General features: G+C 51.8%; 139 protein-coding genes and 2 non-coding genes across 141 annotated transcripts; 74 read left to right on the top strand and 67 right to left on the bottom strand.

Moving 5' to 3' along the window:
• Positions 1 to 1,980: 1,980 nt before the first annotated feature.
• gap1 (GTPase-activating protein) lies at positions 1,981 to 4,584 on the top strand (the record flags this gene model as incomplete). The annotated part of the gene is made up of 5 exons (XM_066130338.1): positions 1,981 to 2,182; positions 2,238 to 2,371; positions 2,447 to 2,695; positions 2,756 to 4,361; positions 4,424 to 4,584. 5 exons carry the CDS (start codon positions 1,981 to 1,983, stop codon positions 4,582 to 4,584), a joined length of 2,352 nt encoding a protein of 783 aa, XP_065986177.1.
• Positions 4,585 to 5,824: 1,240 nt separating this feature from the next.
• G6M90_00g043920 (uncharacterized protein) lies at positions 5,825 to 8,325 on the top strand (the record flags this gene model as incomplete). The annotated part of the gene is made up of 4 exons (XM_014692241.2): positions 5,825 to 6,621; positions 6,680 to 7,349; positions 7,418 to 7,877; positions 8,024 to 8,325. The coding sequence occupies 4 exons, from the start codon at positions 5,825 to 5,827 to the stop codon at positions 8,323 to 8,325; spliced, it is 2,229 nt and encodes a 742-aa protein (XP_014547727.2).
• A 567-nt stretch (positions 8,326 to 8,892) lies between these two features.
• On the bottom strand, positions 8,893 to 9,938 carry ASF1 (Histone chaperone ASF1; the record flags this gene model as incomplete). The annotated part of the gene is made up of 4 exons (XM_014692240.1): positions 8,893 to 9,280; positions 9,347 to 9,655; positions 9,723 to 9,762; positions 9,830 to 9,938. 4 exons carry the CDS (start codon positions 9,936 to 9,938, stop codon positions 8,893 to 8,895), a joined length of 846 nt encoding a protein of 281 aa, XP_014547726.1.
• A 1,375-nt stretch (positions 9,939 to 11,313) lies between these two features.
• On the top strand, positions 11,314 to 14,458 carry RNA14 (mRNA 3'-end-processing protein RNA14; the record flags this gene model as incomplete). Its single annotated transcript, XM_014692239.1, has 4 exons — positions 11,314 to 11,904; positions 11,966 to 12,397; positions 12,457 to 13,471; positions 13,539 to 14,458. 4 exons carry the CDS (start codon positions 11,314 to 11,316, stop codon positions 14,456 to 14,458), a joined length of 2,958 nt encoding a protein of 985 aa, XP_014547725.1.
• A 1,557-nt stretch (positions 14,459 to 16,015) lies between these two features.
• Positions 16,016 to 19,059, top strand: ago1 (Protein argonaute; the record flags this gene model as incomplete). Its single annotated transcript, XM_014692238.1, has 2 exons — positions 16,016 to 16,378; positions 16,438 to 19,059. The coding sequence occupies 2 exons, from the start codon at positions 16,016 to 16,018 to the stop codon at positions 19,057 to 19,059; spliced, it is 2,985 nt and encodes a 994-aa protein (XP_014547724.1).
• A 1,498-nt stretch (positions 19,060 to 20,557) lies between these two features.
• Positions 20,558 to 21,149, top strand: G6M90_00g043880 (uncharacterized protein; the record flags this gene model as incomplete). Its single annotated transcript, XM_014692237.1, has 2 exons — positions 20,558 to 20,698; positions 20,763 to 21,149. The coding sequence occupies 2 exons, from the start codon at positions 20,558 to 20,560 to the stop codon at positions 21,147 to 21,149; spliced, it is 528 nt and encodes a 175-aa protein (XP_014547723.1).
• A 1,053-nt stretch (positions 21,150 to 22,202) lies between these two features.
• G6M90_00g043870 (uncharacterized protein) lies at positions 22,203 to 25,104 on the top strand (the record flags this gene model as incomplete). The annotated part of the gene is made up of 3 exons (XM_014692236.1): positions 22,203 to 22,464; positions 22,527 to 23,263; positions 23,323 to 25,104. The coding sequence occupies 3 exons, from the start codon at positions 22,203 to 22,205 to the stop codon at positions 25,102 to 25,104; spliced, it is 2,781 nt and encodes a 926-aa protein (XP_014547722.1).
• A 6,479-nt stretch (positions 25,105 to 31,583) lies between these two features.
• G6M90_00g043860 (uncharacterized protein) lies at positions 31,584 to 33,662 on the top strand (the record flags this gene model as incomplete). The annotated part of the gene is made up of 7 exons (XM_066130337.1): positions 31,584 to 31,948; positions 32,038 to 32,239; positions 32,303 to 32,344; positions 32,404 to 32,551; positions 32,609 to 32,696; positions 32,780 to 33,139; positions 33,254 to 33,662. 7 exons carry the CDS (start codon positions 31,584 to 31,586, stop codon positions 33,660 to 33,662), a joined length of 1,614 nt encoding a protein of 537 aa, XP_065986520.1.
• Positions 33,663 to 39,231: 5,569 nt separating this feature from the next.
• On the top strand, positions 39,232 to 39,673 carry G6M90_00g043850 (uncharacterized protein; the record flags this gene model as incomplete). Its single annotated transcript, XM_066130336.1, has 2 exons — positions 39,232 to 39,275; positions 39,355 to 39,673. 2 exons carry the CDS (start codon positions 39,232 to 39,234, stop codon positions 39,671 to 39,673), a joined length of 363 nt encoding a protein of 120 aa, XP_065986253.1.
• A 1,253-nt stretch (positions 39,674 to 40,926) lies between these two features.
• On the bottom strand, positions 40,927 to 44,766 carry G6M90_00g043840 (uncharacterized protein; the record flags this gene model as incomplete). The annotated part of the gene is made up of 1 exon (XM_014692234.1): positions 40,927 to 44,766. The coding sequence occupies one exon, from the start codon at positions 44,764 to 44,766 to the stop codon at positions 40,927 to 40,929; it is 3,840 nt and encodes a 1,279-aa protein (XP_014547720.1).
• A 1,402-nt stretch (positions 44,767 to 46,168) lies between these two features.
• PUT3_0 (Proline utilization trans-activator) lies at positions 46,169 to 48,789 on the top strand (the record flags this gene model as incomplete). The annotated part of the gene is made up of 5 exons (XM_014692233.1): positions 46,169 to 46,251; positions 46,575 to 46,615; positions 46,692 to 46,826; positions 46,898 to 48,133; positions 48,215 to 48,789. 5 exons carry the CDS (start codon positions 46,169 to 46,171, stop codon positions 48,787 to 48,789), a joined length of 2,070 nt encoding a protein of 689 aa, XP_014547719.1.
• Positions 48,790 to 49,985: 1,196 nt separating this feature from the next.
• On the top strand, positions 49,986 to 51,437 carry G6M90_00g043820 (uncharacterized protein; the record flags this gene model as incomplete). The annotated part of the gene is made up of 1 exon (XM_014692232.1): positions 49,986 to 51,437. One exon carries the CDS (start codon positions 49,986 to 49,988, stop codon positions 51,435 to 51,437), a length of 1,452 nt encoding a protein of 483 aa, XP_014547718.1.
• Positions 51,438 to 52,090: 653 nt separating this feature from the next.
• On the bottom strand, positions 52,091 to 54,707 carry G6M90_00g043810 (uncharacterized protein; the record flags this gene model as incomplete). Its single annotated transcript, XM_014692231.2, has 5 exons — positions 52,091 to 53,279; positions 53,380 to 53,878; positions 53,988 to 54,096; positions 54,205 to 54,447; positions 54,495 to 54,707. 5 exons carry the CDS (start codon positions 54,705 to 54,707, stop codon positions 52,091 to 52,093), a joined length of 2,253 nt encoding a protein of 750 aa, XP_014547717.2.
• A 3,976-nt stretch (positions 54,708 to 58,683) lies between these two features.
• Positions 58,684 to 61,150, bottom strand: GRC3 (Polynucleotide 5'-hydroxyl-kinase GRC3; the record flags this gene model as incomplete). The annotated part of the gene is made up of 5 exons (XM_066130335.1): positions 58,684 to 60,147; positions 60,200 to 60,487; positions 60,539 to 60,692; positions 60,748 to 60,997; positions 61,102 to 61,150. 5 exons carry the CDS (start codon positions 61,148 to 61,150, stop codon positions 58,684 to 58,686), a joined length of 2,205 nt encoding a protein of 734 aa, XP_065986531.1.
• Positions 61,151 to 61,540: 390 nt separating this feature from the next.
• Positions 61,541 to 63,711, top strand: G6M90_00g043790 (uncharacterized protein; the record flags this gene model as incomplete). The annotated part of the gene is made up of 3 exons (XM_066130334.1): positions 61,541 to 62,546; positions 62,622 to 62,780; positions 62,855 to 63,711. 3 exons carry the CDS (start codon positions 61,541 to 61,543, stop codon positions 63,709 to 63,711), a joined length of 2,022 nt encoding a protein of 673 aa, XP_065986345.1.
• A 7,861-nt stretch (positions 63,712 to 71,572) lies between these two features.
• aur1 (Inositol phosphorylceramide synthase catalytic subunit aur1) lies at positions 71,573 to 73,081 on the top strand (the record flags this gene model as incomplete). Its single annotated transcript, XM_066130333.1, has 2 exons — positions 71,573 to 71,994; positions 72,115 to 73,081. 2 exons carry the CDS (start codon positions 71,573 to 71,575, stop codon positions 73,079 to 73,081), a joined length of 1,389 nt encoding a protein of 462 aa, XP_065986568.1.
• Positions 73,082 to 74,380: 1,299 nt separating this feature from the next.
• On the bottom strand, positions 74,381 to 75,725 carry cmkB (Calcium/calmodulin-dependent protein kinase cmkB; the record flags this gene model as incomplete). Its single annotated transcript, XM_014692225.1, has 2 exons — positions 74,381 to 75,442; positions 75,549 to 75,725. 2 exons carry the CDS (start codon positions 75,723 to 75,725, stop codon positions 74,381 to 74,383), a joined length of 1,239 nt encoding a protein of 412 aa, XP_014547711.1.
• A 1,089-nt stretch (positions 75,726 to 76,814) lies between these two features.
• On the bottom strand, positions 76,815 to 77,511 carry G6M90_00g043760 (uncharacterized protein; the record flags this gene model as incomplete). The annotated part of the gene is made up of 3 exons (XM_014692224.2): positions 76,815 to 76,899; positions 76,956 to 77,216; positions 77,276 to 77,511. The coding sequence occupies 3 exons, from the start codon at positions 77,509 to 77,511 to the stop codon at positions 76,815 to 76,817; spliced, it is 582 nt and encodes a 193-aa protein (XP_014547710.2).
• A 754-nt stretch (positions 77,512 to 78,265) lies between these two features.
• G6M90_00g043750 (uncharacterized protein) lies at positions 78,266 to 80,933 on the top strand (the record flags this gene model as incomplete). Its single annotated transcript, XM_066130332.1, has 3 exons — positions 78,266 to 79,472; positions 79,532 to 79,711; positions 79,768 to 80,933. The coding sequence occupies 3 exons, from the start codon at positions 78,266 to 78,268 to the stop codon at positions 80,931 to 80,933; spliced, it is 2,553 nt and encodes an 850-aa protein (XP_065986449.1).
• A 423-nt stretch (positions 80,934 to 81,356) lies between these two features.
• On the bottom strand, positions 81,357 to 83,167 carry G6M90_00g043740 (uncharacterized protein; the record flags this gene model as incomplete). Its single annotated transcript, XM_014692222.1, has 2 exons — positions 81,357 to 82,708; positions 82,771 to 83,167. 2 exons carry the CDS (start codon positions 83,165 to 83,167, stop codon positions 81,357 to 81,359), a joined length of 1,749 nt encoding a protein of 582 aa, XP_014547708.1.
• Positions 83,168 to 84,632: 1,465 nt separating this feature from the next.
• for (Serine hydroxymethyltransferase, cytosolic) lies at positions 84,633 to 86,323 on the top strand (the record flags this gene model as incomplete). The annotated part of the gene is made up of 4 exons (XM_014692221.1): positions 84,633 to 84,671; positions 84,754 to 84,804; positions 84,888 to 85,252; positions 85,333 to 86,323. 4 exons carry the CDS (start codon positions 84,633 to 84,635, stop codon positions 86,321 to 86,323), a joined length of 1,446 nt encoding a protein of 481 aa, XP_014547707.1.
• A 1,565-nt stretch (positions 86,324 to 87,888) lies between these two features.
• spt7 (Transcriptional activator spt7) lies at positions 87,889 to 91,428 on the bottom strand (the record flags this gene model as incomplete). The annotated part of the gene is made up of 2 exons (XM_014692220.1): positions 87,889 to 90,257; positions 90,333 to 91,428. 2 exons carry the CDS (start codon positions 91,426 to 91,428, stop codon positions 87,889 to 87,891), a joined length of 3,465 nt encoding a protein of 1,154 aa, XP_014547706.1.
• A 1,560-nt stretch (positions 91,429 to 92,988) lies between these two features.
• On the top strand, positions 92,989 to 93,677 carry G6M90_00g043710 (uncharacterized protein; the record flags this gene model as incomplete). The annotated part of the gene is made up of 2 exons (XM_014692219.1): positions 92,989 to 93,013; positions 93,088 to 93,677. 2 exons carry the CDS (start codon positions 92,989 to 92,991, stop codon positions 93,675 to 93,677), a joined length of 615 nt encoding a protein of 204 aa, XP_014547705.1.
• A 1,812-nt stretch (positions 93,678 to 95,489) lies between these two features.
• On the top strand, positions 95,490 to 96,447 carry PRF1 (Prefoldin subunit 3; the record flags this gene model as incomplete). Its single annotated transcript, XM_066130331.1, has 6 exons — positions 95,490 to 95,521; positions 95,589 to 95,717; positions 95,820 to 95,931; positions 95,987 to 96,085; positions 96,140 to 96,265; positions 96,325 to 96,447. The coding sequence occupies 6 exons, from the start codon at positions 95,490 to 95,492 to the stop codon at positions 96,445 to 96,447; spliced, it is 621 nt and encodes a 206-aa protein (XP_065986161.1).
• Positions 96,448 to 96,785: 338 nt separating this feature from the next.
• Positions 96,786 to 99,717, top strand: G6M90_00g043690 (uncharacterized protein; the record flags this gene model as incomplete). The annotated part of the gene is made up of 2 exons (XM_014692217.2): positions 96,786 to 96,847; positions 96,921 to 99,717. The coding sequence occupies 2 exons, from the start codon at positions 96,786 to 96,788 to the stop codon at positions 99,715 to 99,717; spliced, it is 2,859 nt and encodes a 952-aa protein (XP_014547703.2).
• A 1,821-nt stretch (positions 99,718 to 101,538) lies between these two features.
• G6M90_00g043680 (uncharacterized protein) lies at positions 101,539 to 104,524 on the top strand (the record flags this gene model as incomplete). The annotated part of the gene is made up of 3 exons (XM_014692216.1): positions 101,539 to 101,630; positions 101,696 to 101,746; positions 101,815 to 104,524. 3 exons carry the CDS (start codon positions 101,539 to 101,541, stop codon positions 104,522 to 104,524), a joined length of 2,853 nt encoding a protein of 950 aa, XP_014547702.1.
• A 646-nt stretch (positions 104,525 to 105,170) lies between these two features.
• Positions 105,171 to 106,628, bottom strand: pyp2 (Tyrosine-protein phosphatase 2; the record flags this gene model as incomplete). The annotated part of the gene is made up of 2 exons (XM_014692215.1): positions 105,171 to 106,216; positions 106,280 to 106,628. The coding sequence occupies 2 exons, from the start codon at positions 106,626 to 106,628 to the stop codon at positions 105,171 to 105,173; spliced, it is 1,395 nt and encodes a 464-aa protein (XP_014547701.1).
• Positions 106,629 to 108,101: 1,473 nt separating this feature from the next.
• FMP25 lies at positions 108,102 to 109,916 on the bottom strand (the record flags this gene model as incomplete). Its single annotated transcript, XM_014692214.1, has 1 exon — positions 108,102 to 109,916. One exon carries the CDS (start codon positions 109,914 to 109,916, stop codon positions 108,102 to 108,104), a length of 1,815 nt encoding a protein of 604 aa, XP_014547700.1.
• A 471-nt stretch (positions 109,917 to 110,387) lies between these two features.
• On the top strand, positions 110,388 to 112,942 carry Cog3 (Conserved oligomeric Golgi complex subunit 3; the record flags this gene model as incomplete). The annotated part of the gene is made up of 5 exons (XM_014692213.1): positions 110,388 to 110,498; positions 110,552 to 110,883; positions 110,943 to 111,282; positions 111,360 to 112,301; positions 112,358 to 112,942. 5 exons carry the CDS (start codon positions 110,388 to 110,390, stop codon positions 112,940 to 112,942), a joined length of 2,310 nt encoding a protein of 769 aa, XP_014547699.1.
• Positions 112,943 to 114,036: 1,094 nt separating this feature from the next.
• Cenpv (Centromere protein V) lies at positions 114,037 to 115,191 on the top strand (the record flags this gene model as incomplete). The annotated part of the gene is made up of 5 exons (XM_066130330.1): positions 114,037 to 114,282; positions 114,351 to 114,425; positions 114,492 to 114,538; positions 114,592 to 114,790; positions 114,862 to 115,191. 5 exons carry the CDS (start codon positions 114,037 to 114,039, stop codon positions 115,189 to 115,191), a joined length of 897 nt encoding a protein of 298 aa, XP_065986306.1.
• A 933-nt stretch (positions 115,192 to 116,124) lies between these two features.
• On the top strand, positions 116,125 to 117,224 carry YMC1 (Mitochondrial glycine transporter YMC1; the record flags this gene model as incomplete). Its single annotated transcript, XM_066130329.1, has 2 exons — positions 116,125 to 116,224; positions 116,410 to 117,224. 2 exons carry the CDS (start codon positions 116,125 to 116,127, stop codon positions 117,222 to 117,224), a joined length of 915 nt encoding a protein of 304 aa, XP_065986490.1.
• Positions 117,225 to 117,587: 363 nt separating this feature from the next.
• RINT1 (RAD50-interacting protein 1) lies at positions 117,588 to 120,109 on the bottom strand (the record flags this gene model as incomplete). The annotated part of the gene is made up of 3 exons (XM_014692210.1): positions 117,588 to 118,090; positions 118,151 to 118,445; positions 118,517 to 120,109. 3 exons carry the CDS (start codon positions 120,107 to 120,109, stop codon positions 117,588 to 117,590), a joined length of 2,391 nt encoding a protein of 796 aa, XP_014547696.1.
• Positions 120,110 to 122,106: 1,997 nt separating this feature from the next.
• On the top strand, positions 122,107 to 123,012 carry G6M90_00g043610 (uncharacterized protein; the record flags this gene model as incomplete). The annotated part of the gene is made up of 2 exons (XM_014692209.1): positions 122,107 to 122,567; positions 122,637 to 123,012. The coding sequence occupies 2 exons, from the start codon at positions 122,107 to 122,109 to the stop codon at positions 123,010 to 123,012; spliced, it is 837 nt and encodes a 278-aa protein (XP_014547695.1).
• A 1,389-nt stretch (positions 123,013 to 124,401) lies between these two features.
• Positions 124,402 to 127,536, bottom strand: Man1b1 (Endoplasmic reticulum mannosyl-oligosaccharide 1,2-alpha-mannosidase; the record flags this gene model as incomplete). Its single annotated transcript, XM_014692208.1, has 3 exons — positions 124,402 to 124,690; positions 124,759 to 125,762; positions 125,824 to 127,536. 3 exons carry the CDS (start codon positions 127,534 to 127,536, stop codon positions 124,402 to 124,404), a joined length of 3,006 nt encoding a protein of 1,001 aa, XP_014547694.1.
• Positions 127,537 to 129,415: 1,879 nt separating this feature from the next.
• mkh1 (MAP kinase kinase kinase mkh1) lies at positions 129,416 to 135,000 on the bottom strand (the record flags this gene model as incomplete). The annotated part of the gene is made up of 4 exons (XM_014692207.2): positions 129,416 to 129,545; positions 129,643 to 133,469; positions 133,541 to 134,544; positions 134,835 to 135,000. 4 exons carry the CDS (start codon positions 134,998 to 135,000, stop codon positions 129,416 to 129,418), a joined length of 5,127 nt encoding a protein of 1,708 aa, XP_014547693.2.
• A 1,580-nt stretch (positions 135,001 to 136,580) lies between these two features.
• Positions 136,581 to 138,893, bottom strand: G6M90_00g043580 (uncharacterized protein; the record flags this gene model as incomplete). Its single annotated transcript, XM_014692206.1, has 1 exon — positions 136,581 to 138,893. The coding sequence occupies one exon, from the start codon at positions 138,891 to 138,893 to the stop codon at positions 136,581 to 136,583; it is 2,313 nt and encodes a 770-aa protein (XP_014547692.1).
• Positions 138,894 to 139,878: 985 nt separating this feature from the next.
• G6M90_00g043570 (uncharacterized protein) lies at positions 139,879 to 142,764 on the bottom strand (the record flags this gene model as incomplete). The annotated part of the gene is made up of 12 exons (XM_066130328.1): positions 139,879 to 140,374; positions 140,436 to 140,500; positions 140,576 to 140,661; positions 140,718 to 140,894; positions 140,954 to 141,025; positions 141,082 to 141,105; positions 141,171 to 141,387; positions 141,458 to 141,689; positions 141,751 to 141,844; positions 141,910 to 142,209; positions 142,286 to 142,573; positions 142,653 to 142,764. The coding sequence occupies 12 exons, from the start codon at positions 142,762 to 142,764 to the stop codon at positions 139,879 to 139,881; spliced, it is 2,163 nt and encodes a 720-aa protein (XP_065986366.1).
• Positions 142,765 to 144,429: 1,665 nt separating this feature from the next.
• On the top strand, positions 144,430 to 148,748 carry ski3 (Superkiller protein 3; the record flags this gene model as incomplete). Its single annotated transcript, XM_014692204.1, has 2 exons — positions 144,430 to 144,548; positions 144,599 to 148,748. 2 exons carry the CDS (start codon positions 144,430 to 144,432, stop codon positions 148,746 to 148,748), a joined length of 4,269 nt encoding a protein of 1,422 aa, XP_014547690.1.
• Positions 148,749 to 148,889: 141 nt separating this feature from the next.
• G6M90_00g043550 (uncharacterized protein) lies at positions 148,890 to 149,645 on the bottom strand (the record flags this gene model as incomplete). Its single annotated transcript, XM_014692203.1, has 1 exon — positions 148,890 to 149,645. The coding sequence occupies one exon, from the start codon at positions 149,643 to 149,645 to the stop codon at positions 148,890 to 148,892; it is 756 nt and encodes a 251-aa protein (XP_014547689.1).
• Positions 149,646 to 149,900: 255 nt separating this feature from the next.
• VPS51 (Vacuolar protein sorting-associated protein 51) lies at positions 149,901 to 150,828 on the top strand (the record flags this gene model as incomplete). Its single annotated transcript, XM_014692202.1, has 2 exons — positions 149,901 to 150,326; positions 150,427 to 150,828. 2 exons carry the CDS (start codon positions 149,901 to 149,903, stop codon positions 150,826 to 150,828), a joined length of 828 nt encoding a protein of 275 aa, XP_014547688.1.
• Positions 150,829 to 151,010: 182 nt separating this feature from the next.
• Positions 151,011 to 152,065, bottom strand: NIF3 (the record flags this gene model as incomplete). The annotated part of the gene is made up of 3 exons (XM_066130327.1): positions 151,011 to 151,666; positions 151,759 to 151,922; positions 151,983 to 152,065. The coding sequence occupies 3 exons, from the start codon at positions 152,063 to 152,065 to the stop codon at positions 151,011 to 151,013; spliced, it is 903 nt and encodes a 300-aa protein (XP_065986616.1).
• A 559-nt stretch (positions 152,066 to 152,624) lies between these two features.
• G6M90_00g043520 (uncharacterized protein) lies at positions 152,625 to 153,039 on the top strand (the record flags this gene model as incomplete). Its single annotated transcript, XM_014692200.1, has 2 exons — positions 152,625 to 152,709; positions 152,810 to 153,039. 2 exons carry the CDS (start codon positions 152,625 to 152,627, stop codon positions 153,037 to 153,039), a joined length of 315 nt encoding a protein of 104 aa, XP_014547686.1.
• A 402-nt stretch (positions 153,040 to 153,441) lies between these two features.
• Ap1b1_1 (AP-1 complex subunit beta-1) lies at positions 153,442 to 155,986 on the bottom strand (the record flags this gene model as incomplete). The annotated part of the gene is made up of 5 exons (XM_014692199.1): positions 153,442 to 154,074; positions 154,135 to 154,311; positions 154,375 to 154,943; positions 155,010 to 155,647; positions 155,757 to 155,986. The coding sequence occupies 5 exons, from the start codon at positions 155,984 to 155,986 to the stop codon at positions 153,442 to 153,444; spliced, it is 2,247 nt and encodes a 748-aa protein (XP_014547685.1).
• Positions 155,987 to 156,775: 789 nt separating this feature from the next.
• On the top strand, positions 156,776 to 157,025 carry G6M90_00g043500 (uncharacterized protein; the record flags this gene model as incomplete). Its single annotated transcript, XM_066130326.1, has 2 exons — positions 156,776 to 156,892; positions 156,948 to 157,025. 2 exons carry the CDS (start codon positions 156,776 to 156,778, stop codon positions 157,023 to 157,025), a joined length of 195 nt encoding a protein of 64 aa, XP_065986394.1.
• Positions 157,026 to 157,155: 130 nt separating this feature from the next.
• On the bottom strand, positions 157,156 to 159,880 carry adl1 (DNA ligase 3; the record flags this gene model as incomplete). The annotated part of the gene is made up of 3 exons (XM_014692198.1): positions 157,156 to 158,778; positions 158,836 to 159,198; positions 159,251 to 159,880. The coding sequence occupies 3 exons, from the start codon at positions 159,878 to 159,880 to the stop codon at positions 157,156 to 157,158; spliced, it is 2,616 nt and encodes an 871-aa protein (XP_014547684.1).
• A 453-nt stretch (positions 159,881 to 160,333) lies between these two features.
• Positions 160,334 to 161,302, top strand: EIF3K (Eukaryotic translation initiation factor 3 subunit K; the record flags this gene model as incomplete). The annotated part of the gene is made up of 2 exons (XM_014692197.1): positions 160,334 to 160,497; positions 160,768 to 161,302. 2 exons carry the CDS (start codon positions 160,334 to 160,336, stop codon positions 161,300 to 161,302), a joined length of 699 nt encoding a protein of 232 aa, XP_014547683.1.
• A 345-nt stretch (positions 161,303 to 161,647) lies between these two features.
• On the bottom strand, positions 161,648 to 162,930 carry G6M90_00g043470 (uncharacterized protein; the record flags this gene model as incomplete). The annotated part of the gene is made up of 2 exons (XM_014692196.1): positions 161,648 to 162,739; positions 162,811 to 162,930. 2 exons carry the CDS (start codon positions 162,928 to 162,930, stop codon positions 161,648 to 161,650), a joined length of 1,212 nt encoding a protein of 403 aa, XP_014547682.1.
• Positions 162,931 to 163,238: 308 nt separating this feature from the next.
• cct6 (T-complex protein 1 subunit zeta) lies at positions 163,239 to 165,193 on the bottom strand (the record flags this gene model as incomplete). The annotated part of the gene is made up of 6 exons (XM_014692195.1): positions 163,239 to 163,483; positions 163,541 to 164,540; positions 164,606 to 164,842; positions 164,908 to 164,929; positions 164,989 to 165,083; positions 165,152 to 165,193. The coding sequence occupies 6 exons, from the start codon at positions 165,191 to 165,193 to the stop codon at positions 163,239 to 163,241; spliced, it is 1,641 nt and encodes a 546-aa protein (XP_014547681.1).
• A 477-nt stretch (positions 165,194 to 165,670) lies between these two features.
• On the bottom strand, positions 165,671 to 169,386 carry G6M90_00g043450 (uncharacterized protein; the record flags this gene model as incomplete). The annotated part of the gene is made up of 3 exons (XM_066130325.1): positions 165,671 to 169,035; positions 169,109 to 169,159; positions 169,215 to 169,386. 3 exons carry the CDS (start codon positions 169,384 to 169,386, stop codon positions 165,671 to 165,673), a joined length of 3,588 nt encoding a protein of 1,195 aa, XP_065986613.1.
• A 734-nt stretch (positions 169,387 to 170,120) lies between these two features.
• ace2 (Metallothionein expression activator) lies at positions 170,121 to 172,633 on the bottom strand (the record flags this gene model as incomplete). The annotated part of the gene is made up of 2 exons (XM_066130324.1): positions 170,121 to 171,754; positions 171,814 to 172,633. 2 exons carry the CDS (start codon positions 172,631 to 172,633, stop codon positions 170,121 to 170,123), a joined length of 2,454 nt encoding a protein of 817 aa, XP_065986391.1.
• Positions 172,634 to 174,702: 2,069 nt separating this feature from the next.
• Positions 174,703 to 176,848, top strand: mug70 (Meiotically up-regulated 70 protein; the record flags this gene model as incomplete). The annotated part of the gene is made up of 3 exons (XM_014692192.1): positions 174,703 to 174,861; positions 174,942 to 175,815; positions 175,878 to 176,848. 3 exons carry the CDS (start codon positions 174,703 to 174,705, stop codon positions 176,846 to 176,848), a joined length of 2,004 nt encoding a protein of 667 aa, XP_014547678.1.
• Positions 176,849 to 178,053: 1,205 nt separating this feature from the next.
• On the top strand, positions 178,054 to 179,620 carry MRP4 (mitochondrial 37S ribosomal protein uS2m; the record flags this gene model as incomplete). The annotated part of the gene is made up of 3 exons (XM_014692191.1): positions 178,054 to 178,084; positions 178,139 to 179,096; positions 179,155 to 179,620. 3 exons carry the CDS (start codon positions 178,054 to 178,056, stop codon positions 179,618 to 179,620), a joined length of 1,455 nt encoding a protein of 484 aa, XP_014547677.1.
• An 816-nt stretch (positions 179,621 to 180,436) lies between these two features.
• On the top strand, positions 180,437 to 182,215 carry SPT10 (the record flags this gene model as incomplete). The annotated part of the gene is made up of 1 exon (XM_014692190.1): positions 180,437 to 182,215. The coding sequence occupies one exon, from the start codon at positions 180,437 to 180,439 to the stop codon at positions 182,213 to 182,215; it is 1,779 nt and encodes a 592-aa protein (XP_014547676.1).
• A 343-nt stretch (positions 182,216 to 182,558) lies between these two features.
• Positions 182,559 to 184,520, bottom strand: G6M90_00g043400 (uncharacterized protein; the record flags this gene model as incomplete). Its single annotated transcript, XM_014692189.1, has 4 exons — positions 182,559 to 183,694; positions 183,765 to 184,086; positions 184,178 to 184,344; positions 184,475 to 184,520. The coding sequence occupies 4 exons, from the start codon at positions 184,518 to 184,520 to the stop codon at positions 182,559 to 182,561; spliced, it is 1,671 nt and encodes a 556-aa protein (XP_014547675.1).
• Positions 184,521 to 185,814: 1,294 nt separating this feature from the next.
• G6M90_00g043390 (uncharacterized protein) lies at positions 185,815 to 186,387 on the bottom strand (the record flags this gene model as incomplete). Its single annotated transcript, XM_066130323.1, has 3 exons — positions 185,815 to 185,970; positions 186,027 to 186,167; positions 186,235 to 186,387. The coding sequence occupies 3 exons, from the start codon at positions 186,385 to 186,387 to the stop codon at positions 185,815 to 185,817; spliced, it is 450 nt and encodes a 149-aa protein (XP_065986296.1).
• A 2,347-nt stretch (positions 186,388 to 188,734) lies between these two features.
• On the top strand, positions 188,735 to 191,347 carry G6M90_00g043380 (uncharacterized protein; the record flags this gene model as incomplete). Its single annotated transcript, XM_014692187.1, has 3 exons — positions 188,735 to 190,276; positions 190,332 to 190,536; positions 190,632 to 191,347. The coding sequence occupies 3 exons, from the start codon at positions 188,735 to 188,737 to the stop codon at positions 191,345 to 191,347; spliced, it is 2,463 nt and encodes an 820-aa protein (XP_014547673.1).
• Positions 191,348 to 191,792: 445 nt separating this feature from the next.
• Positions 191,793 to 192,226, bottom strand: G6M90_00g043370 (uncharacterized protein; the record flags this gene model as incomplete). The annotated part of the gene is made up of 2 exons (XM_066130322.1): positions 191,793 to 191,891; positions 191,954 to 192,226. The coding sequence occupies 2 exons, from the start codon at positions 192,224 to 192,226 to the stop codon at positions 191,793 to 191,795; spliced, it is 372 nt and encodes a 123-aa protein (XP_065986214.1).
• Positions 192,227 to 192,770: 544 nt separating this feature from the next.
• Positions 192,771 to 194,382, bottom strand: asaE_3 (MFS transporter asaE; the record flags this gene model as incomplete). The annotated part of the gene is made up of 3 exons (XM_014692185.1): positions 192,771 to 193,197; positions 193,308 to 193,882; positions 193,963 to 194,382. The coding sequence occupies 3 exons, from the start codon at positions 194,380 to 194,382 to the stop codon at positions 192,771 to 192,773; spliced, it is 1,422 nt and encodes a 473-aa protein (XP_014547671.1).
• A 1,320-nt stretch (positions 194,383 to 195,702) lies between these two features.
• On the bottom strand, positions 195,703 to 197,016 carry AIM24 (Altered inheritance of mitochondria protein 24; the record flags this gene model as incomplete). The annotated part of the gene is made up of 3 exons (XM_014692184.1): positions 195,703 to 196,557; positions 196,644 to 196,762; positions 196,836 to 197,016. The coding sequence occupies 3 exons, from the start codon at positions 197,014 to 197,016 to the stop codon at positions 195,703 to 195,705; spliced, it is 1,155 nt and encodes a 384-aa protein (XP_014547670.1).
• A 490-nt stretch (positions 197,017 to 197,506) lies between these two features.
• On the top strand, positions 197,507 to 199,632 carry kif22 (Kinesin-like protein KIF22; the record flags this gene model as incomplete). The annotated part of the gene is made up of 2 exons (XM_014692183.1): positions 197,507 to 197,717; positions 197,822 to 199,632. 2 exons carry the CDS (start codon positions 197,507 to 197,509, stop codon positions 199,630 to 199,632), a joined length of 2,022 nt encoding a protein of 673 aa, XP_014547669.1.
• Positions 199,633 to 201,112: 1,480 nt separating this feature from the next.
• G6M90_00g043330 (uncharacterized protein) lies at positions 201,113 to 201,496 on the bottom strand (the record flags this gene model as incomplete). The annotated part of the gene is made up of 1 exon (XM_014692182.1): positions 201,113 to 201,496. The coding sequence occupies one exon, from the start codon at positions 201,494 to 201,496 to the stop codon at positions 201,113 to 201,115; it is 384 nt and encodes a 127-aa protein (XP_014547668.1).
• Positions 201,497 to 204,609: 3,113 nt separating this feature from the next.
• On the top strand, positions 204,610 to 207,637 carry pls (Pyrolysin; the record flags this gene model as incomplete). Its single annotated transcript, XM_066130321.1, has 11 exons — positions 204,610 to 204,765; positions 204,824 to 205,173; positions 205,507 to 205,561; positions 205,611 to 205,679; positions 205,728 to 206,572; positions 206,628 to 206,737; positions 206,800 to 206,881; positions 206,937 to 207,024; positions 207,084 to 207,325; positions 207,389 to 207,476; positions 207,527 to 207,637. The coding sequence occupies 11 exons, from the start codon at positions 204,610 to 204,612 to the stop codon at positions 207,635 to 207,637; spliced, it is 2,196 nt and encodes a 731-aa protein (XP_065986475.1).
• A 203-nt stretch (positions 207,638 to 207,840) lies between these two features.
• On the bottom strand, positions 207,841 to 209,711 carry ZRT1_0 (Zinc-regulated transporter 1; the record flags this gene model as incomplete). Its single annotated transcript, XM_066130320.1, has 7 exons — positions 207,841 to 208,415; positions 208,498 to 208,750; positions 208,818 to 208,930; positions 208,993 to 209,114; positions 209,181 to 209,321; positions 209,384 to 209,488; positions 209,557 to 209,711. 7 exons carry the CDS (start codon positions 209,709 to 209,711, stop codon positions 207,841 to 207,843), a joined length of 1,464 nt encoding a protein of 487 aa, XP_065986229.1.
• Positions 209,712 to 211,639: 1,928 nt separating this feature from the next.
• Positions 211,640 to 214,551, top strand: msh-2 (DNA mismatch repair protein msh-2; the record flags this gene model as incomplete). Its single annotated transcript, XM_014692179.1, has 3 exons — positions 211,640 to 211,663; positions 211,754 to 211,885; positions 211,939 to 214,551. 3 exons carry the CDS (start codon positions 211,640 to 211,642, stop codon positions 214,549 to 214,551), a joined length of 2,769 nt encoding a protein of 922 aa, XP_014547665.1.
• A 582-nt stretch (positions 214,552 to 215,133) lies between these two features.
• NDUA21 (NADH-ubiquinone oxidoreductase 21 subunit) lies at positions 215,134 to 216,024 on the bottom strand (the record flags this gene model as incomplete). Its single annotated transcript, XM_014692178.1, has 4 exons — positions 215,134 to 215,237; positions 215,311 to 215,499; positions 215,581 to 215,700; positions 215,814 to 216,024. The coding sequence occupies 4 exons, from the start codon at positions 216,022 to 216,024 to the stop codon at positions 215,134 to 215,136; spliced, it is 624 nt and encodes a 207-aa protein (XP_014547664.1).
• A 600-nt stretch (positions 216,025 to 216,624) lies between these two features.
• Positions 216,625 to 217,959, top strand: TRM10 (tRNA (guanine(9)-N1)-methyltransferase; the record flags this gene model as incomplete). Its single annotated transcript, XM_014692177.1, has 1 exon — positions 216,625 to 217,959. One exon carries the CDS (start codon positions 216,625 to 216,627, stop codon positions 217,957 to 217,959), a length of 1,335 nt encoding a protein of 444 aa, XP_014547663.1.
• Positions 217,960 to 218,170: 211 nt separating this feature from the next.
• Positions 218,171 to 219,977, bottom strand: pri1 (DNA primase small subunit; the record flags this gene model as incomplete). Its single annotated transcript, XM_014692176.1, has 4 exons — positions 218,171 to 218,795; positions 218,872 to 219,318; positions 219,402 to 219,596; positions 219,703 to 219,977. 4 exons carry the CDS (start codon positions 219,975 to 219,977, stop codon positions 218,171 to 218,173), a joined length of 1,542 nt encoding a protein of 513 aa, XP_014547662.1.
• Positions 219,978 to 222,621: 2,644 nt separating this feature from the next.
• SKN7 (Transcription factor SKN7) lies at positions 222,622 to 224,800 on the bottom strand (the record flags this gene model as incomplete). Its single annotated transcript, XM_066130319.1, has 7 exons — positions 222,622 to 222,986; positions 223,067 to 223,265; positions 223,356 to 224,204; positions 224,273 to 224,413; positions 224,501 to 224,573; positions 224,649 to 224,665; positions 224,744 to 224,800. The coding sequence occupies 7 exons, from the start codon at positions 224,798 to 224,800 to the stop codon at positions 222,622 to 222,624; spliced, it is 1,701 nt and encodes a 566-aa protein (XP_065986523.1).
• Positions 224,801 to 230,100: 5,300 nt separating this feature from the next.
• On the top strand, positions 230,101 to 232,424 carry G6M90_00g043250 (uncharacterized protein; the record flags this gene model as incomplete). Its single annotated transcript, XM_014692174.1, has 3 exons — positions 230,101 to 230,193; positions 230,267 to 230,323; positions 230,394 to 232,424. The coding sequence occupies 3 exons, from the start codon at positions 230,101 to 230,103 to the stop codon at positions 232,422 to 232,424; spliced, it is 2,181 nt and encodes a 726-aa protein (XP_014547660.1).
• A 472-nt stretch (positions 232,425 to 232,896) lies between these two features.
• Positions 232,897 to 234,782, bottom strand: G6M90_00g043240 (uncharacterized protein; the record flags this gene model as incomplete). Its single annotated transcript, XM_014692173.1, has 3 exons — positions 232,897 to 234,497; positions 234,572 to 234,619; positions 234,683 to 234,782. 3 exons carry the CDS (start codon positions 234,780 to 234,782, stop codon positions 232,897 to 232,899), a joined length of 1,749 nt encoding a protein of 582 aa, XP_014547659.1.
• A 1,485-nt stretch (positions 234,783 to 236,267) lies between these two features.
• On the top strand, positions 236,268 to 237,047 carry G6M90_00g043230 (uncharacterized protein; the record flags this gene model as incomplete). Its single annotated transcript, XM_014692171.1, has 1 exon — positions 236,268 to 237,047. The coding sequence occupies one exon, from the start codon at positions 236,268 to 236,270 to the stop codon at positions 237,045 to 237,047; it is 780 nt and encodes a 259-aa protein (XP_014547657.1).
• Positions 237,048 to 237,519: 472 nt separating this feature from the next.
• G6M90_tRNA00000048 lies at positions 237,520 to 237,591 on the bottom strand. The gene has a single exon. It is a non-coding gene; the product is annotated as a tRNA-Thr (tRNA).
• A 382-nt stretch (positions 237,592 to 237,973) lies between these two features.
• Positions 237,974 to 239,105, bottom strand: aes1_1 (Acetylesterase; the record flags this gene model as incomplete). The annotated part of the gene is made up of 2 exons (XM_014692170.1): positions 237,974 to 238,076; positions 238,162 to 239,105. The coding sequence occupies 2 exons, from the start codon at positions 239,103 to 239,105 to the stop codon at positions 237,974 to 237,976; spliced, it is 1,047 nt and encodes a 348-aa protein (XP_014547656.1).
• Positions 239,106 to 241,681: 2,576 nt separating this feature from the next.
• Positions 241,682 to 242,149, top strand: G6M90_00g043210 (uncharacterized protein; the record flags this gene model as incomplete). The annotated part of the gene is made up of 3 exons (XM_014692169.1): positions 241,682 to 241,697; positions 241,771 to 241,905; positions 241,980 to 242,149. 3 exons carry the CDS (start codon positions 241,682 to 241,684, stop codon positions 242,147 to 242,149), a joined length of 321 nt encoding a protein of 106 aa, XP_014547655.1.
• Positions 242,150 to 244,089: 1,940 nt separating this feature from the next.
• G6M90_00g043200 (uncharacterized protein) lies at positions 244,090 to 244,794 on the bottom strand (the record flags this gene model as incomplete). Its single annotated transcript, XM_066130318.1, has 3 exons — positions 244,090 to 244,222; positions 244,276 to 244,520; positions 244,585 to 244,794. The coding sequence occupies 3 exons, from the start codon at positions 244,792 to 244,794 to the stop codon at positions 244,090 to 244,092; spliced, it is 588 nt and encodes a 195-aa protein (XP_065986564.1).
• An 884-nt stretch (positions 244,795 to 245,678) lies between these two features.
• On the top strand, positions 245,679 to 246,235 carry G6M90_00g043190 (uncharacterized protein; the record flags this gene model as incomplete). The annotated part of the gene is made up of 2 exons (XM_014692167.2): positions 245,679 to 245,757; positions 245,817 to 246,235. 2 exons carry the CDS (start codon positions 245,679 to 245,681, stop codon positions 246,233 to 246,235), a joined length of 498 nt encoding a protein of 165 aa, XP_014547653.2.
• Positions 246,236 to 247,866: 1,631 nt separating this feature from the next.
• On the top strand, positions 247,867 to 248,486 carry G6M90_00g043180 (uncharacterized protein; the record flags this gene model as incomplete). The annotated part of the gene is made up of 2 exons (XM_014692166.1): positions 247,867 to 248,204; positions 248,288 to 248,486. 2 exons carry the CDS (start codon positions 247,867 to 247,869, stop codon positions 248,484 to 248,486), a joined length of 537 nt encoding a protein of 178 aa, XP_014547652.1.
• A 394-nt stretch (positions 248,487 to 248,880) lies between these two features.
• On the bottom strand, positions 248,881 to 250,794 carry G6M90_00g043170 (uncharacterized protein; the record flags this gene model as incomplete). Its single annotated transcript, XM_014692165.1, has 3 exons — positions 248,881 to 250,185; positions 250,292 to 250,473; positions 250,581 to 250,794. 3 exons carry the CDS (start codon positions 250,792 to 250,794, stop codon positions 248,881 to 248,883), a joined length of 1,701 nt encoding a protein of 566 aa, XP_014547651.1.
• Positions 250,795 to 253,601: 2,807 nt separating this feature from the next.
• Positions 253,602 to 253,913, top strand: G6M90_00g043160 (uncharacterized protein; the record flags this gene model as incomplete). The annotated part of the gene is made up of 1 exon (XM_014692164.1): positions 253,602 to 253,913. The coding sequence occupies one exon, from the start codon at positions 253,602 to 253,604 to the stop codon at positions 253,911 to 253,913; it is 312 nt and encodes a 103-aa protein (XP_014547650.1).
• A 301-nt stretch (positions 253,914 to 254,214) lies between these two features.
• On the top strand, positions 254,215 to 255,362 carry NUP3 (Nuclease PA3; the record flags this gene model as incomplete). Its single annotated transcript, XM_014692163.1, has 2 exons — positions 254,215 to 254,345; positions 254,450 to 255,362. The coding sequence occupies 2 exons, from the start codon at positions 254,215 to 254,217 to the stop codon at positions 255,360 to 255,362; spliced, it is 1,044 nt and encodes a 347-aa protein (XP_014547649.1).
• A 116-nt stretch (positions 255,363 to 255,478) lies between these two features.
• G6M90_00g043140 (uncharacterized protein) lies at positions 255,479 to 255,862 on the bottom strand (the record flags this gene model as incomplete). The annotated part of the gene is made up of 1 exon (XM_014692162.1): positions 255,479 to 255,862. One exon carries the CDS (start codon positions 255,860 to 255,862, stop codon positions 255,479 to 255,481), a length of 384 nt encoding a protein of 127 aa, XP_014547648.1.
• Positions 255,863 to 257,626: 1,764 nt separating this feature from the next.
• G6M90_00g043130 (uncharacterized protein) lies at positions 257,627 to 258,787 on the top strand (the record flags this gene model as incomplete). The annotated part of the gene is made up of 1 exon (XM_014692161.1): positions 257,627 to 258,787. One exon carries the CDS (start codon positions 257,627 to 257,629, stop codon positions 258,785 to 258,787), a length of 1,161 nt encoding a protein of 386 aa, XP_014547647.1.
• Positions 258,788 to 262,581: 3,794 nt separating this feature from the next.
• On the bottom strand, positions 262,582 to 266,716 carry grhl2 (Grainyhead-like protein 2; the record flags this gene model as incomplete). The annotated part of the gene is made up of 4 exons (XM_066130317.1): positions 262,582 to 264,745; positions 264,917 to 265,075; positions 266,614 to 266,633; positions 266,705 to 266,716. 4 exons carry the CDS (start codon positions 266,714 to 266,716, stop codon positions 262,582 to 262,584), a joined length of 2,355 nt encoding a protein of 784 aa, XP_065986383.1.
• Positions 266,717 to 275,433: 8,717 nt separating this feature from the next.
• Positions 275,434 to 277,518, top strand: mdrA_2 (Major facilitator superfamily multidrug transporter mdrA; the record flags this gene model as incomplete). The annotated part of the gene is made up of 3 exons (XM_014692159.1): positions 275,434 to 276,113; positions 276,259 to 276,672; positions 276,762 to 277,518. The coding sequence occupies 3 exons, from the start codon at positions 275,434 to 275,436 to the stop codon at positions 277,516 to 277,518; spliced, it is 1,851 nt and encodes a 616-aa protein (XP_014547645.1).
• A 507-nt stretch (positions 277,519 to 278,025) lies between these two features.
• On the bottom strand, positions 278,026 to 278,110 carry G6M90_tRNA00000041. Its single transcript has one exon. It is a non-coding gene; the product is annotated as a tRNA-Lys (tRNA).
• Positions 278,111 to 278,983: 873 nt separating this feature from the next.
• EIF2A (Eukaryotic translation initiation factor 2A) lies at positions 278,984 to 281,112 on the bottom strand (the record flags this gene model as incomplete). Its single annotated transcript, XM_014692158.1, has 2 exons — positions 278,984 to 280,450; positions 280,525 to 281,112. 2 exons carry the CDS (start codon positions 281,110 to 281,112, stop codon positions 278,984 to 278,986), a joined length of 2,055 nt encoding a protein of 684 aa, XP_014547644.1.
• A 2,423-nt stretch (positions 281,113 to 283,535) lies between these two features.
• Positions 283,536 to 284,816, bottom strand: RBA50 (RNA polymerase II-associated protein RBA50; the record flags this gene model as incomplete). The annotated part of the gene is made up of 1 exon (XM_014692157.1): positions 283,536 to 284,816. The coding sequence occupies one exon, from the start codon at positions 284,814 to 284,816 to the stop codon at positions 283,536 to 283,538; it is 1,281 nt and encodes a 426-aa protein (XP_014547643.1).
• A 4,212-nt stretch (positions 284,817 to 289,028) lies between these two features.
• On the top strand, positions 289,029 to 290,885 carry G6M90_00g043080 (uncharacterized protein; the record flags this gene model as incomplete). The annotated part of the gene is made up of 2 exons (XM_014692156.1): positions 289,029 to 290,545; positions 290,603 to 290,885. The coding sequence occupies 2 exons, from the start codon at positions 289,029 to 289,031 to the stop codon at positions 290,883 to 290,885; spliced, it is 1,800 nt and encodes a 599-aa protein (XP_014547642.1).
• A 1,025-nt stretch (positions 290,886 to 291,910) lies between these two features.
• On the bottom strand, positions 291,911 to 294,114 carry G6M90_00g043070 (uncharacterized protein; the record flags this gene model as incomplete). The annotated part of the gene is made up of 4 exons (XM_014692155.1): positions 291,911 to 292,117; positions 292,203 to 292,684; positions 292,775 to 293,489; positions 293,572 to 294,114. 4 exons carry the CDS (start codon positions 294,112 to 294,114, stop codon positions 291,911 to 291,913), a joined length of 1,947 nt encoding a protein of 648 aa, XP_014547641.1.
• A 762-nt stretch (positions 294,115 to 294,876) lies between these two features.
• TSR3 (18S rRNA aminocarboxypropyltransferase) lies at positions 294,877 to 296,190 on the top strand (the record flags this gene model as incomplete). The annotated part of the gene is made up of 1 exon (XM_014692154.1): positions 294,877 to 296,190. One exon carries the CDS (start codon positions 294,877 to 294,879, stop codon positions 296,188 to 296,190), a length of 1,314 nt encoding a protein of 437 aa, XP_014547640.1.
• Positions 296,191 to 296,525: 335 nt separating this feature from the next.
• infB (Translation initiation factor IF-2) lies at positions 296,526 to 299,818 on the bottom strand (the record flags this gene model as incomplete). Its single annotated transcript, XM_014692153.1, has 3 exons — positions 296,526 to 296,677; positions 296,786 to 299,720; positions 299,795 to 299,818. 3 exons carry the CDS (start codon positions 299,816 to 299,818, stop codon positions 296,526 to 296,528), a joined length of 3,111 nt encoding a protein of 1,036 aa, XP_014547639.1.
• Positions 299,819 to 300,344: 526 nt separating this feature from the next.
• G6M90_00g043040 (uncharacterized protein) lies at positions 300,345 to 301,370 on the top strand (the record flags this gene model as incomplete). The annotated part of the gene is made up of 1 exon (XM_014692152.1): positions 300,345 to 301,370. One exon carries the CDS (start codon positions 300,345 to 300,347, stop codon positions 301,368 to 301,370), a length of 1,026 nt encoding a protein of 341 aa, XP_014547638.1.
• A 1,420-nt stretch (positions 301,371 to 302,790) lies between these two features.
• On the top strand, positions 302,791 to 304,237 carry vps74 (Vacuolar protein sorting-associated protein 74; the record flags this gene model as incomplete). The annotated part of the gene is made up of 4 exons (XM_014692151.1): positions 302,791 to 303,057; positions 303,229 to 303,475; positions 303,577 to 304,028; positions 304,148 to 304,237. The coding sequence occupies 4 exons, from the start codon at positions 302,791 to 302,793 to the stop codon at positions 304,235 to 304,237; spliced, it is 1,056 nt and encodes a 351-aa protein (XP_014547637.1).
• Positions 304,238 to 305,514: 1,277 nt separating this feature from the next.
• On the bottom strand, positions 305,515 to 307,353 carry G6M90_00g043020 (uncharacterized protein; the record flags this gene model as incomplete). The annotated part of the gene is made up of 3 exons (XM_066130316.1): positions 305,515 to 306,999; positions 307,171 to 307,254; positions 307,333 to 307,353. The coding sequence occupies 3 exons, from the start codon at positions 307,351 to 307,353 to the stop codon at positions 305,515 to 305,517; spliced, it is 1,590 nt and encodes a 529-aa protein (XP_065986324.1).
• A 922-nt stretch (positions 307,354 to 308,275) lies between these two features.
• G6M90_00g043010 (uncharacterized protein) lies at positions 308,276 to 309,207 on the bottom strand (the record flags this gene model as incomplete). Its single annotated transcript, XM_066130315.1, has 3 exons — positions 308,276 to 308,392; positions 308,477 to 309,021; positions 309,141 to 309,207. 3 exons carry the CDS (start codon positions 309,205 to 309,207, stop codon positions 308,276 to 308,278), a joined length of 729 nt encoding a protein of 242 aa, XP_065986601.1.
• A 1,895-nt stretch (positions 309,208 to 311,102) lies between these two features.
• Positions 311,103 to 311,798, bottom strand: G6M90_00g043000 (uncharacterized protein; the record flags this gene model as incomplete). The annotated part of the gene is made up of 2 exons (XM_014692148.1): positions 311,103 to 311,687; positions 311,760 to 311,798. The coding sequence occupies 2 exons, from the start codon at positions 311,796 to 311,798 to the stop codon at positions 311,103 to 311,105; spliced, it is 624 nt and encodes a 207-aa protein (XP_014547634.1).
• Positions 311,799 to 312,291: 493 nt separating this feature from the next.
• Positions 312,292 to 313,867, bottom strand: G6M90_00g042990 (uncharacterized protein; the record flags this gene model as incomplete). The annotated part of the gene is made up of 2 exons (XM_014692147.1): positions 312,292 to 313,459; positions 313,605 to 313,867. The coding sequence occupies 2 exons, from the start codon at positions 313,865 to 313,867 to the stop codon at positions 312,292 to 312,294; spliced, it is 1,431 nt and encodes a 476-aa protein (XP_014547633.1).
• Positions 313,868 to 314,501: 634 nt separating this feature from the next.
• OXCT1_0 (Succinyl-CoA:3-ketoacid coenzyme A transferase 1) lies at positions 314,502 to 316,223 on the bottom strand (the record flags this gene model as incomplete). The annotated part of the gene is made up of 3 exons (XM_014692146.1): positions 314,502 to 314,633; positions 314,724 to 316,091; positions 316,164 to 316,223. 3 exons carry the CDS (start codon positions 316,221 to 316,223, stop codon positions 314,502 to 314,504), a joined length of 1,560 nt encoding a protein of 519 aa, XP_014547632.1.
• A 1,693-nt stretch (positions 316,224 to 317,916) lies between these two features.
• On the top strand, positions 317,917 to 321,322 carry utp22 (U3 small nucleolar RNA-associated protein 22; the record flags this gene model as incomplete). Its single annotated transcript, XM_014692145.1, has 2 exons — positions 317,917 to 318,162; positions 318,221 to 321,322. 2 exons carry the CDS (start codon positions 317,917 to 317,919, stop codon positions 321,320 to 321,322), a joined length of 3,348 nt encoding a protein of 1,115 aa, XP_014547631.1.
• Positions 321,323 to 321,720: 398 nt separating this feature from the next.
• On the bottom strand, positions 321,721 to 325,634 carry POM152 (Nucleoporin POM152; the record flags this gene model as incomplete). The annotated part of the gene is made up of 3 exons (XM_014692144.1): positions 321,721 to 322,808; positions 322,867 to 325,090; positions 325,170 to 325,634. 3 exons carry the CDS (start codon positions 325,632 to 325,634, stop codon positions 321,721 to 321,723), a joined length of 3,777 nt encoding a protein of 1,258 aa, XP_014547630.1.
• Positions 325,635 to 326,429: 795 nt separating this feature from the next.
• UCHL5 (Ubiquitin carboxyl-terminal hydrolase isozyme L5) lies at positions 326,430 to 327,966 on the top strand (the record flags this gene model as incomplete). The annotated part of the gene is made up of 3 exons (XM_014692143.1): positions 326,430 to 326,734; positions 326,789 to 327,351; positions 327,419 to 327,966. 3 exons carry the CDS (start codon positions 326,430 to 326,432, stop codon positions 327,964 to 327,966), a joined length of 1,416 nt encoding a protein of 471 aa, XP_014547629.1.
• Positions 327,967 to 328,625: 659 nt separating this feature from the next.
• Positions 328,626 to 330,473, bottom strand: G6M90_00g042940 (uncharacterized protein; the record flags this gene model as incomplete). The annotated part of the gene is made up of 3 exons (XM_066130314.1): positions 328,626 to 329,741; positions 329,802 to 329,979; positions 330,064 to 330,473. 3 exons carry the CDS (start codon positions 330,471 to 330,473, stop codon positions 328,626 to 328,628), a joined length of 1,704 nt encoding a protein of 567 aa, XP_065986355.1.
• A 1,489-nt stretch (positions 330,474 to 331,962) lies between these two features.
• Positions 331,963 to 335,926, top strand: G6M90_00g042930 (uncharacterized protein; the record flags this gene model as incomplete). Its single annotated transcript, XM_014692141.1, has 2 exons — positions 331,963 to 335,537; positions 335,641 to 335,926. 2 exons carry the CDS (start codon positions 331,963 to 331,965, stop codon positions 335,924 to 335,926), a joined length of 3,861 nt encoding a protein of 1,286 aa, XP_014547627.1.
• An 870-nt stretch (positions 335,927 to 336,796) lies between these two features.
• On the bottom strand, positions 336,797 to 338,651 carry casA_1 (Metacaspase-1; the record flags this gene model as incomplete). The annotated part of the gene is made up of 6 exons (XM_066130313.1): positions 336,797 to 337,001; positions 337,206 to 337,644; positions 337,741 to 338,124; positions 338,194 to 338,293; positions 338,368 to 338,479; positions 338,572 to 338,651. 6 exons carry the CDS (start codon positions 338,649 to 338,651, stop codon positions 336,797 to 336,799), a joined length of 1,320 nt encoding a protein of 439 aa, XP_065986378.1.
• Positions 338,652 to 343,680: 5,029 nt separating this feature from the next.
• Positions 343,681 to 345,061, top strand: rex3_0 (RNA exonuclease 3; the record flags this gene model as incomplete). Its single annotated transcript, XM_014692139.2, has 3 exons — positions 343,681 to 343,849; positions 343,917 to 344,179; positions 344,270 to 345,061. The coding sequence occupies 3 exons, from the start codon at positions 343,681 to 343,683 to the stop codon at positions 345,059 to 345,061; spliced, it is 1,224 nt and encodes a 407-aa protein (XP_014547625.2).
• A 639-nt stretch (positions 345,062 to 345,700) lies between these two features.
• Positions 345,701 to 347,755, top strand: aurF_1 (Monooxygenase aurF; the record flags this gene model as incomplete). Its single annotated transcript, XM_066130312.1, has 7 exons — positions 345,701 to 345,740; positions 345,800 to 345,928; positions 346,025 to 346,053; positions 346,134 to 346,164; positions 346,245 to 346,533; positions 346,617 to 346,743; positions 346,823 to 347,755. The coding sequence occupies 7 exons, from the start codon at positions 345,701 to 345,703 to the stop codon at positions 347,753 to 347,755; spliced, it is 1,578 nt and encodes a 525-aa protein (XP_065986397.1).
• A 213-nt stretch (positions 347,756 to 347,968) lies between these two features.
• G6M90_00g042890 (uncharacterized protein) lies at positions 347,969 to 350,602 on the bottom strand (the record flags this gene model as incomplete). The annotated part of the gene is made up of 1 exon (XM_014692137.2): positions 347,969 to 350,602. One exon carries the CDS (start codon positions 350,600 to 350,602, stop codon positions 347,969 to 347,971), a length of 2,634 nt encoding a protein of 877 aa, XP_014547623.2.
• Positions 350,603 to 352,190: 1,588 nt separating this feature from the next.
• On the bottom strand, positions 352,191 to 352,448 carry G6M90_00g042880 (uncharacterized protein; the record flags this gene model as incomplete). The annotated part of the gene is made up of 1 exon (XM_066130311.1): positions 352,191 to 352,448. The coding sequence occupies one exon, from the start codon at positions 352,446 to 352,448 to the stop codon at positions 352,191 to 352,193; it is 258 nt and encodes an 85-aa protein (XP_065986208.1).
• Positions 352,449 to 352,845: 397 nt separating this feature from the next.
• Positions 352,846 to 354,695, top strand: G6M90_00g042870 (uncharacterized protein; the record flags this gene model as incomplete). Its single annotated transcript, XM_014692136.1, has 2 exons — positions 352,846 to 352,870; positions 353,152 to 354,695. The coding sequence occupies 2 exons, from the start codon at positions 352,846 to 352,848 to the stop codon at positions 354,693 to 354,695; spliced, it is 1,569 nt and encodes a 522-aa protein (XP_014547622.1).
• A 1,673-nt stretch (positions 354,696 to 356,368) lies between these two features.
• Positions 356,369 to 357,545, bottom strand: G6M90_00g042860 (uncharacterized protein; the record flags this gene model as incomplete). Its single annotated transcript, XM_014692135.1, has 2 exons — positions 356,369 to 357,352; positions 357,474 to 357,545. The coding sequence occupies 2 exons, from the start codon at positions 357,543 to 357,545 to the stop codon at positions 356,369 to 356,371; spliced, it is 1,056 nt and encodes a 351-aa protein (XP_014547621.1).
• Positions 357,546 to 361,651: 4,106 nt separating this feature from the next.
• G6M90_00g042850 (uncharacterized protein) lies at positions 361,652 to 364,248 on the top strand (the record flags this gene model as incomplete). The annotated part of the gene is made up of 4 exons (XM_014692134.1): positions 361,652 to 362,026; positions 362,181 to 363,903; positions 363,957 to 364,083; positions 364,152 to 364,248. 4 exons carry the CDS (start codon positions 361,652 to 361,654, stop codon positions 364,246 to 364,248), a joined length of 2,322 nt encoding a protein of 773 aa, XP_014547620.1.
• A 1,232-nt stretch (positions 364,249 to 365,480) lies between these two features.
• pps1 (CDP-diacylglycerol--serine O-phosphatidyltransferase) lies at positions 365,481 to 366,504 on the top strand (the record flags this gene model as incomplete). Its single annotated transcript, XM_014692133.2, has 4 exons — positions 365,481 to 365,559; positions 365,650 to 365,745; positions 365,850 to 366,043; positions 366,136 to 366,504. 4 exons carry the CDS (start codon positions 365,481 to 365,483, stop codon positions 366,502 to 366,504), a joined length of 738 nt encoding a protein of 245 aa, XP_014547619.2.
• Positions 366,505 to 367,795: 1,291 nt separating this feature from the next.
• SLM1 (Phosphatidylinositol 4,5-bisphosphate-binding protein SLM1) lies at positions 367,796 to 370,777 on the bottom strand (the record flags this gene model as incomplete). The annotated part of the gene is made up of 4 exons (XM_066130310.1): positions 367,796 to 369,020; positions 369,148 to 369,485; positions 369,571 to 370,058; positions 370,198 to 370,777. 4 exons carry the CDS (start codon positions 370,775 to 370,777, stop codon positions 367,796 to 367,798), a joined length of 2,631 nt encoding a protein of 876 aa, XP_065986540.1.
• Positions 370,778 to 373,426: 2,649 nt separating this feature from the next.
• Positions 373,427 to 375,088, bottom strand: dip1 (the record flags this gene model as incomplete). Its single annotated transcript, XM_014692131.1, has 3 exons — positions 373,427 to 374,362; positions 374,423 to 374,958; positions 375,025 to 375,088. The coding sequence occupies 3 exons, from the start codon at positions 375,086 to 375,088 to the stop codon at positions 373,427 to 373,429; spliced, it is 1,536 nt and encodes a 511-aa protein (XP_014547617.1).
• A 573-nt stretch (positions 375,089 to 375,661) lies between these two features.
• plh1 (Phospholipid:diacylglycerol acyltransferase) lies at positions 375,662 to 377,557 on the bottom strand (the record flags this gene model as incomplete). The annotated part of the gene is made up of 1 exon (XM_014692130.1): positions 375,662 to 377,557. One exon carries the CDS (start codon positions 377,555 to 377,557, stop codon positions 375,662 to 375,664), a length of 1,896 nt encoding a protein of 631 aa, XP_014547616.1.
• A 1,234-nt stretch (positions 377,558 to 378,791) lies between these two features.
• NAA30 (N-alpha-acetyltransferase 30) lies at positions 378,792 to 379,438 on the top strand (the record flags this gene model as incomplete). The annotated part of the gene is made up of 2 exons (XM_014692129.2): positions 378,792 to 378,971; positions 379,058 to 379,438. 2 exons carry the CDS (start codon positions 378,792 to 378,794, stop codon positions 379,436 to 379,438), a joined length of 561 nt encoding a protein of 186 aa, XP_014547615.2.
• Positions 379,439 to 379,775: 337 nt separating this feature from the next.
• G6M90_00g042790 (uncharacterized protein) lies at positions 379,776 to 380,893 on the bottom strand (the record flags this gene model as incomplete). The annotated part of the gene is made up of 4 exons (XM_066130309.1): positions 379,776 to 379,858; positions 379,925 to 380,177; positions 380,276 to 380,808; positions 380,866 to 380,893. 4 exons carry the CDS (start codon positions 380,891 to 380,893, stop codon positions 379,776 to 379,778), a joined length of 897 nt encoding a protein of 298 aa, XP_065986456.1.
• Positions 380,894 to 381,465: 572 nt separating this feature from the next.
• rrt2 (Diphthine methyltransferase) lies at positions 381,466 to 382,757 on the top strand (the record flags this gene model as incomplete). Its single annotated transcript, XM_066130308.1, has 2 exons — positions 381,466 to 381,695; positions 381,782 to 382,757. The coding sequence occupies 2 exons, from the start codon at positions 381,466 to 381,468 to the stop codon at positions 382,755 to 382,757; spliced, it is 1,206 nt and encodes a 401-aa protein (XP_065986225.1).
• Positions 382,758 to 383,720: 963 nt separating this feature from the next.
• On the top strand, positions 383,721 to 388,229 carry MSN5 (the record flags this gene model as incomplete). Its single annotated transcript, XM_066130307.1, has 12 exons — positions 383,721 to 384,596; positions 384,653 to 384,841; positions 384,919 to 385,384; positions 385,446 to 385,561; positions 385,637 to 385,708; positions 385,782 to 386,006; positions 386,064 to 386,167; positions 386,229 to 386,487; positions 386,546 to 386,688; positions 386,753 to 386,945; positions 387,009 to 387,357; positions 387,424 to 388,229. The coding sequence occupies 12 exons, from the start codon at positions 383,721 to 383,723 to the stop codon at positions 388,227 to 388,229; spliced, it is 3,798 nt and encodes a 1,265-aa protein (XP_065986442.1).
• A 7,206-nt stretch (positions 388,230 to 395,435) lies between these two features.
• Positions 395,436 to 397,075, top strand: G6M90_00g042760 (uncharacterized protein; the record flags this gene model as incomplete). Its single annotated transcript, XM_066130306.1, has 3 exons — positions 395,436 to 395,816; positions 395,928 to 396,695; positions 396,791 to 397,075. 3 exons carry the CDS (start codon positions 395,436 to 395,438, stop codon positions 397,073 to 397,075), a joined length of 1,434 nt encoding a protein of 477 aa, XP_065986205.1.
• Positions 397,076 to 397,961: 886 nt separating this feature from the next.
• On the bottom strand, positions 397,962 to 398,512 carry G6M90_00g042750 (uncharacterized protein; the record flags this gene model as incomplete). The annotated part of the gene is made up of 3 exons (XM_014692125.2): positions 397,962 to 397,980; positions 398,077 to 398,334; positions 398,496 to 398,512. The coding sequence occupies 3 exons, from the start codon at positions 398,510 to 398,512 to the stop codon at positions 397,962 to 397,964; spliced, it is 294 nt and encodes a 97-aa protein (XP_014547611.2).
• Positions 398,513 to 400,159: 1,647 nt separating this feature from the next.
• On the top strand, positions 400,160 to 403,067 carry SEC24 (Protein transport protein SEC24; the record flags this gene model as incomplete). The annotated part of the gene is made up of 2 exons (XM_014692124.1): positions 400,160 to 400,762; positions 400,836 to 403,067. 2 exons carry the CDS (start codon positions 400,160 to 400,162, stop codon positions 403,065 to 403,067), a joined length of 2,835 nt encoding a protein of 944 aa, XP_014547610.1.
• Positions 403,068 to 405,961: 2,894 nt separating this feature from the next.
• MAPK (Mitogen-activated protein kinase) lies at positions 405,962 to 407,382 on the top strand (the record flags this gene model as incomplete). Its single annotated transcript, XM_014692123.1, has 4 exons — positions 405,962 to 406,074; positions 406,164 to 406,359; positions 406,449 to 406,830; positions 407,006 to 407,382. The coding sequence occupies 4 exons, from the start codon at positions 405,962 to 405,964 to the stop codon at positions 407,380 to 407,382; spliced, it is 1,068 nt and encodes a 355-aa protein (XP_014547609.1).
• A 1,543-nt stretch (positions 407,383 to 408,925) lies between these two features.
• OXR1_1 (Oxidation resistance protein 1) lies at positions 408,926 to 409,886 on the top strand (the record flags this gene model as incomplete). The annotated part of the gene is made up of 2 exons (XM_014692122.1): positions 408,926 to 409,327; positions 409,461 to 409,886. 2 exons carry the CDS (start codon positions 408,926 to 408,928, stop codon positions 409,884 to 409,886), a joined length of 828 nt encoding a protein of 275 aa, XP_014547608.1.
• Positions 409,887 to 410,255: 369 nt separating this feature from the next.
• ups1 (Uroporphyrinogen-III synthase) lies at positions 410,256 to 411,326 on the bottom strand (the record flags this gene model as incomplete). The annotated part of the gene is made up of 2 exons (XM_014692121.1): positions 410,256 to 410,884; positions 410,996 to 411,326. 2 exons carry the CDS (start codon positions 411,324 to 411,326, stop codon positions 410,256 to 410,258), a joined length of 960 nt encoding a protein of 319 aa, XP_014547607.1.
• Positions 411,327 to 411,804: 478 nt separating this feature from the next.
• Gfer (FAD-linked sulfhydryl oxidase ALR) lies at positions 411,805 to 412,464 on the top strand (the record flags this gene model as incomplete). Its single annotated transcript, XM_014692120.1, has 2 exons — positions 411,805 to 411,920; positions 411,999 to 412,464. The coding sequence occupies 2 exons, from the start codon at positions 411,805 to 411,807 to the stop codon at positions 412,462 to 412,464; spliced, it is 582 nt and encodes a 193-aa protein (XP_014547606.1).
• A 1,039-nt stretch (positions 412,465 to 413,503) lies between these two features.
• pdcA_0 (Pyruvate decarboxylase) lies at positions 413,504 to 415,479 on the top strand (the record flags this gene model as incomplete). The annotated part of the gene is made up of 4 exons (XM_014692119.1): positions 413,504 to 413,690; positions 413,820 to 414,526; positions 414,585 to 415,111; positions 415,179 to 415,479. The coding sequence occupies 4 exons, from the start codon at positions 413,504 to 413,506 to the stop codon at positions 415,477 to 415,479; spliced, it is 1,722 nt and encodes a 573-aa protein (XP_014547605.1).
• Positions 415,480 to 415,948: 469 nt separating this feature from the next.
• Positions 415,949 to 417,251, top strand: THUMPD1 (THUMP domain-containing protein 1; the record flags this gene model as incomplete). Its single annotated transcript, XM_066130305.1, has 5 exons — positions 415,949 to 416,029; positions 416,123 to 416,287; positions 416,394 to 416,843; positions 416,928 to 417,068; positions 417,144 to 417,251. The coding sequence occupies 5 exons, from the start codon at positions 415,949 to 415,951 to the stop codon at positions 417,249 to 417,251; spliced, it is 945 nt and encodes a 314-aa protein (XP_065986594.1).
• A 2,502-nt stretch (positions 417,252 to 419,753) lies between these two features.
• G6M90_00g042670 (uncharacterized protein) lies at positions 419,754 to 421,181 on the top strand (the record flags this gene model as incomplete). The annotated part of the gene is made up of 1 exon (XM_014692117.1): positions 419,754 to 421,181. The coding sequence occupies one exon, from the start codon at positions 419,754 to 419,756 to the stop codon at positions 421,179 to 421,181; it is 1,428 nt and encodes a 475-aa protein (XP_014547603.1).
• A 160-nt stretch (positions 421,182 to 421,341) lies between these two features.
• Positions 421,342 to 423,262, bottom strand: Ecd (Protein ecdysoneless; the record flags this gene model as incomplete). Its single annotated transcript, XM_014692116.1, has 2 exons — positions 421,342 to 422,957; positions 423,031 to 423,262. 2 exons carry the CDS (start codon positions 423,260 to 423,262, stop codon positions 421,342 to 421,344), a joined length of 1,848 nt encoding a protein of 615 aa, XP_014547602.1.
• Positions 423,263 to 423,944: 682 nt separating this feature from the next.
• smc6 (Structural maintenance of chromosomes protein 6) lies at positions 423,945 to 427,654 on the top strand (the record flags this gene model as incomplete). The annotated part of the gene is made up of 4 exons (XM_014692115.2): positions 423,945 to 424,049; positions 424,110 to 427,379; positions 427,461 to 427,561; positions 427,621 to 427,654. The coding sequence occupies 4 exons, from the start codon at positions 423,945 to 423,947 to the stop codon at positions 427,652 to 427,654; spliced, it is 3,510 nt and encodes a 1,169-aa protein (XP_014547601.2).
• Positions 427,655 to 427,934: 280 nt separating this feature from the next.
• On the bottom strand, positions 427,935 to 428,794 carry coq9 (Ubiquinone biosynthesis protein coq9; the record flags this gene model as incomplete). Its single annotated transcript, XM_014692114.1, has 2 exons — positions 427,935 to 428,267; positions 428,360 to 428,794. The coding sequence occupies 2 exons, from the start codon at positions 428,792 to 428,794 to the stop codon at positions 427,935 to 427,937; spliced, it is 768 nt and encodes a 255-aa protein (XP_014547600.1).
• Positions 428,795 to 432,433: 3,639 nt separating this feature from the next.
• Positions 432,434 to 434,220, top strand: G6M90_00g042630 (uncharacterized protein; the record flags this gene model as incomplete). Its single annotated transcript, XM_066130304.1, has 8 exons — positions 432,434 to 432,638; positions 432,699 to 432,751; positions 432,907 to 432,914; positions 432,983 to 433,076; positions 433,128 to 433,271; positions 433,333 to 433,384; positions 433,451 to 433,875; positions 433,936 to 434,220. The coding sequence occupies 8 exons, from the start codon at positions 432,434 to 432,436 to the stop codon at positions 434,218 to 434,220; spliced, it is 1,266 nt and encodes a 421-aa protein (XP_065986424.1).
• A 1,081-nt stretch (positions 434,221 to 435,301) lies between these two features.
• On the bottom strand, positions 435,302 to 435,553 carry G6M90_00g042620 (uncharacterized protein; the record flags this gene model as incomplete). Its single annotated transcript, XM_014692112.1, has 1 exon — positions 435,302 to 435,553. One exon carries the CDS (start codon positions 435,551 to 435,553, stop codon positions 435,302 to 435,304), a length of 252 nt encoding a protein of 83 aa, XP_014547598.1.
• A 947-nt stretch (positions 435,554 to 436,500) lies between these two features.
• On the top strand, positions 436,501 to 439,086 carry sgd1 (Suppressor of glycerol defect protein 1; the record flags this gene model as incomplete). Its single annotated transcript, XM_014692111.1, has 1 exon — positions 436,501 to 439,086. One exon carries the CDS (start codon positions 436,501 to 436,503, stop codon positions 439,084 to 439,086), a length of 2,586 nt encoding a protein of 861 aa, XP_014547597.1.
• A 923-nt stretch (positions 439,087 to 440,009) lies between these two features.
• Positions 440,010 to 441,893, top strand: dld1 (Dihydrolipoyl dehydrogenase; the record flags this gene model as incomplete). The annotated part of the gene is made up of 5 exons (XM_014692110.1): positions 440,010 to 440,071; positions 440,176 to 440,240; positions 440,309 to 440,388; positions 440,454 to 441,158; positions 441,276 to 441,893. 5 exons carry the CDS (start codon positions 440,010 to 440,012, stop codon positions 441,891 to 441,893), a joined length of 1,530 nt encoding a protein of 509 aa, XP_014547596.1.
• A 1,514-nt stretch (positions 441,894 to 443,407) lies between these two features.
• SLD_1 (Delta 8-(E)-sphingolipid desaturase) lies at positions 443,408 to 445,150 on the top strand (the record flags this gene model as incomplete). The annotated part of the gene is made up of 2 exons (XM_014692109.2): positions 443,408 to 443,568; positions 443,659 to 445,150. 2 exons carry the CDS (start codon positions 443,408 to 443,410, stop codon positions 445,148 to 445,150), a joined length of 1,653 nt encoding a protein of 550 aa, XP_014547595.2.
• A 912-nt stretch (positions 445,151 to 446,062) lies between these two features.
• VAC14 lies at positions 446,063 to 449,423 on the top strand (the record flags this gene model as incomplete). Its single annotated transcript, XM_066130303.1, has 8 exons — positions 446,063 to 446,130; positions 446,244 to 446,406; positions 446,628 to 446,795; positions 446,867 to 447,530; positions 447,592 to 448,612; positions 448,671 to 448,750; positions 448,814 to 448,973; positions 449,066 to 449,423. 8 exons carry the CDS (start codon positions 446,063 to 446,065, stop codon positions 449,421 to 449,423), a joined length of 2,682 nt encoding a protein of 893 aa, XP_065986494.1.
• An 81-nt stretch (positions 449,424 to 449,504) lies between these two features.
• On the bottom strand, positions 449,505 to 450,464 carry G6M90_00g042570 (uncharacterized protein; the record flags this gene model as incomplete). The annotated part of the gene is made up of 1 exon (XM_014692107.1): positions 449,505 to 450,464. The coding sequence occupies one exon, from the start codon at positions 450,462 to 450,464 to the stop codon at positions 449,505 to 449,507; it is 960 nt and encodes a 319-aa protein (XP_014547593.1).
• A 1,023-nt stretch (positions 450,465 to 451,487) lies between these two features.
• Positions 451,488 to 453,250, top strand: DNAJC3 (DnaJ subfamily C member 3; the record flags this gene model as incomplete). Its single annotated transcript, XM_014692106.1, has 2 exons — positions 451,488 to 452,468; positions 452,669 to 453,250. The coding sequence occupies 2 exons, from the start codon at positions 451,488 to 451,490 to the stop codon at positions 453,248 to 453,250; spliced, it is 1,563 nt and encodes a 520-aa protein (XP_014547592.1).
• An 820-nt stretch (positions 453,251 to 454,070) lies between these two features.
• On the bottom strand, positions 454,071 to 455,442 carry G6M90_00g042550 (uncharacterized protein; the record flags this gene model as incomplete). Its single annotated transcript, XM_014692105.1, has 7 exons — positions 454,071 to 454,104; positions 454,170 to 454,641; positions 454,712 to 454,768; positions 454,875 to 454,967; positions 455,029 to 455,161; positions 455,277 to 455,312; positions 455,413 to 455,442. 7 exons carry the CDS (start codon positions 455,440 to 455,442, stop codon positions 454,071 to 454,073), a joined length of 855 nt encoding a protein of 284 aa, XP_014547591.1.
• Positions 455,443 to 456,957: the final 1,515 nt, after the last annotated feature.

Genomic DNA, 456,957 nt, shown 5'->3' with positions numbered 1-456,957 from the left:
ACACAAAGGAAGATGGGATGGACGTCATAAGAGCGGTGGCCTTGGAATCAGTGCGTCAGATCGCCCCTGGGTTAGTACGGGTGATAATCTCGTCGTGGGACCAAGCGTCACACCCCTCGGTCTACAATCGAGTAAGTACTCGCGCGAGTGCAAACTTCAGAACGCTGAGCAGAAACGAGGATGCAAAGGACGGCGGGGAGGTCCTCGGGATCCCGGGCTGGACTATTGGCGCGGAAGCACCTTGACTGTCCAGTACTCGGTAAGGAATTAAAGGATAAAAAAAGAAAACATATGAGTACTACTACGATTGACTCCAGACACGGAGACGCCCTAGCTACTACTGTACATACCTACTTAAGTAGGTAGGTCTAAGTACCCAGCACTTAGGTACTTAAGTAGGTTGGTAGCTCGCCACTGCGAACAGCGTACATTTCGCTAAACTGGCTACTGTAGGTACTTAAGGCACTCGGTAGGAATTCGACCCGAAATTCGGCGCCTTTTTAGAAGGCTTGGCCGTGTTGTAGTAAAAGCTGTATTACAATGGTTCTGGAAGAGTATTGGTGTTTTGCATTGCCAACTTTAGAAGTTGGAATACGGAGGGAGGCTCAGCAAGTACGTACTCCGTACCCATCACATCCCAGAGATCAGACGTCAGGACCCACGGGCGGTCCTTCCCACCCCACTCTCCCTCTCTCTTTCCCTCTCCTTGCACGCAACACGTGAGCATTGGGCTGTGCCCCTGTCCCACTTGTCCGTCCTGTCCCTGGCTGGTCCTGACTTGCCCCGACTTGGCCAATTCCAGTGGCCACCGGCCCTTGCTCACTCATATCTGGCGTCCTCGTAAGCCCACGAGTTAACATGCTTGGTCAAGCCAGGCATGTTTGACATGGCAAGTCAAGTTTGGGGCCCCCCTCTCTTCTCGTCCCCCCTCGTCACAATTCCTCGTCCCTCTGTCGTATTGTCCTTGCCAAGTCGTCATTTGTTCCTTGTGGCTAGTGCTAGTAGTAGTACTTGACTCCGTACTAGTACTAGTATTTGGCCTAATCCCAGTCCCAGTCTCCGCCATCTCTTCAACACGCCCCTCGTCTGGTGCACTGGGAATTATCCTTCTCTTTTCTCAAACACATCACCACCGCCTCTGCTTTGCGCAGAAAGCCTCGTCGCAAGTGCATCGTGTTCGACGCTGCACTCTTCCAACGGCCCCTTCGACGGGCAGTAAACCCGCGGTTCTCAAATAGGGGCGCCGATTATCTGATAGCCACGCTTGAACTCTCTCCCCGATCGACTTGCCGACAGCAAAACTACCGAGCCTCAGAATTGATATCCCGTGCCTCCAAGTCCTTACCCAGCCAACCACATGCTTTGTGGACACGGCCTGTTGACTGCATCCTCACGACCGACAAAACCTGAAAAGACGACTGCATTGCATTCTTGCTACATTATTTGCAGTCGCCCAAGCCCTGCTTCGCGCACAGCCGGCAGATACTTGCAGCTCAATACCGATTAGCCCCCAACAATTGGTTCGTCTCTTGGGTTGTGCAACGTACCACCGTCATCCGTCATCCGTCATCCGCACCCGTCGGCCGCCTGCCTTTGCGTCTAGTGCATCTTGCAGCTCGTCTCCTTCCTCCCCAAGCCGATACTACCTGCGACGTTAATTTTATTCTACCCAGATTGAACGAGGCTGCGATTTGGCGTCCTTGTAGCGCTTCTACCTGCCAGACCCGCACCTGTCGCATACAATAAATGACCTCTTATCAAAGCCGACTGTCTTTTTAGCGCACTCGACTCTGCTGTGTTCCACATAGTCTCATTCGGGTCCCTTTGCGAACGCCTAGAGCGCACGACTTAAAATATAGCAAGGGGCCTGGTCTGGTACCCGCGCGCTCCCGCCTAACGCGACATTCCTGAGGAGAAAGAGGCTCATCTCGTTGTTCTTGGATCTTGTCACCAAGCTGCATCTGCCCCGCTCCGCTCATCATGCCCACCATGCTTCAAACTCCATCTCGAGCCTCAACTGCTTCGTCGTCGTCGTTTCAACCCTTGTCGCGCCAGAACACCATGTCGTCCTATGATGGAACACGCTCGGCGCGCCAGTCTAAGCGGTACTCCATGTCCGCGCTGTACATGTCTATGTCAGCAAACGAGGGTGAAATGCAAATTGAGGATGATCTTGCCAAAGGTAGATTCGCGTTGCCGTCAATATGAGAACTCATACTGACTTATCTGTTTTGCAGCCCAGAAAGTACTGCGAGATTTGAAATCAAAGATATCTTCCCAGTCGAAAAAGAATTTTGTTCTTGAAAAGGATGTGCGGTATCTGGATTCAAGAATCGCTCTTCTCATCCAGAACCGAATGGCTCTTGAAGAGGTGAGGACTTCCTACCGCCGGATACCTTCCGTTTCTTGTTGTCTAGTTTGAATGTACTGATTTGACCTGCTGCAGCAAAATGAAGTCGCCAGCCACCTCGAGGATGCTACCGAGGTTCAGGAAGGTGTTTTCCCAAATGATGACAAGACCCAGAAATATGGCAATCTCTTGTTTCTCTTGCAATCTGAGCCCAGGCATATCGCGCATCTGTGCAGACTGGTTTCAATGGCCGAAATAGACTCCCTGCTGCAGACAGTCATGTTCACAATTTACGGAAACCAGTACGAAAGTCGCGAAGAGCATTTGCTTCTAACCATGTTTCAGGTCAGTATTTTCATTCTTAGCCCTGGAATGTAGTCAAGGAACTGGTCAGCTAACCATTAGTACTATAATCAGTCTGTTCTGACATACCAGTTCGATAACACTCCGGATTATTCCTCGTTGCTTCGAGCCAACACACCCGTGTCCCGTATGATGACAACATATACTCGTCGTGGTCCTGGTCAGAGTTTTCTCAAAACTGTGTTAGCCGACAGGATCAACAGCCTCATTGAATTGAAAGACCTGGATCTGGAGATTAACCCCTTGAAGGTTTACGAGCGCATGCTGGAACAGATTGAAGAGGATACTGGCACCCTGCCTGCAAATTTGCCCAAAGGTATCACTGGTGAACAGGCTGCCGAAAATCCCAAAGTCCAGGCCATTATCGAGCCCCGACTCACTATGCTAACGGAAATTGCCAATGGATTTTTGAGTACCATTATCGAAGGCCTGGAAGAGGCTCCTTATGGTATTCGGTGGATTTGCAAGCAAATCAGAAGCTTGACAAAGCGCAAATATCCTGATGCAAACGACCAGGTTATCTGCACTTTGATTGGCGGTTTCTTCTTCCTTAGGTTCATAAACCCAGCCATTGTTACCCCCAAATCGTACATGCTTATTGACGGAACTCCCGCCGAACGGCCGAGACGAACCCTGACCTTGATTGCGAAGATGCTTCAAAATCTTGCGAACAAGCCTTCATACGCCAAGGAACCCTACATGGCAAAGCTTCAACCATTCATCCACCAGAACAAGGACAGAATTAACAAGTTCATGCTGGATCTTTGCGAAGTCAGTGACTTTTACGAGAGTTTGGAAATGGACAACTACGTTGCGCTGTCAAAGAAGGACCTTGAGTTGGATATTACATTGAATGAAATTTACGCCATGCACGGACTTATCGACAAACACTATCAAGAGCTCTGCAAGGATGAAAACTCGCACCTGGCTGTTATTATGTCGGAACTTGGTCCATCTCCAGCTCAAGTACCGCGCAAGGAGAACAGAGTGATCAATTTGCCATTATTTAGCAGATGGGAAACTGCAATTGACGATTTAACCGCAGCGCTTGACATCACACAGGAGGAAGTGTTCTTTATGGAGGCCAAGTCCATCTTTGTGCAGATATTGCGGACCATTCCACAAAGCAGTGCTGTGTTGCGACGGCCATTGCGTTTGGAGCGGGTGGCCGATGCTGCAGCAACGAGCCGTAATGATGCTGTCATGGTTCGCAAAGGCATTAGAGCCATGGAGTTGCTTTCGCAGCTACAGGAACTGGGCGTTATCGACAAGAGCGACCAATTCGATCTATTGCGAGACGAAGTCGAGCAGGAATTGCAGCATCTCGGCTCACTCAAGGAAGGCGTCATTGCTGAGTCGGCGAAGCTAGAAGAGGTATACAAGACGATTCGTGACCACAACACATATTTGGTGGGCCAACTGGAAACATATAAGAGCTATTTGCACAATGTGCGGTCTCAGAGCGAGGGCACAAAGCGGAAGCAGCAGAAGCAGCAGGTGTTAGGACCCTACAAGTTCACGCATCAGCAGCTTGAGAGGGAGGGAGTGATTCAGAAGAGTAATGTTCCGGATAACAGACGGGCCAACATCTACTTCAACTTCACTAGCCCTTTACCAGGTACATTTGTTATTTCGCTCCACTATAAAGGTAAGACATGTGTGATAGCAAACTCTGAGGAAGACCCAATGTGCTAATATGGTCTTGCGTAGGTCGCAACCGGGGTCTTTTGGAACTCGACCTCAAGCTGGACGATTTGCTTGAGATGCAAAAGGATAACCAGGATGAGCTCGATCTGGAGTATGTGCAGTTCAACGTACCCAAGGTGCTTGCCCTGCTCAACAAGCGATTTGCTCGAAAGAAGGGGTGGTAAGGTTACGCCGAGCCTCGTATATTTTCACCAATGTACAACGACTATATCGAAAAGGGCTGTTTGGCGTTTGGGAAAGCACTGATACCATGGAAGTTTCGTTTCTTTTCCTTCATTTTTACATTCGTACAGCCAGTTGGGAGGAAACCCCCCCCTTTTGTGTTTTTTCCCCTTGGTTCTCTTTCCCGTTTTTGCTTGTTGTTCGACGGCCGACGTTAGTATTCCTTTCCCGCTTCCGTATTGCGGCGAGACATATAGCGCTACATTTGCACACTCAGATACTAGGTAATAATTTGGGGAGGATATTTGATATTCTGCTTCGGCCGGTCCGAGGAGACTCTGGTTGTTTTTTTTTTTTTTTCCGTTGGAACAGTTTCATTGACGGCTCTGGTGGCTTATTTGATATCTGACGGGGGCTTTTGGACCGAGTCGGGAGGATTTACCTTTTGGATGAATTAGTATTGATAAATGAGTAATACATGTATCCTGTTGTGTGATGACATGAACGAGGGCCTGGTGAATCCGTGTGTGTGCATGTGGCTGGTCAAAGTGAGGCGACGCTGAGCTCGCTTCTAGGACCATGGAGAGCAGGCAATGTCGTCAAGCTTCGTTCCTCAAGGCTCCGATCTTGTAACAGATGGGTTCGCCTTGTCCCCCAAACGCGGTTTAGTCTCCCACTTTTGACGCCACGACAGCCTCGCTTTCCCAAAGTTGAGCAGGGTGAAACGTGGCATGGCCGATAAGAATTGACGCCCAATGTTAATTAAGTCGCAGACAAACTCGGCGCCTAGCGGGCGCCACCTCCACGTGCTTATGCGCTGCCATACATACGGATGTCCTCGCTGGGTAACGTCGGCTTGTGGTGGGCGAGGCGCGACGGTGACGTAACTGTAGGTGTGTGAAGCAGGGCTGACGGTTCATGCAAGTCGGGCAGCTGAGTCGAGCTGTTACCGACGTCCTGGGAGGGTGACCGAGCGATTTAGTGCTGATATGGAGGACAGGAGTCAATCAATGAATGTCCTTGGTTCAGCCGCATCATGGCCATGTCACGCACGCCGTGTAAGTGAGGAGTAGGCCAGGTCCCAGGCCGAGGCTGCAAATTGCTCAACGCTCTGCCCACGTTGGAATTTAGAAATAGTGTTCCGTGTCCTGGTGAGGCGTCTTTGCCCATTATCCCTTCACAATTCATAAAGCACTGGACTTCAAGCCGTGTCGGTAGTGTAGATTGAACCCTGTGTGGCACATGGCATCTCAACTCAATGTCGAGGAGCTCATCGGCGCCGCAGAACACCACCACGAACAATATCTCCAAACACTGCGCAGCATCCAGAATGTCGTTGGCCAGCGAGCTCGCGAGCGTGCAGACAGTCCTCCGCCTCGCACCCTCTCTCACCCGACCTTTTTCAGTCCCGAGCCTCACACGCCCAATCTTCACCTCCTCAGCCGCCTCCAGCGGACGCGAACCTCGACGCTGGAAACCACAGCAGAGCGGCCGTCGTTTTATCCGTCTCCCAAGCCCGTAGCGCGCTCGACAATTTCTCATGATTCAGAATTCATCCCTGACGAGGAGCTGTCCTTCATCCCGCTGCTTGACGCGCCCTCTGCCGGCGCTCGCCCTGCGGAAGAGCTGGCACCTCCGCCCGCGGATATCACTTCGAGAACACAGAAACCTCTTCTCCCACTGAGCTTCTCCGACGACATGCTCATGCGGCATCTCAGGGAGACAGAGTTTGACGGGCCCACGGCCACGGTGCTGGAAGAAGTCGTTCGCCGGCGGCCAGACATGGACCTCGCCGTGCCGTTTCGTGATTTTGCAGCCTTTGAGCGCGAGAGCTACGTGAGCACGACGTTTGAAGTATACGAAGTCACGGCAGACGCAGAAGCCAAGAAGATCAGCGTTGATATTGATGTACAAGCTGATGTCAAGTACGGCGGAGAAGGCGTGCCGTACCAGAGTCCAGATGGCATCGTGGATGCGCCGACGGTATGGGAGGCCATCAAGGACGTCAATTCCGACGGGGAGGCAGTGGGCAGAATCACGTATGTTCCTTGTACGCGCCGTTTGGGCTCCAGTGTTGTTGACGTACCCGATGAATAGCATCGTCCAAGAGCCAACGCCGCTCATCCTCGCCGCCCTCCATCTCACAATGACGCCGCACTTCGACATGGGCGAGCTCCTCACCCATCTCCTCTCTGAGGCGCCAAACCGCGGGCGCACAAATGCCATCATGCACCGGGCCTTTGAACGAACCTCGTCCGTCTCGCCGTACCCCCCGTCTCCTTTGATCCCCCCAGCCCTCGACACCCGCCATCAACCCGCCTCGTCGTACGCAAACGTCCGTCAGCGCTCATTCTTCTTCGTCTTCAAGTACTACACCTCGGTGGCAGAAGGCCTCGAGCCCGCCCCCTGGCAGAGGTTCGACAAACGGCCCTCTGACAAGCGGCTCGGCGACCACATCGACATTGCCGAGTGCAGCTCCGTGCTCGCCCTCTCGCTCGGCGGCGAGCCCACGAAGCCGCTGCGCATGAGGCCTCGCCGGGAAAGGGCCAGAGAGGGATTCCTCTTCGACACCTTTGGCCCGTGGCAGCTGTTGAGTATCCAGAGCTTTCCCGACGACCAGCACACTGTCCGCGGCGAAGACTTTCAGAAAAAGAGCTTTTACAACGGCCCCTATGCGTTTCTAGACCTCCTAACTGCCGAGTATCGTGACGCAGGGAGACGAAATCAGATTCTCCACGAGAAAATCACAAAACTCATTACGCCCCCTGTCAGTCTCAGTCCTCATCAGCCTCTTCCTTCTCCTCCCCCCCTGTATCTTGTCCTAATCGCCAGCAGACCGAGTTCATGTTCGACCGCCGCCTCCGCGACAAGCTCCTCTTCGAAGACAAGCACTTCACCTACATCCGGCGCTACTTCTGGGCCTACAACACCCTCGCCGTCATCAACACGGGCATCAAGGCCATGGTGGGCGCCTACTTCGACACCTTCACCGACGACTTCTGGCCCGGGAACCACCCGGTCCTCTGGCCCCATCCCTCGCCCTCGTCGCCCGAGGGCGAGGCGTACCTCGCAAAGATGGCCCTCCTGCGCCGCGAGCTGGAAAAGGCCGTCGCCGAGCTGGGCGAGGTGCTGAAGCGCAACGAGCGCACCAGAAAGGAGATTGAGAACCTGAGGGACCAGCTGTTCAGCGGGAGCTCCATCAAGGAGAGCAGGAGGGCCATTGACCAGGGCGACAACATCCGCATCCTGACCATGATTAGCATGATTTTCCTGCCGCTGACCTTTGTCACTGCAAGTGAGCCCCTTTTATCCCGAGACGAGGCATTTACAAAAGAAGAAAAGAAGAATAGATGGGAAACTAACATTTCGTAAAAAAAAAAAAATAGTCCGTTTTTGGCATTACGGAATTCACGATTCCCGCGACTGACTGGCGCTTCGCAGTCACCATGGTCCTCGTGTGCATCCCCTTCATGGCGCTGATATTCCTCCTGCAGACACGCATATTCACCGTCGTCGTGGGAGAACTGTACAGATTCATCCTTCGGGTAGTCACGTTTCCTTACAGAATGTTCACGGGGGCCCTCGAACAGGACGCGCCTGATAATCGATCCGTGCACTTGGCAAAGGGCCGCAAGAGAAGGCTCAGGATGAGAGTGGCGAATGAACAGCCGCCCGTCGGTAGTCGCTGGAAGTGGCCGTGGCAGAAGAGATGGAATGGAGAAGGGGAGCTGGGCAGGGTATAATATAATGGAGGACCCGGTTGGTGTGAATGAGGAGGTCGCCCGGTCTTTTCTTTCCCCTTTTTCCCCGAATCATGATTTGACGACCTAAATTTGATGATTTATGATAATGAATGTCACGTGGATGGTGGGCAATCAAGATATTACAACAGGGCTAGACAAGGCAGTGTCAGATAAAATCAACAAGGAATGACAATGACAATGAACAGCACATCAGCCCGTCAAACCCAGGCATGGTATGAACACTCCTGGATCCCCTTTTACCGTGGCAAGTAGTGTAAATTGACTTTGTAATCCACCGTGCTCTTTCTATCCCCGAGTAATAATATACGAACTCTTATGTAATCAACCACCGCATCCCAATTACCTCCCTGGATATCATCCTGTTTCGTAACCGTCATAGCTCTATAGTTCATTCATCTACTAACCAACCTTGCTTGATTCGCGAACGCGCTCACCCACCCTAAAGTAGCATCCAAGAAGACCGATGAGCAAGATGGCATAATAATCCTCCCAAAAAGGTTGGCCAGAAATGGTGTGTCGATATCACGTATCTTAGCCGCAAGTCCGTTAGGAAGAAACGGTGACGGGCTTGGCAGCTGGGGCGTCGGTCTGCTTTTCGGCGTCATCCACTTCCATAGCATCGTCCTCACCAGCTTCGGCTTCAGCCTCAGCCTCCTCCTCTTCGTCGAGTTCGTCCTCACTCTCCCCTTCAATATCAACACTGCCATCCTCGGACATTTCTTCCTCTTCCGGCCTATTCTCTTCGGCGTTCCCATTCTCCTGTTCAACTCCAGCCATTTCAGCGTCCTCCCCAGGCTGGAGTTCAGTCTTTTCGGCGGCTTCGGCAGCAGCTTCTTCCTCGGCCTCCTCGGCGCCGTATTCGTCCCCATCTGCAACAAGGTCTGCCTCGGGTTGCTCTGGAGGAAACTCAGGGGGAGCCGAAGCCTCGGAGTCCCTGTTGGGATTCATTAGCATAATCAGAAAACTGACAGCAAGCAACTGGAAGGGTCGCTCAACATACCACTTGATGGCGAAGCGAGTGACACGGGGCTTCTCAGCAAGCACATTGCGCCGCACGCGCTCAATGATGGGTTTGGCCGGCAGATCAGTGTTAAGTTCCTCAGAATCATATTCATTATTAACGTAGTAGCCCACCCGGACGAATTCACGACCATCGTAAGCGCAGGTTAGGAGAATCACAGTAACTCCTAGAACATCAGCGTCGGGAATTCGCGTAGTTTTAGGAGCATCGGCCTCAAACAAGAACTTGTTCACGCCGACAGGGACCGGTCCAACCAGCAGTGAGTCAAGCTCCTGGTCATATTGATCGCTAAAATGCCGGGTCAGTTACCGTCCATCGATCAGGTATAATAATGACGCTGGGAGGTGGTTCTCACGAGGTAGCAGAACCGACGTAAGTAAGCTTCCATTCAAGGTCTAGAGTACAATCAGTTATTCTGTAGGCTTTGAATGCATAGATGGATGCTCGTTTCACAGCTTGTACCTTTCTCGAGCGCCTCCAAACACTCGAATGTGATCTCAAACTCGTATTTGTCGGTAAATTTGGCCGGGTTGTTCAGCACCTTGACACCTAGTAGCGAGACGACGGACATGTTGATGGAGTATATCCTTCGAAGAACGAAACGCTAGCTTTTCGTTGAAGTAGGGTACGCGCAACTTGGGTTGAATCAGTCGAATGCAAATGGGCAGGGGATGTGGAAAGTTTGCAGTTGGTTGTAAGAGCAGCGGTGACGGTGTGCGGGAAGGTGGCGCGCAAATTGATCGAGCGCTTCAGCAAACGGCGACACGTTATTTGGAGTGTGGCAGAGACGAACGCGCTGTCAAGTCAACAGAATCAAGCTTTGTGCTGGAGGGAGGCAGAACCCTGTCAATAGAGACGAAGGAGGCTGGCGTGGACTGGAGGAAGGCAAACAAGTCTACCGGGTGGCAGAAAAGTCGTGGCGGACGGAGGCTCAATGAGGGACCGCATGTCAAGTGCGTGACAGCGAGAAGGTGGGACGCGCTTGATGGCCACCAGCGCGTTGAGAGGCCGACTGTGGGTTCCAAGTGGTTGCTCTTCTTGAGCGTCCAGATGTCTACTCCGTAGGCAGGTACCCTATCGTCGAGTCGTGCCTTCCTGGACATCGTCTACTAGTTCTAGGTACCTAGGTAGATACCAGTAGGGGAAATCAGATGATACGAAATTTCTAAGTACTTAGCCACGTGTGTTTGCATGGCATTAGTAAATAGCCCTGTAGGCAAGTGCTTGAGACTGATATTATGTATTGGACTCGTACGGGGTGACAAAACAACTTGTAACCTATCCTCAGCAGTTCGCACATTGTCTGGTACTTGGACTTGTCTTCGTCCTCTAAACTACCCCTGTGACGGGGATCCAAATTATCGGTTTAGTTGGTTCCTGGGGCGCCCACTGGTCCATGCAGAGACAAAGGGCTCACCGCCCGCCCATTTTAGACTAGCTATTCTTGTTTTTTGCCTGCGACTCTGCGACGAGCTTCTCAGGACATCAACACCTTCAAGAGCTGTCAATCACAGCCTGATCCTGCTGCTGGTGCCACCCGACATCCAGCACAGGCCGCAGACCATCGTATTGCTATCGCATTGTTTTGTTTATTTCGCTCTCTTTAACATTATTGCGCCTTTCACCGACGTCCCGCGTCTTCGCCAGTCGTGGAGAGCTGCTTTGGAATCGCCACTCAGCAGGCGAAGCTTCCAATTCAGCGAGTCGCCTGCAGGCATTGCATGATCCCACCACAGCATCAGTTACTTAGCCATTTTACAGAGCATTATATTTCTTCCCCCGCAACTCGAGTGCCTCTCATATACTTCCCGCCTGTTCCTCTTGCAATTTCATCGAGACGGAGCTACGTCCCTTGCCTCGTTTGAACTACAACCCCGCCAACGACCACGTATATCGCGACTTCTCCATCATATTCTAATATAAAGAATACAAGTGCGCTCGTGAAAATGGCCACGGAAGATGCTGCCTGGGAAGGGGAGGGTTCTGGTGTGGAATATGATCCGCTCGCGCAGCCGAGCGCAGGGCTCGACCAGCCTGAGGAAACGTCGGAAGCTGTGAGCGAAGCTGCCGAGCCTATTGATGAAAATGAAGAGGACCAGGACGATGGAGGCGAATATGATCCCGAATCTGTCGGTTTTGACAGTGTCTCGCACATACCTGACAAGTCTGCGTCTGGGACACCGTCGCAGAGACCAGCCAACAAACCTAAGATGTCGGGGGGGTTTCTGGTCGAGGTGTCGGATGATGAAGAGGACGATAACCAGGACGCTCCATCTGGAGCACGAAATTCGGCTGCGGCCAATGCCAACCAAACCAGCAATGGCACTACGCCCCTTCCCATTGCCGGCGCGCTTCCTAATGCACCTCTTGGGCTGGCTGGAGTGAATCCCGTGGTACTTTTGGAGGCGCGCATTCAGGAAGACCCGCGTGGAGATATGGATGCGTGGATCAACCTAATGGCCGATCATAAGCGTCGAGGCAGGCTTGACGAACTCCGCTTACTGTACAACCGTTTCCTTGAAGTGTTTCCCCAAGCGGTGAGTTATAACATCTGAATAAAGAATGCCGTCTAGCGACTGACACGAAGCCATTCCATAGGCTGATATTTGGGTTGAATGGATTGAAATGGAACTCAATCTTGATAATTTTGTCGACGCTGAACAACTCTTTGGAAGATGCCTGATGTCTGTGCCCAACGTCAAGCTTTGGACGTTATATCTTAATTATATTCGACGTCGGAATGACCTGACAAATGACCCAACCGGTCAGGCCCGACGTACCGTCACTCAGTCATACGAGTTTGTCATTGACACCATTGGATTTGACCGTGATTCGGGTAATATTTGGCAAGACTATGTTCAGTTCATCAAAAATGGCCCAGGTCAGGTTGGTGGCACAGGATGGCAGGATCAACAAAAGATGGATCAACTCCGCAAAGCATATCATCGTGCCATCGCCGTCCCTATGTCATCTGTGAATACTCTATGGAAAGAGTATGATCAATTCGAGATGGGCCTGAACAAAGTTACTGTACGTTCCAACGACTGCCATAGCCTTCACCTCGTCACTAACCTAACCTGATGGAATAGGGTCGTAAGTTCATCCAAGAGAGATCACCGGGATATATGTCGGCGAAGAGCGCCAACATTGCTTTGGACAACATCACGCGAAACCTCAAGAGAGAAAATCTTCCACGGCTGCCTCCCGCTCAAGGCTTTGATGGCCATGAGGAATTCCATGCCCAAGTTGAAATGTGGAAGAAGTGGATTGCTTGGGAACTGGAAGATCCTTTGGTCCTCAAGGATGACGAACCGAAAGCATACAAGCAGCGAATTCTGTATTGCTACAAACAAGCCTTAATGGCCCTACGCTTTTGGCCCGAAGTTTGGGTTAATGCAGCCGCTTGGTGCTTTGAAGCCGACATTCGAGAAAATGAGAAGGTTCAAGGCACCGAAATGCTGCTTCAAGGCATCAGCGCCAACCCAGAGAGCGTGTTGCTTGCCTTCAAACACGCTGACCATATCGAAGCCAACTATCCAGAGAAAGAAGAGGAAAAATCCGAATATGCCAAGGCAGTGCGGAAACCTTACGACGCTGTTTTGGATACCCTCTACAAAATGGGCGACAAAGTCAAAGAACGGGAGAAGCTTGAAGTCAACACCCTCAAACAGGCTGCAGCAAATGAACCCGCTGTCCAAGAATCTATAGAGGAAGATGACGATGACGACGACGATGAGGAGAAGAAGGTTAGAAAGTCTCCCACAGAAGAGCGTATTGCTGCCATTCAACAGGCGTACGCTGCTGAGTCACATCTCCTCTCAAAGACAATTTCTTATGTCTGGATCGCCATGGCTCGCGCCATGCGACGTATTCAAGGGAAAGGTAATCAAACTGAGGGTGGCTTACGAAAAGTTTTCACCGACGCGCGACAAAAGGGCCGTCTAACGAGCGATGTCTATGTCGCAGTGGCCTTGTTGGAATCGGTGGTTTATAAGGATCCTGTCGGGGCGAAAATCTTCGAGCGTGGTGCGCGACTTTTCCCCAATGATGCTGGATTCATGATAGAATACTTGAAGTACCTCCATTCCAAGGATGACACCACAAGTGAGTTGTTTTTCTCAAGTCACCCCCGCTTTAGATTGAATTCGGGTTTCCTAATCGATTTGTATAGACGCCCGCGTTGTGTTCGAAACATGTGTCAACCGCTTGGTATCTAAGCCAGAAACTCTGCAAAAGGCCAAACAACTGTATGCTTACTTCCACAAGTATGAATCGCAGTACGGGGAGCTTTCACAGATCTCGAAGCTAGAAGCTCGTATGGCAGAACTGTTTCCAGAGGATCCCAAGCTGAGTTATTTCACCTCACGATATTCCACCGAAACTTTTGATCCTGTAGCGGCACCAATCATTATATCCAAGGCTGTGCAGATGCGACCAAAACAGCTTATCCCTGCGATTGAACAACCCATCTCTACAAGGGAGAGTATTCCACCATCCCGGCAGGAACAAAGCCCAAGGCCACAATTCATCCGAGCCACCGCCTCGCCCAAGCGCCCGTTTGGCATTGAAGACGAGGACCTCAATCCACCAAAGAGAATTGCTAGAGGAGTTTCCCCCTTGAAAGGAGCAGCTGGACGACGTCTCGACCAACAGCGCCGTAATCAAACATCGGCGCTACCTCGAGACGTGACTTTCCTTCTAAGCCTTTTGCCGCCAGCACCCACTTACGACGAGACACGACTCAACCCGACCATCATGGTGTCATTGCTTCGCGACACCCAGCTACCGGACTATGCTTCTTGGAAAGCTAAAACCGGCGGTCAATATCGCATCACGTCTGGCAATCACAGTAGACAGGCGTCTGGAGATTTTGGCAACCGGCCAACCAGTCCGTACGGACGCATGGCGGCAGCATCGGGAGCTTACAGGAACTCGCCACTGAGGACAGAGAGCGGAAATGCGTTTGCTGCAAATCCTTACGCTCCGCCACCAGATGCCAGTGGTGCCACAGCTTCATCATGGCAGCCACCTTCTGCTGGCGCCTATGGAATACCACCACCCGCGGGACAATATGGGGGTTATCGCTACTGAGTTTTGACGAACTGTTATATGTACAAGTACAATTGGGAATTTTTTGACACGACAAGTTGGGTTAGGTTGCAGTTGGTGTTGATGACGCATTTTGCAAGGCGTTTGGTAGACATTTGAAATGAAACTACGAGATGCATATCGCCTCAAGGAAGCTTTCTCTTGCCATCTACCCGGCTATAACTATTCTTTAAAGCAGGGTTGAGTTGACGATGGGTGTTATAACAATCATGTAAATCCTTTGCCAAGGAGAAAAGAAACGGAGGTCTGGTAGGTAGTTCAAATGCGACGTTAGCTAACATTTGTTCCTTGAGATCCAGGACTGTGACTCCTTTACCCCAGCTTGTGTCCGTCAGAGCACAGCAATCGGTGCGACATGCAAACGCACAGTCTCCTATACAAGAACTATGACTCGTGTGATCACGTTTAGTTTGAGCAACGATATCTGCGTTAACGCGTTTGACGGACTGCAGTGTGACTGGGCAATGTCTCGGCTATTACATCAAGGTCAACAACGGAGAGTGAATTTTTCACAACCTGCATCCTGCTATCGATGAACAGTCCGAGACTCCATGCCATTTATTAATTTAGCCCTTGTCCAGCTTCCATTCTGTCGCATGCTACCTCTACCAATTGGCAATGGTTTCTGAATCTCCTGCAGGTGCGAAAGCCAGGCATTAACACCTTAAGTGCTCCCAAGTGCTCCTAAGTGCGCACGAGCATTAATGATTACACCTGGCCGGGCAGCTGGCAACAACCACCTGTCAACAGGCACATGCAAGTGCCAGAAGCACTTGCCTACATAAACAGTGCCCGTGTGCCTTTCTCCTTCCCTTCTCTTTCCCCTCAAACATCTCTTCCATCTTCATCTCTTTCAACACACTTCCTCTTCAACCGGCCCGTCTTCTACCTCGTGCTTTCATTAGCCTTGCCTCATTGCGCGCGTGCTTTCACGCACGAATGCAGAAGCATCTCCAGAAGCACTGAATTACAGCAAGCTCGCCTTTCAACTTCATCAGATTTGGGAATTCGTAAGTGTTTTCTCCTTCTTTCATGCTCGCCCACACATTTGTGTTGGCCATCAAAACGACCCTGTGGTCAGCTCCTGTTGTGTCTCGTTGTTTGAACGCTACACTTCGTGGAAATTCTGTTGAGATACGACTTTTTCATCTCAGCCAAGAAGAAGGCGGGATAAAACAACTACGGCTTTTGCCAAGTTTTGACTGCCCAGTCTTCATTTTGCAGGCTGGGTTCAAAGCTACATCATTGTTCCCTATCACTGCTTTCATTCACTGCTCCAGCAATCGTTGAGCTGACTTCATTGGTTCCAGCCGACTGCTTGGCATAGTTTCGCGCGAACTCATTTATTGGTTCCTCTTCATTTTGATTTGGTAGGCCAAGTAAGTTCACTCCATTCACCATCTCTTCCTATCAGCATTCAAGGTATTCGGCTCTCTATAGAGTCTTCAGGGATGTGGATACCTCTACATTCCCTGAAGATATTGTGATTTGCTTCCATTGCTTTGTTTCAGTAAGCTAACATTCTATAGCGTCACCGTCATGTCTGATCGTGGTCGATCTCCAGGCCCCTCCGGCCAGGGCTCGTCTGGCTCTCGCCTCCCTTCCAGGGCTCCTCAAGGTTCTGCTCCAGGGAGTCGAACCGGCTCGCCTTCACGATCGGGTCAGGCAGCTGCTGGATGGGTCTCTGGCCCTGGCTACGATCCCGCCAAACCAGCTACGCAGCCTGATAAGGGGAACACCAGGATGGAGCTCCCTCCGGATGCTTACGTGACCGAAGGGCAGAAGGACCTATTCGCTTTGAGAGGGAACAAGTTCAATACAGAAGGTAGCAATGCCGTGATTGAAGTTAACCAATATCGAATGAAAAAGTTCGATTTCGCGCAAAAGATCTATCAATACGACGTAAGATGTCAAACTGTTTATCTTTTCTATCTGAAAAATGGCAGCTAAACAACGCATAGGTGATTATTTCCCCAGACAATGAACGAAAGTCTGTCTTGATGAAAAAGATTTGGACAAACACAGCTACGAAGGCTGCGTTGCAAAAGTACCAATACAACATGTGGATCTTCGATGGTCGTAAACTCGCTTGGGCTCCAGGCAAGGTTGATCGTGGCGAGCTTCGCTTCACTGTCGACCTGGACGAGGGTAAGCGACCACCAGGGGCTCAGGCCCGAGAAGGAGCTCGGTTTCATGTGACCCTTCGGGCCACAACCGAAGTCCATATTGGTGCGATTCAAGGCTATTTGGATCGCAAGATTCAGTTCAACACCAATGTCCAGGTGGCCCTCAATTTTATGGACCATCTCCTGCGCCAATGGCCATCGCAACATATGACAGCTATCAAAAGAAACTTCTACAGTGCCTCGGGAAGTGGTCGACCTCTTTTGGATGGTAACGTACTGGAAGTTCACAAAGGGACTTACGCATCTATTCGCATGAGCCACAACATTACTCGTGGCGGAACCGGCCTGGCTCTGAACGTTGATGTTGCCAACACTGTCTTCTGGACTGGGCCACAGCCAGTCGACCAACTTATGTGTAACTTCCTCGTTTTGTGCGATCGCAAATGGAGAGGCCTCAATCCTTCGACTATTGGTCAAGTGCTTCGACCTGTGCGAAATAATGAGGGTAGATATCAGTCATCGGATGCATTCAAGCATTTGCGAAAACTGAGAAAGCTCAAATTTACTGTCACACACGCCAATCGACCTGCAAGTGACAAAGTGTATACCATCATGGACTTTGCTTTTGATGAAAAGTATGGAGGCGAAGGCGCCACTGCCAGAACTGTCACTTTTGAATGCAATGGAACTCAGATTTCTGTTGCCGACTATTACAAGCAAAAGTATAAGGTACATCTGAAGAACCCCAGTTTGCCTCTTATCTTTGCTGGAAAGGGGGGCTTTATTCCTATGGAGTTTGCCATCATCGAGCCCATGCAGCGTTACGCTTTCAAGCTGACGCCGGACCAAACGGCTGCCATGATCAAAATTGCAGTCACAAAGCCCCAGCAACGTCGGGCTGACACTGAGAACAATTACAAGGGCCTTCAGCTCTCAACAGATCCATACTTGAAAATGTATGGAGTTGAATTCGAGCCTACATTCACCAAGACCGATGCTCGGATTCTACCTCCTCCTCAAGTCAACTTTGGCCAGGGAAATGCAGACCCCAAGTTTGCTGGTCGCTGGGATCTTCGAGGTAAGAAGTTCTGGAAACAGAACGTTGCGCCGTTGCAGAATTGGGCGTTTATCGTTATGGATGCTTGTGTTGGGTACCAGCAGTTGCAAAACTTTGCGAAGACATTTCGCAACGCATTTCTTGCGCATGGAGGCAAATGCCCAGCAGATGCCCTGTTATTGAACGTGCCGGGAGACGTCAAGAACGATGTCGCTCAAGCCATTGCCTGGGCCCATAAGCAAATCTGTCTGCAGAGGGGCTATACCCAGCTGCTTTTCGTCGTTGTTCAGCACAAGAACAGCCCACATTATGAACGGCTGAAGAAGTCTGCAGATTGCCGATTCGGCATTCTTTCTCAGGTTGTCAATGGCTCGGCCGTTGCCAACAATAATGGGCAGTACCATTCTAATGTGTGCATGAAGGTCAATGCCAAGCTTGGGGGAGCTACCTCTCGCACACTTCCTCCATGGAAAAGCTCGCCGACTTACTTCCCCAAGGATCGCCCAACAATGATTATTGGCGTTGACATCTCGCATGGGGCTCCTGGAGGTGGCTCGCCGTCTACTGGCGCCATGACCATGTCTATTGATCGAGACGCAAATAGGTATGCTGCTGTGGTGGAATCCAACGGATACCGTGTGGAAATGCTTACCGCTGCCAATATCCATGTTATGTTTGGACAGTTGGTCAAGTATTGGATGGCTGGTCACGAGGGCGCCTTTCCAAAGCATATCATTTACTTTCGAGATGGTGTTGCGGAGGGACAATTTGCTCAAGTCTTGGACCAAGAAATTCGGGAGATCAAGACTTATCTCCGGGAGAAAGCACCAAACGCGCAGCCCCCCAAGTTCACGGTGATTGTCGCCACGAAAAGACACCACATTCGCTTCTATCCACAGAAGGGAGATAGAAATGCCAATGCCCTGCCTGGCACTCTCGTCGAAAGAGAGGTAACTCACCCATTCATGTGGGATTTTTACATGTGTTCGCACGTGGCCATCCAAGGTACCGCACGGCCAGTGCATTATCATGTCATCTTAGACGAAATGGGAATACCGGTCAATGACTTGCAAAAGATGATTTATCATCAATGCTATTCCTACGCCCGCTCAACCACACCAGTTTCCCTCCATCCTGCCGTTTACTACGCGCATTTGGCTTGTGCTCGAGCACGAGCACACGAAAACGTTGCCAGTAGTGAAGGATTTAGGGCTGGTGCAAAGGGCCACGAAATGATCCGTGATCAAGTTGCAATGGGGCAGACTATGGAAGGTCCTTCACGAGGCATAGACGCACCTCCTTTGCTCCAGCTTGGAGGTAAACCAGAAGGTGACAAGCCTCCTGCCGATGGCGAGATGCGGCAGAGAGATTTTATCAGAGGTACTATGTGGTACATTTGATGGAAAGACTGCAAAAAGTAGTTCTTTGGCGACAAGTTTTAGGAGGACGAACAAAAAACCAACAAAAGGGGTGACCGGTTTGGCGGGAGATGGCGGCGGAGGTCTTTTTTAGTTAACTACTTGCTTACACACTTCAACTAGCTAAATATACATTTGCTATAAAAACGCCCGCAGCATAAATTGCGTTGGTGACGACTAATTGTTAAACGATAGCGTATGAATTCGAGCATAGGACTAGTAGTAACGCCAAGCCAGAAACCTGGGCTGCGAGAAGGTTTCTCATCATCACGTTGTGCTCTGGGTAGGAAGGCCTGTGACAACGGTATGGACATGGTGCAAGACATCTCACATACTAGCCCAACGGTACCATGATATGGAATCTGGGAAAATTTGATGGAACATATCCTTGAGAGGCCTTACCATGGATAATGATTTTCTGGGTCGGTTATTCTTTGAGATTTTTGGGCGTAGCGAGACCGCCTACCACTCCATAGTGAGGAGTGAGCAACATACCGGCTGAAGTGACTTTGTATGGGTTCCTTGTGATGATCCTTCGCCTTTTGTGCTCATTTTGCATTTCAATGACTGAAAAGCTTGAAAAATGGAGGGCTTACTTACCTCCAGGAGCGTTTTCATGGCTGGTACCGACGAAAGCTCTCCTGCTTTGTGCAACAGGATAACACACACGGCAACAAAAATGGAAAGTTATCTGATAATGTACGATCGAGTTGAACATAGGAATAACTGCCCATCGCTGACACGGAGAAGGCTGGAGAGTATTATTGCCGCCGAAATGCGCATGTACGTTGTGGAGCAGTATAGTGTTGCAACCTACAAGTCGACAAGCAGGGCGAGGGAGGAATTCTTCCAACTAGGAAGAGAGACATCTTGTAACGCATCTCTGACACTCGTTTAAAGAGCTTGCACAAAGACGAGAATGATATCATGGCCTTGGGAGAAACATGTCTCAGCGATCAAATGCCTAGATAGATTGGTAGGGATCGTGATGCTCCCACATTCCACGGACATGGCTGCCTCGAACTGTGGCACGCGATGGCCTCCGCGGAGTAGCTGGCACTCTTCAAGGGAAAATGACGAAGCTATTTACCCAACTTGGTGATGTGTTTGTCGATTCAACACGTTCTTGTCGCCCTGGAGCATACCGCAGTTGGACTAGATGAGGTGCAACGACGGCAATGGAATTGGTCTGGCCGAGTGTTGAAGCAACGAACGTCAAAAGCGGGTCACTTGGAAACCTGAACGGGATTCATGCTGGCTCTTGTACAGGAGGACTGTCTCGATATCGGCCTCGAGAGATATTTCCCAAAAACCCGTCTTAATTTTCGAAAGACGTCGCATACCAGCTGGACGGTAGAAGCGGAAATAAGAGTCGTGCTCGCTGGTATAAAGGAGGCCCCCTCCTCGTCCATCTTGGAGCAGTGGTTGAATTCATCGCCAGTATAAAATTCCATCGAGCTCTTTGATACACATCGCCAACATGAAGTTCTTCTACATGGCCACTGTTCTTGCCTCCGCCGCCCTGGCCGTCCCTCAGGGTGTGCAGCGCACGCGTGAAGAGCACGTCAGGCACCAGGGAGATGATATCAAGAAGGCCCTCAGGAGACAGGACACGGCCCAGGTGAGCGCCCTCAGCTGCAACTGGACTATGCCCGAACCACAACTGACTGACATCCCCTGTGTAGTGTAATGCTATGCCACAGGAGTGCATGTCCAGCATCAACAACGTTTTCAATGGGTTTATGGAGGCCATGGCTTCCGGGAATCTCATTGCGGCGTCGGGCGTTGCAGCAGGTTTCCAAGCCGAGGTGAATAGCAACGGCTGCATGCCGAAGCTTTCTGCGTGTGCCAGCAACATGCCCAACATTCAGCCGAGCAGTCCCCCCAGTGCCGCGCCGAGTGTCGTGCCGAGTGCTGTTCCCAGTGCTGTGCCGAGCGCTGTGCCGAGTGCTGTGCCGAGTGCTGTTCCCAGTGCTGTACCGAGCGCTGTACCGAGCGCTGTACCGAGTGCTGCGCCCAGTGTCGTGCCCAGCGTGGCTCCTGGTGGTGTTGGTCGTGGTGTTTCATGGTAAGATGCATGGATGGCTTTGTGGACGAACAAGGGGTGGAAAGCAGGATTCAATCAGCTTTGGCCATGCAAGGTGAAGGTGGATTGTGTACAAACTTCGGGCGGTGCGAAGAAGTTCCGACTAGACCACGATGACTCCATACTTGAATGGTAGTACTTTTTCATCACATGGGCACATGCAATCATGATGCGTGAACCGGGATAAGCGACTGTGTGGTTGGCTCCGACCTGGCTGCACGCGATGCCTCATAAATGGGACTCCAAGCCGTGGTTCGGGTCTACTGAGTCTAATAGAGTTCGTTCGGCAAGTGGAAGGTGCGGCCCAAAGCCACCCCAAAAATGCGTAGCTGCGTGTGGTGAAATACATGGGAAGGAGTGTTCCATGAGTACGGAAACGAAGTCAATTCCCAAGCCACCCTCCGACCAGCCCTGGTGCCTTTTTTCCCCCGAACCCTGGGAGATCGGACCCGTCGGCCCGATGCTGGTGCTTGGCGAGTGGGCCGTCCGATTTAGCCTGCGCCATCAGACAGGGGATTTGGACGTTCAAGACTGCGGGGAACTTGGCAACGACAGGAGTCACAGGACGCACCTTCCCTTTGCATCATGACATCTTTGCACTTGTGCGACTCCGCACCCCCGCATCTTTGATCAATATTAAAACACTTGGAGGTGAGTATTGTTCATCGTTGATTGTTGACTATAAAATCCCCCCCCCATTTTTCGGCCAGACTTTCTTCGTCCACGCTATCAGCGTGATTCAAAAGCGGCCTGCCGATTGATCGATGCAGTCCACAACAGAATATTTTTTGCCCATCATAAAGTATATGCTAAGCATACTATAGTGTATGCTAGTATATTTTAGTGATAGCTAGCATACTCTAGTATAACCTAATATAGCAGACTCTAGTATAGCTTGGTATCTTCTTTTTGGTAGGTATAAATGTACCTGGCCCCTTGGTGTATGACTGGGTTTGACTGGGTTTGACTCGCCCTCCTCTTCCTCTTCCTCTTCCTTTTCATTTTCATTTTCATTTCCTACTAACGCAAGACAAGGAAAATGAGAGCTGGCGCAGTTATTCAGTTCTTCTTTGCCCTTGGCGGGATAGCTGCTACTCCAAAACCGAATACCCGCGATCGTCTGAGAGAATGCCCCGGCTACAGAGCGGTCAAGGACGGCCAAATTTCGGACGGTTTGTGGCGGTTTCTGGAAATCCATGATGACAGGGCCAGATTCATCGACTTGGAACTCGCTGGCAAACCTTGCAACGTCTACGGCAAGGATCTCCCGTTCCTAAAGGTCACGCATGTGGTTGAGACTCGTGAGTACTTATTTGCTTCATGGTAACAAGCAGAAAACGAGGGTTAACCACTGCCCATGCAGCCACGCGCCTTCACGTCCAAATCGCCGATCCAAAACAGGAAGCCTACCAAATTCCCGAACTTGTCTTTCCCCGTCCCAAGTTTAGCAAAAAGAGACAGAGCAAAAAGCCACTTTTGGAGTTCGAATACACCGAATACCCGTTCTCATTCAGAATTGTTCGCACCAAGGACACTACGATACTTTTCGACTCGTCTGCCGCAGGACTGGTCTTTGAGGACCAGTATATTCGTTTGCGTACCTCGCTACCCGTGAATCCTAACCTGTACGGCTTTGGGGAGCACTCTGATTCCTTCCGGCTAAAAACTAACAACTATACGCGTACGCTGTGGAATGCCGATACCCCTTCTGTCCCTGCTGGTTGGAATCTCTACGGAAGTCACCCCATGTACATAGAGCATCGTCAAAAGGGAACCCACGGCGTCTTCTTGCTCAACTCGAACGGCATGGATGTCGTAATCGACAGCGATCCCTATAGCGCCTACTTGGAGTACAATATCCTTGGCGGAGTGCTCGACTTTTACTTCTTTGCTGGAGAAACTCCCATTGACGTGGCCAAGCAGTATTCCGAGGTCGTCCAGCAGCCAGCCTTGGTGCCTTACGGTGCGCTGGGACTTCACCAGTGTCGATGGGGCTACCAAGATGTTTTCAACGTTGCTGAAGTCGTGCACAACTACAGCCAAGCTGGTATTCCTCTCGAAACTATGTGGACGGATATTGACTACATGGATGGCCGAGCTGTTCGTGACCCTTGCCATATCCCCATCTTCTCACTCACACGTTACTAACTTTGCGACAGGCCTTCTCCCTAGACCCTGAGCGGTTTCCCCTGCAAAAGATGCGTCAGTTAGTACAGCATCTCCACTCCAGGAATCAAAAATTCGTCATGATGCTCGACCCTGCCATTGCCGTCAAGGACTACGGCCCTTACAACAACGGCAAGACGTGGCCAATGTCCTTCCTTGTCAACTCATCAGGGTTACCCTATGAAGGTGTCGTATGGCCCGGCCGCACCGTCTACCCAGACTGGTTCGCCCCTGCCATCCAGGAATACTGGAATAAGGAGTTCGACACCTTCTTTAACCCTGCAACAGGCGTTGACATCGACTACCTGTGGATAGACATGAACGAGCCTTCCAACTTTTGCGACTTCCCGTGCAACAATATTGACGAGGTAGCTCTGCTGTACCCGCCTCCACCACCGCTCGTTCGGTCACCGCCGAGAGAATTACCTGGATGGCCTTGTGACTTCCAGCCACCGGGCACAAAATGCGACGACAATGGAATAAAGCCCCTCGCCTCCCCAAAGAAACCCCGTGCTGTCTACCTCTATTTCCCAGAACCTATGCTATCTATACCCCCCCTCTACTTCCCCTTGATGGAGGAAGTCAAACCAGGTTACAGACCCTTCTTTCTAGGCTTCGACAATCGTGATCTCATCAACCCCCCCTACACCATCAACAACGCCTGGGGTATGCTGCCGCAAAAGAGCCTCAACACGAGCATCCGTCACAGCAATGGCCTCACTCTCTTTGACACGCACAACCTCTACGGACACATGATGGCTGCTGCCTCACGCAGAGCCCTCATCGCCATGCGTTCTCACAAGCGTCCCTTCATCGTCACACGCTCTACCTTTGCTGGCTCGGGAGCCCACGCCGCGCACTGGCTGGGTGACAACGACTCTAGCTGGGAGCACTACCGCTTGAGCATTCGGCAAATGCTGCAATTCAATTCCATGTTCCAGGTGTCCATGGTTGGATCCGACGTCTGCGGCTTCAACGGGGATACCACTGAGGAGCTCTGTGCGCGATGGGCCATGCTCGGCGCCTTCCAGCCGTTTTACCGTAACCACAATGCCGAGGGACAGATTGACCAGGAGTTTTACCGGTGGCCTTCGGTCACTCAGGCTGCGAAGAAGGCGATTGACATTCGCTACAGGCTGCTAGACTACTTCTACACGGCCTTGATGACACAAAGTTCTGATGGAACGCCGGCTATAAATCCCATGTTTTACATTTACCCCAAAGATGCAAATACTTGGGGCTTGGACATGCAGTACTTCTTCGGGCCTTCCTTGATGGTTGCGCCAGTCCAGGAGCAAGGATCTACGAGTGTGAAAATCTACTTCCCCAACGACGTCTTCTACGACTTCCACACGCACGAGCAATTTTTCGGCATAGGGCAGTACGCCACTAGAACAAATCAGACCATCACCGATATCCCGCTCTTTGTCCGAGGTGGTCAAATCATTCCTATGCGTGCCAGGTCTACCATGACCACAACCGAGCTTCGCCAGCAAGATTTCGAACTGTTGATTGCTGTCGGCAGCAACGGCAGGGCCAAAGGAGTGTTGTATTTGGACGACGGGGAGACTTTGCAAAAACCGCCGCATTCGTACATCGAGTTTAATTATAAGGGCGGCAGGGTTACTTCCAAGATACGATCGATGGATTTCAAGACTGGGGCGAAAATAACAAAGATTACCATTATGGGCGGCAAAAGATGTGGACCTGGGAAGTCGTCCTGCTCGAAAGATCTACACCACCCACTGAAAAAACGACTGAGTGTCAAGATTTAGAAATCCAAGTTTTTTGATATACTTTGATGTACTTAGTATATATTAGTGTACTTCAATATATTAATAGTATAGACGCTAATAGCGAGCTGCTCAACTTGCGTAAATAATTTTTGCCCCCCACTACATATTTTGACATCCTTCACGGGAACCCCTTTTCTCATGCATACGACCTGAAGTGGCGTCCCGGTTGCATTTGCAGACGTACCTCGATGGAGCCCGACCGCTCCAAATTTCAGGCGCATCAAGCCCCCTCGGGATTACGTTTCCAAATGCATACTTTTTGACCTTCTTGTAGGCATGCAAAGTCTCTGGGCACACAAGGCTGCGGCCCCTCCCTTTTTCCATATCTTGGATGGATCGACGGCTGGCCAAAGACCCCAGACGCCCAAATTTGCCGGCACGACTGGGGGGGCTCCAGCGGCGTAAGCCGGCCTCGCATACATATGTAGCCAACACATCGGGCGGCATCGAGGCTGTTGTCGCCATTCATTGGGTTCGAATTTTTTATTTTCATACTCCGCAGACATACATGCGTCTGGGGCTTGCGAGTTTGGTCATTTCTGACAAGTTTTGAAAGCAGTAATCGTTCGATAATCAAGACCCTGGCGCGAGTCCAAGGCGGCATGTGCGCAAACTGGCTCGCGAAAAATGGAGCCCATGCTTGCAGATTTCGTACTTTCGCAGTGAAGACGAAATATTTCATGGCCGCTTCTACTCCTGTCAGATTGGAACGAGCCGAGATTTTGGAACAGAAAAGGGGGCGGCCGAAACCGACGCCGTCTTTTGAAAAGATGTAGTTCTCTAGCGCCACGCATGCGTTAGTAGTACCAGTCTCTAATTTGTCTCTGCATGTATTGCCCAGCAGGGGACGTGAAAATCTTACATCTTCTGTAGTTGTGTCTGGCCATCGGTGGCGTAGTCTAGCTGCCGGTATCAGGGGTTTCTGATTCCCTGCGCCACGTACCGAGTAGCTGGTAAATAATCTGCACAAAAGGAAAAAGCAACTCGGGCGGTTCGAGAGAGTTATGCCTTGCGTATGGTATGAACACAATTGCCCATATTTATGCTTCGAATATGCAGCATTTTCTCGCCGCCATGAAGAAACAAAAAAAAAAACATCGGTTCCGCCAATCTCTTTCCTCCTTTTAGAATGGATGTCGCTTCTGTAATTGTTCCATGCTAGAAATGTTCTTTTTTCCATCCAGTGGCATCCAGATGGCGGTGAAAATCAGTGTGGTGCACCATCCTTCGAAGGAATAAAACCCAATGACACCTGAACCAGTGGCGGCAGTTGTTGTGCGCTTATCTCATGGATTAATGCCCAACTTGTTCCGTGCAGGATAACGGACCTCCCTGTCCATTCAGGTTGGTGAAATTGGCATCGGCTATGGCGTCGAGGAGTATCCTCGATATATCTGTCAGTCGTGGTTGGCGCCCATATTTCGGGACTCGCCCTCATTTCCGGCGACCACGGGCATACATGCAGATATGTTGAAACGGATCGTCCCCTTGAGCATCCTTCGCTTCTTCTGTGTACTATTCCCGCACAGTTCAGTCATAATATTCATATGAGACTGAGACTATTCATGGGATGGATTGTTGTTTCCTTTCCAGCCCGTATATTGACCCGAGATACAATAGTTAGCCTCCTGCCAGGGGTCACACCTCGTGTTTAAGTTCTGCATCTCTCAACATTGATTTGCGAAAATAAATAATAAAAGCCCGCAGAGACTTTAAGTTACCGAGGCCTTCCGCCCTCAGCAACGCCCAGCCACCGGTTTATGTCTGAATTGAACGCCCAAAATCCAGCGTTGTCGGATGCTAGGCGGTTGAGGGGCTGACGAGGAGACCACAACTAAGTCCATGCTTAGCTACTCAGGTATGCATATCCATTTTGGGTTTCTTGCATGTATTCCCGTCTTACCCTTTTTTCATCTTATTAGCAAAACAACTCCACTGTCGCCGGTTGTTGTCTCGTCTAGTTGTTACCTTGCCTCATTGCCTGATCCTTGTTTTTACCGGCAGATCGCGGAGCATAAATTTGACAATATTATGGTGTGCAGGGCGATCGTGTTTGGATTTTGTTCTTGCTTTCCATGCCGTTCCTCAAAGTTAAGTCTCGGCAACAAGAATGACCTATGACACTTGCCATGTTCGACCCACCATGTTTTAATGCATGGAATCCACAAAACTGATATCTGGATTGATGTGTCGAATCAAGGAGCTTACCAATTGATCATTGATCCAGGTATGAACGCGATACGCCCTTCGCATGCACGGCGACAACGGGTTGGACGCATATATTAAAGCCACGACGAAGGCGATACTATCAATACATGGCTGTAATTACGCCACATTGCGTATGGCTACGCCTATTGTGCAATTTAATGCACTGACCCGAAAACTTGGGTCTACAGAAATTGGTGTGCTTCCTGCGGCGTGCAGAAGGGTCACCGAAAGTGCAAGGTATGCCGGGCGGATTGGACCTGTATTTGTTCATGCTTCTTTGGCTGCACTAGAAAATCCCAAATTCTCGGTTGTGCGAACCAAATTGTGAGTGCCACCAATGTGTGGCTGCATATGATGCAACACACCATGGTGGTAAGCCTGTTGTAAACCAGGTTAGATCTCTGCCTTGTGCTTTGCCATGTCAACGGGGTTTTTTTTCAGTGTCTTCCCGTTTTTTCAGCTTTTTCTCCTCTCTTAACCCTCCAGGGTGGTCTTTCCTTATTTTACGATAACCCTGATATGCCGCCTAGTACTGCCCATCATACTGCATCATGAGATGACGGGCTCCTCTTTGTGCTCTTGGAAACCCCTCCGTAATTAAAAGAATGAGGTGTTGGGAGGACGGAAATTGGAAGTCCTAGTGCTAATGTGGGAGGCAGACACGTCGTACTCTCGGTCGGGGGCGGATCAATATTCTTAATAGTTGAATTTCGAAGGCGTCGACTGTCAACAGTCGAATGAGTGCATCGAGCATCTGCCTGATATGGTACGGTCATGGTCGGCTCCTTGTGATTGCGGAAGAAAGGGTCTTTGGGGATTTGGGCGTACAGGCAGGCCGACTCCGTACTTGCTGCCGCCTCACTTTAGACAGCTGTGTGTTGTTTGCAGTCCCAGAAAGATGCTGACCAAGGACTACACGGGAGCAGCGACTGAGGGTGTTGCGGAGCGGTTAGGCATGCAAAGGCTCTCATGCTCTCAAAAATGGAGGAAATACAGAGAACAGTAAGGGCCGTGCATCTCTGCGCGCCGATATTAGGTTTCAACTCTTGACAATAAGTACGAGGCAGGGGCCAACATGGTCTGTCCCTGTCCATGTTGCCATTTTGACTGCCTAGTACCTTCCTAGGTACCTACTATGCATGTGTAGAGAATTAAAATCCGATGGGTCGCTCCTGCTTCTTACTTTAGACAATGGAGTCGTGGACGATGGCCGTCACTCACCCCCCTCCCCCCTGTCCATCAATGTTTGACAATGAGTCAAACCAGTACACAACCTCGGGTTCGACTGAAGTTAAGGACCTGCCCGCTTGCTCTTGTATAGCTTGCTTTTCCCGGCTGCAATCCAACGCATGGCCGACCAGACGCTCTCCGTGTTCCGTTTCTCTCAGTACTGCAACCTGGGCTTGTGATCTTGGTGCCACTGGCATTTACCTAGCACCTCACCCGCAAGCACGGCTCTTACTCCTGAGGTCAATGCCGGCTTCCTTGACCTGGCAATTTGGAAGTGCCGCTGCATCACTAAGGTCCACTCAACTGCATTCGGTCTTCATCTCTCTCAGGACAACGTACATAGAATGCGAGTTGAAACCTCACAGCTCCATCTCCCGCTCCAAATCTTTATTCCGGCTTCGTCGCGTGGCCGTTTGACTGAACGCAACGTGGGCCATTGCGTTAGACAGAAGCCCACCCACAAAACCAAACAGTTTCATGCCGGGTTGGAAACATGCCGTATTCTCGCCAGTTGTCCGTCGTCCGCGGGAGCCGGGTCAAATAGCAAGGTTTTTCAAGCCCATAAACCCTGGGCACGTTAGGACCAGAAAGCAAGTGTTGAGCCAGCTTGGCCACTCGTCACGGGAGATGAGCGAATACGGCCAGGCGATTACGCCGGACCCAGTGCTCTCTGCCTTGCTTCTCACACCTCCTGTTGCCCCTTGTCTGAGTTTAATCTCATGGCTCTCTACCTGTGAGAAACCACTTCGCACCCTCCCGTCCCAATCGACTGTTTTATTACTGGAACCCACGTCACGATCAATAGTGTCACCTCTCGGGCCTAGGTCACCGGGCTCCAGGCTACCACGACCAACCGCAAGTCGCCTCCCATTCCCCATGGGCGTCTGATCTGGAAAACTGCGGAAACGACCACGTTCAGGGTCAGGGTGGCTTGGATGCCGGCGCGGATGTGGCCATAGAAAGCAGAGCACTTGCAAGGACCCGCCAGGATGACAGGCATGACATCGTTTCTGCGGCCCGTTGCTTTTGATAGTTGTGCTGGCTATACTTTCAACATGAGTATCAGAGCCTTCTGCATGCATTATTGCGAGGAACAGCGCGTACGGTTTTTATGCCATCACATAAATGGGCCCCCTTTCCTAAACCTCGCCGCAGCAAAGATGTCAGCTTCCACCTCAGGACCAACTACCATACTCCTCAAAGACTGTTCAGCACTCATTTTTGACATTGATCAATTGGTGTGAATATTCTATTTCTCCTTGTTCTGTTAAGCAACTTGGACATATTTTCGTGTTTCGTCTTCTTACTGTCCTTGTGCGCAAGCATGCCGCCCGAATCCGTTGATTCTACCCAGGCCGATTGGGGATGCGGAACTGAGTAAGTCTAGTCTTCCGAGCCCTTGCCATCTAGCAACAGAAATAATGCTCAAACTACTTAGTTGCTGCACTCTTTCTCCATCCACGAGACAAGAAAGAGAGGCTCTCAGCAGAGAGCGGGTGAACAACATGCTGGAAAATCAAGTCAGCCTCAACATCGATCGAATCCGACTGGGTGCCAATATAGCGATCCAAATAAATGCCCAGGCTGAACAAGGGGAGCTTCACACTGAAGAACGAAAATCTCGTACTTGGCCTAAGAATAATTAAGCAATCGAAACGTCTTCAATACTGTCTTGGGTTAGGCATTGTTGTTCCTGATGTCAATGCATCACTGGGCAGAAGTTTGCCGCTGTTGCGGTTAAAATCTGCTCAGCGACGGAAACTCGCCGTTACTCGGCTTCAGAACACTGCGCCAGCTGCTTATTTGAAATATTTCTTTTATTCGGAGGCTCATCTACGATATCAGTACCGGCTATGAAAATTGAAGAAGAAGAAAAAAGTTGGCAGGAGAGGGTTGGTGGCAAGCAAGTCAAGAGACAGTCCCTGACTCTTCGCAATTTTCCTCCCGTCTTCCGCTATTCCATTCTGTACTTCGCTTCTTTCCTTTGGGTGTTTGGAAACTAAAGATGGTCTCATTAGTGTCTTTTGTCGATAGCCTACCTGACCCTGAGTTCCTGACCAGCCCCTAACTTGGTGGGATTTTGTAGACAGCCCATGGTTTACAATACACCCTTGTTTCTTTTTTTAAGCTGTTCACATTTGATTCGCCGATGAGACAGCCATCATGCCGAAACATGCGGGATGGGACCCCTTAGCCATCTGTGTGACGGTTCACTTAGACACTGAACGCTGAATACTATGTCTCGCGGCTGTCGCGCGAGCAGGTGGAGTGGCCGTGAAACGTGGTCTTGTCAGTCAAACTTGTGGAGACTGGGCAAATAGAGATGCGATGATGTCGTCGTTCATCTCCACCCGCCCGCCCATCAGCCCGTGTAATATCCTATGGCACGATTGCACGATGCCCGAAGTGGCATTGACATGGAGCGCGGCGCCGAATTTGCCACGAGCTTTCTTCAGCGTCATGGGGCGCCATGACTAAGGCAGTACTCCATCTGTGCTTTTACAGTTGAATGCAAAATATTAACTTTACCGAATTGGGCGGACGCGGTGGATCGTCTTGAGCACGCAATCGTGCCCCAGTTCGAGCTTTTTGTAAGCTGGCAGAACAAAAGTCGCCTGTTCTGCTGTCAATTCTTCTTTTCTTCTAGAATTCTGCAACGTTAATCTGTCGCCATTGCATTTTTAACAGCTGGCTATTAAACGCCACTTTTCTCTTTCCCGCATCGATTAAGGTTATTGCCCTCGGCATGGGACCTGCTAAGTGATCGACACTACCAGTATACCCGTATAAACAAGCTAGTATTTCGGTCCGTTTTGGTCTGGAGGACATGTCGGTTTTGCCGCTTTTGGGCTAAATAATCTGCACCTTGTCTCGTTCCCCCGCATCTTTTGCTCCTGGCACTCTTTGCTCTTTAAGAAAGTGGTCTCGCCCTGTCTTGTGTGGGCGTACGGAATATCCCCATTCTCTCTTCCAAAGGGAGCACCGGCCATCTGTGCGAAGACGAATCGCTGATATTCGTCATGGCGGAGAAACGCTATTCTGGGGCCCCGGGCTCGCCAGTGGTGGTAGGCAAGATGAACAGTCAAGAGGCCGACTCTGATGACCGCCATGCAAAGCCTCAGCACATCGAAGATGGTACCATGGCCAAAGAGTCGGACCACCTGAAACGTGCCCTTTCTGCTCGCCAGGTGCAAATGATTGCCATTGGCGGCACAATTGGCACAGGCTTGTTCTTGGGCACGGGAAAGTCATTGGCCACTGGTGGTCCGGCGTCACTGCTGATTTGCTACGCCATCACGGGTGCCATTGTCTTTATTACCATGCTGAGTCTGGGCGAGATGGCGGCCTTTATCCCTATCGCTGGTAGCTTCTGTTCCTTTGCTGGGTAAGAAGACACTCGGAGTCTTTTCTCTTGTCTTGGTCACCCATGCCGGACCGCGAGTAGGACTAGAGCGCTGACAGTCCTGATTCTAGGCGATTTGTCGATGACGCCTTTGGCTTTGCGCTGACGTGGAACTATTGGTTCAACGACGCTGTATCCACGGCCGCGGACCTGGTTGCGCTGCAGCTGATCTTGGAGTACTGGACAACAAACTTTCCTGGATGGGCGCTGAGTTTGATTTTCTGGGTTGTTCTAATCGCTGTGAATATAATCACTGTCAGGGCATATGGCGAGGTAAGACATGTTGGACGGTTCTCTGCGTCGAGGAAAAACATGGTGCTGACTGTTTCATTTTAGCTGGAGTACTGGCTCAGCCTTCTCAAAGTCATTGCCATCATTGTGAGTGCCGGTTCCTTTTACCGCACCATTGTCTTCCGAGGCTAACATCATCATGCAAGGTCTTTATTGTAATGGGCATCGTCGTCAATTGTGGTGGCAACCGCGACGGCCACTATATTGGTGGCGAGAACTGGCATATCCCCGGTGCTCCTTTTGTCGGCGGCATCGGTGGCTTTGCCTCGGTTTTTGTGACGGCTTCCTTTGCCTGTGAGTGAGACAGACACTGCTGAGACCTGCAGCCAAGAGATCTGACCATGTTTTCAGATGGTGGCACCGAGTCCATTGCCATTACAGCCGGAGAGACCAAGAACCCGACCAAGAACCTGCCCCGCGTGGTAAAGAATGTCTTTTGGCGGATTCTTCTCTTCTAGTGCGTATCCCTGCGAATTTGCTACGAATATTCGACGTCTTATCATCGACTAACGTGGTCCATAGTATCCTCTCTGTTCTCCTCATTGGTCTGAATGTGCCATACAACTACCCCAATCTCAGCAGCAAGAAAACCAGCACGTCCCCCTTCACGATTGTCTTTGAAATGACGGGCGCGCACGCTGCTGGAAGCGTCATCAATGCCGTTATCCTCACCTCTGTTCTGTCGGCGGGCAATCACGCCCTCTTTGCCGGAGTGCGATTGCTGTATACACTGGCAATGGAAGGCCATGCGCCTCGAGTCTTTGGCAAGCTGAACAGAAATCAAGTTCCATGGGTGTCTGTGCTAGCTACAAGCTTAGTTGCCGGGCTATGCTTTGGTTCAAGTTTCATTGGCGCTGGTCAACTTTGGTCGTGGCTGCAAAAGTGAGTCTCGAATAAAGAGTAATGTGTGGTGGGGGGGAGAAGGGAAAATTTTTTTTTCTCTCTTCTCGCCTTGGCATTACAAGTATTGCAAGGGCGTTGCTAACGTACACACAGTCTGGTCGGTGTTTCCAATCAACTGTCTTGGATCGCAATTGGCGTGGCCTCGATCCGATTCCGAGCCGGCCTTGAGCGCCAAGGCAAGACGCATCTCCTCCCCTTCAAGAACTGGACATACCCCTACGGACCCTGGCTGTCCGTTTTTCTCAACAGTTTCCTGGTACTCGTCCAAGGGTGGAGCTGCTTCAGCCCTGAATTTGATGCGGTTAGCTTTGTCAGCTTCTACATCGAACTGCCCGTCATGTTGATCATGTATCTGGGCTGGAAACTGATCAAGAAGACTAAATGGGTTAAATTGGACGACATGGATCTCGTCACCGATGTACACACAGCGGACGAGGCGGAATCGGAGACGAAGAAAGGGTGGCAGTCCAAGACGAGGAGGGTACTCAATTGGATCTTTTGAAATAACAGGTTACCGTACCGCACCCAGGAGTCGTCAGAGGGCCTTTTTTTTTTCTGCAGTTATTATTTTGACATGATTGTTGTTTTGTGGAATTGGTCATAGCCTAGCGAGTTCTGATTGGCATTGCTGCTGAGCGAATGAGTTGACATGCATATGTACAATGTAGCTGTACAATCACGGGGAGTGCTTGCCAAGGTTAAAATAAAATATTTCGCTTTGAAACAAGTTCATGAGCATGGATGATAGACATGCAGTGAGGACTGTATTGCAAATTTTCAACAGCCTCGTATACTTTTTGGATCAGCCATGCCAGCTGTCATTGTCTCGGCGGCAAGGTCAGATATTCTGACACCCGTGGTTTTTAGTGTCAAAGTTGGCACAAGGGGCGAATGGAGACGGCCAGACAGAGAGCGATGTGTGGAGAACGGGCCGCGCTCAATCAATTGATAATACTAGATGATGTACGGAGGGAGTACGGCCGGTGCAGACGCCTTGGGGGTCAATTTGTCTTCATGGCCGGCAGTTTCTGAAAACCTTGACAACATGGAGTTTTGAGAGTTGAGCTCTGAAACCCATGTCGTCTTCAGCGACCAGCAAAACCGCCTTGATTGGCTTGTGATGACAACGGCGAGACTTGCCTAGCCTGCTACATATTCAGTGCAACATCCAATATATGATAAACTATCCGTGAGTGGCTGGTCGGTCGATTGGTGTTTTTAGTTGCAACAAGCTCATCAGCGCTGGCCGTGGTTGCGTAAAGAGGGCTGGCTGTCTATTAGCCTCGGGGAGTGGCCGAGACAGCATCACCTTGGAATAGTTCCTCATCTCAGCCACGGACTGAATTCGGGGGTCCCATCTTGCGTAGCTTATTGGTCTTGTCCTACTGCCATGCGAAGAAGGGGAAGAAGAAAATTTTTGCGCGCCCTTCCGCCTTAAAAATTGATTCTGCATGGGTAAACTTGATTAGTGTCAAATGACGAAAGGCGACTAGAAAGATAATCGCCATCAGCCTCGAATTTGCTGCAGCCAGTTTTTTCTGTCCTCAAGAGGTCGATTGTCTCGTAGGTGCGACGCGTCAGTCCAGGGGGTAGTGGCCAACAATTGTCTTCGGTGCCTTCGTGAATCAAGTGTCGAATTGATGCAACGCAGATGTTTCCCATGCACGAACTTGACAAGGCCAGCACCCTGCTGCAACCACCACCACCCGCTGGCCAAGGTCCCTCCCTTGGCGACTGTGCGATTTGTTGACATTTGGATGTGTGGGTTTGTGATTTGCGGGGAGTTGGAGGACTTCCGGTAGGCGTGTAACTATCCAGGTGCCTTACAGTTGGGAAACACGTGTTGTGTAGGGGTTAATGCGTTGATGTTGATGCAAGAAGGGGTTGAGGCACAGCCAGTCGTTTGCCGATGGTCTTGATTGCGTACAAGCATTTCGAATTGAGAAGTGACAAAAACTTTTTTTTTTTTTTTGCCAATTTTCTTTTGGCCATGGTCCCTTCCCAATTGATGGTTCGTGGCGGGTCATGGGACCACGTCAACCGATGGAAATCCAGGGGCCCCATGGAACAAGATGAAAGATATGTATTAATTGAAACAGACCAGCGGGGACGGGAATAAGGCTGTATGTAGAGTGTAGATCAAGGAACGAAAGTCAGTGACTTGAACCTGGGATGAACACCATCATGCGTGACGCAGAGTTTTCACATTCACGCGTTGCCAGTTCCCCTTGCGCCTTATCCGCGCTGCCCGCTACTGCATCGTGCAGCCTCGTACATACAGACCACGGCTTGCAGTGGTCTTGGAAGAATGGCGTTGCGAGTATTTGGCATGATGCAATGGCCACGGAGTGCACCATCAAATCTGGCTATTGCAGTCGTGTAACTACCGTGCCTAGCTCCGGCATGGTTTGGGTCTCCCCATCCGACCTATGTACTCCGTACAGCCCTATGCTTTGACACTCCTCGGGAAGGGGACAGGATCCTCCTTCTTCAACTTTAGAACCATTGTACGTATGTACTTGGTGCAATGGAGATTGCCGCAGGGTATACGGAGTACGGAGTACTAGGGTGATCATTGATGAGTGTCCGACGCCGGGGAGCAAACAACCTGGCCCGGGGATACTGGGGCCTGTAATGACGAGCCAGGGTAGAGGTGTGTGTGAGAGTCGAGACGAGGACGGCGGATGTCAGCGACTCGGCGTCAGATCTATCGGTAGTGTCACTAACCCTGTCTGTTATTTCTGCCATGGCCAGCCACATCATCATCGTCCGTCCCCATACATACAGGCTCGAGATTGAGGGCGAGCCGCCAAGTCGAAAAGGTCGACAGGGTGAGATGGAAAGAATGGAAAGAAGATGGACGAATGAAGCGAGTTGGGCCCACCCTCCCTATCTTGCCATCTTGATGGATAATGGATTGTACCGCGGCAAGTGGGAGACAAAAAAAGCCAATCGTCTTCAACTATCGCGCTATGCTATAATATTATGGTCTATTACCTAGTGTATTCTTACTAGGGCATATGTACTCTGCGACAGACTATAAGAGGTCAACTCTTCAAGGCTGGAGATCTACGGAGTAGAGCTCTCGAGCTTCCGAATGCTAGAAATATCTGCAATTCCTGTCGCTTCATGCGCTGCTGATCAACAGCCACCAACAAATGTGTCACGACTGTTCTCTGTCCCGTCCGTCGTACCTTCTTCCGTCTTGCCTCTATAAGTGGGGCAGTGTTAATGCCATCAAAATTGCACAATTATCTGTCATGAGTTACTTCTGAACGGAGTAAGTACTCTCGGTACCATGTCAAACTCTACACACTTACGATTCCCTGCACATGCACACCCCAGATATATCCGTCAAGGCCTCCAGATGCGCATCACGACACGTCAATTTTTTTAAAAGCCGTAACCGTGCCCACCACTCATACCCTGGCTCACTGGAGACTTTGGCCAATTAGCATGCCCAAGAGGGTGCGGTGGCCGGGGACCCTGCCCAAACGCAAAGGTCAGGAAAAAGAAAACCACCGTTGTGGTCGGCTCCCCAAGGCTTACATTCGAATTTTGCTATAACTCACGCAAACCGAAATGGCGGGCTGCTAGAAAAGAAATAAACCACAGCACCAGATGTCAAGAATGGCACGGAACACGGTTGAGACACCCCTTTTCTTCTTCACGTGGGCAGTCATGGTCGCTGACGAGTCACAACTTTACGCAGTAAGTCGACGTACTTGTGCCGTGTTCGGCCTTCATCATGTGTCCACTGTCTGTCAAGTGACGTTTAGTGGCGGGAGTGGAAGGAAATGGAACAAATGACAACAGGGACCCCCCATGGTACAGTCCATCGATGCAAAGCACATTGCCGCGTACGGGTGGAACCAATGGACCGAAATAGACTTAACCGCAAGATTTGCAAGGTTTTTGCTGACTGAGACGTCCATGTCCAACCCACCGTTTATGGCGCTACGTGATAAGGCATATCTCTTGTCTAATCTATGCGAATGGTCAGTGGCTCTAATACCAAAACCGCGACACTAACATAGGCTCCCAAAGTTCTTGGTTTACGACAAGGAGTTTCGCGGTTCGAGCTAGCAGATGGAACAATCTCTCCCATTCTACGAGGAATTCATGGCTCCGAGTTCCCACGTTGTACTACAGAATACTCAATCTCGTCGTTGGGCTTCAGTTATACACAAGTTGAGCGGACATTGTGGGACTGACCATGTCCGCCCGACTCCAAGCACTCTGCACGAAGCCGCCATCAATCCCTTTTCTCATGAGTTGATAGAGCCCGACTTAGGTTACTGGGCGAAAACACACGGAGTACGGGCCAGTGAATCGAGTCAGAATAGGTCAAGATCCTGGCAACTGGGCGAGGTCGGCCAAAATGGAAATGGGGGGTGAGCTGCTTCTTCCTGTCTCGTTCCATGGCGTGCTAGCAGAAAATCAGTGTGAGCTTTGAGTGAGACATTCCGCGGCGGGCGTAGCAACCCTGGCCGCAACGGCCGCAAGGCAACGAGCGAACCAGGCCTACCCAGTAACAACAGAGAGAGAGAGTTCCATAAGCCAATCAAAGGTTACCAATAGATACAGATGTATGATCCTGGCAAAGGGGTGGAGGTGTGAGTATTGACGGTCTTGCTAACTTGGATGGTTTTTGCAGAATTCTCTACGGACTTGGTCCAGAAATAGAGAAGCGAGCACGACAGGTGAAGACACGGAGGCCATCATGTGCCTCTACCGGCCCCAGGGTTTTGGATGTCCCTGTCGACCACGAGCACTCCGTAGGAGGTTGGCTTGTTGAGCGAGAGCCGGGACGGAGGCCCCTTGACCCTTGCCAGCAAGCAAGCAATATGTCCTCGTTGCCGTTGCCGCCGCCGCTAGTCTTACAAGAAAACACCGCCTAGGAACAGCAAAGTGGTCGCGAAACAAACTGCACCGCGTACGCTACCCTCGCCGGCGCTGGTCCCACCACTCCTCGTGGATGGTGTGTTTAGAAGTGGGCTTCTGTCATCAGTGTAGCCACAACTCACGACACTGAATGGTGTTTTGTGCTTGAAAATACTGACGGCGTTTGGTAGTTCTGAGGTGGGAGAAATGGAGAAATACACGCAGCACACTCATCACCGTCTATTACTGCGACCAAGCCTAGACGCAACCATAATGAATCCCCTGGGGCCACGTTGATACTGTGGCCCTGTCCGAAATTGCAAAGTACTTGACTTATTCAACGTCTTAGCAGCAGTATGTATGAACCGCCAGCTCGCGATACCTCCTCCATGCTTTCGCACTCTCCTCGGCGAGACGAAGCGGGGTTCCCAAAAACCCTATCCCGGGCACTTGGACAGTTGATTCCCAGCCGCTGTTACGCCTTGCCTAGTGGCAGAGGGGTGATGCAGGGAAAAGGCATACGGCATACGGCACGGGAGGTATTGGGCTACTGTTTTTGCGCCGGAATCTACTTGTACAGCTTCTTCTCCAGGGGTGGGTCATTCATGGCCTTCGTCTCGCCGCCTTGTTCCTTCGGGTCGACTATGGACTGTCGTTACGCTCCCTACTCTTTTCAGTACACCCCATCCATACGCCTCTCCCAGTTTACTCTTCCTCTTTAGTCCCAGCTCTCTGTTGTATCCATAATGCCCGGCTCCTCCTGTTGGGAAAAACAATACATGACGCAAACCAGATCCTATTTATCTTCTTACGATACCCATTTGCTTCCACAACGCAGTTCTTTCATCTTTACAGTCACACTCCACACGTATCACGCCTTGATCAAAGAATGCCTTTTGATCGCTACCTGCATTGGCTTGATCGTCTCTGTCGAAAGTGACGGCCTCCTCGTCTTACTGCTAGACACCACTTGGTCCCCCATCTTGCCATCAAAGCCTGGCTGTTTTTGGATACATCCCTCCGTGACCACTTCAGCAACGTGCTCTTCCTCTCTTCTCCACTGCGTCGGCTCCGCTACCATTGCGGCGTTGTCAGGTGTAAATCTCTGGGCTCCCATTTCGTCGAGCAAGGCGGGGAGTGAAAACTTGATGATTGTCGTACGCACAACCACTCGGTTATCGCAAGAGATGGATTCCTCTTCCACCCAAGCGGTCCACGGTTCTGCAAGCAGGTAAGCCCTTTCATCCGCGAATACCACTGCCAAAGTTATTCTTCTTCAAAACTCATCGACATACTAACGGTCATTTCAGTGCCGATGCTCAGAGCGGTCCTGTCACTTACCATCACACACACTCGCAGTACGGTTCGAAGGAGGGTGTCCTGCGTTGGGTCAACGACCCAAATAGACCCGTGACGGTTACCATCGCGCAACTGAGTGTACCGAGTCCGCGTCAACAGCCGGCTACTGGAACTGGTGTACAGGGCCTAGCTTCCCAGACACACTCCAGTAACATCACCTATTCCACTGGGTCAGCACATAATTCTTCTTCTGGTAACTCTTCCTCTGACATCAACTTTGCCTGTATGGGAGCACAGTTTCCGGTGTCACCGTTTGCGCACAGTGCATAACTTCCAAGATGTCATAGTCTTGGCATTGATGAGCGTATCATCACCTTCTTTGGACGCACTGAAACTTCTTCCGGATTGCTTCTCGCCCTGGTCTTCATCATCCACAAAGCCACGTCGAATGGAGTCTTCCGTGCGTTACTCAAGCATTGTATACTCTCACTCATTTTGAAACCGAGTTGTGGTGACGCGTGTATCATCAATCTCAGCATCAAATGTCTGGTTCGCCAGATAACGACAGGTTACGACCAATGTACGTTTCGGCAACTTCAGGAAAAAAAGAACAAAAATAATATTCAAAAATATCGTTATAAGAAAGAAAAAGCAGCATTATGTGACGCACGTCACCTCGAAGCTCTCGAGACGTCCTCCTAGAATGAGGAGCGGGGCAGTGTCGGTTCAGTTGCGAGTGTGTATTATCTCAGAAGCGCGAGGGAAGTCAGCCTTTTAATCTCTCAGCTGAGGGGAGGACAGTGGCGCAGCCGCATGTGCGGCTGAAATTATCGGCTGTACAAATTGTTGGGCAGCCGATAAAGTACAGAGGCTTGACATGGTAGTGTTTTGCTGCCGTGTTATTAGGCCATGCCCCAGAGCTTGCATGCTCGTGTCGTTTGCCACAAGCGTCCTTTGTCTACTTGGTGTCGATCGGTGGTGAACTTTGGCAGCTGGCGCTCGGATACCGGCCCCACTGCGGACTGGACCGTTCCGCAACAAAGGTTTGACCAAAACGGGAAAACAACGTCAAGCTAAATCTTATCGGCTTTGTCAAGTTCTCCAGCTGGTTTATCTGGAAGACCGGGCTAGAGGCATTCTTGCATTCCTCAAGCGTTACATCATCGTTATACAGAAAGTGTACTTTTTTACTAAGTTCGCTCTGCTACAGTTTACAGCCATCTAAGGACTGCCAAGTCAGACTACGAAATGTCAGTTGATGATCTTACCCTACAATTAAGTTTGGTGGAATAAGTCCTTTGTTTCAAAAAAAAAATATTACAGCCCCATTTATTATTATTAATTTTATTCGCGAATTTTGCTTTTTAAAGGGGATATTAGGCTCATTTTTTTTTAAAAAAAAAAAACTGATCAGGATGTTAACGAAAAAAAGGGGGGCGGTTCGGGACTCTTACACATTGTGCTGGGAAAAGTTGGGAGGAATTTTACAGCTTATGCAAAAGATATGCAAACAAATGGTTTCATTCTCGCTATGTACTTATATTTAAACAATAGTTTCATCAGGTGTATACAATTTACGTCTGCTACTCACTACCCCAACCGCCACCGCCCGGTGATTCAATAATAACACTCTCCCCGGGACCCAGCTTTGTTGTAGCCTTGGCGCCAAGATTAACTATCCTCATCTTTCCAGTCATTTGGTCTATGACATGGACCGAGTTCAGACCGGCTTGGCCATCTTGACCACCGTCCATGCCATATGGACGACGAGATCTGCGCTCACTGAGAATCGAGCACTGCACCGGCACACGGAACTCAATCTCTCGCACCGTACCATCGCCGCCCTTATTTCTGCCACGGCCACCGGACCCTGTTCTTAGTTGAAAACGGCGCAAAATGCAAGGATACCGCTTCTCAAAGACTTCTGGGTCTGTAATTCGCGTATTGGTCATGTGCGTGTGCACCCCGCTCTGTCCTACCCAGTCCGCACCAGCTCCTGAGCCCCCTGCTATCGTCTCGTAGTATCCAAATCCCTCTTTATGTTCGCCTGTAATGGGATCTTTGCCCCCCGTCCCGAAGGTAAGGTTGTTGCAGCATCCCTGGGACGCGGCACACGCGCGGAACGCACGGAGAACAACGTCTGTCACGCGTTGTGATGTGAGGACGTTGCCGCCTACTACGGCTAGACCAGCTCCTGGGTTCAGGATCGAATCCTCGGGAATAATGATTTGAATGGGTGCGAGGCAGCCTTGGTTTAAGGGAATAGAGGATTTGACTAGACTGCGGAGACAGTAGATGATGGCGGAGTGCGTGATGGCTTTGGGGGCGTTGGTGTTGCCGAGGACGTGAGGGCCCGTCCCGGTGAAATCGAATGTTGCGGAACCAGAGGGTGAGATGGTAATTTTGAGGGCGATTGGCGTTCCGTCGTCCATGTAGTCGGTTGCGGTCAGAGGCTCGGGGCCAAATTTGGCCAGAGTGTCGCGGAGGAGCCCGCGAACAGCGTCTTCGGCTGTATGCTGAATGGCGTACATATATCTGTGGACGGAGGCGAGACCAAATTCAGAGATTAGGGCCCTAATGAGTGTGATGCCCTTTGCGTTGGCAGCAATTTGGGCCTTGAGATCAGACAGATTGTCTCGCAGTCTACGTGTTCCAGAGCAGCCCTCGTATTTAGCAGGTTCAACGAGTAATAGTCTCTTGATTTCGTCTTCATTGAAACGACCTGCGCTGACTAGTTTCGTGGATTCAATAGAGGCGCCCTCTTGCCAAAGGGCAGAGGAAGTAGGTGGCATGGAGCCCGGTAGGATGCCGCCAATATCGGCGTGGTGGCCACGGGAAGCAACATAGAATGCAAGGTTGTCGCCGTCAAAGACGGGTGTAATGACTGTTATGTCTGGAAGATGGGTGCCTCCGCAAGAAGGGTGGTTGGAAACAAGGACGTCACCGTCTTGCAGCTTTCCCTCCCATAGCTTGTGCTGGTACTGTACCGCGAACTGCATGGAGCCCAAATGGACGGGTACATGGGGCGCATTGGCTACCAGGCCGCCGTCGGGACTGAATATTGCACAAGAAAAGTCTAGACGTTCTTTGATGTTGGTTGATACGGCCGTTTTTTTCAGGGTACGGCCCATTTGCTCGGCAATGGACATGAATCTGTGTCCGAAGACGGTGAGTTGGATGGGGCTGAATTCCTCTTCTACACCGTCGGAGGATCGTTCTTGTTTTTGGAGCTTTCTGTCAATGACAACGTAGCTGTCTAGGATGGTAGCGATAGAATCAGGAGTGACGAGGATAGTCTGGGTGTTGTCAATGATGAGGGCTGGCCCAGTGATGCGTGCACCAACTGGAAGGGATTGGAGTTCGTATACACGTGTGTCTAGGCTACCGAAACCTTCAAAAAAGACTCTGTTGGTTCCGCTGGAGGCAGGGGCAGAGCTCTCTGCGGCATTCACAGATTTGAGTTGGCTGAAAGGCGTATTGGCCTGCTTGGAACCAGTGGTGCCGATAGCTCTGATGCGGAAATCATCAACGATGATAGGTTTCTCGGGGAAATGGAACCCGAAGCCTCGGCGGTGAGACTCTTCAAACTCACGCTGGAAATCCCAATCGTCTCTTTTGAGGATCATAAGCGAGCTGCTGGATCCTTGATACCTCATGCTCAGGTAGGCATCGAATTTGATGTTGTCGGGTGAGAAGCCCTGCTTAAGAAGCTCAAGTCTGGCTTGTTCAGCGAGAAGTTCCAACTGTGCCTGGATACCGGCTTGTGTGTCTTTTCCGTATGTAATGGCGGCTGGCCGCTGAACTTCGTGTACAACATCTGCGAGCGAGATGCCATAGGCGGACAGAATCGATGAGTACTTATGAATGATGATGCGAGAGATTCCAAGGACTTCCGCCACTGAGCAAGCATGCTGTCCCCCGGCACCGCCAAAGCACGCAAGATGGTGATCTGCGGCGTCGTAGCCACGAGCCTCTGTGAGAGCACGGATGGGGCCAGCCATTCCTTCGTTGGCAACTTTCAGGAAACCTAGAGCTACTTCCTGCGGTGAAAATGGAGACAGGCCAGTGAGCTCTCTATCCTTATTAATATCACTCGTCAGGTCGGCGAACTTGGACTCCACGATTTCTCGATTGAGGGGCTCGTTCTCCTTGGGACCGAACACTTTTGGGAAGTAGTCTGGCAAGAGGCGGCCGAGAAACAGGTTTGCGTCCGTGATGGTCAAAGGCCCTCCTTTTCTGTAACACGCAGGTCCGGGATGCGCAGAGGCGGACTCGGGTCCAACATTGAAAAGGCCATTCTTCCATGTCAGGATGGAACCACCGCCAGCCGCAACTGTATGGATGTCCAACTGAGGGGACTGAATGGCAATCCCGGCAGTGGTGGTTTCAAAGACGTGGTCGTATACACCAGCATATCGAGAGACGTCTGTAGAAGTGCCGCCCATGTCGAAGCCGATAATGGGACACTTCTCCTCGTCGTCCCAAGAAGTCTGGGCATAGCCCACGACGCCACCAGCCGGACCAGAAAGAATAGCCTTGAGACCGCTGAATTTGCGGTAATCGGCGAGGCCACCATCCGACTGCATAAACTCGACACGGGTGGAAGCAGACTCGAAGCCCCCACGAAAATTTGCAGAGATGGAATTGATGTATTGCTTAATAATGGGTGTAAGATACGCGTCTGCAACAGCAGAAGTACCTCGTGGCACAACATTAATCATGGGCTGTACCTCGGAGGACAACGTGACAGAGAATCCCATCTCGAGGGCCAGCCTGCCGACCAGGAGTTCATGGTCAGGGAACGCATATGAGTGAATGAAGACGACGGCCACGGAGCGGAAGCCGTCATCCCAGAGCTGTTGCAAATTTGAGCGAACAACAGCCAAATCTGGCACTTGGAGGAGACGAATGGTCTCGCCTGTGATGGCGGTGACGAGATGAGCATCGTCGCCATTCGCAATCGTCTTGGCCGACTGGGGGTCTTCGGTGTAATCCTCCATGGTCACGCGCTCGTCCACCTCAACGACTTGGTCGAAAAGGACTTCTGGGCGTGATACTGACAAATCAAAGATGTTTGGCCGGGACTGATTGCCAATGGCCAAGAGATCCCGGAAGCCCTTAGTGGTAAGGAGGGCGACCTTCTCGCCCTTGCGCTCTAACAAGGCATTGGTAGCAACGGTGGTGCCCATGCGGATGGACTCGAAGTGAAAGAGGTCGAGCGGCTCTCCCCGGGGTAGTTTCTGGTCCGTGACCAGCTCCAAGATTCGGCGAATGCCTTCTGTCGGGGCATCTTGATAATTTGCCGGGTCGACTGATAGGAGTTTGAGAATAATGTCTTTCTGTTGGGGGATGGCAGCGTGGACATCAGTAAAGGTGCCGCCCCTGTCGATGGAGACGCGAATTCCGAGGGACTTGACAGTCATGCTGGCGTCTTGGTACAAAAGACGACGTGTCGATTGTACAATGAGCAAACCCAACGCTGATGGTCCTAGATTACAATGACGTGGGAGAGGCAGTAGTATATATTAAGCCCGGGGCGGACGACCGACCTTGTCTGCATTTATAATACGCAAGTTGCAACAACCAGGTTTTCACCCCGAGGGCAGCGAACCACATTGAACGAGGAGTCGGGGGCTCTGCCATGGCACGAGCGCAGAGAGGAGTCTGAGGGCCATGCTAGGCCACCACAAACAAACAGCAATTGCTCAAGGCGACGGCGAGGAAAGGCCGTCTGGGGTAACTAACGTGAGCCAGCCAAAGGCAAGAAAAACGAGCATCTGGATTCTGGAGTCGTGATGGGACGGGGTGGGTCCGCGGATGGCTGAATGATTGATCTCGAGCGTCTGGGATTCGAGTTGTTGCCGCCAAATTGACATGTGTGGGTCATTTTGTGTGTCGGCCTGGTTTCCCGACGGTCAAGTAGGTCAAGTACTCCAGAGTCCGGAGTGCCTGCCTTCCTGTGCTGCCCGGGTTTCTGATAATGGATTGTGGGACCGATTTCGGCGCGTCAAGTCGATTGGATATCGGACCTGTATTCGAGTACAAAGGTACTTACAAAGTAGTACAACACTGTCTGCTAAAGGAAGGAGACAAGTTCGCACGCGTCCTCCAGAGACCTCCAGGGGCCATGCTCCGGAAGGGCGTACGACTAGCAGTACGGGACTTCTGATAAATCCGTTGTAAGAAAATCGCCTGAATCAACTCGTAATGCTGATATCAAGAGAATGCGATTCGCATCTCTCGGCCACGGACCGTCAGTCGAAGCCGGAGGCGGCACTTGGTTCAAGTTGGTTGGCGGACCCCCGCCCAAATGGCCAAAACGCGCTGTCATTACGGGGTACGGAGTACGGAGTACTCCAATAGCCCTTTCTGCTTTCAATGTTGCCTAGTTCTCTTCTCCCCTCAGCAATGAAAGAAATAACCTTGAGTGGCGCATCTCAGCACGTCCGCACCAACCTGCCCTTCTCCCATCTCCGTCATCTGAATTCCCACGAGCCTGCAGTCCTTGGATAACGTCTGGTCTGTCGATAACGTTGTGCGGGGACCCGAACGATTCGTCTCGGTGCTCCCCTTCTGACGGCGAATACCCCGGATGAGGCTGTTATGCGAGACGAGGCGAAACCGTCAGCGACTCAGCGCCATTGGAAAGCTGCATCAAGCTGGACTTTGGATTATGATCCCGTTCAGCTCCCTGTCAGGCACAGACGGGGTTAGCATTCTTGTCGGGGCCCCAGACCTGCTTCAACATCCACAATCTCTCCACGTTGCAACGCATTGCACCATTCTGCATGTTCCATTGTTTCTCTTTCCTATCCGCCCTCCATCATGAAATCCGCCGCAGGCATGTCAGCAAAGGCGGCAGCAACTCATGCCCAGCCCTCTGATCACGGAAACCTGCGGCCAGTTGCGTAAGTTTATTGCCGTGGACCCTTGCAGGTAGAGCGACCTCTACGCCTTCGCCCTGTCCAGCTGCCAAGAACAGCCGGCCTCAGCAGCACCGAGTAACTTATTACGGACTGACACATTTCATGGTTCATGATGCAGCTGTCTCCACTGCCGACAGCGGCGTTCTTACTGCTCCAAAGAGAAACCCACGTGCTCAAGATGCCGCGATAGTGGGTTGACTTGCATCTACGAAGGGGCAAGAAAGATATTGGTCAATGAATCGTATGTATCTTTTCCAAAGACTACTCATTTGGCTGCTGTGGTTCAAATCTGATGAGTAACGTAGATATTTGCGGGAATTAGAGAGAAAGGCCAAGGCACTGGAAGGTATGAATAGGGACCATGTGCATGTGCATGTGCTCGTGTGCATGTTGCCAGGGCTGATGAGACCTTCTCCCCATAGCAGCCCTATCACAAAGAGTGCCTACGAGTGCAAAGACTAAACATGGTGCTCCTGGCGAAGACGAGGAAGATTTTGAAGATGAGCAGCCACTGCTTGAGCCCTTTACCAATCTCAGCCTACACAGACCGTCAACTAGTATGTAATGCACCTGGCCACGACAATGCCATATTCTGAGAGACGTGCAATGGCTAAATGTGCTTCGATAGGTTTTTTGGGACCTGCATCGTCTGACATCTTCCTTCGAAATGTAAGGAAGCTATCGGGCTTTTACGGAGACGACGGCAGTCTTGATGCCAGTTCAAACTTCTATGAGCCAGGCGCATTAGCCTCAAGGCGGCAATTCTTCAGGCTTCACGTCCGTCTCCCACCAATCGAAATGGCCAGACGACTCTTTGCTGCTCAATACACATACATCGGCACCATTTTTGCCTTCACAGACCCCAAAGAGGAATTCGATAGACTCCTCGTGGAAGCATACAATGGCCCTCCTGACCCGTCGGACAAGGATGCCTGTCTTGCGTACTCCAAGGTTCTGCTCATCTTGGCCTTTGGACAATTGTACTCGGTAAATCAATGGGTCGACTTCAGAGGGCCTCCGGGCTTCGACTTTTTCACAGACTCGCTACAGCTTCTCCCCGAAACCCACGAAGAAGGGTCGATTCTCTGCGTCGAAACCCTTGCATTGGCGGGATATTTCATGCAAAACATGAACCGACGGGATGCAGCCTTTCAATATATCGGCAAAGCCTTACGCATGGCAATTTCCCTCGGTCTCCACCAGGAAGTCAGCAATCACTATCCAAACGCCACCTGTCAGGGCCAGGTTCCTGCGCTCGACGAGGCTGCGCGTGAACATCGGCGGCGAATATGGTGGTCAATATACAGCCTAGATCGCATCCTGTCCGTGAAGTCGGGGAACCCAATCGCCATACAAGACGAAGATATCGGCGTCAATCTGCCGTCAAGGCTGCCTTCAGAGCCGGAATATTGCCCTGCCGTTGTTCTCAGATACTACACGCAACTGTCTGGAATACTAGGCGAGATCCACACCCTCATCTACCGCAGAACAAACCAGGCCGTCCCCAAATCTGGCAAAAGTCTCATGGCATCTGTGCAGAGCATCATCCTGGCGCTGTCAAAGTGGAATAGGGAAGTGCCGAATGAATTGCGCTTTGATCCTATAAAACTGAGCTTCAGTCGTGAAAGTGTTAGCTACTTGGCCCACTATTATCAATGTATCAATATGACTGTTCGTCCGCTGTTATTTCACGTCGTCCAGAAACGATTGAATACAATTCGGAGCGGCGGAGGACCGCAAGAAAAGGAACGGGATTGGAAGGAAGGGCTCTCTCAGACGACAGTGAGGGTCATTGACATGTGTATTGGAGCTGCGCAAGACACCGTCAATATGATGGCAATTGCATCGCAGAGAGACCTAGTTGGTATGTTTGACATTCCTCGTCGATCAATGGCGCCACCATTGGGAAGACAAAAGATAAAAGATGACTGACTTGCGGCGTTAGCAACCTACGGTTACATGGACGGAGAACACATCTTCTCCGCATCCATTGTCCTGGTAATGGTTTGTGCCGCCTTCCCCACCAACATCGCCAACACCACGGCAATGAACGCCGGCCTCAGTCTCCTCCGGGGCATGGGCGAACGGGGAAACAGCCACATGGGCGCTCGCTACGAACTCCTGGCCAAACTGCACTCGGGCGTCATGCCAGGAGCTGTGATCCGATGCACAACTGCCACGGGATCGCCTCCCCATGGCACGGACTTCGACTCCGCGATAACAGGCTCCGCTAGTAGCATGGCGACGGACCGGCTCCCCGCGCGAGTTCCGATGCCCGCCATGGGGTCTATCAACAAAGTCGACGGCGCGGCTGAGCAGACGCTTACCTTTCCCGTGATTGATAATAGCTCGCTCGATGAGCCATTTTATGACGAGAGCGTCACGAGCGGCATGGATTTCGGGCTGTGGGAGGAGGGATTTGCATATCCCACCATGGACCTGGATTTTGACCTCGTACAGAGGCAGCCACAGGGGCAGGTGCATTCCGCTATTGGAGAATTTATGTATATGAGTAGTTAGAGTGTGGAATGACCCCGACACGTGGGAGTTGGGTGCACAGTCTTGGTGTCGACGGTTACGTCTACAGTAAGCAGGAAGGGAAACGAACAAGATTTGATCAGACCAAAAAACCGGGCCATGATAAGAAGCCATGGTATTATCTGATGGGTACCTTGCGCAGGTACCTGGTAGCCATTTGTAGCATAATGATTAGTGTACATATACTTTGCGGTACTGTAGGAAGCTATACGGGTAACCTAGCCAAATACCCGGTAGCATTTGCGGATTGATGAAACAAAGACGGAGTAGCTACATGCGGAGTACTCCGTACCTGGGTAAACCAAGACCCTGTTTTCCCCAGCCAAAACAGATCAACGGATAATACTACGTAATACCCCGTAAAAGGGTCCCCGGCAAAAATTAATGGGCCAGCATTTGAAGCGGGCAGTCACACACGACGCATGGCATAAAGCCAAGGTGGTCTCGAGAGTCGAGATGGACTGGGCGGCCAATGCTCCGTAACTGGGTTCCATATTAACTTAGGCACCTGTCCCGGGTCAGGGCTACGGTAGTTTAGGCGGCCCCAGTATTCTAGAAGGTATGTCTCAACTTCCCAAAGCTTGACTCGCAACGGCGCCGGGGGGTTGCAGGAAAAAGCCACCCCGCGCCGTTGGTACCTGGGGGAAACGCCAAGGCCCCCCCCCCGGGTGAGGAGGGCGAGTCGTCGGCGACCCTCTCCGGTCTTATCTGTCCTTGGTCCGACGTGCCGCACACCACCTGCCTGTGCCTGGGCTGGCTCTCCACACACCCCCGGATCCTGATTGTACATTCTAGATGCCAAACAGACGCACAGAGACGAATACCCGGGCAGTACTCCGTACTAGTAGTGCTACTGCTGCTCTTCAAGCGAGGGCCCGCTGGGGGTGCCATGACGCCCGCGTGGCTACAATTGCGCTCTGGATGAGTCGCGAAGCATTTATATATCTTGGTCCATCTCCACACCGTCCTCTCCCTCTCCCCGTGGGGTTTGGGATATCCTCAGTTTTTAACTGGGACGGAAGCAACAGACACGGGGGATATTCTCACAGCCTCGTCAAACAAATTTTTAATAAATACTTGGCACCCCCCCTTTTTTTTCCTGAGACGCATAGAAACCATCACACAGGTTCATAAAAAAAGAGTAAAAACCCCCAAGCATGTATCCTCCTCCGCCGGCGATGGCTGGCGCCGAAAAACGCAGAGTATCGACAGAATCGCAGTCGCAGGACGTCGTTGGGCCAGCAGTAGCAATGCAGCTCGAGACGATTGACGCGCGCGACGAGCGCAAGCTCCTCCTCAAGCTGGACGCCTTCTTCGTGCCCATCATCATGGTGGTGTACCTGACGTGCTTCCTGGACCGCACCAACATCGGCAACGTCAAGGTGGCGGGCATGCCCGAGGACATTGGCGCGTCGCCGCAGCAGTTCTCGACGGCCGTGTCCATCTTCTACGCGACCTACGTGGCGTTTGAGCCGCCCTGGACCATCATGATGAAGTGGATGACGCCGCGGATCCTGCTGACGTCGCTGTGCGTCGTGTGGTCGCTGGCCACCATCTTCTCGGGCTTCATCACCAACGTCGGGGGCCTGTACGCCGTGCGCCTGATCCTGGGCGCCTGCGAGGCCGGCCTGTTCCCCGCGCTCAACCTCTACCTCACCATGGTGTACAAGCGCGACGAGCAGGCCACCCGCGTGTCGTACCTGTTTGTGTGCACCGCCGTGGCCGGCGCCTTTGGCGGCCTGCTCGCCTACAGCATCCTCAAGATGGACGGCGTGGCGGGCTACGCCGGCTGGCGCTGGGTGTACATCATCGAGGGCATCTTCTCCTTCCTCGTCGCGCCCGTCATCTGGTTCGGCCTGCCCAACGACCCGTCCACCGCCTACTTCCTCACCGCCGACGAGCGCCGCATGATGCAGGTGCGCGCCGTCCAGAGGGCCCAGTACATGGGCAGCGACGAGTTCAGCTGGGACGAGATCCGCATCGGCCTCAAGGACCCCAAGCTGTACCTCAGCGCCGCCATCCAGTTCTGCCAGGACATCCTGCTGTACGGCTTCAGCACTTTTCTGCCCTCCATCATCGTCAGCATGGGCTACTCCGTCATCCAGGCCCAGTACCTCAGCATACCCGTCTACATCTTTGGCGGTCTGTGTTTCCTCGCCGTCGCCTTTGTCTCGGACCGCTTCTGCGTGCGTGGCCCGTTCTTGCTCCTCGCCAATGTCCCCGGCATCGTCGGCTACGTCCTCATTCTGTGCCCTACCAGCAACCCCGTCAAGTTCTTCGGCACCTTCCTCTGCGCCGTGGCCGTCTACAACGGGCCCGGCCTGAATCTGACCTGGCTCAACGTCAATGTCGCGCCGCATTATCGTCGCGCTACCGCCATCGGCATGCAGCTGAGCATCGGCAACTCGGCCGGTATTGTGGCCGGGCAGATTTACCGCAGTGCGCCGTATGTATTGGGGAACAGCTTCTCTGTCGCGGCGCTGGGCCTGTCGCAGTTGGTCATCGTGCTCAAGTGGTTCTACTTGAAGCGTTGTAATGAGGAGAAGAGGAGAATTGCTGACGGAGACAAGGATGACACGAGGAAGGTGAGGACTGGTGATCGGGAACTAGACTTTAAGTATCACCTGTAAGATGGCGGCGGCGGCGGCGGCGGCGGCGTGTGTGTGTGTGTGTGTGATTTGTAGGCCCAAGTATCAGCGAGCTGATCATAAATATACCGTCTGGATAACTTGTTGTTTGATCGTTGCGGTGTGGGCATTCAGAAAACTGGCTGACAAGTTGACGGAATGCCCGCATGCAAGTCAGTGAATTACAAAATCCCGTCTTGGCAAATTGGCTTGTTCCGAAATCTGTCAACGCCAGTAAATGCCCATGTATACACCCCTATCAAATGTAGATAAACGTATCCGGGGCCAACGGCGCAACGCAGTTGAAGACGCCACCCTGTACCAGCCAGCCAACACAAGTACCACTGAAGCCTCACAAGCCCTGGTTGTATCAGTTTCTCCCCCAATACAACACTCAAAAATGCCAAACATGAAGCGTTGTTGTAGGTATCTGGACTCCATTATCGCACGCCCGTTCAGCGTCCCAGATACAAGGAACCATGCTCAGTTTTGTTTAATATATGCGCTCTCTGCGACATGTAGCTTCTCAGTAATTGTCTGCCCAACTAGACAGACTTTCTTGGTCCCAGAATCGCCGTGGTAGGAATTTCCAGGTTTGTCGGCGTGCTTGGGTAGGAAATCAGAGCCCCGTATCGGGTGTTCCATTGGAAACACCCCTAGCTTACCGACCCGGGATTTATAAAGTCTAGGTTCAGGCTCTCATAATTCCATAGCGTCGCCAACTCGCCCAGATCTTGTTCGGTAATAGCGCCGAAATTCGCATAGTCTATGGCATGGTAAGCCTCGTCAGTTGGTGGTGTCATGTTGACATATGATGTTGAATAATCCAGCGGTGCTCCATTATAATGCAGAGTATTTGACGAGGACATTGCGGCGCCCGACGACGTTGGAGGAACCGGAGGGGCACATCCGGCGGATTCGTCAACATTGAAGTAGTGACCAGGAGGCGTGGATTGTGATGCCGGAGCGCCATAGAAATGCGCATCACTGGGCGGAGTTGTATAAGAGGCGTGCGAATCGACAGAGCCAGGGTCACTTGCGAACGCCACCTCTGTCTGATTCATACATGGGGGTGTCAGTGCGAGCTCCTTGCCCTTTGGTCGCTTTTTCGCAGGCATGATTGGTGATTTCACTTCTTGTCCAGGCCGTGAAATGTTCTGAGCAATCTTGGCCAAAACTTTGTATGAGGTTCTAGCGGTTTTGGTCACCGTATTTAGTCGCTTAAGCATTGACAAGGCCTTGTCAACAGCCACCAGCATATCGTCCCGCTTTGAAAGGCTCGAGTCTTGGTCATGCATAAGAGCAGAGCACAGAACAGCAGCTGTATCGAAAATGCAGAAAAGCACAAAGTGGAATTTGGCGTCTCGGGGATAAACGTGGCCAAAGAAGCCGTGTAAAGCGTCCAACAACCGCAGCGAGTAGTCAACGCCGTCGTCACGAATCTTGACTTCGTCGGGTGGCGATTGTTTGGACATTGGTCTGGCTAGGTAGGCTCGAATAGGGTCGAGCATCATGGACATGGCCATAGTGTGAAGGTAATGCCGATGCAGGACAATCCACGGCCGCGACGCGTCGTTGCTTGTGTCTGGATCGACGAAAGCGTAGGTCGATGGAAAGGCGTTCATCCATCTGTCAACAATGACTTGATATGCTCGGACGTCGCCATGCTGAGAAACATCCTTGGGTAGCCCAAAACGGTTGAAAAGTTGAGTAATCAGTTCTGACTGGAGTTTCATGTGTTGCAAAGGGGACGGTGTGTACCCTTCTAAGGTGAGGCTAGGAAGGCCGACATCGATATCCGTTCGATCTATCAGCACCGGTCTTGATAGGAGAGCAGATATTTGCCTTGGATCAGAATTAAAACAAGTTAGTAAATTGCGGCCCAATTTTTAGCAGCTCGCCCAGTGATTTTGACAGGCATCGAGGCCTGAAGTCCAAAACTCACCAATCCCAAGTGTCCAGGATACACCAGATCCTTCTTCGCATCTCACGATCAAACTCGGACATTTGACCGCTAACGGTTTCCTTGTGAATGCCGAGTTCCTGGGCCTCGCGGATGGCGGTGCTGAGAACATGCCAGCATTCGACAAATCGCGCCTCTGATTTGTACCAGTAGCATGAATGCAACAGCGACTGGACATTCAGTAGGTGGTTGTTGCCGACAGGAATAGCGCCGTGGAGTTCACGGCCGGCGTTGTGGTACTGCTCAGTGAGCTGCTGGGCGCTCTGGCCGAGATCAATCTCGAGTTTCCGCTCAAGGTCACTATCGGTGTACTGCGTTGAGCACGCACAAACCATGAGCAGCAGACAAGTCCACTGCATACTAAGCGGACGATTTTCTGAGCGTAGCGACCACCAGGTCTTGTATTCTTCCAGGAAGGAAGGCGGATAAATGATGTAGTAATGGAAGTTTACATGGTTGAGGAAGTTTTGGACCAGAGCATCTGCCATGCAAGGTATCAGCCGTCAGGCATCACTTGTTACTTGCCTGGGTTTTGTTGCTTGACGCGCAAGGGACTGTGAAGAAGCAAGCAGACAAACATACATACATACCTGTGTAGGGTCTAGGAGGGAGGCGGAGCAGGGCACGCTTGAGCTGCGGACATGATGAAGGGTCCATGTAGTATTGCCTAAATGTTTTCGGGACATGCTTGGGTTTTCTCTGCCACAGGTTCTCTTGTTAGCACCGCACCGAGGGACCGCAAATGCTCAACCCGTAGCAGCTGAGCTGGACTGTGTGAGCTCCAACAAACGAGGCTATGTGACATACGGTTGAGCTTGCGTTGAGGCCGGCAAAGAGATGCGAGGCGCTGTATCCCAAGGCCTCGAAACCACTATCTGCGTCCTCCCACGGGTTCGAGTCCATCGACTCCGTGTCCTCGTGACTCAATTGCCGTTTCCGAGTGAAATCATGGCGTGGAGCTTTGTCCTGACTGGGCTGGCTCTGGCCAAAGCGGCACTTGTCGGCGACTTTGCGTTTCTGGCAGTGATTGCATGGCCATTCTCGATTGCACTAGATTCGACGGTCAGATGCGACATCTTTGGCGGAGTGGTCTGTACACTACAGGACAGGAGACTTTGTGGCATCTTCTCGGGGCGAGGGAAACGACAGCTCGCTCGCAAAGGCGTGGTGGTCGAGGCTGCTGGCTGGAACGGGATGGTGAAGTGAAGGTGAGCTCCGGGGGACTCAAATACCTTTTGCTTGCGACGCTGGCACTCGGTACAGGCCGACCGGTGGTGCGTGGTGTCCTTGGGGCTCTCCGTCTCGCCCATGGCGGACAAAGGGTCGCGAATCGCGATGGCACGCGGTCGCTAGTCAGGTCGAGAGTTGAAGAGGTTAACGGTTGCCCGGATGTGGGACGGCGATGGTCTGGGGACAAGTGACAGACAGACATGGACGGATGACGGGCGGGCCAGCCAACAAACAGCACAGGCCGAAGGGCAAAGCTAAGTTCTAAAGTTGGACTGGCTTTTGACTGCCGCGGCGACATCCGGAACTAGTAGTCTCAAGCTCAGCTCTGGTCCAGATGTCGTCCAATCTTGAGCTCGAGTCGGATTCCAAGGACGGAGGGGTCAAAAGGATCTGATGAATCCCGCGACCGCGCACTGGTGGGCTGGGCATCATCGGCATGAGCATCACCAGCATGGGCATGGGCTGGGCGTGGGCATAGGCACGACATGGGTCAACTGGTCTCTCGCCTCTCGCCTCTCGTCTCTCGTCTCTCGTCTCCACGGTCCTCCCTCCTCCTCCTCCTCCTCCTCCTCCTCTCAAGTGCTGACCAGCGCCTGTGACGCCGACGCCCCTCCCGGCCTTCCTTGGACATGTTTCCCAAGCGCCGCCGGGCTCGACATGGGAACATTGAAATTTCAATCTAGATGTGTCTGCACTTTTGCGCGAACCGCCCCGCAGCCGTTAGATGGTGGGCCTTGGTGGCGCACCCATGCTTCTCCATCCACACATGCAATCCATCAATTGATCTCCAGGGATCACGCCGAGGGAGCAGCCAAGCAGCCACACGTCTCAACTGCCAGTGTGATGATGCATTGGCTGCATGTTGTCGCCAAGTCGCTGCGGACCGCACGGCCGGATGCCACCGGGGTGCTGCTGAGGGTTGAGGACACGCATGCCGCCTCCAACATTGAACCCATCATGTCGAGACATCACCAACCGGCAAGAGTCAGCGACAATCCGCCGAGGGACATGACTGCGACGCCCGAACATTTCAACCAGTCGACGACGGCCATCAACGGCCACAAGCATCTCCGTCCATCACTAGTGCTGCGCCAGCTGCAGCCACCGCCGTCGTTGCCGTCACATATCAAAGAGGAATACTACTGCGGAGTAGCAGTACGTTCTTTGCTTCTGTTGACCCCGTCAATGTAATGCAGCCGCGCGAGCTCTTGTCACTTGAAATCGTTCAGTACACGCGACGCGGGCCGGGCCCATCTTGGACGAGCCGTACGTGTACCAAGTCTGGTGTGTAATAAGGGACCCGGGGAGACATAAACTTTGGGAATCCCCTTTCAATGCTAGCAGTACTAGCTTCGGAAATATGATGGCCTCGGTAGTTTCAAGCCTAGCTATTAGTTAGTTAGTTCCGGTCTCTTGATGCTGCTTATGTAGGTCTGCCCACTTACGTAGCATGGAGTGACTCCGATGTCTGCACCGTCCCTAAATAATCTCTTATACTCCGTCAATACAACACTACAGAGTGCTACCATCGGGCCCGCCCCTAGATTGCCATTGCCTACTTACTGACGACTGGCCGCAAAGCCCTTCCTGCAGGGGGGCTGATCCCTGGAATTAGACGAGGGCCATCGTTGTTCTTGGGGCATGCCAGTGGGATACGACAGTTGGTCTGGTGCTCCTCGTGGTTTTGGCAGCTCAATTACCCATCATCGTTGACTACCTAGGCACGGAGTAGTTGAGCAATGCCGTACTCCGTACTCTCTACACCATCCCGTGACATCTCTCAACACGACAACGTGCGCCTCGTCCTACATAACGCTGCGCGAGGACAGTGTTACTGTCTGCGCGTCCCGGTTGTGTGGATAAATGAGATCCCAGGTCTCAACGCCAGGCTCGTTGGTTGATTGGTGCTCATGCCGATTGTCCCTCTGCGCTGGTGCCACACGCAACCGCCGTCATGGACATGGAAGCGTTCGCTGGAATCCGGCTCTCTGGATGACGAGGACGTCTCCTCGGCAACTCTACTGACTGCATGGCCTTCCCACTCGACGTGACCCGAAAGGACGGAACGCATGAGCAAAGCCCCCTCTATGCTGCATACCCAACGGCAACGAGTTCTCTCGGTTGGTGCTCCCTACCAGGAACAAGGGCTAGAATGCCATCGACGGGTTCAACGGTCCCACGGTCCACCACAGGGCCATGTCCCAATAAGGTCTGACGAGAATTGCCTCGCTGACTAGTCCTGCTCACACATGTGTAAATGCGACTCGGGGCCAATCCTTCGGCCCATGTGTCTCGTTATCATCTTCTCGGTGCTTTCTCCATAGAATCACGCCGGTCAGTTTCGCCCTTTGCCTCGGGCGACTGTGCTTTCCAGTATCCAGCCACTTTCGCGACGTCTTTTAGTCCATCGCTCGCTCTGCTGTTTTGCTCGTGTGCCTCCCAGGTTGTGGTCTCTGCCATCCACAATTTAGTTCCCACCAACTATCCACCTTTCCACCTTTCCACACATACTATAGGTACATTGTACATACTAACTATGGCTAAAGATCACCAAGATTATGGACTGGGAAGGAATCACCTAGGAAAACATCAGTCAGCGTCAATCGTCCCCATTTGTCACCGAGGAATTCCTGGGCACTGAACAGCCCGCACGCTCTATTCGGGATCCATGGCGTAGACATGGTGTACAAACACAGTGCTAAGAGAGCCACATACTCCGTACATTCGGCCCAAGTTGTGGTGTAGCAATCCGGAGTACTACTCCGTACCACCACTTCAGAGATATGCATGCCCAAAACATAAACTTATGCAGGCAACCCAATTTGGTCGATGCTCCATCATATTTGTCCCGCCTCGCCGGGGCGGCTCACGAACCAGCGGTAACGGGGACGTTGGAACTGTGCCACAATCCCATGCTGGGCATGATGCGAGAATGAAATTAGCCATGTTCCTCTAGCTGGGGGATGGAGGGACCCTACATTGCATATTGACACAATGTTCGGCCCCTGGCCCCCTTGAGGCCCGGAAAGGATCTGGTCCTTTCCGCAGTTGCTATCCGGAATCCGGGAGTGTATATTGTCGTCGTTTACTCCGTATCGATTGTCCATCGACCAAGTCAATCAATCGTTACAGCAAAGACTCAGAAGAAAGACAAAGTTGCTGTGGAGGGGAAGAGAAACCAAGGCTTGCATTAGCCAGTCAAAAACACACATTGTAAGACAGTCTGCAACAGGGACACACTCACTTATCTCCCATACGGAGTACAGACGACGGAAGAGATGTGTCTTGGTTACTGAAGTTCCCTTTCCCTCTCTCTTCTCATCTGTGGTTCAACGCCTTTTCAGCCGCAGTCCGCCCCCAGGAGCTGATGCTGGAATACTTGCTAAATGCTCTAATCCCTCGATGCGATTCGTTCAAGGGTCGCACGGGGACTGTGTGGGAGTCGGATTGTGTAGCCCGCCGGCCAATGCAGTGTAATGCGTCAAATATGACATGTCCTCTCTCTTCCAGTGAATGATATACTGTTGCTAACATGGATTATGTACTGATCACACCGCGCTGTAGTTGTGCTAGTCCAAGATGAGACTTCTCCGATCAGACGCGTCGTAAGGGAAGATGCAAACATTGCGCTCTAAGGTCATAGTCTTAGAGATGGGCCGAGTTTTCGCATGCCAACAGACCATGGGATTGCTCGTTCATACTGCATATCATATCTACCCACAACAGTCTTTTGTCAATGGCCTCGTTCCAATAAGGCTTGGTTCCATGCTATTGGCCGGTGTGGCGCCGCCGCAGTTTTAATTGCTTTACCGAGTAGAGTGCCACGCTTGCAGAAGCTGGAGATAGCTGTTGACTTCATGTATAATCTGCGGCTCAGCACCAAGCAGCAGACCATGCATGAGTTGTCAGAGTTATCTGGCGTGTGAAATGATCATGGCCTCCCACACACTGACAAGAAGTTGGTAGCAGGATTTTTCCAGAACATTTACGTATGTCGCTGGGAAAACTACCCGTAGGAGGGTGCCTGAAAGCTGATGGTTGGAGCATCTTGTCCACTCAGTCAGTGTTATGTCGACCTAAGTCTCGTCTTACTCGCCAAACTCGAGACCCAACGGGGCGTTTCTGGGTTCCATCTAAAACTTCTATCCAAGGTATCGTAGATATCATGGCGTGATCCGTCCCCCCCGGTTGTGCCTTTTCTTCCCTTGATTCGTCTTCACTTGTCTCTTCGTCTGTTATGTGGACTTCCTTGTCTACCAGCTCTTCTTGAGAAGATTTGGCAAAGAGGTCTTCGGTATAAGCCCAATAGGGAGTGTCGAATCTTCCATGAACAAAGACAATATTCCTCCCTTCGCCTTTGATTTTTTCTAGGCTAGCGTATGGTGTTGGCGTAATGACTTGTAGACACTTTCGTTTCAAGTCTAATCCTCGAATAAGGACGAGCCCGATTGTTCTACAGTACTGAGGATCAAGGGTTGCGTCATTGGGATTTGGAATGAATGGCAAGTCCTCCGCCGTTCTGGTGACTACCACTTCCGGAGTCATTGCGATATCTCGATCACCTCTGATTTCGGGAGTACCCGTAAATTGCCGGAAGGCTTCCGGCCCTTCAATTTCGACCATGGCCAGTATTGACCCGTTGATAGAAGCCGCTAGAAGTTCTGGGGTGCACTGGTAGTCATAAGATATAATTCCAAAAACCCCACTATTACTGCCATGATATGAAACCACAAACGGTCTTGCGGACGAAATAGCATGGCCGGACCAAGTGACCCGCGGTGGTCTCAATCGCTTGTTCTCGATATCAATATGAGAATGATAGTATGACATCATTTGCATTGACCTGAAGTGAGCAGCAGTTCTGGAGGTAAATTCTGATGGTTGCGACGGAAGCATGCTGAACGAATTCTTGGTTGCGTTCTTCAATACATCCACGACATCGGCAGGGCCATCTTCTGACATGTATATGACTTCGGCAGGACGAATCCTAGTGATCAGCTCCACAAGGAGGTCTAAACCTGTGCCCAGAATCCAGCCTGGGGTGTTTATTATAAGGGGGCAAGTACGAAGCGACCTTTGGTATGTGCCATACAGGTCGGTGGCGCAGGAGACGAGAAGATCGGGTGCTGAAGCTGGAGTAACAGACGCCAAAGAGTGGCATCTCAGAATTGTGTTCGACGGATCGTCAAAGGCAGTGTGGGTAAATGGGACTCCGAAGTTCGGGTTTGAGACGCATACGAGAGATACAGTACCAGGTGGAGAAAATTCGGGCTGTCCAGGGTCAAGGTCAAGCACTGCCACTCGTTTCACAGGATTCTCGCCATTTGAAGATGTCAGAAGGCGGTTCGTGAGCAACCTCGAGAAGGTCGACTTGCCTGCGGATTTTGGTCCACAGACAAAAGTTGTCCGCTGGCCTGTCTCTGAAATCGACAGCAAGGATGCCAATTTCTTATTCCACTCCGGTGGAGAGGCCAATTCTTGAATAGCACATCGCCTAGGCGCATCTGAAGATGAGACTATCTGCAAATATGTCAGTCAAGTTAATTATGTGGCGAGCCATTTCGATACATACTATTTGGAATGTCTGCCCTCCAGCCATGATCCCATCAACGGCCTCACTTGGCTCATTCCATATTCTCCGAAATAGGGGTGAAAGACGACCTAGCTTTCTTAAACCACTCGTATTAGGATCATTATGTAATTCCAGTTGAGTGTCTTGAATAGTTCGAATCACAGGCAGAGCCACGCAGTGGGGGGCGGAAACCCAATGTATGTTCTCGGCAGCATGTAGTGTTGCTCCTGCTAAAGTGACTTCACCGCCTACTACTCTGATTCCAAAGCTTCCTAGAACAAGAAATCTCTACAGGCATTTAGCGGCTGCATCTCGTAAATATGTGGCACAATAACATACCTCACCCTCATCCAACGTAAGCTCCAGGGCGCCCCCCGCTTTTGTTCGACAATTGCTTTTGGTTAAAGAAAAAGAGGAATAACTAATGGTCTGGGATAAGGTAGCGGAGAATGAAGATTGTACATCTTCTGATATTTGATTATTTGGCAATCGTCTTGAAAATTGTCAGAAGGAGGTCGTCAAGACGAGGCAGTTTGTGCTCAGCTTACTCGGCTGCCTTTGGATCATCCGCCGCTAGGAGTCGACGGCCATCATTTCGGAGTTGAACACTCTGTTTCGAACTCTTTTTAGGAGGACGAGTAACATTTCTATCAGGCCTAAGAGTCTGGAGAGCGCTGAAGGAGTTTATACTCGGTGTCGACGGCTCTGCAAGGTTTGCAGGCTCAGTGGCTTGGCTTTGGGCCACAGAAGCAGCTTGCCGTCTACGAGCAGCAATTGCACTGACGGCGCTGACCGGAGCTAGAGAGAAAGGAAGTGTTAGCGTAGAAGACCTATGGCACGACTGGTTTTCATTTTACTAGAAGATTAATAAAAGGAAGAGGTTAGAGGCGTGTGGTTCGTACACTGAGGAGGGCCTTGACCATCCAGCTTGCGACGCTTACTAGACGACATGCTTAAGTCGTGCAATTCAAGTGCAGGCTCTTAAGAGCCTAGCCAGGGTACTGCTAGAAATTAAGGAAACAAGGCTGCTTTCTTACTCCAAGGTAAGACTTCGACAAGACATTCAGGCAAAGAGCGGCTAGGAGAACCAGCGACGAAGAAGGTGATGTTTCTTATCGATAAGCACAATTGCTGCAGGCTTGGCAGTTTTTCCCTGCCACTCACCTTTAAAGACCCTGAACGCGGCGCGAATGTGGGGCCTCGCGCAGAGCCGTCGCCAAAATTTCACAGCTCAAGTGCTTTCGCCAGTCTTCAACCTCCCACTTCTTCAACTCAACAACCTGGGATACCAGCCAATTGTGCTCTCGCAACAGCACATTGAGTGCACCCCTCTCGTCCGCAATGGCACCCAAGAAACATTTCAAAGTTCACTCTTTGAACAAGCACATTGAGGACACGAAAAAGGGCCTCAGTGCTGAAGCTCAGTACAACAAACGACCCATCCCCAAGTCGAAAGTTTCGATCAAGAAGGAACCCGGCGCTATCGACAAGGCCATTTTCGGCAACGAGTCTGAAGACGACGAGAGTGGTAGTAGCAGCAGTGAGAGTAGTGATGAAGACGGCCCCGACTTTTTGCAGAAGCTTCAAGTTTCAAAAACATCCAACACTGCAACTCCCAAGAAGCCCGCCAAGAGAGACGAAATAGCCGACAGCGACGATGAGCGCCGGTCGACCGCCAAGAATGTCACGTCTGCCAAATCAAAGCGACCTGTACAATCTGGTGCGCCTTCATCGGATGACACTAGCAGTGAATCCGAGTCCGAATCAGGATCTGGGGCTGAGTTGAAGTCAGTCAAAGGTGAACAGAAAGTGAGAGCAAACGGAGGGCCATTGAAAACTGAGGCTCCATCCAGCTCTGGCTCCACCTCTGGTTCTGATGAGGAAGAGGAAGAAGGAGATGAAAGCAGTAGTGACGATGAGCCAGATAAGAAGGCCACTGCGACAAAAGTCAAAGGCTCGACCTCATCGGACCAAGAGTCTAGCGATAGCGCCAGTGACGACGAAAGTGACGACGAAGGTGAGCCAGCGGCTTCAAAAAAGCCCAAGGCAGCGATAACGTCGACCAATGGCACTTCCACAGCCACCACTTCGGAGACAAGCTCCAGCGATGAGGGTACTGATGATGAGGATCAGACGGCCGTCCAAGCAAAACCAGTCGCTACGAGGAAATCAGTTCCCGAAGAGCCATCAGATGATGCATCCGAAGACTCGAGCGAAGAAGACGCAGACGTGTCTATGCACATTGCTGATCGTCAACATGATCCTCGGGCCACTGTCCCAGACTTTATCGCCCCAGATTTTATTCTTCGCAAGAGTGACGGTGGGACCAACGGACAGGACGTTGCTCGTATTTGCAACCAGGCCAATCTGCAAGGGAAACAAGTCTGGTACTTTACGGTGCCAGCTAACGTACCCATCTCAGTTGTGCAGAATATGGAGATTCCTATGAACCAATCTCAAAGCGGCGACAGCGTCTTCTCACATGATGGCGAAGACTATGGCATTTCTATGGACAGTATGACTCCAAAGAGCTCGATTCAAATTCTAATACCCTCTTCTGACGGAACGCGATATCAATCCGGTAAGGCTTCCCTAGCACGCTCTTGTCCTATCTCAACTTAAATAACAGCATGGCTGACCGGGATCTCTGTTCAGCCTCCCGACCAATCGACCAGGTAATGCAAGTCAAGAAAATCACACAACTTGGCCAGGGTTCAGGAGCTACTTCTTCTGTCGGCCCTACTCCGAAGCCACCGGCTCGACAACAACCCGAGGGCCTCAAAGCCAGATATCAACCTTATGGAGTCACTAGTCCCATGGGTCAAATTGGTGTAGATGCATCCTTCCACATTGAAGATGATACAGAGATGGCTGATGCTCCTGCTCCTGCTCCTGCTCCTGCGATACTCGCTGGCAGCGCACAGAACAAGTCGGACAAGAAGGAAAAGAAAAGGAAGGAAAAGGGGGAGTCTGAGACGCCAAGAAAGGGAAAAAGAAAGCACGTTTCTTCTGAGGATGATGCGGTCGCTGCTACAGAACAACTTATGGGGGAGAACTTGTCCGCAGAAACCAAAACAAAGAAGCAGAAGACTGAGCGCGTTGGGAGTCCCGATCTCGGATCCGATGCGCCTCCATCGTCGGCTGTTTCCAAGAAACAGACGCTCCTTGTGCCCCCGGCGATTCCGGGGTCAACGCCCTCGTCGAAGTCCAAGCGTAGCAAGTCCAAGCCTGAGACTCCAGCGTCAAAGCCTCGTGAGACGGCAGTTCCTGTCCCTCAAGTGCCAGGATCCTCTCAGCACAAGGTTTCTCCTGTTCCCATTCCTCAACCTGGTGTAGCCTCCACGCCTGTTGCAGACAGAGACAGCAAGAAGTCCAAGAAGAAGAAGACAAAGACTCCTGATGCCACGGCAAAAACTCAGCAGAGTCCTCCTCCAAGTGCACAGCCAGCAGGCAGAAACAGCAAGATTAAGTTGACTCCTGTACCGATGCCAAAGCTGAAGACCACAGGCTAGTCACCTCGACCCGGCTCTGGGCAACAATTTCGCTGGTTAAAGAGCACCGGGCATCCATGATCAAGAGCTAATCCCTGCTAACGAGTACTGGTTCCGGAAAGAAGGTGATATTCCGCATGGAATTTTTTGTTCCCTCGGTCAGGAGAATCGACGAGACGGGCTATCCAATGATATCAAGGATAGGTTGGCTATTCTGCACAGCTACGGTGCCCGGCGTTTTAAGGATATGGGCTACATTTGGCAATCCTTTGGTTGCGATTTTGATTCTGATTGTGATTGTGATTCTGACTCTGATTTTAATTTTTGATTCTTTTTTCCCTTGGCTATTTGGACTCCAAGAGCAGTGTTTGTGCTCGGAGATGGATGAAGGGGATGGATATTGCGGAGATGACCGTATAAAGGTCCGTGGCATAGGATTGAGGTAGTGAAATCAAGCAGGTAACACTCTCAAGTTAAACTGTTTACGGTCCTCGACTCGTGGTTGCTATTGGATATTGAATGTGATGTTGCCTCCTCAACAACACATCTAGTATTGAAGTGGGTATACATATGATGGAATCGACTTGTTCAAACAGCAGCTCTGTGCGATTCAACACCCAACACTATCGACATGAAACGTACATGCGCGACGTAGCGATGGACAAGAGCTGACGGAAGCAGGACGACAGCATCCAAGAGAGTAACCACCAGCACCTACATATTTATCTACATGTAGAGTTCAAAAGGCGCCGGCAGCTACAAAAACATCCATGGCCCGGCAGCACATCACCCCTCGGGAAAAGAAGCGACCGAGCTTGCCAAGAACAAAACGCAGCACAGGAACCAAGGCACGCTCCGTACGTGTAATCTTAAACCAAAAAAAAAAAAAAAAAATCGTGAAAAGCAGCTCCTCCATGTTTGGCCCGCGAGCAAGGGCACACTCGAACACCCGTGCAACCAACCCAACAGGCCTGAACAAGCATGAAACTCGCCCTCCGCATCAACCCCCCCTCGCCACTGTCACACGAAACGAAATCCTTCCCACAATGCCGAAAAGAAAATCAGCCATGCATCCCGACGAAACATGCCGCATGTGGCGCTCTGTGCCTTGCATCTCGGAACAAGGGTGACGGGGTGACGGGGGGGAGCCAACCATGCCAGCATCTGGCCATGGCCTGCCGAGCATCAATGTCAAATTCATCAAAATAGTACTCCATACCAGTGACATGAAATGCGTCTTGTTCCTTGCTTTAAGTACTTTTAGGCAGGGCAGATTGCGAGCGTCCGTGCCCCGTGCGGGCTTCGGAATACATACGTACCAGGCAGCACGACAAGACGAAGAAGCTACGAAAAAAAGCAATAAATTGAAAATCAACAGTACTAGTAGCAATAACAAAAATGCGCAGCTTGCCGTTGGCAAATGCGGCCGTGGAACCGGCACACAGGACGGGCCTGGCAGTGCTGGTGCTGGTGCTGGTGCTGGTGCTGGTGCTGAATCGGGTTACCGACGCAGGTCTTGGCATGCAGACAGACAGACATTGATAGTTTCTGCTTCCCGCAGCAAAAGAAATAGAAATAGTATGTAAAGCGACTGTTCCGAAATCACATCTTGCGAATAGTCGCACTCCGCACAACTACGTACATACATGCTACACACACACATCAAAAAGGTGCATGGATAAAAAAAGACGTCGGCCTTCATCTCCACATGATGAAAGGAGCAAGGGAGCCGCCCAAACAATTGACAGTACCGCAAGGCCGCCCCTGCTCACCGAGAAACAATGTCGGAAATAATGGTTCACCAGGGGGGGGGGCCGCTATATTTGGGTGTTCACGGCCGTGGCGGGTAATTACAGAAGGGGGCTACGGGTTCATATTATGCATCAAATGCATGTTTGCGTGTCTAGAATGGCCCATCTGCCCGTGTGTCTTGACTTGATCAAGCAGCCGCTTCTCCTGTGCTCAATGGAGCTTCTTGTCGGGCCCGATCCGATATTGGTTCGCCGAGCAGCATTGCGGACGGAAGAGTTTCTGTCGGTGACGAGCCCTCTTTTTTTTTTTTTTTGCAAACCTTTCTACCGGCACTTGGATTCCTCGCCGCCTGGGCTGGGTGGATGCGCAAACTAGGAGAATTATGCAAGACCAGTAGACGGCCAAGGTGCCTGGGATCGGTGACGTCGGTTCTTTTGCGCGTGCTGCGGGTGGATTTGTTGAAATACAATGTCCGTTCGATATGACTTCTCCATACATCTGTGTGCTCCGCACTCCGTAGTAGTGTATCGAATTTATGTACAGAGTGCGATTTATTCAATTCAATTACTACTACATTACTCTTGGCCCCGCCTAGACCCAAAATCTGGTTTGGGTTGTAATGACCGGCAGAAGTGACCAAGGCTGACACTGTCGCCCTATTTTCCACAAACTTTAGCCATGCAGAGCTTCCCAGTGCCAGCTACCCACATGTAGCCGGTATTCTAAAAATTACACAGAAAAGAAGGCATGCGTACTTTGTAACGATTAATTCTTCGCCTCTTCCCCAGTCAAATTGCCAATCGTCATCGCCTCTTCTAACAAAGACCCAAAACAGGCATCGGACATGACACGGCTTGACAAGTACCCCAACTGCTCCGTATGTTGGTGGACAATAATACCAGATACTACTCTGCAGTGCTAGCTGACAAAGGGATGGAGTCGTGGGAAATTGCTTCTCTGCCCGACTCGCCTGGGCTGACGTGATGGAACCAACAGCTAACCCACTTTGAAGGCGATGCCAAGACTCATTGTGTATTGGACGTGTGGCAGACAGTCGAGTATACATATTAACATGAATACGCGTGTTGATCTACGATCGACAACGCCTGTCAAACTGTTCCGTGCCGAAACGACATCCCCATTCCACTCCATGCAACAAGGTTGGGCCACGCCGCTGGATTGCAAGGCGATTCCACCATTTTTAGCATCATGGGCCTTTCCATCTGCCACTGCGCAAGCGCTGTCAAATGTCCTCGGCGCATTCAATCGTATGACCCCCCGGCCAGAGAGCCCTTCACTTTTGCAGGCCAGTTGTTTCTGGATTGCATATGTACCTACTTTAGGTAGTACATACATACATACATACGCCTGGGCGGGGTATCGTTTCAAGCTTCTTTGGCCTTCTGTTTGTGCATCGCGGTGGCGGCGGTTGGCGGCGACTGTTCATGTGAGTTGCGAGAGAGGACGAGGTACAAAGGCGGCATGTACCAGTACCGCCAACATCAGTCTAGAGAGAGCACTTGAGCTGTTTGAGCTTGTGTGTGCTCCCTTGAACGCCAAGGCCACAGGTGGCTGGTGGTGCCAGCCCGCGAATTCCTCATGCGTCTGATGCTCAGCATGGGAGACACCCAGGCAAAGGCATGTCGAGGCTCAGGCCCCCTCCGGTTGGCCTCCAGGCCTCGAAACTCCCAGCCAAGAGACCACATGCATCAGCCAGTGGCATGCAGACCGCCAGCCGTACTACCTTCGAGTATTCAATGTTCCGTGAAGGTTGTGGGCTGGTCCTGCGGCTTGCATGTCGTCATCCGTTTTGCCAGCACGAACCCTCTCGGTGCACCTCTCGAAAATCTACTCGCGCTACCAGAAGCCACCATTGGTCTCCGTCCTGCCGTCGTACGTACCATCATGAAGAATCGCCTTGGCGTACCGAGTGGTTCCAACGCGCACACGCTGGTCCCCGCCCTCAGGACTCCTTTTTCGCATTTTTATCGTCGTCGTGCGATGCTACAAGTATAGTACTCTTGATGCTATGTACTCTTGTTGGGTTGGTCGACATGCAATGAAAAAGGTGTGCTGTTGATCTTCAAGCATCTCTGGACCGTGCTTCCGGTCCCCGTTGGTTGGATTTGCTCGATAAATAGGGCATTCTTTTTTTTTGGAGATTAGCCATGGAAATCAATTAAGCCCGTCTTTCAGCTTGCGTAAGACTTTGGCTGTCTGGAGGCTGTCCCGCGACCGCGCGCCGCCCAGACCATGAAAACAGCCTTGTCATCAACCATGGGGAAATTGCCCTCGCAGGGGTCGTCATGCTACACATGCGACAGTCTCGTGCTCTGAAGCCCAATTGACATGACTGTCTTGACTACCTAGGTAGTATTTCAAATTGGCTCAGCGCTGTCACTTCCGTGGTAAACTCAGCCAGGGGGCGTGATGGTGATGCCCGGTGCCACTGAGCCGCCTGATGAAATGAGAACCATCCATCCATACATCTCGACATGCTCATGAGCCAGGCCTCCAGGTGTGCTGACAATGTTGTATGAGATCTAGTTTTGGATACCAAGGCCCAGTCAGTGGATCTAGATTGTTTCCGACAACAGGGTCCGAACCTGGTGGGCTGCCTCGCTTGCTGATGGTAGCTGACGGCAATGCCAGCAGGCCATTGATTAATTGCCCCCCAATGCTTGCGAGCTCCTGATGATGACGGAACCCCATCAATCTAATTGCTGCTCCGGCTCTGCCGCCCGGGGAGTCAGAAGGGGGTTACGGAGTACGTACTTGTGGAAGCTCGACACACAGCAGCTCCAACCGTCCAATGGTTATCGTGACTGCTCGCCTCGTGGCTGTTTCCTATGGAGGCTTGTGCCAAGAATCGATTTGTTGTACAGCATCATCTCCGCACGGAGTACGGAGTAGTCCCGTATCATATCCGGAGTGTATGATGGTCGGATAGCTCGGGATGGGCCACTAGGTTTTTGCGCGGTGGTTCGCATTCCTCGGCTCGCACCAGATCTAGTCTGTCTCACACCGCAACTGACCTGCCACCAAGTTGGCGATTCTGTCTAATCTTCTTGAACTCCGTACGGAGGAGTACCGTGTAGTCGAACGTCATCTGGTCCCAAGCGCTTCTTCTCTGCGCTTGGCATATTCAGAACATGTCTCAATATAATGCCATCTGAGTTGTTCCACCACTTCTGCGCTTCGCCCTTAGTACTACTGCATCAGTCGCATCTGCCTCGCATTTCCCCCTCTCTTCAATGGCACGCTCGAGACTTTGTGGCATGCGGGATCGATGCAGCTGGACAATACTGGTTGGCCAACTTGGATTGGCGACGTAATGTCTCCCAATATCGATCATGTCTTACCGCCAGTTGGCTCCAAGTGGTGCCATTTACTCCGTACAGTCAAGGTACTCCGTAGTCCAGTCCACAAAATGTGACAACTCTTCGTCGGGCTCCAAGTGTACGTATTGGCCATCGCATCTGCCGGCAGTGTGCCGCATGTAGCCTGACGACGGCCCTCGCGCACGCATCCGTTATGACGTGCCGGCATTTGCCAACCTCCGTTGCCGACCGTCAGGGTGGATGACCGCCTGCTCCTGGCATGAAGAATCGGTGTTGCAGGGCCGGCCAAGAGAGCATACAGCATGTAGAGCGCTTGATGGAGGGCCTGGTGGCGGAGGGGTGCCATCCATCTTGCCGACAAAATGCTCGATATTGTGACGGCCTGCTCCGTACGTCTCATCACACGACTCGGCCGACATGCTGGCATCAATAGATACTGGCACTGCACTTGACATTCGTCTTGCCGATGACAGCGTGTTGTTGGAGCGCCATGGCGAGAAAAGCACCTGGGCAGGGTCCAGCATCCGACCAGACATGACGTTTGGCCGCGTAAAGGTCCAGGGCTGAGCGTAAGAGCAGCGTAAGCGCATTGCTCCGTAATGCTCACCAAGCGCAGCGAGGACGCACTAGTCAAGGTTTGATCTACGCTGTTTTTGGCGGTCGAGGATGGAGGAGCAAAAGCGAACCTGCCAGCTCATGACGACATTGCAGACAAACGGGAGACCACGACGATGTTAGGCGGTGCCGCAGACGTGGATCATAGGCATTTGCTGGCGAGCCGCATCGCACTTTCCGTTTCGCCCTACGGAGTATCCGGCACTGGCGCGGACGCCGCAGCTCCGCCGGTGTTGGATATCGACTCTGCTAATCGCCAGCGACAGTCTGATATCCAAGACGCTTCGGTCGCGTGCCCAACTATGTATGTCCATGTGCTCGTGGTTCCTCGGTGCCGACATCTCGACACGGACAGCCGCACATTGCGAGAACTCCGAGCCGCCCCACTCGATCAAGTGGCTTTGGGTGTCTGCACGTGTCGGCCTCGCTTCCGTTGGCTCTCGTCTTCCAGCCAACCACACAAGGGACGGCAGGGGCATCTGGACCTTGAGCTGCAGCTCCAAATATCGATTCACTCAGCATTTGGGGACTTGGGCTACGAGTGTCCAGTCTGGTGTGTTTGATCTGAACCACCTGCAGCCAATCCAAACCCCTGTCGGGGGGCCTAGGGCTTGTGGCACCCGGCTCAGCCCACTGCAATTTCCAGCCACAACATTGAAGCCTGTCTGGACAGTTGCTGGCGACTGGTACGTACTGCAAATGGGCTGTTCCACACTTTGGCCACCTAATGAGGCCTAGCGCATAGATTCTTTTTTCATTTTTCATTTTTTCCCCATTGGCTATCTTTTTTTTTTTTTCCTCAGTCCCCTCCCCCCCTGGCCCCCCCGGCCTGGAGCGCTCCCGCCAATTTCCCAGCGCCCCCAAGATGGAAAGTGTACTTGTGTCCAATGTAACAAGTACTAATGCCGCAGCTTCCGGCGGGCATGGATGGTGGTTCATCCCTCGCTGGAGCACACGACACATGTCGAGTTGCGGTTTGGCAGGAGCTCACCGACACCGCAGTGCATTTGGATCTCTAACACACAATCTTCACAGCCGCCTGTAGTCTGCCAAAGCACCCAAACGCCCACTGAATCATGCTGCACCTCTGGGTGACATCCACAACCAGGCTCACCGCTGACCAACATTCGAAGACTGAACTCTACAAGTCATCACTCGACGTGTTCGTGATAGCGCTTCGCCGGCCTCACGCCAAGGTGCAGCTAAAACTAAATGTTAATTGACAGCACAGCGCCTGGTGCCTGCGTACCGTAGCGTAGCGGCAAAGCACAATGCGCCGGTGTGAACTCTGGTCCATCTCAGACAGGGCGTGATGCCCTTTGGCAGGCTTTGTGCTCTCGTCTTCCTTGGAAGCCCGCCCCGGCGCCAAGAAGGTTCGTCCTCGGCCGCACGGAGAGGCCCCAAACCCCCGTTCGGCCACGGTTTGCCATTTGATTCAATTAATGTGCCCATCTCCATGACCCTTTGCCCATCCTGTTAGCCTGTCGCCCTGTCGCCCTGCCGGCCAAGCCCAAGCCTCCATGTCCCACGCCCCCAGGCCGCCTCGCCCGTCCTGATCTTGACCTGGCCCGCCTGCTCCGTAGCGCAACACTGACTGCGTGAAGCCGTGCTTGCTTGTCTCCCATTCCTCTTTCCCGTGGCCTGGCCCTCTTTAGTACCTCGTCCGCCTCTTTTGCTTCCTCTCGCACCTACGTTGCTCCTCTCCTACTCCTACTCCATGCTCTTCTTCCTCTGACTTTCTTTCCACCCGCCCACGACTCTCCTTCTTCCTTTTTCCTTTCCCCTTCTTCGCCCACACGTGCCTCGAGTCGCCAACCGTCCCGCACTCCTCCCCGACGCCGATCGACCTCATCATCGTGGCACGTGCCGAGAAACCGCATCGTCTCTGACGCCTGACGTCTACTGGCTATTCGAGACCCTTCGGAAGACCCGGTTCCCGCTCAGCTTTGGATTATGAGATAGAATTTGGGTATCTTTTTTACTTCAGATATTTGGATCCGCCCTCGACGGGACCTTGTCGCCCTCGAAACGCGCTCTCCGTCTTGCGGTGCGCCGGATCTCAGTCGCCTCTCGCGTTGAGAACGTCTCGTCGAACCCCGACCGACCTTTTCCCTGCCCCCCTTAACCCCCCGGCGAACCGCAATCGTGGCTTCAGCTCCGTCGATATACCTATCATGAAGGATCTTCCCGGCTCCGTTCCGGGAAAGCCGGTTCTGCCGTCGCTCTGGACTGAGAACCTGACCATCGCATTTTTAAACCGCCTCCCCAACCGCTACCATGTTGGCCGACGACGAGCCCGATCCAAATCCAAGACAATGCACCCTGGCGCAGAAGACATCACTGTCCTACGAACATCTTTCAACTTCTGGGATGGTTTGCGTGATCTTCAAAGGCACAGATGGAGAGCTTCAGACCTGCAATACATCTTCCTCATCGGATTGACCCTCTTCTCCCTTTGGATTGCTCCTCCGGCTCCTGCCCTAAAGTTTTTCGCCTTGGTAGCTGTATCATGGATTTTTCTCATGCCTGCCACGCGACAGTTCTTTCTGCCAGCTGTGACGATATGGGTTTGGCTCGTCTATTTTTTCTGCAGTCGGTATGTAGTTTCCCGCATCGTTCCACGTCCCCTCTCCCTCCGCCTTGTTTGAGAGGTGTCTAGTGTTCGTCTGCGGGCTCTGTCATCAAACCCGGCAATGCTAACCAGAACTTCTCGCAGCTTTATCCCTTACGATTACAGGCCCCATATTTGGGTTCGAGTGCTGCCGGCCCTCGAAAATGTCTTGTACGGCGCTAATTTGTCGAATATCCTCTCCGCTCACAAGCACGCCATCCTTGACATTCTAGCCTGGCTCCCCTATGGTATTATTCACTTTGGGGCTCCTGCGGTGTGCTCCCTCCTTATGTTCATCTTTGCCGCTCCTGGAACAACTCCCGTGTTTGCGCGAACCTTTGGCTGGATGAGCATACTTGGCGTCACTATCCAACTCATGTTCCCGTGCACCCCTCCTTGGTACGAGAATGAACATGGCCTAGTCCCAGCCATGTATGGTATGGAGGGTTCCCCCGCTGGTCTTGCTCGCGTCGACAAAATATTCAATATCGACCTCTATACGACCAACTTCACCAACGCCCCTCTGCCGTTTGGTGCGTTTCCGTCATTGCATGGAGGATACGCTGTGTTGGAGGCTCTTTTCATGAGCCATTGCTTTCCTCAGTTCCGAATGTTCTTCATTGGCTATGTCGGGTGGATCTGGTGGTCGACCATGTACCTCAGCCACCATTATGCCATCGATCTTGTTGGCGGCGGCCTTATCGCTGTAGGATTCTTCTACTCTGTTCGAGCGCGATACCTCCCTCAGCGCCAGGCCGACAAGATCACACGATGGGAGTACGAGTTTGTCGAAATTGGAGACCGCCACCGGCTCGCGGATGAAGAGTACGGACACGAATATTTCGGTCTCGGATTGCTAGAACAACGTCGAGAAAACTCAAGCGATGGCTGGACACTGGGAGGCAGCTCCAGCTGCAGCTCTAGCAGCGGCACACTGAGTCCAACTATCTCCGAGGACACAGTCCCAGGGATGATGGTGATGGATATATCGAGCAACGGCCAAATATGGGACGGTAATGCGCCGCCTCGAGATGTCGAATTAAGCGAAGTTGTTGTTGTTCGACAGAATTAGGAATGAAACAAGACGAAAACCGGTACGCAACTTTCACCCGCGTATAATAACACGCTCCGACGACTCGACACTATTAGCTCATCATCTTACTCGCCTCCTTTCGTCGCGGGACTACTTTTTAACGACAATTGCTTATGATTCTCGGCATATTGCCAAATCAACTTCCACATAATTAATCTTCGAACCCACCCCTTTTTTTTTTTCAAACATCTTTGGCATTCATCGGCACAGCGAATTGGCGCAACGTGGTGTTTTATCTTTTTTAATTTGGACTCATGACACTCTCTCACAAATGTGGCGGCCCTCGGACTAATTTCGTCAGTTGGCTCATAATGATGCGGAAAGGGGACGAAAAGCCACAGGGAGTGAATTCGATCCAACGTACTGCATATAATAGCCATGGAAACGGCTTGCAATGATAGAGTACGTAATGTATACATACCAAGTAATTCGTGCATATATGGGTCAATAGGGAAGGGTTAACATGCACCGATACGCTCGCTAGAGAGCCTGGCAGTGGACGGGAAAGGCGCTCATGATTTGGACATATTGGACAGGCGGTTACCTGTGATTGCCCGCAAGGGCAGGCAGAAGTTTTAGGACTTGTGGCTTGTGGTGATGAACCCAACGGGGGGCGGGGTGACTCGGTCGTCTGAAAGGGATGATCAGAGGGGAATGGAGAAAATACCAAAGATGCCACTCGCTAGAAACTAGAATTAGAAAGGAATGAATCCTTGAACAAAATGTAAAAATATCACCATATCTGAGTATTCAACAGTGACCAAAACTGGAGGGTATAGAAGAGTTGTAAACGGCCACCGACAGGTCCAGCGGACGGGATGGCTGGCCGAGTCTGTATTCACTCATGGAAAATGGTGCGACTTGATCGACTATTTGCAAAAATGCAAAGGTCACGGTCTAATGCCCAATCTACCTGGCCTGTCTAAAGCGTTTCATGGCGTTCCAAATCACGGGTTACGTCCAGTGGGGGTTGTTCCTGGTTCTATATTCAAACTCGGATATAATTGCCCTTCATAGGTCATTACTCAATTCGTAAAGCATCCTGTGGTTCATCCCAACCGCCCGTCATCTAAACAAGACTCTAGCAAGAAAAATGATGTCGACAAAAGAAAAAAAAACGTCATGAGCCTACAAGACAAATCGGGCTTCCAGAGCGCTTGATGTCCAACTCATATCTCCTTCGCTTATGCATGTCGGCTTTGCAAGATGAAAAAAGAAGAGGGGGGGAATGTGGTTCAAGAGAAGAAAAGTCAAGTGGATGTTGTCGTGACGTCAAATTTACCTGTTTGACGTAGGGGCGCTCCAGAGACCTTTACTTGTTTGTATGACCTTGTTCGCTTGGTTACCCGGTTGTAGGGAGGCGGGGACACTGCTGAGGGCTGGTGCGGCAGTGGTATTGCCCATAACGACGTCTGCGTCGTGCTGTGTGCCGTAGCCCGAGTCCTCTTTGCCGAGCGAGATGCCGCTGTCGTCCTTGCGGGTTCCGTTGCCGTCGCTGCGCGGGGCTGCGCCGCGGCCGGGTTCTTTTGAGCGAGCGCCGTCCATGAGGTGTGAGGCCTCGCGGAGCTTGTTAATGGCGCGGACAGTGTCGATGGCTGCGTGGAGGGTGCGGCGGGCGTTGAAGTTCTTCTTGATGGTGGGGAGGAGGTTCTCGCCTGCTCCGTCGGTGGGCTCTTCGGCGGCAACGAAGGCATGCTGAAGGGCCTCGTGCGCGGTGATGCGTTTGGTGTGATCGATGGTCAGGCATCGACGGATAAAGTCCTTGGCATTGCTGGAGACGCCGCGCCAGTATTCTACAGGCGTGAAGCTGTAGTCTGCGTTTAGAATGGCCTGCATTTCTTCAAAGTCGGAGTCCCGGTCGAATGGGGTGTAGCCACAGAGGAGGAAGTAGGTGATGACTCCCAAGGCCCAAAGGTCAACAGGCTTGCCATGGCCCGTTTTTTTGAAGATTTCCGGAGCCATGTACCCTGGCGTGCCGCAGGTGGTTGTGAGAACGTGAAACTGTTCTTCGTCCATGATACGTGAGAGGCCAAAATCCGCAATAAGCAGGTCCGCGTTGTCCTCTGGCGTTCGGAACAGAAGATTCTCGGGCTTGAGGTCGCGGTGTACTATACCGTGGTCGTGCAAGTAAGCTACAGCAGATAGCGTTGCGCGGATAAGGTCGGCGGCGTCGGATTCGTAGTATGATCCCTTGCGACAGATTCGGTCAAAGAGTTCACCGCCGAGAGCCAGGTCGGTGACAAGGTAGAGGTTATTCATCGTCTCAAAGTAGTCGACAAGCGTCAGTATGTTTTGGTGGCCCATGGACACCTTCTTGAGGACGGCAATTTCATTGCGGACCTAGACAACATGGCCAAGATGGTATCAGCAAGCAATCTACAGATTCTATTGCTCGAAACGGTGACGATGCGACATGTCAAATCAGGAGTCGAAAGGTTTTACGAACCATGTGCTCACGGCCTGCCATAAGCCGCTTGTTGATAACTTTGGCGGCATAGTATCGACCGGTATCAATATGAACACATTCCTTCACCACAGAGTAGGAGCCAGCTCCCAGCGTCTTTCCGACCTTGTATCTACAAGGCTGGATCTGAGGCTGCGGTGTCTGCTGTTTGCCGTCCATCTTTCTTCAACCGGCGTGTTCGCAGAGATGGAAAAAGGCGGCAGGGCGTCGCTGCGAAAGGTTTGCCTCGCGAGGCGTGGGCAGGGCCGTTGCAATCGAGGTACTATATAATGGTTTGCGGATGTGGCCTTGGGAGTGGCAGCACCGAACAAGAAGGCAATATAACTCTTCGTCCTCGGATCACGGGCGACGTGTCGAGGTATTCGTATTTTCGTCCGTATGGAGGCTGCAAAGCTCCCTGTCGATTTCGTGTTCGGCCTACGGGTGTATCTCTGCGAATTTGAGCGAGGCTCAGCTCGTACAATTTATCTGGCGGCGAGATTGTGTGGAGGAGAGACTCTCCTTGGTCAACTGGATGAGGTGGGGTCTCAGTCTCACGCAGAGGTATAGATGGGGACTGGAACCTGGAGCTTGGGTCATTGTTTCACCACAGCAGGCGGCGGGTTCTTACGAGATTGAGCCACCTTGCAGCTACATGTAGATGTCGAATGTGGTGGACCGACTGACTGCCTATTGCGCACCACCCCCGTTGACCAGCTCAACAGACACTAATTGGAACTCGGAATGTAATATCATGGACTGTGCGCCTAATCATGTTTGGCGTCATTGCACTTCATGTGGCCTTGCGCTGAACGTTCATCCTTCCGAACCAGCAGAGACTCGCTTTTGCAAGGCGGTCTTGGCCGTCGGCATCTAGAAGTCGATGTAGATCTACCTAGGGAGGTACTGGACAGTTCTTCTTGATATCGAAATCAACTGCAGCTGTCACGGAAAGCTATCACGGGCCGTTTCCAACGACAGGCTGGGTTTTTCACTCGTAGACTGGCCTAACTCTTGATTCTACCTGGCGAGATTGCTTTATTTCATCTTCCAACCGGCTCATTTGTCCTGAACATATCTCGCGGGACAGTGGTGGCATTTGCGCCACGAACTCCTCATAAGCCTGCACCGCCATATATGTTAATCTTGCGAGGTTGATTTATCATAGCAATTTTTCCGCACAACGCGGGCCTAAATCAACCATGAGTTGGAGCGTGTCAGGGGGGCTTGGTCAATGTAGATATCTATGCCCGCTCCATCAAGGAGACCTCAGCCTTGTGGCCCCTTTCGTGACTGTTTCTTTGCACTAGCAAACTTTTTCTGTTTTATGCGAGCTTCATGGAATCGTTTTTCTCTACGTCCAGGTTAGCCAGAGCCAAATGACATGCACTGCGTCTGAAAGACCCTCACATGGCTTCATATTTCTTCTTCTTCTCGCCACTTGTCTCAGTTGGTGTTGTCTCTTTGTAGATACGTATTACTTCTTCAAGGAGTTTATTTCGATTCTCGTCTGCATTCGCAGTTCTTGATCGATGAGTTTGGTCTTGGAATGTGAGGCTGTCGTTACTCGCCACATAGTACTTGGAGGATCGTACAGCAGCGTGCAGATTCCTCGGCAGGGTGGACAAAAGATCCCGCACGGAATACACAGTGGTGGCCTTGGTTTCTGTTCTATACACAATCAGTGCATCACTCCACGGTGTACGCTATCAGAAAAGGAGCCGCCTCACTTGTTCACATGCTGGCCGCCTGGGCCGCTGGATCGCGCGTACGTGGTGCTGCCTTTGGGTAACTGCGATGCATCAAAAGATTGGTACCAAGTCCTTGCTTCTGCCAGGGCCTCTTGATCGAGATTTGCATCAAAGGCGCCATATCTTTTGGCTCTCTGTAACAGCAAAGGCTGCAGTGTCCTCTGCAAAGGCCTTGTGATAAAGACAGCGCGTCGCGACAGCTGGTGGCAGATCATGATAATAAGCAAGGCCGCCCTAAGGATTGCCACCAAAGGTTGTGCGACATCAAAATGCACAATTAGTTCAGTCTCTCCGGTATATGTCAGTTTTGAGACGGATCGCCAAGTCTCTCTGCTTTTGGTACTGGCTGAGCTTAGGCAATTGTCTAAAAGAGTTACCGGAAACCTTATGATAATGAATCGGGAGCGGTGAAGTCCATGTCCTAAACTTGACTAGCGCGGCACCTACTCAGGTTTATCCGACACCCTGATTACGCTCACACAGAAGGCACACCTTCCAACCTGAGTCTGCTTACACCCCCCAAGGCGCCACTTTCCAACTCGAACTTCGCCCAGCCATTTTTTGCCTTCTTCACATCATCACCACGCGGGCCATTTTCAGCAGTTCGCGCCATTTATCGAGCCATTACTGAGTAAATCAGTCATTCTTCCGAGAAGGAAACACATTCTCCTTTTATCGACATCAACTTGTTCAAAGCAGGCTGCTCGTTGCTCCTCAGTTGCCCTGCAGCAGCACGCAAATCCTTGGCGCAGTGTTGTCACAGATACTTGTCAACCCCCAAGCATCGATGGATTCAATGCAAGTCTGCTGATACTTTATCAACCACACCAACCCCTTCGCCCGCATTGCAAAGCCTTATCCTCCCAGCTCAGCGATCAGCGTCGCTTAAGCCATCGTGCTCATACGGTGCAAGAGGCTCCAGCTTTGCTTTCCATTTCCCCAAGCTTAGGCCGAATACCTTCCGCTTTCATGAAAGAGCCTGAAGCCGAACTTCAGGCCAGTGCCAACTTGTCCCCCGTGTCACCATCGCCTGTCCACACCGCGGCGCCGCTTGTTGTTCCAGCACTTCAAGACACTGTCGATACCATCGACGCCATGGTTGCTGCTGCTACCGCTGGTGTCCCTGAGGCCCTCGTCGACCAGCCCGTTGTCGATCCCGCCCTCGCTGATGCCACTGACAACGACGATGTTGTAGATGACGACAGTTTTAACGACCCATATGGCGAGGATACTGAGCCTGCCCAGCCTGCGCAGGCCCATCCTCCGCCAGAGCCCTCAGAAGCCAACGACGATTACGCCAAGACATTCGACTCGCCCATCGAACCAAACGAAGGAGGTGAACAGGACATTGATCAACTAGTGTCGTCGAGTCTGCAGGAATCCAATCTAGTTCCCATTCCATCCGAGCAGTTGAACGTCAGTCGATCTTCAGAAGTTAGCCCTGCTACCGTCCATGACCCATCTGCAACGTCTACGCCTCCTGTTTCAAACAGCCATCAAAATGCCCAGCATGAACCTTCAGCCAACCCTCCCGTCCCAGCACCATCAGACCATAGAGGGGATGACCAGCAAGACCAAGACCAAGACCAAGGAGCCCAGCCTAAGCCCACAGATGGTCCAAATCCCGCTGTTACGGAGTCGCAAAGTTCACCGTCGCTTGATATCCAGAAACTTGTGGCTGACCTCACTGCCAAACCTACTGAATCCAATGCCGACTCTGATCCATCTCCTGCTTCGCCGGCACAGGCTGAACCGCCCACGGGTTCTGCATCTCTGTCGTCCTCGACTACATTGCCATCTACTTCCTCCCTTCCCCCAAGGCCTCCCCAACCGCACTCCGCTTCCCCATTGTATGCCTCACAGCATCATCCCGCTGGAGCTAACCCCAATGCAACCGCAGCTGTCGTTGCTCAGCCAAACACTGGTCAAGCGCCATCATATCATATCGGCAGTGCTCCAGGAACCTCCACAGACCCCGTGGCCAGCCTTCCCCTCCCCCCTGCCAGCGGCCTGAATGTTTCACCGTATTCAACCCAGACTGCACCTGGGTACTCCGCGGATCAGGGTCGTGATGTAGAGTACCAACGCCAATGGGACCAATTCATGGCAGACGAAAGACAATATATGTCTGAGGCTAAGTGGGATCGATTTCCTGAAGGTTCCCGCATCTTTATTGGTATGCCATCTTCATCCACCGCTTGAAATGTTTGCTAACTTCGCTTTGTTCCCCAACAGGCAACCTCTCAAGTGATAAGGTTTCCAAACGCGACGTGTTTGAATTATTCCATAGATATGGTAGACTTGCACAAATCTCTTTGAAGTCCGCATACGGATTTGTGCAGTATCACACCATCGATGAAGGCCAAAGGGCAATGGAGAACCTGCAGGGAATCGAGATCAAGGGTCGTCGCATACGTAAGTCTCAGTCCTGTTTCATCCTGGGAACACGACAATTCTAACAGGGTAGATAGATCTGGAAATATCTCGTGTACAGGATAAGTCAAAGAAAGACCGCAACCGAAGCCCAGACAGAGGCCGCGGCCGTGAGAATGGGCGGAGAGGGGATAAGCACGGCCGAGATGATTATCGTCCCGGTAGGAATCACTCACCTCGTCGTAACGATTACCACTCGAGAGACGACAGTTTTGGCGGGAGAGACCGTGGCTACAGCGACTCTAGTCGTGGCGGCCGAGGACGGTCCCGATCGCCCCCGTACGGGCGCAGTGATCGTGATCCCTATCGGAGACGAAGCCCGAGCCCACATGGTCGACCTCGTAATGAACCAGAGCTTGATATCCCACGAAGATACGGCGCCGATGTGCCAGATGTGCAAATTATCTTGCAGCCCGATGTCAATCGCGATTTCGTAAACTGGGTTGAGGGGGCCTTCAAGGTCAAGGGCCTGAAGACGCAAGTTATGTACTTGCATCCTCGCTTTCCCAAGGATCAAGTCATTCAGCGACAAGCAGCAGAAGGTGTACATGGCGTTGTGGACTTGGATATCCGTGCTCAAAATCTCGCCAGAGTCCCTGTGCAGGTGTTCGACCGCTCTGCTGGAAGCAACAATGTGCGCTTTGATCAATACGTGGACCTCGACCCTGGCACTGCAGCAGAGGTCATTCTACGCGCCAAGTCGAGTGCCGCACCTGCAAACTACAACCAAGGCTATGGCAGCAATGGAGCATATCAGAACCCCTATGGCACGCAGCATCAGCAGCCTGCTTATGGTGGAGGTCAACAGCCAACTGCGTACCCTCTACAGCCACAGCAACCACCCCCAACTTCAGCCGCTGATATTGCCAGCTTGATGGGACATGTTGATAACGCTACACTTCAGCGACTGCTATCGACGATCCAGGGCCAGTCATCAGCGCCTCCAGCAGCTGGGAGCTACCCTCACCCTGCGGTTGGTGGTGCCCACACAGCTCATAACCCTCCAGTTGACATTCAAGCTATCCTGGGGAGCTTAAGCGGTACAAACCCCCAGCAACATGCACCTTCACAAACACCATATGGGGCTCCTTATGGAGGTCAGCAGTCAAATGGAAGCAGTAATCAAGGTGCAAATGGGAACAATGGAGATGCTGCCAGCCAAGTACAAAATATCATGGCACAGCTCGCCCGCTATAGACAATGATATTGATCTCTCTTCGGTGGTTTGATAGTTTAGAATGCGTGGCGCAGGATGGAATGTTTGACTCTGTTTGGCCCTGGGAGATGAATGCTTGTAAGTAGATTATTCACAAAAATAGTGATGTGACATCAATAGTGGCAAAGACGAAACGTTGGCCGTCAGGAACTTTCGCACCAATAAGCTATAATGATTACAGATTTCGGAGCTGAAAAACGAGATGCTCAGTGACGATGATTGTGCTGCGATGACTTGGATCCGAGCGTCCCACGGCGAAAAGGTTTGTCACGGAAAAGGCCAGCAAGAGCCATTCCAAGGTTCACGACGAAAATTCGTATATAATATTTATACCAGGGGATATAGTACATTGACCATGAAGCATTACTAGTATGGACAAAAGTTGTCAAATATTTATTTGCCTCTGCTCTGTTACCAGCCGAATGTTTCGTTATGCCACCAAACTCTTCGGCCCTTCATCACCCAGGGCCTCACTCTTCGCTGTACCTCTCGATTCATTTCGATCGGCCCACAAACTAAAACTGCGACTGATTCATCCGGGCTCCCTCGGAACATGTCATCTACAATCTTTTCGATATTGGGTCTCTTTTTATTATGATTGGCCGTCAGCCGTCCATTCGTCCTACGCATGCTGGACAGCTCAACAGAGCCTCCAGCAGAGTCGCCGTTGTCTTGTTCCCTTAGGCCCAAGTCTCCCGTCAAGTAGAGCTGGATATTGGGATCTTCAAGAACAACCTGCCCTGTGGTTTTGTTTGACACGGCCCATGTGGCGTCACCAGCGCCACGGATGGCCCATATGAATTGGAGCTTGGCGGAGGACAGCTCGCTCTGGAGCGCTTGGTAGATTGGCAGGGTGAATGTTGCGCCTACTCCGCCGGACACGAGAAGAACTTTGGTGGCTCCCCACTTCAAAAGGTCGTTGTACTTTGTGGCCATGGTACCGTAAGGGCCTTCAACAGCCAACGTGATCTTGCGAGATTCCGAGGGTGGTCGGGGTGTTGCGGACGAATAGGCGGAGAGGACGTTTGTCATGGGCCCGTTTCTGACGCGAGCGATGAGGCTGATGGTGCCTTCTTCGGCGTCAACAGCAGCAACAGTGAAGGGATTGTACAGGTAATCAAAGATGGCAGACTTGGAAGATGGAACAGCTGCGGAGCGACCTTGCGGTGGGAGGCTCAGGTAGATGTGTGAGCCGGGGGTGGCGCGGAAGGGAGTCAGCTTGTGCACGGGGATGGAGGACATGACTTTGACGAGAGTTGTTCCGGGTATGTTTTCCACTGTTGATGGGGCGTTGATAGTGGTGATTCGTCGCACAGCCAGGTCGAGGATGAAGATGGCAAAGGCCTCGGCAATATAGAATCTGGCTGATGACGCGTGAAAGAAGAGCAGGACAGGTGTAAGTAATGCCACGACGAGGTGAGTGATGAAGAATAGTCTGTATGAATACTCTCTCGCTTTCCGCATGGCGGTGGTGGCAATGCCGTGATATCCAAATGAGGCAAGGACGCCGCAAAAAACGACAGAGTCAAAGATGCGCTTGAGCCAAATGGCTTGCATGATAAAGTATGCGTTGTAAAAGATCAAGTGAAGCCACAGGAGGCCGTAAATAATGCGTCCAAGAACTCTGTGGTAGCGGTTGATGTGTTCGTGGGACGAGGCAAAGATCCAGGCAATTGGGTTCAAAGCCTTCAGGGCCAAGAGGTATTGGATTGGTAATTGGGACACGGCAATGGCACCAAAGCGCTTGGTGAGATGGAAATAGTCTATGCTTTTGTCAATGGCTCGGCGTCTGCTGTATGAAATCAATGTTGCGGATGCATCTTACCATTCCCTGTGCCTTTAATAGAAAGGACAAGCAGCCAAGCCGTCCAGATGGTACCCAGAACCCATTCATCTTTCTGTCCCCAGTGAAGGCCGAGAAAATAGACATCATCGCTGAACCACCATACAACTTTGCGCCATTGCGATGCAAACCTCGCTGACGGGCGCTGCAGTTGGGCTTTGACAGTAGGAGAGTTCGGAACAACACTGTAACGAGTTTGCTCGCTCGACGACCCAGATTTCACTTGAGATGCAACACGTTTCAGGAGGCGATATAATAGGAAAAGAAGAGCCGGTACAAGGGCCGAATAATGAGCGATGCAAGCATACAAGTCGAGTGTTTGGCGCCGCAGCAGCTTCTCCTCGTGGGTGAGGCTGGGGAACCCGTATGGCCAAGCCATTGTTGCGGGTGGATTTGCCTGGAAGAACCGGGGCCTCCGGTGCGTTTTCCGGGTGAACTGGAAATGGATGAATATCTTGTCAATCGCCTCCAATTGATGCAGGCATATTGCGTCGAGGAGGTTGCAGCTTCGCACGCAACCACGGGGTGGCTTAGGCGAGGCGTGAGGTGTGAGGCGTGAGCCTTGGTAAGCGGCATTCCACGTGGCGCTTATTGGACGCCGTTGACAGCTAACCGAGCCGGTGCCCGATGGGCGACTTGCATGATGTGCAGAGGAACTGAATCACAAGAGCTCCCCATAAGGATCAAGCCTGCGCGTAGTATTTGCTTTTTTCGTGTCAATGTTATAGCAGATGCAAACAACGGGAGTCATCATGGGGGCGATGGAGGGCGTGACTCGGCGAGCCTCTCTGGGCTTGGGCCGTTGGAAACTGGAGAGGCCCTTCATAGCTTCGTGAGGGGTACATGAACTCCGTAGAGCGCTTCTTCATCCTCCCATCTCAGCTATGCCACTCGCTCACATCGTGATGGCTGTCGGCCGGGGATTGCTCGGGCATCGGAATTCATCCACGGCCGTAATCATGATGTATATGCCGAATTTGATGATTTCCATCTTGTCATAGATTCTCCGAGACTCGGAGCACAGCTTACTTGGCAGTGTTGGGAGGCTTGTGGAAATATGCAAGGACGCAGGCCGTCTTGCTCGCCGAGTTGCGCGTGAAACCGTTCACTCCAATGGGGGAGAGGTCAAGCGCATGCTCATGCGCACGCATAGAGTTAAGCTCAGAGGCCGCTCAGCGGTGCGCCGAGAGCCTGGGTTGAGCACGAAACCAGAAAGGCTCTCGAAAGCTTTCTGAGCTTCACAGCTGGGAACCATAACTGCCGGGCCCGAGCTAGCTCCGGGGCATGTTGAGTCCAGATGTCGGTTCTCGTTGTTGTTCCGGGTGGTCGGGGTTCCAAGCACATTCTTCGGAGGTACCAAGACAGCGCCAGCATGTTTCGAGTCATATTCGATACAAGTATAGCTTCAAGCTAAGCGACAGGTGTGAGTGTGAGAACATAATAATCATAGACAACACGCCTCAGGTCTTCCATATATCAGACCTCGAGAAAGGATGCCCAACTTCTTGTCCTGGATTCAAAGAGACGAGTGCGAATGCATCTTCGTGTGCAGTGTCACCGAGCAGCAGGACCCCTCCTTGGTCGCACCTGCCAAATAGACCCCGCAATCATCCACCGCCCCCGATCTCGCCCCGCCAATTTTTTCATGCAATTGGCTTGGATCGCACCACTTTCACTACTTTTACCCTTCCCAAGCCACCTACCTGTCTGAAGTTTTTTTTTCCCTCGTCTTGTCTTCCACATCTCTCTCTCCAGAAGACTCTTAATCCTCTGGTCCATCCCACATCTCGTCCCATCCTCAGCTCTCTCTCCATTGATACCTGTCCTTCAACCTCACATTCACAATGTCTTCCGACTACGCCCTGTCTGCGTCTCACAAGGAGGTTTGTTCTGCCCCACCATGGACAAGCACGATGGAATGACTCAATTGAGGAGGTTGTTGAGCTGACAATGCCCTCTGTCTAGATGCTCGAGAAGCCTCTTCTCGAGACTGACCCCGAGGTCGCCACCATCATGGTACGTTTCACAAGTCTTTCATAGGCTTTCGCGAGCCTCGTCTGTGCCGATTTCGCAGTCATACTGATGATACCCCGCTATAGAAGGATGAGGTCCAGCGGCAGCGAGAGTCGATTGTTCTCATTGCCTCGGAGAACATCACCTCTCGCGCCGTTTTCGATGCCCTCGGCTCCCCCATGTCCAACAAGTACTCCGAGGGCTACCCCGGCGCTCGCTACTATGGCGGCAACCAGCACATTGACCGCATTGAGTTGCTCTGCCAGAAACGAGCTCTCGAGGCCTTCCACCTCGACCCTGAGAGGTGGGGTGTCAACGTCCAGTGCTTGTCTGGCAGCCCTGCCAACTTGCAGGTGTACCAGGCTATCATGCCTCCTCACGGTCGTCTCATGGGTCTCGACCTTCCTCACGGTGGCCATCTTTCTCACGGTTACCAGACTCCTCAGCGCAAGTAAGCTTGTCCTCCTGTTCACCACTGTGGTTTTCGTTCTGGGAAGCTCCGTGTTCTAACTTGCTTGCTTTCCTCACCAGGATCTCGGCTGTCTCCACCTACTTCGAGACTATGCCTTACCGAGTTGACCTCGAGACTGGTATCATCGACTACGACATGCTCGCCAAGAACGCTATCCTCTACCGCCCCAAGATCCTCGTCGCCGGTACCTCTGCTTACTGCCGCTTGATTGACTATAAGCGCATGCGCGAGATTGCCGACTCCGTTGGCGCTTACCTTGTTGTCGACATGGCTCACATCTCTGGACTTATCGCTGCCGAAGTCATCCCTACGCCTTTCCAGTACGCTGATGTCGTCACTACCACCACCCACAAGTCTCTCCGTGGCCCTCGCGGCGCAATGATCTTCTTCCGCAAGGGTGTCCGCTCTGTCGATGCCAAAACTGGCAAGGAGACCCTCTATGACCTTGAGGGCCCCATCAACTTCTCCGTCTTCCCCGGCCATCAGGGTGGACCTCATAATCACACCATCACCGCCTTGGCCGTTGCTCTCAAGCAGGCTCAGACCCCCGAGTTCAAGGCCTACCAGGAGCAGGTCGTATCCAACGCCAAGACTCTGGAAAACACATTCAAGTCTCTTGGACATAAGCTGGTTGCTGATGGCACTGACAGCCACATGGTTCTCCTTGACCTCCGTCAGTTCAGCCTGGACGGTGCCCGTGTCGAGGCTGTTCTTGAGCAGATCAACATTGCCTGCAACAAGAACGCCATTCCTGGAGACAAGAGCGCTCTCACCCCATGCGGCATCCGCATTGGTACCCCTGCCATGAGCAGCCGTGGTTTCGGCGAGAAGGACTTTGAGCGTGTCGCCAAATACATCGATGAGAGCATCAAGATTTGCAAGGAGGTCCAGGCTGCTCTTCCCAAGGAAGCCAACAAGCTCAAGGACTTCAAGGCCAAGGTTGCCAGCGGCGAGATTCCTCGCATCAACGAGCTCCGCAAGGAAATCGCTGCTTGGACCAGTGCTTTCCCCCTCCCCGTTGAGGGCTGGCGCCTGGACGCTGGCATCTAGATGCCATAACTCCCTGATGGGCATGGAAAAGAAGGAACAGGATTATGACAGCATGAAATCAGGGGTGGAGTACAGCTCTACATGCTGAGGAATTTAACATGGGATGCTGCCAAAAAGGCGAATGTTCAACAACTTGCATTTAACGGGCTGGCGTACTTGATATCTATTTTTTATTACGCATCGACCAAATTTTTGTTCTCTTGTCGGGTTTTTATGTGGAATGAATGCTTCGGGAAGGCTGGGAGTTGTCGGAGACAACTAGAATCAACTTGCAAAACTGAAGTGACTGTCTGTTAATAAACAGTTAGGCAGAGGCGCTCAACGCTCCAAAATATCACAATTATCTGTCCTGAATGCATTGGCCTGCGAAATCTTCCGTTTAAACATTATTATTTCTTAACCTTTACCGATATTCACACCAGCACTGCATCAGGTACAGCCTTATTATGCAAACAGGGTGTGCTAGGTCGTCATTAACCTAGACAACTAATTAATATTAAAAGAAACACGGTATAAAAACGTATTATAATACGTGAGAAGCGTTGCAAAATTATAAGGGATAGCTGCGGTATACCGCGGCATAGCTACGCGTCAGTAAAGGCCATCCATCGCGAGATAGCCTTAGCCACTACGCGGAAGTAAACTGTATATTAGAGATGAAATTTACGCACGAGTGCCTTGCTTTAAGGACTTCAAAAGCCGCACATAACACATATTAATAAGTTTTGCGCTCGTGACACATTGCTCTCTTCTAAACCAAATCAAGTGTTTCATTGTAGATAATCACATCTGTTCCCAGCCTTTGACTAAAAGTGGCTTTTGACCATGTACGGCCTCCTTGACACACCATCACATCCAACAAGGCTGACAACGTCGTGGCGGCCCAAAATTTGCACCAATATGAATTGCCAGTGAAACGAGACGGAGCCAGTCTGTCCGCCCTTCATACAAGCATTCACAACAGCACCGTGGCAAAGCTTACGGCCGACAGTAAGTGTTTGCGAGATCCTTTTCACCGCCGTCGCCCACGTCAACGCCCCGTCAATGGCTCGAGCAGACGCGACACCACTCACCCCCGGCAAAGCAGACAAGTATCAGGCAGAGCGCCTCTCCTTCTGTACGCCGCGCAGAACGGAAGCTATGGGCTGCAAAACGGCGAAACCATCGACGATGATATAAAAATGTATATAGGATATTTCGAAATACACTAGTAGCACAAAAGATACCCCTTGAAGCCTGTCCCCCAAATACGAGCGCGTTTTCCTTTCCCAACAATTCATTAGGCTTGCCTTTGCGTTTCCATGCGCTGGCCGGCGAAAAGACAAAAGAAAACCAAAACACAAAAATCATAGTTGTCCAGCCGGTTTATCGTTAAACTGAAGGATATTCAAACGGGCGACGACGCAGTCGCTATGGTCTTCCCAAACGAAACAGAGACTCCGCACGCAATATCTCTTTATATATATACATTTTTAGGAGGGGGTAGTCTATACCCAAAAAAAAAAAAAAAAAAAAAGATTATGAAGATGGAATTAAAAAAAAATTGTGTTGCCATGCTGACGGATTTACTGAGCGATACTGTCTGGGCTCATCATAGCAATATTCTCATCCTTTTCGGTCTGGCTTGTGCCCGCTTGGCTTTGCATGCTGTCAGTTCTCTCCATGCTCGCGGTGAGGGCGAGAAGAGCTGGGTTGGGAGGCGGAACAGGAGTGATGGTGATTGACTTCTTCTTGGCTGGTGTTGTGTTGGTTGACCCTGTTCCAGCGTTGGCCCCTTTCTCGGGTGATGCATTTGCCTTGGCTTCAGCTGCGGCGGCGGCGAGCTCCATTTTCTTCTTCTTCTTTGCCAACGCCAGCTGTTCTCGTGGTGGGCGTTTCTGGGCGGATATAATTTTGCCGCTTGCCCCCAGGCGTGGACGAGGCTTGCGCTGCTTGACGGGCAAGTCTTCGTCCTCAACCAGAGGTTGGTCACCATTAGCGTGCAATTTGGCAAGGAAGAAGTTTTTAACCAGGCCAATTTCCTCCTGTATGCCCTCGTTTGAGACAGGCTCGGACGGCGATAAAGCCTCAAACATATCTGCGGATATTGCGCCAGCCGTCTGCGTCTGCATCTGGTATTGGTTACGAACTCTGCTATGGAGAAGGTGAAATGGAACGGAGAAGGAGTCGAGCCCCATTTCCTTATCCAGGCCAAGAGCCTTGAAGCCAAAGAAGTCTTCGCCAAGATCGTCAGCGAAGTCGCCACTCATAAACTGGTCACTGCCATCCTTGAAGGCTCCGACGCCGTCAACTCCGGCATCCGCGGAAAGGGCCGGCCGCAATAGATCAGTGAGATGCAGCTTCATACGCTCATGGAGAATTCCGAGTCGAGAACTTAACCGGTCAACTTCATCCTTTGCATAAGATTCGAGTGACGCAACATCGTGGCCACTTTCTTCGAGGGTATGGAGAACAACTTCTTCAGGAGTGAATCGGGACTTGGTTCGCGGTCCTTGAGGAGTTTGCACTGATGTCTTTTCAGCCTCGCGGTAAATATTAAAAGTCCTGACCAACTTCTGGAAATAATCGGCAGCAATTCCGGTCAAGGTATCAATAGCGGACGGCTGCAACTCCTCGAAACCGGTATGATAGAGAATTTTCGCGACAGAGCGCTTGAGAGCATCCTGACAAGTTTCCGAAGCCATCACAGGTCCATCATCCGAGATGAAATGGGGCTCAATATCTTGCTCGAGGAAAGTCTCAATACTCGATTTGGGGAACTGGTTGGTGTACACCTGCGATTGGACCTGCATTTGCTTGATAACTGAGATTTTGGTCGCCAGCTTTCTGGTTTCTTGAATCTGACGGATATTGTCATCCATTTTTTTTGTCAGTCGGCTTTTCGGTGCAATAAAAGAGCCAGGGGGCACGAGTCTGAGGAATGCCTCATGCTGGTTAATCACTTGTCCTTCTCCGTCCTCAACCCACTGCAGATTAGGCTTGATATCAGGGATACTGGTCAGCGGGTTGTAGTAGTCGGGCACCACCTGTTCAGTCTCTTCGTCAATGCCCTCAGCAAGAGTTTCCGGTTGCTTGCTTGGGGCCAGATCCTTTCCCGCTCCTGCGGCACTGGCCAGGTGTGGGTGTGCAGCAATTCCCATAGTTTCAGCTTCCCTCTGATGCTTCAAAAACCAGCGCATGCCAGCTCGATTTCTCAGAAGTGCTGGGGCATCCGTATTCAAACTGTTCCCTTTGAACAGGAAGTGGCGCTCTTTCACAGTTAGAGCTCGATCCTTCTTGGTTGTCTGCTTCCAAATCTTGTACTCTTCGTCCTCGTATGCCTGTTCAGTAGCTTCACCAAACGCTGTCATTGTGCTAAGACTTGGTCCGTCGATATCCATGGCATCGGCGTTGCTCGCAATGCCAGAGTGTCCATTCAATGCGCCAGACGGGGTTATAGAGCCAGCTATCGGCGGAGTCGAGAACCCATTGCTCCCATCAACTTCGGATCCCTCCCTGCCAGCTTTTCCGAGAAGTCCATTGAGTTGTAGGACCGGTTTTTGATCCACCACGGGTGTGTCCTCTTTCTGGTCCGTCGGGGCGGTGCGCGACTTGGCACCTTTTGTTGTAGCCTTTCGACCACGAGACGACATTATCGGCTCGTCGTCAGAGTCGTCGCCACCGTCATCGTCGCCGCCATTCTGCTTTCGTCTCTCTTCTGCCTCCACTTCAGCCCGAGAACGAACGACGAGATCTGGGATCAGCGGGATCAGCTTTTCAGCTTCTTTTCTCATTCCATTCGCCATTCTGCGGATTTGACTATTCATGTCTTGGTTGTATTTTAAACAGTTATCCCATATTAGGTCAAGATCCGCAACGAAATCCGTCTTTGATTTGTACGTCAGGGATTTTAGTTTCTTCGTCATTGAGCCGAGATCCATAGGGTTCTTGATTACTGGAGTGACAGATCATAGTTAGTGGCAATTCCAGAGCTAACGATAATACCAGCTGGTGGTGAAAATAAACTCACAACTATAATAATCAGGTGCATCTTTCTTGCTAACTCGCGTTAAGAATGGGTGAGAATACTCCGTATGCGCCTTCAGCTCCGTCAAAACCTTTTCAAAAGCTTCATATAACTCTTCTTGGTTGACATTTTCCTCGCTCGCCCATTTGCTTCGGTTTTTGCGAACCTCGTTCATGAGGAGTCTCAGTTCTGCATCTGAGGCTCTTACTTGGTCACGCTTCATATCAATTCTGGCGATGAGATGTTTAAGGGTCAGGCTTGAGGCACCTAGATTCGCACTACTCAGCGAGCCTTGGTTGCTTGCTTGGGTACCGCCGGCCCCATTTGCCTGATTGCTGTCCATCTCGGCTTGAAGCTGCTTTTCTGAATCTTCCAGTCGTTTTTGTTCAAGCATCGCTGTTCGATCATTCTCCAGGGTGTAGAATATAGTGTGGAAGCTACGCCTGGCAGCTTCCTCGGTGGCCAACCTGGCCTCTTCCAAATTTTTGATGGCATTGTCGTCGCTTTCCCCGGCTTTGCTTCTACTCTGAGGTTCTTCTTGGCTCGATTTTAGCTTTTCTCCTAGTCTCCCTGGCGAGTTGAGGGAATGAACTGGAGAGCTGCCAGACTTGGATGGGGACAGCAGGGAGTTGGCGGCTATAGAGGCGGCGGAACCTTGCGCTTTCAGCACAGGCGCAGGCGCGGTGGCTACTTCGTCTTCGTCTTCGTCATCGTCGTCATAGTCATCTTCATCAATGGCACGTTTGGCCTTTTTGTAGGGCGGTTCCTTGATGGGTTCGTGATCGGTGGTGGGGGGGAGCGTCACGGTAGGGGTCGGGGCACGACGCTTCAGACCCGCAATCGCGTCAAGATTGTAAGAACCATCCTCAGAAAACAACAAGGCGATCTTGTCCTCAGTCTTGCGATACAAGTCTGCAAAAAGAGCGCGCCGGGATTCTTCTTCGACATCGACTGGTGCCTCAGGCACCAACTCTACTGTATTATCGACGGGGGTCTGAGTACGCGCCGTTCCATCATCGAGATGATTCAAAGACCTGCTGCCGTTTGCATGGTGCAAAACTGGAGGCGGCCATGCTGGCTGGCCGTTGGAAATGGACATGCTGGGCCCGTGGCGATGAAAGCGACAAGTGGGCGCGGTGTCGCCATGCGCGGTGAGATGCGCTCGCGTAGGGCCGAACCGGAAGGGATTGGAGCAGTTACAGCGGTATGGGTCGAAAGAGCGGCATTGGTATAGATGGAGGACGCAGATTCGCGACAATCGAGATAACGGCGGTGGTGTTTTGATGGATCGCAACGAGTGCGATTTGTCTGCGGATCAAGAGGTGAGGTTGAGGATTCGGGGAGAGCGTAGTACCGCACCCTTTCCCGAAGCGGGACTTTCTCCCAGGCTCACTACTAGGTACCTCACCACCTCGCTGGAGTCGCTACCAAGCGGGCGCTTGAGCACTCGGCGGCCACGAGTTACGGACTAAAGTCTACTTAGTAGGTACTTAGTAGGTACCATAGGTCGCCTTGGCCGCGCCGCGGGTACAAAGGGCCGTCCCGTTGGCAGCAGCAGCATTGATGAATGCGAGGCATGCAAAAGAATTCCAAGACGGTGAATCGAAGCTACAGAACGCAACAAAGGGCCAAATTTTCACGGTTTCTACGATGCTGGTGAGCCTGTCGGCAGCCTGCGCGTGTTGGACAAAGACGTCCGGTGGAGGTACTTGAGACCTTGGCCCCCCGCGGACCGTGTTCCCCCATAAAACCGACGGCACCAACGCCGGCGACCGTAGCAGCAACACCAAGTGCGCCTGCGTGAGTTGGATCAAGGCGCTTATCACGTGATTCCGGCTGCGGTTGTCATCGCCGTCGGGTCACGCACCGAAGCCTCTCTGGTGGTGTAGAGATGAGCTGCCGTGGCATGCAGTGAGGGCGCTCTGGGCTTTGCATCCCTAACTACAATCAAATGAATTGGCGATCCGAGCGTGTATCACACCACCCTCACCATAGCCAAGATGGGTGGCTCACTTGGCGGCACCTTGCTTCTTCAGTTCTCACAAAGGGAGTAAACACAGAGCAGAGCCGCTCTGCTATACTCCTACCTGTACTTAGGCAAACAGATAGATGCATGCATGTGCACCAGACGTAAATGAATGGGTGTACGGAGTAGGCGCTCTGCGTGTGTGCGCACAATGAAGTCATGGGCTGCGCAATCAACCAGTCAACTGTCCAAAATCAGGCACGACACTGCTGCCAGTAGCTGCCCAGCCCACTGGAATGCGCTGAAGCTGAAAGGCCGCATCCGCACTCAAGATATCCCGGTCTGGTCTGGTCAGCTTTCCCTGTCCTACCAGACTCCAATCGTCCTAACACCAACAACCATCTGGCTAGGCTTCGACATTACCAGCCTCCATTTAGAATTTTGCAATCTTCACTGTGCCTGTGGGCTTCGTTTTTCCTTGAACGGGAGCTGTCATTGAAAAGAATTACGTCCTCGACAAGCATCCCCAGTACATGTACCTTGCGCAAGCTGGCCTTGTTACCATCAACATCGGTTCGCCGACCGTCCACGTCAGACCACCGCCAGACGGCTTGATCGCGAAGCCTTATACAATATTTGCTGCGACCGCTTGCGCTGCGCTCGAGTCAGCTTCATTTTGACTTATCTGGCGCCATGCGGATACGTCTGCCTTTTGCAGGTAGCATCACCCAGGCTTCGCTCATCGGGAGGACCAGCAAGGACAAGCTAATTGACTCGTGTGCTTCGTTCTAGGTGTCTTCCTGTTTTTGTTATTGGTAGCAGGATACGCCGGCCTCAGCAAGCTCCAACTCGGGCAGTATGTCAACGACAAAGTATTACACGCCGGGACCTTCTTCTTGCTTACAGTTGTATTCTACTGGATTGTCGACACCAATCGCCGCCGAACCCTAAACATGACGCTGGTTGTTTGCACACTATGCCTCGGCGTGGGGTCCGAGTTTCTGCAGAGCTTCCTTCCCAACGATCGCGACTTTGACCTCTTCGACATCGTGGCGAATATTGTCGGCAGCTTGGTTGGTTTAGGTCTGTGCTCGTGGTACCACAAGCGCATGCTGGAGCGTAAGAGGCAGCAAAAATCGTACAATCCTGTTCCAGGAGAGGATGACGAAGACGTCGAACTGGGCCAAGGCCAGGAGAGTGGCATTATCGATGCCGGCCCGTCCAGGGTACGGACATTGGAGGAAGAGGTGGATAATTGGGATGAAAATGCCCCGGATGACTGGGATGAGGACGATGTGCCGGAGACGTCAGCTCCGCCTCCTGTCAGGAGTCAAGAACCCGACACCGTTGACATTGGCGATGCAAAGAAGCGGACAGACTGATTCCTCGTGTCTCGGCGATAGATAAACGAGGGTCTGGTGTATGGTATGGGTATGGATAAGGAGGTACTGTTGGGAGCTTGGCGTCAAATGCATTGATAAAATTTCAGTCAGCGAGTTATGATAATATGTGTAAGAAACTAATACGGCATGGCATACCCTCTTTTTTTTTTGCAGACTTTGATGGTACGCGGTTGCAATTCTTATATGTATGCCAGCCCCTTCCTGTCACACATCTTCCACGTGAGTTCATTTACTGATTCATCTCCACGGATATTCACTAATAGCAGGCAGTATAAAGCCTTCAACCTGCCCACCGAATTCGGTATTAAGCTACTTGGGCCATGGCTTGAGCCGCCAACATTATTCATTTGAGAGAAATACCGTGGCCACCGTAGCATCATTCACACCGCCAAGCCACGTAAGTGCCAGTCCGTGGCCAAAAGCTGCCAGGGCTATTATAATTGCAGATGTTATCAGCTGTGCAACGATTAAAGCCATAGCAAGCCGATAGATGCCATGGTCGTTGAATTTCTCCCAGCCCTTGTCATCTATTATCTTCTCTCTGAACTCACGAGTATCTCTTGCGAACTGCTTGGCATTTTCGCTCGCGATGATATCGGTCGTTGCCTGGCACAATGACAGCAACAGCAACAATAGAAGTCATAGGACAGGTGTGCTGGTCAGCGCGGGATATGACACACACAGCGCTCACGGCTAGCCTCCATATCTACATCATTGATTACTGTTGTTAGGGGTGGCTCCCGCCGGTCGGTGTTGGCTGTGCATTTTCTCCCTTGGCCAATCTATCAGCTTCTTCTTTAGCTCTTCTACCAGCCTCCTCCTCGGTTCTCTTATCAGCGTCGTGTTTGGCTTTCTTGCCATCTCATTTGCCCTCCTCTATGCCATTGCTCGTCTGCTGCTGAGGGGCCGCTCCCGTATGTCTGGGACTGGCGGCGGAGTGCTTTTCAGTATTCTCCATTTCAATGCTTTTGGAATCGGATGCAAGTCCTGACGCTCCAGACCGTGATTAGGGGACTGGCCCTTTGTAAATGTCGTCCTTGCCATCTGTAGCTGGTGGTGGCATCTTGTAATGGAATGGAAACCTAGCAACTCTTACTAAGAGGTGCTGCGAGGCAGGTATATCCAAGGCTTTTATGTTTGTTCAAAGGCATTAATATATAAGTCTTACATAGATGCTGTTGCACGATACCCTTACTTGGGCAGGTACTTAAGTATACAAGGAACTTCAAAGCTAAGACTTTACAGCTGCTACGCCTCTCGGTTCTTCGCCGCGCACTGAGTGTGGGTGTACTCCAGAGCCGAACGCATGTATTATCTCAGGATTATTCGATTGTGCCGTTTGCGGTCGATGGAGCCTCAAGGCTTACGCCACGTATCATCTTTGAACGACCTTTCCAGTGCCTCTTTTGGTGCGTCATCACTGTCTTTAAATGCTAATCGTGCGCAGAGTTGGTACATGTTTAAACTATACCTAATAGCTGTCATTTAAGCGGTAACTTTAAAGTAGGCTCATAAGAAAACAGCTAGGGGCCATTATACATGAGTACCTAGGTATTTGAGCAACTTAAATTGACTCGCTGCCACAAGAAACTCCCATGTTAGATAGATGGTCATGTTGGCGTCCCCCAATCCTGCTCCAAGAGCGACACAATGGTCCACCATCGGTCAGGCTACCCCACCTCGACCTGCTCACCTCGGTGAGCAGCCCACTGGCCAAAGCCGTCTGTCGCAGGTGGGCAGCTTCAAAGCTCCAAATCTTACTTTGCACTGACTGGAGACAGGCCAACAAAGATGGCAACCGCAGGCAGGGCGCCGGCGTCAATGTATGTTCCCAGATCGTCTTGACGAGCTAATGACTCCGTCGTATATGCTGACACAGCCTCATTCCAGCGGCAACGATGGGACTGCCACCAACCCGCGCGGTATTCCCAACGCCCCTTTCGTGGACAGGGTCGAGGACTATGTCGCTACCCGGGAGGAAGTCGAGCCCACATTACGGAGCTTCCAGGAGATGATTTCGTGAGTCAACTCGTTGTTTCGAAGAAAGACGTCGCCAAGGTTTTCAAGATTGCAACCAGATCAAGTTGGAAGGCGGCCTTCACTGACATCAATACACTGTAGGAAGTATCAGTTTATGGAAATGAATCTCCAGCGCCGAATGGCAGGTCTGAAAGACAAGATACCCGAGATCCAAAAAACATTAGATACAGTCAGGTTCTTGAAGCTCCGCAAAGTAAGGAATTGAACCTTGCAAGTCATTGTCCGAGTCTGACGTGGAGGCGATGCAGGACGAAACCGAACCCATAGAAACGACATTCGAACTCAACGAAACATTATATTCAAGAGCGAATGTCCCTGCAACGAGCGAGGTCTATATTTGGCTTGGGGTGCGCATAATACATGACCCCAGTAATTCCAATCAGTGCTGACTGTGGCTTCAGGCCAACGTGATGCTTTCATACACTACAGATGAAGCCGAGACGCTGTTGAGTTCAAAACTAGCCACTGCAAAGACAAGTTTGTCACACTGCGAGGAGGATTTGGATTTTTTACGCGAGCAGATCACCGTGAGTATTATGACTGATCCCCGATCTACTAGCACACTTTGAACTAACACACCATCTAGACCATGGAAGTTGCGACAGCGAGAGTTTATAATTGGGAAGTGGTACAAAAGCGTAAAGACAAGTCAGGGGAAGAGGTTACCAAAGGTCAGTCCGGTGAGAAGACAGGCCCTTCTAAGAACTAGGGTTGTCAGGATCCGTTATCAAGCTTGGTCAGCACTGCCTCGAAAGAAAGACACCTGATGATTTCAACTTTCATATTGTCTATAATAGGGTGGAAATAAAAGCACCGTGAAATTTAGAATATTCGCCGTATGCCCTGAGATGCAATCACGATGCCAAAAGAAGGGCTATCGGGTCCAGGGTAAGTGTGGGGACACGACTTTTTGCATGTGTGCCAATTCGTGCACAGGGTGCGAACCATCTTTTCCCGCCTCCAACCCATCTTTACACGGCGCATCTCCAGTGACTACACGACCAATGCTGATGCAACTTGTGAAATTATGAGGAGGCATGCTGAGAAATGCCTCGAGAGAGCTTGGCCGACGGCGGCGCATGCCGCTCCGAGTGCTCCAACAAGCTGTTGTATGACCCAGTTCGACCATATCTGCTCGTGATCTAGAAAGCTAATCAAGTTTGTGTGTATTCAGTTATCCAGTCGCTCGATATCTCAAGATCTCCGCGTAAATGGTGCCGGAGCAGCTGTAGCAGATAACATAGTATCTACGAGTCTGACGGGCACCGGCCCAAAGGTTGGGCCGCAAAGGGCATTTGCAAAGCAAAACAACCTGCGACATGCGACATCCGACGGGCCAAGACGCCGCACTCGACCTGACGGCACGAGGTTCCATGGTCCATCAATTGTGCGAAACTCTACGAGACAATTACTGGAGCACATGCCCTCTAGCCAGCTACTGGAGAAAGTACTTGGAAAAAACCCATACGCAGACTCCTGGAGGAAAAGAATCGCCAGGTTTCGAACGATAAGACTGCCTATTCTCCTCCTGCAAGAGATTCTGCGACAGGAAGAGCTTCAGTCGGCCGGCGAAAGCGGATTGTTGGAGCTTCTTCCGACGCTACAAGAGAACAAAACCATACTAAAACACCCGTCTCTTGCAGGCCATACCCAAAAGGCTATCGGGCGATATGTGTATATTTTACGAGGGCAAAACGATGAAGAAAGGTGCAAGAGATATCTGGAGGAACCTACGTCAGTCCCCTTATTCATATTCCACTTCCTGCTCCGCCAGTCGTCCGGTATTAGCGATCCAGTCACGTTGCAGAGAATGATTGAGTCCTCACACGCCTATTACAACAACCGAAGAGCGGATAACACCATATCGGAGGGCAACCGTCAAAGTAGTAGAGACGGGTCAGAAAAGATGCTGGATATTGACCGAGCAAACTTCAACTTAATTATGCGACTACTAGTCCACCACTGCCGCCGGCTAGAGCCCAGATTTGTGGTGAAGCTGGCTGATTCGGCTGCACAATATATTCAGAACATGCCGATTTCTGCTCAAGGCGAAAGGAAAGTATTTACAACACAATGTGATATTTTCAATGGATGCTTGCAAATATTACGACCTCTGCCACATGTCCACGTGGCCCAAAGATCCACACCCAACGCTTATTTCTGGGAGGCGCAGAGAATTCTCTTGTCGATGTCGGCAGGCCTGTCAAAACCATTGCTTGTGGATAGAGGTGGATTCCGGGCGATTCGAGAAGTGTTATCAGGCCAGGCCAAGAATCATGCAGAAGTATACAGCGCAGCCAGACACGCATCGAGCTGGCCTCCCTATTTGCAGCCAGGCCACGGAATGGATGAACGTACCGATCCAGAAGACAACTGGAGCCGCGCTGTAAGTGCAGGCATGCTCATGCAAGAGGCTGGATTTGCCAAAGACGAAGTCGACGATGCGGTGGACATATTGCAAGGCATGACACAAGATGGAACGCCAACTATTCAACAGAGAGCAATGATTTCGAAACGCCGAAGAATTGGAGTGTGGGAGGCATCTATCCGCGCCACGCGGAATGCACAAGAAGCTTGGGATCGGTTCCGCAACCCACCAAAAGAAGGGATGAAGCCAGGTCTGCATCAGTATTCGGCCATGTTTGAGAAGCTAGTGCTGCGAGAAGTTGAGCCAGACGGCAGCATATCGCCCGGTGACAAAGCCTTGAACTTTCCTACCCAACATGAGGCTAATCTGGCCGAGTTTGAAAGAGCACGCTTGCGGCCTCCGAGTATATCTGAGCTCTACCAACATATGAGACTCAATGGAGTTGAGCCTGATGGCTCCTGTCTTTGTATTCTTGTCGCCAATGCTGCTTCTTTGGAGATAGCTCATCAGTATTTACGTGACAGCCCCGAGAAGAGTCGAATCATTCGAAATCTTATTGCCGAAGAGCCCGATGCCGGGCTTCTGAGGCTAGTTGGGATGGGGTTATTCGCAGCGTATCTCCAAGTATGCCTGCGAGTGGAAGGGCGACGCGCAGGCAATCAACTTCAACATGTTATACGCCTCGCGGAATCAAGGTTGAGCCATGAACAGTCTCGATGGGCTCCCTTCATGTGGGGCACTATTTTAAAGGAATTATCGCGACACCACCATGCTCTGAGGATCTCGCTGCATCAACAACTTGATTTGATGTTGAGAGTGATGGATGCAATCGAGAAGGTGGACGGAGTCCAGTTGTCAACATTTACTCAGTTCCACAAAGGTGTTCGAAAGGCCGTGCGACAACAGCTGAATAGTGTATTCACAAAGGATGCTGAGAAAGAAGCACTTGCAAAGAGCCCACTGACGCAAGCGCTTTTCTACCAGATGTGCATGGCAAGTGTGGATAATGCGCACCCTCGTCGGAGTCTACTGCATCAGGGACTAGGACAGGAAGATTCTTTCCCGATGGCGGGGGCCGAAGTGCTACTCCTGAAAGAAGCCAAGGCGCGAATAAAGTACATGTTCTGGACGCTCGAGCAGAGGGAGCGCCACGCCCAAGCATATCTTGATGGGTACCAGATAGCACCGCTAGAAGCCATGAATTCTCGCAGGGATGCGGCCCGAAGTGACCATGCTCACGACTACATGCTGACGCTGGGATATCTGGGCGAGTTTGAAGAAATGGGGCGGCTGCTGGAGTGGCTGATACAACAATGGGGCCAATTCAACGTGGCATCGGCCGTGAATGAGATGGATGAGGCTCCGCCACAGGCAGACTTTTTCGAGACGCTGTGCGTTTTTCGATTGGTGGCAGAGCCGATGCTGGGAAACGGCAGGGTGTCAACGCTCCTACAAACGCTGGCGGATTCCGGGTTGAACTGGACCTGGCCAGACGACGAGGCTGTGAAGACATACGCCGAAGTACACCATGATGAATCCATCAGCACCTTGAGACGGGTAATAGAATTGGCTCGAGATGGGAACAAAGAGTCTCGGCAAACGAGAAACTAGAGCTACGGGCCGGATAGGAAGAGAGGATGATGGTGATGAGAAGAGGACCATGGCATGGTGGTATGCCGGCAGTCGACAAGGACGGGTTGGGCAACCGTGAATACGAGGCGGCTGCTGTGCGCATGTGTAAGATTAAGATGAAAGGAATCATGCTCCGTATATACCCATGCATACACATAGGCAGTTGAAGCAGCAGGTGCGCCATGTGCGGTGCTTCAGCCCCCAGATGTGCTTCCCTTAACTAACACTGGCTGCATCGATGGTTGGGGCTGCTGTGAAAATTGCTGGCAGGGATTCATGCGCGGCAACCAATGAGAAGCGGCGTGGGCCTGAAATGTTGACCATCTAGGAAAGTTGGCGGCAAAAACGAGAAGGCGCGACGTAAAGATGGAGCAACAACGGAATTAAAACAAAGGCAAGGAAAAAGAGAAAGAAGAAAGAAAGAAGACCCGGCCCTAGCATGTGCCAGTGGCAGCCACAGGAAGCTCTTGATATTGAGTCGACAGAATCAAAGCATCTTTCGTGGACCAGACACGACGGTTTGACGTGCAAATGGTGATGTACAAGGTCTGTCTGCCACTTGCCTCTGGTGCAGGGCCTCATAGGCGACAGCACCGCCGCAAGCGCCGCAGACCCAGCCCCCAGGCTGCACCAGGTCAGGCTCCCGAGGTCCTGGTGATTGGCCGTCGACGTCTCGTTTCCAACTTTAGAAACATTTCGAGCACAGCCGCTGCCTTTCTGCCCGCATGGTTCGCCGTGGCCCCGTCGTTCCAACGTCCCATCGTCCCATCAATCCGAAACTGCACTGCAGATACTAGCAGTATGGTTCCCCAAGCCGGCACGACCACGGGAGCCGCGCGCATGTGCATCGTGTGCGTTGCTGAGTCTTTCGGTCAAGTACATCTACACGACGCAGGGATGCCCTCCCTTCCCGGCTCGCCCTTTGCCGTCCTCGCACAAAAGCATTGGCCATGATGTGCCCAAACATCTTCAATCTCGATTGTGAAGCTGCCATGCTCCCCGGGGTGTCAGGTAGCGGCCCGCAGGTCGCTCTCATTTCACCTGCTTGCTTGGCCCAGCCTTGCCGTCGTAGACACTCTGGCAGAGGGTTGATGGGAAGCCAGGATTCCGCGATGCATGCAGAATACAAAATGGACGCACAGCGTCGATCCCCTTGTTCTTGCATCATCCTCTCTTTCACGTCTTGTAGCCGTTCTTTGTTGGTTTCGTCTTTGCCAGTGGCTTGGTTGGTGTTCACAGCATCTCTTACGTGGAAGAAGCCGGTGTCTTTCAACCTGTTTTTTCCCCTCTCCTTCGTCTTGCCTTTGAACATTTCGCTCTTGATTTTCCTTGTCTGAAGCCCGCCCTCCTTCTCTGTTCTCAACTAGTACTCGAGGCTCCTGGCCTATTGTCTCGCTCTATACTCTTCAGTGCCTCTTCTTCCATTGTTGCACCAGGGCCTTCATATTGGCCTCTTCATTGACTTGTTCCTTCTTTTTTTTCCCTTTCTTGTGTACTTTCCCTTGTTCAACTACGTTTTGGAGACACAGCGTGTTGTGCTACTTCAATAGTGACTTGGTTTTCGAGATCGAAAAGACAACAAGAGTCAACCAGCAATTGCCCACGGTCGCCATTTACTTCCCTTTGCCGTCTATCTTCTCTGGTTGAAACTCAACTCCTCTCTTTCATCTATTTCGATACTAGGTTCTGGCATCTCGCCGATCGCTACTGTTTTGAGAACCCTTCGGACTTTTCCATCAAGCCATCTCAACTTCATCTTGATAGAAACGACTTGTCCAACAGAGAGCGAAAGCAACAAGTATGCGCTTCAAAGTGTATGTCGCTGCGGCGACGTACCTACTTTTAAGCTCTCAAACCGCCCAGGCTGGTCCTATTAGACGGGCATATAATGTGTATGTTTGGCGGTTGAGTTGCGTTGACTGTTGTGTGGTAGAGTTGAGGACTAACCGATGTGTAGAATCCCCCGTGACGAGACAACTGCTCCGACAGGCGTGCCTGACTCAAATAGGTATAATGGAAGAAGAAATAGGCGTAGCAAGAAATATTGTGTGCCGTGAGACTGACTTTGAGTTGTAGATCGAATCCGCTGACGACGGGCGTGCCCGTGGCATCTACCCCGGGACCAAATTCGGGACCCCCGACTCCGACTCCGTCTGCGTCTGCTTCGCTCCCTGATTCTTTGCATCCCACGACGGAGTCTACGGCCCATCCGGGACAGTCGACGGATACTCCTACTACAGACCCTTTGGGGGCTGTTCCTACAAGTGGCTCTACTACGGCGGTGCTCGGATCGGGACAGACGACACATGCTGCAGGGGAGTCCTCGACTAACGCTGCCACAGGGCCAGCTTTGTCTAGCGGTGGTCATTCTATTTCCGAGTCTACGGGTGTAGCAACGACGACAAGCACGCCTGGTGCAGCACCGACGACTGTGCCCGGCACATCTCCAAGCAGCGTGTTCGGTGTGGGACCGACGAACACAATCGCCTCATCCCCAGCTACTACAGCCAGTACATTTCCGACTGCTGTACTCGGCACGGACCCGACGGCCACGGGTGCGGTTGGTACATCTCCAACTGCTATACTCGGTGCGCAGCCAACGAGTGTACTCGGTCTGGAACCAACGACTACAACGAGCATAGCACCGACGCCTACAGCCGGTACAGCACAGACAGCTGTTGTCACTACTCCCACAACAACAGCAACTGCAAGTTCAACAATAACAGCTGGTGATGTGGGTGCCACTGGACTGCCTACGACAACGGCGCCAGGGTTGCTGGCAACCCCCTCGACTTTGCCAACGACTGAGGCTGCTAGTCGAACAACAACCACCTCCGGCGGCGTCACAACGCCAACTTCGAACATGATCTTTGAGACAACCTCTCGGGCCACTGCAACCACAGGTACCTCGTCTGTCCCAAGCTCACTCACAATTCCCGGGTCCGGCACAGACACAGGCACTGGCACAGGGGGCTCATCCTCTCCCAACTCAGCTCCAACAAACGTCCTTGGCCCTGGCACAGCTACGGCTATCTCTGACCTAACAAGTCAGACATCATCGCAAACAGGGGCTCCAGGCTCTGGCACCACAACTCCCGCGACGGGGACATTGACCAGCCAGTCGTACTCCATCACAGGGCCAACTACCACACCTATCGTGACTACACGTCAATTCCCTCTGAACACGACTGTTGCGTCGCTCGTTACGGGTGGAGGTGATCTAACAACACCGCTTGGAGCGTCTGCCACCACTTCTGGGGCACAGTTCATCACGAGTCGTGAGAACAACTCAATCTCCACTACACAAAGTGATCTCTTTAACACAGCGACCACCCAGTCGACTACAGATCAATACGGTTCTACAGGAAACACTCTGGGGTCATCTGCCACCACCACTTCCGTGAAAGAGTTCATCACGAGCTCTCAGAGCGAGCCAACTACCTCGGCATCATCTACGGACTTCAGTACGTCGTCTGCCCCAAGCAATGGCCAGACAACTCAGAATGTACCTGGCTCGACAACCATAGGAACTTCAGAGCCTACTGCGACAGTTTCGACTCTTACATCTGGTCCTCCGCAAACCAGCAACACAGGTGATGCTTCAAATCCTACGGGGTTGCCAACCGTAACTCTCCCAGGACTCACAACAACATCATCATCATCCACTGAACAACAGGGATCACAGTCGACAGGCACGGCCACATCGTCGCCCACAACAACAATCACAGTAACCCCCACCGGCCAGCCGGACTCCAAAGTCCCAACTGCATTTTCCAGCTTCCCAACCGCCACCACAACCATTCCTGCATCTGTCTACGCCTCCAACCTCGCGCAGGCCAAAGACCTCAACAGCGTCTTCTCCTCGCTCACACCCCAGTCCTCCTGTTCGGGGTCCCAAACGGCCTGTATATCCGGCCAGCTGGGCTCTTGTAGCAATGGGGCTTTTAATCTCGATGCCTGTCCTCAGGGGCAAAAGTGCTATGCGTTGCCCATGACCAATGTCAGGGGTGCAAAAATAGGCTGTTACGATCCTGCATATGCCCAGGGGATTCTTGGGCCGGAGCAGAGCACCGGGCCGAGGAGCATGCGTACGACGTTTATAACCGAGACAAGGAGACCGGTTGTTACACGTACGGAAGTCCGCACCGTTACGAATAAGTCATCTACACCTACGCTTGTTCTGAGCCCCCAGCCGGAAGTGGGTGGATCTTCATCAGCCCAGTCTGAGTCCCAGCCAACACCAACGGCGTCGTCTTTGTCGGCGCCGACATTAATATCGACATCAACGTCAACCTTGATAGAATATACCCCTTCGGCCCCCTCTGCTTCAACAACTACTCAATCATCACTACCAGTAACAACAATACCTATCCTCTCCCCTTCAACAACAACTACCACACCACTACCAGAGGCAACGACGCCTGTTCTCCCTTCGCTAGAGACAACCACTCCTCTACCAACGCCAACCACCACGCCCAGCCCTTCCCCTCCCACAACCTCGTCCTCCATCCAACCAACCCAAGTGGTCATCACACAAACCTTCGACAAGCCCACCAGTCTCCCACCACCAAACTCAACCAAACTGTTCCTCCGCCCCCTCGACGACGGAACAACATCAACAACCGCCAGCGCGCCAGCCGCTGTGACAAGGAACGCTGGAGGCCCCGATGCCGACCCATCGATGACGACTATCGTTAACAACGGTACGCCTACGGTGTCGGTGTTTGTAACCGTCACAGTGACCGACACGCAGAAGGAGACGGTTACAGTGACAGCTCATAATTAAAGGGTGGAAAGGAGCGCGTTTTGCACATCAACCAAATAATCAGGAGCACATGTATTTTGGACATAGCACACAGTGGGAAAACAGATCGATGCGAAAACGGCTTGTTTATTGTTTATACTGTTTATATGGGTGGTAATACCTTGGCATATGTGATCATTTCGTACTTTACTTGAGATGCATTTAGAAGATTTTGCTTGAAGAATAATTGAGCGTTGGATTTACATAGACTATGCTTAATAGAGTGCAATCCGTGAAAGAACAGAATTTTTGTTGTCATTTACCGCCGTTTTGCTGGCCGTCAGCTCTATTTGCAATAACTACCCATGTGTCAGGCTGGCACTGCGGCCCGTCTATATTCCCGCATAAAATATACAAACGCGGCTCAAAACCTTCAACTTACAAACAGACCAAGGGACGGGGTGAACAAGTAATATAATTGCCAGCCCATCTCTAAATATATTCCAGGGGCAAGGCCCAGATTCGATGCTCCACACAACCAGCCAGGCTCAACACGCGTGGCTTCATCCCGCTGCGTATAAATCCTGTGCAAATACCCCGTGATACCCCGTGATACCCTGTGACCCAAACGCCTCGAATGCCATGCCTTTTCAAAGTGTACCTCGCTACAGCTGCACCCAAGTCTGTTTCATGTAGAGTCGTCATCGTCACTTACAGGAAAGGAATCTGCCACCTCTAGCCTCTTCGCCGCAGGCTCACTGTTCCCCGTACGGTCAGCGTCGTGCCCGTCCAGCACAGCGCCATACCTGTCCTGCCACAATTTCTTCATCACCTCATACAGGAACCGGTATTGGATCTCAGATTGAACCATGCAACGCCGCTGTTGCCTCAGATTATCGACAGTATCATAAATGAGATCAGGCAGGGTCTTGCAGTTTGTCTCAGTCGCCTCGAGCTTGCCTCCGTCCAATTCCCGCATTAGATGCTCCAAGGAAATAAAAGTCCCGGTACGGCCAACGCCAGCGCTACAGTGAATTATGCGGGGATTGGACGGCTCGGTATGATCTCGAGAGATGGTCATCAACTCAAAGAAGCTGTCCATGTCGTCGACCGTAGGGACCCCATAATCGGGCCAACGTGTATATAACAAGTGCCACACGATCCGCGGTTCCGCCTCTCCTTCGACATCAAGTAGTAGTTTTCGCTTCTCGATTGCGCCGTTCGCAAGTTCCTCCAAAGACTCGAATGAAAGCTGCGCTCTCCAGTTATCATTCCAAATATTATCCTTGTTCAAGTCCCACGTCGCGTCCTCCTTGCTGTCGGGGAAATATTGGTTGCATTTGATTGCTCCGCCTTCCGTCATGCTTGTGAGCTGGACAATGACAGCGGGGGACGATGTTTGCTCGGCGACCATTCTCCAAACGTAGTTGAATGACGGCAGTGTTGGGCCTTGCATGGCAATATATCGTAACGGCGGTAGAGAGTTGTCACTCAACGGGTTGAGGACTATGGTTGACGCGTTCACATAATCGAATTCCTCTTCGGGAACTTGAAGCTTCACCCTGTTGTGATTCCAAGGCTTAATGTTTATGTACCGATCCATGACTCCTCTCTGCAGGCCGTCGGTTTGCTTAAAGGAACTCCATCTAAAGTTGGTAGGAGCATCAGGTCTGGCGCCTTGGGCAAGGCGATTGCGCTCGGCCCACGTGAGCTCTTGAAACTTGGCTTCAATACCTTGAGTGGACGATTAGCAAGCAAGTGAACCAGGACGCCGGACGCCCGGAAAGGAACACAAACCGTGCATAGAAGTGTTTAGGAAGGCCGGCATGATCGGCCGAGGTCGACCATTGACAGACGAGCCCTCGTCCGTGACAGACCGGGGTGCCACGCCATCCTGGCTGAAGACGGCAACGACTGGCGAGCTCGATAGCCGAGCAACTGGAGAGTGTGTTCTCGCGCGCTTAGCATTCACACGCAACTTGAGATTTCGCAAAGGTGACTTCCTCATGGAGGCCTTTTGCGGCGAAGGCTGACTTGTGATTTCGGTGGTAAAGGTGCTTTCGGCGGTGTCGCTGCTCGTGCGATCGACAGACGTTTCGATGGCTGGAGGTTTCGGTTTCCGCCGTAGTCGGGGCAGTTTGTCCATATTCTGGATTCCGTCAAGATGCTGGCTTGTGGTGGTTTCGAAGGCGGTAATGTATGACTGATTCAGCAACGGCCAGGGGCAGAAATCGTAACAGCGCTCGTAACTATTATGGGCTGGGGATGACGCAGAAGCGGAACACGGGACATGTATGTACAAGGGAAGCAGCTGCCAGTTGTTGCTGAAGATGCCGGCCCAAAAGAAAAGACAGAGGTAGGGGAAGGGCCAAAAAGAAAAGGATAAAAGATCAAGGTCGACAGGTGATGGGACAACCAGGCTGAATTCCCTCTAGCCAGCAGAGAGGACTGGTATGAGATGCGCAAGGAGATCAAGTCGGTGAAGCTTGGGCCGACTTTCTGGTGAGCCGATCGACAACGGTTCGAGAAATCCGAGGCTGCACCATCCGTCCATCCGCCTAGGCGAACTCCCAATGAACTCCAGAGCGGTAGGCCAGCAGCCAAGCCAAGGGACCAGCTGGTGGGTCGCGGGGCCTCGATCCGAATCGTGACCTTTCAATGCAATGTTGGTGCGTTACGTGAGTCTGGATATTTCCGTCTAGGTAGGCCTTCAGACCTGAGGCGGTCTCAGTCCCGGTCCCGGTCTTGGTCTTGGTCTCAGCCCAGGAGGCAGGTGCGACGGGCTGAAATCTTGGCATGCGCGCGCATTTTGCAGGCACATCTGGGCCAGACAAAACCTCAACTCCAACTCCAGGGTTGATGGCTGCTGCCGAGGTGCAGACCTGCAACACCATGGACGTGAAAGGCAATCCATGGCAAACATTTGCATAAAGATTATTTCATCATTTTGTCACTTGGCGCTGTCTCGAGACAAAGGCTTTGACGACAGGTCAAACGTACAATGACTACCCCCACCGCACCGACATAGATGCCTCACATTCCGAATGCTCCAGTTCAAACCGTCTCGTGCCGATTACTTCCAAAGATACATACACTTGGTGCTAAATAAAAATGCATGTTGCCGCATCCCGCCGCGCTCTGCAACCATCCTTCCATTCTCTAGCCGACACATGACATCCCAGCCCACCCGCTGCTATTCTTAGGCTCTCCGTGTTCTACATCAAATGTGCCCAGCCTGGTCCGTGTGTAACGATTGACGACGGGTCGACAATACTAAATGCATGTGACTCGAATGCTGTCTGCTCCATTTGTCACATGGTTAACTTGGCTTACCCTCACTTCACCTCCATACTTGAGACATATATATACGTAGTACTACTAGCAGAAAGTCCGAGACAAATACAACCTATTTTTATCCAAGGCAGCAGCCAACTATTAGCCATCTGTAAAGCTTGGGAATGAAGAGAGGAGCTCTGCGTCCAAAAATAACAGTTGGCCCAACAAACCGCTGACCAAATGAGCGAATGACCCGGTCAACCTCAACCCAGTATTGTACAAGGGGTATACAAAAAAAATCAAAAAAAATCTTTGTCATTCATCCTTTACCTGTATCGCCATTTTAAACGGCCGAGTACACCCCGGTAACCAGCCGGCCGCATTCCACCTTTTGCTCCAACGTAACCTTGCGGCCCTTTCCGCCTTCTCCGATACGAACCGTCTGTTTTGGAGTAAGGCAGAGGCGGTGCATCTCTCCTTTCCTTCTCTTGTTTGCATCCCCTTCGCCGCCATCCAAAGGTCCAATATATGTCGGTGTGTTCATATTCGTCCTTTTCCCAGTGCCCAATTGGTAGTATTCATTGCCACCCCAGAACAAAACATCAGCACCCCAGTTCGTTTCGTTTTCAGAACCGCTGCTTGACGTGTTTGTTTTCGTTATGTTATCCATGACGGCGGCGCAGTGGGTACTTCCAACACTGAGTGCCTTCAGCTTAATTGGCACGTTCTTGTTTGTCTCCTCGTCAAACTCAAAAAGAGATGAAAGTGCTTTAATCTTTGTAGGCGCGATGGAAACATGAGTCCATTTGCCAGTCCCTAATGTGCCTGCAACACCTTGACCACACACCCACAGGTCAGAAATTGTTCCTGGCATCCGCTTGGCTGGAACCATACTCCGAGACTCAACCGCCGTAGTTGGCGCGCTAGCATCAACTGTGAAGAAGGTGTTGGTTCCTCCGGCCTTGATAGACGTGGCCTTTGGTACCATCCCCGAGGCGGCATACAGTTTGTCGACAGGAATCATGGAGGGAGTGGTAGCGTAGGGCAGGCCGGAGTCCATTGTGAATCCGAGCTGGCCAAATGTGTTGTCACCAAAGGAGAAGATTCTGCCCAGCTTGTCCAAAATCACCGAATGATAGTCCCCCGAGGCAATGGCCGTCGCTTCAAAGCCCTTTAGCGACAAGAGTTCATGAGGCTGATCGTATGGACCTTTCGGCCGGGTTTCCCAAGTAAGACCGGCAATTCCCATCTGACCCTTGGAGGGATACGCAATAGCGCTCGAGGCAGCGGTGAAGACACGTCCCTTTGACGTCAACATAATGCAGTGCTCAAGTCCGCTGCTGATGTCGATAACCCTCTCGCCCCAGCCCAAGCCACTTGGTGTTAGGTTGCGGAAGTTGATGGCTTCCTTGCCGGTAGAGCTCCATAATGACCAGGAGCTCTTTTGCCGAGTCTCCTTAACCCCGCCTTCCAGATCGTCCCTGGACGATGGGACAGAGTATACATCACCCTTTCGAGACAAGGCAATGATTCGGTCAGTAGACACCTCGATCTTGGCTAGATCCTTGCCCCTCAGTGTAGTCACCGGCTTCGGGTCACTGCTCGAAAAGCCAAGTCCCCATTGAATCAAGTCGCCCTTCTCATTGACGGCCGCCCCAAAACTATGGGTGAGCTTCAAATCCCTGAGGATTTGGTCGTTGAAGAAGGATATTCGTCGGGGCAGCTTGACGTACTTATCATTAGACTCCGGGTCGATAACCTTGCCACTGTTTGACCCCCAAGCATAGACTCCTGGGTGCTCCCAGCTATTCTTGACCTGCAGGTGTTGAGAACTGATGATATCTCGGTTATCCTCCTTTGATATGGGTTGCCTGCGAGACTTCTCGAACCTTGGTTGGGCTTTTGAGGGCTCGATAGCTTCTTCTTCTGTTGAAAAACTTTCCTTGAGCTCGGGATAGTAATAAGCTCCCGCAGCTGCCAAACCAAACACACCAGCATAGACGGCTGCCCGCGCGAAGGGATTTCCGCCTTGCCTATGCGCGGGCCCCTTGGAGCTGTCGCTGTTATATCGCGCCCATTGGCGGCGGGCAGTGAAACGTGGTTGGCATGACCATCGAATATGGCCAGCCCGTCTGAGAGCCACCCTAGAAGAAATCATCGCCGGGTTTGTGGCAGGTGAGGATTGAATCAATGCGAGGACCGGAGTATTGAAGCTGGGTGCTAGATTCCGATGAGGCCGCAGTAAGCGAAGCCAGCTTCGGGAACAGGTCAATGAGAGCTCCTCTCCAGCAGTTATGTTGAATGAAGCTTGAGCTAAGCTTGAGGTTCGAATGTCAAGTTGCAGTTCTCTGGGCCTGTTGCCGCCACTTACGGCCACTTATTGCGGGCCCTTTGGTTGCTCTCAGCACCAAACACTGCTGTGAATTCCCTGATTACACCACCAGGGTTATGCCCACTGTCACTGGCTGGCTGCTGGCTGCTGGCTGGACACCAGACCGGTTAGTGGTCCATCGGTGGACGGAGCAATTGCTTCCGCCCATGTGTGAACTAACGCGAACAACATGCGTGGCATCGAGCAGCCCACCTTGAGCTCCCAGCACTTGAGTACTCGTCAGAGCTTCCGCCCACCATGTATGAAGATTCGTGGTACAGTTTTGTGCCCGAAGTGCCAAAGAAACCAGCCGCGCCTTCCCAGTCCCAAAGCCATGGACGAAAGGAGTCGCTACTTCAACAGCCAAATGTTGGTGCTCTCCGCCTCCGGCCTTCCTTATCTTCGAGCTGATTGTCGTACAGAACAGCTTACATCTATCGCAGGGCGATGTGAAGGACGAGCGGACCGAACGGCTAGACCATGTTTTTGAGGAGTTGGAAGACACTAATACTCCGCCGGAACCGACTATAATTCGCCGTGCCGCCTCATACACGGACTTTTACTACGTCGTTCGCGCCCAATTGACAAAGGATGGCCAACGGCGACGCAAGAAGAAGCCTGACAAGAAGAGTAGGGCATGGGAAGCGTTGCTGTTAAAGGGAGAGGACGATGCTGATAGAAATTACTCGGCATCTGAACCACTTGACCAGGCGTTTGAAAGGCAACTGTTAGAGGAGAGCCAACAAGAGTATTTGTATGGAAGCAACTATCTAGAACCGCCCGTGCACGCATCTGACCTCTGACAATGCCTAGATTGTACTGTGACCAGCTTTCACTAACGGAACGTCATCTCGACGGTCTCATAGATGATGCTGATGCCACTCTAGCGCTTCTGACGTCTCTTTCGGACTCCTTCCAATCAGTGGATGCACAGACGACGACGTTTCAGGCCCAATGCGAAGGTCTTCTAAAAGAGAAACAACGATTGAAGACACTTGCAGATGAAGTTGAAACCGATTTATACTATTATCTCTACTTGGACACTGCAACCCGTCGGCTCAACGCTCCAGGCGCCAGTCGACTGGTCGACGACGAAGAATTTGGCACACTGATCGGCAATATAGATTCTTGTATTGACTTCATGAACCGTCACGTAAGTCTACCTGCAAACGACTCAATATTTGCCTATCTTGTCTGTGGGCCAATCAGGTGATTAACCCATTCTCGTAGGAAACATATCGGGAACGCGACACGTACCTGGCGCGATACAGTGCGCTACTCACCAAGGCCTTGCATCTGTTGGATCATGGATTTTCCACTCGCCTGGAAAAGTCATCCACAGAGATTGCTCGTCAAGTTGCGGCGGCGGCATCCGACTCTGCTCGCCATGCTTTGGCATACGGTCGTTTTGCAGAGATGATTGCTGATACGTACTCACTGCTGCCCAACGTACAACAAGTTGTCCGGAATGCATACGACCAGTACGGTAGAGCCTTGGAATCTTCGACAAAGGCCGATATTTATGCCAATTCAGCCACAAACATGTTCCATACCTATTTGACCACGAGGGACCGAGATTTGAAAACAATAACCCAACGTGACCTGGAAGAGTACCAAAAGGCAGCCAAGAGCCTCTCGGTGGAAACAGCATCTCGCAACTATGTCAAGCAGCTTTTTGAAAGAATTTATAATGAGGACGCTTTGTTTTTGAAAATATTCGGCATAGAACCAATGTGGAATACAGCAACGACATCGGCCTTCCAAGCTCTCAAGGGAATCAACACAATGATGGTCCACCCAGGTCATATTGCGCCCCTTGGGAACACCATGCAGAGTGTTCTCCAAACAGCCAAGCTGGAATCGGTTTGCAGTGTTGTGGGGTGGCTGGCAAATGAATACTCGGTCGCTGAACAAGATGAGGAAGAGTCTTACTCTGGACGAAAACACCGCGAGTATGCGGCAAGATTACTTGTGGATCATCTTTGGCCATTCACCGACAATGCCTTTGACGCGGAAATTACAAAATCCATTTCCAAAGCCGCCCTACAAGACCATGATTTGAAAATTGGCCCAGTGGTGGACGGCGTTGCTTCGTCAAATGCTTATCCACTTGTCAAGAAAGCCATTGAGTTACTGTCCAAGTTTGACCACGCAATGCCAAAGGAACGCTCGGTAAGTTGGCATTGGCGCTCTTTGATCATGAATCAAATCAACTGACATGGCTTTAGTCCAAAAACAGCTCCGTCGTGTTCAATATTGTCCGCGAGACCATTCGAGTACTCCAGCGAGCTGAAGCAAGAATTCAGTCACTAAAGTCCGGCACGGATCCTGATCTCTTCATGGTGAAGAACCTTCTTATCGTAAAGAACGAATTGGTCTCCCTCGAAATAGGCGATATCCGTAATCATCCCCAATCTATGCAGCATTTTGGCCAGATATGGGATACCTTGAGCCCAACAAACTGGGTAAGCTTCTTTGGCAGTATTCTTGGGGGGTCAATCTGGTCAAGAGGCGCGCCATCCGTAACAGCCAAAACGCTCACGGCAGAGGATATGAGTGAGCAGCTGGACGAATTGCTCCGACAATCAATCTATGCATTCACAAAGCGGTGGGCAACGCTAATTAACGATTCAACGAACCGCAAAACCGGGGTCAAACCGATTGCCAAGGTGGAGGCTGAGCTGGAGTCTATTCTTGATACGGCATTCAGTAATCAGCCTGAAGTGATTGCGAAGCTCAAGGAAGCTATCAAGCTCAATGCGCAAGCGCAAAATAATGTAAAAGATGAAAAACAAGGTGTGAAACGGTATTAGTCGCAGCTCCGAAACCGAGGACCTCGCATATGGGTTGAGGCCAAGGATTTGGCGGCTCTGTGGTTGTTGAAGTGGGCAATCCTGGATGCATCCATGTTGGGACGTCGACGCACCAGGGGCTCAGTCGGTTACGAGATATGGAGAATCACGAAAGAGAGCACACATGATGACAATGCTTGAAGATGATAAGCGGCAATGGGATTGCTTTTTATGCCGACAAAATGGGTCTGGGGAAGCGTTCACGAATAGACAACTACAGGAATCCAAGCGTTTGAGGTTTACTAACATGGTGCGGCTCTGCGCGACGTGGTCAACTGATGCATATGCAAGTCGGCGTAGAGGATGCAATGTGTAGCAAGACTTGACATGAAGCACTTGCCGAAGAGATGCCAACTATTTCTTGGCTCAACGTATTATTATATTGCGCACTGCTGACGCTGAAGGCGACCGGGGTTCTCCTTGTTGGTCCATCTACTTGTTATATCCGCCAGAGGCGCAGCCCGGATACACAACGACTCAGACGAGTCAATAGGCCAACTGACAGTGAACATTTATTAATCGGAAAAGATGCCCCACAGCTACCGGTGCAATTTTGGTCGTTTGTTGAACATATGCCGACTTTGAGAGTACATCTGCTTGCCAGCCAGCATATGTACCTGTACCTGGGTATCGAGGTAGTTATTCGTTCAATGTTATGGATGGCGGGGGAAGCATGAGCTGTCAAAACCAGAACAGGTTATTGCCGAGACGTGACGTCCGGTAGTGGTGTCAAGCGTCAGGCCTTTGGCTGCCTGTCGGCTTATCCGAAGCCACCCACGACATCCGTGAGGAGCGAGGCGAGGAGTAACGTAGGACAACTGTTGGGTTGCAATGCCTCCAGGCTCCAGAGATGATGTGGCATTCGTTCTCACGCAGCAGGCCAAGCTGTCGCCCAGAAACGAAAAGAGTCTTCCTAGGCCTGTCGCCTTGGCTTGGAGTTGGGGCCGTTGTTTAAAAAGCATCTTGCCTATATATAAGTCGTCGAAACGGCCTGTTCTTTTCGTTGTGTCCTCTTTGCTGTCCACTGGCCAGTTTCGTGTTTCCAAGTCTCCAAAATGGCCTCTGAAGACAACACGCGGCAGCCGCTTCGCACATATCGCGGCAACTGCCACTGCAAGGCATTCGTATATGAGGTTCAACTACCTGAAATCAAGGCAGTAAAGCAATGCAATTGCAGCATCTGCCATAAAAAGGGCTACCTGTGGGTGCTTGCCCAGGAGACTGGCCACTTCAAGATTGTCAAGGGGGGTGAAGACACGCTCTCCAGCTATACTTTCAACACCAAGAACCGTATTCACAAGGTAAATGGAATTTTCATCTCTTCCTTCACATGCCGTGTCTCTAGAGTTGACGAGTGGTGCTACTGTAGTTTTGCCCGACATGCGCAAGCCCAGTTATGGCTGTGGCTAAACAGGCGCCTCCCAACAGAACAATAGGCATAAATGTAAGAGTAGCTATGCATAGATTGATTCCTTTCGTGGTGCTAAAATTTTTTTTCTGTACAAAACAGGTACATACCCTTCAAAATGTCGATACGTGGGCGCTGCAGAAAGAACGGTTCGTACCAAGAATAGGGCACTTGGAGAAGTCGGCTGACCGGCTCTCACAAGGATCGACTGGGCCAAAGTTGAGCCCATGTATATAGTCCCTGAGCACAAGGGAGCCGAACCAAGTGCAAATATCGAGGGCGGGAAATTATACAAAGGTGGCTGTCACTGTGGTGCCGTCACTGTCGCGGTGATGAGCAAGCCACTCGACGAGACGTTTGAAGACGGCGGCCTCGAATGTAATTGCAGCATTTGCGAACGGGTAGATGGCTGTCCCCATACAAGTTTACTCCCAGAGGACGTGCTTCGCTAAGCAGAAACTCGGCTTTTTAGAACGGTTACGTTTGGATGTACCCCCTCGACGAGCAGGTCGTTCTCCACGCCGAGGAGCCGGCCAATATCGGACGATACGCCTTCTCCATGCACATGTTTAACAAGACATTTTGTAAAATCTGCGGTGTCAACCTCACCAACGAGTACAACGCCGACCAGAATGAGGAACAGAAAGCCAGGCGCCCGGAACAAGCCGAGAAGTGGGAGGCATGGGCACGGCGTCACCACCCTGTCAACCTTCGTGTGCTGCCCGAGGTGGACATCTCCAAGATGAGCCGGCGCTATGGCAAAGGGTATACAGGGATACCACTACTATACGAGAACCCGTGAAAGAGCATCGTGCGTTGGACAAGGATTGGGAGTGGCCATGTTGAATGGTCGATTGTGCGTCGAGGTTGAGCAAGCGTGGAGTTTGTGGTGTTGATGTCGGGGATTGCGCATGTTGTTTGAGCACGATGGCTGGGAGAACAGAGACTGCCCGATGGATCTTGGCAAGACCAGCCGTAGGTATTTGCAACTTCAGTTATACTCCGTTCAGGATGCATATGGTATGTTGAGCCTGGACACGTTTGTTTGTGATGGCAGACGGCGGAAACAAAGTTGTACAAAAGTACTAAAAGTACCCATCAGATTGGCGGTGGAGCCCCAAGAGCCCTAGCCGCAGCCGCTGGCTCCTTCCTGCGCGGCTACTCTACTGGCAGCCTCTCGACCCTTCTTAAACCATCAATCGACTGCGACGAGACCAAGATACAATTAGAAAGGAGTAATGTAATAGATGAAAACATCAAAACGTGTTGCACCTAATTGATTACTGGTGTCATTCCAAAAATGACTACTGTTGCCAGGAAGGAACACCACATGATGGACTTGCATATTCATGACACACAACTTACATAAGAAATAGCCGCTGCCCCAGTGTTTCCGCGGCCGGCTCCCCGCGCTAAGGTCGGACTGCGCGCAATTGATGGACCCCGCGAAATGGCACCGCGACCCCAAGCACGACATCGGAGCTCAAATCGGGTCATCGCTCGCCGCCTGTCTGTCCGCGAGACACAAGAATTCCATCCTTGCACCTACATTGGCTTTGGCCTTGTATCTTTTTGCCCTTTTTTCCCTGGCTTGCCTCTCTTTCTGCTCAATTCGCCCAGCCATATCGACGAGCTGGATTTGCAACCGTGTCAATTGAATTTGGACTCGGTTCACGAGTCTTTGCCGCCGCCGATACCCGCCGTTCGCCGATAGGAGCCGTCGCCGCCATCCGCAATGGCTGCAGTCGAAGTCGAGGAGATGCAGGGCGGAGGGCTGCAGACCGCCAAGGACCTGTTCTCAGGTGCCGTGGGAGGAGTTGCACAGGTCTTGATCGGTAAGTGTCTCTCTGAAGCCACGATTGCGCGCTGTCGTGAAGTTGCGCCCGTCGCCAAAAAGGCCTGGCGGCGTCAATTCCGACAAATCGTCGAACCGCCTCAAAAAAAAAAAAAAAAAAAAAAAAAAAACCATGGCAAACATGAACGGTCCCAGAGCCGCAGCCGCTGACTGTCCGACCTGCAGGCCAGCCCTTTGACATTGTCAAGGTCCGACTTCAGACCACCAACCAGTACTCGGGCGCGGTGCACGCCGCCGCCTCCATCTACAGAAACGAGGGCGCCCTCGCCTTCTACAAGGGAACCCTCACGCCGCTGCTGGGCATCGGCGCCTGCGTCTCCATCCAGTTCGGTGCCTTCCACGCCGCGCGCCGGTGGTTCGAGGCTCGCAACGCCGCCGACCGGGGCCTCAAGGCCAACGGCCTGAGTTACGGGCAGTACTTTGCCGCGGGCGCCTTCGCGGGCGTCTCCAACGCGGCGCTGTCGACGCCCATAGAGCACATCCGCATCCGCCTGCAGAGCCAGCCGCACGGCGATGCGCGCCTCTACGCCGGGCCCTGGGACTGCGTCCGCAAGCTCAGCGCGCACCAGGGCCTCCTCAGAGGCATCTACCGCGGCACCGCCGTCACCGTCTACCGCGAGGCCGCCGCCTACGGGGCCTGGTTCACCGCCTTCGAGTACCTCATGAACCGCGACGCCGCCCGCAACGGCGTCGACCGCAAGGAGATCCCCGCCTGGAAGATTGCCCTCTACGGCGGCCTGGCCGGCGAGGCGCTCTGGCTCGCGAGCTACCCCTTCGACGTCATCAAGAGCAAGATGCAGACGGATGGCTTCGGCCCCGACCAAAAGTACCCGACTATGCGCAGCTGCTTTGCTGCTACCTGGCGAGCCGATGGCTTCAAGGGCTTCTGGAGAGGCATCTGGCCGACTCTGTTCCGTGCCATGCCCGTCAGCGCTGGTACCTTTGCCGTTGTGGAAATGACCATGAGAGCCATCAACTAGCCGCCTTTTTGTTTCGCATAAATGAGCCTTGAAAAAAAGAGAGAGAAAAGAAATGTCCTTTTTTCGGGACATTGCTCTGGGCGCGGTCAACGTCAACTTGTTGCGGTTTTTTGGTTTTTTTTTTTTCATCTTCTCGTCGCTTTTACTTGATATCACGTCATACACCTAGAGCTGAAAGCTTTGGCGCAACAAAATTTACAAGCATCGTTTTTCTACAAGGAACGGACAACACTTCAACAGTTGATTGGAGATGGGTTAGAGTAGGTTGTTTTTTTGGAGGCGCCTTCAAAGTACTATAGACATGGTGATTGGTAGCTCTGTACATATAATGCATTTTCAATGCCGCCAACTCAACTAGGCGCATTACCACCCGATATTCTCGTTATTCTCCACCCTTCGTTGCAGAATATATCTCGCATTCACGGGCGTCAAGACGTGCAACCCCAACTCTTCCAATACTTTACGCGCTTCGTCGTTATCGGTGAATACCCGGTCACTAGCCTCTTTCAGCGTCAGCCCGGGTGCGCTGCCTTCTGCGCTGTCGGCGGCCGCCGCCGTAGCCAAGTTCAGCAGCTGCATCCCCTCGCGAAGCGAATCCAACGCCCCTGAACCACCGGGAATGTAGCGCTCCACAAGGGAGAATACGGCGCCTCCGTCGTGAGCAAATTGCGCGGCGCCAAGGGTGGTAAACGACTGCTTGAGGAGGACGCTGGTCCACAGGAGGTCCTGGAGCTTGTCGAGGGCCTCGTGCCACACGCGACGAAAAGAAGCCGTTGACAGGGCCTTGGTAAGATAATCAAAGTTGCGCTGTAGAATGCGCAAGGGCTCGTCCAGTTCCGGCGTGATGGAGAATTGAGAGGGGTCATCTGTGGTATGGGAGGTTAGTCGTTGGCAGGGGCAGGATGACAAGGTGATTGTCAACGTACCCAAGACTGCGGCGTCGCCAACAGTGGTCCATTGGACTTTGCTGGCGTATGCGCGGAACGCCTTGGCGTGAGAGTCTACCAAGGCATTGACAAGAAGCTGCTCGGCGGCTTTGCGGCGTGAGGAGTACGCGGAGACGGTCTCGTCAAATATGCCGCCGTCACTGCTGCCGTTGTCGCTTAGGTGGCTAGGCACGCGGCCCAAGATACTGTCTGGTGCGATGCCACTGGCAGCACTGTTTCGCTTGCTTCGCTGGGCGTCTCGGGTCTGAAGGTCTTCCCATAGCACGACGAAGAACTGTGTGATGCAGTTAGTTTTCCTGTTTGCCCGCAAGGACATCTGTTAGTTTGCTAATGCTTGAAGCTCACCTCTTCGTCACTCCATTCTGTTAGGGTATTGGCAATATGATCAGAGCTGCCAATCACCTTGCACAGCGTCTCCAATGCACCTATCCCTTCCAGAGCGGCAAGTTGTTCCTTGGAGGCACCGTGGAGCGTACGGCCGAGTGTCGATGTAATGGATTGGTACGCTTCTAGAGATCCTCGCAGACGATCATGATATCCATCTAGAATATCAAGCTGAATATCCGTAAGGAACTTGGTTTTGTGTTTCAATTTGCGTAAACGTTCGTATTTTCCAGTGACCACTCTCAAGAGATCAGTTATGCGAACGGCAGCGAATGTGGGCTTCATTTTGCCTGTAACAGAGTAGTCGTAGTCAATTTTACGACCATCGGCCGACTCTATAATCTTTTCAAATCTCTCGAGCGCGAATTCCCGTTCCACCCTGAACCAAGCATCAAAGTGGTGGTCCAGGATTTCCCCAGTCAGACCATTCCACCCCTTGTCGTCATCACCATCGTCATAGCTGAACCTTTGACGAATATTTTCATCAAAAGTCATCAGCTGCGATATGAATGAGCTCAGGAAAGGGGGGTTCTTGATGGCTTCGTTGGCAACTGCATGAACCTTTTCCCTCATGACTGGGAGCATAGCGGTGATGAGAGCAGACACTGGGTCCAGGTACACAGTGTTTTCGGCCACAGGGGTTTCATGGAATTTGGTAGCAAGAAGGTGACCTAGATTGTTGCGGAAAAAGTCCTCCCATTTCTCAATCATGGTCAGGAACCAAGGAAAACAGTGCGTGCCAATGGACTGCGGGTTACTGGTGGGTTTGTCGCTCATGAAGTGGAATCGGAATTCAGCAACAAATATAGCGGTCATGACATTGAACGGCAGAAGAGGCAGAGTGCTGCTGCTGCGGGTAATTTCAGGCATTTGCAAGTCGATGAGTTTCTCGACACAGGCAATCCACTCGTCGTCCATTTCGGCATGGGGATCGACTTTTGGCCAGTGCCGTTTCTCCAAAACGCCTTCCAACTCTGCCGACATTGTTTTTTTCATCTCGTTCCACAGGCTCTCGGTCACAGCCTGGACGTGGTCGACCAGGTGAAGCTCCTCATTGCCCGACAAGGACCTCAATTTGAGTGCCAGGCCTTTCAACTTTGCGTAGGGCTCCAGGGCGGCTTTAGGGCTGTCAGGTAGGTACGATCGAGCTTCGGCGCGCAGCCTTTCTACATCCTGCAGAAGGATCAAATATTTCTGCGCCAATTCGACGTGCTGGAGCTTCTTCATGGGCCGCTGCAGGCGAGCAATGGCCTCACTGGGCGCATCCGACGCAGCGGCTATCTTGACCCGGGTGTCAATGCTCGCCTGCAGTTCATTGAACTCGTCTATCTGCTGTTGCAGCGAATCGCTCCGGTCCTCGGTGGTACGCCGAGCTTTTTCGAGCTCTCTGACAGCGTCATCGAGCTGGGACTGCAGCTGGTTCCGCTGCGTTTCGACATTGACAAGCAGTTCATCAAGTGTGTCTAGATCAGCTATTGATTGAAGCTTGTCGTCTAGGTAGTCCTCGACACGAAGGTCTAAAGATTGACTCGCTTCGGCATGGGAAAGCGACATGGTGGTGGATTGACTGTGCATATGGCGACTGTTGCTGACGATGGCCGTATACCTGACCTGTAGAGGTCCGCGGTTGAAGATGGTGACGTGGGCGGGACCTGCCAGGAAGCGAGCTTATCGATTGGACCACGTGCATCAGCTGAGGATATGCAAATAGCGGGACAGGCTCACCTTTCCCATCATTGATCACTTCTGACTGCGCAAAGCTTCCGGGGAAAATATGCCTTTGTTCAGCGGCAGCGTGTCAAATGCCCTTTACGCCTTTACACGCCGAGCTTCAAACAGCGCATTGCACCGGTAATCCTTGACCAGCATCATAGCAGGCTGTCATTATAACGAAAGGACTGGCTGACAGCCCCCTGCAATATAGCTTTGCCACAAGTTACGCAAGGATGAGCTGGCAGCCTCCAGCTTATTGCTATGACAACCACAGCCGAAAGCCGCTCTGGACATCTGCGACCAAGTTCAGCAAAACCATACCGATTTGTTGCACCATGTCTGAGCCTGGGACAAGATGGTGCAGTTGGTCTTGTCGAAGCAGATGTTGGCGCAGCAAGTTCGACAGGACTCCGCCAAATCTGTCCAATATCGATATTCATGCCAAAGGGGCCAAGACTCGGGTGCCAGTTGGTCACCACCGGAGCAAGCTGGCGCTGAAGCTATTTAGGGTGCACCAGAGCTTGACCGCCCCCCGTCCACGCCAAGGGAAACAACACCAGCAAGCCACTCTGGCCATTGGAGCTCGCGACACGCGGCAGAGAGTCCAACAAACAACACAGAGACATGGTGCAAACCTCTGCTTTTCTCTCTTCCCCGTGCACGTGGCTCAAGGTTCATGACATGCGAGACCCTGACTCCAACTTGTGCTTGCGAAGCGCAATTGCACTAAATGGCAAGCAAGGCAGGCGCGGGACCCCTGCATCCGTGGCACTTGCCCTGCTCACCTAGAGCGCCGCTCCCGCGCTGCACCCCCCTGCCAACCTGCCCAAGCTTCCAGGTCCGGACCCACTTCTCCTGCGCTGTTGAGCGGGGACGTCACCAGTTAGGCTCAGACCGGGGGGGCACGTCGCCTAGTCAACCCCCAACTAGGCCAAGTAAATAAAAATCAACGTGGCTGGGCCAACCATATGCACGCATAACGTCTCAACGCCTCGAAATCCAGATGGTTGGTGTACTTTGATGAAACTGTGACACCTCATTCTCTCCGATTTTTCTGCTCCATATCGAGTAGCTACCGCTGTTTCTCTGCTCTGCTGCCCAGCCATCGCTTTTTACATCCAAAGAACGACTGAGTTTCTCCAAGAGATCCACCGGGATACTAACCGAAGATCGATTCTTATTGTCGAGGAGGCAGGAAGAGGCAAACGCTGCCCTTTCTCTCTTTTTCTCTCTCCCTCGTACATTCCAAGAGAAATCTAAGTTGCTTTACCCAAAGAGTCGTTCAAGATACTGACATAGGCCTTGTTCTACCCGATTTGTCCAAGATCTAAAGATAACCTCACCCTTTCTTATTACATTCCAGACGCTCTCGATACCCCACGCCCACGTTTTTGTTACGTTCCCGCAACGGCCCATATCTTTTCTTGTACATCGACGAGACGATTCCCGCATTCCGGAGCTACGCTGCATTCCTGAGCGCAGCATATCGTCGCCACGAAAATCCCCATCGTCGGCAGCAAAGGAGACAATCTCCACCGACGAGCCGTCCCGAGACCAGAGACGTTCCCGAATTGAACAACTAGTGGGAAACGGCGAGTATCATCGACCACGGGGGTCATTGATAACCGAGCAAGAAGCCCATAACCGTTCCTGACACAGCTCAAGCGGAGTCTTCGGAGCCGAGGATACGCATTTCTATTATCGCGCTGCAGGCGCCTTCCGACCCCTCTGTCGTACAGATTGTCAACGACAAACGGGGGAGCCAGGCTGCCTTTCCGAGGCCCGGTGTATCTTTTCACCTCTTTGCCCACGGGGGATAGGACTACAAGGCATCATAAATGGCGCGTGGAAGTAGCAGCTCAGGCTCACGGGCGAGGCCGCGGTTTCAGCTCGGCTGGCAACGGTTCATACCGTTTCTGGGCTACCACCATGTGCTGATGATTCTGATTGCCGTTGCCATTATTTTACTATCACTGCTACTGGCCGGCTGCTCATCGTCATCGCCGCTTATACCAGACATCTTCCTACTCTCGCTGTACTATCAAAAGTATCAGGCCGTTCCCGACACGGCACAAGTTGACTACAATGTCGTCACTGCCATCGCCAACATTGCTGGCAGTGCTAGTCTCCAGGCCCGTGTCGGGTACTTTGGCATCTGTGTCAACCCCGACGGCGGCTCGTGGCTTTGCAGCAACAACGCTACGGCTTTGGCCAAGGAGGTTTCTGTTGACCAGGATCCTCTCAACCTAATCTGGCTCGCGGGCCAGTTCAAGGACATGATTGTCTTTCCCTATCTAATGTGAGTACCGCCACAGTCTTGGGGGTGACTCAAGTTCATTCTGAAGTTGAGCTAACGGAAGCCTTTTAGAATCATTGCCATCATATTCGCCTTCCTGTGTCTTCTTTTGCTGGCCACCTTCCCAGGTTGGCACGACGAAGAGGATTCTGAAGGATCCGAGCGCGAAGTCAAGCCCTTCCCCTCACGAGCCGTCTCACAAGTCGCCCTCGCCATCATCTTCATCGCCTCAATCTTTGTCCTCGTCTCTGTTCTGTGGCAACACACTGCATCAGTCGCGGCATCCGTCATCGCCCAAGATTTTGGCAACGGATCTGTCAAGAGTGGTGTGGGCACCAGCGCCATGGTAATGGGTTGGTTCTCGTTCACACTGCTCATCATTGTCACAATTGGCCTGCTCGTCATGATATTGAGTATGCGCGTCCTCAAACAGATGATGCGAGACTAGACGGCTAGTCGGCCATTGTGATTTTGTGATGGCGTCGGAAAAGAAATAAATGCTTCATTTTTGTTTTATGCATATATGTGATGTACACGTGAACGAATATGGGATCTCGCCGGCCAAGGGCAACACAAAGATCGTTTGGTATATAGACGGAGGGCAAAGTTTCGCATCAGCATCGGAGTTACAGGGGGCCTCGTTACTACAACACACTACACTGCCGAGCTTGATGGAAAAATAAGAAAAGAAACACACACACATACATACGCTACCCCTACCACAACCCGAATCACCTATTAGCATGACTGGACATGGTTGAATACATTCTTCCGGAAAGTACGAGGCAGTATGGTCCGACGCCGCCGTGAAGCGTGGTTTCTTGGTGGTCTCATTTTTGTGATTTGGATTCTACTTTGGCAGGCTTGTTGTTTTTAATTTCGGCCAGGAAATGGGAAAAGACTCGATGAGAATCTCAGAGTGTGAACGGGCCGCCTGTTGTGGTTGCGATCAATGAAATCATGTATATATAGCAAGGTTGATGATGAAGGGCACGGATTTCGTCAAGAAGTAGCCATGTGCCGAGGAATATCACTAATTGGAATGGCGGCGGCCTGCATGTGCCATTCTTGCCTTTGACTTGAAGCGTCGCGTCGCGTGTCTTATGTGTCCTGTCTTCCAGACGAATCCATGTGCCACGACGGAGTTGGATAAATAAAGTTATATTGATGCTTAGAGAGAACCCTGCAACTTAGACGATACTGCATTTATTTATTTATTTATTTAAATACTCTAGCTAGCCTATCAAGGCCCTAGTACTTCTGCAAGTCAATTATTATAGGAAAAACATACATGAAAACCTATAATCGCTCTGTTTCCGCACCGGCCCCGTTTGGGGTCCGGGTTGTTCTCGCCCGTATATGTTGGTGGCCAGCGTTGCTAACCTAGTGCCGTTCGGACGATACTGAATACATAAAGACCTGCATTTCCAACTCCTGTCCCGCTTTAACGCCGTGAATGCTTACTTGCAATCCCATTAAGTGTGCAAAGGTGCAGCTTTTGTAGCGGACCGGGATATGGGCTAATAAGAAGCTAATTAATAAAAGATACTTACTTTTCCTAGTAAATAATACATAAATATAAGTACTAGTTATCTTTAAGTATATATAAAGATATAGTATTATATTACAGTTAAATCTAGCAATACAAGTACTTATACAAGTATTTAATATGTATCACAAGAAAGTGGGCCCGCCACATAACCTGCACCTTCGCACACTTAATAGGATAATCATGCAACTTTATATAATACTTATTTCCCTGTCGCCTCGTGCCCATCGTACAGAAGGAAATAGAGGGTATACAGCTATCAAGAACATCATCAACAACCTCAACAGCCTACAGTTTAAAAGGATGAGCCTCCGTGTTGAGAACCCATTCGTCCAAGCTTATGACGTCTGGCCCTGAGAACAGCAAGTAGTAGTACTTGAGTGTCTCGGCGAGCCAAAAGCTTTCCATCTCATTAAGAAGTGCAGGGTTTACGAGGAGAACATTGTCAATGGCGCTGTTGGCTTGCGGTGCGCGGGTGGCTTTCATGGTGGCCTCGAACATGGCCCAGCCTTTCTCCATCCAGCTGGAGTCACCTGTAATGCGATACATGTACCATACTGATTCTATGGCTTCTGGTCTGGCCCGGAGGGTTAGCTGCATTGAACATGGCGTGATAAAACAAGATGGATTGCCAGAACGACGTACCTAAGGATATATTTGGAAGATGCAACGGAGCTATACCCAGGAGGAATACCTTCTTGAATCTTTTCTCGTACAAATTCTTCGTGCGTTAATGGTTTTGGAGGCCAACCTGAACGGCCGGGATAGTTCTGGGGGATGTGTACTTCCGGGCGAGAGTGGTATTCATTCTTCAATGTAGGGATTTTGGTGCTTGGATGGGTGGAGGGCTTTTGTTTGTTGTCAGAATCATCCAACTCGTCCGACTTGGCCTTCCTGGAGGTCTGCTCATCGTTCGGGCTGGGCTCTTTGCCGGTCGTTGTTTGTGAGCTGGTCCCATCAGAGGAAATAAGAGCCACATTTTCGGGTTCCACAGAAATGGCTGCTCTCCTCTCCAAAAGACTGGACTTGCTAGATACTGAGGTAGATGTTGAGTCTGAAGTGCTTGTTTCTCTCTGAAAACCGTAGTCTCCATCATCTTCGCCCAACGCTTCAAGACCCTCAATTCTGGCTTCCGTATCCATCTGGGCAATTTGCTGCTCAAGCTCCTGCTTCTGTTTCTCTAGTTGCTCACGCTCTAATGCATTCTTCTCCCACTCACTCACTCCCTGATCACGTATGCGGTAAATGGGGTCAAGCGCCTGCCACCATAGAGTCTCGTTAAAGCTGCATTTCTCCATGTTGGGACAGGGAACAACTTGTCCATGTTCAGGCATGATTCCAGTTGCTGTGGATTGATATGCCCAGACACAGCCATCTGTTAATTTCTTGGCATATTCAACGTCCTTTTCACGTCCAAAAAGCTTCCCACCAAGAGCATACATGCCGCCGATGAAGCATGTTAAGTGAGTGACTTCATACTCGACCCTTGGAGAGGCTCCATTGGACATCATCCTGATTCTAGCTGGAAATATGACATCCCAATCTCCCTGTACCATGGGCCGGAACAGAAGATACTTGTTGATGCTTTCGATAGTATCTTCGTAGAGCTTTTGATATTTGGGTTCCTTTCCACCGAGCAGCAGATATTCCTAAATTTCAAAACAAGTCAACAGCCCATCACATGGACACTATATCTAGGGGCAGGCCTACCTTGCCAAAGTACTCGTACGCAGAATCTTGACTCCCACCCATGTGATAGCTTTCATAGATAGAGCCTCCAGGCACAAATCCCTGAGGAACACAGTCCCACTCCGACTTGCTTCCATCTGCTCCAAGAGGGACTTGCGACTTTGGCTGGGGCTTTGCATTGTTTGCATTGTTCGCAGTAGGTGCTTTATCAGCAGATAGCGCTGCGTCAACATCCTGTTGGAGAGATGACAGCGCTCGGCGTTCAAGTCGATCGTCGAGCTTGGTTCTGTCACTAGTACCAGTAGACTCTTTATCAGCCCCGTCTTCGCTGAATCCTTGGGGAGGCTTCAAAACTACTTCTGAATCAACTTGAGCCTTGGCTGCTTCGCTCATGGCATCACGGCGGTTTGTGGCAGTCCTATTGCAACCGGAAATGTCCAAATTTTCAGGAAAGAGTCCAGGGATTGTTGTGCCTCTCTTTTGGAGTTCTATCAGGCCATTGGTGATGCGATCGATGGCATCATAGTACTTGTGCTGCGCCGTCAATTGGGCTAATCGGGTGAATTCCATGGACAGTGTTGCTAGTTCGGCCATACCTGCGCTGGTGGCTCGGCGAGGTTGTGAGGTATACTCGGGTCGCCAGTTGTAGTATAGTAGAGGCATTCTATTTGGAGTGTCGAATATCCCCATCAAGACCTCAGCCAATTCGACGGCCTTGTCTAGCAAGAAAGAATAGCCCCCCGACGCACCACCGCTCACATCATAGGCCGCTATGAGGCCGCCCAAGTATCGAATGGTTGTTTCAAAAACAGGGATTCTGTCCTTGTTTGTATAAGTGAAATCGATGTTTTTGGCGGCCTTGGCGGCCTCGTCAAACTCATCCTTCAAGCCAGCAATCCACAGGGTGTCGAGCGAGTCAACCAATGTCGCCGACCATCCGCAAAACGGATCGCGGGATCGGTTGGAGACGGGCAACAGCTCATCGTGCATCCACGCATACTTTCTGTATCCCGCCCAAGACCGCTGGATTTGCTCCCTGACCTTTGCCTGCCTCTGCAGGCGCTTTTTCTTGGGGCCTTCAGCTTCGGGCGAAAACACATGTTGAATCCGGGGAATCTTCTTTGCAGTGCCGGTGGGCAGAGTAATGATGCTCTCCTTGGGTAGTGGAAAGTGCTCCTTGGGCTTTGTCCAGTGCACTTTGGTGGGTTTGGCAAATTGGTTGCTCGTGGTAGTTGCTGTTGTTGTCTGGTCGTCTGTACCGTGGCCAAGGGGCCTTTGCAAGTGACCGTGTTCATCATGTTCTTGCACGGGCTTGGTACCGGGTTCCAAGGTTGAATCTGAATCTACTTGTGGCATGTTGTTGCTGCTGGGCCGCTTGAGTTGGGCATCCTCGGCCTTGGACGAAGGCCCCTTGGTCCCCGCACCTTTCTCGGCATTCTCATTCTTGTTTTTCTCCGCGAGCTTCTCAGCACCGATAGAGTCCTCATCGGCTGCCTCTTGGGCAACGTGACCAGTCTCGGGCTTGCTCTCCCCGGTATCCTTCAGCGGAAACTGTGCTTTGACATGCGCTGCAACAACGGCATCAGGCACGCTGGGTGGTGGCGGTGGTTGGGGTCGTCCCACCACGGCCGGCCTCAGTGGTTGGGGATCCCAGGAATTCTGTAGAACACGATATAATAAAATAACAATGACTACGGAAAAGACCGTGAACAGTCTATATCGTCGCCGCGGCATTGAAACGACTGCGAGGGCTAGTCATTCGGCGACAAAGAGTCGAATGTTATCGCGAAGATGGCCGTCAAGGGTTACGGGTTACCCAGGCGAGGCCGTCCTTTATATTTGGCAACTGGGTGAACCCCTCAACGCGGTTAATTCTTAAATTCTTAGCGGCACTAGTCCAAATCGGTATCGTTAAGTACCTACTTAGGTAGGTAGTACTTACTTTGTGTGAGGCTTCTACCGCTACAATTTAAAATCGCTAGTAGGGTTTGCAGCCGGGTTTATTGCCGGACAAATCTACATTTATCGCGATATTTTCAAACTTTTAGTCATTTAATGAGAGCTGTCAAGACGTCTATTGCTATCAAGGCTACTGCGGACCCTATAACAAGCGGGGCTCTGGTGCTGTTCAGGAAATTGATAGTACTATGAAAAAATATGCATACTTTTGGCTGGGGAGTGCCTCTTTCCACATTCCGGGGCGGGGAGTGGAGACCGCCAAGGACCCAGATGCCAGCCAGACCAAACCATTGCCTTGGGAGTACGGAGTACTATTGCGTTTCTGATTAAATGCCACATGTGCAACTTTATGCCAGCAAGCGCGCTCGAGCACCTGCTAATTTGTACCAGACTGTTAATCGAGTCGAGTGTGCGTGTGCGTGCGCGTGTGAGTGCCTTGCTCCAGGTCCCGTCATCCATCACCCATACTTGCCTAGCAGATATTCCATCAATACATCTATTCGGCCATAGCGACTACCTACCTAGATAGTCACTACTTGTACCTATAGGTACCTGCTTAAGTACCTAGGTAGGTAGGCAGGAACCGCCTCACTTTTGACTCCCCAAAGTACAGTGCTACTATCGACAACCAGCAACAGACAATAAACCCACCAGCCAAGAAAAACATCACCACATACTTACCAAGTACATAATGCCGGATCCCTGATCTGCACTTGTGGTCAAACTCGCTCCTGGCCCCCGCAGATAATCAACCATCCCAATTCTTACCCGTTTTACACTGCAAGACCCGACGCCAAGCCCCCCCAGCCTTGACTCTTAAGAACCGAGCCCCATCGACGCCACATGGCTTCAAATGCGGCCGACAGAGGGCTCATCGGCAATTAGCAACTAATATCCAGGCAGTCCCTGTCGCCTTACTAGCTCCATGTCACTACCACCTACTCGAGTACTTAGGGGTACATGTAGATAAGTGGAAGTGGTCAAAGACTCAATACCAAGCGCCCCAAGATGCCACCATTTTGGCTCCCCAGCCCTGTCCACAAAAGGGGCTTAGACGCAGTCGGTGGAAAGTCGTGCGACTCGCATCGTCGTGTCATTCATTCTTTTACCTCCCCCCCCTCGTGCCCCGTCCTGGTAGGCATGTCGTCATGCGGACGAGTTCTCATGTATGTATCATTGCCGTGCTATCTGAAACGCTTGGCTGGTTCCTTATTGCGGCTCACTTTTCTTTGCATCGTTTCGGGCCTGTCGCCGTTTGAGGCCGAGACACAGTCTGAGCGTGTGTGCCTATTCTACACACACACTATGCACATGATACCCTTCGGACATGTCACATTCAAGAAACTCGATAAGGCCCTGAATTATAGTCTTGCAGCGTAAGGCTAAAAATCATTATGAATATTAGTATTCCTATGTCATATCATCGTATCCCGTTGTATCCAACACCAACGCCAACACCATTTCCTGACGCCAGGTCCATCATTTGAAGCTAATTTCGCACATATTTGTCCGCACATGGCGCCGCGTTACCTCAAATTTCGTACAAGTAGACTCCTTTGGTACCCATTCAAGAAAACCACAACGCTGCCGCGAAAAAAAAAAGACAAACAAGTGAAGCAAAAACGTGAGCTAGCAAAGCCAGTCGCATGCTGCACTACGAGATCTTGTATGCATCCTTAATCTTGGTGTACAGCTCTGTGTCGTAAAAGTTGTAGTTGGGGTCCAGCTCGCAGAATGGGTGTTGCGATAGAATGACGTCGGCTGTTGGACGATCAAACGGATTCCTATACAAATAATTAGCAACTAACCTTTGAATATGGAGGAGGGGAAAAGAAAGAAATATGAAAACCAAAGAAGAAACATTGGTGTGAAACTACTTACACTTGGAAGCAGTCCATCATAAACGCCACAGCCAGTGGCGGAATGGTCTCTTGAATGTCCTCTGGAATAGGTGGCGTCTCTCCGTTTGCAATCTTGTAGATGGCCCCAACCGCTTCTTCCTTGCTCCAGGGTCTTCGTCCGGCAAACATTTCCAGTACCACGCACCCGAGACTCCAAATGTCGACTTTGGCGCTGTAGCCCTCTCCTTGCGACCGGATGACCTCTGGCGCCATCCAGAACACTGAGCCTTGCATCGAATTTGTTTTATCGTTGCCGTAAATGTTGTCAGTCTTCTTGGAAATGCCAAAGTCGCTAATCTTGCAAGTACCATCCAGATCAAGCAGAATATTGTCGGCCTTTAGATCTCTGTGCAGAATACCCTCGCGATGCAAGTAAGCCAACCCAGAAAGGGTCTGACGAGTCAGTGACGAGACCACAGACTCTTCAAATTTGCCGTGCTTCCTCAAGCAAGATCCAATGCTGCCGCCAGAAATGTACTCCAGGAAAATGCTGATGCTGGTCTCCTTTCGCTCGCATCCCAGGTACTGCACAATGTTTACGTGATCCAAGTGCTGCATGGTGTCGATCTCCTGGTCCAATGCAGCTACCATTTCTCGCATCTTGCCCTTGTCTCCTCCAGCAGCTTTGGGGTTTACTTCAACCTCCTTCACTGCCAAGAACTCACCCGTAGTGGCGTTCATACCGAGGTAGACACGACCATAGGTACCTTTGCCGATGAGTTGGCCTTTGAACCATCTAAACGTGGTCTGTCGCTTGGGCAGTGTATTCTGAGGAATATCCGGCACCACCATGCTTCCCCGTTGATCAGGCCGGATCTGCACAATGTTTGCGTTGAACATCTTCGTGCTCTTACGTCGCATCAAATTTGTCTGCGACTTGCTACCCACAGGTTGCGAAATACTTGTGTACCGCTTGTTGGCTTGACTAGCAACTTCACGAATAGATTTCATCCGGCCCAACCCACCAGACCGATGTATGCTGCGATGAGCCACCGCGTGACTAGATGTAGGTCGCTCCGTAGCCTTCAAAGTTGACTCGTCAGAGCCCAACGTGTCATTGTCATTGGTATATAATGAAAGCTGGCGTGACGGCGGCACTGCCACGGGGGGAGCTCCTGATGTGGAATGACCGGGTGTTGTCATGGACGCAAGACTGGCAGAACTGGACCTATTCCTGCCATCGCCAGAGTCCGTTGATGGTAGTGGCGGGATATCCCCGCCTGCATGATCTTCAAGGACGGGCTGGTCTAGATCGAGATTGGGGAAGAAATCATCCAAGTTGTTCAGCAAGTCGTCGGTTGGTGGACGATTTGCCCACACGTCCTTCTCAATAAACGATTTTCGACGGTTGATTTGGCTCTCCTTGTCAGAATCCCACGTATCAGTCTGTGGCGTACCGGGAGTTCTTCTCGTGCTAGATGTTCTTGCACCACCATCATTGCTACTGTCAAAGCTATCAGGAGATTTCATAAAAGTAACGGATCGTCCCTTCTCTTTGCGTGAAGTAACTACATGCAGAACGGGGCGAGTATCTGTACCCATTTGGGCACTCGATGAAGCGCTTGTACCGGTGTCGCTACTCGGCTTATCCTTCTTCCGGCCGGCTAGAGGAATAGCAAAGAGGCCGTCATCGCTGGAGTCGTCGTCGCTATCGTCGCCAGGTGGAGGCTTGATGTCTCGAGTAGGCGGCTGGGAGGATGGTGAATTTGAGAACTGGATGTCGGACTCCTTGAAGTCCAAATCCGGCCCATGCGACTTTCGCTTCGAGGGGAAAACGTCGGCAGAGCCCCTACTCTTAGAATGAGAAGAGCTAGGACTAACGTCGCCCGGTGACACAGGCCTCGGCACTGCTTCAGTGTTCTTAGCACTTGAACCAGAGGGTACTCTTGCAGCAACTAGCGCGGGGGTGCCGCCGGGTGAGTAGTCTGGCACAACAAACGAAAGATTACCTGGACTCCACGTCACCGAGCCAGGGGATCCGTTTGCTGGCTTTGGACTGCCTCTCCCACGGTTGCTTGTTGAAGCATAGTTCACGCTGGACAAAGCCGTCTTACCTGACTGCTGCTGAGCGTTGCCACTACCCGCTGACGAGTATGGTGGCGATATGATGCGGCCCGGAGAAGTGGCCTTTGGGCCGTTGGCGGTGGATTGGCCTATAGCACCCAAATTCCGGCCCATGCCAACGAGAGCAGCCCCGATGCCACCACTCGCGGGTGCGGGTTGCGCTGCGTATTTCGACCTTCGCTGGCCGTCTGTACTCTCACCGTCGCCATTAGCCGCTAAAGGTGGATGTCTAGGAGATGGAAACCCGTCCATGCTGCCGCTCGAGTTCCTCAAGTTGTGGCCTGGTTTCCTGCTTAATGAATTGGCCTTGATCAGAGTCGCAGATGGATCGCTAGGTGGTGCTGGTGGTCGTCTTTGGGGGAATAGCTGATCAGGTTTCTTATCCTCGAATGGTGATGGGCGAGGTTGATCAAAATCGACGTTGCGGCCCTTGATGCTACTGGACGGCACATAGTCTGGAGCCGTCGGGCTTTCCTTCTTGTTTGCCTCCTTCCTCTTAGCAAGGTATGCTCGCTGTTTCCTCTCGATTTCTGCCCTATAATCGCTGGCTTCTTGAGCCAACGTCTTCTCGTCAATCCTGTCCCCGATCGTATTCGCTCTGGAAGATGGTGGTGACGAGCTTGATCGTTGCCTGCTACGGTTGTACGACTCTTCATCCATACCGGGAGGTATGTAGCCCGGGAACAGGGATGCGGGAACTGAGTTTGGAGTGGTGGCGGAGGATATCTTTGCAGGTGATATAAAGAATTTCAAGGCTCCAGTGGAGTCGCCCTTCACTCGCTTGTCAGTGAGGAGCTGTTGGTCATCGAGAGGTTCAGCGTGATCGGATTTCCCGAGTTCCGTCGCAAAAATGGAATACTGTTCGAACCCTGTTAGACCCAGGCTTCCACAGATAGTCTGACGGATCGCAGTGGCCGATTCTGCTTCTGTGATGTCGCACATGCGGTAGTTCCAATAGTCTGTGGTAGCCAGCACGAACGTTCTTACGCCACCGCTCCGGTTCAATCTTTCCAACATCGCAACCTGGTCTTTCTCGTGAGTTCCAACAAAGGCAGAGCCTAGACGATCAAGTTGAGAATCACTCCCATTCAACGAGGTATACACGTCGGCAAGAGATTTGGGAACACACATGGGCGACTCGGGAGAGTCGAACTCATCGGGTGAAGGAAAGGAGCCATCCTCCCTTTGTCTCTTTTTCCTTGACAAAAAGCTCAGAAAGCTCTTTGAATCCCTTGCGGATGCCGAGGTATCTCCCCCGGCTGACCTATCACCAGAGTTGAGTGGTGAGTATTGGGATCGGTCTTGGCTTCGCGAGGCCGACATGGCTTCTGCTAGATTGAGGCCGCGACTGAGAATCGCAGCAGCGTCAGCAGGGACGCCGGAGCCATATATGGCGGCGTTTGAGGTGACCGAATCCGTACTGTTACGAGAGCGATGGCCAAGTTTGGCGGAAGCTGGCGATGGCGAAAGTACGGGCGTCGTTGCCGATGGAAAGAGGACTTGTTGAGGAACAGGACTGCCTCCTGGGCTATCCGTGGTGCCACGAAACGTCCCGCCTTCAGCATTCTCGTTTGTGATGGGGCTCAACTTGCGGCCTCCTTCAGAGTCTATATATTTGAGAGCTGAGCGATGGCTTGAATCGGAATTCATGGTGCCGCTGCCGAGGGTAGGCATTGTCGTGGATCGGGTTTGGGAGAATCGCTGACCCGCGAAATTGACGCTCCCAGTAGAGCCCGAAGGCGTCTGAAACAGGCATTAGACTCCCATAGACACAGCTTTTCAAAACTTGAAATGATTTTGGCGGAAATACTCACGTTGGGCGAATCGACTGGTTCCAAGCCAGCACTGCCATTGTGGCCGTGTGAAGCAACTGAGTTTGCCCGGTGATGGGGGCTCACCATCTTTGATGGGTCGACCGGCTTTCCGGTGACGATGCTTCGAATAAGCCGACGCATGCGCTTTCCTTCGTCGCGCTCCCGACTCTGGTCCCAGCCTGTTCCGCTGCTGGAACATTCCTGAAGCAAACGCGGATAGACCCTTTGGTGCATCATGCCGAAATTTCCACGACCGCCGTGCAGACTGCCCAGATCCAGAAACTGCGCCCCATAAAGATTCAGGCTTCTGAAAGTCTCCTGCCAGTCCTTGGAGAACTGGTTTTGCGCCAACCAAATCAGCACGGTATCAAGCGGCCACTGGGCTGCCAACTCGGGCGGTATTGTGCTGCCAGCCGTGGCAGTGGAGGCGTTTGAAGGATTCCTCGACTGATAGAAGCGGTCTCGGGAGTTGGGGTCGTCCATGGGGCCTGTGTGACTGGTGTCCATGGTGTTCATCGAGGCCTGCATGTATGAACCGGACGTGCTCGCCAACTCGTTGGGGTCAAACCCAGGGATCCCTACACCTTCGCCGTATGTTCCTCTCGAGGGTATGTATGTCGCGCCCATGGCCATGCCGTCGCTTGGCCGCGGAGGCGGGGGCATGGCAATCGTCTGTCCGGCGGCCATTTGGGCATGGAACTTGGGATTGTACGGTAGATGCTGGTGCCCGGTAGGGGGAGGCGGCGGAATGCCCACGGGCGTTCGGCCATCGTACAGCTTCCCGTAATTCCCGTGCCATGATTGCTGGGGCCCCAGGTTGCTGTTCGGCGGCGGCCCTGGCGGAGGAGGAATCATGATGCCGTTGACAGCTCCCGGCGGCGCGCCAGGATATCTCGGCGGCGGCGGCGGGATATTCATCATTGTGCTCATGGAGGGACCACCGGCCATGGGCGGTGACATTGGCGGAGGAGGAGGCAGTTGAAATGCGCGAGCAGGATCATTGCCTGAGACATGTCTTTGGCCGCCTTGATACATGATGGGCAAAGACGAAGGGCGGGCAACAACCCGCCAGGAGCGACAAGAGCCGAGCTGGTTGTGTGTGGCAGCTGTCCAATGTGACGACGCCGCTGGCGAGAAGACCAAGGTAAAAGCTACTGGAGAAAAATAAAGACAAATAAAAATAAAAAATATCAAAACAACGAAATCCGAAACATTCACAAGAGGCACAACCGCCGCGGCGGGCGTTGACGTGGTTCAGTTCAACGTTTTGCAATGCAAAAAAGTACAGGCGGACCAGGATGCTGTGGCAAGCTCTTGGTGCTCAACGGGACCTCCTTTGCCGAGCCCCGGCCAGGCGTTTTGGCTTCGCCGCAGGGTGCGACAATGATGTTGACGAGGGGCGTATCGAGGGTATCGAGGGTATCGACGGCAATGTTTCGAGGGGAGAAGAGCTCGCGCATGGTGTGCAAGCTGCCGATGAAGCGGTGGGTGGTTTGACTGTTATGGCAGAGCCGCTGACGGGGGGACGCCGGGACGGCAAGAGCTTTTGGAGGTGACGACACGGCATGGACATGGAGGACCAAGATGCCCATGCCCACATGTCAACTTCAACTGGTGCAGTCTGGTTGCGGCCCACGAGCTTACGGGGGGGCGCCTAGGGCCCGATGGGCCTGGTAGCACTTGAGGGCCTGGTAGGGCCAAACGGGCGAACGGGCGGACGGGCCTGCCTGGAGACATGGACAAGGAAGTAGTCTGGTACTACTTGGCCCAGCCCACAAGGTGAAGTGTCAATGTCAATTTGATCAATCAAGATAAATCTAGCCGGCCGGGGCACCGCAGTGTCGCAAAGCTGCCCCCGAGGCTGTTCGGTGCGCGATGCCGTGGTTGCTTGCTTGACGACTCGATGTCACGTAGCAATGCGGCCAGATGTCAACTGGTCTCGTCTTGTATTTCGGACATTGAAACATTGATGAAGGACCAACTACGGAGCCCCGAGCAAGATACCTGCACGTGTGGCTACTTTACCCGGGCAAGCTCTGCCTCCAGAGTGGCACCTGGGACCAGTCTGGTGGGCTCGTGCAGTCTTGTCAAGCATCAATCAATTGATACCAGACTGGCAGCTTTTTGTTCCTTGTCCGCCATGCAAATTAAATTGCCCCAACAAGCCCGCCGGGAACGCACGACCACCGGCAGACGGTGCCGACCTTTCAACGGCCAACGTCGAGTGCACACGATACGAACGTGTCAAACGTCCATCATCGCATCGAACCAGACATACATGCAGATGTAGGCACCAGACTCTTATTCCTTCCATGCTGCTTCTCCAACGGCACTAGCCTCGCAGATGTGCCGTCCCAACTCCCGCGCAGTGTCACACTGCACCAACCGCGCATCCGTCGACCGAGGACCTAGACTCTGCGCCAGCTTGGCATCGCGAGCTTGTCAGCTTGCTTGCACTGCAGCCACGGCTTCTATTCTGGGAGACCGTGGCCTCATGCCCGCAGCCGAGCAGCAATGCTCGAGCTCTGGCTGCTCGTTTCCCCGCCCAGCTGGGCGCTTAGCCGCGTGGGAGGTGGTGGGACGGTCAATGGTGCGGGTAACGCGGACGAATGAGGGGCGCTTGTTTGAGAGACCCGAATGGCAAGGATGGCCGCATTTGGCACACGGCTGCTTGGACGCCCAACACTCCGTACCGGAATAGTAGTACGTAGTAGTAGCATTGGGCTTGGGCTGTGTCGGAACAATAAACCTGTAATAGTTGATGTGCGTGCCTCCCCTTGCAGAAACCCCTCGGGTTTTCTAGGTACATACTTATACAGTTATATGTGTTAAATTGGCCACGCTAGCCGTGTACTCTATCGTAAACTTGACCAAAACTTGCTACCTAAATCGGCCAGGTGCAACTAAAACTATGCTATTGGAAATATGGCAAGAACTAAAACAGAAAAAAGGAGAGAAAAAAAAAAGAGGAGATAGGGCAAGGTTGAATGGAAGAAACAGCTTAACCCCATCTTGATCACCCTCTTAATCTTCCAGCGCTTCACATTACTGTGCAGTTGCCGAAATTGAAGCCATAGCCTTGTTGGCACTGCTCCAGGTACCCAGCCTCTTCCGCGGACCCCTCCGGAACATTATGTTTTCTCACAATACCCTGAACATCAAGGGTTTGTTCTCCCTCAGGATGCCACCACTTCAGGCGTTGGAGCACGGGGCCTTCGCTGTCATCAGAACTCAACTCCCACTTGCCGGTAGATACGGCTACTTCGCACTGATTCTTGGGGAAGTGGTACTCGGGAAGGAAGACGACTGTCGGCGCCTCGTCGCTGGCAGGCTTTGGCGCTGAAATCTTGAGCGAGTACGTGCACTTGCGGAGATCGAATCCCGTAGAGAGCACATTGCCTGCAACAACTGTTGCAGTCGGTCGAATGAAGGCCTCTGCGGCTCGGTATCCGGGAGCGTTAGTCAACTCGGGATCCTTTGCTAATCGGCTGGAGCTTATCGACGGCGTTGTGAGCGTGCGCTGAAGGTTTCCAGGAGTGACGCTCTCGTCATCGCCGCTGCCGTCTCTATTGTTCGTCGTCGACAGTTTTAGCAGGCTTGTTGCAGACTGACCGGCCACTGCGCTCCTGGGGACTGGAGAAAGTGGCGGCAGTTTGTCGTCTACGGAGTGGATGGACAAGTCTTCTCCGTTCCACTGGTCGCCGCGTTCGTGATCGTTGATAACAGTGTATACCCAGAGGCAGTGGCCTTCGATCTGAGAGCCTTCCACGCCAAAATAGTTGGCATCCAGTGCGGCTGACTGGCTAGAGTAGTCTCCCGTCTTGTAAGCCTTCTTGTCGTCCATGTCATATGGTATACCGAATTCGGTCAACAGGCATGGATGATTGCCTGTTCTGTCCAGCCCCTCCTGCCGCAAGGTTGCTAGCTGGTCTTTGAGGCAGTTTCGGATGGCCGTCTCGCCGATTTTGATGGCAAATGCGGGATGCCAATACTTGCCACGAAGCACACCAACAACGTCGACATTCCACGTACTGTTCCAGTGCTTGGTCATCAGGGTGATGCCGTCGTAAAAGTGTGGCGTGAAAGCCATCAATGGGTCGTCATCTTCGGTTCCCTTGATTTCAGGAGGCAGTTCTAGTGTAGGATATTGCATAAGCATAAGGCAATCTCTATGATGAGCTCTGCACGCCTTGCTGTACTTTCTCCAAAAGTCCATAAAGTAGGTATTTGTAAACTCGGGGTAATCGATAGCCTTGCCGGTTCTGGGGTTCTTGGCAAAGTAGTCCTTCTTTAGCATTGTGTCGGTTGCTATATCCCAAACGCCATGCTGCGCCCACAGACACTCGCCGAGTTTCCAGCCAGGGTGACGCTTCCACCCATACTTGGAATCGTCATATCCTTCCGGTAACCAGGCAATCTCGCCATGAGGATCCACCAACGTCGTGCCTGTCTTGTAAGGCCCCAAGCCTCCCATATCCCAGGTATCAATCTCGCAGGCCCTGCCCATACCCGTCAGGAAAGTTTGCCACATGGTCGGGCAGGTGCCTTTCTTCAGGGGGTTGTCCTTGGGGATGACTGTCAAGTCAACATAACCCGTCATGCCTCTGTTGGGCTCATTCATGCTCTCCCAGCCCATGACAACCTCATTTTCCAGATCGCCCGCTTCATGTATCCGCTTTGCCAAGTGTGCGCAGGCATTGACGAAATGGCCCTGCAAATAGTCCTGGATGTTGACGCCGTTTATGATGCAGTTTGGCGCGAAGTCTTTGCCGGCAAAGAACAGAGTAAACATGGTGCCTGCCGCGAGCCTGTGGTAGTTGGTTGACCAAATCATTTTCGGGAAGGTATCCGGATCGGGGTACGTATTCTGAACAATGGCGGCTTCGGTGGCGGCGAAGCTCTGGGGGTTGAGACCGCAGGCGTACAACGTCCACATTGGAGCCCCCGAACCGCCGGTGAATCGTGACCAAACATCTTGGTGAGGGTCCATAAAGACGTAGAAGCCATAGGACTTTGCTATCCTCAACACGTCGATGGTATGCTGGATGAATTGCTCGTCATAGATGCCGGGACCTGCGGCTTCGATTGCCTCCCAAGTAAAGAGGTAGCGGATCGTATTGAAGCCGTAGCGTTTTATCCTGGCAAAGTGCGTAGCGGCTTCCCCTCTACTAAAGGGCCGCTCGTGGAATGTGACGTTGTCGCCGTCGAAGAAGTCATGGGCAATGTGGGACGGTTGATCGGGCTCGGAGGGGAGTTTTGCGTCGCCAGCGACATTGATTCCGCGTAGTACAACCTGTCGGCCGTGAGCGTCTCGGAACTGGCCATCCTCGATCGTCAGCCGAAAGGAAGCCATGTCGTCTTGCGAGCGGAGTGGCCGATGATGAGGAAGAGAGCAAATTGGAGGAAGCGATGGAGAAGATCGAGACGGTGGACAAAGGCGGTTGGTGTCCAGACGTCACCGGGCCAGGCCGTCAATCTTGCCAGCTGGATGTGCCGCTGCCACGAGCTATGACGATGCAAGTGATCAAAGAACTAAATTGTCTCGGTATTTGAGCACCGTACGAACCAAGAAACGTCTTGGTTCCTCCCAAAGTTAACCTGGTGGGTGCAGCGACACCCGTCTCAAGCGGTCAATCGGCCTTGGCTTGGCCGGCGCCCGAGTACGCGGTGCTTGGACAACAATGATCAGCAAAGACCAGCCAGGCGATGAAAGCCACCAGACCCCAGTATGAGCACTGAGACGTCAAAACCGGGCCTGCATGTGCCTGCCCGAGTGCAGAGCATCAACATTCACAACATTGAAGTTAATATATGTCAAGTTGCATCCCATTTGTCAACTGCTATTTGACATGGTCCCTCTCCCGCTTCCTGCATGCTGACGGTCCGTCACGCGACGCCACACTCCACACTCCGCTCTTCGTCGTGACGTACATAGATGGAAGCTGTTTACGCGCGCGGCCACCAGCTGCGCATCTCGCCCATGTCCAACCTTGACCCGACACTCGCAACCCTCTTGTGCCTGTGCCATGCTTCTGCGACGCTTCTGCGACGCCTCCCTTCAACGCTGTCTTAGTAGTTCAACCTCGTGATCGGCACCGACAATGGGGCAACCCAACATGACGCTGCATTGCCTCTATTCGTATCCGTATTCGTACTTTGTCCATGGACCATGACCCATCACGCCTCTCCAGCCAATCTACCGTGGTGGGCACATACAGTCTACATTAAAACACCAAGATACATGATACTGTGGTATTAATACGCCTGTTTCTACTCTTTCCTACCTTGCGATTCGAACCGCTTTCGCCACTTGCCCCCAGCCTGTGTCGACTCACCCATCACTGAAATCTAGAGTCGTTGCGCCTGGTCCCCTGGCGAGGAGTCTGGCCGTCCTGGTATTCCCTCGCATAAGGCACAGCTACCCCCGGGGGGTATATTTCTTCCATTTCTGCCATATTCGGTCTAGTTGTATCCGAAAACTTGGGGGTTTGGAAGACAGTCGGACGTCTTGGCCGCAACTCAACCCGGGCTTCTCCCAAGGGTTCGATGCGTGTTTTCTTCAGGCCGACTGGTCGAGAGCCCCAAACCATGTCTCTGTACAGCTTTGGCTCGTCCCTTTTGAGGCGGAAAACATATTTTCCAATTACCCACGGCAGGTACCTCGTGACTTTGAAGTGCATAAACTCTCGCTTCGAGACGGCAAAGATGTGGTCCAGCTCTTCCAGACTGCGTTGCTTGGTCTCCTCCACAAACAGGAAAACCATGACATAGGCTACAATGTTGAGCCCAGCAAAGATCCCCATGGACCCCTTCTGGCCAAGAGCAGAGTTGATGCTGCCGGGCATGTCAGCAATGAATAACTAGACAGTACGATTGATACACACTGAGGACATACCCCGGGAAGCAGACGGCCAATAACCCGGCAAACAATAGGTTGATGGAAATCGCCCACGCTGTGCCCTGTTTTTTGTTCGATAAGCATCTGTTTGCAATGAGAAAGGCCCCGGGCCTAGGAGCCAAGACATGCCGACTTACTGCTTCTCGATGTGTCAAAGGGAAACTCTCAGAGGCTAGGGTAAAAGGAATTGGCCCGAGGCCGGGTGAGTATGCTACTGCAAAGACTGTTCTTGCGTTAGTGAGATTCCTCCATCGTGGGCACATGGCACCAAATACTCACGGAACAGAAAGCAGGCCGTCACTCCATTGCGAGTTGCATCATCTCTGACATTTTCAGAGAGCCCGGCCCCTAGCATAAACACCGCCATGAAGGGGAGTGTCAGCAGCAACCATCTCCTTCGGCCCAATGTGTCAATGCTCTTTACCGCTGGCAGAGCAAATACGAAATTAATTGCCCCTGGGAGTAGAGAAAAGGTTAGATTAGTCGAGACACTTGTTCCGGTAGAGTTTTCCTACCAAACCCGAGACTGTATGCCATATTTGTGATGACGTTGCTTTCTGATCTGCCTGCTTGTTGGAAGACAATTCCTGCACACATGTAAGCATGTCATTTTATACATCAGGGTGAGGAGACAAAGGCGTACCTGAATAGAAGGCACAAACATTTACTACAGAGAGAATAACCAAGGTCAGCTCCTCCTACTTCAAGTAATCACTAGATATTTGGACTCGCCTCCACAAAGCTGCTGTGCAAGATTGACTGTCGATGCCGAAAGAACGGCATTAAACAAGCGGCGACGTTGAAAGAGCTGGACAAACTGTCTTGCAAAATCACGGATGACCCAGAAGAAGCCCGGCGACATCATTGCTTGAGGGTCGAGGTCGCCAAAGTCCATGTTCTCTTGCTCGATTGATTTGGAGACAAGGTACAGGTCCCTCAGTGCTTGCAACTAATAGACCAACACAGACATTCATTAGCGGGCATCTTTGCCATGTACAGTTTCAGTCAAGTGTGCCAACCTTGGTGTTTCGGACTCTCTTCAACACCGTGTATGCTTTCTCAACACTATAGTTAGGGCCCTTCAGCAAGTGGAAGCGAGGTGACTCCGGACAAACAAACAGTGCCATTATCAAAAGAGCGAATGCGGGAACCAAAGGAGCGCCTTGGATGAGACGAAAAGTGGTAGTCGGATTCGCCGCTTGCGTGAAGATCAAGTTGAACACAAAACTCATCATGATGCCGAAAGCAACCCTATTGCCCCTGTCAGCTTAAAATATTCGCGGGGTGGTATAAGATGACACCATCGACATACCAGAGCTGCCAAGCGAGAATGGCAGAACCACGCCAAAATCCGACTGCAGTTTCACTGGCCAGGATCGGTGTGCTAACTGCCTTGATGCCCATACCTAAGTGTCATGTCAGATTTTGTTCGGCAGTCGTTTCGGTGTTGAGGGACTACAGATTGGCTTACCAATGCCATTAATGACACGAACACCAAACATTTGCGTCCAAGAAGTAACAAAGATGGCGCCGATGGAGCTGGCAAAAATCAAGATTGCCGCAACACTAATGCCTCCTTTTCTTCCGAACCAGTAGTTGATTGGTAGAGAAAGCGGACATCCAACCAACGCAGCAAAAAAGAATGGCGAGGCGTTTGCGGCACCAAGCTTCCAGTTGTCGGGGGTAATCTGGTGTGAGGTCTCATTGCTCGGATTCAGACCCCATTGATTCATATATAATGAAGCTCCGTTGACTGACGACTGTACAAAACCTGTTTCGCGTGACAGTCAGCAGCTGCTACTGGAGTTGGCTCTTTTCAGCCTTTGTCGGCAACGATTCGGACCGACCTTGCAGAAATGCTGCCAGTGAAACCGTGGCGATAACGGCCAACATTCCTTTCTCACTGAATGCGACGTCCTTTTCATTTCTGAGCGCTATCTTCTCTTCTTCTGTCAAAATCACTGCAAGTCTATTTCGCTCTTCGTAGCCGGCAGGTTGTCGGGCCGCCTCATCGTATATTTGAATGTCCTTTCCGACTCTGGCGGCCCGCAGCAACTCTTGGTACCTCACGGAAGGGAGAAAGGTCTCTGCAAAGTTTCGGACATCAAATTCCAACTCGGCGTCCGTGAAATGGGCTTTATATGATCAGTTCCTTGGACCATGGTAGGAAAGTGCACAGAGCGAGGAATAATGTGCGGAGCAAGTCAGACTTACCGAGGGGATTCTCGATAACGGCCCTGTCATTGGCGCTTCTGGTTTTTGCAATGGCAAAAGTCCGATCACGGTAATTGTTCGAATAAGCCGGATGAGTTAACGGCGTCGTCATGTTGTAGACTCTATGCGAGCTTCAGCTGCACCGTTGCAACATCAAACATTCTCTTTCATGCACAGATTGGGCAGCGGCAGAAGCCAACAGGCAGAGAGCGGAAGAAGGACGAGAGGAAGGGCGGACTTATTCAAGTTTACGACCGAAGGAAACTCGGGGCTACAAATGTGTGAAATATGAGATAGCGTTGATTCTTGCCTCTTATGTGAGAAACGATGGCAAGGCGCTCGAGCGCCGCCACATTTCAAGTGCGTGAGAATGCCAGGGCGTCTGGTAAGATGCCTTGTTGTGTCATACTGCCACACATGTGTGTGTCTAATTACAGCACAGAAGCAAACTATTCAAGTGTTATGTATGTGTCCTTGCCAAGAGCATATTCAGCCTCACTCTTAGGCACAGCGACGTCAGGATGCCCAACCTCGGGAGTGGCAAACGGGTCTGGAGGGTCGTCCCGGACCAGCAATCCACGCGGGTGGTACGTATTACGATGCATGAACAGACGAACTATTTCGCTTCTCCAAAGTCTCATCTTGTTGGTCATATTGGTGAGAGAGAACAGAGCATGGAGCGTGTGGCGCTTTTCCGGGGTAGAACAGACAATAGGCAGCATTGCTATTTGTTGCTTATTGGTAGCGACATGCAACCCATGGCTCACATCCTCCTGTTAGTCGCCCCCGACTATTAAACGAACAAGTTGGCTTACATACATCAGAAAATGACATCACATTGAGGCTTCAATGGGCAATAGGCATCTATTGTCTTGGGGTCGGTCACTCTTGGAAACCTCATTTAGAATAAGACAGCAAGCGGAGAAATACAACAGAGTGTTTTCGTTGCCATTCGTGTGGCGCCCAGTATCACGGCGTCAAATTACAAAGGTCAAGATCGCGGCTCGGAGACCTGGCGATAGTAGCTGAAAAATGCTGACGGCGTTTGCCCTTTATAACAGGTCTGGCATTCTCTCCCCCCAACGGCGTCAGCACGTATATGTAGGATGTGGCATATCCTGTAGCCTGGTGTGGGAGTACAAACAATGCATTGTCCGATGCAAGGTTGGCCGAGCTTTTTTTTTTTTCTTTTGCTTTTCAGCTCTCACCGGCTTCAACACGCCGCGCAGCCAATTCCAGGTTGGTCGTGTGCTCTGTTCAAATTTGTAAACAGTAAGACAGGCGTATTTCGCAGAATGGACTGTCCTGCGTTCTTGAAGCAACTCTCTGCAAGGGTAGATGCGTTGCCAACAGGCAGTAATTCCATGGTCATGGCAAAAAGCGTCCGTGGTTCGCGATGCTTGGAACAGTTCCTATCAGCCTGGTTGGGTGAGTTGTGGTTTGTGGTTGTGGTTTGTGGGCGGAGAAACTTCGGCTAAGAGTCCTTTTCGCCGAGCAGCTCTGTGTTGTCATGACATAAGCCAGGCTGAAGTCGACTATTCACTGATGGCAGCTTCTTGGCGTGTGAACTGGTACAGCAGCTGCTGCTGGCAAGTTGCGATTCGCTCCTGTTGAAACAAATTGTCGGGGAGATGTTCCTGTCATGAATTCATTTTCCAGGTTTGCCCCTCAAAACCGACTACACCTTGGCCATTGCCACCCGAACTTGTGTCATTTTTTTAAAGCACAGTACTATAATAAATATCGCGGGGCATAAGTTGTCTCGGGACCGACAACAATGTCAGGCGCCAAGGCCACATTGAAGGCCATAAACGATGCTATCCGCGGCCAGGATTATGACGGCGCCATTGAAAAGGCAAAAGAATTAATAAAGAAGGATCCAAAGAGCTATCACGGGTGAGTGTGCACCCTTTACCGTTTCTCGGAGTGGGAATTGACTGCCCAAGCCTTATTTTCCTGGCCTTTGCACTGGACAAAAAGAATCAGCTTGTCGAAGCTGAAAATTTCTACAAAAAAGCTACAGAATTGCGTCCTCAGGATGCCCAAGCGTTCCAAGGACTGATCAAGGTGTACGAGAAGCAAGGAAACCAGAGATTAGGGGAGTATCAAACTGCCGTCGTGAGCTTGGCACAGATTTTTCACGAAGCAGAGGACCTGTACAAAGCCCAAGATGTTGTCGACAAATTTGTCGACTTTGCCAGGGTCAACGGAGACAAGCTGCAGTATGCCGATGCTCTCTGGATCCAGCTCCCTGAAAGTCCCCTGTATCCCATTTTAGAAGGACGATTTCCACAGCCAGCAAGGACTTATGAGACTATTGCACATATACTCGAGGACTTTGAAAAGAAACGGATCAATACCCTGGTCGGCGAGCGCCGTACGAGATTAGGAGCGAGACTCAGCGAGGTGAAAGTAGAGGTCAAGAGGGAAGTTTATGCACAGAGCAAGTTGGAACCCATCTACCGCCAGCTCATCAACTGGACAAGCAATGATGAAGTCAGGCGGGACTTTGAGGAGAAGCTCCTACAATATTGCTATGACAGATTACTCGTCACTGCTGCCGGGCCTGTAAAAACACAGGAGCAGGCCAAGGTTTTCGGTCTTGCAAACGACATGGTAACCATCAAACATCCGTTCAAACTCGCGTGGGATATTGCCATAGACTGGCAGGATGGTAAAGATATCAAGGACTGGGACGCCGGCCTGCTTCGAGATTACTGCACTTTTTTCCCAGACAGCGACATGTACAAAATCATTACGGCCTTCTTGACAAGCAATTTTTCGCCCTTTCCTCCGGAAGCTAAAGCAGCAGAAGATACCAGAGCGGCAGCAAATAGTGCTTCGGATGATAGCGAAGATGATGAAGATGGAGGTGTTCCTATCGCGTACGTTCCGTTAACTGACGAAGACCGTCTGATGATGATCTCAGAAGGTATTACTGGTAGTGAGTCTGTATTTGCCTACAGGCTTGTTGGAGTTTACTTCCTGCAGATAGGAGAGTACGAGAACACGGTTGAGTTGATGAGGAAGGCTAGAGCATTTCTTGACAAGGAGCGGGCCAGGGTTGGGATTTCGTATGAGAACACGGGTGACACATATGCCTTGTGCCTTGCGACGTCTCTGGTTTACTTCCAGAGCCCCAGGCATCACCAAGAAGCCAAGGAGCTCTTTGAAAAAGTTCTTGAACGGGATTCAACCTCAACTTCTGCCCTCATTGGAGTGGGCCTGATTTTTGAAGAAGAGAAGGAGTACGATCAAGCCATTGACTTCTTGGAGCGTGCTTTGAAACGCGACACCTCTAATTTGCGAGTCAAGTCCGAGGCTGCTTGGGTCAAGGCGCTGAAGGGAGACTGGAAAACTGCTAAACACGAGCTGTCCGAGTGTTTACCAATCTTGGAAGAAAAGATCGCTCTTTACAAGGAATTGATGGCAGATACTCAGTATCGCATTGGCTGCTGTATTTGGAACTTGGACACGAGTCGACAAGCTCGAAAACAGCGCAAGGGGGACTGCGCGTATGCATATTGGTTGAGCGCATTGAACAACAACATGAACCATGCTCCAGCATACACAAGCCTCGGCATATTCTACAGCGACTACGCCAAAGACAAGAAGAGAGCGCGTCGATGCTTCCAGAAAGCCCTTGAACTTTCAGCAGCCGAGGTAGTCTCTGCTGAGCGGCTGGCGAGATCTTTTGCCGAGGATGGAGATTGGGAGAGGGTTGAACTGGTAGCCCAAAGAATCATTGACTCGGGCATAGTGAAGCCGCCGCCTGGTTCTAAAAGGAAGGGGATCAGCTGGCCATTCGCCGCGATGGGAGTTGCCGAACTGAATAAGCAAGACTTCCACAAGGCCATCGTCTCCTTTCAGGCCGCTCTACGACTGTTTCCAAATGATTATCATTCCTGGGTCGGATTAGGTGAGAGCTATCACAGTTCCGGCCGATACATTGCTGCAACCAAAGCCATTGTGAATGCACAGCGTTTAGAAGAGCATCTAGGAGACGGTATCTCCGCCGATACATGGTTTACGAAGTACATGCTTGCTAACATCAAGCGTGAGCTTGGCGAATATGACGAGTCGATCGCTCTCTACAATACTGTTATAGAGACCCATCCAGAAGAGCAGGGTGTTGTTATTGCACTCATGCAGACGATGGTTGATAACGCATTGACATGCATTGAAAAAGGACTTTTTGGGAAAGCTGTGCAACTCGCAACTTATACCATTGAATTTGGGAGCAAAACTCCTGCAGATGTCAAGGAAACGTTCAACTTCTGGAAGAGCATCGCTGATGCCGCTTCGGTGTTTGGGTCTGTACAGAGCCGCGTCGTCAATTTCCCTGCAAGTGAGATTAAGGAGTTGTTGGAGGCTAGTTACCAAGAAGCTTTTGAACTGCTTGCCAATGTCGACAAGGTCGGAACTGACGTGGTATATGCCAAGGGTATATATCCCAAGGATGAACAGCTGGGTGTTGACATGACACGCTGTATTCACGCCACGATTCTATGTTACAAAGAAGCTATCCACGTTTCTTCTGGCGATATACACGCACAAGCAGTGGCTCATTATAACCTGGGCTGGGCAGAATACCGTGCTCACGCTTGCCTGCCTGCCCAGATGCGAAAGAAGCCTAGCAACTATATCAAGGCCGCTGTCAGGGCTTTGAAACGTGCTATCGAGTTGGAAAGTGGCAATGCAGACTTTTGGAATGCTCTGGGCGTTGTCACGAGCGAAATCAACCCAGCTGTCTCACAACACGCTTTTGTCAGAAGCTTGCACCTGAATGAACGCAGCCCCGTTGGGTGGACGAACCTTGGCGTCCTCGCGCTTCTATCGGGGGACACTAAGCTGGCCAATGAAGCCTTTACCCGGGGACAGTCTGCTGATCCTGAATATGCGCATGCTTGGCTCGGCCAGGCGTTCCTAGCCCTTCTATACGGAGATGTGAAGGAAGCCAGGGGGTTATTTACGCATGCCATGGAGATTGCAGAGGCTTCCTCGGTACCAACTCGCAAGCACTACTCGTCTTCTCTTTTCGATCATATCTTGACAGCTCCTGCGAACATGACGGTGGCTTCGCTTATCCAGCCCTTATTCGCACTGAACCAGATTCGAAGTATGCTTCCACAGGATCTTGCTTCGGGCCATTTGTCATGCTTATTTAACGAACGAACACGGGACAGTGCCAGTGCGGTCAAGACGCTGGAGAAGCTGTGCGATGTGATTGAGGCCGACTATGAAGCAACAGAGTCCAGAGAAAGTCTCGCAAGATTCACATTGGCACGAACTGATCTCGCAAGAGCATACCTCGCCGCAGGAGAGTACGCCAAGGCCGTCGAGTGTGGCGAAATGGCCCTAGGTTTAAGCAGTGATGATGCGGATAGCGAGCTCACTGGCGAGCAGCGGAAGAAGGCTCGGCTTTCATCACACCTGACGGTGGGCTTGGGACAATACTACCTGGGACAACACCAGGAAGCCGAAACATACTTCGAGGAGGCCCTTGGAGAATCGGACAATAATCCGGATGCAACATGCCTTTTAGCACAGGTGTTGTGGGCACAAGGTACCGAGAAGTCCCGGGACAAGGCTCGTGAAGTCTTATTTGAAGTGATTGAAAGACAGCCCGACCACGTGCAAAGTATTTTGTCTCTGGGCGTGGTAGCCCTTCTAGACCAGGATGAAAGTAGTCTTGAAGCCGTTGTCGAGGAACTCCAGGGCCTTCGCACAAACGACAAGGTCAGCACGACGGAACAGTCCCAAATTGGTGAAGTGCTTCGCGCCGTGGCGGGCATGGCGGAGGGCCACACACAGCAAGAGGTGGTACAACAAATACAAGAGGATATCATGTTGTACCCTCACCTTCCACACGGCTGGTCATCTTTGGCAGAGGCAACAGGGGACAAGTACGCTGCGCAAATGGCACTCAAGGTTGCGGCTAGAGGCATTCCGCCCAGGGGTATCTTGGAGGCTCAAGATTTAGCAAAGGCATATGCAGGCACGGGCAAGGCAGCTGACGCCCAGAAGGCTGCGTTCTTATCGCCGTGGGATGGATGTGGGTGGACAGCGTTGAAAGTTGTGACTGACGGAATATAAACAGAAGCATTTGGCTCGGCGATGGTATTTGGACAGTGTCTAGTTGTGAAGCAACCATGGGTGCTATGTTAGATGAAGGGATATGGAAAATGTTTGGGGTATCTTGGTAAGAAATCGATACATGAGAAATCAAGAATCCTGTCAGGTTGTCGTTGTCGTCGTCGTCGTGTGCGCATTGCCAGCCCCGGCAGCTTCCTTTAGCCTCGCCATTCGCCCATTCATCCAGGCGTCATGCCAGGCGTCAATCTTGCCGCCCAGCAAAACGCAATTCTCGGGAGTCAACAGCACGGTGCCGCGAGCAACGGGGGTCCCAGCCCTGAGCAGCATCTTGCATCCCATGTTGGTCTTGCCCACCCCTATGCCATCTATCCTCGTCAGCTCCACGGCGTACACCCTCTCCCCTTTGCAATCCTGCAACACGAGACGATGCGTGGCCTTTTTGGCGGCAGAAACAGGCGGCCGCGGCCCCGTCCCCGTCCCCGTCCCTCGGGCTGCCAACGACTCGGCCGCATCCGCACTCTCCTCGTCGGCGACGCGAATAATTTCCCTTCCGCGCGTCCTCTCGCCCCTCTCAATGGTTTCCATCTCCTCGACCTGCTCCCAGCGACTGAGGCTCAGGTTCTCAATGTCGACGACCTGCACGTGCGTGTGGTGCCGGAGCTTGGCCTCCTTGACATTGGCGCTGTCTGTGCCGGAGGGCAAGGGGCAGAGCTGCGCGCCGTCCAGGTAGGAGCTCGACGTGAGGTCGGCGGCGAGCAGGCGCGCCTTGGCGGTGGCCACGAGCGAAGGCAAGGGCGGCTGTGGTGAGCGGGTGGTGAGGCTGGTGAGGAGGGACTCTGATGGCGGCGGGAGGCACTGGGATGTAATCGAGTCCAGCAGCTGAGCGGTGGTGTCCATGGCTGTGGATGTTGCCGGCGAGGAGACGACGTCTCTCGAGTGCACATGTAGAAGTGAGCTCGATGCGACGGACCTGAATCTGGCAAGTGCTAGCTGGGGCCACCCGCCAACGACTCGGCGTCGTTCCTGCAGGTCGACGGTGGAACCTGGTTGCCCCCACCGAAACCCGAAACCCAAACCCCCGGGCGTCGGCAACGTCATGTCATGTCACGGCCTTCAACCCATCTCCTATCCACACGCTCGCCACGCGGCACCATGTCCACGATAGCCTCGCCGCGCGACCCGGCAAACCCCCTGCGGCGTCTCCCCTCCGGCACGCCCACCTCGTCCGGGCGGCCGTCGCTGGAAACGGCCCGGTCGGGCGTGACGTCGCCCGCGCCCGACGCACCCTCCCAGCCGCTCCCAAAACGCTCCAACCGCGCCGCCCTCCGCGAATACTACAAGCTCCGCGCGCCTCGCATCGAGGTGGCCGGCTCCGAGGTGCCCGCCAGCGACCTCGACGCCCCGGACTTCAACGCCGCCGAGTACGTCGCGCGCGTCGTGGGCAACAGCGGCCTGGAGGACATGCTGCGCCTGTACACGCAGGTCGTCGCCGAGGTCAGGGCCCTAGACGCCGAGAAGAAGGCCCTCGTCTACGACAACTACAGCAAGTTGATTACGGCGACGGAGACGATCCGCAAGGTAACATGCGTCTCTTTCCACTCTTGGAGAAAAGCGAGGCCAAGGAGAGAAAAAGAAAAAGAAAAAGAATGAAACATGTTGCTAATGCCGTGAGAGCTAGATGAGGACGAATATGGACCCCTTGAACCCCATGGCGTCGACGCTCGACCCTGCCATTGCACAGATATACTCGCAGGCATCGTCGATACGAGAAAAACTACGCGAGTCCGTGCCGGCGCCCGATTCCGAGGAAGGGTGGCGGAGGGCGGCAGAGCTGAGGCGGCAGAGGACGCGGGAACTGGCCGTCGAGGTGCTTGCTACGCCGCAGAAGCTGAGGGATCTCGTCAAGGAGGGCAAGGTGCAAGAGGCCAAGAGGCAGTGGGAGATGCCCAAGCGCCTATTGGTAGCGTGGAAGGAGACGGGTGTCGGGGGCGACCATGTACAAGATGTCATTGATGAAGGGGATGCTGTTTTTAAGCCAGTGCCGGATTTACCGCAGAGGACTTCTAGAGATGATCGGTAGTCTTGAACATGGCACACGACGGCGTGAACTCTTTTGTCCCTCCCCCTCTGATAGGCTCTCTCTGTCTCTCTTTTTTTTTTTTTTTTTTCGAATCTATGCTATCAGGTATAGCCCTTGGCCACAGTCAGCTGGCTCAACATCCATCTTGCAATCCTGCAAATTAAAGGTGCTGTCTAGCCTCCCTAACCTAGATGGTCGACGTTGTAAATGGTAAAAGGATCCTTGTCAAACTGGCTCAAGACCACTTGAGCTTCTGGAACGGCCTTCTTTAGCTGTTCTTCCAACATTGGCCCGAGAAACTTTTGCAAGTAGCCCCTCTCCGAATTACTATGAAACACTTGCACCAATGTTCTTCCTTGCTGGATGGCCCTCAACGCCGAATGGTGGCTCGTTTCCCCCGTGACCAACAAGTCGACGTCTGCCTTCTTCAGGACGTCATAGCCACTGCCCGCGCAGACGCCAAAGCTTCCCACCGTGGCGGTCTTCATGTCCGCGCCTACAGGGCTGGCAACCATGACGTATTTCAGACCACCGAGCTCAGAAGCCAAACGCCTGAGAATCTCGGCCAGAGAAACAGGGGCTTCAAAGTGGCCCACGGCGCCGTAGCCCGCTGGGGAGTGAGATTCAGGGGCTGCCGGGCAGGGAACAGCCACGGAGCGCCTGCTTGCGTGCGGACCAGCTACAATGTCTGCGAGCCAAGTGTTTAATCCCTTGGGGGCCGCGTCGACCGCCGTGTGAGGGCAGTAGACAGCCACTCCGGCCTGGGCCAGACGTAACAGTGTCGCTTGCTGGGGGTCGTCATTGGTGATGGACTTGAGCCCAGAGAATATGAACGGATCTTGGGGCTGCCATGTTAAAAGTACTGTACACAGAAAGGGCCTATATGCTTCTTCTTCTTCTTCTTGGATCGTGACCGGAGACAACACTTACGGTAGCTCACAATGACGCTGACATTTTGGCCAATCGCATCCGCGGCGACCTGCCAGGTGAGATCGTTTGTCACCAGAACCTTGGGCTGCCTGCCCTCAGCTTCTGAATTGCCAACCAGGAGACCGACATTGTCCCATGACCTATCTGCCAATTCCTCGGGATACCTGCAGGAGAAGAGTTAGTGCCTGAAACCAAATGCCATCAGGAGACGTGCCCGGGCGTACAGCGTCCTCATGGCGTCGACGACGGCGCGGGTAAACTTGGATGGCTGGACCTGCCAAGCTCCCCATGCCCCGGTTTCGTTCATCTTGCAGCTGGTGCAGAACGACGTCGCAGACCAAGCAGGTAGCTTTGCGCTGTGCCCGAACAACGTCGAGGCCCGTGTAGCTCGACGGCTGAGCAGCGACGACGGGGGGGTCAAGGATGCACGCGGGTTGAATCGAGCGAGGCTTCGGGCGATGGTCAATGGGCAGCGACGAGACCGTACAGCTGTCCTCATGTCAATTTCCAACCCTCAGCAACTCATGCAGGCGATGGGCGATGGCGGGTACGAGTGAGAGTGCTTTGCAGAGCTTGAAGCTTGCTGCTTGAAACTGCCAGACGACCAGGCCCGACTAGGGTTAGTCCCAGCAGATGGAGTCAGCAGTCCGGCCGCGGCGCCGCCTGGCGTCTCTGTACGTCACCGCCCGACACGGACCCTAAACTGCAAGTGCAAGTGCAACTGCAACTGCAACTGCAGCTGCCCCGCGGCCAAGTCCATCTTATCAATCCCATCTTTTGCGACATCGCTCGTCCGCCCGCAGCGTCCACGACACCAAACCACCCTGACTTGACGCGTGCGCCAACCCTCAGGATCCCATGTCACCATGTCCCAAATAACGGATGCCAGCATACGTGACGCCATCACGCAGCGTCTAGGGGCCACCCACGTCGAAGTCACCGACATGTCTGGTTCGTAAAATGCCCCTCCATTCACCATCTCGCGACAACTTCCACCTCCCATTCTTGTCCACCTCAAAAAAAAAAAAAAGCTAACTGGACGGGCTCATAGGCGGCTGCGGCCAAGCATTCACTTGCCTCATCGTCGCGCCCCAGTTCCAAGGCCTCAACTCCCTCAAGCGCCACCGCCTGGCCAACGCCGCTCTCAAGGAGGAGATTGCCGCCATCCACGCCTGGACGGCAAAATGCCAAACGCCAGACGAGTGGGAGAGGGACAAGGCCAAGGCGGGCCCCCCCATGGACGGGACCGTCGGGGGCCATGTCGAAGGCACGAGTGCGTGATTGCGGGAAGGGAAAAAACACCATCGCGGAACGAGCGCGGGATATGGCATTTTATAATTACAGGCTGGGGTCTTGGCGTCTATTGCGCCCGGCCGAAATACCATGTGGATAAAAAAGGAAGAAGACGCCATGTCATCGGGACCGCGGGGATTGGATCACAAAAGGTTGGAGGAAACTGCCTACATTAGATACCTGAAGCACGTATTTTCGTGAGAATTGCACGAGTGCAAATTTGCCTAACATTGCAAGTTAAACCAACTTTGCTTCCGAACCAAGATGCTTCTTCCATTGACACTTCCGTGGATCTATAAACGGTGCGCCTACTGCTTTCCCAGTCAACCTCTTTTGTTTGAGAAAGAAAAAAAATTTGAGTAAAAAATAAAACTATTACTACTACCCTCCTCACAACAGCCCCAACAAATCATCGCTATCCTTTTTTTGCGTCTGAGTGCTGCTGCCGCCCTGCGCATTGTTCAGCTGCATCGCCGCGGGGAGAGGCTGGCTCGAGTTGCTGTCGCCAAAACTCAGCCCGTCAAACCCGCCCATCAGGTCGTTGATGCCGCTACCAGAGCTAGGTCCTGCTGCACCTCCATTGTTGGTTGCGTCTATTGGAGGAGCGTCGAACATGCTCATCATGTCCGCCATGCCACCAGATGCGGCACCACCGGCTGGGCTCGCCACTCGGTCGGGCGTCGCTGACGCGCTTTGCTGCTCGTGGGATGCCGGTGCCGCGCCATCAAAGTCGATGTCAAGCAAGTTCTCAATGTTGTTAGAAGAAGCACCGGGGCCCGCGCCGTTGGCTGCTGCGGCGACAGACGCCGCAATGGGATTGTCAGCCGCATTTTGTCTTTGTTCTTGAATTGCGGCTCGCTGGATTTCGTCGGCACCGAATCGTCCTTTGCCAACAAATGACTCTGGGGGTTTGTGGTATACCGAAGCCAAAGTGGACAGCTCTGAGAGCAGCTGTTCCAGCAATGACGGCGGCAGCGTGGTCATGGTGGTGGAAATGGTAGGCTTCTGGGAGAGAACAATGTTCTACGTAAAAAGTGTCAGCTGAATCGAGTAAACTAGTAGTGTACCAGGAACTGAAGGTACCTTTGCAACGTCCAAGTCGCCAGAGAGCAGGCGCCAGTAAACATAGGCTCTATCTCGGATGTCAGGGTTATCGTTCTCTGCAGTAGCAGCCTGCAAAACTTTCTGCACAAGTCCTTGAGTGTTGCTAGGCTTCTTCAGGAAGAGCTTCACCGCTGCAGTGAGTATTTGTAGTTGTGTCTGAACTCGTTGTTAGCGTGACTTTCGAAAACTAATCAGGTTCCTAGCGGCAGATAAACGTACTTGGGTAAACTCCTCCATAAAGCCCTCGACGAAGCTCTCAAGAATCTGGTCGGCGTTGCTAATCTTCTCAGCATACTCGCCAACGATCCAAATAAGGGATCCTCGAGCCTCCGGCTCGTCAAGTTCATCGATATGTTCACACAGCGTGGGGATCACACCCTCGTAGCCGGGATATTTCCGCAAAATGTCCTTGACGACCACGATGACTTCTTGCACCACATAGTTTACCTTGGTGGCCAGCAAGTCTTCCAAGGCTTGCACGCACTTGGCGCTGGCCTCCTCAATCTTGATGGCGACCTGCCCGATAGCCTTGACAGCGCGGCGGACAAAGTCCATATCGACTTCCAGAGCATATTCCTTCAGTTCAGCCAGGAGCTGTTCATAATTCTTCTCGTTTGCTATCCGAACCATAATCTCGAGCTTTTGGAGCTTAACGTAGGGCGGATCATTGTACTTGCAGAAGAAGACCCGGAGCTCTTTGCTAAGGATATCGGGCTTGGCTTGAAGTAGGAGATCAATGTTTCGTAAAGCGACATATTGAACCTCGGGAGCCGAGGCCACCAAAGTCACTATAGAAATCTTGGTTAGTGGGCCATATAGCCTCGTACTAGCCAGGTCAATATTGAAACACGTACCGAGGGGAGGCCCCATCTTCTTGAGCAAGGATCGAACCAGTTCTGGGTTGACTGCCTTCATATGAATAAAAACGACCTTGACAGCGGCCAAGACAACGGCAGGGTTGACGTGCTGGAATTGCGGCACTACTCGTTCACAAATGTGTTCTGATTCCTTGACGTCTGAGGCTGGGTAGTCGGCCAGGGTGGTGAGGATGGTGATTCTTCCCCACTCTGTACATTCGTTGAGCGCCATGAGAAGCTTCTTCAAAGTTGCCGAGGTCACGACCAGCGCTCTCGTCTCGGGGGCGGTCTCGGTGATTTCAGACAAGGCTTGCACGGAATTGGCGACAACCATGGGGTTCGGGTCACCAATCATCTCTTGGAGAGTCTCCAGGAAACCATTCTCGATACACATGGCAGGGTTGAGGTCGAACAGCTTGGCGACACAGGTGGCGGCTGTCTTTCGCACGTATGGAGATTCGTCTCGTAACGTTTTCCGCAACGGTTCTTCCATGTAGTCTACCATCTTATCAACTCGAATGCAACCCATGGTTCGGATAGCGAGCGCTCTTATTAGAGGATTCGGATCTTCTGAATCTTGAACAAAGGTGTTTACAGCGAGAATGCATAGGTCTGGATGTGACTTGGCGTAATTCCTGTGCTATGGTCAGCCTCCTGTGGTGTCGACCCTCCCAACATGTTTTGGGCCCCGGAGCGTATTCGCATTCGACCACCCCAGCGCCAGGAAACCAATAGTGTACATACATGAGATAGAGATAGACGAGCTTCTTCTGATCGAGGTCGGCCGTAGCAATGTTCTTCAAGACGTCCGGAAACAGGGCAGACACATCCTTGCCAAGGGTCATGGCCATGATGGTCTTTTGGATGGACTCCTTCCGCTCATAGGCATACTGGGAGACCAGACCAGCGCGGAGCTCAAAGGTTTCGCCCTTTCTGGGAGCGGCGAATGCGCCGCGAATGCGATTCACCGCCATGGTCGATGCCGTCGAGGGGTCGGGACCAGGGAGAGGTTGGAGGGGCAGAGATGGAGGCGGTCGTGGTATGGCCGTACGAGTGACGACGGCGTGTCGTGCGTTGGCCCAGGAAGCTGCGGCAGGCCTGTGGTTCACGGCTCGGGGTCTTTCTGCATCAAAAAGGCATCTGAGAAGCCCGACAACTGGCTGTGGTATCGTCTGGTGCAGCCAGCACTCGAGATGCCAGTGCAAGGACAGAGTTGGGGACGAAGGTGCGTGAGCCGCGAGCCGTGATCCACTGGCATTAGTTATTAAGTTTACGGCACCAAGTCAACTAAGTTGGAAGTTATGTACTCTGTAGCTCCAGGCACTGGGGCCAGAAACACCTCAACTTGTTGCGCCCATTGGCCATTGGCGTCCAGACTGGCGCTGGAGCTGGGGGCAAGCGTCAACAGATGTCAACAAGGCGACTTCGCGGTGGGCTTGGCTTCGTGCTTCCCCTAAAAATTAACGGGTACGAGGCTCCACCGTCTCCACCCAGTTGTTGCTGCACCCAGTACAGAGTACCAGACGTATGTACCTCCAGTTGACCTTTTCCTGGCGCTGATGGTAGGCTTTGCCCCGCTAAAGGGAGACTCGAATGCTGGTTCGATCCACCAACAGTCAGCGCCCAATCTTGCGTCTACAGTTGTCAAGTGCAATTGGCGCCTCGGTTGACCCATCATCGACATCAGAGCAGTCCAGCACCGAGAATCACCCCGACATAGGGCTCGGCATCGAACCGCCGCAAAATGGTCCGGTCTCTCACTAATGCCGTCTTCAAATTATACCGCTAATAATATTCAAAAGGCAAATTTTCCCAATTTGAGGCGCCTCTTCATCGAGGCCCGGACGGACGATGAGGAGAGAGACGTGTCCCGCAAAGCTGTGAGTGCACACATGAATGATGACGAAAGAAAAGAACCCAACTAACAAACCTTAGTTTTACAACGCAGTGCTCTTCATGGCATCTGTCTCTGTCTTCAGTTTGATAGCACAAAAGCTGAACGCGGGAAAGTAAAGGCTGCAGGGATATAATGCACACATGATACCAATGAATGCTAGGCGACCATGTATAACACAAGATGAGGATATACCCCAAATAAACTGCCTAATTATACTGTTTGCGCTGCACAAAGTAGGCACATGATTCATTCATCCTCCATCTGCTCTAGCTCTCCATCTCCTCTCCCGTCTGGTGCCTCTCGCGGGACCGCCTTTGCCTCCTGTTTCCTCCACAGCCCGGCCAGGAACTCATTCGTGCTTGCTTCTTCCAGGCTCTTGTCGTCCCGTTTCTTGAGGAACCGCGGAAATCTCAAACTTAAACCTCGTTCATCACTGACAAGGCCGATGGCCGCCGTGTAAGTCGGACTCAGGGTAACATCTGCAAAGGCCATTTCCCACACCTCCTGAGGCTCAAACCAGACGTCAGGCATGGGGCCAGAATACTCGATGAAGCTCGGCATCTGCGACCGTGTATTCTTGCGCTCTCCACTCTCTTCGCCGTTGTCGTAGAACTGCTTCATGGCCTTGTAGAATGTGTCGGTAAAGCCAGACATGCATTTGCACACTGCTTCCAACATGCCAGTCTCTTCGTTGCGAACGGCGAGAAGAACTGGCGACCACCACTTTGCCTTTCGACCCTGTCCGTGCCATCCTGCAATCGGGATCAAGTCCAGGGTATCAAAGCTGGAATTGTAGTCTTTCTTCACTTTGAGCCATGAGTCGAGCCGCTTGTCGGGTTCGTATGTCGCGAGGAGGGGCTTTCGTCGAGAGCCCGTCTTCTTCTTGTCTCCCTCCCCCGCTGCTGTTGCGCCATTTCCTTTCTTTTTTGCTTTGGATTTTGACTTTGGTGTCGAAAGCTTCTCTGTTTCCTCAGCAGCCGGCCCCTCTTGGTCGCCCAAGTATGGAATATCAACCAGGTTGTCAAGAATTTTGACCATGACTCCTTCGCATTTGCTCTCCGTGGCCGACTTGAAGAATTCGAGCACCGTTTCGGAGTCACTGGACGTCGCATCGAGGCTTTTCACCCAGGTGAAATTGTGCGGCACCTCGGTGAACAGCGATCGAAGCAACTCCCGTCGTTCCCTAAATGGACGGTCCAGCAACGGCTGCCCGTTCAGGAACATCAAATCAAAGGCAAACAGACAAACATCAATCTTGATGCTGCCGATTTCCACATCCTTTCTCGCCCGGTTGGTCAAGGTCTGAAAGTTCTTGAGCTCGCCAGTTTCTCGATCCACTGCGACCACTTCGCCCTCCATGATAAAGCTACTGACACCCTCTCCACGGATCCTAGGAACCAATTCTACAAGATCGGGATATTTGTCCGTCATAAGTTCTAGGTGTCGTGAAAAGATTGACACCTTTCCTCCATCGTCGCAATGCACCTGGGCCCTTTGGCCATCGTACTTGTATTCACAGGCAAAATCTCTTCCTTGAAGTTTCGTCAACATTTCTGACAAGTCTCTGGTAATGCTGCCCAGCATGGGTCGAAGCGGAATGTGCAGAGCTAGTCCGCATCTAATCAACAACTCGTCTGATATTCCAATTTCCAGAAGAACTGGGATCAAATCGTTGTAGTTGGGCCGTCGTGCAAAGCAGGCTTTGACAGTTTCCTCGGCTTTCCCCCAAATCTCGGCCAGCTCTTCTTTCTTCAGCTTGTAAAGTTCAGGGATAGACAGAGGAGAGTAGTCTGCACCAGGAGGCCGAGATAGCAGAAAGGCTCTTGACAGAGCAATGAGCATGGTGGTTTTCACGGCGCCAATTCTTAGCTACTAGCAGCATTAGCAAGGTTTTGGCTTCGCTGACAAGACATTGCAATGACTTACATGCTGGCAGAGCGTCCGGACAATGAAGCGACTCTCCTCTCCACCCCTCGCATCTTGCAATAGTCTATCCACAATGCGCTGTTTCGCCTGTGCGCTGCCCTGTCCTTGAGAGCTAGCAATCTTAACAAGGTCCTGATAAACGCATTTGATCGTAAGTGGCTTTGGCTTTCTCAGTGTGAAGCTCTGCTTCTTTTTAGCCTCAAAGGCTACATCGCCGGCATCACCGTATTTGTCATAGATTGCCTTGAGTGATCTATTGTCCAAGCCGCACACTTGCTTTAGAGCTTTAGATATTGCAGAACCCCCCAGTCCCAGTTCCAGGGATATATATGCTGGCGATATAGAATTCGTCGCCAACCATACCTATCGCTTGTTGAGTGGATGCTTGAAACCACATGGGAGTAGAGCAACTTACGGCTGGCAGGAGACTTGAAGGGTCTCCTTCAATTAGCAGTCGAAGGCAATTGACAAGTGTATCAACTATTTTAATGCGGCTCGCCGTGCTGCTGACGAGGACGAAACATCTGGTGAGCAAAGAATAGGAGGCGTTTCCACCTTCAGCTGCCCAGTGCTCCCTCAACAAGTCGAGATACTTTGATGGCTGAAATATTAAAGGGGGCTCATCAAGAGGGATGTTGGTAGTAATAGCATCCTCGGCCATTCCTGTAGATTGCAACGTAAGAGTATTCCCCTTTGAAGCAGGCAATTCGGCCTCCTTTGCCACACGAGGCTCTAACTCAGGTTGGGCAGCCGGCGAAAGTTCATCGATTGCCAGATTCGAAGCCGGTGAAGTGCTTCGAGTATTCTCGGTTTCATTTTTACTCTCATCTGCTACTTCTTTATTCCATTCATCTTGAAGCTTACGGGCCAATTCTTCATCTGTTAGTTCCGTAGATGCCAAGTCAGGCACGTCAGCGGCATCTGCTGAGGAAGTGGCTACGCTGCTCTGTCTTTGCTTCGCAAAAAAGAACTCTAAACCTCTTGTCGATGGTCCATGTTGCTTTCCGCCGGTATTTAGCTTCCTCTTTTTGGACGGACTAGACATTGTTCTAGATTGTCTGGCCACAGATATCTATAGACGACTTGTTAGTTTCAGCCTGAAGAGGGGAGGAGCGCGCTCAGCGAGTTGAAAGCCATAGTCGGCGCAGAAATAACGTACTACATCATTATCCCATATCCATCTCGTCAAATTCCTTTACAAGTCAAAGAAAAAATCGCAGTGTTGCCAGGGTCATGATCGTGAACGCGTGTCGGCCTGCATACTCTATGACGTTCCAGTCGCGAGACCACGTGACGGCATCGCCAAGGTCATACCGAGCAGGTGCTCCAAGTCGTTGTAGCGGCACACAAGCCCCGTCTCCATACACTAAGCCCCTTTGACGCCCACAACCGACCACCCTCACACAACCCGTCGAAAACTTCCCTCTGCCCCACCATCACGAACCTCTCCACGACATCAACCCCCTCAAATACCAACATCCGCATCAATACCGGCAAAATGAACGGCGAAGACCCGCCTGAGCGGCCCGATTACATTACCAACATTATCAACGGCCTCGAGCGCTACAACCCTGAGGCTGTCGGTTCTCTCGAGACATATCTGCAAGAACAATGTGAACAGAAGTTTTGCGACTCCAATGCCAACCGAACCTTGCTCAAGCTGTGAGTCGAAAATTCTCCCCTCAATACCAACACGACCGGGACTATTTTGCGATTTTCATGGCACTTTTTTTGGGGTCCTGTGGCAGTTCAATGATGACTATTTGTCAACGTTTCCTATTACCTGACAGCGACGAGAGCGATTAATCTCATGCACATGAAGTCAGCATATTAGCTCTGACAACTGCCTGCAAACCATGTGCTCTGTGAAACTCAACATGCCTTTTTCTCGCGAGGAATACCAGCTAATTCGGATCTTGCCCACCTACCTAGGTACCAGCTCAACCCTGACCGATTGAAGGATGAGATCGTCACCAACATCCTCGTCAAGGCCATGACCCTCTTTCCCTCCGCGCAGTTCTCTCTTGCCCTCCACCTGATCAATCCCTCAGCGGCCGCGACCGGCGAACTCCACGAGGCCCTGACCAAGCTCCGATCATTGAACTCGCAACTCGAGGGTGCTCAGTATGCCCAGTTCTGGGCCTCCGTCGACGGTGACGACCTGTGCGCTGACCTGATCGCCGATATTTCCGGCTTCGAGGACATGGTCCGACTCCGTATCGCCCAGCTAGTTTCCCAAGCTTTCCGTGAGGTGAAGCTCGCCCACCTTGAATCCTGGCTCGGGCTCAGCGAGGACGCTACCCGCAAGTTCGTCACCGATGTCTGCGGATGGACAGTCGACGGCGAGAGCAGCATCAAGATTCCGTCTAATCCGGATAACGAAGCTAAGAAGGCCGAGATTCGGGAGGATGTGAACGTGGAGCAGTTCGCAAGGGTAATCCGGCGATCATGGGAGGAGACTGTGTAAGCTATGTCATCAAGGGGGGGCGGTATTGAAGCCCCAGGGTGAACGACGCAAGAGAGTCGAAATCGTTACGGGACATGATGCAAGCATGATGGGCCACACGATGGGGGTTCCCTAAAGACCATGAGGGTTACGGTGGGGTGGAAAGAAACCAAAAAGAAGGGGAAATTTTCAATCCAGGCGTTACATCGGGCATGTCATTGAGATAGCGGTATTGAGATCGGAGTTAGCATATAACGCAGATCCATGAAACCACCTGCCTGAGATATTCGTGACTCGTCGAGCTCTGCCCACAGCTCACCGTATGGCGGTTCGCATCCTGTCTATTCAAGTCGTACTGTATTCAGGCTACTTTTGCTTGGTAAGCTCCTCCCATTGCACCCCAGCCCACTCCTCCAGATATCCAGCCTCGTCCTTGCCAACATGCCTAGGCACACAGTCCCGCTCACAAACGCCAACAATAATAGTCCCCCACTCCATTCCTTCCAGGCTCAGGTCATCCGCTTCCAGCTCCGCGATGGCATTCGGCGTCAGCTGCACCTCAAACGTCCTCTTGCCGCCGCAGTTTGGGCATCCAGGGATCGAGCCCTTGGATAGCTTCTCCCCCACAGCATCTGTCCTTGAGTAAAGGAGGGGCGTCCCTGCAAACTCGTAGCGGATGACCTGGTCTGGGTTCTGGGCAAGACGATCCGCAAATTTTTGAAATGCAGCGTCCATGGACGACTCGAAGGCCTCGCGGTCCAAAACGGAGACTGTCTCCGGCGCATCTGCCTCCTCTATGCGGGCATTGTCCGGGATCTTGGTTGATGTCGGCTCGAGAGTTTCGTAGTCGGCTTCTGCTAGATATAGCGTTGGATACGGCTTGGGCTGGGCCGAAGTCTCCGGCCATGGCTCTGGAGGAGGCGGCGGACCGGCGGGTGTTGTGCCCAGCGATAATGTTTCAGCAAAGCTCTTGCTGAGAGTGGCAGGTTTGGCATCTTTCTCTGCCTCCTTGGGGGTATCTTTTTTCTGTTGTCCGGAGCTGAATGGGTTGCCAGAGCTCCCGGCGCTACTCGAGGTGCTGAACGGGTTCGCGTTGCTGGAAAACGGGTTGGCTCCTGATCCGCCGCCAATACCCTTGCCTCCAAACAGAGCGTCACCCAAGGCGAGGCCGTCGTTATTACGTCCTGTCTCTTGCTTCTTTGGCTCTTCTTCTGCCTTCGCCGCCGAAGCAGCCGGGGTCTCGTCTCCCCAAATTCGCACCCCTCGCAAAGCTCGAATGCTTCCCTGCTTGCGACGGCAGGATTCTCGCTTGCAAGCAAACACGTAGAGTCGTCGGTCGTGGCCAGGAAATCTCTCTGGTAATTCGGCGTTCAATTGAAGAATGAGAGCCATAAGGTCTTTGCACACTTTGCACCGCGCAAGAGCTGCTGAGGGTGGCTTGTCGGCTTCCAACCATTCCTTTTCCAAATATCAGTCAATCATGATTCATCACAAGGCAGGGCGCAAAGTCTTATAGCAGAAGCACTTACAGGTATGCCGCCTAATTTGCTGATAGTCTCATCTTGCGAATCTTTAGAGGCATATCCCAAGAGAACATTAGTCTCTGTAAACTCCCCTCCATCTGAAGAATCAGAATCGTATGAGGTCATTGTTGCAAAGTCTTGCGCGTTTCGCAAGGACTCTGCGAGAAGCTGATATCGATGGTGGGGTCAAGAATTTTTTGGACAAACATTGAAAAGGAAGCTAGTCGACGCGGGGCTATTTGGCATGACTGCGGGCAAGTGGTCCCGCCACTGTGACGCCAGCCCTCGACTGACTTGACATGCCACAGAAATACCCCATGAGCGCAATGTTGTGTTCACTGGATACGAATAAAGACTTATTCAGAGTCAGATAAATCGTGTATACTGTCCCATAGATTTTTTTATTCTACCGTGCCATCTAGTGGTATTAACATTTACATGTGGTCATCAGGGCCGTCCATTCCAGGGCCAGGACCTGCAGCTCTACCCATTTGCCGAGCCTTCAACAACTCATCGCAAAGCAAGAGGTTGGATGCAATGCTAGAGCTGGAAGCAATGCAGTTCCTCAGTACCCGGAACGAGTCAAAGACACCCTCCAACTCGGGGCTCATAGGTTCTCCGCTCTCCAAGTTCAGTCCAACAACGTCCCCGTCATTGAATTCGTCCTCCATAGCAGCCACTGTAGCTTAGGTGTTAGCACACTGAAAAGAGCTCGTCTGAGTCATATGCTACTTACAAGCATCCTGAACGTCATGGCCCGCGTTGGCAGCCAGCGTCTTGGGGATAATAAGCAGAGCGTCGGCAAAGGCCTGGACGCCAGACTTGGCTTTTCCCTTGACTGTTTTGGAAAAAGTGTCACTCTTCAAGTGAAGAGCGCAGGCTAGTTGGAACGCCCCCGCACCAGGAACAACGCTCTTGTCAACAATCATGTTATAGACGCTTCTTAATCCGTCTCTGACAGCATCGGTCACTTGAGCGATGGTGTGCTGGTTAGGCCCCTTGATCATGAGAGTCACAGACTTGGGGTCTTTCACCTCCTCAATGAAGGTGTACTTCTCCTCACCCAGAGTCTGTTCATAGACAAGCCCAGCCCATCCAAGAACATCAGCAGACAGGTCATCAACGGTGTTCTGAGCCACGCCACCACAGATCAACTGCAGACGCTCCATGTTTCTTCGCTTAGCACGTCGAAGCGCGAGGATGCCGTTCTTGGCCAGCACATCCAGGGACAGTGGATCGATTCCCTTTTGATTAATAATGACAAAGTTCTTCTTGCCGTCTGTTCCACAGAGTTCCTTCTTCAGATCCACAATCTTCTTCAACTTGGCATCGATAAATCGGCGCTCACTCTCCACAAGCTTGTCGCGTTGGTCGGCGCTAGAGTAAAAGAAGCCAGAGTTGATTTCAGTCTTCTCGTATTCCAAGCTGACATTCATGGTCAAGATGTAGCAGTTCTCCAGTCTCTTGGGCATATCTGGGTGACGAGCACCGTGATCCAGAGCAAGGCCACGAATTAGCTGGGTGTCGGCAGCGGTACGATGCTGCATCTTCATGATTTCAACCATGTGCAAATCGGGCTTGGCAGGTTCTTGGTAAATTGCGAGAACAGCATCGACTATAGCGGGCGTGAGCTTCTTCGCAAGCGTAGAGTTGAGCTTGGTGGCGAGAGATGTGCGCGCCACGTTTAGGAGTAGTTCTCGGTCGACCTCTTTGGGTAGCTTGAAGTCATCGAGGAACTAGACAACTAGAGTTAGAGCCCGACACGCATCGTTCTACAAAGACTGGGAACAATAAGTCAAACCTTGAGGGCCTCGGCCTTGGCAATTTCGAACCCATCACAGATGACACGAGGGTGCAGCCCTTCTGAGATGTATCTGTCCGCCTGCTTCAAGAGCTCACCAACCAACAGCACAACCGAAGTAGTACCATCTCCGCAAATATCGTCCTGGGCGGTCGCGGCTCGGGCAATCATGACGGCGGTTGGATTTTGGATTTGCATTTCTCTCAAGAGAACGTTTCCATCCTTGGTCAGTTTGATCTGAGGGCGAAAGAACATCAGCTTCATCGTGTTCCCCTGAGGGGCAGCAATCGCAGGGTCCGCACCTGTCCAGCGCCGTCAACCAGCCTGTGAAAAAGAGGTCAGCCACACTGCCAGAAGATTAGTTTTCGATGCATTAAACTCACATCTTAATTGTACCAAGAGGGCCAAGGTTGGACCTGAGGACCTCCTGCAGACCAATACCAGCATTGATGTTGACCTTCAGAGCTTCACCCCTCCTCTAACAGACAAGTTAGCATGCACACGACACACCGCTGTTCAGGAAATTTTGACGAAAAGAGAACATACTCGGGACTCGGCCTTGGGGTTGAGAAGCTGCGCGGCCGACATTATGATGCTTGCGAGCTCGCTGGGAGGTGCTTTATGTCGTGGAAGGAGTGTCGGTCGCTGAATGGTGATTTCGCAAGCTGGACAGCGGCGACCCGCACGAAGTCGTGGTGGGCTGGATTGGGGTCACTTTTTTCTGCCTTGAGGCTAAAGGCGGTGTGAGCCAACGCAGCCCAAGCTAACAGTGCATCATCTGGTGCCCTGTTGCCAGGCAGGAGCGGTGGTGGGGTGACAACGGTTGGTTACATGGTTGCTCTTTCCATTCTCATCTCCCTGGTTCTGCTTCCAGGCCTAGCAGCGCGGGCTTGTGAAGTAGAAATAATATATCGCCATGACATCCACATAAATATCTGGTAGTATCAAAACTGTGATTAAAATAAATTGCTTTCAATTTACTAGCAGGCCGCTTTTCTTAACGTATATCATCCTTGAGCCGTCTATTCCCCGTCTTGCTCGTTTCGGCTCCCCAACCATCATCCATCAAGATTCCGAACACTCCATACGATGCTTCTTCCAGTCTTTCTTCTGACATTCCGTCGAACAATACTTGACCGCTTGGCACCTCATGCATTTCTTCAATGAACCTCCATCTTTAGCGGCCGCTGATCCACAGCTTCGACATCTATCGCCTGCCGCCAACTGCTCTTTCCCCTTGGCCATGTCCCCAGGGTCAACGACATCCTCCACAAGAGGCACCGAAAATGTCGGGCTGATGGCGATACGAACAGCGTTTGGAGCTGCCGTTTCCCATTCTGGCACTGAAACAAAGTTCTCGGGCAACTTTCCGTTTCCACAAGAGCACAGAAACTTTTCTCCTTGCACCAGGCTCAGGGGAACTGTTGCCCCCTTTCGTTTGTACTCGCAGTCAGAACGATGGCTCCATGTACGACAACGTTCTGCCAACGCTGGCAACACTCGTTTCCACAGAATGAGTTCCGCATCATTGACGTTGATACTGCAGCATTCCAGTGTTCGTATGAGAACCAAGAATGGATCCATGCTGCCAGAAGCGACGAGCTGGTTGGTCATGGGTACCACTGCTGCATCCAACACTACGGAAGAACAGTCTGCGTCGAGCTTCAACGCCGAGACGAATATCAGCATGTGAATACCCCCCTTTTCAGGATGATTGATGGCAAACATGCCAGTCTGCCCTCCTTGTAGTCCGGACGTCAACATGAACATGGTAAGCAAGGATTCTTTGAAGTTGACTCGCAGGTTTTCGGATATCCCGCTCTTTTTATCGGCCTCGTCTCTCATGCTCTTCTCCCGGGGAGAAAACTCCAATGATGCCAATGTCACGAGCCACTGCATCTGGTCTTTCTTTTCTAGATCCAGAACAGGGAGTGCGTCCAAATTCATATGGGAAGCATTAAGAGCAGCCGGGAAGCCCTTGCCGTCCAATCTCGTGGGATAAATGAAATCGGAAAGAACGTCCGAGTCCTTTGAACTGGCCACTGGGGCGACAACCTCAACGTAGCCTGACTTTCTTGCGACTCGTAATCGGCTGCCTGTCTGTGAGACCGGTATTGGAAACCGTAGCGGACATACCAGGGCGTTATTCCCAAAGATGACATCAATGACAAACGCGTCACGCTGTTGAAGTTCAATCGGGATCCTGTCCTGTAGCATCTTTTTGCCCTTGTCCGAGAGAATGTCAACATGCCCAGTGATTGTCGTAATCGCGGATTCCGAGGCAGGGACTTCTGCCATGATCTTGTTACTCGTGCCGTTTCCGGCATCATCCACAACATCAGTGAAGTTGTTAACCCTGCTGCACACACTTTTGTGTCCTGTGAGACCTGGCATGAGTTTGGTGACAAAGACACTTGAGGCTGCCGACAGCTTTGTTTCAAAAACTGTCATTTCCATCCCCAGGATTCCCATATACAGAAATGCAGCTTGCGTCGATGGCGGTATGCAAATCGCAACTCGTGCGTCTACAGGATCAACTTGCAGCGCAGCCGTGGGCACAACAAAGGATGCAATCAAGGCTGAGCTGCCGCTCCATCCTTGGTCATCCTGCTCGACGATAATGGGCGTGTTTTCGTCCTTAGGGGAGTTCTTGACCTTTCCAAAGACAATATGAACATCGCTGTACATGTTCTGCCACTGGTTTGGCGAGCTCGCACCCGCGCGAAGCGAGCCAACAAAGGTTGGAGATGACCTTTCTCGGTTTTCCCCTGCGTAAAGCCGCTCAACAGCAGAACGGGGAACAATAACAGTAACGGCCACAGCGAGAGGGATGTTCTTCCACATACGGAACCGCCCGCCGGTGGACAAGTTGTCGCTCTCGCGAAGCAGCCACGACTCGGTGCTCACGTCTTGCAAATGCATCTGGATTCCAAGCTCCTGAAGCTGGTTCGTCGACAGGGCTAGAGTTCGATCCTGAGATATCTTGTCAAGGAGCTGAGAACAGACAGCAGGCCAATCTGTTCTGACCCGGTGCTTGACCAGCTTCAGAAACGAGGCGTAGCTTCCCCGATGAAAATGGGTGTAAGCCGAAGATCTATCCAATGCCGCATTGACAGAGATTTTGAAGTTCTCCCCCGAGAACATGCGCATGTAGATGTCAAACAAGATGCGAACGAGGGCAGAGGGATCAATGTGTAGCTTTCCTCGGGCCCCCAGCGTCCCAGACAGCTGGTCATCTCGCTTCCACGCCATACGGCTATGGATCTGGGTTTGCGGAGCGTTCATTGCGCCCACAAGCATGGTAAGAAAGACCTCATCCACATGAGACTCGCACTTGGCATTCGTCCAGTACTGCACGGGGCTGATACCGAGGAGAAGCAACACCGTGGCAATGTTGCCGCAGAGCAGCTTTTCAAACGCTTCTTGCTGCGATTTTTCTTGTTTGAGGAGAGTCTCAGTGTACAGTGTAGCCCACGGCTCAGTCTTCAGCAGCGACGAAGCCGCAACGATGATGTTCAAGGCGCCAACATGATCGGAAAGATTGGAGCTGTCGACAACGTCAAACGCAGTCGGGCCTTTTCCAGCCGGTCCGTACTCATCGCCATCCAGCCTCAAGGGTTTCGAATCCCACTGTCTTCGGTACCAATTCCCAGATGGCTTGCCGGTGCTCGCTGAGTGCTGCAAGGTATGGCAGCAAGCAAATACGTCGGCGACCATGAACCGCACCATCATCCCTCGAGACGCAAGCTCCCTGAAAGCGGCAATCCATTCGGTAAACTGGGTTCTTGCGGCCTCTGCCGTCTGAAACTCCGTCTTTTCATCATGCATTTTAAGAGGCGAATTCTCAGACAGCGGTGCAAACGCAACAGCCAAATGATACCCAAGAGTGGGATCGCTTCCGTAATGAAAGACATTCGTCTCGGAGACCAGACTCGCAAACATTGGATTCGGCACCGTGTTTCCTGGATCATGAGGCGTCACCGTCCCGTGGGTAGAATACGTCTGAAACGCCTTGATCATATCATTGTGCGAATTCAGCGAGAGCGGAGCCGCAGACCTCACGCCACTCATATTGACACCGTCTTTTCCAGAAAAGGCCTCTAACGCCTCGGAAGTCTTTTTCAGATTCTTCTTAAAAGTCCTAGCGTACGAAGCAGTGTCTCGCTGCTCCACGCCATCACGAATCCTGCGGCACACGGCTCGAACATCATCAAGAGTGTCCTGGTCAGCGACTCTGATGACCTTGGCGTACGGCCCGCGTTTCCAGGCCCCAAGAGTCTCGAGAAGGGGCAGCAGCTTCTTCACATGCTTCAGGACTTGTTCCACAGCAGCAGCATCCACATAGAGGTGGTAGTATATATCCCAGAGGCAGCTCGGCGAAACATGGCCGGGGCCATCCAGCAGCAGCGTCAAGAAGAAGATATTCCGCGCTTAATTTTTTCCATTTTTCAAGTTCCCGTCAGCCACGCCCTGCAAACACCGGCAACAATGAAGACCACTCACCAATGACTTTCTCGTCGTAGTCGCAGCAGGTCACGTCAATCTTTCTCTTGGCTACCTCGTATTAGTCTCGGCCAGGCCACAAGTCGAGCGAAATTCCATCCATTACCTAGTCCTCTTTCCACGTATGAGGTGAAGAGAATATTTCGCACATCGCCACACCCCAGACTCAGAACGTCGACGTCCTTGCCAATGGGGACGCTGCGCGTGAGACTCGTGGCAGGTGTGTTGCCAATTGCATATAGGAAGCTGAGACGGTTGGCGACGGTGGGCGTGAGCATTTCGTCTGCCTCGATACCTGCATCACAGGTGCGTAGACGTCGATAGCTGTTCTCCCCAAGTTGGCGGCGTAAGATAAGTTTGGGTGAGTTTTTGGAAGCCGACGTAGCTTTTGTTTGTTTCTTGTTGGCCAACTCAGACGGACGGTGGAGAAGTTAAGAATTAGCCCAGAAATAATAGTAGTAGTACTATTAAAAAAAAAAGCGAAAGAAATCCTTGGTTAATTCACTGGCCACGCCGCACTCACCAGCCACACCGCTTCAATCCTCGTCAGTTCACAACGCACGAAGCGCACATGTATGTATTTCAATGAAGGTCGATTCATATTTTTTGGAATACCGATAAGCCAAAGCAAATACACATCGAAACTCCAGCAGCGAAGAAAAGCAGACGGCTCCATCGCCACTGCAAAAGCGCCTTGGTCAACGTGTTGATAAAAAAAACATAAACCCGTTCGCCCTGCATCGAAAATAAACATTCCTTTACCCCAGTCCCCCTATCATACAAGTGTTTTTTTTGTCGCAGAAAGTATTCCCATTAAATCCATTGACGATTATGAGACGCGCAGACCCCATGTTGGGCCATCTCGTGTACAAGAAAAAGAAAAGCAACCCAACAAGTCCAACGTAGCCCATCATACCAGACACACAGAGACGTTAGCTTCGTACTGATTAGATACCTAGACGATATTTGACAAAAATGGAAGACAACGGGGCAGTCGGCCACTCGTGCGCAATTACGAGTTGCTGAAGAACATGTCGTCGTTGTTGGTGAACATGCTGACCGCAGCCTCAAACTCGTCGTCAAACTTACTCAGCATGAGCATGTTTGAGTCACGATCCAGCTGGACAAGACCACTGTCGTCTTGGCTAAACTGCAGCAGCAAGTCGTCGTCCTGGTCGCCCATGCCCATGGGCAGAGTTCCGCTCATGCCCGAAGAACCCATCATGCTGTTCGTGGATGACATGACCGCCAGATCGGCGCCAGAAGACGTGTTGGGAGCCAAGTCGAAGAAGTGACATGGTGGCGGCGATGACGATTGAGACAGCTCGGGCGGCGGCGGCGTATTGTAATGGCTGACGCCGCTCTTTGCAGGTGATGCTGGGTGCGATGGTGCCGTGTCCATGATGGCTTCTGGCGACACATAAGAGTGTGCGCTGACAACTGAAGGGGACTGGGCCATGTCTTGGTTCATCACCCTAGGTATCAGCGTAGGCATAGGAGCCGTTGACATGGATGGCATTCCGTGGGTTCTGGCACTGACAATATCCAAGTCTACCATGTCGTCAAGCATGTTATACTCGTTGTCCGGCGAGTTGATGGCAGAGCTGTCAGAGTAGCCGGAAAATGACGACATGGAGCTAATCGACATGTTCTTCTTTCTTGTTCTCGCAGACTTCTCCCTCCTCGTCTCCAGGTCAGGGCGTTTCCTAGGGCGGCCGCGCTTCGCTGACTTACGGACAGCGCCATCAAAAGCGCCGATACACATTCCTCGCTGCCGGTGTCTCGTGAGGGCGTCGTGGCGCGCGAAGCTGTTTCCGCATTCACAGGGATACGGCTTGATGCCGGTATGGATCTTGGCGTGTCTCTTGAGATCGTGTTGGCGCACAAAGCACTTCTTGCAAGTAGGGCATTGGTACTGTCGGTCATTGAGGTGGGTTTGGACGTGCGACTTGATATTCTCCTTGCGCCCAAACTTCTTGCCACAGTCTTCAAAGAGACACATCCACTTGCCGTCCGTGGTTTCGGGACTGTGGATATACTGAGAAATCTCTTCCAGGGTAACGCCGGTATCAGTGCGAGTCTCGTCAATGTTGATGTCAGCTATGCTGGCGGCGCTGGCCATGGAAGCCACAGACTCTGTCCGACGATGAGGCGAAGACTTTCTGGACTGCGCAGCCGAGTCCAAGCGAGCAAAGTGCTGCAAGTCGAGTTTGCCCTCAAAGGCAGCGCCAACAAACTGTCCATGATTTTGAGTGTCCGGAGAAGTGTGATGAGAAAGATCCGATAGGGAGTTGGTGGTGTCGAGCTCAAGTCTTGCTGCGTCGTTCTGGTCCTCAATCTTGACAAACTCTTGTCTTAGAGCATTCATGTTCATGTAGTCTGAGTTTTGCATCTGGAGGCCACTGAGGCATTCGGCATCGGAGATTTTGTTTGTCACTGGGGGGCTGAGCGAGCCAGCATTTTGCTCGGCCTGCTGTCTCATATGTGCAAAGACGGACTGGGTTCTGAGACCAGAACGGCTGTTTCGGTTGGGCTTGATAGTTTCTTCCATTGATTCGTCATAGTCATCAGAAAATCTTCCTGGCCTGGCTTCTTGCTTGAAAATACGGCCTTGGGGAGTTTCCACCGGTGTGGGAGGGTAGTAATCTTTGGCAGCCGTGGTCAGCATTTTTCAAACATGTCGTATAGTGTCCAAAGAAACTCACTAGTTCCATTCTGATTAGGTGGTGTTGTAGGTCTTTGAGCCTCTTCAATGCCCATGCCCTCAAACTTGTTGACACGGTCCATGATGCCGTCGCTAATCCGCCTCGAATTCCGTCGAGAACTTGCGTCATCGGCGGGCCAAACCTGGCCAGCAGGGCTGTCTGGAAAGTTGATAAAGGTGGGAGTTGAGAGGGCGCTGTTATTGGAGAAGAGGTCAAAACTTGCGCTCTCGGCCATGTTGTTGTAGTAATTCTCTTGGTTCTTCCGCATCATCATGTCGACGTGAGCCGGGTACGAGAAGCGGCCAGCATTTGTGTCAAAACATGACGACGGAGCGAACCTCTGGGTCTGAGGAGTACCATGTGGCGAGATCAAGAAACTCTCATTGCTATTTGATACCATGGATGCGTACTGCATCTGGTTGGGGCCCGGGCGTGCTTGGGTGCGTTGCTGCTGCGCTTCTGGCAGAACATGATGCTGCGAGGTGTTTGCTAATCCTGTGTTGTTAGTAGCCATTCTTACCTGGTTGAAGTCCTGCCGTGCTGTCTGTGGTGTCGTCTGGTGTCGTCTCATGTCGAGACTGAGGCCGCGCCGGTGGGCAGCGGCTTGTCGTCTGTTGTTGGCGTTTGACAGCGGCGAGATATTCACGCCTTCGAGAGCAGAGGGTGTCGAATTCTGGCGGCGGTGTTGCCTCTGCCTGGCGTGAACACCCGTCGGCGAATTGGGCAGCATGATTGTTGCAAGGGAGTCCGGATGTTGGAAGTTGTCGTCGGTCGATATTCTTTGTCGATGGGGAACCGTCTGGGTCCGAAACTGCGCCATCTTGTCAAGACGGTTGTTGGTCGTCTCGTGGGCGTGGCAGGAACTCACCTCACGCAGCGCAAGCACAGAGCGCCGGGCTAAAAAAAGTTGTAGTTGTGCTCAGTCGGGGGCGACTTTTGCACGAATCTTGGGGACCTGTGTATAAGTGCGAGCCTTTGCTCGGCTATGGGACGTGTGTCAACCTGGACGAGCTTGGGCCGTTCGTTGGAGGTCTTCTCCCCCGAGAGCCGGAGTGTTCAATATGCAGGTATTCTCGAGCTCTATCTGAAGCTTGGAGAAGAGTAAGGATGGAGTTTTGGCAAGTGGATTCAGAATGCAACATGAATGGACCAGAGTAGCTGGGCATCATGGTGGTGTAATGACCCCGGCAATTGTTGACTTGGTTGCCACGGCAACGACTGCGGCCACTCAGCGGCCACTCAGCGGCCACTCACAGAGGACCTCAGCCTCCCTAGCGGCACCTCCATCACGTCACCACGGCGCCGACTACCATGTCTCAATCTGTGGTCTTGTGCGATCCGATTCCCAACGCTTGTTCCCGATTTAGCAAGCAGCTAACTTGTTATGCCGTTGGTGTCATGGGATGATGCTGTTATTGCGGGTGGCTTGCATGTGAGCGCTTGGGTTCGCAGAGGTTCGGAGCATACATACATAGTCGATGTTGCCCGTCAATCCTTGACAGAATATTCTAGTAGTACTGTATATGTATGCGGAGTAGATGATAACTACATCTCTTCCGGCATAGTCTCTCTCCCTTTTCCGAGCTGTCTATTCTGTGCATGTTCTGCCTGTCTTGTTTCATGACAATGGAGCCTCCTGCTATCCCTCGGGGTGAAGACTGAGACAAGCAGGGACACCGAGTTATCAATTCGAAGGGATATCTCACAGGCTAAGCTGGATCACATTATGTTTCTTGCTCATGCCGAACATGGACGCCAAATAGAATGCCCACGTTGTCGTGCAGTAGCACAACCAATATTCGCCCAATTGGAACGTAGCTGCCGGCTGCAAAGGATAGACATTTCGTGCACATCACATCTCGTACTCGAGAGTATTGATTGGGTCATTATTTCTTGCTCGTCGCTTTTATAGTTCTACTGTTCTTGGCCTTGGCCAGGAGGACAATGGGTGTGTACAGGGTAGCCTTCCAGACGAGAAGGGATAATATTATTGTATCAATGACACACAAGGTGAAGCTGAGGGTGGATAGTGCTTCTAGTTGACTCTGATTGAGATTTATTCAGATTCTCTCTTCCTTTCTTTCTCACCCACTCACTCTTTCTCTCTCTCTCTCTCTCTCGCTCTGGCAAGAAAGGTGGGCACTCTTCCGCTCAGCCCGCCTCGTCGTGAGTTGCTGAGGTGGTGGCATGACTCTGCCCAACATCGCATGATAACGACTGATGAATACCAGACGCACCAGCAACGAGTAGAGGGCGCAATGTTGGCCGGAGAACAGGCCACCATAGAGGCCTCAATGTTGACGTTTTGGGCAATTGAGTTTGTGCTAGGAGATGTTAAGTTGGCTACCTCGTCTTTGTGGATTGAAGTTGAAAATGGACAGGTCGGGAGTCTTGAGTATCACGCTCGAGCATAGGCTTCACTCCACAAAACCACCAGCCTTTGTTCTGGCCTCGGCCGTGCTTCTAAAGCTGAATTGAACAATGTCAAGTCGTAAATAAAAAAAAAATGACCAGGTTGTTCTGGGAGCATTCCAAATGGCCAGAAAATTAAAAGCGGGGTGAAAACGAGAGACTGGCCAGTCACAGAGCTCCCCTCCTCAGCGATCCCTGTCACCTCGACAACGTGACGCTTGTCTTGAGAAACTCCAACGCGGTAATCTGCCGGGACCAGACCCGACCAGACGAGACCAGACCACCAGAGAGCCCCCGTTCCCATCTTGCTCACCTGTGAAAATCCCGCCAAAGCCTTTCTCCTGTGCTTTGCATCTGCCCTCTGGCGTTAGCAGTTCTGCGGGCCTCGAGAGTTGTCTCTGAATCCACATCCACAACCGCTCCCCTTTGTCCACGAGGCACGGCCGACAACGCTCTGCAAACATGTCAGGGAACACCATGAGAGGGACTCCCAACCGCAACCAGGGCAGGGGAAACATCCCCTTTACCAACAGCCCGGCAAACTCCAACATCCCTCGCCCGGTTCTGGACAGCCAGCCCAGTGAGGCGAGCTCCTCCGTCAGCGCCAGCCGGCAGAAGCAGTCCAAGCGTGATGAGGTGCGTTCAGTTGTTTACATGAGTCTCGGGGTTGGACACGTCGGCGGAAGCGTGCACGCATGCTAACTGCCTGGCTCCAGGCTATCCGCAGGAAAATGGAGAACGACCTCTCCAAGAAGAAGCATTTGACGAACCGCGCCAGGCATTCTCGTAAAGCTCCTCCTGGCACTGTGCTGGCTCTCAAGCCCAGCCAGGCATTGCAGATCAAACCGCAAACCACCGTGTCCGAGGCTGCCCAGCTCATGGCTGCGAAACGAGAGGACTGCGTTCTGGTCACTGACGACGACGACCGCATTGCCGGCATTTTCACAGCCAAGGATCTTGCCTTCCGCGTCGTTGGAGCCGGGCACAAGGCGGCCAATATCACCATTGCGGACATCATGACAAAGAACCCGCTCTGTGCTCGCACTGACACAAGTGCCACAGATGCGCTGGATCTGATGGTTCGCAAGGGATTCCGCCACCTGCCAGTCATGGACGAAAACCAGGACATTTCTGGTGTCTTGGATATCACCAAGTGCTTTTACGATGCCATGGAGAAGCTGGAGCGAGCCTACTCGTCCTCTAGAAAGCTCTATGATGCTTTGGAAGGTGTGCACTCCGAGCTGGGCGCTTCCCAGCCCCAGCAGATTATCCAGTATGTCGAGGCACTTCGATCCAAAATGTCTGGGCCGACTTTGGAATCCGTTTTGAATGGCATTCCCCCGACAACAGTCAGTGTCAGGACCTCGGTAAAGGAGGCCGCTGCCTTGATGAAGGAGAACCACACCACGGCTGTGTTGGTGCAAGATGCGGGTGCTATTACTGGCATCTTCACCAGCAAGGACGTTGTTCTGCGCGTCATCGCCCCCGGCCTTGATCCGGCAAACTGCAGCGTTGTTCGGGTGATGACGCCTCATCCAGACTTCGCGCCGATGGACATGACCATTCAGGCTGCGCTGCGCAAGATGCACGGTTGGTTCAAATCCCTCGCCCTTGACCTGGTTGAAATGCCAATAACTAACGTTGGCTTCCAGATGGCCATTATCTTAACCTACCCGTCATGAATGATGGTGGCGAAATTGTCGGCATGGTTGATGTCCTCAAACTCACCTATGCCACTCTTGAGCAAATCAACACCATGTCTAGTGGAGATGGTGAAGGGCCTGCCTGGAACAAGTTTTGGCTCTCAATTGATAACGAGACAGAGTCAATGATGTCTGGTGAGGGCAGCCACAGCCATCACCATACTAACCTTGGATCTCGCATGATGTCTCCTGATGTAACTAGGGACCGCCATGGGGACAGTGTGGCTCCAGGTGACTCTGCCTCGCACGTCGGTGTTGAATCACCCCCTCCATCGATTGCCCCCGAGATTCCCGAGCAGAACCCTGCTGATGTACCGTTCCCCTTCAAGTTCAAGGCACCTTCAGGCCGAGTGCATCGCTTGCAGGTAATAGCAGCTCAGGGAATGGGGGCCTTCGTATCTGCTGTCGCGGCTAAGCTTGGTGCCGAGGTTGATGCCATTGGTGGTGTGCCAGCTGTTGAAGACGGAAAAATGAGCGGCGCTGGATTCGCTCTCAGCTACATGGATAATGAGGGTGACACTGTTTCCATCACTACCGACAACGACTTGCTCGAGGCCATCATTCTCGCTCGTCAAAGCCGGCACGACAAGGTTGACCTCTACGCTCATGATCCTGAGAAACCACCCGTGGCACCACCCGCTCCCGTTGAGACACCCGTTATTCCCACGCCGCCAACCTCTACTGCTGCTGGTCTCCGCGAGCGCCGAAGGCTTTACGATGATGATGACGAAGACGAAGACGAGGACGAGGACGAGAGTGATGGCGCACCAGTCCGACGCTCACGGCGGACGAGAAGCGCACCTGTTCAGGAACAGCTTATCGCAGGAGTGCCAAATGATCTTCTGCTTCCTGGTGCTATTGTGACACTGGCTGTAGTTATTGTTGGTGTCTTTACCATTGCAAGAGCCACCAGCAGATAAGATGAGCTGTAGTAGCTTCTTGTACCACTAACGAAGTTACGAAGTCGACAGTGCGCGACTGTAAATATATATAACAAGTTTTTTTTTGTGTATTTAATAGAGGGATTCTTTCTAGTACTTCTTAGCTCTTAATTATACTGAGCCTCCATTGCTGCTGCCACGACTTGATGGCGTCAAGGGCAGAAGGGATAACGTTGGGGAATGTGTCATTTGTATTTTAGGTACTTTGGCTAGTACAATAGCAGTGCAACCCAAGCTACTGCACAGTACAAGGCGAAATGGGTGTTGGAACACCTAATAAGGTCAGAAAAGGGAGTCATTTGCCAGCGAACCTCATTCCTGTCTTTGGTCCTCTATCCCCTTGACTTCTGTCCACATATCTGGTTTCCCACCCTGCTTCCCCTCTACCTATCCAGCCAGAATGGGCGTCATGATATGGTCGTCTTTCTCATCTCTCTTTATTGCTGTTGAATTCGTCAAAGATGTCATCCAAGTACCTTGCCTCCGGCCTGTAGTGGTTCCCCTGTTCCCTCTACAACAGTAGTGCTTATAGACCTGGGTGCAAGGGCCGACATCAGCGGCCTTTTGAGCCTTTTTGGGTGTTGGCAGTGCTCGTTTTCCTCTTCTAGCCTTTCGATATAGAGTCCTTATCATTCTCATTGAAGCAATGTGCATCGGTCCAATACACCGGCTTTAAGGTGGCATCGGGTAGACATGGACACGAGGCAGCGGTAGGTCGCTATCTACACTGCAGTTGGGTTGAAACAATTTCGTGATCCTGGTCAGTGGTCGCCGGCTCAGCGGATCGGGAAACTGTCTGGTGTGCCCCAGGTTTCTTGTTGAAGTACCGTCTGCAAAAATTACGCACTGTCTGGGGCATGTGTAGTCGTTGAAACAATTTCTCCTTAACGGTACGACTACTGGACAGCCAAGGCAACGGTTAGCAAAACATTGAATGGTATAAGCCAGAACTGGCTCTTTACTGTCGTACTTTGGGGGAACAGTAGGCTGGTAGAGGTTCGAGCCACAGAGGGGTCCTGCTGTACTCCGTAGTAATCGTTGGGCCGCTTCATTGTGCATCCGGCCGGAAAATTTAGTCTCCGGCCTGCAACAGCTGGCCCCTGTCGTATGGTCAACTTTTTGGTGACCTGAATTTCGGCGATGGGAATTTGAACCGGGCAAACAACCCGTCTCATTACGTCGCCATGATACTCAGAAATGCCGCTATACGGCATGGTGAGTCGGTCAAGAATGTGTCACGGTCTCGCAATTGCTTACATAGCTCGATAGGCCGTGCATTGGCGCCTCCGATCTCGAGATCTGCCCTGCGACTGCTATCCACCGAAGCGAACAGCCAAAACGCAGTCAATTCGAGCCCCAATGCATCCGCCCAGGCCTGGTCCGCGGGGCAATCTTCATCTGCCCAGCCGAAAATCCTGTCAGGATCGTCGTCCAAGAAGAGGAAGCAGAAGACTGTGCAAGAGTTCATCATGAGCCTCGGATCTGATTCCGCCCAGGAACACTCGGGAGCCTCTTGGACAAAACCGCACCAGATCGGAAGCGAGGGGCAAGAAGTGACTCCGGCGCAGCAGTTTGCAGATTTTCAAAGAATTCAGAAGAATACAAGAAGCCTCGGCTCTCATGTGGAGAGGCGTTACGTGCCGACTGAATTAATTAGCAACCCTCCCGGCCCAGAGCATGTGTCGTTGGAGCTCCTGATGGCTTCACAGGCGCACATGGGACATAATACCTCTCTCTGGAACCCCGCCAATTCTCGATACATTTACGGCGTCCGACAGGGAATTCACATCATCTCACTCGAGACGATTGCTGCGCATCTTCGACGAGCGGCACGAGTCGTTGAAGAGGTTTCATACCGGGGCGGTGTCATCCTCTTTGTTGGCACTCGAAAGGGTCAGATGGAAATTGTCACCAAGGCCGCTGAACTGGCTGGTGCATGTCATTTGTTCACCAAGTGGACGCCTGGAGCTATTACAAACCGAGATGTTATCCTCAAGACTCAGGCGACAAAGGTTGTCGATCATTTGGACTCCGAGTTGGATGGTTTCGACATGTACAAGGGCATGGCCAGACCGCTACTGCCTGACTTGGTAGTTTGCCTGAATCCCTTGGAAAACTACACCATGTTGTACGAATGCGGTCTGAAGAACATTCCTACAATTGGTGTCATTGATACAAATGTCGACCCGTCCTGGGTTACCTACACTATTCCTGCCAATGACGACAGGTATGTGCCGCAACTACTGCTGCCTAGTATTGAATTTGGCTAACGGGCTGCATTCTAGTTTACGAGCAATGGCGGTTGTTGCCGGAGCCCTGGGCCGAGCTGGTCAGAAGGGCAAGGAGCGTCGCCTCCAGGACTCTTCCCGGGGCAACGTTTCATGGAACACCTCACCAGAGTTGGAAAGACACATGAAGAAAGAAGTCCAGGCGGCGGTGACGAAACGCAAGGAAGTGATGGGCCGAATACAGTCTAATGTTCAGGGGTTCACCGAAGAGGAACAGAAACTTTTGCGAGTCCGGAATAACGAGGTGGACCTTGAAGTGAGCGAGGACGAAATGGTCAACATGTTGGGCGAGACTGCACTGAAAGATGCCGGAGAAGCTGTCGCCGAAGCAGGCCATGTGGATTCTTCAAAGACGTCAAGTTGGAAAGTAGGGGAGGGCCTTGCGGACATCGAGGCGCAACTGCAACGAGTGCAGCAACAAACGAGACATATCGAGTTGGCAGTCGGAAGCAAGCAGGAGTGAGCGAGCCGGTGTAAACTTATGTAAAAATATGGAGACGTGTATCATATATGGAGCCGAGAATACCTGGCAGACATGGCAATGTATTATCATAGCACAAGCGCATGGGAAGCGGTGCGATTGCGAAAAAGAGTGAGCTTTGTATACGGAGTAATGTAATCGTTAGTTGTAACTACTTAGTACTGTTATAGGCAGGTACAGGTCTTACAGCACAACAAGCCATCTGTGGCTGATGGTTTCTACCCCCTGCTAGGCAGCGGCATGTCGGCTCGGATTAACCGGTGGCCGCAGCCTTTATGGCCAAGAGAGCGGCAGTAGCCAGTGGGCATGCAGATATGCAAATGCAGGCGCACACACACTTGTGCAGGCGGGCTGTAAACTTCGCCCTGCGCATTTCCCCTCACCAGGCAGTCGACCTCACGACGAACATTTCAGCACAGCCAGGCCAAACGGGACCCTGTTGTTCCACATAATACCACCACGGCGAGACGTCAGGCCTTGAAGCTAGACGCGCCAGTGAGTGCGCAAGAAAGCGTACCCTAGAGCGTTGGCGTGGGCGCGAGCGTGGCATCGGCCGTTTTTCGCCTGCAACCAAGCAGGAGGGCATTTTGGCCGTTTGCCTGCACTGGCACCCGCAAAAGACCCAGTCGCCGGCCGAGCTTTCGTGCGTCTGTATTATAACTGGCAACAACAGGTTTGACTAGGGAAGCAAGCAATGCCAGCAGAGCCTGTATGGCCTGAGATAGATCGACATTGATTCACCGGGTACTCGGTACGGAGTCCCTGGCAACTGGCCACCGAGGAAAAAAAAAAACAAAAATGCCAGCCGTCATGGACGACCCGGCCGGCCCCACCGTCTACCGGGTCTCCGGGCAGCCTCCGTTCCCGGACCCGAACTGCCCCGGGTTGCCCCCCGACATTGTCCCCCGCCAAGTGACATTGCGGGATCGCCAGACGGTTGCGACGATTGTGCCCTTTGTCTCGCGACACCAGCTTCCCGCTTCGCTGCTGGTGTATCTGTGCGACCAGCTGAACCGCGAGATAGAGGGAGGTGATACGTATCCCATGATGGAAGCCTTTACCGTGGACGGTTTCGCAGACTACTGGTTCCAGACCTTTGGCGCCGTCATGCTGATGGGCAATATCGACTGTGCGCAGGATGTCCTGGACGGCAAGGACTGGGCCAAGGAGTGCCTCGGAAGCTTCTTCATCAAGCCCAATTATCCTGGTCGCAGCAGCCACATCTGCAACGCCAGCTTCATCACCACCGACGCATCGCGTAATCGTGGCGTGGGACGACTCATGGGCGAGGCGTACATCGACTGGGCCCCGAGGCTGGGCTACACGTACAGCGTCTTCAATCTCGTCTACGAAACCAACGTGGCGTCGTGTCGTATCTGGGACGCCCTCGGCTTCAAACGCATCGGCCGCATCAAAGCCTGCGGCAACCTGCGAAGCCATCCGGACCGGCTCATTGACGCCATCATATACGGCCGGGACCTGGCTCCGGGAGAGAGCGAAGAGCTCGTCAGCGAAGAGCGCTTCGACAAGATACGATTCTACCTCAAGTACGGCAAATACCCCAACGGGGCAGACCGCGCCGAAAAGAGCAGGCTGCGCAGCGCGGCAACCCACTACAAGCTCCTCGAGGGCGACAAGCTCATGCTCAAGGACAAGGAAGTCATTTCGGACCCGGGCCGGCAGTACGAGATTGCCAGAAACGTCCACGCCATCCACCACGGAGGGATCAACAAGACCACCGCCACCATTGCAGAAAAGTTCCACTGGAGCCGCATCAAGGAGACGGTCAGCGACGTGATTCGCGCCTGCGCCGAGTGCAAGGAGCTGGGCAAGACGCCGAACCCCGGCGGCAGCAGGAAGAACGGGAGCGCCAGCACGCCCACCAGCTCGGCAACACCGTCCGGCGGCCTCGGCAGCGGCAGCGGCGACGCCCAGCGCCGCCAGGCACAGTCGCCCGTGCCGCAGCACGACGGCGACGGCGACGGCGACATCGACATCCACGTCGACGCCGGGCGCGTGCTGGCGCTGCAGCAGCAGAGCCGCGCCGGCCTCATGGACTCGCTGTCCCGGCCGGGCCCGGCGCCGAGCCAAGGCCCGTACGCCAACCCCAGCGACATATCCGTCCTCGCGCCGGCACACCAGGACAGCCACATGCTGCACGACGCTCACTCCCACGCCGTGCCGCACCCCCCTGGCCACGGGCACCACGGGCACAACCCCATGCTCCAGGACCGGCCTGCCTCCCACGAGGCCTACCAGCCCATCGACCCCCAAATCATCAACCACCACGGCCATCAGCATGCCTCGTCGGCACACGACGACATGCCCTTTGACCAGTACCACCCCCACGCCGACTTTCAGGCTCTCCTCAACGCGACCGAGGATGTGGGCCCGGAGCCGGATTCCGACGCGGCCGCCGCAGAAGCTGCCGCCGCCGCTGCGGTGGACAGAGATTTAGAAATGTTGATCGAGCACGAAGACGTCGACTGTCATGAAGGCCCCATGGACTGTCTAGACGAAGCGAGGAGGACGGGGCATCGCGACAGGCTGTATGACGTTGGGTTTGACGGGGGATAGGGGGCCGGTGGTATAGGTATAGCATTGCTTGTGCTTTTGATTCTTCCCACAGCGGTAGTATTTGTACATACATGTAGCGTTTCATAACGACTGTCACTGGTGGGCGCCAACTGCAGCATTGCGGAGAATACGCATCCAAGAGACACACATAAGCGCGTCAAGTTAGACAGGTGACGAGGACAACAGGTCTAGTATAGAAGTCGTCTTCTAGGTATCATACAGACCCTCAACGCCCCATAGTTTCATTTCCCTATATACCCTTTTTTTTCATTTTCTGCAACCCACATCTATCCGTGTCCTACAACTTCTCTCATTTTGTTTTGCGCCCCCGTTTTCACCATGCTCATCGACGGGGCATTCCACGGCCACGACCACGGACTGCCCGCTGAGCAGCGCCCGGCGGCAGCTGGCCGGGGGCTTGGGGCTTCGCACTTTCCTCGTTTCGAATGGTTTCGTCTACTCCCAGGATCAAGCAACTGGCTTCAGTAGCGGCCTGCAGAGCGTTGATCTTGACAAGGGCCGGTTCCCAGACAAACCGCTCCATCATGTCGGCTACACCTTCATTCTTGAAGTCCACTCCTGCCCAGGTGCTGCCCTTGCGGTGCTCCACGCGCAGCTTGTTGAGGATATCGGTGGCGTCGAATCCGGCATTATCGCATAGCTGTCGCGGGATGATCTCGAGGGCCTTGGCGAATGATTTGATGATGGCTTGTTGCTTGTGGGAAATGTTCTTGTCAGCAAAACGGTGTAGGTAGGCTGAGATTTCCATTTCGACAGCACCACCACCCCCAACAACCATGTGGTTCTTGATGGCTCTCTTGACAATCATGATGGCGTCGTGCAGGGATCGCTCAACCTCGGCAATAAACTGCTCTGCACCTCCACGCAGCACCAGGGTGCAGGTCTTGGCTTCAGGGCACTCCTCGAAGAAGTTGAATCGCTCGCCGCCGATCTGGCGCTCCTCGAAGCTACCACATGTGCCCAGGTGCTCGGGCAGGATGTCAGAGCACGTTGACTGGATAACAGCGCCGGTAGCCTGGACCACACGCTCCATATCCTCTGAAGAGACACGGCCGGCGCAGAAGATGTCTCTGTCGGCAAAATATTGAGTGGCCAAATCGCCAATGGGCAGCTTGCTCAGAACAACTTTGGCACCAGTCTTGTAGATAGCCTCCAGCTTCTTGTAGATAATCTGCCACTCAGCGTCGACAATGGCTTGATACTCTGACACCTGCTCCACACGAACCTCGGCGTTGTCCTTCTCGGCCTTGAGTTCCAACTCCACGTTCAAGCATACAATCTTAGGCTTCTTGAACGATTTGGGTTGTTGCTCGAAACCGGCGTACGAGAAGGTCTTCTTGAAAGCCACACCGTTGACGAATCGCGAGTCGGTCAGGGAGCCGCCGGGGATTTTCTTGATTCCAATCAACTTCTCGTTGAGATCGTCTTGGTCGAGGGACAATACGGCATCGACAACCACTGCATTGTGAACACCGGGTTAGCAGCTGCCATCTTGGTTTAAGGGTCGACAAAGTGTCAGTCATCTTACTCTCCGTGAAGAACCCTGTGTTTTGCTTGATCAACTTGCTGGTCATGGCGGTAGCGGCCAACTTTTTCAGCGTGTCGCGACGATTACCCTCGTTGGTGCTAATAGCGATCTCCTTGATCTTATTAACAGCCAACTGTGATGCTCTTCTCAAACCCTTGATGATGATCTGAGAGCTGACACCCTGCTCGACATGGTCTTTGACCTCCTTCAAGATCTCGCCCGCAAGAACAACGACGGAGGTTGTGCCGTCGCCAACTTCAGCGTCTTGTGATCGAGCGATGTCGACGAGGATCCGGGCAGCGGGGTGGACAATATCGAGGAGCTTTGCGGACAAGTTAGCATATGGGCTTTTTATGCCAAGCCGCATGTCGTATATAACGAGGTGTGTCAAGAGTTTTGGAGTAGCGTCGAACCTTCATGACGGTGGCGCCGTCGTTGGTGATGGTCTGCTTGCCATTCTCATCAACCATCAACAGGTCCCCGCCGTAAGGGCCTAGGGTCGATTTGATGGTGGCCTGAACAGCGAGACAGGCATTGATGTTGGATACAATTTGGCCCTTGCCCTGGGAGGTATCGGTGCCTATTCCCGGAAGAGTGCAATTAGCCGAAGGGAGTTCTCAAGACGGTACGGTAGGCACGTGAAGCCTCCCGGCGGCGAGACGAGACTCGGAAGCGACGAGGGGTGGTGATGGCGGTGGGGCAGCTCTCACCTTCCTTGAGGACGATGATGGTGGGAGTTTGGCCTCCAAACGACATATTGGCGGTGGTCGTGAGATTGCCGGTCGCCTTGGAGCTCGACAGCGAATTCTGCGCGCGGTTTTCGTGCTGGTCGAGTCCCACGAAGTGCGATGACGGTTGTCAGTGGGATGTGGATGCACAGAATGCCTGCCTGCCTTGGGAGCTCCAGCCAAAAAAATTGTTGTCTCTGCGTGGTGTTGTCGGACGGTGCGGGGAACACTGTACAACACGCACTGTACGTAGAATAGCTTACCAGGCCCATTGAGGTTTTGATTGAGAGCTCGAAGCACGTTTGTCCTGCATGATGATTCTACATTCTGATTCTGCATTCTACGAGCGTCAGTGTAGAATGCATATCATCCAAGACATAGTAGCCATCAGATGAGTGAGCTAGCCGTGTTTAATAGGCCAAGTCTAGGGCCAAGTCTAGTTACCTCCTCGTCCTCCTCGTTAGGAATCTATTGGGCGGCCTGTGTTTTCCCGAGTCTCAAGAGGGCCTTGGGGATGAATGTAGTTCCGTTGGATCGGCTCTCTAGTTGAAGTGTAGGACGGATTAAACATGGAAATGCGATCCTCGTGTGCACAAGATTTGCAGCTTATGCCAAGGACACAAAGCCACTCAACGTATCTCATATGTGCGGAACGGGTTTTGATCATTATTAATTCAAGTCACTGAATATCGAGCCGCAGCCTCGAACATTCGATGTACTGAGCGGATTGAGATGATTGATAATTAAAGCAAAGGACAAGAAACATAGTAAATCAAGATGCCCGTCGCTCGGCCTCACCTCATTCCATATTGAGATATAATTCCCTCCTTGGCTGTAGTTAAATTACCCTAGGGCCAACTAAGATTATCTCACAACCGCTCCTGGGACACCAATACTAATATAGTCCAGAATACGGTGTTGTGACCACCTTCAAGGACATTGGGGGCACATTGTAAAGACGATAGACCCAAATCCTACTTGGAGTCAACCCGAACCTGTGGATGACGCGATGTCTCAGTCAACAACGCCCATAGGAAACAATGCACTCAGGGGGAGCGAACCCGAACCTGATAACAGCGCCAACCCTCAACAGCAGCTGGGGCAACCAAAGACATACTGACAGGCCAAGGAATCCCTGAAATGGGAACCCTCACGTCACTCAAATCCAGACAATAAATCAGCCTCAAGTTGATATTCTAAGGAGCGCCACAGCATGCCTATTGAGACGGCCGAGGCGAGATGTCCGTAAGAAGGCGGCAGAGAAACACACTGGGCCCTCGACTGAAGCCTCTGGGGGTTTTGGTCTCATATATTCAACACCATTACAACGATGGACCTTGCGCCGGCTCTTTCGCCTTTCCTCGCCCAGGTGCCGCATCGAATTTGGCCTTCCAAGCCTCCTCCTGCTTAAACATGGCCACGCATTGCATAGCGTTTGGATTTCCATGTTCTGGATCTGCGCCTCCCTCTAACAGTGCCTGCCGAAAACTGCATAAGTCATTGCCTCAGTTTCGGAACAGATGTAACAACTTGCCTCGATGACGGCATCTTCTTTCTTAAACACAGCTCCCGCCAGAGGACTCTGGTTCTTATCATTGAGGCGGTTTGGGTCCGCGCCGTGCTGGATAAGGAGCGTGACTAATTCTGCGTGGCCGTAATAGGCCGCAAGCATGAGCTGGTTACGAATTCCGCAGGTTAGAGGTGGCTTTCCTGGTCAACTATGGCTGTGGTTCTGTACAAACCAGCGTGTCGCCTTTCTCGTTGGTCAGGTTCGCCGGCAGACCAGCAGGGAGGGCTTGTTGAAAAGTGGCCAGATCACCGGCCCTTGCTGCGTCATACATGCGCCCGGCCAATTCGATGGCCTCCGGAGGCAGAGAGCTGGACGGACCGTCCATGCTGCCGAGTTTTCCGGATGTTGGATCTGTCGGTTTGGTGTTTGATGCTGGCGGAGGGAGTGTTCGCCGCGGCCCTCGAAGCAGAACTTGTGTGATGAATTGTAAGCTGTAAATTCTTTCACATTCGCATTCAGCCAAGTAAACAAACTCACTCTGGCAGCCGCAACGTCGTGCAGCGGATGGAGGTATTTGAGAATGTGAGATGATGTAAACTAACGGTTCAAGTGGGGCGAGTTGAAAGGGAACCGGCATCGACAAAAGGCGGCAGACTTGGTGGCATACTAGATTCAAGAGCATCAAGTAGTGCCAATTTCCGCGGCTTGGAATTGATTGTATTCCGCTTTCAAAGGCTATCGTACAATCTAGTAATAATAACAAATATTCGTCATCCAGTCATCAAACGCGTGTACATAAAACCCGGCCACTTCCGACGTTCTCGATATCATCATAGTCATCTTTGAACGACGTTGCACTTTTTTTTTTTTACCGTTGCAGCCATAGTGTTGATCTTCAACATTTGAGCTCTCATCTCGCGCATATCTGCTTCATCGTCTTGAGTCCCTGGATACGTTGCTGGTATCTACCCAAATCATTCTCTATGGGTTTTTGCGGACATGGTTGTCCTCCCCGCGGCGGGGATCGATGGTCAAAGACTCAATAGTCAACTGGACCATCGCCACCGGGATTGGTTGGCACCGGTTCTGGATCTAGAGGAGCTGACGGCACAGGCGCGGGCGTCTCTGGTCGATGCTCCATTGTCTCTTTCTTTCTCCGTCTTTCTTCTTTTCCTTGGCTTGGTAAAAGGAACAAGGGGTTTTCAGTAATTGATTGCTGTTGAATAAGGTACGTCAAGTTCACATGTTGTTGCTATGACGGACTGGATGCGGCATCGAACGATGGGCAAAAGCGGCATTTGGATTCAATCTTTTCATCGCTGGCGGCGGGGAACCTCGCAATTGACGTCAGGTGATATTGTAGTGATTGGAGGGGCAACTTCAGATTGACTGCACATGTCAATGGAAGCTGCATGTCAACTGGTGGGTTGACAGAAACTGGTACGTACCGGCTGGGTGGCCAGTTGTGACAGCTCAGCGCTACTCAGCTGCACGTTACAACTGGATGACGCATCAATTGATGCAGACCTCATGCGATGACAGCTGCCAGGCAAATGCTAAGTGGGCAGGTTGGCAGATATGACGCTAGTGCGTGATCCAGAAAGAGGGATCGAGTGATGGAGCAGGCATCCCGTAGTGTAGCATTGAAAAGCTCAGGAGATTTTGATGCACAGATGCTATCGATTTTTGATGCGATTCGCTGGCAATGCCGACTGAGAGAGACCGGTCTTGTGAAGTCTGCGAGTGCTTCGACATGGGAGATCCCTGTTGACGCGAAATGCCACTTGATTTTGCCTCTCGAAGCTTCACGAGCTGCCCTTGCTATGTTGCATGTGGCTGCTGCTGTCTGGTAGCTCAGCAAGCTCGAGCACAGTACTCCTTACATGTACGGAGCTATGTAATTCAGTACGCCCACTGTCCGGTACCTGCCCAAGGGCAACTGCTATCAATTTAGATTGGGCCCATCGTTATCAATTGATGTTGCATCTTGACCTGCAAGCACCATCGAGATCAAGATGCAATTGACCTCCTTTCCTTGAATGCCGCAATATTTGAGGTAGCAGGGAATATACAAAAGCTCTGCGCACCGCCGTACTTTGTGGCCTTTGAATTTAACGAGTTCCAATGTTCCCAATGTCATGTCTCGCCAAGTCTCTGGACCAGCACCTGCCACCTCCAACTCGTCCAGTGGTCCTTCCTTCCGTGTGACGCCACCAGTGGCCATCGCATTCAATACTTCTCCCAGTCCTCCATCATCCGGTGGTTCCGCATCTGCCCATTGGGCCACGAACCACCACCGACGCCGTACAGCCAGCAGCTTCGCCGTCGAATTAGCTGCTGCCAACTTCCTTTCCGATTCCATCACTGAGCCACCGTGGGACAACCTTCGCACCATGCCGCCCACTCTGTTTGCGGATCGCCGATGTAAACGGCCCGGCCAGAGGACCTTGCGTCTGGACTCTGGACCTACAATAGTCATGTAATCGTCATGCTACCCTTCAAAACTGTCGCCATGGGCGTGCCGGGTCCCCGAATGCCAACTTCTTTGCTTCCTATTCTTACTTCATCATCCAATTGGCCTGTTCATGCCAATTTGATTACCTTTCCTCGGGAAGCTTGCTGACATTGCTCACACTGCGAAACCGTCTCTCCGTCTCGCCCTTTCTGAGCTTCAACCGACCCTGTCACCAGCGCCGGAGGAGCTATTCAACATCCAACACCCGCCATTCGCAATGGCTGACGAACAATCCATCCGGGCCTTTGGTCCAGCTCGTTCAACTGTCAAGGGCAATCCGCTAAGCTCCTCCGATATTGCTCTGTACAACGACTACTTCAAGGCCAGCTGCTACTTGTCTTTGGGTATGATTTACCTCCGAGATAACCCGCTGCTTCGCGAGCCTCTCAGCAAGGCACACTTGAAGCAGCGTCTTCTTGGCCACTTTGGTTCTGCTCCCGGTCAGATTTTCACCTATATGCACTTCAATCGTCTAATCAAAAAGTACGACCTGAATGCCTATTTCGTATCTGGCCCTGGCCATGGCGCGCCTGCTGTGCTCTCACAGTCCTACTTGGAGGGCGTCTACTCAGAAGTCTACCCGGAGAAATCCTTGGATGCTGCAGGCCTCCAGAAGTTCTTCAAGTACTTTTCATTCCCTGGTGGCATTGGCTCTCACGCCACCCCTGAAACTCCTGGCTCCATTCATGAAGGTGGTGAATTGGGCTATTCCATTTCCCATGCGTTTGGCTCAGTTTTTGACCACCCAGACCTGATTGCCTTGACCATGGTTGGCGATGGTGAAGCCGAGACTGGTCCTCTGGCAACTTCATGGCACTCGACCAAGTTTCTAAATCCCATAACAGATGGAGCTGTTTTGCCAGTCTTGCATCTTAACGGGTACAAAATCAACAATCCCACCGTCCTTGCCCGTATTTCCCACGATGAGCTCAAGAATCTGTTCATTGGCTACGGCTGGGAGCCCTTCTTTGTTGAGGGCGACGAATTGGACAGCATGCACCAGGCCATGGCCGCAACTCTCGAACACTGCGTCCGCCTGATCAAAGACTACCAAAAAGAAGCCCGAGAGAGCGGGAAAGCTTTCCGTCCCAGATGGCCAATGATTGTCTTGCGAACGCCCAAGGGATGGACCGCGCCCCGAAAGGTCGATAACAACTATCTTGGAGGATTCTGGAGAGCGCACCAAGTCCCCATTACCGATGTCAACACAAACTCTGAGCATCTCAAGGTTCTCGAAAATTGGATGCGTAGCTACGAGCCGGACAGACTCTTCAACAAGGAAGGTGCACCAGTCGCTGCCTTGCGAGCTCTGTGCCCCGAGGGACATCGCCGCATGAGTGCCAACTTGGTGACTAACGGAGGTCTTATTAAGAAGCCTCTCAAGATGCCTGACTTCAGAGATTATGCCATCAAGGTTGATCAACCTGGCGCCACAATGAACGGTAGCATGACAAATATGGCCGGCTTCCTGAGAGACATCATGGCACTGAACATGCACAACTTTAGACTATTTGGTCCAGACGAAACGGAATCGAATAAGTTGGCTCGAGTTTACGAGGCGGGTAAGAAGGTTTGGATGGGTGAGTACTTCGAGGAAGATGCCAATGGTGGCAACCTTGCCATGGCTGGGCGTGTCATGGAGATGCTCTCCGAACATACTTGCGAAGGGTGGCTCGAAGGGTATATTTTGAGTGGTCGCCATGGTCTTTTGAACAGCTACGAGCCGTTTATTCATGTCATTGACTCCATGGTCAATCAGGTATGTCGGCCATGCAACGATGCCTATGATGACGATAGTGCTAACAACATTACAGCACTGCAAGTGGATTGAAAAGTGTCTGGAGGTGGAATGGCGAGCCAAGGTTGCTTCGCTCAATATCCTTCTGACCGCTCTTGTTTGGAGACAGGATCACAATGGCTTCACCCATCAGGACCCAGGTTTCCTCGACGTTATTGCCAATAAAAGCCCCGAGGTTGTTCGCATCTACCTGCCTCCTGATGGCAACTGTCTCTTGTCTGGTGAGTCTCAACCCATGCTTTTGGCCAATGTGGTTCCTAGAGAGGAGGGGGAAAACTTGGAACTAGAAGAAGATGGCATTACTAATCAGGCGTAGTCATGGATCACTGTTTCCGATCGAATAACTATGTCAACGTTATTGTTGCCGACAAGCAAGATCACCTGCAATACCTAGACATGGAGAATGCCATTCAGCACTGCACTAAAGGAATTGGCATCTGGACAAAGTTTAGTACTGACTCAGGTTGTGAGCCCGATCTGATAATGGCTTCCTGTGGCGACATTAGCACTCAAGAGTCCATTGCCGCTGTCGATCTTCTGCTCAACTACTTTCCCGATCTCAAAATCCGCGTCGTCAACTGTGTCGACTTATTCAAGCTAATCCACCCGACTGATCACCCGCATGGTCTCACAGACAAAGAATGGATCAGCATCTTTACTGAAAACACCCCCATCATCTTCAACTTCCACAGCTACCCCTGGATGGTGCACCGTCTCACCTACAAGCGACCCGGCAGCAAGAATCTGCACGTCCGAGGATACCGTGAGAAAGGCAACATCGACACACCACTAGAATTGGCTATTCGCAATCAGACTGATCGTTTCAGCCTCGCTATCGATGCTATTGACCGTATGAAGTTGCTGGGTAACCGCGGTGCTTCGGCTCGACAAGCACTGCTGGACCAGCAGATTGCTGCCCGTAACGAGGCCTTTGAGATAGGTATGGATCCGCCGGCATTGTCAGAGTGGACATGGCAGCGGAATGGACTTTGGCAGAAAGCTGCTGAAAAACTGACCATTCATACGAAATAAATATTCAAGGGGGTTTTTTGTCTGAGAGGGAGTTAGCAGTGTATAAGTATGTGGCGCGATACGTTGCAAGGTGGATATGATGGTTTGTTTCTACAGCTTCTAGTCTCCTTAAGTAACTAGTAATGCTTCAGAGTATGAAGATTTCTTTGAATTCGACGGCCTGGACCTCAACACAATATTATCGCTCCATGAGCTCAGTTGTATGGCAAGGACATTTCATTGACTGGCTCAATACGCATGGCAAGGTAGAAAAATATCGAGCGGCGATACGTATTGCTCGACGGGCTGGGCGTCGTCGATGAAACTAAGTGGTTGTGGACTCGCCGCCCTCACTCAACATGTGATTTGTCACCAAGCCACCTTGAAACTCATGACGTTCAGCAACATAGAATCCAAAGCCCTCAAACAGTGCCTTTGTTTCCGGGGTGGCATTTCCAAAAGCTGCCTACCCTTCTCTATCTGCCTTGTCAACTCCCCATCTCGAAAGCTCCTTATCGGCGCCACGCTTCTCAGACACCTCTGATACGATGAGCATAGACAGAAACTACACGTTTGATTGGCCCTGGCCTTGTTCATCGCGTCAAAATTGGCTTGAAAGAAGCTCGCAGCGGGTTTCGCATCGCCGGCGGCCGGGAACATGGTCTCGGTGAAGGCCGTGGGCTTGGCGCCTGGAGCCGGAGCCGGAGCCGGAGCCAGACGCCGGAGCCAGCGTGCCCACCCGGCAATCGGGGCCGTAGGGTGGGCCGTGTTATTCTCGATCCAGTTGACGTATTGCCGCTGGGAGGTTGGATCTGAGTCCGGGAAACAGCGTTTGTGGAAATTGCTGTTTCGCAGCGCGCTGTGAAGGGCTTCGAGCATGGCCGTTTTGTTGACGGGCATGGCTGGGCGGATGCGGAGGCGCGGAGATATTGTTGGATCATGTATATGCTGTGTCGATGGGCTTTGAATTGGTGAGAGATGGGTAAGTCAAAGGGTCTTGATGGCTGGATCGTGCTTACACTATGTGTGTGAGTCGCGAGCGCGAGACGTGCATGGGCATTTCCCGGCGTCGACGGATTCTCAAAATAGAGTGCTAGGCCTTCAGCTGGGACTTATTCGGTGAAGCTCTCTCTCTCTCAAAAAAAGTCATGTATTTTGGCTGTCCTTTTAGGCACGCTTCATCTGAAGGAGGCCGCAGCAAAGCAGCTTTTTCCAAGGCTCAGCGCGGGGATACCATGTAAATGCGAAATACGACATCGTTCGTCATGTCCCCTCAGCCGCTGCATTTTGGCGCCTTTCTTGAAGCCATTCACAGCGGCATCATGTTTACCAACGCGATAATTATCTACACAGCAACCATTGCCCGTGCCCCCAAACTCTCACACACAGTCAACTAGACAGAGAAAAAAACAATGGGAGAGGGAATAAAGTTCCAATGCCACCTTTACACGGCGGATAATTTGGAGCCAACCAGTAGAAACCTTACCACGACAAAGGTACACGTCGAGGCCAAAAGAGAAAGGCCACAAAAGAGCTGCAGGCCCAGGTAGTTGCCGTCGTCTGTGGCAACGAGGGCGCCGCCGACAGGACTTCCCACCAGGGCGCCAAGGGACATGACTGCGAAGGCCGTGCCGACATTTGTGCCGATTTGGCTAATGTCGGAGATCTGAGCAATGAGGGTGGCAGACAGGGAGATGAATCCGCCTGAGGAGAAGCCGAATACAGCCAAGAAGACGACGATGCCGGCCGCGTTTCTAACGGGTATCCAGACGGCCAGGCAGGAGAGAGCAGAGAGGAAGCCGATAAAGATCATGACGTTGAAGCGGCCCAGTTTATCGGCTGCAATCCCCGGAATGATGCGGCCAAAGATGCTAACAAGATCCAAAGTCAGCAAAGGGGGGTTCTCCAGGGGGGGAAAGCCGTGCAATATCCTTTCTTTCCCAATTGACACGTATAGAAGAAGAAAGAGATGGTATGGTACCTTGCAGCATTGAGAATCGGCAGCAGATACGGAATCAGAGCCGCTGGGACCCCGGCGGCCCGGGCCTGCAACAGAGCAAAATTAAATGGCAGCCACATGCCAACCATGAAGAAGAAGAAGGCGGCCGTCGTGGCGGCCAGGCGGATATCCCCCAGGGCGCCGAAGCAATCCGTGAGCTTGAACGGGCGCAGGCGCGGCGGCAGCCTCGGCCTGACGGTGCAGCAGGCGACGGTCAACAGGGGAAGGAATATACACGCCAGCGTGCGCATCATCCAGGGGAAGCCGAAGCCCCGGATGAGGCGGTCTATCGTGATGGGCAGCACGACGCCGCCCACGGAGCCCCCGGCGGCCATGATGCCGTACGCGGCGGAGCGGCGTCTCAAAAACCACGACGCCACGCACGGCATGGACGCGCTGAAGACGGCGCTGGAGCCGAGCCCCGCGGCGACGGACTGCGCAAGGAAGAACTGGTGGTACTCTTTGCAGCAGGACATCATCACCAGCCCGAAGAGGAGGAAGGCCGCGCCGGGCCCCAGGAGCCACTTCGGCCCGTAGTTGTCAAAGACTCGCCCGAACTATTGGGGGGGAAACATAAGACCAGAGGGTTAGAAAACCTCGGGAGGAGAGAATGGGGAGGGGGGAGGGGCAGGCTTACAACCGTGCTGGCAGATATCATGAGGAATGCCTGGACGGCCGTGATCCAGCCGATGGCGGAGGCGTCGTGGTGCGCCAGAGGACCAGAGGCGTAGTATTCGACAAACACGCCGGAGCAGTTGAGCAGCCCAAAGGTGCAAAAGGAGGCGCACCAGCCGCCGAACACGACGAGCCATGCGCGAAGGCCGCCGTCGGGGTAGTCGGCGTCGTTGCCGGCTTCTGTAGCCGTTGCCTCCGGGTCGGCGCTCGGGACGCCGTGTTTCAGTATGCTCTGGGACGCTCGTGCCGCAGTCGGCTGGGGTTGCTTCTCGCCAAGCTGATGGTCGGACGGGCACGAGCTGAGGCAGAGAGTCGTTGAGCCCAGCGACTCGGTGGAGGACGTGGTTCCGTCAACCGCCTTCTCGGGGTTTGCAAACGGCATCTTGACCGAGGCAAACGGCGCAGATGACTTGCTGAAGTGAAAGACGCCGCGGTGGCCGTTTATACCTGCTGCTTCATGCGAAGAGCGCAGCAGAATCCTGGCAAGTGTTGTGGTTACGGTGGTTGGGCCGACTTACACCGTGTCTATCGGGCGAATGGTTCCCGCGGGGTGTAATAGGAACGGTGAAAATCGCTATTTATAAAAAGATGGTAATCTCTGAAAATACGGGCGCCTCTGTATAATGAATGCTGGGTTATAAGCGAAGGGCGGAAGAAGAGACAAGGAGCCGAGGATGGCGGCGAGCAGAGTCTAGGACACTTGGCCGATGTTATATCCCACCAGCCAGCACTCTGCTTGGGCAAACAATACACCAAAAAGATGCTACAGCATCGCTCGGCGATCATCACACATGATCTTGTACAAAATGCTATTGTTGTCCTTTGTTCCGCGGTCGCGGTGATCCTGTCGCGGTGATCCCGGTGAGCCAACACATCCGGGCAGCGGCTCAGTGCACTCGCCCACAACAACGTACAAGGTTCCGAGGAAACCGACACGACGCACCTGTTGTGAAGAGACGCTGCATGCGTATTTGGTGGTTCTTTATTGGCTATTCCGTGTCTCGCCCGTCCAGAGAGATCCGGGGGACCTGAGCGCCGGTTGTTATTGTGACTGCCGGGTTTCTATTGTGCCCGCGGCGACCAAAACTGTCAGACATCCCGGGCTTGGCAGTGCATTGGCAACAAGCAAGCAAGCAACTGTGTCGGTAGAGTCACTCAAGGCATGGTTGTCGGCGCAAACCCTCCAAGGGCCGCATGGCTGCGTTATGGCACCGCGAAACGATTCAAACACCCATGAGCTGGAAATGCATTCACCAGCTCCCGCCACGGGCGCCGGCGCGTGATGACTATGGAAGTATAGCAACTGTTCATGCGGATGAGCGGACAGTATACACGGCGCAAAGGGGCGGTAGATATCCGGTGGTTTGTTTGACGCCCACATAGAAAAGAGAAATGTATGACTGAAACACGACGAACCTTGCCGGCCGAGACGCCTGTACTCTGCATGTCAATATGGACATCTGATTTTGATTTACACCCGCAACGTTGGATGCGAGTACCTGTGACACGCCCGGTCCCAAACCCGGCCCCAGCGGAATGACAACTGGGAGGAGAAAGCTCGCTGTCGTCCACTCAAAATCTATGAATATTCAGTAGCTTGTCTTGTAGTACTAATACACTTCTACCGTCAATATGGAATACAAATGAGCAAACGTGTCTTGTTCGTGTCATTTTGGCTCTCCCCAGCCAACAGCGCTTCTCATTACCGCACAAACTCCTTCAGCTCCCTTCCCTCTTCTAATACAACCTTGCTGTCTTTCGGCGGCGATCCAACTTGCAGATTGCTGGCGGCCTCGTCTGCTTGAGACTTGTCTAGCACCTGCCCTCCCTGCTTCGGCTTGTTCGCCAGCTCGACAGCTGAGGGTAATACTCCCGCCGGTGCATCGGCAATTTCATTGACTTGCTCTCGAGACAAGACATCTGCGACACGCACACCCCGACTTGACATCAGGATGGTGGCAGGGCCCTTGAACTGAAGGAATAGACGGTCACCCCAGATGGTTCGTCGTGCCATGGTTCGGAAGTTGTGCAAAGCCCCAGCAAGAAATTTGTAGACATCCGAGTTTCGCACCGTCTTGACAAACTCCATCTCTGGAATCCAAGATGTTAATGAGGGCACCTGAAGACGCAGGCTGGTGCTCTTGAAACGGAATGGCTGCGGTGCGTTTCTTGAAACAGAGTAAGCGACAACGCTGCCCGGATGGGCGACAAACTCTTCGCCTTCTCCCAGTGTAAGCTGGTAGATTTGTCCAGGAGCAGATAGGGCGGCCAGTCCCCGCCCAGTTAACTGTGTACTGCCCCAGTGTGCAAGCGCAAGCCTGCGCTGGATCCGGGAAGACAGTGTCAAAGTGTGGCCTGTCCAAGCGAGGAGCGCATTTCGTTGCGAAACCATCCAATCGGTAGTGCCATCGAGGTGAAGCACGGTAAACGTAGTCGTCGGTGATTTTGTCGAGATGAGAGCGGTAATGGGTGTCGTCGCGGAAATTCGCTGGTAGACAAACGGAACTCCGAAAGCAGCTCGGGTTACAGGATTCAACAGTGACAAGGTCGATTGGGCCTTGGGCAAGCATGCAGTTAGAAGTATTTCCCCAACAAGTTTGGACCGAATCGCATGCCATAATCACACCGCTTCATCATTCATACATTATCTGGCTTTCCAGCTACAGCAACAAGTGTGCCCCGCCTCGTGTAAAGTTTCTGCGATGCTGAAAGGGTGACGGATAGCAGTGAGTATGGAGATCCAAGAACTTCGAATCGAGCATCTGTAAAAGTCCCATGTTAGCTTCAAACTATGCTGAGCCAAGCTAGGAGTGCGAAAATGAGCAGTCGGCTTACCGGCCATATCTCGCGCGCCGTCAATGGGAGCTCCGAAGGCATCGCCCGGCACCCTTGGGGACTCGGTGCTCGGTGCGGTGCTAATGTGAATACTCCTGCATTGCCAGCAGACAAAGGACGCGGGCCGCTGAAGACGCAGACCACGTGTCGACCTCACCAGCGGCGAAGACCCTCGCATCATGGCGTCGCAGTCTCTTTGAGGAGACTTTTGTTCGTCCGTGGCGGTCGCAAGAACGGACGGTTGACGTCGATGCGCAGCTCACACATGCTTGGGTGGCACGCTTGGCTGGGAGGGCGGCTTTTTCCGATGCCGTCCACTGGCCCCACCATCGTGGGCAGCCCTGTTGAGATGACCCGGCTATTGGCTGGAGCTGTCGTTGCCCAGACAACCATGCCAATCTCGCTTTGCTTTGCCAATGAATTGGCACCTCCACACCAAAGATCCTGGCTGGACCTAGTACTCCGTAGTTACTCGGTTTGCCAGCGAGTTTCCATCACCCGTCATCTCCCTGGACACAAGTATCGTGTACGGGAGTAGTGCCGGGAGCGTTCATTGTAAATCGCCGTCGCGTGCTTCGGGTTGCATCGCGACGTTCCCTTTGTCACTTGGCGTCCTTTCTGTCGTGTCTGGTGCTTTGCCTTGCATGCCTTCTTTCCCTTAAACATCAGCCATGTCCGTTCGTGTTGTTGCGAGGATACGTCCGCTGCTGGAGACAGAGCTGGACAAGGACATCATTGTTCGTCCTGACGGTGCTGAAGCAGGCGGGCCGCACACCATTGTCAAGATCCCCAACCCGAAGAACCAGGCTGAGGACTTTTCCTTTGCGTTCAATGCCGTATACGATCAGTCGACATCACAAGAGACGCTGTTTACTTCTGAAGGTATGGGTTGCAAAAGGAACGGCAGTTCCTGTCCTTGCCCCTCTCCAAACGTCTGAAGGACGCGTCCACCTCTGTCCCTCCCCCAATGCTAAAGCCTTGAACAGTACAGCCGCATCTCAAGTCACTATTCCAGGGATATGATGTCACAATATTCGCCTACGGCGTCACTGGCACGGGGAAGACGCACACTATGCGTGGCGGTCTCAAGCTCGCCGACCGAGGAGTTATTCCCCGGCTTTTGAGCGGCGTGTTTCGAAGAGGCAAGAAGATTGCCAAGGACTCCGAGGGCAACACGACGGTAAACGTCAGCCTGTCGTACTACGAGATTTACAATGACAAGGTGTTTGACTTGCTCGAGCCGCCCGAGAAGAGAACACCATCCGGACTGCCCCTTCGCGCCGAGGCCAGCGGGAGAACCGTTGTAGCTGGGCTATCTGAGCGAGCCTGCGAGGACCTCCGAGACTTTGAGAAGCTGTACATTGAGGCTAACAACAACCGTGTTACCGCGTCCACAAAGCTGAACGCGCACAGTAGTCGGAGTCACGCCATCCTCCGCGTCAAGGTAACCCAAACCACGGACGAAATGATCCGTGAGAGTACTGTATCTGCCATTGACTTGGCAGGTTCAGAAGACAACCGCCGCACTGACAATGGCAAGGAGAGACTGGTCGAATCGGCGGCTATCAACAAGAGCCTCTTTGTCCTCAGCCAGTGTATCGATGCCATTTCAAGAGGTGACAAGCGCATTCCGTATAGAGAATCCAAAATGACCCGGATTCTCTCCCTTGGTCAGAACAACGGCATCACTATTATGTTCTTGAACCTGGCTCCTCTCCGCAGCTACCACCTTGACACCCTGAGCAGTCTAAACGTCAGTTCCCGGGCGAAGCGGATAGAAGTCCGCGAGATTGAGAACGAAGTAGTGTTCAAGCAGTTCCCCAGATCGGCGGGCTCTCATACCGTTCAGCGCCAGCCGCTTCGACCGCTGGCTCATGCCTTGAGCGCTCACAACGTGCACAATGGCAACGTAGCTGCCAAAGGTTCTGCAGACGTAACTCGACCCATCAAGTCGTTCAGTGTTTACACAGACAAGGCCAGGCAGTCTCCGACCAAGACCATCTCCATGGCAACATCGCTGCCGCGACCTGCTGCTGTAAATGTTAGTTTGGTGCCTCGCCTCAGCGCCGCCTACAAGCGCCCATCGGACCACGAGAGCGGAATTGCGAGACCCAGAAAGCTTGCTCGACCGTCCATTGATGAGCCATCCATCACAGTAACTGCATCACAAATTGAGGCCATGGTCGAGAAAAAGGTTGGCGAGATCTTGGCAGCGAGGACGGCCGCCGAGAAGGCAGTGCAAAGCCAAAATCGCGGTGCGTCTTCTCAACATGACGTTAGCGAAGCTATGCAAAGACGCCTAGAGGCCCTCGAGCGGCGCATCGAGAGTGAAGATGCTCGTGTAGACTCGAAGTCTGATGGTCTGCGATTTCTGCTGGCTGCCAGGCAACACAGGGAGAAGGGTGACGACGCCTCGGCATTGAGAGCTTACGAAATGGCTCTGCCATTCTTTCCAGGACAGGCCAAGTTGATTGGGAAGATTCAACGCCTGAGAAACCGATTGGGAATTTCCGTCGAGCAGACTTGCGTCATGAGAAGCCCCATGAGGAGCCCCCTGAGACACGACAAAAAATTGAGACGGACACGCCTCACAATCAACCCTGACGGCACAAGCTCCGGCCAGGACGAAACGGATGTTGAGGAGGAGTTTTTAGATGATGACACTGTCAGGATCAAGCCGCGAAAGTCGAGGTCGAAATCCATGGCCAAGCTGCAAGTATACGGTGACGTCAACGAAACGACAACTGTACTAGGTGCTCGGGATCTGGCTCCTTCAAGGGGGCTCGTGAGTTACTAAATGGCGGCGGTTTGGCCATTTGAGGATGTAAAAGCCATTTTGTTTTGCATATGCATCATATAAATAGAGAGTTTGGAGAGGGTGTGATTTGCATACCCTGCGTATGCAGGGCTAGCATATTTGAATGGCGTTGAGCGGCATAGTGTGGGATGGGACGGTCTGCGTACCTGCTTGGGCAACGAACATGGCGTAGTTGCATGTTTGCCATGTCTGTGAATAAGGTGTTTGAATATATCCGCATCAAAGTCTAGCTTTTTTTTAAGCCACATGATGTGATGTGTCTCAGTCGATAGCTTGCCCTGCAGCGTCGGGCGAGAAGGCGACTGTCTTCATGGTCCGGGTCCGGCCAGGCATCTTATACAAGTTATTTCAGTTCACCCAAGTAGACATCTGTGTCGTGGATTTTTTTTTTCATTCTTTGCCAGCACATCAAATGAACCCTTCTCTTCCCTTTTGTGTGTGTGTGTGTGTGTGTCAAGCCAAACAAGGTAAAGCATCAAGACGTTATTTCCGTAGTCGCCGCGACGGCGTTCCCCACAACGGCCAATGGCTCCAGGGCCAATCGACACCACATGCAGAGACTTGAAACTCACCAGACACCAGACATGACAGCTTGACAGCGGCATTGGCGACGAGCACTCGGTCCCCAGGGCATGAACGCCCCCCCACCGGTTTCAAACCTCGTCGGTCTCACGAGGCGCCCTTCTCCAGCGGACGACATCAGCTCGAAACAAACTGGTTCAGGACTGTCGCACCGTTCAGTTGGGTGCTCACACGAGACACTTTGCCACCGGTGTCTAAAACGACAGGGTCAGAGACATGGTGGCCCTCGTGCCACGTCTGGCCCTTTGTGCAATTGATTCTTCCAGTCCACGGGGAGGAGGGGACTGATTACAGCTTCGGCCCTCTGAAGGAACAGAGCGCACATGTAGAAGAAAAAAAAGTGTCAACATTTTCATCCAGACAAATCTATGTACAAGTGGAAGCCCGTGGTTTTAAAAAAACCAAAATACGCTCTACAAGCATGTACGGCAAAACCACGCACAAGAGCTCCAATATGAAGCCGTCGAGACTCGACGTGCCCGATGGCCAGTGCTTTTTGGATGTACCCAACTCCCTGAAGACGGAACCTCAGAACCGATGAGGCCGTGACCCATGAATCCCCCCCCTTCACACCCCCCAAAAAATTAAAAAATAACGAGGTTGATGACGAACGCTGAACTAGGCATGACGAGGTAATTCGTGAAAGAGTCGCACCCGTGTTATTTCCTCGCGACGGGAGAGATCCATTAGACATATTCTTTGCTCTTCCTTTGCCCTCCCTCCTTGCGGACCTGGAAACCATCTCGTTGATTTCCGCCATGTTCTCTCAACGTGGCGGGCCCTTGGACCGAGGGTTTCAAGGATGTATCCTTGCAAAGGGCGCATCTCACATCAGGCCATGTTAAACAACTATACACACAAGAAGCAAGTTGGAACATCATCTGATCATGCTGGTGCGTCGCTCGACAACTCGCGGTCTTTCCTTGGATCCGAAAACACTGCCGAGGCTGGGGATGGAACTGAATCGGCTCAACTTTTTGCGCTCAGGCATGGAGATTTCCGGGCGGGACTCGGGGGGGAAAGCAGTGACGGGCATATTTTTGCCGGGCGATACCATTTCACCGTGGAGTGCATCTACATGATCGTTGCTGGAATCTGTGGACGAGCCAGTGGTGTTTGGCGTTTGGTAGACGTATTCGCCGTCAACGTAGATTGCATTCGACTGGAAGGTAGATCGGCGATTGCGACGACGGGTATATCGCTGCTCGAGGCGGAAGAGCTCCAGTTTGGCCTGGATTCTGTCGATGAGGCTTTGGCCCATGATGGGTGAAGGGTAGAGCGAAGTAGCTGGTCGGAGAAGAAGAGGAAATGAACGTCCTGCCCTGTTCCAGTTGGAAGAAGCCGATTGGAGCTGTTTCGACTGCGCAAGTGGCCACCAAGAGAAGGCAGATAGGGAGTACGGGGGTGAACAGGAGTTGAAGCCGCCGTCGAGATTAAAGACTGAGGAGTAGTAGTTCCGCCGAATGAGGATATAAAAAGGAAGGGTGCGCGCCTCGAGAGCAGCTGGTACTAATTTGGCGGTTACGAGGCTGCTTGACCGGTTTTGTGATTTCAAAACGAGAGTGTGCTGAGAGCAATTTGATGTAGGGATTCACCAGGAGTATCCCAATCTTGGCCCAAGGGGAACGATAGCAAAGGAAAAAAGAGCGAGAGCACAATCAGTGCAGGGGTAACTGGTGAGAGTGATAGCGAAAAGGAGGGACGGACATGGACGACACGACGAAGTAGCAGTAGAGCGGGAGAAGGTCCAGATGTCGACATGGACTGACTGGGACATGGAGTGAGTGGATGGTCCTGGATGGACGGTGGATGCGCAACAGGGGATGCTTTTAGCTTAGTGGCCTGGATGATTGGCAACTTTGGCTGCTGGGTCCATTTCGGGTGTCCGGGTCTGGGTGTTGGGCAACGTAATTGGCCGGCTGTTTTGACTGGTTGCAGGAATCAACCCTCAGAATAGACCGGGGGGCCGGCTGCCGCTGGCAGGGGCATTGAATGGTCAACGGTGCTAAGAGCTGAGTGGTGTGGTTCCTGTATCAGAGACGTCCAGATGTCGGTGGTATCCATGCGCCCACCAGGTGCCCAGCACCACAGAATACGGAGTGTACCACTAGTATTCCCTACCACCCCAGGATTTAATTCAAGTAATATCTGGCACCGCGGCGACATGGCAACACGGCAACAGGGTTACCTCCTCACGACAGGCTCGTGGGCGCCGCTGGCAGGCACCCAGCCAGATCCTCAGTACAGTCAATACTACTAACCAAGTTATTAGTACTAGTAGATTGAAAACACAGCATGTTGTTGGCTGGCTGGCGGAATGCTCCGTGCTAGTACTCGGTCTGGAGCGCCGGGCCAACTGGTGAGCCTGGCATAGTGTACATGTACGGAGTATGCCTAGGTGCGCAAGTTGTTATAGTGATGCCCACCAGTGAAAAGACCCAGCTTGGTGGCGTGGCTGTAGAGTCCTTGGTACGGAGTATCGGATGGCGCAAGCACATGCAGGCTGATATGGATTTCTCGCAATGCAAGCTGCAGGTAACTTAGTCATTTGTATCCAAATGTGCCAACTTGTTGCTCTGGACCGTTCGGCGTTTCTTGCTTGTCTCTACCTAGCTGACTCTCCAATGCTCGCCATCGAGAATCCCCCTACCATGACGGTTTGCTGTGTATGTATGTACATACAATTAATTATTCGGCTCCCCAACTTTGAATATTCCAAGCTAGTCTGTGCGTTCGGTGCTACGGGCCCGGTGTCAAGCCATGGCGGCGCTGATGATGTCTAATTTCTCAACCGTGGATCGTCATTGGAGTTTCCGTGCGCCGATCATGGCGGAGGTCAAAATGGGGAAATGAAAACAACGCCTTATGGCTGATGATTATTAGTCGAGTTGATGCGAAAGAGAGTTTTGTACAGAATCCTTCGTATCCATGCTTCAACTACCCAGATCGGAACATGTCTCGTGCCCACTTCGCATCAATTGCCATGAGTGATGCCTATGCACCACTTTGAAGCAGCCACTGGCTGCCCGACTGGTGACTGCTTTCGAACATTCAAAGTCTACCTAGCACGTACAGTACTTCCATACAACCTTGAAAGTTTAGCGCAGGTACGAAATGCGGAAGCGCATGCAGCAATCGTGTGGGGGTACAATCCGGTCATGTCGTCTTTCGTAGTCCGTTGACCGTTTCTCCCGCCCATGTTGCTTGTTGAGGACAAGCCTTTGCGTTAGATTGGCTCATCTCACGGTGCTACTCTGCATGTCGACAACCGTGGACCGCCAACCGCCTCACGTCGTGTCGCCCTCTCGTCGCGCTTGGGTTATCAACCGCCAAACCGGTATTGTCGGATACTCCCTAACACTCACCGTCACACTAAACGGTGGTGCATACAGTGGGTGTACATGACTTGTTCTTTCGTTCACCCGTGTAACCCAACCAATAATCTCGGAAACAATGGCGCCAGCTCCTGCGTTCACGTAGTTTCTGTATGCCATCCACCTGTACCCACTTGGGCAAGATTCGTAAAGTTGCTTGATCCAGCTCATCCACTCTATCAGCATTCTGGAACGATTACCCGCTTTCCCTTGATCTCTTCTTCCAATCCGCTAGTCAGGGAGGCTTCTTGTGAGATGATCCGCACGACACCTCTGGCTGCAAGTTGGTATCTGCAGACTAGTCGTGGAAGAGGACCATCAAGTGTGGCTCATTTATTTGCCTGTTTCTTCTTTGAGACAGAAGACCTGTCGACCTCATTAGCCATTGTGCAGAACACATTTTTTCAATCGAAGCAACGCCCCTTCGGCTAATTGTCCCGTGTGTTTGTCTCGTTGAAAAGCGATGATTATCTGCCAAGGTGGCATCCCGTTTGCGTGGAGTCTTGCGACGAGGTCATGTCAAAACCATGTTGTCTCTCAAGCTTGTCATGCCTCAGTCCGTCCTCGTCAATATCACCAACAAATGTTGCATGTTTGCATCTTGGGTTGGTATCATCTCCCTGGGCACAGAGGCTTGTGTGACCCGTTCCTTCCTCTTGTGATTTCTCTCCCCATATGAACCAATGGGAGAGCTAAATAGTAGCGACCTGGTGTGATCTAGCCGAAGCGGACAAGAGCCATGAAGCGAATTCAAACAAATCTATCTAGGTAGTCGTGGCCGTGTATTAGATCATCACTCATCTTCCTGCTTCATTTGCAACCGCCATTGTTCCTTGAAGTCCCACACATATGAACGCCTAAAGACTCGGCGACGAACTCTCAGTTAATAGGGTGCTAATTAGCTTCTTTCCAAGTTCATCCCTTGTTCAAACTAACCAGACTTGACAATACGAAGCTGTTTACCCGAGACATACCTCACGATCCCCCTCATCGAGCCAAAATGCTGGTTCCCTCTGTGCTTCATGTGCTAGCAGCGGGCATTCTATCTAATGCTGCAGCGGCTATCACCAACCTACCGGCCTGGTCACTGTCGACAAACTCGAACGGTGCACCGGGCAACGGGATAGTACAAAAGTACATCGTCGAAACTACCGGGGTATCCAATACAACTCTGCATTCTCCGTCGTCCTTCGGGTACTAACCTCATGTATCAGGGAGACTCCCCACAGTTCTTATCTCGACTTTTCGATAATCTACATGCAGGTGATCATGAGCAATTTGAGTGCGAAGACATTTTTACCGGAGCCACGGTTACCACATATGCTGAAAACATTGATCTCATCCAAGCCATTCCCGGTGTAGTCAATGTGTGGCCTGTCACAACGCTGTCAACCCCTCGCTCGCCGGATGTCACCAATCAAATCAACGAAAATCGGCTAGTCAACTACTCAGTTCACCATTGGACCGGGGTAGACAAGCTTCACAAGGCTGGAATGAGAGGAAAAGGCGTCAAAGTCGCCGTTGTGGACACCGGAATCGACTATTCCCACCTAGCAGTTCGTGCGTGAGAATCAAGAATATGACTGTACTGGTCTACTGACTCCTATAGCTTGGCGGCTGTTTCGGCCCCGGATGCAAGGTAGCCGGAGGATATGATCTTATAGGACCAGAATGTACTCTCATAGTCCCACCCTCGTCAATGCAGAGCCCTTGACTCAGGCTTTACAGGGAATTCTCGTTCTGAGCGGACTCGCCCTAAGAAACCGGATAATAATCCCATGGACTATAAAGGGCATGGGACTCACGTCGCTGGAATAATAGCGGGTGAAAACGAATGGCTAGTTATAATTATAACCAACTACCTCCCGGCGAATATTGCTGATAGTTTTCGAAACAGGTTTACTGGGGTGGCCCCTGGCGCAGAACTCTTGATATTCAAGGTCTTCTCAGATGTATGTCAGACAGATTCCCTAGAAAGCTTACAGCTTACAGGAACCGCAGGCGCCTACCCCATCAGATACAACCGAAGACGTCCTTATACAAGCCTTCTGTGACGCATATACTGCCGGCGTATGTGATTCTTCTCCCTCCTTCAGGATTTAAATTGACTCGTGACAGGCCGATGTAATTACAGCCAGTGTCAACCGACCCGGTGGATTCATCGATAGTCCGTGGGCTTTGGTTGCCAGCCGAATTGTTGAACGCGGAGTATTTGTATCTATCGCAGCAGGGAATGAGGGAACAAGAGGGCCGTTTTACTCTGGAGTTGGATCGAACGGGCGCCACGTCGTCTCCGTGGCAGCCATTAATGCCACTGGCAATCCCCTACTATCAGACTCAGATTCACAGCATAGACCAATTGCCGCATACTTTACTTCTTGGGGGCCAACAAACGAACTCACCATGAAACCAGACATCGGGGCACCTGGGTACAATATTCTCAGTACTTATCTTGACCAAGGATTTGAGACAGACAGTGGATCGTCTATGGCGGCACCTTACATCGCTGGCATCGCAGCTTTATATATCGCACACCATGGCGGTAGAGAGCTCCATGGCCCAAGTTTTGCACAAAGCCTGGCTCAAAGAATTGTTGCGAGTGGTCGAAATGTTGCTTGGAGTGCAGGCGAGGTTGTTCTCAACGAATCTGCGCCCCCTTTCCAGGTCGGGACGGGGCTAGTGGACGCCTGGAAGGTATTGAATTATACCACGCAGGTTTCGTTTGAACCCATCTCGCTTCTCGATACCGAGTTGTTCCAAGCTGAGTGGGATATTGAAATAACGAACAACGCAAACCAAACAGTTAAATACACGTTTGAACACGAGTCTCTCCCAGGAGTAGAAATATATGATGGAGTCAGCGATATTCGCCCTTTATCCCAGCTACAGCCTCTCAGAATTGTGCCAGGCGTTTCTCTCCCTCCAGACACGACCCTTCACTCTGGTCAGACCAAGACATTCAGGTAGGCAAGTCCCGTTAAAGACTAGTCAGGTGAGGCTGATTTTTCCTCCATGTAGAGTTAGATTTGAGCTGCCGACTGGGGCCGACGATGACATGCTTCCATTATACAGTGGCAAAATATGGATGAAAGGCAACAATGGCGAGCAGCTATGCATTCCGTACGGAGGTAACCACTATATTTTATTGTATACACCTTCTAGAATCTAGGCAACTGATAATTTGTGGCAGGGGCTGCTTATGATACCGAGAAAGCATTTGACACGATGTTCGATGGTGCACCTATTATAGACGGTTGGCACGGCGGTGCTACGTTTGTGAACAATGATCGCCTTTACTGTCTGCATACACTAATGTCATCACTACAGGTGGTCTTTTGACCCTGCAAAAACGCCTAGCGACTTTGCAGATGTATCCAGTCGACTCAGCTACCCCTGTTTCCATCTCCGCTGGGATGTAAGTTAAATTTGAAACCTTATGCGTCTTATAGGTTGGCTGTACTAATCTTGGACCAGATTTTCGAAGCTGGTTGGACTGAATCACAATGGCGATACCCTCTCGAAATCGGAAAAAAACAATATATCGGGTCTGCTACTTCCGTGCGTGATTCAGACAAGTTCTTATGGTTCGATGCGTCAGATGTCGACATAAATGACACTGTTTCATTCCCCCTGACTCGAATACCTCGAGGATATCAGCGATATTGGTGGTTCGGAAAATTGTCAAACGGAACACAGATATCTCCAGGCAACTACACGTAAAAAAACAAGAATACTTCGTTCAGTCGTGTAAAGAAGATTTAGCTAACGATTTTTATTAGCATGCGCATTGCTGCCTTGCGGCCATACGGGAACCCAAAAATATCGGATCACTGGGATGTTGTAGACTTGGATAGACACACAATCCAAGTACTGCCACGAAATGCGACCAATTCTACTATTACTAAATTGATGAACAGAAACTGGTGCAGAGGAATGAACCGCAGAGAGATGACTTTCACAATGTTATAACAGATGTTATCCATCTGTCAAATGTACTCATGGAAAAGCATAACTTCCAGTTGTTATAAGCTATAAGCTACTTTCTCTACTAGATGGCATGCCAGATAGCGAGCTTTTTCCTCCGTCATAAGGATAATACCAATTTTTTAAGGTTGCAAACAATCTTTGCATGCTCGGGGAATCGAATGCGTTTTTTGGGGTGTTACTTTCGCCGATGATTTCGGTCGACATCATTTTAACAATAAGCCAGAAAAAGAAAACTATGCGTAGTCTACGCCCACTTGCCCAGGAAGCTCATCAGCACCATACCAGCCACGAGACCAAATAACCCAAGGCCGACGGTAAGCATATCTGCATCAGCCAACTCGGCTTTGTGACCATGAGAGCCAGTCATCCAGTCAGCTGCCCACATTTCCACAACGCCAGTCCAAACCAAGATGCCGGCCGAAAGGGCGTCCAGGGTGCCGATTGCGAGGAGGGTTGATCTGTCGTTGCCATTGAACTTTTGCAGGACACCAATGCCGATGGCCATGCCAATGGGCGTAACGAATGCGAAGAGGGAAGCAAGACCGAGTTTCTTCTTCATGGACAGTGTAGGGGGCTCAAAAGTCGAGGAGGCGTCTGCTGTCTCCTCAGTCGGAGAATTAACTGACTTGTCCGTATCATTTTCGACGGCTCTGTCAGAGTGGTTGACGGCGGGAGGCAGGAGGTGGACATCGGCGGAACTTCCAATCGTGGCAATTCGGGTTCCGAGCGCCAGGCCTTCGAAGACTTGGTGGAAAAGAATGACAATGAACAAGGTAATGAAGAAGGAATCTCCAGCGACGACAAGAGTCAACCCGATAACTGATCAAGAGGTTAACAAGCCATAATACAAATATTTGTGCACGATGCCGGTAATGGGAATAGGGGGGCAAAGGTTTCTCACGCAAAGAATGGAACAGGATTCCCGCCTCCATGACCAAGATGCTCACCACCTCGGTGGACAACAAGGCCTCCGCTTGTTTCTCTCTAGTCAACAAGGCAGTGGACCTGGTCTTGGCAAGGACGATCCGATGACCAATGTATTCGACCAGGAAGGAGAGGAAGATGCCGGCCATGAGGATGGCGGCTGTGGTTCCTTCGTAGCCCAGTTCGCCGATGCACTTGTTGCCGAACATGAGGGAGGCATGGGTGAAGAGCTGAGCAAAAAAGATGTTAGGTTTTGCTCTCGGTGTTGGACGAAGAGTTGGCTGGGGGGGGACTTACATGAACAAAGGCGGTTGAGATGATGATGCCGGTACCGAATTGTTTGAGGAGCGTGAAGATTGTGGACAGTCTCCTGGGTAGGACTCTGTGTAGGAAGATGGGACCAAATACACCTGTCTTTTCGTTAGTGCATGTCGTGTATGTTTTGTCACCTGGCTGGAGTTTTGGAGCGTACCCAAGGCACTCGAGGCCATGATGACGAAGAGCAGGCCGACTCGCAGGCCAATGTTGTAATCCCTGGGAGTGGTATCGCATTTTGGCGCGGCGTTCTCACTTTCGTCGCCGCCTACGCAGTGTCTAATGAACAGTTAGCCGAGTTGAAGACGGGGTGGAAGTCTGAAAAGGGGCCGAGATTTGACGTACTCTACGCCGGCGTGGAAATGACAGTGCTGGTGGCCGCTGTCTTTGGAATCGGAGCCATGTTGGTCTCCTCCTTGATGGGCGTCGCCTTCGGCACCGGGGACGTTGACTTGGACATCGTCTCCGTTGGGGGCGATGCAGAACCTGTCAATGCTGTCAGCATACACAGAGAAATACAGCTGCTAAGAGGATAGAATCAAAAATACGTTTCAGCGCCATGGCTGTGGCATCCCGTAAATTGGGCGGGAATGTCTGTGGTCTGGGTGGGCGTGGTGTGAACGAGATATTCGGTTGCTCCCGCCAGACAGAACCTACAACATGATACTTGTGAGTTGGATGCGCTCCCATGACGGATCAGATTCCTCCAGGGCGTACATACACTTGGGATCCGTGAAGATGGCAGTCGGTAACAGCGGTAATCTGTGGTGCGGCCGCACTTGTAGGAGACGGCGCAGCGGTCTGTCGTGGATAGATGTTGTTTGCGGTTGCGGCGCCCAAGAGGGCCAGTCCGGCCAGTGAGGAGGATACGTGCATGATTGAAAATATTTTCTAATTGTCGGGGTGATTGGATTGTGCAAAGAGGAAAGAGCGCGGCGATTTGTCGTCGAAATCCGTAACTGTTTTTTTGCAGAGAGGCAGGCTGCTTCTTTAAGTAGTCGAAGGCATGTACGATTGGTTGGTTGGTGTTGCTGCAACTCGACAAGATTTAAGCTTGCAACTTAAGCTTCATTAGCCACGCCAAATGTTGGCAGATTTCGGAGCCGGTGTATGTATGGGTGATGCAAGGGCCGGATAGCCAGAAGCCGTGGACGACTTGGGGCATTTAAGCTTGGGCTATACAGTTATAATAAAGTATCGGTGAACCGCGAGGCCAATCCACAAAAGTCACTTGGTGGCCGAACTTGAAGGGGAAAAGGATTGATTCAGCGACAGTAATACCCACCCCACGCATGCCCTTGTGCCTCCATCTCGATGCACAGCCCTTGTTGTCGAGCAGCACTAGGGGAAAAAAATTCGGCCTTGGCTCTGACGCTTTGGGCGGCTGGCATCAGCTTGTCGACGATGGTGAACCTTGATGGATACAATGATTGGCGGAGGGGCGGCAGCACCTTGATGGTATGGACGATCCTTGTTGCCAAGACCAGCTACCTCGCGGTTTACATGCGCTGTTATTGCATTCTGACCTCGACATTGGTCATAGTAATCAAGGTTGCCTTGACGTTCGTTGGTGATGAAAGCCCTCGGGTTTGATGCCGGCGCGGAGGCGTCCAGAAGGGGCAACGCCATTTTCATTATGACAGAAGGCCGATCTGCCAAGACTATATTAACCATAAAGTTGTCCGCCCAGGTGTCCCATGTGTCGTGCCAGGAGCGTGACCTTGCGATAGGATGGGTCTTGACTCTTCTCTTGGGTATGAAGTGTAGTATGTATGTACAACGTATGTATGCACATAAGTAGTACTCCGTAGCCGAGCGGCAACTGACGGGAATAACCCCCTTGCTGTGTGGCCTGGACTTGTCCGAATAGTGGCCAATTCTATAGACGATTCGGCCATCCAGAGTCCTTGGCGCGTTTGCAGTCTGCAATATAGTCACGGAGCCTTGTTCATCATGTGTGTAAGCACACCGCTGTGCACCCGAGCTGAGATGAACCGTCCACTAGCACACAGGTTGCAGGTATTTGGCAACAAAAGTGCTTTCCATAGCGTGACATTGTGTGCACAAGGTTTACCCATCATCATCCCGAGGCGTAAAACATTGCATGGGGTGTCATCTCATGCAGGAATTGACGGGATGGACAAGGGCAGGCCGTCATTAGCCACGGCCATGGTCCGGCCGGTCTATCAGACCATGGCTACGCTTGGAATCGGTTAGTTAGCCTCCTCGTAAATTCAGTATAGGTGTCGCTTCAAGTGCTGGACGTTCACCTGCTGCTCTCTCGCTGATACTGCATCGGTGTTCGTCGCTCGGGAGGCCAAAGTACCAGTTGACCTCTTCTGTGGAGTGTGGAGTGGCGGTTCTGGGTGCGGTGTGCATCAAAGACATCGATAAGTGCAATACTGAGTACAATATTCTGGAGGAGGCATAGGGTTCGCGAGGCCTCCGTATTTATAAGTTTTTTGCAGACAAAGCAATTCTGCGGAGAGTCCTTGGTGCTGGTAGTTACATGTAGATAGATGCTTTCCGTCCCTGAGTTGGCCTGCTGGCCACACGACATGATGGTGGTCAGCCACCGTCAGCCACGGTTAGCCACCGGTTGCAAGAGCTCCCAACCCCAACCAGCAACTTCAATGTTGGGAAATTAGTGGGTCGCGCTGCCACAGACACTTTAATTGAAATCCCCCAAAAACGCGTCTCCCAAGCTCAGTGGGATTGGCGACGCGACTTGACTTTCACAACTCCGTCATTGCCCGTCCTTTGGTTCAAGGTGTGTGACGCCCAACGAGGAAGAATTCTGCACTATGGCTTCAAGACCCGAATTAAAGGTGAGCACCTGCAAAAAAAAAACGACGCCTTCTGTGTTGACTTTCTATGTATTTATTCGCTGACTCGCGACTCGACTCGACTCGACTTAGCTCGACGACGAGGGCGGCTTCATTCGTTTCTACAAGTCACTTCCCGATGTAGGGGAGGACACTATCAGAATATTTGACCGGGGCGACTGGTATACTGCGCATGGTGACAATGCCTCGTTCATCGCGAAGACGGTAATTATCTGCGTTCGACTCTCCTCAGCCACTGGTGTGCTAATGTCAGCCAGGTTTACAAAACGACATCCGTTCTCCGCCAACTCGGGCGAAACGACCACACCGGGCTCCCATCCGTAACAATGACCGTTACCGTGTTTCGTCAGTTTCTCAGAGAAGCTTTGTTCAAGCTGGGCAAGCGCATTGAAATCTGGGAGAGCCCGAGTGGCCGGATGAACTGGAAATGCGTCAAACAAGCTTCCCCCGGCAATCTGCAAGACATCGAGGATGACCTGGGCGGTCAAATCGAATCGGCGCCCATGATCATAGCAGTCAAGATTTCAGCGAAAGCTTCCGAGGCAAGGAATGTCGGCGTGTGTTTTGCAGATGCCAGTGTGAGAGAACTTGGCGTCAGCGAGTTCCTAGACAACGATCTCTACTCCAACTTTGAGTCCTTACTCATTCAACTGGGTGTTCGGGAATGTCTCATCCAGCTCGATAAAGGCGACAAGGATAAGGACCCCGAATTAGCTAAACTCAGACAAATCATTGACAACTGCGGAGTCGCTATTGCAGAACGTCCTGCGGGGGATTTTGGTACACGAGATATCGAGCAGGACCTCGCTCGTTTGCTAAAGGACGATAAGTCGGTGAATCTCCTCCCCCAGACTGATCTGAAGCTTGCAATGGGGTCCGCTGCCTCATTAATCAAATATCTCGGAGTTCTGCAAGACCCTTCAAACTTTGGGCAGTATCACCTCTATCAGCACGACCTTGCACAGTTTATGAAGCTGGATGCAGCGGCTTTGAAAGCCCTTAATTTGATGCCTGGTCCACGGGACGGGTCAAAGACTATGAGCATTTACGGCGTCCTCAATCATTGCAAGACGCCAGTGGGCAGCCGCTTGCTCGCTCAATGGTTGAAGCAGCCCCTGATGGACAAGGACGAGATTGAGAAGCGCCAACAGCTAGTGGAGGCATTCTTCACCGACACTGAGCTGAGACAAACGATGCAGGAAGAACATCTTCGCTCCGTGCCGGACCTCTATCGCCTATCAAAGAGGTTTCAGCGAGGCAAGGCAAACTTGGAAGATGTCGTTCGTGCGTACCAGGTTGTGATTCGACTTCCTGGATTCATTGGCACTTTTGAAGGGGTCATGGATGAGGCTTATCGAGATCCTCTTGATATAGCCTACACGACCAAGTTGCGCGAGCTTTCTGATAATCTCGGCAAATTGCAAGACATGGTGGAACAGACAGTTGATCTGGATGCCCTCGACAGGCATGAATACATTATCAAATCCGAGTACGATCAGGGCCTGCAAACTATTCGCAAGAAGCTCAATCAGCTCGACCGCGACATCCGAGCAGAATTTCACGAGGCTGCGCGGGACCTAGGTCAGGAAGCAGACAAGAAGATATTCCTAGAGACTAGCCACAAGGTACATGGAGTTTGCATGCGATTGACCAGGCAAGAAGCCGGCTGTATTCGAAACAAGTCAAGTTATCAAGAATGCTCTACACAAAAGAACGGCGTCTACTTCACCACAAAAAAGATGCAGTCTTACCGACGGGAGTACGATCAGCTATCGCAGAATTACAACAGAACCCAGAGCAGTCTGGTCAACGAGGTTGTCAATGTTGCATCGTCATACTGCCCCGTTCTCGAGCGCCTTGCCGGAGTCCTGGCTCACCTTGATGTGATTGTTTCGCTCGCCCATTGCTCCGTCCATGCCCCAGAGGCATATGTCCGGCCCAAGATTCACACCCGAGGTGAAGGCCAAACCCGGTTAATCGGTGCCCGCCATCCCTGCATGGAGCTGCAGGATGATGTACAATTCATCACCAACGACCTCGAGTTTACCAGAGACAAGTCGTCCTTCTTGATCATCACTGGCCCCAACATGGGCGGCAAATCTACCTACATCCGCCAGGCTGGTGTCATTGCGCTCATGGCCCAGATTGGCTGCTTTGTACCTTGCGCCGAGGCAGAGCTCACCATCTTTGATTCCATTCTCGCTCGCGTTGGCGCCAGTGACTCACAGCTAAAGGGTGTCTCTACATTCATGGCCGAGATGCTAGAAACGGCAAATATTCTAAAATCCGCCACAAAGGAGTCCTTGATCATTATTGATGAGCTTGGACGAGGCACATCGACATACGACGGCTTTGGGCTGGCGTGGGCCATTTCAGAACACATTGTCAAGGAAATCGGCTGCTTTGCCATGTTTGCAACTCACTTCCATGAACTGACGGCCCTGGCAGATCAATATCCCCAGGTGCGCAACCTCCACGTCACGGCACACATTAGCGGCACAGGCAAGGACAATAGCAAGCGCGAAGTCACGCTGTTGTACAAGGTAGAGCCCGGTATCTGCGACCAGAGTTTCGGTATTCACGTCGCGGAGTTGGTTCGCTTTCCGGACAAGGTGGTCCGGATGGCGAAGCGTAAGGCCGATGAGCTGGAAGACTTTACAACAAAGCATGAGGACAATGCACTGGCTTACAGCAAGGAAGATGTTGAAGAGGGCAGCGCAATGCTCAAGCAGCTATTGATACAGTGGAAGGAGCAGGTCGGCAAGGGAGAGATGAGCCAGGAAGAGAAGGTCTCTAAGCTGAAGGAGCTTGTGGCTGCTGATTCGAAGCTACTGGCGAACCCGTTCTTTCAATCCGTTAAGGCTCTGTAATCAAAGGTCCGAGTGTGAGTGTGAGTGGCACGGGTAATGCTCCAGGCGAGATAGGTTTTGGGCTTGTACAATATTCGGATTCGTTGGTCGAGGCGTTGGTAGTTTGGGGGGTTTATATTTGGGCATGTAGAAGGATGGGTACACAGTAAACAAAATAACTTTGAACGGGCACGCTCCTGTGTTGTGTCAACTGTCCCCCGGCTTTAGTGTTCAGCCAGATGCTGGTTCTCTAGATATGAGTGCACGGATCAGATACGGTAACACGTCTGGCTGGGTATTGCCATGCCGAGGAGTATAAACAGCAAACTAAGCCATGGTCATCTTTGGAAGAGGCAAGCACCGCACCCCAATGCCGTGTCGCCTTCTTCCGCAATAAATACCATTACTGCAGGTTATCTTAATTCAAACCCAACGACAGCACCACAGTCACATCGTATTAGGGAAGCTCATTTTAACGTGCTTGACACAAAACAAAGAAACTCCATTTCTCTAGTAATGACATCTCTTCCCCCCGCCCCCGGAAGAGGTATATACATTTTCTCTGACGGGCGCGTGCTTCCTTCTCAACTATACATGTCCTCTTTATTGGCTGCCCTCCACGGTAGCCTTGACGGGGTCGATCTCGAATCCGTACGTCTCCTTGATGCGCTCGCGTCTCCGCTCCTCATATCCAGGAGGCTGAATGCCTATTGCGGTCATGATTAGCAGGCCGTAGAACAAAAAAAACTACTTCAAAGGGCTACCCAAGTCGGCGCGTACCTCGTCCCTCGCCAATCTCGGCAACAGTCTGCTCCACGGGTAGCCTGGTCGTCCTTCTGATCCTCTCCTTGCGCTCGAACTCGTCAGACTCCTTTTTGAAGGAGTCAATGCGGCCACCGAGGAAGTACAGTGCGCCTTGGATGGCGCCCACGGCACTGCCTAGACCCACGACGACGGGCATTCGCCGAGCTGTATTGTTTTCAACCCACGGCATGGTTAGATGACTTGTCATTCGCGGTGTGCGTGTCTATTGTAGATGTTGCGACGTACAGGGAAGGCCCAAGACACCACCGCACATGAAACCGCCAAAGGCGGCGGACCATGCGTCCTCCTTTTCGCGCAGGTTCATCATGGTTCTGGAGAAGAAAGCGTATGCGGCGGGGCCGGCAGCTGCAACACACACGAAAAACCAACCCGTTAGTCTCGCGAATTTTGAGAGCTCGCCGCATTGCCAGTTGCCAATTGCAGTGACAGGCTGGCGGGTCAGCGGGGGCATTTCATACCGCAGATTCCGATAATGGGGGCGCCGCGGGTAAATACTCCCAGGGCGCCGACGTTGCGCTTCGACATGGCGTTGCGAATGGCGGCGAGGAAGAAGCCGCCTCCCAGACCGACCACGGCGGTCTTGGCCGTCTCGTCGAGGACATCGTGAGGAGCGTAGGGCTTGTCAGACTCCAGCGGAGCCTGGTGGCTCGGGCTCGATTGGTGATCCATGGCGCCGGGCTGCGATGGTTTGATGAGGAGCTGTTTGAAAGCTGGTTGTACGCAGGCTGGTCAAGACGGGATCTGGGGTGAAGACGATGGCTTCACGTGATTTGTGAGCAATTCAACGATGCAGATTGGCTGGGTCGCAGCTTGGGTGCCAGAGTCTCCGCTTTTAGCTGGGATGGTTAGGACTGGTCAAGCTGAGGCTCACTAACAATTTACTCTTACCGGACTCTTCCTGTGCTCACACGACAAGTGAGTGAGTGAGTGAGTGAGTGAGCTCAGCACGCGATTGGGCTCAACACAGGCAAAATTCATATTTTGAGCCCGGCTTTTCTTGTCAGCCGCCATATGACTTTTCTTGTTACAGGCCCGTCGTTCATTTCGATCCTGTTAATCAATCCCGGAGCAAGCTTCTGCATGAAGCAGCAAAATTTTTCTTTTGGGCCATTCCATATAAGTCACAACTCATCGACGAGTGAACACCCCTTAAAAGTCCACCATTAAACATTCGCATAACCCAGAAACTACATCCAGCAGAAACCCGTAAGTTCACCAGATATTAACAGAGGCATTCTACCAAAAGAAGAAGAAAAAAAAGAGACATCAATGGAGATTGCCGAAGCCAGTACTACCAGCGGCCAGACGGCGCAAGCCGACCAGCAACAACCCCAAGAAACCACCACCACCAAAACCACCACACCAGCAGCAGACCAAACAACCACAGCCGGAGCAGAAAATGCAGAGCCAGCGGCGCCCATGTCCAAAAACGCGCTCAAGCGCCTCCGCCGCGCGCAAGAGTGGGAGGACGGGCGGGAGGACCGCAAGCGACGCCGGCGAGAGAAGCGCGTGGCCGGCAAGGCCCGGCGCCGCGAGGAGCGAGCAGAGCTGCTGGCCCAGGGAGCCGACCCTGCCGTGCTGTTTGCCAAGCGCGCGCCGGCGCGGCTCGTCCCCGTCTCGCTCATCCTGGACTGCGACTTCGAGGCCTACATGACGGACAAGGAGCGCGTCTCGCTGTCGAGCCAGGTGACGCGGTGCTACTCGGAGAACCGCAACTTCAAGTACAAGGCGCACCTCTGGATCAGCGGGTGGCGGGGCAAGCTGAGGGAGCGCTTCGAGACGGCCATGGAGAGCCAGCACGCCCACTGGAAGGGCGTCAGCCTGGAGGAGGGCGACTTCTTGGCCGCGGCGGCGCGGGCGCGGGAGGGCATGAGGTCCGCCGAGGGCGGCGAGATGGCAGACTCCCTGCAGAGGAGTGCCGACGCGGCGGCGGCCAACAGGTGGGAAAGGGACGAGAGGGAGCCGTTCCCCCTGCCCGGGCCGGTGCCCGAGCTCGACGCCGAGCACGCCGACGTGGTCTATCTGACGTCCGAGTCGCCCTACACGCTGGAGAGGCTGGAGCCGAACACGAGCTATGTCATCGGCGGGCTGGTGGACAAGAACCGCGAAAAGGGGCTGTGTTACAGACGAGCCGTGGAAAGGGGCATCCGCACGGCGAGGCTGCCGATAGGGCAGTACATGAAGCTGCGGACGCGGCAGATTCTCGCCACGAACCACGTCGTGGAGATTATGTTGCGGTGGCTCGAGTGCGAGGACTGGGCCGAGGCGTTTATGCGTGTTATTCCGAAAAGAAAGGGCTTTGAGATGATTGCAGACGGGGATGAGGATAAGACGGGCAATGGCGGTGAAGACGGGGATCAAGGAGATCAGGGGGAGGACGGAGAGGAGAACAAAGAGGGTGGAGAGAAGAACGGAGAGGAGGACAAAGAGGACGGGAAAAAGAGCGGAGAGGATAAAGAGAAGAACGGAGAGGACGGAGAGAAGGATAAAGAGGATGAAGAGGATGAAGAGAAAAACAAAGAGGACGGGAAGAAGAATAAAGAGGACGGAGAGCAGAACGGAGAGGACGAGACCAAGGGCAGCAATAGTCAAGACCCAAAGTAGAGCTGGGAACGACACAAAAAGGTCCAGGTATATACGTGTTATTTATTAGACTCGTGGTTACGCCAGCCAATTTTCAGACATGTTCATTATAGTTATATCCCAAAACAAAAGGCCAATGGATAAATACCTTTACTGAAATGCATCACGCATGACCCTCGTGGAAGGCTTCATTTCATGTCCGACAACGCATGCTTCATCTATTTGTTCAACGTTAGAAATCCATCAAGTCCTCCCGCTCCCTCTTTGTCCGCACATCTCTTTCGTCCTTCATGATTCCGTTGACAAATGTCCGGAAATATTCGACATACGGTTTGAGGCTCGTCTTTTCCCAATCCGAGATACCTTTGCCATTGTCGTCCTGGCTTGCGGCGCCGTCGTCTCCTTTCCAAGAATCAATCTCCCCTAGAAGTTCCTGGACGGTAGGAACTGCCAAGGGGTCGAAATCCTCGAGTTCTCTCGTGTCAATTGGCACACAGACACGGCCGGTGCCGGGATGCACTACGAAGGGACTCTTGAGCAAATGGTTGAGTTTCTTGCTAACCTCGATATCGAGTCGTGGGTAGGTATATTCAAGGACAATGTCTTGCTTGGCTTCAAGGAGCGCCCGCGCATCCAGGTTCTTGCTAGCGCCAGTCTTGGCCAGAGCGTCAATGTCTGCCCATTTGGATACTGAAGCTCTTCCAGGGGCGGCATCCCATTTACGACGTAGGGATTCGTTCAGGTTGCGATCGGGAAGTAACTGCAAGAGTTTCTCATATCGTTCCTCCGTGCCCCAGGGGTCTTGTACTTCCAGAACGTCTTCCTGGAAGTGGGTCTTGAGAATCTCAAGACTTCGACTACGGCCTTTGTTAGTATTCGCCCAACAACAACAACCCCGTCACGGAGGTGCCAAGCTTCAAAGTGCAAACTTACGCCAAGTGAGGGTGCAATGGCCTCCGGACGTTGACCTTCTTGCCACTTTGCGCTCCTCCCTTGACAACCTCAAGATAGCCGGCAATGGCCTTCCTCTTCTGATCGTCTAGACTGCGAACTTTCTTATCGCATACCCAAGCGTGGGCACCACGTCGACCCGAGTACACCCACATGATGTGCTTGAAGCCAAAGTCTTCACGCAGCGCAGCATCGACAACCTTGATAGCCATGGTCATGAACTTCCAGCACTTGTTACAAATGTTGGCCTTGTCGCAGCAGGTTCGGATATCGTCATAGTCCGTCAAATCGATATCGAAGCAGAGTTCCTTGGCGAGTGGTTTGAAAGCAGATGAGTTGCGGAGCATCTTGCGGTCTCGCGGATTTGTAGAGTACACGGGGCCGATTTCGAAACGTGAGGGCATGAGACGGAGGACGTCTTTGCGGAGGCTTCAAGAAGAATCATGTTAGTACCGCAACAGGCAAGCAGAGAAGGGCGGGGTGTTGATGCCAAAGAGCGGTGCTGTACGCACAGGTCAGCTGTTGCAAACGACTGATATCGCAGGTACGCGTCATTTTGGAGAGTGAAGGCGAATTCTCGATTTCCAAAGTCGTTGGTGGGAGTTGGGCTATGATTCAGCCACTGGAAGAGCTGGCGCCACGGAAACAGACGTTGGTAGAAACTCCTCATAACCTCGGGATCGGATGCTTTTAACGCACCAATGTCACTGTATAGGGCTGGTCAATACTTTTTGTGCTCACCAGTCATCACCCAGCGAGGTCTCAATTCAATGACTCAAGGGTAACACATCGAAAAAGGGCCTCGCAACTTACGTTGGCGATGGTATCCTTGCTGGTGGGCTGGAGGGCGGTTGCTTAACTGGCGCAGAACTAGGAAACTCTTCGTCGTCCGAATCGTCGGTATCAACCATATCGGTAAGCTTGATCTCTTTCTTGACAAGAGCGACATCATCTGCATCATGGTCCATGTCAACGTCGTCGCCGTCACTGGCGGCCGGGCCCATGCGGCTAGCAACGCCAGAGTCGTCCATGGGTTCGTCCTTGACGGCACCTGGAGACGACTTTGCGCCCGTGATTGAATGTGGCATTTCAGGTCTAAACTGAGTGCCGGGATGGTCTGCGGATGGCAAAGTCGATTGAATGTTGGTTCGGTGAAGCGCAAGACACTGGAGGGTACTCGGTATCGGTTGTGAGGTTTAGCAGAAAGCGCGTCAGACGCGTAAATGGGCGCGTAAATGGATGTAGGCTGTCACGGCTTCACTAGTATGTACTAGTACGTACCAGCCACAGCCACAACCACAACCACTGCCACGAGTATCAGCCACAGACATGGACATAATAGCCACTGCCAGCGCTGTCGAGTACCTGCCAATGTGCAAACATTGAATCTCGCAAAATACGCCGTCCTCGAGCACAAGTCTGCTCCTCGCGGCAAGCACCTGGTCGCACTGGCCGACACAGCCCGTTTGCCCTTGAACTCTGTGATTCTGTCAAATTAGGCACTCTGCGCTTTCGCGCGTTGCACAGAGCGCACAAGTGTGACGTGCACGTTCAATATGTATGTTGCCACGGTCCCACGGTCCCACGGTCCCACAAACAGCCCCGGTCGTATTTCGGGGTCGCATCTCCTAGTTCAGCGCTCAAGGGCGGCCTCTTGGCGAATTCGAGACCTGTCAAAGCTGGAGAAGATGCACGTCATCACACGGTCTAGAATACCGTCTGGTTCGTAATACCATCACAACAGCTCGCCTTTTGACACGGCCATCAAGATGCTGGGTGAGACCAGTCGCGCGCCTGACAGGCTGGGACGCGGCCCGTCTCTCTCTCTCTCTCTCTCTTTTTTTTTTTTTTTTTTGCACCGCCCGTGCAATTAAATTGCAGTGTGTTGCTTCTCTTCAGAAATTTGGAAAATGGAGCTGTTTTGCCAAAGAGGCAAACTTCACCACCAGCGGGGGGCCAGACAAGATGGGACCAGACGTCGAGTCTCCGGGACTTGTCCGTGTGCCCCCTCCAAAATTTCCAGAAAATGAGACCCTGCACGACCATGGAACCAATTCTTCCTGTAAAGGCCCGCTTCTCGTTGCCGTCAAAACGCATCTGGACGGATCCCTCGTCGCCCTCTCCAGCCGCAGTCGTCACCGTTCGTACATGTAGCATCCGTGCCATCTGATAAACACGTCAATTGGCAGCGGGCATCCCCGCGGAGTTGTCCGCAGACGGCCAGGCCATGGCGAGACTGCATCGATTTTCCTGCACGGCTTGCGTCCCTGGCTTGTCGAGCACAACAGAGTATTGGGGCCTAGAATCTCCCCTTGGACCCCCAGCGACTCCGGGGCGTCGAGCAAGCAGCCGGTTTCCTTGGCTACTTGACACGAATATGTGGCCAGCCCGTTCCTGTCCGTTTCACCTCGAGTGCAACCATTCTTGCCCCTGCCACGCCGCACTCGGGCACTCGGTACTCGGTACTCGGCCCCCGTTGCGCCGCTGCCCGACGACCCAGGTACGCGGTACCCCCGTGCCTGGTTTTCCCCAAAGGGGTCAATCAGTCTGGTGGGCGAAGAAAAAAAAAGGGGATCGGCGTCATATACTACACACTATTGCATCGTCAACAAGGCTGCCTGCCCTCCTCAAAAATTCCAGAACCCCCCAGCGGCCCGAGCCACCCCTTCTTCTCGGCCGGCAAAACAAAAAAAAAAAAAATGGTCTGTGCCCACCCTCCCTTTGCAAAGCAAAAAACCCCCATCGTGTTTGCTGTCATGAGTCTGGTCGCCCAACCCGCTTCGCCGTGGCTCCGAGGCTCCGACCAGACCCCGCCTACGCGCCGGTCCAGACCGTGATGGACCATCAGCCCGGAGCCGGGATCCCGGACCAGGAGATTGGCGCCACACTCTGGAGCTGGTCGCTATTATTATATCAGCCTGCCCGATGCCCTCTCTCTCCCTTGCACCCCCTCACTTTCAAGATCCTCGATACTCCAGCCTCTGCTATAGCTTGTGATCCGAAGGAGGGAAAAGGTGCAGTCCATGGCGCTGCCTCGTGGTGCTTCTTCTTCCCAATTTATAAACTGTGGCCCAGCCTTTTTTTTCATTTAGCACTTGTTACAAGGCATGTGCTCGTCGTCAGGCATCATGGAAGGCAGTTGGGTCAATGTGTGCAACTTCCAGCACTCTCGGTATGCATTGAAGAAGAAAAATGGTGAGTTGACGTTAGCAGCGCCTATATACCAAGCTTCCCTTTTTTTTCTTTCTCTTTTGAATTAAGTTGACATATTCCACAGGTTCTGTATACAAGTCGCTTCCTATGTGAATGCCCTCCTCTTCCCTTACGCGGCGTCATCTAAAAATGGCCTTCATTATCAAGAGATCTCGAGGATATCATTAATAAAAAATAGTCCCGGTATCCAAACGCCTTCCCGCCACAACCACCTCGAAGCTTTTGGTTTTGAAAACGACATGCAAATTTCGTCGTGTCGCATCACGTCTCCTCTGCGAAGAGCACCCCCATTCGAGACCAACACTTGGACGCCACATGCGACCAATCGAATTGGACCATCTGGAAGAGCAGATTATTCGTTGCTACATCAACGAGAAAAAGTGCTTTTTATGCTTTTTAAAATAGGCTCCGGTATACGGCAATCGAAACCGAATGAATCTCGTCATCAAAGGAGAGAGGAATTCGAGTCTCCATTTCGCCAAAAATAAATTTTTCAAAAAAAAAATCTTGGTCTTGCCCTCAACCATAGTTGGCTTGGGACACGTTGAGTCTTTGGCGCTTCTCAGGTGGGCTGTCGTGATCCGTGGCTGTGAAGCTGGAACGGCCTACACTGTATTGGTTCCCCCCATTCATCATACCATTCCACTGGTCGGCGTTGCTTGGACCCATGTGACTCGGGGACCATCCAGAGCTATTACCTCCAGGCGGCGTGCTCGACTCAAACTTGAGCGATGGGGGGGCGGCACCCACATAAGAAACGTTGCTCATCATAAACCCGGCTTCCGACTGCTCGGGGGGGTCCTTGAGGAGATGAGCCAAATGCGTCCGGACTGATTTGAGCATTCCTTCTTTAGTGAAAGGCTTTGCCAACACTCCGTTCATGCCTTCACGTGGCGTCGTTAGTCTACGTGCCCAGGAGATAGGGTTTCTAATGGGGTCTCGTATCTTTGCGGAGGGTCCTTACCATGCTCAAAGTATCCGTTAACCTCATCAGGCCTGATATTCGAAGTCATCGCAATAATGGGAGTCGTGGGGCAATGTTGGCGAATGTACATGGTTGCCGAAACACCATCGAGCCTCGGCATAATAATGTCCATGAACATCAGGTCGAAATGATCCCGGCCTACATTGCTGACGCGGGTCACGGCGTCAACGCCATTCAGCTGCGACAAATCAGCATCGGCAGTTCTAAAGAGGCGATACTCGAAACCGTCCCAACGTCACTAGGGAGCTCTTTGGTTTACAAGACTTACAGCATGCTCGACCTCGCAACCCATCGAATTCAAAAACTTGATGCCAATCTTGGCGCAAGTCTGATCATCTTCGACCAGAAGAACCTGCGGCTTTTTCGGACCCCACATGGGTGTAGCTCGATCCGTGCCCAGCCCAGTTGTTGCCGGCACACTAGAGATGGGCGCAGGTGCTGAGATGGTTGTCTCACTTGACAAAGTGGTGCTCGGGGTGCCTTCATTGGGAATCGCGAATGGAATTTTGTGAATGTGGTCAGGTTGAAATGGATCAATACCGACCGTCTGTCCCACCGGGTAGACGGGATACCGACTAAGGTCCGTCATGGGGTCGTGCATGAGGGGCATGGTGACGGGCGTGATCAGAGTCGCGGATTCAGTTGGAGCGGCGTAGATGTCATGAAGACGCTCGAGTTCTCGGTCAGATACGGTGTCTGGAGCCACACTAGAGAGAAGTTCTCGCGCTCTGCGCAGTTCCGGCACGCCATCTTCGACATCGTTGGAGCCGTTTGAATTCATCGACTGTCCCATGATGCCTCGACTTCTCTCATCGTAGGGAGAAAGATAGTTGAGCATCTCGTACTGTGCCTGTTTCTGGGCATTGACCATCTTTTGCAAGGTCATGACCTCACTCACCAGCAGTCGGTTGGCCTGGGATACCTCGGCATACAACTCTTGCAGTTGCTGAACCTGCTGCTGCGTCGCGGTTAACTGCTCTGTTACGACACTGACATGCTGGCTCGTGGTAAAGTCCTCGGTGACTTGGGGCTTCCTGGGGGCGGGGGCCTTCCGCCGAATGTTGTCAAGGCCATCCTTGCTGTCGGCACGAAAGTAGGGGTGCTTAAACTCCAATACCTGTAAGGGCAGACGAGGTTAGTCATGAGTATCCCATTCTCGATGTACAGTCCAATGCGCCTTCATACATTTCCGCCCGGGTTGGACGATTCGCTGTCGCTTGACGGTTTTACTTTGTGAAAATCGTATTTGTTCAGTTGCCGAATAAAACTGGACATGTTGCTGTGTTTGAAGTGTTTAGGAAGAATAGATCGGGTGAATTTCTCGCCCTATGCCGGAGTAGAAATACTGTCAGTCTTGAAACGCCACTTGGGCCACTTGGTGTTGGAGGACGATTGACGAGACATGTGTCGCACCTCTACCACGACGAATGAATCGCCGTCTTTCCCCCATCGGGCTACATCTTGATGTGACGGGTCCTCCAACATGCTGTGAGAGTTGCGATCAGCACCATCGGTCATTTAGCTTGAGAGGAGAAGGAGCAGGGTCATGGATGGATAATACCGAAAGAGTTTGCGAACCTGTTGCGGGAACAGTGAGTTAACCAGTGAAGAAATTCGAATATTGGACACAGGCATTGGGGAACAGAAGAGACGTACGAATTCGCTGGCATTGTTGCTACCGCCAGTGGCAGCGGGCACCTCGCTTCCCGACATTGTCGGGTTGGGAGAGGATGATTGCGCCGGACCGAAGCCCAAAGGTTCGTCGCCGGTGGCGAGTGTTTCTGTATGCGCCCGGAGGCCGGACGGAAAGACTTGCTATGTCTGTCTCGTCTTGCCTAGCAAAGGCAATCCGCGGGAGGGAATGGCAGAGGAGAGGCGAGGTATACTCGGCTTCGGTCGGCGATGATGTCTGCACCTGGTCGTCGTTACCGGGGGGAGGGTTTCCGGTACAAGCTCCACAGTGAGAAGTCGTCGGCGTCAACAGCTCGGGGGGGCGCAAGGTCGGTCGCCAATGGCCTGGGCAGTATATAGGGTCGTGGCTTGACGCGAAAATGAGGAATTGGCGATGGTGAGGTGAAGGGACTGAGGGACAGACGGGAGAGTCGACGACAGATGAACAAAGTGAGATTGTGGATTTGAACGAGTCGCCTAGATTGTGGAAAAGCACCATTCGACTAACCAGACGGATGGATGGCAACTGGGGGGCCTGGTAAGTACAAGAGGTGGGCCGGGGTACAGTGTGTAGGCCACTGAGAGACGAGGGCACTTTGAGGAGCCATGACTGCCAGGGGAAGTCAGGTCAGTCAGGTCTTTGTGTCAACGGTATGCAGAAAGAGCACGAATACCGTATGGAGTGCCAGTTGCTATGAATAATGCATTAATATCTAGAGTGCAGGCGGGGTTTTTTCTAATTAATTAATTTACGGCTGACAAAACAAAACGCCTGCCGAACCTCCTTTTACAAGTATTCCGTAGCAAAATCCGAATGCACGACTGCGGTGGCGACAAGGACCCAGCTGGGGCTGGCGGCGGGCGCACCGGGCCAGAGGCACCGGAGCCGGCAAGGATCAATCGATAAAGTATGTCCTGGGTATCAAGGACATGGCGGACAGACGTGGTGGGCTTCGTTTCCATGTTGCCCAGCGCTGAGTCTATGCTTTACCCAAATGCATCATTGTCGATGTTTGTGGGGCGTTGCTTGAGAAAATATTCGAGTCAAGTCGGGTAACCAAGTGTGCGCAACATTTCACATACCAAGGCAGGAGGGACCTGAGGTACCAGAATAGTGTCAGGCCAAGCTGCCCACCTGCTCGTGCAATCGAACACGGAACATGGGACCCGTGGGATCGCCAGCCTCCTGTCAGTTGCGAAAAAGATGGCGTGCCAAATGTCCAGGGCTGGCCATCTCGATCTTGTCCGTCCAGTCGTGCGGCCACCAAGCTTGTCGACTCCAGAGCTTGGCGCTCAAGTGTTGACGTGCAGTTGACTTGCAGTTGGCGCTAACTCGGGCGCGGAACATTCAAGTCGAGAGTGGAGCGGAAGTACTTCCCCGACCACCCACGCTGCCGTCGCGCGAAGACGTCCCTACGTCCCCGACAGTACCAGGGGAGGTACTTTGGCCATGGGGATTGAACTTGAAATGGTGTAGTGAAATGTCGTACGGCGCAGACGACGACGCAGAAGCAGACACAGGATTCCGACACGTTGCCAAGAACATCAATGAACCCATACCTACTTGTATTTGAGCAGGTAGCCATTAACGTTCTGAACGGCTGAAATGTAAAATAAATTGGGGGGGAAACGCAAATTCGTCTACTACTTACTTGAGTAGATGACAATGTGCTCAAGTGGTCAACCCGTGTTGAAGTCCAAGGTACAGGTAGGCACTTAAGTACCTAAGGTAGATCCAAGCCTATCGAATGTCACCACAAGCCTCGGCTAGCTGAGCAATACGTGACCTGCCCCAGATCTATTTATTGTACGGAGTACGGGCATTGACAAGATAAGGGAAAGAGGAGTCTTGCTGCTTGGCCAAGCCCAGAGCTGCTTCTGCTTCTGCTTCTGCTTCTGCTTCTGCTTCTGTGCGTGCTGCACCAGTTAACTGCAGCACCAGACTCCAAGTCGTCCAGCTCAAGCGCTGTCATGTCGCGGATTGATCACCGGCGCCCGCACGCCTCGAGCTGCGCCTGTTTATCTCGAGACGACGTCCAATTCAGTCTGGGGGACTAGCCACTGGTAAAATGCGTCAATGGCAGGAGTACTAATACTACAGAGTTAGTTACCAAGGAACTACCCCTGTGCCGAAATCTATACTACCAGACATAAGCGTCATATCCCTGTCCCTCTGGATGAGCCCATGTCAGCAAGCTCCGCGGTCGATGGAGCTGGAGATGGAAATCGACAAGGCGGTGCGAGCACGTTTCCCATCTTATTTCAACATGGCCGCGTACTTGTCTTGTGTGCTCGCTAGTCCGGGAACGTAGGGCGCCAGATGCTCTTGTTCGGATGTGATGCGACAGCTATGATGAAGAATGACGGCGCGCTTAAACAACAACTGGAGCTGCGCAGCCAACAACCGGGGCATTGCGTGTGCGTGGCGTCTCAGCCAAGAAGCAAAAATCCTCCTAGCTTCGATCCCGAGGTTGCCGGATCTCTCGCATTTGACAGATTTCAACCTGAGTCAATCGAGGTCAGCGGGTGGTCGAATACGCATGCGCACGACTACAAACTGCAGTTGCATATACTTCACATTTGGTTGGTGGATGGCGAGACCAAAACATCCACCAGATGACACCAGCTCCAGGCTCCAGGCTTCCAGGCTCCAGGCTCCAGACTGCTCACTCGGCCCTCCCGCCTCCCGCCTCCCGTCTCCCGTCCCTTGTTCTTCTCACGTACATATGTATGTTGTACTACCCGTGACGAATCATGCACTCGAGCACTGTGAGACCAGTTGCTGCCGTGCATGGGTACCATGTTCGCCTAGTTGTCGCTCTGATTTGGCCTTCAAATGCGACTACTACTACTCCTGCTACTACTACTCAGTGCTACTACTAGTAGCATCCGGTTTGGTGCCCGTGCTCCATTTCTAACCGTCTCCAACCTCTAATTTTGTTTGTTCGTTTTTGCACCTCGTGCCCTTTCAATGTTCCTTCCCTTTCCGGAGCGGCCGTTGCACCGTCGGACGTTTTCTCCAGAGACCGTGTGGCGCATTCTGCCGCGCACAGTGGGGCCCCTCTGCCCTTTCTCTCTTCTTCCCTCGCAAGTGTGCGTGCGAGTGTGAAGACTGGACATGGAGTCGGTAGATGTTTATGCTAGTACTCCGTACGGTCAGTCGACTTGGCATGAGCCAGTTAAACCAGCACCACTTGAGACGCTTCGGTCCATCAGTGCACAGCTGACGTGCTCGCGAATGAATCATGCTGGCACGTCGAGCCGAGAGACCACCTTGCGCACCCCTCCCACATTTCCGCTCCCGCGGCTGCGAGTTTGGTACACACTGTACGGAGTATGTATGTACTCCGTACTCCGTGGGCTGCAATCCAAGTCGACATGCAATCACACGCAACATGCGCCAGCGTCTAAAATATTTTTTTTCAGAGTCACCATGGCGGCGGGTCCCCGATTTCCAAGATTGGCTCCGATACTCTTGGGGACCTCCCGATGTGCCCGCGGATCGAGCGACTAGCAGCTCCCCAGTTTTTTTTCTCGGTTTTCTTCTTTTTCAAAAATCAAAAAAGGCCAAGTAAACGAGAAGCGCCGGGAGGGTTGAAACTCTCGCTCCATGCTGTCAAAGCTCCAATGTCGTGGGCCCAAAGAAACGAAACATCCCCCCGCAGCCCATCACGACCGACCATGTTTTCGCTCGGCCATACAAATGTCGACAACTCCACCATCGTTCATCACCCTCGTCACCTGTGTCATGCCTTGGCCCTTGATGCTGTAATAGCCTCATTGTCCCTTTTTGCATGCCGTTGACGGCCCTGCCGCTGTCCCCGTGGTCTAGGCCCGGCCCCCTCCCCTCCCTTTCTTCTGTTCGCTCCCAGGCTGGTCCAGCTGAGTCCGTCGTCAACACCAATATTCCACATGTCACGATGCTGCTAAGCACACGCCCCCAAGTATTTCGACGTCTTGTTGGTAGGGCCATCTGCAATAGGGCCCGGTCCGTCATGCGTACCACCAGAGAGACTCGTCACACCTGCACCCCAGAGGAATGCTCGGGACACGCCACATCCCGGAACCCAACAGCGCCCACGACCTGAGCCGACAAGACAAGCCTTTCTGGCCATGGGCTTATTCTAATTAAACTTTTCTGGGCTACGCCGTAAACGTAGGTGCTAAATTCTCCGGTGGGCTCCTTTCGCCTGACACCGGCGGCCTTGTGCCTGGTGGTAATGTTGAAATGTCGACTTGTCATATCGCCGCAGAAAGATGCCAAAGTTGCACGTGTGCGGAATACGTCACTGTTCTTCCATGTTGAATCATCGATTGTCATTGTTGATATGTACTATTATACCAACACGCCGGCAACGCTACTCCGCATCTCCCCGCAAAAGGGTATCTGTCGACAATTGAGACAAGCCGCATCTTCCTCTTGGACGTTTCTTCTGCCCAATGCAGACCCTGGGCTGTGACTAGAGTCGGATTCTCATTTTCAGGTTGAAGCTAGTCTCCCCCGTTGGCCATGTTGGTGTTGGAAATCCCTTCAGACCCCTTCAAACCCAACGTTCCGAGGCAGACCGATGTATGTGTGTATTCTGGACAACCACACGCAACCAGACCAAAAAAAGAAGAAAAAACGAAAAAGAAGGCTGTCGACCACTTCTTATTTGGGCGGTGGCGGTGTGCGCCTTGCGCTGCGTGAAACCACATTGGGGACACGGGATTGGGATTGAGAATCAATACGCGACTCTCCGGCTCAGCCTGCCGCGACGCATATGCACAATGTCCAATGATGCCTTGCGCCAGTGTTTGATGGCTTCTTCTTCGTCGTCTTCTTTAACCCTTCGGCTGCATCATGTGCGCCCAAAACTCACTCTAGACAGCTCCAGCTGATGAGTTGACGCACTGCGTTTGCCGCCCAATTTGGGAGATACTTTGAACAAGTCAAAATGCCATCAAGTTGTTGCCCCGCATCAATCGATTGATCATTTGTTGAAACGCAGATAGTCGGCGTCTTCACTTTCCAACCTTCCAAGGACAAATGAGGCCCCATGAGTATTGGGCGTACCAAGCCAGGTGTTGAAAATGTTGAGACCTACTCCGTAGTTATAATACTATGGATTACCGGGGCGCAAGGATATCCAGTCTAAAATCCATCAATCGCAGATGCTATAGGGTAGCCATCCGAGGTCGCACACCCAAGGCCACCGAGGTGGGCAAAGTTGCGGGCCGCAACCCTGCATTGAGTCACCTCGTCTCTAGGACTGGACTGGGGCTGGCAAAGGCCCTCTCACCCCACGCTCAAGCTCTGTTCATCCTCCAACTTCCAACTTTTCCATCTTGTCGCTCCGGCCATGTCGCACAAGGGCAAGAACAGCGCGGCCAAGGGCAAGAAGCCTGCCAAGTCTGGCGCCGAGAGCAAAGGCGAGGATGCCTTGCAAGCAGTCGTACGTGGGATGGCGGGGCTCATGCTCAAATGATGGCTCAAGTTCCAGGCTAACATGGTGTTGCTCTGCCTAGATTCTTGCCGACTCATTTCAGGACAGATTCAGGCCGTTTACGATAGACAAGCCAAGAGTAAGTTGGGATGAATGGGTAGAAATGCCTGCACCTCACCCAAGTAGCTAACCAATCCACGTGGTGGTAGTGTCTGTTACCACTGGGCAACACGCCCATCATCGAGTATACCCTCGAGTTCCTGGCCATGAACGGCGTCAACGAAGTGTACATTTACTGCGGTGCCTTCACAGACCAAGTCGAAGATTATATCAGCCGGTCCAGATGGGCTCCTACGTCGAGATCATGCCCCTTCTCGGTTGTCCAGTTCGTACGTTTGTCAGATGCGAGGTCGGTTGGTGACATATTACGAGATTTGGACAAGCGATCCCTTGTCGACGGTGACTTCCTAGTGGTTCATGGAGACTTGGTTTCAAATTTCATGCTGGATGGGGTCCTGGCAGCACACCGTAAACGAAGAGAGACCAGCGCCGCCAATATCATGACGGTTGTCCTGCGCAGTGGTGGCGACGAGGACCACCGTACCAAGACAAATGGAATCACGCCGATCTTTGCAGTTGACGCCAAGAACCAGCGATGTCTGCAGTACGACGAAATGACCCCATTGCAAAGCGACCACTACCTGGCACTTGACCCAGCCATCCCCGACGAATTGTCCACCGAGTTCGAAGTTCGATCCGACCTCATCGACGCGCATATTGATATTTGCACCCCAGAGGTATTGGCACTGTGGTCGGAAAGTTTCGACTACGAGCTCCCCCGCAGAAACTTTCTTCACGGCGTTTTGAAAGATTGGGAGCTGAACGGCAAGATGATTTACGCAGAGATTTTGGAGGATGGGTACGCGGCCCGTGCAAGCAACCTTCAGATGTACGATGCCATCAGCCGTGATATTCTGGGACGATGGACCTTCCCATTCATTCCAGAGAATAATCTTGTGCCGAAACAGACGTACCAGCGCCATGCAAACGGACTCGTGATGGAGCACAACGTTTCTCATACACACGACGCCCGCATGGCCAACACCGTCATTGGCAGGGACACCACCATTGGACCGGGGTCCAAAATATCAAACTGCTTTATCGGCACAGGCTGCAAGATTGGCGCCAACGTGGTACTGGAGGACTCGGCAGTCTGGGATAACACCACAATTGCAGAAGGAACGAGAATATCACGCTCTATTATTGGCGACTGGGTATCCATTGGCAAGAGCTGCACATTGTCCCCTGGTTCCCTGGTAGGCTCTGGAGTTCGGATTGACGACAACATTGCGCTGAGCAAGGACAGTATCTTGTCAGCTCTGACACTCTCCGGAGAGCCGATTTCCAGAGACACAAAGCTTCTCGGTGCCAGCACAAATGCCGCTGCCTTTGCTGACCTCGACGAGGACGATTTGGACGAACGGGACGCCTCGCGTCTGCAACGGTCGCTCATCTACTCACTTGCCGATTTCAACATTTCCACGTCGTCAATTTCCACACTGTCCTCTGATGTGGACTCGGACGCCGACGAAGACGGCCGCTTCTTGTCCCCCGGGGCCGCCTCCTCGTCGCGGTCGCGACTCTCATCGTTTGCCTCGGACGACTCCACCGGCAAGCTGTCGTTCCACGCTGACGCGGTACACGGCCTTTTGGACACACTCCGTGGCGAGACGAGGGATTTTGACGGCGCCAAGCTTGAATTCATGGGGCTGCGTCTTGCCAACGACGCCTCCGATGGCATGATGCGAAAGGCCGTGGCCACGGCCTTTGCTCGCCGCGCCGCCGAGCTTCTGACGCTGGAGCACGGCTCCCTAGAACCCACCAAGGCGGCAGAGAAGGCGCTGACCTCGAAGAAGGGCGCGACGGCCTTTATCGACGAAGTCGGCGTCGGCGGCGAGGAGACAGAGCAGGCCGAGTACATTCTCGCTACGCAAAAGGCACTCCGGCAGATTAAGAATCCCGAGCAAGCCAAGTTGAGTACCCTGCTGGCGGCAATGCTTCAGCAGCTGTATACCCTGGATATCCTGGAGGAAGATGGCATTCTCGGTTGGTGGCAAGATGAGAGGGCAGCCGAGGGCGATGGAATGGCTGCGCTAAAGGAGAATTGCAAGGTCTTGATTGAATGGTTGGAAAATGCCGAGGAAGAAGACGACGAAGACGACGACAGTGACGACGAGTAAGTGGACGTCTGTGCACTTCGGAAATGTTGCGGCCCCAAAAACCCTATACAGATGATACGGGTCGTCTAAAAGCCAATGACGAAAAAAACTAAACTAAAAAAAACTAAAAACTGGGCAATATAATCCTCTCAAGGCGGTTTGCAGTAATACGCATTGTGAAAAAGCCGTCTAATCACATGCCCCGAGCACCTCTTGCAGATGAAGACAATACGCCCCTTTAACAATCATAGACGCATTTACTACTCTAAAAAAAATTGTAATGCGGAAGCAAACTATCGTAAACTGGCGTATTTTACGCGTGTGACTCTTTTCTTGTATTATCCCCTGATTCCGCTATGTGCTCCTTTCAGAGGCCGATGGTATCGAAGCACTCCTTGACGCCCGGAAAACAAAATAATAAAACCTCGACGCACCTCTTTCCCTTGGCCGATATACATGAAATCCCGAATAAAACATGGCTTCATTTCCCCTACTAGTAGTAGTTTTGCAGGTCGGTGTTGTTCGCAGCCTGCCCTCCGCCCATGGGGCGTCCACCGCCTCGACCACCTCCACGGCCGCCCCCTCGTCCTTGATACGATCCCCCACGACCGAGAGATGCTTTCGGACCTGTTGGCGGAGCCTGAGATTGCGGCTGGTTCAGATGTGGGTGGGCGTCGTCGTAGCCAACTGGTTGGCCATATCCGGGTTGCTGATTCTTAGGCTCGACATCGTCCAGGGATCGGTAGTGATAACCAGCACCTCTGCCTCTCCCACCACCCCTGCCTGCTCCTCTTGCACCGCCGCGGAAGCCTCGAGAGGGATTAGCTCTGCCACGACCTCCCCCTCGGCTGCCTGAATGGAAACCCCTTGATTCATTACGACCACCGTATTGTCCGTGTGTGCTGTTAGCAACCCTGCCGTCATCGCCAACATGTTTTCTCTTGGAATGCCTGTTCGCAAATAAACTCTCGTACTCGTCCTTTCTGGGATCTTCGTCCTCGACACGCAGAATGACCTTTTCGCCTACTGTAGTTTCGAAAACAAAAGATTGCCCGGCTGCCAACGGCTGCCAGTGCTCAATTCTGCCAGCATCCACAGGTCGCGCACCTTTCCTGAGGGCTAGTACCACTAATGGCACAGGATTGTCTGTATGATATGCTGCTGTGGATGGAACAGGTCGCACGCATGCCGCCCAGATGCTGTTATCGTAACACGCGGTGCCTGTTACCTCCCACAACATCTTGCTCCCCATGCCACCAACTTTGTCGAGAATGCTCGAGGGGCAGGGCCGCGGACAAATCAGGATATTGTTGGCATGGATCTTTAGCTCGTTGCCGGCTAGCCCTGATGGTAATTGGACAAGCTTCATGAGCTTCTTGCTATCCTCGGAATTTATCATGTAGCTCGTGAAGAACACGGTCTTCTTGATCTGCAGTCTGTTTGGTCGTAGGTGCATCGGTTGCCGCATAATGGAATTGTTGTGTAACTTGATCATGTGCTGCACTTCGGCAACCTCCATGACTGGATCCAACGTGGTTGAAGTGTCAGCTACTTGGATTACCTCGGCGTCGATAGGGCCACGGGTTGGGGAGGCGTTCTGTCGACGGTTGTACTCGCTGAAAAACTCGCGGAACCCATTCGTGTGCTTTGGCCGGTCCTCATATACTCTAATTTCAGTAGCCCCCTTGTAAGTCTCCATGAGTGCATTGAGAAACAGCTGCTTGAAGTGCATGGTATTTTGAAATCGCTGATTCGTCGGGCTGACTTGCGGCTTGAGACAAACGATGTCGAAGTCGAGACCCTTGGCGGCAACCATCCTTTTGACCAGTTCGCTGAATCCCTTCTCGGAGCGACCAGTCAACAAGACGCATAGAGCGTCAGGCTGCTTGATGGTCAGCTCAACAAGTTGGACGATTTTTTCATTCCACCATCCGTCCCATGCCCGAGGCTCTTCTTTCTCCAGACCCTCGCCCGTTGCGGCGAGAATACGGTTATCGTGCCACCATCCGCCGTTAGTGAAGGCTTCCTGAGTAGCCAGGAGTCCTATTGTCTGACCAGCCCAAAGAGCCGGGTTGGGCAGCGGCGTTTTGAATACTGGAAACGAATGATTAGCATGGCCGGCTTTGCGCTAGACGGCCGACGCAGACCGTACACGGGGGAGCACATACACGTATTGTCGAAGTCGTAAACGTGAAGGGCCTTGATTTTGTCGGCAGCTGGTCCATGGTCAGTGAAACTGGCTCATCACACCAAGCTCGCGATGCTACCGGGGAGCTTACGAGGCAGAGTTTTGTTCAGACAGGACCATCGACCCATGGCAGTAATGGTGTATGGGGAACCGTTGGAAGCGCCATGGTACACGCTGTACGCCGAGGCCATGGCGCTTGACGGAGGACTGATGGGATGGCGTTGGGCCGCGTTCACACGGGGGCGGAAGAGACGAGCAGATGATGTCGATGATGCAAAAGTTGATTGCCTACTCGACGGACAGGGGTGCGGCGACGGCCAGACGCAGCTTGGGACATGGCACCTGAGCAGGGAAGGCGGGCCACGGCCAGACATGGACAGGGCAGGCCGGCACTGGGGTAAGAGCTTCAACAGCTTGAGGGGTGCCACTGGGGCTGGCGCCGCTGAGGAGCGCGCTGTCGGCCCTGCAAGACCCCGCTGGGACGCCAACCACGCGTCTTGACGTCGCGGCACTGGAGGGGCCTCATTCAGACGCCTGAGCCACAAACTCGGTCGTTGCACCGCACAACGCAGTCCAAGTTGACGGACCAGGCTGGGCTCAAACATTTCAATGTTCCTTCAGTGGATTCTTTGTTCAGGAGCAAAGGATGAGGTGAACGAGCGATGCGGCGGCGTGGGCAGGGCGCAGGACGGAGGACCAGATGGCAGAGCCTCATGAGAGGCTCGGCCATTGGAGAGGAAGGAGCAGGAATCCAGCAGCCCGACGAAGTTGGCCTTGGCGCACTTTATCACACACCCTGCCGCTGCCCCATATCCTCCGTATCTTGGCCCAAAAATTGGAGTCTGACTCTCGCTTCCATGTCATCACATGCATCTAGTACTATTGACCCCTCACCAATCAACCCAACAGACGCCACAACTCCGGCGGCCCTGTTTGTCGGGCACACTCACACTCGGATCGGAGAACCCAGCCGGACCAACAAGCAGCAGACGGTTTGAGGCACTGGGCGGAGGCTGATCCGGCACACGCATACTTGACCCCTTTGAGCTTGTCGCTTCTGCTCTGCTACATTTGGGGACAGTGCCTTGTCTAATGGCCTCGCCACTTGCTGCCAGATTCATAGCCAGCAAACCGGGTTCGCTCTCTGTCGGCTTTGTTCAGCTTCAACTCCGTGTCAAAGCAGGAACAAGTAAGGACCGCGAGGGGATATTGGCCGTCACAGACAGGGCGATTGAACTGTGTGTGGCTGCCCAGCCCAGACATGGCGAGGCCAACAAGGCTGTTGTCCAAGCTCTCAGCAATGCTATAGGCATCCCCAAATCGCGGTTCCGGTTTGTCAGTGGAATCAAGTCCAGAGACAAGGTAGTTGCCATTGGCGATATCCAAGGCGACGGGCCAGAATATACCGAGACGATTCTACGCTTGCTCCGCGAAGCAAGCCATCGAACCCTTACTCCCTAGTTCTCTCTCTAGTTCTCACCCTCTCCGCCACCAATGAGACGCTAGGGTAACTCGTTCGCCGGTTGACTCAACTGGCCGCGACGTATGGCAAGTCGGTAAACGGTCTGTTTTGCGAGCATTTATAAACGGCCACCTGGAATCAAGCTGTAAAGGCCCCCATTCACAGACAGAACGCACAAACAAGGGGTTAATTTCCTTGCAACCGCACTCTCGCCATGTCCAAACCAACATACACCCTAGCAGCGGTCCGTTTGGACGATGTGCCAGAGATTGGCCAGCTCACTGCGGATGCCTTTGTCGATGACCGCCAGACCCAAATGAAAAACATGGGCAAGGAGCCTTACGACATGAACAAGATGACATTGGAAAGCCTGCCGAGTATGCTGCACAACCCACGCTGTATTGCCATCAAAGTCGTCGACAAGGACAGCGGAGACATTATGGGCGTGTGCAACTGGGGATTTCGAGGGTTCAAGCCCGAGGAGATGCCAAAGATGGAGGGCAAACCCCTACCTTTGGAGAAGCCTGAAGAGACAAAGGCAGGCCCGGAAGAGAAGAAAGAGCAAGGTGCCACTGACGGAAATGGAAAGGAAAGGCTTGACAGAGAGGAGGAAACGGACCCCATAACAAGACTGCAAGCTCGGACGGGGGCTGATTTGGAGGCATGGATGGAAGAGGTGATGCCAGAAGGAACAAGATGTCTTTTCGTCATTGGCCTGTCGGTTTCCCCCAAGCACCAAGGCCGCGGCGTCGGCTCTGCGCTGTTACGCTGGGGGACTGACATTTGCGACGATCAAGGTGTCTTTGCGTGGGTTCACTCCTCAGAGCCCGCCTGGCCGATGTATGAGAAGTGCGGATTTCGAACCGTACGCTCTCTGGACATTGACTTGGATGAATATGCACCGGCGCCCCCGCCCAACGAGGGACCTAATGCGAAATGGGGGCACTACGTTTTTCGATACATGAAGTACTTTGGAAACAAAGGGGAACCTTGAGCCTCGGGTTCCTTTCGTACAAGGACGATGACTTTGGGATAAATAGCATGCTAGTTGAACATGAGAAACCGCCTCACTTGCCTGGACAATCATATGCCATTGAAGAGCCTGTTTATTTGCGACTAGTTGCACTGGTCCTTTTTTCTTTTTTGTTGTTGTTGTTACAACAGGGATGTTGTGCCTGCCCGCAGCTTGAAAGCTCACGAGAGCCATCAATGGTCCTATGATGCTCAAACCACTGAAACTGCTTCCGCCTGTTCACCAACTCAAGTACCTACTTAGTTTGAGGCAACTGCCTATAGTTTCCCACAGACTTACTAGCGCCGAAATTGAAGTTTGGTCCAGCCCCCGCTGCTCGTGAGTGGCGGCCACACCACCTGCTAAGTTGTATGCCCTCATTTCCGTCGTGGGTCAGAGGGTATCCCCTCTTAACATGTATTGACTCCTCCCCTCGTCATCGAACCGCGCGTACGCCCCGTTGGCTCAGTGGTAAAGCGTGTCACTAGTAATGACAAGATCACTGGTTCGATTCCAGTACGGGGCAAGCGATTCGAGACTTTCTTTTTGCTTGCTTTTGCAATTTGACATTGATTGATGATGACTTGAACTTGTCCAAGAATGCGTTAAGCAGGCAGGCGGGCAGGCAGGCACTGGCGGCTTGTGTGCCCTGTCCCCATAATTTTTTTTCTTGTTTCCTTTCTTCCGTTGAACGGTGAGCGGCGAACGGTGGCCCAAACGGGCAGTTTCTAAAACGGGAAGCGAACTTGCAAGTACGTATCTGCATAATAAAACGGCACGACAATTGCACATTGGTTTAAAGAGCGATGCGAATTAGAGTAGTATATGCTTTGAATTCATATTTACTAAGCTATTTCCCCACTCTCTATATCCTGGTCGCTACGACGAAAGATACACAGCATGTCATTTCATTTGTAGTAGGTGCCATACTTGGACTTGCCTTGCACAACGTCGATGAAGTTTTTGGACAAAATCTCTTGCATGCGCTCTGAAGTATGCAGCTCGTCAAACCTGCATTCCTGTTAATGTTTTCTTCTTCTTCCGCCACGGAAGGAAATGGCGGTGGGACAATGGGTGACAGATGGATGGTACGTACCACAAGAAGCTCGACCGGGGATGCTTGGAGTCGACACAGCCGTTGAGCAGACACGTGCGGAACGGGGCGACGACATCGGCCGGGGCATCGAGGTAACTCGCAGGGCTGTTGACGACGTCCATGATGAGCGAGTGTGTGTCGAAGAGGGAGAGGGAGGCGCCCGGCCAGCGCCGCTTGGCGAGCAGATACATGGGCCCGCCGTAGTCGTACATGGTGTTGACGCTGGTCGTGTACTCGAGCACCTTGTTGGCGTACTCGGTCGTGTTGTACGCCGTCTTGTTGCTCCAGCCGGGGGTATCGCCCAGGCCGCCCGACTCGGGGGTGGCGTACATGGGCGCTCGCTCCAGGGGCGCCTGGTTCAGCAGGACGAAGTGGCGGCCGCCGGCGCTGTAGATGCGGTCGAGCACGGTCCAGATGCACTCTACGTAGGTGGTGATGGTGGTGCCCGCCTTTTGCTTGTCGGCGAGGATGCCGACGATGCCCAGGTCGTTGGTGCCGATCCAGAGCGCGTAGACGGTGTTGTCGGGCCTCCGGTCGGGGTACAGGCCGGGGTAGCGAGTGTCCTGCTCAAAGGCAGGGATCTCGTACTCGAGCACCGAGGGGAAGGGGCCGTTGATGGCGTCCAGGTCGCGGGAATCGACGTTGTTGGTGCACATGGCGCCGGCGACGGCGTAGTTGTAGTATTTTGCTCCCGTGGCGTTGGCGACGAGCCGTCCCCAGGCGTAGCCGCCGCTCCAGGTGTCGCTGCTTGGGGGCAGCATTTCTCCGATGGGCGGCGCCGCGTGGTGTTGGATGAAGTAGTTGAAGCGGTTTTCGTCGGTGTAGCTGTCGCCAAAGGTGACGAGGTTCTCCATGTTGTTGCTGCCGCTGCGGCCGTGGAACGATGTTGGGCCGGAAATGGCCCGTAGAGCCATGGACAACAGGGTGAGAAGCATGATTACCATGATGGACAAGAAGAAGGGTTACTCGTGGGAGCAACGATTACCGTTTCAATGTTTCAATGTTCTAAAGGCAAGGGGCCAGGGTTGTGAATATTCTCACGCACGAGCAAGAGCGTTTCATCGGCCGTTGCAACAGGCTGTGGCCATGTACTTGTAATATAACAAGACACATGCGCCTCCATCTCGCCATGGCCAAAAACGAGGGTAGAGCGCTTCGCATTTCTCAGCATCATTTCCCCCGGGTCACGTTTTGCTGCAGATGCCACGAGGCACGTCTGACGCATTGCACGAGGATTGCGCCATTGACGCATCGGCCCGGTCACTGGGCCTGTTGGGGAAACAACGGCCACGACTTGGTGATGGACTCATCGGCCAGATCGGGATTCCGGACGCCCGTCGCGGACAACAAGGCATGAATTGCCGCTGATGCGAGCGAATCACGGCCGCGGCGGGCCAAGGACCGAGAGTTCACGGCGCACCTCTCGACGGATTCGTAAAGGAAGGGGCCCAAGGACAAGACATGCATTAACGCGATGCAATACGACACCAGAGTCTAGAGTCTAGACATGGACGCAACAAAGCCAAGTCTTTGGCGGCTGCGAAAACGGGCTTGGCCATGTCTCGGCGTCGGCCGCCGAGGAATCGATTGACCAGACATTTGTCGCATGAACGGACGGGACGGGCCTCTGTTTTGTCTTTGGTTCTTGCACGGCATGCTGTATATCCGGTCCAGTACGGAGTAGTCATCATTTCCGTACGACCGCCATGAGTGTCGACTTGGATGACGGGCCAGCGTCCGTGGACGATTTGATGAAATGGAATGAAATGCTGGTCTTGTGAGATGGTGTGGTGCCACTCACGAGTCACTATCCGGCAGGCAGGATAAGTTTTTTCCGGTTGCACAACTGGGCCATGGTTGCAAAATGCACAAGTCAACATGCATGCTGGATTATTATTGGAGCAGCTCCGCTACCGTTGTTTATCCCAGAGTCTGGTATTTTATATTGTAAATTTGTACGGCTGGCACAAGCTGTGCATATGTAGCTTTAGTCACCCACAAGGTTACTAATATAAATTGGGTTAATTTCAATAATTTACGCATGATAGCTAGCCTGAAGCGAAATTTATCCTGGGCATAAATCATGTAGCTAGAAACCTCGGTTCAACCACTACAACGTTTCATCGTGTTGCTAGGCCCTTTGCTGTTCCAGTGATGAGCGTTCCAATGTGTTGCAAACACTTGCATGGACACTATAAGCCGTTTTGGTTGGTGATTGAAAGCATGGTATGGATTAGAGCAAAGAAAAAAACACCGACGACTGCCAGTTCACCGTCGGGAACATACACCACACTTGTTACCATCATCATCAAATGTTGGATTCGGCAGACATGAAAGCACCTTTCCTGCTCATACGACTGACCCGATGGTGCCATGGCGTCTGTGCCGTGTCGAGGGTGCCAGAAGAAGGACATATTCACGCCACTGAGCTCGACAGTCCATTAGATCTGGGAAACCCATGAGAGTGAGAGCGACTGAGCGGCCGATACACGATTTGAGCATTGCAACCCTGGCGCAACTAGTATTTAGCTCAAACCTTGCTTGCCGGAGCGGAGAACTGGGATCGAATTGGTGTACGAGGGCCTAGAATTAGCAGTAAAACTCATCAACGGTACTTGTAATTTGTGTCTTGAGCACAAGATGCTCACGTTCTTTTCTAGTCTCTTGAAGCGACGTCGCCCGAAGCTTTGCCAAGTTGCTGACGATGGAGGGATTGGCCTATCTGGTTTCGACATGGAAAACTATGCAGCGGTGCATTTTGTGAGCTTGATGAGGGTACCTGCAGACGAGGCGATCAAGTGGGTTTTATTCAAGCGCGACTTTGACCAAGGTGTCAACTCTCACAGCAACGGCAGCAGCGGCAGCGATACTTGTACACGCAGCTTGGCGGGATAAAGCGGCATTTAAGCTCGGGAACTGGGAACAGGCATTCAACAACCTTATCTATATGCATATGCGAAATCTTGGCTGCCTTGGGAAAAGCAAAACAAAGGTAAGAAAAGGCGATCGATTGGTTGGATGACACGGCAAATCATGGGAGCCATGCCCAGGCTGTGTTTCGGACGGTATGAGTTGGATGAGAGCAATGGCCAACGCTGTTGGAACATTCAAAGTCAACACCTTTGTTCCATGCGCTCATCCAAAACATGACGCAAGCTCCATTAACGCGGAAGCAGAGCAGAAGCTTCACACAACTTAGTCCAGGGTCCACCACCGCCCACATGACGCCAACACGCCAGATCCAAAAAGTTCACATCACATCACTTGCGGGGCCCAGCCCTCGGCCTCGGTGCCGTTGCTTATCCTGCATCTGTCATTGAGAGGCTTAGCTGCTACGTGGGCGTTTACTCCGTGCCCCGCATGGTCCCTGGATGGATGTTTGGTCTCCTGAGATGAGGCTTATAAAAAGCCCAGCGGCTCCCATTGTCCCTGCCCGTCACATCCCTTTCTCATCATTTACGCATCCCACCAAGCTTTCCTCTCAGCATATCCACGTTACGTTTGTTTCATCTCAGCGACAATGGGTTGGTTTGATAGTGAGCATTTTCAACTCCTCTCTGCAGTGGCAAGGGCATCCTGTCGTCGAAACAAAGCTAACCAGTGCTCAAGACGACTCCGATCAGGCACAGGCTTACGACCAGGTGACGAACCGTCCCCACGAAGCCAAGTGGTCTCACGAGCTCATCGGCGGTGCTGCCGCCTTCGAGGCCGCCAAAGCGTATGAGGATCACGTTGCCCGCAACGGTATGTCCGGAATAGTCGGCGTGCATCTGACCACACCGATCCGCGTGGATAATGCTAATACTCGAGTTTGACAGGCCACCCTGACGACCACGCCAAGGCCAAGGAGATCCTTGCCGGCGCCATTGGCTTCTTCGTGGACCGCGAGGTCGAGACCAAGGGTTTGGACTACATTGATCGCGAGAAGGCCAAGCGCCATGCCCAGCAGCAGGCTGAGCAGGGACTGAGCAGCGAGGGTCGATGGTAGTGGATGTTTTTCCATCGATGAGAGGCGAGGGCAGTACAATGTGCAGTGTATACACACAACACGATTAGATGACCTGCGTGTACAGAGTATAGCTGTAGTGAATGCACTTTACCTTTGTTCATGTGAGACAACCGCATCGGGACGAACCACTACCGCTCCTGGTCAACCCCGTGCCACCCCGCGATGACGATATTGGTGTTCAGCTCGTACGCGAGACGCACAGATGTCATGCGTTCCAAGGAACCACCTCAAGAGGGCGGGTTCCTTGGTATCGGCGACGCCACCGGCACCCTGAGAGCAAATGGCGTTGAGAAAGCATGACAGAGTGCTGAAGAGTTGAGGTGCGGTTGGTTCGTCGGGAAGGCGATGCCGGGAGGTGAGTTTTGAGCAGGGTGCATGCAGGGTGCGGGCGGGTCTGCGGGGCCGTCTCCAGCCGCTCTGGTAGGCCGGTGCCTTTGCATCTGGAGGAGGGACCGAGATGAACCCCTGTTGCCCCTGCCGCATTTCCGATAATAGTGGGGTCTGGAGCTGTGGCGGTGAGGTTGAGGCAGGAGCCAGCTGAATTAATGCCATCGATTGATTGATCACTCACCCCAATAACGCGCGCCGAAGTAGTACTGCCGGCGTTTTTTTAATTAGGCAGTTTTATCCAATGTTCTCAATCCTTCCATCCTGTATTCTATTTGTAAATACTGGCATGTACTACGATAATCCGGATGCGGAGAGCGCGGGGATTTTATAATCGACATTCGCAGCTGGACAACAGGCCACAATGGATAAAATCACACGGGAAAAGGCAAGGACGTTTTGATAATGAAAAGTAGCACCAGTCGACTCAATTCTCCGCGGCTGTCGCGGCTGATGACGACGCTGGCGATGCAACAAGACGGCGCAGATGGGTTCGCTTATCCCCATGGCATGGTAACTTTTGCACTGAAGCAGGAAGTGCGCAGTTGTCAAGTGTATCACAAATGGAACGAATCCAACGCTACTGCCCACATGTATGTATCGACGGCTTGTTCCGGAATGTGGCACAACGAAAAGGCCTCAACTGGCTGGGTCCACCAACCAACACCAGAGTCCAGACCACTTACACGACATGTGAGGCGGCCACAGTCACGCAACTCCCTAGGTACGGTACTCTGACGTGCTTCGAAACCGCTGCTACTCGGAGCGAACTGCTCTGTGTCGTAAAGAACCCGGGCCAAGTTGGGCTATTGTACATACTACATAACGATATACTGCCCAACATTGACTCAACAACCAAGGTGGCTGGGGGAAATACACTTTAGCTTTCAACATGTCATGTCGTGTGGACTGCCATTGCTGAACAGGATTGAAATTATTGCTACGACCACAGCTAGGTATGCAGGGGCAGTTTATTCAACGGCAACAGAATTCAATGGCTCATGATGATAATTATAAGATAGAAAGTGCGAATCTCAGGGCTTTGGGAAAGGAGCAACATCATCATCAATGTTCAATGGCAGGCTATCCAGCTCGTCGTTACACTGCAAAAGAACATCAGTCCACACTGCTACAGTTGGAATAAACAAGATGAAGGTTTCTTTTTTTACCTGACCTGTCATTTTCTTACCAACGCGGGCTGGCAACTGTGTACACTACGGAGTACTCCCAAAGCATACCGGACCGTGTACTCTGTGTCATTTTGGTTACAGTCGGCGGTAGAATATGCTTGCCTAATCATTAATTATAGTAATGTGCTACAGTATGTCATAGCAAAGGGCGTGCTAATCAGTCCCAGATCTGGTTATATGTTTCCTGCCTCTCACCACAACGAGGGGCCAACGGGAGATTCATGCGAACCACGAATGATGCCATCCACTATCAAGCGGGGACACACGATTCACACAATGAGTCTGCTACTCTAGCTTATTCTGCTGTGCTCACACACACAAAAGAAGATGGAAACCACGGCATCAAATTTCCTCCTTGTTCCCCCCGTCTACTGCGTGCTTCTCAGCAGCCCTCACCTTGCGGATAAACTTTTTATATCGGTTGTGCACGTGGGTTTCGTGGCATGCGATGATAAACAGGGCAATGTGGACGAATCTGAAACCGTTAGCCGGACTTGCTCGATGCCAACGGATGCCGGCAGCACCAACGCTTCAATAGTTGCCAGAACAACAGCCATCTGGACCAGGACAAAGTTGGCGCCGCCGTAGTACCTCTCGGCCATGTTGGTGTCCCATGTCGACCACGTCGCGGCCATCATGACGGCAACGGCGCCGAACCCCAGCCAAACGATGAGGTCGATGCCGACGCGAGTTCCCGGGTGAATGTCTTGCCCGTTTTTGCGAAAATATCGAACCATAATCATGGCCACATTCCAGATCAGAGTTGCACCGGCCTGCCTGCCGTTAGAAGAAACACTTTGCCGAGCGGCAGCCACTTTTGGGAGAGGGGATACTTGCGGGTGAAAGTAGAATGATGATGACGCCTGGGACATCGCCGAGCTTGATTCCCACCCCGATGAGGATTGTGCAGATGGCGGCGGATAGTAAACGGATCCAAAGCTTGACCGTCTGCAGTCCTTCTGGCGTCGTGCGCAGTGTGTAGGCTGGGGGAGGGACAGGCTGAGACTTTTCCACCATGTTGATGTCTGCCTCTGTTTTGTTCGCCATGGGGGTAATTAGTAAAAGTGCAAATGGGAAACAAGTCCGATTCTATATCGGCGCCTGGTCTTTTGGGGTAACGAATCGCGCCAAGTTCCTTATATATGTGTGTAGCATATGTATCTCGTGTCGATCAAGTTGCGTGGATTCAGAGGCACCACAAAGGTCTCACGTTTGCCACCTTGGTCCCTCGTAAAACGGCTGGCTAGCTGGCTAGCTGGCTAGCAAGGTGTCTCGGCATGAATCAAGTAAGTATGTAGAATGGCAGTGCAGTGCCTTCTTTCCGTCCTTTTCTGTTGTACGTTGCCAAGTGGGTTTATTTCTGTGTGCAACTCGACTTGTAAGTGATGCGCCACGCGGACGGGCCGCAATGACAAAGGCATGATTAAGGTTAATTCATCGGTATTTTCTCCTCAAGTGCTGGCATGTAGGATTGAACATGGCTAGATGCAGTATCAGCTTACGCGGCTTTGCGAGCGCATTGGACTTGCCAATACGAGAGTGGAGCTGTCGCGTTTCCACCGAGTCATTATCAATTGGCCGAGTCGATGTCTTTGAGCCTTTGAGGACGGCCGAAACTGAGCCAAGCAAGGATTTCTGACGTAGTTGGAACCGTCCTTGGGCGCCCAAAAGAGGCGCTTGCAGACCGACCGCGTGTGCCATTGCGAATCCGCTCGCGGGCGCCTCCACCGGTGTCGTTTGAGGTTGTGCGCGATATCACTCGAGAGTCGAGTGGGTGTTTTGGGGGTTTGCTAACTTTGGTTTAACAAGACATGTGCCCCGGGGACCAGACACGAACAAAAGATGAAGTGCCGTGTCTTGGGGCTGCGCCGGAAGATGAAGAGTTCATGTTGCGTTTATTCATGTAACTACTGACCGGCGTGACTGGCATCATGAATCCGTACTTGATCGCCCTTGGACAGGCATTCCTCGCCGTCCTGCTGTTTGTTCAGCTCGGGCTCACTGGCTATGGTTTGTAACCTATTTGACCGTGGACAAAGTTGCCGCCGCTGACACTTTTGGAAATCAAGCGACCAGCTTAGAAAGTGGCCTTGAAGGAAGCCACCCGTCGAAATCGATTCTGTTCATGCTCGGCAACACCGTCTGGTCCATCCTCGCCCTGGCCTTTATTTCCATCACGCCGCTCGTGTTATCGTATGCGCTGCACAACCTCGTGGCCTTGCTGTTGCTGGCAGTGACGACGATAGTGTGGCTGGGCGGCTCCATAGCCATTGCGTCGATACTTCGCGATCTTTTTGAGAATCGCAAGAGCATATACGCCATATCGCAGCCCATTGTTGCATTCAGCTTCTTCATCTGGGCGACGTTTGCCGCTCTCATGTCGCTAGAGGTGGTCGGCTTGTTGAAAGGGGCGTACAGAAATGGCGAGCAGGAGATGATGGACTTAGGGGAATTCGACGAGAGCGAAATTAGAAACGCGCTTCGATGACGGCTTGAAGCGTACATGGCACTGCGAGACGGGACTGTAAAATAGGCTGGTTTTGTTTCTTTTCATACCAAAAATTATGTAGGCGCAAGTGATTTATTTTTCGTGTTTCATGCCCCCAATGTCCAACAGTAGACGGAAGGAGCATCTCTGTATCTTCTTCCTGGCAGTTGCCTGACTTTGCTTCATTATGCATAACTCCCCGTGAGTGACGGGCCGTATTTTGACCGTCCTCGACTCCTCGACCCTCACGTCTCATGCCCCGCGCTTCGCGCTTCACTCCCTCGTCGACGTTGAGAGACACATCATGTCGCCCATTTCACTTAATCACAGTCTGAAAAGGCACAAAGACAAAGGCCAGGGCCGGATGAAACGAATGCTGGCAACAACATGCGGCCCATCGCCAAAGACAAGTTGCCTCTTGGCCCGGCCCGCAGGTGAAATGGCGCACTCGGTGTCCGACTAGGCAAAAGGTCCTTTCAGCCCATGGACTCTAGAGGCAAAACCTTGATGCATCGCAGCTACCAGCAACGTGGTCGCCGGGCTTTATCCCGCATCTTGGCCTTGCTTATCTCTGCGGGGAGGGCGGAGGCAAATGCTTGGCATTGGCAGCGGTCATGGTGTAGATGCTGGTACATACATACACATGTCGATACATTTTTCAAAATTTGACTCCAAATCTAGTCGTCTTGGCCCTTGGCGGCCGTCCGCCTAAAATCGCCGAATCGGACACCGACCAAGCCAGACGACGAGACAGTTGACACTCTCATCAACCATGTCCAGCTTGGCTTGGGTAGTTGTCGCCAGTGGCCACGGCAAAAGAATTGGCCCTTCCATCGCCCTTCGGCTCCTCCATAACCCGGAATAGAATACTGGGGGTTGTGTGATCACTGCCATGTAGCAACCCAGGCCCGGTTTTGTGTCGATCGCCGCTCCGGCTCATCTCATTCCCCGCTTGATTAGTAGGCGTGGGAACTCATGTGGCCCAGGGTCCCCTGGCCGTGGGTTTGGTTTCTTTTCTTTCGCATCCTCAACTTCTCCCTTGAGGCGAGAGACGCCAACAACCGGCTCGTCCACCTGCCCTTCGTAGGCTTCAACGTCCGTCTTGGCGCCGCGGCTGCTGCTGTCTCAACCCAAGATGCTGGTACCAGAGAGGAGTAGATCGGCGGCAACTTGGTTGTTCTGCCGGGCTGCCCCCTCGCCACTCCACCGGGTTCCTCGAGCTATTGGAAACAGATCGGCCATTGGCAAATAGCATGGCATGTCTCGCACAGGTGGTGTGCTCGATTGGGCAGTCACTATTCGCAAGGCAAATCATGTGGTGTAGATGGCGACGGGCCTGACTGGCTCACGGCGCCAACCGAGCCTACCGATATTCTTATTCGGGAACCTTGTCCGTGGGTGTGGGAGAGCGCCATGTCTATCCATCTCGTCGAGCCTTGAGATGCGGGAGTATATAGATGGTGCTCGGTTCCCTTGAAGTCGAGGGAGCCATGAGTTATCGAGGCTCAAAAGGACCTCCAAGTCTCGTCTTCCTCCGTCTCCCGGCCTCCCTCATCATCTACTACTTCTTCCTGCCTTGATAGCTCTTGGGGATACCACCTATTTGTGCTTGGCTCTCATCCTCACCAAACATGAAGTTCAACAACGCCATTCTCCTCGCCTTGGCCACCACGGCCCTGGCCGCACCCGCGTCCGACGTCACCACCCCGAAGCGCCAGGACATCAACACCGTCACCGACCAGCTCCTCTTCAGCTCGACCCTGCCTCAGTTTGAGGCTCGTCGCAACGCCAAGAACCCCCCCTCGTTGGACTGGTCCTCAGACGGCTGCACCAGCTCGCCAGACAACCCCTTTGGCTTTCCCTTCCTCCCCGCGTGCCACCGCCACGACTTTGGTTACCAAAACTACCGCATTCAGAAGCGCTTCACAAAGGCTGCCAAGGCCAAGATTGACTCCAACTTCAAGTCCGAGTACGTGGCCATTTCATTCTTCTTCTGCGGAACCCGTTCGCAACGTGAGTAGACGGACGGTGGCTGACGTGAACGTGAAACAGCCTGTATTACCAATGCCAGCGCGAATTGGCCAAAGGTGCTTGCGACAGACTCGCTGATGTCTACTACGAGGCTGTCAAGGAATTCGGCGGTGGTGATGCTACCAAGCGTGACAGAAGCGACTATGACAGGGCTGTTGCCGCTTACAACGCAGCCGTCAAGGAAGCCCAGGAGCAGGGCCTGCTTCCAGTCCTGGACTAATCTAGAACGTTGCTGGGAATCAAGAGATGGGTCACGAATCAAGATTATCTAACGCGCATGACGCAGGGGTTGGTTGTACATATGCGGCACTGGATATCTGTATATAGTGTGCATAATGAGCGAAGTATATATAGCCTTTCTTGACTCCCTTTCCGCATTGGCTACACATACAACTACATCAGATACGTTTGACCTATTAGTAATTGGTGAAATCGTTGTCAGGAGAGGCTACGGTTCACGTTTGCGAGCAATTGGAACTTGTATGTCGCAGCCCAGCGCGCTGTTACTTTTGATGCAAGACCTGACAGGTATTGACTATACTGGATAATTCGTACTTGCATTGCTCATATGATATACTACGCCTTCTGAATCCTGCTTCAGACGGGTTCGTTACCTACGCCTCAGCCGGGGCGTAGACCCAAGGAATAGGAAACGTTCCTTTACCCAGCGGCTTGGCATCCTGCGTGACGTTCTTCAGCTGCGGCAATGTAAAAGGCGTAGTGTCGCTCAAGCTGTGTACGCGTCCCAGGAGTTTCTCCAATTGTCTAAAGGCAGACGTGGCTGCGTACTGCGGCCCCTCGTGGCCAGAGAGACCGGTCACGACAACAATCAAGCCACGCTCATGATGGGACGTTCCCACAACGCCCGTCTTGTCCGGCAGATCGGTGCCATAGCCGCCCCCCCTGCCTGTGCTGTATCGCGGGACGTAGAAGGGATCGGTGGGACGAGACTCGAATCCCAGCTTCCCACCCCATGTCATGTTCTGAACGGCCAGCAGGACGCCGTTGGCGGGAAGAATAAAATCGGTGCCGCCCTGGACGAGAATGACATTCTTGGTCTTGTCAATGACATTGGGGAGCTCGTATTTGGACGGGGGGAGAGATTCGTCATATTTGACAAAGGCCGTGTTGACGCACACGCTCCATTCGACCTGGAGAGGCGCGTGGATGGCCTTCTTCACGTCCTCCCGGTTAAAGTAGGGGTCGTCACCCAAGGGATCGTAGAGATCTGGGCAGTGATCCAGGATGTTGTATATGTTGAAGCAAGGGTTGTCCTTTCTGGCCTGCCGGTAGATGCTATTCCACAGGTTGCCGCACCCATCCTTGTACTGAAGGGTTCCATTGGGGAGCCTCTCCTGCCAGGGAAGCAAGGAGGGCTGCTTTCCAGCCGGAGGATACACGTAATACTTCTCGACGTAGTCTCTGTATCCGCAGCGCTTAGAAGTGTTGTGCAGCTCGTCCCTGAAGCGGTCGTCAAAGGGCATGAGGTTGTAGTTTTGCTCGACAAACGTCTCGGCAATGGCCTCGGACTGGACATCCCCGTCGAAGCTGATGCCGTCAACCACCATGAGGCCCTTGAGATTATAGTACTTGGTGTCGTTGGCATTGACAAAGTGGCTGGAGATGTACGGGCCGTAGTATCCGCCATACGACTCACCAACCACGTACACCTTGTAGCCTTGCATGCTAAAGGTATCGATGAAGTTCTTCCAGAACCCCAGGAATTGTTTGGCCAGCTCATCTTCATTGTGGATGGTGGTATTTCCAGTCGAGAAGCCAACAGTCACGGGCTGCTCGATCCACACAATATTTGTAAGATGATGCCAGCTCCAAGGGTTCCGAACTGGCTTCAAGGTGCCGGGGCGCCAGACGAATGGGCCGTTCTCCTGGAGCAGACCCAGGAGAGACGAGCAGCCGGGCTGGGGTGTGTGTCTCAGTCAGACCCGGTGATGACAAAGAGGGGGGATGATCTCTTCCTTTTTTCCTTTTTTTTTTCTAGGGGACGGGCGGGGAGAAGCGACTTACTCCGCCATTGAGCCAGATGGTTATCTCCTTCTTTTTCTTGTGCTCGTCATTGTCCGTAGGGAAGAACCAGAAGAAGAGGTTGTCTTTCTCGTCCTTTTTGTCGCTGATGGGCAGAAGTCCTGAGTACGACTCGCCAATATCAAAATTGACTTCTGGGAGCCCCGTACCGTTGACTGCGAATTCTGTAGCGTGTATGTTAACATCAATGATCAATTTCTGGTCACGGGTAAATCACATGTCCCCTTCCGTGGGCGCAGGAGACCAAGTTCAAGAGGCCCGGTACACTCACTCTCGGTCTTGTTGTTCAGGAAGCGATGGGGACCCGAATCAGGGCTGGTCCGGGTATATACTGACGGAGGAATGTGAGCCTCGCCATAGTCGGAGATGTCTGCCAAGTCATCTCCATGCAACTGCTGTAGGAGCTGGCGGTGGCTCTCGGAAGTGCGCGCTGCTGCGGTGGCAACCAGGAGTCCCAACAGGGACAGCACCAATTGGTTTTTCATCATGAGTAGCTCGGTTGAGGCCGAGAGATGCTTGAGCTGGCTTGGAAGAGACTTTCGGGTTCTCAACCATGGCATTTATATACCGTGGAGGACATGCAGCTTAGTAAAATGCTACTCTCTCGTGTCAGCCGTGTCTCCGCGTCTAAGCTCTGTGTGACCCCGAACGGTATATCGTCATTTCGCTAGGCACAGGCCCCTAGCATGCAGTCTGATCATCGACATGCAATACTCGTTTTGGTCAGAGCAAAGGGTCGGCCACCCGGGCACCTTTTTGGGCAACCGGCAACTCACGCATGGCGATGCGAGCTGTCCACAAATGCCCTAATCCGATGGCATTAGGCTGGCTGGATGACAGGATAGCGCAGTCCCCGGCTTATCATTGCCGGATTCTCCGTTGCATCGGGGTGGGATCGATGATAGCGGTCAAGCCGCAAGGCGAGAGTCTGCAGTATGCATCACTGGAAAGCTACGCTGAGTTCCCCTGCAAGTGGATCTCGAGTTTGAGGACTTGCCTATTGCAGTATATGTCTTGAGGATAAGGATTTGCAAAGTTCAAAAAGTTCCCTCTTTTTTTGGTCCTGCAGCGGCTGGAAGACACCGAGACAGGCCCTACTGCATGACGCAATACGTCGAGTCGATGGTAATGAGTCTAATGACGCGCGGAGGAGCAGCCATGAGCCCATCATTGTAGAGTCGTAATTGGTGCGCACAAGCAGATCCTATAGTCCGTTAATTAAAGAATAATGGGAACAACCTGGCTTCTGCCATGAACTTTGAAGAAACCACACATGGCAAAGATAGCGAACCCCCGCCGAGGTTAGTTTGTTACCTAATGCGTCATTGATTGGACAAGTCGCACGGAGGAAGGCGCGAACAGTGAAGGTTGTTCCAAAGCTGCCGCCCGAACCGGCGACGTGACGCCGCCTCTCGCGGCCACACCTGCTAGGCGTGTTTCCCTGCCTGTTTGGCCGATTCGATCATACCGACCAGACTTGGATTTGGAAATTGTCCGCGCCACCACCAAGGCACTGCTTGCTACTGCTACTAACATGATGCCTAGCGATTTGAACCGAGTGCGACAGGTAATGGCTAAGGGATTAGCTGATACGACGTGCATTTATTAGCCTCTTCACGGTGAAGCAACTGCGAGGCCAAGTTGGAGCGTGACCCATCTAATTACATCCCAAGGCGCGCAAAGCAGTCGAGACTATCACCTACATAAGAGCCTGAGGGCTCCTATAAGATGCCCCTTTGTTCCTTTCCATGCGCATTGATTTTCCCCTCCAAAGCCACCCTCATCTTCTTTACACGAAGTGTTTCATCTTCCACTACACCATGACTTTATGCCAGGAAAACACCTTCTATCAATCACAATCTGGATACCCACTCTGACCTCTCAAGTGTTGGTCATCAGCCCACGGAATCTCCAGAATCACGACAAGGAGAGTATGATGTGCAAGGGGCAAAGGGAGGTCAATTTCTTCTTCGCATCGATGGACAAGCCCCTGAATGCAATGAAAAAAAAAGGCAGCGTGCGTCACCTGGAGGTAGTGTAATACCAGGGACACAGGAAAAGAAATCAAAAATTATGCCGGGTACTTACCAAACCTGCTGATCATGCCAGGGTGTTAGTAGCCTCACGCAGGGCCCTGGCAATCTCAACACCCAACCTGACCTCTTGAGCGTCAGTGATGAGCGGCGGGTTTCAAATATAAAATGAGATATGTATACGTGGAGAGGAAAGAAAAAGAAAGCAAAATTGAACACGAGAAGGACGCGAACTTATGCGTTTCGAAAGCACATGCTCGCTTATTATTTCCTCTTTGTAAAGTGTTCCGTGAGGTTTCGAGGGAAAGAATAAACGTCACTGACCAAAGGGTAGGTATGGCACTAGGCGAGATTGTCACAAAGTTGGGAAAGCGCAACATCGGAGGCAGGCAAGCTGTCAGCTGCCTTGCTTGCGCTTGCCTCAGGAGAGCCACTCGGCAAGGGACACTCGAGCCCTCCGAGTAGTCTCCGTGATGGACCATCGAGCAGGCACGGGAAGAAAGGTCAACTTGTCACCAACGCGCCGAAGACTGTCGAGATCGGAGCCGGCGTCCCTGACGATCGCCGTGTTTCGCGCCCTACTCGCGACGCTGTACATCTCCGGCACGCCCAACTCCCTGCAGCCTGAGATTTTTCGGCGACGACGAAGACGCCCGCGCGAGGTTCGTGCTCGTCATGCCGAACCGCAACTTGGTCCTAGGGCTGGCTATACTCTTACCGGCCGTATGGTACTTGTCCTTTTTTTTTGTTGTGGGTTACCACTGGACTCACTGTTCATAAGCCAGTTTTTCTTTTACATCTCTCACATACGGCCATAGCTACCACTAGCACCAGAATATACGGGTTCCCATGAGACCAACCTCTTTGAGGACAAGTTCAGGGCCATCTGCCTAATCTCTTTGAATCTGGCACCGGCCAAGGTACAGCCCGTTGGTGGACTCTCGGGGATCAGCTTCATAGAATTGGCAAAATCCAAAAGTTCATCTTTTTTCAGGGTATTAGGATCCACCCATATCACAGCGTTTGGTAGAGACATAAACCCCAGTCCAGAGTGGTGGCCATTTTACTCGTAGTGACCTTTAAGCCAATACGCCTGCATGGCTTGAAACAAACCCGGGGAAATCCTCCACCTTTGCCTCCTAAGTCCTTTCATGTTGTTATTTACTACGCGTGTGCATATATGGCGGGGGTGCAAGGATCTAAAACACTATAAAGGCTGATCATTCGTCATACGGACGATTTCCAGACCGGCGCCAAAAATGGCAGCTAAAGACTGTCTGAGAGTTTCGGATGCCGCAACCATAGTTCAACGCTACAGAAATGTATTAGCCGGCGGAGATGGCCGTCGCCCCTATCAGCTGGACAACAAATTCATTGTCTCCGTGCTGTGCCGACTGTCCCGACCTGCCAAAAAAGGCAGTGGTAGCCACAGCATGCCCAGCAACGTTGACCATTCAGAGCCCGGAACTACTCCCAGTGTTGACCCCGTTGGCGTCGATGGACGGTCGTCAAGAACTCGGATTATTCCTGCTGCGGACGGGATTGACGGTCAGCAGCAGAGCGTGGACTGATAGAAGCAATAGGCAGACGGTGACTTTGACAATATATATAAGTAACTACCGTGGCCGTCAAGGTCCTCATCGCACGACTAGATGAACGTTGAACGCCCCATCAGAGTCAAGACTGGCCCCCACGTTTCCCCGGACTGTGTCTGAAGTTTGTACAAACTAGGCTATTCAAGATTGTTGCCAAGTGTTTTCGCCAAGCCCTCTCGCAGTTTCCATTGCCTCTTTCGGCCATTCGAGCAACCAACTCAGGTGGTTGTTAACTAATACAGGACAATTTACACGACAGGTATTCGCCAACAACGTCATGTCGCCGCTTGTTAGTATTCTTCTAGTTGGTCTTTCCGCCACGAAAGGCGCCTATGCTTGGGGTAAACTCGGCCACGCCACCGTCGCCTACATTGCCCAGCACTATCTATCCCCCGAAACGGCATCATGGTAAGCCCCCATCGGGGTGATTTTCGAATCCGAGTGGGCTACAAGCGTTTGCTGTCCATGCCCCTAGACCGACTGATGCTAATCGAGACTTGCCGACACAAAAGGGCGCAGGGTGTCCTCGGCGACACCTCCGACTCATACCTGGCAAACATTGCCTCTTGGGCGGACGACTATCGGGCCACGGCCGCAGGCAAATGGTCGGCGCCACTTCACTTCATTGACGCCCAAGACAGTCCTCCGACGAGCTGCAACGTCGACTATAACCGCGACTGCGGCAGCAAAGGATGCTCCGTCTCAGCCGTGGCCAACTACACCCAGCGTGTCGGGAGCAAGAGCCTGAGCAAGGACAACATTGCCCAAGCACTCAAGTTCCTGGTTCATTTCACCGGAGACTTGACGCAGCCTCTGCACGACGAGGCCTACCAGGTCGGCGGCAACAATATCAAGGTCACCTTTGATGGATACCAGGACAACCTGCACGCTGACTGGGACACGTATATCCCCGAGAAGCTGGTTGGCGGCGGCGCCTTGACAAATGCGCAGAGCTGGGCCAGCGATTTGATACAGCAGATTGCCTCTGGGAGTTACCAGTCTCAGGCGGCGGACTGGATCAGGGGAGATGATGTCGGAGACGCCATAGCGACGGCGACCAGATGGGCTTCGGAAGCCAATACTTTTGTCTGCTCCGTCGTGATGCCCAATGGCTCCGCGGCTCTGCAGCAGGGCGACTTGTACCCCAAGTACTACGACGCTGTCATTGACACCGTCGAGCTGCAGATCGCCAAGGGAGGATACCGTCTCGGGAACTGGCTCAACAACATCTACAAGTCTACCGTGGCCAAGCGGGACGTTGGGGGCGTTGGGGGCGCAGAGGTCAAGCCTGCCGAGCTGCCAGACCTCATGGGTTACGATTTTCTCCCAGAGCCTCGTCCTCTGAGCCGTGCTCAGCTTGCACGGGCTGCCATGGAGGGCGATTGCTGTGGGAAGGGGAAGGGGCGCGAGGGCCACCAGCACTAGGCGTTTTGTCGAATCAAGGCTTCATCATGAAATTTGTGCACATGCATGTTCTGCTAGTTTGTCTACCCGGCTCGGGCTCATCTTGGCCCATCTCCCTCTGCGCCTCAGCTGCTTAATTAATCCTTGATTTGATTGACGGTTTCCACGAGAGAGACCAGTCTCCCGTCCTCGGCAACGACTCCAAACATGAACGTCTCGGACTTCAAAACCGTACCGTCTTCCAGTGTCGTTATCCCCACGTGTCTGTCGGCTACCTGGGGCCCGTCGCGGAGGAATTGGGTAATGGTGAGAGTGACTCTGGGCACATTCTGGCGTAGCCAGCGCATGTGCGACACAAACGCCGCAAAGTCGCGCGTGCCATCCTGATCTCGCAGAGTAAAGTTGGGGGCAAGCAATTTGGATAAATCCCCTTCTGTATCTTCTGGCTTGCCTGAAAACAGACTGACCAAGGCGGCTTGGTAGGTGTCCTTGTGGTCTGTGAAGGTGGTTCGGGAGGCCATTGTTGAGGTGCGTATAGTATTGAGAAGATGGAGTGTGTTCTTGGTCTCTATTCTGTAGGGGCGGTTTTTGAAAAGCTTTCTGTAAAGCACACAAACCATGGATTTTATATTCTGGACCCTTGATCGTGGAAACTGGTGCCTGGAAGAATATCTGGGTATGGTTCTGATGCTGCCTGGCCAATATCTACACCTCCCTTCAAGTGGCCTCGTGTTTTCGCTGTAGGCATCCATCGCAGGCACGAGCTTTCCGGAGCAAATCCGCACAGGAAGCAGATTCCTAATTACGAATCACAGAATACCGTGCAGCGTGCGGGCTCCGAGCAGAAGGCCCCATCATCATTCATAGCACCCGTCAACAACCGCTCAAGGCCACCAAGTCATCAGGACGCGTTGGACCCTGCTAGTTCGCCACGGGTTATCAGTTAATACTCCGTACTTATCTGTCGCATGGAGCGAGGCCATCCCCTCGTTGGCCTTCGTCGTCGCTTTGCCATAGGGCCGACAAGAGAGGCTGTGGATAGTCCATGTCAAGACTCTTTCCAACTTGGCAATATCCAAACGGAGATTTTCGATCCGTATGATATATAGCTGTCCTTGCACAAGCCGGCACCGATATCCGAAGCCCTGGAAATAAGCGGCTGAGTGACGCGAATCATCTTGGCTGCGCCACCAACCTTGGATAGCACAGTCAGACGGCCTGATTGATGGGAACCTCGCCGCCAGGTAGCAAAGCATAATCTTGTAAAAAGAGGCAACAGACGGTGGCTTGCTCTCCACATTCGGGGGCACCGAGTCAGATCGGACATGCGACGCCTTCCCCAGTGCGGCAGGCGTTTCGGCGCTGTTTCTCACGATTTCGCATCATTGGCCGGTCAGATAGCTTCGCTGGCAATACATATGTTGGTTCTAATAAGTACGGAGTATTCAACGCCGCCTTTGCAACTTGGACCGCGTCTACCACGTCTTCAAAAAAGGGCACACACAGCGCGGGCGTCATTGCTGGGCTGTACAGGCTCAGAAACGGACCAGACTTGTGTGACGTGGCTGCCTCCCACCACCATGGTACAGTTTGTACAAAATCCCAGGGATTTTCTCGATTCCTTCCGCATTGGTATTACCTTTTCGTGATTTCTGAATGAGTTGTCGCTCTCCCGCCGCCAATTCTCCGCTTCTTTGAAACCAGCCTCGGGTACTCTACTACTGAGAAACATCGAATTGCTCAGGCCTTGGCGCAAACACACCTGACCCCGTCGCAATACTTGCTGGAGAGGGCAGGGGGGAGATTGATTGTACTCATGGTGTTTAGTGGACGGCCCTCCGCGGCATGTCTTTCATGTCGACAGAGGAGGTTAAGAGTAAGCCCTGCGTCGGCACCCTCAGAAGCCTGCACAATGCAGGACCCCTTGCGTCTCCCATCCGTGGCATTGAACGAGGGTAATTTGAAGGCGACAAAGACACCATCTAACACATGCCGACATCTAGTGCGACCGAGTGCCCACGGGATGCTCGCCATGCAAGCGCAAAGGAATAGAGTGCTCCGGATATCGGGATCCATGCGCCTTGCGAGTCCGAGATGAGACGAGCCGCACGACGCGCAAGTTTGCAAAGGCTCCAACGAGGAGGAAAACACTACACCGTGTACCAGAGCCCGAGGCGGGCGCCAAACATCCCGTTGAGCATCTCACATGGCCGTTCAGCCAACTGGTAAGCTCCCGGATGGGAGATCCCTCGTATCCCTTGCGGCAAAATCTACAGGAAGCATCCATGGCATACTTCCTGACGTCCTACATCACCGCTACCCCTTTCCAAAGATACGTGCCCTCATTCTGCCTGGCAGATGCAGATCCGGAAGACGCATGCTCCATCACCATCTCGGCCACGGCGCTGGCCGCATATTCACGCCGCGTCCGGTCCGCCGAATATCTCGAACGCGCAAGGCAAAAGTACGCAGTCGCACTGACCCGGGTCAACGAGCTGTTGTCCAGCCCCGAAGCCGCGGTCCTCGACAGAACACTTGTCTCCGTCTTGGTGCTCGGCCTGTTCGAGGCCATTGTCTTTGAGGCCGGCAAGTCGCCCACGAGCTGGACGGCACACACCGTCGGTGCCATGCAGCTCCTGAGATTGCGAGGGCCGCAGCAGTTCAAGTGCCCCCTCTCCCGTAAAATGGTCGCCCAAGCCAGCAACAACATCAAAACTAGCTGCATTCAAAGGTCGATCCCGGTGCCAGACGACTTCGTCGCGTTGGACAAGCAGCTCACACTCCTGCACGACCCCAACGATGCCCCTGTCAAGTTGGCGCCCATGGTTCAGCAGCTTGCCTCCATCAAGGCAAGGGCCGTGGCTGGCCCTGATTGCAATCTAGTCCACGAGGCTCTGGAACTCGACCGCCGAATTGTCGCCTTCTCCAATGAGTGTCCCGCCTGGATGTCGTACGCGGTCGAGCCCAGTTCTCATGCCCCTGGCTGGGCGTATGGCGGAGTCTGCCATCGTTATCCCAGCGCGTACGTCGCCAAACTGTGGAACACTGTTCGGCTTCTTCGCATATTTTTAGTCGTCTTGATCAGGCAAGTCGCCTCCGGGCAGCTGGATCCTGATCTCGCTCGACTTCGTCTGCCCGATGGCGAAGCCAGCCTGGCTGATTACTTGTCCGGGCTTCAGCAGTACGCGAGAGAAAACATAAAGACCATCACAACGGGGGTTCTCGCCAGCATCCCCAGTTTCATGGAGGTGGACGATTTCGGGCGACGATTCGCGCCTTCGGGCAGGAGTCTGGCCTGGCCCCTGAGTATCATTGAGAACACCGACATGTGCGGGGAGGCGGCCAGGGAGCATGCCTACGAGAACTTGGAAATGCTGGCTGGGGATCTAAACATGCCTCAGGCGGTGCATCCGTCACGATTCCCAGGCATCAGAGAAGACTGGTGAGTGACCCAAAGTCCATTTCATGTTTGGAAAACCCATAGTGTTGCTAAATCGTTCCTCCCCAAGGATGCACCTGTTCCACCTCGGATAGTACCAGGAAGCAGAGGCCTTTAGAGCTGTCAATTTATACGACTCGGTACACAAAGAAGGTTCTGGAATCTTTGCAAGTACAACAACCCCGGGACGGGACGGGGTGTCTGGTGGAACACTAGATTCATGGGTGACTGTGTAGTTGGTTCACCTTTCTTTTTTCTCCCTCTTCACAGATTTTCCTTTGCCGGCTGGCCGGACAATTTTTTGCACAGCCTTGTATTGAAAAGACGTGTCAAAATTGAACGTGGCGTCCATTCATCTTCTTCAAACACCTTGGCTGTCGATCCTCCGGCGAATACCGTTGGGCAAATGGGACACCCCTTCTGCCGCGGGACAAGAGCCATCTGTGCGTGTTTGTACTAAGGACGATGGCAAGTATCATCAATAAGCACACAAATCCATCTAGCACTTGGTGGGCCTGTTTTTGTCAAACAGTTTATATATGCCCTAGTTTCTCCGTTTCATGTTGAGATGGTCGCGCTGTCAGCGCCTGCTAGCACAAGCAGGCCAAGCTCAAAGTTCAGTGTCCATTGGCAGGCGGTGCTTTCATGTCGTCCTAAATCGGGCCATTTTGTCTTGGACCTGCTTTCCACGGCGGTCGCACCAAGACGCCCAAAAGGTCTCGTCGAACGGTATTCCCGACGCAAGCAAGACTTCCCAAATCCGTCCGAGTGCCTGTCTCTCATTGGCTTGTGCGTTTCCAACTAATATGTGACCGGTCGCAGTCGGGGTCGTGTCTCTCGTCAAGAACGCTGGTTGGGCCGTCCTTTTGGGGGATGTACTCGGCAGAGGTCATCAGGCAATCAATGATCGACGAGTCGCGTGATGCTCGAAAATTCGGCAGGCCGGCGGGCTCAAAGTCACAACCCGTTCATTTATGAAGTAGTTGTTGACGAACAACTTGGTATGGCGGCGAGGTGCTGCAATACTCGGCCACCACGACTGTCCAACTCCAGTCCGCGTCGAGATGGGCGCGGTATACAGAGTACACGGGCCCTACTTACCACCGTGGAAGACCAGTTTCTTGGTGGCGGGCTTCAAAGACCGGGGGCAAGAGCACTCCTCGCGCAGTTGGAGGGAACGACGGATCAGGCGTCGATGGTTTGTGTAACATTCCCCCAAATGGACACAGAGGGACGGCACATGGCCAGCGGGGATCGAGGGGAGTCAGGGGACCATCGTCTTGCAGGTCAAGTTCAAGGCATCAATGATATTACAAGCGCGGAGGATTCAATGTTGGACGTGGGTAGTGTTCTGTATTCACGAGAAAAGGGGGCGGCCGCGGCAGATACAACAGGCAGTGTTGGCGATGAAACAAGATTGGCCAAGGACGCAATTTGAAAGCTGCTGGAGATGCCGGGCTCAGCCTGTCGGACGGGCCGTGGCATGCATAGACGTCAATGTCTACGGAGTACATTCGGGCAATATGCATGCCGTCTCGCAAAAAATATCATGTAAATCTCTCGCGTGCCAGTTGAGCCACACTGCACCATTCTACCCCCCGCAAGTCCAGAACGTTCGCAGTCATCATGCTACATATGTATCTGGAGGCATCACGGCGCAGACAGTCGCAGGACGTTGCTGCTCGCTACATGCACACCCCTCTCTGGGTCCAGATGTCGTTTCGCAACACATCCCTGCCCCGTCGAGGCTGTGGCTAATGCAGCGACGAGCCGCGCTCGCCGGATATTAGCATTGACGCGTTAATTGTCACCCACCCCTCCCCGGGGTGTTTCCCAGCTGGCGTCGACTCCTTGGCGCTTGAAGAAATAAACCGCTTCAAGCAGTCAATGAATATTCATGCCGCCTGGCGCTAGATACGGAGTAGGCGGTTGTGAACAGTCTTGCGCTCCACCTGCCTCACGCCCCGGGGAGTACAAAACACCACCACCACCAACAATTGCTTTCCGCACCTGCGCGCTGCGCCCCGTCATTGGTCGCATTTCGCAAGGAGCAAGTGCTCCTTTCCGCTGTCACACAAGCAACTACCATAAATCTGTATTATAGCCCTACCTACGGAGTGCTGCCTAAGTAGGTATGTACATGCATAGGCACCTTCCTAGACCGCATAGGTACTCCGCAGGTAACCCAGTGCCTTCGCCGGCCCAAGGGTATTCTTCTAGTGACTATCGTCCACGTCAGCTACATCGGAGTTTTTCTTTTTAGTTTTTTCTTTTTTGTTTTTTTGTTAATTTATTATACTTTGGAAGAGTCAATCCGAGACATTTCTTAAACAGTGCGGGATTTTCTTTTAATATATTAAACTTTTGAACAGCCTGCGACATATCATGCTGAATTGTGCTGCCTTGGGAGTGTGGAGCACTTGAGCAAACGAGACTCGCATGTTGTAGTCATTTCCGGACTAGCGGCTCATGCAACTACATTAGGTAATAAACGCTTCACGTCTGGACTTTTTCATGTTGCAGCCTGTGCCTGCCATCTTCTCCGTGCGTCCCATCCATCTCAGAATCCCATCAACTTACCTAGCTACCTATCATGTAGGTGCCTGTGCGGCGCGGTCCCTATTTCTAACGACAGAAAACTTCTCCCAGGACGCGGTCAAGAGTTGTCATGTGCCGGAAGTCAGTCTGGTAATGCAGCCGATAGCCAGTCAATATGGAGTAGACCTGGGGACACCGGCTACAAAGACCCACTTGGCGCATTGGTATTTCAGCCATTCAGAGTACCCCACCCCCCGATGCCGTCAGCCACAAGCTCCTCCTCTCCAACAGGACGACTCCATCCCGCTTCGTCCCGTTTCGTCCCACTCGGTCGTCCACACTGTAGCATGCAATGTAACGCTGATGGCCACAGCGAATAATTTGTTTTCCTGAATCGAGCTTGAGCTCCTCTCTTCACTCCCTACAATGTTGTACTCGGTAAATACTCTTCAAGTACATTGCCTTACAATGCTCTGCCAAATAGCAGAGGACAAGACCGAACTCCTCTCGCTCTACCATCAGCCAACCAATCCGTCAAACCCAGTCGTCGTCGTAATCACTCATAAATCTACAGCTATTGCTCAATCCAGCAACTCCGACACCCAGACCATGGGTATCTCCAATCCCTTGTTCCCCTGTATCTTTACTTGCTAATGCAAATCGAATACAATCAAGTAAAAGGCGTACAAAAAAATCTTTACACAAAAGCTGCCCGTGATTACATGGCAAAAAAAAAAAAAAAAATGAAAAATAAAAATCAGGCACACCCAGTGTGCCCAAAACCCCAGCTTAGAAGCAATGTCCGCCTCCGTCTCTGCGCTTGGTAGCACCAACGACACAAGTTGCTTTGTTCTTCAAGCCGTATGAAACAAAGCGTAAATATAATTGGTTGATGTTGAGTAGTCCGCCTCCTTGCATTCTCTCTCATTCTCTCAACATCGATATTTGTCTTTTGAGAACGGATGCTCTGTAGACCCGCAGCCCGTGGTATATCATAACCGATTATATAGGGGAATCGATAAGAAAAAAGAAAGAAGAAGAATAGACCAAACTCCAAAGTTATCGCTCCTCGCTAAAATGTGTATCGTGTACTGGGGTGCGTTGATACCTCGGAATGAACCCAAGTACATTGTGATGATCATGCTTTGATTGTTTTTTGTTTTGTTTGAAAACTTGGCGGGAGAGAAGCAGCGCTCAACTACGCCCGCTGCATGTCATTTTGGATGATGACAGAGTCGGTAGAGGAATATGACGGCAGTTTCATTAAAAGGTCAGCCGAAGCACAAAGCCCTTCGCAAAAGGTGCAACGTCGTCGCCATCAGCTCCGGTCTCGTCCAATAACATCTCCCATTCGCGCTTGGTCTGCGAGGATTGTTCAATTACCTCTTCGATTTCCAGTCGCATATCTTGCCCTTCCCTGAGTTCACGGATAACATCATCATCCATTTCAACCTCCAGCCCTCCCTGGATTACACGTAGAGAGCGCAAAACTTTCGCAGGTTCAACGCCCCATTTGCTAGAAATCCGACCATTGAATTCTTCTACGGTTCGCTTCGAAAGATAAATGGCTCGGTAATATGTCGGTTTCCCTTGCTCTGACTTGTCGCGATACTGGACATAGAAACAGGCAACAGGTTTTTCAGCCTGCTCTGCGGGGGGCCGATATGACGGATCAACCCCAAGAGCCTCGATCCATCCACTCAAGGTGCCAGCATCGTCCATTCGAGGTATTCTTGATATTTGCTCAAATGCCTTCCCTGAAGCGGTGGTGTTATCGATATTCTGCCACATGCCAGATGCCTGAGAGACGAGAGACAAGGAGCTGGGCGATGGAGATACCATGGACCCTGCAACCGAGGATTTCGTACTGCGAGCTTGCCAGTTAGGTCCCTCACGGGAGACTTCCAGTTTGTTTGGAGGAGACATATCTCCGGGAAGAGATACGGGGTGAAGGTCGGGATCGTCCAAGTCCTCTCCTCTCAGATATAGAATGCTGACGGGTCTGGTGCTTGTAAACATATCTTGCAGCGTTTGCAGCTTGATTTGCAGGTCTTCTTCCAAAGTCATGCGACTTCCACCGCACCCGGCATTAGAGCTAGTCGACGACATGGACCAGGTCCGTTTGTGCTTCTGCACTTTTCCCGGTCGCTGTGGATCGCTTCCCTTGGTAGCACTGCTGATCCGCTTTCTCTTACCCATGTCCTTCATGCCGCTTTCGATCTGTGCAAGCTGCTGCTTCAACTTATCAATCGACTTTTTGACGTGGGCAATGTCGTTGGACAGCTTTCTCTCAGCTCCGTGATCTCGAAAAAGTTTGACTTTGCAAAAGCAAACTTCAGAGCTCGATTCTGCATCTTGTAAGGAGCCATCGGCGGGTACAAGGCTAGTCTTCGCACACAGTCGTACCGGAATTCCTTTAACTCCTTTTGAATGGCTGAAATCTGTGGACAGGAAGTTGAATCTAACGGCAAGGTTGACGTCATGAGAACCACTCGCTCCTGGAGTCCACGTAACGCAAAACCCATCAAATGATGCACTTTCTACCTCGATGCGTGCTCGTTTATCGTCATTCTCTGCCGGTTGGCCCGCTTCGACGTACTCCACGGCTTGAAGCTTGCCACCTCTATGATGGGCCTCGTTGGTGCCTCTGCCTTCTTTCCACAGGCCCCAGCAGACACTAGATTTCTGTCTCTGCTCCTCATCCTCGAATGAAACACGTACAAAGGTCCTGTACTTGGTACCAGGTGGAATCGGAAAGGTTCCGCTTGTGTCGACAACCGAGAGTGAATAAGCCTGTCCCTTGTTGAGATATGTTATCGGGATCTCATCGGCTTGTTTGATCATGGCGGTAGGCGCATTCAAGGTGCAGTGAAAACGAAATTTCTCGGCATTCGGCGGCAGTGCGTGGCCCATTTGCATCATATGGCCAACTGCCTGCGGCTGCTGCAGGACCGCTGGGACCATCGAGGGCACGCGGTGTTCTGGCGGTGCTGCTTCCAAGACAACACCATCTTGATCCATAGTTTCATATCCAGTATCCTGGTGGACAAACGAAGTGGTCGCAAAGGCTGCTCCATGGATAAATGGATTGAAGTGATGGAACTGGTGGGGTGGCAGGGCCTGGAACCCGGACAAGTCCATGGCAGTCGCGCCAGCATGAAGCGCATCGCCAGAGTTTGGTAGAGACAGCGGCGTAGAAAGTCCACCGGCTGCTATTGTCGGGGTATGCAAGTCTCCTGCCTGCGAATGGAGGAGCGGGTTGTTTCCCCCGGGGGTTGGCACGTAATACCCGGGTTGGGTACTAGCAAAGGCATTGAAAGCATACGAGTTCGGGTCCAGGAGGGAAGGGGTGAATCTCCATGGCTCATGAGATGCTCGGGGCGTAGGATCTTGGTCTCGAAATACGTCGGTTTCGACATTTGGGTTCCTGCAGGTTATCATCAGTCAGGTCAGTCCCCGGGTCACGCTACGGTAATGCCTGTTTTAACGAGCGAAAACGTGCAAACACCGCATTTCGGCATGAACAAACAAGGCCAAATTTGCCCTCGAGCAGAGAGGTCGGCTGCACCTCCGGAGGGAGAAAGCTAGGCACACATACCTCTGATCCTGAGGGGGGAGGTTGATGATGGGGTGGTCGACGGCAGATGCAGCCTGAGCAATAGTTGGTGCAGACGCTTCCGAGGTGACGGCAGCAACTTCCGGAAATTGTTGCCTAAAGTTGGCCAACAGGTCATCGCCCGGCTTTTGTGAGCTTGTTCTAGTTTCACGCAGTCAGGTTAGTCACTGGCAAAGGCAATGAATGGTGTGTTAGCGATATAGGGCCCCCAGTCCAAGCCCAGGTCTTGGAGGCGACCAAGCACGCGCAGTACTTGGAAATGGGGCGGTATTGGCACAATTGCCAAGCAAGGAGAGAACTTCCGCTCAAGTAGGAATTAAGTAAGGGCAGTGGTGGGAGATTCTTGCCTTTGCCGAAACATGGTGCTGCGGACTGGACGTATGTGACAACCCAGCAGATACCGCAATGCCGCAGCGCAGTGGCAACAGGTATCTGTCTGCTTCGCCGGGTTGGCTCGACAAGACTCGTTACCAAATACTCTGTCGTGTCTTTTTTTTCTCTCTCTTCCTTTTTTTTTCTTCCGCCGCAGATAATGTAAATCGTCGTGTAAGCAGAGGTCAGGAACCCATGTGCCTTATAAGTTGAAGATGAGGCGCGAGGCAAGACCAAGAACTGGGGCGAGTAAGCTAGGAGCAACGGGGGGACCTGGTAGTAGCTCCAAAGAGGAAGCGCAAGGCGACAAGAACAGACGGCGGCGGCTAAAGGCTAAAACCGATAGTAAGTCGCAGGTGGACGTTGGAGCGCAAACGCGATGGCTAGGCACAGCGGCGGACGGAGAAAATATACAGGGCGTGACAAGAAACGACCGGAAGGAGAAGTGACGTGGTAGAGAGGATGAGAACGAGGTTGAGGTTGACGCACGGCGCGCGGAAGAGAAAGTCCAGGGCTGGCAGTCAGTTGGTCGTTTGCTTCAACGTCTGGTTCAATGTAATGTTGGCCCTGGGGAGTGTCGAGCGGTCCAGAGGCGCTGGCGCACAATGGGACATGGACATGGAGAAACAGCGGAATAGCGGAATGCCAGAATCGGAGAATGACAGGGGCCAAGCCACTCGAGCAATAGAGCACCTGAGCAGCGACATGTACGGAGGTGCGCTCGAAATTTGAAAACCATGTTGACCCAGGCATTCACACCGACCAGACAGCGCTAAGGACCAGACCAGACGCGTTGCTGTACGGAGTAGTATCCAGGGCTAGCTCAGTGACATCAGGTACGGAGTACGGAGTACTCGAGTACTCGAGTACTACTACTAGTATTTACTCCATAACGGACCAGTGGGGCCATCATTGATCCTACTTACTTTATGTAGAAGCACCCTCACCCCTAGCTGCAGGCCACACCTACATCGTAGATGGCCGATGGCCGATGGCCAGGCAGTTCGCAGACAACAAACATCTGGCCTGTAGCCTGGCGCTTGAATGCGGGAGTATGCACCGGGATTCTTGTAACCAGACATGCGCGAGAGAGGGCGGGAGAGGCGGCACCGGCAGACAGAGCAGAGCAGAGGCTAGCTAGCTGGTGGGCGGGGGCAGGTCCTTGTAGGCACTAAGCATTGACTGGGCACTGGGCACTGGGCACAGGACGGACACTAGACACGTGCAGGCATAAACAGCGAACAAGGGCCAGGCCAGGGCCAGAAAGGACCAGACCAGATACTAAGTACACATGCATATGTACATACTTCATATCTGGTTCTGGACCCTGTGAACAAGTTCAGCACTGCCAAGACGCCTAGAATACGCAGGGGGGGTGGTTCCCTGACTGCCACCAACCTTATTAGCCATGAGAAGACTGTGTGTCAGAAATTTCATTTAATGTATCGGGCTTTATAACACCCCGTGATAATTTAGAACCTCTTGTGATCCCTGTACGGAGTACATATGCACACAAATATAAGTACTTAGTACATATAGTACTCCGTGCTGCCGCTATGATCAGGAGCCCGCGCGTTGGTACTTAGGTAGACACTGACACGCTGTTGGGGAGGTGTGGCTGGGTCGGAGATGGGAGCCATTGATTGATTGACGGATATTGCAGACTGACTCGACACGTCCGAGGTCAGTTCGGCAGCGCCTGGGCTTGACTTTTGTCTTTTCTGGATGCACGCCAACCAGACATTTGAATTTTCAAGCACATACATGCATACACACATATCCCGTACAGCGCCAATTCAACAGCAGGGATCGGGGCTCAAGAGAAGTCAATTCCTCCCCAAAGGTCAACCCCCGCTGTTTGCAGTCATGGCGATGCTGATCTTGACACCTGCAGACTGGCCAGTGCGGCGGCCTCGGTGACCTCCAGGTGCTTGCATGACAACATTGAACATTTCCGTGCTTAGAGGCCATAGTTTTGATATCAAACGTCTGTGGCTTGGGCTCTAAGCACTTGAGTAGCCAAGTACGTACTTATACTGTATGCACTTGACCACCTACCTACCTGGGTAGGTGCTCAGGTTGCAAAAATAATAAAACAGAGAACCTGACGGTGGCGTCCATGGACTGGCCTACTCGCTGAAGTACCTAGGTACCATATTATGAGAAGCAGCAAAAGAACATCAATTAAACCAGACCGGACCAGACCATACACCTACCTCTATGTGCTCTAAGTACTTAGGTATATACTAAGTACACTGTACATAAAGCAGGCGGCAGTCGACTCCACCGAGGTCCCACCCGGCGGCAAAGGGGAGGGGGGTCGGTGGCGTTGGGTGTGTGGTTGTGGCTGTGGCGTGATCGGTGTGGACTTGACAAGGAAAAGGGCAGAGAAACCACTGAAACGTTACGGGATATCTTCGGCTGCCAAATGGCTCGTGGGGCCTCCTCTGCCATACAATTTTCTTAGGTAAGCGAGTCTCCACGAGCCGTTTGGCAGCTAAAGAGAGAGAGTATTTGCTGTGTTGTATTTGATTTATGTATGTGAATTATGTATGTGATTTCCGATAAGCATTAAATGAAGACGCGACGCACAGAGACTCACCGCCTGGGGCCACTAGGCTGAAGCTTGTGTTGTGTGCTTGTTCGCAAGCAGCCGTCGGAGTCTTCATACATGATGCTGCATGTTTGCATGGTGAAGGCATCCCGGGAGAATGTGGCAAAAAAAAAAAAAAAAACCACCTCGCTTACAACACGTGGCTCTAGCCAAATATCCCAATATCCCAATATCCCATCTCCTAGTGAAGCCACAGGCCATGTATGCCCGTCCCATTGACCTCTGGCACTCGAGCATTTTGACATAATGACGTAGGCACTCGTACGTAGTAGGCGCGTTATTTTGGCTCAATCGCCCTGATGGCGTCACTATGCGTATTGCGCTCGCTTTCGAAGGAACACTGGCTCCGTGGCCTCCCATCTTTGGGAGGTGGTGGTGTTGGCGTCTTGACACCATCATTGACCGTGTGGCTGGGAGCTGCACGGCAACACATTTTCGCCCGCATCGTATAAATGTACACATATCGACTGCCTATCTACCCAGGTAGGTACTAGGTGTTATTTAATCGGGTGTTATATACCTCCCAAGTAGGTATTTATGTTCCTCTACGTGCGGTAGTCAGCAGATAACAGGGCTGTTTTGTTTGCTTACTGGTTTGCTTGTTTGTCCATCGGCGACAACATGGTGAGTGCGTGTAGGTATTACGTCGAGCTTCCCTCTTGTCCCAGTATTACTTGGGATTGTTGGTTGCCACTTCAGAACTCGCCGTCCTCACGAGCAGACTTGGGCGCAACTGCGGCTGTCCTGTTGGGAACATGCCATGGCATAATATCTCATATCAAGATTAGCCCGCGGTGACTGCAACACGCACATGTTGCAGGATATATAGTGATTTATACGAAACCCAGATGTGGTTGAAGAGGACAACCCGCGTCGCTCTTCTTGGGCGCAGACTACCTAGGTGTGTCTCTCTTGTTGGCGACCTGGCCATGGACCCAAGGTAGTTCCGTAAGACATCAGATACCCAGCCAGGCGCTGATAGTCGATCCCGTTCGCGATAAGATGACTGCTGGCGCCATCATTGGGCGTACGCCTGCGCTGTTCAAACCAGTAGCATATGTACGTAATCATGAGCCTGCTCCGACATTGGAGGGCCTTACTCCGTACAATAATGAGGACTCCAGGGCTTGACGGGACGTTTGGTCGCTTCAATGTTCCCGATAGCACAGTCTACAGCCCCACGGTGTGGTGCATAATGTGTCTGGTGCGATAGTCGAGACCTCGCAAGCCTGGGTCCTACCTAGGTGCACGTAGGGGCCACCTTGCGCTGCAATAGGCCCGGTCCGACCAGGAGATGAACAAGGGGTAGGGCGATGCTGGTACGGGTCCGCTAGGCATGGGTATTGTATTTGACTGTTACCGGGGACGGACTTTGGTTGTTCAGGACGGTTGACAGGAATAGAAAACATATCCCACGCAGCCATGGAGCAGATGGGCACGTTGTCGGGAGGCGGCGCTCTGGAACGCGAACCCTGTAGCCCATAGCCGCTGCGAGGGCTCTGAGAGGTCGACGGGTCGCTGCTAGCCGTGGCTCCGAGATTGCAGCTACACGCTTGGTCCAGGCCCCTGCTAGTCCACCGCGAGCAGTGGGTCAGTGACGACTATCGGGCAGGTCTTTCCGTCTTTCCTTCCCTCCCTGTACATTACAGACATTTGAACCTCTCGAGTGCTGATGCTTGAAGGTGTGGTTTGTTTAACTTTGACATGACAGAGAAGCCCACAGCCCGCTATAGGCGCATGAACAACGTGCATCATGATCTGGAAAGATTCGGAATTGGGAACCGACTCGTCCTATGATCTGTCTTTCGTAGACCCTGTTACGTTGCCTCTGGTTCCATATTCCCATGAGCTTCCCGGAAATACATACACACGTACATATGAACGACTTTAGTCTGTGCGAATCCGTCAGTGCCGTCTAGTCTAGCCTTGTGGCCAGAAACCAACCCCGACCCAGGGCATGTACGTATGTACATACAATCCAACCCTTGAATTATTACTTTATAATAAAGACGTAAACTTATTAAGAAGTACTATAAAAACCCCAAGTACTTAAAGGTTTTACTCCTTGATTCCAAAAACCTATTTTATTGGTTATTAGCCCCCCTGCTAGGTCACGAATGCAGAATAATTCAAGGGTTGGACTGTACATTGTACATATTTAGTATAATCTGCACCGCACAGACCGCATCAGCCTATTGCATTCCGCTTCCCCAGCCCATCAAACATCATGCCTACCCAATACGCGCGCGGGCCCTGGTTCTGGTGACAGTCTCCTAGCTCATCAGCAACCACAGGACAGCTTATAGAGTTTAGGTGCCAGAAGTACATAAGTAAGTACCTACCTAGGTATCTAGGTAGGTAGTCGATCTGTACGTAGATTTCGCACCGAGAGACGATCGTAGCGAGGGTGCCCATTCCGCTCCGTCATACTGCTGTAATTGAATTCGTCCTTCAAGCCACGCCTACTACTATTACCAACGCCACTGTGGCGGATATTATGGAGTCTCCTCCGCGTTGTGGCTGGGAGGCGTCTAACAACATTTCAACGACATCGAAAAAAAAAGGCATTTGTGTCCAGCTCCATTGACATTTTTAACCATAGTGTCAACCTCCTCGCCCCCGCCGAAAGCATTGTAGGTGTCCTTCGAGCTACGCCCAACCCATCTTTTGATGTACAAGGCTAACAAGTTACAGCAACTGGATGAAGTTGGCAACGATCCAAAGCGAAACCAATAGCATGCTAAAAGTAAGCTTCTGGTCTGCTGCCCTTCTGGACACTAGACTCACTCCTATCAGGGGAATCCTCTATGACATTGACGAGTATTGAGTTCGGCTCAGGGGGGAGACAATGCGGCGGACGTTTAATCAGAGGCTGACATCAACAGCTGTCCCCGACGCAATTGACCCCGTATTGCCAAATTAACGAGGCACGGCAGTGCAGCATCCTGTACGTTGTTCCGATTTCCACCGCCACAGCCTTACAGAACGAAGTACATGATTTGTACGAGAAAGCATGTCGAAAAGATTCTTTTCCACGAGCAATTTCGCCGATAGTCGGTAGAATAACACCTGAGACTTCTGTGGGTGCCCGCCCCAAATGCGTCACAGAACCCAAAACTTACTGTTTCCCTTGCCATGCGATTTGCATGGATATTCTTGTTTGGACAAAAGAGACCACTCCACCCTCTCCACCGTGCCGACTGCAGCCACGGTGCGACCAGTAGTGCGATGCACTAACACACATCCTCGTCCATTATTACTACTACTGGCAAGGCAGTTCAGCCACATGGCGAGAGTAAAGGGGTCCGCCCGGAGAGCTGCTCATCGTGGCATGAGTGGGTTCTTCTGCTAGCGGGCTCCAGAAACCAGATCGGCGGACTCGCGGGCCATGTGATCCGTGGCCCCCTCGCTTCCGTCGTATTTACCATGCGTATCTGGCAGTTTTCACCTTCATCACCGCGCGCTGCTGTATCTCGGCGAAAGCAATGTCTTGCGGGTGGCCCCGTTGCATGCCGTGTGGCTGTGTACTGTCTGTGTCTCCTGCCAAACGGAGAGGCTGTACTCCGTATCATGTACGTTGACGGAGTACGGAGTGAAGAGCCCGCCGAGACAAACTGTACCCCAAAGCCCTGGCAGCGGGTATTGTGCTGGCTCCGATGAACAAGCTCTTGCTTTCTTGTCAATGCACATTGGCTTATACATGGTAACAATTAGCCCTACCAGGTCTTTCCACGCTACATCAGTGCCAGAATAGGCAATTATGTCGTCCATACATGACTTGGGCGACAATGACATCATCGGCCCATATTCCCATTGACGTTGGACCAAGTTGGGTCAATGAACAGGCACGTCATCGACAGCAGGCCATATTGGACAGAAGAACTATGTCCAGAGGCGAATTTCTGAGTGAGCGACAAGCTTACGAATACTAATTGACGCGTTCAATATGTGTATCATGCGTCGCTCATACGTGAGCTCTCAAGTGAGCCCCCAGCGCCCACGAGAGCTTCAACCCTCTCTGCTACCCGCGGCCATTCAACGGCTGGTTGTGAGGTGATGAACTCGAGGGGGAGTCGCTCTCCTTGCATGATTTGGTGTCGGGTGTCAAGGCGGTGTCGCAAGGCGCTGACTCGATAGGTCAAGGTGAGTGGTATCGCAAACATGGGATGGGCTCGCATCTATTTCCAGGAAAAGATGACTTGTCCATGGCGCCGGAAGATACAAGTGCCGGTGTACATGTATTTTGGAGTGCCTCTTGCGCAGCTCTTGCGCATGTCATGGTTCAGAGGTTGGCCGTCGGAATGTTCCAGGTTGAAACTCGCATGTTATTACGGAGTAGTACTAGGCACGTTTGACTCTCTCCCGGGCAGGCGGCGAATCAGGCGGCGCAGCGCCACACCTTGGGATCGGCATGAAGGGCAGCCGTTTTAGAAACAGCCCAGTCCAAGACATGCCAGAGCGCCAGTCATTGCACCACGGCTGCTCCGACTTGCCACTCTGCCCGGCTGGGCCAGCAGCCAGTACGCCAAGGTTTTGTTTGTCCTTTGTGTTTTATTTATTTCGGTGGTCAAAATTGCTTGCTAGCCCCTCAAACCCCTCTACACACCCCTCTGTCTAGACCACGGTCTGTGGAGCTATTGGTGTGGCTAGTGACGTGGCTTGTTCGCCTCGGCCGACGGCTACCGTTACCGTTTCCCGCTCCTCTCCTCTCCTCTCCTCTCCTCTCCTCTCCACCACGGAGGTCTTGGCCAAAGGGGCGTATCAACAATCAGGCGGATCGCCGTCATGTAGTAATTTGGAGGGAGGGGCGCTTCGCGAGACATTACCCCGACGAAAAGGAGATGCGTTTGCCGCCTTGTTTGGTGCGCGCAAGTCAGTGTCACTGGTCGGATCAATCTCAATATCGCCAGTGAAGTCATGGCCAAACAAACGGCTGGCCCAGACGGCGGACCATGCAGCCAATCATTCTATTCGGACCAACAGAGAGGAAGACAGCCTTGTTGCACAGCATAGCAAAGAATGCGTCACGACTGCACACTCACTCACACGAGCCTCTGGGAGGCCTCTGCGTCTCTCCAACCAGAGGGAAACCAATCCAAACTCCATCAACTACATCAACTACATGTGTCTCGCGATACCTGGAGGAGAAGACACTACACAGCCGATGGAAGGCGGCCAAGCGCCCCAAGGTTTCCAGGTCCCTTGTGGCGGAGTAAGGGTCCTTTTGGCTATGGCCTCATACCCTGCATGGCGTGGGCTCGTCTGGCTCTACTTGAGCTCCAAACTCAAACTTGTGATGGGTAGAGTCTGGTGCCAAAGACGCATAACCATGGGTATACATACACATGTACATACGTATTTGGGGCGCCTACACGAGCCGTTAGTGCCCATCATGAGTGCTGACTACTAGCTAGGTACGGTACCCGTTTTGAGTTCCAGGTTCAAGGTTCGGAGCTTCAACCGCTTGTCTTCAAATGTCACGAAGCCCAGGAACAAGCGCGCGCGCTTTCACTGCCACACACCGACATTTTTCTCCAGCTTTTGCAATGGCTGGGAAGTAGGGCCAGGTACACAAGCCGCCACACATCCGCGCGGACCTTTTTTTACGTTAGACTCCCGTCCTAAATTAATAGAGGGGAGTGAGGCGCCTCAGCCGAAAACCTACTGGGGCTCCTTTTCCGCGGTGTTGTAGGTTGATTTGTGATGGAGAAAGGATGAGTTGCTACAGGGTAGGTTATTCTGGAGGGGGGCATAATGTTACTTTTCTCAACTCTTTTTGCGCAACCCTTCTTTTGATGTTGTAACTTGCACGTGGCACGGGTGAAGCTTGCGAGTGGATTAAGTGTGGAATGGGCATACTAGTTGGGTTATGTGTTTTAGATAACGAAATACTTTGGTAGGACGGGCATGTCTAGGAAGCTTGCAAGAGTTTACTAGACAGCCAAGAAAGAAAAGAGGTAGATTGTGCGCTGCACCATGACATGTCAGCTCGCGACTTGCCGGCACCACGGCCGCAGACAGGTCAAAGCTGATTCGAAACGCGACTTGGTTTGCAGTCGCCTCTTGCACCTTCCAGTGTACATGTGTATATGACTGGCGTCAGTTGTATCTGATATTGACCAAGGATGGATGGATATTGACAAAGATGGCAGGGCAATAGGGTAGGACGGAGTCTCGACGCCATCCGCATGTACGGATACAGCAAAGTATACGTGATGGAATATCAGAAATTCAGAATGACCAGGGCGTTGGAGAAGAGGGCGTCGGGAAGACTGGATTGGCCAATGGTAGAACGTGCCGCGATAGTCTAGAATATATCTCAATAGCAGGATCATGTATCTCGACACAGTGTATTGTATCTCGATAATAGTATAGTGTATCTCGATAACAGTATATTTTATCTTGCTAACAGTATATTGTATTTCGATAATAGTATATTATGTCTCGACATAGTATTTTATATATTGATAACAGTATAATGTAGTAGTATCTAATCTTAAAGGGTTTATTAAAAAAAAAGCAAAAAAAAAAGCGGCGCAGGCAATAGATCAACGACGGCAACGCACATCCTGTCGGGCAGCCATCCTCGTAACAACTGAACGGCGAGACGGGGAATTGGTCAGGATGCAAGATAAATAGGGTTGTCTGTCGAGATATCCGTTGGCAACCAAGTGGACTAGCCACGTATATATACCTAAGTATATATAGACTCCGTGGTCGGCCCTGGTGCGATATTCCGCGGACTGCTCGACACGAGAACCCACTTGGGCGGCTCGGGGGCCACACCGCTCCAGATGCTCGGGCGAGTCAGAATGGCGGACTCGGTTCCGTCCCACCTAGGAAATTCCAAGTCTCCGCTTTATGTCCGACGCAACCCGTGGACAACAATGATCCGTTCATTCATTGATCCATGACGGCCGCAAACGGTAGTTCAATTGTCTGCCCTTTCGCAATACTGTAGCCAGCATTCCAGCAATGTAACCCTCAGGGTTTTTCTTCTTCGTCTTCTCCTTATCCCGTGTTCTCTGTCTGTCCCCTCGGACTATGTGACTCGTACGATACAGCTTCCCCCATCCCGTTCTACACACGCATGCATGTACAAGAGTTGGTCCCCATTTCCATCCCTGTTTCTGCTGCTATTCCTATTCATGCTCCTGTTGCTCCTGTTGCTCTTCCCTTTTTTGCTCCGGTTGCGGTTCCCGTCAACCAGTCCCGTCTGTCCGTGCTCGTGCCAAATCTCAGTCCGACGTACGGCCCGGCCCTGGTTCGTCTCTCAACATCTCCTCGTGTGCGCGTAGGGTTTTTTCTTCTTCTCCAACCTCCATCTTTCTCAACCCCCGTGTCCCTTGTGCTGTTGTCTATCTTGCGCTTCTGCCCAATGTCCCACCGGCTCCCATTCCACGGCTGTGGAAAGCATAGAGATACATCCGGCTCCGACATCAACCGACCCTGCGTCCTTCTGGGCACCTAAAAGAACCAAGTCTCGACAGCCAAAGGCTGTCTGGTCCGACAAATGGCTCCCGATCCCGAAAAGGCACCGGCAGCAACGTCCGCGGGTGACGGAAACCAGCTCGATACCATCCCGTCGTCCACCTCCCGCTCCTGGTCTGACGCCGAGTCGCCTCGGCTCGAGCCCATCAAACCCTCGTACACCAACCGCAGCCGGCCGTCGAATGCTTCTCAACGGCTGGATGCCACTGACCCGTATGAGAACCTCGACCACTGCATCACGCCCGATGTCGAGACGGAAGCCGAGCGTATGGCCCGCGAGCCCATCACCTACACCAGGACCGGCACCAGCATCGGCAGCACCGCATCCCGTCCGCCAGAGTACGAGGTGTACTTTGAGGAAAACGACCCCGAGAACCCCAGGAACTGGCCCCTGTGGTACAGATGCTGGTGCATCTTTTGTGTGTCGTTTGCCACCTGGGTTGCCACCATGTACAGCACCAGCTATACCTCATCCACGCCCGGCTTGATCCAAGAGTTTGGCTCAACAACCACCATTGTCACGCTTGGCATGACCACGTACCTCCTCGGCCTCGCTGCCGGCAGCCTGGTTGTTGCTCCCTTGAGTGAGCTGTACGGCCGCCAAATCATCTACATTGTGTGTCTTTGCCTGTGGGCCGTCTTGATTATCCCTTGCGGTCTGGCGAACTCCTTGACCACCATTATCGTGGTGCGTTTCATCGGGTACGTCTCTCTTTTTTCTTTTTTCTTTTTTCTTTTTTCTTTCTTTCTTTTTTTCTTCCCCGCGTGTTATTTATTTGCCTCCGAACCACTAGAATGGCCCCCCGCCGGCTGAACGTTTGTATTAACAACCAAATCCTTGGTGCAGGGCATTCTTTGGCGCCGTCATGATTTCCAACGCGCCGGGCAGTGTCGTCGATGTCTCAAACCCAGACTATCTCGCCAGGAGCATGTCTCTCTTCGGAGTGGCACCGCTCAACGGCCCCGTTACGGGCCCCATCATCGGCGGCTTCGTGTTTCAATACCTCGGATGGCGCTGGGCCAACTGGATTGTGCTCATCATGGCCGGCCTCGCCATTGCCCTCATGTGCACCGTCAAGGAGACGTATGCGCCAAAGGTTCTACAGCGCAAGGCCGCCAGGATGCGCAGGCAAATGGACGACCCCCGGTACTGGTGCCAGTACGACCAACGGGTGTCGACTCTGCACCTGCTCAAGGTAAACCTGAGCCGGCCATTCGTCCTGTTTGCGACCGAGCCCATCCTGTGGTTCATGAATTTCTGGTACGGAAGATTTCGCGCATCCTTTGTGTGTGTGTGTGTGTGTGTGTGTGTGTGCGTGTCCAAACTGGCTGACCCCGGAAAACGCACAGGATCTCCATCATTTACGGAATTCTCTACCTCTGCTTCGTTGCCTACCCCATCGTCTTCTCACAGCACAGGGGATGGGGTCCTGGCATATCCGGCCTGGCATTCTGCGGAATCGGAATCGGCACTCTGACCGCCATCGCTGCCGAGCCCTTGTTTCGACACATCATCAACTTGCAGGCGCGAGACCCAGAGACGGGCAAGCCGTACCCCGAGGCGCAGGCTTCCATCATGGCCATTGGCGCTGTCTCCACGGCCGTCGGCCAGCTTGGCTTTTCGTGGACTTGCCTGCCCGCGTCCATCCACTGGGCCGCGCCCATAGCCTTTGGCATCCCCTTTGGATGCGGCAACACAATCAGCTTCATCTACGGATCCAACTACCTCGCCGGGGCCTACGGCATCTACGCCGCAAGCGCTCTGGCCGGCAACGCCGTCATCAGGAGCGTAATCGGCGGCACGCTGCCCCTTGCTGGCCCGCAAATGTACCGCGTGCTCAGTGCGCAGTGGGCGGGCACTCTGCTTGGTCTGCTCGAGGTCGCCATCATCCCTATCCCCTTTGTGTTCTGGAGATATGGTGGCAAAATTCGCGCAAAGAGCAGAGTCATTCGCCAGCTGCGAGAGGACCAGGCGAAGCTGGACGAGAAGAGGGCCAGGGGCGTGGCCAGGATGGAGAGAAGGGCGGCCAGGATGCTGGCTGACAGAGATGCCGCCGAGAAAAACGTCGCCAGAGTGAACGAGTCCAATACGGGTCAGAGCGACTGATGGCGGCTCGGATTCAAATGTTTTCGCCGAGGGCGGTTTCGCATAGCGTTGCTTGGAGTTTGTTTATTATCCTATTTTCCTGCTTTTGAAGCCCTGCATCATGGCCACCGATATCTGTCGAACAACATACAACTCTCAGTTATTAGTAGATGAATAAAAATGAACACATTAAAACAGTACCTACCTTCTTTCCTACGAGTTGAACCGCCAAAGGAGAGTTGCCTTGACCAGCAGCCCAGCCGTGCTGCATATTCGTCTGTCCAGCGAGAATCCCATGCTGACAATCGACCTGCCCTGGGAGAGATCTTGGAATAGGCACAGAGATACCATCTGACGGCAATTAGAAGCACGCGGCTTGAAAAATATATCCAACGGTCAATTTCCAATTTCCCTGGCGATCAATGGCTAGAAGTTGAAGAAGAAAAAGGAAAAAAAAGAGGGGGGGCAAGACAATTTGCTAAGAATTTGCCCAAAAAAATATGTTGTCAATCGTTCTTATATAGGAACAGCCCGATGCGGGGGTCGAACCCGCAACCTTGAGATTTCGTGTACTCGTAAGAGTCTCACGCTCTACCGATTGAGCTAACCGGGCATCGAATCGATGCGAATTGTTGAAGAGGCAAGCACTATTACGCGTTATGGATCTAAAGCTTTCTTTGCAATTTGAAACCGAGTCCTGGGACAATTACACACGGTCAGCATTTCGCAGCACCGGCTTCAACACGACTTCGAACACGTTTTCCCTCCTTTATTGCGAACCAAATATGTTGTAGCGTTGGACTTTGGCGTTGACGCTCCGTCTCGCCACCTGGTCGAGCTGCGCGAGGCGACGTCTGGATGAGCAACTGATCTATCTCTTCCACAAGGACATCAAATCCTATGACACATCCTTGCACTCACTCACAGCGGCTGTTGACACAATTCTTCAACGTTTTAATACCATCACAATGGGCAGTTCTCAACCAAAATCTCTACATTTTCAGAAGACACCAATTACAATGAAGTGTTATCGTTCTATTCAGACCTTGTCGACTCGCTGGGTTATCAAGATGCAATTCTCCGTCATCAAACACCAGCAGGTTCTTCCAACTTTTTACTCCCTCCAAATGCCACTCTCAATATTTGTCCCCCCTCAATCTCAACCCCGTGAGATCAAGTTTTGCCTCATCATACTACACCAGCCCGATGCAGGCTGGGATGCACCACTGTGACGCCCCATGTTTTCGATGTGACGCAATTGACGGTTTTCCAAAACACAAAAAGACAGCTTCCTTCTTGTCATACATACATCCAGAGTCCGTCAATCATGTTGGCATCTGTTCAATTTGCTTTGCTTGCCGACACAGCTTGCATGTCCACACATAACGTAGGGATGAAATCTCCCCTGCATGGAACCGCTCCATCCGGGATCACATCATGATAAAAATTGCCCATTCCATATATACACGGATATCTTGTCACAAGATTAAGCCTCCTTTTCTAAGCCTTCGAGCTCTCTCAACACAGCCGACTTGGTGTTGATCTTCTTGACTTGTGTGTCTTCAAGCTTCTCTCCGCCAGCAAGTCGCATTTCTAAATCCTCAATCGCACGAATCTTCTTCTGAAGGCTGCGGATCTTCTTGGCGTTGGCACTTTGGCCGGCGTCGGCCGCGGCGCCAGCAACAGCTGCGCCGCCTTGCTGCTGCGCATAATAATTGTTCTGCTGGCCAAGGTTCAAACGCTGGCCATGCTGGGTATTGCTGCGACTGCGGCTACCTCCGTTGTTTCGGGATCGGCTTCTGTGATCTCGACCATTGCCATTAGCAGGGCCACGTCTTTCAGGGCTTCTACCAGAGCCAGGGGCACGATTGTCGTAGGGGGCAAGACTAGCGCCGCCATTGGGCTCCGCCTCGGGCCGGCCTTCTTGGTTATTCTTCTTGCCACGCTTCTTCTTATTCTTCTTGGCGCCATCTTCACCTACTGGCTCGGCTCCAGGCACAACCCTCGCCGCGGCTTGCGACGGTTCGGCTGGCTCAGCACCGGGGACTCCACGGCGAGGACGACCGAAGCCGTTGGGACCAACGTTCTGCGTTCCGTTGCTCACAAAGTGGGCTGCACCGCCCTCGTCTTCGCGCTTGAAGTGAAGAGGCGTGGCCAGACCTCTGGCGCCGGGGGGCCTGTAAGCCCCGGCAGGTTTGCTGGGCGTCTTCACAGTACCAAGGTAAGCAGCAGCAGAGGCATGGGGGGAGGGCACAGGGTTGAGCGGATCACCACCGGCCACATTCTCAGGAGCCGAAGGTCGCCACAAAACGTTGTACAACTCGACCATATCTTCGCTATACATGATGCTGCCGCCCACGTGCCAAAGCTTTACGCCATTGTCGACACGAAGACGCGGGGATGTTGTGGCCGTCATGATGTAGCGACTGTCTGGGCTCCACTCGCACACGCTGGGGTTGCCGCTTTCAATAGTGCAGACCTTGCGATAGTCCTTTTCCAGATCATACACGTCGATCTGACCGGCCAGGTTGCCAAAGCCAGCAACGAGGACAAAGCGAGCATTCGGGGAAAACGTGATGGTGTTGCGTGGGCCGAGAGGGAATGAGTACTTGGCGACGGCTCGGTCATTGAAGATGGTAGCCTTGGCTGGCATGTAGCCATAGACGACACCAAACTCACGGGAATTTGGCGACCAAGACACATCGTGAATCGGGCCTTCTTTGTCGAGGGTCACGCGAGCATCAAAGGCGCCGTTGGTGCTGAGCAGATACAAAGTAGTCTCCCCATAGTAGCTCTTGCCAGATCTATCGACATCCGTCTGAGCCAGGACAAGCAGAGAGGAGCCACGCTTATTCCACTTGAACTGGACTTTGTCGCCCTTGAAGAAGGTCTTTTGCGAGATGGGGTTCTGGAAGAGCGGGACGTTGTACACCTTGACGACGGCGGGTTGGCCCTGGAGGAGCAAGTCAGCAATAATGTCCTTGCAGGAGCGGAAGCTAACCACACTTTGTGGCAGTGAAAACTCACCTTTCTCTCGGGGACAAAGACGGCCACGGCGTGGTTCTGGCTTCCCGGCGCAAGGGCGAAATTAGCGGCCCCTTCGACCCTCAGCTTGTTCCAGACGGTGACGAGGTCGTGGCTCTGGTAGAATTGGACCTCATTCGTGACCAGCCGAGCACAGTACTTCTCGTCGGCCGTGTACTGGAGGTTCCAGCCACCCTGCTGCTTCTGAACAAAGCGTCCAATGGGTTGCTTGTCAGCTCCGGCGACGCCGTCCTCGACTGTCCGCCAGATCTTGAGGTTCTTGGTGGCGTCACCGGCCTCATCCTTGGCTGGCCGCTCCCAGGTAATGACAAAGGTACCTAGAGGGGAGAAACCAAGCTCGTAAACGTTGATGATGGGCAAGACGAGAACGACGTTACCAGCCGAGGCATCGACAACAGTGACGGTTTCAGGAGAGGCCCAGCCAAAGAAACGGCCGCAGGGCGAGTATGCGCTGCACCGCAGATTTCCTTCGGGCTTGGTGAACCCAGCGAGAGGCTCGTAGGCCGGAGCGGCGTCGAAGACACCAATGGCCTTCTGGGTCCGATATGCGAACTGCAAGGGAGATGCCATGGCTAGTCAAAGTCACAGGATCTCAAACGTGTTTGCGTTTTGCAGTAGACGTGGGTGGCTCGTAGAGTTGTTCTGTTGCAACGTTGTTGCAATTGCGTGCAGGGACTTTTGCTTTGACCTCTGTCCTTTTTCTCTCTCGTTTTCTTTTTCCGTGCTGTTGGTTGGCACTCGCAAAGACGGGCAGGCTCGTCACGATTCGCAAGCCGACAGAGGGTATCGGTAAACGAGATCGATGACAGCGTCTGTATTGTTCTCGATGGGGTCCGAGGCGAGATGCAAGGTTCCAACGAGTTCGACACAAATGCCGGTGCTGATGCTAATGGGGCACGATGGGGGCTTCTGATGGAAAGCCTTCTTTGTCGCTTGGCGGTATGAGCGGCGTCACAGACAACCGGTCCCCTGATCGCTTCTGAAATAGCGAGGCCAACAAAGCAAAGCCGCAAAGCCTGAAGTCAATTCAAGCAGACTTGACACTCTGTTGAATTCGTCCGCTTGCAAGAGCGATGGGCGATGAGCAATGGGCAAAGGGCGACGCGAAAGGCGGTCTATCAAGGAAGACAGCGACTCGGTCTGGGATTGGCGGCGACAGTAGGCAAAGGCCAGGAAGGTTTTCTACACGTCGGAGAGAAGAAGACTAGAAGAACAGGCTGCAGCGAGAATGGCGTACAAGGAACAAAGGGCGAGCACCCAGAGGGGGGAGGACGGGAATTGGCGACGTCGGCGGCGATGCCGTTGTGCTGTCGGGCTGGGATGGGGAGAAAGGGAAGCAAGACAAGGGCAGGCGAAAATGCGGGCACAGTTTTCTGATCGGGTGTTTTTTTTTTTTTTTGGGTCAACTCGAGTCTAGTGCTAGTACTAGTCTGGTAGTATTAGTATAGTTAGCACTGTTGTTAAAATCTCCAATCACTCACTATGCTTCCACTGGAGCCGTCTTGCCTCACCAGACTGCATGTGGCCCAGGCCCAGTTGCACCAGAAATGCAGCAGAATCTTTCAATTGGTATTGAAGCCTGTCAAGGCCAATTACTACTCTGTACACGGTCTGCAATGCCTGGCCGGCAACGGAGAGTCAACATTGAAGTCTGGTCTAGTGCACCTAGATCAATTGCTATGAGTGCCCAGTCCCAACTGCAGACTTGTCAACGAACCTTTCCAGAGAGGGTCCATCTCTTTTACTAATTAACTTCCAACTCAACCAAGTCGCGCCAGTGCCGGTGCAAGCAGCCCAACCGCCGCAGCGCAAGTCCCGGTGCAACTTTGAGCCAAAAAAAAAAAAAGTCAATATGTGAACACTATTCTGAACTACTCCGTACCGTACAGCCAGTTCCCGTCCCCGTCCCCGTCCCCGTCCCACCGTTGAGCACATTGACGACCATCAGGACCAATCATCACTGGAGCATACAATATTTTTATGGATTATTGTTTGCCGGTCTGACTGGCCATTGGCAATTCCGATAGAGTACATACATACATATGGAGTAGTGTCCGCAGTCTCTCAGTCCACAGTCCATAATCCACAATCCACACAACCACCACACACCATCCAATCCAACTTCATCGGTACTTTACCTGACAAGACGTGGCATGCATCAAGGCGGGCGAGTACACCATTCCCGCTGTGCAGTGTCCAATACCAGAGTACCGCTCGTTCCTCCAACGACACCTCCCACAAATATTAAAGACACACATCGGGGGCTGGAGAATGACGATAGCTAGCTACTACTACTACTTCCTTTTGGGTCGGATGTGGCTGTTTTCATATCCAAAACCAGAATCTGGACTGAATAATCTATGTACCTAGATACTTTGTACATTTTCGCTGCGAACCTACATAAGTAGCTAGCAGGCAAGTTGTTTGGACTGGCAAGTAAAATCGGTCTGGTTTGTTTCTCGGCCCAGTAGCAGCCAGCCCAGCGGGAGACAGCCGGGGTCAATTGATTTAACCCATGGCGGGACACCACTACGTAGTATCGTTTGAGCCGGACAACAGTTTATCTCAAGTGCCCATCGCTGGTATTGCCTACTTCCCCGGCCTCTCGCTCTGCTCGCATGTTGACACCTGCATATGGAGACACAAGCATTGCTGGAGTCCTATTTCTGCCAGGGATGTATTGAACCCTGTCTCAACCCGTCATGCAGAATGCCCGCCTTCAATGCTTCGTGATTTCAAAACTTATGCGCATCGAAAAATTAAATTTGGCCAATGTTGCGACATTACAAAAATGCTCGACGCATTAATGATTGGCCCATGCCTAGTTGTGACTCGTCCGAAGTGTGGGCAATTCGGCCTTTGAGTGCCTCCACCACCATTGTTTGTAGTATGTATCCGCGGGTCTTTGTTGATGCCTAAACCACTAGTCGGAACTGTTGCTGTTGTTGTTTTCCCTTTCGCCCTTGGCTCTCTCTTGACTCTAGAACGCTTCTTCAACGCCCCTGATACTTCTCTTTCCAGCCTCCTCTCTCAAACAGCCACAAGGCTTCAGTGGCATATGCCCTGCTACCTCGGTGGCCACCTTCACCAGCAGCGGCCTCCATTAAACTGTCCAGTACTCTACCCTTCTTCGCCGCTGCCCATATTCCCATGGCAATGGGGTCGTTGTCGGTTTTCCCCCATTCTCCGTTGCCCAGGCGATATAGAATCCTTCCCAAGGTTTGATAGGCCAAGCATCGCTGGGCAGGTACGGCACTTCTAGCCAAGCGTGCTAGCTCGGCAATGGTATACCCAGCAGCCTCGGGCGCCTCTCCGTGGTGGTGCAGGCCTTTGGTTGAAGCAATAGAGCGGCTCACTCTTGGAGATAGAAAACGACCACGGAAATCGAATCGCAGAGCTGATACGGAAATTTCAGGGTGTGGATAATACGTTGAGTCCTTGTCCGCAGTGCTATCTTCGCTGGGTAGGGGTGCCATCCAAGCAAGCTTACTCGGGTCCGCAGGGAGTTCCGGGAAGTATTTTTCATGGAGAGTCGCCAGGAAGTTGGGGTCGGAAGGATCAAGATCTGGAAGGCTAGGCGGCACAGGGAAGTGCGTTGTCTTCGGCAGCTCTTTAATGGGGAATAAATCTGCTGGAATTTGAGAGGGGGCTTTATCTTCGTCGTAATCATCTGCAATCTTTTTCGACGGTAGTCCTGCAGGTTCTCTGCCATGTGGGCCGGACGCAGGTTGATGTCTCTCTTCCAAAGGCTGCACATTCTGCGGCTTTTCGGAATCCGATATCTCGATCGAAGGAGGATTGCTCAAGGGGATCTCGGCTTGCCCTGTGGTCTTGGTCACGTCATCCGGCAGATCAAACGGTGAAGGCCCAGTTGGTTCATCTATAGTTGCGCGCTGCAGTAAGCGCTGAACAAGCCCAGGATTCAACCCCGTCATGATATCTTCCTGTGCTTGTGCGATTTCTTGCGGTGTCATGGCCGCCAATTTCTGTCTGTTTTCTCGGTCGATACGCTGTCTCTCCGCCCGGTCAAAGCCTTGCGACGGATTATCATTTTGCTTTCCAGTTCCTTGTATGTCAACGTTCTCATTCTCTTCGAATGCAGGGGCTTTCTGGTCGAGATTCCCAGCTCGTTGCTGTTTGAAGGCAGAATTGTTCCAGCGCCTCTTGTGTGAGGGGAAGCCGGTAGACGATGACGGCACTGCGGGAAAACGAACGGGCCTTTTCTCCTTCGAATCTCTCTCTACAATATCTCCTATGAGGAGAGTCGGGTCCATGTTGTTATCAAGAGGTTATTCTGAGCTGCTAGACGCTGTGGTCTCGATCGTCAGTCGGGGTTGCGGTCATGGCTGACGAAAACGTAGCGGTTGGCGTCGTGGGGCAGCCAGATACTTTGGAGGCGATGCCAAGACACGTGAGCCGGCATATTCTTGGTACATTTGGACCATAAGTCATTCCTGCAGCAGACAGCAGAACAGAATGAGCCGAAGCGAAAAAAAAAACCGTGTATATATATGTAAGTAATAGAAAGAAAGAAAACTAAAAAATATAAATCAATTCCCTGTGTCATGAGCATTACATCGTGCTTTCACCCAGTAGCCCGGGGTCGGTTTGTTGGAGCACAAAATACTCCGTGCGAACAAAATTTCTGTGTCCGCATCTCGTCTAGCCTATTATCATTTCCTGCTGTGCTAGTGCAGATGAAATTTTGTGGTGTTGCATTTTTGAAATGACTTTCGCGTGTATGCAAGCTTTCTATGAATAGAAAATTCGGTCAAGCCGTATGTTTGGGTAGTACTTGCTCGGCATTCTTCTTGTATAGAACTGCTTGTTCAATGCACGGATATTGGTTATGCAGCCCATGACAAAGGATACATATGTACTTAGGCTAGAGGGAACTGGGGCTTGGGGCTGCACTGGCCCAGCACAGCCACACCTGCATTAGCGTCGATCCGGCGTTTTTATTCAATGTTGCCAAAGGCTTCCAGAACACCCTCAGATCTTGCAGGCCAGCGGGCCGCATGTACTATCCTCCCTATTTATAGGGCCGGGGAAGTGAAGGGGATAGAACTAGCCGCACACCGTACCTGTATAGAGACACGAGAGAAAAAAATCAAATAAAAATATATACACGCGTCTGAATCGGATTTTTGTAGTCATTTGCCTGAGGCCCTCTAAATTCGACGTCTCGGAGGTTTTGGCGCAGACCTAGTGCGTGGGTTTCTATGTACCTAAGTACTTGGTACATCGTAGTATTGGGGTCTAGGGTAGCAACTTTGGAAGGCAAGGAGCTTCCTGCACTGACACAGCAGGGGTTAATAGCAGCATTGAATATTCAATATTATCAGGTGCCTACCTGGGTATCTGACAGGTGCTGAGGTACGATTCATGTGCTTGGAGCCCCCATGGCGGCGTTTTCTCACTCTTCTATTCCCGGGCACTCGCGCAGTGTCGTCTGGTACTACAAGAAAAGTACTTCAAGTACTCAAGTACTTAAGCATGTAAAGTACATGTGATTACCCGGGCGGGTCAGAATTTCAATCCTCGGGCGAACCTACCTAGGTACTTATTGAGCGACATGTCAGGTCTGGTTGGGTCTGCCCAAGCAGTTCAATATTACTACTACTAAATGCCGGGCATGCGCCAAATTGAAAATAGCACCTAGCAGGTCACTAAACTGTACAGCTGCATCCCCCCCCGACGTCGTTCGCAGGATACTGCAAATGCACACAGCATTGTAGTACTTGCCCAACCAAAACGCGGAAGGAACTTTTTGTTGCTGGCGGGACAGACAAATATGGTCGCCTAATGGACCGCGTGCGCGAGCCGCGCTAATCTGACACTTATTGGGGGCATCAAGCATTAAAAAAATTAACGAGGGCCGGGTAAGACAAGGGGCACTCCTCCCGAGCAGAGGCGAGAAAATGCTCAAGTCTTGCGCAGCATGTGGCCGCAGCTGCAGCACTAAGAAAGCATGTCGGTGTGGCCGCACAACAGACAATTACGTGGTACAGAGTAAGCACTCGGCACTTGCATCTGGTATAATACGGAGTACTAGTACTCTGCACATGTGCACAGCATCCTCCGTCCTCGGTAGACCCAGATGGCAGACGCCCAGCAGTGTGACACACGATGACAGGGGGGAGCTGGGGTGGCAGGATCTCTCGTTCATTAACCTCCTCTGGGCCCGCTAAGCTAGAAACAGGCACGCCCCTTGCCCGAACCCCTTCAGGTGTCATCGAGAACCTGACAAGCCAGCATTGAGCACAATTCATCGGCAGCGGCGCGCCCTGTGATTGGCCGGCATGTATACGCCGAGTGAAAACGGGTGAACAATCTTGCATGGAGGGGGGGAGGGGAGGGCCCCAACCTGGCTTGAGCTTCTTTCTTCGTTACCTCTTTCTGTGTCTCCCCACATGTGCCCTTTATTTATGATAAAGTTCCACGTTGACGAGCTGCACCGTTGAATCCGACTCGGCTCAACCCAGTGCGCCAGGCTGCCTGTTTCTGCACTTGGGGGGGGTGGGATGGGCAGGTCAATCAGCGGTCCCCAGCAGCTTTTGTCCTCAGTATCAAGTCTGGTCTGATGCGTATCAGCTGCATTGGTGAGTGATGAGCCTGTGGAAGCATGTGCATTGTACTTGAGTATGTACAGTACAGTGATAGAATGGAGCATCCGGAACTACATACATGCAATGAGCGCCCAAGTGCCAAGTGCCTGGAATGAATACCTGCTTAAGTGCCTTGACACTTTACCGAGCCCTCCCATGTCTGTACTCCGTAGTCCGCAGTCCGTACCGAGTACCTTGCCCGCAATGGCCCGCCCCCAGAGGTTTCCTGTATTGCCCATGTCCATCCAAATGTCGGACCTGAGGCTCCCAGCCGTCTCCCAAGCCGCCAATCTTGGACGCGGCCTGGTGTTTTATCATTTCTCCTCTGGTTTAGTCTGATGGCTTTGCCAATGCACAGTTGACACCTTTTTATTCTCTCCAGGCAAGCCCCGTCTCCGTCTCTCTTCTCCCTTTGTCCACGCTTGACCTGTGCATCCAGTGACCCCATTTACGTTTCTTTCTTGCTTTACTTTCCCATGCCACGCCCTGTAGGCCATCCCTCCGCTCCTGCCCCTTCGCCCGTCATCCTCACCCACCTCCCCCCTGTTGTTGTCGTTGCAGCTCTTGGAGATCCTTGGTTCTGGTGTTTCGTTTCTCGTCTAGTCAAGCCATGACTTGAGGCCGTCATTCGAGTTATTCTACCTGATTAAGCCGTCGTGCCCCGGTTTTCCGTCCTTATAGCGCAGGTGGAATAAGAAATGTTGTTTCGTTGTTCCGAAAGTTGTAGCCATCCCCAAATTCCAGCCCCATCCTCCTATCCTCCCATCGCCATCGCCGCCCCCCCCTCGAATTTTCTCTCCCCCTTTCCTTTCCACTTTGACTCCTTCACCATCCCCAACCGCCCACATCACCCAAATCCAACACGGCGCATCGCCAGATTGCATCGATTTGCCCGCGTCGCCGCATCTGTGCCATCGCCAAACCGTCATCATTTTGTGCAGCGCTCTCCGCGGCATACAGAGCCGTAGCCAAGCTGTCTGTGTCGACGCATCCAGTGCATTTTTGCGCAGACAGAGCTGCCGGGCCGCCCGCCATCGTTGCCCAACCCCTCTTGCGTGGTTCGTGAGGCTATTCGCACCGGGCGCCTGGCCCTTGGCACCGCGCACCTCGCAGGAACAGCGCCAGCCCAGCACCAGCACCAGCACGAGCACCAGCGGCAGCGGCAGCGGAAGTTCGAGGCGTGTCTCCACCAGACGCTGCTGCTGCGCGCGGCGCACCCGCAGTCTATTTTTTTCGGCCACTCACGACGCTCGCCTGTCCGCGCTTCGTCCCCCCGGCCAGTCAGCACCCGCTCAATCTAGCTCTGCGGGTACAAGGTACTTTTCGTGTCTGGTTTCTGCCGACCGCCACACTGCACTGCGCGACACTTGCATCAGAGTCTATCCAACCAGACTTGACATTAATTCGATTCGGGGTTTCAGCACGCACCCCCCTCCGGGACCTCTGTCTCTGTTGTCTTTGTTCCGTCATTCCTCTTCTGTCTGTTTGTGTTCCCTGCTAGAGTTCATGGCGATTTTCTTTCCCCTTGGCAGCGCCTAGGTCCTGTTACATCTTGTCTTGCATGTTTCCGTCCCTCCGCAGTTCCATCTTTCAAGTCGGCCGAGTTCGATATAATCGTCTAATTAATTCGCTATTTTCCCGACCACACATGCTTCATTCCTCAACAACGACCGTCGGACGCTATAGACAGTCGGCCTTGTACAGAAACCAAACTCGGGCCCATCCTTCGTACTAGGAAGGCATCCTCATCTTCCGGCATACGGTGTATCTTTGCGGCGAGCGCACCAGTCGAGAGGAGCCATCTCGAGCTTGTAGAAGCTCTGGCTTCGATATCCGATCCTCCACCGTTCCGCCACCAAACCCAATAGCCTCGTTACCATGGACACGGACCGAGAGCAGATTGTCGTGGGCAGCGACCAGTCTCCCAACCAGCGTCAATTAACCTTCCAGTCATACCAACAACCGTCGCCAAGCGGCACCACGGCCAGTGGGCGCGCACCGGCTCAGAAGAGATACGAACTTATCGATGGGCAGTGGGTTCAGCTCACGGCTGCCGGCCTTCCGCGCAAGAAGCCTGGTCGGAAGCCTGGTTCTACCGTGAAACCCAAGACGATGGACGGCGCTGACCCGAGCAAAGTGCGCAAGCCTCGGAAGCCTCGTGACCCCAGCGCCCTTCCTATCCAGCGCAAGCGAAAAATTGCGCCCGCCTCGGATGCAGACCCAGACTCCGACGTCCCGAGAACTGCTTCTGGCCAGCATGGTGGCATATCATCGCCATCACAGCAGCATCAACTTCTGGGAGCCTCAGACCTCCGCGGCTCGCCCAAGATGCCAAAGAGAGAGGGGTATCCTGGGTCGATGCAGAGCATTCTGAATGCTGACCCGCCATCCGCCTCAATACCCGTGCGCAGCAGCGGACTTAGCTATGATCCAATACGCGGCAACTATGACCCCGTACGCGAAACTATTACATCCCAAAATGCAAATCCATACTCCTCCACTTCAGGCTCCCCCCGGGGCCCGGCGCAAGCGGCAAACCGATCTCCCTCGATAGCGAGTATAATAGAGCCACAAGCTCGAACGGCAACGGCAACGGCAACCTCGCCGAGTATGTCACAGCATGGACACCCAACAGCTTCGGCTCATAGTCGGCTCCATGGCAAAGACTCATCATCCATGCCGCCGTCGCCTTCCTACAGACCTACATCAACACTCGGGGCTCCCCCAACTGCAGTCGATTCGAAGAAGGAGAGCACTGTAGCAGCTATTCAACGACCTGTGGTAAACCAGGCCAACTTTACTACTATATCAAATGGTCCTATCCGAAGGTCTTCTCCCAAACTGAAGCCTGCTACGGGCGTGTCTACACCGAGAACGGATACTCTCGACGATTTCCAGGACAGCGAAGGGCGCTCTATTTTGGATTTTGGCAAGGCTCGACCTGGTGAGGAGGTCCAAGCTCCCACTATTGTCTTGACTATTCCCATCGGGCATGGCGAAAACAACAAGTATGTCAACTTTATGCGATTAGCTGAAGAACAGTATGGGTGGGATGCCCTTCACCCGCGTCAGGCTGCAAATCGGGACCGCAAAGCCCGTATTGAGGCTGCTACAGCATCACTTGAAAAGGCCGAGCTGGGTCGAGAGTCTGGGGATGAGATGTCACTGGACAACTCCGACGGCGAAGCTAGCAACCCGGAGAACGGAGGGACTAGTGGACCTGATGCGCAGGTTAAGCCCAAGAAAAAGAGAAACTTCAAGGAGGACCAATATGACGTCGAGGACGATTTTGTAGATGACTCGGAGCTGTTATGGGAAGCTCAAGCTGCAGCCAGTAGAGATGGCTTCTTTGTCTACTCTGGGCCTCTTGTGCCCGAGGTAGAAAAACCCGCAATGTATGTCTTTGCTTTTCCGTCATTCTTGATGTGGCTGTGCCAGAACTAACAGAGTAGCAATAGCACTCACGAACGACCCAAGCGTGGCCGAGGTAGCAGAGGTGCCCGGGGTAGTAGAGGCTCAACTAGAGGCGGCACAGGTACTGGTCGGGGAGGTGGTCCTGGTTCTCGTGGTGGTGCCGTCACCAGAAAGCCTCGCATCACCAAGGCTGAGAGGCTGCAGCGCGAGCGAGAAAAGGCCGAGCGAGAAAGCATGGCACAAATCAACAAGACACCGACTAATGGATATGTTCTCCAGCCCTCTACGCCCGCGTTTTCTGTTAGTGAACTGGGTGCTTAGGCAAGCCCACAGTACTCGGCAGCTTGCGCAGAGGTAACTCGGCGATTTGGGCAGCATGGTCTGCAGGGCGCCTCTGGGGATGTCTCTCGGCACACTGCACTGTCCTCGTTGCTGCACTATGCGACGTCTCGTCGGCAGCAGCCCCCCCTGCCTCGGTTCCTGCACTCTTTACATTGATGTCAACTCCTTAACAATCAATGTATTGCCCTTGTTCCATTTGTTCTGTTTATGTATTAATCCGGTATTTTGCTACTCCTTATGGGAGTCATACGGGCCACCGACACGGTCTTGTAGTTTCAGTTTTCGAGGACGGATATCGCAGTCGTTATTCATGGGATGTCAGGTCGACTTGCGAGTGGTTTTTATGGAGCCGAGAATTCGATTACCAACGCAACAATGCTGCCAGGGGTTTTTCTCCATTCCAGGACGATGGATGCATTGGCCAATTTTGCATGGAGTTTGGAGTGGTTCGTCGTCTTTTTGTCAGGAATTTTCCTCTTTCATCCAGGCGTGGTCTAACTGGCAGGGTTGCGTGTGAGGAAGTGGAAAACATTGTGGTTGCTGGGAATGATTGGTGGGATTCCACCCCAGTGTATGGTATACCAGCGGATAAAGCAATCCTGTGCCTACAGCAACGAGGCTTGCTTGTCTAAATAGCCTGTATGTGTAAATTATACACATGACTGTTGAACGAGACGTCATTCGGGATGCGCTTTTTTGCAAGCAGTGACAAACTTTACTTAGAGTGGCATCTATAAAATGCAGGGTCGCCTGCCGCTCCCGGAGTACCCGTCTACCTGGTTTTACTCCATGATACGCTATTATCTCTGCCCAATTCGCTTTTCAAGTGGTAGGTACCTACGCAAAATATACTGCTTGATCCCGACCATACCCTTTTGCAATTATCCGCCGGATGGCTGTGTCAGCGCGCCGGCCTTCCTACACTCCTGACTCCCTCCTCGCAGGATTCCTCTCGTCCCCCACAGACTTCCTCGTAAATTTGACGACTTGCAAAACGACAATCCTTATGCCAGGCTAAATTCAGGAATCTCGCCCATTTCGTTCTTCTTCTCCGCACCGACATTATACGTGGCGCGCCATCTCAGCTTGACTGAGTCTACCCTGTGTCCTCGGTTGCCGGCGTGCCAAATGTCTACTTCTTGGGTGACGCCGCGACTCTGCTTGGGCGCAAGATCTCGGCCAGTCTGTGGCTTGAGTTGTAGCTCGTAGCCCTGGTGTGGAGTTAGCGTAATTGAAATATTTTACTTTTACTTTACTTTCCACAAGTGCTAGGGGCTTCGACTGGCTTCTACTAACCTTGGTAACCGCCAACTGGAAGTGCAGTTCGGTAATGGGCTGGGCAGAGTTGTTTGAGAAGGCAAAGGTTATATGGATTGAGTTGCTCGCGCTAGTGGCACGCCCTGCCAGGAAGTCTGTTCGCAGTAGACCCTGATTGATAGTTCCCTTGTGCTCCTTGGGCTTGTTAGGCGCCGCTGGAGGAAGCGATGACGAGAAGTTCCACTCGTCGTCGTCGTTAGAGACAGCAGCGGGTTGAGGTGGGGGAGTTGGGGCAGATGTTAATGCGGATGCGGCTCCTACGGCAGCAAAAGGATCCGAGGCCGGTTGATATGAAGGGGGTTTGGGTTGTTGATGAACTGCAGGTTGCGGGGTGCCAGGTTGCGAAGCTGCAGGAGATGTGAATGAGGCAAATTGGGAGAAGGAAGGCGTCTGGTTAGAGACATTTCCGCTGGCACTATTGTCCTGTGTCATGGAAGATAACAGAGCTGGACCTGGAATATCTATGAGGCGTAATGTTAGCCTTTGAGGCTTTGACAGGAGACTTCGCTCCGAGGAGGAAAGAAGTTTCAGTACATGGACACTATACTTACTTTGATTGGCTCCAAAGCCAAGGACAATGTTGCCTCCCTGACCAAAATTGCTTGATGAGCTGCCAATATCCAGCCCTAACAAGTCATTCTCCAACCCACTAGCCTGTGAGGTGCTACCCGCGGGCCCGCCATTGTTTTGGTTGTTTCCAATGCCATTACCGTCGTTTGCCGCGTCGGCATCGAAGTCTATCAAAGATAATTCGTTCGCTGCGTCGCCAGAGCTTGATGGCGTCTTCGCTGGACCCGAGGGGATAAGAGAACCCGCTGCAATTTTAGCCGCGCCGTCTACATCCCCCTTCTTGATAAGCTTGTATCTTTCGACAGTGCGGTGAATGCTATCATTAATCTCAAGTAACCGAGCAACAGCATCATGATCATCCGATTCCTCTTCGCACATCTTTTGGATCTTGGGCTGTGCGCTCTGCAATGCCGAGGCCAGTTCGCTGAACACATCGCCGTCGGACATTTTATCGCCGGGCCTGAACGCTTCTAGCCGTTCTTCAAGCAACCTGGCTTTGGCTTGGATCTTGGCTACCTCTTCCGCCGCTTTGGCGCGGTAGTCGGTCTTGGATCGGGTATCGTAACCGGCCATTACCTTCATTAGGCGATTGGCTTCTCGAAGATCTTCGGGAGTGCCACGTCGAATGAGCTCCTGGAGCTTCGCGGACTGGGCTTCTTTTTCCTCCTCTTCCATCTCTTCAGCCGACTTGAGATTCTGCACATGCATTAGCACTGGGCAAGGCTGCTTTTATACCGCCAAGAACGTTGGCGGCCACGAGTTCGCACTATCAACTTACATCACTGGGGTTCAAAACTGCGGCATCTTCGTGTCGCACTTCGGGGAACATGTAGCCCTTGTAGCTCAGAAGGCGATGCATATCCCTAATGAAGCCCAAGTCTTCCTTGTAGCGGCTCGTCTCGCATATGGTAACGCGCCATTCCTCAATAGCCTCGAGAATCTTGGCCTGAACCCTGGTCGGACGCATAGGCGGGCGCTCGGGAAACCTGCGAACCAACTCATTCAAAAACTCTTTAGTGCTGATCTGTAGATGGAAAGGGTAGCCGCAGTTCTTGACGCAGATATCGAGCAGGCTGAGAGCAAGCAGCGCAACATTTGGGTTTCGATGGTTGATGTAGCTAACAATCATGGTGGCGGCCTCACGCGGGGCGGACCCTTTCTTGCTATTGATCAAATCGGCAATCTCCAAACTCAGAGCCAGGTTCGGCTCATAGTTTTCGGGACTGCAGGCGCCTTGAATGAAGCGCTGGAGCTGGGAGGGGGCGTGGCCGAACTCGCTCCAGCGGTCCCGGGCGGCCGCCCTGGCAGAAGCAGCCTCCATTGTGATCTATGATGTCGAAGAATAGGAGCTATCGAGATTCGTATACAGAGGATGCACGGCAGACGGACGCGGCTGTAGAGATGGGCAGAAGGTTCGTCGTAGGCTTGGCTTCACCGGTGGAGAGGCGGAGTCTGACCTGAGGGGAAGGGAGCTGGCTGTTCAACGTCATATGCCGAGCAAGACCGGGACAAGTGTAATGGGATAGACTAATGCGCCGGCCGGTCCGTTAGGAAGAGTCCCTCATGGCTGCCGCCGAAAGGTCTTGAAGGTGCGGAAGCGCTGAGCACGGGGAGACAGGTTGGCAGATTATTGAAGAGAAAAGGCCAAGACTCAGCAGACGATGAACTATGCGGTATGGACGGTGGAGATGCTTGGGCCTTGGAGGGGGTGACCAGCAACGAAGGTCCAGCCACACCCAACCGTCTTGCACGCCACACTTGCATGCGTCGCACTGGAGAATTATTAACGTCGATGGAAGTACATTAGGTCAATACGTCTGGTACGTACCTAGGCACCTCAGCAGCTCACATGTACCATGTACGTACTTACAGTACTGTAGTTGGTAGATACATACCTACTTAGGTACGTACTTCTCCCCGCCCCGCCCTGCCCCACCCCCACCAACAGTCGCCGCCATAATTTTCTATCCTATCCCAATACTCCGTACCAATATCGTTCCGTCAACGTGCGGACTGCTGAGCACCAAGAGCATTGAGCCATACCGGTCTAGAAAGGCACATCCTCCCCGAAGAAATACGCGCAATGGTTCGTCACAAGAAGGATTTTGCTGCCAGAGGCAAAAAAAGCGGCCGTGGTGGTGGCCATGGAGGTGGCGGCTCGAGACAGCCCCGCCATCAGGACGGCGACCAAGGCCAGCAGCCAGCACGACCAGCTTTCAAGGCAGCATGCTGGGATCTGGGCCACTGCGACCCCAAACGATGCTCAGGGAAGAAACTCATGAAGCTGGGAATGATGCGCGATCTTCACATGGGCCAAAGACACCATGGAGTCATCATCACCCCCAACGGCCGACAAGTCGTCTCCCCCGCTGATCGAGAGCTCATGGACCAGTACGGCGCCGCTGTGGTCGAGTGCTCCTGGGCCCGTACGCAAGAGGTTCAGTGGAGCAAGGTTGGCGGGAAATGCGAACGACTGCTGCCCTACCTCGTCGCCGCGAACACTGTCAATTACGGAAAGCCGTGGCGACTGAATTGCGTCGAAGCCCTCGCCGCTGCCTTTTACATCTGCGGACATGCCGACTGGGCAGAGCAGATCCTGGCTCCATTTTCGTACGGAGAGTCTTTCTTACATATCAACGCGAGCATTCTCAAACGATATGCCGCTTGCCAGGATGCTGCCGAAGTGAAAAAGACAGAGGCAGAATGGATGGAGAGATTAGAGCGGGAATACGCAGAGAGCAGAGAACAAGGCCATGGCGACATGTGGACGACCGGTAATACCAACCGCATGGCAATGCCTCCCTCTGATGATGATGATGACGCCGATGACGATGACGACGACGACGACGACGACGAAGGCGAAGGCGAAGGCGAAGAGGGTGACAGCGATGCAAGGTCAGATGGTCGCGGTAGTGTAGATGGCATATATCTGGGCAAGAAGCCGTTAGATCCCAAACCTGGCGAGATTCCTGCAAATATACCAGACGAGCAAGCCAGAAGAGACAAAGACCCATTTGACATTACAGACGGCAGCGAAGATGACGACGCCGCCATGGAGGAAATCCGGCGCAAGGTCCTGGCCTCCAAAACCTTTAGCAATCCAAATCCCGAGTTGGAACAAGAGAAGAAGAAGCCTGCGTCAATACCGCGACCGCAGCAACGGCATCGGTACCAAGTCGACCTTGATATGCAGCCCGACTCGGATAACGAGAGGAGCGCCGACAACCAAGACGACAGTGATGCTGCCGGGGATGACGACGAGTTTGATAATATTATCGAAGCCACGCCCGTCACTGACAGGATTGGGCTGGCGAAGCTCGAGAAGGAGCGCAGACAAGCAACGACAACTACCAAGACATTTTCGTCGACTTCTGTCTCAGCGCCGAACAGGTGGTAGAGATTAGAATGCAGCTGTGAATGAAATATAATCTTCATTGAACGTTTAGTTCTATCCTATACTGCCTACACACAAATCCCCGGTGCAACCACCAAGTGCTTGTGACGGGCGAGACCTTGGAAAGTTTACAGCCTCCTCTTGTATTTATATGTGTTGAGAGAAGCGACGTATGGTACATGAAGTTTGTCTAAGAATCCTGACCCCTCCCCCTTGGCTAGTTGTACATGAACATGGCAAATATTCTTCTGGTAGTTGTTACAAATAAGCAAACGGGTTTGCACCGCCGACCATCTTTCGGACCCTGACATGGCGTTTTACGCATGCCCCCTTTCCAATCACAATATCCGCCTCTCCCTGACTTCCTCATATGTTTGAATCTGGTCGTCGACTTCAAAGTCTTCAAAGCCTTCCAGGCCAATGCCGCACTCTGTGCCCTTGCCCATCTCCATGACATCTTTCTTGACGTGCTTCAGGGTATCGATGTTACCTGCGAACAGAGTTGATTGATTAGCTCGAATCGTGCAAGATGTAGGACCATTACTTTTCGAGAAAGAGGGATAGGCAGTAATAACAAAAAAACCAAAAAAATACATACCATCAAAGATAACCTTGCCCTTCCGAAGCACCTTGACCAAGGAAGATTTCTTAATGGACCCGTTGCGTACTCTACACCCGGCGATATTCTTGAAAACTCTCTTCTTCAAATTTATAGGAAAAACCTGAAGAATGTCCGCCTCCCCGCTGACGCGGTAGGTGATGTTGATGGGTAGAAGCTCCGAAAGGACTGCTTTGGCGTCGTCTACTACATGGTAAATGACATTGTGGTCGAGAATTCTGACCTTGGCCTCTTCTGCACGCTGCTTGATATGGGGCAAGATGGGAACGTTGAAGTTGACAATGACGCTCTTTGAGGCCGCTGCGTGGTCGATATCGTACTCTGATATCTGGCCGGCCGCCGATCGAAGAATCTTGGGTCGTACCTCATTATTGCCCAGTTCTAGGACGCTGCCACAGACAGCCTCTACTGAGCCAACGACATCGGCTCTTACGGTAAAGTTTTGATACAAGATACCAGGTTCAGAGGCGGCATGGGCGTCTCCATCTTCTTCTGCTTTGTCTTCAGCAGCAGCCTTGTCTCGCTGTCGCTGTTCCTGCTCGGCCAGTTGGACGGAGCTCTGCTCACGCTCAGCCATTTCGAGCCGGTACTGGACGGCCGTCTTTGCCTTGCCTTCGTCAGGTGCCTGCAGCACCTGCTCTCCGGCGTCTGGTAATTCTCGCCACCCCAATACTTCAACGGGAGTGCCTGGGGCTGCTTCCACAAGCTCAGCCCCAGCTTCGTTGCGGAGGACTCGGACCCTGGCCCAGGTTTTCCCAGCAACAATGAAGTCTCCTGGCCGAAGAGTTCCGCGCTTAACCAGCACCGTTGCAGCCTTGCCGTTTTGTTTTACACTAGATTCTAGAATCCAGCCTTCCGCCATGTCGTCGGTCTCGGCACGGACGTCGAGAATCTCTGACAGCGTGATGATGCTCTCTTCCAAGTCGGGCATGCCCTGACCGGTTTTGCCACTTACACAAACAACTTGGACGTCGCCGCCATAATCTTCGATTTCGACGCCATGCCGAGCAAGGTCTGCCTTTACTTGATCAATCCGAGCATCTTCTTTGTCAACCTTGTTAATCGCCACGATGATGGGCACCTTTGCAGACGTGGCGTGCTTCAGGGCTTCAATGGTCTGCGGCATGACACTGTCGTCTGCTGCAACCACCAGGACAACAACATCGGTAACGTTGGCTCCACGCTGACGCATGGAGAGAAACGCTGCGTGTCCTGGCGTGTCCAAAAACGTGATATGCTTGCCCGTAGACATCTTCACAACAAAGGCACCGATGTGCTGTGTGATGCCACCATGCTCTTGGGCAGCAACTGATGATTTTCGTAGCCAGTCCAATAGCGTTGTCTTTCCGTGATCAACATGGCCCATGATGGTGACCACCGGAGGACGGCTGGGTAGTGAGGATACGTCATCCGGAATTGGTCGGGGCTTCAGATCGCGTTGTGAACCAGTGTCGACAGTGGGATCAAAGCCATATTCCATGGAGATGAGCGCTGCGGTTTCACCTGTCATGATGGTATCGGGTGTCACGTTCTCGAAGCCCATCTCTTCCATATCGACCAAGAACTGATCCGGGCGTTGCTTCAGCGCCTGCGCCAAATTTGACACACTGATATACTCGGGAAGAAAGATTGGCATGGCAGGATTCTCCTCATGAAGCTCTCTCTCTTTTTGTGCCTCCTTCTCAGCCTTTCGGCGCTGTTTGTGTTCCCAGCGACGCGACGACTCGTCATCCCAGTCCTCGTCTAATTCCACGCGGCGACCTCTGGCGGATTTTCTGGACTTCTTCGTTCTTCGATCGTCGGAGGCTGGTTCGTCTTCAATATCAAACCTTGATTTTCTCCTCTCCCTTTCCCGAGCCTTGTCATGGACTTGATGGGATGAAGCTACGCTTTGGTTGTGCCCTGACCCATCTCCATCGCTACTTGGTGCTTTGTCGATGGGTCTTTTGCCCAAGCCGTCCGCTTCAGCCGATTCTCGTCGGCCCTTGCCTTTAACCTCTCTGAACCCGGCCACCCTCGTATCTAGCTCTCCCCAGAAGTCCTGCTCCGGGGCAATTACTTCAGGTCCCCCCTTGGACGTAGCAGTTATACTGCTAGGATTGGCGATTTTCTGTCTCTGATGAGACCTTGGCTTTGCTCGGGCTGATCTTGTGATTTCTGACCAGGTAGTGGAGTCATTACCATGACTGTGGCCATGAGTCGGAACCTGCTGCTTACGGTGGCTAAAGGAGCCCCATCCGATTTGCCTCGGCGCACCGCCCGCAGGATGCATCGAGGGCTCTGGAGGAGGAGCTCTACGATGAGCTATCTGAGATGTAGTGGCAGACGGATTAGGGGAGAAAGTGACGGTTGGGGTCTCCGGCGCAAACCTCGTCGTTTGGCCAGAGCTTCCCTGCTGACCAGCCGCAGACCAAGACTTTGGCGTCGGTGGCGTTTTAGGTTCTCGCATCGTTTTGAATACATCGGCGAGGACAGACTTTGACTTTGTAGCTTGTGCTTGGCGGGCATCGTGGGTTCGGCTCCGGCTTTTTGACCGCGTGAGAGGCGAGCCGACCTTGTCCAACCCCCGATTCGCTTCGGTGTTGCTTGTATTTGACTTGGTTCTGGGTCCCTTCATACGACTCCTTGCCGCCAGCTCATGGGGAAGGAGGCTTCCACCAGACGAGACTTTGCTATCCAGCGTCCTTGCGGGTTTGTTGGCCGCAAACGCACCCCAGGAGCCGGCGACAGAGCCGGCGAAGCCTCCGGGAAACCCTCCATTGGAAGGCGCACTTCGGCCAGTATTTGAATTATGTCGCGTGGCAGTCGTAGTCGTACAGGGGCCCTGGGCAGACCACAGTGCTTGGTGGGTTTGCGATGTGGCCGACGACAACTGGGCTCGGCAGTATGTACAAGCGAACGGATGACCGCGGCCCTGGTGGTTGGCACAAAGATATATTAGCTATTGCACGTGGCGTATGGAGGATTGAGATGCCAAAATGAAGTTACCTTCCAGGCACGGGCTCTCAGCATCGCCGTTGTACAGGCAAGACGGGCGTGCGGCGACTTGCCTGGATCATTTACTTCTGCGCGGCGAGCTACGAGGAAGCCTTTAAAAAAGAAGAACGACGGAGAGGCAGGGTGGAGCAGGAATCTGGGAAGGGCGCTTCGGGGGCAGGGATTGTCCGTCAAAAGCTCACAGCCGAGCGAGTATCATGTACATGCGCAGGCAGGTGGTTACCACTCGATAACATCGGTATCCAATGGAAGAGACTTCAATTTGAAACCATCGGCTCTCACGTCGACAATTTGCTTGCCCACCGCAAAAATGCGCCGTCCATGGCGCGGAGCAGTCGATACATGATACTTTTTAAAGTTGATTGATGACTGGAAGTTGACGGTTGACGTGGGGCAGGTTTGCTGCCGAAGGCTGGCTGACGTTGAGCTCCAGCCGGGCAAAACCCAGACACGGACTCCGTCAATGTCACTTCTTTTGCCAACCATCCAAGGCAAAACACCAAACATCATATTTGCTCCTCGGCGCGGCGTCTCTGACACCATGGCACCTGCAAAACGGGCCGCAAAAGCCAAGCCTTCCAAGTCAAGCGGTGCAAACGGATTGCCGCCGGCCCCCTTTAAACAACCTCCCGACGTTCTCAACCCGTTTATCCAGGGCCTCTCTGAGAAGCATGTATACATTACGCACATCGACTCGAAGCCCGCTGCTTTCAAGCGCAAAATATTCCTGGTTCCCGTTGCCATGAACATTGCTGTGTCGTTGCTCTTCGTTTGGCGCATGTACGCCATCTTGCCTTGGTACTGGAAGATTGTGCAGTCTGGCTTTGGCTGGCCCAACGAGACCACGTTTCCCATTGCAGGGTCCTCGTGGCAAGATTTTGCCTGGGAGGTGGTGAAGCGCGGTGTCACCATGTTTATCGATTTCGTCCTGTTTGTATTTGTCTGGCCTTGGCCGGTGGAATTCGCCGCTGGTCAGGCTCACGGCAACCCCATGCTCTGGAGGCGCAAGGTCGGGTTTCAGGACAAGGAGATTTACGTCCGGCGCAGTCGCGACTGGGATCGGGTTCTGGGAGATATTTTCAAGGACGACGACTCCAAGAGGATTTTGCTGGCCTACGTTAATGCGGCCACATCGCCAATCTTGCAGGAACAAAAGACGGGCTACCTGCTGATGAATGGCCAGTGGGATCTTGATTGGGCTTCCATGGTCCACGCCCACGCCTTGGTCGACCACAAGATTGCGGCCATGGAGGCATTCAGGACAGTTGTGCTGCTACATCACAAGGACTTTGGCTGGCTCTGCTATGACATGAAGGCTGACATCGCTGCGGATGGAGACGACAAACGCAGACAAGTTTTTGCCTTTCGAAACGCGCTCACCTCCATGGGCCAGGAAGACTTGTTTTATCGGTGGGTGGAGATGGTTCAGTTTGATGCCACCCAGCCCGGCGGCTTTGGCCCCGAGCAACAGGAGGCGACGGCCAAGAGGATACGTGAAATGTTTGAGGCTGCCGGCGTCAACTTTGATCAACTGTGGAAGGACGCCGTAGGGGAGGCGAGGATATAGATGGAGCTTGATGCAACTGGCGTTGAGCGGAATTCAATTTCCCCCTGTACAATATAACAGCATCGACTAATCAATCTTGTGGCATTTATCGGCGGATCGAGCCGGGTTGAGGTTCGGCTCCGGGCAGAGCATGTATAGGCTTACACAGCATAATATGGCAAAACAAAACGCAGGACGAGGGTGCCCATGTTTGGGTTCGCAACAAACACGCCAAGAAAAGAAGAGCCGGCCACACACACCGGATATCAAAGGCAGTCATACATACGTGTATGTCAGAGCGAGCAATCAAAGGGACATGTTTGATACAAGAGGTTGGCTGGCAGCAGCTATAAATATGCCATTCTGGCCATCTAAGGATCAGATTCGGTGCGTTCCGTGGCGCATGATGGCAGCCAAACATTATCCATATTGATATGTTGAGTCAACTTCTGCAAGTCACTTGGCTGCGATGCTGTCGGCATTGAGTTTGCAGATCAGATTCCCGCTGGTGGCCCACAAGTATGGAAGTACTAGGCACCTAGGTACTTTAATGCTACCTGGGTATGTGCACTTAGGGGCAGTTGGGCGCGCCGTCAGTGGGTGGACCAAGCACCAGAAGCACCAGAAGCACCAGACCTCAGTAGGAGTCTTGCGCCTGGCTCCTTCAATTGCAGCCAGTGCCGGCGCCAGTGCACCAGACTGCTCATGTGCCCTTCGGCCACAGCGTGCTCGAGCGTGTAGCAGCACTGAGTGTCCAGTCTGCTCATTGTCTAGAGGCCAGGTGGCCAGTGCGCTGGCACCTACATAGTACATCTAAGTAAGTACCGGACGTTACATGTACCGACCACCTGGCCCCTGGCACTTGGGGGTTTCCACGCTGGCCGCTGGCTTCCCGTCTCTGTCTGTTCCAGTCATTGCAGCATCTATTCCGTACTTGCCGTGTCAAAAGTAGACGGACGGCCGCGCGCTTGCTCTCCCGACTCGGCGCTTGTGCATCCAGTCAACTTCCGTCTCTCGAATTTGGCTCCGAGTGGATCACTCGACCTCGCAACTGCGTTAAATCGTCACCGGTCCACGAATCCCCTTTTTGTACCACCAACACAGCCGCCTCATCCTGTGCCCTCGCGAGTCGAGCCCTCGCGCCCTTCCCACATAGGTACCAATAGTTGTGCTCCATCACCAGGGACCGCATCCTTCGCCAAACAACATCCACCTCCGGGGCAACTGGCATCGTCCCTCGTCTTCGCTGCGACCCACCCCCTTTCCGCACGTACATACGCCTGACGCCGTTTTCTGCCCCAGCGACTCTTGATAGCCTCGTCACCCTCTTTGCCGGCCGCAGCAGCTCGACCTCGCCACGAGCGGCGCATTTCCCTGGCGCCGCCGATATACGTGCTCTCTCGGTGCTTCCGCTCCTACTCCATATCCTCACATCGTTGCAATGTCCTCGTCCGGCCTGACACGGCGTCGTGGCGCTGGCGGAGGCGGCATAGCCAACACTGAAGCCGAAGCCAGCAACGCTGCCTCTAGGACCAATTCCTCCCACAACGTCAGAGACAGCGGCCCAGAGACGAGCTACGAGAATAGCGAAAATGGCCACAAAATCGCTTTCGACCCCAGAGACATCAGCGAGAGCGCCGAGCGCAGCAAACAGCCCAAGTTGACCATGATGGAGGAGGTCTTGCTCTTGGGACTCAAAGATAAGCAGGTAAGACGCAAATGCGAGCCCGTCTCCGCCGCTCTCTACCATTTCTCAATTCTCAAATGCTCAATTCGGCCCCTCACCCCCTCGTGCTTTGCTTCATTCGGTCGGCCATTGGTGACTGGGCTGTTTTTGCTGTTCCAAGAGCATTTCAATTGACGCTTCCTACCAATCAAGGGATACCTGTCCTTCTGGAACGACAACATTTCCTACGCCCTCCGAGGATGCATTGTTCTCGAACTGGCCTTCCGTGGCCGCATCAGCATGGAAAAGGACCCTTCTCGACGGCGATTCCCCCCAGCCGATCGAAATATTGAAGTTATAGATGATACATTGACCGGAGAAGTCTTGCTCGACGAGGCTCTCAAAATGATGAAGCAGAGCGAGAAGATGAGCGTTAGCTCCTGGATTGATTTAATGAGCGGTAAGTTAAATCCGTCGGCTCACTACGCCCTTTGGCCTCTGGCCTTGCGAATTCGAAAATTCCATCGCGTCCATGCAGTACTAACTTTTGCTGGGCTGAAGGCGAGACGTGGAACTTGATGAAGATTGGCTATCAATTGAAGCAAGTTCGTGAGCGATTAGCCAAGGGCCTCGTAGACAAAGGCATACTCCGAACCGAGAAGCGCAACTTCCTCTTATTCGACATGGCCACTCATCCCGTTGCCGATGGCGGAGCCAAGGAGGAGTTGCGCCGCAGAGTCCGCAACGTGCTCACACAAAGAACCGTTGTCCTCAGCGGCAACCAGTTCCTACCCGAGAACCTCGAGTTCAGATACCTCCGGACCGTGTGCATGGTCTGCGCCGCATATGCCGCCAATGTTTTGGAGAATGCTCTGTCAACCCTTGGTCACGAAGCCCGCGAGAGAGCTTTTGCTCAGACGGACGAACTGCTCGCGGACTATAGCCAATGGCCGTTTGGAAAGAAGGCTACTAGCAACGGCATCGGTGCCAACTTGCCACAGGCCATTTCAGAGGTAGGCGTTGATTTCCCCCAAGGCGCAGGCGTTGGTTGGAGGATGAATCGCTGCGCCAATCTCAGATCACGGGAGTCCCTTGACAGTAAGGGACGTTGTGAGACTGACAATGTGCACAGGAAATCAGCAAGGCCAAGGATAAGGAGCTGCAGTTGGAAGTCGTTGCCGCCTGCCTGAGCGTCTTTACTCGCCTCGACTCCCTCCTATAATCCACCCAACACAGCCTCGCATGGCGTCAATGTATCGTGAAGCAAAGTCGCCCTTTATAGCCCCGGCGGCCCTGTTTGTTACACCGACTGAGCCCACAGCTCCTTTATGGTCAACCCGATACAGTCCTCGAATCGAACTGCTTCTTCACTTCTCACCTACAGAACTAATCGTCTTTTTGGGGGGCAGGGGGCCTCCACCGCATCGTCTCCAGCTCCAACATTCACCTTTCACGGCAGGGTTCGTTACCAAACTGCGGCCAACCCCGACATCTCTAGGCTGAAAGGATCCTGTCGCAGGCAAGATGGGCTAGGCACGACTAGAGTATTGGGGACAAGTACAAACTTGAAACGGGAGTGTTCAAAAAAGGTCGCGGTGAATATGAGGGAAGAAGCCTTGTTTATTTTTTTTATAAAAGAAAACCTCGATGGATTGTTTAATTACATGCCAAATTTCACCCGTTTCATCCTCGTCTCTCCTATTTCTTTATTTGCCTTTTTCTTCTCCTTTGTTTCTTGTCGTGGGGGAAGTCATATTCCGTGGCATTGACAGGGTTTACCGGCAAACGACGTGTGCAGAAGGAGGTACAGTGTCCAAGTGCTAGCACCCGGGTTGTTTGGTTCGGGTGCTCGTTCCAATTGTTGCATGTGTGTGTGGTTTGTGGGAAAGGCGTACGTCCCATGGTAAGAGAGGAATGAATGTAGAGTGGATGGATGCAAGAGACCAAGAAAAGACGAGCTCAGTTCTTAATATCTAGAGTCGAGTCAATCAAGTCGATTTTGTTTTCGTTTGTCATCTACGGGAGTCTGGCTTGTCAAGGGAATGTCTGGTTGGTGTAGATATGCTTGAATAAGACTGAACGAGTACATCAATAAAAAGTTATGACGGATTTATAAAATCCTCGAGGTCAAGGAATAATCATGATTGCCCAACAGCTACAACACACTTCTCGGCCGTCGCCTCGTCAGGCAGAAGCGACCAATATTCGATTGACAGACACCAGCTGCAACGTCCCGTACCTCATCTTGAGATCGCTTCGCTGGTTACTCTTCCGCCCATTCATCAACTCCAACCCATGGTGTAAACCGACAACAATGCTAGATTTTGATGAGTCCTAGACACGGCATGTGCCAACGCCAACGCCGGTAACAGAAAGAAATAAAAGACATATCGCCTTGCCGTGCCAGAACAACATGACTTGAGCACAATGCAGCAGAAGAGAAGTAGACCAAGGCTGCCCACAGACTAACTACTAGACATGAACATCTGTCGCCTGGGCTTACTTTCGGCGACCACCAACTCCCAGGCTGCCTTCAAATCCGGGTCGTCCACCCTTCTTCTTCTTGGCGCCGCCCTTCTTTTTTCCAGCCTTGCCGAGTAGCTTCTCTTCCCTGCGCTGCTTGATGTTCTCTTCACGCTTCTTTTGTCTTTCTTTCTGTGCCTGCTGCACGCCCTTGGCGCGTTCTGTCCATGCCTTCTCGCTCTTCTTCTTGGCTACTTCCTTACGCTTCACTGTCTTCTTTAGGATAGCCTCATCATCTCGGATCTTTTCACCCTCGACTCTGCGTCGAGCCGTCAACCAAGCCTCCTTCTCTGCCACGTCGGCTTGTTTTTCTGCGCCCAATTCTTGCAACCTCTTCTTTTGGTTCTGTACCTTGAGCAGCGCCGTCTTGGCATCGGATGGGCCCTTCTTCTTTCCCTGGCTCAGCACATAGCTAAGATCATGCGACATCTGCGACCCATCTCCAAAGGCAACCCGACCAAAGGAGAAACTACCCGCACCCTCATCTAGCTCGACTGCAGGACTCATGACACTAGGCGAGTTGGAAGCCAGAGCCTCTTCTCGTTTTCTTGCGTCTTCGAGCTTAGCTTGCTTTCGAAGTTCGAGTTTACGTTGTTTTCGCTGCTCTTGCTTGGCCCGTCTTGATTCGATGAGCTCCTGTCGAGTTCTAATAGGCTTGCCGTCTGGACCATCTGCCTTTCTGGCAGCTCTCAGCGCCTCGATTTTAGCAGCAAGTCGTGCTCGTAGCGCAGTTGTGTCAGCAGGAAGCTTGATATGCTTGGGCTTTTCCGATGGAGGAATGGTAGAGGAGACAGAAGTGGTGGTGCTGGCTTGCTCGGCCGAGGCATCGTTTAATGAGTTTGACGGATCAGTCGTGTCGAATGTGGGTGATTGCGGCTCGGATTCGGATCTTGAAGCCACTTCAACAACATCGTCTTTGGCCTCGCTCAATGGGCCTTCGAATTGCGCCTTGTTCTTATGTTGGGTGGACTCGGTCGCATTAGCGTTCTGGATGGAGGTCTCGACAGCATTCTGCTTCGGGGACTTTTTCTCGGCTTTCTTCTCAGCCCTCTTTTCTCGCTTAGCTTCTCGCTTTGCATCCTTCTTGGACAGCTTGGGCGTCCCTTCCGCTGTTTCCAAGGTGTCCGTTCCGTGCTCGTCGTCCTTGGCCAATTTCGGCCTCTTGTTGCTCTCTTCAGGCTTCCTTTTCAATCCTTCGCCGGGCTTTTCGGTCATTATGCCATTGATCGCTTGAAACGAGTCGTCATCCGAGTCGCTTTCATTCTTGTTTTCATCCTCGTCCTCGTCCTCGTCATCGTCATCGTCGGCTTGCTCCTCCATCTGTCTTAGTTTTCGTTTGTTTTTGGCTCGCTCGTCCATAACTTCCTTGGCATTCCGGTTCAGCTCGCTGTCCGGGTCCAGCTTTCCCCTTCGGGCGGCGGCGGCCTCCTTCTTTGTCTGCTTCTTTCTTTTCCATTGATCCTGCAAAGTGTTCGATTAGAGAGTGAACTGGCTGCAGACGTCAAGGCAATGGAGCAAAATGATATTTGAAGAATGGGACGAGGCAGACAGGATTCATGAGCAAGTAGCGAATTTCGGTTGGTGGCTGGGTTGACAGGGCGTACAAAGCGTCAGCGTGGGGGATTCACATACGGCTGTATCTTCTCCGTAGTATGTCTTGGCATCGATTAGACTCAAGAGGCCATCAAAAGACTTTGAGTAATCGCGTAAGCGATCCTGCACATGCTGGTCAGCTTGAAAGATTTCACGAAAGTGCTGGGCAACAGCAGCGGGGCAAAGGGCTCCGAAACAAACCTGCAGCGACGATGCTTCCATTGCTGTCGGTATTCTTGGCCTGCCCCTGCCCTCAAAGATATCGAAACACTCTTTTGTGAACGATATGTAGCTATTTTTTGAAGAAAAGGTAAGATTTTCTTTTTTTGGAAAATGTCTGTCTCCCTTTCAAATGTGGTGCCCACGTCCACAGCAATTGGGAGTCGTAAACGGGCGGCGGCGGGTGAAGGCGGTCGGCAGATTGGCGCCTCTGGGATTTTTTTTTTCTTGCTCTCCACTTGAATAAGTTCCTAGCAACTCTGGCTTGGTGCGAGAGGTCTCGCCCAGCAAAAAAATGTGGGGTACTTGGATGCTATTTGCAGGTCCATCGTAATGGTATAGGGAACTATCACACCTCGATCTAACCAGCCCAAAAAATAAATTACGAGATGTATGATAGCGAAATAAGGTCTTCTACTTATGCCCAAATGAACAAATTTATTTCTGTCTTTTTTTCTTCTTTTTTTTTTCAGTAGCTTACTACAATAGCGGCCAATACCTATTCTATGCTTAGGAATTATCCGGGCACGTGATAAATTGACGAAAATGTCGTCCCAGCATACGGCCTTGGTCTTTCTTGGAAACATAATACGCCAATAATCTAGGGAAGATAGTGAAGCAAGTAGAATTATGTCTCCGCTGGAATACATATGGGCTCTGGCTCATCAGACATGTGCATCGACCAAAAACCAGGCCACAACGGGCCTCGAATCGAACTGCACCGATTTCCACGAGCCAACATAAGTACATGATGCAAGACAACGATACGGGCAACAGGGTGAAGCGCTTTGTCTGCCGCTTATTAAGCTTTCGCCCCTTTGATTTCGTGATATCGTACTTGGAATAATTGACCCATGGCTCAGCGGCCATGCGGGGTCCCATGTATTGAGGCTTGCTACAAGATAAACCATTGCGAGGCTAAATTTCATTTCCTCTTGCTGGCCTTTTTGGGGCCAGCAGCAGCCTCCCGCTTCTTGGACTCTTTGGCCTCAATTTCTGCCTTTCGGGTCTTTTCTTGTTCTTCCCTCTCTTCCTTCTCAGCCTATTTCGGGAATGAGTCAGCTTAGGTTAGAAAGGGTCCCAACATCCCGGACCAAGTCATGAGGAAAGTTTTGCGTTTCCGTACCTGTCTTCGTGAAGCGTCGGCTGCGCGTTGCTCTCGAATGAGTTTGAGACGAGCAAGATCTGCCTTGGCCTGATCTGTTTTACCTTCAGCCTGCAACTTCATATACCTCTCCTTGGCTGCTGCGGCCTCGGCAGCTTCCCGTTCCTTTCGGTTCCCAGGAACATTCATGTTCTGGACGCCCTCCGTGATGTCGTCGACATCGCTGCTGTTGGCTTGTTTCCGGGCTGACCTGGAGTGGTTCGGGTTGGCAGGCATGCCGTCTTCGCTCTCGTCGTCGCTAGAGGGCATATCGCCGACCTGGACTTCACGAGATTTTTGCTTGGCAATGGCAGCCTCTTTACGGGCCTTTTTCAGGGCCTTACGGTCGTCGCGATTCTCGGCATCGGCTGTAGCCTTTGAAGGGCCGGCATCATCGCTTTCCTCTTCACTAGACTCCTCCTCAGAATCTTCTTCAGAGCGTTCGTCTGCGGCACCGGCCGACCACATGCTGACTTGGTTGCCATCGGCATCGACTGGCTGTAGTGAACGAGAGTAGTGTTTGCCACCTAGGTAGGAGAAATGTGGATTAGGACTGGGCTCAGATTCAGATGCTGAAGTCTACGCCTCCGGGGCCTGCGCAGGGCAAAGGCTTTGAGGTTCGCGTCTGGTGCTTTGAAGGACTTACCGCCTCTGGTTGGTTTGTTAAATTTTCCAGCGCGACCGCGAGAACCAGCTGCTGAGCCGCCGGCCATGTTGGGTGGTAGAAATTGATAAAGATGTAGAAGAACGAAGAATGGGAGCAGCGGGATGTTTGCCTTGGGTTGAGGTCAGAGAAGAACCGTCGACCCCTTTGAAGGAGATAAAAAGCAAAACGATAAGGATATCAGGCCGAAACGGTAGGAACGTATCGATTTGCACAATGCAATGGGCAGAAGAAAGTAGAAATGTTTCGGTGGCGCTGAGGCGGGGTAGCGGGGTTGATTTTTGGGCAGTTGCGCTCAAGTGCTGTCTGGCTGACCAAACAAAAGAGGCAAGATGGTAAACGGAGTGGCCGTTTGAAGATGAAGGATAGCCCAGCGAGCCAAGCTAACAAACCTGCAAGCCGTTTGCTTTGATCGAGGGAGATGTGATTCGCACTACAGGGATTTTCCTTGGCAGGCAGACAAAGCTCCCAGATTCATCACAATGAGGTTGGCCAAAGGGGTGGTGAGTCAGGCATGCAGAATCGTGGTGAGATTGCGAGATTGTGAGTCAAGGTTCGGGGCTGCAAGGCGGGAAGCCGGCGTGTCCTATCATTTGGTGCTCACACGAGCACATGAGGCGCATGCGTCTTTCTATTGAGCTTGACATGGTTGACAATAAAACTACGGCCACTTGATGCTTGCTACGCTGAGGACCCCTGACATAGGGAAGTCACCATGCTTTAGACCTTACTACCCCTACCGCTTCCATTGGGCAAGCATTCGGCGACTTGGAGCTCTTGTGTGACACACACACATCGGCATTCCTTGGCCTGTATTCGCGGTTGGCTCCCAGATAATTCCAGATGTCATTTCTGGCCAGGTCATCGAGGTGACTGAGGATAGGTTCGCGGGAGCAGCCGCCCACTAACAAAAAGTCGCCTCGGTGCGTGGCCAGTTAAACGCCGCGTGTTGCAGCATGACCAGTGTGCAGGTAATAATGCTTTGTATCTGGGTTGTGAATGGGCGCCGAGTCCTTCCAAGTTCGCCCTTCTGTGGACAAACAAACGGCACAGGCTCATCTTTCTTCCGGCCCGCCCTGGAGCCACTTCCCATCCATATCTTGCGGGAGCCTCAGCTTTCGACTTTTTTCTTCTCTTCTCTTCTTCAACCTACTAGAAAATATCAATCCTTCATATTCACTCTGGCTTTCACTCACTTCAATGGATGTCACCGGAGGGGAAACTGGAGGAAAGATCGGATCCCAACCGTCGATCTTACCATTTGTTCTGCATGCATTTCGGTGCTCGTGGCTCAGATAAAAATTTCAACCGGCGGCACACGCATTTGCACAACCAACCCCAGTGAAGCTATGGGGGCGTAGACTTTTTCTCGTACGAATGGCTCTCGGGTCGCTTATACTTGTGCATGTTGCATGTTGCATGTTGACATGATCGAAATGCCTGCGCACGCAGACGGGAAGCCAAGGTCATCAATCGATGTCGGTCATGCTCAGTTAACTCATCCACACCACATCTTTAGACCTTGATGCCTTCCACGTTGCGAGGAACGCGCTATAAATTACAAGGCTCGACTCGCATCGATGGGGCATTAAGTTTTTATCAGAGATGCCTTGCCGAGGCCAAGTCGACCGGCTGTGGGAAACAGAGCAATACTAGGGGGTTACCTAGTAGTCATGCACACCAAACATCCGTGGTCACGACGTCACAAACCTTGCAGCTAAAACAAATGAAGAGAAAACTTTGACCACGATTTATTCGTAACACTTTTTTAATATACTTGAGATGATCCAAGCTGCAAATGCATCGCTACTATCTATATGACTTCAAAGCTTCCCTGTGTCCCTCTCTTCTCATCCAATACAACCGACCTGATAATTCGAACGCGACTCGCCAGAAATTCACATTTAATATGCCAAAACGTATACCATTGTAACTGGAGCTTCATCAAGTTCGATCAGCACCAGAGCTGCATCGATATGCCTCTAAAGGGGTGCACCTTGGGATAGAGTCCCTGCTCATACCCTCAGGTAGTTCCTGTCCAGCCTGCGAAGCCAGAACCGCGCGGCGGTTGACTTCGAACTGCCCAGACGCGATTTGAGCGTCTTCCTGTTGTGCTCGCAGCGGCCGGGTATCAGGGACATTGCGGGATGGGCGCCGAGCATTGACATTTCCCCACAGTTGCTCCGACGGAGGAGGGCCGGGCTGCTCGTCGTTTCCTGGCTGCGAAAAAAGACGGTCGTAGGGCTCTGCGACAACAGGCCTGATTCTGACATGACCCTGGCTATAGATGGACGACGGAGGATCATGAGGGTTGAAAAGGCGGGAGAATAAGCAAGTCGGAGAGTTTTTATTGTTCTTGTCACGCGACGTAGTGGAATTTGGTTGAGGGCCGGAGGTTGGACTGCGCAGTCCATCTTGTGCCTTCTTCCCAGAGAAGAGATGGGAGTGTCCTGACTTGGGCATTTGAAGCATCTGCAGACCAGAAGAACTACAATGTGACTTGAATTTTTCAGCTTCTCTAGAGGGCATCTGTCTCGCGGTAGTTAGAAACAAAAATCGGGACGCAGGCAGCGAGTCCTCTTATAACAAAATTGCACGTACGGATCTCGCAAATGCCACCCATTGCTGTGATTCATCCATCGTGCTTGATCTGGGATGCAAGCTATGAGCCCTGGGCCCTGGCGAGTAATTCATTTTCATGCCTGTGATGATATTTACCCTTTGTCCTTTGTTGCGTTCTTGCAATGAATGGGGATAAAGCATTTGTGTACACTTGGAACACTTGTGACAATGAAGCATACGGACAAGCGTCTTTGAGACACACACAAAAAAAAAAAGGTACAAATGACTTTTCTTTTCAAGGGTGGCTACGTCTTTTATATCCTTTCCCAGGACGAGTTCAGGTTTGGAGAACTGGCTCAAGCCAAGCGCTGGAGGCCTTCGCCAAATTTGCATTGTTAGTTTTCCATGGCTGCGCACTATGCACAAGAACTTTTAAGCTACCGACTTGGTTTACTTTATTTTACAGCTTAAAGTTGGGCTTAGAGTTCACTAAAACTCAACCCATGGTTGGACCGAGTTACTAGATTGAAACACGCACCTCGTCAAATCCGCGCCGCAAACTCCACACATGTTATTTGCTTAGCGACTGTAAAATATCATCCAGTCTCTGTCTCTTTTTACTGCGCAATGAATGTTCCACTTGATCGTCCCACGCCAAGTTTGTCGTCTTCCTCGACATCTTCTGTGGTAAAGGGGGTTCGTCTCGACCTTGCAAGTTGGGAGGGCGAGTGAATGTCATTCGCTTTGTTGCAAAAAGTCCTCGGCTGACATATGATGGAGTATTCGTGATACCACCTCGACCGTTGTGTCCCAGGAATAAGCTGGCAAATGGTTTCGAGGGCAAAATAAATGGTCCGACAACAGCTTGAGTATCGGACTGAACGCCACGAGATCTCAAGTCCTCGTCCCCGCCCAGTTGGCCGATGAAGGCGTACAGCCAAAAGGCCCAGGCTTCGAAGGCGATTCCGTGGCAAGACCCTACATCCCTCGAAGAAGCTTCTATATCCCAGGTAGGGAGGTAAGCATTTGCGGTATCTGTCAGGTAGTCCAACAAAGGGGGAGCTTGGCGGTCTGTGACGAATTTTACAGCACAGCGAGAGTCACCGCAAAGAGAAGACAAGTCCGCGTCGACTCTTCTCGCAAGATCTCTCAGACGACTACTTCGAATTTGCTCAAGGGGCGCAAAGAGCATCAGGTATCGCAGCAATGAGTCTTCCATGCCGCTGGCGGAACCAGCCATCTCCCAGCCATGCTCAAGAGCAGAACCGGACGGATCTGGCCAGTCGCCTCGAGAAGCCATGACATCGTACAATGCCAATGATGGAAATTTTGTCACCCAGCGAAGTGATTCTTGCGTAGCATCTTGGTCCCTCCAGATGCGCAATACTCGTAGGAGTGGGAACGGATTTTCCATCTCTGCCCAACCACGTATGAGCCTATCGCTTACCTCGGGGAATGAAGCTCGCACCTCGTCAGCTGGCTGGATGAGTTCCAACACCCCGAGACTCTTCATACCCGCGAGGCAAAGCAGTTCATGGGTGCTAAACTGGCAGCCGCCGCTGATGACCAGATGTGCGATGAAGTCGGTTGATGGGGACATCAAAGGCTGGGTGTAGATTTTGAGCTCTTCTTGCGGGTGGCATATGTGTTGCCTGAACCGATACAGTCCGAGAGTCTTGTCTTCGTCGTCCGCTACCAAGATTTTGGAGAACAGTTTCCATGCATGCAGGCAAACACCTCTAGGCATTCATTGGACTTAGCCTTCGAACAAGCTCACCAAGAGCGTTTCGGCCTCGCCATGAGCAAGGGGAAAAAAGAAGAAAGGAAAAAAAAAAGAAACATACACCTCATCATTGCCAGATTCATGCTGTCGGGGTCATTTACCTTGCTTCGAGAAATAGCCAGATGCGCCAAAGTAGCCGGACGGGCATTGAGTCTAGAAGATGGCGCTCCGTCACATCTCCAATATTGTTGGCAATAACATGAGTTGCCATGTCCATCAGCGAGCGGGGACCCTTTGTCCCTCGAGGAGTGAATAAAGGATACGGTCTCCGACGAGACCAATCTCGGTCGCCACCATGCACGGTGAGGCTCTGTCGTGGGACCGTCCATTCTCTGTAGACCTGGCCCGATGATTTGTCAAACATGGCGAGAATGAGACGGCACTTGCGGCATGATGCGGTACTATTCGCAGCTCCGAAGATTGGAAAAGACAAATGGCCAGGAAAAAGTTGAAGTACAAGTCAAATGCAGATGCAGATGCAGATGCAAGAATTAAAGTCAATGGAGTCTTGGACTGACTGGTGCTGGCGCCTCCGTTAAGCCTTCAATGTTTGCCCCTTGCACCCAGATGATGTGAGCACTGAGTACTAAGCACTGGCCAGGCCAGGATCATCTGAAGTCCAGCGTCGCGCTTGTACCAAGGAGGGGCTGACACCAGACACCTTTCAAGTGTCAAGATCAAAGCACCTCAACGATTCGTGCTTGAATGCATGGTTTCTTAATTATATTTTTTTATTCATTTTTTTTTAAAAAAAAATTTAGATTTTATTTGATGTAGTTTATATCTTTGCTAACTCGCGGTTCGGCAAAGATATGCGCGAACCGCCAACCAAACGCCCCAGATATGTCGCTATCAAGTATCCAAGCCAGATTAAACAACATTGAAGCTCAGTCAATTCCAGTTGACCCGACATGAAACTAAAAAGATGCAGTCTCTTAACCACCGTCCACAAGTATCCGCCTCGCTCACTCTCTTTTTTTGTCGAATCCCCCATAAATTTACAACATGGGCTTAAGATCCTTGGACACGGTAAAAGGTGCCTCGGTCTTGCTCTTAATCTCGTCAACCGTCACGCCATCAGCTATCTCGACAAGGTTCAGGCCATGTGCAAAATCAACGTCGAAAACTCCCTGCAAGTCAAGTTGTTAGCTTCAGTCTCGGCTTTTCGGCAACCAATAAAATCTGGCCTCGACCGAAAAGGACTCAATCAAAGGACTCACTAGTTCGGTAATGATTCGTGACACGCATGCACGTCCAGTCAAGGGGAATGCGCATTGCTTGACTATCTTGGGGTTGCCCTTCTTGTCGGTGTGCTCCATCGTCACAACTACCTTGGTCTTGGAAGGGTTGCTGACGAGATCCATGGCACCACCAAAGCCTTTGACCTTGCCGGGCAGCATCCAGTTGGCAAGGTCACCAGTTCCGCTTACTTGCATAGCTCCCAAAATAGTGAGGTTGATTCTTCCGCTGCGAATCATGCCAAAGCTTTCCTCGCTGCCAAAGACGGCCGCACCACGGTTGAGGGTTACCGTCTCCTTGCCAGCATTGATCAAGTCGGCATCCTCGTCACCCTTCTTGGGATAAGGACCCAAGCCAAGGATACCATTCTCAGACTGAAGCTGGACTTCGACCTCGGGACCAACGAAACCCGGCGCTAGCATAGGCATGCCGATGCCCAAATTGGCGTACATGCCGTTCTTGAACTCCTTGGCTGCTCGCTTGACAATGCGCTCACGTTTGGCGGCGGTGTCGCCGGTTCCCAACGCGGCCTTGGCATCGGCGTCGCTTTCATCCTTGGCAAAAGTGAACTTTTCAATATTCTTCTCACTTGTGCTCTGAATAACGCGCTTCACATAGATGCCGGGCAGGTGGACGGCTTCGGGAGGTATCTCACCAGGCTCAACAATATGCTCAGCTTCGACAATGGTCATTTTGGCATTGCGGCCCATGGCACCATTGAAGTTGTGGGCAGCAAGACGGAACTGGCAGTTGCCGAGCTTGTCTGCCTTGTAGGCCTTGACAAAGGCATAGTCGCCATCAATAGCATGCTCTAGTAGATACGACTTGCCATTGAACACCTTGACGTCCTTGGGATAGGAGTATTCATCTGGGGTGCCGTCGGCCTTGTTTTTTAATGGCAAGTCACCGGTTTGAACCACGGTTCCGAAAGCAGCAGGGGTGTAGAAGGCCGGAATGCCCTTGCCACCAGCCGCGCAACGCTCAGCCAAGGTTCCTTGGGGAGTGAGCTCCAGCTCAACCTCGCCGGTCAGATACATGGTTTCGAATGTCTTGTTCTCCCCAATGTAGCTAGCAACCATCTTCTTGACCTGCTTAGTCTTGAGGAGCTTGCCGAGGCCGGAGTTGTCTGTGCCGGCATTGTTGGAAACAGCTGTGAGACCAGTGATATCAGGCTTTTGGAGGATTTCATCAATGAGGGTATCGGGAACACCACAAAGCCCAAATCCACCACAGAGCAGGGTTGAGTTCGGCTTCATATCCTTCAAAGCTGCTGAAGCAGACGGGAAGACCTTGTTGATCTCAGCCCGGCGTAGAGATACGGAGAATGACCTGGTCAGGGCCGGAGAAGGCTGATGGCGCTTCGTGTTAGCTCAAGGGAATCAAGGACGCTGCAGCCGCGAATGAGCCAAAGTAATACGTACGTTACAGCCATGCCGAGCGAAGGCCCGGAGAGTCGCCATGCGGAGAGCAGCGGACGGCATTGTGAGATTATTTATACTGTGAAGCTGGAGATGTTTATACCATACACGAGAATGCGTCACACGGATGTGATGATGACCTTTGGAGGCTGATATTGAAAGACTGGCCAAAGGAGAAATTTGGGCGCTTTTTCGAAACTTGAGCCTCGCACCGCCAACCGACTTCAGCTCCCTTAGAAAGATGGACTAAGGACAACGATGGCCGCGATGGGTGTTTTACAGAAGACCGGAAACAAAGGCTGGCGGCAACAGGGTAGCAGTCCAAGCACAGAGGAAACCGGCAACTGGGCTCGGGAAAACGGAGTGTGGGATGGGCGAGTGCGCAGATGCGTCTTGTTAACAGCTTATGAAGCTCTCGAGCCGCGAGGGTCCGCAGGAATCCATTGGAGGCGGCAGCACGCGAATGATGGGAACTGTGCCGCTAGTGGCCGAGCCGACTTCTTCCCTTCGGGTGCAGCGTCGGCAAAGAGCTCTCCCTCTTCGGAACTTGGTAAGCGGTTTCCGTTCCGCGCAGCCGCCAATGGCCCATGGCGGCGGCAGGTGCAGGCTGGCATCAAGAGCTGTGGGGGCGGGTCCGGGGGCTATGCGACAGCCATGCAGCAAGGGAAGATGAAGCTTTTGGAAGGAGACAAGCATCGGTTCCGAAGGCTAAGCCGAAATTGGCCCAACCCACAACCTTCTGAAGTTGCTAACATAATGTATGTACACATGTGCATCTACTGGCAAATCCTCCGAAACATTGTGTGCCCTTGAGATGCTGACGGCCGTTTATATGAGTTGTCGACGCTTAATCTCACGAAACCCTGCTTTTGGTCCATTCAGGTTACTTTTGCTTATTGGGCAAAACATTCCGCCGAGTGCTCCATGAACACGCCGTCGAAACGTAGAAATCGCTTGGTTTGTCACATCGGACCCGATGCCGCCATTTTGGCCTTGGCTGCCATGAGTCGTCCGTAATTAGTCACCGGAGTCCGGAAAACGACAGGGTAAACCGTCTTCCGGCGCGGCCGACCACTCCAGCGACAATGAACCAACTTCCTACCTACATAGAATCTAAGGTAATTGTCGGGGATAATACTTGCTTCGCGCCGATTATCGGCTCTCGGCGTTTCTAACCTAGAAAAGTACTTCTCCGTTAATCTGCATGCCCAACAACTCTCAGGCCCTAGTGAGATGGTCGAGCTTGTGCGTACTATCTTAAAGCTTGTTGTTCAGAGTTGATTATTGACTTGCTCGCTGCTCCGTACCCAGGCGCTTGCCTACATTCCACCATTCTCTATCCACGAACTCCTTTGAAGAGCAACATTGAGCCAGACTCACTCTTCTCTGACTTTGTGGGTGGCCTCTGTTTCTACGATGTACTCCAGACCCCTTACCAAGGCTCTGCCCTGCTGGAAGCCAAGGTACCAAGGTACTTAAGTACCTGAGTAAATGGCCCCAGCCCGCAGCCCTCCAACTCACACTTGACCACACTTGACCACACTTGACCAAACAGCTGCTTATCAGCTTATCGCCCCGCAGCTAGCGCATCCAAGCTTCAAAAAATTTCAAAAAAAATTCATGCCGTCCATTGGCCCAGCCAAGGCGCGCCATCAAGTTGCTCGAATCTACAGCGAACTGCCGCATACTCTTCTCAAACCAACGCCGAAGAAGTCTCATACGCATCTCATCACGCACAAGTCCAGCAGCCCAAGTCATGGAGTCGGGGGTCAAGCGTCGAAAGATTGACCGTGGCGGATCTAGCCTCCGGCATGACGGCCTCATCGATGTCGAGGCTCGCAACGCTGCTCTAGTATCGTCCGCCAGCACCTTTGTCCTCCAAACCGATGAGCTGCTCAGGAAGGCCAAGCTTGATTATAGCAAAGCACTGAAAGATGTTGACGGAACATTGTTTCGGCTGAAAACTATTGTGGATTCCATCGAACCGCATGCACCTCTTCCTGTGAGCCTCATCTCCAGCAATTTTGCTGGCTTAGACGCTAATCAACTCCATGCACAAGATTGCCGAGGCGACAGCAAAGTTCGAAAAGCAACACCGAATTACCGTGCCCTACCCAGATCCCAAGCCAAGAAAGGACACACCCTATAAACTTTCATACGCGAAACCCTCTCAGTGCAACGTCGTTGGCAGCTACGTCTCTAGGACTATGGTCAAGACCCAATCCGCCCTGGGTATTGATATGGTTGTCGAAATGCCTGTTTCATTGTTCCAAGACAAAGACTATCTTAGCATGCGATATTTCTACCGGAGAGCCTACTTCATTGCCTACATCGCCGCACATGTTCGCAATGAGATGCGTGATACCATGGCACTGAGCTTCCAATACTTACATGAAAATCCTCTTCTCCCAGTGTTGGTTCTCAAGCCGTCGGCCGATGGAGATGCGATGGACGGAACTGAGAAGACGATATCCAAGTCGAACAAGAAGGATAGCAACAGACACGGCTATTGCATCCGGCTCATTCCATGCGCTCCCGACAACCTTTTTCCTTGGTCAAAACTTACACCGTCGGCGAACTGTACGCGACTGGGAGAGACGCAGGAGAATGAGGAGAAGAAAAGGAAGGGAAACAACACGTCTTCCCCATTTTATAACTCCACTCTCAACGCCGAGAGGACCTTTATACAGTACCTTAGAGTACTGACTTTCGCAAAGAACGAATGCCCGGCCTTTCCAGACGCGTGTATCTTGGGCAGGATATGGCTCCAACAACGAGGCTTTGGCGGCGCTATTTCTCAAGGCGGCTTCGGTCATTTTGAATGGGCTATTTTGATAGCCCTTTTGTTGCAGATGGGAGGAAGAAATGGACAGCCTGCTCTTTCGGGCTCCCTGAGTAGCACCGAACTATTCAAGGCTGGTATTCAATTTCTGTCGACAACAGACTTTAATAAGAAACCGTTTGCCTTCAACACGGCTAAAGTCGATGCCAAATTAATCAGAGAACCCGGCCCTGTCATGTTCGACCCCGTACGAGAGCTAAACATTTTGTCCAAGATGACATCGTCCTCCGCTAGTCTTCTACAGCTATATGCAAAGTCCACTTCAGACTTGTTAGCCGACGAGGGTGCTGAAAAATTCGAGCCCACATTCATCATGAAGACGGACATTACACTGCAGGTTTTCGACGCGCAATTCGAGATCAACAACTCTCATATTTCCAAGTACGCCGACTCCTCTGATCGTAGCAGCATTGCCTGGAAACTCGGATCAGAGGTGCACCAAGTCCTCAAAAAAGCCTTTGGAAACCGTGCCCAACTTGTTCATATACAGCTACCATCAATAAAGCCATGGTCACTTTCTGACCAACCTGCGAAACTGGCTACAAAGCTTCTTGTTGGTGTGATTTTTGATCCCGCTCATATGGCGCGACAAATGGAGTACGGTCCACCTGCAGAGGAAGAAAAGGAGGCTGCCGCGTTCAGACAATTTTGGGGTGAAAAGGCGGAGCTGCGTCGCTTCAAAGATGGGAGTATCCTTGAATGCGTCGAATGGAATGGCAAGCTCCCTTCTCAAATTTGCGAAGAATTGACTAGCTACTCTTTGAAGCGGCATTTCAATATCGCAAATGAAGATATTGTTGCCTATGGAGACAGGTTTTCCTCCCTCATTGGCTTGTCTCATCTCGACAAAGAAGCCTTCGACTCGGCCCGGCGAGCATTTACGACGTTTGAAAGCGACATTCGTAATTTGGACGACCTTCCGCTGCAGATACGCCAATTATCAGCAGTGTCACCGTCCGCTCGCTACTCGTCCCTGGAGCTGCCCATGCTTGGCTTTCACATGAATACCATTCAGCTACTGGACGTTAACCTGTACTTTGAGGCATCCAGCAAATGGCCAGAAAACCTCACTGCCATCCAGGAGGCGAAGATTGAATTTCTTCTCGATTTTGACCGCCGATTAACAGCAGCTAACGACAAAATCGTCACATATCTGGGTCGCGAAAACGGGGACGTTGGCATCGAAAACCTCGCATATTTAGATATCGTATATAACAACGGCGCAGCTTTCCGCCTGAGAATATATTGTGACCTCGAAGAGACGCTACTGCAGCGCCAAGTCCAAAATATGGTACTTGATCCTCATGTCCGTGAGGAGGCATCACAAGCTCTCGATACACTCAAGTGGTATTCTGCTACACTGCCGCTGCATACTCAAATCATTGCAACCTTTTGCACTCGTCTGCAGCCGTTATCACAGTCAATTCGCCTCGTCAAACACTGGTTTGCCAGCCACAAGCTCTGCGGCCACTTTTCTGATGAGCTTATTGAACTTTTTGTTCTGCACGTCTTTCTTCAGCCATACCCCTGGGTGATGCCTTCATCGCCCATGACGGGATTCTTGCGCACTCTTTTCTTCTTGGCGAGGTGGGATTGGCGAGATGAGCCATTAATTGTAGATTCCGCGGAGACAGTCTCTGCAGCAGAACGGTCGGCCATGCACCGGGAGCTCGATTCCTGGAGGAAACGAGATCCTCACATGAACAATTCCGCCATGTTTGTTGCTACTTCCAGCGATCACTCGGGACTCGGATACACGCGCCGTGGCCCATCGAAGCTCATCGCCTTCCGAATGACTCGCTTGGCCAAGGCTGCCTGCAAACTCGTTCGCGACCAGGGAGCCAGCCTCAAGCCCGAAAGCCTCTTCGAAACGTCGCTGCAAGACTACGATGTACTGGTACACCTCTCCACCAAGGCCATCAAGAACATCTTGCACGATGCGGCTACCGAATCCGGCGCAAGGAAGCACTCGATGTATAAGAACCTCGATGCGAGCACCGGCAAGATGCCGCTACCTATAAGAACACACCCCGCCGCCGTCTTGGCCCAGGAGTGGCAGCGCGTTTATGACGACACGCTTGTGTTCTTCCCAGGCGGGCCAAATGAGTCTGTTCTGGCGGCTATTTGGAACCCAAAGTTGCAAAAGAAAGAAAAGTTCAGAGTTGGACTGCCATACAACTTCCGAAGAGTAGCTGTAGATGATGGCGATGATGCGGCAGCTGATATGGTCGAGGTGAACCGACAGGCCATCTTGCTGGAGTTAGCAAGGGCGGGCGGAGAAATGATAAAGAGAATAGAAGTTGGAGACGACGAGGAATAATTGGAAGCAAATTCCTCCCAGGCTACCAAGTCCAACAATTTGTGTATTTATCCAAGTACCGTTGATGATCACGGGCAGCATCTGGCGGGGGCTATGAGCGCGCGAGCGTCATTTGTAAATAGATCAGCATACAAACTGCGGAAGAAAGATTAATAGGATAAAGAGAACAGTCATATGCCGACTCAGCCACTAGCATATGAATCTTGTCTATTTGCTTACACATTGCTATTTGATGTACCTGATGTCGACTCAGTGTCCTCCGTATTCAAGATAAATAAATAAGATAACGCCGTTTCCGTGGTATAGATGCATATGTACAATAATTCTTCCACTATCTCCCTAATCCACCCATTATAGCATCTTTTGCTTCGTTGACATTTCACACATGTCGTGTCTCATCACCCGTCCTGCTTCTCAGAAACCTCCTCCGTCGAGAACGAGCAGTACTTGTCTTTGATCGCCACCACTTCGTACGTGCCCTCTTGGCTGGCTTTGATAACCTTGCTGTGCTCGTACGAGATATCATGTCTTCTATCCAAGACAACACTTTTATGTCCCTTTTTGGCATTGGTACTTCTTGTGTACGTGAACTCAAAGGGAGGTGTCCCCCAAAACTCGAACAAAATGTCGACTTCATTGCCCTCATGAATATCAACGCGAGATTGCTTTCCACGACTGATCTGGACGCTAGGGAGAGGATGGATCTTCTTGTGCATATTGACTGCTGCACGGCATTCGCTAGCCTTATCCGAAATGCTAGTAATGATGAATTCGCCAGGTTTCTCTGCCACACGGCGGAAGTTGGTAGTCTGTGATTTAGCATTCCATCGGCCATTAAAGTCGTATGTGATATCGAACGGCGGCGTTCCTGAGAGTGTGTACGCGATTCTTTCACCGACACAAAAGTCTTCGCGAGACTCTAGCGGATAGATGGAAGGGGCATCAAAGAGCTGCACTTGAATCGATGGTCCATTAACATCGTACTTTTGCTGGCATCCTTTCGCATCTCGGACGCGCCTTATGCGGAGTTGCTGCGCTCCAAGGCGTAAGTGCTCTCGTGGGATAGGCATCGAGTATGAGTTAGAATTGATGGAGGCAATTCGGTAAGTATCCGTCGCCGATCCGGACTGATGCTTAATTTCCACTTCAACGGAGAATGGAGAGACGCCAGTCAATGCGATGGGGATTTTGTCTTCGTGTTCCTGTTCCTCCACGCAGTATTTGAAGGATTGACCAGGTTTGGAGAAAACCGCCGTCGGCCTGGCGTTAACGCGCTGCTGTACCACAAGTGGCCGCAGCTTCTTGTCACTGTTATAAAGATTATCTGCTAGTCCAACAAACTTGTACGCGTAGTCACCAGCCTTGCTAGTGTCCATGGATATCGACGCCTTGGATAATGCGGCGTCAAAATTCCTCGGGCTTTTAGAATGGGAGCCCTGCTGAGATCTGTGCTCCAGTTCGTACGACACATGATACGGGGGTGATCCTGAGCTTCATTAGCAAGCGCTGGCTGAGCGATTGAATACGTAGGTTTGTCCACTTACCTTGGAGCTTGACTTCGAATCCATCAATATCACCCTCGCATACATCCTGCTTGATGAATGCGTCCTTGGCGCTTGTGATGCTTTCGGTTTGAATAAGTGAAATCTCCGGTCGAGGAAACCAGTCCACCTGGAATGTAGATGCGGTCTTGTCTACAGTGCCTCGGCACTGGCTATCATGTACCTCGAGGATTTTGTATACACCTCGAGACTTGACAACTAGGTGGTCGTTCGGGGCAATGGCAGTTTTGAAAAGCTCGCTCCCAGATTCATTCAAATTTCGATATCGGATTGTCCAAGGGGATTCACCCTGAAGTCGTAACGGCAGTTGCAGGGATGTATCTTCAACAGCCAAGATAGAACTCTTCTGCTCTATCAAGCCGAACCCGCCACGTGGCCGTTGACGTCGGACTGTAATTTTAATTTGTTCTTGCAGGAAGGTGCGGCACCCACGTTCGTCCTGCACACTGCTAAGAGCGAGAATATAATCTCCGCCTTTCGCAAGTACCGGCGTCTTGATCTTGAACATGTTGTCTTCTAGATTGCTTGCACGCTCTGTTTTGCGTTTGCCATCGTGGACAATTTCCCATTCAAGGTTGAAAGGGGCGTCGCCATTAAGAGCAACATCGACCTCGACTTCGGAATCTAGGCAAGCATTTATGGTGTCGCGTGGGTGGACAATCCTGGCTGACGCAGCTGGCTTGACAACCTGCTCAAGGATTGTGTCTTGACCCGATAGGGGCAGGCCAATGTACACCGCGTCACTTATCGACGTGAACACATACCTGTGTCGGCCAGCCTTCTTAGGGATAAGCTCAAGCTGTGAGCGCAAGCCGGGAACACGCAAGGTCTTGTGTTCGGGAGGGCCGTCTGAGATGATATCGTAGTGGATATCAAACGGAGGAGTGCCCACAAGGTCAATGTCAACACGAAGACCAATGGAGTTGCCGGCGCACTTATCAGGTATGTCTTCGGAACGAATAGATAGATGGGGTTCCAGGGGGTTGAGCAGCAAACAAGATGATGGCTCGTCTACTTCACCTTCACACGAGCCACTAGTCACCGACTTGAGCGTGTACAGTCCAGCTTCAGATACGAAGGGGCGGTCTCTGGAATTCTTTGCTGAATGGCGGAATATTGTAGCTTCGCTGCCGTGATCCCCGCTGTTGGTCAGGGTGTCAATGGGCGAAAATTCCCAGCTGATTTCGTGTGATGTGTCTTTGATGGAGCCAGAGAGACTGAATGAAATAGGCAGGGATGCAGCTCGTCCTTTAGCTACCTTGATTGGCTTTCGAAGGTCACAACCATCCATGCGAATTTTCGGCCGCTCTCTCACGGTGAACTTCTGAGTGAGGCCCTTTGAGTTGGCGACATCAACGTCCTCGCCCTCCTTGGCGTACTTGACCTCATTTCCAAATGCGTCGTGGACTTCGTCAACTGAATACTCCCATTCTCCGGGGTTGGTGAGGGACTCGTTGAGGCCGACGGTGACTGTGGCAGGGCGTGCCCACGAAAAGTCATCAGCAGCAGAGACGGCGGCCGCGTTTGCGCCAGTGATGAGAGGTGACGCAAAGCCGTCCGGCTGCAGGCTTTGGAATCGGAAATCGTGGTTTATGCCGTTGACAGAACGACTATATTTGATCTTGAGTGGCGGGGTGCCCATAACTTCAAGAGACAGGTCAGACAGGTCGCGAATACATCGCTGGGAGGACTCGGAGGCTCGAATCTTGGCCTGTGGGCAGGGAACAACATAAGTTTCCTTGGCGGCGCGCTGAACTTCGAGTTTGTACTGGTCCAAGACTTTGCCCAGCCGATAAACACCGGGTTTCTTGACGACATACAGCCAGCTGAACCCGTCGGCAGTCGGGTCAGCATTGTGATCACGGATGGCTCTTGCAACCTTGTTGACTTCGCGAGTGGGGATCTTGATTGTTTCCTCCTTGTTGGTATCAAGATCGATACGAATCAGTTCAATCTCGGCGGGCACGGTGGCATTAAAATAGATTGGTAGTGAGGCGCCAATCTTGTCCTTTCGATTCAGACAGTAAGGTAGCATGTCCGGGTTTAACACGGCAGAGCCTTCGGGGAGAATGTTGATGATTTGTTTGCCCATTATTAACGAGTGATTGTTCAAAATGCTCGAGATCTTTACGTTGTGCTCGGAAATGGAGATTTCGCGATCGTACAAGACCTTGGCAAAGCCGAGGAGCCAGGCCTGCCATGGTAGCTGTGCCGAAGGTTAGTTCATTGATTGGGCATGAGGTGGGTGTATGGTCCCAACTTGGTGTGGAAGTCAGTAGACTCACGGGAATATTGAACATCAACATGTAATTGAAGACGACATGCCCAGCAAAGAGGGTGGTGACTATAAATTGCGAGAGCTCAAGCCATGGTATCCTGAGCTCAGGCAACCCAAAGAGGAAAGCAAAGTCGATAAAAATCCACTTGATAAACAACCACCAAGACGAGTCGCCGTCTTCTATGACCTGAAGCCAGTCATAGAGCTTCCAGGCCCACAGCAGCACGTATACAGCGAGGGCATATAGACGCTGCTGGGGAGCATCAAGGAAGGTTAGAGGAATAAGAGGGTCGCTCGCAACTCGACGCGCAGTGTTGTTTTCGGGGGCGAGAGGGAGCGTAGGCGATTTGGCAGAATTGCCATTGGACGAAACAGTGCCGACTGTGGAAGGCGTCTCTTGGGGGTTTTGTCGTCGTGGAGCGGTAGCTGGGGTTGCTGGAAACCCAGACCGCAAGCGAGGAGTCGCGCTCATGGCATTCCGTATCAACCGCGAGGAGAGCAGGAAAGCATCGAAGACCAAACGCAGGCGAGGTGACGGACGGTGTGTGCAGAGCGTGGCAATGCGTGCAACGCGTCGTAGGTGCAGGTGAGGCGCGATGGAGCACGAGTTGACGATGCGGCAGCAAAGCTTCCAGACGTGTGACCAACTTTTTTGTGTTGGTGTCGAGATACAAGGACTAATTTAGTACTAGTCTTGGTGCCAGGCAACCAAGTCGATAGCTCGGGCTACCCTGTAGACACGGCGAGCGAGAGCGAGAGTGGATCACTCTGTAGTGGAATCTTGGTCCCAGTTCAATTGGTACTGACGTCGCCGGTTTGTTATTCATGCCTGGAACTCTGAAGAACGCGCTCATTGAACATGAAAGCTCGTCGTCGAGCCAACCAATCATGGGTGAACTATTGTTCCCAAGGCATTTTACTCTCCTCAGCCGAGGTCGAGCACCTACTGAAATACCTACTGGGTACTTGCGTGCCCAAGTATTGACAAAGTACCTGCTACTAGGCAGGGCAGGTATTCATTTGGTGGGGTCCCGCCTTTGGCCTGCAATTAATAAATTGCATCCTGCCTGGCTCGCATCTCGACATGACGGCTTCGACAATGTACACAGTCTGCAATAACTTGCCTATCCAAGGGCAGTTCTTCAACCCCCAGTTTCCTGAATATTTTACCTTCTCCTCTGTCTTATAAATGTGCATGCATCTTCCCCTGTCCTGCCCAATAAAGACACACACACATCTTTTCTCTACTCCACATGAGCAAGGTATAATGGACAGACCGAGGCGAACCCCAAAACGCAAAGCACTAGAAAACATAGATGCTCCTGACGTGCCTCATCACCAGCTTCTGGAGAAGGCATGTAGTCCTCTCACATCACAAGAGATTGAAGAATGGGAGGGGTGGATCGAGCTGGAATCTGAACCGGTGCGTGTTTGCAAAATCACCCAACGACCGCCGAGCTCATCTCTACCTCTACAGGCATTCTTCAACATCATTCTTCGAGACTTGGGTGTCAAACATGTCAAAACCCAAGAGCTATTTACAATTGATCAAGCCTCGTTGGACGCCCTGCCGTGGGTGAATACCCTCTTTCAAGACTCAGCAGCGATAACCTGACATACTGACAGAAAACCCGTCTTTGGTTTGATATTTCTGTTCCAATACGGTCCTGGTTATGAAGAAGATGAGCAACCCACAAACACAGAAAGCGAGATATGGTTTGCAAACCAGGCAAGATTCCACCCCTTCCCCCTCTCTCACTCGGGTTTCACCAAATCAACTACTAACAGCCAAGTGCAGACCACCAATAATGCATGCGCCACTGTTGCACTGCTAAACATTGTCATGAACGCCGACAACCTGGATCTTGGCGAGAGGCTGCAGAGCTTCAAAGAATCCACAAAGGACCTCTGCACCGCTCTTCGTGGACACAGCATCAGCTCCAATAAATTCATTCGCAAGATCCACAACTCCTTCACGAGGCGCATGGATCAACTCAATGCGGACTTGTGTCTGGAGAACGACGTTAGTGATTCCATGAAGAAGACAATGTCTAGAAAAGCAGGCAAACAGAAAAGAAAAAGCAACAAGACGTCCCTGGAGGAGTACGGATATCACTTCATTGCCTATGTTCCTTCTGGCGGATTCGTGTGGGAGTTGGATGGTTTGAGGAGCAATCCTCTGAAACTCGGTGAGACGATTCATCTCGATGCCATGGCCACGAACTTGGTCTAACTGTCAACACGCCATGCCCATAGGACCTCTAGAATCCCAAGATTGGACCGCCATTGCCAGGCCGCAGATAGAGGCCAGAATGCTTCAGAACGAGGACAGCCAGCTCTCATTCAATCTGTTGGCCGTCTGCCGCGGCCCGTTACTACAACACAGCCGAACCATTGCCACTATGCTGGCGGCATTGGATTATATAAGATCCCGTATGACGGACAGCGAGGCCTTCAGCAAGTTAATATCGGGGGAGGAGCCGGTCCTGGACATGGATGACCAAGCTCAACTCGCCGAGTTTAACCTGACCCATTCGGATATTCAGAATGCTGAGATACCACCCCAACTATTAGCTGCGGCGGCCCGCTCCGACTGGGAGGCCCCAGATGTTTACCAGCTCTACCAGAGATTTTGCGCAGAAGCAAGAGCCGCCGTGCGTGAATTTCGCGCCGAGCTAATCGTCATGGACGAGGATGAGCGTCGGGTCACCGGCCGCAGACGGGATTACGGCAGTGCATTACACTCTTGGGTACAGAAGCTAGCAGAAAAGGGGGTGCTGGAGGACATCATCAAAATGACCTAGTGAATATTTATGTTATGCATTGGCAGGGAATTTCAAGAGTCCATGAATTATACAACATGTTGGTGTATATGATGGCTTAAGGTGGGCTGCATGGGATATCTCGATTTTGAGCAGCGTGTGCCGAGAAAAAAAATTAAATAGAGAACCAATGCGCCTCCCTAAATAGAGTCAGCGTTGGCTGCCGCCTGCAACACCCATACTAAGACAGGTTATATAAAGAAAGAAGACAAGAGCAAATCGACACACTGATGTCGGCCAAACTATCCACTTTTTTTTTTTTTTTACCCGGCCCATATGGAATAATTTTGCCCGCCCAAGGTAACCTACTCCTTGAAATGCTCACCAAAATTCCATCCCGCTGTAACACGACCGTTCCAAATTCATACTGAACTGAAGTCATTAGTCATCTGGATATTGTTCCTTGATATTGGAAACGAATCTGCACGATTCTGGATCAAAACGCCTGAAAAATTTGCCAGCCATGGGAAACATGTCGTCATCAATGTTCGTAGAATCGTGTATGAGCTCAATATTATCTGCAGCTACTACATGTGGCTCAGAGCCAGTGCTCGGACTACCGCGACAGGTTGAGTGTCAGCGAATACGAAAAGCAAAGAGCAGCGGAGCTGGGGCCTGGAGAAGGGAAGTTAATCTGGGTCTTACAAGCATATGAAATAGAACTGATTCGGCGGCCGAATAGGGAAGCGTGGCTGCCCGCTTGGATCGCCAGCGCCTCCCTCAACATCAGTGTCTCGAGATATCGCCACAGGCAAAGGCCTCGTGCCTTGGTCAGACCAGCCGGTGATGACGCCTATCCAACCGTAACGTCTATGTTGAAAAACCTGACCGATCTTGAACGGGACTGACTGGTTAGCGTCGGAGTCTCTCCGGGAAACAGACGGAATTACGTCGTCTTCGTCTCGCACGAGACGCCAGTGATCCCACGGATCCCCCAAGCCGCGATTAACATGATGAGCAAAGCCATCACGAAGTGGCGTAAAGCTGTTGTACATGGGCGCAAGGTATTTTTCCACTAGCCATGCATCTTCAGGCCATGATCCGGCAAACCGACGAAGAAAGCTTGCTAATCTATCGTACCATTCGAAAGTATTGGGAGGCGTCAGCATGAGGGACGCCCACATGGCTGAGTATAGAGAAGCATCCACGTTCATTGCGTTGTTGCCACGCAGAAGCTGACTCAATTCTGGATGAGCGTCTTCTTGTAGTTCCAAAATCCTAGCAAAAGTAGCCTTGATATTTTGAGCAGTTCTTAGAACCATTGATATGGGAGGAACAGGAGCTAAAAAGGCATCTGTGCTGGTTTGCCATCCATAGTGAGCTAGGAGGTTCTGTAGATCGGACGCAGGGACTTCGCTGTCGAGCCCATATGGGTCAAGATACATCCTCTCGAGCTGCTCATGGCAGCTATCGACGACATGGCCGTCCAAGGTTTGTCCGGACTGGGCGAAAACAATGGCGTGGACATGGCTGGGGAAGGCGCAACATTGAGCATTGAGCCCCAGCCGCCCGGCAAGACAACAAAAGAGGGCGCTGGATATTAGTGGAATGGACTCATGCTCTTCATGTCGCAAAGCCTGGCCTATCAGGCAATTTCGAAGATTTCGATAATTTCTTTCCGGGTTCTGTAGGCCGGTTAGATTTTTGGCACGCATCCACCCATTCAACGCCAAAGCTGTCTCTCGGGTTGTGAGCTCGGCAAGATTAGCACAGCTAGCTCGAAACTGGATGACCAAATGGTCCAACATTTGAGAAATCTAGGCAATGTCAAAAACCAGCGCCGATTGGGGTGAAAAGAATTTGGAACGAGGACGTACGTCATCGAGGTCACCGGGCTGATCATGTAACACGAACATGTCGAAGGCGCCGAGGGCTCGCTCAAGTCTCTGGGCGGCGACGTGTGCAGGGGGAGAGTCGCGGTCCAGACCAAGCCTGTGCCATTCTTCGATGGCGATGCTCCGGTGAATGCTGTCGAGTATGGCGTTGCTAAAATATCTAGTAGTCAAAGGTTTTAATCATCCCAATCAGTCATTGTCTCTGTGTTTGTGTGTGAGAGGGAGGGTAGAACTGGCTAATCACCTTCTCGCTAGAACGTCCGGAGCGGACTCGGGTGCGTGGCATTGCACCAGGAGAAAATCCTTGGCATCGTACCCCAGGCGGCAGATGCGCTCGATCTTCCTTAAACGGCCAACCTTGGTCCTCAGGATGGCGTCGAGAAGCTGGGAGACAGTCCGATTCCTGCGCGTCCTCAGCAGAAACAAGCGCTTCCAGTCGACACTTGCCACGGCGGCGTGCAGCTTCTGGCCAAAGCCGTGATCGAAGTGCCAGTATCTAAAGGTGCTCCGGCAATGATATCTCCATAGCAGGCCCTCGTTTGCTAATCTATGGGAGCGGTGGCAGAGCAACTGGAAGCATTGCAAAGTATCCTCGGGCGAGACATGGTGAAGCAGGTGTTGGATGATTTCGTCTGGGACTTGGTCCAACGACATGGCAGCCCATGTGGATGGATGACGGTGCTGAGGGGGGCAGCAAGGAGGCAGCAGTGGGAGTCGGCAGGAGTCGCGCCAGGACCAGACAACTTGAGCTCTGTGTACCTTCAAATGTTCTGCTGCACTCTGCAGTCTGCGCTCTGTACCGGGTCTGGCTGGTCTGGTACTTTCAATGTTGGTAGCGGACAGCCGGGCCAAGGTCCCGACACTGGATGTTTGTCTGGTCTGGTGGCAGCACTATGGGCAAGCACGTCGCACCAGCACCAACACCAGCGGGAGCAGGCAGCAGACAGAAACACCTGTTTTCGTGATGAGAAACAAGCTCTCCGTCTCCCCCTTTGAATATTTCGACGAGGGACCCGGCAGTAAACGCGGCGAGCCGTAGAAACGTGTGTAAAGCAACGGCCGCACTATGCCCTCCGACCTCCACAGTCTCGCCTCTTGCCTCTCGCCTCTCGAGTCTCGAGTCTCGAGTCTCGACCCTCAACTCTCAGCTCTCAGCTCTCAGCTCTCACCTCCTGACTCTGTACCCTCGCCGCTAGAGTGGCGGGGTAAAACAACGGCCTCGAGCCTGCAACTTCTCCGCCGAGACTTTGGTGACTTTTGCGACGTCTGCGACCTGTCGTCTGGTACGACTTGTGCGACTTCGAGGCCCTCCTGGGCTCCCAGTTGGATAGACCAGTTGGCGTCAGTAGCTCCGATGTCAGCCCACGGGACACTGTGAGGTGAAGCTACCTGTACTTTCTCATCTGCGGCTTGGCCTCAACCCAGCACTTGAGATGTGATTTGAGACGCATATACCGGTGCAAAAGTGAGTTGGTGCAATGGGATCTTGATCTGGCTCGAGCCGTGCCATTGGCTGCGAAAAGATCACAGTATTTGATTGGCTACGCAGCCCTTTGCACACAGTAAGATCTCATGTACCTAGGTACCTGGCAATTGACCTTGCAACACCCCAGTTTGTGGGCAGCACTCGCACCCTGGTGTTCTGCGCTAAGCCTAAACAGGGCAACAAGTAAACAAAGACCCAACGCGGTGCCAGCATCTCATGCGACTGACTACCATACATACAAAATATTGAATGCGCAGTACCGCCAGCACGACGCCTGTTGAATGTCCTGTTGAATGTCATGCTGGAAAGTGTCAGGCTCGAGGCCTCGCTTTTTTCTCTAATCCTTTATTTGAGGCCGGATAGAGCTCTTGGTTTGTCTATTTCGCAACGGATACGTCACCCAATAATCCTTGCGCACACTCACTGCTCGCTTCCATCTAGAACTGGTTTTTCTCCCCTCCTCTCTGGTGGCAGGTGACAGCCAGAATTTACCTGACGATCTCGGCCAAAGCAAAACGTCCCGCAATCATTCGCTCCCATCATCGCCACTTCCGCCGCCAATGCTATACGCTATTGAATCCCCAATGAAAGCAATCTCGACATAAGAACGCCGTCATCTCTGCGAGTCGCCTAACTATACTCTCATCGCCCGCAACCATGGCCCAGCCAGGGTTTGGCGGCGCGCTCGACACGCCTCGAACGAACGTCGGTGACGCTACATACCTTAGTAGGCAGCCCGATTTTGCCGATATCTCCCAAGAAGCCTCGTTTCACTCCCCAGGAAAGGATGGCGACTTCTTCCAGCAGCTTCGCAACGGACGCTCGAATGGAGTCAGTCTGCGAACTCCACGCCAAAGAGGGCCGCTGGCAGATCGCAGAAATCTACCCCAAAATCTTGGAGAGGTTGAGTTTACTCCCATGCTCAAGTTCTCCGCAAGACGGAATGCTCGTAAAAATGGCAAGGAGAATGGGACTACTGCATTGAATGCGCCAGCACTGGATAGGATAGACGAAGACGACATGACTCCCATACCACGAATGGACAGCTCCGTCTATCTGGGCTCTCGAAGCCAATCCTTTCTAGACAACACCCTTCCCCAGCTCGAAGGTAGTAGTGTTGCTTCCACCCCCTTGGCTATGCAGCCTCGGAGAGGCGGGGATAAGGGGCCATTACAGGATGGCAACCAGTTATCGCTGCGCGAACAAGAAAACGTCATTGATAGGATTGAGAAGGAAAACTTCGGCCTAAAGCTGAAAATTCACTTCCTCGAAGAAGCATTGCGAAAGGCCGGTCCCGGCTTCAGCGAAGCAGCCCTAAAGGAAAACACAGAGTTGAAAGTTGACAAAGTAACAATGCAACGAGAGCTTCACCGATATAAGAAGCACGTCACAGCAGCCGAGCGGGACCTTGAATCCTATCGACAACAAATGCAAGAGCTTCAAGAAAAAGGAAGGCGAAAGCAAAATGACGATGGCCAGCGCCTGGAACTCGAACAGCTGCGCAAGGCCCTGGAGGAAAGAAAGTCCGACATTGATGCACTGCAACAGCAAGTGGACCAGAGTCATAATGACGAAGACCAGCTGGAAAAACTCCGCGACAACATTGAAGACCTAGAAGCAGACTTACGAGAAAAGGACCGCCTGATAACGGAAAGAGACGATGAGCTGGATGATCTTAGAGATAGACTTGATGCTGCCGAAGACAAGCAAAGGGAAGCCCAGAGGAGAATGAGTGAGATGGAAGGTGCAGAGAACCAGAATGAGGAATTGGAAGAAGCCAGAGAGACTATTCAAGACCTTGAGCTTACTATTCGTCGACTAGAAGAACAAGTCGAAGACTTCAAGGAGAAGGCAGATCAGGCGATGTCTCAAAAAGATCGGGCCGAAAGTGATCTCGAGGAGCTCCAAGAAGAAATGGCTAATAAGTCTGTGATGACCAAGGGCCTCTCAAGGCAAGTTGAAGAGAAGGTATCCCGCTTGCAAGAAGAGCTCGATAAATCTGGGAAGGAATACGCAGACCTAGAAAAGGAGCTGGCTGGTGCAAATGAGGAAAATGAGCAGCTCCGAGCTGAGGTGGATGAACTCAGAAATGAGCAACAAGAAATCAGGCGGGGACAGCACGACGATTCAGCCAAAGTTCGGGGTCTCGAAGCAGAGCTACTTGCTGTTGCAGATGAGAAGGATCTTTTACAGGTGCGGCACGAAACACTGAAAGTCGAGTCCGATGCCCTTCAGCGTAACGTGCAACAGCTGGAAAAGGAGGTCGAGGAGCTACAGAAAAACGTGTCAGATGAGAGGGAGTATGCGGTGGAGATCGAAAAAGACTTGCGGCAACAATATCAGGATGAATTAGAACGATTGAATGACGCCGTTTCAGACTTGCAGGCCGAGGTTCGCGAGCGTGACAATCTTTACGACAATGATAGTGAAAAATGGGAGAACGAGAAGCAAGCTCTGGTGTCTGAGAGGGAGAGAGCCGAGGAGAAGGCTGCAGGTCTTCAAAGAACTATCGAGCGTCTTCGCGAAGCAGAAGGAAATTTGTCGAACAAAGAGTCCACCTTGCAGAAAGCCATGGAAAGTGAAATGGAACGGCATAAAAGCGAGGAGGCCGTGATGGCTCGTCAAATTGACGACCTTCAGGATGCTCTAGAAACACGACAAACATTGCTCACCAATTTGCGAAATGAGCTTTCAACTGTCAGGGACGCGCTCCGACAAACCCAGATTGACTATCAGGGGCAAGTGAACAAGATTGTCGCATTAGAAAATGAGGTGGAGGTGTTACGATCGAAGAGCAACAATCAGTTGACACCCGGTCGCCGCGATGCATTTGTACGGGATTCACAGTATCTCCAAGACCAGGTTACCAGACTCAAGGCGGAGCTTGGCTCTGTTCAATCATCGCTTGCGGAAACAAGGGCACAACGGGATGAGCTTCAAAGACAACTGCATCAAAATGGCGCTCAGGAAAACGATACCCTGCAAGTAGATCAAGAACGTCTCGATCTGAGGGCTGCCAAAATGAAGCTTGTTAGCGAAGTCCGTCTCCTGAAGGACGAGAACAAAGCCCTTAGCGAAGGGCGCAAAGAAGCCGAAAAGGCTCTCGAGCACGAAATTGTAAAAGTCGCCACGCTTGAAGACCGTCTCAAACAAGAAGTTCAACAGCTCCAGACCAAGACAAAATCCTCGACAGCAACTCCATTCAACGATCAGGAAACTGTTTCTGCTCGGCGTACAATACGAGAGTTGGAGCAGCGGGTTAAAGATTACGAGGATCAGCTGGTCAAATTACAAGCAGCCGACGATGGCGACGATGTTGGCAATATATCGATCTTGAGAAGAGACTTGTCCGCATCGCGTCAAAAGGAACTTGATTTCCTGCAAAAAGAGGCGGTTCATCGTGACACAATTAGGGGCCTCAATGTGCAAATTGCGGAGCTGGAGCGGCAGCTACATGAAAGCAAGGTTTCCCAAATGGCGGCTTCACCGTCTAGTTCGGCAGCCAATTCTCAGCGGACTCTGGATGAATTAAAATCACAGGCTGCTGAATCGGAGCGAATGGCATCTCAAGCAATTGGGGAATTGCAGAAGCAGATGAGCGATCTAGAAGATCAAAAGCTCGTCCTCGAAGAAGTTCTTGAAGAAGCAAACCAACAAGCTGAAGAAGCGGCAGCACAAAATGAAAAAGCCATGCGCCGCATAAGACACAAGCTAGACAAGGCGGAACGAGAACGAGACGCGGCCATTGCCTCACATTCAGAAAATAACAAGCAGGGCAAACACCTCAAAAGGAGTCAGGCTGAGATTGAAAATCTAGAGCACGATGTTAGGCAACAACAAGAGCTTATTGATGGCCTTGCTGCTGCTGAAGTATCGCTCAGACGCAAATTGGAACGAGCACGTAGCGAGCGAGCAGCGTTCCGCATGAGCGCTGAGAAGCTGCAACGGGATATCCAGCTACTACAGGTTACGAACGGTCCTATATCAGGGCAGGAAGATGGACGTGCTGTCGCGAAACGACATGATGGGACCCTGGATGGCGACAACCACGCGTTTGAAACACTTGTTCGAGCTGCCGAGGGAGCTGAAGAGCGGCACAGGAAGGAACTCAAGGGCATGGTAATGCAAATGGAATGGATGCAAGCTCGTTGGGAGCGAGAGGCCTCGCTCAGATCAGACGCTGCATATGCCAAAAAGTTTATCCAGCTGCAGCTTGATGTTGCCAACGCTTGGTTGGTCCTCCCCCGCTTCCTTTTCTTTTGTTCCCCATGGTTCATCTTTGATTCTTGCGCTACTTGTCCAGTTTACTAACAATATTACCTTTTTGCCGTACAGCAACAAGGCACAGCTGCGTGAACTCGAGCATATCCGCACCAACCTCCTGCATAGCAAGAAGCCTCTAGCCCTACCCGCCGCCCCCAACGGCCTTGCTTTCGGCAAGGTGAAGCCGACATCGATTCGGCCATTCCTCACAATGGCTCGCTTCATTGCCCGCATGCGCATCGCCTCCCGCAACTGGTCGCAACAAGAGCAGGTTCGTCTCAAGTTGGTCGCGGCTAGGGATGACCAGCGACGCGTCAAGAGATCTAGACTGTTTAAAGTTGTGCGAATGGATGCATAAACGAGGGACGTTTTCTTTTCTTCATCATTGGCTGGTTTCATTAGCAGGCACGCGCGCTTCACTTGGTTCTGTCTCCCTCTTATTATTTTTGTTTTTTTGCCCCTTCTTATTGCAAACGTGATTAGATTGCAATGATGCGCATGACGACAAAAGGACGTTTTCTGGATAAGTATGGTTTAGGTTTACAAATACCGGGCATGTAGGAAATGGCGTTGGGATGTATTCATGGAGAAGCTAGTTGCGTACACCAAGTCTGTATGTAGTTCAAGGTCTCTATAACGTCACTGTATACTGCAGACCTATGAGATTCATCTTCACAATGCGACTTGCGACTTGAAGGCAGGAAGAGTGAATTGCACAGAAAACTGTCTTTTTCCTTGCCAACTTGAAAAAAAAAAAAATTGTGTGTCAAACTCAACAATAGCACAGCTACTGAATTTATAAATGTTCCATGGCATGGCTGAACAAAATGCCAGAATAGTATGAGCCAACCCCGTCCACTACCACACCCAAACCCTTCTTTTTTTTTAAATGCCAGACGAATGAAAATTAGAGTGAAATATCCAACCCACCAACAAAACAAAACAAGAAAATAATAAAATAAAATGCATAATATCGTCCTAAGAAGACTATTCTTCTTGAACCCCAGGATATCGACCACTGATGCACCTGTCCCATTCCCAATACCAGCATGAGAATCATAATTTTGCAGCAAGCAGGAAAAGAAAAAATTGTCTTTCAAGAATTCCCAATATCCCATTATTCCTCGTACAGGATACTACGCAACGTAGCCACACTATATCGCGATATCATTATTTACATGACGAAAAGGAGATTCGTATCTAATTCATTAGGTTAGGTATGCCTTCCTCAGGCCGAAGGGGCTTGGATTCGGTGATATGTACTCAGCGGGTGGCTGCAAGACAGCTGCGGCTTTTGCGTGTATTTAGTGGCCAGTTCGTCTCTGATGCTATTGAGAAGTTGCACGTAGCTCTGTTGGGGGTTTTTCTTGAGGGTCGTCATGAAAGCCCAAGACATGGCTCCCGTGGCTTGGGATGCGATAGTGGCATCGGCACTATATGACGCGTTAGTTTAGCTTCCATCTCCGTGATGATCTCAAAAGACTGATAGTATGGTAGGAGGCAAGTCGAAAAGACTTGGACTAGTCCCCGCGCATCGCTTCGTGTGGTGGCGGACTTGGGCGGGATGCAGCTAACTGCATACTTATCCCATCAAAAGGAAACGGGGCAGGAATGCAAAAAGAAACAGGGGGACGCACGATGTCTGGTCATCTTTACTACCGGACAGCATGATGACATCAGCAGGAGAAGTTTTGGTGGCGAGGGTACGAGCATATGCATCTTCTCCGCTGGTGGCCTTCTTGAAAAAGCTCATGATGTTACTTGCAACTCCTCCCAAATCGCCTTGGCTGTATGAGGATATGACACCAAGTAGGCCTTGACCAGCTTCCTTGGCGAGATTTGGTTCCTTGAGAATGCCCTGGGTTGAGTAGATGTACGGCAAGTCAAGAGCGGTTCCAGAATGGCACGAATCGAAAATCGCTGTTAGTCTCACACCGGCTTGCAACGGCCGAACCATGATGCGGTGCATTTCGTCATCCGTAATGTGACCGGTTTGTCGAAAGTCAACAGGGTAAATGACTTCGTCATAGCCGTCCGCCTCGTCACCATCCAAGTCCTTTGTCTGACCGCCGTGGCCTATTGAACAGCGTCAGTCCCCCAACGCCGAAACGTCTCAAACTACCACTGCTCGGCCAGCTCGTGGGTAGATTGCGCAGGAGTGAACGGTCTTACCAGAATAGTGAAAAAATAGCGCATCGTTCGGACGGGCATCCTTGACTAGCCAGTGCATTGCACGGAGAATGTTTTGCTTTGTGGGTTGGCTCATAGGATTCTGTTGATCGTCTGTCAAAATCACCATGTCTTCTCGTCTATAGCCAAAATGTTCCGCCAAGTAGGCCGTCATGTTGCGAACGTCGTTGATGCAACCTCGCAACTGGCCACGCTGGCCGAAGTAATTAATGCCAATCAAAAGGGCCTTCCTGCGGCCGGTACAGTTGGAATACTGAAACGCATAGCCCTGAGGCGCGCCTGCGCCAAAATGTTGTAAACCGGACGGAGGAACTGGGGGTCCGCTCATCCGAGGGCTGTAGGCACCATGCTGCGGCGGAGGTATGCCTGACGTCTCTGTGAGAAAAACTTGCCTCTATATCATGGTGGGAGAGGCCCGGGAGGCACGGCACATACCAGGGCTTTGTCCGGGTCTAGAAGCGTAACCAGGCTGTGGTTGTGGTGGTGCAGGGCTATAGTGGCCTGCATACTGCTGGGGCGGCGGAGGGCCATGATGCTATATAATGCGCGATGTGAGCCACGCACGTTCACAGAAGACAGAAGTTCTATTTGGCATTGACTTGAGCATACCTGATATGCGTACTGTGGTTGGGCAGGATGCGGTTGATGATAGCCGTAGCCCGGTTGAGGCTGGGGAGATGGCTGGCCCTGAGGAGGGTATCCGCCGTAGCCCTGTTGCGGCCTGCCAAAGTCAATTACCCGTGTCAGCACCGGATCGTTGTAAGAGCGATGATGCCGAGAGTCGACAATTGACGACTGAGCTCGTGTAATTACCTGTAGTAGTTGCCCTGATACTGAGAGGATTGCGGGGGGCCGTAGCCGCCCCCACCGCCGTAGCCCGGATATGCGGACATTTCAAGCTCACGAGTTGCTTTGCGATGCTGGATACACGGAATTTGGACTCGAGCCTGCGCTTTTTGATGACGTCTCAGTGGCGACTCGGGCTGTGAGCAGTTGAAGGTGTTGCCTGCGCGGGGACGGTAGCTGATGAGGTCGAGGTTCGCGCTTAGCGTCTGGCCGGGAGATCAAAGGTCGGAGGTCGGGGATTGACGAGCACGCCGCTTATAAAGTTGCTCGAGAGACGAGAGTTGCGGGCTCCAAAAACCAACACACCAGGCAGACAACAAATGTTACTGACGCTGCAATGTCGGACGACGAGAAATGCAATGCAGGAGGATGAGGAAAAAGGCCCGGCGTGAACGGGTTGGACGGGCAGCGGTCTTGATCACGACCCAAAACCCAAGCTCGGTGCCGTGGATATGATTTGTAGGCCGGAGCGGCAGCTGTTTCCTGGGGTAGGGATCAATATGAGACGCGTGAATGGGCGGTCAGCGGCGCAGGACACCGAGCACAGGGACCAGTTGAGCTTTTAATGTTGCACGACGAGGGGGTGCGAGTAGGTATTGGCGAGGGCCAAGGTAAACAGCAGCCCGAGGGAGCAAAGTAAGCAGAGCCGGGTTCAATGTTTGCGAGAGACGCGCAAGGCTGAAGAAGCTGGTTGAGGAAAGCCGGCGATGACGGATGCGCTGGTCCAAGGGCGGATGCGAGGCCGCAGCACCCCAGGACGGGCTGGCTGTGCTTGGCTTAATAGAGGATGGGTGATAGAGACGGAGATGGAAACGTAAACGGGCAACGGTCAGCGTCAGACTTGGGCGTGGTGAGCACGAGTGTGCAGAACGCAGAGGGCGAGGAGGACGAGGTGGTTGGTGGTGTGTGCCGAGCGGTGGTGTCAACGGGTCAAGCGTGGTCAACAAGTCAATAATAATGTCAACCGGTCCGGTGCTGTGGCTTAAGGGCTAGCAGGCGTCAACGCATGTCGTTCGGCGTGGCCAGCTGGCGACGGGCGGCGGGCGACGGGCGATGGGCACCGAGATATAGTATTGACCAAGTACTTGACGGGACGAACGAACGAACGAACGAACGACCGTGGAGGGGAGCCAGGTTGGGTATTTTTTTTTCTTCTCCCACACATGGACAGCAAAAAAGCTCGGATTATGACGACGGCCCAGTGCCAGAGCAGCATCGGGCTGGACGACGGACCAGTTGACATTTTGCTTGCGTGCATGCATTTCGCCAAAGCCGCACATGCACCCGGGATGCAGACCTGGACGGCCCAAGACCCCAAAAACCCCAGCAGGACCTACGTTAAGACCAGGCCGGTCAGCGGGGCTGGTCAGTGTACTAGCACTGTGGAGAGGAGAGGAGCCCCAGCAGCACCGGGACATGTGCACATGTGTACTAACTACAGTGGGCATCTGGGTGTACCAATGCAGCACAGCACAGCTTGAGGCTTTAACGGCCGTTGACCAGTGGTACCAGTCCAGTGTCTCAAGTCTAGTCTGGTCAAGTTTGATTAGATTGCTGCCAGCCTTTTAAAGCTGCATGTGGTGCCTTTAAAACTGCCAAGTGGGCAGAGCGTCAACGCACATTGTACGTGCGAATACTTGTATCTTGGAGTGTTTAATGTTGCGATAGTCATCGTTCTTGTTATTACGCCTGGTTGGTGCTGGTGCTGGGGCTCACGTCAAACGTCCAGTCGAACAGGGATCATTACGTCCATGTCTACTTCTCAGCAAGTGTACGGAGTACTGTCAAGCACTACTACACCCACTGTATATCGGACACGTGCTAAACGAGGGCGCTGACGCCGGAGCAAGTCGAGCATGGATTGCATGAATTTGCATGAACTAGGCGTGTCCAAGGTGGTTCAATGCGATTCAACCCAACTGGCGACCCTGGACCCTTGGGGCGTGCTGTAGGGTCTTGGAGATGTCCGGTTGAGCATTTCAAATGCAACCCGAGATGCAACTACTATGTAGTTAATAGTTAGTACTTGGAAATTGCTGCATGTCTGGTCGAGGTCTCATCTTGCTAGGTACGGCGTATGTACTTTACGTACTTAACTTGGCATTCGGACCTGGGCGACCTGGAGCCGCCTCCTGCACGCAGATTGAGCCACTACCAGCTTCAACATTGAATATTGCACCTCGTGCTTATTACCGTTATCAACCAAATCCTGGGTGCCATGTTCCTGTACAGCCCAGTGGGTTTGCTGCCGACGCAACATATGCCAGACGAATTGACTTTAATCGGGCATACATACGAGAGGCATGTATCGCCTGATCACGCTGACGACCGATGACGATGACGATGAGGGATCTGTTCACAGGCAAGCGGCGTCATTCATCGCTTAGCTTGTAGTGTCGTGCACGCCCATCAAGCGACGGTTTTCGCCGTGGTGCTGCTGCCGTCTGCAATTGCGCCTCGATGGCACGGCTGAGGCAACAAAGAGTGCTAGACCAAGTGTGGTTCCAAAGCCGGAAGCTAATCATGTATGTACGATGCTGCAAGTTGGTCCGATCTACTAGTGCAGCTTCGAGAGAGTGATGATGATGATTCCAACTCGGCCTAACCCAGTCTCACATTGATGGCTGTCCATGTCTAGTCAGTGCTGGTCCGCTCCGGGGCTCCAAACATTACTGAAGGCCGGTCGCTGAGGTTGGAGGCTTCCCGCTTCTGTGGCGCCGCTAGGCTGGTTGCATGTGTGTTCCATGCTCTTTTCAATGTTCCAGCGCTCCCGTCGACGGGTTTTCAGGCCGGCAGGGGATGCCAGGGCCGGACACGCCGATATCTGGACCAGTCTGGTTGACGTCTGGAATATTTTAAGCACCTCTGGCAGCGCTGCACCACCTGTCCATGTCGGCTGTGGCGGTGCAGGTGCCACATGTGCATGCGCCGTGCTCCACCAGCCCGCCAAGTAAACCAGGGACCACCAGGGGAATGCTCACTTCAGCGCACCAGTTGGCATCAATTGATCCTTCTCCGGGGCGCAGCACAGCCGATGGCGGCTCTTGCGCGCTAGTCAACCGCGGCGCTCTCTGGTGTGCTGATGCGAATGCCGTCATTGATGATCATGTTTTTCTCCATCCTCCTGATGATTCACGTCATCTTCCTGCCGTTGCTACCGTTCAACAATGCCCATCTCACCTACAGGTGTATGACATGCACCGTGGATTTTTTTTCATTTCTTATTGTATTTTATTTTTCTCTTTGGTCCAATCCGGTTCGTGGCTGCACGTCAGCATCCATAGGCTTTGCTCAACCCCTGGCGAACAGCCATGTGGCAGCACTAGAAGAAGAAAAATCTCCATCTGCATATGGGGTTACAACTACGGAGTACGGAGTAGAACTCCTCCATACCCAGGCAGGCCCGTGCACACCTACACACCTGCAGAGTGCAATAGCTATGTAGTAGATTAGACAACATGTTGTCATCCCGCTTCATAACCTCCCCTCCATCGTTGCAGCCTGATGGTCGCGTCCCATCTTCTCCATGCTACCAGTAAATCTGAGCATACAAGTATTCGGCAAACGTAGTATTCGGCAAGCAAGTACCCAGGAAGCAACCAATATTGTTTCATCTGGCACTGAAAAGTAACCATTGGCCGCTCTCGTCGCAGCCTTAAACACCCAGGACATCATGTTCGCTCCCGCGCCTGTGTAGATTTGCTTGATGCTTGATGCTTGATGCTTGTGCCTTTGATCCCAGGCCCCTGCCTACCTGTCTGCCTAGGTAAGTACATAGGTGGTTGTTGATTCACAACAGCTCGACAAGGACGAGCGTACAGACATTATGTGCCCATCGGTTCACTCAACAGATTGTATGTACAGAACAAGTATTACTATGGGTAAGGGGTGCTCCGTATCGTACGTCAAAGCATCCCCCATGCCATTTTCGCTCGAGATATACCGAGGCTTCTTTAATGCTCGGCCCAATGGCAGAAAAGAATCCGATCAATCGATACCCCGATGCCCACTTGCGCGCCTGTGTGGCGCGCCAGGGCCTTTAGCGGCGAGGCCGACAGCTGAACGGAGAGCGTGGCTGGGCCAATCAAAGTGCGCAGGCGGCATCGGAAGAGAGCCGTCGCACAACAAAGTATTGACTGTTTGCGCGGCCATGAAGGAAACTGCCTACCAGAATGTGTGAATTGGTACGGAGTACTCCTACGTCACCTCTTTTACGTGCGGTTTCCTTTCATTTTCCGGCCAAGAAAGAAGAAAGGGAAAGGCGGGGAAAGGAGCATACCGCCGACTTTGCCGCTTCATAGCCCATTCGTTGATGGCCAGTCTTGCGTTCTTGACTTGAACGCAAGCATCTTCAAAGCTTGCTGGAGCGAGCAGCTCTGGTTGCATTATTGTGCAGCCATTGCTTCGACAGTGATGCTTGGTACGATATTTCCATTTGCGATTTTGTGTCCGCTGTAAATAAGCTCTATGCATGCTTCAAAGCGATTTGTTGCGTAACGTGTTGGCCCTTTCCTTTTTGTCGTCGTTGCTCGACACTCTCTTCTTTCCTATCTCTTTAGCGGCGGACTGGCTCGTGGAGACTCCTCTGCCATACAATTTTCCTACCAATCCGCATCTCAGGAGATTCGTCCATAGCTTCAGACTCGGTTGCATGTTGCGACCACTCTGTCAAGACTGCCCAACGCCCCAGGTGCCGTTTCACCAACATTCGGGCCCAATCATTGAACACGATCCGCCCGCAGCCACAGCTGCTCAAGTGAACCGGTAAGGCTGCAGTTCGGCCTCACTCATGTCAATGTTGCCAGCAACCAAAATCGATCAAGTTGACTACTACCTTGTACACAAGTACTCTTATTATTAGTCTCGCCCTCCTGGCACTTAAGCACCGTCTTTCACAGCTGCGAGTTAAGGGCCGCCAGCTGCCAACAGACCGTTTCACCTAAGTACAGGTACCTTGGTACCTAGGTACCTCGACTCCCAAGCATCGTTTGTGCGTGTCAAAATCCCACAGTTGCACCTTCAAACACCTTTAAACCTCTCATCCCATGGTGCTATTCCCAACTTTGTGCGCAAGTCATGGCGACTGAAAGGTCATACGGGCCTGTCCAGCCAACGCCAGACTATTTGCAGCTGCTGCACCACTATGTGCAGCCCCATGGCCAGCTGAAAAAGGCTGGATATATTTTTTCCAGGTTGAGCTCCACGGACCTGCAACGAAAGGAACGATGCGAGAAGTGCTGCAAAGGTGAGATGGAACATGGCCAAAAAAAACTGGTCAAGACTACGCTATTAACACTCTGATTCCTCTCAAGTGCTGAAAAACAGGCGGCAACGAAATCAGCCTGCTGAACCAAAGCTTCCTTCTGCATCTGATGCTGCTGTGAGCAGGCCAAATCATCTTGAGCTGCACAGTTCGAATCGTGCCTCAGGCGCAGTCGTCACGGAAAGTCAAATCAACCCTCATACCAAGCAAGCGTTGGATAAAGCGGCCAAGGGGACCGAGCGTACGCAAGATGGTAGTTCTGGAAACACATCTTTCATCTGCAGCTATCACCCAGGCCACGTAGCAAACAGGGTAAGCATTTTTTACTTTATCCTCTGAATAACGACCTGTGTAGTTCACCCCTGTGTCCTCATGTGAAAGATGGCTGACAGAGCATTCCAGAAATGGACCTGTTGCAACGGGCCGCTATTCTCAAAACCATGCGCCGGGCAGCATGAGCATTCCCCTCGTCATTATAATGTAGGTGAACTCGAGAAGAATTGGCAATTTTACGAAACGAAAACTGCGCCTCTCCCAACTCACGTGGCTGCTGTGGTGTTGGATTGTGAAATGGGAACGGCCAGTTCCGGGGAATCGGAGCTAATTCGTCTATCCGTGGTGGACTTTTTCACTGGTGCTGTGCTCATAGACAGTCTTGTCTACCCGAGTGTAAAGATGGCACATTATAACACCCGTTTCTCAGGCGTAACAAGGCATACCATGGACGACTCTCGTCGCCGCCGGAAGTGCATTCTCGGTCGAGATTCAGCAAGGCAAGCTTTATACAAGTTTGTCGGACCTGATACTGTTGTCATTGGCCATGCCGGACATCAAGACCTCACGTCACTACGCTGGATTCACCATCGAATCGTCGACACCTTGATACTGGAAACAGGAAAGCGTCGCTTGGAGGAAGACTTGTCTCGGCGCAGGGAGTGGGAAGAATCCGAAAATACCGAGATGGGAGAATCTGCAAACCCTAGCTCTGCTGTTGAAGATAAAGATAACACTGCTGCCACAAACTTACAGGAGGGCGGGTTGTCGCTGAAAGCCCTTACGCTGAAACGACTTAACAGAACCATTCAGGTCAAGGGTCGCGGCCACGACAGTCTAGAAGACGCTTTGGCAACGCGAGATTTGCTACACTGGCATATTGATGCAATATTGAGGTCGGATACCGAGGGTTTGCTATGAAGGATCACGAGGACTTGCTTCCTGAGGATATGTCATATACACCGCGGCTATAAATTCATAGAGCTAAAACGGAAATACGCAGGGGTTGGAACACACGCCGAACCAGGCGAAAATATTTGGGTGGCCCTAATAGTCTCTGCGACGCCGCCCTATTGAGGGTCGTAGTGAACCCGGATGGTCTGTTTCATTTCAGCCTCGTGTTGCATCTAATGGACTGACGGGCGTGAGTCACAATATCCTAACCCTGCCAGCTCGCCTTGATACTACCACCACGGTGGCATTGGCGTCCAAAACGAGGCATCCGTATTGGAACTTGGTGAGCAACGGGGAAATAGCTGATGCGGATCGGACGAATAGACCATGCTATGTCTTCAATATTGCCCCGTTCTTACTGCGTGCATGTCCTAGCCAAGGCTCAGCCGCTTCGCGTATAATATGGGAACCATCAGTTATCAATCTAATCGGCTGAAGTGATGAATTCTAGGGTCCCTGGTCATCGCATCCGGCTTCCGAACGGACCAAACAGGCTGTATAATAATAGGACTACGCACATATATGTTGAACCCCTGCGACACCCTTTTTCCCTTGTGTTGTATTGATTTCTATCCTGCCTCTGAGATTCACCCTTCTTTTACAATTATGGCGATGGCGCCCGCTACAGTGGCTGTTATTGGTCTCGGTAGGCGGCCTGCATCACTCCTGAAATTGCGACAAGGTGCTAAAACAACGTGGTAACAGGGCCGTTGGGTCTGGTAACGCTCAAGAACTTGCTTGAGAAGGGTTTTAAAGCGACGGGGTTTGACAAGGCGGATGTTGTGGGCGGCCTTTGGAACTATAGAGATGACGACCAGACCACAGTTCTCGAGAGTACGTCACGAGGCGATAATATTTTTTCTCTCTTTTTTTCGTTTCCCCCAATTCCTTGAGAACATGCTGGTGCTCATGGGTCTGACTTCTCGACAGGCACCGTGTCAAATATTTCGAAGCAGCGCGTTAGTCTACCCCAACTGCTTTTTACCACCTTGACGCATGTTGCAGAACAATTCGCTTTTGCTGAACGAACAACTTCCAGGGATGCTTCACAGACTTTCCCTTCTCCAAAGGTAAATAACACGACTATATATAGGCATATACAAATATCAGACTCGGCCGAGTCGATTAGCTAACCAATTCACAATTCCAGACACCCCAGTATTTCCAGAAGCTCGCCACATTCAGAAATATCTCTACGACTATGCCTCGCACTTTTCGCTCCAGAGTCATATCCGACTCCAGACGGAAATTGTTCATGTGGACTTTGACGAAAAGAGCGAGCAGTGGACTGTTCGAATGGTCAAAAAGGGCGAGACCACGTCTCAGGTATTTGACAAGATTGTTCTTGCTACCGGAATCAACAAGCTGCCGTTGATGCCTAAAATTGACGGGCTAGACGTGTTCGAGGGCGAAGTTATTCACAGCGCCGGGTACAAGAGGTCAGATATCTCCGCCGCCACTGCTGCTTGGACCCCAACAGGAAACAGGGCCTGACTCGTATTTTCTCATGTGAATGTCATAGGCCGAGCTCGTTGAAGGACAAAACGGTACTGATCGTAGGCCTTTCAAATTCCGCCGTGGACACGGCGACAACCCTTGTCGGCCACGCGAAACATGTCTACATATCCCGCCGACACGATGCGTTCGTAGTATGTTGTCCCCAAAAACGCGGATATTCGCGAGAACCAAAAAAAAAAGAATCGGGCAAACTAAATAAAATACCATTAGCTCCCTCGTTTCATAGAAGGCAAACCGATGGACCACGCCTTCAATCACAGAAAGGGCATCATTTTCGAGACTCTGCAGCTCCTCCCCTCGGCCGTGTCCAGTACGATTATGAGAAAGTTTCTCACAGCCACGACACACAAGGGTTTTCCAGAACTTCCGCAGGACTGGGACTTGGGCACCGCTCCGCTGCCAACTCGCACGCCGCCCGTCGTCTCGGATACTGTGATACCGCACATACTAGAGGGAAACATCACACTAGTCAAGGGCTTGAACAGGGTGACGGGTCCCAAGACTGTCCAGCTCGACAGTGGAAGCCAACTTGAAGCCGACGCCATTGTGTTTTGTACGGGATACAAGGCGGATTACAGTTTAGCTGGCCGATACGATCCCACATTGGAACAGCCCGAGGCCTGGACAGCGTCGCCGGGATCCAACTCTCGCGCGTTGGCTAGGCTGTACCGGAACATGTTCTCGCTGCAGCTGCCTCAGCATCTGGCCTTTATGGGAGCCATCGCTTTCCCGTCTCCGGCGTTTCAGCTGTACGACCTGGCCTCCATGGCTCTTGCGCGCGTCTGGGCCGGCGAGCACCAGTTGCCGACTGTGCAGGAGATGACGGCGCAGGTGAACCAGCAGCACAGGTGGCTCGTGTCTCTGGCCTCCGAGGGCACCGTAATCCCCGGCTGGGTGGATGGAGCCAAGTGGATGGCTTGGGCCGACGAGGCCGCGGGTTCGGATGTCTTCCCTCACTTGGGCTACGGGCTCAAGGGATGGACTCTCTGGCTCAAGGACCGGCAGCTTTCGAGAATCCTGATGGACGGTACTCCCAGCCCGCACCAGTTCCGGCTGTTTGAGAATGGAAATAGAAGGGCGTGGGCCGGGGCAAGAGGTGAGATTCTGCGAACCAACTTGTCAGGTTTAGATAAACAGGCCTAAGCAACCTATTGCTGGCTTCTTTATGAAGAATATCATACGTTTTGCTTCACGTTTCTCGGGGGGGTTTCTTGATAATGCTCATATCTCGTCATATTTTCCGGCTACGGTATCCGTTTGCTTGTGGTATCACTCCAATAAAATGCCATATTCCGCTCACTGAAACGCCTTTTTCCTCCGCTAACCATGCTCCCTTCTGCAATACACCCACCCCAACTACAAAGCCTGGCCGAACACAACCGCCGATTTTTTCTTGTCTTTAGACGGCTGTCTTCTATTTCCTGGTCGAAAGTCGTCTACCGACGATAGATTGTCCCAACTGACGAGCTTATTGGCCGGTGCAGGTGCCGACGGCCCAGTGGTCCTGGTGGCATTCATCAAGCTCCAATCGCTCACGCTGATTCCACTGGTATACCGCGATGAGGAAGCACTGCCAGCGCCAGAACTATATTTCGAACTGGTGACTGTTCGTCGCGGCATCTCTGGAACTTGGCTTTGGCCTGACAAGAGGCGACTTTCGATTTCCTCCAAGTCAAAAGGATCTGAACGGAATTTGTTCCGCCTGGTTGTGAACGAATCTATGCTTTGTACGGATTCTCGGTGAACCGAGTGTGGCCTCGACTCCAAAGGCTGTGCTGCTGGGTATTGTGATGCTCCGACACTGAGATCAAGAGATCTCCCACGAGACTGGCGTGACTTGGCAGGACCGGTGCTAGGCATAGGTCTTGATTCATATTCCCCTGGCATATCAAAGAAAAGTGCTAAAGGAGGTAATGACGGTGGTTGGCCAGACAGTTCCACAGCATTCCCGTCAGAGAAGGGATTTAGGGGATCAACTTGGCCTTGATTGACGCCCAACTCGGGCCAATTTGCTCCGTTGATGCTATATTTCCCACGAAAATGCCCATTATATCCCGGTTGAGCAGGCGGATAATTGCTGATCGCCTCTCCGCCAAGCATCCCCGGCATCGCCGTCCTCTCAGACATATTTGGTATTGCCCTTGCAATTGTCGAGGATTCAGGATTGTCGTCACCGGTGAGATCTTTCCCAGTCCCCGGTAGCCACTGAAATAGGCAACTCTTGGTTGCGCCAAGCGCAGCCATTTCCCTGGTCTTCGGTCCTCTATCAGACCTGGTAAGGGGCGGATTCAGCATCGACTCTACCCGCTGCTTCTTTGACCTTCTTCTGCAAAACCAAATTGAAAGGGCTATTAAAGCTATAAACGCAATGCTGCCGACTGATATTCCCACAATTGCGCCTGTCGACATGTGTATTTTGCCGTGAGAACTCGAAGCGGGTGAGACCCCGGGATCAACGGGGCCTTTACCCCCTTGAGGTCTACTAGTGGATGTGGTATCAGGCAGATTGCCTGGAAATGATTTGGTGGAGATAGGGGAGGCACTAGTATCCTGGGCTTCTTTTTCAGCAGTAGGCGATAAGTTATTTGCAGTCGTTTCCAAGGTCGTAGGGATGGGGATGGCCGGGGCAACAACACCAGGATCGGAAGGCTTTGCTCCAGGATTGTTGACAGACCCCGAAGTTTCGGCTTTTCCTTTGCCAGAAGTGGCTGGTTTCGCTGTTTGAGATGTTGGGCTATTTACATTGCTGCTTGGTGGAGGTGCCACAGATGCCACAGGTGTATTCGAGACTCCATTGCTTGAAGATTGGCGGTTTTCAGTAGATGATGTTTCGACGCTCGTCGGCTTAGCCTCAACCTGAGGTTCGGGGGTTGAAGCTTTGGGGGCCTGTGTACTATCATTGGTAGATTTCTGCATTTGCGAAGAACTATCTTGCGGCGTGTTCCTGTCTGTAGGTTTGGATGCTGAAGAAGGGTTGTTAGGGGGAGTGTTATTAGGAAAAGTGTTGCTTGGAGAGGCGTTTCCTGGAGAAGTAGTGTCGCCTGGGGGAGGGTTATTAGGAGGAGTGTCGCCTGGAGGAGGGTTGCTTGGAGGAGGGTTGCTTGGAGGAGTGTTGCTTGAAGGAGTGTTGCTTGGAGGAGTGTTGCTTGGAGGAGTAGTGTCGCCTGGAGGAGGGTTGCTTGGAGGAGGGTTGCTTGGAGGAGTGTTGCTTGAAGGAGTGTTGCTTGGAGTGTTGCTTGGAGGAGTAGTGTCGCCTGGGGGAGGATTATTTGGAGGAGTGTCGCCTGGAGGAGGGTTGTTTGGAGGGTTGTCATTTCGAGGAGGAGCGTTGCTTGGAGAAGTGCTGCTTGGAGAAGTACTGCTTGGAGTAGTACTGCTTGGAGAAGTAGTCTCGCTTAGCGGAGGGTTATCTGGTGGAGAGTTTCCCGTGCCAGGTTGGAATTCCGTAGGAGGAGGAGGATCTCTGGGGGGGTTCCCTGGGTCGTCTTGCTGGGGAGGACGAGCTACAGTGCTTGAAATTGATGTAGACAGCACGCTTGAAGTTGAGTTGCAAGAGCTTAATGTTGAGGTTGGGGTCAACGACGCTACACTCGATGAGGCAGATGATTTCGACGGTGAGGTTGATGACGTGAGGAGTGATGTCGTTGGATTCGCTGGGCTCCTGGTAGAACTGGCGGAAAATTGAGAAGAATTTGTGGTTTGCGGTGAGGATCCTTCAACATCTTCGATGACAAAGCTGGAACGGGCAAGATCAGGCGAGTTCCGATTCTCTGTTGGTGGTATGACTACTGTAAACGAGTCTGGGCCATCTTCCAATATTGCGGCTGGCCGCGAGGTAATACATTCTGTAGAGGTATTGTAGTTGACCCCCATGAGAGCTCGGCCTGTCAAGGGACTACATCTGGGCCCCCTAGTTGCAGTGGTATGAGCACCCGGGGGAGGCCTAGACATGGTGAGGTCGGTGTTGGAGCCAGAAGCAGTCGTCGACATACTCGAAGATGGTGTTTGTTGGAGCCAGGGTCGAGATGTAGAGGTGTCGATGAGCCTCGACACTCCTGTGTATTATGTGTAACCCGTGACCAAGACAGCCACGAGACCTCATCCAGCACTCGAATCAAGGTGTTTGTGCTCTGATATCAATCGGCTCGACTGTGTTGAGGGAGATCTGGGTCAAGATCCATGACACGACATGATAAAAGGACAGCCCTATGAGTTGGGATGCGGATTTGGAAGAGTAGAACTAAGTTGAATGTTTGGAAACGAATCGAATTTTGTCAGCAGGGTTTATCCAAAAAGAAAAACCCAGGCATTAGAAGATTCGGGAAGTCGGGAGTTGGGGGGGAGGCGAGGGGAGGTGAGGGGTTGCGGATGGACATCATGGCCATGTGCACGAAGCAATCCAGAAACGACATGAGGCCTCAACTGGCATAGACTGGACCACAGTCTTACGCAAACCTTGCATTGATACGTTTTGGATGATGAATGCAAAGAGTCGTTAACAATCCTCAGTCGGGGACGATGGAACAGGGGTTGTGGCAACCCTGGGTCTGCGACACTTCTGAAGCACGAGCATCGTCAGAACCATACGCAAGCGGGCCCGTTGAGGGTGACCAAGCACCTGCCCAACACCATCTCGGCGATTTAAAACGAGGATCCATGAATGATTGCTGCGCCATTGCCGGTACGGAGCAGGATTCAGTCCTTTTGTCGGCATGTTTCCTGCGTCGTGTCCTGCGTCGTGTCCGGGACGACGGCGCTTCCGTCAGGATTAAAGTTCGACATTGTTTCGGCGGCACATGTTTTGCCCTTTGCTCTTGAAATGGATCAGCGGGCATGGGAGAGCTACCCGATAGTGATGCTCGATTCTGCTCTTTGGTGACACTTTGAATTTGGCCGAGTTGAGCGGGGGGTCTGGCGAGCAGGAGGAGGGGGGAAGATGGAAATCGTTTCGAAACATTACATGGATAGATGTACTTTTAAGCAGTGCCTACAAATAATCCTGTGTGTGGGGGGGGTTTCTTTTTTTACTCTGTTCCCTATTTAACCTGTCGTTTTGCAGCATCAGCATCAGCAATGGGAGCATTTTGATGAAGCTGTCTGATGTATTTAAGGCGCACACGCATTATCGACGTGGAGCATGAAGACGTGTCGTTGTGTCGTTTGAGCGACTCGCCTGCGTGAGACGGGGAACAAGACTTGGCTTTGCCACTCCCCACCGTGCTGGCATGTCAAATACCGGCCGCACGTGTCTATATCCAGAATCCAGACCTTACATGTAAGCGTTGTGAGTGACTTGTCGTGTCTGACTTGTCGGCTTACTATCAATGAATTACTGCACGTCAATTTATCCCCCCTCCTCTCTATCATTGTGCCGTACATATTACATGCAAATACATGCCTACTTAAGTAGGTAGATAAATCGTCAACCTGGCCTGTGTGTTTCCAATTCGGGAGACCCACTCCCACCCCCCGTTTGATACTTCGTGGGCGGTGGAGCTTGGAGTGTCATTGACAGGCACACACACCGGACCTCGATCGACGCTTCATGCTCGCCACTCAACGCTCTCTCTCTTCATGGTCAATGCTGTCGGGATCCCTGTTCTCCTGTCCTCCTGCGAGTGTGCTCAAACCTGGCGCCCAGACTCAGCTCCAAAATTCCCGCTGCGGGTGTATTGTCGTCCTCAACCTCGAGTACCTTGACCCAATCGTCCTCGTACGCACGCTCCAGATTCCACGGACCAGTATTGGGCCTGAGTCGGCATTCACCACCCAGAATCTTCACCATCGCTTCGGCTCCGGCCTTCTCTGTCATTTCGTCCCTATCGGCGTTCGACATCATAGCCGTGTCTGTTTCGGTAGCTTGTCAGTTGTCCGTGCGTTGTGGTTTCGATATCGGTCCATCAATTGCCTGTCCGCCGCAGCCGTTGGGTTTCTCGGTGGCCGGATTGCGCATAGTCTCTGCCTCCATAACCAACTCCTGGCCATCAAATATTGCACCGGACATATTGAACCACATCCACGCCCTAGGCTTGGTCTTGGCTGACATCTTGGTTCCTGTTGGCGTGACGGGAAGGAAGGTTTTCTGGGGTGGCCCTCCGGTGATAACGCTGCTGACCGGGGCAATTTTTGACACATGGACAAAGCCTTCCTCCTCTCTTGCTATTGATAGCGACGCTACCGACAAACAGAACCAATCATCTAGGGCTTCTAGGCCACCTTCTAGTGGTGTCGTCATGTTTGGACCCTTTCCTGTTTCTCGTAAGTTTGATCGCTCACGGGGTGAGCTCTCTCTTCCTCTAAAGCCGTTCATGTCGTAAAATCTGTTTCAAGTTTCATACACATTCCTCCTAAAACCGAAAGACACATCTCTGTCGTGGGCCCATGATTTTGCTAGCCACAAACCAACTTTGTGTAGTTAGCTTGAAGCATACAGTCTGGTTTTCCAAACAGATCCTCAAGCCCATTCGCTTGTGTGCTTCTGCTTCCCTTGTCTGACGTTGGCTTGCCATCAATTACAATTTGTCTGACCCAGCTCATAGCAAGCCTGACCCCAAGGGTAGATTCGGGGGACATATCCAGTCCGACACCCATCAATCTACCAAGATATCAGCCATTTGCACAAGATGATGTGATAATTGGCGGCGATAGTCAATCATTGCCAGCTTTGCTGGAACAGACTGGCCGAGATTCGCTTGTTCTGGGGCCAGCTGGTCTCTTGGCCATAGGGCTCGATCTGAAACTAGATGCCGACGAATCTGACCTTATACCTGACACGTGCTGCCTACCAGATTTCCGTCAGTGGGACCGCTTCACCGCTGAGGAAGCCCGTAATCAAGACGGCAAAGATCGGTTTCCATTGAGAAACGGGAATCTGTCCCCGGGATGCCAGGTATACCTTGAGCGCCGGCGAGAACTCTCCAATACTAATGACGACGCCTTCCGCACCGTGAGGAGGATTTCACCTCCAAAGGGCAAGCAGCAGGCAAGGTTAGGCAACACTTACGAATTCTTCCGTTGCCTGGAACTCTTCACTTCCTTCTGGGACGATCCATCCCGGCCTCCTGAGCTGCCGCCGTCTCCGGAGTTGACCACGGCAAGTGACACATCTGGCTGTATCGAATGTGATACCCAAACACATGCTGAACCACCACATGCCCCTACAATGGGCCGGACCTCCTCTGGCCATTCCATGCCCCCAGAATACAGACAAAATCTCCTCAACGCCTTCATAAAGCTGGTTTCTTATGACTTTGGTTGCAACGTTTCCAGAGCAAGGCTAGAACCAAGACTCCACCTCAACTCGCCTGCTGGACGGAAGCAACGCAAGTCATACACGCCATCAAATTGCCACTTCGTGTTCCAGAGCCCCATGACACGGGAGACTGCCCGAGCGGGTGTCGTCTACGGCCCAGTTGCCGCAGTAAGTGCACGCCCAACAGTGAATTTCACCGGACCAGATGCCGAAACGGCGCAGTCATCGGACCTGGCACGGGAGGTGCTGGCCGCCCTGATCACGGCTCAACATCGACACCGTGAGGGGAGGGAGGAAGTCCGCTTTGGACACGATCAGTGGTGGACGACTCAAAGGCGATGGGGCGGCGGCCTAGGGGGGCCCATTGGGCGTGAAGTCGAGCAGGACGTCCCCCCCGTGGACGACCGCCAGCAGGGCAAGGACTTGAACGGCCGCCGGAACGGACCGGCCATGAAGAGGGCTCGTAGAACCATGCCCGTCTATGACAATTACCGTATGGTTCGCCCTCCGGCGTCTTCGTGGGACCGGAAAGCCAAATACGAGGCCATTGGCAGAGTTGAAGGTTCCGTCTATGATGACATTTTTGTGATAAGCTCTCTTTTTCACCATGTGTCCATTCTGAGGGTCCGCGTCCCTACTCGATTGCTCGAGGTTCTGGACGGTTCACCCGAGCCGGATTTATCAAAACGCAGCTGGGGCAAAGTCCAAGCCTGGAAAAGTGCTTGGTACGACTTCTTCGACGTTGATCAGAGGATTGCCGCTATGCGATTGGTATGGGCGGCAGTGGCGTACCAAATGCGAAAACCCCCAAGCCGAGACCAACGTGTATAAGACTAGGTTCAGTAATAGATGAAAAGACTGTATAAACAAATACATACATTGACAGTATAGTATATTTGGGAACTGCTTCTGGCGGGCTGTGCTATCATAACCCCTACATTGCCGAAGAATATTCGTACCGTGACCAAACGGCATGTGGCTATCGTCATCGCTCACAGAAGGACCAAATTTTATATCTCGGTTAAGTGATCTGGTGTACCCCAGCCAATGGCACCGGCCGTGAGCCACCAGTGCGGCCAACTCGGCAGTGAAGGGAATAATTGAGAATGAAGGGCCAATGAAGGGCCACACTGGCTCCCTGACCTTTTCAAAGCTTAAATTGCAACAGAGACACGGGTGAGGGGGGATCTCGTCAATTGGGCAATCACAACAGTTTAGAATACGATTGCATATCAACACTAAGAGGCTAAATTTTTGCATGGGCGCATTACTAACCCGAGCAGCAATAAAGCCAATGATCAGGAGCAACAGCAGACGCTAGACTCTGTCGCACGGAGCACGGAGGAGTTCTCTGTAAAACGTCAACTGGAAGATGTTTGTGTGCACTTACCCTGTACATAAACATTTATACAGAACAGAACAAACGCAAAGTTAGCAAAGTCTCTCGGGGCAACGCACTGGTCAACAGTGGAAAAATTGAACAGAAATAAGGGTATGGTTCTCAGAGTGCAGCCAGTTACAGCAGTTCCTCGTCGTGACTTAATATGCACGTAACTTTGGGACAGGCATCGTTGCAACGATTCGATCAAGCCGGCCTTTTTATTCCGGGCCAATGGCGACTGGGGTCCAACAGACTTTTGGGTTGACATCATGGTCAGGGACGAAATGGGTCATCTTGCTTCTGATTGGATAAGGCTGATATTGACCTTCGCGGCCTTCACGCGACTATGTCGCGCTGCCCCGTTAAAAAGACGCGTTAAGTGTCTGACGTGGCGCGTTGACCGCGCTGGAAACCAACTTCAAGTGTCGAGTGGCTGGCTGAGGTTCACCTGCGAGATACGAAGCTACACGGTTGACTCACGATAATAGATGCCGGGGCAGCCATGCATCGACAATGGCGGTAAAATTTTCACATGTCAAAAACATATATAGGTAGTCAATTAGGATTCTAGACTTCCTTCGCCATCCAGCTAACCTGTGCTTGGTAGCTTGACGTTTTGCCCTCCCTTCCCTCAGATAAAAATCTAACTTGCGCATGAGAAGCAACGCAAAATAGACAAAATCAAGCAGACAAAAAATAAACCAGAACGTCCGACCACCGCTTCCATACACACCAAGTCCAAACCTATCCAGTATTCCCTCCTCAATTATCCTCACAGCGGGATAGATAGACATACTTTGCGCTGTCCAGAGACAAAGCGCAGGAGCCAAACCCAGAGAATGAATCTGCTAGCTCACAGCATGCAATAATACATCGAGATACAAAACAAAGAACAACATGAGACATCTGAACTCCCGAATCGCCTCATTCTGGTGATGAACTTTGGGTTCCCGCAATGCTTTATAGTTAGGTAGAATCCGTAGTTGCCACAGTCTAACAAGTACTGTAATCATGGTATCATATACACAAGGAAATAAATGCGATAGTAAATGTGGGAGAGGGTCAGAAGGTTAGCGCCGCCTCTCTCCATATGTAAGAGCAAAAGCTAACATTATCAATGGACTTAGGCCAGAGGCTCCTCAAAAGTTAGCCTTCGCCTGGTCACACTGAGGGGTGTGCGAGCAGACATGGGACCAGGTGTTCTCCATGGTTTCTGTGCCGGGCTAGGAGTGATGTTGACAAAGTCTGCAAAGTCAAATCCCTGGCCAGGAGTATTGGGAAACAAGTTGCCTCCGCCCGGTGTTGTCATCATGGATGATGGCAGGTCCAACTTGCTGTTCTTGGGTGGAGGGGTTGACAGACGTTCCATGCGGCCTCGGTTCGACTTGACCGCTGGAGATGGCGACGCTGCAAGATACAGCAAAAGGTCTGCACCTTCTTCTCCCGTCTTGCCACCATTGCCAGCATCCAAGGTTTCTTTACTCCGCTTGCTTGCAAGGCCTCGGGTTTGCAAGGGCGGAGTACGTGGCGGAGACGACCGGACGTTATTGACGGTGAACGAGTGCGCAGGTAGCAGGTCGTCGTCGTCGTCCGAAGGCGCTGCAAAGTTTGGCGATGTTAAGGCATCTGTCATTCTGCGTTGCTGGAAAAATGACACATCTGGCCCACCTGACGTGGTAAAGTGCTGTTGGCGCCGAGGCTTGATAGGTGACGACTGCGCCAACTCATGACTGTCCTTCCACGTGGAGTGTCCTGAAAAGGACTTGTGTGCTGTCGGCGATGCGCGAAAGCGCTTGCTTGGGCTTGAGGCCGTATGGTCAAACGATGCAAAGTATGTACGCTTTCGGTGACCCGAGCTCCCGTTGCTCGACCCGATGGCATCGGAGAATAAAGGTGCCTTGAGCGGCGAGCTCATCAGAGCTTTTGTCGGGTAAGGTAGATCGGATGCGCTGGATGACGAGTCGGATAAGACGTCTCCGTCGCAAAGGCGTCGTCTTCGCATTTCCTCCTCCAATTTGGGTTCGATGGAGTCGAGCGTCAAGTCTTCCCAACCATGCTTAGTCTTGAACTGGGCCAAAGCCAAGCGGTTCTGCAGTCTGCGTGCAATCTAAACGGGTGTCAGCCATGCACGCCTCTGAGTTTGAGACTAACATGGAGCCAAGCAGTGGCCGAGAAAAGGGAACAGGTACGTGGCGGATTTGTGTTGGACGGTTGTCGCCTCGACTCACCTTGCTGACTTCTGCCCGCTTTAGAACGCTGTCGACCACATCTTCCGGCTGTTTTTTCCACGGAGAGGACATGGTCTGTACGTTGGAAGAGGAAACGAAGACAAGAGTAGGAGAAACGTCACTGCTTGTTCAACCATGGGCTTCGTCTTTGCAACTGTATCCGGGGCCCGGATTGACGGTGTCACGGCAAAGTTGGGATTACGATGGTGCCGTGTTCACTTCAGATGTTGAAGGGAGGGAGGCGGGAGTGAGGAAGAGACTGGAATGCCTGGCAGCACCCGACTTGAGCGCCTACGGAGCACGCCGTGCCCCATACACCATACATGGTATGCCTGAGAGCCCTGGAGCCTTGGAGCCCTCAAGTCAAGTGCTAGGACGCTGCAGAGCCTGGGCGACAAAGCGGCACCTGGGGTGAGACGGAACCAAATCTCAGCGGCTAAGACCCAAACGAGGCATAAGCGCTACAGCTGTGAAGGCTGTGAAGGGCGGCCAAGGCAGGGGCATTCAAACCAGGCCAATTAGCCTCAAGTGCTCCTTTGTCCTAAAGGCTATTTGCAGACTTGTGTCAATCAAACCAGGTGTGCATAGTAACTACTTTAAGTACCTAAATTGAAACGACTGGTTGCAGGAATTTGGCCAACCCTTTTCTTCCCCGTTCTCTTAATTATGCCGTGATTTTTGACCCTTTTTCATTTTTTTTTGTCATTGCCCCCGTTCTCCGTCGACCGCCAGCCCCTGTTTTCTTCACGCAGAGGGGTAATAATGTTTGCTCGTTTCCCGGGAGAAATGCAGACACCACGAGAGTCTGGTGGGAGACGAGGTGGATCCGACGAGCCTGGAGTCTCTGTCTGGGTGTCACTATGCTATTAGTACCAGTGACGGAAGACACCGTGATATCGATACCGAGTCTATGGCAGTTATCTGTGTAGATACCGGCTGGGGAAGCAAAAACCTCCCTGTCCATGCGTCCAGGTCTGTCTCCCTCGGACAGGTGACCACGTGTATATACAATACAATAGTGGGAGGTCTGCGAAATATCACACAATTGGATAGATGCCCACATAACGGCAATCAGAGGTAGGGCAACGATATGTACAACCAGATAGGGCCGAACGAAAAAAGAAACCGAAACCAAAGGTGGCTTCTCTAATAATTATCACCCGGTCTGTGCTGCCCGTGACACAAGCCAATGGTAGGCCTGTTCCGAATGCCGAGTCAGGTTGTCCAGCAACTTTAGGAGAAGGCAAGTGTGGGAGTCATGAGAAACAGCTGCCTTCTGATTGCTTGCATTCCAATCCGATCCACCAGCAGATGCCACTATATTTTTCGAATCGACTTACCTGTTGCTCAGTGGACTAGCCACTTAATAAGTTGGACGATGATTGCCAATGGAGAATAGGATTAATAATAGTAGTACAAGCTGACGGGTGGATTTCAACGTGGGTTTGCAAGTCTGCTGCGATTGTGGTGCTGATGGTGCGTTTTGATTCCATTCTCTGCGCTGCCGCTCTTCATGTTGAATGTGGCGGGATCTGCGCAAGATTGTGCCTGTATAATACCTGAATACTTGTACATAATAATGAATGTGCATGGTCTGATTTGCTAGTAGTATGTGTCTAGCATACTTAAGTATACTACTCAGTAGTAGCCCAGTACTACTTGGAGCACGTTGCGCTTGAACTCAATGCTATTAGTGCGCTCCAGTCCTAGTCCTTTCCCGCTCGGCGCATCAAGGTATTGACGGAAACTCGGCAGTATGTACATGCATTGACATTTCAAATGTTTGACCTAGGTAAGTTAGGTAGGTACTATGTAAAGTAGCTAGCCAGGCTGCAAACAGCCAACCTCAGAAGCTGGGGAACAACACTTGGTTGAACTTTGAAGAGGGCTTTGGCCGGTTGCGACAATCGGCACATGCACCATTCAGCATGATTCCTTGTCTAGCTGGAAACAGGTGGAGGGGGCAAGGAGGGCGGGAGGGAGGGAGCCACGGGTCTCCCCAACTTGACTGGATGGTACCTGGCCACTCAAGCGCCTGGCCGACATCACACTGGAAGTTTGCAACTGACATTGCGTTGAGCATCAAATTCGAAGTCTGGTCGTGTTGGCTGGTCGACTGCTGACTGGCCCACCGACCACCAGTTGGTCAACCTTTCAATGCCATGGAGGCTCTGTCTAGTCCGGTGCGCCGCAGTAGTGCTCCATAGTACCTAGTACTCCGTACTACTAGTACGCGGTGTTATGTGATGCATGGCTGCCGAATCATAATTTGAGCCAGGGAAGGAAACAAGTTTGAGAAGGACATTGCAGGCTGCAGCTAGCAAGGTTAATATAAGACGTCATATGGCAGATCTCGACGACGTGGAGCAGACATTGATCCCTGCCGGTGTCCTAGGACCGACCACCTGGAATGTTTGATGTTTGACATCCAAGTCATGCAATGGTAGAATATGCCGCCATCGCCACCGCTGATTTCGCCGGCGTCGTGGAAGCACTTGGGCAGCAATACCTGCTGTATACCGCCGTATTCCGTCTGGTGATGCCCGCCTGAATGCCAAATACCAGTCACATCATTAGCACCTTGCCTCGTCTATCATTCTTCAAGACTGAGCGATCCAGGCCTTCTCGTTTGCCGCCGTCGGCCTGCTCGTGTCGGAGCGTGGCATCAACTCGTATCAAACCGTTGATAGCACCGTGTCAGGCAAGTCGCTGTGAACAGGGCGGTGACCAATCTGGTGGGTCTGGTCCGGTTCGTCAACTCCGTAAAGCAGAGATGAGGCGGCGGAACAATTGCAGCATCTGGCATTTGCATGCGGAAGCGGAAGCAGTCGAGCCTCATCAAGCCCATTGAAGCCTTATTAAGTACCACTCGGCGCGCAACCAAGGTGATCCACACTTTGGGCTCCGTCTGACACCACTTCAATCACAGGAGATATTGGGCACGATGCTCCAGAACATCAATTCACAATGCTGATGCGGTGCAGCAGAGAGGGCTGGTCATGGACGTCGCGCAGACATGCGCCTGGCTGGTCTGGGACGATTAAACCAGACATGTACTAGCAATCTCGATGGTGCTACGGTGCTACGGTGCCACTTGCCACTGTGCTGATGCATGCGCACCTGCAACGCCAACGCCGCCTGGGAACCACCGAACTGATTACCACCTCCATCTTGCTCCGCACTAATAAAAGAATCCTCTTCGGTTGGACCAGGGCCCCTGCAGTATGTATTTTTGGCCGCCTCGTAGTGTCGACTGGCGTACGAACGGCCCGACATCTACAAGAGTCGTTCGAGTACCGACTACGTCACCCCAGTGCCCCGTGCCCCGCCTTCATCCTAGTACGGAGTACATTCCCACCCAGCAACAGCCCTGACCATGTTCATCCAGCTTGACGTGACCCAACCAGACGCCTCAGAACTTTAGCTAGCTACTCCGTAGAGAGGCAAGAGGCCATCTTTTTTACGAGCTGTTCAGTCCACCTGGTCAGGCTGTATGTACGGAGTATATCCGTCTGCGTAAGGCTGTGCTGCTGACTGGCGTTTGACCTGCACATGTCTGCTGCTGCGCTTAGCTCGTCTCCTTTCAATGTTCAATGTTTCCACTCCTGGCTTCTTTTACGGTTGAATTGTTTCCCTTTCCCAGTCCTCTCCCGTCAGCCACTTGCCGCTCGTTCTTCCTGGGAGAAGCCCTTTCCTTCGCTAGCTGCCATTATTCTCCCTCGCAACTTGGAAGCTATCGACGGAGCGGCATGCAACTTGACCAATTTGCGACGATCCGACTTTCCCGCTGAACACCGACGAGATTGACCCGAATTATAGCACATGGGAGGCTCTGTGTGACTCGCACCCTTCGACGGTTCGACGGTTCGCAGCTGACTATCGCCCATCGGCAACCAACAACTCTCTCCATCGCTGCCATTGCACTTTGTACAGAGCTCAATACTCTTTCGTTGCTTCTTCCAGAGCTGTCCCACCCGTTTCTCGGACCACTTGAATCGATTGTCCCTCCCGCCCTCACTCGCACGCTTGGTCCAACCCTCCACAAGCCATCACCACCTCTGGAACCACGTCCGTGAATAACGAGTCTCATTGAAAGACAAAGACAAGACAACTGGCAGTGTCAGTCACAGACCATTCCTGGCCAAGAGACACCCCTCCTTTCCGAACCGTGAACAACCATGGCTCCTACATTTCTCAAAGAATTGCGCCGCCGATCCAGAGCAAGCTTTCGAACCGACAACTCTACCGATGCCTCTAGCGATGGCGCCACCAGCCAAGGCACATCACCATCAAGTGGTTCTGTAACTCCTCCGTCTATCGCACACCAGTCCGACCCTGCCCTTGATCTTCAAATTAAGAAAACCAACACCTCGCAGCAAAACCAGGTGCAGATGTCTCAATCAACGCGACCAATGATATCTCCTGGGAGCAACACCAGCAGGCACAGCGTGTCAGGCATGTCTGGCCTTGGAGCTCCACCAAGCAATAGTCGAGGCAGTGTGCCCTTGTCTCAATATGCCCCGCGAATACATAGTGTCTCGGAAAACTCATGGGTGCGTTTTTTCTTTGTCTCTGGCCAATATAATGTACAATTGAGTTGGTAATCAAGTTGGGTCATGTATAAACTGGCAATACTTTGGCAATACCTTGCACCCAACCAACTCTTTGTACTTTGGATTTAAACTCGTGCTGACCACTCATCCCCAGGTGTATCAAAAAGTGCTATTGCTGCATGGTACCATTGGCGAGCCTGGACAGTACTCGATGGATGGTAATGTGGTTATTAGCCGATACGATGACAGCTTTCCTGCCATTAGCTGGCCAGTATGCGAATCTCACTTCAAGGCTCTGGTATACTTGCAACCCGGACCAAACAAATTTCGACTCGACTTCTCCAGCCCTAAACTTGCCAATAGCTCGTCGTCTAATCCTATTCATGCCTCGTATTTAACTCTCCATATGATACCCCCAATGAACGCCCCGCCACTACAGCTTGCGATTATTGTCGCAAAGGATTCGCCGCAAACATATGATGCAACGCCAGCTCGGGCAGAAAAGGAGGGTAATGGGTTGGAAACGGCCGTACGAAAGTTTCGGATGGCGGCATATCTCTGGCAGGCCTTCACTGCGGAGCAAATGTGGAGGCACAAGCTCGGGCGTCGAGTATTCCGGTACGAAGAGGAATGGACTTTGGGGACCGCCAATTATCGTGATAGAGAAAACGGGACCATGCGATCTGAGGCTCGGATTCACATTATTCGTTCGGACAAAACTGTGGCTGAGATTCTCGACTTGAACAGAGCCCAGCAGTTCGAAAAAGCGACTGACAAGAACGCCTTGTTTGGCATGGCTGCTGACGCCGTTAAAGAATACTTCAAGCCCCTTCCAGGTCAAAAGAATTACGTGTCGGTGCTTTTCCTCGACGCGCATTGGGATGTCCAGGAGAAAGTCATTCGAGGCCACGCTGCTCTGGGCGGTAATGCGGGAGACCTGCAGCTTGCAATTTTTGGCTCACACTGTCTGCAGAGTTACCCGTCCAGTTTCGAAGAAGTTGTGCCCGCTTTTACAGATTGCACTCCTACAGACACGAAATACGTCGCGAATGATTGCAATGAAGCGGGCAGCTCTTGGGAGGCCGTAAACATTGGTGTTGGCGCTCACTTGCATGAGACTGGGCATTTGTTTGGCTGTCCACACCAGGAGTCCGGTATCATGCTAAGAGATTATGTTGTCTTGAACCGCTCGTTCGTTCCAAGAGAGGCATTCTCTACCAGGACGAAATCAAAGGGCGGATTGGTGCACCAAGCGGACGAGTGTGGGTGGCACCGCCTCGACTGTTTGCGATTCCGGGCCCATCCAGCCTTCAGACTTCCCAATGATGCTCCCTTGAATTCGGACGACAGTGTCCAAGCTTTCGCAATCGAAGGGGGCACTGTTCTGGCAATGGCGGCGACGGGTGTTTCATTTGTGGAGATCCTAGGTGAGGGAGACGATGTTTGCCATGCATGGCTTGAATATACGACGGAAACCGGGCCGGTACAACGGCAACTTGCACTGAGTGAGCAGGACTTGCGAGCTCGCTTGCCCGAAGCCAAACGGAAGGGGCGCATATCGATATCGATCAAGTCTCACGGAGGAGGTTCTTTAACTATTACTGATTTCAAGGAGTTCACCTCGAAAAGTTCTCTGGTGAAATTGGGAAATGGCAGGACCGCCTCTCGAAGCCAGAAGTTGGGCGAGTCCAAAATGGAAGGCAGTGAAGCACAAGAGTTCGTCTTTACTAGTGCAACCCAACAAGATAGAATCATGTCTCGAGTAACTGTTTACCACGGGTCGGCACTGAATGGCCTGGAATTTGTATACGATGACAACACCTCACAACTATTTGGCAATAGGGGTGGAAAGGAGGGAGGCGACACCTTTGAATTTGGTAAGATAATGGTCCAGTGGCTCGAGGACTGTCAATTTGCTGACCTGGCGCAGATATTCGTCGTGGCGAGTACTTAAGCGGACTTCTGGTCCGAGCAGGGTTTTGGATCGATGGTGTACAAATATTGACAAGCCTGGGTAGAAAATCGCCCATTTTTGGCAACGCTCATGGAGGCTCCGCGTAAGTGTGGGAATTGCGAGGTTGTGGATGTGATAATTTGCAGGCACTAACGAAAGCTTTCCCTGTAGCCATAACATCATTCCACCGCGCGGATACAGCATTTGCGGCATATCGGGCTCATGCGGGTCATGGGTTGATGGCTTATCGGTTTTGATAAAACGATGAAGCGGTTCGAAGGAGTTCAGGGTTCCTTCTTGGTTCTGTTTCCGACACGTTGAAGCCCCCCCTTTTTTTTTTTTTTTTTTTTCGCCGGGTGAGATGACGAAGCGACTGCTTCAAATTCAGTTATTTGGTCATGGTGAATTTGCCAGCACTAATAGATGTCTATGGATTCGGGACGGGGTTGAGCGATGCATGGGGAACACGATGTGTGATGCTTCTTCCGCCTTTGTCGTCTGGGGTCATTTAGCGGCGCAGGCTACAGTCTTAATGTTCAGCACAAAGAAGTGGTATATTATATTCGGGTCGACACCGCAACACGGCGTTAGGAGGGGCATCTAGTTTTGTTCTGGTTGTTTTTGTATTTCCCTCTGAAACCAGCATTGATTATGACCAAGGCTATATAGTGTAGCACGGCGGCATGGTTTTCCTGTTTTGTTGACCGGACTTGGCTGAGCGTGTGAAGGGAATCACAATGATGTATGGAGTACTCATCATAGCTGGTTAGTGAAGTAATAGGTAATTGGAATCGAAGACGTACTCGCATCAAGAATAGGAGTTGATTGTAGGAGTTTTAGAATAATGAGACTAAACGGCTATCTGATGACTAATAATTGAACTCCAGTGGTTCATCAATTAAGACTGGTCAGTCCCAACATGTAACTGCTAGGTACCGGTAGTGTACTTAAGTAAGTATGTACTAAGTAACCTTGCATAAGTACATAAAGTACGGTAGCTGTTGGCTGGGCTCCCTGACCACATGCAAACCCAAGCTCTGACTGGTACGTACCTAACCTTGAGCTCAAAGTTGGAACTGGTAGCCAATCAATCGATCAACACCGCCACAGAGCCAGTCAGTCTCCGTCACCCCAAGTCACCCGCCGGATGCAGTGCTACCTACTTAAGTACCCTCTTGCCTGGTTTTCCCGCCCAGCCCCCCAAGAAACAAGGTCACGGCCACAAGCCTCCAATCGAGGCGTCATCCGTCATTCTGAACCTCGTTGCCAGATCCTGACGTCTTTGGGTCTTCTCTTTTCCTTCCCTTTAGCTTTCCAAAGGGATTTCTCAACGCTTTCTCTTCTTCCATTTTCCCCTGTCGAATTTTTTTCAAGACATTTTACTCTCCAACCTCGACGCCAAAGGCTTTTGAATGCCCCTGGTCTCCTTCCTCGACGCCAGTTTCTGAGGTTGAAAGGTTCCCAACTGCGCCTCTAACCCTCAGTGCTACGGGAAATAAAATGTCGAAGAGAAGTAGCGTTGCTTCCTCAAGCGCGAACGGCGCCATGGGGAAGACTAGTTTCAATCATAATCAGCCTGGTATGTTGCCATTGACGGCTATCTTAGCGTTCACCGAAATCTAAGCCTATTTCGAAACTAACTACGTGGTTTGCTTGCTTGCTTGCGAAGCTATCGACAAGCAAAAGACGCTACTATCTGCAGACGTTGGACACTTCTCCCTCGTGCGGGCCATGCATCTCGCCGACCTCATCACTTTAATGAATGGTATTTTTCTCCTTTCTCTCTTCAAGCTGCAGATCTACACGCGACAAGTCTTGCGTCTCTTGGGATGGCCGGCGTGCTAACTGCTCGTTCGCACCCTTCTATAGGCTTCTGCGGAGTCATGTCCATTTTCTCGTCTCTTCGATACTGTCTGGGCGATCCGGATTCTTTTGACAATGTTTGGCTGGCGTTGGCCTTTTTGCCCTTTGGCCTGTTTTTCGATTTTCTCGATGGGAGGGTGGCACGGTGGAGAAATAAGAGCAGTCTCATGGGTCAAGAGCTGGATTCTCTAGCCGATTTGGTGCGATTTCACTTTGCCGTTTTGTTTGCAACGCGATGCAGGATTCCGTTGCAATCGATGCACATGGCTTGCTAACACCCTCGTTCATATAGATTTCGTTTGGGGTCGCGCCGGCCATGGTGGCGTTTACTATCGGCTTTCGATCTACTCTCGACACCGTCGGGCTCGCCTTCTTCGTCCTATGTGGCCTAACGCGTCTTGCTCGCTTCAACGTTACTGTTTCAGTGCTTCCCAAGGACGCTACGGGCAAGAGCAAGTTCTTCGAGGGTACACCGATCCCGACGTCTCTTTTTCTCGATGGCCTCATGGCATATTGGGTATATTGTGGCCAGGTCCTCGACGACGTGCCTTTTGGGGCATGGTTAAAAGACTCGGCGCTAGAGTTCCATCCCGCAGTACTTCTGTTCATGTTGCATGGATGTCTGATGACGAGCAAGACCATCCGCATACCCAAGCCGTAGGAGACGTCGTCTTGCCCCCCATTCGTTTTGTTTGGCATTCAGCGGCGGCGCTGATTGGACGACAATGAGCCGTTTAGTGAGAGGAAGGGGGTGGGCAAATGGTTCATGCGGTGCGCTGTGGATTGGAGCCACCCGTACATACATCGCTGTGATCGAAGACGCGGGCCAGGAAAATTATGACTTACAGTCGGCACTGACTTGCAGTGGGTAGAGCGTAAAGCGGTTTTAGCGCTTAGAGGAATCTAGGAAGTTGAGAAGAGTAACGAGGTACACGGAAATGGGATTATTGATACCGGAATGACATACGAGGACTGGGTAGCAATTCTTACAATACCCGTAGCTTCAGATGGAAAACCCATGCTTGAAGAAATAAAAATGAGATGCATGATACCCAATAACGGATATACGGGAAGCCTCAGGTACACAGAAACTTGTGAGGTCAATGAGCTTTTGCACATGACGATCATCACGATCCGTTACATGAGCCGTTACATGAACCGTGCAGATGCTACAGCAGATCCCCGACAACGTTGTTGAAGTTGCGGATCCGGCCCTCGTGGCCAGACTCCGATTGATGGGTGTTGCGGTAGGAAAGTGACCACCCGGCTTCATCATTGTCACACAGGGACCTCGTGGTAACATGTGCATCGGGGCGTGGACTTTTTATAGCCACGCAACGGCTGCCCAGTGAGAATAACACAAAACTACAAAGTAGGGCAGTCGAATACATGTTTCTCGAGAAGATAACTGGCTGGCTCTAGCCTTAGGCGAGAAACGTAATATGGTGGCAGCATAATGCCTAGGGAAGCTTCCTACTGCGACAGACGGCTGTCAAGTCATGGGCGTGAATCACTGCAACCTGGTATAATGTGCGTGCCGTGGCCATTACAAAGTTCCTCTTTGTGCCCGCCAGTTGGTATGTGCCGGCTCTCCATGACACGAATGCGTGTTTGGGGGTGAAATACCAAAAAAGCGTGTTCAATTTCTGTCTACTAAATATTGCTAAGTATACAGGTACACACGCGGCAGAGGAAAACTATCCCATTCAGGCAGCACCGTACAGCAAGTTAACAAGAAAACTGTATGTGTAGAGGCGCTTTCATAATCCAAGAAACATAGCCTAACAAATCGTAGTAGGAAGAAGACAAAAGACACCCGATAAAAACACCACGACATGTACAGCAGAACGATGTGGGAACAGCATCGATCAAGGAAATAACATGAAAAGGAGCCCCATCAATCGCTTTTAAGAAGCAGAAATAAAGGAAAAGCCTTCAAAAAGATGGAACACTTAAGGCGAGACAATACCGCTGCCCTTCGGGTATTTCCCGGGGATTTGCAAGTTTGAGATAGTGGCAGCGCTTTCCGTTCTGTCGTCAGTTTCTCTCTTCGGTCTGCTTGTCCCTCCCAAAGAAGTTTCGGCCGGGGTGGTATGTTCGGTGGCACTGGCTTCGGGAACCACCTGGAGGGCTAACTCTCGTTGAGTTTCGGATCTAGGGATATTACTGGCTGCCAATACAAGGGGACTTATTTTGTCGGCCGTAGCATTAGCATTTGCATGGCTTTGACTGTCGTTTTCGGTCGTGTTAGAAGCCACTTCGCGTTCACCAGAATTGACAGGCTCGGTATCTACATTTTGCCGGGGTGCATTTGAAAGCTCAGAGGCTTCAGGGACAACGTTGGTGGCTTTCCCGTCAAGGTCGTGATCTTGATGTCCTTGTGAACCCACGAAGGCGCCGGCAAAATACCCCCCGTCTTGGTTTGACGGATGGGGAACTGGTTCGCATGTGTATGGATTAACGCCATCATGATGCGCCTGTTGACTGGCTATGGCAGCTTGGGATGGCATATCTTCCATTGGAGTTTGCTCGGTGCCTCCATAGCCCATGTGATTTTCTTGGCCATGGTGCAGATGCTGACCCTCACGTCCGGCTACAAGCGCAGCCGCCGGTAGAGCCCCCGCAGCCGCATAGGCTTGGGCATCCGGAGAGTGATCCTGGTGACCGGAGCTTACACTAGATGGCGATTGTGGCGCCTGTAAGCCACGCTGTGCGTTGATTTGAAGATCTGATGGAAACCGCCCACCTGGTTGAGGCCGTCGGGAAACCATGTCCTCTCGTGGCTCTGGGTTGACGTCCACTTGATTCGCAGAGAAAGGCTCTTCATCGTCTTCGTCCACGATGCCATCACTGCTAACGGATCGACGGGATGATCGGCTTAAGCTTCGAGAGTGAGTGCGAACAAACTGGGATCGTTCTTCGGGGGTCTTTTCAGTCAATGCCTTAATGTCCTCGTACCATGCCATCATAGTATCATGACTTTCGGCTCTGAAAACCCAGGTGTGCCCGCGGTGCATCGTGCCAGTTTGTCGCCCCTTGAGGATAAATTTGTTGGATGAGCCACCCTCGGTCGAATGGGAGCCGAGCTTCTGCTCGGGCAAGTACAGTGACATGACCGGAGCTTGTGCTTTGTCCGCCGACTTGAACTCATGGAGGTGTGTTGTAGAAAGGACATACCTGGGAAATTGTTAGTCGACCCGTGGTACGTGCTGATTAAACTTTGAAAGCAGTAATGAATCGCAGAATAAACAGCAGGCACCAAAATGAAGAAGTGCGGAAAAATACCGGGGTGATAATAACTTACCATCCGGCTGTGTAGCTCTTCAGATATTTGCTCTTGCGCTCCAGAAGCCCAGCTCGAATCTCCTGTGCTGAGACATGATCCTGGCCCGGGTAATGGATCTGATCAGAAGATCGCATGGGTACGGTAGGGTCAACGATGTGGTCATCGTGTGTGACGAAATGAATCCATTCTTGGTCCTTGGGCATGTTGATGGGACCTTCGCGCAGTTCATCTACCACTGCATAGGCATTGTCGGCTTCGCGCTTGAGGATACCTGCGTAAGCGTTATACGCCTTTTGGATTTCCCCAACAACAATTGACTCCAGCTCACGGCCAGAGCCTTCAAGGTTCAAATATGCCTACGAGAATGGTAAGAAAGGTGTGATTGAAGATATTTTGCTCCCAGTCGGTGGGAAGAAGTCGGCTGGGGGAATGTTTGCTTGCCTGGTGAAGGTAGTTCTCTTCGTCTATTTGGCGCTCGACTTGTCGGTCAACTGCGAGGCGCATCAGATAGGGATCTTGCTTCCCCGTTGTAGACGAGGCGTCTATTTCCGTCTTGTCGAGAACTTCGGCAAGAGCACGAACGGCTTTGGACGTGGTCTCCATCTCGCGATCCACTGAGTTTTTGAAGTCGCCAGATAAGTGCTTGATTTCCTTGATTTTCTGCTGAAGATCGCTCCTCAACCCTGTCAGAGCTAAGATTACATCCTCCTCGATTTCCTTGGACTTATTAGCTTCTTGAATGGCAGCTGTGTTGTAGTTACGGAGAAACTGCAGGGCATCGTCAATCCCGGCAGATCGAAGAAACTGCGGGGGGGTCGAGATATTGTTTGCAACATTGGCAAGCTTGACAAGGGCCTTGGACCTTTGCTCGTAGTGCGACTGGATCTCGCGGAAGTAGGCTATCAAGTCTTTGAGAACCTTTCTCCAGGCTAGAAGTACGCTGGCATTAGCAGAGTTATCGCAAGTTCGCGTCTGCGGCAAGAGCTAGAGCTAGAGCTAGATAGAGCCATAGTCACGGATGACGAGATGACGTCGCACACATGGGGAATGCAAGGTCACTTGACATACTCTGGAATCTGCTGGCAAGGACATCTGTCGGAGTGCCGGAGGTAGGGATAGGGCAGTAAAAAGCGCTGTGAGCATCATCACGGTCCGAGGCCGAATGCAAGGCCAAACTCCTAACACTGCCGGGTCTGCTACTTCGGCGACTGCTACTGCGTCTGAGGCTGCTGGTTCGTCTCATGGACGACTTCTTGCGAAGTGTGTTGTTTCGCACGGGAAGCTGCTGATCATCGCCAGCAGCGAAGCTGTGCACGGAATTGGAGCGCTGCATGGCGGCGAAACCGGGTCGGTTGCTCTCGTCGATGATGGAGCTGCCGCGCTGGCTGGCGTCCCACTCCTCGGTGAACCTGCCCACGCCGGCCAGGGGAGCAGGAGATGCAGTCTTGCTGCCTGGCGCGTGCTGGTGCTCCAGTATGGGAGCCTGAGAAGTGCTGCGTCGGTGATTGTATTCCTGTCGTTGCTCTTGCTCCCGCTGTTGCCGTTGTCGCGGGTGACTCTGGGACTGGCTGTGTGGGAGGGAGGCGCTTCGGTTCAGGTTGGCATCGGACGTCTGCTGTGGGAGAGAAGACGACACCAGACGATCCATGGCGGAGGTGGAGCTATAAAGGCCGCAGGGCCAGAGGAGCAAGCAAAACCTTGAAAGTTTGGTAGACGGCCGACGGGAGACCGGCAGGCCGCAGACCCTTCAAGGTTTGGTGAGGCAGTGAGGATGAGGCAGCGACCTGGTCACAGATCCGAGCGCAAACAGACGGGAACGGTAGGACGAGGGAGGGGGGTGGAGGTGTGTGGGGGGAGCTTGGGAGCTTGGGAGCTGGCACATGTGGGAGCTTGGAGTTTGGGAAGGCAGGAGGGAGGAATGGCCAGGCGCCACAGACTGGGAAAACCACTTGACCCAAAGAACTCGGTAACTTTACCCAGGATACCAGACGGACCGTCGACATCTGGACTCGACGCCCCAATCTGAATCTACCAGACGCGACCTTGGTGGTGCAAATCGGTCGACGGCGAGCTGCAAGTGGCACCGCCAGTTCATCTGCACACCAGCGGTTATTACCGTGAATGGCTTTCCCCAACTGTCTTCTACACCCACTGTACTCCGTAGATGCAACAAATATCAATTGATCCGGCTCGACATTGAGGATCCAGATCCAGACGTGGACTCGGTCAACGACTCCCCACTACCTACCACCACTCATCACCCACTCAAGCACGTCCTGGTAGCACTAAGGGCTGGGCGGGCAAGGCGGGCTCCCGGACACGGCGACGTTGACGCAATAGCTTGACTCCCAATGAGACTTGGCCCGAAGCTAGCACGCTCCGTCAGCCACGGCTGTTCGTCCATTGATGTCATGGAAGCAATGGGAAACAAGGGCGAGATGACATTTGGGCCGACATGGAGCCAAGAAGTAGCTACATTTCTGTTTGTGTTTTGCCTGGCAGCACTGTCCTAGGTCGTCATTATTCTATCACTGCAGTGATGCTGAACAGGTTCGATGTCATGACACTTCCATGTGGCTACAGGGCTGTGTGACCCCCCCCCCCCCGGGGGATATCGTGGAATCTGTCTTCCATGATCCATCTGTGTACGTAAATGGGGGTGCATCTCAGATATTCCAAGTCCGCCCATTCCCGTGAATCTGCACGGCCAACAAGTGATTATACCGTCGTGATACCACCTGAAAATATATCACGATGGCCGTGCTAGAATCTTTACTTGAGATACAGCAGTGACAGTCTAAGATGCGGGAAGCTTTTCACTCTTTTTTTTTTCAAATTAGCAAAGGACTACAACAGCAATGGAAAAGGAACATTGGCTAGGCAGTGTCGCAGGCACTCCATTTACCCGCAAACAGTCTGGGCAAGTCAGCTTTTTTGCCCATCGCCCGCTTGATGATTACTGACTACATCTGCGATAGCTCAAGCCAGGCCAAGGACTAATAAACTTGCGTCTTGATACTCGTACTCGAATGACAAATATTCGGGCGCCCACTGAACCTACGAATCATTGGAGCGTGCCAAGCACAGCTATGGCCAGATGGTGCGGCAAGTGGCCGCTATTGGAAGACGTGGTGGAAAACCATGTTTGTGCTGTGCTGTCTAACATGTACAAGGCAGGCCTTCAGCCACTGGTGCCACTGTGGTGACGATGATGGTGGTGGAGATAACTCCGTTGCTGCCAAGAAGACACTGGGGGGGGGTCAGAATATGACGTCAGAGCAGAGCTTCCCAAGCTGAAGCCTACCCGAGCGTCAATTGAGACCATCTGCACGATGTCGCAGTTAGTACGGAGTACGTAGTGGTACCTAACTACTTCAGTGTCCAGATTACGTATGAGTTCCAGCAGCACAAAAAAAGAGTTGACATGAAAAAGGAGAACTAAAAAAGCCAATATCCGTTTCAAGACGGCTGATCCTCGTCGAAAAGACCCTAACAACCTTTGTTTCCTCAAGTCAGACCAAGTCACCAGGGCACAAGGACATGTGAGCATATCTCAAGTCTGGTACGGAGTACGTTTCCTTGCCCTGTATGGAGTAGATTAGATTATGGAGTGCCTGCATCGGCTGCTCAGCCACCATGCAGCACTACCGGCTGTTTCACGCTTCAATTCCCGTTTCTCATTTCTCACGAGGTACATACATGGTATAGCATCCAAATGACGCGTCCGCAACCTTCTTTGCAAGGAATCGTCGGTGCCTCATTAGAATTTCTTCACAAGTCGGCATCCATGTTCCTGGATGAATGCTCGTCATTTTTTGGTTTTTCCTCTTTCTCACTGAACAACTCTCAACCCGTCTGTACACACCCCGCCGAGTACTCAATTTAGATGATTAATCTCGTGTGGATTGAACCGCTTACCATCCGCCCTCTGTAGGCTCCATCTGTGTATGTACCCTACAGATTAGTTGGTGCGGACACAAGAAGCTGATTACTTGCAACGTTTGATTTATGTTGCTGGATGAATGTTACTCGTGCACCCGTAACTCCGCGACGCCATAAACGCTAAAAGATCTTGATAACCACTACTCTTGCTGTCCCAACATATAGCTATGTAGGCGCACCATATATTCCCTTCTGTCGGCTCGCCACATGCACGAACAGTTAGACCTGTATTCCAAACCAAGGAGCGCCGTGTCGTAAACACAAGCTACTTCGATAAACCCGGAATGATAACTTGGGACCAAGCAATAATGCATATTCAACAACACTTTGCCATGCCCCGTTGCCCTCGCGGTCCTCAGTCTGGGTTAGCTTCGCCGATGGGTTCTACGGGTGATTGCTCCGTCAAACTCTTCCTTCGACCCCAACGCCGGGGCGGTGGTGCTTTGGGAGGAATCTTTTTGCCTTCGCCGTTCACACTTCCACAAACTTTGGCTGTCTGAGTAAATGGGATGCCATGTCGATGTTTTGGGACGATGGGAAGTGGCTTCTTTGCCCTTGCAGACAGTTCCGCGCCATTGCCTTCCGTATCGGTCTTGCCGTGCGTATCTGATGCCGTCGATGCTTTTCGACTTGGAGTTTGGACCCCAGGTCGTTCCATTACCCCCGCCACATCGCCCACACTGATGCTACTGGCATATTGCGACGGTGACAGGCTGATTCCAAGGAATTTGCGGGCTACTTCGGCTTGCCCCGGACCTTCCTTCTCTTCTTCCTTCTCTTCGATCCATGTAACCTTTGTCACTCGAGCTACCAATCGTAGAGTCGTCTCGTCTGCGGGGGCAAAATGCGCGTTCGGGGACCCACGAAGTATTCTCAGAACACGGAGGACCTCATCTCTTTTGTAGTGAGGTGGCTGATTGAGTTGTGTATGAGCCAAGAGCGGGTACATGACGCGCAAGTATGTATGGCGCAAGGATATCTTCTCGTCCGGTAGATCCATTAAATTCCGAATTATGACATCCAGCAAAACTCGCAAGTCGTTGGTATAGAAGTATTCGTATGTGGCTTTTGTTGTAAACAGCAGATACAATAACTTTAAAATCAGTAATTGAAGCGAAGTTTCGGTTTCCCGGTTCAAAAGTAGGATGACATTTTCGCCAAAGGTTCTGTACAGGGGTCCGTGAAGACTCAGACACTTGACGATGCGATTTGTTAATGGGTTCGATATCGTACTTGACCCTTCTGTTACAGAATCGGTCGAAGCCAGCATGTATTGTTCATTCAAAACAAGCTAGGGCAGGTCAGTCCTGACGACGCGTTGATATGAAATCAGCACAGTTTGCTTACTCACCAGAACTCGAATGGTAGGGTAGTGGTAAGGATCCCGTACATCATCGGAGACACCCTCAATCAGTTGGAAAAGGTAATGGACACAGGAATCATCAACCAGCGTCAAATCTTCAAAGTTCAGCCGCTCCACTCGTGACATTTCGTACATTAGCTGGAGCAGGAGGCGGTGCAATCGAGGATCTGCGTCCTCTTGCTGTGCAGTTATAAGCTCTAAAAGCCGGGGGAAGCACGATTCCTCAATCATCCGCGGGAACGTCGCCTCATCGCTGCAACCGTCAAGAAACAGGAAGCTGGTGATGGCGTGCAACGGCGCGGTCTCGTCTTCCTGCAGTAGACTGTGAATAATCTGAGTCCGCACGTAGTCTTTATTGTTCCTGAAGATGTCGCTCTCTAGTAACATGTGAGCGCATGCTAAAAAATCGTCGTGCGAATCCACGGTGCAATATCGCAACCGGGCAGTGATTTCCAGCCACTCGCGAAGGGTGTCGTCGATGGATTCGTGGCTCGTGCAATCGGCGGCAAGGCATTCGCTCATCTCTGGAGAAAACATGTAAGCTGCGGTGAAATGGAAGCGGTGTATGATGCGCCCCAAATGTGCCTTACCCGTCCAAAGTCGATGCTCATCTTCGGAGCTGACTGCAGTGACGATGTTGTCACTGTCCTCCATGACTGACTGGGTGCCGGGTGAAAGAGGGACACCGGCAGCATCGGGCCTCTCCTAGCCGGTCCACGGCAGCAATGTCCTTAAATCAAGTAAATCGTCTCCCTGCCACCCGGTTATCTTCATCCAAGGGGCTTGAGTCGCAAGGTTGTGGTGGAAAGGGGGGTGGTTTTGGCAGAGATGCCACGCTTTTGGAGAACATTAGTGGTGGGGTAAGCCATCCATGCGATGGGCACAGCAAGCCACATTTGCGCAACACCAGACCTTATTTCTACTAGCCGTCACCCATTCCAGACATATGGACTTTACATTGCAGGTCATAAACGTGGCCTGTAACCCCTCCAGATCAAGTATCCTACGAACGAACATGTTTGGTAGGCCTTGGTCTACAATAATTCTTCAAATCTTTTCATCAAGATCGAGGGTATAGTACTCCGTACATTGAAACATGCCCAACATTTCCAACAGGCCTTTTCGGGAACGCAATTGGCAACCAACCATGACGCCAGCCCATCAACTTCCTCTACACAGAGCAAACAAGCAAAACTCCTACTTCGTGTATAGAATGAGACACATATACTATGATTTCGCTGCGGCCTTTTGCTCGCCCTCTTCATAGATCTTGACCTTGTCAGCATATTCGCTGATGTTGCTGACAACATAATCAGTGATGGTATCGCCTTTACCCGCTGCGATCCTAAGTATCAGTTCGTTCAGGTTTTGGCGGCCCAGGATGTCTACGTGATCAGCAGTTTTCGGGCCGCCTCTGGGATTAAATCGCTCCGGTTCGTGAGGCATTTCTACCACCGTGATCCTTGAATTGCCAGGGTTATACCTTTTCATATGCCACCCGCGATTACACATGTATCCTGTGCTAAGAAGATTGACTGTGCCATCACCTTCGCCCATCACCACACCATGATCAACTTCACCTTCAGTGAGCGCCGTGTCAATTGTAATTTTGAGCCTTGTGCTTGCTGGCTGATCTGGGGCTCGATAGTAGTATGCGCGTTCGGTTGGCTTGCCTACACCATAGAAGCAATATATCTTCAGATTGGGGGCGTTTGGCAGACGAGTCTCAAGTGGATTGATCCATTTCTTCGGGTCCTTCTCATTAGCTTCCACTTCAGCTGCGGTGTGCGCAACACCGTGAGAGTAGCTGTTTTTAACATGTTTCTGATACCAGTCCTCTGTAGTTTCAAAGAGGTATTTCATAGAGCCGTCAACAGTCATGTTTTTGTCCGGAGCGGTCCAATTGGCCCCGACCTTGAAATTGAGAACAGAACCATATGAAAAGTTCTGGTTCGGTCGATCGTCCGGTGCCCAATTCAAATCACCCCAAACTGCGTTGCCGCCGAGCGGCAGCATGGAAGAGAGACCGGGCATGGCGCGAAAAATCTCCGCCCGCTCTTCTTTACTCAAAAATTTCTCCAGCCCATATATGGCAAAGGCGTTCAGTTGTGCGGTATCCCTCATTTCACCGGATAATACCGCGGTAAGGTCTTTCACTGCACCAAGCATGCATCCGCTGATATTGATCCAAGACCCGATGTGACGATCCACCCAGTCTTCTCCTCCGCGACCACCTTGTTCTGACTGAACCCAGTGAAAGAAGTAGTAAACGACCTGGCTGCCCATACTGTGAGAGGCTAGGACCACCTTCTCGCCATCATATTCCACGGCAGACTCAATGTGTGACTTGAGGCGGGAAAAGTACCGGTCTCTCACCTCAAGATTCTGGTAGGACAACCGCCAATCGTAGGCAGCTGTGAAAGAGTTTGTCGGGTCATAACCAATGGTGGCCAAATTTTCGAAGATTTTATTCCAGATCCAGTATCCCGTAATGAAGAAGTCTGTGGCATCGAAGCCCTGCGCGGCCCGTAATTTCACGCCCGGCGGATCGAGGCCAGTTTTCTTATCAAGCATGATATGCTTCTTCCACAACTCCTTGTCGAGCACGAGGGCCCTCATCATTGTCCAACTGCCCCACAAGCGTTTCCTGAAGTATTGACGTGATGTGTTGGCAGTTCCCCAGGATTCCAAGCCAGTGGAAATGACTCCTGGAACCATGATCACGGGATGGTGAGCGTGTAGGCCCTCGGATCGTGCCTTGAGGCCGACTGAAAAAGAGTCGTACGCATCTGTGACTTCTCGCTCGCCTTGCACCAAGTCGCGCATATCCTTAATTAGGCCAGCCGGAAGGACATCGAGGAAGCTGTCCATGCTCAGCTCGCCGATTTCAGGGAAGTCTATAAGATCATTGGTTTTGGCAAAAAAGCCTGCAGCTAGCAAGCCGCATATTCCGCCCAGTAAGAATATAAAGGTATTCCGCCTCTTTCGCGTCGCCCTAGGTGCCTTTTCCACCACATGGATATGCGCCGTCGGCTCGATGGCTGGACTATCTTCGCGGGTTGGCGAACCGTCGTCAACTGGTTGTGTCTCGCGTGGTGCGCGGCGACGCAGCGTGGTGGCCATGTGGCAGAATGCGGCAAGTTTTTATCCGCTCTCCTTGTCGTGTCGGGTGTTTTTGTTTTCTTGGCCGTTGAATTCAAGTTTCCAGACTCCGTCTGGTCGCGAGCAGGCTACCCGGGGAGTAGTGAGGAAATTGCGCTAATAACCGTTCTGCGTCGTACCGGCAGCTGTCGATGGTTTCTCTGCAATTGGACAATTTTCATGTATCGAGGAACCCTTCAAGTGGTGTTGAGCAGAAGAGTAAACAGGGACGAGAGCGAACTGTACATACGAGAAGGATCGGCACTGACTATTATGTGCATGTGTAGCATTTTGTTTTGGTTTAGCCCGGCAGACAAGACCAGAGGAGGACAAGGGCTGTGACATGGACCCCGGACGACTAGAACTTCATAGGTGACATCAATTGATGAGACCACGCCCAGAAAAATAAATTCGGTAAAGATCAGGGCACATGCAGATAAAAACAGGGAAAATACTGCATTGTGGCCAGGGCATGCAGCTATTTATGCCCTCCCGATCCTTTACTCAGAACTTTCTTCTTGTTCTCTGCGAACATAAGGTAGTTCAGTCTGGTCATTTGTACTGGTTCTGTTGGCTGAAGTACTAGAGTACAAAGCACTCTGTCCGCACGTTGCCAGCTCAGGCCGTTGCGTCAATACTTTACGCGTACAAACCCCGCTGACTAGGGGATTCACATGTGATCGCCAACATTGAACATTGAAAGCCCCGCCAATTGATGCCACGGCGGTGCCACCAGACCACCAGTCGACGTTTGGACACGCCGCTCAAGAGCCGCACCGGCCCGCTCGATCCATGCAATCCATCAATGATCTATGCTCAAGAGCTGCCTGTTGCCTAACCCGTCATTAACTGGAGTCCGTCTTCGTCGCGCCGTCCAGACACTTGACCTCCTTGTCAGAGTCTGCTTGTCAGCCTTACCAGACCGGGCCCTGGCAGCTGTTGGACGCCCAACGCCCAATACAAGAAGAGCCCATCCTGACTGGCTTTTGGGTTGTTGGCAACTGGTGTGATTCAGTTGGAGGCACAGTCGGAGGCAACATCGGAGACTGTTTGCAGCTCGTCCTGACAGCTAGCCCAACAACCTGCCCTACATAGCGTTAACCGGCCGGGCATACTCTCGTCACTCGTCGTGGAGCACTATATATACACCACCTGAGGACAACCAGGTCTGTTTCAATCCGTACTCCAGGTCTTGGCGGCAGAAGCTCGTTTCATCATGGCCCTCCCACGAAAAGAGGAATCGTCCTCGCAGTTGCGCTTCATCCAGTATCAGCACAGTCTTGAGTCTGAATATTTGCCAGCCATACGATCACTCATCTCTAAAGACTTGAGCGAGCCTTACAGCATCTATGTCTACAGATATTTTCTTTGTCAGTGGGCCCATCTTTGCTTCATGGTCAGTAGTACGGAGCCTCGGCGCACAAGTCCAACATGTCCGTTGTCTGGCAACACGCTCAGTCCGCTAATTTCAGTTGACTCCAGGCCATAAATCCATCCGACTCATCCCTTGTCGGTGTGATCATTTGTAAACTCGAAGTTCACTCGTCTCACTCTCCACCAACTCGGCGCGGGTATATCGCTATGCTGGCAGTCGAGTCGTCCTTTCGCGGCCACGGCATCGCAACCGCACTCGTGCAACAAGCTATCGACGCCATGACCAAACGCAATGCCGATGAGATTGTTCTGGAGACTGAAGAATCAAATACTCCAGCCATGCGACTCTACGAACGGCTGGGGTTCTTGCGGTCCAAAAAGTTGCACCGTTACTATCTGAATGGCAATAGCGCATATCGACTCGTTCTTCCGCTAAGGAGCGTTGACTTCGACGTCACCCAGGACTATCTCATCGGGGAAGTGTCTTGACACGTACATCTGGGGATTCAAATGACATTTGGGGCTCTCGAGCATACATGAAAGAAGCCAGCGCATGATTGCATCATTATACTTGTTGACTTGGAAGAAGCAAAGGCGGCTTTAGCATTAAATGGAGTATATGGCGTTTATGGCGTTAACTCAGGATACAATGGAAATAAAATTATCATTCTAACAGCCCAGCGAACAAATTGATCGTCATATTCGAAGTCTAGATGCCGTGAAACCTGGTTCTACCCTCATCTTTTACCCACCCTTGTGAGTGCTGCAAATTTATATTCCCAAGGTACTTGGAATTTTTGGTTGGGCCAGGCAACCCGAAAATCCATTACTGAAATGATTTCGAACTGTAGATCGAAGCAGCGAGTCCCCAAGGGTTTCCATGCGAAATACCAATGTAGGTAAATATATCTGACTCGTCGTCAGCATGATGCGGCGGTGGCATCGTCTTGCAGTTACCCCGCGATGTTGACTCACCGGGCTTGTAGTACATGGTTGGTAGCCCTGGCCCAACAAGCTTGAGCCTCTTCAACTGTTGCAAGACACGCCCGACGTCGGATTTGTCTTGGAAATCGGCCGTATATATGCAGATGACCCTGTCTTTGCGAAAATCATCGAATTGCGACCTAGGGTTTACCTTGGCTGCTATACCGAGCTCGTTTTGTGCCGTAGCTTTGGCAACCAAGCCCCAAATTTCGTTGACCTCGGAAGGCGAGCAAAAGAGCATCCACTGGGAGAATGGACCGAATACAATACTAGTGTTAGCACAGGGCAGGGAAATTTGGATGCGTCACGCCACGTTCTCCCTCTTGACAATGGCGTACATACCTTGCCGCTTCGAACCTTGCCCGCTTGGGCTAGACGGAGAATATCGACCACAGCCTGATTCTGTTCTTGTAATAGCTCTTGCTTCAAAAATGTGGTCGATCTGCCTGACAGCTCCAACTTTTGCCTGAAATCTGCAAGAAGCTCCAATCTCTCCATTCCGCCTTCAACCACGAGGCCGACGTGGCTGTCCTTCTCCGTCGGAGCTTCGCACTCGTTCCCTTTCATGTATCCGCCATTTTCCTCGTGCTTCTCCTTTCGCGAAACGTATGGGTTGCATATGAAAATCCAGGGCAAGTCCTCACTCCCGTCAGTCGATTCAGGAGGTAGCCTCGACAAGAAATCATCCAGTGTTTCAGAGAGCTGCCACGCGTAGCTAATTCCAGCGTAAGGGTTGTGTAGCTTTGTAGACTTGGCCGCGACCGCTGGGCTTCTGCAAGGAGAACCGAATCCCCAGACGCTGTGTTGCTCGGCCCAGGCATGGGCGTCGAATCTGTCAACGCGGGTTTGGAGCTGCCGCCTCTCGTCTGGGCTCCCTAGAAATCCATTTATTAACTAGTTGTCAATGCGGTATTGTTTCGGAAAGTCTGTACCATAGAATTCTGAGTCGTCCGAATCCATTCCCGCGGGGTGCCAGTTTATGTGGCAGCAGATGACGTTCACAGACAAAAGGGTTTGTACAATTGCCGCAGTAGTTCGAGGCTTCACGCCAGTGCTTACCTCCACCGAACGTTGCCAAGCTGAGGGGAATTTTTTCTTTAAAAAAATACAAGGGGTTGTGTATGAACCATTCGCTGTATAGCACTTCGTAGCTTCACTTTAGAACGGGACTGGGTGTTTGGACGGGGCTCGGCACATGTGGTTACATTTCGAACTGGTCGCGACATCTGGGGAGTCTAAACTAAACAACTCCTGGCGTTGGTACTCCGTAGTTTTGGAGAACCCAACGGCTGATCTTGGTCATTTTGCAAGGCGGCTTGCGTTGCAGGGGGGCCTCTCTCTCTGCTAATGCATGTGCGGTCCGATCCATGGTGTGAGCATTGTGTCTCTGCCCCACCAGCCGTGCCCGTCGAACTGCCGAGATGATTTTGACTTGCTCAACCCTCAAAGGGTCTGTCAACTTATCAGACATTGAATTTGACGGTAAAGGGCACAACACTTGTTTGAACGGCTACTACTAAAAGCGGCCAGCCATGGATAACCTCAGGGCTATATCATCTACCAAGAGTATGCGGCTTGAATTGCCACCGAGCTGTTTGCAATTTTGCCCAGTCGACCAGTCTTGTTTCGTGGTTGGGACCTATAATTTACAGAGCCAAGATCCAATAGAGAAGCAACAAGATTTGCCGGAGGAAAGCACATTCAAGAGACCCCAGAGTCGAAATGGTAGTTTAATGCTTTTCCACCTGGACGGGAGCGATTTGTGAGTCTTCAATGCCGACTTTTGCCTAATACCAGTGCATACTCTATCTACTCTTAACCGAGATGAGGCCCTAACCACGCAACCAGGATCAAGATTCAAACGGAGCCACAACCTTCCGCAGTCTTAGATCTTCGCTTTCACCCAACCCGTAGAACGCCCCAGAGCGTCTTTGCCGTTGTGTCGAGCACGGGCACGCTGGCTATATACCGTCTCGAAACAGGTGATGGTCCAGCGCTGGAGCATGTGGCAACGAGTCGATGTGCCGATCTGGGAGAGGATGTTTTGTTTTTGCAGTGCAACTGGCATCCTTCCGTTGAAAACACGATCGCGGTGACTACTTCGACCGGTCTTGCGCGGTTGCTGCACCTTGACAACTCCTGGTCCATCCAGGGTTGGACGGACTTGGACATTCAAAATACCTTGGAGGCCTGGTCAGTTTGCTTCTCCAATCCAGACAATAGTAGAGGTGATATTGGGCAACCGACAACTGTCTATTGTGGGGGCGACGACTCAATACTGAGATACACATCGTGCTCTCTGGCCCCCCACGACAATGATGCAAAAATGGAGACTATTTCCGCCTCGATAGGCATCAAGGGGGCACACAATGCCGGCGTGACTGCGATTCTACCCCTCTCAACCTGGACATCAGCTGGTTGGCGGGTTGTTGTTACGGGGAGCTATGATGATATGCTTCGGGTGCTTGCTATACATGATCCGCATGAAAGCCATGGGACCAAGATGGTGCAGCTGTTGACAGAAATGGACCTTGGCGGTGGTGTATGGCGGTTAGATTTGATCGATTTGAAGTCAGACTCTTGTGGAAAGGGCTCTGTCCACATCCTCCTTCTGGCGTCCTGCATGCATGCCGGGGCCAGAATAGTGGAAATCGTGACTGATGATGGCCAATGTTGGCGGAGCGCAGTACTTGCAAAGTTTGAAGAGCATCAGAGCATGAACTACGCATCCGACTGTGTATATAACCCTGACGAGCGTAGTTTGACGTGCCTCTCGACAAGTTTCTATGATAGGCTACTGTGTCTATGGACGCACAACCTATAAACGGGGCTGCTGCAGTGCCATGAGAGTATTACAAGGCGCAAAGTTTCGATGTTGCAATTCGTGGAATGCCGAGGTGTCATGGAAGGCTCAGGCCCAAACTACCGTAGTTCAAGACGGTAGTTTATTTGGTTGAACAATTTTGTCTTGGCATTTCTAGATTTGCCAAGATATGTACTTAAGTAGGCGACTACCGCCTTTGTAGGGGCTAAAATCCTGTTGATCTGGAAGGCACCAATGTTTCCGGCGGGATTTGCTCTCCAATCCATGCGCACCGTACTATGTATTCACGGTTGGGCAACTGAGCTTCCAGGTCGATGCTCAAAAGCTGACGGTGGACATCTAGAGTCAATCTGGGCACCTATTCAATGTTAGGTAGTTGACCCGCTGTCTGCATGGTCCCCACTCAACATCAACGCGCCCTGCACTTGGGCCCTGTCAGCGGTGAAGCGCTGCCAACTTCTCAAGGTCAGACACCGACACCAACAAACCTTGAACCTTCGGCTTTCATCTGTTTAGTTTCGCCGCCTGCATTCATGCTTTCGGGCCACCGGCGTCAATCTTCCTTATTGAAAGGACCACTGTGCTTGCAAACGTTGCTCTACTTAGCTTTCTTGCGTTCTGTTTGACGTTTCCCCTCCCTCGTCACTCGCAGCCGGTATCGCCTTTGACCTGCTTACTTGACGTGCTTTTGCATCCTCCCGCCGATTTCGATATCGTGCACAAACGAATTTCCCACCACGGACGCCAGGCGCTACGAACAACAGAGAGAAAAACAGTATCATCTCGATTTTGCGTTGCCGGTTTCTCGATACGACGATTACGGACACAATCCTCGTCGAACTTGCGCTCCTCTCCCGGTTTAGACTCGACCAAAACTTGAAGAACGCCTCGTCAGTATAAGCAAGCCTGCCTCGAGGTCGAATCCCGTCGACGTCTAAGCGCTCGCCATTGCCTGCAAAAATTATGTCTGCTAGCGGCGGCACTTTGCCAGCTGGCGGCAACCCGAGCAATGGCGAGGACACTGAGATATTGAGACGAATTCATCAAGCTCTGGATGTCGTGCACAGCGCTTCTTCAGGCAATGATGCCCGCCGGCAAGCTCAATCGTTCCTCGAAGAAGTCAAAGACATACCAGAAGCGCCTTTTCAAGGATATCGATTAGCTGCCGATAAGACTCAGCCACCAGTCGTTCGCCACTACGCCCTCTCGCTTCTCGAACATGCCATACGTTACCGATGGTCCACCTACAACCAGGAGCAAGCTACGGCCTTGCGACATTGGATCTTGGAGTTGAGCCAGTCTGTCTCTAAACAAGATGCGTCCTACCTCAGGAAGAAGACAGCACAGCTGTGGGTCGAAATCGCAAAGCGGTGCTGGGGGACCGAATGGATGGACATGGATTCTTTACTTGTTCAACTTTGGCAGATCCAGGACTCGGCGGTTCATAAGGAACTCGTACTGTTTATTCTGGAGACCTTGTCCGATGAGGTTTTCACTGGGGATGACTCAGTGGTGACTATGAGAGAAGGTGTTCTTAGTAAGGCATGCGTCGAGATATTCACACCAACGTCAGTTCTGGTTGAGGCTTTCCCTAATCGCCAGCCCGGCCCGGATGTGCGCCATGGCCCCGAAGGATGGCTTGAGCGTATTTCTCAATTCCTCAACTATTGCGTCAGTTCCGAAGCCAAAGATACCGCTGATGCCAAGAGCTGTGCAGTCAAGGCTCTCTCCGTATTTGTGTCCCTTATGCCATGGGCTATCCCCAAGGCCATAGCGGCTGCACAATGCGTGAACGTCATGACTGCCGGTTTGGCATCCTCACACATTGATGTTCAAAAGGTAGAACCCAACTTCTCCCATGATTATTAGCTATGGTCACTAAACTCTTCGTTCAGGCCTCATTGGAAGCGCTTAATGCTCTATACTATCGGTCCAACTTCACGGATGATGAATTTTGCGACCTCGTCGCACCAATGTACAGTCCCAGCTCAGTTGATCTTTGCAAAGGTCTGTATCGCTGGGCTACTGTGGACCCCGAGGATATTGATGAAGATAGATATCAGATTCTTAAGAAGCTGTCAGAGGTATGAATCGAATTGCGAGAAAACCACCATAACTATGTGTGTTCTTTCTTCAATCACCCACTAACACGACTCTAAAGATGCTATCCTATCTCGGGGACTACTTTGAACGCAAGTTTGCAAAGGTACCTCAAGAAGCCGCCAGCTCTGAATTTTTGGGGCTCTTGATTCAAGTAACGCAGAGTCCGAGTTTGATGGTCTCGATACCAATACTGGTAACATGGACTAGAATTCTTGGCCATAGAAATCTTGGTCCCAGCGACCTAGTGTCTAAAACCGTCGGTCCCCTACTGGACGTTTGCACTTCCAGATTGGTGCGCTATGAGAATCTCCCTGAGAACTCCACCGATCCTACATACCTTTTTCTACTAGATGACACGGATACTATCCCTGAGCGGCACGCGTTCTTAGGAAACTATCGTCGGTATAGCTCCCAGATTATTGAGCAAATTGTTCAATTGAAACTTGTCGACGCAGTGTCCTACATCTTAGGCCGTACTGAGGATATCCTGCAGAAGCTCTACGATGGGCAGCCTCCTTTTAGCAGTAAGGGCCAGTGTCAAAACCACTGAAGTGGTCTTGGAAATCACATTACTAACTGTATCAGAGCAAACATATACCAAGCATTCAACGCCCGCCTTGAAAGTCGATTCTCATTTTACTGTCATTGAGGCTACGTTGAAAGGTTATGTGAAATGGAGGAGATACCATGGGCGAGACCACGTAGGTTTCTCTACGAGATGGAATCCCATCCTCTCCGCGACCAAAAGAAAATTGAGCTAATATATGCATGTTCAGGAACAGCAAGTGGCTGAAATGGAGTCCAACTTAGAAGTGTGGTGTAATAAGTTGCTTGCAATGAGCTTTGAGGTGAGATCAGTCGAGAGGGCCAAATAAATACATCCGAACTTTGCCGAGATGTTGACTCTCTTATTTGAAAAAGGACCCAATAATTCGCAAGCGGGCGTTACAACTTCTTGTTTTCTTCTCAACTACTGCGCTCAACAAAGACGCCGGATTCATGTTGAAGGTTCTCGAGCATATTCTCCTTACGTGGCCCGCACTCGAACCTGAATATCGTGCATATAATGATGCCATCAAGGATTTGCAAAGTGAGAGTATGATTGAGCTGCAGCGTCTTGCGGCTGAGATGCCTGATCACCTTTTGGTAAGACAACTTCATATCGCAATTGAAGCTAAATCTCGTGGCTAATTGGCGAAAAAGGGTGTTTATGACCAGATTGAAAGCCGAGTGAATGATATGATGACTTCAGGGGCACTGGATGAAAAGCGATCCCTTGCGTACAGAAGTTTTCTCTTCCTCATCATGTAAGGACTCATTCAGCACAAGTTGACTCGGTATGGAGTATTAGCTGACAGTCCATCTTAGCCATCGAGCCAGTGGAATCGACACACAGACGAAAATTCAGAAGCTGGCTGAATTCGTTGAGCCTGTCAAAGCTCAGTGGCAGAGTGAACCGATTCGAACATCGCTCAAATCATATGCAGACTTCTGCCAGTACCTCGGTCTTGACAAGGCCCAGAAATATCTGGCGAGCAGGCACGCACATGAACTTAAGGATTGGGGTTCTTGCGAATTGGATTCAGAGGGTCTATTGCTTCAAAACGAGCTTGAAGAGCGGTTGAAGGTATGGTGCATGTTAGGTCAAGTACGCTCGGATGTTCATGCTAACCTTGATGCTCAAGACTCTTCCTTTACGGCCTACAAAATCATTCCTTGCCTTTTCCGTAGAACGGTTGGATAAGTCCTCTCCAGCTTTTCAGGCGTCATACGCTCTTTGGCAACAGGGTTTCTCCAACATTCTTGCCGATTTACTTGAATATTTAAAGTATGTCAATGTCAAACAGGGTTGATTGTCTGGGCGGCTATCGGATATACTAACAAATATATAGATTTGCACATGCCACACACAATCCTGATAGTTGGGTAGAGTTGCCTACAGAAATGCGAAGCATGGTAGAGCGAGTTCTCAGCGACAGATTTTGGCAAGCCGGAATATCTGAAGGCAGCAAAGATGACTTCTACGCGAGGGTCATGGACAAGAAAAATACAATCGAAGGCCTTGCGTCGACTATCCGGGGCTCGGTACGTTTTGTCAGAGAAACGGCGTACGCTATAATCTATTGTATGAGCAGACTTGACCTGCAGTTTTACGGCTTCAACGGCCTCTCTGGCCCTCTATCAGAAGCCTTGTTTTCGGATTCCATATGGCTATCTACACACCAACAGAGCAACTTGCTGAACTTGGTGCGGTATCTAGTTGACGACTGCCCGGTGGACTACCGGGAGCAATTTCTTCCCCAGCTCTTAGCAGCTTGCTTCAGACAGATGGATGCCAAGGTCAACGGCGAGTGGGAGAGAATGGAAAAGCAGCAAACTTGCGTGGTAGATGGCGAGGCAGGACTCAAGGAAGAAATGAAGGCCGAGAGCATTCTCCGGCAGGTTACGTATACAGCCGTCATGATGGTGGCTGATTTCCTGGATCCCACAAAATCAAGTATGTGGAAGGAATTGATGCTGTGTACATTTGCAGTGAAAAATGGTCGCTAACATGAAGTGTTAGATTCACACACTCTGAAGTCCCGAAGCCGAAAGGAAGGACTCGAGGACGAGCCTTCAAGGCCTTATCCGTCACTCCGGAAATTTTGTCTCATGCGACAGGAAATTGTTGAGCCGTTGCTGGTATTTTGCACTCACGGCATCCGAATGAGGGACACGCGATGCTGTGGAATGGTTCTCCGCCTGTTCATCTCTCTGGTCCCCGAGTTCCAGTTAGTTCAGGGTCAAGAACAATACGGGTCAACGGGGAATATTCACGATGGCAAGGCCGGCTCAAGCCATACGGACACCACGCCAGTGCCCGCCGAAATCGCCTCGGTGATCAGGGAATACATCGCGCAAGACGTGCTAAAGGCTTGTTTGACATCGTTCCACGAACCTTACTTTGTGGAGGTGCAGAAGGAGCTCGCCTCCCTGATTGCAACTATTGTGGTCTACTACAGCCCCATTACGGCAACACCGAAGGACATTATTTTATCTCTACCAAATGTGAATCCGGCTGAACTTGATCGACTTGCACCGTACATGGCCAAACCGGCGTCTCATCCTCGCCAACAACGCGCGATTGTTCTGGAGCTCCTGAAAGACCTCAAGGGAGTGAGTGTATCTGAAATGGGGAAACTCGCCAAAACCGCTGGCTTTGGTGGTTCGTCACGCAACAAAAGGGGCAACAGGAGCAAGATGGCACAGGGATTCATGAACGCTCCAACTGAAGCTGATGGCCGTGTAACACGGGGAAACGGTGTGGTGGGTGCTCGACGAACAACACCGGATGCCCTGGAAGGCGTGTCCAACTTGTTCGAGGGCTAGAAGTGAGGATAACAAGGACAGTTGACTTGGTTCTTGGCGAGTCTGCACTACACAACAACCCACATCAGATGACCAGAAAAAAAAGTGTGGCAACAGGCAGCAGTTGTTAAGCTGCTCTGATGTGCACAGGCAGGCCCATCAGTGTCAATACAGGCCGTTACTTGGCAGTAGGGGCCCGTGTTGGGGTTCCATGCGGCAAAGGAGGAATACAACTGCCAGGGATGTGGTGTATTGCTGACTTCTGTCGTGGGTCTCTCTCTCTCTCTCTCTCTCTCTCTCTCTCTCTCTTTCTGTGTGTGTGTGTGTGTGTCTATCTTTCTGCGCATACCAAGCAAGTCACCGACGATCAAGTGCGATGGGCATAGGGTAGGGCAGCGCAGGACGTAGGTGGTTGGTCTAGAGGCGTTGACGGAGGAGATGATGACGGCCTATTACATGCAGCTACAATAGAGTTAGTTTCACGACTAAATTTACGAAATGGTGCTGTCTCTATGCTTGTCTTTGTAGGTGGATATGTAAAGCCTATTTAATAATACGTTCCATTTGATACTTGGAAAGGAGAAAGGAGAAAGGAAGGAAGTGAGAAAAAAAAATAGAATGCGATGACTGCGATGCTAAGGTTTGGTTGACAGCCAGGGTGGAACGTGATGGATGTACACCAATGCAGCGCGACATCTAGCAAGAGAGACGTTGGTATGTCTGCAATGGCATCATGTTTCTCAAGCCGAGAAGATGGCAGCCGGCAGGAGGCATTTTGATCGAGGAGAAGGCAAAAAGCGAGGGTTGGCCAATGACGATGGGTAGTCGAAGCGTCGTGGTGGCGGCCGGCGGTGGCGCACGGGGGACGGAACATCAATTGAGCAACAAGGTCCGGCCCTGCATGGGTGGGGTAGGGTCGACGGTTGGAGCAAATGCAGGTCCGCAGCTTCCCCATGGGCGGATCAAGTGCACATGTTTTGTCAATACTAGTACTACTACAACAACAACAGGCACGATGCTGGCCGCGAAAACAAATGGCTCGTCATGCACATCGGGGCCGGATCGGACTGCCAAGAGGAGGGAGGGGGGAGGGTCCCGGAGCTAACATTGAAAGGATTGGCAACAGGGTGGAGGGCAATGGAGCCAGAGCCTCGGCAGCAAGTCTGCGAATGATGGTATTTGTCGACGTTGGCAAGCTCGTGCTCGTGCTCGTGGTGAACTCGGGATTGTGAATAGATGGATGTCTGGATCGTGACATGACCTTGAGCCGTCTATCCAGCTGGGGCTTCAATGCTCAATGTTGCGTGGTGGCTGAGCAGCCGGCCTGGGCCTGTCGGACAGACGTGGTAGTAGTTACTAGCAACAACGTTGGTCATTTCAAAATAAGACACCTTGTTTGAGAAGTTTCCATGCATGAATTGCTTGCAGCTCGGGCTGCTTTGGCGTGGACTATGTAGTTACTATTATAATTCACAAGGAGGCGAGGCTTTGCTCTCATCCTTGCGGTTCCATGTCGTGACGCAACGGCGGCACCGGCAAACTACAAAGCCGGACATGGGAGCATGACGCCTGGTTTTCGCGTCGAACCCTTGGCCGGTGGTTGAAGATGCAGGTTGAGGAGGCCTGGGTTGGGGGTGGGCAGCTCCGACGCCTGGAGGTTTGCAGATCTGGAAACCTGACGTCGATTCGGTGACAGGAGATGCGGCTTGTGCATCCATGGAGCCCGTCAGCCCGTCAGCCCCATACCATGGGCCATGGGCCATGCCTGCAGTGAAGGAACCAAGCAATCAGGTCGTGGTTTTTACATCAACTGATGCAACACCAGACGTAACATGCTCCGTGCAGACGGATGTGCTGTAGGCAATCTGCGGTTTCCCCACACGCCACTTTTGCCGGCCGAGGAGCACATGGTGAGGTGTGGGTGGACGTTGCATCCACCACAAGTAGATGAGTTTATTGTACTCTGTACGTATATACGTAGTCTGACGTATTCTGGTGCTTGCAGAGTTCGAAAGCTCGTGTTTCCTCCGAGTCTGCTCCTCTGGGCATGGTGGCTGATTTCGCCCTTTCTGTATACCTTGCTGCGTTGTACATGTGTATGCTCTCGTTCCAGGGCGTATTAGGGGGGACATGGGCAAAGTCGCCTGGGTCGAGTGGTATCGCCTGGATCGCGTGGCATCGCGTATGGTGGTGGCGTCGGGCCATGAAGATTCTGACACGGCCGCCCCTAGCACAATTTACCAGAGGGAACACTTGGTGTCGAACCTTTTTTTTATCCATTAGTTGACTCACCTATAGGCTATATGTGAGCCTATATGGAGTAGGGAGTACCTAGGTTGTGTGAGTGATGTCCAGTTAGTGGCATATCCCAATTTAAAACCGTGACTGGCGTGGGCTCTTGTGCAACGCCCTCCCCCCCTTTGACCTTTGACAATCCAAAGGTACCTACATATTGTACGGAGTACACGGTTCATCCTTTGCCTCGGCCTCACCGCGCAGCAGCAGCAACCACTCTGTTGTTTGACTTTGTTACCGGATGCAGTAATGCTACTCCGTCTGTCGTGCTCGCACATGTCAACCGTGAAGAGTGAGGGAGGGTGTGGGCACATTTGACATTCGACGACATTGGCCAAAGTCGTATTTCGGGCTGGTAGGTGTTGGCTATTTTTGGGCGGATGTTGTTGGTCCTGGCGATTTGTGTGCCGCGATTTTGTGAGCTCGGCAGATGGTTGGGATGAGACAGTGGTTGGAACTAAACATGCATGTGGATGTTTGATGGAGGGTCCTTGACATTTCACTGCATGTGTGCACAGGTGCCACTTTTAGTACGAAGCAAGGATATTCATTCATCCAAAAACTCGAATAACCTAAAAGATGAGAATTCGCTCAAGAATTCATCTATGTAATACTAGTAAAAGTAGTAGAGCTTCTAGAACTATAGAGAGGTACGTACGTCGCACTCATGGCTGATCTTGTTGCCAAAGAGGTAGGCAAGGTATCATTGATCCATCCATCGGGTATCACAGAAACAGCAGGGCCTTTGACTGACACCTGCGCAAGGGATGCACCTTGTCAAGAGTTCTATGTCTAAGTAGGGAGGCAAAGAGGGAGCAGCAGGTTTTGGCAGGCGGGCAACCGGGGACTTACCTGTCTGATCCTTGGACAGATCAGCGTGCATCATACGTAAAACATTCAGAAGGTCTGGTGTCTGAAAGGCGCTGGCGCAAGGCTTCATGAGTTGAGACGCAGTCTCGCCTGCGCCTAGCGGCAAGTTTGGTTCCGAGATGCTCTGCGGGAAACGGGGTGTGAGAGCCCTGACGTTCAATGAAGCTGGGGCCTTTGTATCAATTGATCCATCTACCTAAGTAGATACTATTCAATGTCCACTCAAACGGGACGGCGCGCCTGAGCACTCGTCGGCATGGGGACAGAGACAGAATCACACTTTATACTACATAAGTAGGCAGCACAGGACGTCATGCACGCCTAGATTGTCCGTCCCTGGTGACGGAGGATAAACCCCAGCCCTATCATGTCAAGTTGGACAGTGCAGTTCGGTTAACAGCCCCCAGCTCGCAAGCCAGGGCCTCCCCCATTCATCTTCATCGATCGCATCAAGCTAAAACCCGAACCGGGCAGAAGAAGCTCTGCAATGAATGGGTAAATAGATGACCATCTGCCCAAGGCGGGCATTGCAAGCTCCTCATGACAGGGTTTCAGGATTCTCGGAGATCAAATTGACAAGAAACCATGGCAGGCTGTGATCCGGTTCGGGAACAACGTCAAGACATATTCCGATGCCACAGCAGCCAACCATTAGCCGCATGAACATGCAAGGAAGAGACAGCACTGAGATCATCACTGGTTGTTTCAATTAGTATGTGTACATATAGTAGTGTACACAATATAGTATATACCTAGGTACGCGCACGTCTATCCTAAACGGCCACTGGGCTGAAACACGCCTCCGTGCGGTGCGAATCATCTTCGACCGCCACACATGGAGCCTAGCAAAAGAGACCAAAGGAGTCAAAAAATGCCAGCTCGACGGATCTGACCTAATACTCCTGCGTGTGTTTTGCGAAAGCCATACGCAGCCGGGCGGAGTCCATCATTTGTCGTTGACTGCCTCGTCTTGCTCGTCACGCGTCTGACCTTTGTACCAATATGTACATAACTCCATACGACTGGCGTATAATTCGTGTTGGTGCTTCCGCAAGATGCATCGTCAATCAAGGTGCTACCGCGGGGCCCTCGGCGCACATTTGTTTGAGCAACATTGAAAAATGAGGGCGTTGGCAAGTCAAGTCGGCCATGGGCAAATGGGGCGTGGCGAATCCACGTGGACCACGATCGAGGCATTTCCAAGGCCCGGGTCCAGCCCTGGTCCTGGTCATGGTCCTGGTCATGGCGGCACCACTGATCCATGATCCAGGGCATCCCAAAGTGGACGAGGTCGTCAACAGCTGACTCCCCGCTTCTTCGATTCTTCCCCCCCGCGACTTTGACAAAACTGCTCCGTAGTCGACCCGACACATCGTGTTTATTACTGGTCGCGCATTATTCAGGCCGTCTGTGCGTGGCGGCGCCAACCGCACTATGCACAATAAGCCATCCGGTTATACGGCGCTAGTGCTCTCTACAAGGTGCAAAGTGACACTTGAACTCATGCCCACTGGCCACCAAACTTCAGGTGCCTCAACGCCGTGGACCTCCCCCTTGATATCCCCCGTACATCAGCCCATCAGCCCACTGGCTGTTTATTTACCAATTGGCCAATACCTTGAGTACTCAGTGCTCGAGTAGGTAGGTACTTGCAGTGGGTGTACATATATTTCAGGTACTCAAGCGTGTACAGCGCTTTGCACGAGTGGCGCGTATTTCAAATATTGTACTCCGTAGGTACGCAGGCAACCAAGTTAAGTACTTAGTTACCCAGACATAGGTCATTGGACGTTCGGTTACCCACCAGACAACATTCACTCAGATAGGTCAAATAAGTACTTTACCGGCACCTCTCCGCTACCCATGCCGAACATCCTCTACTCCGTATCGACCGCATTATGCATGCATATTGCACCGCTGCACAAGAACTGCCAATAACTACCCAAGTACGTAGGTACCTCGATAGTTACCTTCTTTGGGTAGGTCTACTGTATGTATCTACATAGTTACGTAAGTACATAGTTGTTCGCTGTCCGCCGGCATTTGGTAGCCTCTCACCGTCATCTCGCAGTGCGCAGCTTGCCTGGCTACTGGCGACCTGCGGCTTGCGATTTGCAGCTTGGCGCTAGACCAGGCAGGCTGCCAGACGCTTGACTGGACGGTGAAGCGCGTGGGAGTGCCCTGGTAGTATTACGTCAATCTACTACTCCGTAAGTACCCTCTTCAAGTAACTCCAGAAAAAGGCACCTGGTGACGGCACCATCAACCGGTCAACTAGAATGCTACGGCGGCTCTGGCAAGAGTTGACCTGCGTGTTGAGTACTACTACAACTCGAATACAGAATTCTACATGTAGTAGCCAAGGCTGGTGGCTCCTCAACGTTGGATCGATGGCCTGCGCAATCCCGACAAGCCGCAGGTGCCACTACATACAACATGCAAAAGCACCCCCGGCTCCCCCGGCTCCACTCAACTAATTGGCGACCTGGTGGGTAGCTTTGAGCTGCCCAGCCTGCCGAACATTTCAATCACCCACCCAGATGTCAATGGCTGGCCATGGCCTGGTAAGTGTATGTATGTACATGTAGTATGTAACATTGAGCCCGAAACCCTTAACCGTTGCTGACCAGCTTGAGCCTTAATGACACCGCTGAGTCGCTGACTGGGCCATCTGGGGCATCCCACAGCGGATCAGTGACATTTTTAACCCCTTCAATGTCAACATTGAACGCCGGTCCATTTTGCCCAGGTTGCCAGTTCCCGCACTTTGCTCCTGCCTCGACCTTGGTCTGGAACCATCAGCCAGACTAACCTAGGTGGTACTTGGGTACCTCACCAGAGCAGCCTGCCAATTTCCAACGCTGCTGGTTGCCGAGTACTTGCTCCTTCATTATCATCACCTCCAGGTCCATCTTTCCCGATTTCGCCCTCATTCCAGCACATTATTCGCCTGGTTTTCACTTGGCTGAGAGTTTCATTGTCTCCCTGGCCTCATTCCCAGCTGTCTGCTGCGTGCCTTAGAAGACAGCCCCGACGATTGACCTCGCTCTGTTGGACGCCTGCTCTATCCCGACTCGATACTCTTTACCGTTGATATCTCCATTGCCCAATACTCACAGTACTGAAAGCACTCTGGCCTGTCATCATTCTGAGTGAACACCACCAGAAGTCTATACCAGCTGGACATATGGAATCGGCAGCCTATTTGGACCTCATGCATTAACTCTCATACCTCAGCTTCCCTCTCATCGGCGCCTTCAAACTTCCTCCAACGTCCGTTACCGCAAGAAGGAAGGGAGCCTCCACTTTTGCACAGTCTAAAACAACCGTCCTGCCGTCTCATCACCAGCTTCGGGTCTGCATCTGTAGACATTGAACCGCATTACCGAGTAGACTAGTTGGTCACGTCGACACTACTGAACGTGGATCTTGGTCGCACTCGTGGCAGAACCTATCTTCTGGCACCATAGGCAGGTCCTTCCGCGTCGACCATCTCAAGGCAGGACACAGTGAGAGTCGCTTCTGGGTTTGTTGTTGATTTCTCCCTGTCATTCCATCGGCGCGCCCGGCTAGCGCCTCTAGAATCATGGTGTACTGCGGCAAGCCCTCGAGGGGCTGCCAGATGTGCAGAACCCGTCGTATAAAGGTATAGTCTCACCGTCGCCACACAATCTCGCGCCTTGTATTAATAGTTTGCTGGGACAGTGTGACGAAACAAAGCCCACTTGTAATCAATGCGCCAAAAGTCGAAGAATTTGTCCCGGATACAAAGACGAATTTGATTTGGTATTTCGGAATGAAACTCAAGCAACAGAGCGAAGAGCAAGGAGGGCGACGAAGAAGGCTCTGGCACACAGGCATGGGCGGGAAGCGGAGCAAGCAGTGTCACCGTCATCCTCGTCTTCGTCGTCCGATAGTGGTGGCTCGTTATCACCAACATCGCACACTATTCGCTTACCCCGTGTTTCCGCAAGTCCTCAGCTACCTCTAGAGGATCAGGCTGCGTGTCATTTTATTTCCAATTATGTTTTAGTGCCTCGCCATGGCAACCTCGTTGGTTTCATGGAGTTTGTTGTTCCCCTATTAAACGCTGACACAGTCCCCCAACATTATAAGTACGCCTTCGAGGCTTGTGCATTGGCCTCCCTTAATAACGGGGTCGGCAATGGAAATCATTTTGAAAAGCAGGCATTGGGGAAATACACCAAAGCGCTATCGACCACCTTTGCAGCCCTGCGCGACCCTGAAGTTGCCAAGGAGGATGCGACACTGGCCGCCGTGCTTCTCTTGGGCTTGTTCGAAAATATCACTGCAAAAACTATGGGAATGCTAGCTTGGGGTTCTCATATCGAGGGTGCAATACAGCTGGCCAAGGCTCGAGGCCGTAAACAGCTTCAAACAAAGGTTGGCCTCAATATGTTTATTGCTGTGCGCACACAAATGGTGAGTCTCACACACAAACATATACACACAGAAAGCATCTTGGTATTCGACTCAGTTTCAAATTCTTTGTATTTCTCGGAATATGTCAAGCTGTAGACTAACAGCCTACAGATTATTCATAGTCTGAGCACATCAAAATCTCCGGGTATGGATGTGTCTTGGTGGATTGAGGATGCAGTGAGGGACAGACATGCCTCTGAGTGTCAGCGACTGTGCATCAAGGTTGGCGAGCTCAGGGGAGAGGCCAACCGGCTTCTCACAACCGTGCCTCGGACTCCCGATAATATGGAAATTGTCATCGACATGATTCGACGGTGTCAAGCGCAGGACCAAGCCTGCGCAAGCTGGTGCAAGAACCTCCCCGATTATTTTCAATGCAAGACCGCTACCTGGGAGGACAATGTACCGAATGGCGACTACACCAAAGCAGAGGTCTACCCAGGAAGAGTAGACGTTTATAATGATCTTTGGGTTGCTACGATCTGGAATATGCTGCGATGTGGACGAATCATACTCAACTCAATTATTGTGCGATGTGCAGCCTGGGTCTGTGCCCCCGTCGACTACAGAACCACTCCAGAGTATGCCAATGCCGCGAGAACGACCGTGGATATTGTCACCGATGTCATTTCTTCAGTCCCTTACCAACTTGGTTGGTTCTCCAAACGTAGGGATCTCCTGGAACGTGCGAACCTCTCTACCTTTGCCTGCGGCGAGGATGATTCGTCAAAGGGCTTATCGGGATATTTTATGACTTGGCCCCTCGCTTTCATTCACTCCTTGGATTATTTGACAGACTCTCAGCGGACTTGGGTCCGAGGTCGGCTCCAGTACATTGGCTCTCAGTTAGGGGTCCGGTATGCTTTACTGTTAACTCAGGTAAGCTTATTACTAGCATGCTTCTCCTATCATGCTGCCCATTGCTCCAGTACCATCACACATTTGGAAGACGAAGGCTGACCATTCTCATGTAGCTCAACATACGCATACCATCAATGCTAATTTTTCGAGACGGGCTCATTACAAGACCCTTCGGAATTCCCGGCGACTTTGAGCGGCAAGCATCCAAGGCATCCCGCCCGACACCGAGTTTTTATGCCAGCCCTCTCGTACCACAACATGAAACTGCAGAGAAGGCAAAGTTAGACCAAGAAGCTGCCAGTGTGTTTACGAAAGCTATGAAGTTCTCTAACAATGTTGATGAGCGAAGAACGAAGACGTGGCTTGAGTTCCAACATGTCACCACGACCACTATCTAATATCCCAGATGATCTCCAATCTCACATTACCAGCTGTCAGACATGGACTCTGTTTCAATCTATGCCTGTGTACGCTTTTCTCTACAATATTGAAAGATGTTTCCAAGCCAGCTTTGTGTCATAGTTATATTACCATTCCGGTGGCTACCGCCACCGCTCGTTGTTTGCTTTGGAGTGCTTGTTATTTACAAAACCATTGATGGAGCAATATGACAAGGATATTCAAGTTTGGTTTGGAAAAAACCATGATGGCTGATCATTGGTTGCTCGCTTCGTCTAAGGGTGTTGCTTTGGGTGCTTTGGGCGTACTCTGCAATACATTCCCGGCCGTGGACATTTTTTTTTCGCTTAACTATTAATACAAAATTCTACTAATCCATATTGGCATGTCCACGATCATGAACTCATGATAGGTGCTCACACACACACACACACACACACAAAAGGGGTGTTTTTTATCCCTCCATGTCCTTTAGCCAACTAATAATACAAGAAAACTTTTAGTCCTGCCGTGCCAAAAAGAAGAAGAAAATCATGAATTGTTGCCATTAATCGTGGATTATCATCTTAACGGCAAGTGTATCTGTTCATGTCTCAAATTGACCATAGAACGGCTTAGGAAGCCACATCCTGCTCCTCGTATCTTCCATGCCTCTCTCTGAACCATATGGGAAGGCATATTGCAACACCAACACTCCCCAAACAAAAGTTGGATGCAACGATAGTAATAGCGTCCAGTAGGCGAAACAGCGTTCCTGCGACAGAATTGCCAAGAAACATATAATTTTCTATAAATGCATTTAGGTGTTGCTCATGGGTAAGAGGCACGTGTGCTGGCGGGCGGGAGGTATTGCACCACCTCCAGGAAACCAACCACAGGGGACGTCTATTTCCTTCGCTTTGCCCTATTTAGAAAAATGGAGTCAGCATATGATGGACTAGAACATTGGCCTGCGCCTCAAGGGCGCAATCCTCGGGAAGAACAAGTGGCATTGACGTACAACTCTTCCTTGGGCTGTGACTGCGGCTGGCCCATGTTCCAGGCCTTTACGACCCAACTCTGGGTCTTATCAACGTATTTCTCATTCTGCACATGCTTTACGCCAACTCGCACGCCGTCTTTGGTGAAGACGACGTTCTTCTTGCCCATTCGCTCCGACGCCGTGTCGCGAAACTTGGTTGCTGATTCATAAACTTGGTACACAACCCACGCGATGGCAGATACGAGAAGGATTGCAATGACGAGAGGGATGATCTTTCTGTGGCAATAGCAAGACTGTCAGAAACTTGACAAACGGGTAAGATGACGTAGCTCTAGACAAGGATACAAGGGGATAGAGGTGGAAATGCGTCAGTCGCAAAAGGCGGCATGGCTAAGTTATAATTGTTGATTGCAGCGGTATGTTTGGGAGAAACTCACCCGATAGTCGATGCCATGATGCGTTCACTCACGGAGTACGCAGACAGACAAGGCAGGCTGGATATCCCAAGGGGAAAGGATGGGAAAAGAATTTGTCGGGCTGAAGGCGGTCGGCGACAGACTCTTTGATTTGCAAATAGTCAAACCAGTCAGTCACAAGTGTCTGTGGGCGGGTGGGCAACTTGATTCCAATAAAGGCTTCCGAGCAGGATATCAAAACTAGCAAGCGAGTCGCAACAGCCTACTCGGGGTTGGCCAAGGCGGCGACGAAAGCAAAGTTGGAAACAAAAGTTGACCTGCGGCGAAATAAAGGTGCGTCGGTGTCAAGGGCGCGCAATCGACAACTTTCGCAGCGGGTGTAGGATGTCGGATTGTTGGTCGGAGTAACGGCGCCAAGGTGATAGATACGAACGGGTGAGCTGCGCAAAGGGAAGGCCGCTGGCGAGGTAAATGCAAGGCCGATCGATGCTGGGTAACACACGTGAAGAGAGCCTGTGGTGTAGCGATAGGTTCGTGTAGATAATTTGCTGCTACCAGTGGTCTAGGTTTTTGTCAGGATCGCAGGCTGAGAGACGTCCCCAAAACTAACTTCAATGTTGGATGCAGCTTGGGTGGGCTCCCCTCGTAACCATACTTGAAGCAGCCGCAGTCGTACATAGCCTCATCGGACATGCTTAAAGCGCAATTGTGCCGCCAACAGTGGTTTGTGCAAGATGGGCCAGGTCAATGGCGCCGCTGAAGCCACGTCAAGGGATTGGCCCGTGAGTACTTGGAGGCGGCGGCCGTGCGGGTCCAGGGGTCACACGCTGATGATGGGCTGCACAAGTTGCTGTACTCCATGGCATCGTACATGCATACAACTTTAGGGAGGCAGAACTGATGTCCCTGGGTAATTCCGTTGCGCCATCGTCCATTCAACACTTCAAACCGACGCTGGAACTAGTGTGATTTGTTTAACTGGAAGAAACAGCCAAGGACGGAAAAACTATTGCACCGTTGAACTCGGGCCTCAGCGCATTTTATAGTTTGAGAAACTCGAAGGCAACCAACCAGGCATGTAGTAGTACATAGAACGCGACGGAGACGCAGTGTCCGCGAAGTATTGAGTACCATTTTGCCGCTAACAACTAGGCCAACTAATTGCATGTCAGTGACCCCGCCATAAAAGTATCGTCTACTTGCCAGCTCTAAGCTGCTGGACCCATGGCTTCGGGCGGGCAAGGCGGGCACATGTACAGTGGGTTGTCCTTTCAAATTCGAGTGCTGAAAAGGACAGCTCTCCAAGTGTGCTGTGGCCAGTCATATCCATGTTTGCTCCCCAGGTCAACCCTGAGCTACCAATGCCTGCGCTCGCCAAGGCCCGCCTCAAGTGCTCATACTTGCCCGTTTGCCTGGACCGTCGACCTCATAAATCGCAACGTCCAACTGCAATTCAACCCTCCACTTCCTGTCATTTCCATTGTCGTGTCCTCCTTCCGGACGATCCCACCTCGATTCGAATTCGACCGCGAATTCGGCTCTGGCTTCAATTCTGACTGTGCCTGCGGTCGTTGCAGAGCCCACCACAGGCTCTTCTTCTCCCTCAAGCCTTCATCGTCCCCGTCCGCCCCCTTCAACAGCACCTGAGGCTATCGCCGAGTCTCCTTCACATACCGTCTCCCGTCATGTCCGCTCCTCCCGCCGACGGTTACGGCCAGTATCCTGGCCAGCCCGAGCAACCTGAGCAACCTGCTCAAGCCGGTTTCGCCCCACAAGATGCCTCCGCCGCGGCGCCCTCGAAAAAGAAGAAGAGAGGATACGCCGCCCAGGCCTTTGAAGTCGGTTCTGGGGCCAATGCTGCGGTTGGGGGTCAGATTCAGGGCGGCGGCCAGCAATACGGAATGCCCGCCGCTCAGCAACCTGTGGCATATGGAAACTATCCACAGCCGGATGCACAGCATCAAGCTCCCGGCCCAGGCTACCAGTACTCGCAAGCCCCTGTACAGCCTCAACAGCAAGTTCCATATGGCTATCAAGCACCTGATCAAGGTTATGCCAGTGCCGGTCCTCAACCCAGCGGTCCTGGAGTTGCCGGAATCACTCAGGGTATGGGCGGTATGCAACTGGGTGGCCAGCCTCAACAGTATCAGCAGCCTGGTCAGGCCTTCACACAGCAACCCGCTCGAGTTGGCCCGCTTAACCAGCTGTATCCTAGCGATCTCATGAACAATCCCTTCTCAGTATCTGAACTGGACTTGCCGCCCCCTCCAATTGTCTTGCCAGCCAATGTAAGTCTGCTATTCCCATTATCATATCGGTGCGTCGGAACAAACTATCTAACAAACGTCGGTTTTAATCAAGTCGAGCGTAACCCCTTCTCCAGACGCCAACTGCTCGCCACGGTACATTCGCTCAACCCTGAATGCTGTGCCAACGACCAACTCACTTCTCAAGAAGTCCAAACTTCCTTTTGCTCTCGTCATTCAGCCGTATGGCGCGCTCCACGACGATGAGGACCAAATTCCGGTCGTCCAAGACCAGGTCATTGCGCGTTGTCGCCGTTGCAGGACGTATATCAACCCCTTTGTGACGTTCCTAGATCATGGGCATCGCTGGAGATGCAACATGTGTAACTTGAGCAACGATGTTCCTCAGGCATTCGACTGGGATGCGGCCGCGCAGCAGACAGTAGACCGAATGCAACGCCACGAATTAAATCACTCCGTCGTGGAGTTTGTTGCGCCACAGGAATACATGGTTCGACCTCCACAGCCATTGGTGTACCTCTTTGTGTTTGATGTCAGTTATGCCGCGGTTTCAAATGGCATGCTGGCTACCAGCGCTCGCACAATACTCGATAGCCTTAGCACGATCCCCAACGCCGACAGACGTACGAGGCTTGGTTTCCTCGCAGTGGACACTAGCTTGCATTACTTTTCGATTCCGAAAGATGAGGATGAAAACGGGGAAACAAATATGCTGGTTGTCAGCGACCTGGAGGAGCCTTTTCTCCCTGTCCCACATGATCTCCTTGTGTCTCTCACCGAGAGTCGACAGAGCATAGAGAAATTCCTTCAGAAGTTGCCAGATATGTTCCAGAATAATCATAGCAATGGCTCTTGCATGGGGTCAGCCCTCAGGGCAGGGCACAAGCTCATTTCCTCCCTTGGTGGCAAAATCGTTATTCTGACGGCCTCGTTGCCCAATATCGGTGATGGGAAACTGGATATGAGGGAAGACAAAAAGTTGCTTGGCACATCAAGGGAAGGTAGTCTCCTGCAGACTGCCAATAGCTTCTACAAGAGCTTTGCTGTCGAATGCTCAAAGAACCAGGTTTCCATCGACATGTTTCTGTTCTCGTCGCAGTACCAGGATGTCGCCTCACTCAGCAATCTTCCACGGTATACCGGTGGCCAAACATGGTTCTACCCCGGCTGGCATGCCTCGCGTCCTGAAGATGCCCTCAAATTTGCGTCAGAATTTAGCGACTATCTGTCATCAGAAATCGGTCTTGAAGCGGTGCTTCGCGTCCGTGCCACTACAGGCCTGCGTATGAACGCTTTCTATGGCAACTTTTTCAACCGAAGCTCTGATCTTTGTGCTTTCCCAGCATTCCCACGCGATCAGTGCTACGTTGTGGAGGTTGCCATTGACGAAAATTTGAATAAGAACTTTGTGTGTCTGCAAGCTGCTGTTCTTCACACCACATGCAACGGTGAACGTCGCATTCGAGTATTGACCCTTTCTCTTCCGACTACCACGAACTTGTCTGATGTATATGCATCCGCTGATCAGTGTGCTATCACCGCATACTTCAGCCACAAGGCTGTAGAGCGGACTCTGGACAGCGGTCTGGAGGCGGCAAGAGATGCTTTGCAGGCTAAGCTCACTGAAGTCCTGCAGACATTCAAGAAGGAACTTGCTGGTGGTAGCATGGGTGGAGGTGGTTTGCAATTCCCTGCGAACCTGCGCGGCTTGCCCGTTCTGTTTCTGGGTCTTATCAAGAACGTGGGGCTGCGAAAGTCGACGCAGATTCCCTCAGACATCCGTTCTGCGGCACTCTGTCTCCTCTCGACTTTGCCGGTGCCACTACTGATGCGCTACATTTACCCAAGAATGTACTCGTTGCATGATATGCCTGACAATGCAGGAATGCCAGACGAAGAAACAGGCCAGATCGTCTTGCCACCAGCAATAAACCTGTCATCGGAACGACTGGTCCCGTATGGTCTTTACTTGATCGATGACGGACAGACTCAATTCCTTTGGGTTGGTCGAGATGCTATCCCCCAGCTAATTGCAGACGTTTTCGGAGTAGAGGAACGCGCCCAGGTCCACGTTGGTAAAGGCCGGGTTCCTGAGCTTGATAACGACTTCAATGAGCGAGTGAGGGCAGTCATCCAGAAGAGCAAAGATCACAAGTCGCTTGGAGTCGGAAGCATCACAGTACCGCACCTTTATATAGTGCGGGAGGACGGCGAGCCTAGCTTGAAGCTGTGGGCACAAACATTACTTGTTGAGGACCGAGCAGACCAAGGAGTCAGTGCGGCCCAGTGGCTCGGTGTGCTGAGAGAAAAGGTCAGTATGCGCTAGATTTGTTGGGGTGTTACTTTGTCGCAGAGCATTCAGCACTTTGTCCCACCACCAGAGGGATATCATTTTACTAACTAGGAATAGGTCGTACAGTAATAAAGATGCCGACTCGACATTTGATCGTAGGAGCATTGTCCTTTTTACATATTTCGGCGAATATCAAACAAAAGGCCCGGTGATAGGATGTGGCGCAATATGTCGTTTGTTAGCGTCACCATGTAGTCTGATGATGGAAGAAGCTATGAAACGCTACGGACGATATGATGGGGATATGGCAATGGCGAGGCAATGGAGTTTGAAGAAAGAGGAGTTGCAGAGAGTCATGTCGTGCCTTGACCTAATTCGTGGGTGGTTCATTGCAGAATAGATGTTGAGGAATATTTTCGATATCAAAAACGGGAGAATACTGTCTTTGGCTGTTTACACTAGCAAATCCTGGCCATGGTGTAGACGAGTTATGCCGGAGGGGTGATCAGTCCAAGGTCGATTAACAGCTAGGAATTCATGTGCTGTGCCAAACAGTCGATCCTTTGCACACATGCAGTCATTGGAGGTGATGAGCAGTCTCTTTAGGATCGCAGGATGGAAAAATGTCCAATCGGCCACCCGTTCCAACCCCTATTCATCTGAATTGTGTTGGGTACTGGTGATCTCGTCAAGGACGAAGCGAAAGATTTGGGTCCCGGGCATTCCAGAGACTCGGCGGCATCGGCCAGCAAGGTATTTATTGTATACTCCGTACATACACACATGTTGCCATCTAACATGCCCCGTACATGGTAACATGGGGTTGATCAAAAGGGACAGTCACAAAACAAGGGTGAGATGATATATGATATATCAACACAAAGATGGCTCAACTCGAGAGGGCTCGCATATCCTGAAGATGCGCTGCCGAGGGATCCACCCAGTGGCTGGTTTGCTGGACTAGACTGGACCAGACCCTTTTGGCTTGTTAACGGTTGGCTCGAGTTAGAAACAATCGATCATGCGTATGCAGTACTCCGTAGCTGGCCCTTTTTCTCAAGCTGTAACAACTCTTTTGGTTGGCGGGTGCTCCATAAAGAGGCTAACTGGTCTGGTGATGCCTTAATAATAGTACATACTACTTAAGTAGATGGGACGTTTGTTTCGTCCAGTCAGGCTGTGAATGGTAGCACTTGAGGTGTGGGAGAACCAGGGTGCCATGCATGCAACCGCTTGACTACTACTACCCGTACTTGAGTACTTCAAGTACTTTATTGGTCAGTCGTCGGCGGCCTGCTTTGTTAGCCGCTGGGTGGGGTCGCCTGGGACGCTGGCTTTGGCCTCATCTTAAGTCTGGTGTGCATCAGCACGGAGACTCTGTACATGCCTCACGTCGGACTAAGACAAGTACCTGCCTAGTAGGTATAAATAGGTCAAGTACTTTACGGAGTACTACTTGCCTCTGGGGGCCAGGCCTCTGGAGCAGCGCCAAGGCCCCGATAGTTGGTGCGTCTTGGAGTTGACCACTCTGCATTGGCACCGTTCTCAATGGACGATGGGCGAATGAACGATGGATGATGGATGATGTGATGGCTCGACATACAACCGCATGTAGTTTCTCTTTGCAACATTGAAGCCACGCCGCGTAGCTATTGGGCCGTCGATTGGCTTCGGCGGGACGGGCCTGGCCTGGCCACCAATTTTGATGGCTTTGTGTGGTCGACTAGGCTCGGGTGTGTCTGCCTTTGACCCAATCCATGCACTTTGTTCCGCCATTAAGGAACCGCTGACCATTGAGCCCGCCCAGTGTTCACCACCAGTGACTTCACGAGCGGGCTGCAACATTGACGAGTGCTGCTCAAACCCCTTGTCATTTCGAGTCCAAGGTATTTCCATAAGTACTACTCCGTAAGCACTCGGTACTCCGTGCTCCCTATGTAAACCTTGCACTCGCTGCGGAGTACCAGTACTAGTACCCCGTACTCTGTTCGCATCAGTGATGGTGGAACTCGGACCCCTCAGTTCCTTTGCCTTTAAAAGGCCGCCAGGTGCTTCCACAAAGACACCTGAGAGGTTCACTGCTGGAAGCGACCAGACCAGTTGACCTTTTTGTAAAAGAAAGCATTCGATGCTGTCGTTTGCATGGCCCCATTGTGTCGCCGACTGACTGACTGACAACGACTCTGAAAGCTCAAAAGACCTTGAGCCCTTGAGCCCTTGGGCCCCTGCTCCTTGTTTATCTGGTCTCTGACCCGACTTGAAACTCACAAAGCGTCTGGTGCCTCGTCTTGATTGACACTGGCAACCTGACCACCTGAAGGCGCCTGGAGACACCTGAAGGAACCCCCCCTCCCCCTTTCCCCCACCAGACCAACATTGAACCCCACCTGCCGTCGATAATCTTAGCAACGGGCACCTTAGCCATCGTCCTCACCTCACCTGGGCCCGTCGTCTCGCGTCGTCGCCTATTTGTGATTTCAAACCGCCATCGCCTTGCAAGCTAGTCTCCAAGACAGAGCATTTTCCTGTCCTCGTCGGCCCTGTTTCCAGATTGATTGTCGCCGCTCTGCGACCTCTTTGTCATTCTCTTGCCCGCCAACCGTCAACTTTAGAACACGAGGCCCGAGCGGGGGTTGCCTTAACACCTTGACAGCCGCCTCGCAAATTTCAGGGTGTGTCCGTCGTTTTCGAGTTGAGCATTTGTCCAGTCGCAACTTTCGTCACACTTCCTTTCAATCCGTGAAGAAACCATTTTATTTATTTCTACCTTCAAGTCACCTCAGCGCCGGAAAGACTACACTGCCCGACGGCAGACAGGCTCCTTGGGCGATTTTGAAAGGTTACCGCTGCTCGGCATCCCCTCCCGTACTTCGCCATCGTGCTTTTTACCCCGCCAGTGCCAAACAGACGTGTCTCATCAGAACATCATGTCCCGTTCGAACCCTCCAAACGCCGGAGGCTCTCGCAAGATTTCTTTCAATGTTAGCGAGCAATACGACATTCAAGATGTTGTAGGTGAAGGTGCATATGGAGTCGTTTGGTGAGTGCGTGTGCCGTGAGCTGTTCAGAGACCTGTCTGAAAGGCCGCAAGCCAAATACGCCAACTTGCTTACAAGGGTAAATGTGTAGCTCCGCGATACACAAACCGTCAGGGCAGAAGGTTGCGATCAAGAAGATCACTCCATTCGATCATTCCATGTTTTGTCTCCGAACTTTGCGCGAAATGAAGCTCCTTCGCTACTTCAATCACGAGAACATCATCTCTATCCTTGATATCCAGAAGCCCCGTGGCTACGATACATTTAACGAGGTCTATCTCATTCAGGTGAGTTTGTCGTCGATGTCTCGGCCACTTGTTGGCCGTTCAACTACTCTACTTCGGTAATCATGCTAATCATACGTGCAATGCTTCAGGAGTTGATGGAGACTGATATGCACAGAGTCATCCGAACACAGGATCTCTCAGACGATCACTGCCAGTATTTCATCTATCAAACTTTGCGCGCACTGAAAGCAATGCATTCAGCAAACGTTCTGCACAGAGATCTGAAACCATCCAACCTACTTCTCAATGCCAATTGCGACTTGAAAGTCTGTGACTTTGGCTTGGCCAGATCGGCTGCATCTCAAGAAGACAATTCTGGTTTCATGACGGAATATGTTGCAACACGATGGTATCGTGCCCCAGAAATCATGTTAACGTTCAAGGAATATACAAAGGCCATTGATGTTTGGTCTGTCGGCTGCATCTTAGCCGAGATGCTCAGTGGAAAACCTTTGTTCCCTGGTAAAGACTGTAAGTGGCAACAATCAACGATCTCAACGATCTCAACCCGAACCCCGCCTTCCTGGAGGGCGTTTTGCTTTGTTTTTTTGTTTTTCTGGCTGTCGTATGAGGCGGTGGCAGCAGGTAGCCTTCGAGGCAGTGATGGCTACGGAAACATGACGCTGACAGTCATGCTATTTTGTAGATCATCACCAGTTGACTCTGATTCTCGATGTTCTTGGCACGCCTACCATGGAAGACTACTATGGTATCAAGTCGCGACGTGCTAGAGAGTATATCCGGTCTCTACCATTCAAGAAGAAGGTGCCATTCAGGACTCTATTTCCAAAAACTTCCGACTTGGCACTCGATCTTCTCGAAAAGCTACTAGCTTTCAATCCTGTCAAGCGTATCACGGTTGAGGAAGCTCTAAAGCATCCCTACCTGGAGCCGTATCACGACCCCGAGGACGAGCCAACTGCACCTCCGACTCCTGAAGAATTTTTCGACTTTGACAAACACAAGGATACCCTGAGCAAAGAACAGCTGAAACAACTCATTTATCAGGAGATTATGAGGTAAGAGAACTTGGTTAGAGATGGACACGGACACGAAGCCATGGACCAGGCTTGGGGGCGGGCTTTCTTCAGGAGGACTGGTTCGATCGGTGGTAAAATCTTAATGCCCACCAGGCTGCATTGATGGGGGACCGGAGGTGCCAGGGGAGTGGGTGAACTTGAAGCAACAACGTAGCAGAACAGTACTCATTTCACCTCGACTTCCATGTGGCAGTGCAAGACTTGGATGCAATTATGCTGCAATTTTCTTGAATGTTCCGGATAGATGCTCCCATGTACGCCGGACGAGCAGGCAGGAGACCAGCTTGTGAAAGGGGCATTAGCTAGTTGTCAACAGTTTAGTATATGCAGAACAAAAATGCTTTGTCACAATTGAGCCAACTTTTTTTCAAGAGAAAAATACATACATTCTTCCCTTTTTTTCTTTTTTCTTCTTCTTAAAAACAAAAAACGAGAAGAAAAAACTGATGTTGCCTTTCCTTGGAAACTTGAGACAATTCTCCAAGCTCAAAACCCACAAAATATCCAACGTGGAGACACCAGCTTCTGTTGTGTAGGTCACGGACTGGCCTGGTATGTGACGGAGCAAAATGCGGAATCGCTAGAAATAGAGCTGTAACACGCCATGAACAATATTTTAGCGTTGATTGCAGCAAAGAAGAGCCCACAGGGCAGATCGATTGTGTGACTGTTGTCGGTTGTGTCGGGAATTTTGGCAGAAACAGGTACTACATACGTACGGAGTACGTATATCGGGAACATCGCAGTAAGGCCACCCTGGCCTGGGCAGATGGGGGGGGGTCGGAATGTCACTGCCAGCCGTTGCGACTGGACTCTGCTGCAAACTTCTCTGCGGGGGAGGCTGCAATATCCAGGTATCTCTACACGGAAGTCATCTGACAACCATTGTCCACTGGCGGCCTGCATAGAAATCAAGGCATTTTCTCAGGCTCTCAAGTTACTCTAAGTAAACTAGAAGGATTTGATCATTTTAATGCTTCTAGCCTTGGTCCAGACTCCTCCATCGACAAAATATCTCTACACTCGTGGCCCCACATTAGTATAACGCTGTTGATGTAATAATGCATCAGTCGCCGAAAACCGTTTCTAGAAAAAAATGCATGGCTACTCCAGTCATCCTTTGCTCAATATTTGGTTTCCATCTCGTGATTGAAATATTTGCATCAGGCAGAGATTCACGTCTTGGCCTGCAGCAATTCGCACCGACAGTTTCTTATGCCTACGCACTGCACCCAGCTTGAGGCAGAGCGGTTACCGTGTTTATCCTGCACAAACACTGGAGCTTACCCAGGACACGCATTCAGTCTGAATACCGAGCATGTAATCATCTCCACTGTGGCTCCCTTCTGCAACTATGTCGCCCTCGATTCACCTCCAAACCTACATTCTTCATGTATCCGACCGATATCCCCTTCCAGGCTACGAGCTAGGGGAAATCAGAGCAACGGGCCATCCTGGCAACACCAATACACCGCACTCTCTTTCCCCGCCATCCCCGCCCGCATTCACGTCTGTAGCTGGGCAGCATGTGGACGGGGCTGATACGGCGCTTTTCGACCGAAGACACAAGGCTCGGGAGCGAAGCAGATACCAACGACGACCAAGACAAGGACGGCGTAAATGGCGTCTTCACCCCAAGCGGCCGGCGTGCCCTTAATGCCAGTCCATTTCGCCCTCCTCCGCTGGAGCCGCTGACCCTACATGGGTATCGCGACAGTACCCCGAGCTCAGCCCGGTTACTGACCAGTGCTATTGCAGAGGAGATCCGGACCATGGTCCCGGAGAGGCTGCGTATTGTCGACGATTGGCATTTAGTTTACAGTCTTGAGCAGGACGGGGCTAGTTTGTCTACATTGTATCAGAAATGCCGGCACTATGAGGGCCTCAGAGTTGGCTTTGTGCTTGTGGTCAAAGACCAAGAAGGCGGGGTGAGTCTGCACTTGTCATTACTTCTTCCTCTCCCTCTCCCAATCGTATCATGAAAAGAGTCGTTAGCGACGTCATGCTCCTAGCAGGACTTACATGTGCTTACAACATGTCGTGGCTGGCAAAACTATGCAGACCTTCGGAGCATATCTCTCAGAGTATCTTCATCCATCTCCTTCGTACTTTGGCAATGGGGAATGCTTTCTCTGGAAAGCCTCGATTCTCGCCTCCCTCCCCTTGCCCCCATCAGCCGATACAACGAACCTTACTCGAAGCACGACACTCGCGCCAATACCGTCGTCGGAGAGCGGGACTTCCACCCCGTCTGAGTCCGTACGATTCAAAGCATTTCCGTATAGCGGCCTGAATGATTGTTATATAAATTGCGAGACAGGTTTCGTCTCCGTCGGCTCCGGTGGTGGGCACTACGGACTTTGGCTCGACGACTCCCTTAATATTGGACACAGCTCACAATGCGAGACTTTCGGCAACGAGCCGCTTAGCGATGCGGGTGAAAAGTTTGGTGTCTGGGGTGTCGAGCTATGGGTCCTTGGTGCATAATTGTCCACCTTGGGTTTTTAACACACCTCCGCGGCGTTGCTCGCGTGGGATGGCTAGTTACTTTTTATACAATTGCAAGGTCTATGGCGCAAGTGTGCGATATGCCTTCCAGATATGCTGTTAGACAGCACAGCGGACTGTCATCAACAGTCGATTATCTCTCCCGAAAGACACACTGTTTGGAGAGGACGGAAGTCAAAGTGCAACCGGGGGGTGGGCGCCAGAGAGAGTAATACAAAACGGATACCCTGGAGAATACAAGGAGGGCGTGATTTGCAAATGGTTTAGCCGACAACATGCAAGAGTCTTTTGACAGCTATAGAATTCAAATAGTCTCAAAAAACAACAAAGAGTATGATTGCGCCAGTCTCAGGTGCGGCTTGTTGTGAACTTTGTAATACCATGCAGGATCCCATCCGGGCTGGGTGATTCGGCACACACATCTGGCTCAAACCCGAAGCGATTGACCAAATGCGCCCTCGTTGTTGGGCCGATTGTTGCAATAAAAGTCCTACCATCCCTATGTTCTAAATTGACTTTCCCACTACTCTCATCAAGCAGTCCCAAGCCTCGAAGCATGGTGTCGCACCCCGTGGGGGAGAATACAACAACCCACCGCTCAGGTTCATGTCGGGTGTCATTCAGTATGGATTCGAACTCCTCTGAAAACGATTTCATAACGCCAGTGCCATATATAACCTCCTCATCGACAATGATCCTTTCGCCCTGTAGTAAACTGGGGTCCATCAAGACTCTAGGGATGACATCACGGCGTTGCTCACCGACCAGGAATAGAAGGGGAGGCCTGACTTCGCGATCACGATACCACTGTCCATAGTGATGTTGAATATATGCCGCTAGAGCCTCGCCATTGCCCGTGTGTTCGCCGAATATTTGCAGCGGAGGCTCTACTTGGATAGCCCTTAACGCACGGGTAGTCGCGGGCCCGACACTGTATATTGGCGTATTTTGCAGAAACGGCGATTCTCCATGTCCTCCTGCACATTTTCATATTTGGTATCAGCACCGTGGGTGACACATGGGGGGTTAAGAGGGCTTGCCGGTCGGCCATTGCACAGAGTAGGAGTAGAGGCCATGGTGTATCATACCTCTCTCGTCGTTGACCACTTTGGTAAACGCTTCCACAGCTCGCTGAGACGTAAATATCACTCCTCCATACCTACAACCTGGCCTATCGCCAATCTCGTTCGCTAGAAGCAAGGATCTTGTTCTCTGCATCCCCCCTTCATCGAACCGATGCCGTAGCACAGGGACAAATTGAGGGTCAAACTTTCGGCCAAGTGACTCGTTCTTGGGTTTTGAAGTTGTCAAGATTTCCTCATAAGCATCACTTGGTGTTGACCTTGTTTTGAGAAGCAATATGGGCACCTTTGAAGCTGCTCTATCGCCTGACTCGATGTCCAGAGATTGTGATGCCATGCTCGGAGTTGGTTGTATAACCGCGGCGTATAGGCTTCTTTTTTTTCTTCTGTTAAATTGCAGCCAAAGTCGCACACGTAAAGTATCAAGCAAGTCGAACTCCTATTGCATCGCCATAGGGAATCCCGTAACACCATTAGAACATGGAAGCAATGGCGGGATACCTCGCAAAGGACTCTACAATTTGTACCAACCTTAGGTACCTACCTAAGTAGGTACTTAGTGGTGGGCAATTTGTTAGCACTGTGGCTTATCGATAATAACTCGACTTGGGGTTCTCGTCCCCCACGCGACGATGTAAGGACTCCATTCGGCTCCATTGCCCAGCTGCAGCCACCATCGGCGGCTGGCGGCTGACAAATAATCTTCACATCAACTGACTTCTTCTCAACATCGCATCATACTCTGAGAGAGACATAAAGCCACTATAGAGCTTCGACATTGACCGTCAATCGGAGGAAGGTCTGGACAGCTGATCATGGAGGATGATGCACGCGGGAGTGAATCCGCCGTGGCGCCACTGAAAGCTGCGAACGGAGACCATCAACCCAAGAAACTGCCCAAGGGAATTGTCTTGGGCGAAGACGGCAAGCCGTGAGTGAACCTTGTCCTCCGCCTTTGAGGCGTTGAATTTCAAATATAAGAATCTGGATTGTCTGATAATCACTTCAGTTGTCGAAGCTGCACATCCTTTGCTGCATGGGCTGCCATGACCAAGGAAAATGCCCGCCAAAACAACCCAGCGGGTAGCAACAAGACATTGGCCACAAATATGTCGCAGTCAAGTAATCCGCCATCAGATTGCCCTCCGGATGTGGAAGCCCTGGGCCGCGGAACATGGACGCTCCTTCATTCTATAGCGGCCTCGTATCCCGAGTCGCCATCTATGTCACAACAGTCGGATCTTTTGAGCTTTGTCAAGCTCTTCTCCAAGTTATACCCATGCTGGGTTTGTGCCGAAGATTTTAGAACATACATTGGACGGGAGGTACCGAAGGTTGAGAGTCGCGACAATTTTGGCAAATGGCTATGCGGTGCCCACAACGACGTCAACCGAAAGTTGGGCAAACCAGAATTTGACTGTTCACGGTGGCAGGAGCGTTGGCGCACGGGGTGGAAAGATGGACGATGCGACTGAGAATAATACGATGTCAACTCACAAGCCGGTCGACTAGATTTGCATTTTTGCTTTTTAGGATATACCAATGAAGGGGACATCATGACACGGCAGCTGATTTTGGAGGCCGTGTAGACAGCGAGTAGAGGTCTCCAGCCTCAACAGCGCGCATTCGCCAGCTGTACGATATTGACGAGAAAAGGGGCGCATACATTGGGTCGGCGACAGGCATATAGACTTAGATTGGTATACTTTCTCCTCTCTGGCATACTTTTGTATATTACACTAAGTTTCACTAACTACCTCTCCCAATTCTGTAAGCACCGAGTGGTCGAGTGGCGATAAAATCGTGCGCAAGGTTGAGGTGTTCCAAGCTCCTGATCTTTGGCACCGATCTGAGCAACTTTCTTGGGTACGCAATGCTCTTGAATGCACTGCCTCTTGGCGGCGCCTTATGATTATTACTTTGCTCATTCCGGGCGATCGCAAGCTCGGTCATCAATGCCAGCGACCAATATTCCGTAACGCGGTTGGATACATCATCACACATGTGTCCTTTGGCTCTTGGAGCGCAAGTACCTATGGAAGCGAGCTTCCTTGTCCATATCCCATCAGCTGATAGCTGAGATAGGATGTCCTGCGCTCGAGAGCATCAGCCCCTAGCCCTACCCCGTATATAACGGATGAGACCGTGAGATGCGACATTACATGCTCCAGGGAACGGGAATAAAACGGTCATCCAACCATCCACCGCCCCATGGCGCCAAGTGGCGAGACGCGAAAGTAATGAGCTGTCCACAGACGCTTATCAGCTCACCGCGATGTATAGTGGATGATGAGATCATGCAGCCTACATATACTTTATGCTCCATCAGAACATCTCCACTCTACAGCCAAAGCTCCGGGAGCACCGGCTCATTCGCATCCAGATGCCGTCGTTCTTGATGAGGTGCACAGCAGATTGGAAGGACACAACCACCCTTCCATCTTCGGCTTGCAAACAGTCTTTTTCTGTTGTGTGACTAGACAACTAAAAATCTGACGCAACAGTCCATCGACCATGGCCGACATACGCGTTCAAAGCCTGCGCAAACCCATTGATGTCTCGGAATATCTCTTTCGGCGGCTCTATGAGGTTGGTGTTCGCTCGTTACATGGTGTCCCCGGCGACTATAATCTTGTCGCACTCGACTATCTTCCCAAATCTGGACTGAAATGGGTTGGCAGTGTCAATGAGCTGAACGCCGGTAAGTTCTTATGTAGGCGCCGACGAGGAAGCTTGTCTGCGCTATAATGGGCCGTGTTGTTTGTGGTGAAGCCCTGTGCGGCTCAAGGACGAGAGAGAAACCAGTTCTGACTTATGTTTTTCCCTATAGCCTACGCTGCGGATGGGTACGCCCGTGTAAAGCAGATCGGTGCGCTCCTCACTACATTCGGTGTAGGAGAGCTGTCTGCCATCAATGGTGTCGCGGGAGCCTTTTCTGAGCGTATACCCGTCGTCCATATTGTCGGGTACCCGTCGACGCTCTCGCAACGAGACGGCATGCTTCTGCATCACACCCTTGGCAATGGGGATTTCAACGTGTTCGCCAACATGAGTTCTCAAATTTCATGCCAGGTTGCCAAGTTAAATAGCCCATCAGACATTGCGGACCAAATTGATCATGCTTTGCGCGAGTGTTGGGTTCAATCGCGACCCGTCTATATCACCCTACCAACGGACATGGCCGAAACCAAGGTGGAAGGGGTACGACTTGACCGGCCGATTGACCTGACGGAGCCACAGAATGATCCAGAAAAGGAGGATTATGTTGTTGATGTCATCATGAAATACCTCAACGCTGCCAAGAACCCGGTGCTGCTCGTTGACGCCTGTGCCGTGCGTCACCGTGTCCTTCCAGAGGTTCATGATCTTTTGGCCAAGTCAAATCTGCCTGTCTTTGTGACCCCAATGGGCAAGAGTGCTGTCAATGAACAGCATGATAACTTTGGTGGTGTCTATGCTGGAGACGGCTCACACCCTCCGGAAGTGAAGGATATTGTGGAATCATCGGATCTGGTTGTGTCTATTGGCGCTTTGAAGGTATTGACGTCTACCCATCCCGAAAATATGAGTCTTGATGCTAACACACGATGTTTAGAGTGACTTCAATACGGCTGGCTTCTCTTACAGAACATCGCAGCTCAACAGCATCGACCTTCACAGTGACCATTGTGTTGTGAAATATTCGACATATCCTGGGGTGAGGATGAAGGGAGTTCTGCAGAAAGTTGTCAAGCGAATTGATCCTAAACAGCTCAACATCCGCGCTTCCCCCGCCGTTCGAAATGAGGCGAGGGAACACCACGATGGATCAGCGACAATAACTCAGGCTTGGTTCTGGCCACGTCTTGGCGAATTCCTGACTGATAATGACATTGTTGTCACAGAAACAGGGACTGCAAATTTTGGTATCTGGGACACCAAGTTTCCCTCCGGGGTAACGGCGCTGAGTCAGGTTCTCTGGGGTAGTATAGGATGGTCAGTAGGTGCATGTCAAGGAGCCGCACTTGCCGCCAAGGATATGGGTGAGAAGCGAAGGACCATTTTGTTTGTTGGGGATGGCTCATTTCAATTGACTGCTCAGGAACTGAGCACCATGATACGCCATGAGCTGAACCCGATCATGTGAGTTCCCCTCGGTGAATGAGCCCAGCAGCAACTCTGCCATGCCAGGATACTGACTTGCACACAGATTTGTCATTTGTAACGAGGGTTTCACTATTGAGCGATTTATCCATGGTATGGATGCAGGCTACAATGATATTGCTAAATGGGACAACCGGGGCCTTGTTGATGTTTTCGGCGGTCAAGGGAAGGCTCAAAAGTTTGCTGTGAAAACAAAGGATGAGCTGAACGAGTTGCTTGCAAAGCCTTCCTTTAAGTCTGCGAACGAATTGCAACTTGTTGAGGTATATATGCCAAAGAAAGATGCGCCGAGATCACTGGTGATGACGGCCGAGGCTAGTGCCAGAACAAATGCAAGGAAGGAGTGATAAGCAATGAATGCATGAGTTTAGTTGCAATCAAGATAGCGCCTTCTATCAGCACCACATTGTGAAAGGTGATGTCGCCCGTGATTATTAGGGAAATCACCTGGTTTTTGTCCCATGACAACCATGCCAAAAAAAAACCACACAGCAAAAAAACCACACAGCAAAAACACAAGTTACGGAGTGAAACCGAGCACAGGGTAGCCAGAGTGTGTGTGCCTTCCGCGCTGTGGTGAGGACCAGACCCACTTCACAGTACAGTGCGTGTAGACAGAGGCGACGCGACCCAGTAAAAAAAGGGAAAGAAAAAGAGAGGCAGAAAATGACACAAGACCGAAGCAGAAAACGCCCGTCGCTAGCAGCAAGTTAGATAGGGAGAGGGTAAAGCTCATATCCCATTCAATCACCTTCAACAGTCGTGAGACTGATTCACATCTTAGCCTTTGATATCTGCACCAGACCCTTGCGCCGCATGGATTCCACGTCGCGAAAACGTAAAGATGGCCCTGTGCCAGCCAACGGTAGTACCCAGCCTGCCCACAAGAAGAGCAAGGTACGAATGACGAGTGATGCTGAGCTCCAAGTACAAGCGCACTGCTTTGTCGTGGAACTTTCGAAGCTGACATTTCTCATGGGATGACGTTAGGGGGGCAGCGCTGGAAGATGGAAAACTCCTCATCAAAAGGCTAAAATAGCCGAGAAGGTGGAACTGGGAACAACACTTGCCATAGGCGATCAAGGCATATGGGTGACGTTCGCGAGAGGAATGAAATACAAAGCAATAAGGGAATTTCAAGAGCTTTGTGTTGAGGTAAGAAACGATTGGTCGTAAACTCCTCGGACACAGCTCTCTCTCTCTCTCCCCCCTCACCCAAGAAGAGTTGCATGAAGTTTGTGACTGACTAAAATGTTCAAAGTACGGCAAGACAATGTATGGTATTGAGCCTCCGGCAAACGACGACGAAATTGCCCAAGGGGACGAACACCAGGATATTGAGGCCTCCATCGAAGCCGAGCTGAGCAGCATGAAGTCAGGTGGGAAAGCAGATACGAATCAAACCTTCAAACCAGTCTCATCCGGCGTTGAGTGCCTATTCTTCATGAAGACGATGGATCCGGTTCAACCTGGATCCCTGGCAAAGAAAATGTGCGAAGACGCCAGAGACTGCCAAGATCAAAGGCAGCGCAAGTGCAAATACATCAACCGACTCACACCCGTGGTCAACATGGACAAAGCTACGGATAAAGGTATTGACAAGGTGGCACGTGCCGTGCTGTCACCTTGGTTTGAATTAAAAGATGAAGAGAAAGGCGATGCAGATAAAACAGAAGCACCCCCTTCAGCTGTTCCGTCTCCCCCTTATACGGTACGTGCTATGCAGTGGCATCTGACAATTTGTGAGAGCAATGGAGTTTTAGCAACTAACAAAAGTACAACTTCGCCTTTTCAGTACGCCATTCGACACAACATTCGTAATCACACCACGTTCAAATCGGGTGAGGTTATTCAAAAGATTGCAGGTCTTATAGATGCCAAACACTGCGTCAATCTGAGTAAGCCGGACAAGGTGATCCTCGTGGAAATCTTCCAGGTCGGTGTAGTCTCCCCTCACCTCATTTATTTCTCTTGTTCTCACGCAGTCTCGAGCTGACACCGCGGTATAAAGCTTTTCTGTGGTATATCGGTCGTCGACGGCAAGGAATGGGAGGAGTTGAAGCGGTACAACATGAATGAACTTTACAGTCTTACTCCTGTCATAGGAAAGAAAGACTGAACTTATGTGCCTGCCGGGAACAGAACGGTAGAGGGTGAAGTATTCGGAATGAAGAGCTTATGGTATTCAACGTTTGATCGCCGTCTCAGAACAGGGGTGTATTAGCATTTAACTGCCTATGTAGCTACTGTGATTTTTTGAAGCCAGGAACAATCCTCGGGCCAGGGACGACTTAGGTGTTTATTTTGAAAGGATAATTCTCTTGTTGCAAGGGTATGCTTGGTCATAGAGAATACCTAAGGGGGTGACGGTGATGCTATTTGGCGCAAGTGTCCGACTTAAACGTGTAAGCTTGTGCGTATGAATATATGCAACGGTGCAATCAATTAAAGGCCACGTAGGAATCTCAGCTGCTAACCTCTAATTCTCGTTCATATATTTCAAACTTTTGGCTTTATTAATGGGTGAAGATGATATAAAAAGGCGCCCTACACATTACCGCACGAAGTCCAGTCCCTGTCATTGCGTCAATTCGCGGTGTGGGCCGCGGAATGCAACCGCAGAAGCCTCGCTTAAGACGGCCAATTATCGAACAGTCAGGTTGACCGACGAACGGACGATGGACTTCGGAGTAGCAACCACCGACTGTCATTCTACCAGGGTTCGCCATCGACTGGTGGACAATAATGTTCAAATTGCGGTATGCTCCGTGAGTACTACTTTCAAGTGTACATTCTGGCCGTTCTCTGGGGTGCTACTGCCCAGGTTCAGAACTTCAAAGAACCAGTCCCGTCCCCAACTGTTATTGTGCCAGACACTACTAATAATCCTGTACTGTGTAGCTCTGTGCCTCAACCCAACCACCTGACCCCGGATGGCCGAACCGTAGCAACAAACTGACAGGCTTGGAGCTTGTCTTGGGGTGACATGTTGTCGGTGTCAAGAAGCGTTGGATGTCACAATGCGTTGACATCTGGCTCGCCTACTTTATCCCGACTAGGCAATAGCCTCAGTATACTCCTCAACACCCTTCTCCACGCTCGTTTCAACCCAAAGCAAAAAAAAAGTGTTCCATGGTCCACTCATTGTCCTGCTTGGTGCCGCGTATCAATCTCTAAAAAGCAGGGTTTCCCACTCTCGTCCTGAGGACTCGGCAATTGGACGGGTACATGGGTATCTACTCACCGTGCGCCACTCTCGCGGATCATGACGCCGCTCTGGTCATCCTGTCTTGCTGGAAGATGCAAGCTCGCTAGAAGCAATCCAATGATGTCTCCTCGTTATCTTCTTGCCGGATGTAATGGAAGAAAGCGGCGTCGACAAGTGGTTCACAGGTGGCTCGGACCAATATGACCAGGTCCAACTACAGGGCAGGCAGCGCGAATGACGATTGACTCGGCTCTACACGCAAAGACGTCCTGATAGCCGCGCAGAAAACACAGAAACGATACGACCTGTCATTGACCATCTTGCATATTGTGGCTCTTGCGTTGAGACCTGCGCTGAGCGCAAACGCTTAATTTAACCCGTTGAAGCTTGTTGGCCCGTATGGCCAATTCAAAAGTTCCCATCCACATCCTGCCCATCGAGGGCCTCCCTCCCTCCTTTCGTCGTTGTCTTCCTTCGTGTCGTATAGTATTCTAGTGCCGCGAGTACTCCGTATGCAGATGCACACATAACATTGAACTACCAGACATTAACGCTGGACATGGAGGCCGATTTGCCCCCATTCATACCGGGGGCCTGTCTTTAAGTGACACCGGCAACGTGGCGGTAGCATGGGTCATGGTAAACGACGCAAAACATGGGATATCGAATAGGGTCCCCGTTCATCATCTCGATTCTCGACCGCTCCCTGGCACAGCCTGTGCGTCTTTGACAGCATTGGCACATGATTTCATGGAATGTCTACTCCGTAGTCGGACAGACCTGATAGCGGTCAATCGTAAACAGACATACGCATGAACATACATGCAAAGGACAGAAGGGCATTCCTCATCTTTAGACCCATTTTTGACAGTTTTCATATGCGAGAGGGCTTACCTAGCAGCGTCTCTCGCATCAACTGACCCACAGCGTTGGTTCGTACACATCGGGGTATCCCATTACAACTGGGCATATTTCATCAGAATTGTTCGCCAACTGAGCAAACTTTTATGTTAATTCTTATACGAAGAAGTATTCGTGATTTTACTCTTGCCTGGCTGCTGATCGGCTTACAATCTGATAACAATTAACGTTTGCCCATCCACACGTCCATCTCCTGGACTGGTAAACCAACATTTTCATGGAGTTTTGCCAAACAGGCCGGACTTGTCCTGCTCCTCTTCAAAACGCCTCGAACCTCTCCTTCTGAGCCTCGATATAACGAACTCCGCAGTACCACCCAGAAGTATTAAGCAGTGGGCCAACCTGGAATACGGCCAGCGGATTATTCGGTCTTTCGGCTCGATGCCTGGCCGCCTCGACAGTCACAACGTGCTACATCGGAGATCTTGAGGCCGATACAAGTCCTTTTGTGTTGCCACACCGTTTCAGCGCCTGTAAAGGAGAAGAGTAGGGATGGATGAACTCCAGGAAGCCATTGGTTTCGATGGTGCTCATCCAGTAGACTTGAAACGTCTGTATTTGACACCTGAAAACAGACTTCATGTACATTACGTTGCATCATCAAGCGACGAGGAACAACTGACACTGACCTTGGTTCCCACTTCGACGAAGATTCTGCGAACAGAACAGGCTTCAATAAGCTCCGAAGCAATGCTCTTGCAGTGGCTAGGTTCTGGTGGTCATGTTTGTCCCTTAGCAAAAGAACGACAGAGGAACCCTGAAGCGCTTGAGAAAGCTCCCAAAGGCAGCGACGCCGAGGCTAAGCTGTCCAAGCACACCTGTCAATTCAAGAAGACTTTGCCGAGAGTCGTTAAACATGGCCGAGTCAAGTGTCCGAATGACGTTGAGTTCCTATTAACAACACGGACAGGTGGAGCTATTCTTTCGTCTGCGATCAACACTTTGTCAAAACCCCAACAAAGGCGTATCGATTTTCAAATTGGACAGCTGATTCGTGAATTATCTACCTGCCAGTCGCCAAATGGACACTTTGGGGTCGCTTCTGCTGTGTTGAAGGCTGCTGGTATTCACCACACCATGCTCATACTCTCACCTGTGCCGACTGAACAGGTTACGAACGATGCCGTATATGCTCGGTGGTCCGACGCCTTCTTATCGCTGCTTGAATCTGTATTGAGAGACGCAGAAGACGTTGCCTTGTCTTTAGAATACGACAGACTTCGTTTTCATGCCGGCCGGTTCAGGAAAATACTTGATGAGGTGACAGTACCTTGCCTGGTGATTCTTGATGCTGGCGAATACGCCAATACCCATATCATCACATCTAGCGACTCCACAACGCAAGACCTCAAGGTCTCCATGCAACGGCATGGCAACACATCTTTCGGAACAGAGAAGCCTCAAACTGTAGCAGCACCACTGTTTGAAGCAAATCGATCCGCCAGAAATGCACAAAAGGGCAATGAACATGGCCCTGTGCCGGTGCCGGTGCCAATCACCACGCGTCAGAGCCCGGATACACCGAGAGTTATTGGTATTCAGGACTGGCATAACAGCGTCTTTGGTGACCCATTGTTCACATCTGTGCTTACCAGGCATAAAAATACGGACATGTTGGATGGCTTGATGGATCAAACCGGCCATGTTGAGTCCAAAGCAATAAGACAGGCAATCCACCTGGCAAAAGACTTTCAGCACGTGGATGTGCGGCGGCTGCTGTACGATTGCTATCATTCGGTGACTACAATAGTAACGGAATACTATAGAATGACAGTCGACGGCGATGATCGGGAGCTCCCGGCTCGACGAAGGCTGGTGCAAGCGATAGTTAGGTTGGACGACTTGGACGACCACGGTAGAAAGTTACATCCACATCCATGCCCAGCCCATCCCATTGCAAAGCGCAAAAAGTCTTACTGATCAATCAGTCCTTTGTAGAGGAATATGACAGACTAGTGTCTAGCGAGGAAATTTGGAGAGACACATCCATTCTGAAGGGAATAGTCGGCTGTCAATGCTGCTATTTTTTATTGTGGGTGCAGTAGGTCCTCAAGCAAGAGTCCAGCATACCGATTTATACTCAATCTTCTCGTCTTCTGTCATCTTCATCTCTCGGTAGCGTGAAACCCATCATACCAAGGAGATTGCCAGTTGGCCCAGCCATTCCCGCTTGTCCCTTGAAGCTTTCCAAAATATTTTGAGCCAGGTTATAGTCAATATTCAGCTCCTCCATGCTTTCTTCAACTGTAGAGATAGCAGAGGACGGCTGCTGCTCATCATGACATTGCTCTGCGGCTGGTGCTTTAACATGCCTGGGTGTTTCTGATTTCAAATCCAGAGCCCCATGGCGTCTCAACTCAGCCTCCATTTCGGATGAAAGCTGCTGCAAGTCATCGGGATTATTCTCGGTTTCTTCACAAATTGGTTGCTGCGTTAGGTCTGATGCCCCAGCATCTACACCGCAGTTATTTGTTGTGCCGTTTTCGGGCATCCCCATCATCTCCCGCATCATTTGTTGGAAAGCTTCCTCGTCAAAGCTAACAGCTTTATCCTCAAACTCACTGTCTTCATCGCCATCACTATCGTCGGCGTCTTCGTTGTCGTTACCATCCGAATCATCAAGATTGACGCCATCTATGCCAGCCTTGTTGTCACTAAGAAAATTCTCGAAACGTGATACAATCTTCCTGAGATGGTCTTGTGCTTGGGGATCACCGAAACCTGAGCCACCCTCTTTGGATGTACCTTGGTGCTTTCCATCCAACTCACGCTCAAAATCTAGGTAATTTATATCCATCCAATCTTCAGCGTCATCACGCTGATGATTTAACCAAGACTCCATGTCACGATCTGTAGGTAATCCAGCATCTCCGTCTTCGGCTAGATCTCGTAGCAAGAGAGCTAGCTCTCTGACGACTCGGTGCCTACTTTTATCGGCGTCAACCGAGAGCATCTCGTAACCACACGTCAACTTCATCCCCATATCTTGTCGGGCTAGCTTCTGAAAATCTGAGGGAGATGCCTCCGACCGATCTTTAATAAGAGCCCTCCATCTCGGAGGGGGGTCCAGGCGTTGCGACTTGAGCTGCGCGAAAAGCACCCTCGTGAAGTGAATGCTTGTGGTAACAAAGTCTTCAGGGGGGAATACTAGCGGCGCAGAGGCGGAAGAGATTGACTTCATTGTAACGGCATCTCGAAGATAGAACATTTCGACAGCGATTGAAACAGATTTCGGTATCAGGTGCAGAATATATGCGAGCTTTCTTGGGATAGTGACTAGGGAGTAATGTGTGGAATGGCGTATGTAGTCGGGATACTTCTCAAGACGATAGAAGGCTTCCGCTTCAATCAAAGGAGAATGAAGTAGCGCGTTAGGCTTGGTTCTCAGGTAGTCGAACGCGTTGCGCAAAGTCATGTTGGCGGTATTCCCTTCTTGTTGGGCGTCGGCTGCTGAAGACAGTGGTATGATTAAAAGCTTGGAGTCGTGAATCCACACCCGATTTTGGTCCATCTCAGGAGTAATCCATTTTGGCAGCACATTGGCGGCCTCGATCAATAAAAATTCCCCATCGGCATCAGCAACGTGCACCCAAAGGTCAGGGAACGATTGGGTCAGTTGGCGTAGCAAGTACACAATGAGCCACTCATCCTCAATAGCATCGCCGTAGTCAGTCATGCCATGTAAATATGTCATGCCTACAACATCAAGCCAGAATTGAGTTAGAAAATTGAGAATACACGAGTCTAGGCAATGTCGGGGGAGACACACCTTCGGATGATTTCATTTCCAGATGGAAATCATCTCTTTGCCAGATGTGGTCTTTCGTAACTGTGTTACAAATATTGATGGCAGACTTTCGAAGCATTTCCAGCTCCTGGAGTAGCGTTCGACACCCTTTCTTTTGCTGGACAAGAAACAAATCATATTCAACGTAATTTTCGGGAATTCGTCCGCGGCCAGAGTTGAAGTCTGGGGGGACTGAGGACGACTGCTCATCCATGACGTCTCACATATCGTGCAGCACCGAGGTGGCCATGAGTTGTCAAACTTGTCATGAGGCAAGATGTGACAAAGTTTTGGTCGGGCAAAATTTGTGGGGCCGATATGTTGTAGAATACTTGGTGCTGCCAGCGCAAATGCGAATCAATAGATATATAACCTCACGTGGTTACTTGAACCGTCTGAGTAGACTTTTACAAGTGACTTGGCATCGGTATGCAAGTGGCTTCTAGTCTATTCATTCGCCTGTGACCAAGTGGCGTGTTGAGATCTAGGATGCTATTATTATGCACCTGGTCGGAGGCAGTACACAGAGTCAAGTTCAGTGTTGGCAAACTTGGAGCCAAGGAGTGGATCTGTAATATCCCTCCAACAAGAAACATTGAAGTGTTTGGTTGGTGGGTTTTGTGCATGCACTCGTGCTGTCTGGTTAATTGCTTATTGTACAGAGTACCTGCCCCGCGATCTGACGCGCCAGTCGCGTCCCCCAGCAACTTCTGCAGTTGAGATCATCACTTTTATTGTGGTCAACCTTACGGCTACCCATGGTACCATTTAGAGTGACAGACTGCAACGCGACGCTGGCAACCACTCTTCAAGACAGCAGACTCTATTCCTATCGGCACAAAATCATTGAGTGAGCGATCTTTGCCCAGTCTTTGTGGGGAACAACAGTCGTCACCATGGCGCCGTTGAAGCGTGCGAGAATAGCCGTGGACAGTGATGACATGAGTGGAGATCTTGACAGTACTGAGGGCGGCTCTTCTCTAGCAAATGATTCTCAAACGGTAAGAGACATATTTGTTATTTTCGCGGAGCGGACTCATGGACTGATACACATTGTACAGACGAAAAGACTTCGAATGTCTCTTGAAGCCACCCATGATAGCACTCCGAGAACAACAACGCGCGAAGACGGATCAAGCTCTGAAGAAGAAGAAGACGATGATGATGTAGACAACGGCGCCGACATACCCAACTCCCCGCCCCAAACGCAGTACGAAATAATGCGTGACGCTGGCTTCAAACATCTTCAAAATACAGACAAAGATGATTTTCAAGCTACGCAGAAACTTAGACGGCGCCCGACAAACGTTGTTCAGAACATGGCTGCGGAAAGTGGTATTATCGAGAGCATTACTTGTTATAACTTCATGTGCCACGAGCGATTACATGTGGAGCTTGGCCCCCTGATCAACTTCATTGTTGGTGAAAACGGCAGCGGCAAGAGCGCAGTTCTGACGGCACTGACTCTCTGCCTTGGAGGCAAGGCGAGCGACACTAATAGAGGCGGAAGCTTGAAGTCATTTGTGAAGGAAGGTCAAGATCATGGCAGCCTTGTTGTCAAAATAAAGAATGCTGGGTCGGATGCCTACCAGCCTGATATATACGGGGACTCTATTCTTGTTGAGCGTCACTTTTCCAAGTCTGGAAGCAGTGGTTTCAAGATAAAAAATGAGCAAGGCCGTATTATATCTACCAAGAAGCAAGAAGTGGACGAGATATCCGAATGGTATGCCCTACAGATGGGAAACCCACTAACTGTTCTTTCCCAAGATAACGCCAGACAATTTCTCAACTCTGCTACCCCGGCTCAGAAATACAAATATTTTGTCTCTGGTGTCCAGTTAGAACAACTTGATAACGACTACAAAATGTCACAAGATACACTGGACAGAACAATCATTCTGAGAGACGATTTGAGCGAGAAGATTGCCCACGTTAAGAAGGAGATGGAGGACGCTCAAAGACTAGCAGAGACTGTGCAAAGGAATAACACCCTACGAGAAAGGGCTCGACACTATCGCAATCAACTCGTCTGGTCACAGGTTGTTGAAAGAGAACAAGAACTCGAACTCCAAAATGCTGAGTTGGAAACACGGAAGCAAAAGATCATCCAGTTGGAAAAGAACTGTGACGAGTTGTCAAGAGCACTGGATGAGATCACGGAGAAACTTGAGCGTGCAGAGGCAACACGGAACGGACTGAATGAAGAATACAGGGCGATTGGGGAATCCATTGCGTCTGCAGAGGGCATTTACACTGGAGCGAAAAAAGACTTGACGGAGCTGCACCTTGAAGAACGAGACGCGTTTGCAAGGCTGAAGGCGGTCAAAGCTGACATTGAAACATACGAGACAAGGATTCGGGAAGAGGAAGCAAAACTCGTTGCGTCGTCCGGGTTTGCTAGGGTTGAAAAGGAAGCGGAGCATAAGAGAGCACAAGCCCGTGAGGCAGAGCTGAATGACCAGATTGAGGACTGCACTCAACAACTTCCTAGCTTGCAATCCAAGATTGCAGAAATTGAGCATGCCGTGAAGAGACATCAGCAGCTTAAAGAGCAAAAGCGCAAGGACATTGTGGCTGCGGAACAAGGGGTGAGGGAGCTTGAGAAGAGTACGGGATCCATCTATGATGGGTTTGATCGCGATATTATACAGCTGGTGAAAGCTGTTGCAGCAGATTCGGGTTTTGGCAGCAAGCCACTGGGACCTCTGGGCGCCCACATCAAGTTGCTCAAGCCAGAATGGTCTGGTATTCTGGAGAAGACACTAGGTGACGCCCTCAATGCTTTTGTCGTAAGGAGCAAAAGGGACCAATCTCGCTTATCAAGTTTAATTCGTCAGTCTGGCATGAAAAGGCCTCCACCAGTGTACATTGCGTACGGAGGTCGGATTGACACCGCATCTCAAGAACCTGCAGACGAATACGACACAATTTTGCGCGTGTTGGAATTCGACGATGAACTTGTTCGGTCACAGTTAATCATTAATCATCAAATCGAAAAAGTCATTCTCATAAAGGATCGAGTTCAGGCTGAGGCCGTCATGATTGACAGTGGTCCCCCCCGGAACGTCGCTGCCTGCATATGCTTCCACGATGGAAAAGGAAAAAGGGGACAAGGTTTGCGAATCACCAATCGAGCTGGCACAATAGGGACCGCTCCAACGATCCCATCGGGCATGAGACCACGGATGCAATCCGATGCTGCTCGGCAACTAGCTATGCAAAAGGACAATTTAAAGCAACTTGGACTTGAGCTTAGAGACCTGATGGCAGAGGAAGGACAAGCACTACAAGCTTTACAAAAGGCTAAGCAGGAACTGGAGAAGCATAAAAAGAATATGAAGGCGCTTGAAAACGACCTTCGTCGGACTCAGGCTGATATAGAGAAAGCGGCAGAAGAGTTGGACACCTTTGAAGGTGTGGACGACCGTCTAGATTTGCTACGGTCTGAGCTTAGTGCCAAGCGTACAGAGGAAACTCAACTTGGCAATCAATATGGGAGTCTCAAACTATCAAAGCGAGAACTCGGCGCCAAAGCCGAGGAAGCAAAAAAGAAGCTCGATGCGGCAAGGGACGAGCAGAAAGACTTTCAAAATCGTGTCAGTAAATCAGACACGAAGATTCAAAGCTATAATTCGATGAGGAGAATAACTGTATCTAAAAAAAACCACGAGTTCGAACAAGTCGATATGGGGCGCGCTGCGCTGAACCGAGCGGAGTCGAAACGTGATGAAAAGGCTGAACAAGTTCAGGATTTCATTCGACAAGCTGAGGAGGTAGCGCCCGGTCGTGTACACATCCCGGATGGCGAGGACCACCAAAGTATCGAGAAAAAGTACGAAAAAATCGGTGAACAGCTTGCACAGCGCGAGGCCCGGATCGGAGCGACCGATCAGGAAATATACGATCGAGCCAACGAAGCCAGCATAAAATACGAGAGTGTTTTGAGACAGACACAAGATGTGGATGAAACGATAATGTTGATGAAACGCGCCATTGAGCACCGACTTCACCTATGGCGCCAGTTCCAAAGACAAATCAGCGCTCGCATACGAATCCAGTTCAACTATCTCCTCAGTGAACGTGGGTTTCGAGGTAAAATAGACCTCGATCATCGGGGGCGAAAAGTCACTATTCACATTGAGCCAGATGAAACCAAGAAAAGCTCCGCAGGCCGAAATACCAAGACTCTATCTGGCGGCGAAAAGTCTTTCTCTTCCATTTGCATGCTCTTGTCAGTCTGGGAGGCGATTGGCTCCCCTATCCGGTGCCTGGACGAATTCGATGTTTTCATGGACAACGTAAACAGAGCTATAAGTACCAACATGCTGGTGAGTTATTTGATCTCTCTCTTGGGTTTCCCCCGAGGTCCAGGAACATGATAACAATGAGGCTAAAATCAGCACAACCAGGTGGATGCGGCTCGTCGTTCTGTGTCGCGGCAATATATATTGATCACTCCTAATGCAATTGAAGGACGAGCCAGACTTGATAAGGACGTCAAAATTATTCGGTGCGTTCTTCGCTTCAGCTGCCAAATGAGGAGCATAAATGCTAACAATAACACCAAAGGTTGACGGATCCCCGACAGCGGACGCTGGTTTAACTAAGCCGTTCAATTGTCCTTGCCGTTTATTGATGTAGTACTTTCTGCCGGAACAGTCTAATGGGCTTTGGGAGTCTGATAGTCACATTCCTGGACTAGTATTAGCCAATAGACTATGAGATCTCACCGCAAGCCTTGAGAAGGGGGTGCAAAAGCTGCAAAAGGGCCATAGTGATGGCCGCGTGATATAGCAGTCTTTCAGTGGATATTGTACAAGACTCATGATGGCCTAAATATAATACAAAAATAGATCCCAGTCGGAAGACGGATGTTCTGTACATCATACCCTCATGCCCTTGCTTCTCAAGACGTTGACACCTGCATTCATGGTGAAGCTACCCCAAGCCCCAAGAGTTCCAACAAATCCTCCCACTGTCGTCACTTCTTCTAGCCTTCTATCCAAAAATTTGCGTGTATCAACAAAGCCCGGCGACTTGTCGTTTGTCATGAATAGCTCGCTCGTGCTATATACCATCGAAAGTGATGCTCTTTTGGTGTACCAGGAGGAGTCTACTGCTTTGTCGCCAGCTAGATACCACATCTCGTCCGAGAGCATGGCGAGTTCCTTCAGAGAGGCTGGGACGTAGCTCGGCTGGGCCATTACGGCGAGTGCCTTGCAAAACATAGTGTCAGCCTGGTTATAGAGACTTCAAGAAGAAAATTGCGAAGCAAATAGTGAAGCACAGTAGAGAAAGAGAATCATACCTCTTGCCACCTGTGAATAATGCCCTTGTTTGCCATAAGTCTGGCCCACGCTAATGTAGCTATCTTGAATCCAATCCCGTTGCCGGAAATGTTCGTGTTACTTGCATCAAACAACGCTCTGCTTTTTTCTGTAAGAGCGAGTCGCTGACGGACAAGGTGGAATTGTATTAGGCTGAACACGCCGTCCGACAAGGCGCTGGGGCTGATGTCGAGATAACCAGCATCGCGCGCTCCGAGGCTCAGGGCGCTGTGAGAGAAGCCGTGTTCCGGCACATGCTGATAGGCCGCGGAAAGGATAGCATTTTCCACGTCACCGAACGACTTCGCTGATGGAGGATGCTCGTGTGAGTGGAAGCTCGCTCGGGTAAAGCAGGTGTATCGAGTCACTAGTCGTGCAATCGGGAGCAAGGTCGGTCGCATCGGTGTTGCCCGCATCATTGGCATAGATTTTGCATAGCAGTGGGCCAAAGACAAAAAATAAATCAAAAATGCAAGTCAAAAGAGGAACAACTTTAGATATCGGCGAGAAGACACGCAATGTATTCGTGTTTCTGTTTTGCGCTATGATCTCAGAGGTTTGCTCGATGGCATGTGGCAGGCGTAGATCGGCCTACTAGTCTCGATACAAAATCGTTCCCGGCCACACAGACCCCGGCGCTGGTGGTGGGAGTGGGTTGTGAACACTCGACTGCCAGTTCTCACACCGTGCCTTCAAATTTACTTGAGCAAACCTGGCCAGACAATACTTGGCGCCGCCTTCGTTTCGAGCCAGAGGGCGAAGGTGTCTGATAAGACGGTCCGATTTGATTTTTGTTTCGTTCGACTCCTTCACTGTCCTCCCAAGAGCTCACACAATGGTAAAATTTACTCGAAATACTATATATAAAAAAAAAAATCTCCTTGGCTCGCAATAGTGCTTGGATCCAGGAGGTAACCCTCTACTCCGCAACATGGACCGATTTCTATTGCCGCCAACTGTCTAATGGGCTGATCAGTATCTATTTGCATTCGCACCGACCTGGTAGGTAAGTATGTAGATCGTAGGGTAGGTACCTAAGGTAGAGTTATTTATTATGTGCTCCGTACTCCGTACGTCCCATGGCTAGCGAAGCAGCACGAAGCCTTGGAGGAGACTTATTTCAATGCTATTCTCGGCGTATTCTATTAGGAGCAAGCCTCTCTGTCTTCACTGTGCTTACGTTTCTGTAGCACTAAAGCACATGCATACAATGTCACAAAAACGCTCGATAACCGGTTTACGAGGGATTAAGATACTCGGTGGAGTCGTGCACCTCTTTGTCCCAATGCTCAGCGGTTGATTCCCACAGTCACCACAGCCCCTGCATCCAGTGTACTGGGGGCTGAAAAGCTTTTCGCTCTCGTGTCCCGAACAGCATCAACGTTGAAAGTCCCAGCCGACGCAATATGCGGAGCACACATGCACCGACGGAGTTGTTGCTACACTGCCAGTTGACTAAAGCGAGGGTGACGAGACATTCCCCAATGCCATCCATCGGGTTGGTGTGTTGTACGTTGAAGGACTGGTGAGTTTGGCATCCCATACGGACATGGAGCAACGAGGGTTGGTTTGCCATTATCATAATGTCCGGGTACATGACGACATTGGTGTTCAAGTAGCGGCCTGGGCTGCCCGAGCTAGAGTCAAGACCTCTCTTTTCTTGCAGCAGGTTAATGTATTTATTTAATTGCGTAGAATATCACCGCGTCTTATGAACGGACAATGCATGTTTCGCTAGACGAAGGGTTTTTTTTTTTTAAACACAGATGCCAAGCACCACTGAAAGACCAAGCCCAGCAAACCATCATCAATGCTTGACACCAGTGACGCTCAGGGTGAGAACAAGTCTGAGCCCGCTGCATCAACTTGGGTGTCAATTATTGATTACTGGTACCAACCATTGAAAGCACTGGGTACTAGGTACGGTACCTGGCCATGTACCCCGTACCTGGTACTTCATTACGAGGTTGGCCAGAGTACTCCGTAGACCAGGCTCTTCCTGTCTCGAGATGGTCTTGTTCCTGGCTACCCCCTTCCCCCCCCCGTTCTGCGTCGCGCTCTAGACTCGAGACTCCACTACGACCTTGATATCCTGCTCTCATCTCTCATCAACTGCACTCGCTCAACCGGGCCTGCAAGTCTCAGCCACGCCTTGTCTCCCGCCGACAGCACTCTCTCGACGACGGCTTTGAAGCCGATGCAGCAACCAGACACTGAACGTGCATTTTGTTTCCGACTTGACCGGACCGGTAAGCGGTAAGCCCAGCCCCATTGCTCCCTTGAAACTCGCACCTCAGGCTTGAGCGGCTGGCCCATCCACATTCAATCGCTGCTTGTTCCAACTCCTGCACCCAACCTTTCGCAAGCTCGAGTGCGACGAGACTTGACAAAATTCCTCATCCAGCCCCTGTGCTATCCCTCCTTTCCTTTCCAATACTTTTTCCTGCTTGCCCAAGTGGATTGATTCCAGGCCAAGCTTTGTACTTCGTACCTGAGGTAGGGTAGCTTGCAGCTTGACCCCCTTGTCGTCTTGCTCCTTTGCAATCCCATTCGCTGCCTGATTCCCCCCTCGTTGGAGCTGGAGGCGCGTCTTTTCTTTCTCGCCAACTTGCTCTGGCACTTCTGGGAAGCTTTACCCCATCGTCCTCCCACCCCCCTTCAACCGTCGCGCCACCACCATCCCGATTCCGACTTTGCTGCATCCATCTTGCATTTATGCGCGACTCTGTTGTTTGCTGACTGTAGTGTCTTCTCCTCACCACAGTGCTCGTCCGTCTTTCGTCATATTCCCGCTCAGTGTCCGCAACCGCAACCAGGCTTGACCTACCCTCCCTCTGTTGAGACACCCGCTCGCCTTTCACCGAGCTTTGGGCACAGAGCCTCGTTGTTCACAACGCTTAGACTTTTGTCATGGGTATGTCCTCCCCTCTGCCACACATTTGTATCTGCCCGCACCTCTCCTACCCCGTCCACGCCGTTCAAGCTGTTCTCGCTGTTCTTGTTGTCTACGACCTTCCACGGCCACCAGATATTCTCTGGCCGTATCGTTGGTTGTCTACCCACACACAAGCACATTGTTCCGAAGCGTCACGTATTTACTTAACGCCTCTTCCTGCCATACGAACCCTTCAGCCTTGTTGCCGATCGGCTGTAACCGGCACGCCTTACACACATATCACCATCACGCATCACAGTTGATGTAATTTCTTCTTGCCTGCTGTAACGTGTTCACTGTCCTCCACACCAAGATACACACTGGCACAAACAACCTTCTGGTCTGCTGGCCCTTCCCCGTACACTGCATTATCACAAGCCCGCTTACCTGCATGTTTCCGGTCCTGCCTACTTCCCTGCCAGAACTCATTCTCTCTGGTACAAACCCCACACTCTTCTTCCAAGCTACTCTTGTCTTTGGATCTCAATCCCTGGCTACCATCTTGTCTCCGTCTCATCTTCCTCAAGAGTGCTGTCCACTGGAATATCTAACACCCTCGCATAGCTGATTCAGGCGATAACTATCGACCAGTAAGTTACTTTTTTTTTTTTTTTTTTTTTTTTTGGCCTTCCCGTCTATTTCTTTGTGTTTGCTTTTACCCCTCAACTGTATGCCTTTGCAACTATTTGACCTCTTGTTCTCTCTGGACTTGCCGCCACCAAATGCCACTCCATGCAGAACTCAGCGCAGTGCCTCCTCTTCGGGCGTCCTTGGTAGCCCCCTCAAGACTAGAAGAGGTCGTTTACGCAGTGCCGATATGTTTTGGGGCTGGAAGGCACTCTCCTCCTTATGTTCAAGCCCATAGGTGCAATACGCACTCCTACGTGGCTTACTTCGCATAAAACCCTGCCATAGCCTTCATTCAATCGCCCCCCAATCCATCCGTCATAATCCATCTGTTCATTGCAGCCTTCGTACTAACTGGGCAAAGCGAGAGAGGTCCCGATCGCCCCGCCGACGCTCCAGAAGCCCGGGTCGACAATCACGCAGGCGTTCATTCTCGCCTCGTAGCAGGTCGAATAGTAGGGACGATTATCGTCGTGGCCGTGATCGCTCGCCCATGACTGGAACAGGTGCCCCTAGCGGAGGATCCAGCGCAGGTTACGGCGGACAAGCACCGCATCGATCTTATGAAGAGCGAGCCGCGGCAAGGGAACAAATGATGACCAACATTCGGGAAACTTCACAGCAAGACCGCCGTGTCTATGTCGGCAATCTTTCCTACGATGTGAAATGGCATCATCTCAAAGATTTCATGAGACAGGGTATGTGGACCACGACTTTGACGCAAGCGCAGGACATCTAACGGTCTGTTTTTCTTATAGCTGGAGAAGTGCTCTTCGCTGATGTGCTCCTTCTTCCTAATGGAATGTCGAAGGTGGGCTTTATCACATAGTCTTTGGCTGGTTTTTTCCTTCCTTTTCTTTTCTCACTCCCTTCTCCGTTTCTCCTCTTGTTTGGCACACTCCCTTTCGCTGGCTCTTGATGGATGGCTGGGTTGACGGGTTTGGACGATGTCCTGGATGATTGTAGGGATGCGGGTACGTATTTTACGCCGGCATTGTGGACTTGTTTGAGATGACGACGAAAGGCTTACGGTTTGTCATAGAATTGTGGAATATGCAACGAGAGAACAGGCTCAGCAAGCCGTTGCTCAACTTAGCAACCAGAACTTGATGGGACGCCTAGTTTACGTTCGAGAGGTAAGTCTCTTTGATACCTAAGTTAGCATAACTCGACTAATCTTAATCAAGGATCGTGAAGCTGAGCCACGATTTATTGGTGCCACCGGAGGCAACCGCGGTGGGTTTAGTGGGGGGATGTCAGGCGGCTTCAACAACCAAGGCGGTTATGGCGGTCCTCCTGGTGCAGGTGGCCGACAGATCTACGTAGCTAATGTCTGTTTCTCCTAAAATGATGATAACGAAAATATTGCGTTGCCAGACTAACTCTTGGCAGCTTCCATTCAACATCGGGTGGCAGGATTTGAAAGACCTTTTCCGACAAGCAGGTAAGTTGAGAATTGGGCATCATGCTCAGTGGTCAAACTCCTCTTCTAACATGTATTACCCGCTAGCGCGTGTGGGTGGTGTGATTCGCGCCGATGTCCACATCGGCCCTGATGGTCGTCCCAAAGGTTCCGGCATTGTTGTGTTTGAGAATCCCGACGATGCTCGGAATGCTATTCAGCAATTCAACGGGTATGACTGGCAAGGACGAATGCTCGAAGTCCGTGAAGACCGATACGCTGGTTCTAGCGGTATGGGCTTTTCGGGACGCGGCGGTTACGGAGGCGGTATGAGAGGCGGGTTTGGCGGCGGATTCGGGCGTGGAGGTTATGGCGGCGGTCGTGGAGGTTTCGGTTTCAGCGGTCGTGGAGGCTTTTCTGGTGGTGGTGCGAACTTCGATGCCTCAGCCGCCGCCACTGCTGTGGCCCCGAATCCATTCACAGATGGTGCTACTGCTGGAACTGAGAAGGGCGAGACAATCTACGTCCGAAATGTGAGCCGGCAACGAACCATGGAAAACCAGACAGGAATCCCAGAGCTGACTTGTCACTAGCTTCCATGGTCCACGAGCAACGACGATTTGGTTGACTTGTTCACCACAATTGGCAAGGTGGAACAGGCTGAAATACAATATGAACCTAGTGGTCGGTCTAGAGGCACAGGTGTCGTCCGTTTCGATACTGCAGAAACTGCAGAAACTGCGATTGCCAAGTTCCAAGGTTACCAATACGGCGGTCGTCCTCTCAACCTGAGCTTTGTCAAGTACCTTAATCAGTCTAGTGGCGAGAGCATGGAAACAGACACCCATGGTGGCTTGACACAGGACCAGATCATGTAGGCAAGGACGATTGACGATTAGTGCAGATATCTCGGTAGGATTTTCAAATGGCTGTGGTCCGGAAATAGGTCATGGATCACACCTTCGCGATCGGATTTGCACTGCGAATTACCCAAGAACTTCACGGTATTCTACCACACGTCTATTGTCTTTGCCCTGATTTTTTTCTATCTTTTTTCTGTTTTTCCCGGGGGGGGCGATCTTTCCGCAAATTGATAATCTCAAAAGTTGGATGAAGTATAGTCTATGCTGCGTGGAAATGGGGGTGGCTCTCCTCTGAATGAGTTGAGATTAGTGAGCAGTGTCGTTACAGTCACATTTCCACGCCAGATGGTGTTGACGCTAGTACGCAAATGAAGAGTGTAGCAGTGATAACGAGCAATGTGGTTTAACAGGGGTGATTGTAATTAGGCGTGAATCTGGAAACTCTGAACCAGATGGTATTATCTGCCTCGGGAGACGGGGTTGCTATCTTATCTCATAGATGAATCAGACAGTAATACATCTCGTATGGAGTTTGTCGATCAAAATCTACATTCCCAGTGATTGAAGATGGGAGATGGGTGAGGAGCAGATGTGCTCGCCCGGTCCATTGCGATTCAAGCACATAAGTTTAGATATATTTCGCTAATGCACTGATATTAAATACCTACCGTTTAGTTTCTCTGCTTATATTGTTTATTCCCGTCTTCGTCAAATCACGGTAATAAGTGATAGCGGAATTATCTCAACAGTGAATCCCTATGGAGTATATTGGGTGTTTCACCCAGTTGATACTTGACCCTTCGCCTACACCGTATTCCACTGGATGCTTGCTGGCATGGAGACTTTCACTGCACCCCGCTAGAAAAAAAGAACACAAAATGAATATTGTTTGGGAAAAGTCTCATGTTGCAATATGGCAACAGGTTTCTCAGACCCTATGTATTCATTCATACCAAACATAATTCTTCTTGCTTGACATCCCTTTCCCCACGTTGCCTGGATGCCCCTCGTAGACACATGCAGGGTAGCCGCACCTGATTACCGGTCTTGGGACAGAGACTCAATTTGGCTTGCGGCCAACAATGCACAAATGATTTCACGATGCGGCTTTCTTCTTCTTTGCTTTGGCCTTCTTCTTGCTTCGATCCCTAGGCTTCAGTGCCACCATTCCAGATTTGCAAATGTCAGCAAACCGGGTGTAAAAGCTGTCAAGATCCTGTGGTTCCACTATTGTCGACATCTTGATCTTGTCAGATCTGTTTCGTTTTGATTTCCCATTTGATGCTCTGATGAGAACGGGCATGGGACCTTTAGGGTGCTTATCAGATACCGCATCATCATTTCCCATGGTATCTTCTTCTGTATGCCTCATTACTATAGATGATTAGGGTCAACGATCAAAAGGTTCATAAGAGAAGGCTGCCAGAACGGGAGTATAGATCCATATCAGTGAAGGCGCAGAATACTGTACTTACAGCGCTTTTGAGTTAAATAAACCGCCCCATGACTTGCCCCTTTCCTTTTTGTGAAGAGCTCGTCAAGTTTGGAGAAAAACTGCTCTGCGGGGTTAGTCGAATGGCTTTGTCCAGCAGAGGAAGCTTAGAGTTTTGAGTGAAGTGCAGATCACTAACCTCATCTTGGCTTAGTTTATCAGAGTCCATTATAAAATCCCACGGCACCGAGAAGCCAACAGCTACAGATGCGCATCTGTTCGTGGAGTTGTGAACAACTTGCAGAGTTGAGTGGCAGTCCAGTTCAGCAGCTTGATGCCCATCGAGGCTTGCAATGTTGTGCAATGTGGGGCGACCAATGGGTGCCTAGGTCATGGGGCTGGGTTGAGGTTGAGTTGTGGCGGGCCCCATATATATTTTTTATTCCCTTATTCACCAGTTCCTAGATGTCGATGTTCTGCTTGAAGTTGGACCGTAGACAGAACGCACAGCTGTCTTGCTTCGATCTCTTGCTTGAAAACAAGTCTTGACCGTCTTTATTATTATTGTTATTTTTTCAGCAGACTTATCTAGCTCTTTCTGTCATCCCCCCCCAATAACTCCCCATAACTTTTCTTCAAGCAAACGGCTTCCCTCCGCTGAGAGAGTCTGCTTGTTAATACCAGACATTTCATTTCTATCTTTTCCCTGAGCATCGTCATCTGCCTAAGCTTTGTCACTACAGGTCTCAGTTAACAGACCTGCGATTCTCACGCATCCGTCTTCTATTTATTTCAGTGATACGAGAGCACTACGCACAAAGAAGCGGCCTGTTCTGGGATCATTTGGAGGCAATCTGCTCAAAATGCCAGCAGGCTCAATTACAGACCTGCAACAGAAACTGTTCAAGCGCATAGGCGTCGATTTACACCAACAGAAACAACCTGGAGGAGCGGCAATCCATCGACATTATGGCTCATCCCACTCCCTCACACGCAAGGAAAATCGCAGGCTTCAAAGGACGCAGAAAAAATCCCAGAGGCACTCTAGCCATCCTTCGAAGCCCGTGATGAAAAGAAAAGAGGGTAATTCTGCATCTCGTCCCAGGCAAACCCTGTCTCCAGTGCCTCGGGTTTTGGCATCTCAGTTCTCAGACGTGGACCAGGTAGACGACATTTTATCAGATGCTGACGAAAGTAGCGATTCGGAATATAGCACTGAAGAAGTGGAGAAGTGGGAGGACTCGTCCGGTGAAAATTCAGCAGATACAACTCCCAATACGAGGAATCGAGGAGGCTTATCAAAGATACACCTTGAGAAGTTAGCCCAGGATGATGCCGAAATTGAAGATTTCGAGAGGAAGCTTGGTATCAAAAAGGGTCGTCGATCTCTACCACAAGCGTTTAAGGAGGATGGCTTGGAGGAACTAATTGGCGAGACGGGTGAGGATATTGCCGGCAGTGAAGATGATATGAAGAAACGAAAATCTGTCTACGATGACTGGTTATCTTCAAAGAGGAGAAAGACAGAGTCCAGACCTGTTTCAAAACCCGTTTCAGACTCTCTTTCTAGGGTCAGGTCTGCTCCGACGCGGGATATGACTGAAAGCGTTTCACCGGAGGCATCTGATATAGATGAATCTGGTATAGATGAAGACGACGCCACCATTGGACTTGATTCCGACCAAAACGCATTTGCAAGTTACAAACAACCGCAAAGAGAGAATCCTTACATCGCACCTACCAACGGAGAAGCGGCTGCAAAGTATGTTCCATTAGCACGACGCCATGAAAATACAGAATCAGAGAAACATGCCCAGCCTCGGCTACAACGACAAGTTCGAGGCCTGATCAATCGATTGACGGACGCCAACCTTATATGGATTGTGCAATCTGTCGAAGAGTTATACCAATCCAATGCCCGCGCGGAAGTCACTGATATTCTCACTGATGCTATCTTGTCACAGTTGCGCAAACAAGAAAGTCTGCCGGACCAATTCTTCGTCTTGATCGGCGGGTTCTCTGCCGCAGTTTACAAAATTACGGGTTCCAGCTTTGGATCACATCTCGTGCGAAATATAGTGAAGGAGTTTGGTGAATATTATGGCCAAGCCGCAGACCATGATAGCAGTCAGCACGCGTTGAAAAAGGAACCTGCCAACTTCCTGACCTTTCTTACGCAGCTCTACGTCTTCGAAGTCGTCAGTTGCAAAATTGTATTCGACTACATGGAAATTTTGTTAGACAACCTGTCCGAACTGAACGTTGAACTGCTACTCAGGGTCTGTCGAATGGCTGGAAGGCTATTACGAAGAGATGACCCTCAAGCGCTCAAGCATGTTTCTACCGTTTTAAGCTCTGCTGTGAACAGCGTTGGATATACGAACGTCTCAGCACGCACAAAGTTCATGATTGAAACAATCCAGGACTTGAAGAATAACAAGCCGAGTGCTAAAGGAACGGACTCTACCATAGTGTCCGAGCATGTTCTTCGGATGAAAAAACGCCTTGGAGAACTGAAGTCACAGTCAAGACGGCTGGATGGTCTAGCGCCAATGGGTATTGGACTTAAAGATACTGAAAGCGTCGACAAGCATGGAAAATGGTGGCTAGTTGGTGCCAGTGTTCCGACCTACCGTGATGCGGAAGAAAGAGCGCGAATGATCTCCAAGGAAGTAAACCGTGGTCTCAAAGATGCAGCGGACGATGAGGACATGGATTTTGTTCTGCCAGATTATCCAAGCAAGGCAAAGGCACAAGGTCTCCATACAGGTGCCCAGATTGCCATATTTACAGCCATCATGTCGGGGCTTAACTACGAACATGGTCATCGCCAATTTGTGGGTTTGAAATTGAAAAAGGATGATCAGCTTGAAATAACCAGAGTTTTGGTGCAATGTGTTGGAAGCGAACCAGATTACAATGAATACTATGCCTTGGTGGGGGGGCAAGCTTGTGTGAACAGCCGAATACGATTCGCATTTCAAGATCGTCTTTGGAAAATATTTCGAAGCTTAGGCGAATCCCTATTCGGCGAAGGTTCAGAGGAAGCTGAAGAGACTACTGAAGGGGAAAGACTCAAAAACGAAAGCCGGCTGGGCAACATTGCCCAATTCTACGCCTCACTTGTGGCTAACGGCGCCCTTGGCATTAGCATCTTCAAAGCCATTGACCTCCCGGAACTAAATGTATGGGCCTCGTTATTTGTGGAGTTGTTTCTTCTAAGTCTCTTACGGCAATGCAGAAGGAAAGAGACCAGTGAAGATCTGAAGGTGAAGCGTATCTTCGGCGCTGCCAGCGAGCTGCCTGCTCTGGCAGCCAATCTCCACTGGTTTTTGAGGAAAAAAGTCCGCAAGTCCAAGTATATTGGGAACAAGGAGACCAAGGCGATTCAACGGGTGAGAACAAAAGCACAAGCCGCTATCCAAGGGTCAGACGGGGATAAGCAATAATGTACTCTATGTTATTCAGGTAAAGGATCATTTTGACGCCAGATGATGTACGAATCTTTACAATTTAAGGATTACGGTCTAGCCCACGAGGCGGCTCGACAGCTAATATTTCGAGTAATAAAGGCTGGCCATTGAATACTGCGGTACGCGCTAACTCCGGTTTGGCGTAATTCGTGAATTTTGATCCAATTATTATCTTCTGCAGAATGACGTCCTAGCACAAGCATCTCGATTTATAAAACTTTAGAAGGTTAAGTCTGAAAGAAATGTCTAGCTAGGTAAGTCAGGCGCACAGACACTTGTACGTAAAGGATGGTTCTGCTGTTTGTGTAAGGGGGGTTCTTTTCCTGGTAGAATCCTGCCAGCAGACTTTGCTTCACCCTTCTCAGGCTGCAAAGTTACCGAATACTTAGGTATAACATTCATTGACTTTTGTGTATCAGGAAACTCAGTATTAGTACATTGATATCGTTTGTCTCTGGTTTCTCGGACTTTGATGTTGGCGCGGCTAAGGTCGCCTCAAGGCGGAATTGTACGGCTCGTGGCTCGGCATTTGTCCTGAGGCATTATTCATTTTTAGTAAGGACAACCGACTCAGAGCCTCCTCATTGGTCAGCCCTCGCCTCGTGGATTATGTGGAGGTACTCCGGACACCTCACCTTTGTGCCTACAGGTACGTGGTAGGCGTTACCATGCCCACCTGGGGAGGTAGCAGTTACCTAGCCCAACGTTTTGAGGGAAGCGCCGGGTCCCAAGAAAAATTACCAGCTGTTCCGGCGCCACCCTGCCGTTTTACCGCAAAGCCTCGCAGGAGCTCTCCGACGACGCTCCTGTGTCTCAAAACCTCAACCTTCCCTCTCGTCGCCATCGCCTTTCATCCGGCACCCATTGACTAACCATAATTTGCATATCGGTGCCTCAAGATGCTCACTAGCCGTCTTGTATCCAGGGTCGCGGTCAGGCCGTCGTCCTGGCAGCATTCCTCGTAAGTTGTCTGATCTTGGAGCTTCCACTTGGGATGCGTCATCCATGGTCGTCCCTAGGAATCGTTGCAATCAATTCAGCCCTCTAACCACCGTGTCTTCTCAGGTTGCCAACCGTCATCTCGTCTCCAGGATTGTCACGATGGACCCGTGGCTACGCCTCTTCCTCAGGTCTGTGAATACCATTTTGGCGAGCCATTTCCGAACATGGCGTGTATCTAGAGCTAACCATTTTTCAGAGGAGAAGGACCTCGTTATCATCGGTGGTGGTGTCGCTGGGTACGTTGCCGCTATCAAAGCAGGTCAAGAGGGCATGAAGGTAAGGTCATCGATGCTGAACCTACTGATAGCTATTCTGTGAATTAACAAACGACGATTCTTTAGGTTGCCTGTATTGAAAAGCGTGGCACCCTTGGTGGTACCTGTCTCAATGTAGGATGCATTCCCTCGAAATCGCTCCTGAACAACTCGCATTTGTACCACCAGATTTTGCACGACACGAAGAACCGTGGAATAGAGGTTGGCGACGTCAAACTGAATCTTGCCAACTTCATGAAGGCCAAAGACACCGCCGTTACCGGCCTCACCAAGGGTGTTGAGTTCCTTCTGAAGAAGAATGGTGTCGAGTACATCAAAGGTGCAGGCTCATTTGTCAACGAAAATGATATCAAGGTTGCCCTTAATGATGGTGGCGAGACAACTGTGCGAGGCAAGAACATTCTCATTGCCACCGGTTCTGAAGCAACCCCCTTTCCCGGTCTTGAAATCGACGAGAAGCGTGTCATTACCAGCACAGGTGCCATTGCTCTCGAAAAAATTCCTGAGACCATGGTTGTCATTGGCGGTGGCATTATTGGTCTTGAGATGGCTTCAGTGTGGTCACGGCTAGGTACCAAGGTCACCGTCGTCGAGTTTTTGAGCCAGATCGGAGGTCCTGGTATGGATACGGAAATTGCGAAGTCAACCCAGAAACTTTTGAAGAAGCAAGGAATGGACTTTAAGCTGAACACCAAGGTCGTCAGCGGTGACAAATCTGGTGATATGGTTACCCTGGATGTTGACGCTGCCAAGGGTGGCAAGCCTGAAACTGTAGGTCGAACCCGTTTCCTTTATCAGCTCTGTTTCCGCCCTCTTCTTCGTTCCTTCTTTCCTTGGCCTTTTTGGTATAGTGTTCTATAATAGTACCACTGCTAATCCTGCTTGCAGCTCAGTGCAGATGTTGTTTTAGTTGCCATTGGCCGCCGTCCGTACACGCAGGGTTTGGGCCTGGAGAACATTGGCATGGAGCTTGATGAACGAGGTCGCGTAATTATCGACTCTGAATACCGAACGAAGATCCCGCACATCCGCTGTGTTGGCGACGTTACTTTTGGTCCAATGCTCGCTCATAAGGCAGAGGAAGAAGCTGTAGCTGTCGTCGAGTATATCAAGAAGGGATACGGACATGTCAACTATGGTTGCATCCCCTCTGTCATGTACACCTATCCTGAAGTTGCTTGGGTAGGCCAGAGCGAGCAAGAGCTGAAAAACCAGAAGATTCCTTACCGTGTCGGGACTTTCCCATTCAGCGCCAATTCTCGTGCCAAGACCAATTTAGACACCGATGGTCTCGTCAAAATGCTTGCAGATCCAGAGACGGACAGACTTCTAGGAGTTCACATCATCGGACCGAACGCCGGAGAGATGATTGCCGAGGGCACATTGGCCCTAGAGTATGGTGCATCAACGGAGGATATTGCACGAACCTGCCATGCACACCCAACATTAGCGGAAGCTTTCAAGGAGGCCGCTATGGCCACTAGCTCAAAAGCCATTCACTTCTAAAGCGACAAACGTTTCTGGAAATAGGAGTCGGCCGAGGCTCAGGAGTCATCAGCTCTCGATAGACTATGTCAAATATTGAGCGAGCGGGTTGGTGGTGGAAGCCTATGCGGAAATGATTCCGATCAGGAGCGACCGACGGTGGGGGGTTAAGCATAGTTTTTCCTACATCTGTCTTCCTTCTAGCATTTGGCTGTGGTACTTATTGTAGTTCCGGGTATTCTCATGGTAGATGGTGTAAAATAGTAATGAACCCTCTGTTAAAGGAGTTATAGCCTCTGCCATAGCAAATGGCCATATTTTAATTTGACAGTATTGAAATCAGCTGCTACAGTGACTGCACATGCACCCTTAACTTCGCACCCTTTCAATTCTACATATCTAAATGAAAAGCAGGTAAATGCGACGGTCAAACCAGCAATGTGATTCAAACGCTGGTGCGGTTTTGTGAATGGATCCAAATACCGAGGTGCTTGGGCTGCCTCTGTTGCTTTTCTATTGATTACTACTTTACTAAGTACCTAGGTACACACACTGATGCTCTACACAGCATCAGGTTGAAGAGTACAGGGGCATAGTTCAGGACATATGCCAGTATGTCGCTCACAATATTTCGCAGAAGATGCCTCAGTGCTGGTAGAACCCAGAGGCCGAAATCATTCCTAGTTCTAGTCAGAGTCCTTACGGCGTCTGAACTGCCCCTCTGTGCAGCACCTCTGTCCCCAATGAACGAGGATATGGTGTGTATGTAATTTTAGGTCTTTAAAGGGCCTTTTAAACTCTCAACGTCTACTCCACAATGGGTTGCACCGGCCAGGTGGCAATGTCGTCTGGTGGTAAGATCAAGCCTGTACGGATTCTCCGTTCTTCGTACCAGATGTACTCCGCAGACACACGTGCACCTCTTGAAGTTCAGTGCCGCTTGCGCACCGAACCCCTGCCATGGCCTCCCTGATTGACGACCCAATCTGTAAAACATGCGCAGCTACTCTCAAGTGGGCTGCTTTCACATTGCATCTAGCCGAGCCGAAGGGGCCGGTGGCCTTGCCAAACGAATTTTGTTAGCGGTCTGGTACCTTTCAAGCATTCTCCGCCTTCTCCCTTGGACGTGGGACAGCCTATTCCACCTCACTCATGCCACGGAAAAGACAAGAAACGTGGTGAATACAACATCCACAGACGGCCAACAAAATTGTATGAAGCACAAAAAACCCCGACGATATTAATTCAGCCTTTCAATTGCTGGATTTTTGAGGCGGATACCGGCAAATCGCTCTCAGGATCCCGAGTCTATCGTCTCATGCCTATCAAAACTTGGGAGGTTGGCGCGTGCGACTGATGGTTCTTCGTCGTAGATTAGCACTGCCCCGACAAGACACGATTGACGGCACATCTTGCACTCAACCTGTTTACTACAGAGTAGACAGCCCCCAATCGATATTCCTGGTTCAGACATCCACGAATCAAACCTGATGAACTCGAACTCAACGCTTGCCGGGGTTCGGGCATACCCTTACATGTCTAGGAATGAGATTGAAAGTCGCATAGCAGGCGGTCAAAAAATCGTCATCTTCAATCAATATGTCCTCAAAGTCGACCCATGGCTGCCTTACCATCCGGGTGGTGAGAAAGCTTTACTGCATATGGTAGGCAAAGATGCTACAGATGAAATCCAAGCGTAGGTGATTTCACACTCTTGACAGTTTTCTCAACGTTTCAAAGGTGAACCTTTCCTGCTAACTGGGTTTGCCTCTTCCTTACACGCCAGTCTTCATTCCAAGGCCGCCCAAGAACAAATGATGCGGTATCGAATCGGCAAGATTGATGGTTTTTGGACCAATTTCCGACCACCGATTCAGGGGGGTGCGTTTCGCCCATCTTTGGACGCCAACAATGTTGATTGTGAAGAGCTGCATAATAGAAAAATGCTAGCCTCAAGCACTCCCATCTCTAGATCGCCATCCCCCGTATTTGATGTTGATCATGACGGTTTGAGAAGACGAGGCCACGACGAAGATCACCCCACAAGAACAGCGTCAATATCCTCGCAGTCAAGTGTGGAACCTGATACTACTGGAATGTCGTATCTAGACGCTCTTACAAGAGAGCAGGTTAGTCTAGACATCGACAAGTACCCGGGTGTTGATCTTGTCACCCAGCACGAAATAGCAGCGAAATACAAAAGGCTGCATCAGGCGATTATGGATGAAGGCCTTTACGAATGCAGTCGGACCGCATATGTCTTTGAATGCTGCCGATATGTTGGATTATTCGCCGCTATGTTCATATGTCTCATTTATAGGCAATATGTGCTGGGTGCGGTGTTCTTAGGCCTCGCTTGGCATCAACTTGTCTTCCTGGCTCACGACGCGGGGCATATGGGGATCACACACGACTACCAAATCGACACTGCTATTGGGATATTCGTCGCTGATTTTATCGGCGGCCTGTCCCTGGGCTGGTGGAAGAGGAACCACAATGTTCATCACATCGTTACGAATGCCCCAGAGCATGACCCCGACATTGAACACATACCCCTCTTCGCCGTGACACATCGTTTACTGGGAAGCTTGCGATCGACGTACTACGATCGGGTTATGGAGTACGATGCCTTTGCCAAATTTATGTTGAGGATTCAAGCCTGGACATACTATCCTCTACTTGCGTTGGGACGATTCAATCTCTACCGGTTGTCGTGGGACTATCTAATTGCTCGTAGGGGCCCAAGGCGTGGCCCTGGGGCATGGCACTGGTACTTGGAGATTGCGGGGCAATTTTTTTTCTGGGCTTGGTTTGGTTATGGCATTTTGTACAAGATGCTCCCTGATGGCTGGACGCGGTTTATGTTTGTCATGGTTAGCCACGTTACTTCTTCGCCGCTCCATGTGCAAATTGTGCTCTCCCATTTTGCCATGAGCACTTCAGACTTGGGACCACAGGAGTCCTTCGCACAGCGCATGCTTCGTACCACAATGGATGTAGATTGCCCCCCCTGGCTCGACTTCATACACGGAGGGTTACAGTTTCAGGCAATCCACCATCTTTTCCCCCGGGTGCCTCGACATAACCTTCGCAAGGCACAAAGGCTGGTGGTAGAGTTTTGCCGAGACGTTGGCATTCCCTATGCCCTGTATGGGTTTTCCGATGGAAACAAGGCTGTCATTGGTCGACTTTCAGAGGTTTCCCGACAGGCTGCTATTCTGGCAAAATGCCAACAGACTGTAGCGAGGAATGGCGGTGTTTTTGGACACCATGACTGATGCAGGAGAAATTCGAAGACTTTTGGAAGATATTTTTCATGGACCAGCTGTGCTTTTACACATATATTCTTTCCTATGTGCCTCCGTTGGAGGAAAAAGCCAAGCCGAGGAGGCAAAGTTCCTTTTCGATATGTGCGAGTCTCTGATTGGAATACTGTCAATTACTGCTATTGAGGCGATGAAGCAGGCATTATTTTTAAAACTTAATGATGAAGAAGAAAACGGTTAGGCATATAATATATCTATATCCAAGTTGAAATCGCAGTGTTCGAGTTTGTGTCTTGTATCAAGTTTCTAGGCGTGGGATGTTCTCGTCCACCTTGGGGGAAAAATGGTAATACTCCGCGTTTGGAACTTTGCCCATACAAACACACACCTGGCACTTGATATTATATCATCTATCTTGCGGCCTTTTGCCGCATTTGCCCGGATGCATGCTTAACCTTCAACGCACAAGACACGGATTAACTACCTACTTAAGTAGGTATCTGGTGGTGGCCAGCTGACATGACGCCACACCCAGGCAACATCTCCACAGTGCCACAGTGCCACAATGCCATCCGGCCTTCATATTCTCGAGCATCCTTCACACCTGTTTCAATGTCGTCAATTGTTGCTCTGTAAACTGGTCGTCAGAGACCACCAACCTAAGGACATATCATCAATACACACCTCCGTCTGCACTCATCCAAGAGCGCCACATCGAAACCACCCCTGGTCAAGCTGTCTTGTCCCTTGTTACTTACTGTCTCGTCCTCTTGGGGTCGTGGCACTCCGAAGGCAGCTCTCGGGGTAGCGGCCATTTCGCCTGTCAACCGACATAACACTGCATAATCTTTGTGCACCTATGGCCAGGCGGATAATTTCCTTCGCAAACCACCTGACGCATTTGAAAAGCATGATCTAGTGACCATGGATACCAACATTCAACGCGCCCTGAACGACAAACTATACGACAAGCGCAAGGTCGGAGCACTTGAGTATGTGTCCTTTTTCTCATCGCCTTTCCTTGACCTTCTCTTCACCTTTTTAAAATATGCGGGTACATGTTAAGTCGAACAACGAGCGCCTCATCTGATATTGTGTTGGACAGGTTAGAGAAAGTCATACGAGACCTTGTCGCGGCCAAGGACTATCAACGAGTACACGATATTCTCGAGCAATTGTGCAATGACTATGCCTATGCAGTTCACCAGCCTCATGCTCGAAATGGGGGACTTATCGGCCTCGCTGCGGCGGCGATTGCTCTTGGCCCTGTAAGTACCAATGGCGTCGTGTGGTTGACACCTTAAAGCGTTGAGTCGTGCCGTAACCTTCTGTGCCATACTACCCCCTTTTTTCAAGGAAACAAATCTTGTTTGGAGTTCATCCTTCGTTGCTGTGTTACCTTCACTACAAGCAGATGTTTGTCCGCCGTCTTGGTGCCCATGCCTCTCCAACGATTCATGTCATCCAACCGCTGACTGGAACCCGTTAGGACCTCCCACGGTATCTTTCTAGGATAGTTCCGCCAGTGCTTGCCTGCTTCACTGACCAAGATGCCCGTGTAAGATACTACGCCTGTGAGGCAATGTATAACATTGCCAAAGTCGCAAAGGGTGAGATTTTGGTCTATTTTAATAGCATATTTGATCAACTCTGTCGGGTATGGTCTTCTCCTTTCAGCCCCTGGGTTCTACATGCTCAAAGTTGTGCTGGTTACTAAGATAAAAATAGCTTGGGGCCGACTCCGAACTATCGGTAAAGAATGGCGCTGAATTGCTGGACCGGCTTGTTAAAGATATTGTTTCCGAATCGGCTGCTTCATATGTATCGGTACTTGAGGCACCGCCAAGGTTCGACGGCGATGACAAGGCCGTCGTAGAGGACCAGCAAGTAACTCTACCTACTGCATTCTCGCTGTCAAGATTTATCCCGTTGCTGAAGGAGAGAATATGGGTCATAAACCCCTTCACTCGACAATTTCTCGTTGGCTGGATAACCCTGTTGGATTCTATTCCTGACCTTGAACTCGTCACGTATCTTCCTGACTTTCTTGGGGGTCTTCTCAAATTTCTTGGAGATCAGAATGCAGATGTGCAAACTGCAACGCAGTCTTGTCTTGACAAATTTATTAATGAGATCAAACGAATCTCGCGGGTGAAGAAAGGAATTGTTGAGAGCAAAAAGTCGAGAGAGGGGGGCAAGCGAAAACGTCAAGAGTCCATGGATACAGAAAGTCTTCGGCCAGACCTCGAAGAAGGGGACGAGATCGAATCCGATGCCTTTGACGACGATGAGGAAGATAGCGCTGAGGAAGATTGGATTCCAGGGCAAGATGTTGAAATCAACTACAAAAACATATTAGAGATCCTTACGGCTACTTTGGATTCTCCACTAGGTTTGCTATATTTCCGTCTTCAAAGTGCTAGTTGACAGTGGTCAGTTCTAACTACAAGTAGAAGAAGACTGTCTGTTGGAATCTCTTAGATGGATTGTGGAATTTCTCGACATATGCCCAGAGGAAGTGTTGCCCTTCACGCCGAAGATCCTCGCTCACATGCTTCCTGCTATGGCTAGCAGCAAAGAGACCATTCACCAAGCTGCTACCCGAGTAAATACCTGTCTCATGGATTATGTAGTCTCAATCTCTGACGACTCAGGACTAAGCTACCAAGGCATTTCAGCAGGCCAAAGTCAACAAGCATCGCTGACATTAGCTGTCGATCGACCTGATGATTCCCATAGCAATCGGATATCTTTATCGAGCATTCGTGAGCAGGGTACGCAGAGTCCTGGTCATGGTCTGGGCCGATCGGCTTCTGTATCCGGTGGATTGTCTGCCAACTCACCCCAGACTGACCTCGATTATGCTGCTGCTGTCAACTCCCTCACTCTTTTATTTCTAAATGACCATGAAGCAACAAGGGTTGCTGCATTGACATGGCTTATTATGCTTCACAGAAAGGCGCCTAGAAAAGTTCTAGCATTTAACGATGGGACATTTCCCGCGTTGCTCAAAACCCTTTCTGATCCATCCGACGCGGTTGTCACAAAAGACTTACAGCTGCTATCGCAAATATCCAGAAATAGCGAAGATGACTACTTTGCAAACTTCATGGTCAATTTACTGCAGCTATTTTCTACCGATCGCAAACTTCTAGAAACCAGGGGCAACTTAATTATCCGGCAACTATGCATCAGCCTCAGCCCTGAGCGAATATATCGCACCCTAGCTGATTGCATAGAGAAGGAAGAGGATGTTGAATTTGCTAGTATCATGGTGCAAAATCTCAACAACAATCTTATTACGGCTCCACAACTTGCAGAAGTACGGAAACGTTTACGAAATCTGGAAACCAAAGACGGACAAACATTGTTTGTAGCTTTATTTCGCTCCTGGTGTTACAATGCTGTTGCCACATTTTCTCTGTGCTTGCTTGCACAAGCTTACGAGCAGGCTTACAATTTGCTTCAAGTATTGTATGTAATCTGCTGTCACATTCCACTGTCGACCATTATAATGCTAACACGGAGGTAGTGGTGAATTAGACATGACGGTAAATCTTCTTATCCAGGTCGATAAGCTAGTGCAACTCATTGAATCTCCCGTCTTCACGTGTGAGCAACCATAGGAAACCCCATGCCCTGACCAGCCAATTAATTTGCTTACGCCAACGTCAGATTTGAGGCTGCAACTGCTGGAACCGGAGAAATATCCATACCTATACAAATGCATGTATGGGATCCTGATGTTGTTGCCACAATCATCAGCCTTTGCGGCCCTCAAAAATAGACTCAACAGCGTCAGCTCAATTGGGTACTTGACTGTGGCACCTCGGAGGTAAGGAGGCAATTCGGAGAATGACAATATCCTCTCGACACCCACCCCAGTTGCTTTATATGCGACTTGTGAAATACTGATTCCACTTCCAGTGCGGCAACGCCATCCGGCAGCTCCAACTACGACCGGCCAAATCGGCTGAAAGGTCGAGACGACGGCGGCATCAGGTGGGTCGAGCTTCTGGAAAAGTTTCGCAGCGTGCAGGACCGAGCAAGACGAGTGCAGCGGCACAATCTGGAAGGAGAAGACATCGCCATGACAAGCCTAGGCGAGCTTCGTATGGCAGATGGACCACTGGACTTGAAGAACAGCAATCGAGCACCCGCTCCGGTGATTTCCCCGGCGGCATCAAAAGAACTTGCTCCAACACCTCCAGTCAAGAAATCTGGCCTGGGTAGACAATTTGGAAGATTGGGCGGCGCAGTTTCGGGCAAGAGCAAGAGAAGTTAGTAGACTTTGTGAGAGTGTTTGCTCATTAGTTCTCTAAGAGGGCAATGGTAGATACTCAAATTGCACTAAAAGGATGCTTCATCATGGACGCCGCTTGACCGGGCTTGCTTGTTCCACTAAGCTTTCGAATGCTTGGTCTCTACGAGAGGTGAATCCTCTCAGCTTTTGCCGAAGTGTGTCAACTTCATCCCTAGCTTTGTTTGTATCGCTTGGCAGCCCTTGAAAGACCATCAACTGCGCATCTAGATCCTTCTTATGGGACAATACAGCCAAAAACTGCTCTTCTTCCTCGGTCACGAGCTGAATAGTTGGATCGGAGCCCTTTCCGCTCGGTATGCAGGTTGCTATGCGCTCTTGTGTATCTGATAAATGTGCAATAAAGGCCTTGGTTTTCCGCTGTAGGTCCAAGTTCTGCTTGGCTAGTTCTGGAGGCAAGTTGTAATTCTGGCTCTGCGCAGTAGCAAGCCAGTCTGTAGTCCTCTTCGCTTCACGGTAAAGAAAACTTCTCCAAAAATCTGCCCTCAAACTCGCCTGCGAGGTTTCAAACAAAGTCGTTTGTAGAGCAATCAGTTGATTGCTAAGATCCTCTAGCTTTGGAAGGCTGATTCCATGTTGTACGGCTGCGTCCCCCATAGCGTCGAGAGCAGCTTTGCCATCCTGGTCGAGGTGAGCGGAAATAGCCGATAAAATTTGTTCACGAATGCCTGAGGTCATTCTAGAACGGGGCGGGTCATCTGCCAAATCTTCGAAATATCCATCAATGTGACTGCCCTCTCCCTGGGCAATTTTTTCCGCGCCGGCTAGTAAATGACGACTGTCGTCAGCGCGCTCACTGATGCTGGCCACAGCGAGCAAGGCTTTGAGCGTTGAGGGATTGCGTTCAAATCTGGGCAGAGTGTAGCTATCAGGAAACTTGGAGGCAAGCCAGGAATCTACGTAAGACCAGTCCTTGGCAGTTGAGGCAGCGATACGAGCCATGGACGGAGAAAAGATGGCCGCAGAACCATCGTGCGCCGTGGGGGCTTTTGCTGACAGGACCATCGTTATTGATGTTGATATTGCTCTTATTCTTCCAGCCTACATAAGCAGGCAAGCGTGGTTGCGATAGGTGCTAGATAATGATCAAGCTATTTGATCTTCACGGCGTCAAAGTTTGGCCTTCCCCCCTGCCCCCCTTCCTTTCAGTGTCCAGTTTCTATGTCTGAGTTAGCAGCTGGGACTCGGACAAGAAAGTTAGCGGTTTCTAACCGTCGGTAAGTGATAAAAACTTGTGGCGACCAGACTCAGTTAACCCAAGCACGTAGAAGCTTGCCGTTTGATGCTGGAGTCCAGCTGATGCGAAATGTGGGAGGTCCAAAGCTCGAGGGCACTATGAAGTATTTTGGTCCGGGTTGCCTGTCTTCTTAACTTGGGTGGTGGCTGTCACATCGACGTTGTCCGTGTCTTTCATCTAAAGTCTCGTCGCCAACTTTAAGCAACGTGGTTTCCATGGAGTACTGAGAAGTACTCGGTGGTTCGCCTGTGTGTCGGCACCTGGTACACACACCTTGGCGCCTGGACTTGTGGGTCACAACATTGAGTGCAGGCGGTTGCGGCTCCCGCCCCAAACACTCGAACTGCCTTGTCTTGGTGCAAGTGCCACGTTTGAAGACGTCGTTGGCCGGTGTCTAGTGGCCACCTGGCACTTACGACTTCTCATACCTTTCAATATCCCTTGAATGTTCTCTCCTACTCTGGACAAGCTTACGAAGCGTTGCCAATCATAAAATACCGATACTCACAGCGGCTATCCTTTACAAATCCAGTCTTATTGTTTTTGCAATATCAGGCCTTCTTGCCTCGCCGCCAGCCACGGCCGGCCGGTCGCTCGCCTCCTCGAGATTAACATTGATATGGGTTTGACCATCTTCTCTAGCCCCAGCCTCTAGAAAGAGTAGATACAAACCATCATACAAGCACATACGAAAGGGCCTGCCCTCGTTGCTGGTATTAGAACCTAGCCGTCCGTCTTCGGTTCGATCTTGTCCAAATAACCCTCCCGCATCTCGTCTCTGCGCCTCAACAATGCGATTGGACTTCTCCAACCTTGCTGTCACAGCAAGCTTGCTTGCATCTGCCACAAACTTGGTCGCCCAGGACATACCCGTCGACCTGCCCGTGTCGACACTATTAACATCAGCGCAATCGCATCTCGCCAGGGGTGAAACCAGCGAGGCTCTTGCCTACTACGATGCTGCCATCGCCAAAGACCCATCGAATTACATCACTCTATTCAAGCGTGCCACCACCTATCTCTCACTTGGCCGCTCTAACCAAGCCAGTGAGGACTTTGGCAGGGTCTTGGAGCTCAAGCCAGGATTCGAAGGCGCGCATATCCAACTAGCCAAAATAAAGGCCAAGGTTGCCGACTGGGAAGGCGCCCGATCAGAATACATGGCAGCAAAGAGAAATGATGAATCAACGGAGCTTGTCGAATTGGCAGAGGCCCAGGGGGCCGCAGACCTGGCAGAGGCGGCGGAGCGGGATAAGAATTGGGAAGAATGTATCAGTCATGCCGGCGTAGCTATCCTCGTTGCCTCCAGAGCCCCATCTCTACGTGAGCGGCGTTCACGATGCAGGTTTCAGCGTGGGGAAATTGAAGAAGGCATGGGTGATCTGCATCACGTCCTCCAGCTCCGGCCAGGCAACACTGATCCGCACATTCTCATATCTGCAACAACTGTCTATGCACTCGCGGATTTTGACAACGCCATTGCACAAGCCAAGAAATGCCTGCACTCTGATCCTGACTCCAAAATTTGCCAAACGTTACATAGGCAAGAGAGACGTCTTCAAAAAGCATTTCAAAAGGTCGAGAGCCAGCTCAATCGAGGCCAGAATACTTTAGCCGGGCGGTCTTTAGTAGGGTCTGCAGACGAACCAGGCCTGCTTCCAAGCATCCGTGAGCAAATAGACAATCTCCGACGAGATGGTTGGATTCCAATGCAAGCCAGGACAAAATTATATGACAGGGTGGTCGAAATGCTTTGTCAGGCATATTCGGAGGTAAGCCTGGTATCCCAGTATTTATGTACCTTTCTTTCTTTCTGAGTTTTTTTTTTTTTTTTTTTTTTTTGATGACTCGATGATTTCCAAATTTTTTGTCTTCCCCTGTCCTCTCGGTATCCCCCATACAGTTATCTTTCAGCATCTTGAAACTTCGTTTTTAGTCGGCCACGGCGTGAACTGACCTTTTTTTTCACCAGTCAAACCATAAGGATGCCTCTAAATATTGCGAGGAAGCAATCGAGCTGGACCCCGAGTCATTCTGGGGCCTCATATACAAGGGCAAGTCGCTCCTCAAGCGGGAAGAATACGATGCAGCTATTCAGACACTCGAGAAAGCTGCCGAGATACGACCGGACAAGAGTGATAAGGTGCATCCCATCTTGCAAAAGGCGCAAATTGCTCTAAAGCGAAGCAAGACGAAGGATTATTACAAGATACTAGGTGTGGCAAATGACGCTGATGAAAGACAAATTAAAGCAGCATATCGTAAAGCATCTAAGCAGTATCACCCAGACAAAGCTGAAAAGCAAGGTATCACTAAGGAGGAAGCACAGAAGAAAATGGGTTCTATTAACGAGGCATACGAGGTCCTCATCAACCCCGAATTACGTGCCCGATTTGATCAAGGGGATGATCCCAACTCACAGGAGAGAGGTAGTCCGTTCCAAGGAAGTCCATTTGGTGGGGGGCACCCCTTCATGTTTCATCAACAAGATGGGGGCGGTGCAAACTTCAAATTCCACTTTCCTGGGGGAGGTGGTGGTCCATTTGGGTTTTAATAAATCACGGCACATACTCAGAAATCATGTAGTATCTAAATTGTTGATATATGAAACAGGCCGTTTATCTGTAATACACACCCTATCTGCTTCTGTCGGGTAGCATTTTGGGCAGCTGTTGAACCCCTTCCAACCTATTTCGCAAGTCGTCGTTGAATTACTAGCATCCATAATAAATGTCATTTACTACAGGGCATTCGTGGTATTATTCTGTGTACCACAAATGTCAGACTGATTGACATTGAAAAAAAGCAGGCCATGTGACATTGCCAAAGTCCTAAACATGCGAGATAAACAGGACCCAGGTAAAAGCCACCATCACAACAATAAGGACATTATGGTATGATCAATCAGGTAATAAATAACATTACAAATCCTTTAGGATTCGCGTCAAATGTCTGTGGACATTCATAGTAGTTCCTATGATCCGACATGCCTATCTAGATATCCAGTTTTATCATCAATGCTTGGTCAAGCCATCAGTTCTAGTTAGTATGAAACTGCCCATTCCCAGAGAATCCTAAGAGCTAAATCCATCGCATTTTGTATACACAATTTCCAGTAGCTACAGTATGGAGCATTGGATGCAGAGCGTCTGTTGTCTGAAGCAAAGAATCTCTGTAGACGTCAGAGTTCAAGGTCCCAAGCCAACGAAAAGCGGGAAGAAAAAGGCTGAAGTAAAACAAAGGACAGCAGGCCTCTACCTCCGATGCGCCAAAAGAGCCCATGACGAAAAATGCGCACTTTATTGCTTCGATCGACAGGTGGCCATCACGGCGTTATAAGACTCCAGTCGACGATACTTCTACCCTTGCGCCCCTTACGATGAATCGTTGCGCTTGATGAAATAGGCCCTGCAATACTAGTTAGCAATTTCAATAGTTCGAGGTAGCCGACCTGTTATCTGTAGAAATCTTACTTGGAGAATTCGTATGCCGACCAGCAAATAGCGGTGCTAGGCATAGTGGTGACTACTCTAGGACGCACACCCTTGAAGAAGCCACGAAATCCTTCTCTTTGGTAAAGGAGCTGACATCCGCCTAGAAATCCGTTCACATTTCGAACTTGAGGGTCCGATGATGTACCTCGAGTTTGCAAGATTGTCTTAATCACATCCATTGGTGTGGTCAAGCCAGCCGCAAAGCCTCCAGCAACCGCTCCAGCCAGGCAATGCGTAAAAGGGTCGTAATTTTTTTCGGGATTCATGGCCGTCGAGATCGATTCGTAAGCCAGAAACTGCAATGCAGTAAACGGGACTGTCATGGACAATGTCGTAGGATATGAAATGTAAAACGCTCCAATGCCTTCGTTTCGGTACACATACTTGGCGCAATCGATCATGGACCGGTACATTTTGCTGGAGTTTTGGATTTGCATTCGTTGTTTAATGACTGTGGCTGAATTAGAGATTGTTTTCCAACAACGAGAAATAAATCATCAGCAAGCTAACGCCGACCGTACCATCAAATGGGTTCATAAAGGCATCGCTAGCAATAGTGGCGGCAGCTCCGCTGGTAGCTGTTTCATACATTGGTCAGCTATGCGGGTATTTCTCACGATTTCAAGCCAGGGCATGCAGTCTGATACAAAAGGTTCACAGTCCGTATCGTAGAATATGACTTACCAGCGGCGAGGGGGTGGTGCACACCGGCCTGGTTCCCGCCCATGGCATGTTTGACAGCCTCGTACGTAGCAAAGTACACAGCATGTGCAGGGCCTACATGCATCTGTTTAGCAAATTGCAAAAAGTGATGTGTTTGGAAGCATGGCTATCTTACCAGCTCCAACAATGACACTAGACATCCCACGCCACAAGCTGAAGAATCCCTCCCCCGATGCTATCTGATAGGTGTTGCGGAGAACACCAGAATAAGCTGTCGTAGTGCTAGGACTGAGGACTTGCATTCGCGTCTAATTTGGACTTTGTTAGTATATGTAAGTAGCTCCGATAGGCGGTCGTCGCGCCGGGAATGGCGGCACGTCGGCTCTGGACAAGTAGGGTTGGAGGCAGGTTGGCTGGTCCTACCTTGATTGCATCAATGGGATACATGACAGTATGCTCCTAAATATCAATTCTCAGCATCGTTCAACTGGTCAAGAGTATGCAGTGTTCGGCAGAGCCTGTTCGGTTGTTATAGCAGGCAAATGGGGATCGGACGTACGGCGATGCCGGCAAACGCGCCTGCTGCCATATTCTGCAACAGGGAGAAGTTAGGCGGAAGGGATTCATAGCTTGTCAAGTGAATAATATAATCAGTACATCAACGCGGCTTTTGAGGGTTCAGAAGGAGGGGGGAGGGTTTCAAGTACTCGTAATCATCGCCTGGCTCGGCACTTGGCTGGGCCATTTCGGCCACAGCTTCAGAAGCTCTGCCGAAGGCTTTAGAGTCCAGGGCAGCCAGATTGGCAGCGGGAGTGCCGAGGCAGTCGGCTGATGTCAAGACAGAAAACAGTCGATGGAAAGTTGAGAGGTTCGGGATGCGCAGAGACGAATGCTGAGTAGGAGCCGCACTGATGTGTGATCGCGATGTGGTGGTGCAACGTCCGGAGTTGGGATGAAGTGTCAACGGCTGAAGCACAATGGCCGGGCTAGTCTCGAGGGAATTGAATGCAATAGTAATGTTTGAAATATAATAGTCCGGAAAATGAGTCAAGCAGGCGACTGTCAATGGGCAGTCGATGGATGGGGTGAGGATGAACTTGGCCAAAGAGTCGGACAACAATCGAGACGAAACGGTGTCTAGCAGGTCTGGGCGAGGCTAACTGGTAAAAATTTCCGCGATGGTTGCTCCGTTCACGGCCTCGGAGTCCGGCGCAAACCCAAGTGGCCATCGTTCAGAACCACCCATTGCTCAGTACTTCGTACGGAGTACGGAGTACAAAGCACTCTCAGGACCCAGCCACTGAAAGGGGACCACTAGCCGTGCTAGAGCGTCGACTGGTCCATGCATGCACCTCACCAGACCAGTACCATTTCCAGGGTCCAGGCCGTCGTCCGCTGACATCCGCTCGGCATATTTATTACCAAAACGGCTGCCAGACAGGTCCTCCTTCGCATTGAAATGTTGATTGAATATAGTAACGCATTAGAAGTGCGTCAGCACTGGAGCACTCCGCTAGCTGATATGCTACATATGATTGCTAGCCTAGATCCTGGCCCTCACTGGTTTGGAACTAGCTAGCACCAAAGACTTCGTTCGAACTGGCAGCATGTCGCCGGGGTTCTTGGCCTCGGCTTTAGTCTAGACACACTCCGAGCCCCCTGACAAGTAGGAGCTCGCTACCTGTGGGAGGCCATAGTCTGCAATCGTCACCACATTAATTTTGTACATATACGGAGCAGAATTGAGAAATTAGCCATCCACGATATATTATTCAGTTTCGCCATGAAATGCTATCATGTCGAAAAAATAACTGCTGGGAAGTTAAGGTCTTAATAATGTACGCTTGTAGCATGGCGAAGTCTGGTCTCTGCCTTTGTTGTATCGAATTCTTGATCCCGTCTTCAGGACCTGAACTATGGAGATAGGCATCCATTGAATCATATCCCGGCGCACTGTCTCGTCTTTGCTTCGGTAAAAGACTAGCAGTTGACTACTAATTGGCAGCAGTAGATGGTAATAGAGACCCGGGGTTTAGCAACTTGCCTCTTGGCGCACTCGGCTCGGCTGCGTTGTACTCACATCCGAGCCAGCCTTGTATCATTC

This window comes from Metarhizium brunneum, chromosome 2 (assembly GCF_013426205.1).
Source record: "Metarhizium brunneum chromosome 2, complete sequence".
NCBI classification, from domain to species: Eukaryota; Fungi; Ascomycota; class Sordariomycetes; order Hypocreales; family Clavicipitaceae; genus Metarhizium; species Metarhizium brunneum.
The sequence above is the reverse complement of the archived record's forward strand: the minus strand, read 5'-3'. Positions and strand labels throughout refer to the sequence as shown.